Below are 576,716 nucleotides of genomic sequence, written 5' to 3'. Positions count from 1 at the left end.
ATATATTATTTAATAAATAAAGACATCCAAGAACATGACTAGATGCATTTGCAAGGATATTGCCCCGAGATCCTGCAATTATCACACAACTATGAAGGCAAATAATGTAGATAATTTAGAAGTAATTTATTTTTGTTTTAGTTGGGAGTTCTAGAAGATCTTTAAAGCCAAGTCTTTATGTCAATTCCATGAAGAATCATGAATCAGATGCAATAAGTTTGTTTCATTATTAATTCTTCATATGTGGATAAATTTTTATGGATTCATTAGAATTTAAAAAAAAAAAAACCATGCACACACGCACACACACAACAAACAAAAAGCAAAACAACTAAGAATATCAGTAGTACCTCTTGAAGTAAGGCCAGAATCTATGACTAACTTGGCACATGAAGTATTTAATATCCTGGAAGTGATATTAGATTTTACTGGGGTGTGAATCACTCATTTCGTTTTTCTAGAATGTCAGTTTCTGCTATTTTTCTGAAAACCATATGTCATTATGAAAAGAATCATACTTCAAGTTTAAGGTGCTTTCACTACTGAATATGATTCAGTATTGTTAACTTTTTGTGATTTAAAACCATAATATTCATCTCCATTACTTAAAAACATTTTGTTTGAGTATGAATAGAGATATTAAATGAGGCTCACCAAGATCCCATTTAATACTGGCAGAAATTTTCGCTGTGACATTTTGCAGATAAGAGCTTGTGATTCAAGAAACAAAAGGAATCTTTAGCTTTTTCACTTTAATTCTGGCTGGCATATTCTAACCCCTTTTATTTTCTAATGTCAGTTTTCTGAAATATATAAATGGATCCTCTATATATTGAAAATTATGCATTAGTTTTCATTGGTATAATTTCAGATTACATGTATGTTACTTCTATTATTTTATTTAAGTGTTCTTTCTTTTCTGTTGTTTTTGCCACAGTTTATGTTTTTCCCTTAGAGGTTTGGGTCACTGTTTTAAATATTTTTATTTTCAACAAAGATATCTTATGAATAAATTAATCAAGTGATTGATAACACCAACACCAATTGTTCCCACATACTAAAAATACTTCTAATAAAAATCATTTCAAAAATAAATATGAGTTACTTACAAAAAGAAAGAAATTTATTATGGAATCTAAAGATATTGAGTTTTTTTAAATGAAGAAAATTGGAAGTCCTAGCCAGAGCAATCAGGCCAGAGACAGAAATAAAAGGCATCCAAATAGGAAATGAAGTATCAAACTATCTCTCATCACTGATGATATGATTCTATACCTAGAAAAGCCTAAAGACTCCACCCAAAGGCTCCTAAAGCTGATAAATGACTTCAGTGAAGTTTCAGGATACAAAATCAGTGTACAAAAATCAATAGCATTTCTCTACACCAATGATGTTCAAGCCAAGAGCCAATTCAAGAATGCAATCTCATTCACAATAGCTGCACACGTGAAAATAAACCTAGGAATACAGCTAATCAAGGAAGTGAAAGACTTCTACAAGGAGAATTATGAAACACTCCTAAAAGAAATCAGAGACAACACAAATGAAAAAACATTCCATGCTTATGGACTAGAAGAATCACTGTTGTTAAAATGGCCTTACTGCCCAAAGTAATCTACAGATTCAATGCTATTCCTATCAAAGTACCAATAATATTTTTCACAGAATTAGAAAAAAAACATTCTAAAATTCATATAGAATGAAAAAAGAGCTCAAACAGCCAAAGGAGTCCTAAGCGAAAAGAGCAAAGCTGGAGGCATCACATTACCTGAATACAAACGACACCATAAGGCTACAGTAGCCAAAACGGTATGATACTGATACAAAAACAGACACATAGACCAATGGAGCAGAATAGAGAACCCAGAAATAAAGCTGCACCTCTACAGCCATCTAATCTTCAACAAAGTTGACAAAAATATGCAATGGAGAAAGGAATTTCTATTCAATAAAATGGTGCTGGGATAGCTGGTTAGCCATGTACAGAAAAATGAAACTGGACCCATACCCTTCACCATATAAAAAATTAATTCGAGGTGGAATAAATAATTAAATGTAAGATTTCAAACTATAAGAATCCTAGAAGAAAGCCTGGGAAACACCGTTTTGGATACCAACCTTGGGAAAGAACTTATGACTAAGTCCTCAAAAGCAATTGCAACAAAAACAAAAATTGACCAGTGAGACCTAATTAAACGAAAGCACTTCTGCACAGTGAAAGAAGCTGACAACAGAGTAAATGAACAACCTACAGATTTGGAGAAAATATTTGCAAAGCTATGCACCTAACAAAGGTCTAATATCTAGAATCTATAAAGAAATTAAACAATTGAACAACCAAAACACAAATAACCTCATTAAAAATGGGCAAAGGATATAAATAGATACTTCTCAAAAGAAGACATACATATGGCCAACAAATATATGAAGAAATGCTCAACATCACTAATCATCAGAGAAATTCATATTTAAAAAAATGAGATAGTATCTCACATCAATTACACCAATTAGAATGGCTATTATTAAAAAGCCAAAAAATAACAAATGTTAGTGAGGCTGTGGAGAAAAGGGAACACTTACATACTACTGGTGTGTATTTAAATTAGTTCAGCCAATTTGCCATTCTGTGTCTTTTAATTGCAGCATTTAGCCCATAACAGAACCAAAGACAAAAACCACATGATTATCTCAATAGATGCAGAAAAGGCCTTTGACAAAATTCAACAACCTTCATTCTAAAAACTCTCAATAAATTAGGTATTGATGGGACATATCTCAAAATAATAAGAGCTATTTGTGACAAACCCACAGCCAATATCATACTGAATGGGCAAAAACTGGAAGCATTCCCTTTGAAAACTGGCATAAGACAAGGATGCCTTCTCTCACCACTCCTATTCAACATAGTGCTGGAAGTTCTGGCCAGGGCAATCAGGCAGGAGAAAGAAATAAAGGATATTCAATTAGGAAAAGAGGAAGTCAAATTGTCCCTGTTTGCAGATGACATGATTGTATATTTAGAAAACCCCATTGTCTCAGCCCAAAATCTCCTTAAGCTGATAAGCAGCTTCAGCAAAGTCTCAGGGTACAAAATCAATGTGCAAAAATCACAAGCATTCATATACACCAATAACAGATAAACAGAGAGCCAAATCATGAGTGAACTTCCATTCACAATTGCTTCAAAGAGAATAAAATACCCAGGAATCCAAACTCACAAGGGATGCGAAGGACCTCTTCAAGGAGAACTACAAACCACTGCTGAATGAAATAAGAGAGGACACAAACAAATGGAAGAACATTCCATGCTCATGGATAGGAAGAATCAATCTCATGAAAATGGCCATACTGCCCAAGGTAATTTATAGATTCAATGCCATCCCCATCAAGCTACCAATGACTTTCTTCAACAGAATTGGAAAAAACTACTTTAAAGTTCATATGGAACCAAAAAAGAGCCTGCATTGCGGAGACAATTCTAAGCCAAAAGAACAAAGCTGGAGGTATCATGCTGCCTGACTTCAAACTATACTACAAGGCTACAGTAATCAAAACAGCACAGTGCTGGTACCAAAACAGAGATATAGATCAATGGAACAGAACAGAGCCGTCAGAAATAATACCACACATCTACAACTATCTGATCTTTGACAAGCCTGACAAAAACAAGAAATGGGGAAAGAATTCCCTCTTTAATAAATGGTGCTGGGAAAACTGGCTAGCCATATGTAGAAAGCTGAAACTGGATTCCTTCCTTACACCTTATACAAAAATTAATTCAAGATGGATTAAAGACTTACATGTTAGACCTAAAACCATAAAAACCCTAGAAGAAAACCTAGGCAATACCATTCAGGACATAGGTATGGGCAAGGACTTCATGTCTAAAACAGCAAAAACAATGGCAACAAAAGCCAAAATTGACAAATGGGATCTAATTAAACTAAAGAGCTTCTGCACAGCAAAAGAAACTACCATCATAGTGAACATGCAACCTACAGAATGGGAGAAAATTTTTGCAATCTACCCATCTGACTAAGGGCTGATATCCAGAATGTACAAAGAACTTAAACAAATTTACAAGAAAAAATCAAACAACTCCATCAAAAAGTGGGCAAAGGATATGAACAGACACTTCTCAAAAGAAGACATTTATGCAGCCAACAGATATATGAAAAAATGCTCATCATCACTGGCCATCAGAGAAATGCAAATCAAAACCACAATGAGATACCATCTCACACCATTTAGAATGGCCATCATTAAAAAGTCAGGAAACAACAGGTGCTGGAGAAATAGGAACACTTTTATACTGTTGGTGGGACTATAAACTAGTTCAACCATTGTGGAAGACAGTGTGGCGATTCCTCAAAGATCTATAACTAGAAATACCATTTGACCCAGCCATCCCATTACCGGGTATATACCCAAAGGATTATAAATCATGCTGCTATAAAGACACATGCACACGTATTGTTTATTGTGGCACTATTCACAATAGCAAAGACTTGGAACCAACCCAGATGTCCATCAATGATAGACTGGATTAAGAAAATGTGGCACATATACACCATGGAATACTATGCAGCCATAAAAAATGATGAGTTCATGTCCTTTGTAGGGACATGGATGAGGCTGGACACCATCATTCTGAGCAAACTATCGCAAGGACAGAAAACCAAACACCGCATGTTCTCACTCATAGGTGGGAATTGAACAATGAGAACACTTAGACATAGGAAGGGGAATATCACACACTGGGGTCTGTCCTGGGGTGGGGGGAGTAGGGAGGGATAGCATTAGGAGATATACCTAATGTAAATGAAGAGTTAATGGGTGCAGCACACAAACATGGCACATGTATACATATGTAACAAACCTGCACATTGTAAACATGTACCCTAGAAGTTAAAGTATAAAAATAAATAAATAAAATAAATTAGATCAGCCACTGTGGAAAGCAGTTTGGAGATTTCTCAAAGAAATTTAAACTACCATTCAACCTAGCAATGCCATTACTAGTATATATCTAAAAGAAAATAAATTGTTCTACCAAAAGACACATGCACACATATGTTCATTGCAATACTATTCAAAATAGTGTAGACATGGAATTAACCTAGGTTCCCATCAACAGTGGATTCAATAAATAAAATATGATACATAATACATCATGGGATACCATGCAGCCATAAAAGGGAATCAAATCATGCTCATTGCAGCAATATGGATGCAGCTGGATCCCATTATCCTAAGCAAATTAATGCAGGAACAGAAAACCAAATACCACATGTTCTCACTTATAAGTGGGAGCTAAACATTGGGTACTCATTACATAAAGATGGCAACAATAAACACTGGGAAGTACTAGAGGGGGTCAAGGATTGAAAAACTAACTATTGGATATTATGTTCACTACATGGGTGATGGGATCATTTGCATGTCAAACCTCAGTCCCATACAACATACCCATGTAACAAATCTGCACATGTACCTCCAAATCTAAAATGAAAATCAAATTGTAAAAAAACAAAGACAATTATTGTTTTGCTTTGAAGAGTTGAAAAATTATAAGTAATTTTTTTTTTTTTTTTTGATACGGAGTCTCGCTCTTTCATCCATGCCGGAGTACAGTAGCGCTGTCTCGGCTCACTGCAAGCTCCTCTTCCCGGGTTCACGCCCTTCTCCTGCCTCAGCCTCCCGAGTAGCTGGGATTACAGGCGCCCGCCACCATGCCTGGCTAATCTTTTATATTTTTAGTAGAGACAGGGTTTCAACATGTTAGCCAGGATGGTCTCGATCTCCTGACCTCGTGATCCACCCACCTAGGCCTCCTGAAGTGCTGGGATTACAGGCGTGAGCCACCATGCCTGGCCGATTTATAAGTAATTTTAAAATCAGAAAAAAGAAACAGCAGATAGAAAAGAGCAACATTATTTTAAGTTCAAGAAATTAAAAATGCAGAAGAGATAAAACAAAGCAGTATCTCATACCAAAAGTAAAGATTATATCATTGAAATGTAATAAGACCATGCCTTACAAGTATTTCAAGAGCAAGAAGAATCTGGGGTCCAGACTGTCTAGCTAGCAGCAGATGGGAGACTTACACCCACTTCAACCTGGGCATAACTTTTCTCTGCTGCGCATTTTGCAAAATATAAACCTTTATTTGCTACCTCAAAGGCTTTTTTCTTATAAGGCCTGGTATGCATTTCAGATTGTTTTTTTGCGGCGGGGGCAATATTAGGTGTGTTACTCAGGAGGATTTGCGGTGGTCAGTTTCCCAGAATGTCTGGTCCTAAATTTTAAAATGTGTAAAAAAAAAAAATCATTGTAACTCACAGCTAGGGAGAACAGATATCCCAAGTTTGCCAGTAAATTCTGGTTTATACCTTGTGTTCAAGCACAATTATTAATAACTGCTGCATTTCACTTTTAACTGTGTCCCAACTGAATGAAAATCCATGGTAACCCCATTTACAGATTACCAGTTGGGTTTTAATTAAGCCATTACCAACCAATCTGTAGCTCGGAGCTCCACTCCTCAAAGAGTAGTACTTGTACTAGTTTAACACCCTGCGCAATCCATGGTAGCTTGTTAGAATTGCAGGCCTCACTCCAAATTTACTGAGTCAGAATATGCATTTTAATAATATCCCCAGGTGATTCACACGTATAATAAAATTTAAGAAACACTAACCTATAAAAACAGATCAACTTGACATTTGTTTTAGGACAGTTCGTTCTTTGAAAAAGAGTATAAACACCTATACACAAAATATCAAGCAAAACAAAGAAAGTTGAATAAAGCAAAGGAAAAAAAAGTCAATCTTTTTTCCTATTCTCATTTGCAATTAGATTGCTTTGTTCATTTTCAATTAGATTGTTAATTAACATAGCATTTTAAGAACTTTTATCTTTACACATTTAGTTTTTAAAATGTTATGTTATTTAACATTGCATCTATCAAAAATGTAACCAAAACTTATGTATATAGTTTAAACAGACAACTATGAAGCTAATATCTATTTTTACCCTAGTCAAGGCTAGAAAGAGAATATGATTAGCATTTATGATGTACCCCAAGTTCCCTCCAAATATTTCTATCTTTAACGTAGCTGCTATCCAAAACTTGCAAAAATTATTTTCTCATTTTTCTTCATAATTTTAACAAATGTATATGGATTCCCAAATTATACAATTTAATTTGCCATTTTAAAATTTATATGAATGAGATAACACTGCTCGTATGTAGGATTTTATTATTTGTTTTTGTTTATTCAACGTTATGTTTGTGAGATTGACACAAGGTGCTATAGGTGATTATGATGTATTTTTTATTGCAATATAATTTTCTATTATATGAAAATGTAAAAGCTAATGCATTTATTCTATTATTTATAGATTTGTGGGTCATTTTTCTGTTTTCGTTTAGTGACTAAAAACAAATAAGCATTCTATATATGTATGAAGATGCAATATAGATCCGGGAATTAAATCGTTAGTTTATAGTATATGTGTGTCCTTAGCTTTATTAAGTAATGACAATCTATTCTTCAGAGTGTTTATAAAAATTTACACTCCCACCATTAGCATTCTTATGTTTATTTCCATGCTTGCCAATTTTGCTAATAATCGGACTTTTAAATTTTTATCAGCCTATCAGATGTGTTTTAAATTCTCATAACCATGAAAAATTAGGCATGTTGATGGTGTTTTCTGTGGAGGTTTGAGCGTCTGAATATTCTTTTGTAAGCCAAATAGTCATGTTAGTTTAGTTATCTTGTCTTTTCACTTTCTTCAGCGTATGTGTGATTATCATAAATCTCTCCTTTTGATGTAGTTGAATTTATTATTATTTTTCTTTTATATTAGCATTTATTCTATGTTGTTTAAGAAAACTTTCCCTATTTTGAAATCACAAATCTATTTTATTATATTTATTTTTTATAAATCTTTATAGTTTCGCCTTCTAGATTTCAGTCTTCAAGCCACAGGAATTATTTTTAATATAGAATCAGGTATGGATCTTCAATTTTCTTAACACTACTTATTTGGTGTATGTTGCTCAACTTTTCATATCAAATATCAAAATATGAATCAATATGTTTGGGTCTATTACATTTCATTAGATATTTGCCTGTATTGTTGGTAATGCTAAACTTTCTTTGTTACTATAAATATATAAAATAAACATTGTAATGATTTATGAACCAAACTGATTTGATGGAGTTGAAAAACTCACTGTAAGAATTTCATAATACAATCAGAAGTATCAATAGCAGAATAGACCAAGCTGAGGAAAGAATCTCAGAGCTCAAATACCAGTTCTTTGAATCAACTCAGTGAGACAAAAATAACGAAAAAAGAATTTTAAAAAGTGAACAAAACCTCTGAGAAATAGGGGATTATGTAGAGACCAAACATATGATACACTGATATCCCTGAAAGAGAAGGAGAGGGGGCAAGCAACTTAGAAAACATACTTTAGAATATTGTCCAGGAAAACTTCTCCAACCTCACTACACAGGTCAACATTCAAATTCAAGAAATTCAGAGAATCCCAGTGAGATAATACAAGATGACCATCCCCAAGATACATAATCATCACATTCTCCAAGGTCAATGCGAAAGAAAAAATATTAAAGAAAGACAGCTAGAAAGAAGGATGGGTCACCTATGTACAGAACCCCATCAGGCTAATAGGAAACCTTTCAGCAGAAACCCTACAATCCAGGAAGGAATTGGCAGGGGGGTGCTATATTCAGCATCCTAAAGAAAAGAAATTCTAATCAAGAAATTCATATCCAGCAACAATAAGCTTAATAAGTGAAGAAATAAGATCCTTTTAGACAAGCAAATGCTAAAGAAATTTACTGATACAAGACCTGCCTTAAAAGAGGACCTTAAAGGAGTGCTAACCATGGAAATGAAAGACCGTTACTGGCCACCATAAAAACACACTGAAATATATAGATTATCAACACTATAAAGCAAATGTACAACTAAATTTATGTAACAACCAGGTAACAACACTATGACAGAATAAAATCCACATATGTCAATATTATCCTTGAACATAATCAGGTTAAATGACCCATTTAAAAGGCACTGAATGGCAAGTTGGATTAAAAAAAGCAAGATCCAACTGTATGCTGTCTTCAAGAGACTTGTCTCACATGCAATGACATCTATAGGCTCAAAGTCAAGGGATGGAGAAAGATCTCCTAAGCAAATGAAACACAAAAAAAGCATGGGTTGCTCTTCTAATCTCAGAGAAAACAGATTTTAAACCAAAAATGATCAAAAAGGACAAAGAAAGGCACTACATAATCATAACAATTTCATTTTTATAAGAAGACTTAAGTCTCCTAAATATGTATGCACCTAACACTAGAGCACCTAAATTCATAAAAAAGCTCCTAGAGACCTACAAAGAGACTTAGTTAACCACAGATTAATAGTGAGAAATGTCAACATCCCGCTGAAAGTATTAGACAGATCATCAATGCAGAAAACTAACAAAAATATTCAGGACCTAAATATGATACTGATACTGGTATATATACAATCCTAAGCCACGGGCTTAGTCCATGGGCCCGTGTGTTAGGAACCAGGACATACAGCAGGAGGTGAGCAGTGGGCAAGCAAGTATTACTGCCCGAACCCTGCCTTCTGTCAGATCAGAGGCAGCATTAGATTCTCACAGGAGCATGAACCCTATTATGAACTGCGCATGCGAGGGATCTAGGTTACATGCTCCTTATGAGAACATAATACCTCTGAAACCATCTCCCCTACCACAAGTTTGTGCAAAAATTGTCTTCCATGAAACCAGTCCCTGTTGTACAAAAGGTTGGGAACCACTGATCTACAGAACATTTCACCCAACAACAACAGAATTTTTCTCATCTGCACATGGCACATACTCTAAAATCAACCATATGCTTGGCCATAAAACAATACCCAGCAAATAAAAAAAAATCATAACAACCACACTGTCAGACCACAGCACATTAAAAATAGATGTCAATACTAAAAAGATGTCACAAACCAATTACATGGAAATTAACTAATCTGCACCTGAATGACTTGAGTAAACAATGAAATTAAGGCAGAAATCAAGAAATTCACTGAAATTAATGAAAATAAAAATACAACATACTAGAATCTCTGTGGCTTTCCTCAACTGACTTTATTACGTTTGTTCTTTTCTGTAAATTAAGACAGTTTGAACGGTGGCCTTTGGTGTAAACAAGAAAAAATGGAATGACTCCAAGAAAATCCAGTCATTTCTTACACAGTATATCTTTCCATTCTGTCTCTATTTAGTCAAGTGTCAAGTTTAGGTCCCAAATATCTTTGTCTTTGTTAATATTCTGCCTCGATGATCTGTCTAATACTGTATAATACAGCTAAAGTAGTAGTGAGGAAAGTTTGTAGCACTTAATGCTCAATCAAAAAGTTTGAAAGATCACCAATTAATAACCTAACATCACACCTTGGTGAACTAGAAAAACAAGCACAAACCAACCCCAAAGTTAGCAGAAGAAGTGAAATAGCTAAACTGGATGAAGCTGAGATAGAAAACCATAAAAAAGATAAATAGAAACAGAATTTTGTACTTTGAAAGAGTAAATAAGATTAATGAACTGCTAGCTAGACTAATAAAAAAAGAACATCCTAATTAAAAAATCAGAAATAATAAAGGAGACATTACACTGACCCCACAGGAAAAAAAAAACCCTCAGAGAATATCACAAACACTTCTATGCACACATACTAGAAAACCTAGAAGAAATGGATACATTCCTGGAAATATACAACCTCCGAAGATTGAACCAAAAAGAAATTGAAACCCTGATCAGGCCAATAATGCACTCTGAAATTAAATCAGTAATAAAATGTTTTCTAACAATCAGAAAAATCCCTGGACCAGAAGGATTCACTGCCAAATTCTACCAAATATAAAAAGAAGAGCTGGTACCAATCCCACTGAAACCATTTCAAAAAATTGAGGAGGAGTGACTCTTCCCTTACTCATTATATGAGGCCAGAATCATTCTGATACCAAAACCTGACAGAAACAATAGAAAAGGAAAACTTCAGGCCAATATCCCTGATGAACATAGACACAAAAATCCTCAGCAAAATAACAGCAAGCTGAATCCAGCAGCATACGAAGAAGCAAATCCATCATGATGAAGTAGAGTTTATTCCTGGATAGGAAGTTTGATTCAATATACACAAATGAATAAATGTAATTTATCACATAAACAGAACTAAAAACAAAAACCATGTGATCATCCCAATCGATATAGAGAAGGTTATTGACAAAATTCAACATCCCATCATGTGAAAAACCCTCAACAAGCTAGGCATCAAAGGAATATACCCCAAAATAAGGAGTCACTTATGACAAACCCACAGCCATCATCATACTAAACAGGTAAAAGCTAGTACTTACCTTGAGAACTGAAACAAAACAAGGATGCCTACTATCACCACTCCTATTCAGCATAGTATGGGAAGTCTTACCCAGAACAATCAGGCAAGAGAAAGAAATAAAAGGCATTCATACAGAAAGACAAGAAGTCTAAATATCTCTGTTTGCAGATGATATGATTCTATACCTAGAAAACCCCATAGTATCTGCCCAAAGGCTCCTAGATCTGACAAACAACTTCAGCAAAGTTTCAGAATACAAAATCAATGTACAAAAATCAGTAGCATTTGTATATATCAATAATGTCCAAGCTGAGAGCCAAATCAAGAATGTAATCACATTGACAATAGCCACACAGAAAAATCCCTAGGAATACAGCTAACCAGGGAGATGAAAGACCTCTACAATGAGAATCAGAAAACGCTGCTCAAAAAAACCAGAGATAATACAAACAAATGGCAAAACATTCTATACTCATGATAGGAAGAATCAATACTGTTAAAATGGCCATACTGCACAAACCAATTTATATATTGTATTAGTCCGTTTTCACTCAGCTAATAAAAATATACTCAAGACTGGGTAATTAATTCAGGAAAGAAGTTTAATGGATTCACAGTTCCACATGGCTTGGGAGGCCTCACAATCATGGCGGAAGGCAAGGAGGAGCAAGTCATGTCTTATATGGATGGCAGCAGGCAAAGAGAGAGCTTGGGCAGGGAAACTCCCCCTTATAAAACCATCAGATCTCATGAGACTTACTATCATGAGAACAGCATGGGAAAGACCCACCCCCATGATTCAGTTACCTCCCACCAGGTCCTCCCACCACACATGGGAATTGTGGGAGCTACAATTCAAGATGAGATTTGGGTGGGGACACAGCCAAACCATAACACACATTCAATGCTTTTTTTTTTTTTTTTTTTTTTTTTTAATTGACAGCGTCTCACTCTGTTGCCCAGCAGGCTGGATGGAGTGCAGTGGCGATCTCAGCTCACTGCAAGCTCCACCTCCTGAGTTCAAGCCATTCTCCTGCCTCAGCCTCCCGAGTAGCTGGGACTACAGGCGCCCGCCACCATGCCCGACTAATTTTTTGTATTTTTAGTAGAGATGGGGTTTCACTGTGTTAACCAGGATGGTCTCGATCTCCTGACCTCGTGATCCACCCGCCTCGGCCTCCCAAAGTGCTGGGATTACAGGCTCAATGCTATTTTTATCAAACTACCAATGACATTTTTACCAATTTAGAGCACACTATTCTTAAATTTATATGAAATCAGAAAAGAGCCCTCACAGCCAAAAGAATCCTAAGTAAAAAGAACAAAACCAGAGGCATCACACTACCCGATTTCAAACAATACAACAAGGCTTCAGTAACCGAAACAGCATGATACTGGTCCAAAAACAGAAACATAGACCAATGGAACTGGTTAGAGAATCCAGAAATAATGTAGCATACCTGTAACCATCTGTTCTTTGACAAAGTTGACAAAACAAGCAATGAGGAAAGAGCTTCCTGTTCAATAAATGGTGCTGGAATAACTGGCTAGACCTATTCAGCGGATTGGAACTAGACCTCCTTTTTCACCACCTACAAAAATCAACTCAAAATAGATGAAAGCCTTAAATGTAAAACTGAAAAATATAAAAGCCCTAGATAAAAACCTAGAAAATACCATTCTGGACATAGGCCCTGGCAAAAATTTCATGACAAAGACTCCAAAAGCATTTGCAAAAACAAAACAAAACAAACAAACAAAAAAACCCAAAAAACAAAAAACAGTGATACCTACTTAAACTAAAGTGCTTCTGCGCACCAAAGGAAATGATCAACAAAGAAAACAGACAACCTACAGAATGGGAGAAAATATTTGCTAACCATGCATCTGACAAAGGTGTAATATTCCAGAATCTATAAAGAACTTAAACAAATTAAAATGCAGTACACAGACATGGACAGACAGTTTTCAAAAGAACACATATATGCAGCCCAACAGTATATGCTCAACATCACTAATCATTAGAGAAATGTAAATCAAAACCACAATGAGATACCATCTCACACTATTTAGAATAGCTATTATTAAAAAGTCAAAAAATAATAGATTCTGGTGAAGCTGTGGATAAAAGGGAATGCTCCTATGATGCAGGTAGGAATGTAAATTCTTTCAGCCACAGTGTAAAGCGGCGTGGAGATTTATCAAAGAACTTAAAACAGAGCTACTATTTGACCCAATGATCCTATTACTGAGTATATACCCAAAGAAATATTAATTGTTCTACCATAAAGACACATATATGCATATGTTCATTGCAGCACAATTCTCATAGGAAAGACATAAAATCAACCCAGATGTCCATTAATGGTGGACTGGATAATGAAAATGTGGTACATATACACAATAGAATACTACATAGCCATAGAAAAATATAAAATCACGTCCTTTGCAGCAACACTAATGGATCTGGAGGCCATTATCCTACGTGAATTAATGCAGAAACAGAAAACCAAATACCGCATGTTCTCACTTAGAAGTAGGAGCTAAAAACTGAGCACACATGGACACAAAGTAGAGAACAATAGATGCCAGAGCCTACTTGAGAGTGGAGTGTGGGAGGAGGGTGAGGATGGAAAAACTACTCATCAGGTCCTATGCTTATTACCTGGGTGAGGAAATAATCTGTACAGCAAACCCCCACAATACATAATTTACCCATGTGACAAGCCTGCACATGTACCTCCTGCACCTAAAATAGAAGTTGGGGGGAAAAAAAGAGGATATAAGGGTTTCCAAAAATAAATTGAAAACATTAATAGTTTTTCTAATCTTTGCATTTGTTTATGTTTGTATTTATTCTTCCAGCTGATTGTTGCGTGGAGATTTCTTTGTGGGCAGATCTTTGACTACTGCTTTAATTTCTTTTATGAATGTAGGATTATTTGAGTATTCCATTGCTTGAGTCATTTTTAGTAAGCTCTATTTTTTCTATGCATTTTCTAATATTTTTCTTAAAATATTTTGGAATATAAAATTATTATCTCATAATATTACTTGTATTTATGTGCTCCCTTGTTATTCCTGTTATAATTTGTTTGGCATTTTTTGCCCCCTCCTCATTAGTCAGTAAAAGATTTGTCAGCTTTATTAATCTTCTCAGATAACTAACTTTGAAGTTTTTCCTCCTCTTTTTTAGGTGGATACTTAGCTGCTTCTTTGTCAGCCTTTGTTATTTTATTTTCTGATATAGATTATATTAGTTTCTTAGAGCTCCACAACAAAGTACTACAAACTGGGTGGCTTAAAAAAAACAGCATACATGTATCCTCTCACAATTCTGGAGGCTGGAGTTGAATGCTGAGTTCAAGGTGTCAATAAGGTCATGCTCCCACTGTAGGTTTTTTGGAAGAATTCTCCCTTGTCTCTTACATGTTCTGGTGGGTGTAGGCAATATTGGCACTCTTTGGCTTAAAAATGTATCACTTCCATATCTTCCTGTATCTTCACAAAGCCTTTCCCCAACTGTCTGCGTCCGTATGTGTGTCCAAATTACCTATTCTTATAAGGACAGCAGTCATTGTATTAGGGCCCATCTCAATACAACATAATTTAACTACATCTGCAAGACCTAATTTCCCTCTTCCTAGAAGCAGAGTGTTTCTATATTACAAAACATTTTCTAATTAATAAAGAAAAACATTAATCTCCCATGTTAAATTAGTCATTGTTCAAATCTTGGGACAATTTCTTTTTGTATTTTCATTATATATTCACCTAATGTAATACATGTAGCATAGGTATATTTATAATATATATACATATTTTATCCCATTCTTCTTTTTGTAAATAATTCTTTCATTAACAATAGTAACAAGTTTTTTGTTTACAGATTTAAAACAAAACCACTATTCTATTTTTTAGAAATATCTAAAGCCTATGATGTGTATCAGAATAACTGTGTATCAAAAAATGTGTCTCTATTGTTATATAATTGACAGTATGTCAATAATTCTCAAAAAGTGATTAAAATCTTTATTTGTAAAAGTTACATCAAGTAAAAGATAAAACTTATTTAAAGATGAAAAAGCAATTAAATTGTCAAATAATTATATCTATAGGAAAATACTATCTTTCAACTAGTAGGAAATTCCAGAGACTCATAATGATCAATAAACCATTTATCCAGTCCTCCAATTATGGATTTAAAAAATGGTTTTTCACACCTATTACAAACTTCCAAGTCCATTAAATTCCTCCTCACATCTATTACAAACTTCCAAGTCCATTATATTCCTCCCAAGTACAATTTATTGGCTGTGTAACCTATGTAGTATGTTCACCAAAATGTTTGTAATTTGCTTCTGTATACACATTTAAATCATATATTTAGCCTGGCTGCAGTCAAGGGAAGTTATTTGACTAGTACTTTTTAATAGAATGTGTGTGTAATTATTGTATGTTACATGTACACTTATCCTCTAAAGACCCCTAAGTAACTTTTGGATGTAAAGGATTTCAGTATTTTCAGAACACATGATGATGGGATTCCAAATTCCTGTGTTATCAGTAGGATATCTGGCCTAAGGAACTGTTCAAACTGCTCCAATCTGAAATGTGAGTCATATATAAACCATTACTGAGATAAACTGCTGAAATTTCAATATTTTCGATATGTAATGGCTGCCATAGTATAGACTGTGCTATCATGATCTACGTGGTAATTGCTACCTTGACTTGTGACACTACTATAGGAAAATAAAAAGAGTGAAATGTGTAGCACTTGCTACAGATAATATATAGGATAAAATATATAGCTGAGTTACTCAGAGGCAGCAAACAAAGACATATAGCAGCAAAGATAGATGAATATCCAGGTTATATAGTGGCAAAACACTGAATATTGTTTTCATCTCCTCTATCTTGAAATGTAGATAATGTGCTTATTATATTTATAGCTCTAGGGGAATAATTTGGAAAATGGTACCATAATAGTGTGGATTGCTTACTGTTGGCTGTGTTTGGCAATGTATTGCAAGAAAGAGAAAATGGATTTGGTAAAGAATTGGCTGGTTGAAATAAGAAATGAAAGGGAATGAAGAGAGCCCAGAAACCCAGGGTTCTGCAGACTTTCAAAAATAGATTACGTTTATCTCAAAGAAGTAAAATATGGATTTTAAAATGGTCTTGAATGTCAAGGGGTAATAAAAATGCTTGGTTGAATAAAGTCACTCAGAACAAATATCAGATTAAAAGGGCAGCCCCTGTAGCTGTTGTTCCAGATCACCTTACAGTAGCCACTATTAAGTTTTAAGAGTGAGCTGTGTACTTAAGAGCTTAGAAATAAGATACACAAACTAGATTGATTATTTAATTGAATAATTGATGATCATCTTGCCTCATCCAGTAATAAATTCCCGCCTGTCAGCATATAGAACTGGTCTTACTCTCCAGTTTCTGGTTCTGACACCTACTGGTGTTAATTCATTACTTCAGCTGACATTTTACTGATTACAAAATTAGCTCATGACAGATCTTGGCAACTCTCAGGACCACAGGTGGGCTGTGATTGAGACAACAAACCCCAAAGGCCACATGTTGTAGGAGAAATCAAGTTTCACCTTGGTTCATATTTCAATGCTTTCTATCACCAACTGGAACAAATTTAGTGAACTGAGGAGTCTTTATTGACCAATCCGGCAGAGCCAAACTTTCCATGTCTCAGTCTGACACTTGCTCATGGCCCAGAGTCTACAGTGTTCCATCAGATCTGTGATCCTGTTCTTAGCCTTGCTGCCCATTTGTTGCTGTTGTTTTACATAATTCATTTCCATAATTATAATACAGCTGTCTGCATTCTTTTACTGGCTCTTGCTAATTGTTTTTCATTATCATGTATCCCATTCTATTTTATGAGCGCTTACTTTGTAACAGTCATCTCAGAAAAAGACAGTAGTTTTGTTTTTTGTTTTCGTAGAATTTGAAATAGATCGAGTCCTTGCTCTGGAGCATCAGGTACAATGGAGGATGAGAAGGAGTGGCAAAACTTAATGATGAAGAAGTACATGAGAGTGTCCTGGCTGAATGATGAGAGACTCCCCTTCACACCCACAATGCCCTCCCCAAATCACCTCTAGATATATGGCATACTATGAGAGGATTCTTCCCTAGATAGTGACCAAAGGAAGAGAATAATAGGTAAATACTGACAGAAGCCATACTTTTTCAGAGGCTCCTGGCTAATAATCCTGTGGTACAATCCACTAGGAACCCACAATTGTGCATGGTATTCTACACAGAATTTTTTTAGGTCTTATGCTTAAGTATAAATGGGTAGCCAAGAGATCAAAGATACATGAGGAAAGATTCCAGCATCAAAGATAAAGAACAAACAAATAACAACAAACAAAGAAGGAGGGCAAGGAAATAAAGCTAATGGAGGAAACAGAGGGAAAAATAAAGCTATAATTTATAAAAAATTTAAAAAGAGGCCAAGCCAAAGTGACAATAAGAAAGAAAGAGAGAAGAAGAAAAAGAAAGAAAGAAAGAAAGAAAGAAAGAAAAGAAAGAAAGAGGATAAGAAAAATGTGGTACATATACACCATGGAATACTATGCAGTCATAAAAAAGGAATGAGATCATGTCCTTTGCAGGGACATGGTTGGAGCTGGAAGCCATTGTCCTCAGCAAACTAATATAGGAACAGAAAACCAAACGCCACATGTTCTCACTTATAAGTGGGAACTGAACAATAAGCATACATGGACACAGGGAGGGAAACAACACACACTGGGGCCTGTTAGGGGAGGGAGAGCATCAGGATAAATAGCTAAAGTATATGGGGCTTAATATCTAGGTGATGGATTGATAGGTGCAACCAACCACCATGGCACAAGTTTACCTATGTAACAAACCTGCACACATTGCACATGTATCCCAGAACTTAATATAAAATAAAAGAAAAGAAAAAGAAAGAGTCCAAGTACAGTGGCTCATTCCTATAATCCCATTGTTTTGGAAGGCAAAGGCAGAAGAATTGCCTGAGGCCTGGAGTTTGAGACCAGCCTGGGCAATATAGCAAGACCCCCATCTTTATAAAGAAAAATTAAAAATTAGCCAGGCATGGTGGCAGGTGCTTGTAAGTCCTAACTAAATAGGAAGCTGAGTGGGGAGGATCACTTGAGTCCTGGAGTTCAGAGTTACAGTAAGCTATGGTCTCACCACTGCACATCAGCCTGGGTGACTTAACAAGCCCTGTCTCAAAAAAAAAAAAAAAGATTTACAAAACTTCATCTGAAATTCTGACGAAAACGAACAAGCAAAATGGACAAAAGGGTTAAATGGTAATGTTAAGCTAAGTCCTGGAAAGTAAATTCAAATGACAAAGAGATGAAAAGTAAGAGTTGTAAAAATCAAAGGTTCAATCTTAGATGTCCAACATCTGAAAAGAAAACAGCACTTATAGGCTAGAATAGGTGAAATATATGTGGTGACATCATTTTTAAAATCTTATGAATATTTTTCAAAAGGCAGAATACAGATTTCCAAGCACAAAAGCTTACACAGTTTCCAGCATAGCAAATTAAAAAAAAATCACCAAGCCATAAGTTATAAAATCTCAACATGTTCAAGATAAATGGCAAATCATATAAATTCCAGAAAGGTCAAAGGAATTACTCCTATATGCAGGTGTTTGAATGCCAGTGAACTTTTCAAGAACAGCATTGGACATTAGAAAACAGTAAAACTTTCAAGTTCTTGATGAAAGATGTAGAATTCTATATCCAGCCACGCTATGAGACTTGTAGTATAAAGTATTTTGGGATGCATGTCCTTAAAAATATGCCCTCCATGCTCTCTTTCTGCAGCAGCTTCTGTATGACATTCACCACAAAAAAATGAGTGAAAAAGGAGAAAAATACACTTGAAGAGACATATTTATAGAACACAAAATCCAACACAAGAGTAAATTCCTTGAAAACTGGTGAGGGACAAATGGTTCCAGGAAATCAGCTGTATAGGAGGCACTTAGAAATTTGCAAAGGTTAGCACAAGATGATAAAAGGCTGCAGGAGGGATATCTCAAAGAAAATGAAAAAGGATTTTGTAGATTACCTGATCTATGGAGATCTTAGGAGTATTTTACAATTTTGCACCGAATAGTTTTTATTATAAATGCAGAAAATCCAGGAAAAAAAATGGGGCAATTAGAAACAGCAAAAAATAATGAAACTTTTGTAAAGGAAGCATATGTGGACTATATGTTTAACTGTAAACTATGTACACTCAGCTCTTTGTATTTGCAGGTTCTCTATCTGCAAATTCAACCGACTATAGATCAAAAAGACTTGAATAAAGAATAACACACCAAAAAAAATAAAAATAAAAAATACGGTACAACTATTCACGTAGCATTTACATTGTGTTAGGTATTATGAATAATCTAGAGATGATCTAAAGTATACAGGAGGATATACATAGATTATATGCAAATACTATACCATTTTATATGAGTGACTTGAGCATCCACAGACTTAGGTATCCATTGGGGTTATAGAACAAATTCCCCATGGATACTAAGGGAAGATGGGAAGATACACACACACACACACACACACACACACACACACACACACACATATACATGTATATATGAACACATAGAATATCAAAATTGTGACATAATATTGGGAGAGAAGGAAGGGCTTTTTGTGGAGGAGACTGAGTAGTATAAAGTGGTAAATTTCACACTTGATCTTAAGCCATAAGGTCAAGAAGCAATAAAGTCCTAAATTTTTATTTCAATATTAGAACTAAGCAGATAATGTTTAAGATAGAAAATTGGGAAACAGGTTTATGAGCATATTATTTATAATTATGGAGGTAAATTCAGGGCAAAAAATGAAAACATAGAAAGACCTTTTTTTGGGGGGAATCTGGAGTGGAGTTTAGAATAGTTAATATTCATTATAATACATGTATGTTTGCTTTTTAACCAATATACATGATTAATTTGAAAACAAATAATGAGTAAATAAAATAAAGACAAAGTGAAAGAATTTTGCATTTTCCTGAGATTGCAAGAAGTTTCTGCTGAATAGATTCTGGTGGGTTAGTCAAGGTTATGTTGCAAGAGAAGTTGAAATATGAGTGGGAGCTTGAGTTTTGGCCTTGTCTTAAGGGGGATTTGAAGTTACTGAATAATATCAATGCAAACCATAATTAAATGTGCATTTTAAAAAGGTCTGTGTGTCATCCCATGGAAAATACTTTGTTTGCTTTTTCCATCTAAGGCTGTAAGGACCTTGTTTTGATAGCTATTTGGACTGTTTACCTTCTAGTCCAGCCCTATTTGCTTTTGCCTCATTCTGACGCAGTTACCTCCCTAGATACCCACCCAGTCACACTAGAGCTGAAGCCTTGCTAACTTGCACAAATGCCGGGGAACCTTCAGTCTGCCTAAATCCAGGGACTTGGCAAACTTATTCTGTGAAGGGCCGGACAGTAAACATCTTTGTCGTGTGTGTCCGTTTATGTATGTGTGTGTACAGTTGACTCTTTAACAATGTGGGGGTTAGGGGTACTGATCTCCCAGGCAGTAGAAAATTTGTGTATAACTTTTGATTCCCCACTTAACTACTAATAGCTTACTGTTTACCTGGAGGCTTACTGATAACATAAACATTCAATTAACATGTATTTTGTTTATTATATGTATATACCATATTCTTATAGTGAAGTAAGCTAGAGAAAATAAAATGTTATTAAAAATCATAAGGAAGAAAAATATTTACTTTTCATTAAGTGGAAGTGGATTATTCCAAAGGTCTTCATCTTGATGTCTTCGTGTTGAGCAGGCTGAAGAGGAGTAGGAAGAGGTGTTGGTTTCACTGTCTCAGGGGTGGCAGAGGCAGAAGAAAGTCCACATGTAAGTGGACCCATGCAGTTAAAACCAAGTTGTTCAAAGGTCAGTTGGTCAACTGAATGGATAGACAGATAGATAGATGGATAGATAGATAGATAGATAGATAGAGAGAGAGAGAGAGAGATAGATACACACACACGAGTACACACATATATAATTATTTTGGGTCCACAATCCTTTAAAAATCATTCTTAGTTCACTGGCCATACAGAAACAAGCAACATGAAAACAACATTCATTTAGCCCTTGGGTCATAGGTTGAAAATCCCTGATCTAACTCATGCTTTATCATAGACCTTTAAGGAAATTTAACATTGATTTCATTTGTGCTATTTATAAATACATCATATATTGTAGTGTTTTCACATCACATTGCCTTTTTGAAATTTTCAGTCTCCCTATTAATCATCTAGATAAAGCATAGACCCCTTATTGGTGGCATCAAAGCACTTTGTTAACCAGTTTCACTTTCCCCACTATTAATTTCTTAACTATGCCTTTTCCCAGACAATCAACAAAGCAGCTCAATATGCCATAAACCATCTACATGGAATCACTCAAAGTATGTGTCACAGTATAGATCCCTAGGCCCAGTTAAGCACATTAAAGAGAACTGTAGGCTCCATAAATGGTTATTTTTAAGAAGCTAAGTGATTCTAATATACTTTCTGTTCTGAAAGCACTGTATCCTATCAATGCGCTTACCTCACACAAGCTTCTGAAGGACAATAGCTTTCACTGCAGACTTCCCTATAAGAGTCCCAACTCCTGGAGCAGCTTCACTCTTGGTATTCGCCACAGGCCTCGCTAACATAATTTTGTCCCCATTAGCATGGAGCAAGTTACAAATATACAACGTTGCATCTCATCTCACCATCTGACTCTTTTGTATGTGTATGTTATTATGTTTTTTTATGTAAAGAGAGTTCCAGGCCCATGTGCGGAAATAAGCCTCGTTGCAAATTATTCCATAATTAGGGATGGCTTCTACCCAAATATAGAAGAAAACCTGCTTCGAAATAACAATATAAAAAGAAATCTGTCTAATTCTGGCAAAATGTTACACTAGGTTGGCCAGAATCCTTATCCATCCAAACAATAAAAGATTCTGGGAAAAAATAATTATATCATTTTCGATAATTGTCCAAGCTTGCAATAAAGAAAAGGAAACCTGTAGGGTCTAAAAATGAAGAGAAATATTGTGATTCACAGCAGTAGGAACAGGAGCTGATGATGGTCATGGCAGGCCTGGAGGATCATCAGGCCACCGTGAGAAGGGGAGCTGGAAGAGGAAATCATCACAAACCTGGAAATGCGAAGATTACAACCCCAGAGAGAGGAGACTAACAAATTCCACCTGTTTGTTCCATGACATAGCAATAAATTTGCCTCCTTCCAGTCCTAGCCAAGAATTATATTTTTCTGTGAAAAACATAACTTTTAATCTACAATCTAATTCTAAATTTAAGATCATAATTTACTCTACCATACAATATAGGAAAATCTAAACTGAGAAACACAACATATAAATCCCTGATTTGGTTTGGATCTGTGTCCCCACCCAAATCTCATGTTCAACTGTAGTCCTCAATATTGGGCTGTTGGGAGGAGATTGGATCATGGAAGTGGATCCTTCATGAATGGTTTAGCACCTTCCCTTTGGTGCTGTTCTCGTGATACATTTCTCACAAGATACAGTTGTTTAAACATGTGTGGCATCTACCCCCACTTCCTCCTGTTGCAGCCATGTGAGACATGCCTGCTTCCCTTTGCCTTCTGCCAAAATTGTAAGTTTCCTAAGGCCTCCCCAGCCATGCTTCTTGTATAACCTATGGAACCCTGAGGCAATTAAACCTCTTTTCTTTATAAATTATGCAGTATCAGGTAGTTCCTTATAGGAGTGCAAGAATGGACTAATACAATCCCCTAAATATATAACAAAGCAATGAAAAAAAAAAAAGATAAAAAGCACTCAAAAGTTACAGGATTTCTTTGGAGTAGTTGGATAACCTTCAGAAAATTACCCAAATTCCAACACAGAGAGATAAGGAGATGAGGGAAAACACAAATAATTAAAGGAAAATGTCCAACTTACCTATGAAAGAATTTTCAGACAAAAAAGAAAGAACCATAAATCTTAAAATTTAAAAGCATTCCATGTTTCATGTTTTGAGCAGATCAAAAAATGCCATAATTAATTATAATAAAACTGTAAAACACTAAAGACAAATGAAGTAACCCTGAAAACCCCCAGAAAGAAATAAGAGACTACGTACAAAACAACAGTAATTAGATTGATGAAAGTCTTCTTAATTGCAGCAGAAGAGGCAAGAAAAATATAAAGTAATATTTTCAGTGTTGTGGTAGAGAGTAACTAAACTATCATCGAATGGGAGTGAAATACAGAAAATTTTGATGAATGAATCAGAGATTGAAAAAGAAATCAAAGTATATGTTATTCTGTGAATGAGGTTTCAAGTATGTACTTCAGGAAGAAGAGAAGAAGAAAGTTGAACTCAGAGAACAGTAAGATACAAGAAAAAATACTATCTATGTTATATATATATACACACACATATATACACATACACACACATGCATATATAGAAAATAGTGTCTAAACAATAGTTTATATATATATATGAATACTATTGTTTATATATGTATGTGTACATATATATATATACACATATACACGCTAATTTGAGGAGCATTGAAAACTGGCCAGTATAAGAAAATAATAATTGATAGTAAGATAATTTTTAATCTTAAATACTGGTGTGATATTCATATTATTTAATAACTAGTTTGAAATCTTAAACTAATTTAAAGTTAAAATATAAATTGAAATTTAAAATATATATTACTTTCCATTCTGTAACTAATACATTACTCATATCTGCTTACCAAGTGATACAATTTATAATGCAAATTTTTTATTAATAATTCAAAAAATTTCCAAATCATTGGCTAAATTTTAGAAATTATTGCTATGACTTATTTGAAGAATATTTTGCTTGCCGAATATTGCTTCCATTTGCGTCATGATTTTTAAGTAACAATAGTGACCTCTTACTGACCTCCCACCAATTACATTGGTAGTTGTTACATAATAGTTTTTTTTTCCATTTATTTATTTATTTATTTATTATTATTATACTTTAGGTTTTAGGGTACATGTGCGCAATGTGCAGGTTAGTTACATATGCATACATGTGCCATGCTGGTGCGCTGCACCCACTAACTTGTCATCTAGCATTAGGTATATCTCCCAATGCTATCCCTCCCCCCTCCCCCCGCCCCACAACAGTCCCCAGAGTGTGATGTTCCCCTTCCTGTGTCCATGTGTTCTCATTGATCAAAAAATTATCTTAAAATCAATGACATTGTTGATGCTGTTTTCTCCTCTCTCTGCTTTTGGCAAACTACAAAGAAAAATAAAGTCCTAAACAAACTCAGAAAGGAACAAGACATTACTTATAAAACAATAATTCAACAGATGGAAGTCTTCATCAGTTTTATAACACTTATAATACTGTCTGAGAACTTTATATAATCATATCTCCATTTTTGGCCAAGTCATGAAAATCATGGGTTGGACTTCCATTTAGTTCTGCAGACCAGATGACACGTGGTGTAGGTGGATAATTAAGAAAATGGGCACACTGGGCTGCTAATTACACCTCTACCATGGAAATGTGAAATGACCCCGAACTGTTTCAGTTTCTTCACTTGAAAACGGAGATGATGATGAAAATTACATCATTCTAACAAGTTAGTATGCATTAACAATTATGCCTCACACAGTACAAATGTCATATAAACATTAGTTCTATTTGTAGTAATGGAAATGAGGTTAATATTCATGATGGATGAATATTTCAGGGTTTTTCATGAACCAGTGCAATTAAATGGAGGTAAAATATAACAGGAAGCTACATCTTTCCTGTTTGAGGCCCCAAACCACCGCAAATTGTCCTTTGGTTCCTGTGGTCTCCCACTTGTTGCTGGCATGCTCGCTATGGCAGTGGACACCATAGTGCCTGACCAGAGACAGCAATGGTTCTTTAATATCAGCCAAGGTCTTTCTTGGTCTCTCCCAGAGTCTCTCAGAACCAGACAAGTTGGGGAGCCAGATAGGCATTTGTTCCCCAGCAGTGCCAGCTCTGCTGCCCATGTGCTTGTCCTGTCCTGACTAGGCTCACTCTGACTATGTAGACTTATGAACATGGGAGGTACAGGATCACCGGTGAAGTGGCTGGTGCTGGGACATAACCCTGGCTTTTGGGGACCAGATGTGTCCCGTGCTTGGGGAATTAAAATGGTAATGTCTAGGAAGCAAGAATTTCAAGGTGCTGACTGCGAAGGCACTGAAATCAGAATGAATTGGCTTTGGAAGAAATAGATCGGAAAGCAGTGCAATGCTGAGCCAAAAGAAAAATTCTGGCTGCTACCTGCTCTTCTCAAACTATCCTCTATATTTTAAACTGAGTGGAAAAGAGCTAATAAACTAAAGCTCTATAATGAAAACAGATGACTATATATTATGCTTTGTGTTGCATAATCTGTTTTGTATGCCATTGTCCAACCTCATAAACTCACCTGACAGGTGATCAGTGAACTGAGAACTTTAGGTTGATTGGATATGACTGTTCCTGCTGCAGCGTCTTAAAACAAGCAAAGCAAAAGTAGACTTTTAATTCAATATTTTGTTATATTGTTGATAGGAATTATTTGCAGTCATCTTTTTCCTTCTAACTTCTACTTTAGGTTAAGGGAGTACATGTGTAGGTTTGTAACATAAGTAAATAACGTGTTGTGGAGATTTGATATACAGATTATTTCATCAGCCAGGTAATGAGCATAGTACCCAAGAGGCAGTTTCTCAGTCCTGACCCTTCTCCCATTCTTCACCCTCAATTAGGCCCTACTGTCTATTGCCCTGTTCTTTGTATACATAGGTACTCAGTGTTTGGCTCCCACTTGTAAGTGGGAACATGTGGTATTTGGTTTTCTGTTCCTGTGTTAATTTCCTTAGGATAATAGTCTCCAGCTGCATCCATGTTGTTGTAAAGAACATGATCTTGTTCTTCTTTATGGCAGTGTCGTATGCCAGGCTGTATATGTACTACTTTTTTTTTTTTTATTTTCTAGTCCAGCATGATGGGCATCTAGGTTGATTCTATGTATTTGGTATTGTGAATAGTGCTGCAGTGAACATACATGCTCATATGTCTTTATGGTAGAATGATTTATATTCCTTTATGTATATACCAAGTAATGGAACTGCTGGGTTGAATGGTAATTCTGTTTTAAGTTCTTTGAGAAATCCAAACCTTCCACAGTGGTTGAACTAATTTACATTCCCACTAACAGTGTATAAGCATTGCCTTTTCTCCACAATCTTGCCAGCATTTGCTATTTTTTTGCTTATGTTCATTCTGACAGTTGTGAGGTGGTATTTCATTGTGGTTTTGATTTGTATTTATATAATGATTAGTGATATTGAACTTTTTTCATACGTTTGTTGGTCGCTTTTATATCTGTCTTTTGAGAAGTGTCTGCTCATGTCCTTTATCCACTTTTTAACAAGGTTTTTTTTTTTTTTTTTGCTTGTAAATGTGTTTAAGTTTGTTATAGATTCTGGATATTAGACCTTTTTTAAATGCAAATATTTTCAATTCAAATACCTTGCAAATATTTTCTCCATTCTGTAGGTTTTCCGTTTACTCTGTTGATAGTTTCTTTTGCTGTGCAGAAGTGCTTTAGTTCAATTAGGTCTCACCTGTCAATTTTTGTTTTTGTTGCTTTGGAGTCTTTTTCATGAAATATTTGCCAGAGCCTATGTTCATAATAGTATTTCATAGGTTTTCTTGTAGAATGTTTATAGTTTTAGGTTTTACATTTAAGTCTTTAATCCATCTTGAGTTGATTTTTGTATATGGTGAAAGAAGGGGTCCACGTTCAGTCTTCTGCATATGTCTAGCCAGTTATTCCAGCACCATTTATTGAACAGGGAGTCCTTTCCCCATTGCTTGTTATTATCAACTTTGTTGAAGGTCAGATGGTTATAGTTGTGTGCCTTTATTTCTAAGTTCGCTAACCAGTTCCATTGGTCTACGTGTCTGTTTTTTTGTACCAGTACCATGCTGTTTTGATTACTAAAGCCTTATAGTATAGTTTGAAGTCAGGTAGTAATGTGGTTTAGATCTGTGTGCCTGCCAAAATCTCTTGCTGAATGTAGCCCCCAGTTCTGAAAGTGGGGCCTGGTGGGAGGTGATTGAATCATAGGGGTGTTTTTTGTTTGTGTTTTTTGTTTTCATGAATGGTTTAGCATCATCCTCTTGGTGTTGTTCTCATGACAGTGAGTAAGTTCTTGTGAGATCCGGTTGTTTAAAAGTGTGTAGCACCTCCTTCCTCACTCTCCCTCTCGCTCCTGCTCCAGCCATGTGATGTGTCTGCTCCCCCTTTGCCTTGTGCCTTGATTGTAAGTTTCCTGACACCACTTCAGAAGCTGAGCAAATGCCAGCATCACGTATCCTATTCAGCCAGTGGAACCATGAGCCAATTAAACCTCTTTTCTTTATAAATTACCCAGTCTCAGGTATTTCTTTATAGCAATGTGAGAATGGACTCTTACAAGTAGTGTCATACCTCTGGCTTTGTTCTTTTTACTTGGGAATTCTTTGGCTATGCAGGCTCATTTTTGGTTCCTCATGAATTTTAGAATAAAGTTTTCTAAATCTGTGAAAATATGATTGATAGTATGATAGAAATAGCATTGAATCTCTAAATCTCTTTGGGCAGTATGGCCACTTTAACAATATTGATTCTTGTAATCCATGAGCATGAAATGTTTTTCCATTTGTTTGTGATGTGTCTGATTTCTTTCAGTAGTGCTTTGTAATTCTTATTGTAGAGATCTTTCACCTCCCTAGTTACTTGTATTTCCAGGTATTTGATTCTTTTTTTGTGGCTATTGTCAATGAGACTCTGCACTTGATTTTTTTTTTCTCAGTTTGAGTGTTACTGGTTTATAGAATGTTACTGGTTTTAATACATGTATTTTGTGTTCTGAAACGTTGCTAAAGTTTTTTATTAGGTGGAGGAGCCTTTCAGCAGAGATTATGAGGTTCTCTAGGTATAGAATTATATCTTCTAAGAAGGCAGACAGTTGACTTCCTGTCTTCCTGTTTGGTTTCCTTGTATTTCTTCTCTTACCTGATTGCTCTGGCTAGGACTTCCAAAACGATGTTTAGCAGGAGTGGTGAGAATGGGCATTCTAGACTTATTCTGGTTCTCAAGGGGAATGTTTCCAGCTTTTGTCCATTCAGTATGAGGTTTGCTGTGAGTTTGCCATAAATGGCTCTTATTATTTTGAGATATGTTCCTCTAATATTTAGTTTGTTTGTTGAGGGTTTCTAACATGATGGGATATTGAATGTTATCAGAAGACTTTTCTGTCTATTGAGATAAGCATGTGGTTTTTTGTTTTAGTTCTGTTTATGTAATGAGTAACATTTATTGATTTGTGTATATAGAACCAACCTTTCCACGCAAGAATAAAGCCTACTTCATCATGGGAATAGCATTTTGATGTGCTGTCAGGTCCAGTTTGCTAATATTTTGTTGAGGATTTTTACATCTATGTTCTTCAGGGATATTGGCTAAATTTTTCTTCATTGTGTCTGTGCCAGGTTTTGGTATCACAGTGATGCTGACCTCATAGAATTAGTTAAAGAGGAGTCCTTCTTCCTCTATTTATGAGAGTAGTTTTAGTAGTATTGTTACCAGCTCTTCTTTATACATCTAGTGGAATTTAGCTGTAAAACCATCTGGTTCAGGGCTTTTTCTGGTTGACAGATTTTTTATTGCTGATTGAATTTTGGAAGTCATTATTGGTCTGTTTAGGGATTCAATTTCTTCCTGGTCCAATCTTTGGAAATTGTATGTTTCCAGGAATTCATTTATTGCTTCCAGGTTTTCTAGTTTGTGTGCATAGAGGTATTTGTAATAGTCTCTGGACTATTATCACCACTGGAGACAGTGGTGATGGCCACTTTATTATTTCTGATTGTGTTCATTTCAGTTTTCTCTCTTTTTTTCTTTATTAGTCTAGGTAGTTGTATATCAATCTTATTTATTCTTTTGAAGAACACACTTTTGGTTTTATTTATTTTTTGTATGTTTTTTCATGCCTCCATTTTGTTCAGTTCAGCTCTGAATTTGGTTATTTCTTTTCTTCTGCTACCTTAGTGGTTGGTTTGCTCTTGTTTTCTTAGTTCCCCTAGGTGTGATGTTAAGTTGTTAATTTGTGATCTTTCTAACTTTTTGATGTGAATGTTTAGTGCTATAAACTTTCCCCTTAACACTGCTTTAGCTATGCCCCAGAAATTCTGATATGTTGTATCTTTGTTTTCATTAGTTTTAAAGAATTTGTTGATTTCTGCCTTAACTTCATTGTTTACCCAAAAGCCATTCAGGAGCATATTGTTTAATTTCTATGTAATTGTATGGTTTTGAGAGCTCTTATTTGTATTGATTTCTGTTTTAATTACACTGTGATCTGAGAGTGTGGTTGGTATGATTTTGATTTTGTGAATTTGCTGAGAATTGCTTTATGGCCAAGCATGTAGTGAATTTTAGAGTATGTGGCATGTGCAGATGAGAATAATGGATATTCTGGTTTTGTTTAGTGAATTCTGTACATGTTTGTTTAATTATTTTGGTCAGATGTTGAGTTTAGATCCCAGATATCTTGGTTAGTTTTCTGCCTCATTGATCTATCTAACACTGTTAGTAGGGTATTTAAGTCTTCCACAATTATTGTGTGGTTATCTAAGTGTATTCATAGGTCTCTAGAAACTTGTTTTATGAATATGGGTGTTCCAGTGTTGGGTACATATACATTTAGAATAATTAAGTCTTCTTGTTAAATTTAGCCCTTTATTCAAAAAGAAAAGCATTGTTGATTTAAAGTCTGTTTTGTCTGAAATAAGGATAGCAACCCTGCTCTTTTTATAGCCTTTGCTTTGAGCCTATGAGTATCATTGCATGTGAGATGGGTATCTTGAAGATAGCATACCATTGGGTTTTGCTTCTTTATCCAATGTGTCAGTCTGTGTCTTTCAAATGGGCTGTTTATCTCATTTATGTTCAAGGTTTATACTGATGTGTGCAGATTTGACCTTGTCATTATGTTGTTAGCTGGTTGTTATGTAGACTTGTTTATGTGGTTGCTTCATAATGTCAATGGTCTATGTACTAAATTGAATTTTTGTCATGGCTGGCTACAGTCTCTTGTTTCCATGTTTACCATTCTCTTAAGGACATCTTCTAAAGCAGGTCTGGTGGTAACAAATTCTGTTAGCATTTGCTTCTCTGAAAACTATTTTATGAAGCTTATTTTGGCTGGATATGAAATTCTTGGTTGAAACTTATTTTCTTTCAGGATGCTGAACATAGGCACTCATTCTCTTCTGGCTTGTAGGCTGTCTGCTGAAAGGTCCACTGTTAACCTGATGGGGTTCCCTTTGAAGGTGACCTTTCCCCTTCTCTCTAGCTACCTTAAATATTTTTTCTTACTCACTGACCTTTAAGAATCTGATGACTATTTGTCTTGATCTCCCAGAGCTTTGCTGAATTTCTTGAATTTGAATGTTGACTTCTCTAGCGAGTTTGGGGAAATTTTCTTGGACAATATCCTCAAATATGTTTTCCAAGTTGCTTGCTCTCTCTCCTCTTTCAGGGATGCTACTGAGTTGTAGGTTTTGTTTCTTTACATAATCTCATATTTCTTGAAGGTTTTGTTAATTCTTTTTAAATTTTTTCTTTGTTTTGGTCTGACTGAGTTGATTCAAAGAACTGGTCTTTGAGTTCTGAGATTCTTTCCTCAGCTTGGTCTATTATGATTTTATACTTATGAGTATTATGAAATTCTTGTAGTGAGTTTTCAGCTCTATCAGATCACTTTAGGTTCTTTCTTAAAAATGGCTATTTTGTCTTTCAGCTCTTATATTGTTTTCCTTCCTTCCTTAGATTTCTTGGATTGGGTTTTAAGTTTCTCCTGAATCTTAATGATCTTCATTTCCACTCAGATTCTGAATGTTCTGTCTGTCATTTCAGTGTGGTAGAGAACTATTTCTGTGGAAGTAGCACAATCATTTGGAGGTAAGAAGACACTCTGGTTTCTTAAGTAGCCAGAGTTCTTGCACTGGTTCTTTCCCATTTGTGTGGGCTAATGATCCTGTAATCTTTCAAGTTGCTATACTTTGGATGGGGCTTATTGGTTTTATATTCTGTGATGTCCTTATGTATTTGATGTGGTATAAATTGGATTCAGTTGACTGGATTCATTTCTGGACAATTTCACAGGGGGCCAAGGCTCAGATCAGCACTCTTGGGCTGCATGCTCTAACCCTGGGGGACTGGGACCAGGCCCAGAGCTCTGTTCTTTGGCTCCTCAAGGATCCTGTTTCACTGGAGGGGCTGAGGTATTCCCAGTCCACTGGTAACAACCCTCTTAAGGGGGCATGCTGGCAAAAGTACTTCATTGGGGAAGTGGCAGTGAGGTTCACACTTTCAATCACCAATGAAGTGGTACAAGAAGGCTGTGAGCAAAAGCACACCGGGGAAGCAGTGTGGGGTGCTGTCAGCAGGTGCATGCTGGGAGTGACTCATCTGCAGAAGCTCTCTGATGATTTGGTGGTATCTGCCAGTGAAGATATTATGGCAATGGCCACTGGGAAATGCCACAGTTGGAGATCTCAGACTGCACTACTGGGAGAGGCCGGCAGACAGGGGGGTCTCAGATCAGACTGTCCCCATCCCGTGAGCAGACAGTCCTGTTCCACCCATGTCTAATAGTCAACAAAGGCCCAAGCCACCTAGAGGAGCATGGTGAACCTTGGGGTATGGATGTCCCCAGCCATGTGCCACTGCTGCCATTTCCATGCCAAACCCTGTAGGCTCTATACCACTTAGAGTCCTATCCCTGCCAACTCTCTAAGCAGCTCTCTCTGCCAACTCAAATGTCCACAGGGGTCATCAATTCCCCTTCAGCTAGGATTCCAGAGTTCTGTAGTGATATTTGGCCACTCATGCCTATTTGACTCATGCTTTCCCTAGGAGCTTCCCAGGGCTAGAAGCACATCCTGGCACTCAGCAATCTTGTGCAGAGTTCCCAGCCTCCTCCCCTTTCAGGGCAGGATCTGTGGCCTTCCTCTATTTATTTATTCCCAATGCCTTCCTTCTGAAAATCTGCTTGGAGTGTGCCAGTCTTCTTCATGGTCTGATCTCTCAATATGTTGGAGAAGCTATTCTTGGCAGCATGCAGTCAGCCATCTTGGCTCTTGTCCCAGTATTAATTTCTATTGTAAAAAATATTTCATTAAGTGTTTTTTTTTCTTTATCACTGATTTTGCTGGATTATGTGACATGTCTCACCTAAATCCTGGCTATGTCTGGAAGTCTGGATAGGTAGAAGTTCCAGGAAAGAGATCTGGATGGCTGGTGACTTACAGGATCACTGAAGGGTAGCAGCTTAGGATAGTGGCCTTTGATGTACGTGAATATAAATGTATATTTTGACAACTGCTATGACCTCATGTATGCACTAGCAAAATTATAAAAGTGTCCAATTCAAAAAATTAGAAAAAGCCTAGCAGATTAGGCCCTGAAGTATAAGAATGGTAATAATACACAAATGTAAACAAGTGACATAGGTACAATAAAGATTAAGAAAATCCACAATCAGTTCCTTAAGAACTCCTAAAATAGACATATCTAAGATTTAATTAACACAACTTCAAATTTCTTACATAAAATCCTAGTAAGTTGGCTTCAGTAAAAATGTGTGTATTTATATGTGATACATTCCGACATACAATTATCGCCCAAAATACAAAAATGTAAAGATGACTTGACTTTTTAAAATGTTTTGACATAATTTACTATAATGATGGAACAAAATGGAGTAATTCATCCTTTAGAGAATTGTCTTAAAAATATAATGAGATTTTTAATCTATCAGAATTAATAATAGAATCTAGCAATGCAAATTATAGTTAGAAATCATTACTATTACAAATACTAGTTTTATATTTTTAAATTACAAATACATATTACAGATTGTGAAAATATATGTTGCAAATATTTAAATATTGTATTCATTTTTAAAGCCCTTTCCCCTTGATATTTTGTTTATAACTATTATCGCTGTTTGTATTATTATATAGTTTATTAATTTACAAATATTTCTTCCTACAGTATTATATGCTCATTGAAACCAGGGAAAATGTAAAATTTATTATTATGTCTCCTGAGTCAGTTTTGTTTCCAATGCATTCTAAATGTTCAATCAATGTTTCCAAAATGGAAATAAAATAGGAAACATACAGCAGTTCTGGAGTAGATGAAATGTCCTTCAATAAAATAAATAAAATATTATTCCTAGATTTGACAACTTAGCTTGAATCTTGGCCGTTTATGGAGTGGACCCACAGAGGAAGCAGATGTAGAGTAATAGATTTTGATGGAGAAGAAGAGAGGGTGAAACGATGGTGTTGATTCTATTGGCTGCTAGAACAGGGAACTCTCCACTAAAAGAATGCAGAAATGGAATAGATAGTAGCCAAGAAAAATACCATTTGTATCACAGTTTAAACTACAATTTAGCCTGTTGGTTCTAGGACAAAGCTATTGAAGGATAACTGTTACTTTGCTTTTGCCTCCTTGGAGTTGATCTCAAAGGAAAAATGCTAATAAATGGGTGCCACTTTTAATATCAGTGAATCATTCAGTATTAATCATAGCCACAGAAAAATCGGTTATGTCTAAGGACACTGTCACATTAATTTGATAGCCAGCAATTGCCATTTATATAAGGTAACATTAAATATGAGAGGTGACATAAGTGAAATCAAAAGGAAATGAAGCAATTTTTGAACAAGACTATGACCTAATAGTGAACTAAAACTAATGGAGAGAAAGTAGAGGGTTTTTTTTTTCCAGAATAAATCTGATAAAATGAATATGCTGTGAATTTTTCCTATTTTCCCATTTTATAGTGAGGTTTAGCTTATGTGACACCAGCCCAGCACCAAATGTTCTCTGACACACTAAGGATTTTCTTGCCGCAACACTGGACTTTTCGAAGCCTAAGAACAATGAAGGCTTATCAATGACTTTGTCCCTACTCTTTACCACACAATAATATCCTTCCCTTCTTTTAAGATTTGTCGTCTCCAACCTCTTTATTTTATGAAGGTTTCCATATTGATTCCATAATCTCCCAGATTTTTCATCTTTATGACAAAACTTCTATCACTTTAGCACTAAATTATCTACTTGTATATATCTCAGTCACTTTGTACTTACATATAGGTTTCTTTTTCTGGCTTTCCCACTGTGTGATAGGGATTAAAACTTGTGTTTCCTTTAATAATGAGATACTAAGTTAGAAAAGAACAATAACTAACAGTACCCTAACAGCCTAAACAACTACTCTTACCATTTCTCTTATTCTGTGTTTCATCTATATGAACATCAGAGATACAGCTATCCACTGTCTTCTTCTCACTTAAGCACTTTGATCTGCTGTTAAATATGCTGAATTTGTAAAATGATATTTAACAGATGCATCAGTATATTTTGGATGTTTGTACCCTCCAAATCTCATATTGAAATCTAATCCCCAGTGTTGAAAGTGCAGCCTAGTGAGAGGTGATTGGATCATGGGGGCAATTCCTCATGAATGGCTTAGTGTTCTCTCAGTGGTAATAAGTTCATAGCAATGAGTGCACTGAAGATCTCTTTGTTAAAAAGAGTCTGGGACCTCTCACTCTCTCTTGCCGCCTCTCTCACCATATAATACAATGGCTCCTCTCCACCTTCCACCATGGGTAAAAGTTTCCTGAGGCCTCGCTGGAAGCAGAGCTGGCACCACGTTTCTTGTACAGCCCACAGAACTGTGAGCCAAATAAACCTCTTTTCTTTATAAATTACCCAGCCTCAGGTATTCTTTTATAGCAACACAAAATGGAAACAATGCAAATAACAAGTTTCTAGAATCTTCAAGTCAATATCCCAAAAGGCTAGAATCAGAGGAGAATTGATGGTAAAAAGAAGCAAAGGGTGTAAGGAATCAGCACTGAATATACATTTGATATGCCAGTTGCTGTTATAGGTGTTTTACAGATAGGATACTAGTTATATCATTGCAACAATCCCACTCAGTGAGCATTGTTGCTCACATTTTATACATGAAGCTGTGAGTACAAGTGGCCAAGTGTTTTGGACAGAGTCAGGCTGCTTGTAGCTGGCAGAGCCAGGAATTGCACCCACTATCATGTAGTTAGACCAAAAATGCTCATTTCCTTTCAAAACACTGTGTATCTCACAAAGAGAAATTTTTAATTTGTATTGTAACTGAGAGAATATAATTGAGACTTTTGGAAGAGAGAGAATTAAAAATTAAGCTTTGGGGTTTTGTTTGTAGTTATAAATACCACTTTCAGATTTTTTTCACTATATATTTCCTACTCAAAGATTTGTTAAAATATTTACTTTATCAAACACATACGCAATTCTTCCATTGGTAAGATTTTTATTTTTGTGTCATTCCTGGTTTACATTTTCATGAAAATATACTTCATTCAAAACAAATATTGCTGTTAACCTGCATCATAATTAACAACTAATTTTCTTTACAGACTGTCATAATTTTAGAATCTGGCTTGATTTTCACTTGTTTTGCTCTTCCTTTTGCAAATCACCAGAAAAAAAAACACAGAAAATCAAATTGAATCAACATTGCTTTTATGTCTGCCACGTTAACTACACTACAACTTTCTGAAGAGAACTCAGCAAAAAGATAACATGAAGATTAACACCAGAGTGTTACATACAGAACATAGATCTTACAGCCAACAGGCAACATTTGTTATTTCCATAAATACTTACATTTATCTAAATTCCAGAAAGAAAAAATGCAAATTAATGCAATAACTCTTGTCTCTTAGGAAGATATTTTCAAATGTGTTGTTACACTATCATTTATTCAGCGCCATAAATAAACTTCAGTGTTAACAAGCATAAATTAAATCAAGGTCTCTGACCCAGGATCTAGCTATCAAGTAAAACTGTAACAAATCATAAAATGTAATCACATCTAAACTCTTCATTGTTATAGGAGTGAATGAAGTGGAGTAAATTAACAACAATGTGGTTTATGTTTTCATTAAACAGAACACTGGGGCAATTTGAGACAGTACTTTAGATAACTTTTTAATAGATTGTTAAATTTCATGACTGAAAAGAAATTGGAGATTATCTAATCTAATATCCTTGTTTTTTTGTGACTGTTGTTTTTACAGATGGGGAAAATAATGCCTGGAGAAGTTTATTATTTGCCTGAAGTTACAAAGATTTTTCTGTTAGGGATGGTACTATAATAAAAATGAGACCTTTTTTCATTATATATATTTCCTTCATTAAATATATATAATATGCATTATGTAATGCATTACGTAATGCATATTAAGGAAAATAGAAGTATCTCTATAATTTTTAGTTATACTATGTTCTATCTTTTTTTTTGTTTTTAAATTATGAGTAAAAAATAGGATAAAATTAAGGTAAACATTACTCTGACCTTTGGTGCTGAGCCGTACCTCAATGAGGACATCACTGTAAGGCTGGAGTATAGATTAGGAATAAATGAGGCCAAATTTAACCAGAGGTTTCCTGGAATATTTTGCATATTTCTCAACCAAGGGAAAGGAGGACAATATCAAAATTAGGAAACCACATTGACAAGTCACTGGTGTTTGGACAAACTGGAGAGAGTTGACATAAATGTGACTGGAGAGTAGATTTGGCTCAAGTAGTAAGGCTGGTATGGTAGGAAACTAACATAGTTATCTGCCTTACCTCAAATGTGTCTCCCTCATTTATTAAGCAATAAGATTTAGAGCAAACCTAAATATTTGTCACTTTGGCAAATAGAGTGAAAGACTGTGATATGGTTTGGATATTTGTCCCCTCATGATCCCGTGTTGAAATGCAATCGCCAATGTTGGAAGTGGGGATGTGATTAGATTATGGGGATGGATCCCTCATGAATGTTTTAGCATCATTCCCGTGGTGATAACTGAGTTCTTGCTCAGTTAGTTCAGGCAAGATCTGGTTGTTTAAAAGTGCATGGCGTCTCCCTGCTCTCTCTCTTGCTCCAGCTTTTGCCACATGATATACTGGCTCCCTCTTTGCCTTCCACGATGATTGTAAGCTTCCTAAGGCCTCAGGAGAAGCAGACACCAAAAGCATGCTTCCTGTAGAGCCTGAAGAACCAATTAAACCTCTTTTCTTTTAAAATTATTCAGTCTCAAGTATTTTTTTAATAGCAACACAAAATCATCCTAGTGTAGGCTGAGACAGGAGTTTCCATCTTCCTCCAAAATATAAATAAAGACTACAGCAACTACTATTACAATTAATAGTATAGCAGTAATAATACAAGTAATATTAGATCAACATCAGGCTCTGAACTTGGAGCTTTCCTAAGGAGTTCTTATTTCCACAGTAGTGTTTCCAACATGTTTTTGACCATGGCTGCCTCTACCCATGTTTTCTAAGAACCAATGCATTAATTTCATTCCTCAAAAATTCTGTTTTTCTATTTTCCTATATTTATATTCTTTCTTTGTATTTTTTAATAGTATTTTATAAAAATTATCTTTATTTTTTAAAATAGACACATTTATGTGTCTGACATTGTTCTAGGCCCTTCATAAATGTTTAAACTATAATTTATGTAATAACACTATAAAATAGGTCCCTACTATTATTCTCATTTTGCAAGTGAGAAAAAAAAAAGCATCCTGGAGATATAAAGAAATTTTTTCATGGTCATCTGACTGGTGAGTGAGACCATTAAGATTTTAACCTTGGTTTAAAGTCATAGAAAACTCACCAAAAGCACAACTTACGAAACCAGACTGGTTTCCTATTCTATAACTGATATAACTATTCTATAACTGATACATCATTCCTATTCTATAACTGAGATCTTTCTATTCCATAACTATTCTATATTCTATAACTCTTTTATAACTGATATGTCTTTTCTATTCTTTAACTGATATATCTTTCCTAGTTTCTCATGAAAAAAATTAAAAAGCACAAGACTTATGAAAAAAATTAATATATATAATTTTAAGAGGGATCCTTTGAGGGTTAAAAGTGGAACTTGTCAATTGAGAAAAATGATGAGACAAGTCTTAATCATTTTAGGAGGTTTATTTGCCAAAGTTAAGGATGCACTCCCTCCAGACAGGTCTATGCCTTTCTCCGAAGATGATTTTGAGGGCTCCAAATTTAAAGGGGAAAGGGCAAGATATTGAGAAATACACAATTTTCATGTAAGAGGGGGGAAGAAAAAAATAGTCATTCATGCCTTTGTCTGGCTCAGTGAATCTGAATTTTTTTACATACAATGATGTATTAGGGTGCTCTAGAAGGACAGAACTAATATATAAAATACTACTTAATAAACTCCCATGTATATGGAGTTTAAGTTAAGTTTTATATATATATAGGAGTTTATTAAGTAATATTAACTCACATGATCACAAGGTCCCACAATAGGCCATCTGCAAGCTGAGGACCAAGGACGCCAGTCTGAGTCCCAAAGCTGAAGAACTTGGAGTCCAATATTTGAAAGCAGGAAGCATCCAGCACAAGAGAAAAGTGTAGGCTGGGAGGCTAAGACAGACTAGCCTTTTCACATTTTCCTGCCTGTTTTATATTCTGGCCACCCTGGCAGCTGATTAGATTGTGCCCACCCAGATTAAGGATGGGTCTGCCTTTCCCAGCCTGCTGACCGAAAGGTTAATCTCCTTTGGCAACACCCTCACAGACACACCTAGAATCAATATTTTGCATCCTTAAATCCAATTAAGTTGATACTCAGTATTAACTATCACAGATGACATAGACAAATGGGGCAGTAGAAAAACGTGGGGAATGTGTATTTTATATAAGACAACATAAGACAAAATGGGGCAGGGGAACAATTGGATATGCATTTGTGTCAGGTGGGCAGAGGGGTGACTGCACCTGTAAAGGTAAGCTATAAATTTACATGGCCATGGTGAAATTTTAACAGAATACCTTAGAGTAAAGATCTTGCAGCTCACTAAAAATTTGCTTGTGGGCAAAACATGGGGGAGGCATGGAGCTTTTCATCTTGTAGCCGTGTTATTTAGAAACAAAAAAGGAGGAGTTAGGTTTGTGTGACCCAGTTCCCAGCTTGACTTTTCCCTTTGGCTTAATGAATTTGGGGTGCTAAGATTTAATTTTCTTTCACAAACTCTAGATTATGTAATTAGTTCAGGAACACTGCATTTGATTGTTGCATGAGGATGCCAGAAGAGTAGATCATGCAGAAAATTGAATTTTACTATTTATTATGATAATTCTTTTCTAAAAAGGCTAAATAAATTTCTTGATCTATTAGAGGAACTTGATGGGATAGGTTCATTCTTCAAGTTTGGGAATAAGAGTAGAGGAGAGCTACACTGTTTTGCAAAATAGAGAGAAAAATGTGTAGTTTCATGGGATACGTAAGAGTGAAGGATGGAGTGAAGAGATGAGCCAGCAAGTTTGTTGGAGTCTAGTTCTGTTTGATGTAAAGACCAAAAGAGCCTGGGAGCAGTGGCTCATGCCTGTAAACCCCACACTTTGGGAGGCCTTGGCGGGCCAATCACTTGAGGTCAGGAGTTCGAGACCAGCTTGGCTGTCTACTAAAAATACAAAAATTAGCCCAGTGTGGTGGCACATGCCTGTAGTCCCAGCTACTCGGGAAGCTGAGGCAGAAGAATTGCTTGAACCCAGGAGGCGGAGGTTGCAGTGAGCTGATCACCACTGCACTTCAGCCTGGGTAACACAGGGAGACTCCACATAAAAAAAAAAAAAAAAAAAAGGCCCAAGTGTTAAGGTGTTAAGGTGGAATAGTAGCAATGTCAAATAGGTTATATTGGACTGAAGGTTCTTTTCCATTCAATGTGCTGTGTGACTTCCTCCAGGAAACCCCAGCTTTTGTATTAGTGAGTAGTCTTGCATGAGAGCTTCCTGTGTGCAGGTGGTTACCCTTGAAGGAGCTTTGTTGCACATCTGCATGCTTGGGGACAGAGAGAAACTACTCTCTACTGGAGTTCAGGGGTCTCAAGGACTGTGATAATGTGATTACGTGGAATCCTTTGCTGGCTTTTGGGCTTCCACAGGGAGTAGAATTGGAGTTTGTGCCATTCTGTTTCTATCTCGGGGGTGAAGCAGATTCTTAGGTTTTTTGTTCATAGTGTTCCTGATTCAGTTGAACTAAAAATCCACCTTCTAAAGGACAAAAATTACACAGTTTCCACAAGACTGTTTAAAATATTGTACTACATGGCTGTCACTCAGTCATTCATTGACCTATTAAGTCAGGGAATGTATGAGAACATTGACTATATGTAATAATCAGTAAATATGAATCCTGTTGCCGTGTTTGTTCTAGAGAAAAATTATGTATATTGTGTATAAAACTTTGTCTTGGTTAAAATTATCTGTAGCTATAGTTAAGTAAAAAAATGTACTCTTATTTCTGGGTTTCTGGATATATATTCTAATTAATCATATTTTATATTTCCCAGTATAATTTTTATGATCTGGCATAAAACATCACTCAAGTTTTCATATGAGTAAAGTGAATTTAGAAATTATGATAGTTTATTATGCATGCCGTCCAATTCCTGCTGTAAGCATTTGATAACAAATGGATTAATAATCTTTATCTAGATATCATTTATCTTCGTGTCAGATCATAACTTATTGTTGTATATTTTTATCTTAAATATTTTCTATTTGTCCTTTGCCAACAGGGTCCCATTTAAATTCCATCAATGTAAGTGATGAAAATTTTGAAAGGCAGACAAAGAGAACTTGTTATAGGCTATAGGCATGTACATGGGCTTTGGCAATGAAAGGATTTGCCAATAGCTTCTAGGCATTATTCTCTGAAGGGCCTGCGGTTGAGATGATCTGCATTTGTCTCCTACCATTTTCTTCTCTCCTGAATTTTGTATCATTCCTTTCAGTGGTAATGTAGGCCTCTATTTTCCTGCTTCTATTATCTAAGGCAGTTCCTTACCCTGACCAAACCCAAATTGATACAGTCTGCATTACCTTGGCCCTAACCATTCAATACTCACTCATTATTTCTCTATTTACATCATCAGTTAGATATAATTTTTCATATCCTCCATTTCTTAGCAAACAGCATAAGGAAATAATTATTTCTTTGGAGCAACTATTACAAGTTCTCTGTGGTTTGAATTACTCTTAATATATAAAATATAATTTTGTTTCTCTCCCCTTAAGACTTAATACTTGGATATTTTCTTCTCCCCACCCCCCAAATCCCCAATTATGCCAAAACATTTGTCACCATAAATGTGAACATCTTTTTTTATGATCAGATATCTCCTGCAAGATAACAAACTGTGTAGTAAACATATTTTTTACAAATATCTCATGATTTGAACATGTTAAATTATCAATGCTAAATCAATTTTCTTTCGGATTTAAATTTAAAATGACACTAGCATTTCTAATCATTTTAAAACATGTTCTGATGGCATTTGAATCAACCTTTTAAAAAACAAAGCAGGTTTTTAATAAAGCATAAAGCCATGGGGTTTTGCATTGCTTAATGAACTATAGCACTTTCTAATTAGATAATTACATGCTTATACAGAGGTCAGAATAAATAAGTTTATATATGTTTACCAAACTGTGACAGTATCAATCTGTAGCAGTAGTTGATTATACATATTCAAATAAATTTTAATAATAATTGAAAAAATATTACAGCCTTTTAGAGCAGAAAAAGATACAAAATATATGATCCAAATTCATTTTTTGACAAATACGTAATACATCATTTGGAAAAACTACATTATTACCACCAAATACTATTGGCCCTGTTTATAATTAAAAAATGATCTTTCCCTCAGAAAGTTTTGTTATCTTCTTCTGCTGCACTCTATATAATTAGTGCCTGAGCACAAAAAATATCCTGAAAATTCATACATATGCCAATGAAATAATAAAAGAAGACATATATATTAAATATATTAACTTTGATCTACTGTAGATTTTCCTTGGTAAATATTATTAAATCAAGTTTAGCTTAAAGCTATCTTCTTACATATTTTAAGTTCAGCCTAAAGATTTCTCTGTATATCATCAACTATAACCTAAACGGAGTTGTACACAAACTGTAGTCTACTCTTGTGCCAATTACCAAGTTTTGGCCAAAGGTGGCCGACTGTTCAAATCATGTTCAAATAAGGAAAATGCCAGGCTGTAACCAATTCGGCTGTTTCCTTACCTCACTACCATTGTCTGCATGTCTCTGTCCTTTTTCTGTCCATAAATCTTCTACCACATGGCCATGCTGGAGTCTCTGAACCTACTTTGGCTCGAGAGGCTGCCCAATTCATGAATTGTTCTTTGCTCAATTAAACTCTGTTATTAATTCAGCTAATGTTTTTATTTTAACAGATGGCATCAGAAGTGGGATCTAAAGTAAAGCTTCTAACAATCCCCATGAGCACTGAGTGACCAAGCAAGGTACCCGCCAGGCCTGTTCTGTCTGTTGCTCTCACAGAGCATGTGGGGATCGTGGTAAGTTTTCTTTTGGATTCTGAAGCTCCACAGATTTGTGTTTTGAGCTCTCTGAGTTTCCTTGAGGAAATGTATGATCCAAACTGGGTTTGGAAGTCATAAGAGAAATTGGACTGGGTCCAGAATTGAATTAGATCTGATAATTAACTGGCTTGAATCCAGTTAGAGATCTCTTATATCTGATTGGGTCAGAAAGAAACAGGTAGCAAATGCCAATGTTGCAGGGGGTGTAAAATTTGGCTTTTGTAAACTAACAGGGATTTTTGTGTTCTATGCCTTTGTTTCATTTTTCTGGCATGCTTAGGTGGAGAAAAAAATCATTAGCTAAATTGATCAAAAGAAACTGAGAGCCAAAGCCAATATTTGAGGTAGAAATAGGATCCTTAATTACTTAAGAACTAAGTTCCTTCTGGCTTATACATGCATAAATATTAGATCCTGGAAGCAGCAGTGTCTTACAGACATGGCAGAATCTTACTAAAGATAAGTTACAGTGGAATCTTCCAAATAAACAACACTACAGCGGAACTTCTAAAAAGATTTCAATGTTTTTATTTAAAGAATTTGTAAAAGGCAAATAAAAAGCTTAAGTGACTAATAGATAAGAAAAATTAAATCTGCTAACCCTTTGTCTTAGTTAGTAACCCATCTCAAAGGTGGAAAAAAAAGCTTTCCTAGATAAGTTGTTTATAAAAGGTAGACCCTAAGGTAAAATAGGCTTGCTTTGTTTTTCAGATCTACCCATGCTGAATCCAGGCATACAGAATGCTTTCTGGCCTTATTCCTTAATAGACTCCAACCTTAACTCAAGTAATTTTAGGTAAAAAAACAGTAGCTAAGTTAAAAAGAACACCCTATTAAACTAAAATATACCTTTCTGAAATTTAATTGGCTATCTTAAAACTCTTTTATAAATAAAATTTACATCTATGAAGGAAATCTCCAATTTAAGGATGTCTGCCTATGTGTGTTTGAAACTCTTACCATCTTTTAAATTTACATAATAAGTCATACCTTTGTTTAAGGTGCTTTTCTGGCCATCCTGTCTTAAGTGAACTTTTATTTGAACAGTTTTTTTTCCTTAGTTTGAGAAAATGATGATACAATATTTAGGCCTAAAATCTTAGCTCTGTGCTTATGAAATTTAAATTTTTCTGTTCCACCTAAGAGTTGTCCCTTTAGAAATTCAGATTTCTTGCCTAGTACACAATTGCTTAGGGTAATGAAACAGGTAATTGGATGATTGGAAGGCTCAATGGGGAAAAGAAAAGCTATTTAAAAGCCAGCACATGAAAATCCTTTATGAAAGCTATATGATCTGTTTCTGTGTGTTTGTATCTGTATATGTGTATGTGATATTTGGTAAATAAAGCTAGCTTTTAAACTGTTGGTAAAATATAGGTGGTTTCAAAATTATCAATTGAATATAATTAGATACATGCTTGATTTAACTGTGAGCTTATGTCTTTGATTTAGACTCTCTGGATCCATGGGTCTGGATAGGTGGCAATGATAAAGTCTGGAGAAATATTTTTAGTGCCTATATCAGGGGCTGCAAGCCAGAATCAAGCTCAATGTGGTCCCTTCTTCCTCTGTTTTCCCTCCTGGATATTTTGGGAAGGGTTGGTTTCTCCAGGTATGGTCTTAACAACTGTTTCCTCTCCTGATGGACTCAGACAAGCCTTGACCTTCGTAGTCCTTATGGATGTCACATGGCTACTTGACCTAGAATGACTGGGGGAAGTCATTGGGGAGGCTACCTGTGTCATAGTATCAAAGTTCTTTTCAGTAATTTAAAATCTTAGGATCATATTTTGTTAAATTCAGTAACAGATAATCATAAAATGTCTGAGTCATCTGTAAGCTAATATACTGAGATATTAATTAATAAATATACATTTAAGCCTCTATACCTTGACCTGTTATTTTTATATGGTATTGATATGGGAGTTAAGAAGGAATTACTTAGGCAGATAGCAAGGCCATGAGAGTTCTCAGTAGGACTTTTCTTTTTAATGAAAAGCAGCTTCAAATTATTTTCCTTTCTAATGAAGAGCAGCCTGTAAAATCAAGCTGCAGACATAGATGCCGGCAGTTGTGCCAATTATGTTAAAGATGGTGGCTCCATCTTCCCTTCTCTTTGTCAGCCATGTGTACAGTGAGAAGCAGACAAGATGGCTCTGATCAACTGGAAAGCCCATTTGTACCATTTGCATAATTAGATTATGGTTGGGCCACCAGTTTCCCCTCCTCCACCCTCTCCTCCATGCACTATGTAGATATCATACCTGATTGAACCAATCTGTGAGCCCTATGTAAATCAGACATCCAATTCTCCAGCCTGCCTATAATGTCTGCTGTGGTCTGCTGCCCCTCCTCTTTTCATATGTTTGTGTGTCTCTCTCTCTCCTTCTCTCTCTCTCCTCTGTCCTCTCTCCTGTCACTAGGAGCTGCTCTCCTCTCTCCTTTCTGCTGTCTATTAATCTTTCTACTCCTTAACCCACCCACATGTGTCCATGTCCTGAACTCTTTCTCAGCACATGGCAATGAACCCCAGGATATATACCCCAGACAACTGTAGCTGCTTCAGTATAGAAAAACTAAGTATGTTTAGACTGTTAATAAACAATAATTTGGATAACCATCTTTCTAAAAACTTATAAAGTATTTTTTTATCTACAAATAATGATATAAAACAGTTCAAAATTACTTTCCAGGGTTATCACTGGAAATTAGGGTTACTAAGAGTTAAAAACTACTAGATATGAGATAAACAATTCTTTTTTCAGAGTGTATAAGCAAAGCAAAATATGTGTTTGATGAGGAAAGTTATAAAGGCATAAAAATGTGTGTTAAAAATTTTGTTTGGTTTGAAGTTACTTAAAGATTTCAAATTGAAGAAATAAAAAACAGATAAAACAAGATGAATGTAGAAAGTTGGGGAAAAATGTAAAATAAAAGATTTACAGAAATGTGTGGTTAAAAAATGACAGATTTGATAAATGTATTTATGAGGTTTTGTTAAAATCAGTTTTCATATTGATAATACACTAATAGGTTTTCCCTTTTTAACAAGAATTTTGTGTAGTATTAACATGCCAGTATAATATGTTCATTAACTTTTTGAGTAAACTGAGGAAAAGAAAGAGTAAATAAGAACAGAGAGGTTCCGTCTCATGCTGTCTTGTCTTTTTTTTTTATTATTATACTTTTAAGTTTTAGGGTACATGTGTACAACGTGCAGGTTAGTTATGTATGTATACATGTGCCATGTTGGTGTGCTGTACCCATTAACTAGTCATTTAACATTAGGTATATCTCCTAATGCTATCCCTCCCCACTCCCCCCACCCAACAACAGACCCCAGTGTGTGATGTTCCCCTTCCTGTGTCCATGTGTTCTCATTGTTCAATTTCCACATATGAGTGAGAATGTGCAGTGTTTGTTTTTTTTGTCCTTGTGATAGTTTGCTGAGAATGATGGTTTCCAGCTTCATCCATGTCCCTACAAAGGACATGAACTCATCCTTTTTTATGGCTTCATAGTATTCCATGGTGTATATGTGCCACATTTTCTTAATCCAGTCTATCATTGTTGGACATTTGGGTTGGTTCCAAGTCTTTGCTATTGTGAATAGTGCTGCAATAAATATACGTGTGTATGTGTCTTCATAGCAGCATGAGAAAACTGAGTCCCCTTGATCAAACACAAACAGGTTTTGTTTTTAAAAATCTTTTAATTATTACTTTGGTAAATGAATCACTGTGGTCTTATGGTGACCTCTGATCCTATTTTGGTCAAGTGTTTCAAACCTTTGACATATTTTACAGGCTTCCCAGTATCAAATTTCAACTTCAAAATTATGTCTTTTTTTACCTCTCACTTTGGGGTGCTCCAGAGGCCACCTGAAGCATCCAAAAGAGAAGTAAATGGGATTATTTTCCATGTCATGTTACAAGGGAAGGATTGTCAAATAAGAAAGAATATTTAACCTTCTTCAGGTTATATTTTAATGAATGTTATTCATATATGTTCCAAAATTATATGGGTTTTCTAAAATTCTAATGTGTATAATATTTTGTTATTGTAGACCGCAGAAATAACCAAATTTCCTAGTCAATTGTGTCATTGACTATGACTATTCAAAGCCATTTTCACAGTTAATTGCTTCTGATGCAGTTTCTGAAAACTTCACAAGTATGTAAAATCCTAGAATATGTTGTCTTTCAGGAGGTTCATGACAGGATGAAAAGAAACCTGAGAAGTACCCTTGAATAGAGGTTTCTGAATAACTTTCGAATCATATCATTTGGACTGGGTAAGAAATCTCTGAAACTTTAATAAAAAGACTGACTGGTTTATGTAAATCAGCCAGTACTGAAGTTGCTTAGATATACAATTTGAATAAAATTCATTGTCAAGGTAAAATTACCCATGATAATCCATCATTTATCAGGGCTGTGCACTTAAATTGGAGAAACAACTGGTATTCAAGAGGACGTAATTCAAATAAGCATGAACTCCTGGAGAACTAGGGCAGCAGGCTTGTCCTTATTGAGTCCTTAAAGCTTTTGTTATTAAATGGTCTACATTCCATGACTCATCATGGAAAAGATAAAATGATCCAGATAAATGTATATGTGTGTATGTGTGTGTATATATATTATATATGTATATATTATATATTTATATATATATAAAATACATATAAATATATAATATATACATATGGACTTCTAAATTGCTAAAATAGTTTATGACCAAAATGTTTGGTTTGTCAAACTCACATTCCTGGGAAGACATTCAAAACTTCAGGTACATGTCACTACCTGATGGGCCATTTAAACATTTATAGAAGGATTTAATCACTTGTCATCTCAACGCATGTTTTCTAGTTGTATAAAAGTTTCTCATGTAAGGAGGCTGATGTTATAACAGTAGCTCATTATGCCACAGTGTATTTTCACAAGGTAAAGAAAGCTCTTCATGGTTCACTGACTGGGGACAATCAACCCCTTCACAATCTAGAACCCAAAGATTGGATCTTCTGAGAGCATCAGAGAAAAACTGCCCTTGCCATCCACATTGGAGCATAACTTCAGGACCTTGAAGTTATGTTCATAATCTCACAACTCAGAAGAGTCCCTCTATACTCTTGGAACTGTACACCCTTTCAAACCCTTAAAATAAAACTAGGCAGAGAAGTTTCTCCCCAGAAGAAGATGGCATCCTTGATGTGGACAGCTTTATCCCAACATCATGGATCAAGACTTTTCTACTATCATGAGACTCTTACATTTCAATTTTTTCCTATGCTTATGCCTCTTTGAACAATCGAAGTAAAAAGGGGGTCTGTTGTGTGGACTCACGGAATATACTTTGTGAAAAATTTTGCAGCCAGCCTTATGTATTGATAAGCCTATGCCTTGACAGATGGAAGATGAAGACCCAATGTAAGTTAGAAATTTTACTGGTAAATATGTTGCCTCATAATCAGTCAGAAACAGAACATTGGTCCACTCCTCTTAACCTACATCATAGGTTACAGAGAACATTGCCAGGAGGCCTCCACTCTTTTAGAAGGGTTGCATTTGTTAGGTCCTTTTTTCCACAATTTCTTTTTTGAGTGTTCTCAACAATGTATATTTTATAAATTTCCTGAATACATAAAAATATCTATGAATTATAATTTTGTTATCCAAGGTAAACATTTTAGAAAGTAAGATTGAAGAAAAAAATATATATATAATAAAATAGTTATTTTTCGGTGAAGAATTTAAAATTTCTTCTCAAACCCAGCAACTCATCAAAGTAATATTTTTTGTAATTGTCATTATTTTTACCTAATTTATCTTATCCACACACTAATTTTATAGTTAAAATGTCAAAACTGACAAAAATGTATGACAAAATTAATATTGGCCAAATTTACTCTGGAAAATAATTATGTTTCCCACTCTGTCTCTGCAAAATTTCTTCTGCATTTAATATGCTTTAAATGGATTCAGTTTGAATGCCTCCCCCATGAATAATTGCTATTCTCCTCTGCTAGAATTAATAATTTTTTTCCTGATATTTTTCCACCATAGATCATGGTTGACATCTTTAGGTCACCTCTATATTCTCTATTCCCCCTTTTTCAGTTTTTTAATTCTTTACCAGACTATAGAATGCTTTTGAGAAAAACAAAAAAAACTTATTTCTGGGCTCTCTACTCTGTTCCACTGGTCTATGTGTCTGTTTTTGTATCAGTACCATGCTGTTTTGCTTAATGTAGCCTTATAATATAGTTTTGTCACAGGATTCTTCAGGTGTCACTTCACTAGCTGGAAACCTCTGTGTCTGGTGGCTGCTGGCCCCTCTGCTTGAGTTTTGCTTGCACCTGCTCGTTCCACCCACTCAGCCTGACAGGCTGTGGTTGGTTTGCACTACCTACTGGCCTGGATTCCACACATGCTAAGGGCAAGATAGGCATGGAGCGGCAAGGGGTATATGAACAAGTGAGTACGGGGGCCAGTCGCTGTGCACAGCAAAGTATGCTGGCTGCTGTGGTGGGGTGGGCAGCTCCACGTACTGGCACAGGCACTGTGAGAGGCTGTAGCTTCATGCAAACCTTCGTTTGAGGCTGTGGCTGGACCAGATGTGACACAAGTGGCTTCCACTGCAGGCATCTAGTGTCTGCACAGGAAGACTGTGGTGGCACCCAAAAGCTTGAAGACACCAGGAACACAGAGCCCCAGAGAGGTTGTTGCAGCATGTCCCAGTCTTGGCTAAGGGAACCCTGAGGTCTGGGCTCCCAGAAGGGCCGCAGCTCTTTGCTCCTTGTTGCCAGCAGTGTGGCGAGCAAGGGAGCAAGTTTCAGAGTGGCATGTTTCAGCCCATTTGTGTTACACCTCTTCTAGTCCCACTGCCCTCTCTAGCCTGCAGTTTCTGGGTTGGCCTGGCCCTACCACTGCTTCCCATCACATGGGGCAGTCACCAAGTGCCAGCAGAAGGCAGGGGGGCTATACTGTTACAGTAGCTCTGGCTCAGGGAATCCTGAGGTCTGCGCCCCCAGAAGGGTCGCCACTCTTCACTCCCACAGTCCGGGAGTGTGTCACTGCCTGTGCCTCAGTGAGCTGGCCAGAAACATTTTACATCTCTTTTTGCTCCTGCTGTTCAGTGGGTCTGGAGTTCTTGTCCTGCATCCAGGAAGAATGAGGTTACACAGACAGCTGGAGGGTGAGCAAGGTGGAGAGGAGCTTCATTCAGTGACAAACCAGCTCACAGCAGAGAGGAGACCCAAAGTGGGTAACTCCTATCCACAGGCAGGTCATTCTGATGAGTGTAGAGAATACCCAAAATGGGTAGCTCGCATCTGCAGGCAGACAGTTCTGACAAGTTTCGGACTCTGACTGAGTTTGGGGATTTTATGGGCTCAGAATGGAGAAAGTGCATGCTGATTGGTCCATGGGTGGCCATGGGAAGACCTGGAAAAAGCACCATCCAATTGGATAAAAGGCACCAAGGAAGTTCTCAGTCCATGTTGCAGACTCCACCCAGAAATGGCAGCCAGCCCCCAGGCTTCAGGCCATTCCTGGGTTGAAAGTGGGGTTTCACCTGGGACCCACCCGCTTCACACCCAGGAGCCTCCTGCTGTCATCAACATGCTGTCCATGGCACCCAGGCTGTCTGCCATTAAGAGGTGCCTGCAGTCCCTTATTGAGCCACCCTCAGCCCCCTGGCCTCCTTCTCATGCTCATTAGCACCCAAAGTCCAGAGGGGCTGAGGCAGCAGGGGTCAAATGTGTCAGCACCTCCCCAAGTGCACACACACACACAGCCAGGTCGTGACAGTTCCCAGGCTTGGCCACAACTTTCCTCCATACCGGAGTGGGCTCTGGGAGTGGTGAGAGGCCAGGGAGCAAGAGCAGGCACTTCTGAGCCTTCAGGGGGAGGGGACTTTCTGGGCCCATGATAGCACAGGGATGCCTGGGTCTGGAGCCTTGGCTGGGCAGCTGCAATTGCACCCAGGAGCATGGGGCTCCCACCTGCCAACTTGGTAGGGCACAGGGATCCTGCTAGGATCATCTGTTCCTGGCTCTCACTGGCTCTGTGGAGCACACAGCCCCAGCTGTGCCTTCTATGCTGCAGCTGGTGTCTTCACAGTGGCCACTCAAGATGGGCCGCTGCCACCATCAGTTTGAAGTCAGGTAACTCGAAGCCTCCAGCTTTGTTCTTTTTGCTTAGGATTGCCTTGGCCGTTTGGGCTCTGATATGGTTTAGCTGTGTCCTCACCCAAATCTCATCTTGAATTCTCACATGTTGTGGGAGGGATCTGTGGGAGATAATTGAATCATGGGGGCAGGTCTTTCACATGCTGTACTCGTGATAGTGAATAAGTCTCAGAGATCTGATGGTTTTATAGGGGGAGTTCCCTGCACAAATTCTCTTCTCTGGTCTGGGGCCATGTGAGACATGTCTTCTACCTTCCGCCATGATTGTGAGGCCTCCCCAGCCACGTGGAACTTTCAAGTCCATTCAACCTCTTTCTTTTGTAAATTGCCCGGTCTCAGATATGTCTTTATCAGCAATATGAAAACTGACTAATACAGGCTTTTTTTTTTTTTTTTTGGTTCCATATTAACTTTGGTTTCATAGAATTTTCTGGTTCTGTGAAGAATGTCTTTGGTAGTTTATTAGTGAATAGCATTGAATCTGTACATTTCTTTGGGCAGTATGTCTTTTTTTTTTTTTTTTTTTGAGATGGAGTCTCACTCTGTCCCCCAGGCTGGAGTGCAGTGGCACTATCTCAGCTCACTGCAAACTCCACCTCCCGGGTTCACGCCATTCTCCTGCCTCAGCCTCCGGAGTAGCTGGGACTACAGCCACCTGCCACGACACCCGGCTAATTTTTTTGTATTTTTAGTAGAGACAGCGTTTCACTGTGTTAGGCAGGATGGCCTCGATCGATCTCCTGACCTCGTGATCCGCCCGCCTCGGCCTCCCGATTCTTCCTATCCATGACAATGGAATGTTTTTCCATTTGTTTGTGTCATCTCTGGTTCTTCTGAGCAGTATTTTGTAATTCTCATTAGAGAGCATTAATGATCTAATTTCTCTGCATCCTAACCAGAATTTTGTGTTGTCATTATTTTTATTACACATTTTGACTGGAGCATAGTAATATTTCATTGTGATTTTGATTCACATTTCCCTAGTGGCTAATAACATTAGCTATCTCAAATACCTTTTCATGTACTTATTACAATGTGCATTTTTTTGGTGAATTGTCTCTTCATGTTTCTTGCTCATTTTCTTATTGGACTATTCAAGTTGTAAGATTTTAAAAATATATTCTAGATACTAATCTTTTATGGGATATATGGTTTACAAATATTTTGTACTCCATATACCTCATATCTTCATCTCTTTAGCAGACTCTTTAGCAGACTCTTTAGCAGACTCTTTAGCAGACTCTTTCACAGAGCAAAGGTTTCTAATTTGAATTGAGTCTATTTAAAAAAACATGCTTTCAGTGTCACAGCTAAGAATTATTTGCCTAGCCCTAGAGCCCAACGAGTCTCTTGTACCTATTTTCTGAATTTTACAGTTTTACATTTTACATATAAGTTGGTGATCCGTTTTGTGTTAATTTTTATATGAGGTGTGATATTCTTTTTAAAATTTAATTACTGATATGCTACAGCTTTAGTCTACCACTTCAGTATTTTTTTTCTATTTGTTTTTCTTTCAATGTCTTCTTTTTTCCATATCCTTGTGGTTTACTTGTACATCTTTTTTTAACTCCAGTTTTACTTATTGATACTCTTTTTGAATGCATCTCTTTGTATAACTTGTATATAGGTCCCTCTCTATATATATTATATATATATTATTGTACACAGGTTGCGCTCTCTCTATGTATGTGTGTGTGTGTGTGTGTGTGTGTGTGTGTGTGTATGTATTTTACCAGTTTCAGTGAAGTGTAGAACACTTATCTCCCATTTTCCTTTACTATATCCCATTTAAAATACAATTATCTTAAATATTTCTTTTACACACATTTAGAACCTTTAAAGACAACATTATAATTTTTGCTTCAACAGTAATGTAATTGAGAAAACTCAAGAGGAGAGAAAAAGCTATTGTATTTGCCATATTTTTACTTACCACGTTTTTTCTTTCTTCCTGATATTCTGGGGTTTCATATTTTATCATTTTATTTCTATTTAGAGACATTTAGCTATTCTTTTAGGATAGACTTTTTGAAGGTAAATGTTACTACCTATCCTTTATAAAAGGATACTTTTACTTTTTTTTCCAAAAGGACATATTCACAGCATATAGGATTTTGAATTGGCAGGTCTTTTATTTCAGTACTTGAAAATACAATTTCACTTCTGTCTACAACAATTTGAGGCAAAATCCACTGTCACTTGATTTATTTTTCTCTGATAGCTAATGTGCATTTTTTGGCTACTTTCAAGTTTTTTTGTTGGTTTTATTTTCAGAAGTTTAATTATTATGTGTCTTAGTATGAATTTGGGAGGTTTATCCTCTTGGGATTTTGTTCAGTTTCTTGAAATTATAAATTTATTTATCTTAATTGAAAAATTTCTCTTCATTTTTTAAAGTACTTTTTCAGTCCCATCTTCTGTTTTGTCTCCATCTGTGACTCTGATGACATGAGTGTTATGTCTTTTATTATAGTCCCACAGATTACTGAGGCTCTGTTAATTTTTAAATTTTAGCCTGTTTTTGTTGTGATATCCAGACTATGTAATTTTTATTGTTTAATCATCTAGGTCACTGATTCTTTTTTTGTGTGTGTAGCCTCCATTCTGCTTTTGGGTTCATCTACTGAGTTTTTATTTCAATTATTATATTTTTCAGATCTACTATATTCATTTGGTCCTCCTTTATAACTTTCATTTTTTTCTTTAGTGTTTTCATTGCTGAGTATCTTTGTTGCAAGTGTGTTTATAATTGCTAATTGAAGCATTTATATAATCACTGCTGTAAAATTTTTGTTAGATAATTCTAATATTTCTGTTATCTCAGTGTTGATACCTATTGACTTTCATTCAATTTGAGATTTTTCTGTTCCTCTTTGGGGGAATGTATCCATTCCCCTAAGCATTTATTTTTTCAGTTACAAATAATCCAATTATACTCTTAAAGTTATTTTAAAATGTAGAATGAAGTCATTATTGACTATGGTCTCCCTGTTGTACTATCAATCATTGGGTCTTATTCATTCTTTTTAACTATTTTGTTTTGTACCCATTAACCATCCCCACCTTCCCACTAGGCCCCTACTATCTTTCCCAGCCTCTGATAACCGTCATTCAACTCTCTATGTTCATGAGTTTAGTTGTTTTGATTTTTAGATCCTACCAATAAGTGAGAACATGTGATAATATTCTTTCTGTGTCTGGCTTATTTTCCTTAATATAATAACCTCCAGTTCCATCAATGTTGCTGCAAATGATTGGATCTTATTCTTTTTTATGGCTATATAATACTCCATTGTGTATATGTACCACATTTTTTATCCCTTCATCTGATAATGAAAGCTTAGGTTGCTACCAAATATTAACTATTGTAAACCGTGCTGCAACAAACTGGAAAGCAGATATCTCTTTAATATACTGATTTCCTTTCTTTTGCATATATTCCCAGCAGAATGATTGCTAGATTGTATAGTAGCTCAATTTTTAGTTTTTTGAAAAACCTCCAAACTGTTTCCCACAGTGGTTGTACCAAGTTACATTCCAACAATATATGGTGGTTCCCTTTTTTCCACAACCTTTCCAGCATTTATTATTGCCCATCTTTTGGATATAAACCATTTTAACTGGGGTCAGATGGTATTTCATTGTAGTTTTTATTTGCATTTCTCTGATGATCAATGATGTTGAGCACCTTTTCATATGCCTGTTTGCCATTTGTAGATCTTTTTCTGAGAAATGTCTATTCAAACCTTTTCCCCAATTTTTTTTATCAGATTATTAGATTTTTTCCCATATAATTGTTCGATCCCCTTATATATGCTGGTTACTTTTCCTTTGTCAGATGGGCAGTTTGCAAATATTTTCCTCCATCCTGTGGGTTGTCTCTCCACTTTGTTGACTGTATCCTTGCTGTTCAAGGGCTTTTTAACTTGATGTGATCCCATTTGTTCATTTTTTGCTTTGGCTACCTGTGTTTGTAGGGTATTACTGAAAAAATGTTTTTGAAAAACATCCAAAAAGCATCCAGGTCAATGTCCTGGATATTTTCCCCCAATGTTTTCTTGTAGTAGTTTCAGTTTGAGGTCTTAGATTTAAGTTTTTATTCAATTTTGGTTTGATTTTTGTATATGTTTGGGTTTGATTTTTGTACATGTCTAGTTTTATTCTTCATATGGATGTCCAGTTTTTCCAGCACCATTTATTTAAGAGATTTAAGAAAGTCTTTTCTTGGGCATATGTTCTTGGCACCTTTGTCAAAAATGAGTTCACTATAGGTGTGTGGATTTGTTTCTGTGTTCTATATTCTGTTCCATTAGTCTGCTTTTATACCAGTACCATGCTGTTTTGGTTACAAAAGCTCTGTAGTATAATGTAAAGTCAGGGAATGTGACTCCTTCAGTTTTATTCTCTTTGTTTGAGATAGCCTTGGGTATTCTGGATTTGTGTAGCTAATGTAAATATAATTGCATTTTTGATTTTTTATATTAACTGTTGCCATATAGAAATGCTACTAATTTTTGTATGTTGATTTTGTGCCCTGCAACTTTATTAATTTTTTTATCAGTTCTACTAGTTTTTTATTGGATCATTAGGTTTTTCCAAATACATGATTATATCATCTGCAAACAAGAATAATTGGACATTTTTCTTTCAAATTTGGATGCTGTTTATATATTTCTCTTGTCTGATTGCTCATACTAGGGCTTCCAGTGCTATGTTGAATAACAGTGGTGACAACTGCAGATCTTAGAAGAAAGGCTTTTGAATTTTTCCCATTCAGTATGATATTATGTGGTTTTTATTATATTGAAGTATGTTTTTCTATCCCCATTTTTTAAGGGATTTTACCATGAAGGGGTGTTCGATTTTATTCATTGCTTTTTTAGCATCAATGAAATAATCATATGGTTTTTATTCTTCATTCTGTTGATATGATGTATCACATTGGTTGATTTCTATTTGTTGTACCATCCTTATATCACAGGGAGTAAATCTTACTTGGTCATAATGAATGACCTTTCTAATGTATTGTTGAATTCAGTTTGCTACTATTTGGTTGAGGATTTTTGCATTAAGATTTATCAAAACTATTGGCCTGTAGTTTCATTTTTTTTCTTTATTTTGGTTTTTATTTTAAGTTCTGGGGTATATGTGCAAGATGTACAGGTTTGTTACATAGGTAAACGTGTGCCATTACTGGTTTGCTGCACCTATCAACCCATCACCTAGGTATTAAGCCCATCATTCATTGGCTATTTTTCCTAATGCAATCCCTCCTCTCATCCCATCCCCCAACAGGCCCCAGTGTGTGTTGTTCCCCTCCCTGTGTCCATGTGTTCCCATTGTTCACCTCCCACTTATAAGTGAGAACATGCTGTGTTTGGTTTTCTATTCTTGTGTCAGTTTGCTGAAGTTTTCCTTTTCCTGATGTGTCTTTGTCTTGTTTTGGTATCAGGGTAACACAGGCCTCATAATGAGTTTGGAAGTATTCTCTCCTCCTCTATTTTCTGGAATACTTTGAGTAGCATTGGTATTAGTTCTTCTTCAAACGTTTGGTACAATTCAGTGGTGAAGCCATCTGGTCCCAGGCTTTCCTTTACTGGGAGATTTTTTTACTACAGCTGCGATCCCATTACTTGCTATTTGTTTATGTAGGTTTTAAATTTCTTCATGGTTCGATCTTAGTAGGTTGTATGTGTCCAGGAATTTGTCAATTTCTTCTAGATTTTCCAATATATTGGCATGTAGTTGCTCATACTAACCACTAATGATCTTTTGAATTTTTGTAGTATCAGTTGTAATGTCTCCTTTATCATTTTCAATTTTATTTATTTGGATCATCTCTCTTTTTCTTAGTCTGGCTAAGGGTTTGTCAATTTTGTTTAACTTTTCAAAAAAGCATTTTTTAAATTTTAATTTGATTTATTTCTGCTGTGATCTTTATTATTTCTTTTACTAATTTGGGGTTCGGTTTGCTCTTGCTTTTCTAATTCTTTAATATGAATCATTGGATTGTTCATTTGAAATTTTTCCTTATTTTTAATGTAGACACTAACAGTTACAAACTTCCCTGTTAGTGCTTCTTTTGTTGTATTCCACAGGTTATTAGATTGTGTTTCTATTATCATTTTCTTCATAATGTTTTTAAATTTTATTTTTAATTTCTTTATTGACCCACTGGTCACTCAGGAGCATGTTACTTAATTTCTATGTGTTTGTATAGTTTCCAAAATCCTTCTTGTTATTAATTTCTAGTTTTATTCGGTTGTGGTCAGAGATCTTTGATATTATTTCAATTTTTGTATGTTTTAAGCTTGTTTTGTGACCTAACAGGTAGTCTATCTGTTAGAATGATCCATGTGCTGAGGAAAAGCATGTTGAATGAAATGTTCTGTAAACATCTATTAGATCCATTTTGTCTACAGTGCAGATTAAGTCTGATGTTTCTTTGTTAATTTTCTATCTGGAAGATCTGTCCAATGCTGAAAGTGGGGTGTTGAAGTCTCCAGCTACTGTTGTTTTCAGTCCCATCTCTCTATTTAGCTCTAATACTATTTTCTTTATATATGTAGGTGCACCAGTGTTGGGTACATATATATTTAAAATTGTTATATCTTCTTACTAAGTTATCCCCTTTATCATTATATTGTGACCTTTTTTGTCTCTTACAGTTTTTATCTTGAAAATTATTTTGTCTGCTATTAAGTATAGTGACTTCTGCTCTTGTTCAGTTTCCATTGTCATGAAATCTTTTTTTTCATTTCTCTATTTTCAGTTTAGTTAGTGTGAAGTGTGTTTCTTGTAGGCAACAGATCAATAGGTCTTGTTTTTCATCTATTCAGCCAGTCTATGCCTTTGATTGGAGAGTTCAGTCCATTTACATTCAATATTATTATTGACAAGTAGAGACTTACTTCTGCCATTTTGTTACCTGTATTCTGGTTGTTTTATACGTTTTTTACTTTTTTCTTTCTTTCCTCTAGTGAACATAATTTTTCTCTGGGGATATAATTTAGTTTCTTGCTTTTTATTTTTTGTGTCTCTATTGTATGTTTTTTGGTTTGAGGATACTGTGAGGCTTGCAAATACTACCTTATAATCCATTTTGTTAACCGGATAACAACTTAGCACTATTTGCATAAAGAAACAAAGAAACAAGCCAAAAAAAAACCCTAATAAGAATTCTATACCTTAATTTCATCCCTTTGCTTTTTAACTGTTTGTTGTTTCTATTTACATTTTACTGTATTGACCATGTCTTGCAAATTTGTTACAATTATTATTTTCAATTGGTTCATCATTTAGTCTGTCTACTTAGGATAAGGATAAAACTACAGTTCCAATGTTATAATATTCTGTGTTTTCCTGTGTACTTGCTATTAACAGTAAATTTTGTACCTTCAGGTGATTACTTACTGCTCATTAATGTCTTTTTCTTTCTGATGGAAGTACTCCTTTTACCATTTCTTATTGAAAAGGTGTGGTGTTGATGAAAACTCCCAGCTTTTGTTTGTGTGGAAAAGTCTTTATTTCTCCTTCATGTTTGAGGGATATTTTTGCCAGATATACACTTCTAGGATAACAGTTTTTTCCTTCAGCACTTCAAGTATGTCATGCCACTGTCCCTTGGCGTGTAAGGTTTCCACTGAAAAGTTTGGTGCCAGACGTATGGGACTTCCATTGTATGTTATTTGTTACCTTCCTCCTGCTGCTTTTAGGATGCATTCTTTATCCTTGACTTTGGGTGTTTTATTATTAAATGCCTTGAGGTGGTCTTCATTGGGTTAAATATGCTGGTGTTCTATAACCTTCTTGTACTTGAATATTGGTATCTTTCTTTAGGTTTGGTACATCCTCTGTTATTATCCCTTTGAATAAACTTTCCATCCCTCTCTCTTTCTCCACCTCCTCTCTGAGGCCAATGACTCTTAGATTTGCCCTTTTGAGGCTATTTTCTAGATCCGATAGGTGTGCTTCATTGTTTTTTATTTTTTTCTTTTGTCTCCTATTGCTGTTCATATTCAAATAGTCTTTCTTGAAGTTCACTAATCCTTTCTTCTGCTCAATATCAATTCTGCTATTAAAAGACTGGAGCATTCTTCAGTATACCAATTACATTTTTCAGCTCCAGAATTTCTGATTGATTCTTTTTAATTATTTTGATTCTTAAATTTATCTGATAGAATTCTGAATTCCTTCTCTTTGTTATATTGAATTTCTTTGAGTTTCCTCAATACAGCTATTTTTAATTCTCTTTCAGAAAGGTGACATATCTCTGTTTCTCCAGGATTGGTCTCTGGTGCCTCCTTAAGTTCATTTGGTGAAGTTAGGTTTTTCTGGATGGTGTTGATGCTAGTACATGTTCTTTGATGTCTGGGCACTGAAGAGTCAGGTATTTATTGTAGTCATCACTGTCTGCACTTATTTGTAGCCATCCTTCATAGGAAGGCTTTCCAGATATTTGAAAGCACTTGGGTGTTGTAATCTAAGCTGTATTTGCTTCAGGGGCACCCAAGCCCAGTCATGCTGTGGCTTCTTCAGACTCATAGAAGTACTGCGTTGATAGTGTTGGACAAGATCTGGGAGAATTCTCTGGATTACCAGGCAGAGACTCTTATTCTCTTCCTTTACTTTCTCACAAACAAATAGAATCTCTCTCTCTCTCTGTTCTGAGCTACCTAATGCTGAGAGTAGAGTAACACAGCCCTCTGTGGTGAGGTTTGTGGTAACTCAAGTTCAGACCGCTGGGATAAGTGATTCCCCTGGCTAGGGCTGGTTTAAATACTCGCACCTTGGGTGGGCATCAGCTGAGATTGATCTGATTTTCCTTTCTTTCTAACAGGACAGCACTGAGTTCAATGCCTCACAACTGCTGTGTTCTCCCTCCCTCCTCAGTGTCCAGAGACACTCTTTGCACCATGCTGCTGCTACTGGGGGTGGGAGAGGGGTGGTGTCAGAGATTCAGGACTGTTTTCTCTATGTCTTCAGTGGCTCTTCTTGTGGTATAACTTTCTATGACACCATTCTTGCATATGAAGCTGGGGATGCCACCTTGTTACCACCAGCTAGAGGTAGAAATCCATCTTCCCCGCAGGCTGCTGCAATCACATGAAGGGGAGCGGGGTCTCCTGCTTACTGCTGGGTGGAGGTAGGAGTTCCTACTCACCATAAAGCCTGCACTAACAGTGTGGTTGGGGTGACCACTTTACTGTTAGTGGTGAAAATATTAACTCTCCACCTGGCCTGTGCTATCAGCACCCTTTCAGAAAGAGGTGAGAGATTCCCGTTGCTGCTGAGTGAAGGTAGAAGCTCATGTCAGTTGTGTCAACTAACACGGGGAATGGGGTTGCTGGCTCACTATTGGCCAGTAGCAGTGTACGTCCTGGCTTTCTACTTGGCTTTCTCTGAGAATCTTCTATTGGGGTTAGAGCACCTTGTCACAGCCTCTAAATTGTAGATGCGTAATCTCCCCACGCAACCTTTAGCAGTGTAGGTAGGGATGGGGTGGGCTCATGTTTTTTTTTTTTTTTTTCTGTGGCATCAGGCTGTAATAGTGAGGTTATTGACTAAAAGTTTGTGGCCTTGATAGCCTGCCCTTTCTCTAGAGAAAGCAGGGATTTTTGTCTTCTTGTCTTTGCCTGTTGTTGTTTCTGGGCTGCCAATTTTTTTGACTCCAAGTTTGGGATATATGAATCAAAAATAAATCCTAGAGAATTCACCAAGGTGTTGTGTCTTGGGCCTTGTGGTCCATAGCCAGTCTACCTTCTTCTGCTTACGTGCAGGAGTCTTCTAATGTTGGTTTTTTATATGATCAAAGGGGTTTTAGCTTTTCATAGCATTATCTCCAATATCTGTAGCCATACCCGGCACAAAACAACTACTAATCTTGTTATAGTTAGTTAAATATAGCTTTTTGTTAACTGAATGATATAATTGATTAATTATACAATTAAATAATTTGTTAGTTGACTAGTATTGTTATAATATTTATAAAGTATTAATTAGTCTTGAGGACAAAACACATTAGCTTCACTAAGTTATAAAGAAATCCCTACACTATACATCCTTACCTGGTGAATCATTGGTTTCCAAGAGGAAAATAAAGTAAACAAATAATGCATCAAATCCATCTGTAAGACTCCAGTGAAAGTTAAAAATGTAAACAATGTGTTGAAAATAGTTCTTGTACTTTGTGTCATTTTCTCTTTTTCCTTCTCAGGTTTTCTCTCTTTTTTTTTTTTTTTTTTTTGAATGGAGTCTGCAGGCTGGAGTGCAGTGGCATGATCTTGGCTCACTGCAACCTCCATCTCCCAGGGTCAAGTGATTCTCCTGCTTTAGCTGCCCAAGTAGCTGGGATTACAGGCACACGCCACCACACTCAGCTAATTTTTGTATTTTTGTTTTCAGTAGAGACAGGGTTTCACCATATTGGCCAGGCTGGTCTTGAACTCCTGAGCTCAAGTGATCTGCCTGCCTTGACCTCCCAAAATGCTGGGACTACAGGCGTGAGCCACTGCACCTGGCCTCCTCCTCAGTTTTACACACTGTGGTAGACACCTCTGTACATGCTGATGATGTCCCACATTCAGTGTATGCCAATGATTTTCTGCTTCACATTCTTTCCCAAGGTTTGGAAGTACACGTAAAATATGTAGTCCAAGAGCAAACCATAATGAAGAATGAGAAATGGTGAATGAATGAAACATCCACAAACTTTTCAAAGATACAACTCTAGAGTGCATATTCACTGTTCTGGAGGGTCCCGAGTGGATGAGTTTTCACAGAAATGGTCAACTTGATAACATACTTCCTTCCTTCCTTCATTCCATCCTTCCTTCCTTCTTTCCTTCCTGTCTTTTTTTTTTTTTTTTTTGGAGTTTTGCTCTTGTTGCCTAGGCTGGAGTGCAATGGCACGATCTTGGCTCACTGCAATCTCTGCCTCCTGGGTTCAAGTGATTCCCCTGCCTCATCCTCCCAAGTAGCTGGGACTACAGAAACACACCACCATGCCTGGCTAATTTTCTATTTTTAGTAGAGATGGGGTTTCTCCATGTTGGTCAGGCTGGTCTTGAACTCCCAACCTCGGGTGGTCCACCTGCCTCGGCCTCTCAAAGTGCTGGGATTACAGGCATAAGCCACCGTGCCCGGCCGATAACATATTCTTTAAATGCTTTAAGTGCTTTTGCTTCTTCTCTTTCTTCCTCTCTCTGCTCCCTTAATGTTACTTCTTAAAATTGCATCACAAATAAACCACCTGTAGTCAAATCTTTGTCTCAGACTTTGAGAAATCAAAATGTTTAGATACAATCATCTTATTTATATATTTCATTTCACATATGAAGTATTTGTAAATCAAAATATTTATGTTTATCTTCAGTGATAAAGTCATTCATACTAGGACAGCTTCAGGTGTAGTAGCTGTAGTTTGTATGAGAAATAATTATATGGCCAAATATCTTGAATATGTTTTCATAATGCATTTTGCTAAAGCAGAAAGAACATGAGTTCTAGGTAAATATTGTAGTGACAGTCTTTTCTGTACTTCCTTGCCATTTGAATTCCTGTCAATAAATGTGACAGCAAGGATAAAATTCACAAAAAAATTTAGCCACAGTTTCTGACGTGACAGAAGAAATGATGTGTAAGTTACCTTTATGTCCACAAAAACCAGCAAAGTGTCTGGCAGAAATATTGATGCTTAATAAGTGTCTGCTGTTGGATATTTTAAATCATGTTTACTAGGTGGCAGCATTAATAGAGATTTAAATCACATCCGAGTTAATCATTTCATCTGTCTGGCATGTTGTAGTTCATTAAGTGATTATAATACTCATTCTGCAGTTCTTATGTATCCTTTTTTTCTCTGAATTTAAAAGCATTTGTTTCCACTAATAATTATTAATATATTATGGGCAGCAAATACAGCAACCTTAATAGAACTGATAATCTTTATGACCTTTTTATGTCACCCATTCTCTACTCAACAATAGCCAGAATTTTAGTTTATCTAAAAGGTCTGACTTGTGAATTAACAATTCAGATTTTCTTCCCTGGATGATCCACATCCCTGGTTACCATGATTTTTGGGGGCAAAATTTCTCAATTTTCTATTTATACTTTTCAGTGGTCATGTAAGAAGCAAGATGCACCCCAATGAATACTTTGCATTCCAGAATACTCAGCCTTGTCCCATTATCGAACTGTAAACTTATGCCGTCATACTGAGTAAATTATTTATTCCAGTAAAATAACTCATTTATTTTCCTACCAGCCTATTAACATGGGAAGACCCAAATATAGCAACTGCAGCTTTATGTTTAGTGAAACATTATGTCATCTCGTGGTATTATCTCCCACCAGGAGCCAGAAACTCAAAGCCAGAAGGGCATTAAGTTGTGGAGACAAGAAGCATATATTAGCCACATATGTCAATGGAAATCTTTCTGAGAAGGGCAATTTCTTGGAATTCCAGCAACCAGGAACACAGCATTATATGATGTCTCTTGGTTCCAAGTATAGGTTACATTTTGCAGAATAATGGCTAAATACCAGAGTGTCATTTCCTAGCTCTTAAGCTGAGACTTCAAGGATCCATGTCCATAATCTATCAGGGGAATCTCACCCTTTAACTTAAGATGTGCAATCAATGCAAAGTATCATGTAATGAATAATATTTCCCGTCTGTAGCAAGGAGACATTTTAAATGTTAATTTTAAAGTGGCTATTGAATATGTTCAGGAACACCAAATTTCCAGTGCTAATGAATTGCCCGGTGCAGCAAACTGTGATAGAATGCCAAAATGTATCTCAATATTAATTGCACATAGTAAAAATATCAACATGATGCTACAGGGATAAAGAAAATTGCAGGAATATGTCCTAAGTATGAGATGTACAAGACTTCCATATTAATTTCTCATGCATACCTGTGAATATTAGGGATCTGTATATTTCTCTTAACTGAAAAACTGTGATACCATCAATTATTAATATAAATGGAACAAACTATTTCCGTTTATTAGGAGAAAATATATACTGTAAACTAAAAGCTGAAACAGGACTAGATAATATATCCTGAGAATAGGATCCAGAAGTTGCATTATTCACCTATCAGACGGCAAGAAGGATCCCAATGTTAGTCATAATCGTGGGTCCTAAGAACCCCTGAAAAGCTGGATTTACTAACATTTTCATATGTGGTAGATGGGAATGGGGTTATATGGATGACGACACCCTGGATTATGCAATTGGCAAGTATTTAAAGTGTATGGGAGAAATGGTAATAGACATATGTTTGACTTACGTACATGGAAAAAAATTAGATGACAATGCAGAACATTGCAAAGTGACTGTAGAGGTAGACAAAATTTCTCCAGCTACTGTTTTCTTGACACATTTTCCAAATATGAGAAAACAGCAAGTGGATGAACTTTTGTGTGAAGTACTCTGACAGAAGCCTGCTTCTAGAGGGCATAGACAATACCAGAGCTTTTGTTATTTTCACAGGAGTGGAGCCAGAGAAATTGGAGTCTCTAGAGGTTAGGATTCTAATGTGAAGAGATGTGTGGATAAATGACCTCAACACATGTATGAAAATGCAAGTTTTATTTATTTGCCCAGGTATGTTGAGACCAAAAGACCATATGGATTCTGGGTTAGTTTAGTTTGCCTATGAAAAGCATGTTTGCATGTGAGTTCTTTGTATCTTTGGGAATTGATAAATCTTGGGAGAAGCAGTCTGTCCAGGATCAGCAAGACCCTAATATGTGAAAACATTAAAAATACAAAAAATTTACAAAGCATAATTAGTATGACTCACAGTTGGTTTTCCCTTCTTTTTTTTGCCATTATTTGAAATATAAGATGGGATTCTAAGAATCTAAGTAGATAAACTTCTTAATTTCAATTAATAGTTGTTTTTAATAGAAGATTAAATGAAATAGAAGTGTTGACTAATTGATAAATAAACCGGAAGACAAGAAAGTCAAAAAAAATCCAGAATCCTTGTAGAGAAAAATTCCATAGATTGTTTAGAACAGAGCATAAGAGCTTATATAAGATATAATGAGAAAATTTAATATATGTTAATTAAGTTCTAAAATGAGAAAAGAGGAAAATAATATGACAGAAGAAATACGGAAACTCACCAAGAATTCTCCAAAGCGGGAGAAAGTTATTAAAGTACAGATTTGAGAACTTCAATAAACCTTAGTTGGAATATGCACAAAGTAAACCACACTAAGGCATATCAGGATAAACACAACCAACAACTTAAAGCAAAAGCAGCAGCCAGAAAAAAAATCATTTCCTTCAAAGCAACAATAATAATGACAAACTAATTTTTTTTTTTTTTTTTTGAGACAGAGTTTTGCTCTTGTTGCCCAGGTTGGCGTGCACTGATGTGATCTCAGCTTGCTGCAACCTCCACCTCCCAATTTCAAGCATTTCTTCTGCCTCAGCCTCCCAAGTAGCTGGGATTACAGGCACCCGCCACCACCCGGGCTAATTAGGTATTTTTAGTAGAGACGGGGTTTCACCATGTTGGTCATACTGATCTTGAACTCCTGACCTCAGGTGATCCACCTACTTCGGCCTCCCAAAGTACTGGGATTACAGGCTTGAGCCACCGCACCTGGCCACAACAAATAAATTTTTAATAGCAATAATGGAAGCTCAAAATTAATGGAACAAGATCTTTAAAGGGCTTGGAGAAAAAATTGACAACAAAAACAAAGAATTCATTGCTAATACACCAATACTAAAAGAAATACTAAAATGATTCTTTGGAAAAAAGAAAAAGTATTTTAGATAAACCCATCAAGTATCCAAAAGGTTAAATATGTGGATAAAATTAAGTAAATATCAATTCAAAAGAATAGTGATAATTATAATAAGATAATGAATGCCTTTGGCTTTAAATATTTACATATGATTAAAATGCAGAGTAATGACACAAGAGAAAGCATTAAGAATTCTAAGGTTATAGAAAAATCAAGAAGTTGTTGAAGTAAAGATTTCTATTAGGTTCTAATTATTCAGGAATATGTGAAGCAATATCTAGTTCAACTTCTGGACTATAAAAGGTGCAGGAACGTTTAATCAACATATTAATAGAGGAAGGAAATAAATATATTTGATTAAATCAAAAGAGGAAAAGAGACAAAATACATATATAGCAGATATATCAAATAGGAAACAAATAGAAAGATAAGAGATATAACCACAATATTGAACTCATTTCAAATGGAAATAGACAAAATACTTTAAAACAAATATTGCTAAACTGGTTAAATCTAACAACTATGCTCTAAAACATTAGACGTTAGGGATTTGACTGAATTAAACATTCAATAACAACCATTTGTGTTACAAAAAAAAAATGAAAATGAAACTATAAACAAACCAGGAATAGGCACTTCATTAATGTGAATAGGATTATGTACAAAAATTATTCAGAAATCATTATTCTTGATGAATTAGTAAGAGCACTTCCCTAAAGATAGGGAATGAGGAAAGGCTGTAATTGTCTTCATTTCACATTTCAATGGACAGCGTTGTCAGAACAATATGATGGTGAAAATGTTAAATTTATAATGACTAGAATGTAAGAAAATAAATTGGCATTATTCACAGAAGGTTGATGGTGTGTGTAGTAATCCAAAAAATTTTATGGATAAACTGTTAGAGATAATAAATTTTCATTATAGCATGATTAAAATTAGAAATGTAGTATATCTGAAAAAAAATTGAAAATTACAATTGGTATAACTTATGCTTGCACCAATAAGCATAAGCAGCTAGGAATAAATTTAATAAGTGATGAGTGAGACCTCTCTATTAAAAAAATGCAAAAGAAGTACTACCTAACAGAGGGCTACATCATGTTCATTGTTTGGAAGATTCAACTTCTTTTGAGAGATGGTCTTATTCTGTTGCCCAGGCTGAAGTGCAGAGGCATTGTCATGGCTCACTGCAGCCTCACCCTTCTGGGCTCAAGTTATCCTCCCACACTGACCTCCCAAGTAACTAGGACTATAGGTGTGTGCCACCATGCCCAGCTATTTTTTTTTTTTTTTTGGTAGAGACAGGATCTCACTATATTGCCCAGGCCAGTCTCAAATTCCTGGCCTCCCACCTTGGCCTCACAAAGTGCTGGGATTATAGGCATGAGCCACCAAGCCCAGCAGGATTCAACATTTTTAATGTGTTGCTGCTTCCAAAATCCTTCCATACATTTAATGCACTTAAAATTAGATTTATAGCATGTATTCTTTGGCTGGAAATGACAGATGGATATTAAAAATCATATGCAAATTTAAAGGCAAGAATAGTTACAACAATAATAAAGAATGAATCTGCAGGCATTACAATACGGATACAAGATTTTTAAAGCTATAGTTGTTAATATAATGTGGTAGTAACGCAAACTAGATATGCTACCAAATGGAACATAATAATATCTAGAAACAGACCCTTTAAATACAGTCAGTTTATGACAGAGGTGATACATAAGTACAAAGGAGATAGAATGATATTTTCAATTAATGATGCTGTGGAAATTTGATATTTAAATGGAAGTACAATGTAGTTTTTATATATGTATGTGTGTGTACGTAGATAAATGCCTCTTTTACAGTCACACCATACACAAAAATCAATTTAGGATGAACTATAGATCTAAATACAAAAGGTAAGTCTACCATTTCTTGAAGATAACATAGACCACACTTCATGCCATTGAGGGAGACAATAATTTCTTAAATACTGTAAAGAGTACTTATCTAAAAGTGAAAACATGATAAACTGGAAAATACTGAGTTTTTTTCCCTTAAAACAAACCATTACATGAGTGAATAAAAAGCTATTATGTGGGAGAAGATATTTTCAATGTATACACATGAAAAAAGACAGGTAATATAGGATAGATAGATATATAGACAGACAGCAAAATAGACAGATACATACTACCTAGGGAGACAGATTCCTATACATAAAAGATATTCCCTGGAGATAATTTTGTCCCTACTTTTTCACACAGTCTTTCCTGATGTGGTCTATGTGATTAATAACATATTCTTTTGTTTGATTTTTCCCATCTTTAAATGGCAGCACACTAAAAAAAAAATGTAGAGACAGACAAGCCGATAGAAACATGAACAAAAATGTAATCAGGCACTTCACAAAAGGAAATGCCTAACTGGCCAATAATAAATGAAGTTTCTTAACATTTTCAGTGGGGGAAATGAGAATATATATGTGCCTCTCCCCAAGAAAAATAAAACCAGTCAATAGGCAAAGTATATTAAAACTGTGAATTCATTTCTTTTTTTTTCTTTTTATTATTATTATTATTATTATTATTATTATTATACTTTAGGCTCTATGGTACATGTGCACAACGTGCAGGTAAGTTACATATGTATACATGTGCCATGCTGGTGCGCTGCACCCACCAACTCATCATCTAGCATTAGGTATATCTCCCAATGCTATCCCTCCCCACTCCCCCCACCCCACAACAGTCCCCGAAGTGTGATGTTCCCCTTCCTGTGTCCATGTGTTCTCATTGTTCAATTCCCACCTATGAGTGAGAATATGTGGTGTTTGGTTTTTTGTTCTTGCAATAGTTTACTGAGAATGATGATTTCCAATTTCATCCATGTCCCTACAAAGGACGTGAACTCATCATTTTTTATGGCTGATAGTATTCCATGGTGTATATGTGCCACATTTTCTTAATCCAGTCTATCATTGTTGGACATTTGGGTTGGTTCCAAGTCTTTGCTATTGTGAATAATGCCGCAATAAACATACGTGTGCATGTGTCTTTATAGCAGCATGATTTATAGTCCTTTGGGTATATACCCAGTAATGGGATGGCTGGGTCAAATGGAATTTCTAGTTCTAGATCCCTGAGGAATCGCCACACTGACTTCCACAAGGGTTGAACTAGTTTACAGTCCCACCAACAATGTAAAAGTGTTCCTATTTCTCCACATCCTCTCCAGCACCTGTTGTTTCCTGACTTTTTAATGATTGCCATTCTAACTGGTGTGAGATGGTATCTCATTGTGGTTTTGATTTGCATTTCTCTGATGGCCAGTGATGGTGAGCATTTTTTCATGTGTTTTTTGGCTGCATAAATGTCTTCTTTTGAGAAGTGTCTGTTCATGCCCTTCGCCCACTTTTTGATGGGGTTGTTTGTTTTTTTCTTGTAAATTTGTTGGAGTTCATTGTAGATTCTGGATATTAGCCCTTTGTCAGATGAGTAGGTTGCGAAAATTTTCTCCCATTTTGTAGGTTGCCTGTTCACTCTGATGGTGGTTTCTTTTGCTGTGCAGAAGCTCTTTAGTTTAATTAGATCCTATTTGTCAATTTTGGCTTTTGTTGCCATTGCTTTTGGTGTTTTAGACATGAAGTCCTTGCCCATGCCTATGTCCTGAATGGTATTGCCTAGGTTTTCTTCTAGGGATTTTACGGTTTTAGGTCTAACATTTAAGTCTTTAATCCATCTTGAATTGATTTTTGTATAAGGTGTAAGGAAGGGATCCAGTTTCAGCTTTCTACATATGGCTAGCCAGTTTTCCCAGCACCATTTATTAAATAGGGAATCATTTCCCCATTGCTTGTTTTTGTCAGGTTTGTCAAAGATCAGATAGTTGTAGATATGTGGCATTATTTCTGTCGGCTCTGTTCTGTTCCATTGATCTATATCTCTGTTTTGGTACCAGTACCATACTGTTTTGGTTACTGTAGCCTTGTAGTATAGTTTGAAGTCAGGTAGTGTGATGCCTCCAGCTTTGTTCTTTTGGCTTAGGATTGACTTGGCGATGCAGGCTCTTTTTTGGTTCCATATGAACTTTAAAGTAGTTTTTTCCAATTCTGTGAAGAAAGTCATTGGTAGCTTGATGGGGATGGCATTGAATCTGTAAATTACCTTGGGAAGGATGGCCATTTTCATGATATTGATTCTTCCTACCCATGAGCATGGAATGTTCTTCCATTTGTTTGTATCCTCTTTTATTTCCTTGAGCAGTGGTTTGTAGTTCTCCTTGAAGAGGTCCTTCACATCCCTTGTAAGTTGGATTCCTAGGTATTTTATTCTCTTTGAAGCAATTGTGAATGGGAGTTCACTCATGATTTGGCTCTCTGTTTGTCTGTTATTGATGTATAAGAATGCTTGTGATTTTTGTACACTGATTTTGTATCCTGAGACTTTGCTGAAGTTGCTTATCAGCTTAAGGAGATTTTGGGCTGAGACAATGGGGTTTTCTAGATATACAATCATGTCATCTGCAAACAGGGACAATTTGATTTCCTCTTTTCCTAATTGAATACCCTTGATTTCCTTCTCTTGCCTAATTGCCCTGGCCAGAACTTCCAACACTATGTTGAATAGAATGGTGAGAGAGGGCATCCCTGTCTTGTGCCAGTTTTCAAAGGGAATGCTTCCAGTTTTTGCCCATTCAGTATGATATTGGCTGTGGGTTTGTCATAAATAGCTCTTATTATTTTGAAATACGACCCATCAATACCTAATTTATTGAGAGTTTTTAGCATGAAGGGTTGTTGAATTTTGTCAAAGGCCTTTTCTGCATCTATTGAGATAATCATGTGGTTTTTGTCTTTGGTTCTGTTTATATGCTGGATTACATTTATTGACTTGCGTATATTGAACCAGCCTTGCATCCCAGGGATGAAGCCCACTTGATCATGGTGGATAAGCTTTTTGATGTCCTGCTGGCTTCTGTTTGCCAGTATTTTATTGAGGATTTTTGCATCAATGTTCATCAAGGATATTGGTCTAAAATTCTCTTTTTTTGTTGTGTCTCTGCCAGGCTTTGGTATCAGGATGATGCTGGCCTCATAAAATGAGTTAGGGAGGATTCCCTCTTTTTCTATTGATTGGAATAGTTTCAGAAGGAATGGTACCAGCTCCTCCTTGTACCTCTGGTAGAATTCGGCTGTGAACCCATCTGGTCCTGGACTTTTTTTGGTTGGTAAGCTATTGATTATTGCCACAATTTCAGCTCCTGTTATTGGTCTATTCAGAGATTTAACTTCTTCCTGGTTTAGTCTTGGGAGGGTGTATGTGTTGAGGAATTTATCCATTTCTTCTAGATTTTCTGGTTTATTTGCGTAGAGGTGTTTGTAATATTCTCTGATGGTAGTTTGTATTTCTGTGGGATCGGTGGTGATATCCCCTTTATCATTTTTTATTGCATCTATTTGATTCTTGTCTCTTTTTTTCTTTATTAATCTTGCTAGCGGTCTATCAATTTTGTTGACCCTTTCAAAAAACCAGCTCCTGGATTCATTGATTTTTTGAAGGGTTTTTTGTGTCTCTATTTCCTTCAGTTCTGCTCTGATTTTAGTTATTTCTTGCCTTCTGCTAGCTTTTGAATGTGTTTGCTCTTGCTTTTCTAGTTCTTTTAATTGTGATGTTAGGGTGTCAATTTTGGATCTTTCCTGCTTTCTCTTGTGGGCATTTAGTGCTATAAATTTCCCTCTACACACTGCTTTGAATGCATCCCAGAGATTCTGGTATGTTGTGTCTTGGTTCTCGTTGGTTTCAAAGAACATCTTTATTTCTGCCTTCATTTCGTTATGTACCCAGTAGTCATTCAGGAGCAGGTTGTTCAGTTTCCACATAGTTGAGCGGTTTTGAGTGAGATTCTTAATCCTGAGTTCTAGCTTGATTGCACTATGATCTGAGAGATAGTTTGTTATAATTTCTGTTCTTTTACATTTATTGAGGAGAGCTTTACTTCCAAGTATATGGTCAATTTTGGAATAGGTGTGGTGTGGTGCTGAAAAAAATGTATATTGTGAATTCATTTCTTAAGATCAGTGGAATCCTTTATCACAGAGCAATAAATTGCCCTTTGGCGAGTACTAAATGATAGTGGGTTTATGCAGAAGCTAAATTAGATAATTAATTCTACCACATAAGTGTTAGATACATACTTTTTTGGCACAGCAATAGACAAATACATATTAGTCTGTAAAATTTGTTTTATAATCCATCTTAATCAAGTTCTGTGTGCTACTATAAGATGCAATAGCATTAGAGCAGATTTAGGCATCTGAGAACCAATTGTTTATGTGATTAAACAACCTTAAAACTCCCAGAGCATTTTAATAATCAAGAATGTTCTTTAAAATATTAGCATAATAAAAATGATCTTAGTGAAAAATACTAATATGAGAATGTAATGGATGCAAGACACTGTTCTAAGAGCTTTACATGTATTAATTTATTTAATACAATCATACTATGAAGTTGGTCACATTACATTTTCTGTTTTACAGATAACAGTGTTGAGGCACAGAAGTTTCATAATCTGCCTAAGATCATTGCATTTACAAGTGACGAACCCACTGCACAAATTTTGGCAATATGTTTTACGTTAATTAGCATTTACTATCTGCATTTTAGAGTTAATTCTGTTTTATTGTTCTGTATTTTCTCATCTTATTTCATTTGCAATCTGTTCACTAATATACCATGAATTTTAAATATTAATAATTAAATTAACAATGACTGGTAGTTTAAATTTTGGCTCACTGAAAATGAAATTGAAAATGACTTCGTGTCACTTTTTGTATTTTTGAATATTTTATACCTTCACTAAAGTAATGCAAATTCCATAAGCAGTAGAATAACACCTCACAAATCTTTCTGCTACAGATACAACAAAGAGAGAATTTATTAAAGTATCTTACATTTTACCATTGCCAAATCAAAGCTGTTTTTAACAGGTTCACGTAGTCTCATTAATTTTTAGACTCCAGTGGGAATAAAATTTGCAGATCATTAAATTTTTACTTTTCTATGAAATATCTCTAAATTGTTGTTTCTGTCTGTAAAAAGTAATATTATTTTACATTTTCAAATAATATTTACAAAAATGCTACATTTTATAGCTATTCTCTCGATATGCCTGAATTTTATCCAAGAAAACAGTTTCTGAAGATTTCATTACCTCAAAAATATTTGACAGGCTTGCTCTTTATGATAAGTAGAATGACGAAGATGATGATAATTTTATTAACCAAAATTTTTTTTTTTTTTTTTTTTTTTTTTTTTTTTTTTTTTTTTTTGCAGATGACAGAAGCTTCGTCTGCATTGGCTTCGGCAAAGCAGAAATTTATTAGCTTACAAGGTAAATGGGGGAATTAAGTAACCAAATTTTGGGAAGAGTAAGGATGCAGCTAAGCCTTAGCATCAATGGGACAAGAATTTCAGACACCATAGGAGGTCTACCTCTATCATCTACCTATGTGTTTGATATTGTTTAGAAATCTCTAATTCTGGCATGTGTTTTCCACATGTTAAGGATCATATAACTAAGAACTCTCAGACCTCATGGCTCACAGCATTTGCTACTTTGGAAGCACTCCTATTTCAGTTTTAAAATACTCAGAAAATCTATATGATGTTCCTACCTGGGTTTGCTGCTCGGCTTTGGGCAATGAACTCATGTAATGGTGTCATGTGTTAAAATGGGACAGCCCATGAGAACCATAGGACTGGAATGATATAATAAGGAATGTCTAGGCTGGGCACAGCGCCTGTAATCCCAGCACTTTGGGAGGCCAAGGCGAGCAGATCACCTGAGGTCGGGAGTTTCAGACCACCCTGACCAACATGGTAAAACCCCGTCTCTACTAAAAATACAAAAAATTAGCCAGGCATGGTAGCTCATGCCTGTAATCCCAGCTACTTGGGAGGCTGAGGCAGGAGAATCTCTTGAACCCGGGAGGCAGAGGTTGCGGTGAGCCGAGATCGTGCCATTGCAACACGAGCGACAAGAAGTCTGGGCAACAAGAGCGAAACTCTGTCTCAATTAAAAAAAAATGTCTAAAGAGATGAGAGCTGCACTTCCCAATACAAGAATAGGGTCACTGGGCGGACAAAGCAATGATTTTCTATACTGAATTAACATTGATGACGGTAATGGTGGTAATAGAGCAACATTTACTTCATGTTATTATGATTGTTATTGAGAAAAATACCCTGGAAGAATTTTTTCCTAACTACCTCAAGGTAGTTAAAACCTAGTGAGAGGCAAAAATATATGAAAAGATTACATAAAGTCTCCATATTTTTTAGTGCAAGAATATTGATTTAAATACATGGAATAAAATAACCATGGAGACATTCCCAAATAAGGTTAAAATTCAAAGAAATTATATTAATTGAAAAAAGTTCAAGTTTTTAAAAATCCTATACCATGATTTTATTTTTATTAACTTTTGGTTAATACTTTGTGGATAAATATTGAGATATTATGCTAATATTCTCTTCTCTCTCATACATTCATAGAATCCACTAATCCACTGATGACTCCCATCTCTATTTACCGCCACTATGGTGATGGCCAAATAGTAATTATGTCATCCTTCCTACATTTTTTCCTACATTTGCTACTTTCTTTTTCACTAAGAAAAGTAGTATGTGTAAAATACATACACACATATATACACATATACACAAAAACACTTAGTCTAATGGATTTCTGTTTTATTCATTGGGTTCTAGTCTGACACTCTCATTGTTTATTTGATGTTAACATTGTTCTAAATTTAGCCAATAAGAGCCACGTCAAGCTGGCTCCTGTATTCTCTTCATGTTCCATTATTCTTTGAGCATTTCCTTATGCCTTATTTTTTGACTCAATACAATCTGCAAGCTTATCTTGTACTTTTCTTGTCCCCATTTTGAAATCAGCCATTTCTGCAAGGCTGCCTGCTCCTTTTAGTAGAGGATGGTATTTAGATATCAATACCCAGAAACTAGATATGCTCAGTGCTTCTATGCCCTCCCAGTAGACAGAACTGAGAAATATGTACAAATAGCTAGATATGCAGATATACAGTTTGATTCTTACTACTCTTGGGTGTTGTATTTGTGAATCCACTTCCTTGCTAAAATTTATTTGAAACCCCAAAATCAATACTCATGATGCTTTTGCTTTATTCATGGACATGCTCAAAGTGACAAAAAATTTGAGACATCCCATGGTGTTCCCAGTTGAGATCAACTAAGGCAATTTTCTCCCTTCTTGTTTCCATACTATAAACAAGTGTCCCCTTTGTGATCTGTTTAGTGCTACATTTTTCACATCTTGATTTTTTGGTGATTTTGCTATTTAAAATGGACCCCCAGGGTAGTGCTGAAGTGCTGTCTAATGTTCCTAAACACAAGAAGCCTGTGATATGACTTACAGAGAAAACGTGTTAGATAAACTCCATTCGGGTACAAGCTATAGTGCTGTTGTTGACTATGAATCAACAATATATATTCAATAAAGTGTCTTTAAGCAGAAAGACACCTAAAACAAAGTTATGTAATGATCAGTTGACAAAAATGTGACCAGAGCCTCACAGGAACCTAACTCTATGTTTTCCCTAAAAACAATGGTTTTAGTTTCTGCTAATTCCATATTCACAGCAATTTTTATAGAACATAATACTTCAAATAATTAAAGTCTATTATGTATAGACTTTTATACACATACATGTATAACCATTTCTATTTATCTGTGTGTATTCATGTCTGTGTATGTATACATAAAGCTCATTAGTTCATATCAATATTTATAATTTCAACGGAACACATTGGGGTTCTTTTCAACCGTCTTCCTTTGCCATAATTATGAATCTATTCTCAGACAACAATGATAAACCTGATTCCCACACCATCAATATACTTACAATAAGTACAAAGTACAGTAAGTATACATTGTGAATACTTATGTATACTCACAAATATTTTGGCATCTCTTTGGCCATATCCTTCACAGGCCCCATCTTGTCCATGCACCTGTTTGCTTCCTTGGCTTCAGGGCATTGCCTCCAAGTCCTCTACAGCACAACTTTCCCCTCAGCATCCAACCTTATGATGTACTGGGATATTGTGTTGCCCCTCTCCCCTCACTACCTGTGCTGGGCTTTGAGGCTGACACACCTATAAACCCTAGGAGTGCACGGAAGGTAAGAAGGAAAAGGGTGATGTTAAAAAAAATGATTGAAAAGGAGATAAGATGACAAGGACATGCAGTGAATATTTATGGCATGTTTACCTTCTAAGGGAACGTAATCTCACAAAGCTTCTGCTACAAACAACAAAAATATTTAATCTGTCAGTTATAAAGATACTAACATATATGAAAATTTGTACACAATGTCAAAAGGTAGAGTGTATATTGAAGGGTAAAAATATCATAGAATGCAGGCAATTGTACACATATGCCAGTTGAGCTCCCTATAAGTGCTATATATAGGATTGTAGTGACATATGAGGCAACGGCCAGACCTAAGACTTAGTTGCTTACTTCAGTGTATCATAATATGTTAATCAAATGTTGGTGATTTTTAGTAATTATTTGAAATTTGGATTAAAATATTTATCTGAGTAAAGTCTCCCAGATAGATGCTAAAGCCAATGAAAACACTACATAGAACATATATTGTGCATGTGAGAAAACTGCACATGTGAAATACATAAACCTGCCAAAAATGTGAATTAGGTAGCAGACTTTACAAAACTGCTACAAATTAGAGGTGGCTAATACTTTAACATATCTTTAATTACTTTATATTGTATTAATAAATAGTGAAAAAGAGAAATTTTAAAATAACCTATCTTGTTTCTTACATTATTTAAAACTATTATATTATTACAAATCAGGTAACATAAGTGCTGGAAGTCCAATTTATATGTGTGTTTCTAATTGTCTTCATTAATTAAATGTTTGAAGTCAAATGCATACATACAGCCAAATCTAGAGATTCTTAGAAAATTAAAAGCTTAGTGATCTAGTAATTTGGATGGATAAATCAATTGCATAGAAAGGAAAATGAAGCCTTAAGGCAATTCTTGAAAAAATGCAAGGCAAACAAGCAAATGAACGCCTTTTTATTCATACAGGTGTGTGTGTGTGTGTGTTTGGTTGATTTTACCTCCTTGATTTTTTTTCAAGGCCTTGGCTAAGTATGAACCAGCATATGTATACATGCCTTATTTTTTATAGTAGAAATACACCTACGTTTTCATGAATCATACAAAATGTTGAGACACAAGAAAAATTGTGAAAAAGAGTGATAATACAGTGGATTCATTAAATGAAATTCTGGGCATTTATCTCAAAATGGCATTGAGATCAAGTGCATATTCTGTCATAATTTGAATTTTTTTATTTTGCATGTCATAATTTTAAAAATAATGTGACATATTAGTATTCATATTTTCTCAGGATATATGAGCTATAGTGAAAAATTAAATGGACCTAAAAAATTATTTGGAAAAAATAAAGCACTTAGTGAAAGATTAATATTCATTCATACAAAACATCTAAAATCTCAACATATTTTCAAATAATTCTACTCTGCATAATGCTAGAAGAAAGTGACATCATTTTAAGGATATGGAAAAATCTTTACTTTTCTTAGAATACATTGAGTTTCTGTTCTTTGGAAAAACTTCTCATATTTAGCATATTGTTAGTACTAGTGTTAATATTAACAGAAATTATAAAAGTAACAGAAATTAATTTGCACTTACCGTGTTCTAAGCACTTTGCTAAGTACTTTATATTATTACCTCATTTGATCTTCATAATAACATTAAATGGATCTTATAACTGCTCCCATTTTACAGATGAGGCAATTGGAACAGCAGGGTTGAATTGACTTGTCCAACATGCTAGTATGTGGTGGAAGTCTGGTTTCAAACCCATTAAATAGGACTCAAGAGTCTGTGTAGGATGCCATTCTGCCATTCCTTCTCTTCATGTCATTGAAATGTATGATGAATTATAATCATTTAAAATAAACATGTAACCCACTTTATTTCATACATGTTTTCTTAAAATGTTAAATAGCTTAATTTTTTTCACAAACTGTATTACATTTTTGATACACTAGGAATGCAGGATAGCTAATGAAGCAATGATAAAGTCTCTCTGAAAAGGGTAGATTTTTCCTTTAGGAGTTATACTTTTTATTTTTGAGTTGATATCTAGGGGATCTGTTTAAAGCAAAACACGTCAAAGATCATGATAAAACTCACAAGATAGTCATATCAATATAGTAATAGCTACTGAGAGCCCTCACTGTTTAAAAGAAAAGAGTGATGCACTTAGCTCATGTTGGTGCTTTAGCTGGACTTGAAATGCATTAGAACAACAAAGCTTTATTACTAAAGTGAAAAGATTTGAGGCTATCTCAAAAAATCCTGGGAAATATTTAAAATGTCAAGATTTTGTGATCATAAAGACATTACTGTTGGCTTATAAAGTTGGGCAATCGTGTCCAAACTATTACCTACCCTCATCTCTGGTAGTTTCTACAGTCATTTGGTAGGAACCCCACAGCTTTTAACAGGCAAGACTTTCTTTGAGAAATATCAGTTTTACATTTTCTTCTTAGACAAATACTTAAAAAGTAAAAAGAAGGAAACCTACTGAAGGCTGGAAATTTTATATGTTTGTATATTTGGTTTTTATAAGACAAATTATTTGATAGGCTTAAAAAAGCCCTGAATCTCAGATAGATTACATAGCTTTGCCAATGTCATACACCTAAATAAGGAAGGAGATTCTAGCCTCAGAACCCAAGCTTCCTTCAATGAACTGCAAACTGCCAATAGACTAATGAAGGATCTCCGTAAGTAGATTTTCTCTTGCATTATATATTATATGTCTAATGGCTGATTGGTGGGTAGAACAGTGTAGGGGAGTTGCAAACATTCCACAGAAGGTTGTCAGACCATCAGTAGTTTTGAGGGGCAGAGTAAGGAAAACATAGGGCTTTGTAGGTATAAAAGCAGGATTTCCTAAGTATAGACATAACTGTAGGGAGTTGCTTCCACTGTCTACAGGATTCAGTTCAACTTTGAGCTGGCTGACTTATGTATATGAAAATATTTATTCACCAACATGAGCATGCTATGCCTTCTTTCCTCTGTGAGTTATCCTTTGTGTTTTTATTCTATAATTAGAAATTGATTTTTTTTTTCCTGGAAGAATCGTTTGAAAAAAGCTTTTCTTTATATATATTTACAAACTAACCTAGAGAGAGGTATTTCTAAAAATGCTTCAAAAATTAATAACACCTACTGCAAATCATATGTGTCAAGGGGTAGGCACAACTTCTTATGGATACGTAAAGAAATACATGGAATAGGCCCAATGCAGTGGCTCATGCCTGCAATCCCAACACTTTGGGAGGCCAAGGTGGGCGGATCATGAGTTCAGGAGATTGAGACGATCCTGGCTAACACAGTGAAATTCCATCTCTGCTAAAAATACAAAAAATTAGCCGGGCGTTGGGGCACGCACCTTTAGTCCTCACTACTTGGGAGGCTGAGGCAGGAGAATCGCTTGAACCCGGGAGGCAGGGGTTGCAGTGAGCAGAGATCGCATCACTGCACTCCAGCCTGGGTGACAGAGTGAGACTCCATCTCAAAAAAAAAAAAAAAAAAAAAAAAAACATGGAATAATCACACTGTTAAGTTTTCTAATTTGCAATGGATATAAAATACATGAGGATATAAAATGTACTCTTAAGTTCATTCTTAGGCATTAAAGAACATGCCAACTCCTTTATAAGAAACTACATATTTGTCATAATAAGTATTTTTATAATAGCTTTTAATAAAATATGTATCCAGTAACAATTATTATCATCATGATAATAGTAATAAGAAAAAAAGAACATTGATTGGGTGACTAGTATGGCTGGACTTATAACTTAATAGATTACTTCATTTAACAGTCATTCCAGATACCTGTGAATAATCAAAGGTACCTAATAAGACAATTCCAAGAAAATGTGATCCTACCAATAACCCACAACCCCCCTGACTTCCCACTCAATTGGCAGCCAGAGAAGACAATGGTGTTCTATGAGCACATCTTCCCACCTACCCACACTCAGGCCTTTGCTGGTTGGCTCAGTTGTGGATTTGTGACTCAATGACATTCAATCAAACACTAGCCAGTCACCAATGATGCTACATTTTGCTAAAATATAAGCTGGAATAGTCACATTTCTTTGTCTCGAAAATTGAACCATAAACTATTAAGAGAGAAAAAGAGTTCATACTGAGATCAGTAGCTCAACAGTCATGAGAAAAACTGGAAAACCTATGTTATATTGTATATAATCCAAAGCAAGGTAAAAGTTTAAACTAGCAGTGAATAAGAGTTATAGGATGGATAAAGAGTAAATGAGAAAAACAGTTGCAAATAGATGAAAAAAGAGAATATACCCAAAGAATAATCAAATCCCAAAAGTAAACATCTCACATAAGCCTAATAGTTCATGACTCAAAGTTGCCTTGGGTTAACAGTAAGCCTCTTGCTCATCCTGGCAACTGAAGATAACTGAAATTGCAATTTCCTTACAGGGATCTTGTGCTTTTATTGTCCCTTTACGATGAAATGATTATTTTAAAAGACAACTCCATCCCTACTCTGCTGTAAGGAATAGATAGTTTTACTTTACCAAAAAAAATAATAATTTAGAGTGTAAACAAAGTTTTCCAAGGTCATGTAGAGTGTCTATTGCCCTCCATAATTCTCCACACTAACCTACTACACGCTATTGTTTTCCTATTATCAACTTTTCTTACTCTTTTTTGAAACATTGATTTAGAAAGCTGAAAATGAATTATAGTTTTTCAACAAAATGTTACTTTAATTAATCAACCATTGCTTATAGACAAAAAGAAGTGTAAGTGCTTGTTGAGAGTAGGGCACACAATTTTAGCTGAATTATTATATTGTATTAATTTCACATACTATATTTAACAAGGATATCTAAATGACAACGCTGCTAAGCATAAGTAAAATGTATAGATATTTTTATACTTACAGGTGATAAAGCAGAACTAGTTAAATCCTAGTGTGAAGGGCTCATTTAGATATGTCTTTGTATTAAGAGAATGATGAACCTCTAAGATTAGAACTAATCCAAAGCAGCCTCTAAGAGTGGAACTAATCCACTGAAGCCTAGACCAGAAGGATTTCATAGTAAAACATGATATTGTTGTAATTATAGAGTTTCTCAACTTGGGCACTATTAATATTTTGGACCAGTAACACTTTGTTGAGGGAAGCTGTCCTGTGCATTGTAGAATCCTTAGCAGAATTCATGGCCGCTACACATTTGATTCCGGTAACAATATCCTAAGGGTAAAATTGCTCCTGGTTTAAAACCGCTCTATCTGATGTGTTTTTATACCAATATACCCTGTGCATTTGCAAGAGTCCTAGAAAGAAAAGAGTATGCAAGTTAAAACTAATAGCTCTGTTTTCATTTTTTGTTAAAGGGAGAGTGGATAGTCGTTGAGACATATGTTCTGCTTACATGGAGAGTAACTTGAGCAACGTTACCCACCTCTATGTGGAAACACAGGTTTATTTAGTACGTTGAAATTCCAGACATAACTATCTGTTCAGTAGCAGTGGTTCCTATAAGACAACAACTTCACTGTTCATTTTGTGCTAGTAGAATGGAACTTCATGGACCTTGGAGAAGCATACTCCAAACACTACAAATTACGGTTATACTTTGGTGAGATGCTAAGACAGCAGATGCTAAAATCCAGATATCTTTTGTGAATATGAGGCATTTTTACTGGGAACACATCACAATAATTTGTTGAGGTAAACATTGAAGATGGTGGCAATAAGCAGTTGGAGAAAAAGAAAAATATCAACATGCAAGGCACCATTGTTTTCTTGCTTCTTAATTGTAACTTTTTACTTTTTGTGTATATGGGTATCACAGAGATTTAAAAATTAATCATTGAAAATGATTAATAGAATCGACCTGTGAGCATCAACACAGAAATGGATAAAGAAAATGTGTTATATATACAATGGGATACCATTAAGCCTAAAAATGAAGGAAATCTTGTCATTCACAGCAACATGGGTGAGCCTGGCGGGGCATTATATTCAGTGAAATAAGTCAGGCACAGAAAGATAAATACCACCTGTTCTCACTTATATGTGAGAGCTAAAAGAAGCTCAGCTTATAAAAGTAGCGGGTAGAATTGTTTAGTATTAGAGGCTTGGAATGGTAGGGAGGAGAAGAAGATAGCTAGAAGCTGGTAAACTGACACAAAATTATCTAGATGGAGAGAAAGTTCCAGTGTGCCATAGCACTGTAGGGTGACTATAGTTAACCATAATCTACCATATTTTCCAATAGCAGGAAGAGAGAACTTTGAATGTTTGAAGTGCTGGACATTCTCACTACTCTGAGTTGATTATTACACATTGCACACATGCATCAAAACATCACTCTGTATCCTATAAATATGTACAATATTACATGGCAACTCAAAATAAGAAAAAATGAAGTCTTGATTTATTATTATCTAATTTCAGTATTTTACCACTTTCCCCCAAATGAAAAAGCAATTTAATACTATTTGTCAGCATCCCATTGTCTTGTATTTTAGTATACATTTTATAAATCCCATACTACATGTATTTTTTTCCCTAGCATTGATTTACATATACCTACACACATCTGTACTTTCACCTGGGATTCCTTTGTTTTAGTCCTTTAGCATTCATTTTAGAGAAGATCGGCAAGTTGTGAATTCTTTTAGCATATGATTGTTTCTATCATATGCTAAAAGAATATGATAGAATAAATAAAAGAATATGTTTTTTCATTTTGAAGGATATTTTCACAGAGTATAGATTTTGAGGGGTTTATGTTTACTTTTAATATTTTAAAGGTATCATTCTCTTATCTTCCAGCTTCCATCATTTTTGACAAAAACTTAAACATCAGTCATGATTTTACTTTGAAGAGCTTTAAAATGTTTCCCTTTGTCTTTGATATTCAGCAATTTGACTAGGACATATCTAGATGTGTTCATCTTTATATGCGTCCAAATGGCTTTCACTGCACTTTATAAACGTGAATTGATAATTTTTTCTGATTTGAAAAATTCTAGACAAATGCTTTATCAAATATTGTTCCTATTCCATGCTCTTCTTTCTGAGCAATAACTATAATTCAAACTATTTTATCATGTTCCAAATATCTCTTTCTTTTTGTTACTGTTTTCTCCCCTGCTTCAGTATGTAAAATTTTTATTGACCTATCTTTGGGGTCACTAATTCTTTATTCTGTTGTACCTAATTTTTAATATTATTAAAATTTTTAATTTTAATATTATTAAAATAATTAGTATTAAAATTTTAATATTTCAATGTTGTTTTTATTAATATCATTTAATATTATTTTAATGATATTTTTATTAAATGATATTTAATATTATTTTAATGTTATTTTTATTAAATAATATTTAATATTATTTTAATATTTTAAATTTTATTAATATATAAGCAGAGTTATTTTGAATACTTTTTATTTCAATTCCATTAACTAGATTATCTCTTGATCTCCTTTACTTTATAGTTTTTCTCTAAACTTTAGTTACCTACTTTCAGGATTATTTTAAACTTTTATTTTAGGTTCAAGGGTGCATGAACAGGTTTGTTATCTAGGTAAATAGCATGTCATGAAGGTTTGAGGTATAGATTATTTTGTCACCCAGGTAATAAGCATAGTACCCAATAGGCAGTTCTTCAATCCTCTCCCTCCTCACACTGTCCTCACTCAAGTAGGCCTTGGTGTCTAACATTCTCTTCTTTGTGTCCATGTGTTCTGAATGGTTAGCTTCCGCTTATAAATGAAAACGTGATATTTTGTTCTCTGTTCCTACATTAGTTTGCTTAGGATAATGGTCTCCTGCAGCATACATGTTTCTGAAAAGGACGTGATTTCATTCTTTTTTATAACTGCATACTATTCTATGGTGTATATTTATCACTTTTTCTTTATCCAGTGCACTATTAATGGTCATCTAGGTTGATTCCATGTCTTTGCTATTGTGATTAGTGCTGCAGTGAACATATGCATAAATGTGTCTTCATGGTGGATGATTTATATTCCTTTCAGTATATACCCAATAATGGAATGGTTGGATCAACTGATCATTCTGTGTTAAGTTCTTTGAGAGATCTCTGAACTGCTTTCTGCAATGGCTAAACTAATTTATGTTCCCAGCAGCAGTGTGTAAGTGCTCCCTTTTCTCCACAACCTTAGCTGCAACTGTTATTTTTTGACTTTTTAATAATAGTCCTTCTGACAGGGGTGAGATGGTATCTCGCTGTGGTTTTTATTTGCATTTCTGTAGTGATTAGTGACGTTAAGAATTTTTTATATGCTTGTTGGTCACACGTATGTCTTCTTTTGAATAGTGTCTTTGCCCACTCTTTAATGGGGTTGTTTTTTGCTTGTTAATTTGTTTAAGTTTATTATTGATTCTAGGTATTACACCTTTTTTGAATGCATAGTTTGCAATTTTTCACTATTCTGTAGGTTGTGTGTTTACTCTATGTATTTTTCTATCCTTGCATTGCTATAAAGAACTACCTGAGACTGAGTAATTTATAAAGAAAAGAGGTTTAATTGACTTATGGTTCTGCAGGCTGTACAGGAAACATGGCCGGGGAGGTCTCAGGAAACTTACAATCATGGTGGAAAGTGAAGAGGAAGAAGGCACATCTTACATGACAGAAGCAGGAAGAAGAGAGTGAAGGGGTAAGTGCCACACACTTTTAAACTACCAGATCTCATAAGAACTCACTGTCATGAGAACAGCAAGGGGGATGTTTGCCCCTATGATCCAATCACCTCCCACCAGGCACCTCCTCCAACACTGAGAAAACTATAATTTGACATGAAAATTGGGTGGGGACACAGAGTCAAACCATATCATTCTGTTGATAGTTTCTTTTGCCATGCTGAGACTCTTTAATTAGGTCTCATGTGTCCGTTTTTTGTTGTTGTTTTTACAATTGCTTTTTGTATCTTTGTCATGAAATCTTTGCTAGGGCCTATGCCCAGAATGGTATTTCCTAGATTATCTTCCAGCATTTTAATAGTCTTACGTTTTACATTTAAGTCTTCAATCCATCTTGAATTGATTTTTGTATATGGTGTAAGGAAGGGATCCAGTTTCAATCTTCTGCATGTGGCTAGTCAGTTATCCCACACCATTTATCGCATAGGGACTCCATTCCCCATTGCTTGTTTTTGTCAACTTTGTCAAAGGTAATCTAAATGGTTGTAGGCATGTGGCATTATTTCTGAGCTCTCTGTTCTGTTCCATTGATTTACATTTCTGTTTTTGTACCAAACTCATGCTGTTTGGTTACTGTAGCCTTGTAGTATAGTTTAAAGTTGGGTAACAGGATGCTTCCAGCATTTTTCTTTTTGCTTACTATTGCCTTTGCTATTTGGGATCTTTTTTGGTTCTACATGAATTTTAAAATAGTTTTTTTTCTAGTTCTGTGAAAAATGTCATTAGTAGTTTGATAGGAAAAGCATTGAGTCTGTAAATTGCTTTGGACATTATGGCCATTTTAACAATATTGATTCTTCTTATCCATAAGCATGGGATGATTTTCCATTTGCTTGCATAATCTCTGATTTATTTGAGCAGTGTTTTGTAATTCTCATTGTAAACACATTTCACCTCCCTGGTTAGCTATATTCCTGGGTATTTTATTCTTTTTATGGCCATTGTGAATGCGACTGTGGTCTTGATTTGGCTCTCAGCTTGGATATTGTTGCTATATAGGAATGCTACTTTTTGTACACTAATTTTGAATCCTGAAACTGCTGAAACTGTTTATCAAATCAAGGAGGTTTTGGGTAGGGACTATTTGGTTTTCTAGGTATAGAATCATATCGTCTGCAAAAGGGGATTATTTGACTTTCTATTATCCCATTTGGATGCCTTTTTTTCTTTTCTTTTGGCCAATTATTCTGCTTAGGACTTCCAGTGGTATGTTTAATAAAAATAATAAGAGAGGGCATTCTTGTCTTGTTTTAGTTTTCAAGGGGAATGCTTCCAGCTTTTGCCCATTCAGGATGATGTTGGCTGTGAATTTTCATAAATGGCTCTTATTATTTGAGTATGTGCCTTTGATGCTTACTTTGTTGAGAGTTTTTAACATGAAGGGATATTGAATTTTATCAAAAGGCCTTTCTGCATCTATTGAGATGATCATGTGATTTTTGTTTCTAGTTTTTTTATATAATGAATTACATTGATTGATTTGCCTATATTGAACCAACCTTGCCTCCCAAGAATAAAGCTTAAGAGATTGTGGTCATTTAGCTTTTCAATGTGCTGCTGGATTCAGTTTGCTAATATTTTGTTGAGGATTTTTACATCTTTGTTCATCAAGAATATTGGCTTGTAGTTTTCTTTATTTGTTGTTTGTCTGCCAAGTTTTGGTATCAGAAGGATGCTGGGCTCATAGAAGGAATTGGAGAGGAATTCTTCCTCCTCAATGTTTTGGAATATTCACAGTAGGGATTATACCAGGTCTTCTTAATATGGCTGGTAGAATTCAGCTGTGAATCCATCTGGTCCTGGGATTTTTCTGGTTGGTAGGCTTTTTATTACTGATTAAATTTCAGAACTCATTATTGGTCTGTTCAGGGTTTCAATTTCTTCTTGGTACAATCTTGGGAGGTTGTATGTTTTCAGGAATTTATCAGTTTCTTCTAGGTTTTCTATCTGGTGTGCATTTAGGTGTTCGTAGTAGTTTCTAGGGGCTTTTTGTATTTTTGTAGGGTTAGTGGTAGTGTTCCCTTTGTCATTTCTGATTTTGTTTATTTGGATCTTCCCCTTTTTTCTTTATTATTCTGACTAGGGGTCTATCTATCTAATCTATTCCTTCAAAGGATCAATTCTTATATTTGTTGAACTTTTTTACAGTTTTCTGTTTCTCAATATCCTTCCATTCAGCTCTGATTTTTGTTAATCCTTGTCTTCTACTAGCTGTGAGGTTGATTGCTCTTATTTCTCTAGTTCTTCTAAGTGTGCTGTGAGATTAATTGGAGGACTTTCTAACTTTTTGATGTGGCATTTATCAAGTATAAACACCCCTCTTAACACTGCTTTTACTGTGTCTCAGAGATTCTTGTATGTTGTATCTTTATTCTTCTTAATTTCAAAAAGTTTCTTGATTTCTGCTTTGACTTTATTGTTTATCCAAAGGTCATTCAAAAGCAGGGCTTTTAAAAATTTCCATGTAATTTTATGGTTTTGAGGGTTTTTTAAGTAATAATTTCTATTTTTATTGCGCTGTGGTTTGAAAGTGTGATTTGTATGATTTTTTGTTTGTTTGTTTGTTTTATTTCCTGAGGATTGTTTTATGGCTAATTGTGTTTTCTCTTTTGCAGTGTGTGCTCTGTGCAGATGAGTAGAATATATATTCTGGTGTTGTTTGGTGGAGAGTTCTACAGATGTGTATTGGGTCCATTTGGTCAATGTTGAGTTTGAATCCTGGATATTTTTGTGAGTTTTCTGCCTCAGTGATCTGTGTAATACTGTCATTGGGGTGTTGAAGTCAACCACTATTATTGTCCAGTTATCTTAAGTCTCTTCATAGGTCTCTAAGAACTTGCTTTATGAATCTGGATTCTCCTGTGTTGGATGCATATATATTTACAATAGTAACATCTTTTTGTTGTATTGAACCCTTTACTATTATGTAATGTCTTCCTTTGTCTTTCTTGATCATTGTTGGTTTAAAGCCTGTTTTGACTGAAATTAGACTGTCAACTCCTGCTATTTTCTGTTTTCCATTGGCTTGGTAGATTTTTCTTCATCCCTTTAAGCCTATGGATCCATGTGAGATATGTCTGTTGAAGACAGCATACAGTTGGATCATGCTTCTTTTTTTTTTTTTTTTTTTTTAGGCTGAAGGGCAGTGGCATGATCTCAGCTCACTGCAACCTCTGCCTCCTGGGTTCTTCAAGTGATCCTCCCACCTCAGCCTCCCTAGTACCTGGGACTATAGATGAGTACCACCATGTCCAGGGCTAATTTTTGTATTTTAATAGAGATGGGGTTTCACTATGTTGGCCAGACTGGTCTCGAATTCTTGATTCACCTGTGTCGGCTTCCCAAAGTGCTGAGATTACAGGCATGAGCCACCTGCCTGGCCAGGGTCTTGCTTTTTATCCAACTTGCCACTCTGTGACTTTTCACTGGGGCACTTAGCCCCTTCACTTTCAAGGTTAATATTGGTATTTGCTGATTTGATCCTGTCATTGTGCTGTTAGCTGGTTATTATGCAGTTTTATTTGTGTGGTTGCTTTACAGCGTCAATGGTCTACGTTTCTAGTGTGCCTTTGCAGTGGTCAGTAACAGTCTTTCTTTTCTATATTTGGCACTTGCTTCAGGATATCTTATAGAGCATGTCTGGTGGTAATGAATTCCCTTAGCATTTTCTTGTCTGAATAGGATCTTATTTCTCCTTTGCTAATGAAACTAAGTTTGTCTAGATACCAGATTCTTGGTTGAAATTTATTTTCCTTAAGAATGCTGAATACACACTCCTAATCTCTGGCTTGTAGGATTTCTGCTGAATGATCTGCTGTTAGCCTAATGAGGTTTCCTTTGTAGGTGATCTGCCTCTTCTCTGTAGCTTCCTTTAACATTTTTTCTTTTGTTTTGACCTTGAAGAATCTGATGACCATGTGGCTTGTGGATGGTCTTCTTACATAGAATCTCACAGGGATTTTCTGCATTTCCTGAATTTGAATGTTGTCCTCCGTAGCAATGTTGGGGAAGTCTTCATAGATGATATCCTGAAATATGTTTTCCAAGTTGCTTGCTTTCTCCTCCTCTCTTTCAAGGATGCCAATGAGTCATAGATTTGGTCTCTACATAATCCCATATTTCTCAGAGGTTTTGTTCATTCTTTTTTATTCTTATTTTTGTTTGACTGAGTTCAGAGATGTTGCCTTTGAGCTCTGAGATTCTTTCTTCAGCTTGGTCTATTCTGCTGTTAATACTTGTAATTATATTAAGGAATTCTTTAGTGTGTTTTTTAGCTCTATCAGATCAGTTTGGTTGTTTCTTATAATGGCCATTTTGTCTTTCAACTCCTGTATTGTTTTATTGTAATTGTTAGATTCCTTGGATTGGGTTTTGACTTTCTCCTGAATCTTGATGACCTTCATTCCTATCCATATTTTGAATTCTCTGTCATTTCCACCCTTTCAGCCTGGTTAAGAATCCTTCCTTGGGAACTAGTACAGTTATTTGGAGGAAAGAAAACACTGTAGTTTAGTTGTCAGAGTTCTTGCACCAGTTCTTTCTCATCTGTGTGGGCTGATGCTCCTTTAACTGTGGTGTAATTGAGTACAGACTCCTTTTCTGAATGTTTTTTGAGGGCCGAGGCTTTGTGCAGGGTCTTTGTTGTTGAAATCTTGTCCTTGTTTTCACAGAGGAGGGTATATTAGCAAGTATTTTTGGAGTTGGAGTTGGGCTATGATCCAGTAGATGGCACTGAAGTGTAGTGGCCAGTAGGTGGGCTCTTGCTCCACCACGTGGCTCCTCTATATTTCCTCATGATTGCAGCCATGCTCCCACTCAGTGCTCTGAAAGTGTGGGCTCCCTTTCCCACTCCAGTGCTGGCTAAAGGTCTGGCCTTGGCACTCCTGGGCTGCACACTGCTGCTAGGGGCGAGCTAAGGCTTTATTTTCCCTCCCGAGCTTGAAGGCAACAGGGGAAGGGACCTTGGCAGTTGCTGTGGCAGAGGGCCTTTCACTTGCCTCTTGGGGCTCCACCCTAGAGAAATGCAGAGCCATTACTAATTGGAGAGATGGGCTTGGGATTGGGGCAGCTGCATTGTGAACCCATGCCTGGAGGCCCCGCCTGGTGCTGAGCAAGGGTGGCAGGGGTCTCGCAGAGGAGACAGACTGGCCTCCTCTCCTTAGGGCAGCTACCACTTCCTGGACATGTGGGTTAAGCACTCAAGGTCTCTGCCCCTTCCCCAGTCCAAGGGCAGCAAGGCAGTACCGCTGCAGTGGCAGTGGGAGAGGTGCTTTCAGTTGTTCCTGGGAGCCCTACCTCAGAGAAACGCAAGCCATTGCTACTGAGAATGTTCAGCCAGTGGGTGGCGTGGCTACACTGCTAGCCCAAGATGGAGGCTTCACTTGGTGAAAAGTAGGAGGTCAAGGGCTCACCAGGAGGAACATCTGGGCTCCTCTCCATATTATGACTGTGTTGTGCTAGGAGTGTGAGTGAAGACCTCAGGCTGTTTGTTCTTTCCCCAGTCTGAGTGCAGTAAGGGCAGAACTGCTGCAATGACAGTGGCAGAGGGGATGTCAATTGCTTCTGGGAGCCCCACCTCAGGAAAATATAGAGCCAATAGCAGTGGGAATTCTCACCCGGGGGTAGGACAACTGCTCTGCCATCCCCAACTAGGGGCCTTGCCTGGTGAACAGTGGTGAGTGGGGGCTTACAGGGAAGAGAGACTGGGCTCTTCTCCATATGGTGGCGGTGGTGTGCTGGAAGGGCCAATGTAAGGACCAAGTCCTTTGTTCTTTCCCCCAGCCTGAAGGCAGTAAGGGCCATACTACTGCAGCTGCAATAGCAGAAGGCATATGGATTGTCTTTTGGATTTTTCTCCTCAGAGAAACACAGAGCTATCACTGACAAAGCGTTCATGTGGGGGCAGGGTGGTTGGGCTGGGGGCCAAGGTCAAGAGGTGCTGCCCAGTGAGGAGTAGCAGGGGTGAAGACCCATGTGGAAAACAGTCCGGCTGCTTTTCTGCAAGTCTGTACACTGTGCTGGGGGTCTGTGTTAGTCCCCAGTCACTGTGCTCACTCCCAAGCCTGAGGGCAACAAGAGCGAGGGCTGTGGAGCAGCAAAAATAGCAGCCTGCCCATCCCCTCCAGGAGTTCCATGCCAGGGAAGTAGAGCTGTTCCTCGAGAGCCCAGGTGGGGCTCTTGTGACCATGCTAGGATCCCAGGCCAGTCCGGCAATGAGCAGTGTAGAAGAGCCCCACAGTCCACCCACTGCTTAGCCCCATGGATTCTGTTCCTATTCTGAGGGCATGCAAGGGAGCCTGTCCTCACCCATTGCCACAGCTGCAGCCATTGGTACCAGGGTGCCTGGGGATCAAAAGCTCCGAGGATTTCATGTGTGCCTGAGCGGCAGCTCTGCCCACACTCCATGCAGCTGTCTGTGTCAGTCCAGAGGCCCCGGTGGGGCACGGGTGTCATGGGGGATCTTCTGGGCCCAGGGTTGCAAAGGTCTATGGCAGAAGTGTGGCTCCCTGGGGACTCTCACCTACTAACCATGGTAAGGGCCATCTCCCGGCTCTGTGCCACTTCTGGGTGAATGATTGTCCTGTCTCATTCTTCTGTTTTCTGTGTGTTGAGGTGTTTCCTTGATGAATCCCAATGTGTCCACCTGGATGGTCCACTCACCACTCTTTCTTCTCTTTGTGAGAGCAGCACACACCAGTTGCTCCTAGTCAGTCATCTTAGAAGGAGCTCATCTTTATTTATTTTTTTATATGCCTATGGTGGAAGATGTGGAAGATACATTAAAGATTATCTGAATTGCACTATATTCCCTCAAAGATTGTTAATTATTCTCTGGCAAGCAAGTCTTTGAATGCAGGCACATCTTTTATTTATTTATGTATTTATTTTTTTTAGATGAGGTCTTGTTCTGTCACCCAGGCTGGGGTGCAGTGGTGTGATCATGGCTCACTGCAGTCTTGACCTCCCAGGCTCAATGGTCCTTTTGCCTCTCAGCCTCCTGAGTAACTGGGGCTACAGGCTCACACACCACCTCGCTAAGTACTGTATTTTTTGCAGAGATGAGGTTTTGCCATGTTGCCCACCCTGGTCTCGAACTCCTAGACTGAAATGATCTGCCCACCTCAGCCTCCCAAAGTGCTGGGATTGCAGGCGTGAGTCATTGCATCCAGCCAGGTGCATCTTAATTTTTTCAAGGGTTAGTTTCAGGCTTTTTAAAGGTACATTATTTCAGCTTTCCCCTTACACCTAGAAGAGACAAGACCCTTACTCCTAGGAACTAGGTCTTACCCTTACAATGTGTTTCTACTGGAATCTCTAGCTAAATCTCACTATTCATCAAATTGTCTCCACTATAGCTGGAACCAGTGTCATCTTCTATCTATCTTCCTAATACTGTGCGGCCTCTGTGATTTCTTCTGTGATCTCCAGTTTCTAGCTGCTATTCTATGCTTGGCCTTCTAGAATCTCTTCTTATGTATACAAATCTCAGTAGTTGGTCAAAAACCCAAAAAAAATTTTGGGGACACTTTACGGCTCCTTCTTTGTGGAATCCTGCCTCTTGATTCAACCACGTCAACCCCGTTAAGCTCTAATCTCTGTCGTCTCCCATGCCTAGTGAAATTGACATTCATCTTGGGTTCTATGTAGCAGCTTAGTAATTGGTAAATGCTCTTGGGGGAAAGCTGGAATATGTGTGATCTTAACTTTCTATGTTTCCTTCTTTCAAAGATCATAATCCACATTGGTTGCCTTCCAATGCCTGCAGTCATTGTGTATATTTTAGCTGTTATACCATTAAGGAAAATCTTATATTCAAGCCATTTACTTTAACTGACACTATTTAAAATCTTATATGGTTTGAAAAAAATATGGTATTTGCATGTTCTCACTCATAAGTGGGAGTTGAACAATGAGAACACACGGACACAGGGAGGGGAACATCACACACCAGAACCTGTCGGGGGGTCAGGGACTAGGGGAGGGATAGCATTAGGAGAAATACCTAATGTAGATGACAGGTTGATGGGTGCAGCAAACCGTCATGGCATGTATATACATATGTAACAAACCTGCACGTTCTGCACATGTATCCCAGAACCTACTTAAAGTATATAATAATAAATATGTGTATATACATATATACATATATATATATTTTCCTAGAAAAAAATGGTGTTCAAGGGAAATGGATAAATACAAAAAATAAAAAAGCATACAATATATAATGCTAACAAAACATTCTTTGGCATATGACTTGGGCTTTTAATATATTCAATCCAATCTCCAGTTATTTTTATATCTTGAGAATTATATGAGAGATTAAAATTCAGAACTATGACTCTAAGGTCATATAAATCTTTAATAAAATTAAATAATATCTAGTAGATTATACTTATTAAACTATACATGCATCTCACTGATACTGTATTAGAGAAAGTCTTTCTTTAAAGTAAAATATATTTTTAAAAAGTAACCATCTTTGTATTAGGATACTGAGAACATGAATCACTGTCTTTTTCTCCTCTAAGGCATGCATCCATCAACCCAGAATTTTTACTCTTGTGACTCAGTACTATCAGACATTACCCTACAACACTCTGATGAAGAAATATAAAATGTTTCTATTTTGAAGTGAGAAAAGGAAACTCAAAGGAGCTACTTTGTTTGTGTATAATATCATATCTAGTTAGTAATGAATAAAATACTAAAACATATATGTTTTTAAATATTCATTATAACACTCTTTTTAATAGGCAAACTGCTTATATTTAACAGATGTTTTGTGTCTGTGTCTGTGTTTGTGGTGTGTGTGTGTGAAAGAGACATAGAGAGAGACAGAGACACACAAAACACACAGAGACATTAAGGTGGGGAATACAAGGCTTTATAATTAACCAGCTAACTTGAGAAAATTATCTAAGCAAAGATCCCCAAAGATTACTATTAAACTAGGTTTTATAGGAGATGTTCTTTTGAATCTCTGGCCCCCAGTCTAAGCAGGAGTTCCAGAATGCTGCTTCAGAAATCTTCCATAAGAAGAAGAAGAAGAAAGACTGCAGTTGTAAGGGACTGAGGCTTGTTTTTAATAAATGGAGTTAGTTATCTTCTCAATTATGAACTAGTTTTTTTTTCATTTTTTCTTTGCTGTATTGCAAACTTTGTATTTTATCCTAATGACAAGAATATCTTGAATAAGATATTTTTTGACCCATTTTTTTTTCTCCTGGAGGCATAAATGAGCTAGAAAATTATCTAAACTCAGGCTTCAGACCGATAATTCAAAACCTAAATTTCCTAACCCTTAATTTTAAATTGGGACTTTTCAGCATGTAGATTATTGGATATGAACTATATCAATGTGCTTAAGGTGGAGATAGTGATAGGGCAAATTTAAATTTGTCTAAAGCTTGATTTACAAACAAAAATATACTTTTGGGTTGAATTTAAAGATTCCTTTAAAATATTCATGTCTTCTCTCCCTTTTCCACCACCTGAAACTGTAGATTCTCTTTATAGCAGCAGAGTACATGAGGCAGTACAAAACATGTCAGTCTGTGTATGCATAATCACATGCACATTTATTTTTTCCATTCTATGTTGGTGAGTTGAAACAATCCTGCTGCTATATCTCCTGGAGAAGACTGCTGTATTTTTTGGTGGGGGCTTACAAAATGAAGAGATTTCAATGTTCAAAAATTGGCTCTGCAGCTGTGGCATGCCACCTTTTATAAACAAGGAAAAAAAGAGCCGCTTTTTATTTTTCTGGAAGGAAAATGCCACCTGTCATAGAGTTCTGCAGCCCCTGTTCATATTTTAACAAATAATTTTCATTTAGTTTTCCTTTTCCTAATGAAAGGTCTAAAGTTATTACAAATGTAAGTAGTGCAGTAGGAAATAAAAGGAAGGTTAATTGTAAGAAACTGAAAAAGGATATTTTAAGAAAAGTACAAAGCCTCCAAGAAATATGGGACTATGTGAAAAGACCAAATCTACGTCTGATTGGTGTACCTGAAAGTGACGGGGAGAATGGAACCAAGTTGGAAAACACTCTGCAGGATATTATCCAGGAGAACTTCCCCGATCTAGCAAGGCAGGCCAACATTCAAATTCAGGAAATACAGAGAATGCCACAAAGATACTCCTCGAGAAGAGCAACTCCAAGACACATGATTGTCAGATTCACCAAAGTTACAAATGAAGGAAAAAATGTTAAGGACAGCCAGAGAGAAAGGTCGGGTTACCCACAAAGGGAAGCCCATCAGACTAACAGCTGATCTCTCAGCAGAAACTCTACAAGCCAGAAGAGAGTGGGGGCCAATATTCAACATTCTTAAAGAAAAGAATTTCCAACCCAGAATTTCATATCCAGCCAAACTAAGCTTCATAAGTGAAGGAGAAATAAAATCCTTTACAGACAAGCAAATGCTGAGAGATTTTGTCACCACCAGGCCTGCCCTAAAAGAGCTCCTGAAGGAAGCACTAAACATGGCAAGGAACAACTGCTACCAGCCACTGCAAAAACATGCCAAACTGTAAAGACCGTCAAGGCTAGGAAGAAACTGCATCAACTAACGAGCAAAATAACCAGCTAACATCATAATGACAGGATCAAATTCACACATAACAATATTAACCTTAAATGTAAATGGGCTAAATGCTCCAATTAAAAGACACAGACTGACAAATTGGATAAAGAGTCAAGACCCATCAGTGTGCTGTATTCAGGAAACCCATCCCATGTGCAGAGACACACATAGGCTCAAAATAAAGGGATGGAGGAAGATCTACCAAGCAAATGGAAAACAAAAAAAGGCAGGGGTTGCCATCCTAGTCTCTGATAAAACAGACTTTAAACCAACAAAGATCAAAAGAGACAAAGAAGGCCATTACATAATGGTAAAGGGATCAATTCAACAAGAAGAGCTAACTATCCTAAATATATATGCACCCAATACAGAAGCAACCAGATTCATAAAGCAAGTCCTTAGAGACCTACAAAGAGACTCAGACTCCCACATAATAATAATGGGAGACTTTAACACCCCACTGTCAACACTAGACAGATCAACGAGACAGAAAGTTTAAAAGGATATACAGGAATTGAACTCAGCTCTGCACCAAGCAGACCTAATAGACATCTACAGAACTCTCCACCCCAAATCAACAGAATATACATTCTTTTCAGCACCACACCACACCTATTCCAAAATTGACCACATAGTTCGAAGTAAAGCACTCCTCAGCAAATGTAAAAGAACAGAAATTATGACAAACTGTCTCTCAGACCACAGTGCAATCAAACTAGAACTCAGGATTAAGAAACTCACTCAAAACTGCTCAACTACATGGAAACTGGACAACCTGCTCCTGAATGACTACTGGGTACATAACGAAATGAAGGCAGAAATAAAGATGTTCTTTGAAACCACTGACAGCAAAGTCACAACATACCAGAATCTCTGGGACACATTCAAAGCAGTGTGTAGAGGGAAATTTATAGCACTATATGCCCACAAGAGAAAGCAGGAAAGATCCAAAATTGACACCCTAACATCACAATTAAAAGAACTAGAAAAGCAAGAGCAAACACATTCAAAAGCTAGCAGAAGGCAAGAAATAACTAGATCAGAGCAGAACTGAAGGAATTAGAGACACAAAAAACCCTTCAAAAAATCAATGAATCCAGGAGCTGGTTTTTTGAAAAGATCAACAAAATTGATAGACTGCTAGCAAGACTAATAAAGAAGAAAAGAGAGAAGAATCAAATAGATGCAATAAAAAATGATAAAGGTGATATCACCACCGATCCCACAGAAATACAAACTACCACCAGAGAATACTATAAACATGTCTATGCAAATAAACTAGAAAATCTAGAAGAAATGGATAAATTCCTCAGCACATACACCCTCCCATGACTAAACCAGGAAGAAGTTGAATCTCTGAATAGACCAATAACAGGCTCTGAAATTGAGGCAATAATTAATAGCCTACCAACCAAAAAAAGTCCAGAACCAGATGGATTCACAGCTGAATTCTACCAGAGGTACAAGGAGGAGCTGGTACCATTCCTTCTGAAACTATTCCAATCAACAGAAAAAGAGGGAATCCTCCCTAACTCATTTTATGAGGCCAGCATCATCCTGATACCAAAGCCTGGCAGAGACACAACAAAAAAAGTGAATTTTAGACCAGTATCCCTGATGAACATTGATGCAAAAATCCTCAATAAAATACTGGCAAACTGAATCCAGCAGCACATCAAAAAGCTTATCCACCATGATCAAGTGGGCTTCATCCCTGGGATGCAAGGCTGGTTCAACATATGCAAATCAATAAACGTAATCCAGCATATAAACAGAACCAAAGAGAAAAACCACCTGATTTTCTCAATGGATGCAGAAAAGGCCTTTGACAAAATTCAACAATCCTTCATGCTAAAAACTCTCAATAAATTAGGAAGTGATGGGACGTATCTCAAAATAATAAGAGCTATCTATGACAAACCCACAGCCAATATCATACTGAATGGGCAAAAACTGGAAGCATTCCCTTTGAAAACTGGCACAAGACAGGGATGCCCTCTCTCACCACTCCTATTCAACATAGTGTTGGAAGTTCTGGCCAGGGCAATCAGGCAGGAGAAGGAAATAAAGGGTATTCAATTAGGAAAAGAGGAAGTCAAATTGTCCCTGTTTGCAGATGACATGATTGTATATCTAGAAAACCCCATTGTCTCAGCCCAAAATCTCCTTAAGCATATAGGCAACTTCAGCAAAGTCTCAGGATAAAAAATCAATGTGCAAAAATCACAAGCATTCTTATACACTAATAACAGACAAGCAGCCAAATCATGAGTGAACTCCCATTCACAATTGCTTCAAAGAGAATAAAATACCTAGGAATCCAACTTACAAGGGACGTGAAGGACCTCTTCAAGGAGAACTACAAACCACTGCTCAATGAAATAAAAGAGGATACAAACAAATGGAAGAACATTCCATGCTCATGGGTAGGAAGAATCAATATCATGAAAATGGCCATACTGCCCAAGGTAATCTATAGATTCAATGCCATCCCCATCAAGCTACCAATGACTTTCTTCACAGAATTGGAAAAAACTACTTTAAAGTTCATATGGAACCAAAATAGTCCACATTGCCAAGTCAATCCTAAGCCAAAAGAACAAAGCTGGAGGCATCATGCTACCTGACTTCAAACTATACTACAAGGCTACAGTAACCAAAACAGCATGGTACTGGTACCAAAACAGAGATATAGATCAATGGAACAGAACAGAGCCCTGAGAAATAATGCCGCATATCTACAACCATCTTATCTTTGACAAACCTGAGAAAAACAAGCAATGGGGAAATGATTCCCTATTTAATAAATGGTGCTGGGAAAACTGGCTAGCCATATGTAGAAAGCTGAAACTGGATCCCTTCCTTACACCTTATACAAAAATTAATTCCAGATAGATTAAAGGCTTACATGTTAGACCTAAAACCATAAAAACCCTAGAAAAAAACCTAGGCAATACCATTCAAGACATAGGCATGGGCAAGGACTTCATGTCTAAAACACCAAAAGCAATGGCAACAAAAGCCAAAATTGACAAATAGAATCTAATTAAACTAAAGAGCTTCTGCACAGCAAAAGAAACGACCATCAGAGTGAACAGGCAACCTACAAAATGGGAGAAAATTTTTGCAACCTACTCATCTGACAAAGGGCTAATATCCACAATCTACAATGAACTCCAACAAATTTACAAGAAAAAAACAAACAACCCCATCAACAAGTGGGCAAAGGATATGAACAGACACTTCTCAAAAGAAAACATTTATGCAGCCAACAGATATATGAAAAAATGCTCACCATCACTGGCCATGAGAGAAATGCAAATCAAAACCACAATGAGATACCATCTCACACCAGTTAGAATGGCGATCATTAAAAAGTTAGGAAATAACAGGTGCTGGAGAGGATGTGGAGAAACAGGAACACTTTTACAACGTTGGTGGGACTGTAAACTAGTTCAACCATTGTGGAAGTCGGTGTGGCAATTCCTCAGGGATCTAGAACTAGAAATACCATTTGACCCAGCCATCCCATTACTGGGTATATACCCAAAGGATTATAAATCATGCTGCTATAAAGACACATGCACACGTATGTTTATTGCGGCACTATTCACAATAGCAAAGACTTGGAACCAAGCCAAATGTCCAACAATGATAGACTGGATTAAGAAAATGTGGCATATATACACCATGGAATACTATGCAGCCATAAAAAATGATGAGTTCATGTCCTTTGTAGGGACATGGATGAAGCTGGAAACCATCATTCTCAGCAAACTGTCGCAAGGACAAAAAACCAAACACCGCATGTTCTCACTCATAGGTGGGAATTGAACGATGAGAACACATGGACACAGGAAGGGGAACATCACACACCGGGGCCTGTTGTGGGGTGGGGGGAGGGGAGAGGGATAGCATTAGGAGATATACCTAATGTTAAATGATGAGTTAATGAGTGCAGCACACCAACATGGCATATGTATACATATGTAACAAACCTGCACGTTGTGCACATGTACCCTAAAACTTAAAGTATAATAAAAAAAAAGAAAAGTATTTACATTGAATAATCAAAATTTTACAGGCAGGATGAATATTGAAATTTGTCTAATTTTCTCATTTTACACATAATGAAGCTGAGGTTTTTATCAGTTCAACATTACACAGCTAAGTAGTGATAAAAATCAAAGCTAAGACTCATTTCTACTAACCTAATTGACATTTTTCTTTACTTGAAATATCAAATCAGTATAAAAGGGTCATGTCCATCAATCCCTTTCATTTTAATAAATGAAATTACTTCCTCTTACCTATAAAATACCTTTGAACATTTTGCTATATTAATCAATTATATTGTGTTTTATTATGATAGATTTTAGTTACTTGTCTGTAATAAACTGAGCATTTCACAAATATATTTATACAAATATATTAGAAACTGTAAAAAGACAGAGTCATGTTTGCCTTTTATTTTAATCTATTATATAACCAATATGTGCCAAAGTAACCAGGACACAGAACATGCACATTAAATATATGTTAAATATAAATGTATTTAATAATTAAATATATCCTAAATTCTGGTGAAAACTTAACTAAAACATGCAAACTGACTTACAAGGGCTTATGCTTCATTGAGGGAGACAAAACAATTAAAAATTAATATCACACAAAATTTTATAAAACTCATTTATAAAGAGACCAATTTATGTGAAAGTTGCAATAATACTGAGTTGAAGAAGGAGATTTTCAGAATATCTACCTGTAAGCATCATTTTATGTTCTTATGAGTGAACTATTATTTAATAGTTCCAGTTACACTTGATTGCATAACACATTTTACATTTTTTTAGTTCTAAACTAATGTAAGTGTTATCTGAAGTTATGACTAATTGTTAAAAATGTTTCAAGGGAGTATATAAAGTTTTTGCAATATGGCATAGTTTTGATTCACATGAAATTGATGAATAATCGATGAATAAATACACATATCCAAGTGGCTTATGAGGACTGACACAGAGAAATTCTGTTAATATACTAAAGTTGATCATATGCGGTGGACAACTGGAAAGGAGGAGTTAGAGTGATTTCGGCTTAGATTCTGGCAACTGTAGATGTTAACATGCGGATCAGATTTGAATGAGGTATCTATGTTGGCTTCACATTAATTCTTAAATAATAGATCTATCACCAAAAGGATATGAAATGCCCATTATTTAAATCTGGTCATATGCCACATTCTCTATGATATATCACACTTCTTGAAGTGATCTTAGTAACCATCAAGTTTACTCTACTAATTGTCCATCTGCATAGACTGAAGGAGAGAGGTGAAGGAATTTGCCAAAGGTAAATATAAAGTCAATACAAATAGTGAGCAGCAAGGCCAGGATAGAAACACAAATCTACTCTATCTCAGATGAATATTGCTGTTTCTAAGTCATGTTGTCTAACTTCGAGATACTGGATTGACTCAGAAACATAATGATTCAAATTAAGTTGAATAGCCCTGATAGTGAAGATAAGTTCCTTGGATGATTGGTAGTACTACACGTGTGTGTGTGTGTGTGTGTGTGTATATATATATGTACATATATGTATACTACATATACTATTACTACTACATGTACTATATATTGGTAGTACTATATATGTGTGTGTGTGTAGTACTACCAATCATCCATGGAGCTTCATATATATATATATAAAGTTCTATGTGTGTGTGAACTATATATAGATACACACATACACATACATATATATAAAGTGTGTGTGTCTAATATATATATAAAGTTCTGTGTGTGTGTGAACTATATATATTACACACACACTTTATATATAAAGTATCTGTGTGTGTAATATATATATAGTATATATATACTATGTATAGTGTGTGTGTATATATATATATAAAGTATCTGTGTGTGTGTGTGTGTAATATATATGCACATACTTTTTCTTCCCCATCTCTGATTTGAGTGTGTGTGTATATTATTTGAGTATACATATAGTGTGAATATACACACACACAGTTTATTGAGATATAATCCACATACCATACAGTTCATATATTTAAATGGTACTATTCAGTAGTTTTTAATATCTATAACGTTTATTGTTTTATTTATTTACTTTTTTGAGATGGAGTCTCACTCTGTCACCCAGGCTGGAGTGCAGTGGCATGATCTTGGCTCACTGCAGCCTCTGCCTCCTGGGTTCAAGCAATTCTCCTGCCTCAACCTCTCAAGTAGCTGGGAATACAGGCATGTGCAGCCACACCTGGCTAATTTTTTTTTTTTTTTTTTTTTAAGTAGATACAGGGGTTTCACCATGTTGCCCAGGCTGGTCTTGAACTCCTGAGCTCAGGAGACCTGCACACCTTGGCCTCCCAAAGTGCTAGGATTGCAGGCGCAAGTATATTCTCAGAGGTGTACAAACAAAATCAAAATCAATTTTAGCACATTTCACCACCCGAAAAATAAACGTTCTACCCATTAGCAGTGACTCCCCATTTAACACTCAACCTCAGCCCCAGCCCTAGGCAAGAGCAAATCTACTTCCTATCTTACATTTTTGCTTTCTGGATATTTCATATGAGTAGAATCTTACAATATGTGCTCTTTTGTGACTGGCTTCTTTCACTTAGCATGTTTTCAAGCTTCATCTATCTTGTAACATGCATGAGTACTTAATTTCCTTTTATTGAATAATATTCCATTGTATGGATTGACCACATTTTTAATCAGTTGTTCAGTTGATAAATATCTGAATTGTTTCCACTTTTTGACTATTATAAGTAATGCTGTTATGAATATTTATACCAAGTTTTTGTGAGAACTTGTGTTTCTATTCATATTGAGAATAGATATTTAGAAGTGGAATGACTGATACATAAGGTAACTGTATTTTTAATTTTTGCAGAATTGCCAAACTTTTCCAAAGTGATTGAATCACTTTATATTCCCACCAGCAGTAGATGAGAGTTCCAATTTTGTACATCATCTCCAACACATTTATTAGTTGTCCTTTTGATTATAGCCTTTCTAGTATGTGCAAAGTGGTATCTCACTGTGGTTTTGATTTATGTTACTCTGATGACTACTATTGTGGAGCACTTTTTTATTTGCTTTCTGACTATTTGTATATCTCATTGAGGAAATATTTATTCAGATCTTTTGCCTATTTTAACATTTGATTATATATCTACTTTTTTATTGAGTTGTAAGTTGCTTATATATTCTAGATACAAATCCCTTATCGGATATAGGATTTGCAAATATTCTCTCACATTCTCCTGTGTTTTTCACTTTTGGGATGGTATCCTTTGGAGCACAAGATGACACCTACTTTTACAAGTTGCATTTTATACACGATCTGTGTATGAATATAAGATGCTAAGGGAGTGAAATAGACTGCATTTCTCCTGTAGAATTGAGAGGTGAGAACTAAGAATTTCATGGTATTCAGGTCAGAACACAAAAGTTAATAGTCGTTCATCACACAACATGGATGTAATAACCTCCAAAATTAATATAGTATAATCCATTATGGCTAAAGTGTGGAATGATATTTCAAACCTGAAAATGTATGTATATGTTTATGATTAATATATGATACAGTAAATATATGTGTATGTATATATGCATACATACATACACACACACAAACATATGAGTTGACCGTAGACCCACCTAGTATTAATTGAGAATTAGCTGACACAAAGAGACAAATGACTAAAAAGACACAGTAAGAAGCCTTATATGTCTCTGCTAGAGATACTCTCACTAGGTGTTTTTGTCGAGACCAACACAATTTTATGAAGTCAAGAAAGCTGTTTACTAAAAATTAAAGTGGATTTATTTGCTTGTTTTCTAGGTTTAAGTAACACCTTTTCTTTCCTAGCTCTGATTTATTTGAGTGCAAAGACTTCAGTATTCAAGTTGAAGGAGTGGAAATAAACCAGGAAAGAATAAGGAGCAAGAACGCCTTGATTTCTTATCCTTTTAAGGTGTCTTTATTCTCTTAGCTTTATTATTATTAGAGGCATGTGGATCTAAAATTACCTAACAATGTAGTTAGGTTCCAGCTAATTGTCAGATGGTACTACCTTGAATTAATTGCTTCTAATATTGATTGATATTCAGCTTAGAGAAAGAAATATGTAAAGAAGTATATGTTGTCCATTATTTTTCTCATATATTATAAAATATATAATTTGATTAACTCCTACTAACCAAGATCAGGTTATCCAGACTATAATTCATTGGCAGGCACATATTTTTTTAACTGAATTGTGTCTTTGAAGTGTCATGCCTACACTGAGGGTTACTATAAGACAGGCCTAATATATGTGTCTGTATGTGTTCCGGAAAGACCTTTAAGTAGGGATGTGCTGGTCAACATTTGACAACTAGCTTTCTAGGGGACAAAAATCCCTTGTATGTAGCATTTGCCAATCCCCATGGTGTAAATTCTTCCACACTGGCTGACTTCAAGATATCAATGTGACCTCGCTGGACTCAGAGTTGAGAAGACATGCCCACAAATGTATCACATTGTATGGTTTAAGCTAGAGCGAATCAGCTCCTGAATATCACTGCCTGCAGAAGTGAGCATACTTCTCTAGAATTATGGCTTCTTTTACCTTGCGGATAACAGCAACTTGCATCCTGGATCAAGTTTTATTTATCGTATTTGTGCTGCAAAGCTTAGAGCCAAACTGAAAGCTAATTTAAAGTAATATATGTATGTTTTCATGTTTTTGTTGCCTCATTTCTAGGTCTATTTGATCTTAACTCAATCCTTGTTTTATTTTTTTAGTTTTGTTTTGTTTTCAGAGACAGGGTCTCACTCTGTAGCCCAGGCTGGAGTACAGTGGCATGATCATGTCTCACTGCAGCTTCAAACTCCTGGGCTTGAGCAATCCTCCTCCCTCAGCCTCCCCAGTAGCTGGGAGTATAGTTGTGCCCCACCATGCCTGGCCTTGTTTTTATTTCTTTTATTCCTATTTTTAAAGTTCATTCCATCCTTTAAAATTTATAAGCTATATCAATTATTTTCTAGAATGAGTCATAATAGACTTAAAGAAATAAATGAATAATCCTTGGACAACTTCAGACACACAGTGGGAATTAAAAACGAAGTACTAAAATATCTCATGGCTGAAAGTGAAGGAAAAAGAGGTTGCATATTAACTCCACTTCCACCTGGGCAAGAGCAATTTGCTTCCCTCTCTGGCCCTCAGTATTCTTACCTATGTAATTAGGTATATTAGGAAAAGCTCTAATACTATTCAAATTATCCATAATTTTGTCACTTCAAAAGCCACTGGTTCATTGTAAAACTACATTGCATTGATATTTAACACAGTTTAAATAAACTATGTAGTTTCATGCTATGTTCAAGTGATTTTAATATACTCAATTTTAACTTTTGCAGACTGCTATTGGCTCATTGGTGTTGACAGGCAAACTTGTAGCTACATATTATTAGCTCTTTATAAAATGACATTTCATCTGTAGGCAGAGTAAAAAATTTTGAATTTTATGCATGAAAAGATTGATAGCTGGCACAATTATTAATTTCTGCAGGCTTCCTGTTGGTGGTATATGATTTGGAAAAGACATTTGCATTTACACTCTAATACAAAAATGATTCTATCCTGTCGGTTAATTTTGGAAAGCAAAATAATTTAAGCAACTCTACTTTAATAGCCCTAGTTCCCAGGGATATGTTAGCAATTCATATGAGCAGATGGCTGTGGCCTGGTAGAAAGTGTTCTGAGATTGTCAGAACTTGTACTTGAATTACAGCTATGCTTTGATAACCACTTGACCTTAGAGAAGGTATGAAATAATCTAAGCCTTAATTTTGTGTTGTAAAATGGGCAAATCCATTCAATTTTCAGGACTGATTTGGAGATCAAATGAATTAATAGACTTAATATTCTTAGCATAGTTCTAACTTGGGAAATGCAGATATTTGTGACAATCCCCTCCCTGGTCTTTTCATATGTTCTTTAGTGCAGAATTGCTCAGCCGTATTCAAGGGTTTATTTTAAATTAAATGGCAAGGAAATCAATTGTTTCTTCCCAAATTCCTTAGGGCATGACTTATCTCACTAGAACAAATTTAGGTAAAATATTCCAGTGATAGGTATCTCAATGAGGAAAAAACATCAAATAATTGTTATAACAGGCAAGGCCTACAAATATTCTAAATTAAAGAGGTTGCTTAGTTCTGTTTTTTTCTACTGCTTAACTACATGAAAATCACATTTTTAATAATCTCACTTCTGGGAAATATAGTGACGTACTTCAAAATTTGGAAATAATTACCTTACATTCTGATTCCATATTGTAAGAAGACATAAAATAGATGTTCTTAGAAGTTAGATACAAGGAAAAAGGAATGAAAGAAAATCCTTTATAAATTTTTGTGAATCATATGTTCAAAATAAATCTTACTGTGGAAGATATTTTCATCACCTTATTTTAAAAACGTGTTGAAAAAGGAAAGTGAACTTGTGATAATATCATTTAAATGCATTTATGGGGCATAAAATAAGCTTAATAAGAAACTAAAGTTACTGGATTTTTACTTTTAATTAGAAGCAGTTGAATTTAAATTCCAGGTAAAGAAAGCATAAACAGTGCAATGTTTGTCAGCTAAAAGACCATAATAAGTAAGTTTGAAATTGATTTCTCATCTGTCTGTTTCAAAACATACAACATAGAAATTACCATGAACTATATAGTGTATGTGTCGGGGGTGGAGGAGGGACTCTGGGAAAAGGGTGGACTGTGGAATAATATTAAAACATAATACGGCTGGGGGCAGTGGCTCACGCCTTTAATCCCAGCACTCTGGGAGGCCGAGGCGGGCGGATCACCTGGGGTAGGGAGTTTGAGATGAGCCTGACCAACATGGAGCCATCTCATCTCTACTAAAAATACAAAATTAGCCGGGTCTGGTGGCACATGCCTGTAATCCCAGCTACTCAGGGGGCTGAGGCAGGAGAATCGCTTGAACCTGGGAGGTGAAGGTTGCAGTGAGCCGAGATCGCGCCATTGCACTCCAGCCTGGGCAACAAGAGTGAAATTTCGTCTCAAAAACAAAACAAAACAAAAACCACAATAAAGTATCTTTTTATAAATATAAATAAAATCTAGGAATACAGAGGGCTAATTACCAGCTTTATCTTGCAGTATAATGTATGTTATCTTATAAGACAATATTTACATATGGACTTTACAGCTCGTAATTATTATTACTACATTTATAGTAACATCTATAAATTATTAATGCAAAATAGATTCTGTTTTAAAACTCTCAATAGCCATTATGTCTGTTTCCAAATACATATTCGTATATTTGATCTCTGATTTTCAACCTGAGTGTTTGAGTACCCTTCAATGTGTAGAGAAAGGAGTAAAATTGCTCCCATCTCTCCCATGTTCTTAAGTTTACTTGAGCCTCTGGCCAGATACCAGTCTACTGGTACTTTAGGTTATGGGGTGCCTGGGGTATTACCTGGTTTATTTCAACTAAGAACACATATCGTGCTGTATCTCTCACGTACGCAGGAATGCAGCTGGAAATGCTATGGGAATGCAGGGGAACTATATGTTCCCTTGTGGGTCTCTGCATCCTTCCCCTCTACCCTTTCAGAATTGTATCAACTGAGCAGCTTCACTCCTGGGACTACTAACTACTCTGACTGATATTTAATTTGTTGTTTTCTTCTGAGGTAATTACACCAGTACATAGTAGTTTCTGTCACCTAAATTTTTTTTTTAAAGACTGGAGAAGACAGCACCTTACTTTTCTTGTCTCTGTGACAATGTCTGTAAGATCCATTTGCAAGCTGTACAAAGACAAGAAGATACTATTAAATGTTTATACCATATAGCCCAACATTTGTATATAACTTTATGTACAAATGTGTTCATTATTTGATGAGCTTGTCTCAGTGCCAGCGGTCACTAAAAGAATGAGAAAAGAGGAAATAGTGGGTAGGATACAATTGAGGGCTTCACATTTAATGATTGTTCCCATCTGCTTTCAGAACAACTTTTCTCGAAGAGAATGTGGAGACTAGAAAATAACTGGCAAATTTATTCTTGTAAAATAATTTCTTTTTTTGTTTATTTTGTCTGTTTGATCACAAACAAGAGCATGGCATGTGAAATACTTTCTACCAGTGGTTACATAATTAAATAGTCAGCTATTGAAAAAAGTATGAAATATTGATTTGAAAGACACTTTTCACCAAGCACTGTTCTAGACATTAGAAAGATGGTAAAAAATAATGTAGAGACATGTTCTGCTTTCATGGAGTTAACATTCTAATGGGATATACAACTATGCAGCTGAACTTCAGCTTGAGATGAACCTTCTACAATATGCCCCGTGCTGAATTTAAGTACTTTTTACCTGACCAGTATGTTTGGTTAAAACTCTGTGACATGGTTTGGATTCATGTCTCCACTCAAATCTCATGTCGAATTGTAATCCTCAATGTTGGAGGAGGGGCCTGGTGGGAGGTGACTGGATCATGGGGGTGGATTTCCCCATTGCTGTCCTGTGATAGTGACTGAGTTCTCACGAGATCTGGTTGTTTAAAAGTGTGTCTCTCTCTTTCTTCTGCTACTGCCATATAAGACATGCCTCCTTCCTGTTCACTTTCCCCGTGATTGTAAGAACTAATGGCAATCCTACTCAAACTATTTGGAAAAATAGAGGAGGAAGGAATACCTCCAAATTCATTCTATAAGGCCAGTATTATCCTGATACCAAAAGTAGACAAACACGAAGAAGGAAAACTACAGGCAAATATATCTGATAAGTACTGATGCAAAAATCCTCAACAAAATACTAGCAAACTGAATTCATAAACATATTAGAAAGGTCTTTTATCATGACCAAGTGGGATTTATATCTATGATACAAGGATGGTTCAACATACATAAATCAATCAATGTGATACATCATATCACCAGAATGAAGGATAAAAAACATATGATTATTTCAATTGATGCTGAAATAACATTGGATAAAATTCAATATCCGTTCATGATAAAAAGCCTCCAAAAACTAGGTATAAAAGGAAAATATTTCAACGTAATAAAATCCACTTATGACAGACCCACAGCTGGCATCATACTGAATGGAGAAAAACTGAAAACCTTTCTTCTAAGATCTGGAACATGACAAAGATGCCCACTTTTAACTGTTATTCAACATAGTACTGGAATTTCTATCTAGAGGAATCAGACAAGAGAAAGAAATAAAGGACATCCAAATTGGAAAGGAAGAAGTCAAATTACCCTTGTTTGGAAATGATATGATCTTATATTTGGAAAAACCTAAAGACTTCATAAGAAACATATTGGAGTTGATAAACATATTCAGTAAATTTGCAGGATACAAAATCAACATATACAAATCAGTAGCATTTCTATATGCCAACAGTGATCAATCTGAAAAAGAAATAAAAAACATAATCCCATTTACAATAGCCACAATTAAAATTAAATACCTAGAAGTCATTTAAAATAAAGGGTGAAAGATCTCTGTAATGAAAACTATAAAACAGTGATGAAAGAAATTGAAGAGGACACCAAAAAATTAACAGAGATTCCATGTTCATGGATTAGAAGCATCAATATTGTTAAAATATCCATACTACCCAAAGCAGTCTAAAGATTTAATTCAATCCCTATCAAAATACCAATGGCGTTCTTCACAGAAATAGGAAAAAAAATCCTAAAATGTATATGGAATCCCAAATTCTCAGATGGCCAATGCTATCCTAAGCAAAAAGAACAAAACTGGAGGAGTCACATTACCTGATTTCAACTTATACTACAGAGCTATAGTAAACAAAACAGCATGGTATTGGCATAAAAACAGAAATATAGACCAGTGGAACAGATAGAGAACCCAGAAACAAATCCACACACCTACCATAAACTCATTTTTGACAGGAGTACCAAGAACATACACTGGGAAAAAGACAGTCTTTTCAATAAATGGTGCTGGGAAAACTTGATATCCATAAGACAAAGAATGACACTAGATCCCTATCCCTCACCATGTACAAAAATCAAATCAAAATGAATTAAAAACTTAAACCTAAGACCTCAAACTATGAAGCTACTACAAGAAAACATTGGGAGGGCCAGGCATGGTGGCTCCTGCCTATAGTTCCAGCACTTTGGGAGGCAGAGGCAGAATTCCTTGAACCTAGGAGTTCAAGATCAGCCTGGGCAATGTGGTGAGATTTGGTATCTACAAAAAATACAAAAATTAGTTGGGCATGATGGCATGTGACTGTAGTCCCAGCTACTCGGGAGGCTAAGGAGGGAGGGTTGCTTCAGCCTGGGAGGTCAATGCTGCAGTGAGCTATGATCCTGCCACTGCACTCCTGCCTGGGCAACAGAGCAAGACCTTCACAAGAAATATTTAAAAAAGAGAGAGAGAGAGAAAGGAAACATTGAGGAAAGTTTCCAGGACATTTGTCTGGGCGAACATTTCTTGAGCAATACCCCACAAGCACAGGGAACCAAAGGAAAAATAAACAAATGGGATCACATCAAGTTGAAAAGCTTCTGCCCAGCAAAGGATACAGTCAACAAAGTGAAGAAACAACCCACAGAATGGAAGAAAATATTCTCAAACTACCCATCTGACAAGGGATTAATAACCAGGGTATATAAAGAGCTCAAACAATGCTATAGGTAAACATCTAATAATTAGATTAAAAATGGGCAAAAGATTCAAATAGACATTTCTTAGAAGAACACATACAAATGACAAACAGGCATATGAAAAGGTTCTCAACCTCACCAATCATCAGAGAAATTCAATCAAAACTACAATGAGATATCTGACCCCAGTTAAAATGACTTATATCCAAAAGATGAGCCAAGACAAATGCTGGCAAGGATGGAGAGAAAAGGGAACCCCCATACACTGTTGGTGGGAATGTAAATTAAAACAACCACTATGGAGAACAGTTTGGAGGTTCCTCAAAAAACTAAATATAGAGCTGCCATATGATCCAGCAATCCCACTGCTGGGTATATACCCAAAAGAAAAATCAGTATATCACAGAGGTATCTGCACTCCCATGTTTGTTGTAGCACTGTTTACAATAGCTAAGATTTGAAAGCAACCTAAGTGTACATCAACAGATGAACATATAAAGAAAATGTGGTAAATATACACAATGGAGGACTAGTTTACCACAAAAAAGAATGAGATCCAGTCATTTGTAACAACATGAATATAACTAGATGTTAAATGAAATAAGCCAGGCACAGAAAGACAAACATCACATGTTCTCACTTATTTTGGGATGTAAAAATCAAAGCAACTGAACCCATGGACATAAAGAGTAGAAGGATAGTGTCCACAGGCTGAGAAGGATAGTAGGGGGTTTGGGAGGTGGTAGGGATGGTGATGGGTACAAAAAAAAATAGAAAGAATGAGTGAAACCTAAGATTTGATAGCAAAACAGGATGACTGTAGTCAATAATAAATTATATATTAAAAAATAACTAAAAGAGTTTAATTGGATTGTTTGTAATGCAAAGGATAAATGCTTGAAGGGATGGGTACTCATTTTCCATGATGTGATTATGACACATTGCATACCTGTATCAAAATGTCTCGTGTATCCCATAAATATATATGCTTACTATGGACACATAAAAATTAAAAATAAATCTTAAAGTGCATACAACAGTATCTGACACATATCAAACAAGTTGTAAATTCTAGCTATTGTTTTTGCTGTTATTTCTTTAAAGCATAATGATTATAGATTTCTATTTATTTTCTTCCGTTAATAGATAAATAAGGCATAGTTTATGGTAAGTAAGAGAGACATGGATTTATATATTTATATCATCTCATGCAATATGGCATTCTGAAAATGTGGTACTAAAATGTATAGGCAAATAATCTACCTGGGCCTCATATTTATTATTATTAGATAGATAATAGTATTCATTGAGCAAGAGAAAACAACCATGATGGAAAACAATTACAGATAATGAGATGATTAAGGACATATTTATTTTGCGCCACCTGAGGCATTGTAGAGAGTTTTAATGGTTAGATAGTGGGGCTTGAACTTAGGAGAAAAAGACTTAAGGTGTAAGAGTAGAAATACTAGCTCTACCCTTTGCCAATTGTTTGATCTAGAACATGGTTATTCATTTCTGAATCTCAGTTTTATACTCTTAAAAATAAATGGAAGAGATAACTAATGAGATACTATATGTGAAGTTGGCTAGCACTGCACCTGAGGTTTTAGTTATATCCTTTGTCTTTCTTTCCATTTCATTCCTCCTCTTCTCTTTCCCATACTGTATAGTGTAACCATCATTGGTGTTGGAGACAAAAATAATTTGTTTTAAATCCTGATTCCATCACTTATTAATAATGTGACCTTTACTTAAACTCCAGGAAATTTTGTTTTATCATCAACTATAAAGTAAGCATGTAACCATGTGTTGGTTTTGCCAGGATTAAGTAAAGATTTAATTATTGTTTAGTATTTATTACTATGATTTTAATAATATGCCAGGAAAATACAAGGTGATTGTACAATGGTAACTTTCATTTTTTTTCTTTTTATCATTTCTGTTTTCTATATGTATTTTTTCTTATTTTTAAATAAGAAATATTTAAAAATTTATTTTTAATTGTATATAAGAAATATTTTAAAATGTATTTTACTTTAAATATTTGAGAAAATGTAAAATATATACACTTCAGGATTCTACATAAGATCTTGATTTTAGTGTTTGTCTGTTATATACTTTTGTGTGGGCTTTCTATTATTGATGCTGGCAAAGCTTGTCCAAATGTGGCTTTCTACTAGTAAATGAAGGCAACATAAAGTGTTATGCCTGACTCACTTGGCTGACACATTTTCTTATTTCTTTGAATAAAAAGAAAAACCCTTCAGCGAGATTAAAATGTTGATTAGAGTGAAATCTAAGGATTTCTGAATTCCCAATTTATGTGATCCTTTCTTCTAATCCTTTCTTTAACTGCCTCCAAGCTTTGAACACCATAAAATGTACTTTAAAAAGCAATCAATACCAAATAATTTTATTTTAATATTGATGAATAACGATATTTCTAATATCATATAAATCAGAAAAATTAGTTTTTTTTAATTCAACAACTCATTCTGTTAAGCTTGCTATTTTTTTCTTCATCTATAAAGCATGAATAATATCCTCCCTTGGTTACCTCTTTGGATTAGTGGAATGATGAAATAATCCATATGTAATTTTAAAACCCATAAATTAGTAAGTTATTGCTATTAATACTCCAAGAAAATATGAAAATAGAAGCAATTAACACATTAAAAGTTAACAAATTATTCTGTTGTGTAGCTGACAAATATCTGCTGCTATTAAATAATGTATATGATCTAGCAGAGTTTTTAATGCTTTTTTTAACCCTAAAAGTAAATTTTCTAGAAAAACTACCAGCTATGTGAGTTTTAGAATATTAAAGATATTCTTGGAAGAGGAAATGTGAATGCTTGCTGAAAAATAAGATTTTTTGGCAGTTCGTTGTCAAAAAAACTTAAAATTCCAAAGTGTCTACCAGTTGTATAGTACTAAAATAAACCTATCCTTGTTTTTTTCAAAATTTTATCAATAACCATGCAGCTGGGAAGTGCACAGGCTAAATTAAATCAACATATTGGAAGAAAAGGAGTTGATGATGACAGTAATCACTGAGTATTTAAGTGATGTAAAGGCTGAGAAGCAAATAAAAGGGGGGGGGAGGGAGAGAAAAAATAAATCATAAACATCAGATAGTTTATAACTAGGGCAAGCCAGTAGCTTTAATGAACATTTTCCATAAAATAGCATGACAAGTGATGCTTAAAATATTGTGCATACAATTAATTATTGCTGCTTCTCTTTTTTACCCAGTGGATAACATACTGAATTTGTAATTTTATTATTTCAAACTAATAGGTTTTGTACATAATTATGACAAATTCCTTTAAGGTTTTCATGAGATGTCAGTACTAGTTATGATCAAGAGCTATAAAATGACTGCAATATAGGTTGGTTTCAAGTGTAATTTCTAAACTAGCCAGTGTTTTCGAGAATAATTTATTATTAAATTCTAAGGCAATTACTTATTAACCATTAAAAATAAAAATAAATTATATATTCAACTCAGGAAGCTAGAGAAAAGTCTTTTTCTTGTTTTTTTTTTTTTTTTTTTTTTTTTTTTTTTGAGACGAGTCTCATTCTGTCGCTCAAGCTGGAGTGCACTGGTACAATCTCAGCTCACTTTAATCTCCACCTCCCAGGTTCAAGAGATTCTTCTGCCTCAGCCTCTCGAGTAGCTGGGACTACAGATGTGTGCCACCACACCCAGCTAATTTTTGTGTTTGTAGTAGAGACAGGATTTTACTATGTTGGCCAGGCTGGTCTCAAACTCCTGACCTCAAGTGATCTGTCTGCCTCAGCCTCCCAAAGTGCTGGTATTACAGGCGTGAGCCACTGCGGCTGGTGGAGAAAATATTTTTTAATTAAGAAATTTAATATCAAAAGTAAACAATATATTTCTAAATAATATATAAGTGAAGCACAAGAGAAACTAGAAAATATTTTTAATTAAATAACATTAAAAATGTAGTCTCAAACTCTTTGTAATAAATATAGATTTAAACACTTTCAAATGCAAAGCAAACCCTAAATACATAGAAAAAATAAAATAAGAATAAAGAAAATTAAGAAATGTGGTTCCATGAAAGAACAATAAAATTGATAAACTTGTAGCTGGATAGATCACAAATTACCAGTTTTATTAATGAAAATAAGGAACGTTATAAAAAATAGCACAGACATTAAAATGATTATTAAAAAATTTGAAAACTGATTATTGGACAATGAATTTAACAACTTAGACGAAAAAAGTTCTTAAAAAACACAACATGCAAAACTGACACAATATTAGTGAGAAAATGAAAGTATCCCTATGTCTCTGAAGGAAATTGAATGTGTTATAAAAGTCCTTTCAATAAAGTAAACTTGAGAGGGGAGGCGCTTCAAGATGGCTGACTACAGACATCTGGTAGTAGCCTCCTCTACAAAGACAAACCAAATAATGAATAGATAATAACACTTTGAATACATCACCTAAAAAAAAAATGCTGTAATTCAACAAAGGAATGACAGGAAACACCTAAGGTGAAAAAGGAGAGGGAAATAAGCCAGGCTACTCTAGCTGTATTGGCTGGGAGACTGAAAAGACTCACCAGTGTGCAGAAAGGGTAAATGAGTGACTCCCACAGCAGTCTACATTCCCACCACAGACCCCTGCAATCCCAGCCATGGAAGAGCTCCTCAACTTATGATCCACATAGGTTTTGAAACTAAGATGGAGCACTGCCTGAAGACTGTGCAACAGCATTACTCCATAGAAGGAGCACACGTTCTTTTGAAATAACTGAATTAGACAAATATTAAGAGGAATAAAAAAGGAGGAACAGTGTCTATGTGACATAAGGAACAACAGAAGGTAACCAAATATTTAAATTTTCAGAGTCCCAGAAGGCAGAAAGGAAACAAACGTTGGAGAAAACATTAATTTTAACATTTCTGAAGTCTAACAAGAGATTTAGACATTCAGATACAGGAAGCTCAGAGATCCCCAAACTGATATAATATAAAAAGTTGTTCTTTACAGCACATTGTAGTCAAACTATTAAAAGTGAAAGACAAAGTGAGAATTCTTTTGTAAATTCTACAAGAAAAAGTATATAGTCACTTATAATGGAACCCCCCTCAGACTAAGTGAGTTTCTCAGTAGAAACTTTATAGACCAGGGGAGAATTAAATAATATATTCAAAGTTCTGAAAGAAGAAAACTGCCAGCAAGGGATACTAGACCCAGCAAAGCTACTTTTTATAAATGAAGGACAAATAAAGTTTTTCTCTGACAAGCAAAAGCTGAAGTAATTCATCACCACTAGACTGGACTCACAAGAAATGCTTGAGGGATCTGTACATGTGGAATTAAAAGGAGTATATCTGTATCACAAAAACACATAAAAGTATAAAACCCCACTGGTAGAAAAAAACACACAAATGAGGAAGAGAAAGTTCTCAAATGTTACCAGCACAGAAAAACACCACACCAAAAAAATAAACAATAAAAAAGAAAGGAACAGAAGGACAAACAACCAGGGGTGAAGAAAACAAACAGGTATCAATTAATGAAATGGTAAGGAAGGATAAGCCCTCACATATCAGTAAGAATCTTGAATGTAAATGGATTAAACTGCCCACTTCGAAGATATAGACTGGCTGAATTGATAAAAGAAAATAATATGACCCAACTATATGCTGCCTGTAAGACACTCATCATGGCTGCAAAGACACATGTAGAATAAAATTAAAGGAATGGAAAAAGATATTCCATGCTAAGAGAAACCAAAAGTGAGTAGGAGTAGCTACACTTATATCAGATAAAACAGACTTTAAGTCAAAAACAGTAAAAAGAGACAAAGAAGGTCATATATAATGTTAAAGACATCAGTTCAGCAAGAGGATACAATTCTAACCATACATGAACCCAACACTGGAGCACCCAGATATGTAAAGCAAATATTAGATCCAAAGGGAGCGATAGACTTGTACTATATGTATTTGGGGGCTTCACCACACAACTCTCAGCATTAGACAGATCATTTAGACAGAAAATTAACAAAGAAATATTGGATTTAAACTGCCCCAAAGGACCTAACAGGTACAGAGCACTTCATTTAACAGCTACATAATACATGTTATTCTCATCATCACATGGAACATTCTTCAGATATTTTATATTTTAGAAGACAAAACAAGTCTCAACAAATTTTTAAAAATCAAAATCACAAGTATCTTTTCAGACCGTAATATAATAAAACATCAATAATAAGAGGACATCAGTAACAAGACATCAGTAACAAGAGAAACTTTGGAAACTATACGAATATATGGAAATTAAACAACATCTTCCTATATGACCATTGGGTCAAGGAATAAATTAAGGAGAAAATTTTTAAAACATTTTTGAAAAAAATGAAAACCAAAATACAACATACCAAACCCAATGGGATACAGCAAAAAGCAGCATTCAGAGTAATGCTTATAGCAATAAATGCCTACATTGAAAAAACAGAAAGATTTTACATAATCTTACAGTTCTTCTCAAGAAATTACAAAACAAGAAAAAAACAAAGCCAAAGTTAAAAGAAGGAAAGAAATAGTAAAGACCAGAGCAGAACTAAATGCAATAGAGACTAAGAAACAACACAAATTATCAACAAATGAAAAGTTGGGGTTTTTAAAAAAATTACATAAAATCAATAAACTGCTAGCTACACTAACCAAAAATAAAGACTCAAACAATATCAGAAATGAAAAATGAGACATTATAACATGCCACAGAAATACAAAAGATTATCAGGGACTATTATGAACAACTACACACTAACAAACTGAAAAAACTACAGGAAATTGATAAATTCCTGGATATATACAACCTACCAAGATTAAAGCAAGAAGAAACAGAAAACCTGAACAGAATTATGAGTAATGATATTGAATCAGCTATAAAAGTGCCCCGACAAATAAAAGTCCAGGATCGAATGGCTGCCAAATTCTACCAGACTTTCAAAGAAAAACTAACACCAATTCTCCTCAAAGTATTTTTGAAAACATATAGAGGATGGAATTCTCCCTAACTTATTCTAAGAGGCCAGCATTACCCTGATACCAAAACCAGATAAAAATACAACAACAATTACAGGCTAATATTCCTGATCAATATAGACACGAAAATACTCAATAAAATATGAGAAAGCCAAATCCAGCAGCACATCAAAAAGACAGCACAATATGATCACATAGAATTTATCTCAGGGATACAAGGATGATTTGACATGCAAATCAATAAACATGATACATCATAATAACAGAATGAAGGACATAAATCATATGAACATATCAACATGCCCAGAGAAAGCATTTGACAAAATTCAACATCCTTTCACATTAAAAACTATCAAGAAACTAGAAGAAACATACTTCAACATAATTAAGGCTATATATGATAAATCCACTGCTAACATCATATTGAATGGGGAGAAGCTGAAAGTCTCTTTTTCTTTTTCTTTCTTTCTTTCTTTATTTTTTTGAGTTGGAGTCTCGCTCTGTCACCCAGGCTGGAGTGCAGTGGTGCGATCTCGGCTCATTGCAAACTCCGCCTCCCGGGTTCATGACATTCTCCTGCCTCAGCCTCCTGAGTAGCTGGGACTACAGGCGCTCACCACCATGCCTGGCTAATTTTTTGTATTTTGTAGTAGAGACGGTGTTTCACCGTGTTAGCCAGGATGGTCTTGATCTACTGACCTCGTGATCTGCCCTCCTGGGCCTCCCAAAGTGCTAGGATTACAGGCATGAGCCACCACACCCGGTCAGCTGAAAGTCTCTCATTTCAGAACTCAGACAAGATAAAGATGCCCATTTTCACCACTTCTACTCAACACAGCACTGAAAATCCTAGCTGGAGCAATCAGGCAAGAAAATAAAAGGCATCTGAATTGGAAAATGGGAAGTCAAATTGTCCCTCTTTGCAGGTGACAAAAATCTCATATCTAGAAAAGTCTAAAGACTCCACCAAAAAACTCCTAGATTTGATAAACAAATTTGGTAAGGTTTCATGATACAAAAATCAACATAGAAAACTCAGTACTGTTTCTCACAGAGGGGAGCAACACACACTGGGGCCTGTCAGAGGGTGAAGGGTGGGAGGAAGGAGAGGATCAGGAAAAATAACTAATGGATACTAGGCTTAATACCTGGATAATGAAATAATTTGTACAAAAATCTCCCATGACACAAGTTTACCTATGCAACAAACCTGCATATATACCCTTGAACTTAAAAGCTAAAAATAAAATAAAAGAAAAAAGAAGCTTAAAAAACAAAATTTAGTATTGTTTCTATATACCTTAATGAAATAGCTGAGAAAAAATATCAAGAAAGCAATTCCATTTACAATCGACACACATATACAAATACCTAGGAATAAATTTAACTAAAGAGGTGAAAGGTCTCTACAAGAAAAACTGCAAAAGTCTGAAAAATAAAAATAGCTGAAGAGGACACAAATGGAAAGACACCCTGTACTCATGGATCAGAGGAATTAACGTTATTAAAATGGCAATACTGACAATGAAAGCTACAGATTTCGTACACTCCCTATCAAAATACCAATGTCATTTTTCCCAGAAATAGAAAGAACTATCTTGAAATTTGTATGGAACCAAAAAAAGAGTCCAAATAGCCAAAGAAATCCTAACCAAAAAGAACAAAGCTGGAAGGATCTCATTGACTTCAAAATATATTACAGATCTATAGTAACCAAAAAAGCTTAGTGTTCACATAAAAACAGACACATAGACCAATGTAACAGAATAGAGAAACCAAAAATAAATTCACATATTTACAGTGAACTGATTTTTGACAAAGTTGCCAAAAAATACAGTGCAGAAAGGATACCCTCTTCAGTAAATGTGGGAAAATCAGATATCCACATGCAGAAGAAAGAAATTAGACCCATATATCTCACTACATACAAAAATCAACTCAAGATGGATTAAATACTTAAACATAAGGTCTGAATTATATAAAACCACTAGAGGAAATAAGAGAAAACACTTTATGACATTGGTCTAGGCAAAGATTCTATGGCCAAAACATCAAAAGCACAGGCGAAAATCCAAAATTATACAAACATACAGATTAAAGTAAAAAACTTCTACACAGTTAAGAAAACAACTGAATGGGAGAAATGGGAGAAATGTTGAATGGGAGAAAATATTTGCAAACTATTCATCCAACGAAGGACTAATCTTCAGAATATAAAAGGGACCCAACAACTCAACAGAAAAAAGAAGTTATCTCATCAGAAATGGGTAAAGGACGTGAACAGGCATTTCTTAAAAGAAGACATACAAATGGCCAACAGGTATGTAAAAAATGTTCAACATCAGTAATTATTAGGGAAATGCAAATCAAAACCACAATAAGATATTGTATTATCCCAGTTAGAATAGCTATTACTTAAAAGACAAAAATAATAGATGCCAGTGAGAATGTGCAGAAAAAGGAACTCTTATAAACTGTTGGTGGGAATGTAAATTAGTACATTCACTAAAGAAAGCAGTAGGCAGATTTCTCAAAAACTATTCATAGAACTTTCGTATAATCCAGCAATCCTGCTATTGGGTATTTATCCAAAAAAAAGTAATGAACATGTCAAAAAGATAACTCCATCCTCCTGTTTATTGCAGCACACTTCATAATAGCAAATATATAGATTCAACCTAAGTGTTGAAGAAAGTGTGGTATATATACAGTGTCCACAAAAAAGACTTAAATTATGTCATTTGCAGCAACATGAATGAAACTGGAAGTTGTTAAGTGAAATAAGCCAGGCATAGAAAAACAAATATCACATATTCTCACTCATATATAGGAGCTAGAAAAAGTTGATCTTATAAAGGTAGATAGTAAAATGATAGATACTAGAGGTTGACCAGGATGTGTGAGTTTGTGGAGTGGAGGTGAAGAGAGGTTGGTTAATGGGTACAAGCATACAGTTAGATAAAATATATTTTAATGTTCAATATCAGAGGAGGGGACTATAGTTAACAACTATGTATTGTATATTTTAAAATAGCTAAAGAGAAGACTTGAAATGTTCCCAACATGTGGAAATGATATTCGAGGTGATGAATACCCTAAGGACCCTGACTTGATCATTACACATTATTTATGCATGTAACAAAATATCACATGTACCTCATAAATCTGTGCAAATATTATGTATCAATGAAAAACTAAAACATATATATTTGAAAACATAAAATTAAAATAAAATTAAAACATAAAGATAAAATGTCATGTCCTTATGGCTTCAATGATATCTCTGCCAAACATTCAAGAAGAAAATACCAATATCACGTGAACTATTCCAAGAAACAGGAGAGGAAGGAGCCCTCCTAAAATCATTTTATGAAATCAGCATCACTCTAATAGAGGCTGAGTATCCTAATTTGAAAATCCAAACTCCAAAATTCTCCAAAATTTTAATCTTTTTAAGCACCAACATGATGCTCAAAGGAGCTGTTCACTGGAACATTTTGGATTTCAGATTTTTGGATTAAGGATGCTTAACCTAAGGATAATGCAAATATTCCAAAATCTGAAAAAATTTGAAAGTCAAAACACTTCTGGTTTCAAGCATTTCAGAGTAGGGATACTCAACCTGTACCAAAATATAACAAAGATGTAGTTTAAAATATACACCAATATCTCTAAATTAATATAGATACAAAATTATTGAGCAGATACCAGCCAACAAATACAGTAGTATTAAAAAGTTTAGTATACTGTGAACAATCAACATTAATCTGAGTAATTTGGGATTGGTTATACACTTGAAAATCAACCATTGCATTTTACCATAAAAAGAGAATAAAAGACAAAAACTGTTCTCATTTCAGTAGATGCTAAAAAATCATATAACAAAATTTAACAGATAAAAAACTCTCAGCAAACTAAAAAATATAAGGAGATTTCCTCAACCTAATATAAGGCAGCTACAAAAGGCCTACAGCTAAATAATAAATATTTGAATATTGAAAAAGGAAGTGATGTACATTTCTACCACTTCTATTCTGCACTGCACTGGAGCTCTTCTCCAATGAAATCAGGAAAGGAAAACAATAAAAACAGATAGATAGATTTAAAAACAATAAAGATATAAAAGGAAGAAGTAAACCATTTATATTTGCAAATGTCATGATTAGTTACATAGCAAATCCTGAGGAATCTACAACAAAACTATGGAACTAATATATTTATTTAATGAGGTTGCATGATACAAGGTTAATATATACCACCAGCAAACAAAATGAAGAAAAACAATGCCATTTAAAATACTGTCCTTACACATAAAATGTCTTTGAATAAATTTAATAGATATGCAAAACTTCTGCATGAAATCATACAAAACATTGCTGCACTAAATTAAAGACCATCTATGTAAATATCTAAAGAATGAATTTTACAACATTCATGGGTTGGAAAACTCAGTATTGGTAAAACATCAACTTTACACAAACTGATCCATATATTCAATACAAATTCAATGTAAATCCAAATGCTAGAAGAGTTTTTATAGAAATTGACAAGCTAAATCGATGCTTTATGTGGAAATGCAAGATGTAAAATAACCAAAGCTATCTTGAAAAATAAACCAAAGTTGGAAGATTACCTCATGACATCATGAGGTAATATAAAGCTACACTAATTAAGACAGTGCAGTAGTAGCATAAGTATTGGCACAAAAGTTTGATGTAACAAAATAGAAAGTTAAAACATACATACGCATTTATATACTGTCATACATAGATAAATATTTATATAGTATCATTTGACTTATGAACAGACAATCAAATTAACTAAAGGGAGAAAGAAAAGGTTTTTCTTTCAACACATTGTGCTATAGAAAAATGTATATTCATGGGGAAAAAAGAAAAAGAGAAGTTTGACTCTTACATTAAGCAAAACAATTATTTAGATATAGAATGTAGACTAAAAGATAAAAGCAATGAGTATAGGACTTTTAGAGAAAAGAAGAAGGAAGTATTTTTTATGACTTGGGAGACAGGCTTTTTCACCAATTCACAGAAAGCAATAACTTTTGAATAACATATATAATAATAAATCAGACTTTGTCAAAAAAAATGTACTCATTAAAAATATCAGAAAATCAATGTGTAAGTACTGGAGTGCAAAGAAAACAATCAGCAGAGTAAAAAGACAACCTACAGAATAGGAAAAATATTTACAAACATACATCTGATAAGGGATTAATATCCAAAATATATAAAGAACTCAACTGCATTGTAAGAATAAAAATAAGCCACTTAAAAAATAGGTGAAGGACCTGAACACATATTTCTCAAAAAAAGACATACAAATAGCCAAGAGATATATGAAAAAAGGTTCAACATCATTGGTCATCAGGGAAACACAAATTAAGACAACAATGAGATATTTCATACCTGTCGAAATGGCTTTGATCAAAAACAAAAGACAAGTGTTTTTGAGGATGTAGATAAAATAGAACACTTATGCCCTGTTGGTAGGAATGAAAATTAGTACAGGTATTAATAAAACTAGTATGGAAGTTCCTTGAAAAATTAAAAATAGAATTACCATATGATCCAGCAATCCCACTACTGGGTATATATACAAAGGAAATGAAATTACTATGTCAAAGGATATCTGCCCTCTGATGTTGATTTCAGCATTATTCACAACAGCTAAGATATGGAACCAACCTAAGTGTCCATCAACAGATGAATGAATAAATAAAATATATATTTACACAATGGAATACTATTCAGCCCCAAGAAAGAAGGAAATTCTGTCACTTGTAACATGGATAAGCCTGGAGAACATTATGTTAAGTGAAATAAGACAAACACAGGAAGATAAATACAGTATGGCATATTCTCACTTATGTATGAAATCTAAAAATGCTGAACTCATAGAAGCAGAGATTGGTGGTTACCAGGCACCGGAAGTGGGGTGGGAGTTAAGGAAGATTGGTCAAAGGATAAAATGTTTCAGTTAGACAGAAGGACTAAGTTCAAGAGATCTATTTTACAACATGATGACTGTAGTTAATAACAATGTATTGTATACTTGAAAACTGTTTAAGAGAATAGATTTTAAGTGTTCTCACCACACAAAAAAATAAGTATTCGAGGTGATGCATATATTAATTAGCTTGGTTTAGCCATTCCACAATGTATCCATATTTCAAAACATCATGTTGTACACAATAAATATATACAACTTTTATTTGTCAATTAAAAAATTAATATTTTAAAAAATTAGTCAGGTGTGCTGGTACATACCTGTAGTCCGAGCTACTGAGGAGACTGAGGCAGGGGAATCACTTGAGCCCAGGAAGTCAAGGCAGCAGTGAGCTGTGATCGCACCACTGCACTCCAACAGGGGTATGGAGCAAGACCTTGTCTCAAAGAAAGTATTAATTAATTAATTATGAAAGAAAACAAATGTGCAAGCCACAGCTGGACAAAACATTCACAAAGCAAGTATATGACCAAAATCTTGTCTCCAGAATTTATAAGGAGCTCTACAACTCAATAATAATACAAACCACTGAATTGAAAAAAAAAATAGTGGGCAAAAGATTTGATAGGCACTTAAAAAAAGAGCAAGAGTAGGAAAAAGAGACAGATATGAGTTCACATAAAACACAGGAAAAATAATATTATTTTATAAAGTAAAACTACAATGAGATACTACACAATGTATCTCATACCATATGTAAGAAATAATTCGAATAGACTTATCATAAGGGCCTAACTGTAAATCTTGTAGGAGAAAACATAGGAGAAAGTCTTATGACATTGGGTTTGGCAAAGAGAATTTAAACAGGACACAAAAAGAAAAACTTTAAAAGGAAGCATTTAGTAAATTGGATTTCATTAAAATGTGCACTTTTAGTCTTCCACAGTCACTATTATGAAATACAAACAGCAAGCCACACCAGGAGTAAATACTCCTAAAACCTATGCCTGACAATGGGGCTTGTATTTAGAACACAAAATGAGCTCTTACAATTCGGTAAAAAGAAGACAACCCATTAAAGAGAATATATGAATCATTTCCCCACTCAAAATCAAATATTATGTATTTAATACAAAATTGGCAGAGGTTAAGAAAATGAGTAAGCAATTCATAAAAATTAGAAAGCTTTTTTATTAGCTTTCTGTTGTTTGATGGATGCAACGATCATCACAGTTCTCTGTGGTTCCTAATTATTCTTGTATTTTCATCTCATCAATAAACTGCTTCTTTCAAAATAACATTCTTTTTGGTCATTTCTGCACATCTCTTTTATTCATCAGGTGTTTTTAAAAGATTGCTGGTACCTTTTTACTGTCGATACTCTCTGCATTACCTATCCCTCTGAGTTGACAGGTGTAGGTAAATGGTGGAGTATTCTCTGTAGTTTGAAAAGTTATTTTGCCAAGAAGCCTCTTCCCTGAATCACCTGACTGTGGGCTCAGTGCATGCTGGGCTGTGCGTGACCAGGCACGTGGGCAGCACAGAGTGACATGGGCAGACTCCCTGTAAGCAGACACTATGGTCAAAATACAAAGGACTGAAATTCAGACATGAACACTTTACGCATTTTGGACACAAATACACACTCTGCAAAAAGAGAAGGAATGTTTTATATTTCGAAAAGTCACAAAGAACAAAGTAATCCCTTTTTCTCTTTCAAATCAACAGTTTTTTCCAAGTAACATTTCCTCTGGGAAATAGTAGGGGGCCTTTTAATTCATAACTATTTTATTTCAAGTTCATTACTTATTTTTAAATTCATTTATAATTAATTATTTTTCTTTTATCTTTTATATTTTTTCCAAAATTCTCAATTTTTCTGTATTCACTCATATTGATTTTTTATACATTTTTAATTCTTATATTTGATTTCATTTTGCACAAGCATCAGCCCAAGGATCTTTATTTGAAGAAGTTTTCATCATATTTTCATCAGAAAATATTTAATCTTATCTCAATGTGTACCAAATAACATTTTAATTTAATTCTTACATATTTTAATTCTTAGATAATTTAATTCTTAGATAGAGGTCTTCTAACCTTGTGGATACTACAGATTAAAAACTCAAGTGATATAGACCTTCATTACAAAATCTTAGGAGAGACTATTTTAACCCACAATTGGAGCTAAAACATAGATACACAATTTTTATTTTGGGGTTTTCTGCTCATAGTTGCATTTTCATTCCTTTACAAGCAATCTTTCTTTGAGGAAACAATCCTTCATTATTTAATCTAATGAATTATTTGTAAGAGATTAAAGTTATTATTTTTTTTTTAAAAGGTGTTTTTTTGTGCTAACTGTATGTTGATTTTTAAATTTCTTTTGTTTCTTCGGTTTTTTTCTTGTGTTTAGCGAGACATTTAAAATGATATTTTTTATAATTTATCTAGAAACTAGATGTTTTCAAGCATAATATTCTGAAAGCAGAAGTCAGTTATGTCATATTGTCATTATTTGAGATTTTTGATAAGATACCACAATTTAGTTATAAATTTGAATTAATATTTGACATTGTTTTCTGTCCTGAAGATTTTTAAACAGAAGCAACTATTATTATAAGTGGTGCAGTCTTCCCTTTAAAACCAGTTTTTATATAAAACTGACATTATTCATCTAAGACTGAACCAAGTAAGACCGTCTTTCTATCCTGCAACCATCAAAAGGCACAGCACTGACATTTAATAGGAAACATTTAGTCATTTGTTTTACAGAAAGACATTGGGCTTCTCTATGATAGTGAAATGAATGTGAAAAGTACGGCAAAAGCATGCTTTAAGTAGGAAATTGAGAGATAAATTATTTTCTTTCAAATATTCCCACTAATTGGGGCTCAAATGAGGCTATGTGAGAGGCAAACATTTTCTAAAGTAGGGTAGAAAGAAGGAGAAATGAGAATTTTCATTTTATGTGTAACTAACTAAAAAATAGCTTAAAGATGGAGATTAGAAACTACAGCTGGGTAAAATAAAAAAAAATTTCGATATCTTCTAAAATATATTCAAATTTTAATTTGAGTAGAAATGTATTCAAGTTAAAGGAAAATAATCGACTACCATTTTAAGCATCTTCATTTTTTATTTTGTTCTGCTGACTTATAACTAAGAGCTGCCTTAGCAGATTGAAATTTGTGTTATGTCATTCATAAACAAACGCATTCTGAGTGTGCATCACACTTTTTACATTTGTTTAGTTTTGTTTTATTTTGAGACACAGTCTCACTCTGTCACCCAGGCTGGAGTGCAATGGCATGATCTCGGCACACTGCAACATCCGCCTCCTGGGTTCAAGTGATTCTTCTGCCTCAGCCTCCCAAGTAGCTGGGATAGCAGGAGCCCACCACTGTGCCCAGCTAATTTTTGTATTTTATTTTTTAGTAGAGACGGGGTTTCACCATGTTCACCAGGCTGGTCTCAAACACCTGACCTCAAGTGATTCAACCGCCTCTGCCTCCCAAAGTGCTGGGATTGCATCTGACATTCTCAAACAATCTCTCATTTCATTTTGTGGAACTCTATATTCCACAAATGTGGAACGCCAGGCCCACACTTTTAAAGTTTTAAATGTTACTTTCTCAATTCTTGTATCACCATTTTCTAAAAAAAACTACATTTTTTATATTATGTGTGATTTACAGATATTCTTCTCTGTCACAGTGAAAAACCTAAAAGACAATTTTCATTTTAATATTAACTTTCTAGTTTTTGTCTGAAATTGCTTTTGATGAGGAATCACTCTGAAGAGCTATTAAATAATGGATTAACATTTAATGCACTATCTGATTATTGAGAAAACACAGTTGAATTTCTTCATTTTATGCATGAAGTATTGACAACTACAGCCCATGCTAAGTGCAACCGATTTCAGTGGCAAAACCTCAACAAAAGATTGTACCCCAGCTATATTGCCTTCCAATAGTGATATGTTTCACAACCGTTTGTGCTGAGACTTGGTATTTTCTCATAGACATTTCCTACTGTCTTATCGTTTGCTCATTTTCAGCTATAAAACATTGATTATGTAATCAAAATACAGTTTTGATTATTTTCAGGGCTACTGACACACACCTTTAAGGAAGTTGGAGATATAGTGGTGAAATTGCTAGCAAAATCCCAGTGCCCATAAATGCAACTTATGTAGACTATGCCTAAGAATATGGGTTTCTAGCTTAGATTTTAAAGAAGCTTCATTATATGCTTGAATTTAAAAATCCCTGAAAACAATTGGGTAAGTGTATTTCGTTGTTTTAAAAGAAACAATTTCAAGGTTTTATTGTCTATTTTTTCTTTAAAAATTCACCTTTTCAGTGTCTAAGTAGATTTTAAAAGTCATTTGGATTCAGAAATTAAATCTAGTATTAATTCATATGATGTGGACATCCATGAAACTTCCTCAATATAATTGAACACAGATTTTTGAATATCATGGAGTGATATAAAATACCTGAGAATTATGTCAACTCATCCAAGTTTTCCATCTTTTGATTAACCCAGAATAATGTTGAAATATATACAGTTGAATAATTGTGTGTATGTGTGTGTGTGTGTGTGAACATAAGCAAATGCTTTATAAATATAATTGTGATCTTACACAGTTCTTACACACATACCGCTGTATTTATAAGGTATTTGCTTGCGTATGTTCGTGGTATATAGGTATGTAAATATGCACATACATGAAATATTGTTCATGAGGGAATCATAAGTAAAAATTACTGAGAGCAATTTAGTAGTAATAGAGAAGCTATTCTAAAATTTCAGAAAGAACATTTTAAAAAATTTACCAAGGTAAAACATAATTAATAATTAAATTTGAGTTCAGAACCAGCCATGGGCAGAGCTGATGAGCCCTCCAGGTTTCCAAACCGAGCTTATAGAAGATTATATCCTAGAAGCACAGGCAATACAAAGGCAGCTGGCACATTGCCAATATTGTATTGCAGAATGTAGAAAGCTCTGTTCCTTGTCATATTGAAGTCATCAGTCCTGCTCTATTTGTCTGAAAAAGTAAACATTCTCTAGAAGAAGAAGCCACCATCTGGAATCCCATATACAGTGCTCAGCTTTTAATCTTAAATTTTGAGCCATGCCAAGAAAAAAGCCCCTAAACCACTGATTAATAAGTAAACTTAGCAAAGTTGCTGAATACAAGGTCAGCATACAAAATTCAATTGTAATTCCACATGCTAGCAGAAAATAGAGAACACAAATTTTACAAGGGATTGGTGTTTGTTAGTATCAAAAGAACTTTGGTGCCTAGCAATAATTCTAAAAACAGTTGTACAAGAACTCTAAAATGAAAACTCCAAAACATTATTTAGGAAATCAAAAAGATTTCAGAGAATGGAAGGATAGATACTGTTAATAAATTCCAAGACTCAATAATTTAAAGACATACTTTTCCCAGATTAATCTATGTAATCGGTGCAAAACTCTTATCAAAATGTGAACAAATTTGTACTATTTGTGTGTGGGCGTGTGTGTATAAACTCACTGGCTGCTTAAAATTAATTTGGGAAAATTACAAAAGGCTAAATAGAATCAAGAAAATCTTAAGGAAGAGTAAAGCTAGGGTAATTTTACAGTAGATTTCTGGAAAAATAACCTACAGTAATTAAGACAATGCCATATGGACAAGTAAACTAATGGAATGAAGTCAAACGTGCAGTCCCACCCATACAGGGTAATTTGATTTGTGAGAAATGTCATACCACAATACTGTGAGGAAAGGGACAGTTTTACAAATAAATGTGCTGGGGCAACTAGATAGCCATATAGATACAATTTTATCTTGCCTTCAAGCACAGACCATTCACAAAAATCAATTCTAGATTGACTGCAGATCTTATTATAAAATGTAACTATATAAAACTGTGGGAAAAATAGGAAATATTTTATATTATTGAGGTAAGCAAAAATTTCTTAAATAGGACACTAAAATTGCTAACAGTGATGGTAAAATTCAATAAATTGATAAAACTATTAAAGTTAAGAACCTATGTTTATCAAACAAATATTGTAAAGACATTGAACAAACAAGAATGTGGGAAGCTGTCTGTCGAACATGTATCTAACAAAGTCCCATATCCAGAATATATAAATATCTACACATCATTCTTTTTACTTTTTAAATTTTTTCTTTAATTGTTTGAGACTGGGTCTCTCTCTGTCATTCAGGCTGGAGTGCAGTGGTATGATCATAGCTCACTGCAGCCTGGAACTCCTGGGGCTCAAGCAATCCTCCTGCCTGAGACTCCTAATATGTGGGGCTACAGGTTTGCACCACCACACCTGTCTAACATGTTTTATTTTTTTGTAGAGATGAGGTCTCACTATGTTGCCCAGGCTGGTCTCAAACTCCTGGGCTCAAGTTATTTCCCACCCCAGCCTCCCAAAATGCTGGGAGTATAAGCATGAGCCATTGCACCTGGCCAATATATACAAATCAATAACATAAAGATTAACAGAGTAATAGAAAAAAAATAGACAAAAGACATACACTGACATTTTACAATATCATCAGGGTAATAAACATATAAAATCTGTTTAAGGAATCTAGTTGCATGGGGAAATGCAAGCTAAAACCACAATTACTACTACCACACCAGAATGATAGTAGTAATTGTTTCTACTAATTAGTAATTCTAATTCTTTAGCTACCAGAATGGCTAAAATAAAAAAGATAATGCCAAGTGTTAGCAAGGATGTAGCACTCTCAGACACAAATAAGAGTGAATGGTAACCACTTTTCAAAATTTTTTACCAATATCTAACAGCCAAATTATGCATACTTAGTGTCTCAGCCACTCATCTCATATATATATATATATATATGATCATTAACAGACATGTACAAGGATGTTCATAGCAGTGTTAATAATAACAAATGTTTTGAAACACTAAGATAAAAATATCACTACCTACAAAAATGGATAACTCTCAAAATATAATTTCTAATGAAAATATTCAGGTATAAATGAGTATGTATAGTACATAATTCTATTAATAAAAATACCATTAAGAGGACAAATACATCTGTGGAGTAAGTCATCATAATAGTTATTACCTTTGTGAAGAAACAGTGACTGGGAAGTTGGCTTTTTGAATATTGGTAATGACCTATTTCTTATATCAGTGCTGATCACTCAATTTATTTCAATTTGTGAAAATAAAGTTGTATACTTTTGATTTGTGTACTTTGGGTCTATGTATTCTAGTTCAATAAAACATTTAAATGATAAGATTAAAAAATGGATTTAGACTATTATCACATATATCTGACCAAGAAAAAGTCATTTCTACCTCAAAAAGCAAATATATTAAGAATATTGTGCTACATCAAAAAGCTAGAGAGATCTCAAATGGACACCCTACCATCACAACTAAAAGAACTAGAGAACCAAAAGTATACAAATTCTACAATTAGCAGAAGAGAAGAAATAACCAAGAATAGAGTAGAACTGAAGGAAATGGAGACATGAAAAACCCCTCAAAAAAAATAAATGAATCCAGGAGCAGGTTTTTGAAAAATATAATAAAATAGGTAGACTACTAGCTAGACTAATACAGAAGAAAAAAAGAGAAGAATTAAATAGACACAATAAAAAATGATAAAGGGGATATCACCGCTGACCCCACAGAAATACAAACAAGCATCCGAGAGTACTATAAACACCGCTATGCAAATAAACTAGAAAATCTAGAAGAAATGGACAAATTCCTGGACCCATGTAGTCTCCCAAAACTGGACCAGGAAGAAGTCAAATCCCTGAATAGACCAATAACAAGTTCTGAAATTGAGGCACTAATTGTTGGTGGGAAAGTAAATTAGTTAACCATTGTGGAAGACAGTGTGGCGATTTCTCAAAGATGGTAGAATAAGAAATACCATTTGACCCAGCAATCCCATTTCTGGGTATAGAGCCAAAGAAATAGATATTGTTTTATTATAAACATACATGCCCATTCGTGTATGTTCATTGCAGCACTATTCATAATAGCAAAGATATGGAATCAACCCAAATGCCCATTAATGATAGACTGGATAAAGAAAATGTGGTCCATATACACCATGGAATACTTTGCAGCCATAAAATGGAATGAGATTATGTCCTTTGCAGGGACGTGGATGGAGCTGGAGGCCATTATACTTAGCAAACTAACGTATAGTTTTCTGGAACAGAAAAGCAAATACCGCATGTTCTCACTTATAAGTGGGAGCTGAATAATGAGAACACATGGACACAGCGAGGGGAATGATACACCCTGGGGCCTGTCGTGGGGGTTGGTGGGGAGAGAGAGTATCAGGATAAATGGCTATTGCAAATGGGGATTAATACCTAGGTTGGGTTGATAGGTGCCACAAACCACCATGACACACATTTACCTATGTAACAAATGTGCACGTCCTTCACATGTATCCCAGAACTTAAAATGAAATTAAATTTAATTTTTTAAAAGAATATTGTGCTAATAAATACAAGTGACTCATTTTTAGTAAAAAAAAAAAAAAACATTCAAACATGACATATATCTACAAAGTGTTATTATGTATGCACATTTCTAAAATTGGGCACAAACTTCATATTTGATAATGAGGTTTTTTTTTGTCCTAAATGTGTACATATAATGAATAATAACATCCTCATTTATTTCCCTATATGAGACAATGCTTTGCTCAATCGTCTTGTAAGAAGGCATGCATTTTTTTTTTTCTTTTTCCGGAGATGGAGTCTTGCTCTGTCGTCCAGGCTGGAGTGCAGTGGCGAGATCTCGGCTCACTGCAAGCTCCGCCTCCCGGGTTCATGCCATTCTCCTGCCTCAGCCTCCCGAGTAGCTGGGATTACAGGCGCCCCCCCACCACGCCCGGCTAATGTTGTGTATATATATATATATATATATTTTTTTTTTAGTAGAGACGGGGTTTCGCCGTGTTAGCCAGGATGGTCTTGATCTCCTGACCTCGTGATCCACCCGCCTCGGCCTCCCAAAGTGCTGGGATTACAGGCGTGAGCCACCGCGCCCGGCCAGAAGGCATGCATTTTTAAGTCTTTAGTGAAATGGTTGTAATTAGTAGTACCTTCAAATCTTCTTCTAGCGCAGAATGATGTACTTTCAAGTAAACTCACACAGGCTACTTGGCTTCTGTGGCGACTCACAAACGTAGGGACTATGAATAAACTTTATGATTTTAAATATTCATTTTAGTATAGGTGATATATTGTCCAATGCTTTCTATTATCCAGTTCTTAAAATAATTGTATGCACACTAACAGTACACATTCTTTGATTTATAAGAATATAAATAATGAATTATTTTAACAGCATAAAAATAAGAGCAAGACAATTACCTCAGATGCTCAATTCTCTAGTTTACATTTTTGGAGCACTCTCAACATTGTCATTCAGCAGAGAAATCATCTTCCTTTCAATCTCATTACCATGAGAATGAAATGTTAGGGCATTATTCATAAAATATGAAGTTGCATTTGAAGGTTTTAAACATAGGTAAATGACATGATTAGAGCTGGAGAAAACTAGCTTGGCATTAGATTGTAGGTTGGATTAAAGAAGAAAAGTGGAAGTTGGAAGGCCAGATAAGATATAATTAGTAAAGCCTAAGCAAGAAGTAAATATAACTTGGCGTAGGCTGTTGTCAGTAAAAATAGAAAGCAGAAGTAAAAATGAATAATGATACAATATAGTCAGCAAATATGAAAACTGATTGGATTTGAAAATTAGGCAGAAAGATACATATGAGATTTTGTGTGTTAGTGTCTTCAGTTTACTATCATATGCCATGTGTGGATTTGAAGTCTACTTAAATATTTCCATTCTTTTTTTATAAGCTCACACAATAAACCACTTCATCCCTGTAAATCATCTAATATTTGATTATATTTCCCAATACCTGAGGCACCTCTACACTGAGCCTAAATCAGGGTAGGAGAGAGGAAGGTGCCAGAAAGTTTTCTACTATAGCAATGTTGGAGAGAGAGAGGAGATAAGAAAAAGAGAGAGAGAAGTTTGAAGGTGGGAAAGTTCAGTCACATTGACAATTCATGGTCTCTCCACTCTTCATGCCTATACTTACAGTGTCTCAGGGTACAAAGTACCAGGGAAGCAGGAGCTGCCACCAATACTGGTCCTTGTGCTAAAGAAGAGACCGTTGACTATGTTGATCTACAGCCTTCTCCCAGCCCTCTGGGCACTTAGAGGCAATATACAGAGCACAGGAGGAATGCTTGCTGGAAGCTGTGTTGAATGCATAAGGAATTATCCCTGTCCTCAAAAATCCTCTTTCCCTCCTTTTGACAAATCAAGATTTTGAGCTCTAATAACATAATATAAATTATTTTTATATTGAATCTGACATTTGATGTTGAAAGGCACAAAAATGTATGATTCAGAGAACAGATCTTGTGAGATTCCAAATCAGAATGTGTGCCTGTGATAAGTAAAATGTTGACCCAGGTGCCAGCCTGAAATATATTGTTAATTGAGCACTTGAATAATTTTTTATGAATAAAAGCAAAGTTTATTTTTATAATGATATGATTTCAGTAAAATTGTGACAGTGGGGGAGTGAAGCCAGAGTTCAAGGGATTTGGGGGAAATTATACTCTGCACCAAAAGGTATTTTTAAGAACATGTAAAATTCATGGCAGTAGTTTCATCAATAAATATAATTTTTACATAAAATTTTGGACAAAGGCTATGCTCCAATAAGTCTGCAAAGAGGTGATTTGCTTAATACTCAAAGTGCAATACCCTGTGCAGCACCACACTTAAAGAACATAAATCAATCGCTTTGGATTATAAAATCGTTACAGTATAGGGAGTTCTCAATTGTCCCGAAGCCATTCAATGCAAAGCAAATATTCAGTGTTTGCATGATAGTTTCCTCATTTCCTTGTGTCAGGTTCCTGACAGGAAGATTTATACGCATGCACTGTTTGGCTTGTACATGTAAACGCAACAATTTCCTTATTTGCCTGTAGTTTGATTAGCCTTATGCCAGAAAAAAAAAATAAACAAAAGAAACCTTATGACCTGTTGGTACTAAGCTTGCTACTCATGGTCTAAATGTTGATAAAATTTGAACCTAATAAAAGTTTACAATCTTGTTTGTCAAAAAAATCATAAACTGGAAACTGGGAGAAAATATGAGTGTATATATGTGTATATCTATGTCCAATAAAATTTTAGCATGTAGAATATAAAGAGTTGCTAAAAATAGATAACACAATGTGAAGCAGTCCAGTGGAAAAGTAGGCCAAACACATGACAAAAGAAGGCAGAGGGGCAGATGAAGGAAAGGTGGTTAATGGGTTCAAAAACACATTTAAATAGCAGGAATACATTTTAGTATTTGACAGAACAATAGGGAAATTATAGTTAATAACAATTTATTGTATATTTCAAAATAACTAGAAGAGAATTGTAATATTCCCAACACAAAGAGAAGATATATATTTGAGGTGATGGTTATCCCATTTACCCAGATTTGAGCATTATACGTTGTATACATGTTTCAAAATATCACATGTATCCCCAAAATATGTACAACTATTATTTATCATTAAAAAATACAAAAAATATAATACAAACACATGACAAAAGAAGAGAAAGTAAGGTCAATTAGCATACGAAAAGCTGCCAAAAACCAGTGTTAATCTGAGAAATATAAATTAAAATAACCAGAAATAATTTTATACATTCTAAGTTTTCAAAATTAAGAAGTCAGATAATACAACCATGATCTTCTCTATATCTTGTGAGAATGTAAATTGATTGTAACCATTTTTGGAAACAATCTAGCACAATCTCATAAAGTTAAATATTTGTATACCCCTTTACTCAGTAATTTCAGTAAAATTGTGACATTCATAGACCTATATCCAAACTCTTGTCTATGTGCACCATGTAGAATAGCATATTTTCCTCAAAAAATTGTATTTACAAAACAAAACAATAAAGCAAAACTAAAAGCAATTCAAGTTCATAAAATGTGGTATATTGACACAATAAAACATCATTCAACAAGGAAATCAGTTGCACGGAGCAACATGCGTAGATTTTGAAAGCATAGCATCATTAATTAAGATTTGGAAGCATAAATTAAGTAAGCAGTCAGACCCACAAGACTATCTACAACATGTTATCTTTTATTCACTAATTTAACAAGAGAAATTGATGGGTTCATGTCCTTTGCAGGGACTTGGATGAAGCTAGAAACCATCATTCTCAGCAAACTAACACAGGAACAAAAAACCAAACACCACATGTTCTCAGTCATAAGTGAGAGTTGAACAAGGAGAACACATGGACACAGGGAGGGGAACATCACACACTGGGGCCTGCTGGGGGATGGGGGGCTAGGGGAGGGATAGCATTAGGAGAAATACCTAATGTAGACGATGGATTGATGGGTGCAGCAAACCACCATGGCACGTGTATACCTATGTGACAAACCTGCACGTTCTGCACATGTATCCCAGAACTTAGAGTATAATAATAAAAAAAAAAATTTGTATTTTAAAAAACATATATATGTATATAATGGGACTTCAAAATTTCATTAAAAATAGAATTAAAGGATAAGAATAAAAATATAAACTTATTTCTTAACACAAGCTCCATCAAGTTCAAGATACTTTTCTAAGAGATAATACCAGCCATTCAGTCCATCCCTAAAGAACTGAGGGTCCTGGGACTTTAACCAGAACAACAACTGATTTAACAACTTTCTTACATTATTATTTTTATATTATTAACTGAAGAAAAATGGGCGTGTCCTTTAAATACTTTTTTAAGATTAGAAAAAAAAAAGAAGTTTGAAGAAGCCAAATCAGGGCTGGAAAGGTGGATACCTAATAATTTGTTGAAACTCACAAAATTGCCCTAGTTTGATGACAGAAATATGCATGAAACTTGTCATGAGAGAGAAGGACTCTGTATTGCTCTTTCCTGGGTGTTTTTGCTAAAGCTTTGGCTAACTTTCTCAAAACATTATCATAATAAGCAGATGTTATTAGTCTTTGGCTCTCCAGGGAGTTAGCAAGCAAAATGCCTTAAGCATCCCAAAAAATCTGTTGCCATGACCTTTGCTCTTGACCAGTCTGCTTTTATTTTGACTGGACCACTTTCACCTCTTGGAAGCTATTGCTTTGATTGTTTCTTTGTCTTTAGGATCATGCTGGTGGAGCCACATTTTATCTCCTATTATAATTCTTTGAAGAAATGCTACAGGATCTTGATCCTGCTTGTTTAAACTTTTTATTGAAAGCTCTGATCTTGTCTGCAGCTGATCTGGGCACAACAGTTTTGGTACCTATCAAGTGGAAAATTTGCTCAGCTTTAATTTTTCATTAAGAGTTACGTAAGTTGAACCAATTGAGATGTCTATGGTGTGGGCCATTGTTTGTGCTGTTAATCATTGGTCCTCTTCAATTAGCACATGAACAAGATGAACAACAAATTGATGTGGATGGTCTGCTACTGCAAGCTTCATCTCCGACACTGTCTCATTGCTTCTTGAGTTATTCCTTTGTAAGATGCTGATGTTTGCGAGACATTCTCTCCATAAACTTTTCATAAAGCATCAATGAGTTCACCTTTCTTCCTCCCAGGCGTCACTATAAAATTAATCTTTGTTCTTGCTTCGGTTTTAACAGAATTCATGTTGCTCTGATAGGAGCTCTTTTCAAATTGATATGTTATTCTTAAGTACCTCAAACTAGATGATATTTAAGCATGTTACAACAAGTTAGTAGGAGTTTATTTTGATGCAAAAAATAAATTCATGCAAGTTTTTTTATAATATACATTTTCATAAACTTTTTGAAGAACACTCATAAATAATACAATATATAAAATACATAGGGACATAAGGAGAAAGACAGCAGCAATAGGTAATGTAAGTTATTGATTATATTTTAGTTCAGGGGCTGGAAAGTAGGTTCACGGTTGTTTATCATTACAGTTTGTCGGTCATATTAATATTACTTATATCTATTCGTATTTGTCCAACACATTAAAATTTGATAAAACAAAACTAGAGAAAAGTTTAAACAGCTATGTATAACAATTTTTTAAAAATAATGAGACAATATACATATGCTTAATCAGATAGTTTATTTTACGTGTTTGAGAAAGAAGATACTTCATATTATTTTTCAGCAGATATAGTTCACCTTTTCCTATGATTTTTTCTTAAGCAAATGGCAAACAAGAAGGCTTTTATTGTAGAGTTAAAGTTCAATACATATGACATAATAGTTTGTTGATAATATGATATTATTAATAGTGTTAATGTGTTATTAACACACTACTACTAGTAATTGTAAATAGCATATTAATAGTATGTCATTTGATAGTATGTTGAAAAATAAGCAGTTTAGTGTTTGTTGAGCAGAGTAAAATATAGTTGAATATTTTTCCTTGTATCTGACATAGAGTGTATGTGCGTGTGTATATTAGAGAAAAGTGAGGCACATTTTTGTGAGGGTAAAGCCTATGTGTACATGTAGATTTTTATAAATCCAGTGAATATAGTTTAAAATGTCAAAATTGAAAGTTATCTATAGTCATTTAGATTTTCAGATGGTTTTTAATCATCTCATAAGAGATTAATAAAAGTTCTATTTTGTAATCCCAGTGAGGCTTGAAAATGAATATTGTTTCTGTGACACTGTTGGTTTCTTCATCATGTTTCCATACCATTTGCAAATCAATTGCTTTTCTTGTGAAATTTTAGTTGTTACTTTTCTGTAGGAAATCTTCACTATTTCCAAAACAGCCAAGCTTTTTAAAGAGACGTGTATTAGATACACCATAACTTTAACTAATTAAAGACTATTACTTTGACAGTTTTAAATAAAGATTAACAATTCTGCTAGCAAGGATGTGAATCCTGAAAGAGCCAGTCCTTCAAGATGGATCCTGAGTGGCTAACTGGGCCTAAATTCAAAATAGAGCCAAGCACCCAGTTGCTGACTATAAGGGTCACACACATATTCTGCATTTCTGGAAAATCCAAACACTCCTATAATTTTTGGACTTTCATAACTGTCTGTAGCTGTTCAGGTTAAAACCCCATTTTGCTTCCTGGACCTAACCAATAGACTGTGAGCTGCATCAGTCAATAAGAATTAACAAGTTTGCATGCCTCATTTGCATAAGCAGACCAGAGTGGGAACCTGAATGGGGACTCTCTGTGAAAAAAGAGCAATCTCTGTTGTCTCCAACACACCTTTGCTTTGTAAGGAAGGCAGCATCTGCCCTGTTTGCAAACCACTCACTGGAATCGTCTCCTTTCTTTTTTTACAAAGAAAATTCTTTTCAGTGGATTTATTAACAAGTGGTTTAAAAGTTCTATCTGGCTAATGGAGCTAGTAACATGATTAAAAAAGAACAAGTTCAGCAGCGTATAAAAGCTTTTAAATGACCCATATTACAAAACAAGTATTAGAGTATTTTAGAGATGAAAGAGAGCTTAGAGGCAATCTCCAAGTAATCCATTCAAGTAAGAGATTCTGTATGCAATATCAGGCAAAGTTATCAATCTGCCAAACTAAATTAATGTCTTTTGTCCAGTTTACACACGTCTTTTTCTTAAATGTAATGTACGAACCAAGTAATTAAAATTAAATTTGTATTTACAATGTTCACATTAAATATGGCTCCAAATTTAATATTATTCACCATAAGACAAAATTCAAATATAGTAAAAGATGTACCTAAATTGCACTTACATCTTTGTTTGGAATCACTATGCTACAAGGCAAGTAGTTATTAGTTATAAATAATATATAGTTTTGTAACTCACCAGAATAAGCTTTGTTTCTATGCAGTCAACCAGATGTTAGCGATTTTCGTGTTGTTGTTTTCTTCATGTTTCTATGTTTTTTCATATGTTCATGGTACATTATCAGGGATAATAGGAAACATCTCCCTGGTTAGAAACAAAACGTGTCTTAGAAACAGCCAGAAGGTGGGCTCTGTACACTAATTAGACACACACACAAAAATGTAAATAGAATTGCCTGATAAAATTATATTGAAAATAAGACCAAAAGTTGAACATGACAGTCAATTAACTGATATTAATAATTCATATTTGATCCTACAACACAGTAAATCTTTAATAGTGCCTAGCACATACTAAAGCCAAAACTTATTAGATAACTAAATAACTAAATATCTATTCTTAATGTTATTTTTGCACTTTTGCTTTTGAAAGTTGAAGAAAGTTTGATTTAGAACTCTGAGGAAGAAAAAGAAGGTACCTTTAAATAAGAACATAATTAAAGAAGGATGCTCCTAAATCAAACTTAGCAAATTTGCATAGTGAGCCAAGTAAACCTGCAGATGGAGTATTTTAGGCATACCTTATGATGCGCAAAACTAGCAGTTCCAAATTCCAGAAGTCTATGCTATTGTCATAAATTATTTATAATCCATTATTACAATCTCAAAATCACTTTCTATGACAGATTCTCAAATCCTGTAATTCCCACTTCTTGGAATCACTCAAACAGAAAAAACAAAACACAAAAAGCAAGTGAGTGTGTGTGTGTGTGTGTGTGTGTGTGTATACAATTGAAGTAAACTAAGTAAAGTATCCATCAGAGGAGAAATTTTTCAGTAATTTCTGTTAAATTCATAGTAGAGTAAAACACATATATTAAAAATAGCTATGTAATGTAACACATATTACCTGACAAAATGTCTATGATGCATTCAGGGAAAACACAGTATTTCAATTAATCCAATAAAAATGATGGAATAAAAAGAATATGTCTGTATCTGTGTGTGTGCATATGTGAGTACACACATGCACATGTGTGTGACAGAGGAGACAAAGGAGAGAAAGTAAATATTATATTTGAAAAGCAATATAAAATATTAATGTCCCAATTTTTTATTGAAAAATCAGTCTTATTTTTTGGTTCCAAAATAGTCATATGTAGAATGTCCTATGATTTAATTTACAAGAAGAGTATTCAAAAGAGTATTTTGTAATATTTTTCCCTTTAAGTTCTAATTGTAAAGATGCTCTGCTAAGTATTCAGCAAAACAGGTTTAAACAACGTAATCTGTACTCCTCTAGTTGCACAGAATTTAAAATTCACAATGTTCCAGAGCTGATTAATTACATATAAATTGTGTTTTTCTTTGTGGCAACTCAATAGATAATTAGACTTAATTGTCTTGTGAATGAATAGGAGTTGTATGTCAGAGAATAGAAGTTGCTATTATATAAAATTAAGAGTTTAAAAAGGTTTCAAAAATAATTTTAAAACAATATTTGACTTATAAGGAGTCCTAATTTGCCAGAAAATTTTGTCCACATTTAATAATAATACACAGCTGCTCTTTAATTTGATTTCTTTTAAATGCTCTTATGCTGGAAAAACAGAGAAATCTACATAATGTAAATGCATTTACTTAACTTCTCTGTCTCACCCCTCTGCCCAGAAAAAACTTTGTGTATTGACTGTATATAATAAATTTTATCAATACTTTGTCTTTTAATGTTTTAGTTTACTAAAATTATCTATGTCCTTTAGGCTATCCATGCTTCTAATATCTTCTAATATTTTCTAGATCTACAGACAGGTTTTCTCCAGATGTTTTAAGATTTTGTGACCCTTTGCAGTCAATTTCAGATAAGTTGGGTCTCTTCCATTCATGCAATATTAAGGATTAGTTTTTCTGCTTCAGAGCAGTACTGTGAACTAACCGCTATTTATCCTTGAAGTGCTCACCTACAGCTCACCTTTGACTTTAGCTGCTAATTTGGTAGTGGGTGATGAGGGTGAAGTAGAAGGGAAAGTAATTATTTTCACCTGTAAAAAAAAAAATTGGTAAACACCTAATATATTTTGGACCTTGAATTAAACTGTTAAACCCGAATTAGAAAGAGGAAGCAACCTCATTATAGAATTAATATCGTCCCTCAAATTGCCAGTTATTATAGCAAATGCATCTTTCCCATTGAAGCTTTTCACATGCAAGGTTGAACAGGGTAATAACTATCCCATTATCCCATTGTCTTTGTAAAATATATGCAGCCTGCTACCTAGGAAACTTGAGTGTAGGAGGAGCTGTTCTGAGAGACTGCACATGGCTCCAGTTGCCAAGGAAACTCATGCCTTTTTTCCCTGTAAATGCACAGAGCAGCTTCCTTATTAGGATTGGGTTAACAATCTTCTTAAAGGAAAAGCTGAGTGGAGAAGGTAGTAAGTTCTTTTCATGCATACAATCTGAATTGTAAACTCTATATAAGCTGTGGTGAATTGTTTTTAGCAAGTAAGCTTCAGTGATAAAAGTAAAAACGTGTGGATTATCACATATTGTTTTATCTGACATAATTTAAAATATTAGAAAATGAAAATACTTGATATTAAATGAAAAATAGACCATTTGCTTATAAAGAAAAAAGAGATTTTCAGACTAATAAATGACATATACTGACAATGTATGGTATGTATCCAAATGTAAATGAGTTTTTAATTTGCACTTTTAGAATGACTCTACATAAAAAAAGTTTGCCTAAAATACTTTCATATCAAGCTATTCTAATTAATTATCTAAATTAATCCTCTTTCTTTATATCACTCTGTTATTATTGGGCTAAAAAGCACCTATTTCTCCTCACTCACCACCACCGCTCTGCAGAAATGCTTCAATAACTCACAGTCTTTCACTACATGAGTCCAGGGTACTGGCCCCTCATCTCACTTGGGCTTATGCTAAAGATGTAAAATTTGGTATAGATGCCCAGGTCTTAATGCTTCAAGGTGCAGACCTTTTAGCCGATGCTGTAGCCATCACAATGGGGTCAAAGGGAAGAGCAGTGATTATTGAACAGAGCTGTGGGAATCCCAAAGTAACAAAAGATGGTGTGACTGTTGAAAGATCTATTGACTTAAACGATAAATATAAAAATATTGGAGTTAAACTTGTTCAAGATGTTGCCAATAACACGAGTGAAGAGGCTGGGGATGACACTACCACTGTACTGTTCTGGCATGCTCTATTGCCAAGGATGGCTTCAAGATTAGTAAAGGTGCTAATCTATTGGAAATGGGGAGAGGTGTGATGCTAGCTGTTTATGCTGTAATTGCTGAACTTGAAACGCAGTCTAAACCTGTGACCACCCCTGAAGAAATTGCTTAGGTTGCTACAATTTCTACAAATGGAGACAGACCGTAGAAAGTTTGCCGTCACAGTAAAGGAAGGGAAAAACACTGAATGATGAATTAGACTTTATTGAAGGCATGAAGTTTGATTGAGGATATATTTTTCCATATTTTATTAATATACTAGAAGGCTAGAAATGTGAATTTCAGGATGCCCATGTTCTAATGAATGAATAGAAAATTTCTAGTGTCCAGTCCATTGTACCTGCTCTTGAAGTTGCCAATGCTCACCATAAAACTTTGGTCATAATTGTTTAAGATATTGATGGAGAAGCTCTAAGTACATTCATTTTGAATAGGCTAAAAGTTGGTCTTCACATTATAGCAGTCAAAGCTCCAGGATTTGATGAACAATTGAAAGAACCAGCTTAAAGAAATGGCTATTGCTACTGGTGGTGCAGTGTTTGGAGACGAGGGCTTGACTCTAAATCTTGAATATGTGCAGCCTCATGACTTAGGTAAAGTTGGAGAGGTCATTGTGACTTGTGACTAAGATTATGCTATGCTCTTAAAAGGAAAAAGTGACAAGTCTCAAATTGAAAAAAAAACATATTCAAGAAATCATGGAGCAGTTAGATGTCACAATTAGTGAATACGAAAAGGAAAAACTGATAGAATGGCTGGAAAACTTTTCAGATGGAGTAGCTGTGCTGAAGGTTGGTGGGACAAGTGATGTCAAAGTGAATGAAAAGAAAGAGTTACAAATCCCTTAATGCTACAATAGCTGCTGTTGAAGAAGGCATTGTTCTGGGAAGGGGCTATGCCCTGCTTCAATACATTCCAGCCTTGTACTCATTGACTTCATCTAGTGAAGATCAAAACATTGGTATAGAAATTAAAAGAATATTCAAAATTGCTAAAACGACAATTGCTAAAAATGCAGGTATTGAAAGATCTTTTATAGTCAAGAAAATTATGCAAAGTTCTATAGAAGCTGGTTATGATGCTATGGTCAGAGATTTTGTGAATATGGTGGGAAAAGGAATCACTGATCCAACGAAGTCTGTGAAAACTGTTTTATTGGATGCTTTTGGGTGGCCTCTCTGTTAACTACAGCAGAAATTTTAGTCACAAAATTCCTAAAGAAGAGAAGGACCCTGGAATGGGTGCAATATGTAGAATGAGAGGTGGTATGAGAGGTGGCATGTTCTAATTCCTAGAATACTGCTTTACCTATATTAATGAACTGTGACAGGAAGCTCAAGGCAGTGTTCCTCTCCAATAGCTTCAAAGAAGTCAGTTGGAGAAAATGACTGAAGAAAAGGCTGGCTGACATTTAAGAAACCACTATAACCATTACTGGCTTCAGTTGACAAAATACATAACGGCTTACTGCTGTCATTGTCCAGGCCTACAGATAATTTATTTTGTATTTTTTAATAAAAGACATTTGTACATTCCTAATATTGGGTGCAAAGCCATGTACCAATATATTGCTTTCAACTTAAATCCCTGAGGCATTTTTACTACTATTCTGTTAAAATTTTAGTGCTTGCCATCACCAGATGAGAATTTAAGCAGTCTTTCTGTGGAGATTGAGAATAATTGTGTACAAAGTAGAGAAATATCCAATTATGTGACAACTTTTGTATAATAAAAACTATTTTAAAGTTAAAAAAATCACCTATTTCATATTCGAACAGTCTATTTTTTGTGCTTCTGAAATTAAAATTCTCTAAAGTATAAAATCTCAAATTATATCTTCTAAATGTTTCCTCAGTATGATCTGTTACCACTTGTAGTTATTTATTAAGTCCATAATTTATCAACTATGTAAAACAACTTTAGGTAAAATCTAATAATTTTTTTCAAAAGATCCTTAAAAAATCATGTACTATAGAAAGAAAAAGGAAGTGAGAATATTTCCAGGCAAAAAGGCTATTTCTTAGAAATTTGAGCTGTATCTTCTATGTTAATAACAGTATTAAAATTCAAATGGAACAAAAAAGACTCCCAGTAGCCAAAACAATCTTGAGCAAAAAGAAAAAGCTAGAGGCATCACACTACCTGACTGCAAAGTATACTACAAAACTATAATAACTAAATCGGGCTGGCACTGCCATAAAAACAGACTCATAGACCAATTAAATAGAATAGAGCCCAGAAATAAATCCACATATTTACAGCCAACTGACCTTTTTAAATAAATGTGCCAAGAACACACATTGGGGAAAATACAGTCTCTTCAATAAACAGTGCTGTGAAACTGGATATCTATAGGCAGAAGAATGAAACCAGACCCTCATTGCTCACCTTATACAAAAATCAACTCAAAATGAATTAAAGACTTAAATATAAGAACCAAAGCTATAAAATTACTAGAAAAAGACACAGGGGAAATGCTTCATGACAATAATTTGGGTAAAAAGTTTTTGGATAAGACCTCAAAAGCATAGGCAACAAAAGCAAAAATAGACAAACGTGATTATATCAAACTAAAAAGCTTCTGCACAGAAAAAAAAAAATCCTAAGAGTGAAGAGACAACCTACCGAATGGGAGAAAATATTTGCAAATGATTCATCAAAATAGGAGTTAATATATACAATATATAAGGAACTGAAACAACTCAATACCAAAAAAATTAAAATAATTTTATTTAAATATGGGCAAAAGACTTGAATAGACATTTCTCCAAAAGGGGCATATAAATAGCTAGTGGGCATATGACAAAATGCTCAACATCACTAATCATTAGGGAGAGGTGAATCAAAACCACAATCAATATTACCTTACTTAAATTAGAATGGCTATTATCAAAAAGACAAAAAATAAAATGCTTATGAGGATATGGAGAAAAGAAGACTCATATATAATGTTTGTGGAAATGTAAATGTAGTAAAGCCATTATGGAAAAAAGCATAGAAGTTTCTCAAAAAAATAAAAATAGAACTGCCATATGATCCAGCAATTCCACTACTGAGCATATAGCCAAAGGAATGGAAATCAATATGTCAAAAAGATATCTGTACTCTTATGTTTATTGCAGCACTATTCCTAATAGACAAGAGATGGAATCAACCTAAGTGTCCATCAATGGATGAATGGATTAAAAAATATGGTATAAATACACAATGGAATACTATTCAGCTCTAAAAAAGACTTAAATTCTGTCTTTTGAAGCAACATGGGTAAACCTGGAGGGCATGATGTTCAGTGAAATAAGCCAGTCACAAAAAGACAAAACTACATATCACTTTTTGTAAGCTGATTTCATAGAAGTGCATAGTAGAATAGTGGTTACCAGAGGATGCAGAAGGGAGGAGAAAGTGAAAGACAGGGAGAGGTTGGTCAATGGCTACCAAGTTACAATTAGATAGGGAAAATAATTTCTGGTGTTCTATTACATAGTAGCATTATTGTGGCTAATAACCATGTATTGTATATTTCAAGATAGCTACAAAAGAGGTTTTTGAAAGTTATTATTACAAAAAAATGATAAAGGTTTGTGATGATGGACATACTAACTACTCTTATTTGACCGTTATCAATGTAAGCATGTGTTGAAACATTACACTATAACCCATAAACATGTACAACTATTATGTGTCAATTGTAAATAATTTTTAAGTTAGGTATCCAACTTAAATGCAGACAAACACACAAGTATTTTATTGCAAAATAAGTGGAAAAGTTTAAGTTGTTTCCTCTAGAGAAATAATTTATAAAGAGTTATAATTCTTTGTATAATCTATTGAATAGTGAAGGTGTGTGAAAGCAGGCATTCTCATGTATTATGGATAGAGTGTATACTGGCAATATAATTTTAAGGAAGTTTCTTTAAAAAAAACCCACCAACTATATTTACAAAGATAAGAATCACACTTTGCAAAAATATCTAAATTTTAAGACTTGATTGTCGATGAAGTCATGATAAGCATATGTGGAAAATAGAGTACTATGCTCATATACTGTCATTAAAACAAATCATAGTGAGAATATGTAATCACATAAAATATGTTCATTCTAGATTTTGAAGTGGAAAATGAAAAATCACACAAAAGGTATAAACAATTTAACATAATAATGGAAGTACATACATCTACGTGTTAAGAGTAGATGGTTGGTGTATTACTTTTTTCTTGCTCTTGTCCAATCCTGCCAAGTTGTTTGCATTGAGTATTTATTACATTTGTATTTAGAAAATGTTTTAAAGTTTTAGAAAGAATAAAGTTTAAATGACATAGGGGATACATATAATGCCAAAGGAAAGCAAGTTTGCACATAATATATAGATACAAATATCACAATGACAACAAAAATATGTACGTTTAGCTCATTTTTAGGAAGCTCAATATTTTAAAATAAATTTAAAGATTTTGTGCTGGTTAGTTTGAGGTGTCAACTTGACTCTATTAAGGAATATCTAGAAACTCTATAATACGTTACTTTTGGGGGTGTCTGTGAGGGTTTTTGCAGAGATTAGCATGTGAGTCTGAGTGGACTACGTGGGGAAAAGCAGCCCTCAAAGTAGATGGGCACCATCACAGAAACTGAGGAAAGGCAACTATGTTGAACTATCTGCTAGAGCTAGGATACACTCTTTCTTTCCTGTCCTTGAACAACAACTTGAAGTTTCCTGGCCTTCAGACTTCAGGGCTTACACACACCAGCTTATTCTCAGGCCTCTGGCCTCAAACTGAGGGTTAACCATCAGCTTTTCTGGTTCTGAGGCCTTCAGACTTGGACTGATCCACACTAATGGCATATCAGGGTATCCCTGCTTGCAGATGGCTTGCATGGGACATCTCAGCCTCCATAATCTCAAAAACTAATCAATAAGTACCCTCTTTATCTATCTATCTATCTATCTATCTATCCATCCATCCATGTATCTATGTATCTATCATCTAACTACCTAGCATCTGTGTGTGCTTGTGTGTGTGTGTGTGTGTGTGTGTGTGTGTGTGTGTATCTTAGTTCTTTCTCTCTGGAGAATCTTAATATAAATATTAATCTTGGCTGGGCATGGTGACACATGCCTGGAATTCCAGCACTTTGGGAGGCCGAGGCAGGCAGATTACCTGAGGTCAGGAGTTCGAGACCAGCCTGGCCAACATGGCAAAACCCTGTCTCTACTGACAATACAAAAATTAGCTGGGCATGGCAGCAGGTGACTGTGATCCCAGCTACTCAGGAGGCTGAGGCAGGAGAATCCCTTGAGCCTGGGAGGCGGAGATTGCAGTGAGCCCAGATCGTGCCATTGCACTCCAGCCTGGGTGACAGAATGAGACTCTGTCCCAAATAAAATAAAATAACCTTAGTAACTAATCAGTAAAATCCAAATTGCAACATGATAATTTTTATTTTTTGTCACATTAGCAATAGTTTAAAAATTGATCATTGTCAATGCTTATTGGGAAAATATACTCTCTACTATAAATGGGATTAAAATTGGTATAATTTATTTGAAATAAAATGATGGTATTTATTACAATTAAAAATGTGTGTATGCTTTGAGGAATTTACTTTAGACTTCTTGATATTTGAATGGGCTTCACTGTGAAGAACCCAGAGTCTCAACTCCTGCAAAGAAGTTTCAGTGAAGCAGTTGTCCCTTCTTAAAATTCAAGAACAGTGGCCAGGTGCAGTGGCTGACGCCTGTAATCCATCACTTTGGGAGGCTGAGGTGGGTGGATCACGAGGTCAGGAGATCAAGACCATCCTGGCTAACACAGTAAAACCCAATCTCTACTAAAAATACAAAAAAAATCAGCCGGGTGTGCAGGTGGGCGCTTGTAGTCCCAGCTACTCGTGAGGCTGAGGCAGGAGAATGGCGTGAACCCAGGAGGTGGAGATTGCAGTGAGCCGAGATTGTGCCACTGTACTCCAGCCTGGGTGACAGAGCGAGACTCCATCTCAAAAAAAAAAAAAAAAAAAAAAAAAACTCAAGAACAGTGTGATTGAGCCTTAGCCAGTCTGAAACTCCTACCCAGGAATCTGAACCCTGAGAAAACTGACACAACATGTAAGGATGGTGAGAGGTCATTTGTGGTGGCAGTAATGGGTTTAAAAGTCCAGTGCTTAGCCAAGATTGTTCACTGTCATTTAGCCCTAATGTTCATGACATTTTACGTTCAGCATGATAATGAAATGCATATCATTTAAGTCTCAAAAGATGCACACACCTGTGATGGGACATTAGCTATTCCTTGCCTTTTCTAATTTTCTGACTTTCTGTGCTTGGTTCTTTAAAATTCCTGATAATGCTCTGAACCACATAGTAGCCTTCTGATAAAGTATTTTTCTGGTGAAGTTAGCTAAATTGGTATCTGTTATTGGTAAAAAGATTTACGATTAGGGCAATGCATCTTCCTGTGGACCAGAAATCTTACATCTACTAATCTAGTACATCAAGATACTTCAGCAAATGTGCAAAAACCTAAGTACTAGGAAATTCAATGCTGTATTGCTTATAATCAAGATAATATGAGACAGCCTCCATAGGGTAACTGCAAGATATAATAGATGACAGCATCTTTATACAATGAAATGTTATACAAATATTAGAAATACATTCATTTATGTGTATATATATTATTTGTGATATTAAAAAGTTGCAAATTAGAGTGCATATGACCTAATTTTATTTTTAAAAGGCAGAAAAATATCTACAAATATGTTGACCTGTGTATGACTGTTTAGAAAAAAGTGATGTATATGGATATTTAAGAAAAAGGCATAGGAAGATATCAGTGATGTACTAATTTATTAAAAGTGACTATTTCCTTCACCTATATATGAAAAAATAGCAGTGCTTTTAAAAATGAGAAAGTGATTTTACTTTTAGGAAAAATAAGAATGGACAATCAATACTAGTGTTTTCTATTCTGCACTGATTAGGCCAATATGTTTCTGTTCTAAGTAAAATATTCTAAGGATGTAGCTAAATTAAAGCACAAGACAACTAGATATTGAAGCGTGTAGAACCATGCCATATAAAAAAGAGGCAACCTAATTATAACCATTTAACTGAAAATATGAAAGTATATAAAATTTTGTGGGTATTTTTCCTCCAAATATTTGAAACTGACATTATGTAGATGACATAATACACATTTGTTGTGCAACCACTTTGATGTACCACACAGACCATCCTTCAAGAATGAAAGATGTATTCCCCCAGCTGCTGAGATTGCTGCAGGCAAACAGTCTTTAGCTGTCAGCTCTTTGAAAATTGTCTCAATGGGAAAAACCACCTACCCCAAGATAAATTCCTTTCCCAAACAGCCCACATTTACTAACCAACGAATCATCACTGGCGCAGAGGTAAGCTCTGTCTATTTGATGTAGATTTTCCTAACAAGAATCTAGGACAATCATCATTCCACAATTTTCACTAGAATTGTTTATGATATACACCAGCAATCCTCAACCCTTTTGGCACCAGGGACCAGTTTCATGGAAGACAATTTCCCACGGACCCAGGGGATGGGGGAATGATTTTGGGATGATTCAAGCATATTACATTTGTTGGGCACTTTATTTCTATTATTATTATATTGTAATATATGAGATAATTGTACAATTCACAATAATGTTGAATCAATGGAAGCCCTGAGCTTGTTTTTCTGCAACTAGATGGTCCTATCTGGGGATGATGGGAGACAGTGACACATTGTCAGGTATTAGATTCTCATAAGAGGTGTGCAGCCTAAATCCCTCACATGCACAGTTCACAATAGCGTTCATGCTCCTCTGAGAATCTACCACCACCACATATCTGACAAGAGGCGGGGCTCAGGAAGTAATGTGAACAATGCGTAGCTGTCACATACAGATAGAGCTTTGCTTGCTCACTCACCTGCTGCTCATCTTCTGGTGTGCAGCCCAGTTTCTAACAGGCCATGGACCATGTATATTAGATAGTGAATATTGGGGACACCAGATACATACCAACTGCAACTATATTATTAGGAGTATCTTCATTTTAATTACTGAAACATGTGTCCTACTTGCTTTTATGCTGCTCGTACACCTAATTATCTAAACATAGATACTCCGAAAGTATTTATGGAATAGACTAAAAGAAACTAAGAAAAGTTTAGAAAAAAAAACAATTTTATAACAAAAAAAGAAACACAATTAGTATTGAAGAAAATTAGTTTTCTCCAGCTATAAATTTTCACAAAATCAAAAAGAATGGATTTACATGAGTAGTTGACATACAGGTGTTTATGTTGTTACTTGTAGCAAAATATTTTTTTCTAAAAGTCTGTGTCTACCCTTTGAGAGGTTAGTTTAAATTGTTGATAGTTTTTTTAAAGTTTCTTTTCATTTCTCATAGCTCATATACACAGATATCTTTTTTTTTTCACTTTACTGTTGTTAAACTTTCATTCACTTACTAAGAAGTATGGAATAGTAATTCTAATGAGCCCCCAAACTGAATTTCACAAGTAAGGAATGGAGGACACCTGGTTTAACAACCTAAACAACCCTTTTGTAAATTTGTAATAGTCTCCTACTCTGGGAGATACAATTCTCAAATGTACCATTTCGCACCCCACAAGATGCCCACTGCTTGACATGCATACACTGTGTAATCATCTCCCCTTGAATGTGAATGAGGCCTGTGTGTGTGATGAGACACCACTCCAGGGATTAACTTACTAATCATCTGACTTGGAGGTAGTCATAGTGGAGACCTAATCTTATCTAACTTAGATCTTCTGATACCCTTCAAGTTGTTGGCAGAATTTCCTTCCTGCTATTTATGGGATTAATATTCCCATTTTCTTGGTAACTGCCCATGATGGGTCTCTCTTAGCTTCTAGAGAGTGTCTGAAATTCTCTGTTACATAGCACTATCCACAACATGGCAGCTTTTGTTTTTTAAGACCAGAAGGAAAGCATTCTTCTGGTTTTTGTAAAGGGCGAATTTTTCTTTCCTTCCTTCCTTCCTTTCCTTCTTCCCTTCCTGCCTGCCTGCCTGCCTGCCTTCCTTCCTCCCTTCCTTCCTTCCTTCCATCCCACTCTGTCTCTTTTTTTCTGTTTCTTTTGGCTAAGCACATTTGGCACATTATACAGCATATGAGCTCATCAAATTTTCTTCAATTATATATGCTATATATTTCTAGGTAATTTATTTTAAACTTTTAAAAACTTTTTAAATTATTTTAGACTTGCACAAAGTTGCAAAAATAGTCCAGTGAGCCCCAATTTACCATTCATCCAGTTTCTTTCAATGACACATGGTCTCTTACATGCCAGATATTATCAATCAAGTAATTATTTAATTTTATGTTTATAAAGTTTATGATAGGTAAATAAATAGGTAGATAGATAGATATGAACATGACACAAAATGCTGCATAATTCTAAAGAAATTTTCAATGTTACCCCTTTATAGACATGACATTCTCCCCAACCTAAAGCCCTGACAACCTCTGGCCTATTCCCTATCACTGTGAATTGAACATTTTAGAATGCTATATAAATAGAATCTTACTGATATGGTTTGGCTCTGTGTACCAACCCAAATCTTATGTAGAATTATAATCCCCACGTGTTGAGGAAGGGACCTGATGGGAGATGATTGGATAATGGGGGCAGTTTCTAATGGTTTAGCACCATGCCCCCTAGTGTTGTCTCGTGATAGATTTCTTGTGAGATATGGTTGTTTAAAAGTGTGTAGCCCCTCCCCATTTGCTCTCAATCTCTCCCGAAGCCATGTGAAAAGGGTGCTTGCTTCCCCTTCACCTTCTGCCGTGACTGTAAGTTTCCTGAGGCTTCCCCAGACATGCAGAACTGTAAGTCAATTAACTCTCATTTCTTTATAAATTACGCAGTTTCAGGTAGTTCTTTATAGAAAATGAAAATTGACTAACACAGTATTTAAAAAAATTTTAGTCATTCTAATAACTGTGTAGTCTTATCCTATTGTGGCTTTAATTTGAATTTTCTTAATGGTGAAGAATGTCGAATATGTTTTTATGTAGTTATTGCCATCTGTATACCTTTTGTATACCTTCTTTAGTAAGGTGTTCTATTTTCTAGAAGATTATTTATTTTCTTACTTTTGAGTTCTACGACTTATATAATATTGATCAATTCCTCAAAATCCACAGACTAAACTCACCCAAGATGAAATAGACAATATAAACACAGCTACAACTATTGAATTCATGGTCAAATATAATTCATGACCAAAGAAATTGAGTTCCTGGTTTAGAACTTTCTGAAAAAACTGTCTTTAGATCTAGATGATTTCATGTGTGAATCCTGCCATGTATTTAAGTAAGAAATGACATTTATTCTACACGGTCTCTTCCAAAAAAAACAGAAGAGGAGAAAACACTTTCCAATTCATTTATGGGACCAGTTAACCTTGATATCAAAACCAAAGTCAGTACCAAAATAAGCACAAGACCCTCATGAAGATCTATGAGAAACAGGCCATCGATGAGAAACAGATACCACATCTATCTGTGCCTTGATCTTGGACTTCTCAGCTTCCAGAAATTTAAGAAATGCATTTGGGTTTTATATAAATTATCCAGTCTCCGTATTTTGTTATAGTAGCAGAAATGGAGTAAGACAATAATTACATTTTAAATTTGAAACACTTTCATGGTTTTTGTCATACTTTTTATCTTTTTATTCATTATCATCTAATTTAAATCTTAGAAAATATTAATAACAGCAGCTTTAGGAATTATATTTTTATTGTGCTAATTTCTAATACCTGAGTGATCCAAGGTTTGATTATAGTAGTCCTCCCTTATTAGCAGAGGTTAGGTTCCAAGACCTCCAGTGGATAACTGAAACCACGGATACTACCAAACCATATATACACTATGTTTTTTTTCTAAACATACATACCTATAACGAAGTTAATTTTATAAATTAGGAAACAGTAGGAAGTTAACAAAAATAACTAATAATAAAATAGAATTATAAACTTGTATTGTAATCAAAGTTACATGAATATGGTCCCTCTCTTTTCTCTAAAAATATCTTATTGTACTGTAACTGAAACTGCAGAAATCAAAACTGTGGATAAAGGAGGACTACTCTATTATGTGCTGCTATTTCTTTCAACCATGGATTACATGTTCAATTTTTTTTGCACATTTAATAATTGTATATTATAAGCTGAACATTGTGTGTGATAATTGTAGGAAGTGTAGTTAATGTAAAATTCCTTTAAAGAGTGTTAATTTTTCTTTTAACTAACAAATTGCTAATGGATTATTTAAGTGCAGTCAGACATTGCAGTGGTTTGAGCGTGTCCCTCAAAAGGTATGTGTTGGAAACTTAATTTGTAATGCAAAAATTTTGGGAGATGGATTCTAATGAAAGGTGATTCATCCATGAGGGCTCTGCCCTCAAGAATGGATTAATGCCATTACTGAGGCAGTGGGATTTTTATTAGGTTGGTGCAAAAGTAATTGTGGTTTTTTCCATTACTTTCAATTTGTCTCTCTCGCCCTCTCTTTTTCTTCCTGCCATATGATGACAGAGCAAGAAGGCCCTTGACAGATACCAGCTCCTTGATTTAGGACTTTCTGGCCTTAGCACCATAAGCCAATAGATTTCTGTTCATTATAAAATATCCGGTTTGTGGTATTCTATCATAGTAGCACAAAGCAGACTGGGACAGTTATGAATTTATTTGTTGTTAGGGCATATTTATTTTGCTTTTCAACTTAGTCCTATGGCTTGGCCCTTACTCTTGGATGTGGTTTTTACTAAAACATATAGTCTTTCTGGGGTCTCAATTGAAGTCCAATATGCTGAATAATTTCTTTTTACTCTGGATGAATTGTAATTCCAGTGTCCCTCACCCTGCTGGCCTTTCACTGTTCATCTCTCTGTCCCACAGCAACAAATCTCTGTCAGAAACCACAGAGCTTTGCTCTTTGCCTTTTCAAGCCTATCCATTGAAAAAGGACTGAGTAACTTTCATACAGACTTTTAGGCGGCCTTCCCCTCAACAGTTTCCCCTTCCCAGATACTTTGTCTTATAAATCCCTGCGGCCTCCATAGCCTGCAAATCTGGACTTTGTTGCCTCAGGTAAGTGAGACTTTTACTCAGGTTTGTTTCCATCTTGCTGCTCTACTCCCTGCAGTAAATCACCCTTAGGCAGAAAACTAGAGCAACTGTAGGGCAGTCTGGGAGCTCACCTTTTTGTTTTTCTTTTCCTCAAGGATAATGGTCCTAAACTGCCTCTTTTTCAGTGTCAAAATAATGACACAGTATTTCGTCAAATTTTATAGGTGTTTTTGTTGGGAGGCCAAGTCCTATACCAGTTATTCTTTCCAAGCAGAAATATATTTTTCCTGTTTTCAAGGTAAGAACATTTAAATCAGGAAAGGCTAAATTATTTGCTTATTGTGACAAAGTAAGTGATAAACAAAAATAAATTTTAACCTAGGTCTTCAGATTTGATAACTATGGTATTACTACTACATTAGAGTTGTTGCAAAAATAAATAGCACTAGAGAAATATTCATTGGTGTAGGTTTCCTAGCTCAAAGTTTTACAAACTTTTCATTTCATGGTAAATAAACTTGCAGATACTGTGTAGGAAATGACTTATGGGTAACAGCTGTTTATTTATTCCTAAATATTAAACACATAATATAACAACAATGATTACTACTAGCATTATTGTCCATAAAAGGCCATAAAATCACATAAATGGTATAAACAAACATACTATTTCATAACAAATAAAAATTCCATCAAATAAATTTTATTTTATAAAAGACTAATGTCAATTGTACTTTTTCTCCATTGGCCATAGTAGAGTCAACTTCAACGTGGACCGAAGCCTGTCTAAAGACAGATATTTGGAAATAATTGATACTATTTAAACAAACATTATTACAGCATTTTTTGTGTGTCTGGTACGATTCTCAGTGTCTACAGTTATTAATGAATTTAAACATTGTAACTACGTTAAGAATCAGGTCCTGTCATATTCCCCATTTACAGATTATCAATCTGATGCCAGAAAAAAATGAAATAACTTGCCCAAGGTCACACAACTAATAAGTGGCAGATTAAGGACTGACACCTAGAGAATCGGGATCTTAAACTTTGCTCCTTTTCTCTGATTATTCCTTTTGAAAATAGGAATCTGAGTTAAAAGTAGATATAGGCTATGAATAACGTTTCAGAAGTTATTTTTCTAATTTAATCTTTGAATGGATACGCATTTCCCACAATGTGTTATTGTGGTAAAAGAGAAATATTGTATTATAATTTTTCAATTATTGAAATTGTATCTCAGTTAAAATAAGAATGCACTATGTAGAATGGGAAAATGGCATTTTTTTCTAGTTCTGCATTTCTAGTCATAAATGAAGGTTAATATTTGCGAGCAGATGGGAGATTACATCATTAAAACAGATAATGTTCCCTGCAAATGAATAGAATTTAAAAGGTTAAATTTTCAGTTGAGTTTAGTCCTAAAAATGTAACCCTTTAAAAAAATTTAATCTGTATAAATTCTTGGTGCAAAGAAGTGTTTAAAATAGCTCCCTGAACGAAGTCATGCATCCAAAAGAATGATGATGTAGTGCTCAAATGCAAATAGAAAGTATTGATTTAGGGTAGCAGCTTCTGTTTAAGAAGGGAAGAAATAAATGTTATTCTTCCAATTTTTATTTCTTGAGAAAATTAAAATGCATTTTCTAATTAAAATGTATTCATTAATAAACATTCAATAATTTAGAGAACAGTGAGAGAATAATTAAGCATATGTTCCCCCTTTATCATTGAAAATTATGAGCATTAAAATTAGGAGAAAAGAATAATTTACAGAAAGATAAATCAGACTATCTAGGTTTTTACGCCTCATTAATATTTCTCATCTTTTAGGAAGAAGACATTTAGGTAATCTAAATGAACTTAAATGGACGGAAATGACTTATTTGCTCAGATGTTGGTGGAAAACTTTTATTTGCTTGAAATCTAAATCAGAAGGAACCAAAAACGATTAGATTTTGCTGTACATTATTTTTCGTAAAAAAACAAAACAAAAAGTTTGCATGATATCAGAATTTTTCTTTTTCTATGCTGACTATAGGAAAACTGGCAAAATAAAATCAGTAAACAAATGGCTATTCTCCAAACATATTTAATAGCAGAAAACTATCAGAATGGCTCTAATCCAAATTGCAAAGCAAGAAAATGCTATGGAATTTTTTTTTTTCTAAATAAAACCTGTATTAGAACTGCTCTGTGCAACTTCTTTGAGTTACTAATTTTCACCTTTTATATCTAGCCCTTCAGAACTCAGCCTACTATATTTTCTGGGTTCCTTGCTTTTTCAGATCAATTATTAAATATCACACCCTATATGTTTGTTTGTTTGTTTGTTTGGAGACGGGGTTTTGTTCTTGTCACCCAGGCTGGAATGCAATGGCATGAGCTCTGCTCACTGCAATCTCCATCTCCCAGATTCAAGCTATTCTCCTGCCTCAGCCTCCCAAGTAGCTGGGATTACAGGCATGTGCCATCACACCTGGCTCATTTATGTATTTTCAGTAGAGTCAAAGTTTCACCACGTTGGTCAGACTGGTCTCGAACTTCTGACCTCAAATGATCCACCTGCCTACACCTCCCAAAGTGCTGGGATGACAGGAATGAGCCACCGCACCTGGCCACATCCTATATCTTTGAACTGCAATGTTTAAAATTCGCATTCAACACAATTATTGATATGGTTCTACCTTTACTTCTTATGCTGTTATTTTTAAATCCTGTTCCTTTTCTGCATTCTTTTGCATTATTAAAACACCTTAGTATTCTATTTAAATTTATTAGCTTTTTGTCTCTTTCTTTTTGTATTATTTTTGATGGTTACTTCAGAGTTTATAATTTATATATATTTAATTTACTCCAATCTGTTTAGATCATATTTTCCCTATATGTAATATGTTACTTATGTGTTCTGGCTGCTATCAAGATATTAATGCTGATTATGATATATCTGGCCTTTGTTTTCTCTGAGTTTATCATATTTGGGGTTTGCTGAGCTTCTTGAATCTGAAAATTTGAGTATTAACTAACCTGGGAATATTTTGGTCATTATTTCCTTAAACATCTCTAAAAACTGTGAACAAAATACAAAATTCATAAAACAACTCCCTAAACACTCTGGAAAGTTTGTAATACCAGAGATATCATAGAAAAGCCAAAGACTGAAGAATGAAGAATATAGGAGTGAATGTCCTTTATTTCCTTCTACTTTTATCTCCTACCTTTGACCATAGGTGACCTCCATGTAGAAACGCTCAGGTCCTTTCCTTTTCCTTTTCCTTTCCCTTCCCTTTCCTTTCTTTTTTCCTTTCCTTTCTTCTTTCCTTTCCTTTCCTTTCTCCCTTCCTTTCCTTTTTCTCTCCTTTCTCCTTTCTTTCTTTTCTCCTTTCTCCTCTCCCTTTCCCTTTTCCTTTTCCCTTTCCTTTCCTTTTCCTCCTCTCCTCTTCTCTTCTTTTTCTAGAGACAGGGCCTTCCTGTGTTTCCCAGGCTGAAGTGCAGTGGCTATTTAGAGGCACAATCATAGCACACAGAAGCCTCAAACTCCTGGCCTCAAGCAATCCTCCTGCCTCAGCCTCCCAAGTAGCTGGGGCTACAGACACACACCATCATGCCTGATTGCTCTTCAATTTTTATTGTTTACTTGATTAATTCTTCCCGTTTCTATTTCTGTGTTGAAAAATTCTATATTTTCATGCATTGAAATAGAGTTTACTTTTATCTAACGACGTGAGGATATAATGGTTGCTTTAAAGTTTAAATAATTTTAAACCTTAATGATTATAGCACTTGGATAATTTTAGCTTTAGAAGCTCTTGAGTGTCTTTCGCCTTGGGAACCAGTCATATCTTCCTAGTTGTTTTTATATTAACTAATTTTGGATCATATCCTGGATATTTTGGACATTATATTGTAAGACTCTGCATCCCATTAATATACTTTGGAAGAGGTTGTGTTTGTTGCTATTGTTGTTCCAGTAGACAATCAATCCATTCATATTCAAAATACAAATTCTGTCTTGTCTTCTGTGGACAGTAGTTCTAATTTGAATTCAGTTTTCAAACTTTTGGTGTTACTTCGGTTCTGTTCCCACATGCACAGCACATGGGTCAGCTTGGGTCTTGTGTTAGTTCATACACAGAATTAGGAGATCCTCTTCTCCAGTTTTTCCCTTTACGAGAATTTCCCTACACTTTCTTTCTGGCTATGAAAAGGAATATCAGGGCCACCAGTGGAGAAACATGTCAAGAGAAATAGCAGAGTTAAAAAAATGATGATCATTCCCCCCCCTCTTTAGACCTCATGTCTTCTTTTCCTGATTCTTTAGGCCAAAAATATACTTTTTACTCTCTGGGTTTTGGCTTTTTTGCCACCACACCACTGCATGGAGAAAGTAAAAATAAATGCATATAATAAAATATAAACAAAGTTTTATTTCACACTCTTATATTCACAAGGCTGCATTTTCTTGGTCTTATGGCCAAAAAGACAGTATTTCTCTTGTAGGATTTATGTTCTGAACCTGATGAGCGTTTCTACATGGAGGTCACCTATGGTAAAAGATGGGAGATAAAAGTAGAAGTAAATAAAGGATATTCACTCCTATATTGTTCATTCTTCAGTCTTTGGCTTTTCTATGATATCCCTGCTATTATGAACTTTCCAGAGTGTTTAGGGAGTTGTTTTATGAATTTTGTGTTCTCTTCATGGTTTTTAGAGATGAGGAAATACGTTTTAGTGTACTGATTCCGTCTTCATTGTTACTATAAGTCCGTAGTTGGTTTTAAGCCTGTTCAACCACTCACTGAAGTGAAAATTTACTTTAATAAACATGTTTCTGAAAGTCAACCAGTCAGAGACAGCATCATATCTTTTAAATGAGCCAATAAGCCACCAACTAACTCTAGAAAACACTGCTTGATCAAACCATATTGGAATCTGAATAAAAAGAAAATATATATGCAGATGTATATTGTGTATATATACATTGTATATGGATACATATATACACATATGTTTTTATGTACATTTTTAAAGTACTTTTCCAAAATATTAAAATTTCAGGATTTTAGGTTTTATTTTAGGTTCAGAAGATACACATGCAGGTTTGCTATATGGGTAAATTGCATGTCGCTGAGGGTTGATGTACAAATGATCTCATTAACCAGGTAGACAGCAGGGTACCAGATAGGTAATTTGTCAAACTTTGACCCCCTCCCACCTTTCCCCCTCTGGTAGCCCCCAGTATATGTTGTTCCTATCTTTATGTCCTTGTATTCAATGTTTAGCTCCTAATTATAAGTGAGAACAAAATATGCAGAATTTTGTTATCTGTTCCTGCATTAAATTGCTTAGAATAATGGCCTCTAGCTTCATCTGTGTTGTTGCAAAGAGCATGATTTTGCTATGTTTCGTGAGTGTTTAGTATTCCATGATGTATATGTAGCACATTTTCTTTATCTGGTCCACTGTTGATGGGCATCTAGACCTTTGCTATCGTGAATAGTGCCATGATTAAACATAAGAGTACATGCATCTTTTTGGTAGAACAATTTATTTGCCTTTGGTTATATACACAGTAATGAGATTGCTGGGCTCTATAGTAATTCTGTTTTAAGTTCTTTGAGAAATCTCAAATGTTGTAATGCAGTGTATGACTACACTTTTTTTTGACAATTATTATAATCTAAGAATGTGTCCTCCATCCATATCATTATTCTGTATATTAAGTAATGTGTCTTCCAAATATTTTCTACTATATTTGTGTTGGAATTGCTATAATTTTGTTTTCAACTACATTTTTAAAAATTTTCTCTTTATAAAATAATATTCTTATTATTTTTCCATATGAGAAAAAACAAGCCCCAAACCTAGGAATGGAATATAGGTGAGTAACAGAATTCGACTTACTTGTAGGTTGTTGAAATTGTAATATAAATTTTATAGGAAAAAAAATAGACAATGCTGCTATATTTAGGGGAACTGAGAGAAAATGAGGAACCAGCTACTGTGGAATGTTAAGCAATTAGGGGGAGAAACTGAGGCCTATATGAGTACTCTCAGCAATGGCTTATGATATTTTTACAATGTCACCATTCAACTATTCCTCAGAATATTGCAATCACTTCCTTATTTCTTAAAGATGGTGAATGGTGAGGGTAATTACCAATAGGCAATTATCCTTAAGTGAACATTTCCAAGTGTGTAATTAGTTGAGAGGGCAATTTCCATTCCATTTGGGTTAATTTAGATAGTTGATTTTTACTGGAAGGAAAGATTTATTTTTTAAAAAGCAACTATTTAACAGCAGGCATGCCAGTCATTTTTTATAAATGTAGCTTACAATCCTAAATGCAAGCTCTAAAAGCTCTAAAAAGAAGTATTCTTACATGGACAGAAAGTTCACAGCAAGAAAATTCACATTAAAGGCAAGTAAACATTGTGAAGTACAATTTAGACATTTATTAAAGGTACATTCTGGAATTCTCAGAGAACACTTCCAATTTTCATAAAGGAATACACTGGTTTAATATAAGAAGCCATATCAAAATGTATATGCTTAGACTATAGGACATATCTTTCCTCATGAGAATTAAATGACTTATAAGTAAAATGTATACCCTCTTCCTTTTAAAAGTACATAGTGTAATGAGGAAGAGTGAAATAAATTGACTTATTCAACACAGTGTATTATACTGACGATGTCAGTAGTTAAGAAATGCATGAAGGTACTAGTAACAAAAATCAGAAATAATATTAAATTTTATTTTTCTCTCAATTAAATCCAAATGTTCAAAGGCAAATAGTCTAGGGCTGGTATGACCAAACTGGCTTTTTGTGGTTTTTGCTTCTTATCTTGAGAAAATGGCTTTAATTCTGAAGTCATCTTATAGTTCAAGATGGCATTTGAAACCCCAGCCATCTATTTTGGGAAGCAAGAGAATGAAGAGAGGGAAGGCAGAAAGAGAACTTTCTTTTAAAATGAATTTCTCCAGGAATCACATTCAACAATTTCTTCTTAACATCTCATTGACTAGATATATTCTTATAATCACACGTGTCTACGAAAAGGCTGGAAGTATAGGCTTTGAGCTGGAAATATTTCTTTCTAAATAAATTGGTGTTCCATTGCTTGAAAAAAATGAGTATGGATATTGAGTTAGCAAAATTATAATGACAATAACAACCAGCAGTCTCTGCCACAATAAGAATGAGGTGAGTGCGAAATCCTTCAATTATTCCTTCATTCATTAATCATTCCGTCTTTTCAAAAATACTTATTAACTGTCAATTACATACCAAGGACTATGCTAGAATGGAAACACAGACAAATACCATCAAAAAATGTATAATGTAGTTATCAGGATAAACGAACACATAGATAACTACAATAAAATGCAGAATCATGTCTGTGATATAGATTAGGACAGGTTGCTGCATTCATTTGTTCATTGATTTCATCATCTCAAAATATCTATGAATTGCTAGGAAGGTTAGGGCAATGTAACCATGTAACTATAAAACAATCAAAATTTGTGCTGAGAAATCTAAGGAGATTCTATTTAGTTTAGAGTAAACTCAAGGAATCTATTATTAGTTATAAGGCAGAGATATTGCTGTTCTCCTGATGCTCTTTCTCATAATTAAAATCCACTTATGTGACTCTAATAGCTTTTGTCAGGCCTCTGAGCTCAAGCTAAGCCATCATATCCCCTGTGACCTGCACATACACATCCAGATGGCCGGTTCCTGCCTTAACTGATGACATTCCACCACAAAAAAAGAAATGAAAATGGCCTGTTCCTGCCTTAACTGATGGCATTATCTTGTGAGTCATCTCACCAATTTCAAATCCGGTAAGCGGCCTATTTTTACTTTCATCTCCAACTTCCCTCACTATCCCTCAACCTCTTTCTCCTTTCAATCTTGGCGCCACACTTCAATCTCTCCCTTCTCTTAATTTCAATTCCTTTCATTTTCTGGTAGAGACAAAGGAGACACGTTTTATCCATGGACCCAAAACTCCGGCACTGGTCACAGATAGGGAAGGCAGCCTTCCCTTGGTGTTTAATCATTGCAGGGATGCCTCTCTGATTATTCACCCAGGTTTCAGAGGTGTCAGACCACACAGGGATGCCTGCCTTGGTCCTCACCTTAGTGGCAAGTCCCGCTTTTCTAGGGGAGGGGCAAGAACCCCAACCCCTTCTCTCCATGTGTCTACCCCTTCTGTGCTTTTCTGAGGGAGGGGCAAGAACCCCTCAACCCCTTCTCCTTCACCCTTAGCGGCAAGTCCCGCTTTTCAGGGAGGGGGCAAGAACCCCTCAACCCCTTCTCCTTCACCCTTAGTGGCAAGTCCCGCTTTTCTGGGGGAGGGGCAGGAACCCTGACCTCTTATCTCTGCACCCCGATCCCTTATTTCCGCACCCCGACCTCTTATCTCTGCGCCCGATCCCTTATTTCTGTGCCCCAACCTCTTATCTCTGTGCCCCAACCCCTTATTTCCATGCCCCGACCCCTTCTCTGCTTTTCTGGAGGGCAAGAACCCCCCACCCCTTCTCCATGTCTCTACTCTCTTTTCTCTGGGCTTGTCTCCTTCACTATGGGCAAGCTTCCACCTTCCATTCCTCCTCCTTCTCCCTTAGCCTGTGTTCTTAAGAACTTAAAACCTCTTCAACTCTCACCTGCCCTAAAATCTAAGCATCTTATTTTCTTCTGCAATGCCGCTTGACCCCAATACAAACTCGACAGTAGTTCCAAATAGCTGGAAAACAGCACTTTCAATTTTTCCATCCTATAAGACCTAAATAATTCTTGTCGTAAAATGGGCAAATGGTTGGAGGTGCCTGATGTCCAGGCATTCTTTTACACATCAGTCCCTCCTTAGTCTCTGTTCCCAATGCAACTCATCCCAAATCTTCCTTCTTTCCCTCCCGCCTGTCCCTTCAGTCCCAACCCCAAGTGTCGCTGAGTCTTTCTAATCTTCCTTTTCTACAGACCCATCTGACGTCTCCCCTCCTCGCCAGGCTGAGCTAGGTCCCAATTCTTCCTCAGCCTCTGCTCCTCCACCCTATAATCCTTTTATCACCTCCCCTCCTCACACCCGGTCCGGCTGACAGTTTCATTCCATGACTAGCCCTCCCCCACCTGCCCAGCAATTTACTCTTAAAAAGGTGGCTGGAGCTAAAGGCATAGTCAAGGTTAATGCTCCTTTTTCTTTATCCCAAATCAGATAGCGTTTAGGCTCTTTTTAATCAAATATAAAAATCCAGCCCAGTTCATGACTCATTTGGCAGCAACCCTGAGATGCTTTACAGCCCTAGACCCTAAAAGGTCAAAAGGCCATCTTACTCTCAATATACATTTTATTACCCTATCTGCTCCCGACATTAAATAGAACTCCAAAAATTAAATTCCGTCCCTCAAACCCCACAACAGGACTTAATTAACCTTGCCTTCAAGGTGTACAATAATAGAGTTGAGGCAGCCAAGTAGCAACATATTTCTGAGTTGCAATTCCTTGCCTCCACTGTGAGACAAACCCCAGCCACATCTCCAGCACACAAGAACTTCCAAATGCCTAAACTGCAGTGGCCAGGCATTCCTCCAGAACCGCCTCCCCCAGGAGCTTGCTACAAGTGCCAGAAATCTGGCCACCAGGCCAAGGAATGCCTGTAGCCTGGGATTCCTCCTAAGCCGTGTCCCATCTGTGCAGGACCCCACTGGAAATCAGACTGTTCAACTCACCTGGCAGACACTCCCAGAGCCCCTGGAACTCTGGCCAAGGCTCTCTGACTGACTCCTTCCCAGATCTTCTCGGCTTAGTGGCTGAAGACTGACGCTGCCTGATTGTCTTGGAAGCCCCGTAGACCATCACAGACGCCGAGCTTTAGGTAACTCTCACAGTGGAGGGTAAGTCTGTCCCCTTTTTAGTCAATACGGAGGCTACCCACTCCACATTACCTTCTTTTCAAGGGCCTGTTTCCCTTACCTCCATAACTGTTGTGGATATTGACAGCCAGGCTTCTAAACCTCTTAAAACTCCCCAGCTCTGGTGCCAACTTAGACAATACTCTTCTAAGCACTTCTTTTTAGTTATCCCCACCTGCCCACTTCCCTTATTAGGCCGAGACACTTTAAATTATCTGCTTCCCTGACTATTCTTGGACTACAGCTACATATCATTGCCACCCTTCTTCCCAATCCAAAGCCTCCTTTGCATCCTCCTCTTGTATCCCCCCACCTTAACCCACAAGTATAGGATATCTCTACTCCCTCCTTGGCAACCGATCATGCACCCCTTACCATCTCATTAAAACCTAATCACCCTTACCACACTCAATGCCAATATCCCATCCCGCAGCGCACTTTAAAAAGATTAAAGCCTGTTATCACTCACCTGCTACAGCATGGCCTTTTAAAGCCTATAAACTCTCCTTACAATTCCCCCATTTTACCTGTCCTAGAACCAGACAAGCCTTACAGGTTAATTCAGGATCTGAGCCTTATCAACCAAATTGTTTTGTCTATCCACCCCATGGTGCCAAACCCATATACTCTCCTATCCTCAATACCTCCCTCCACAACCCATTATTCTGTTCTGGATCTCAAACATGCTTTCTTTACTATCCCTTTGCACCCTTCATCCCAGCCTCTCTTCGCTTTCACTTAGACTGACCCTGACACCCAACAGGCTCAGCAAATTACCTAGGCTGTACTGCCACAAGGCTTCACAGATAGCCCCCATTACTTCAGTCAAGCCCAAATTTCATCCTCATCTGTTACCTATCTCGGCATAATTCTCATAAAAACACACATGCTTTCCCTGCTGATCGTGTCTGACTAATCTGCCAAACCTCAATCCCTTCTACAAAACAACTCCTTTCCTTCCTAGGCGTGGTTAGATACTTTCGACTTTAGATGTCTGGTTTTGCCATCCTAACAAAATCATTATATAAACTCACAAAAGGAAACCTAGCTGACCCCATAGATCCTAAATCCTTTCCCCACTACTTTTTCCGTTCATTGAAGACAACTTTAGAGACTACCCCCACCCTAGCTCTCCCTGATGCATCCCAACCCTTTTCATTACACACAGCCGAAGTGCAGGGCTGTGCAGTCGGAATTCTTACACAAGGATTGGGATCACATCCTGTAGCCTTTTCGTCCAAACAACTTGACCTTACTGTTTTAGGCTGGCCATCATGTCTCCGTGCAGTGGCTGCTGCTGCCCTAATACTTTTAGAGGCCCTTAAAATCACAAACTATGCTCAACTCACTCTGTACAGCTCTCATAATTTCCAAAATCTATTTTCTTCCTCACACCTGATGCATATCCTTTCTGCTCCCTGGCTCCTTCAGCTGTACTCACTCTTTGTTGAGTCTCCCACAATTACCATTGTTCCTGGCCTGGACTTCAGTCCAGCCTCCCACATTATTCCTGATACCACACCTGACCCTCATGACTGCATCTCTCTGATCCACCTGACGTTCACCCCATTTCCCCACATTTCCTTCTTCCCTGTTTCTCACTCTGATCACACTTGGTTTATTGATGGCAGTTCCACCAGGCCTAATCGCCACACACCAGCAAAGGCAGGCTATGCTATAGCACAAGCCACTAGCCCGCCTCTCAGAACCTCTCATTTCCTTTCCATCATGGAAATCTATCCTCAAGGAAATAACTTCTCAGTGTTCCATCTGCTATTCTACTACTCCTCAGGGATTATTCAGGCCCCCTCCCTTTCCTACACATCAAGCTCAGGGATTTGCCCCTGCCCAGGACTGGCAAATTAGCTTTACTCAACATGCCCCAAGTCAGGAAACTAAAATACCTCTTGGTCTAGGTAGACACTTTCACTGGATAGGTAGAGGCCTTTCCCACAGGGTCTAAGAAGGCCACCACGGTCATTTCTTCCCTTCTGTCAGACATAATTCCTCAGTTTGGCCTTCCCACCTCTATACAGTCCAATAGCAGATCGGCCTTTATTAGTCAAATCAGCCAAGCAGTTTTTCAGGCTCTTGGTATTCACTGAAACCTTTATATCCCTTACGGTCCTCTGTCTTCAAGAAAAGTAGAACGGACTAAAGGTCTTTTAAAAACACATCTCACCAAGCTCAGCCACCAACTTAAAAAGGACTGGACAATGCTTTTACCACTTTCGCTTCTCAGAATTCAGGCCTGTCCTCAGAATGCTACAAGGTACAGCCCATTTAAGTTCCTGTATGGATGCTCCTTTTTATTAAGCCCCAGTCTCATTCCAGACACCAGACCAACTTAGACTGTGCCCCAAAAAACTTGTCATCCTTGCTATCTTCTGTCTAGTCATACTCCTATTCACCATTCTCAACTACTCATACATGCCCTGCTCTTGTTTACACTGCCGGTTTACACTTTTTCTCCAAGCCATCACAGCTGGTATCTCCTGGTGCTATCCCCAAACTGCCACTGTTAACTCTTAAAGTAAATAAATAATCTTTGCTGGTAGGACTATGCTGAATCTCCTTAGGCACTCTCTAATTAAATGTCCTAGGTCCCCCCAATTCTTAGACCTTTAATACCTATTTTTCTCCTTCTATTATTCCATTTAGTTTTTCAATTCATACACAACTGTATCCAGGCCATCACCAATAATTCTAAATGACAAATGTTTCTTCTAACAGTCCCACAATATCACCCCTTACCACAAAATCTTCCTTCAGCTTAATCTCTCCCACTCTAGGTTCCCACGCCACCCCTAATCCTGCTCGAAGCAGCCCTGAGAAACATTGCCCATTATCTCTCCATATCATCCCCCAAAATTTTCGCTGTCCCAACACTTTAACACTATTTTGTTTTATTTTTCTTATTAGTATAAGAAGACAGGAATGTCAGGCCTCTGAGCCCAAGCTAAGCCATCATATCCCCTGTGACCTGCACGTACACATCCAGATGGCTGGTTCCTGCCTTAACTGATGACATTCCACCACGAAAGAAGTGAAAATGGCCTGTTCCTGCCTTAACTGATGACATTATCTTGTGAAATTCCTTCTCCTGGCTCATCCCGGCTCAAAAGCTCCCCCACTGAGCACCTTGTGACCCCTGCTCCTGCCCGCCAGAGAACAACCCCCCTTTTTCCTTTACCTACCCAAATCCTATAAAACGGCCCCACCCCTATCTCCCTTACCTGACTCTTTTCGGACTCAGCCCGCCTGCACCCAGGTGAAATAAACAGCTTTATTGCTCACACAAAGCCTGTTTGGTGGTCTCTTCACATGGACACGCATGAAAGCTTTCCATATTTGTGTTCCAAAGAATCACATTCAGAGACTCTCTTATTACCATAAGAAACAGATAAGCGTGTGTATTTTATTTTTTTCCCTAAACTCTGATATAGTCTTCTTTTCAGGCCAGTCATAAGTTTGCCTTCTTTAATGGACTCATTCAAATATAGTAGTTACATCTACTTAGTTTTACGCATTTTTGTATTTAAATATTTTTATATATGCTATCAATTTTCTTTAAATAAGTAATGCTTTCATTTAATTTGCTTACTAAGATTATTTTTTAACAAGATTAAATTAACAAAACACTTTTATCTTGTCAACATTTCTAACAAATTTCTTTATTTCACTTAAGTCAATTTTAACAATTCTAGGGTCTAATTTTATTTAAAATGATTATTTAACATGAGTGTTTAATTTCAGTGTTAAATCTACATGTAAAGTGTTGAATTCACAGGAAACAAAACATATTCCTTGGTGTCAAAGATCATATAATCTAGTATTTAAGGATTCAACTATTCAAATAGATAATTATTAAAAGTAAAAATTTATCGAAGCTTTGAATGTTGTGTTATGGAGCTAACTAATGGAAGGGTACCATCTGCTAAAAATGAATCGGCAAAACAAAATGTATATATATAAAAAAAGTAAAATCTGAGAAGGCTTCAGAATAGAGGTGAAGTTTAAGTTTTATCTATAAATACCATAATGGTGAACATGTAACACTAGACATTTGCCAAAACCTATAAAACTTAAAAGCATAAATAATGGATCTTAATATAAGTCAATTTAAAAAATCATTTGGGGGATCAAGGATGCCTAGGTGAAATCCAGAATGTGATGAAATAAACTAACTGTATTGCAAATATATGAATCCACCTCACTGGTCATAGGAGAAAAAGGTGCTGACTTAAGTCACTTTGGAAGTGAGTGAAGTCTAAGACTAAAGGCAAAAGAAATGGAATATAAGCACTGTACTCTAGTTGTTTCTCATAGAGATAAGTGTTAACTCTTCTGCAAATGCTGTTTATGTCTACAGGACTTTAAAAATTAAGTAAATGGCTGGTTAATGGTGGGAGGCAGGTTTCTCACTGTTGGAGTGAGAGGTTACAGATAAGCAAGGAAAGAAAGGAGGCTAGAATAATCCATCTCGTAATGGATTAGGGTTGGCTAATTCATTGAATATAGATACAGACATTACATATGGAAATATTAATAAATGTGTATATACTGAATTAATATATGTGATAAATAGAATAATGACCTCCCAAAGACATACAACTCCTAATCCTCAGAACCTGTGACTATGTTATATTACATAGTAAGGGGAGATTTAAGTTGTAGATGGAATTAAGATTGCTAATCAGTTAGCCAGAAAATAGGATTATTCAGGATTATCGGGGGGTGTAATCACAGGAGTCCTTTGAGTGAAAGGAAAGACAGGAGAGTCAGTGTCAGAATAATGTAATGTTAGAAAGACTGACCTGCCAGTGCTGGCTGTGAAGATGTAAGGGGGCCACAAGCCAAGGAATGAAGGCAGCCTCTAGAAACTAGAAAAGGCAAGGAAAAAAGAAAGGATAAAAGGAAGGAAGGAAGGAAGGAAGGAAAGAAAGAAAAAAAACAAAAAAAGAGCAAGAAAATGAATTACCCTGTAGAGACTCTAAAAAGGAATGCACCCCTGCTGACATCTTGATTTCAGCCCACTGAGGCTCATTTTGAACTTTTTTGACTTCTAAAACAATAAGTCTGTATTGTTTACAGCCACTAAGCTTATGGTAAATTGTTACAGCAGAAATAGAAGATTAATTCAGTATACATACATATTTTCTTGTTGTGATAGCCAAAATGGTCTGGAAGCAATCACAACCCACTAGCAATGAGCATATCTAGTGCCCATATTTGGTTTCTAATACTGTTCTCCCGTTAAAGGATACAGGGCTCTTTGAAGGAATGCCTGATTCTAGGACAGGTCAGAAAACATACAAAATGAGCACAAAGCATTTTAGAGGACCAGAAAATAAAGAAGTGTTCTAACAAAATAAAAAGACTCCACAATGATGGGGGTATGACAAAGAGACACAAGATCCAACTGAAAGAGTTTCCAGTGGTCAAGTGGAACAATATGAACAACAAAATCACAATAATCATGTATTGAATTATAATATAAAATATAAAATAAATATCTATAAGTTCATATTGATAAATAAATGATTGTATAAACATGTAAATGGGGGAAGGGAGACAAATATTCTGGGCATAGAATTCCAAATAATTCTTACATAGAAACTCCATCATCCAAGCAGTAGAGCATTCTCTTCACTCCTTAAGTGTGGAATGTATATAGTGACTTTCTGCCTAGTACAGTATGGAAGGGGTGTGTGTGTGTGCAGTAACTTTACAGTGAAGAAACACAACATCAGCCAGGTGATCAAGGTTTACATCATCATTGATAAGTCATTTTGATAGCATATACCTTGATATGATGCAATGGGAATGCATTTTACTTATGTGGTCATGCTCCACTTAACTCATAACCTCAGTCTAATCATGACAAAAATATTTGAAAAATCCCCACTGAGGGAGGTACTACAAAATACCTAATCAGTGTACTCCAAAATCATCAAGGTCATAAAAAAACAAGCAAACACTGCAGAGACAAAGAAGACATGATGACTTCATGTAATGTTGTGCCCTTGATGGGATCCTGGAACTAAAAACGACATTAGATAAAAACTGAAGAAATAGGAATACAGTATGAACTTTAATTGGTAATAATGTATCAAAATCAGTTCATTAATTATTACTAATGTACCATACTAATGTAATGTTTTAACAATATGGAAAACTGGATGTGGGGTATGTAGAAACATTGTATTATATTTGTATTTTTCTGTAATCTAAAATTATTCTAAAACAAGGATACCTAATGCGTGTGGGGCTTGAAACCTGGATGATGGGTTGATGGGTGCAGCAAACCATCATGGCTCATATATACCTATGTAACAAACCTGTAAGTTCTGCACATGTATCCCAGAACTTAAAGAAAAAAAAAGTGTAATTAGTAAACCTGGAAATAAAAGAGAAAACAAACATACATTTTAGGCAAAGGATACACTATTCACAATGTGGTAAGGACATGTATTTAGTTAACACAGAAAATGTTTGTATGAATACTGTATAGACTGCTTAAAGTTTTGTTTGAGTAGATAAGGCCAGAAAGAAATAGGTGTGGCTTGATTTTGAAAAGACTTAGATCAGCTTTAATTATAGAAAAGCAACTTGGGCTGTTAAAAAAGATGTCACATAATGAAACTTATACTTGAGAAAAAGGTATGCTTATGGTAATGTGAAGGATGAGCCTAAAAGAAAAAAATGGATAATGAGAGAAGGGAAACAGAACAACTGTTTATCAATGTCAGGGGACTATTTCCATTGCAGCCTGGGAAAGACACAGTGAGAGCCCAAGCCAATCAAGCAGTATAAGGTGAGAGACTGATAGGGACACAGGTACTGCAAATGTAAAAGATAGGCCTTTTAAATTCTCATCATTATGCAGCCAAATCCAGCTGTGTTTGAAAATATTAGAGCCGGGGTTCCCAGTTTGGGATGTGCATCAGGATCATCTGGCAAACTTGTTCACAGTTGAATTTCAGGTTCTATTCAAACAAAATAGTTTGTGGAATGATGGAGGTAGGGCAAAGGAAATATGAAGATTTTTTTAACATATGCTTTAGATAATTCAGAATTAAAAATTAAATATACAAATATTCCAGCTTGAGAACTATGTCATTATTTGTTTGCTTCTAACTCAAACAAAAAAAAAAAGGAAAAATATTGGGTAAAGGCATACAACCCGATTTAAACTCTTTTTTAGCATTTGTTCATTTTTTAAAAATTTCCTTTAAAATAGGAAATGTAATTTATGTAATTATTACTCTAATATTTCACTCTAGAAAAATTAGTCAAATTCTTCAACATATAAGTTATTTTGTGTCGGTTGTAGTAAAATGATAATATGCATAATGTGTGTTTTTATATACAGTATGTCATATTTGATAGCATGAAAATGGAATGAAGTGGATACATTCATATTGACTCATATAAGCCCCAAATCAAAAGATAATCTTTTGTTTAAAACAATGGATGTGTTTGCATTTTAAATGTACGTACACCTTAAGTGGTTTTTAAAAGCTAATGTTCTGAGATAGCTCATTTATACTTTGTTAATGTAAAACATTAATGACATCTGAAATTTTGAATGCATTAAAATGTGGTTGACTATTTCCCTATGCACATATTTCAGCTCCGAAATTTAATTGAAGCTCAATAATGTACGATATTTGTCTTTTTTCAATTATTCTATTATGCAGAACTAATGTGAAGACAGATCAAAGTTGTGTATTTGAACATGACTTCTTGTATTTGAAAGTAGAATTATATTGTGTTTATGATAGGAAAGGCTTTCTAAATTGAATAACATTTAGAAAAAAGCAAGATTTGTATTATTTAAAATTGAGCTCTGTGAAAATCTCATTCAAAAAGAAAAAAAAGCACTTTACATGTACTGTTAGAAGCAAAGAGCAAGATGGGAGCTTAGAAATCATCCATTCAACTCCTACATTTTTACAAATAAGGCTATTACATTGTAGATGAGTTGTGTATCTTTCTAAAAATACTGATCCTGTTAGTGATAGAATAAATGTGATCTAAATTCCTGTAAGATAGGCTAACAAAGCTTCTCCCAGGTTAGGAAGGAAGTAGATAAAGTAAAGAGAAAAAAAATTCAAATATTTACTTTTTTATTTTAAAAAAATCTGCTAGGCACATTCTCATCTATGAGAGTTGGGACACTGTCCGCTTGGCTAAGCTGAAACTTTATTTACTGTAATATACTTCCCTTTATAGTTCTGAATCAGAGTTGGCTAAAAGAGATGTATTGGGGATAAGTGAAGCAGGAGTCATTCTCTGAAGGTTGCAGAGACTAACAGATGCAGAGTTTTGGTGGCTTTCAGATTGCCTGTACTCTCCTCTGCTTCACATCCATCTATTTTTCCTAGCCACTGGTAATGATGACTAACCATAGCCCCAATATTTGCTTAATGGAGAAACACAGAAAAGAGAGCATTTGAGCACGAAATTTATATGGTGGGAGCTTTTGATAGGGCAAGTGTAACACTTGACTTATACATTTAGTTTTGGACTGTATAAGTTTGTTTTCTGTATTTCATATTACTATCTACTTTTGAACACTTTCTGAATGTTGGTTGTTTACTTGTTGCCAGAGGAGTAGAGTCACACTTCTGTTATGTTTCTCAGGTAGAACTATAGGCCACGAGCACACTTTATTTATTTTTCGTTGTCTTGGTATTATAAGACTTTACTTTCATCCAGGGCCAAGGCTAGTTTGATCCCTCTACTTAACCTTTGTATACTTTCTGGTTCTCTTCCCTACATCAGGTGTTACTCAGACCTGTCAGTCTTGGAGGTCTAGTTTCCAATTTTACCCTCTAAAAGTTCATAAACTTTATTAGCAAGAAAGAGAAATAGCGACTATCTCACCCAACATTGGAGATGCTATGGTCCACTGAAATCTATTATCTACTTTTTCATAGTAGTGAAATCATATAGCAGAGGATGTGGCTATACTACATCCTTCAGTATCTCCTGCAATTGATTTTGGTCATAGGACTAAGCCATTTCCAACTAAGCTATATTCCAATGTGAGTATAGGGATGTGTGCCATCTTTGGGGCAAGGTAAAAGCATGAGTGCACCTAGGCCAGACATCCCTCTGCCTTCTCTCCTGACTGACGTTATGACTACCACAGCATCTCTAGAAGCCATGCATAGGGGATAACAATTCCAGCAACACTTTGGATCCCTGAATTACTATATGGAATCCACCCTCCTCAAACACTCATCTCAGACTTTTAGGAGAAAGAATAATCAACTTCAATATTATTTGAGACACTTTTTTTGAGAACTCTGTTATACAAGCTTAGCATATCTTAACAAAATTAGGATATAAAGCCTCCATTTGGATATATGACAGCAGGAATACTAAAGGAAATTTATAATTATTCTGAAGGTCCAAAATATTATTAAAGAAATCTTATAGTAATGAAGCCCTAATTTAAGGAATTATGCTTGCATAGAAACAAAGTTTTTAAGAAATACAAATTTCAGAATGTTTTAGATTAGGAATCAACAAATTATATACAGTCTGCAGACCAATTCAGACCTGCTACATATTTTAGTAAATAAAATTTTATTGGAACACAGCTATATACATTCATTTACATATGATTTATGGTTACTTTCACACTGCAGTGTCAGAGATGAATAACTGCTACAGAAACTGGATGGTATACAAAGCCCAAAATTTGTACCATGTGGCTCTTTATGAAAATATTTGCTGCCTCCTGCCTTCAGTGAACAGAGAATTTAGCCCCAAACCAGTTTGTCTCTGAATAGAAGAGAATAAACAGTAGGAGTAAGAAGGGAATACTTAAAGGTGTTTTTTAATGAAGATTCAAGGTTTTAAAGGCCAAGCTAGAGCTGCATGAAAGGGCAAAAAGGGAAATATATACCATAATCTTATTAACTTAAACATGACACTAGTCTGGGTGACAATTCTTTGGATATGATCCCAAAGCACAGGCAACAAAACAAAAATAGACAAGTGGGATTGTATCAAACTAAAAAGCTTCTGCATAGCACAGGAAACAACCAAGTGAAGAGACAACTCTCAGAATGGAAGAAAATATTTGTAAATCATATGTCTGATGAGGGGTTAATATTTGAAATATATAAAGAAGTCAAACAAGTCAATAGCGAGAGAATAAATAACTTGATTTTAAAGTAGGCAAAGGATCTGGACAACAGATATTCCTCAAAAGAAGACATACAAATAGCCAACAAGTATGGAAAAAAATGCTCAGCATCACTAATCGTTAGAGAAATGCAAATTAAAATCACAATGCGATATCACCTCACACCTGTAAAAATATGAAAAAGAATAAGTGTTGGAGAGGACTTAGAGAAAATAAAACTCTTGTACATTATTGGTAGTAAAGTAAATTTGTACAGCAATTATGGAAAACAGTATGGAGGTTCCTCGAAAAACTAAAATCAGAAATATCATATAATCCAATAATCTCTCCTGGGTATATATCCAAAGGAATTAAAATCAATCTGTCAAAAGGATATCTGAACTCCCATGTTCATTGCAGCATTACTCATAATAGCCAAGATAGAGAAACAACCTAAATGTCCATTAATGGATGAATGAATAAATAAAATGTGGTATATATACACAGTGGAATACTATTCAGCCTTAAAAAGAAAAAGAACATTCCGTCATTTGGGACAATGTGGATGAATCTGGAGGACTTTATGCTAAGTAAAATAAGCCAGGTACAGAAACACAAATACGGCATGATCTCACTTACATGTGGAATCTAAAAGTGTTAAACTCTTTCTTTCTTTTTTTTTTTTTTTTTTTTTGTTTGAGACGGAGTCTCGCTGTCGCCCAGGCTGGAATGCAGTGGCACGATCTCAGCTCACTGCAGGCTCCGGCCCCCGGGGTTCACGCCATTCTCCTGCCTCAGCCTCCCCAGTAGCTGGGATTACAGGCGCCCGCCACCTCGCCTGGCTAATTTTTTGTATTTTTAGTAGAGACGGGGTTTCACTGTGTTAGCCAGGATGGTCTCGATCTCCTGACCTCGTGATCCGCTCGCCTCCGCCTCCTAAAGTGCTGGGATTACAGGCGTGAGCCACCGCGCCTGGCCTAAACTCTTAAAAGTAGAGAGTAAAATGGTGGTTACCAGAGGCTGGGGTAGGGGGTTACGGAGAGAAAGAGAAGGGGAGATTGGTTGGTTGAAGGGTGCAGTTTCAAATAGACAGAAGTAAGTTTTGAGATCTATTGCACAGCAGGGTAAAAAAGGAAAAGATAATAAAGATAGCACTAGACAATGATGAGGCCAATTTAGTGGTTTCCAGGATCGGGCAAGCTGTTGCAGCCCCCAAAAACCTAGAACAACACAGAAGATATTTTAAGAAGAATAAAATTACTTTCTTGGACAAAGGCAAAATCCATAAAACTTTTGAAAACCTCTGTAAAGATAAGAGGCTCCATAGTAAGATCAAATGGAAAAAACATAAATGACAATTGAATAGATACATAGAAATAGAAGATATGGATGTATGTGCATATATAATATGCATATCTATCTATCTCTACTCATCTATAATTTCTAAATGTACCCACTAAAAGGACCTAGTAGCAATGAAAACAGGTAGAACCAGATAATTTTTCCAACTGCTATTCTTTACTAAATGGAACCCGGGTTCCTTGGAGAAAATTCTGCCTCTAGTGTTAGAGCTGAGAAAATAAATGTAAAATAAACCTGAAAATCTCGCCATGCCAGAAAGTAAGCAAGTGATCTAAGAATACTGGAAACATGAAAAATGAATGGCAGTCAGCTTGAAGGGATTCCTAATCTCCAAACATGGAATTATTTGCATATTAAAATAAGTAATTATAATAACAAGTTATAACCAATTGTAAAGAATCCTTGAGCCAAATCTCACTTACATACATAGTCATAACTTTATTAATAAAAATTTATATAAAGAAAGAAATAAGGGAAACTTCTTTCTTATACTCACTTTCCAAGAAATAAATGAAGAAATCATAATGTTAAAAAGCAATAGTAATCACTGATTTAAGAAATAATCATCAATGAATGATAAATCTACTTGAAAATCTAATGAAAACCAGGATATTTCCATAGGCTTAATTTATATCCATGCAAAATATTTATTAATTACAAAGATAAAAATAGTAGCTATAACTTGTCAGCAACCATTGTACTAATTGTTCAGAGTTAACATTCCAAATAATAGAAGAAATCATTATCTGCATTCTAATATAATTCAGTGAGAAGGACATAGCATTACCATTGTGGTATCTTGATAAAATAATTTTTAAACTGAATCTAACCATGAGGAAATATCAGATGCGTTCAAATGAAAGGGCATGTTTCACAATAATTTGCCAATATATTAAAAACTCAAGTTATAAAAGACAAAAGAAGGTAGGAAACTATTTCCTATTAAAGGAGATTGACAAGGCATAACAACAAACTTTAAATCCCAGTATGTATAGAATAACAGGGACTAGATTTACTCTCCCACTTGAAACACCTAATGAGAGATAAAATTTAAGAAGTACTGGCACTCAAGATGTTGAATAAAGAAGGACATCGCTCCATTAGGGAAGAGAAACCAACAAGGAAAGGCTTTTAACCGACCGGTGTACTGTACAGAGAAAATTTCTGGGTTGCAGCACAGAGAGGGAGCTTCCTGGAAAAGTTCAGCAGTCATCCTAACCGAGAAGACAAAATGGGGTTCTGGTCAGGGCCAGGTAGTGAGTTTGCAGGGCAGATTACCAGAGAAGACACAGCTGCACATAAAGATAATTCCAGAGATCTTCATAAGGTTCCCCCGCCCCGCAAGTATTCAGTTCAGTACTGATCAGCACATGCTCACGAGGAAATTATCCAAGAATGAAGAAAGAACCACCTAAAAGGATTAGTAACCAAGATACCCACAAGATTGGAAATAATATCTGTTCCCAACAGCCAGAACTCAGTAGTCATTCGTTAGATTACTAAGGAGGGTCTTGCTTAGTAGTGAGAAAAATTTAAATCTAGACTAAATACAGCTCTATTCCTGCTAAAAAATAATAAAGAAACAAGACAAAACAAAACAACAAAAACGAAAACTATGCTGTTTCCAAGTAGCTTAAGTATGTCCCAAACAAAGATCAAGAAAATTTATAGTCATGCAAATCTGTTCAGCACACAGCAAGGTAAACATTTTTCAAATCTGCATCACATCAGAAATTAATAGGTCGTCAAATAAGCAGAGAAATGACAAAGCCCGTATTGAAGAGAAAATTCAGTCAATCAATAGTAATCAAAAAAGGATACACCTGAGAGAATTGGTAGGCAAAAGCATTAAGATAGATATTGTAAATATGTTCCATATGTTTAAGTAGCTAGAAAAAGATTGAACATGTTCAGTAGAGAAATGAAAAATATTTCAGAGATGTATATAGAACTTCTAGAAAGGAACACTACAATATTTGAGATTAAAAATTAGATTGGATTAGCTTAATGGCATTATTAGAGGTTACAGAATAAAATATTAGTGAGGGTGAATATACAGTAATAGAAACTAAACTGAGACCTCAACAAAAAAAGACTATCCAAATAATAAAGAAACAGGCCATCAATGAAAGACAGAGTAATTGCAAGTAGCTAAATATAGGTATATTTGGAGTCTTAGAAGATAAGTAGAAAAAAGGGGGCACTAGAAAGGTATTTTTATAATGGTGGAAAATGCTGTATTTGAAGAAAATAATAAACCCACAGCTCCAAAGAATCAGCAAACCTAAAAAATAAGAAATAGAAAGAAAAGTATACTAATGAACGTCATAATCATATCACTTAAAACCAGTAATAAAGTGAAGATACACCAGTATTTTAAGTGAAGGAACAAAGATAAAGATCATAGCAGATTTCTTATTGGAAACAATGGAAACTAGAATAAATGGAGTAACAACTGTAAGGTATTGAAAATATGTTTCAAAAATGAAGATGAAAATACCAACATTTTCAGCCATGCAGTTCATCAGCAGCATACTTACATTAGAGTAACTATTAAAAGGTTTCTTCAAACAACCTTTAAGAAACAGAACTTTTAAATACAAGCAAATTTTAAAACCTTGTTTTTTCTGAGTTGTGCTTTTTGTGTGTTGTTTAATAAGTTTTACGTGCTGTAAGTTTAAGAAGACTCGAACTGTATAGTTTTACCTTTAACATCTTTTCTTTAATTTACTTAAAATTCCTTCTGGTTATAATGTGAAATGGATTCAATTACATTTTTCCTAAAGGATAACAGGTTTTCCTAAAGATCAACAGCATTTGTTGAATAGCTCATCTGTTATCTAGTGATTTTCAATACCATCTCTGGTATAGATCAAATATCCATTTATGCATGGAATTGTCTCTTGCATTTTAATTTCCCTCACTTTTCTATATGTCGTTCTCCATACTTAACTGTCATAGCTTTATAACTTCTAATAACTAATGGGGTAAATGCCTTATTATTCTTATCTGACAGTGAATATATATTGATCCTTCTTACAAATCTGGAATCAACTCTATATGTACCATGAAAAAAAAATGTTGATATCTTGATTTGAATTTCAAAGCTTTTTAAAAGAAAAATAGAAAATAAATGCAATTTTTAGAAAAGTTTCTGATGGCAATATTTAAATATTAGAAACATCCTTTAGTAATATAAATCAAAAAAGGCAATAAAGTCATTCTTACTTACATATGCATTTAAAATAGCCTAATAGAATAACTAATAAATTATAATGGCTTTAAATAGCTCTGATTAATTTCTTTCATAATCATGAGCCCATTAACACAATAAAAAACAAAGTGGAAATACATTTTGTTATATGTGCCTAATACAAAACAGATAGCAGCAGCAGTTTATTCAATAAATTTGAAAGGTGTTTCTCTGATGTTGTGTTTTACTTGAACCACAGCGTACATATAGAAAAGTACATAAACAAAAACATACAGCTTAATGATTTAGCAAAAGCAAAATACTGTGTAATCACAAAACAGGTTAAAAAAATAGAATTTTATTAGAACCCCAAAAGTCCTCATTATGCATTCTCCCATCCAAAAATAGTCATTATCCTGACATTTATGGTAATTACTTTATTTGTATTTTTCCATTCATGCAAGAATTTATAAGTGCAATAGTTTAGTTCTGCCAGTTTGGGTAATTTTTATAACTGAAATCATATAGTATGCGTTGTTTTGTTTTTAGCTTCTTTTGCTCAACAATATGTGAGCTTTACAAATATGGTTGACTGCAACTGTAGCTAGTTCATTTTTACTGATGTGTAGGTTTTTATTTGTGAATATATCATAATTTATTTTCATCGTAATGTTAATGGACATTTGAATATTTTTCAGTTTGAGGCTACTACAAATAATGCTAAAATAAATATGTTTGAACAGTCCTCTTGATGATATTTGTGCTCATTGATAAATATGCACACCTTTGAGTGGAATTGCTGAGTAAACAGGTATGTATATCCAGATTTCTAAAATGGCATCCTTACGAGCAAAGTAGATGAGTACATTAAACTAAGATATAGCAGCATGGAAATAATTCTGTAGGAAAATGTACATGTTAGTTCCCTTGGATCTTACAAATATCATCTTTTTAGCATAATCAAACAATGTAATAAAATACAAATTTGAATTAAGTTAATCTTTTTATAGATTGATACATTTGGAATTTAAGGAAAGCTGGGTGAAACTACCATTACGGTTTGCAGAATAACTTATGTAGTATTCTAAAGCAGCTCCTCAGAAAGATGCCTCCCCACCACTCTTCTGTAGTTTTTACACAGCAACTTGCTTCATTGCTTTCATAAAGCATTCAGAGTGCTGTTTATAGAATTTTTCCAATTTATTTGGAAGAGTTTCCCATATATATGTCATATTATCCACTCTCCTGAACAGTCAGCATCTCCCGCTGCCCTCCTCCTCATCTTGCTCTAAAATCAAGTCAATATAATAACAGAAACAGCAGAAGAGAAATTGCAAACATTTTAAATGCAGATTACATATTAAGGTGAAATGTCTTATATAGGTTAAATTGTCTACTATTGTTTACTTGTGAAATAAAATCACTTAAGATAAAGTTCAGATGGAAAGAAGGTTCTATATCTTTCTTTTCTGATCCAATTATTGTTTCCTATAGTGGCAATTATCATTCATTGACTACTGTGCGCCAAATGTCACACTTAATGCTCTTTATAATTTAAACCTCACAATGTCCTTATGAGATTGCTATTGTTTTAATTACTCCTTTCCTAGATAAGGGAATAGGCTTACAAGGAGACTTGCCCAAATTGATGTAAAATTTGTGGTTTTAGCCAAAATATTGCCTCTCTAGTAAGTGTTTTCAGCATTCAATTTAGTAGCTGTCTCTCGGACTTGATGATTTGCAAAATGATCCCGAATAATGGCTTAGTGTTTGCTTATTTCACCTGACGAGTATTTCCACCAATAATATTTTTTGTTAAGTGACATAATTCTCTGCTAGGGAAAATACTCTGCCCAGGTTGGTAGTGGGGAGTCTTCATGATATGAGAATCTATGGATAGGGGGCAGAGTAGGAATTAGGTGAGAGGAATACAGGTATAATTTGATAAAAGAACCAAAGGATATATTCTGAAATATCCTACAATAAATATATTCTCCCTACTTTAATACCCATTCCCCCAGCAGATTAAAATCCTAGCCACACCAATAATTCATCTCCATGTATTTCTATTGTTACTTTCTCCTGTCACCATCTTACCTATCTCTATACTTTCTGACTCTCTTGCCTCCCAGAAGCAAAAAATACACCTATCTCTTTAGCAGAATCTATTCCAATTTTGACTTCTGCGAGCACAGTTCACAGGGACCCCAGCTAAAGTTCTGGGTAACAAGATGGATCAGCCTTGTGGGTGTCCTTCCATATAGATGCAACTCTGTTCTGATGGAGGGGTGCATAGTCTAGCAAAGTTTTGAAGCCCAAATATTGGTATCAGAAGAGCTGCAATAAATATTAGACCCAAAAGAAACGTAGAGTATGAGAACATAGAAGATACAATAAGAAATCTCAGAATACACAGAAGAGGCCAGAAATCACTACCTGTAAACACGCTACATACATTGGTAAATTAACTTCACAATTATGATAAAAATCTCATAAGACTCTATTCTATAGCATACTGTTAAATAATTCACTACAGGTGAAATTATGAAGAAAAGATCTACTGGACTTTCTTATCTTTTTTTTCTTTTCCTTTTTTTTTTGAGATGCAGTCTCGCTCTGTCACCCAGGCTGGAGTGCAATGGCGCAATCTCAGCTCACTGCAACCTCCGCCTCCTGAGTTAAAGTGATTCTCCTGCCTCAGCCTCCCGGGTAGCTGGGATTACAGGCACCTGCCATCATGCCCAGCTAATTTTTGTATTTTTGTAAAGATGGTTTTTCACAATGTTGGTCAGGATGGTCTTGAACTCCTAAACTCAGGTGATCCACCCACCTCAGCCTCCCAAAGACCTGGGATTACAGGCGTGAGCTACCGCACCCAGCCTCTATTTTTTTTTCTTTTCTGAGTAGGTGCTGTAGGAAGTTTATTGTCAGTAAAGGTTGGACCAGCCAAAAGAATAGCAAATTTAGAGTGGAATTAACTTCTTAAGGAGAATATACCTGGGTTCTTATATAACTAAGTAATTGTTGGTGTACGCAAGGCAGCATACCATAGAGGTTACAACACCTGCATTCAGACACACTTGGCTGAAATCCAGATCGTATCATTAATAGTCATAAGGCCTTGAATGAATTGCTTAACCATCGGGAGCCTCAGTTACCACACCTTTAAACTGGGTACTGTAAGAATACTGACCTTTGTGAGACTAGAAAGTAACATATGAAGGTGTTTAGCATAGCATCTGGCATATGATAAGAGCTCAATAAAATTGGAGCTATCATTTTAACTTAGGTAGTATATGTGACAAACAGCTGTGGCTTATTCTGTGTAATCATAGCAAAACACATGGGCCCACTTTTTTGCAATGTGAAAAGATTGGATAATAGATGTTAGAAAGCTTCAAGGTCAATAAGCCTTTAATAGCCACTCCATGCTACTGGTTCCTTTTATTAGAAATAAAATCACTTATGGATAGGAATTTAAAATGTATCAAATGGCCTGAAATCAGCAATGATTCAATTTTTTTTTAAGTAAGGCTGAGTAGTTTATAATTAGCAGTTACTAAGTTAACAACCCATTACATTCAAGGGCCTCAGGGGAAATTAACTATTTCAAACTGGGAAAGAGCCATAAACTCTTGGAGAGAGAGAAAAAATAAAATTAAAGATAAGCAATTACATAAAGAGTTTTTCATTTTCAATCTTATGTTTCTGGACTATGCAATCGGTTTGCATTATTGGATTTGCATTAATTAAATTCACAATTAAGTGACCCTGAGAAGCTCACTGAATTATTTTTACTGTAAAATGCATAGAAACCTTGAAGTCTTATTGCCAGGAAAAACCACCATTTTCTGTTAAATGTGACCTTAATAATTATTTTGATTCCCCCTTAAACACTAAACATTTAAACACTCGAATACTATAATTGAAAGTCCAGGAAAATAGATATATGGGATTTGAGTCTATCTTAAACTAATCCATAAACTGAGGGTAAACTGGACACCTCACAACATTTGATTTGATTAAAAACAATGAAGTGTGTTTGTATATTTGAGGTTTTTTTAAAATAAATGGATAAGTATATTATGAAAACATACTTTTAATTCCTACCCTATCTCTACTAATGATGGAGATCCCCATAAAGCCAAGTTCATGCTCTTTTTTTTAAGTGTTACAAAGTATCTTCTTTTTTATTTACTAATTTTCCATCTAAGTTCTACTATATCTGTTTTATTTTATTTTATTTTATTTTAAGGATACATATACAGGATGCGCAGGTTTGTTACTTAGGTAAATGTGTGCCATGGTGGTCTGCTGCACTTATCAACCCATCACCTAGGTATTAACCCCAGCATGCATCCCATCCCCTGCCCCACCCCTGACAGGCCCCAGCTATGTTGTTCCCCTCCCTGTGTTCATGTGTTCTCATTGTTCAGCTCCCACTTATAAGTGAAAACATGTGGTGTTTGGTTTTCTGTTCCTGTGTTTGCTGAGGTCAATGACATCCAGCTCCATCCATGTCCCTGCAAGGGACATGATCGCCACAATCAAGTCCCTTATACAATATGCAAATATGCAATATGCAAATCAAAAAACATAATGCATCACATAAACAAAACTAAAGACAAAAACCATGATTATCTCAATAAATGCGGAAAAGGCCTTTGATAAAATTCAACATACTTTCATGTTAAAAACTCAATAAACTAGGTATTGAAGGAACATATCTCAAAATAATTACAGCCATTTATGACAAACCCACAGCCAATATCATACTGAATGGGCAAAAGCTGGAAGCATTCCCCTTGAAAACCGGCACAAGACAAGGATGCCCTCTTTCATCACTCCTATTCAACATAGTATTGGAAGTTCTGGCTGGGGCAATCAGGCAAGAGAAGGAAATAAAACGTATTCAAATTATTCAAATAGGAAGAGAGGAACTCAAACTGTCTCTGTTTGCAGATGACATGATCCTATATCTAGAAAATCCCATAATCTCAGCCCAAAACCTTCTTAAGCTGATAAGTAACTTCAGCAAAGTCTCAGAATACAAAATCAATATGCAAAAAATCAAAAGCATTCCTATACACCAAAAATAAATAAGCAGAGAGCCAAACCATAAACGAACTCCTATCCACAATTGCTACAAGGAGAATAAAATACCTAGAAATACAGCTAACATAACAAGGGAAGTGAAGGACCTCTTCAAGCAGAACTACAAATCACTGCCTAAGGAAATCAGAGAGGACAAAAACAAATGGAAAAACATTCCATGCTCATGAATAGGAAGAATCAACATCATGAAAATGGCCAAATTGCCCAATGTAGTTTATAGATTCAATGCTATTCCCATTAAACTACCATTGACATTCTTCACAAAATAGAATAAAAATACTTAAAGTAGTAATTTTAAAAATTCATATGGAACCAAAAATGAGCTGACATAGCCAACACAATCCTAAGCAAAAAGAACAAAGCTGGAGGCATCATGCTACCTGACTTCAAACTACACTACATGGCTACAGTAACCAAAGCAGCATGGTACTAGTACAAAAACAGACACATCGACCAATAAAACAGAACAGAGAACCCAGAAATAAGACTGTACATCTCCCACCGTCTGATCTTTGACCAACCTGACTGAAACAAGCAATGGGGAAAGGATTTCCTATTTAATAAATGGTGCTGGGAGAACTGGCTTCCCACATGCAGAAAAGTGAAACTGGACCCCTTTGTTACTCCTTATACAAAAATTAACTCAAGATGGATTAAAGACTTAAATGTAAAACCCCAAACTATAAAAAACCTAGGAGAAAATCTAGGCAATACCATTCAGGACATAGGCATTGAAAATGATTTCATGACGAAAACATCAAAAGCAATAGCAACAAATGCAAAAAATTGACAAATGGCATCTAATTAAACTAGAGAGTTTCTGCACAGCAAAAGACAGTATGAACAGACAATCTACAAAATGGGAGAAAATTTTTGCCATCTATCCATCTGACAAAGGGCTAATTTCCAGAATCTACAAGGATCTTAAATTTACAAGAAAAAAACAACCTCGTTAAAAAGTGGGCAAAGGACACAAAGACACTTCTCAAAAGAAGATATACATGCAGCCAACAAACATGACAAAAGGCTCAACATCACTGATCACTAGAGAAATGCATATCAAAACCACAATGAGATACCATCTCATCCCAGTCAGAATCGCAATTATTAAAAAGTCAAGAAACAACAGACTCTGGTGAGGTTGTGGAGAAACAGGAATGCTTTTACACTGTTGGTGGGAGTGTAAATGAGTTCAACCATGGTGGAAGACAGTGTGGCGATTCCTCGAAGACCTAGAACCAGAAATATTACCATTTTACCCAGCAATCCCATTACTGGGTATATACTCAAAGGAATATAAATTATTCTGTTATAACAATATATGCATGTGTATGTTCATTGCAGCACTATTCACAATAGCAACGATACGGAATCAACCCAAATGCCCATCAAAGATAGACTGGATAAAGAAAATGTGGCACATGTACACCATGGAATGTCATGCTCTTTTAGTCAGAACTTAGAATGTTCTTCTGGCAATAAGGAGTTTCAGAATAGATTGAATAAAGTGACTTAAAGAATATAACAAGGCTAGAAAAGCACTTGACTTATATTGCAAATCTCAAAGTCAGAATTTTCTAGTTCATAATTAGATTAGATTTACACACTTCAACTGTAAAGCTCCCAAGCAGAATGGAGAAGCCTGCTGATCTTGAATGTCCACTCCATTGTGTAACTTTTATTTTATAAATACCTCATATTTTATGACATATGTACATAAACATTGATTTTTGCTTATCCCATCAATTTGAAGGCATTAATTTTAAGGCATCTCTTATCAAATTATCATTTAAAACTTTATAATTTAAAAACAATTATACTTTTCAGCAGTCTTTTAAATCTACATTGCTGTGAATATGACATTTATTCTGAGGGTCTTTGGAAATTTTGGGAAGGAGGCCTTTGCGATAAAGTTACGGTTTGAATGTTCTTTTTTTACAAGCTGTTATCTCTTAAGGCTACCATACTTTGAATGTCTCAATGTAGATTATAATCAAAAAGTGGGCAAAGGACATGAACAGACACTTCTCAAAAAAAGACATTTTTGCAGCCAAAAAACACATGAAAAAATGCTCACCATCACTGGCCATCAGAGAAATGGCAAATCAAAACCACAATGAGATACCATCTCACACCAGTTAGAATGGCAATCATTCAAAAGTCAGGAAACAACAGGTGCTGGAGAGGATGTGGAGAAATAGGAACACTTTTACACTGTTGGTGGGACTGTAAACTAGTTCAACCATTGTGGAAGTCAGTGTGGCGATTCCTCAGGGATCTAGACCTAGAAATACCATTTGACCCAGGCATCCCATTACTGGGTATATACCCAAAGGATTATAAATCATGCTGCTATAAAGACACATGCACACGTATGTTTATTGCGGCACTATTCACAATAGCAAAGACTTGGAACCAACCCAAATGTCCAACAATGATAGACTGGATTAAGAAAATGTGGCACATATACACCATGGAATACTATGCAGCCATAAAAAAGGATGAGTTCATGTCCTTTGTAGGGACATGGATGAAATTGGAAATCATCATTCTCAGTAAACTATTGCAAGAACAAAAAACCAAACACCGCATATTCTCACTCATAGGTGGGAATTGAACAATGAGAACACATGGACACAGGAAGGGGAACATCACACTCTGGGGACTGTTGTGGGGTGGGGGGAGGAGGGAGGGATAGCTTTAGGAGATATACCTATGCTAAATGATGCGTTAATGGGTGCAGCACACCAGCATGGCACATGTATACATATGTAACTAACCTGCACATTGTGCACATGTACCCTAAAACTTAAAGTATAATAACAATATAAAATAATTTCAGGACTAAAAAAATACCCATTAGATTATATAATTCCTAATTTATTTTCAAGGCTGAGTGGTTAACAACTAAATTTTATGAGGCCAAAGTTCTATTTGACTTGTTCCCTGGCGTATCCGCAGCCTTTGTCCAGAATGGTGTCTAACACAGAACAAAGTCTTCACTACATACCTGCTGAATGAAGAAATGGCATCTGCAAGCACAACTTAAAACACACTTGATCTGATTTATTTAGTGATGTGCATAAACACAAATGACAAACGAGTTTTAGTAAATTAGTATAATTAATATTTTATGAGTCTGTATCCATTTCTCTACATAGTCCTAGTTCTTAATACCTAAAAGTGGATTAAGTGAAAATGTCTACACCAAAACAATTCAAGCACATCAGTTCTAGGTTGCAAAGAATCCAGGGATACCTAAAGGAATCTCAGAACAGATTCTTGCACACCTTTGTCTGTGTGTCTTTTAACCTATTTCTCTTCCCAAGGCAAGATTATGGACAGAAAAGACTTTGGTTTACATAGAGTCTCACACATATTACATACTCCATCTATATATGATTGATTGATGGATGGATGGATGGATGGATGGATTGATTGATGGGATGGTTTCTTTGTCTATAAACTCCTTCTCCAGTTTTCTGGAATCTCAAAGAGTCACTTGACTTAAGAATATTAACTGGTCTTAGAGGTTATTTGAGGGAAAGAAGTGCCCTTCATAAAATCTCCAGGGATTCCAATTCACAAAAAGTATGGGAATAAAGAAAGAAGGAATAAAATCTTATGTAGTAAGATTTCATTGAAATTTCAACCACTTCTAATCAAAAGATGCATACATTTTTAAGCTCTTCTCTCTCCTGTCCTCTCCTGAACCAGGATGACGTGACTCCAGGATGTATTGGTTTATCTGTGCACTTTCAAAATATAATCGTTTACTTGAAACACGAGGGGCAAAGCAGAGGGCATATTTCTTGTAATGTAAGAATACTGTATGGTACAATAGAAAGTTCTGTCTGCATTTGGGTTGTGCAGGCAAATTGAGCTTTTGGGAAGAAGCCAAAATGCACTGCAGAACTGTTATATTTCTGAGAAAAAAAGAAAAGAATACCTATCTCCAGGAGGCTGATCCCAGGTCCACTAGGAGGCCAAGCTGACAGGTGAACCTCTGCAAAGTGTGACAGGAGCAGGCAAAGGCCCTGCAGGGGCTTTCCAACCTGCAGAAAGTGCAGAGAGCCAGAGATGTTGTGGAGATGTGGCAGCTAACTCAGCTGTATTTGCAATGCCCATTGAAAGGCATGATAAGACAACAATATAGAAAAATATCATAATGTACAGCACTACAATTAACTTTAGTAAATCATTGTACTTTGTCTAGAGAGACATACATCTAAAATGGTTACAAACAAATGAAAGCACCTAAGTTTACTTTTTCTAATCTCTGCATCAAAGTAACATAGATTGGGAGGAGATATGTTGAGAGTGTATTTTGAACTGCTTTATTCTGATATTTTGTTTCATTTTGTTTTGATTTGTTTTAATTTTGTTTCATTTTGTTTGTTTGTTCATTTTAATACTGAAAGGCTGTTAGAGGTGAGAAAAACTAGGAACTAATACTCAGAAAGAGCATCCATGAAAACTTTACAATTATACTAGATCAGCCAGGTGTGGTGTCTTACGCCTGTAGTCCCAGCACTTTGGGAGGCCAAGGTGAGTGGATCACCTGAGGTCAGGAGTTCAAGACCAGCTTGACCAATATGGTGAAACCCTGTCTCTACTAAAAATACAAAAGTCAGCCGGGCGTGGTGGTGTGTGCTCGGGAGGCTGAGACAGGAGAACTGCTTGAACCCGGGAGTCGGAGGTTGTAATGAGCCAAGATTGTGCCACTGCACTCCAGCCTGGGCGACAGAGTGAGACTCTGTCTAAAACAAAACAAAACAAAACAACAACAACAAACAATTTACTAGATCACTTCTACTCCCCATCCTCCTTTCCTGAGAGCCAGTTGGCATCTGAATTCCATGGGGCCTGACTTGTTCACTCCTTTTTGTTTAACTGCATGTTATCTTGGGGTTGTGGAAGGGAACTCTGAAATGAATTTTAGTGTACAGAATGTTTAATAATAAACATCCTTGGTATCAACACCTATGTAAGAAAAGGGAAGTGGGAAGGAAAGGGAAGTAAAGAACAATGGAAACACTTGGTAGAAACTGATTTATTTGTGAGAATTTGTAGGGCATTCCTGGGGTCCCCAGAAATTTCAAAGTGGAAGTACTTTGTGAACTGGCATAGATAAGAGCTGGGGATATTAGTATTATTGTTTAATTGTACTGGTGTATACCCAAATCCTGAAGAGAATGTGTGAAGAAAGATACAGTATTGGCCTCAGCTTCAAAATATACTTTGAATCTAACCAAGTCTTATCTTCACTGCTGTCATCCCATCTCAGACACCTATGGTCCAAACCCTAGAATATTACAATTAGCTTGTTAGCTTGTCGCTTTGTTTCCACTCCTGCTCCCATGGAGTCTATTGTCCAGGCAAAAGTAGAATGTGCCTTCTTCTTCCAATGGTTTCTCATCACACATAAAATGAATCTAAACTCTTAACTACCCGTTTATCTTTCTGACTTCATTTCCTACTGCCTCTCTCTATCACTGTGCTGCAGTTTTGTAAATCTCCCCACCATTTGTAACAGGCAGGATAGATTAGCACTCAGCACACACCCAGCTCTCCTTAACCATGACTTAGCATCAGCTTCATGACTGGCTGGAAGCAGTGGTTGTGGTGATGATCTCATCTCTGACTACCAGCAGGGTTTCACCTATGACTACTCTGTATCTCCCATTTATCAACGAGATTATTTGTTGACATCCTGTTGTTCCTCCAGCAGTGTGTAAGAGATATAATGCAGGTATATTAACTTGCCATTAAATCACTTATAGCAATATGATAAAAAAAATCCACCACACTATATGCATATTAACCAACACTCAATTTATATTGTTTTAATAAATATTGAAAGAAGGGCAAGGACACAAGACTTGACTCAGAAGCCTTGTAAATATAAGCTGATATCACCTCTATAAGAACCATGGAATACTATGCAGCCATAAAAAATGATGAGTTCATGTCCTTTGTAGGGACATGGATGAAGCTGGAAACCATCATTCTCAGCAAACTGTCACAAGGACAAAAAACCAAACACCACATGTTCTCACTCGTAGGTGGAAATTGAACAATGAGAACACATGGACACAGGAAGTGGAACATCACACACCAGGGCCTGTTGTGAGGTGGGGGGAGCAGGGAGGGATAGCATTTGGAGATATACCTAATATTAAATGACGAGTTATTGGGTAACAGCACACCAACACGGCACATGTATACATATGTAATATGTATACATATGTAACTAACCTGCACGTTGTGCACATGTACCCTAAAACTTAAAGTATAATAATAATAATAAAAAAAAGAACATTGAGGTAGACACCTTGAGATAAAAGGGGATGCCATGAAAAGAAAAAAACCTTATCCGAGACAAAACTATGCATATTTTATTTCAAATTAAGAATAATTAAAGGGAGCTTTATTGATAGACATTTGTTTTGTGGGCAAACACCAAACCTATTATAATAATGAGAAATTCATATATCTACTCACCTAACATTTTTATTCTGTCTTCTCTCATCATACAGTCCAGATGTCCCAAGAATAAAATTCTGAAAATTTAAGAGAAAATTCTGAAAATAACCCCAAAATTTGGTTTGCTTTGCTCCTCAAAGTTTTGCATGTTCAGTTTTATTATTAGGCTTCCAAATGTCTAATGATTTCTCTCTGACATAATAACACTTTTGTAATCAAATCCACCAGCATATTTCTCACTTTGTGCTGCCACTAAAAGCTGACAGTGAAGAAACCTTGGCATGAAGACTGCTGAGAAGAGCTTAATTTGAGGGGCCAGGTACTGGGAATGATGACCAGATGCCTTCACTGACATAATGACAATGCTCTCAACAAACAACATGGCCCTCCCCAGCCACACAAAAGCACAGAGGTAGATCCAGAGAACCAGAGAAAAGCAGGCTGTCCTTGGGGCCATTGCCTTGTATTTAATGATTTTAATGCATGGAAATTTAGATAGCAGAACTCTAAATGCTGACAGTAATGGCAAGGAAAGAAATCTACAAGGAGACACTGTTACTTTCAATATATAAGGCCTGCAGAGTTAGCCCTGGGTACTTTAAAAACGAATGTGGGCTCTTGAGGCACAACACACCTGCTGACTGAGCTCATTTATATTTGCTGTTTGACATATTTGAGCTATTTGACTCCAAAGCTCTATTTACATTTTCAAATGCCTGTGAACTGACAGGAGATGTTTTGGAAACACTTAAAATATTTTTAATCAATTTTCTGAAAAACTATTGTACATGAGCACATAAATCAAAAAGAAGAACTTGTTTCTCAAAGGGCAATGTCTATGAGACTTAGCATCTGACATATCCAAGGCTATTCATTTTAATATTTGAGGAAACTTGGCTGGATTCCTTCTTTCATACGACTGCCAGAATTTCTAGTCAATAAATAATCTAATAAGCTCAAGGACTAACAGGCAGAAAAAAGGGTTAAATGAAATATACCATTGGCAGAATAAACACATGGTGAGCAACTTGATTTTTTCCTAAACTGAAGAATATGACCACTGTTGAAGTTAGAAAGAGAAGTTGTGTGTATTTTACTTTTTAAATTATATGTCAAATATATAACTCTTGTACATGTGACAAAGTTCTATGCTTTCAAAGTCCCATGAAGACATTTTATTTGTATTTAGAATGAAATGACTAAGAAACAATCTATAATCATGTTTATTATTTTTTTTTAAAGTGTAAAGTCATAGAACTAGCTGGCATCAAATACTTACCAGGAAGCGGAAGTTCTCTCTACTTCCATGGACTAATCACGTGCAATTCTCCTTCATTTTCCCCATGATTAATAACACCCAAAATAAAGCAGGGCCACATTTAGCCAAGTCTCATTTGAGGTGATGCATTTTAAAGTAAACATCCATCTCATTTCAAAACTTTAAATAATAATTAGGGAGGATATTTCATGAACTGTCTTAAATAAGCAACAGAGGGGGCAAGTGTGGAGACAATTACATTCAACATTTAAACATCTAGAAAAACTCACTAAAAAAAATCCTCTAAGCAACCTTTTGTTTTGTTTTGTTTCGTAAGATACAGGGTCTCACTCTGTGGCCCAGGTTAAACTGCAATGGCGCAATCATGGCTCACTGCAGCCTCAACCTTCTGGGCTCAAGCAGTCCTTCCATCGTAGCCTCAGCTTCTCCATAGCTGGAACTACAGGCGCAAACCACCATACGCAGCCTCCAAGCAACTGTTTTTTTCACCAGAAAGCACTGGCCTTCCTCCAAATTCTTTCCCTGAATTTCCCTTTCCGTGAAACAACACCTGGACTCTGCCATCCCTCTTCCTGATTTCCAGGCCTGCGAATTTTTCTAGTAGTTACTTAGTGACCATTCTCATAATGAACACTTCAGCTTCTCCTTTTGACTTCTTAAACTCTGCACGTTGACCCATTCAGAAACCCGGAAAACTCAGTGGAACTAGGCAGGGGGAAGACCAAGTCGCCTTAGACCCCCATCCAGCTTCTACGGCACAGCTATGCTTTTTATCTCCTGGCCACAGAAACAAAGGCTTGGAAATTAGTCAGACAAGGGCTCTAATCTTCATTCTGCCGCAACTGCCTAACTTGTTCAATTTAGTCTTTTGGAGACTGTTTTAATCTGTAAAATAAATGGCAGCAAATATAACATTAAACACATCCCAGGTTATTTAAGTCCCTCAATATATGCTTTGTTTTCTTCAGAAACAAACATACTCTTCTTACCGATTTGCACTCAGCTATAAAAATTTTAGTTAAGGGAAATCTCGAGATAAACCATTTGTATGAATAACTGCTACTCTTGTAGTGATGTAAAGTCGGCTTGCATTAACCTTCAAAGCAGGCTTTGAAATGGACTACCTTTGGAAATACCATGGACTTTGTGATGTAGTACCTGGGACATTCCTTAAACCTCTATCATCTTTCACAGGCTATAAAAGGGGATGCTATTGGCTGGAGAAAGTAAAATTGCTTTCATAAAAAGTGGCGTGCCCTGAGGTAAAACAGTGGAGGGATTGGAAAAGCTAATAGTCTCTGAGGATTATTTTAAAACTTCCTCAACTAGAACTCAGCAAATGCTTACTACATAACAGTGTTGCCAACCGTGTGTTAGGAGATGATGCAAAGACTCTGTCTCAGCCTGTCATGTACTGGAGCCAATAGTTACATATTCAGAAATTATATTATTGATAAATCTTTGAAAACTTGAAATCAGCCAATGGCAGGAACTCTAACAGCAATAAAATGGGGAATGGCACAAATCAGAACTCCCACACTCCAGAGCTGGCTTATCAGTACACCACTGACTCAGCCCTCAAGAATCTTAGTCTTGTGGATGGCCCAATAGACTCAGTTAAACTCAGTATCATTTCAATTTCAATAGGACAAATACTAAGATAAAGAACCCACTAGGGGAGCATAAAGATGAGGTAAATTTAGGAGTTGCTTTACACTTTGATATCAATACCTATTTCTGACTCTTACGTTGACAATTTTTGAAAACCAAATGCTCTTGGAAATTTCTGTTATTCCACTTCGGTGTGTGGTAGGGAGATGTGACTTAAAGCTGTACAGCAACCCTTAGACAAAATAAGAGAGAACTCCCTTCTTTAATTGAATGCTTCTCCTTTAGTGTGACCTAAAAAACAGGTTTTCTTCCTATGTTTTACTTTTAATGGAAAATAAATGTATCATTCCCAATGCTACAATGAGGTGTTATAATGTGAAGCTGGCTGTTAGTATGTACACTTGAACTTACACATCCTGTTGAATTTTGTCCCACGAAATATGAGTAGCTCTTGAATCCTGTGTGTATTTACTCAAAATGGCAGATTCTACCTGCTGTCAGTGTGGATAACCTACCTTTTCTCCCATCACCATTTTATTCCCTTTTACCAGCACAGCACAGAGCAACTCCAGTCTTCACTCTAGCCCCCCTTGCCATCTTGATTTAGAATGGATTATCTTGGTGCAGAAGAGGGATGCCTTCAAAGAAAGAATAGTGGCAAAGGGAACAAAGGAAGGATCCCGTCCCTCTGCTGTGCCTTATTGTGTGTCAATCACTGCCTTGCTGTGAACCCTGCTTTGACTTACTAAGGTCGTGCTGAGACCTGTGATGAGAACTATTCAGCAAGGAAGATACAAAGAGAAGATAACTCTTCCCTGGGCCAGAGTTGTTAGGAAATGTATACTCAGGTTCCTGCCATCTTATTTATTTCTTGCATGTACTGTATTGGGAAATATTGTTAGACATAGTTGCTGAGTTCTGGAATCCTACCTATTTCAAGAAGTTAATAAATTAATTAGGTTTAGTTGGCCAAGGAACCAAACTACTGTATATGTTTCTGATGAATGCAGTTTGTTTGTACAGGGGATTGGTACTTAGATGGGAGACTGGCTCACAGCATTTGGGAATTTTTTTTTTTACATGTATTCCAAAAAATATATTATTTCTCATAACATGTTCCCCAATGTCTCCTTTGGAATGCCCCTGAATCTGTCTTAAACCTCATGAGAACATTAGCTTCATTGCTTCACTCACACTTCATTTTGTAAAACGCACACACGAACACATACACACATAAATACACACTGTATTAACCAGTTTCTTCATGTTATTTGTTCATCTTTAACTCTGCAAAAATCATATCTATTCTCAAACGGTGAAAATGTGCACTGCTTAACTGTATGCATTTTAAGGGCAGAGACAATTCATTATTTGGTTTTGGTATTCACGATGTTTAGTATTTAGCATTCTTAATAACGTGTAGGAGGAGGAAGGAAGGAAGGAAGGGAGGGAGGGAAGGAGGAAGGGAGGGAGGGAAGGAGGAAGGGAGGGAGGGAAGGAGGAATGGAGGGAGGGAGGAACGGAGGGAGGGAGGAACAGAGGGAAGGGCTATGCAATTCTTTATATCTAAAGGAATTAGATATGTCTTTATATCTAAAGGAATTAGATATTGCTTTGGTTGAACGCTTTCTCATTCTGACTGATCATGTCAAACACTTAGGAAATTTTTAAAATTTCTAAATTTCACTTCCAACCCACCAAAATAATCATAAGTATACATCATATATTCTATAAGAATTGTTTATTCTGCATGCAAGAACGTCTTTTCAGGTCCCAGGGATACTTTGGCAAAAAAGGCAAAACCCTAGCTGTCAAGGAGCTTACATTTTGTTGAGAGGCTATTTTTAATAGGATGGCCAGAGAAAGTCTTGTTGAGATGACTGTTAGGCAGATACTCGAATGAAATCAATAAAGCATCCCAGTCAATACATTCTAAAATGTCCTCCTAATTCTTGTAGGAAAAAAAATGGCTTCTGTGAAAGAATTTGATAAAATATTTTTTGTAGAATATGGTTTTGTTGTTAAGATATGTTTGTGAAAACTGTACGAACCATTTGAACAGAAGCAATTTGATTTATTGTAGATAAATGTATATTCCGTGACAAGGCCACTTTGAAAGCAAAGATTATCTTTAAAAACCCATTGAAAAAGAAATATACAAGTCCCTAGACTTTCAACCTAACTACTATTTCTGTGATTAAAATAACATAAAAATAGCTCAAGCTCTAAAATTATATTGTATAAAATTATGGATGCATAAGAATCAGTTTCCTCTGAGCTTTGATAATTACATTTTAAATAGAGTACTGACATGCTATAATTATAATATTAAAATACTAAGATAATCAAAAGCTCAAAGGGGTACTCTGGGCTTCTGAAAGATTTTGTAAATGTCATTAAAACTTTGACTTTATTTCCATCATATCATAGGAAGATTATTATTATTCATGTGTTTCTGTTCACATCTAACTGGAAATCTTTTTCACACAGAAAATTATTGCCATTGTATCTGTCTAATAGCATTGATTTAAAAATTGTAATTTCATACAAAGCCAATTTTTAATTCCAGCAGATTAAAAAGTCTCTTTACTTTGACTCTTTCTTCTTTCTTCTATTTCAGAGTTATTCTCTCTTTTCTAAATTCATTCAAATCTCTCTTTCCCCCTCCTTTTGTTCATATTCCTCCCCTCCCCTATATCCTTTGGGGTTTTGTTCCACTAAATGTGTCTTTCTCTTGAAGTTCTGATCTCTTTTTTTCACATTGGATTTCTTTCTTTTCTTTCTTTCTTTCTAGTGAAGGTTGGTGTATTGTATGTTAGAAAATCCAAAAGAGGTTGAAAGCAATTGAAGAGAGAACCGCAGTAGCTCCAGAGTCCTGGCAACCACGAGTGTTGAGACTTTTACTTACTTAGACCTCTGGTTTTCCCCATATGTGCACCAGATCCATTGGGCTGAGTTAATTATATTGACCCCTATGCATGATAAACTTGTATTACTGGCCCTTGTGGAGCCTCTGTCTTGTTTTTGTTTTATATTTTCTTTCATTAGTTTTTCTTTGCCTTGTCCTTACTTATTTTGGTTTTCCTTTCACCTCATGGATTCTTGCTCTAATGTGCTTGGAATAATCCTTATATATACATGAATTTTTAGAAATATGTAGTATTGTTTTAATTTCCATAATAATCATGCGTAACATTTTCATAACTTTTAAAATTGAATCATAATACTCCTACAGACTTATGGGGTATATAGTTATATTTTGATACATGCATACAATGTGTATTAATCAAATCAAGGTATTTTACATGACCTCAAACATTTATCATTTCTTTGTGTTGGGAACATTTCAAATGTTCTCTTCTGGCTATTTTGAAATAGATGTTAAATTCTTGTTAATTATAGTCACCCACCATGTTATTAAACACTAGAACTTATCCCTTCTATCTCATTGTGTTACACGTGCTTCTTTTAAAGCATGTGTCAATTATCTTAATATTGATTAATATTAGTTAATATTGAAAATAAAATAAAAGTATAACATTCCTAAGGAAACCACAGCTGGTTATATTATTATTACACCTCTTTTCATCATGCCATTAAACTTTTTGGAAGGACCAGGAGCATCTTATGGTTATTATTGCTTATTTCCCATTCTATCTTCGGTCTTCATTCTGTTTCCTATTTTGACCAAAAGGTCATCTAATAGGTTATCAGTGTCCTGAGTCACTAAGCACCTATGGGCCTTATCTCTGGCAATGTACTTCTTGAACTCTTTGCATGTTTTAACATTATAGGTACCTTGTTCTTGAATTTTCCTTCCATAATAAGTAGCAAGTAAATTTCTTGCTTCATTTCCTATCCCTCTTCTCCCTCAGTCTTCTTTATCATTCTCTTTTCATCAATCATAAGTTCCATTTCTTTACCCATTTTAATATGGTTTTCTCCTAGTTTTAATTCTTAGCCACTCTTCAACTGCTAGTACCTCAATTTCACTTAATACTTTCACTCATTCAGCTGTAAAAGTGTTCATTATTATTATTAAAGTGTTATTACTACTATTTGATAATAAATGTGTTTCTTACCCTCAGTTTTGGTTAAGTGTGTATGGAGATGAGGATTAGAGCAGATAGAAATATAATTTATTGTTTCTAATGCTGTGCCATCAGTTTAATACTGTGTTCAAGGAAAAATATGATGGTTGTATCAAGGAAAAATGATTAAATATCCTTCTGTCAATTGAACTGCCCAAATAAAAATACCATTAATCTGGACGGTGAAGAACAAATAGAACATTTCTCAAGGCATAGGAAGAAAGAAGAATCACTCTAGACAGAAGAAATAATCTATGTGAAATTTAAACAATGATCTTCAGGATAATAATGCTTCAATCTACTTTTATGATCCCGTTTCTCTCCTATACCTCAGCCTTGCCTTTCTACCTATCTAATAGACTTCTCCATGAGGACAGCCAGGCAGGCCCTCAAAATAAATACTTCATCTGCCGTTTCTCTCACCTGTACATATGCTTTTTACCTCAGTTAATGACCTCATTCTCCCAGCCATGTAATGATTTTTGGAAATAGCTTTAACTTCCTTTATCTCACTCACTCTATTCAGTAACTTACCCAGTATTATGAAATTTTTAGTCTTCATGTTTTTTGCATCCATTTTTTTCTTTCAGATTGTATCTATTAATTCATTTATTCATTAATTCATTAATCGCTTTCTGGGAGCCTTCTAGAATACTACCACTGTAGCTTCCCAAAACCACAGTGATGAACCAACCAAGCAAAATCCCTACTCACATGACTGTATGTTTCATAATAATAAAGTGAACAAATACAAATACTGTGTAATTTTTCTGTATATGTTATGTGCAGAAATACCACTTCTTCAGAGTGGCTTGCTTAGGAAGGTTGCCCAGAGAAAGCAGATGACAAAGAACAGAAAGAGAATCAGTTAAGAAACTGTGGCAGCTGATACATGGGCACACATCCTGGTAAAAATCTCTTAGTAGCTATATGTACGTAGCATTGTGCTAGCCCCTGGGCATGCCAGGATGTGCCATCACAAATCAATGGTAAATATGTCTCTTCTCCCCATTCTTCCTATTGTCCAGTTTTCCCTTACTATTGTCAACTCCACAAACTCTGAAGAAGGCTTGAAATTTATTTAGCAGATGCTGAGGAAGTAGATGACATTTTCACACTCTTAAAAAATTGTTAAATTTATGATTTCTTTGATAATATAAGGATAAAATGCAAGATGAAAATACTTCGTTATTTGATGGAAACATTACATATCATAGATGTTAAGATATTTTCAGCACAAGATTCAAAGTTCTGAAAGACCAGTCTGGCTTGCAAACACTGAGAAAAATTTTCATTAAAAGAATTCTGACAAGTGATCCCACAAAATTAGCAGTGACCCTAAACTTCACAAAATAGCTCTTTAGAACTTGCTACAAAGGAACACCCAGTTTTGGCAATGTAAATAAGCCGAGATACCTTAACCATGGGAAACTACCATTTTAAGATGAATTATAAATTAAGAGTTCAGCTTTCTTCCACATTATCCCTGAAGTACAAATCACGGAGGCACAGGAGAAGACAATTAACAGGTTTAATAGAGTAGGAATTTTGGTAATGAATGTTTTATTCAGAGGTAAACAAATCAATTTTAAATGTAAGAAAGGCTATTGCTTGTTTTTCATTTATTTGTTTGCCTCCTTAATTTTATGCTCAACCTCACCTGTGAAAGTTACCAAATTAATGTTTTTACCAATAGGACCTCATCAGTGTCATAAAGACATTGTACTGTATTTACTGTGATTATTTGGCTCTCATATAATTTACTCTGGTATAAATCACAAAATGCAGTCTCTTCAGAAGCAATCATTTGCCTAAATGGTACTATTTCTTTACAATATTTTTTATTTACAATAATCTTATTTAAATTTGATTTACTAGTTTTAGTAAAAGAAAAAAAGGAGAGGAGTAATATTGAGTTTCATTAACTTTCTTCTTTTCTTTTGAGACAGAGTCTCACTGTCGCCCAGGCTGGAATAAAGTGGTACGATCTCAGCTCACTGCAACCTCCACCTCCTGGGTTCAAGCGATTTCCCTGCCTCAGCCTCCTGAGTAGCTGGGACTACAGGCCTGCACCCCAAAGCCTGGCTAATTTTGGTATTTTTAGTAGAGACGGGGTTTTGCCATGTTGGTCAGGCTGGTCTCAAACCCCTGACTTGAGGTGATCTGCCTGCCTTTGCCTTTCAAAGTGTTGGCATTACAGGCATGAGCCACCACACCTGTTTCATTAACTCTAAAGTTAAGGGTTTCATTAACTCTAAAGAATAGAAGTGGTGTTTGTATAAGAAACACCAGGACTTAGGGATTTAAAAGTATGCTAGCTTCTATCTAGCCCCTCTCCATTTCTGTCCCTTCTTCACTGGGCACTGGCAATAGTATCTTCTCCACACAGCTTTATACCATAAGGTTAGAACATGGCTGTAGGCTGTGCTAGGTCTGCATCATCCTAGATAAACATCGATATACTTTCTATTCTCCCTACAGGGATCAGAGGGGTGGCTTATAGGATAGGTTCCATTACAGAGTTAGTATGGAAAATCTAGAGATGGATTCTGATTGGCCTGGATCCAATCATACTATACACTCTTGCATTGAGAGGAACAGGATATTCTTGAGTCCTAAGTTAGTGGTGGTGGTGAAATGCTGTAATTTGCATACAGAGCTACAAAGGAGTTTTGTAGGGATGGATAGGTGTGCTGGTGGAGCGGGCTGCAGGGAACAGAACAAATAACATATTGTCTGTAATGCAATTTGAAAATATTCGGGTATTTATGCTTTTAATTTTATTGAATAAATTCATATTATCATTATATCATGTAAATTCCTTGTTTTGAAATTTAAAATATTCTACACAAGTACAGAAGGGAGACCCTCTAATATTTGAAAATCCTACCCTCATTGCTATTGTTTTGATCTTGCCATTAAGTGCTACCACATGTGCAGGGCTCTTTTTTTCATCTCTTACCACGAGTATAAAGGTATTGTCCTTCACATAATTTAGAATATAAAAGAGAAAGAAAGAATTCACCTTTGACATATATGCCCCAATTTCTAGTCTTGTTATTTCTCAAATTTCATTGAAGTTGGGCCTCATCTTGACCATTGGTATTTCCTTTAATTATTATTTTCAGCTTTAGCTACTTTCCTGTACTCTATTTGTTATAAACATTGTTCTCTGACACCTATATAATTTTTACAGCCTTTTTGAGAGCCATTTTGTTCCACTTGGGATTTAAATTTATGCTTGGTAAGACTATGTTATCCATCAGATCATTCTGTGACTCAGACTCCCAAAACTGTTTTCTTCTCAGAAGAATTGTTCTGCTAGTGTCCAGTCCTCTCATCATATAAGATCTTGGCACATTATTGTAAACACCTCTCCTGACCTTTTAAATGGAGTCAGACAGCCAGAGAGAGCAAATGAATAAGCATTGGGAAAGAGCCTAAATCTAGAATTCAACTTTAGCATCCTTCTCCTTGCCCATTCCAACTATTGGGTCTGCTTTTCATGTGTCCGGTCTTTCATTTGTGGATTCATATTCCAGTTACTGATACCCATCTCAGATCCAGTTACTGATATCCATCTCAGATCCTCACCCTGGTGCTGGTAACCAATGATGCCATTTCTCTGTGTCCCTGATTTTTGTTGGTCTCGCTCCCTCCTCAGACCCCTCTTAAAGATTTATTTGTTCACTTTCTCTGTTTCACCTCAGCCCTACTTCCAGCTAGGAGACAGTGCTCACTCAAATTGAATCCAAACCAGCCAGAGCAGCCACAGTCTTTCTGTCACAGTCTTAAACAGAATCAATATGAATTTTTGCTGGTGTTAGCATTGTCACCTTAGGGGGTTATAATTTCCTAAGGCTTTCTGTGAGGACTAATCAGTATAGCTAGCAAAATCTTAGAAAACTACAGACCTCATGATGACTATCACTATCATGGAAATAGGAGTTATGATGTCCCAAGTCCATTTCGATGAGCATATTTTACAAAAATGTATATAGAGAAAATAAACCCCTTCTCCACATGTGTAATATTAAAAAATTCCTTCCCATTTCAGTTTCTTCCTCTCTCCATAACAACCTTTATATTCTATAATGTATTGTAGAATTTTTAATGGAAAAGATGAAGAGAGTATACTTGTATATCTGGCCTTTAGTTCCATTGTGGTGACGGACAAAGGAATTCTTGGCACCTTGACAGCTATATTATTTACATGTAAGAGAAATGTTGAACCTACATACCTTTAATGCAAAGACCGTGTTAAAGGATCTGAACTCTAATCATCAAAAGACACTCTAAAAGCATTCATAAGAAAATTCAAGTTATCTTTGGAAAATACTCTCAGTGGGTAAAATATATAAAATGTTAGAAAGCTTTAAGAGGATTTAAGAAGAAAAAGGTAAGAGGAGTTCAGATTCAGCTGAGTGTGGAATATCTCACAGCTTTAAAACTTTTGCCTTAAGCTCAGGACAAATACAACTCAGTCCAATTCCAAATGAGCATCCTCCGTTTAAGGTTTTCTCAGCATAATGCTGTATCTTCATCTGGCCAAGGGCCTTTCCAGAAGAACAAGTAGTGATAGGGACAGGAGGTAGATAAATTCTAGGCAGAAAAGGGCAGGTCCTTGGTGAAAACCCCACCCTCAAGCTGAAAAGCCTGAAACTGCAGACCAAAGTGAGAATTTGTATCCCTGTTTTCCCACTTCAGTGTTGCCTTTCCCTAAACCGCCCATGCCCGCCCCCCACCATCCCCCGCCTGCCCCCCAATCACCCCCACCGCCCCCACTCCCCAACCTGTGCCTATAAATACCTCATACTCAGTTGGAGAGGAGCAGAGACTACGGCTGGATGTCAGAGAGAAGTGGCTTGGCTTCAGAGGGACAGCTTGACAGTGTAACTTTGGAGAAGAATCCAGCTGCCGTAGATGGCCAGACTTCAGGTACCTACCCACCTCATCCGCTTTTCAGCTTTCCATCCCCTTTTCAGCTCCCAGTGAGAGCCGCTTTCATTGGCAATAAAATCCTCAACATTTACCATCCTTCAGTTTGTTGGTGCGACCTCGTTTTTCCTGTATGCCGAAAAGGAGCTAAGGAGCCACGAGCGCAGATACAAAAGGCTGTTACACTGGCCCTTTGCCCTTGCTGGCACAGGGCAGCCGACTCGTGAAAAGGCAAAGGGCCCACTGAGCTGTTAACACTTAAGCCATCCGCGGTCAGCAGAGCTAAAAGAGCACTGTAAAAAACGCCCTTTGGGGTTTTGGGGGTCGCAGTGCCGCGGAGCCTGCAGGGAGTTCGCTGGCTGGTTCCAGTGCTCCTGTACTCCAGTTCCCGTCTTGTTTGCTTGTGCGCTCCCTCCTGTGAGGAGTTGAGAGCAATGGGCTTGGTAAAGGAGGCACACCTGTCACGAATCCCGTGAATGAGTCAGAGAAACATCCTGCTTCAGTGTCAGGGCCGGAGTGTGGGCATCTCAGGACCTTCTCCATTCTCCTTGTGCTGCAAGCTGCTGCCTCCAGTGTCCTGGCCTCCAGAAGGAAGAATGCATGTGGCAATTCCTATAACTATTTCTGGCTGAAGAAAGACATCTATGAAGTCAGGAAGCTCAGCCTAAGTGTACTTCAAAACTGACCTTTCCTAGGGATTCCAGATCCCACATCTATCTTTTTGGAGCTGGGAATAAGTATTTTCACCTGGGCATCTGGGAGGGCAGATAGTGTACATGTGGCTGAATATACGACCACCCCTAAATTACTAATCCAGAAAAGATCATTAGAGATTACTTAGAGAAAGTCCTTATTTTACAGATGAAGCAATTGAAGCCAAAAGTAGTAAAATGATTTATTCTCAGCAATCTAGTAAGTTAGTCACATGATGGAACTCAACTCTTCAGAGCTTGTTCTACTGGATCACACTGCCTGCTCTATTTTTTCTTTTAAATGATCAGAGCAGATTTGTTTCTAAAATAAAACTCTTCCACTAGCTGACATTTTAAGAACATGAAAACATTTAAATAATAAAATATTACCAAAGCCCTCAGTAATGTGGCCTTATTTACACAAGAGCAATAGCCAGTGAAGGGTAATCATCTCCCACTGCACTATGTTCATAACTTTATTAGAGCATTTGTCATGCTCTATATAATAATCATTCTCCATGCCAGTTTTGCTACACGTTAATGTTAGTTTATCAGGGATGTGCCTTATTCATGCATAACTCAATAATGTCCAACAGAAAAACAGGTGCATGTGAGCAGTTCAATACATGTATGGCACATAAATGAATGAATGGATACCTATATGAATACATGGAAAATGTGAGGAAGAAAGTTGCATAAGGTGATGGAATCATGCTATAAGGAGCAGATATAACCAGGACTGGATTGACATGGGCTTGATATTTGAGTAAGGAATAGAATTGTGAGTTTATAATGGTCTTACATGACCATGCAAAATTGTATAACCTATGAATTCAATAATCTGTTCTCACAGCTTGATGTGCAGCCAATAAAGTTATCTGTACCATGAGTTCCTTTCCAATACTGTAGGAAAACACCAGTTTTTATTTTCCGTGTCTCCCCAATAATCATTCAAGTGTCAACTAAGTACAAGATTATGTGTTTTTATTTTTTAATGTGAATGGGCACAGAGGACATGAACAAACTAAAGATTGTGATAAATTTCAGGATGACAGAAGTCTACTGTGGTATGATTTATGGATTACTGTGGTGGAGAAAGTCACAAATATCACAAGAAGAGAGGTCTGGTGGGGAGGTTGGGGTCATTTTTCCCAGTCTTGTCCTTAGATTCAGAAGATTTATTTAAAGAGTGAGTTTTGGGAGTAAGGTAGTAATGGAAGTGATTGATTGAACTACTGTCTGTCACATCCTTCAAACCACTCCTCAAACCAACAAACACACGTTACATATATCGACTTTTGATTTCAGCCAAAAGTAGAGAAAATCTACAAAAACTCAGTGGTCTTTTGGAAGTGGATAAATCTTTCAGAGTGGGTTTTGGTGCCCTAGAATAGGGTCCTCCCCTGTGACACTAGTGGTGGTATGGGGTGTGACTGCTGGCTGTTATCCCCTACCCTCATGCTTAGAGCTTGGGGTATATATACCTTCTTCTTCATGCAGAGGCAAGGAAGAGCAGGAGAAAAAAGGCAAAACAAAACACAGCTATCCATGGGATTACCATTTTGATATTAACAAAGAGGTGGGAAAAATTCTCAGCATGAAAGCGTGTGACCAAGTTACTCAACCTATAGCAAACAATGATAATTTAGGGAAGAAAACAGAACTTAAATAAATCTTTATTAGTGTTCTATGACAGAGTCAAGATGCTCTTACACTAATACAAGAACAACTTACATTGAGAAAAGAGCAATGCAGGGACTTCAAGGTATTGAAATTAGTCAACATAATTAAAAATCAAGAGAAAGTAAGAAAAAAGATTAGAATTTTCTTAGAACATGGTTAAAAAAAGAGACATGAAAAATTTTGAGAAAAAAAAGCAAAGAGAATCAGTCCAAAGGACTAATATCTCTCTACTAGAAAGAGGACAAAAAATTATAGGGAGATTAATTGTAGAACACAAACAAAAATATGCTTTTTAAACTGAACAGAACCATTGAATACTGAGAATTTACTTAATGATTATAATGTACATTATTTGGTTGATGTTGACACTAAAAACCAAGACTTTACCACTACACAACATATGCATGTAACAAAATTGCCCTTGTACCCCTTACATTTATACAAATTTAAAAAAATGAAAAACAGCTGATACATGATGTTAAAATAAAATTTCAAAATACTATGTATGACATTGCCATTTACTTACCAAATCTGAAAACAGAACGAAGTAGACACTGTCATTTACTTATCTCTCCTTCTTACTGAGAAGAATCTGAATTTGTTCATATATCTAATGGGAAGCAATATCTTAAGACAAGTTCAGTGCCCTTTCAACCACAGGAGATAAGCCTTTTACTTGTTTAATGATGGAATGAAGATGTTTGTCCATTATGGCCAATTAAATGAAAAGGGAGAAGTTGGCTACAGGAGATTCTGTGTGAAATATTTTTTTTTTGTGACTAAGAGAAAGAGAAAGGGGAAGAAGAGGAGAAAGAGAAAGAGAATGAAGAGGGTGAAGAGTAAGAGGGAGGAGGAAGAGGAGAAGGAGGAAGAATATGGATATAGCCTAAAGGATCTCAGAAAAGCTAGCTCCAAACCCTCAAATCAACCCCAGAAGCATTATGTTTGTATTTTGTTTTATGTGAAACATATAAAGACCTTTTATGTTAATTAAATCTTGTATCCTTTAGTTGCATATAAAAAGAACCTAATTACTACAACCAAGGCCAAAGAGAAGCTCCAAAAGTTTTGAAGCTGGTGGGGGGATGACCCCAAAGAAATTAGAATGAGATGAACATGATACATTTTTCAGGATCACTGGGTACTTAATGACAAAGAAATACTATCTCAAAAGTTTTGTGATAAACAGTTTTGAAACTGGGATTCTATAACCTATTAAACGATCAAATATGAAGCTATGCAAAATTTTTCTCTCTTATACATTTTTCTTGAAGTAATTATACAATACTCTGTATCAGCAAAATGAAAAAGAAATCTAAGAAATGAAGATGACAAATCTAAGCAAATTGGAGAGAAGTAAGGAGAGGAAAAAAAAAGATCCCAAATGACAGCTGTGCAGCAGTCATAATAAGCAATCTGTACAAAACTGACCTTTTATCAAGAAGCTGCATAATCCTAGTGCTGTGATTTAAAAAGTATGCATTTCTTCCTTCAATGAGATAAAGATAAGCAATTAAAACTTCCAGAAATAGCAAAATGTATAAGAAAATATGGTCCAAATAGGAAGAACATGGCATGATTTTTATTCAATGATCAAGTTTAAGAAAAAGAATTTTATCGAATCTTGGTGATTTTAAGATCCTCCTTTGAACAGCATAGAACTTATTACCTGGTGTTGCTTAAAAAAGCTCCTGTTGGTTTTCAGTTTTCAGAAGAAATGGTTTCTCAAACTTAGCACTATCAGCATTCTTTGAAATGGGGGAATATCCAGTGTGATATTTGGCAGCATCCCTGGCCTCTAGCAGCTAGATGTTTTTAGCACTCTAGTTGCAACGATCTCAAATGTCTCCAGTCATAGCCAAATATCCCTTTGCAGTGGGGACTTGGGAGTCAGAATTGCTCCCAATGGAGAATGATTACTATAGGAAAAAAAGGACATCTTTTTTTAAATGTAAAAAGACAATATAAATGTTCTAAATTTTGAGTACATAAAAGTAGGGTCACAGATGAGAGAAGATGAGTGATGATGTGTGAGCAAAGAAGTAGATGGAAGTAAAAGATATATTGTTTCTTCTTATGTAGAAGGAAGATGAGGAACTGAAGTTCTTGAACTGATATAAATACCAAGGTAATTCTTAAATTTCTAGACAATCATCAACAGACTAAAAACAACTATGTAAAGTTTAAAAAGTCATTGGGGGAAGGAGGTATGATTGCAGGAGATGATGTGGGTAAAGTATTTTTCATAATAGATAATAACAAATATAGGTGAAGATTTTAAAATCAAGAAGTAACTGTTTATGCATATAATGTAATTTCTACCCAACACACTAAATGCAAAAAGTCAAGTAAGTTTTCTCTAAAGAAGAAAAGCTTTGACTTTCTGCTTTTTTGCTGTCTATATTTATGTATGTATTTATATATGCCATTATTATAATTTAAAATATCTTCTAAACAATATGTTTTATTTGCCTTTAAATATATCTCAGTATCCGTCTTACTCAAATGACCTCCGGGAATTAACTATTATAGTTTTCATGGTAAAGACAGTGTTAACAGCCATGAACCGTATACTTTTCAGATCAATTTCTGGTACTTTTCCTTTTCCAAATTACCTGGGCAACATTTTTCCAAAACTCTTATTGGACATTGTGATTTAATTTCTTGCCTGTTTGACCTGGCTAACATGTGAACCCTTTTTCTACCCATTTAGCCTGGCTTGACTTCCTATCAATCAATTTCCAGGTGTCCATGAGATAACCAAAGCTGGGGGCACTAAAGAACTCTTAGGGAACCCTGCATGTTCATTTGGCCCTCATATTAGGGGTCAGCAGTTCAGTTCAGAGTGAACAGGATCTGAGACCTCAAATGAATAGGATATAGCAATAGTCCTTAGGCGGTCATTCTCTAATCTTTGCTGGCAGAGGCTTTAAAGACTGCTAGGAGAGTTAATTATGCAAATTAAATTGGTTGAATCTATTTATAGCAAGGCAGAACTGGACAGAGCCCTGGGCATAAACATTTTCCTGGCGTCCCCTCCCATAAGCTACTTGACACCACTACAGACCCTCTGTGATCTGAATATGTTTGTCCTGTAATTAATGAAGGACAAGAAAGTTTATCTTGAATATGAATCACAGATAACTTAAAACACTAGACAGAATCAAAAAGCAGTGAACCTTCTGTGTAATATTTAATGTTTGGTGAGTGCCAGAAATGTTTCTGAAGCTCTGAAATACTTTCATAAAATATATATACACATAAATGCATGCGCAAACACAAAACAAACGCAAACTCACATCTGGGCTCAAATACAATTCAAAATCGATACACATATTTGTATATGTACATGAACTAACATGTATGCATATGTATATATGTTCTATAAGCATTTATGATATATGTGTATGTAGAGAAAGAGACAGACCACACATTGTTGGTGCTAGTATAAATTTTTCAGTTATAATGTCTCTAAATTCTTTTTTTGGTACATAATATTATATCTGTACATATTTTGACGTACATATGATAATTTAACACATTCATATAAATTTTAAAGATCAAATCAGTTTAACTGGGATGCTCATTACCTTAAATATTTGTCTTTTCTATATGCTAGAAACATTTGAATTGTTCTCTTCTAGCTATTTTAATATATACACTAGATTACTGCAAACTATAGTCACCCTACTGATCTATCAAACACAGGGTCTTATGTCTTCTATCTAACTGTATATTTATACCCATTTATCAAACTCTCTTCATCCCCCCTCCCAGTGCTAGCATAAATTGATCAACATATCTAGAAAGTGGCATGAAGTCATTCAGAGACTTTTAAATGTTTATTTATTTTGGTAGTGTGTTCACACTTCTAGAACTCTATCTTAGAGAAACAGATTATCTACAAGGTAGTTATGCATCAATATCCATCATAAGCCTATTTAAAAATTTCAATGTAAATGCCTATAATTGGAAAAAGGATAAAGAAGTCATAGTACATCCATAAACATAATAGAATGTAGGGTGTGTGTGTATGTGTGTGTGTGTGATCATGTGGGAATGTTTTATAGCATATATTAAATAAAAGATTATAAGAATATTAATTCTCATATACCCCCAGTACATACATCCACATGTACATACACACAACACATAAATAGGGGGAAAAGAATCTTCCTTAAATATTAGCAGTAGATTAATGGTTGCTTTTATTTTCCTACAATTACTTTTTTCTCAATTATTATACAATAAGCATATATCACTTGTGTAATCAGAAAAACAACCATTATTTATAAAATAAAACTAAAAACCTAGTATCTTTCTGAAGTATTTGGGGTTTTTTTGTTTGTTTGCTTGCTTGTTTCCAACATGAAATATCTTTTAAAGAAGGATAAAATGGGAAATGTTTCCTTTGAGCCAAGAATGCACATATTAAAGTAAATAAAAGCATGAAGTTTTGAATTGCTATTGGCATTATTTTAGCAATTTAATCATCTTATTTTTTTAGCCAATTATTTTTTCCTTTGAGATGGCTCAGAAATTAAATGACCTTTCTAACTAAACATACTCAGATATAATCACAGGTAATGATGATATTATGTAAGCTCAATATCTACAGTATACCTTAAAACGTGCATTCTCTCAACTAGCAATTTTCCCAATCAGCTTTTCATTTTACTGTGCCACAGTCCTTTAAAACCCCAATCCTGGAGGTGGCTCTGGAGGAAAAAACTGTTCTGTTTGAACTCAGTAAGTAATGAATGTTCAAGGACTGAATGTGCTTTTTGCTCTCAGGAGCTCAGTGTGCTTTCACTGTTTTGCAGTCATTTTCTTCAATTCGATGCAAATACTTGTAATTTCCCCCAGAAATAAATGCTATTAAATGCCCTATTTCTCTCTTGTATGTCAGAAATATTGTACCCCACAATAGGCTGTATTTTTGTCAAAATTAAACATCTACATTCTAAGTCACAGATAGACCCCAGATAACCAAATTTGTCAGCTAGGAATAAATAAAACTTCCAGCATGCTGCAGGTAAATTAGTAATGACAAGTAGACATTTTTGTATGACAGCTACCATCCCGTTTCATCTCCACTGCTGTACCTGGCTGTTTTAATTTTTTATGTAAATAAATAGCTTACCAGTTATCACCAGAAGGAATCTAATGAAAACAAGTAATATGATCACTTTCTAAATTTTAATCTTGTCTAATTTGTGACAGCTTGTTCTAACCACATATGTGAAGGCAGAATATACAGCTTCATCTGTAAAGGACTATTGCTTGGATTTCCTCTATTTCAGATTGAGTGAAAATTGCACAGTGATTACAGGAGGCCCTTGAAAATGCCTTGGGATTTTTTTAGAGAGTATGAATCTATATTAGTTTAGGTGTTAACTGAATTAATATGTAGAGAAAGTCAAGAAAAGAACAGATTGAGAAACTGGTCCTAAATTAGAAATAATTTCTTTTATAGTTATTTTAAAGTTCTTATTCATCTTCAGAAATGAATGTAGTGTGACATTCTGAGCTTAGGAAAGATCATACACATTTATACACATAACACATACAGGACTGGCAGCTCCAAGGTGAATGATCTTTCTAGGATCCCATCAACCAGTGCATAGTAGATTTAGGAATGGCCAACTAGTTAGGAAGTTCCGTATCCCAGATAATAAAACCACTATGTTGTTCATACTCCTCATTTCAAGAGACAATAAAATGAATGAATGAAGAAAGACTTTTTTTCTTAAATGTCTCTTTGATACAACAACTTTAAATGCTTTGCAAATGTTAACTCATTTAATTTTCATAACAACTTCCTATTAAAGAGGAGGAAACCAAGACATAAGGAGTTTAATAACTTAGGTGGTGTCACAATTAGAAAAGAGCAAAGCTGGAGTTCAAAACCAGGCAATCTAGGTCCACAGAATCTAGCCATTCTCCCCATCTCTGTACCATGCCATGTCCTTCACACTGCCTGATGGTTTTTACATAGTTTCAGGGAGCCCAGCAGATGCCATCTCTGATTCTGTCACGGAATATCGCTTTCATTTGCTTTATATAATGGCTTCATTATATAAAGCATGTACAATGATGTAAAACATTGAAAATCATTATTTTACAAAAATTATTTCTTTTTGAGAAACCCCAAACCCTACATTGCATGCATTAATTTGCACTCTAGCTAGCTATTTATAAGTACTACTAAATACAGGCTTTTGGCTGACTCTAGGAAAAGGGTAGGAGTGACAAATAGTGGAGGGATCCAAAATACCTTCTCATGATAGAATGCTCTTTTGTCCTTTAGATTGTTTTCGCAATTTTTTTATAGTGGTATGGTTGAGGTATTTAGGGTTAGGAGAACTAAGGGAAGTTGGAAGACATTTGTATTTACTGGCTCTGCAGCCAAATGTCAAGCACTAGGTGTTGAGTCTGTGCAATGTCTCCCAACTGACGCCGACATGAATTTCCATGAAGATAAAACAGGAAGGAGAGGCTGTGTACGCTCCATCCTTTTACGTCTGCTCTTGGATTTTCATTTTCACTACTTAATTTCTTTAGGTTTTTGTAGACTACCCATGTTTTACTTTTTGGCTGAATATAGAACTTTCTTAATCTATAGATTATGTGGATTCAAAGAAAATGTATCTAATATTTGTGATGTACACAGAAATATTTACATAAAATCTATCTCTAGACACTTGTGATGCTTCCCAGTAAGATTTTACCTTAATATATGACATTCTTCAACTAACAACCAGTCCTGAAAGTGGTTCATTTATATTATCATAGTATACGCTGTGTTGGGCATACTACAGAGTTGTCCAAATGGTTGTACAGAGAATGAGTGTTAATTTCGGTAAGAAAAAAAAAAAAGTTGATTCAAAATAGCCTGTTTTGTAATTGCATATAAACAGAACTGCAGACTCATTTTTAAGATGTAATACTTTTTTCCTGTCACCAGAATTTCTTAAATAAACCACTAATTTAATATGCAGTTCAAGTTCAAATTATTTATTTTATTGCTAGATAACATAATGTTTCTCTTACAGTGCCCAATTTACTTCTAAAGAATAGATTGCCAGCTAATTTTTATTCCCATCAGGTCTACAATTTACAAGGATGTTTCTAGTTTTGAATCAGTGCTATTCTGTCCAGGTTTGTATTTCTGGAAGGAGATCATTGCAAGTTCTTGAGACTATTCCACTATGCCAAATGTCAAAAACATATTGTTCTCTAATTACAGGTAATAACTATTTGCTAAGTAACAAACACATGAATAATCAAGTTAATGTGCAGTAAAAATATGATCCAGAAAAGAATAGAAGGTTATCACAGAAAAGTATGAATTCAATATTATATTCACAAAACTTAACAATAATCTAGTAAATAACATGTACAAAGATAATGCGTGCAGCTGCTTACAGAGATTGCTTATTAAATGTTGAAAATGAAAGTAAGAAATCTTATTTCACTTGAAGTACCAATATATCCATCAGGTACAGAAGGGAAGAATGCCATGAACCACTGCATAACTATATAAACTTAAACAAAACACAGCTATAGCAAAAGTTAAAGCCCAAGATAGGTAGCTCCTTCTTTCATAGTACTCACTGTCCTTCTGTGAATAGAATTTACCACTGGCAAAGGAAGAACATGCCAGCCACATGTTTCTTAAGCTGTGAAACAATTGAAAAGAATCTTAAAATACAGTGGTTACCATTGTCATCCAATGTGTACTTTTGTTGAAAATATTTTTAGCATACATAGCTTATTGTAGCAAGTGCTACAATTAGGATAGCATTAAAATAATAGCTATCTATTTGTGGGAATTGTGTAATGATGCTCAAACTACTAGAACATGATAACAGTCCTACTGGCTCTTGACCAAGATAGATCATAATATATACTGATAACTAAATACGACCATCTTGGTTTTCCCTGCATTGTGTATTTAAATGCTCAGAAAGAGCAAATAATCATCTCTCTGGCACCACTGGCTAATAAAGTCTTAAACTTAAGCAAGTTTCCCAGATAAGCCACGTATAATTCTTCAAGCCCTGATATTTGTCTGTTGAAAAATTACATTCACTTTTATTAAAATTTTCTCAGGTACATTTCATACTTTCATGAAGTTTTTATTATCATATTGTTTCACATTATAGTCACACGTTTGGAAACTACTTATTTGGGGTAAAATAAAAACATTTCAGCCAGATTCTAACGGCCTCAGTGTATCATAGTATTATAATTAAAATAGTTGGTAATATGATAACTTTGAATTATCAAGAAAATATTAAATTACAACATATGTGATCTTGTTAAGGAGCCATATAGTATGTAATTCATGTTAGAAAGGCAAATATGCTGTTAGTAGTCTTTCTGATTTTTTTCTTTTTGCTGGTGGGTATTCAGTCATCACTGCTCCCTGCTGACAGAGCCCCAATATCCAATAGGTCCTCCCATTGTTCTAATCTTCAACTTCAACTCTTCCATGGGTCTGATATAAGACAATTAAAGTTGTTCTAAAAATCTTTCCTATGGGGTAAGTTATACACACCAGAAAACACTAACTTTGCTTCCATTTTCAGTGGTCTTCTTGTTCCTTTTGGCATGTTGGGAATGGCTGGAAGGCCGAGGTGAGAGGAAGCCTGCACAATTAGGATCACAATTATGAATCCAGGTCATGGTAATGCTTCTGCTTCAGATACTAAGCTAGCTATATAATTAAAGAGGCACAGTACAAGGCAATGGGGATATATGCACAAGGATATATCTAAAAATGTTGATTCTGAGAAGTGTAAATTTGTAGATTGACATGATTGTAAGTAAGTTTAAGAGTCAGGATAAGAATTAAAACAGGATTAAAGGACTGTCTAAGTACTTGAATGGCCAGATCAACTGTTCCAGGTCCCTTATATAGCAGAGCCAAGAGTCGTTTTGAGAAATTAAATAGAAGCCCTAATTTGCAAAACAAACTATACTACAATTCTCAAAACTTACTATACCATAACATGCACAAAACCATAATACGCAACAAAATTAACTAAGCTCAGACAGTTTTAACCGCAGCTCACACTTTCAGATTCATGTTTTCCAAGATAAGACCAGAGGCAAACCCTGAATGATCTCATGTGCTCCAAAGTAAGACTACTGACTATTCCAACAGCTCATTGAGTTTACAAATTCTGACTTTCATGCCTAGACAGCACTTACTAGTTTCCATTCTGCAAAAGTTTCTGTAATTAATCCCAATTCCCAAACCTTAGGAAGGTCCTTTTCTTACTTCCTCTTTTGAGATATATTGACTTCATCAGGATGATGTTCTTCTTGCTTATACAGATTTACAGATTTCAGATTTGTGTGATCAGCAGGACCTTTGGTAGCCTCTAAGGTCTTCGACTCTTCATTCGTTTATTTCTTTATTTAACTCTGTTGTATGAGATAAAGACTGAAAACCACTGTTGGATATGGCCACATAGATCTGATAAAGAAACTTGACAAGCAGTTTCATTGACTAGTGGGGAAATAACCTCATTTTAACGGACTTAAGAGAGAACAAATAGTGAGAAATTGGAGAAATTGACCACAAATTATTTCAAAACTTTGCTACAAAATGAAGTAAAAAAAAAATAGAGAGAACTTGGTGGGAATGTAATTTAGCATGTTAGTGTTGTGACAGGAACAATTTAAAAAGAGAAAACAGTAATGCATGGGCGAAAGGGGAAAATCTGAGAAGCAAAGTACTTGAGGAGTTGAGAGAGAAAAAGGTCAAATTGAGGTGCTACCATTACAAAGGTGTATGAATTGTTCCCAGAATTTATGGTTGAGTATAGACAGGTTGGTTGCTTTGGTGCATTACCAAAGCAAGAAGTTTCTCTTCCAGAATTTTTTTCTGATTTGTAATATAAATAAAAATTTGTGAGTAAGAAATGGAGGAAAAATAACTAGAAACAGAAAGATGTAGTGGAAAGATTGGGGTTAGAAATTTAGGTTCAGAGCAGTATATCAAGGACATACCTGTACTTGTGCATGTTTATTGCAGCACTATTCACAATAGCAAAGATACAGAATCAACCTAAATGTCCATCAACAGACTAATGGATAAAGAAAATGTACTATATATACACAATGTAATATTATTCAGCCATAAAAAAAAATAAAATCCTTTCATTTGCAACAACACGGATGGGACCAGAGGTCATTATGTTAAGTGAAATAAGCCAAGCACAGAAAGACAAATATGACTTGTTTTCACTCATATGTGGGAGCTAAAAAAGTTGATGTTGTGGACATAGAGAGTAGAATAATAGATACTAGAGGCTGGGAAACAGGGGTGGGAAGGAGAATGAAGAGAAGTAAATACAAACACACACATAGATAAAAAGAATAAGTTCTAGTGTTCCACAGCAGAGTAGAATGACTATAGTTAACAATGTTGTATCGTATATTTCAAAGTAGCTGAAAGAAGGCTGGATGTGGTGGCTCACGCCTGTAATCCCAGCACTTTGGGAGGCCAAGGCGGGCAGATCACTTGAGGTCAGCAGTTTGAGACAGTCTGGCAAACATAGTGAAACCCATCTCTATTAAAAATACAAGAATTAGGTGGATGTGGTGGACACCTCCTGTAATCCCAGCTACTCAGGAGGCTAAGGCAGGAGAATCACTTGAACCCAGGAGGCAGAGGTTGCAGTGAGCCGAGATCTAGCCACCGCACTCCAGCCTGGGCAATAGAGTGGGACTCTGCCTCAAAGAAAAAAAAAAAGTAGCTAGAAGAGAGGACTAGAATTGTTCTCAACACATAGAAATCATAGATACTTAAAGTATCCATTGTTTTGAACAATACCCTGACTCAAATACCTTGACTTTATCATTGACTCAAATACCTTGACTTTATCATTATACAGTCTATGCATAGAACAAAATAGCACATGTACTCCAGAAATGTGTAAAATATTATGTCAATTTTAAAAACTTTAGGTTCAAGCATCTCCTTTAATACTCAGTAGCTTCAAAAATATATAATCTTTCTAAATTTTAATTTCTGTCTACATAAAATGGAAATAATATTAATATCCATCCTAACTATTCTATCACTATAGTGCGATACACTTCCTCTTTGCACATCATCTTCTATTTCACTTACCTCTTGGTTTTCTAATTTACTATTAATATATCTAACTCTCCACAATATACTCATTCTTGGAGAGTGATGTTATGCATGGATTATAACCATTTTCCTTTTAATTCTGAGCACTAACATATTAGCACATAGCTGATATCTAATAAATTTTAGTTGACTAATATTAGCAAAATGTATATAATATTTACCTTGTGCCAGGCACTGTTCAAAACATTTTATATATATATATATATGTGTGTGTGTGTGTGTGTGTGTGTGTATCACATGTACTCCATAAATGTGTAAAATATTATGTTAATTTAAAATATATATATATTATATATGTATGTATTCATGCCTCAAAACAAACCTATTGAGCAAGAACTATAAGCGTCTTCACTTTAGAAGGAAGAGAACTGGACGAGTGTGGTGGCTCACATCTGTAATCCCAGCACTTCGGGAGACCAAGACGGGCAGATCATTTGAGGTCAGGAGTTCAAAACCAGCCTGGCTGGTGAAACCCTGTCTCTACTAAAAATACAAAAGTTAGCCAGGCATGGTGACAGGTGCCTGTAATGCCAGCTACTGGGAAGGCTGAGGCAGGAGAATCGCTTGAGCCCGGGAGGCAGAGGTTGCAGTGAGCAGAGATTGCACATTGCCCTCCAGCATGGGCAATAGAGTGACTCCATCTCAAAAAAAAGTAAATAAATAAATAAAAGAACTGAGGCAAGAGAAAAGAGTAGTGTGAAAATGTGATATACGTATATATACAATGGAATACTACTCGGACATAAGAAGAATGAAATCATGTCTTTTGCAACAACATAGATGGAACTAGAGGACATTGTGTAAGTGAAATAACTTAGAAACAGAAAGTTGAATACCATATATTCTCACCTACAAGTGAGAGCTAAATAATGTGTACACATGGACATCGAGTGTGGAATAATAGACATTGGAGACTTGGAAGGGTGGGAGGGTGGAAGGGAGTAAGGGAGGAGAAATTACAATGTACATTATTCAGGTGATGGGTACACTAAAAGCCCTGACCTCATCACTATGCAATATATCCATGGGACAAAACTGCACTGACTTCCCGATTCACTTCTTATTTTGGAAAAAAAAAAAAAGTAGAGAAAATGATTGTTTTCAATCGTAGAACAGAAAGCAGGCAAAAACTTTAAAAAGTTTTAATTTTAGTGTACATGGGGTGGGACATTCTCCTCTTCCTAGTCACTCAGGGACCTAGGCAGATGGAGGATCCAACTTGAGCCAAGCTTCCAGGATGACCACGGCAGGAAATGTGAGTAATCATGCACAGTCTCTCAAACGTGAAACACGGCACCTCTGTTCACATTTCTTCAGCAAAATCAAATTATATTTTAAAAGGAAGTGAAAGAGCATACGTCTCCCATGTGCCAGGCTGGAGAAGCTGCAGAATATTCGCAAACAGCTGTAAGGACTACAACACCAGGACTATAACCTGGCTCCGAATCACACAGCTGGCACCCCCTGTCCCACTTGGACTCCAGCATATCTTTCCCTGATGCTCTGATTATACAAAACCGAGAGAGAGATGACAGCCTGTGGCTTTACCTTCCAAATATTATTTTCTTCATTGGAAAAATCTTAAAACATTTTTTGTTTATTTATTGTAGCTAATATATTTTAGCCCAATGTTTTTAAAACTGTGGATTCAGCAATAAATAAGATTGAATCCCTGCCTGGTGAGCTTGAAAGCTTAGAGGGAGAACACATATTTAACTAATAATTAGATTGAGGAGTCAAAATGTTATCATGGATGAGAGCCTGGCATGTTGGCTGTCACTGCTGCTCTCAGTATCTCTGCGCCAGTATCCCTCTAGCCTCCCTTGTGTAGTTTCTAATTACTCCTAAGCAACTATAAAATTGAACATCACGTTAAATTTTTATAATGAATCTATAGCTCATTCAGCTGTGAATGAAAACCTGAGGACCTCCTCGTGCATAAATTAAAACATTCCTTTTTTTTTTCTTACTTTCTACTTCTGGGTCAATTTTAGTAGGGCAATGCTACAGACAAGGGATCTCCCTCAAGAAAGAATTCAGGGCTAGTCCATAAAGCAAAGTGAAAGCAAGTTTATTAAGAAAGTAAAGGAATAAAAGAATGGCTACTCCATAGACAGAGCAGCCCCAAGGGCTGCTGGTTCCCCATTTTTATGGTCATTTCTTGATGATATGCTAAACAAAGATGGATCATATAGGGTAACTTTCTGATGTTGCCATGGCATTTGTAAACTGTCATGGCACTGGTGGGGAGTGTAGCAGTGAGGACAACCAGAGGTCACTTTCGTGGCTGTCTTGGCTTTGGTGGGTTTTAGCTGGCTTCTTTACTACAACCTGTTTTATCAGCAAGGTTTTTATGACTTGTATTTTGTGCCGACCTCCTATCTCATCCTGTGACTTAGAGTATCTTAACCACCTGGGAATGCAGCCCAGTAGGTTTCAGCCTGATTTTACCCAGCTCCTACTCAAGATGGAGTTGTTCTGGTTCACATGCCTCTGACAGCAATATCATTAATAAAAATTTCTCTGTATAGGAGAAGTATTCGTATTCTGTTTAAATTGTGTCTATTCACTTATGCTTTGTCTATGGAGAATAAAATGCAGACTTGAGGACAAATTAGTTGGTTTGATGTTCATAACTAATGGAGTTCATTTATGTCCTAGGACAAAAATGTTTTACTCACGTTTTCCACATTGATTTTCTCCACTGAACAGAGGAGATAACCAAGACATCTCTTTAATTGGTGACAGATGTCTATGCAGTCAGAAATTCATTTAATTCACCAGTTACTGCTGTCAAAGAATATATATCAAAAAAAGAGATAAAGCAAGCATTCTGAAGATATTTTTCAGTCATTGCCTGGGTGATTTTCCTTCTCAGCTAATGTGCTATTTATAGTGAGATGAAATTATTCAGTGTCGGTGGTCTGCATTTTCAAACCAGCACTGTTTCTTGCATTAGAAATGGATTGATCCCTTCTCATTGTTTGCTTTCTTCCCCCACCAACCACAGGTGGTATGGGGGGTAATGTTTTAATCCTGCTAATGTTCTCTTTCAAAAGCAAATTAGTCTCAGTTCAAAAGAAAAAAACATAAAAGTGAAAGGACTAGAGGCATGGCAGAGGCTTTTACATTTTGATTATACGACAGTTATCAAGTCCAAAATTCTCCTGTGCTTATCCTCACCAGGCTCCTCCTTGCTCCAGTGACCCCTGGGACTGCACTCAGGGTGCCTGAACTGTCTCTGCACTTTTTCTTACCTTCTTAGAACCCATTCTCTCAAACCAGACTTCGGGGGAAAGATAATGATATAAGAATTTCTGGAAAACAGATTGCCGCAGCATTGGATAAAAATTTACAAAATAGCACTCCTATTATTCCCTTTTTATATAGCAAGTTTATAAAACAAACCATGGCAACATTTTCAGTAGTGTCTCTGAATGACCATGACACATGACAAGCTCATGAACTCTCAAATGAGTCTTAAATGATGGTGGTGGTAAGGAATTTAGGAGGACTAGAATGATGGTAGTGAAGAGAAAGAGAGTGTAACACCATCAATACTGACCTGACTTATTCATTTATTTTGGTTGAACAGTCAATAATTCATTTAAAGAACAATTGATGAAGACATTAGATGCTGGGTGTTCAGTCTAGATTCCTTAACTTTCTCCTTTAACCTATCATCAATACACTTTATTATACAAACTCTATTCACATTATCAAAAGTGATTATTTGCTATGTGAAGTATATTAATGGATTACAGAAAGCGAAAAGAGATTTTCTCTCTGTTGAGATTCAAAAGAGAAAAATTAGCTTGCTAGTCTACTTGAAGCTATCCTGGAAATGAGAAATGGACTGAATAATAATTCTACATAACTCCTTGTGTTGTTATTCCATGATTTTAAAATAAACATTTTATTTTGTGATACTTGTAGATTCACACACAGTTGTAAAACATAATACATTGATAATCAGTTTACAGCATGACAGTGTGAGGAACTTCCCTGACCTGCTTCCCAGTGAAACTGGTGAAAATCAGTTGGAAAAACAACTGTTTTAAAGCTCTTGAAATGGACTCAAGGGCAAACTGCAAATCAAAAAAAAGAAAAGAAAGAAAGAAAGAAAAAGAAACTCCATTGGAGAAAACCTATGAAAAGTATTTCAAAAAGGCAAAAGTCTGTGGTATTTGAACAAAGACCACTCCTGCCCTTTCCTTTCCAGTTCAGTGTGACTGAAGCAACCAAGAACACAGGACTCACTAGCCCCTCCAGCTTTCAGTCCTGTGAAATATCTGCCTCTGGCTATCATCTCAAGAGGAATAGGACTTTCACATTTCTCATCCTGCCTTCAACTACTTGTTGCTCCAGCTAATGAAGTCAAAAGTTGAGGGCTCTCTTCTTCCATCCAGCTCCCGTTTGTGAAATGGAGGCTCTGTCTGGTGTCATACACCTTAAGAACACTGGGATCTGAATTAACATTGTCTCAGTTTGGCATGTGGAAGTTCAACACTAAAGGAGGCAACTCAGAGACCTCTGGGTGCTGCCTCTCTCAACATTGAGTGCTCAACCCTTTGAGTAGGGGTATCACTCAGATAAAAGCTTGCTGTTGTCTTCCCCACCAGCCCCAGAGCCAGCTCATAGATTTTTGCCTTGGGAAAGAAGAAGGTCCTAAAATGGATACCTCTGAATCTCTTCCCAAAGGAAATTACTATTTGCAGTAGAGCATGAAGTTTAAACTTAGGAACACACACATAAAAAAGAAACAGTGAAGGTTACAGTGAAAGACAAAAGGAAGGAGATTGGTGGATTTAAAGAAGATATATCTTAGACTATAAGTGGACTATTTGCAAAGGAGCCCTTCTGGGGTCACAACAAATATCAAACACTGACCTTAGAAACAATTCCTTCAAAGTAGCTACAATTTGGTAAGATTTGTTTGTAGAGCTACTCAGGCTTCATGGAACTGTTGAAAATAATACAGCAATCAGCAAGCAATTAGTGGAGTTAAAAAGCTGAATGTAGCTATGAAAAGAGAATAAGAGAGCCTTACCAATGCTATTGTCTTCCCATAGAAACTGTTGACTCACTAAGAACAGTGTCTACCTAAGCAACAACATCAGTGGCCAAACACTCTGTGTATGTTGAGCAGTGGTTGGGGAGGGGGTGGGAATAGACTACTAAAATGATCCAGCTGTCACTAAATAAATAAACAAGCAAATGACAGTAACAATTCCTGGAGAGAGGGAGAAATACCCATAGTTGCTACAAATATATTGTCTAAGAGGTCTTAGAAAATTATGAGGCATAAAGAGAAATGAAAATATAACCTGTATGCCAGAAGAAGAAAAAATATTAAAAATCAGGCAACAGAAATTGCCTGTGAACATGACCAGATATCAGATTTAACAGAAAAGGACATAAAAATTGCCGATATAAATATGTTTACAGACCTAAAGGAAAGCATAATTAAAGAATTAAAAGAAATGATGATGACAATACCACATCAAATAGAGAATATCAATAAAGGAATAAACATATCAAAAAGAACCAAATGAAAATTCTGAAGTTAAAAAATATAATAAATTACAAAATTACTACTAGAATGAGATCAACAGTAGATGTGAACTAATAGAGGAAAGAATTAACAACTTGAAGGTAGACACATAGAGATTTTGCAAGCTAAAGGACAGAGAGAAAAATGAATGATGAAAAAGGAGCACAGTCTCAGATAACTACGGAACACCCACATACACTTAAGAGAGAAAGAAGTAGAAAAAATATTTCAAGAAATAATGACTGAAACACTCCTGTATTTATAAAAAAAAAAAAGAGTAAGCATCCAGAACGCCATAAACTACAAGTATGATAAATGCAAGAGATCTACAATCAGAAAAATAATAGTCAAAATTTTGATTATCAAAGAAGAGAAATTCTTGAATGAAGCAAGAGAAAAATGACTCATACCTTACTGAGAGGGGAAAGGAAGAAATGAGTCAGGCAGGCAGTTAGGGTGGATCCTTGGTTGAATTCTTTCAAACCAAAGAAGAGCCAACAGGCACAGATAAGGTAACTTGCACAGGCGGGGTTTGCCTAGGATATTCCCACAGCCACACAGATAAAAAAGGCTACACAGGTGATTTGCCCAGACATGCCCACTATGGAAAATTCTGTCCCCTGACACATGCACATTAAGAGGAACAAGGCAACATGGAGTAGCTCAAGCTAAGGGCCCACATATTCATTAGGAAGATGGAGTGGAGCTATCAGAAATTTGCACCTTATGCAAATGAGATGCCCAGCCTTCATCCATTTCCTGTAAAAGCTTTGCATTCAACTGTAAAACAGCAACCCTCTTTCGAGCCCCCTCTTCACCACGAGGTGCTTTTTTCTTTCACTTATTAAATTTTTGCTCCAGCCTCACCCTTTGTGTTCATGCTCCTTAATTATCTTGGTTGTGAGACAAAGAACTCCTGGTGATACCACACAATAAAAGACTGCTACATTGTGGTGCATTGGCAAGTCTGTAACATTACAAGGGAATCTCAGTAAGATTAACATCTGGCTTCTCAGAAGAAACAATGAAGTCCAGAAGGCAGGAAGATAACATAATCAAAAATGCTCAAAGAAAGAAACTTTCCATTAAGAATCCTATATCCAGCAAAGCTTTCTTTTAAAAATGCAGACAGAAAAAAGACTTTTCCAAATAAACAAAAACTGAGAGAATTGGTTGCTAGAAGATCTACCTTATGAGAAATACTAAAGGAAATTCTATAGGCTGAAAGTATTTGGCCCTGGTCCCAGACGGTAATCTGAATTCCAGTGAAAAAATAAAGAATACTGGAAAAGGTAATTATGTAATCATAAAAGAGAGTAGAAAAGTACATTTTTCCTTTCTTCGTAACAGATTTTAAGAAGCAATTGTAGGCGAGGTGCAGTGGCTGACGCCTGTAATCCCAGCACCTTGGGAGGCCAAGGCAGGTGGATCACTAGAGGTCAAGAGTTTGAGACCAGTGTGACCAACATGGTGAAACACAGTCCCTACTAAAAATACAAAAGTTAGCCAGACGTTGTGGCACACACTTACTCAGGAGGCTAAGGTGGAAGAATCTGTTGAACCCAGAAGGTGAAGATTGCAACAAGCCAAAATCATGCCACTGCACTCAGCCTGGTTGATAGAGAAAGACTCCATCTCAAAAATAATATATGTATATGAGGTATTACTGAGTCCACAACATGTGAAAAGGTAACATATTCATAATATTTGTCCCGAACAGCACAGTAGATGTGAAAGGGTGTATTGGGCTAAGGAAATGACTGTAGGTGGTAAGTAATAATTATAATAATTTATTATTGGATTTATAACATTTATATATATAATATATATAGCATGCCACAAAAACTGTGGGGAGGGGAACAGAGCTATATAGGAGTAATGCTTCTATATATCATGGGATATAAGCTAATATAAGTCTGAAGCTAATTTTAATAAGCTAAAATGTATACATTTATAAATATACATGCATAAAATATAGAGTGACTGAAAATTTATAGTTAAAACATCATTACAAAATTAAAATGGTATATTAGGGAATATAAACTTAATGAATTAAAAAGAATAAGATGGATAACAGAGGAAGAAAGACATGAAAAATATAGGGAACAAAAAGGTAAAATGGCAGGTGTAAATCCAACTATATCAGTAATAACATTAAATGTGAAAAGGTTAACAGTCCCAGCCAAAAGGCAGAAACTTCCTAAGTGGTTTAGGAAAAAAAATAATCCAACGATATGCCTTTTACAGGGAACATACTTTAGATAGAAAAAATATAAATTGAATGAAAGTAAAAGTATGGAATAATAATACAATATGTAAAAAGCAACTACAAAAAATGGGAGTGTCTGTACTAATTTATACAAAATGGACTTTAAAACAAAAAATGTTACTAGAGATAATGAGGGATATTTTATGATTATGAAAGAGTCAATCTGTCAGAAAGATATAACAATTATACACACATATGTGCCTAAAAGCAAAGAGTATAATACATAAAAAAACTAATATGGGGAGAAATTGGCAATTCCACAATAGTAGTTGGGGACTTTAATGCTGCATTGTCAATAATAGAACAATAGAGAGAAGATCAACAAGAAAACAATTCTTGAGCAATGCTATAAAACACCAAATTATATAACTTAGATGAAATCGACAAAATCCTACAGGCACAAACTACTGACTACCTTAAAAAGAAATAAATACTCTGAATAGATCTGTAACAAGTGAAGAGATTAAAATAGTAATTTAAAAAACTCACTAAGAAAAGCCTAATTCAGAGATCTTCATGAATAAATTCTACCAAATATTTGAAATAATTAACACCAAGTTTTCTCACACTTTTCCTAAAAACAGAAGAGGAAAAAACACCTTAATTTATTTTATGAGATCAGTATTACTCTGTTACCAAAACCAGACAACACATCACAGTAAGAGAAAACTACAAACCAATATATCTTATGAATATGTACACAGAAATCCTCAACAAAATACTAGCAATCTAAATCCAGTGACATATAAAAATAATTGTACACCATGACTAGGCTATGAAGTCAAATTTATCTAATATCAATATTACCACTCCTGCTTGTTTTGACTAATGTTTGCATGATATATCTTTTTCCTTTTCAACATACCTTTATATTTGAGGTGAGTTTCTTGTAGACAACATAGAGTTTGGGGCTTTTTAAAATCCATTCTCCCAATCACTATATTTTAATGTATGTATAAACTATTTATATAATGTACTTATTGATATAGGGCTTAAGTCTTCCATTTTATTTTTTGTCTGTTTGTTTTCTTGTTTTGTTGTTGTTGTTGTCTCCCTGTTTTCCTATCTCTACTTTCCTATGTGTTTCTTGAAGATATTGTAGAATGCCATTTTGAGTTTTCTAAAGTGTTTTTGAGTGTATGTTTTTGTCTAGATTTTTTTTAGGGGGGGCATTTAGAACCAAGTCAGACTAGACTATATTTTTTGCTTCAAACATCAAAAGTTATTTAGAAAATTCAGGAAGAGAAAAATTATACTGTATTTACCCATATTTTTACTATTTCTGTTGTTCTTTCTTTCTGATGTTCAAAGAATCTTCATGGTGTCCTTTTTGTTTAGAGGAGTTCCATTAACTAATCTTTTACAATAGATCTGTTGGTGATAAATTTTCTTCATTTCTTTTCATCTGAGCATATCTTAATTTTTCCTTTATTCCTCAAAGATACAAGGGAAGGGGGAACAACCTTGGTAACTGCCTAGTAGTGATAGGGGTTCAGTTCCTCCACTCAGCCTCCCCTAGCACTCAAAGATGATCTTATTACTGGTTGGAGGTAAAGGTTTGGGGGAGTACCTTATTATCTCTTGGTGATGGTGAAAGCCTCATATTTCTGGCATCGCCACAGCCAAATGTGGAAGGTGGTACCTTTTACAGCAGAGTAAGAGAATGGAAGTCCCGGCTTCCCTCCATGTGGTATCAACTGACAAAAGGAGATCCTGGAAAGTTACTGCCATCCAGGGATGAAAGACATTTCCCTTGCTCAGCAACAGGTATACTAGGGTGCCTTGGTACAGCTTCACTATGCTAGGAATCTAAGCTCCCCACTCGGCCTTTGCTGGCAGTGTTGGTAGTAAGGCTAGTTTTTCCTAAGGTATTTGACTGAAGCAGAGTAGTTATCTTCTAAACGTTTTCTGTTTCGTTAGGCTACCCCTTTCCTGGTCCTTTTGCTAGAGGGAGCAGGCTTGTGTTAGGACTATTTTTGTCTGCACCTGTTGGCTTTTTCAGATTGCTGGCTTCTTCAGCTCCAAGTCTGGAATATATAAGGCAAGAGGTAAACCCAAAAAACTCACAGTCATTTTATTCCTTGAGTACTGAAGTCCCTAGCTGACCTACCGTATTCTTTCATCACCTTCTTACATTTATTTTTCTTAATGTCCAGTTTTTTTAGTTATGCTTAGCGGAAGCAGAAGTCTACTTTATACTTTGTAAAAAAAAAAATCACTTTACTACCTTGCTTAAATACCCTTAATGTCTTTACAGTTTTCTTAAAATAAAGTCCAATGAAGTTGAATGATTTCTAGATCTGGCCATTACTTAATTTTACAGTCACATTTCTTCACTGTACCCTTTTATATTCTATGCTCCAAGTAACACTGTGCTCTCTTTTTCCCTTAGGCTGGTGCCTCTCTCTGAAATGTTTCTCTCACCCCCTCTTAACCTGAAGATTATCTTTCTGGTTTCTGCTTAGTCACAGATCTTCCTTGACACATCACCCCAACCCCTCCAGCAAGCTTCCATAACGTCCTGTTCTACTTTTCTCAAAGGCCTTTGCACTTACCGTGCCCCCTGTTCAAAGTACTCTTTCCATGGCATTCTTGTTTGTGTCATTCAAGGATCAGCTAAAAAATAAGCTTTTAGTGAGCTCTTGTCTGAATTTTAAAACTAACACAGACACCCAAATAGCCAGTTGTTGGTACATCAAACCATTTTTTTAACCTCAGTTAAAAAATCTAAAATTTTTAGATTTTATTTTATTATTGAAGACTACCTGAGGCACTACTGACCTCAGTCTCTAGAATGTCAATTGCATGAGGAGAGAGTCCACTATGTTCATTTCTGTGTTTCTAGTGACTATAAAAATGCTTGGCTCTCAGTAGCAGACACATTTTTACTTATTAATGTCATATTAACTGAGTTTTCATTATATGATAGGTGCTTGGGATGTATCAGTTAACAAAAACAGACAAATCTACCTGCTAATGTTGAGTTTACAGTCTGATTTTATATTTGAAGATGTTATATTCATAACATTCTTACATTTTACTATGAGAAGTAAATTATATTGTATATTAAACGATGATAAATGCTTTGCAAAAAGTAGAGCAGATGACGTCAGGTGATATTAAAGATGGGGAATGTCTGTTTGTGCTGCTATAGCAAAATATCACAGACTTGGTAAATTATAAATAATACAGATTTATTTCTGACAGTTCTGGAGGCTGGAAGGTCCAAGATCAAGATGCCAGCAGGTTCAGTTGTCTGCTGAGCACTGGTCTTTGCTTGCATCCAAGATGGCACCTCATTTCTGCAGCCTTCAAGGAGACAAATGTTGTATCTTCACATGGCAGAAGGGACAGAAAGGAGCAACTTACTCCCTTATGCCCGTTATAAGGGCATTAATCCCATTCAAGAGGATTCCGCCCTCATGACTTATTCACCTCCTAAAGCCTCACCTCAATATTAACACACTGGCCATTAAGATTCAACAGATGAATTTTGGGGAACACATTCAGACTATAACGGAGAGCAATGTTTAATAAAAATATTTTCATTTAACTTTGTCACTTAAACTATTTCATTCCAACAGAATAATTTAACCATCCAGAGTTGAATAAAGGTAGACTAATTAATAATGTAAAACATCTTTTATTTGTATTTGATACAGATTTATTTTTCAACTTATTTAAATAAATTCTATTATAATTGTTTCTAAATTCCTTTTCCACTTATAAATAACTTCTCATATCGGCTCAAAATAAATCAATTTGATTTAATTGGCTATATAACACACTAAGACACTAACACTGAATCTTTGAACAATTATCATAATATCCAGAAAAACTATTTTCCAATATAATTTAAATACCTTATTATGTTCTATTAGATTATTTTTGTCTTCTGTTATTATTCAATTCTCATCTCAGTGAGAGAATCTGACAGCATAGGTCAGAAACAATTACTCAAGAAACCTGACTTCATTTTTTTTTAATTATGAAAGTGAAAAATAAAAACACAAAAGAAAAATTATCATTTGGGCACAGATGTCTCAGTCCTTTTTTTTTTATATGATTACAGAGGCAGAGAAAAAAACATACGACACAGGAATTTTTAAATAATTGCTATGTAGATTTTAAAAAGTGCTTCTGTGGAAATTGTCAGATTATTGATATTAAATTATAAAAATCAGTCGTAAAGTTCTTTAACAGAAGCTGAGAAGAAACCACTGAAGGAAATTCCAAAAGGAATAGTGTTGGCCCAGGGACATCTGGAAAAGCTCTTAAAGCAATAAATTTTTTCATAAGATATAGGACTATGTTAAAACTTATAGTAATGCAGTAATCTAAAAATGTGGATACAATTGAGGAGACTCTGGGAGTTATCATCAAGGCAGAATATAAAATTTAATCTAGAAACCTTAATAATGATAGGATCAAGAGCCACAAGAATCATGAACTGTTATGATAAGAGGTAATCTAGGAAAGATATTGTGAAACTTCAAAATTATGATTAGTGTAAGCAGCAAATCAGCAATTGACACCTTTCTTTAAAGCCATGTCCTTTAAAAAGGGACAATGAAGGGGGGATCTATTATTACAAAAAAAAATTGCATGAATTAACAGTAGCATTATATTTCAGTAAACACATAGCTGCTAAAATCATAAATATATAGGAGAAAATAAAAAAGCAATAAGTAAACAAATGCACCACAGAAGTAACATTTTTATCAATGGGAAACTAGAATGAAGAAAAGACCGACTTTGAGATTGACTTTGTTTCTAAACTTTACATACAAATATAAATAACTCACAAATTCAACCTACATATGCCCACTGGTTAATAAAACTTACTGAGTTTATTCTAATTCCTAAGGCAATACAAACTGATTGTAGAACTTTTGAAAAAATGTAAAATGGCATGAAAAAGTTATCCCATCAAGCAGAATTAACAGCTGTTCCTATTAAGATTGGATTATGTTAACTGTATTAGTTTCCTATTTCTACTATAAAAAGTTACCACAAGCTTAGTGACTTAAAACAACACAAATTTACTCCCTTATAGTTCTGGGGGTCAGAAGTCTGAAATCAGTTTCACTGGGCAAAAGTCAAGGTGTCAGTATGGCTGGGTCCTTCTAGAGGCCCTGAGGGGTGAATCCATTTACTGACTTTTTTCAGCTTCTCATGGATGCCGGTATTCCTAGCCTGTGACCCCCTTTTCACCTTCAAAGCATATCACCCCAATCTCCTCCACTTCTGCCAACACATCACCTTCTTCTCTGACTCTTACCCTTCATGAGTCCTTCTTATAAAGATCCTTATAATTATATTGAGCCCATCTGAATAATCCAGGATAATCTTTCTATCTCAAAATCCTTCATTTGATCACAGTTATAACATCCTTTTCACCATGTAAGGTAACCAGGGATTAGAACGTGGTCATATTTGAGGGCCATATCCAGCCTACCTCACTGACAATAATACTCCATAATATTTTACCTTGTAATGATATATCAGGAATGGTGAATTCTAGAAAATATTATCTGCCAACAAAATAACACTAAGAACCATTAATATCCCAGAAATGAATACATGCTTATATGTTTAGTATAGTACTTGCATTTCTGAAAGAAGTAGGTAGATAATAAGTAACAGCTAAGTGGCTTTGTAAAGGCTTCTCAACCTGGAAAGTTTGCACCATTTCTGTCATTTTTCAGTCTTGTACCTTTGTGTGTGTCTGTGTGTGTGTGTGTAAATTCTTTTAATATTCTTTTAATAAATTCAGTGTTACTGAATTTGTAGTGAGCACTTTGTTTTCTTAAGTATTTTAAAGAGTAAGTACGAATGTTTGCATCAGGGATCATTTGCTAAATGATAATTTACCCCGCATTTTTCAACTCCTAAATAATTGGGGTTGTTCTGACCTCTATAGTTAGAAAATTATTTCCTTTAAGGGCAATGTTGAAAAAAATGGTAGCTGTGCATTATCATCATCTTTCCTTGTTGTCATTAACTTATACTAGTTTGCTTAAGCAGTGGACATATCACAACCCAGTTTGTTTGTTTGTTTCTGTTTGTTTTGTTTTTCTCCAAATACAACTGAAGACACCTTTTATTGATTTTTACAAATCCTCAGAAGCCAAAATGCCAATGACTATACCTAAAAGGTCATAATCTATATCTACCTGTAAACAGGTCAGACAACTAAAGTGAATCTGTGGCTGTAGCCTTCTTCATAGTCCTTTGTTATATATTTTAATTTGCTATTACTTTTAATATAATTAATATTGACTACTTAGTAATTGCTTGGAGCATTGCCACGTTTTGTGGAGTCTATAAAATTAACTCTACTTCCCACAAATCCTTTTGAAACTCATGCTTATCAGAGCTCTCCTTTTGCTGACATAATGGATTTATGTGTGTACGTATTTATATTTATTTACTGAACACAATATACATCTTTTGAGCTTTATGACTGGGAATTCTTACATTTCTTTTTTCTTAAATTCTTGTTGGGTGATATTAGTTAGAGCCTGGCCATGAGCTTATTATATTTTCCAATAGCACATTTTTAAAGCCTTTTTTAATGAGGATTAGCCTCTATATCTAACATTGCTTTCTCTGTCTAACTCTACTAACAAGACGACACAGTCATTCCACTTGTTCATCATGAACCTAAAAAAATCCAAGCCTCTCTGTTTATTTATTTTTTCTGATTTGTGTAAGAAAAATTGCCAAGACAAGTTCACAATTAATCAAATGTTTTTTTTTTAGTGGAATGACCTTTCCAACCTATGTGCAAATTTTCGAAAGTCAAAACAAAGCCTCATATGCTCCTTAAGGAGGTCAATTATAGTCTAAACCAGGGTCCTTCCTTCAAAGTTTTCATTTGGGTCAACAGTCTGTAGAACACTTCCATTATAATATTGATACCAAATCCCTTCCCCCAACTAGTCCTTTCCTTTTGAGTTCTGACATTGAAATTGCAACCTGGAATCCCAGAGTCAATAAGTAGGTATGTTCTCCTTAAATACAGTATCTCTGGAAGCTCGGCGCTCATCTGCATCTTCCTTCTGCTTGTCATGAGTTATCTTGTTGCTCTACTGAATTGTTGAGACCTCTTCTTATTTGCAAAATTTAGACTCTTACTTGATTTTGGATGTATTCTAGTTTGCGATCATTCCTTGCTCCATTCCTGCCATTGCTTGATCCAGGTTTCAAAGAATAACAGAATATGAGAGTTAATTGGAACCAGGAATTATCGGATGCAACCGCAGTAGCCCATGCAAACTGTTTCCAATGTTTAGAAAAAGAAAATCTTATAACACAAACAATTTTAACATAGAGCTAAGATTCTAAATGCTTTCATAATCAGAAAAATTTCCCTGCCTCACAGCCCAAAGAAATAGTGTAGAAATGGCTTATAAAAAGATGAGGAGTGGGTGATTCCATTGAAACCTTCCTCTCTTGTTCGTCTTAACTGCTTGCTTCTGACACTTTCTTTTGATGCCAACCACTGCTGCAGAAGGCAACTGTCAACTCCAGAAATATCCTGTGGTCTGAAGTCCATCCAAAAGCAGACTTTGCCAGTTCCTTTTTTTATGTTTGTAGTGGGAAAAACTATTATTTCACATTTTTATGCTGAACTCCAAGCAATAAGAAATGACCAGCTAGAGTAGAATTGCTCCCTGCATATACGTCTTTGACTATCTCTTACTTCTTTTCTTTCTCATGCGTTGCACCCTAGACACATTGCCCTTCTTTTTTTCACTCAAATATTACGAATTTTTTTCCTGGCTTAGAGCATTTGTTCTAATTCTTCCTGTTTCTGGAGTGCAATGCCTATTTCATACTATTATACAGGTTCAAACTCACATCCTCAGACAGGCCTTCTCAGGTGTACCCTATCTAAAGTAGTCTTTCACCACCTCGGTGACCCCCAGTTTCAAGGCCCATTGTTAAAATAATTGTAAGCCTGTGTTTGCTTGCATATTCTGTCTATGGCTGTGAGCAAGTAAGTGCAATGAAGGCATGAATCTTATCTGGTTTGTCCAACATTTTGACTGTAGTGCTAGAATAGCACTTGGTACAAAGTTAGCTACTCAGTAAATGTAGAAGAAATTTATAGCCACCGGCCCATACAGGACCATGAATAGGTATGAGGGTCTTTCATATAAATTTTTAATGCCATTGGTTTTCTTTCTTGCTGGAGTATAAAGTGTAGGAATGTTTTTCATCATTTCTCCTTCAAAAACAAAAAGTATGAGATTTCTGTGGTGTGTTGCCTGTGTGTTTCTTTCATTTTGGTTTACTTATTACAGTTTCTTCTGAGAAAAGAGCAAATTTCTTTCTACCGTGCTGTCCATGTTTGATCTGACTCTATTATTTCAAGTCTTCACTGTTTAATATCTTTTTCCTAAGGCAACAGGCTATCTGCTGGATCCAGTAACAATAATATCAGCTGTGACTTGTTTTTGTTTAAGCACACTGAGTGCACACCAGGTTTATAGCACGAACTTAAAATGTTACAGCTGGAGCCCAAAATGTTGATTTAATTGAGTCTCAGTGCTATGTGCTGGGAAGCCACTGCCTGCAGATGTAACTGTTAGTGTCTGCTGCACCAAGAGGCAGGATACTACCCAAGGTCATGGAAAAGAGATGCCCTGCAATGAATTGCTAATTGATGGTTTGCGTTCAGCTACACTATTAATTTGTTCTTTAGGAGTCCAAGAAAGAGCAGAATGCAGACATTTGAAGATTTCCTAGGCTCAGCAACAAGGACCTCATCTTGTGGTTTGGAAGAAAATGGAATTGTTAAGAGAAAGGAAGCAAAGTCTTAGTTATTGCATTTTTTAAAAGCATTTTATTCTCAAGCCTTCATAATTAAAAATCAGTGCTAACACACTTATTTGTCTTACATAACCCACATTTGCCAATTTATTTATGTATTTATTTTTTCTGAGGCGGACTTTTCGCTCTTGTTGCCCAGGCTGGAGTGCAATGGTGCACTCTTGGCTCACGCAACTTCTGCCTCCAGGTTCAAGTGATTCTCCTGCCTCAGCCTCCCGAGTAGCTGGCATTACAGGCATGTGCCACCACGCCTGGCTAATTTTGTATTTTTAGTAGAGATGGGGTTTCTCCATGTTGGTCAGGCTGGTCTCGAACTCCCAACCTCTGGTGATCTGCCCACCTCAGCCTCCCAAAGTGCTGGGATTACAGGCGTGAGCCACCGCACTCAGCCCACATTTGCCTATTTAACCCACATTTAAACTAATCCAGGTAGGGTGTCATCTTCCCACAGAAATCCTTCTACATCAATGTTCATTTCTACTCAGATGCCCATATATTGCCCTAATACCTACTCTTTTCTACAGCAATGCTTGTTGGCATAATGCTCCCATAGGATGCTTATACATTACAGATAATACTCGAAAAGCTAAAAGTGGCACTCTTATATTAATGACAGATTATCATTAAATATGTTACAATTTCCATAAAGCTTAAGGGCATTTTGACAAGACATTTAATGTGTCTTAATTCAAAACCTTAATCACTGTGACCATATAAGTTTGGTTGGGAAGATGCTCTGGAGAAGAAAGACATTCCTCTCCTACTCCTCAAGTCACACAATGGCAGGATCATCAGCATTTTGCTAAATTTATTGAAGAGAACAGGGAACCCTATCATTACTTAATTTTAAATATTTCAAATATTGACATAATATCTAGCATACTCTCTCCCTACCTCCCACTATCCACTTTACAAGTAGCAGTTAAGTAATATTAAAAATATACTCACACCATATCAAATTTCCTAAAATCTTTCTTCATGACTTTCCTTCTGCCCATAAATCACTCTTATATACCCTTTCCAAGGCCCTTTCTTTTGGATCCACTCAGTTTAACAGCTGAGTCATCTCATCCAGGTCTTCTCCTTCAGGTGTCCTATGTCAAACTGCACAGATATTGACCATAACAGTTAGGTTGATTAAAATGATGCTTTTACACATCCATATACCTGACAAGACGGGAAGCAATTGCCATACGAGAGTATCCTTACTTTATTCATTGCTATAGCCTTTACAATTTGAAGAGCGTTGGGCAGATATAGTCTGTAGATATTTTTGAAACATCTCTGGGTTTATCCTGTTTGGGGTTTGCTCAGCTTCTTGAATCTGTAGGTTTTGGGGATCCCCCACCCTGCAAATTTGGTGATATTTTAGCTCTTATTTCTTCAAGTGAACTTGAAATCCCACCCTGTTGGTTTTCTCCTTCCAGGACTCTGATGACGTGTATGTTAGCCTGTAGGTGTAGTCTCACAGGTCCCCAAGATTTTCATTTCTGCTCTGTCTTTTCTCTGTTGCTCAAGTTGGGTAATTTCTATTTTTCTTTTTCTTTCTTTCTTTTTCTTTTTTTTTTCTGAGATGGAGTCCCACTCTTTCACCCAGGCTGGAGTGCAGTCGTGCCAGTCTTGGCCCACTGCAACCTCTGCTTCCCAGGTTCAAGCGATTCTTGTGCCTCAGCCTCCTGAGTAATTGAAATTACAGGCGTGTGCTGCCATGTCCAGCTAATTTTTGTATTGTAGTAGAGACGGTATTTCACCATGTTGGTCAGGCTGTTCTCAAACTCTTTACCTCAAGTGATCTGCCCATCTCAGCTTCCCAAATTGCCAGGATTACAGGTGTGAGCCACTGCGCCAGGCCAACTTCTATTTTTTTTTCTTTTGAAGTACAGTAAGTAGGATTTATTTCTTTTCTCTTTTTTTTTTGTATTTTTAAATTATACTTTAAGTTCTAGGCTACATGTGCAGAACGTGCAGGTTTCTTACGTAGGTATACATGTGACATGGTGGTTTGCTACACCCATCAAATTGTCATTTACATTAGGTATTTCTCCTAATGCTATCCCTTCCCCAGCCCCCGACCCCACAACAGGCCCCAGTGTGTTATATTCCCTGCCCTGTGTCCAAGTGTTCTCATTGTTCAAGTCTCACATATGAGTGAGAGCATGCACTGTTTGATTTTCTGTCTTTGCGATAGTTTGCTCAGAATGATAGTTTCCAGTTTCATCCATGTCCCTGCAAAGGACATGAACTCATCCTTTTTTATGGCTGCATAGTATTCAATGGTGTATATGTGCCATATTTTCTTAATCCAGTCTATCACTGATGAACATTTCGGTTGGTTCCAAGTCTTTGCAATCACAAATAGTGCCTCAATAAACATACATGTGCATGTGTCTTTAGAGTAGCATGATTTATAATCCTCTGGGTATATAGCCAGTAATGGAATCGCTGGGTCAAATAGTATTTCTAGTTCTAGATCCTTGAGGAATCGCCACACTGTCTTCCACAATGGTTGAACTAATTTACAATCCCACTAACAGTGTAAAAGCATTCCTATTTCTCCATATCCTCTCCAGCATCTGTTGTTTCCGGACTTTTTAATGATCTCTATTCTAACTGTTGTGACATGGTATCTCATTGTGGTTTTGATTTTCATTTCTCTGATGGCCAGTGATGATGAGCATTTTTTCATGTGTCTGTTGGCTGCAGAAATGTCTTCTTTTGAGAAATGTCTATTCACATACTTTGCCCACTTTTTGTTGGGTTTGTTTTTTTCTTGTAAATTTGTTTAAGTTCTTTGTAGATTCTAGATATTAAGCCTTTGTCAGATGGGTAGATTGTAAAAATTTTCTCCCATTCTGTAGGTTGCCTGTTCACTCTGGTGGTAGTTTCTTTCGCTATGCAGAAGCTCTTTAGTTTAATTAGATCCCATTTGTCTATTTTGGCTTTTGTTGCCATTGCTTTTGGTGTTTTAGACATGAAGTCCTTGCCCATGCCTATGTCCTGAATGGTATTGCCTTGGTTTTCTTCGAGGGTTGTTATGGTTTTAGGACTAACATTTAAGTCTTTAATCCATCTTGAATTAATTTTTGTATAAGGTGTAAGGAAGAGATCCAGTTTCAGCTTTCTACATATGGCTAGCCAGTTTTCCTACCACCATTTATTAAATAGGGAATCCTTTCCCCATTTCTTGTTTTTGTCAGGTTTGTCAAAGATCACATGGTTGTAGATGTGTGGTGTTATTTCTGAGATCTCTGTTCTGATCCATTGGTCTATATATCTATTTTGGTACCAGTACCATGCTGTTTTGGTTACTGTAGCCTCGTAGTATAGTTCAAAGCCAGGTAGCGTGACGCCTCCAGCTTTGTTCTTTTTGCTTAGGATTGCTTTGGCAATGTGAGCTCTTTTTTAGTTCCATATGAACTTTAGTTTTTTCCAATTCTGTGAAGAAAGTCATTGGTAGCTTGATGGGAATGGCATTGAATCTATAAATTACCTTGGGTAGTATGGCCATTTTCATGATATTGATTCTTCCTATCCATGAGCATGGAATGTTCTTCCATCTGTTTGTGTCCTCTTTTATTTCCTTGAGCAGTGGCTGTAGTTCTCCATGAAGAGGTCCTTCACATCCCTTCTAAATTGGATTCCTAGGTATTTTATTCTCTTTGTAGCAATAGTGAATGGGAGTTCACTCGTGATTTGGCTCTCTATTTGTCTATTATTGGTGTATAGGAATGCTTGTGATCTTTGCACATTGACTTTGTATCCTGAGACTTTGCTGAAGTTGCTTATCAGCTTAAGGAGATTTCGGGCTGAGACAATGGGGTTTTCTAAATATACAATCATGTCATCTGCAAACAGAGACAATTTGACATCCTCTTTTCAAAATTGAATACCCTTTATTTCTTTCTCTTGCCTGATTGCCCTGGCCAGAACTTCCAACACTATGTTGAATAGGAGTGGTGAGACATGATATATGTGTGCCAATGGTGACAATAACAGCCAGCTGTTTTCTAGATAGAAGTCCTTTTGGACATAGTTTTGTACTTGTGTGTAAAGTATAAATAAGTTATTATAAAGTAGTAAGCATTTATTACGGCTGTATTAATTACCAGTGTACAAAAAGTGCTGCAGAAATAGTCTAGATAACAATATGTTTCTTGGAGGGGGTTAAATGTTCCTTCAGCAAATGTGTTCACTTTCTAAATTGGTTAGTAAACTGTTTTATAGATACCAAGGTATACTTAATGCTGGTCATGGATTAGAGGGTCAAAATTGATAAGTTTGAAAAAGTAAAAGACAAAAACAAATAAGGAAATCATGACGTTTTATCGTGGTGATTGTTTCTGGACTAGGAGTGGTGAGAGAGGGCATCCCTGTCTTATGCCAGTTTTCAAAGGAAATGCTTCCAGTTTTTGCCCATCCAGTGATATTGGCTGTGGGTTTGTCATAAATAGCTCTTATTATTTTGAGATACGTTCCATCAATACCTAGTTTTTGACAGGTTTTAGCATGAAGGGCTGTTGAATTTTGTCAAAGGCCTTTTCTGCATCTATTGAGATCATCATGTGGTTTTTGTCTTTGGTTCTGTTTATGTGATGGATTACCCTGGTGGGAGGAGTCATCACCTTGATATACAGCCCCAAAGGGCAAAAGTCTAGGCTGTCTGCTCAGCCAGTGCTGACGTTGTGGAGGAAGAGCTGCAGGTTTTTTCAGTGGCAAATATTTGAAGTAGGAGGTTAATATCTAAAAGTTTTATGTGTTGCTAGGCTACTTTTTCCTGGTCCTTTATCTAGAGACAGCAGAATTTTATTGATTTTGTTGTTGTTTTTAGATCTGCATCCATTGGCCTTTTTGGGTTTCTGACTTCTTCTGCCCCAAGTGTGGGATACAAGAGGCAAAAATAAAACCCAAGGAAATGACCACCACGTTGTTTCACACAACCTGTAACCACGGACCACTCTAGCTTTTTCCATTTTCTTATGTTTGTTTAAATATAACATCCATGGATTTTAGTTGTTCTGAATGGGAAAAATAGAGAAAAGTATGTCTCCTTTATGTTCCCAGAAGCAGGCTTTCCTGGTTTTTACAAATAAATGAAACACTTTAATTCTCAATATTACTAAAGTTTTAGATTATAATTTATTAAAAAATAGCTTTTAATTTTTATTTCCCTCTGCATTTATAATGACAATAAAAAAGTTTTTAATGTACTGACAACAATTTTTAAAGGTCAGGGGACATTAATGATTATTAAGACTGCTTTGCAAGGTGTTAGCATACAAAGACATTTTTATGGTTCCACATAACATTGCAAAATGAGTACTGCCTGTGTATATTGCTGGAATAAAATTTGCCTGAAATCAATCAATCAAATTTTTTTAATTTATGTTACCTTCTTATACACTTCTCATTTACACAATAATAAAGAATTAAAATTATTTCAGGGAAAATTATTCACACTTGGATTAAGTAACTCAAAAGTCAAATTAAGTTGTCCTGACATGAGTTTTTGAATAATTCCTTGTGATGTTGAAATCTTATTCCTCAAGTTTTCTGCATTTTCTTGCAAATAGTTTTGCAAGAAACAATTGCTTAGATGACAAGAATTGCTGATTATTCGGTAGAAATCAATTTGCACTCCTTACATTTCATAAAGAGATGCTTCAGACAGCCAAAAATACTAAATATGAATTGTTAAAGCTATTCCTGAAGTTGACTATTTTCTGAAGAAAACATTTTTATCAGCATATAAACTAAAACATCAAATACAATAATTTTGAAGTCATAATTTCCCGATTTTCCTGTCTACATTTACAAATTAACTTTATTTTCAATTTTATTTTGCAGTCTCAGACTGAATGTCCTCATCATGGATGAATTTATAATTTTAATGAGTTTTTCCCGTAAATGCAAATTATAATGTTTTGTACTTTCTCTGGCTTGTAGTGAATAATTACTTTAGGAAAAGGAAAACAAAAAACAGGAAAGAAAACATGATTTAGAAGTTAATCAGATGGATGGCTCCAAAATGTTTTTATTTTGGGGCAGAGGTTATACAGTAACAAGATCCAGTGTGACATATTAATACTTTTCTAGGAGGTGGGTTGGAAGAACAGGCTTAGGTACAGAAGAGTGAATACCCCTATACTAGGGAGGAAATGGGTTTGCATGAGTGGAGTGAAAGTAAAAATGATGGAATGGAATTAGTAATAATTATTAATCCATTTAATTCTCTCAAGATCACATGAGGTAGGTACCACAGATGCTTTTGCAGTTGAGGAAACCTAGTCATGCAAAGGTTAAGCAAATTGCCAAAAAACATTCATTTAGTAAGGAGAGGAATCTAGATTTGAGCAGAAACATCTCAATTACAGTCCTTATGCTCAATTGCCTGATTTTCTGAGTTAAATTACATCTCTCTAACATCTTGCTGCAGGTTACACACCTAGTAGGTGACAGAGCACGGGTTTAAACCAAAGCTGTCTGACTGAAGCGTCCATGCTACCAACATTTACATTGTTTGCTGCTGAAGTAGATATTATTCTACAGTTTATTAGACATTATAGAATTTTCTAACAAATAAATATGAGGAATGATTTGAATATGGCAATTTTTTAGAAGTCTAACATTTTGGATTTTCAAAATTATGCACTATGTGTCTCTTAGAACATATATTTGGCTGGGTGTGGTGGCTCATACCTGTAATGCCAGTGCTTTGGGAGGCCGAGGTGGGCAGGAGAATCGCTTGAACTCGGGAGGCGGAGGTTGCAGTGAGCCGAGATCTTGCCATTGCACTCCAGCCTGGGTGACAGAGTGGGACTCTGTCTCAATAAATAAATAAATAAATACAAACACGTATGTTCCTCTAATTTGGTAGTCGCAATATACCTACATGTCATAGATTTAGTTTTAATTGTGTACAGAATTAAGCAGGGTCTTCAGTTAATTAGAGAAAAGAAGTGTAACAATCTCATTGTTATCTTAATCCTGGACTTTCATGAGTTTTTGCATATGATGCTAATTTCACCTAGAAGGTAGATTTTTAAAGGAATAAATGTGTTTCCTAGATCTAATAATGAACCAACCTCATTTTATGGCAGTCACTTAAGTTGATGAAAAGCTTATTCATGAGAAAGCAACACGGTCTGTTGCTTTAAAACTGATTGAGGAAAGATGGCTGTTTAGGCTTTAAGTGGCCTACAGCTCCTTCCTCGAGCATGCTACCACTCAAGCTCTTTAAACTTGTATAACCAGATTGTAACTCACATATCAAGCGCCCCTGAAGATCCCCTAATGCCTGCTTCCTTCCCTGGGTACCAGAAGAATTGAGGGAGTCCAATCTTCAGAACTTGGTCTTGCTTTGTTGTTCCCTAGTGGGAGTCATGTCATTATTTCTGTGCAAACTCTACTCAATAACAAAATGCTTCACATTTAGTGCATTTCCCTGATGTCTGATCATGAAATTTTCATTCCTAAAGAAATTAGAGTATCTTGTAACTTCTAACTTTTACTCAAGTATATCTTATAATCTATGACAGTGAAGATAGAGGCATGTCCACAGGTCCCTGCTGAACTCCCTCAAAAGCCTTCTTAAAAAATAATTTTTATAAAGCGGGGTTTTGAAAGTTAATCTTTTAAAGTCCTCATTTGTCTTTATCTCATGATGAGACGTGAATTTGCAGTTGCTTTGGGGCACTGAGATTTACTTACAAGCCTGCATGCCAGCAAAAGTTACTATGAATGATTTATCTATTATTTACTCATTACGAAATATGATTTACATCACCTAAAATATTTATTATATTATATGCATGTTAAAGAATTTAAGCGTGGCAATGCATTTGGGGAATTTGTTAAATAATATGTATTTTGAAAATTTTGTTCTATGAGATAAAATGATGCTCAGGATTTAGTTAAACATGAGGTCTGTTAGTCCATTTGGGCTGCTGTAACAGAACCATAGACTGGGTATCTTATAAACAACAGAAATTTATTTGTCACAGTTCCGGAGGCCGGAAAGTCCAAAAGCAAGGTGCTGCCAGATTTGGTGTCTAGTGAAGACCCAATTCCTAGCTCATAGACAGCTGTCTTCTTGCTATAACCTCACAAATCAGAAAAGAGGGAGGGAGTTCTCTAGGGTCTCTTTTTTAAGGGCACCAATCTCATCATGACTTAATCACCTCCCAAAAGTCCCCACCTCCTCATACCATCACATACAAGTTTTGGGGGCACATAAACATTCCATCTACAGCACTTATTTTGTAACTTAAGTTTAGAATAGGTAGTTCACTCAGGGATTCAAAGATCAAAAAGTACAAAAAGAGAAATTATGAAACACTTTCTCCCATCCTTGACCCCAAGGGTCCAGTCCTTACATTGCCCCCAACCCAAACACATGTAACAACTGCTCTTGGTCTTTCTGTGTTCTTGAAGTTTATCATGTAGTATTTCAGAGTTTCTCTACGCATATTCCCCCAAAAATGGTTACATAGCTTCTCATGTTTTCCTCTTTCATATCTAACAAGTTTCTTCCTATAGGTTTTGGTAATTTCTTTTCAGTTTATTCCTATTCTATCCTTTTCATTAAAGTTTAAAATGAGTTTCCTTTTCCGTCATATCTTCTACTCAGATGTTATTTTATACATGAATGCTGCTCATTTCTGTACATCAATTCCGTACCTTACTAATTCAATTCTGTTTTTTAAAATAGTTATTTTAAGTGATTTTCTTGACTGTTCCTTGTACAATGACCATATCCTATACAAATAACATTTTGCCTTTTTAAAATTCTCTATATCCTTAATTTTTTCTTCTGCCAAATAGCACTGTTGTCAATATCTATAAAACGTGAAATAGTGAGATTCTGATCTTGTTGCTTATTTAAGTGTAACTGCATCTAATGTTTCTCTTAAAAACATAATTCTAGATCTTGGGGTGACTCTGGTGTGTTTTTATCATGTTTAGTTGTTACATTTTTTGAAGTATGAGTATTGAGTTTTTTCAAATGTTTTTAAATTCATAGGTCTATTAATATAGTGAATTCGTTTATTATGTTTTCTAATATTAAATAATTCATACAATACTAGAATAAACCCTATTTTATAAGTTAAATTTTGTCCCTCCAAATTCCTATGTTGATGTCCTAACTTCCAGTACCTCTGTGACATAATTTGGAAATAAGGTCATTTCACTTATAATTAGTTAACATAAGGTCATACAGTAAGTAGGGTGAACCCGTAATCCAATGTGACTGGTGTCCTTATAAAAAGGGGAAATTTGAACGCAGATATTCCCAAAGAGAGAGCAGCATGTGAACGTGAAGTTAGAGATTGGAGTCGTGCATTGACAAACCAAAGGAGGCCACAGATTGTCAGCAACCCACCAGAAGCTAGGACAGAGGCATGCAGTAGATTCCCCATGAGAGCTTCAGTAGGAACCCACCTTTGTCACACCTTGATCTCAAACTTCTAACCTCTAAAGCTGTAAGACCATAAATTTCTGTTGATTAAGCCATTCAGTTTCTGATACTTTGTTATAGCAGTCCTAGGAAACTAACATTCAATAATTGATCATTGTATGATTAGTACGGTATTTGGATTATGTTGCCTGATATTTTATTTAGGAGTCTTCGTCAATATTCTTGCACACATTTAGTGTGCTATTTGCTTGATTTATTTTGCTGTTTTTCATTTCACAATCTCGTTATATCCTGGTGTATATGTGTCCTGTGGTACCTTTTCATTTCTGCCACCTCTGGGTCAACGCTGTGTCCATTCTCCCCAGAGCAGCTTCTGTGCTGGTCTTTGTCTGCCATGTTGGCCATCGTATGTCACAGAAGATATTTGTCTCCTAGATTTGCTGAATAGTGAGGTTTTTTAAATATTAATTTAAAAGAAATGCTACCTGAGAGAAAGAGGAAATTGCCGCCTTATATAGTCATTTTCATTCTGATAATACTGGCCCAAACTTTTAAGCTTTTAGAATAATTTTTTTCCTCATAGAAAAAAACTTCCTAATCTCCATATGTACCACATAATTATGTTAGTGGGCCATATAACATGATAGCCAACAGTGTAGGCCCTAATGTCAAATTGCCTTGATTCTATCGTTTATGTGTCTTGTGACTTTGAACAAGTTATTTAAGCTCTCTTAACAAATTTTCTCCTTCTAAGGAAAAAAAAAAATTTCCCCATCTGACAAATGGGCATGATCACCTACTCTCTTCGTCAGATAGTTGTGAAGAACAAAGTACATAAGGTGGGTGAGAAGTTTAGAATAGTGCCTGGCCCAAGGTGTGTGCTTCATGATTAATATTTGTCATTATCATCCTTTGTCTGTGTTACTGTGTTATGAGATGGGTTACTGCTGCTGGAGCTTACTATGCTCTCATGTCACAAGAGAAGACTGGGATCTGGTGTGCATGGGACCTGGGCATGTTTCTGAAATTTCTAAACCTTTTTCTTTACCTTTAAAGTAGTGTCAGATGACTGACGTGAGGGCTCAATTAAGAAACTGACTTGGGTACCTTGTATATAGGGGTGCTCCATTTACTTTCATTATTATGATAATTCATTATAATTTTTATGTTGATTACTCTGCATGGAATACTTATATAGCTGCAACATTTTTACTTTTCAAGATCCAACTCAAATAGCACCTTCTATATGAAACCCACTTTTATACAGAGTCACAATGTGCCACAATAGTGGTCTCTTGGTATTTCAGCTGCATCTCTGTTAATAGCATACTGAGTTGTCCATATGAATGCCCTTCCCACCAAAAAGTAATTTGCTTATGGGACAGAGCTAAGCTTACTGGATCAATTTCCATGATCAGTTTTGAACGAATGAAGCAGGGTGATAGCAACCTAGAGTTGCATTATATTCAATGTTGTTTGAAAGCTTGTTTTTTTAGCTTCAGTTTAAACAAATTTAAAAAGAAAACATGTTTGCTATCAAGTCCACAGAATCTGTTAGGGAGGGCCAGTGAGTGGAAGTTTGTAAACTAAACAAAAATTAAATAGTTGCTAAGATTTATGTTACATATTTTATGACCATGGCAAAACATTGCATAAAACATTGGGTGAGTCTATTTTCCTGAAAGTTGTACTCAAATAGTAAATGTAACAGATTAAGTATTCCTCATATAACACTTTTAGTGGTTCTTCAATGTAGATGGCAAGTTGATGGCCAAGTTTTCAAAACACAGTCTGGCCTAGTTATAATGTGTAAAACAGCCAAATAGGAAAAATAAAATCTCCAAGGCAGTTTTTCTCAGTTTGTTCTATGAAAAACCATGATCTTGTGATTTCTTCAGTAGAACAGGTGGTTTTTGGAGGTTAACAACACATATTCATGCGTTAATTATGGCGTGAAGCCCTGACATAATGCAACTGGTTTAATTTTGTTTAACTTAAAATTTTCCAGACTTGTTTAACTATGAAACTTATTTTCCTTGTGGCACCTCATATTGTCCCACAGAACTAGAATTTTAGGAAAATCACTCTGGGAAACATTCTACAATGGGGTTGATTACAGCATCTTGACACTAGGAGCACCACAGCTTGATGATGGTTGCAAGCAAGGTCTACCCAGTTCATTTATTTTTCTCTTATAAAGATAATATGAAGGATCAGTAGAGAACTCTTAAATCCACAATATGTAATAAACTACCCCAAACCAGTACATAAGTAGTGAACTGAAGCATTTATACACACACCTGCATATAAATGCTAAGTACATGAGAATGGGCAACATGGCGAAACAAAGAATACGAAACATTGGCCGGGCATGGTGGTATGCACCTGTGGTCCCAGCTACTCAGGAGGCTGAGGTGGAGGGATCGCTTGAGCCTAAGAGGTGAAGGTTGCAGTGAACCACGATCGTGCCACTGCAACTCCAGCCTGGGTAACAGAGCCAGAGCCTGTCTCAAAAATAAATAAATAAATAAACTATACCCATGCAACAAGTATATGCACATGTATATGCAAAGCTTCAAAAACTACACATAATTACTCTTACTTCTGATTTTTCAACACCACACAGATGGTTTTTCAACACCTCCCCCATTAGGAAAACAGACTGTTCTTATCCTTTTGAGATTATTCTTTTTGTAGACAGCAGTGTAGTGAAAACTTCCTGAAGCCAGACTTTCTGGATTAAAATTCCAGCTCTGACAATTGCATGTTGTATGACCTCAGACCAGTCACTGTGCCTGAAGTCTCTGATCTAATGTAATGGTGCTTATAGCAGAGACTTTTGACAGATTTGGACACATTTACATTTATAATTTCACATGGCACGTAGTAAGTGTTATAAGAGTTTGCTGTTATTATTTTCTTTCTCTGTAGTTGCTTCCATATTGTCTACTAGTCACCTTCAGTATCATCCATACCAGGATTTACTCTTCCTTCTTATCAGGATTTTTACTTTATTTGTAGAAAATTATCAGTATCTCCTTGGAATTGTTAATTTAATGCCTGCTACGTACCAGTCACTATGGTTAGTTCTTGGGATACACATTATGGTGAACAAAAATAACCTTCAAAGAATGTGCAGTCTGGCAAAGGATACAAACAAGCACACAGATAACTGTCTTATGAAAGTCTTCATCAACCATGTGTATAGCTCTGGCCATCCATGTTCTTCATTAAATACTGGACAAAGCAATGTATTTCTAAAAACACAGGAGTTTCACTCTCTTTCATCTGCAAATTCCTTGCTGCCACAGCCTATTACCTTGGGATGCCCTTGCTTTTTTTTTTTTTTTTTTGTGACAGTGGGGATGACGTATGTAAACTGACTTAGTTTTGGAGAAGAAGTACAGCTTCCAGGTTGTCATATCTGAAAAGCTCTTTCCACCTCTGAGGGAACTGTCACTTTGCTGGCTACTCCATGAAGTGTAGCAGAATGAGGTTTTATGATAAAAAGAGATTTTAACCATTTGATGCCTAGATGGTAATAGACATTACTGGCACATGGAGTATTCAGTAGTGCACCTTACATTTTGTCTTTATGGACTCCTTTCTGTGCCTCAATAACAGCACACCAGGTTATCTATTATACCTTGAAATTGGATAATCTTTAAAAACCTCTATTTTTTTCTTTTCCTAGTTGGTGACTGCATTATTCTGCTTTCCATTTTATGTTTTATCCCCACTAGGATATGGGTAAACCTAAATTTATTTCTTTTTACTAAATCACTCAGAATAAAAGTAAAACCTGGTTTAAAATGAGATCTACATCCACTGGAATAAGGTAGCCCGTATATATTTAAAGGGAAAAAAAAAACCTCATAGCCTTCCATATTAAATAGCATTAGGGCAAAGAAAAATAGGTTGATTATCATTTCCAAGATTCAAATGCAAATTTCCAAATGTAAACAATGTCTTGCTTCTTTTTTGGTGATTAGTGGGAAATTAAATCCTGAAACTGGGGCAGGGGAAGGCATGTTTTTATATTCATAGGAGACAGCAATTTTTCCAGCAGAGAAGCAGAAGACACAACTGCAATGAAGGTGCTGCTACCACAATCAGGTAATTCAAAGCTGCCATGACAGAGGAGCACTTAGAATGTTCCTGTGGTCCAAAGGCATGTTTTAGGGGTATATTTGTAGAAAATAAAACGTGACTCAGGGGCTAAAAATTGAGGCTGTGAGGTTGAGAAGTCTGTGCAAAATAATGAGGATGAAACAGATGCTGATTGACCAAGTTGTTAATTCTACAAAGGAAAATTGGACATCAAGTAAAATATTGACCAGGATCACCTACTTCCTTTGTATTTATCTTTACGTTTTGTGATGGATTCACTTGTAGGTTCATTGTTTGATGAGGGACAACTCAGTGAGAGTTTCATTTGGGAATATGAAATTATAGAACAAGGGAGAGACTGTGGCAGAAAGAGGAGTTGAAGCACAGATTTGGGAACCATATGCTTGTTGGTGATAGATGAAGCATGCTATTCTCCAGGGAGTGAAGACATTGAGGGCTAAACCTTCAGAAACTGATGATGATCAAGAAAAAGAAAAGATAAATAAAAGAAGAAATCAGCAGAAGACCAGATTTTTTTTATTAGTTCTGTTTCTGCTCTTAATTTAGGATGTACATGAAAATAAGTCTTTTTGGTTTGTCATATAATACTTCTCTAATATGTTTCTATTAGTTAGTGTCTTGAATAATCTAGCACAATAGAACTACGTAAAATAATTTCCTAATTATTTTACCGCTTAATAAACCTGGGTAGAAACTTGTGGAATGTGCTAAAAGACATACATCTTTCTTAGCATTACTTTGTATAGAATTATGTTTTCAATTGAGTTAATTAGCTTTTATGATTGGAAAGAGACTTGAATTAAATATGTCTTTAAACACTTTTTATAAAGCTATATTTTCAGGAAGTTCTTTATAATCTGTGGTATAAAAGAAAAGCTCATTTGCTTCTATGTTAATTTAGTGGTGTAAACTATAAGCTGGGAAATTTAAAAAGACTCAACTGAATGAATACCCCAGGGTTTCTTTTAAATGTGCATAAGTACACAATAAATCTTGGCCATCTAAATGTTCTGATGTTTTTATTCAAAATAGTTTGCTGTAAGTCTTACGTTATGAAGCTTACTTATAGTGAATTAATAATCTCAAGACAATTATACTGGTCCAATTGCCGCTGTGTGTGTTGCTTTTGAATTGTTATTTAGAGACTGGAGATCAGACAAGGACCATTGCTTTATATGACAAGAACTAAGCCATTATCCAATAAAAATTTATCTCCTGATTTCCTATTTACTTTGCCTAGAATTGTTATTTATATCAAACCACTCTTCTCTTTTTTGAGTGTAAATGTAATTAGGTGACTATTAAAATATGTAAAGAAGGGTTCATAGGTCTATTTAACTTAGCTGAAAATTCAGATCTATAAACTAGGAAGAAAGACAATTCGAAAATTCACAGAGTAAATGATTTATACTACTGGACAAAGCATAGTTAGGCTGGGCATGTGGCTATCACCAGCCCAGAAAGCTGTTTCACAATGAAAAGATTATTTAAGCTTTTGGTTTCTGTTTTTGAAAAATAACCACTTTTCTTTTATCCACCGTATAGAACTATAGCAATTATTTTAAGTGAAAAAGTGAGTGACAGTCTGCAAAACAGACAAGGAAAAACAACCTTGAGTGAATCCATCTTACAAATTCTTCATGTATCCTTTGCGCAACACTCCATAGGAGGCCCAGTGGAGATACAGAGTTAAATAAAGTAGTCCTTACTGTTAGACTTAAAAATCAAAACCAAAATTTAGTTTGAGTCACAGAGAGGGCGAAAACACTGACTCATTGGTCCAGGACAAACTTAGATTATGTTTGTTGTCCCTGTTTTGTTATTAGGACCACCCCCATTACACTCTCTCCTGTGTCCTGATTTGGCTGATTTGGCTGATAAATCAGGTGGCCACCCAAACACTTCTATGGCAATGGGGAATGGCTCTCAGGCCCCTTCCCTTTCCCCAGCAAATGCTTCTGCTGATTATCTTCTAGATTATCTTCTAGATAAGATTTGCAAACCTGGGTGCACACTGGCATCATCTACTGAAGTTTTGTGCTCAGACTCCAGCAACCAAGATTCCCATTGAATTGGTTGTAGGTGGGTACTTGTCAGAAGTGACTTTTTTCTTCTTCTTATGTTAAGCTCAGCAAGTGATTCAGATGTGCAGTCAGGACTGAGATCCACTCTTTGCGTGGAAGTAGCCCAGACAGATGGACAAGCAGAAGCTTCAGAATTAGAAAATCTGTACCAAGCACTAAGAGCTTCCACTGGGCTGCTCTGTGGCTTCAAGCTGATTCTGGAACTCTGAGCCTCAGTTGTCTGAACTGTCTGTAAAGTGAGAATGGGAGTATCCCTCCTCAGGACTATTCTTAGGTTTAAAGTAATGTGTGTATGATTGACAGAAAATAGGAAACATCAATAAATCCCAGAACCATCCCAGATGGGAGCCTGGCCCTCTACAGGAAAGGGGTAAATCTCCTGTGGTCAGAGAGTACTTCCAGAAGTGTGACTCCCATGTCCCTAATAGGCAAAAAAAAAAAGTCTTCTTTTTCCTGTATAATGACTTTTCTTGATATTCTTGACCTGCAAAGTGAGTTTGCATATATCTGACTACTTCAGTTATTCAGGACTTCAGAGGAAAGGGAGTGTATTAGTCTGTTCTCATGCTGCTAATACAGACATACCCAAGACTGGGTAATTTATAAAGGAAAGAATTCTAATGGACTCACAGTTCCACATGGCTTAGGAGGCCTCACAATCATGGCAGAAGATGAAGGAAGAACAAAGGGACGTCTTACATGGTGGCAGACATGAGAGAGCTTGAGTACGGGAACTCCCCTTTACAAAACCATCAGATCTTGTGAGACTCATTCACTATCACGAGAATGGCACAGGAAAGACCTGCCCCTGTGATTCAATTGCTCCCCACTGGGTCCCTCCTGCGACACATGGGAATTATGGGAGCTACAATTCAAGTTGAGATTTGGATGGGGACACAACCAAACCATATCAAGGAGATTTATTTAAATTTTCCAGATATAAAGACTAGTAGGATTAGCATCACTTATCAACAATTGCTGAGGATGAGTGCATGATTAGATGTTAAGAGAAATTTTATCACTAACTAGTGGTGTAACTTAGAGACATTAACTCTTCTCTGTCTGAGTTTCCTCATCAAACTTAGAGCTATATATTTTTTTCCTTCTGGGGCTATATTTTAAGTTTTTCTGTGTATTCATTGCTATGAACTAAGAAGAAAAATAGGACATAACACCCTCTGCAGACAAGAAATTTAAAACTAAAAAACCTTAAAGTAGTTATAGCAATAGGTAAAATAACAATAGTAGTAATAGAAATATACTCTAGAAGGATTAACAACATAGAATTGGTCTTTAGGGAAAATGACAAGTCCACGTTGGTTTGGATGGATTTCCAGTTTCAGCTACTGGATGAGCTACAGTCACTTATTTCGACAGTTATTGTGATTTTGGGGGTATACTTTGTTGCCTATGGCAATTTGCTTTAGTCTTTAGACTATTAAACCAGTAACTCGCTGCAGAGTATAGAAAATTCATTTGCTGTTACCGAGTGTAGACAATTTCTCATTCATCAAAATTCCACCTATCTTGTTTTTAAAAGTCTTCTGCTTTCTTGATTAACTTCTTATATAAGGGTTTCACAAACAAGCTGCATTTGAGAAAGTAATATGGTGAGAGATAATTCATCTAGAATGACTCGTTTTAGAAATGTAACCTTAGGATCATATTAGCATGCTTCCTCATTTAATCACATTTTGTCTTTTACCTGTTGACATTGTACTTCGGGACATATAGAGGGGGCTAGATGGGAGACTGAAAAGATGAAGAACATTAAATCCAGAATAGGGAATCTGATGAGGGGAATCCCTGTTAGAAATCTTGTCCCACACTTCCTCTGCCACTGTTCTGTGCTGTTTCCACACAATCAGATTGAAAAAGCAAAACGATCGCCTCTTCTCCAAAGTGTAGAGCACATAAACAGAAAGGAGAGCCAAGCTGACGCAAAGGCTGCTGTTTATTGCAGTTCTGTTTTATTGCAGTTATTAAACCATTAACAATTAGATAAATATTATAAGTGAAATGTCATTCCTAAGTGTCACAGCTATCATTTACTCTAGGTTCATAAAATAGACTAATATTTCATTTATTGCATACATCTAGAAACATACCACAAACAACTATCCATTTTATTCACTTTAGACAGTGAATCTAATAGAAACCATTAGTAACAGTAACAACAAAAATTCTTGTTGAAATAAATACAAGAATCCTTTTATAGTCTATAATAAATGTCACTAAATGGTGGGGATCAGACCACAAAAGGAAACGAATGAAAAAGCCAGGCTTTCTTAAGAGTCATAAAAGTGGGTCTCAAAGGCTCATTTTCTTAAAGGACATAAAGAGCTTCAAAACATCCAAAAAATAAAAATTATTGAGAAAAATATATTGTAGGCTTGTTGATTTTAAAAGATAGGCAGGATTATGAAAAGAAAAGAATGAAATTATTTGGGGGTAAACTGGGCTTCACTTCTGCAAAAGATAGAATAGATAGTTATTCTGTATGGGAGGGCTTTCTATTGCAAAGAATAACCGTTCTTCAAAAGCCTAACTATACCAAACCTTGAAGCATTCTCACCAAGGTGGACAGTAGCATCTTAGCAATCAATTCATTCTTTCTTCGTCCTCCACAGCTCCTCCATTTTGAGCTCAGTATCGTGTCATTATGGGCTGAGGTAGGCTTTACAGTTTAGTTCAGAACAACTAGATATTCCTTCCCTCCTGCAAATTATATTGATTTTCTCAGAAAATATATGAGAAAAAGTTTATTTCCATTTGGCTAATGAATGGACTGACATTGAGACAGAATAAATCACTCCTCCAATATCTCATGCCAAAATGTACTAGAAGTGACAGTAGAACTGATATACTAATGGGCTTTAGAGTCCTCATACGCCTTCTATCCCTTTTTTTGTTCCTTGGTTAATCAGCACCCTATTTCTTGCAAGTGGTGAGATCCAACTCACAGTTTAACGGAGTTTAACGGAGGACAAAACCGAAATAAATCAACCAACACAAGGGCAATGCATTGAATCACCATCCCCAGAGAAAGGGCAGATGTGGAGCGGCTCTCAGGCTCAGCTGGTTCCAGGAACTCAGTTCCTGTCTCCAGCTCTCTCTTACTCTTCATCTTGATCTCTATCATACGTCTCTACCTCTGTTCATCTCTCTCCATCTCTTCTTCTTTGTATGCTGTTCCCAGTCTCTTCACTGATTATGGAGACAATTTATTCTATTAAAGAGTCCATTGTTTTCTCTATAAAGTAGGAAATAGGGCTATCTGCAGCTTTAAGTGTAAATAATCTGAAACTGCAAGCTTCAAAGGACAGGGAGAAGGTCACTTTTGTGACCTATAAATCACAGAGAACAACTTTCCCAACTTGGGTCAGGGGTTACCTACTCTTCTCTGTGTTGATACTCGTGGGTTTGGGTGAGTTTCTAGAGCTTGAAATGGGGAAGGGTGGCTTTCTTTGTAAGAAAAAGATAAATTGAGAAGGTAAAAAAACAGTTGTTGACCTCAGCCCTTGATTTTCTTTTTAATTTAGTGATTTTAAATACTAAACCTAAAGACAGAATTTGTTTTTAAAAGTGACTATTAGATATACTTTCTAAGCCCAAGAACCATGTTCTTGTTTTTCACTGGCAAAATCAAATATATAGCAATAATCCAGAGAATACAGTAAAATAAATGTACCGAATGGCATCCCACTCTACGATAAAACTAGAGTTTTGCTGAAACTCTGCCAAGTAGGAATTCTTCTTTACCACTGTATAGCAATTTTATTTTCCAGACCTGTGTCCAGAATGCAAAAATTATTTACCAGAGGTTGAAATTCCTACTATAAAAAGAGAACATTTGGTTACTTGCAGTAAGTGCAAGAGTAGGAGTGAGTGGAGAATGATTTACCTACCGTTTCAGATAAAGAGGTTTGGTTAATGACGGTATTAACCACTTTTTTTGCTCATTATCCCATTTATTCATCATTCCCATTCCTCATTCCCATTGTACTCTCAGTCCGTTTCTATTTCCCTGGATATATTTTTTCTCCACTCACCAAATATTCTGTTCTTTTCTTTATCCTATGACATCTAAATTGCTTTACGCAGCTCATGTGCTTACCCTGGCTAAGTGACAATCAAGAAAGTCTATGCCACTATGGATGATGTCATAGACTTTCACTGGAATGGAAATCTAGATTTCAAAAGAAAGCTTTATAATTATCAGACTTATAAGAAGGAACAAAAGTGTATGTTGAAAAATGCATGTAGAAAAATGCTCATTTGTTGTATTTTTTTTGTTTGGATACTTTTCACGTTGAAAGGGGCTATTTAAAACAAGGAAAACAAGTAGTGAAATAATTTTGGAAAACAGTAAAAGTCTGGACACTGTAGAGAAGGATCAAGCCTAGTGTTTCTTAAAGGGAAAAGAACAGAAGTTAATAGACATGTCTCCTGCAGGAGAACCTCAACCTCATGTACTCATGAATCACCATGGTAGTTCAAAAATATGATAGATCATGTTTGTCATAAATGGAAAACAACAAAAGTAATAAGGAAAATGTAATTTTGTAAATATGCAAATTAGTATCACTGAATTGTTTGTTAGTCGCATGTATTATTCTATAAAGCTAATGTTTCTCTCTTAAAATATTTCTAAAAGCCATTTGTAGTGGTGGGGGAAGTAGGCAGGCAGGGAGCAACTTATAATTACCCCAGGGAGCATACTACATTCCTTTCATTTTTCTGGTTCTTATTCAAAATACACTCTTATTAAGGGGGTCATGATAATCCACACTGGCTGCAGAATGGTTCTCTGTATCTCAGCAGATATCCAACTTTCTCTTAATTGTATTTTTTGATCTAGTACTCCCCAACAATAACTCACCAACTTAGCCTACTTGTTGCTACTTTTGCTCACGTATGCCCTTCCATTCAACATTTGCTAGCTGCCTTTTTTTTTTTTTTTTCAGTTAGAGCAATGTCATCTGGGCCAATAAGTTTAATAATATAATCCTTAATGAGTGATTTCTTCTCAGTTTCTTCCCTGTAAAATCTAGAGATGAGGTTAATATTATAGAGCTGTTTCTAGCTGATAGATTATTCCAACTTAGTAATCTTAGTAATATCTATCACTTTATTTATGCCAGTATGGAAAAATGGTGTTGGGACATAAAGATGGAAATTCATGCCTTTTCTCCATAGCATCACATACGTCCATTGAGTCAATTATCATACTAGGCATTTCCACTACTTTCTTTCAGTGTTGGTTCACAATAAGGAACATTTTCTGTGGCCATTAATATTTTCTTATGTTTAACTCTGAAAATTAATAAGCAATTGACCTCAATAATAATGGCATGGATTGAACTTCTGAAATTAGAAAATTGTGACCTATTACTCAAGAACTTTCTTAAAAGAGAGCCAGGTATACAAAAATGTGGCTTTTTATAAACAATGCAAAATAGTATCCCCAAATACTGTCTCTTTATAAACAGTGCTAAAGATTTTAAAATAAAATTACTTAGTTATAAAATCAAAATAATGTTAGTTCTTAAAACTAAATTGATTTACTCTTGATCATTATCTTTTTTTCTGCCTTTTGGGGTTTAATTTTTGCTAAGTGATTAAATAGTAGTCTCTCTTTTCTTGATATCAATTATAATTTACAATTTTTTTTAACAGTTTCCACTTTCAAGAACATCTTAACATTTAGTGTAAAAATAAACAGATTTCTATATCTATATTTTGTAATCCGATTCAGTAACTTTCCATTAGAAATTACTTTGCTTGACTGATGTATATGTGTGTGTGTGTGCATTTCCAAATAACTCCTCAAATATTGCAATTTCAGTGAAGACAATTGAAAGCATTATATTTGACACTTCAGCAAATTCTCAATATTAAAAGCATTTTAATAGCATTAGTTTCCATATTCTCATGTTATCTATGAAAAGACAGCTCAGAGCTGAGAAAGAAAGAAGTTTTAGGTCACACTGGGAAGAGGCACTGAAAATTATAGAAACAGAAGAAAAGGGTTCTGGAATTTGGTACAGAGCGCAAGTTACGTGTCCCATGCGAAGTCATTAATAGCTGAGTGATTGCACCACACAGCTGGTATGCTAGATACTAATGCCACATTTACATGGATTGTTCTATTTGGAGCTGTTGAGGTTTGTTGCTTTTAGTCCTCAGGGCTAGCGATTTAGCCTAATCTTTTCTTACTTCAGTCTGTAACCTAATGAAGCACATATGCTTTCCACCTGAGAAATTGGAGGGCTCCATGAAGTAGGCACATATAACTTCCCTTCATTTCACAACCTTTATAGCCTTGATCTCTATATAAACCATTGCTAGGTTTAATCACCTACTCTCTTCCCTCATATAATTGATTTAAAAGATGTTTATAAATATTTGCCTACTGTAAATCCTTAAATATAAATCTTATGCTTCCTTTTCTTGTTGTCATAAATAAGAATTAAATAGTACTACCATAGTAGATATCTCATCTGAAAAAAACAAGCTTTTATCCACAAGTAGGGCTTTTAGTATAAAAGCCTTTTAAGTTAGTTTTACTACAAATAATTTGAAAACCTTGAAATAAAATTTGATACAGTAAAAAAAAGTGTTTAAATGTGATGTAAACATTTTAATGTAATATAGCTATGACATAATACATTAATATATATCTTATAAGAATGTTTCACTTAAATAATCAAAATTTTGTTAGATGCTATTACTCCCAAGTTGTAGATGAGAAACCCAAGGGGGAGTAAATTTAGCAAACAGAACACTACCATACAGGTTTACTATACATGCCGTAAACCAGACTTTGTCCATGCCAATTGACTTTATGGAAATAAACACTTGGTGTCTTGATGATTATATTTTTTTCGGTTATTTCACAGACATTGGCACCCTTTAGAAAATCAACTGTTTTCCTGAAAGTCAAAACATTTCATCACGTAAAGTAATCATAACATCCTTATGCATAATGACATTAAGTCCATCTCCAGAAAGATACAATTTCTCCTTTTGGAGGTCAAATCTTTTGGCTATTCAAACATGTACTCCACCTTCTTCCAAACAGAACCAGCAAATTCTGCCTTTTAATGTATATAAAAAATTTATATTTTCTCATAAAAGGAAAAGATGCTTCAAAAGAAACACATCCAAAAATATAACATTTTTCTTTCTAGAGAAGCTGAGGTGCTTTATTACATTGTGCTATGTCAAAAATTTACATCTTGGCAACAAGTACTTCCCTGATGGCACCAGGCTGTGACAAGACATGGCAGAGGTAATGTTTATTACAGCCAACTTGAACTTAACTCAAGGGACCTCTTGTTGAAAAGTGACACCACAGATCTGGAACCACTGTTACAGGGCCGAAGAAGAAAAAAAAATGCATTAATTCATTGAGAAATGAGAATATATTTTATCTGTTATATTCTTAAAGAGTTTCAGAGAGCTGGACTTACTAGGCAGGAGTAACTAATTCTAGGATACATACAGAGCAGGCATTTTCCTTCATCCTGTTCTCCCCGTCCTCTCTCTCGCTCTCCTTTTCTTTTTTTCATAAGAACCAGGACTATTTGTTGCTGTATTTTCTATATTTTCTCCAAAATGAATATGAAAACTGGTGCAATCAGAATAACTCAAACTACCACCAAAAAGCACAACCTTGGCATTTAACCACTTTCAGCACAACTACATACTCCATGTAACCCAACTAAATCTTTGTTTTGTTTCCATTAGTATCCCTAAATTACAACTCAGAAAAGATATAAATCTGTCAGTCAGAGTTCTTAAGTAGCTTTTTATATCATGCAATGGAGGTACTATGTTCTGAATATGTCCCCCAGAATTCACGTGTTGAAAATGTAATCCTCAATGCCACAGTGTTGGAAAGTGGGACCTCATGGGAGGTGTTTAGCTGATGAAAGCTGTGCCCTGAATGGATTAATGTTGCAGGGTTCAAGTCACCATCTTGGAAGCAGAAACTCTAGGTTGTAACCTTCTAGCATCTTAATCTTGGATTTTCCAGCCTCCAGAGCTGTGAGAAATAAATTTTTGTTATTTATATGTCACTCAGTATCAGGTATTCTGTTATGGCAGCACAAAACAAAGACGAGTGAGATTGGAGATTTTCTTAATAACCTCATTTTGATGAAAAATAGTGAAAAGTAACATCTAGCAGATGAAAATTCACCTTAAATAATTTCAATCAATGCAGCTCATGAATGCTGTAGAACTCACCAGGTTAAAGAGTCATCAGTGAGACCAGGCATGGTGGCTCATGCTTGCAATCCCAATACTTTGTAAGGCCAAGGTGGGAGGCTTGCTTAAGCCCAAGAGTTTGAGACAAGCCTGGGTGACAAAGTACACCCCATCTCTACAAAAATTTAAGAAAGAATTAGCCAGGTGTGGTGGTGTGTACCTGTGGTCCTAGCTACTTGGGAGACTGAGGCAGGAGGATCACTTGATTCTCGGAGTTTGAGGCTGCAGTGAGACATGATCATGCCCCTGCACTGAAGGTTGGGTGACAGAATAAGTCCCTGTCTCAAGAAACAAAGAAATAAACAAACAAATAGAAAACCAGAAGAAAAGGAGTTATCAGTGAAACAAAAAGACAAGAAATACAATACAGATGTGGTACTTATTTCTAGGAATATGGCTCATAATTTAAGTGCTCAATAACATTGTAAGTGTTAGCCTTGCATAATTAAAAAGCCTAATATATTTTTGTTTGTTTTGTGGAGATTAAGAGTGTGGGATAAAAAGAATAAAAGAAAAAATCTTCCAATGCTATGTGATGGATTCTTGAGGCGTAAGATAGACCTATTAATGATGGCATTATACATAGAATGCATCATGTGTTCAAAAATATATCTCCAAGAGTATGAATAAAAATAAAAATAAGGTTTTCTGTAAGCTATTTGATGATTCAAATAAAGGTTCCAATGACAACCAAGAAACTTATTTTGAAATTGCAAGTGAAGAGTTTGAAACAAGTTATTTCACAAAATATGAGACCAGAAGAAAGTGGCGTTTCTAAATGTTTTATATTATATGATTTGTAAATTTATTGACAGGTAAATTTATAAATTGAATATCATAAGTGAATACTTTTCAATTTTATCTATGTGTTTTATATTCTAGTTGACCAAAACAATTATTTTCTAACAGAAAAATAGAGTTTCAAATTGTATTTAAGATTGTGCACATGTACCCTAGAACTTGAAGTATAATAAAAAAAACATATATATAAAAAAATTGTAATGTATTTGGATCTCTATAATATTTTGGTCGTATGTTTTTGAATACCTTTTTTTGCTAAATTGAGTTGGTAGACCGAGAATAATATTTGCTATAGTAGATATTCTTTTATAAATGAAAGACTAAATTTAAAGAACAATTAATTAAAATTCTTAAGCTGATGTAATTAGCAAGATTTGAATTTAGCACTACTGGCTTTAGTGTTCATGTAAAATAATGAATACATATTTTCTGGACTTCTTGAAAAATTAACATCTATTGAGATGGTAAAACAATGACAAAATATGAACTCAGTAAATATCAAATGGATGGAAAAAGCTAAGCCTATTACATGGAAATTCAGAAGCAAAAGAAGCTATTTTAGTTTGGGGTCTGCTGACATGAACTAAATACATGGAGAGACAAATCTCCAAGCAAAGAGTTTATTTGGGAATAATATATAAAAATTGCAATTCGGGACATACACACACACAGACCAGAGTGGCTGTTGATGTGTCTGAAGAACAAAGGTAAATGCTGGCTTTTTATTGGGGAGGAGCGGACGGTTGTGTAAGCTAAGTTGTTTTGACAGAAAGTTTATTGGTGCCAGTAGTGTCTGGTAGGAGGTAGAGAGTTCTAATTAGTGAGTGGCAGCAGTTACTAGGTAAAACTTGCGCTCTGAAAGTCATAGCAGGCCATTGTGATTTCTGAATGGGCTTGCATGACAGTTCCTGGAGTAGGTATTTGTACTTCAGTGCTTTTCCCTATGCTCCCACAACTCTATTTAATTGACTAGGAGAAAAAAAAATGACTCCATTTTGTATAATCAATTTTCAAGGCTGTCAACAAAGATGTAAGAGGCCCAACTGTCCTGATTTACCCAGGACCCAGAAGTTTCCCCCATGCAGAAATTTCAGCCCTAAAACCAGGAATGTGTTGGGAAAACTGGGATGAGATGTTGACTCTACAAAGAGGTGGAATCCAGCAGGGTGATGATTAAGTCAACAAGAATTTGAACATCTTTTTAAGGGAAAGAGCAGAGAAGTCTGTGTCGTAATTGGGACACTAAGAAGAGGATTTCATTCTTTGATGGTGTGTGTAATTGTCAGGAGGAATTTCATTGCTTTTGGATCAGAAAGAATAAAACAATTGAGGACACTTAGATTTCACCATGGGAAGCATTGTTGATACACACACATAAATAACACACATTATCAGGCCAGATACCAGGGTTGGCTTTAATGACAAATATTTGATGATTGCTTTAGAAACACTGTGAGCAGTTAACGTCCATAGTTTTATCATATGTTATAGGGAAATATTTAAGTGTGCCTTTTATAAATGGAGCTTTTATTTTGCTTTGACTGGTTTTCTTTATTTTTTAAAAAAAATTTATGTTCATGTGAAAACTATACCAGTTGGGCTTATACATTGTGCTCTGGATATTGTCCTTTCAGAAGCTCTTAAAGCAAGTTTCCTGCACTGAGAAGAAGGAATAAAATTTATCTTTATTGAACTTTTATATTGTGTTTTATAAATACTACCAAATGCAATGCTCATAACAATGAAAGAAATAAAATACTATAAATATGTCAATTTGCTAAAGTAAGAATCTGAGTCACAGAACGGTTGAGTTACTCTTGCCTAAGGCCATTTTCATAGAAAGGGGTAAAGACAGGAAAGACAGGATTTGAACCCAGCTATTCCAATTATGGAGACCACGAATGTGGACACCATATAATGTCAAGTACCTGGGGAAAAAATGAATGAATTTAAAGCACTACATGAGAAATAACTAGTAAAAGATATGGAAGTGTGTTATTTCTGAGGACAAATGTGTATCTCTGTGTTAAAACCTCAAAATTATTTCTTGAATTAATTAAAAATTCAAAGCTCATTCTATGACATGATTTTCCCTGGTTGTGTGCTGCTGCCTACACAGTGGGAGAAGGCTTTTCCAGGATAGTTTGGAAGAACAGACAATCCAGACAATCCAGACCATCCAGGGCTGAATTGCTCTTGCAGCTCTGAGCTCCTTAAATTTGCTCTTTTCTCTGCTTAAATTCATGGATAAATTGCAAATCTCTATTCTACTTTGTTCTGCACTGATACATTGCAAGGATTCATCCAAAATAAGCTGTAACCTTGTTGAATAGACCACATTTTTATTAACATTTTGGGAAACATCCTTACCCTCTGTGAAAAATCAGAGTATGAACATATGTTGATGTAAAAGTAAAAATCAAAGCAACATATAGTCTTACATTTATTTACACAGATTTCTATACCAATCCTATGAAGAAGGTACTACTATTATATTTTCCATTTTAGAAATGAATAAATTGATATATAGAGATAAAGCGTTGTGGCCAAAACCATACACCCCCAATAAGTGGCAAAAGTTGAATTCAAACCTAGGAAGTCTGGCTGTAGAATTTTTGTCCTGATCACTCTACTGTAGTGCCCCATATCAGCTACTTTAAAAGTCATTTGATCAGTCAGATTTCATTTTATTTGATACTGTATGTAGATGAGAATCATTTCATTTAACATTTATTTATTTCCTTAGAAACTTATATAATCATTTTTTAAAAAATGCAGACCCAGATAAATCAAGACCTACAATTGGTAAGAAGAAGGACTTTCTCTAAATAATAACATTATGCTTTTTTCTTTTTCCAGAATGGCCTGATTTTAAAAATTAGGTAACATGTTCCAGCCTAAAATGGCATCTGACTAGCAGCAGTTTTTCAAGTGCTCTTAAATTTCCACAAAATTCATGTCAGAAAAAAAGATTTCATAAAAAATGTTGCTATTTTGTAGATGTAACTGTTGCTGTATCACCAGAATATAGAAGGATTTCCACTAAGTTCAAATATAATGCAACATGGATTGTAAAACAAAATTGATGTTACACTAGTGGATTGCTTTAGGAATCATGCAAACCTGTCCTCCAATAATCAATAGGAAGGTCTGGTGACCATCTTCATTATCTACTTCCTTTTCAAAATTAGTATGCATTATCTACATTAGTATATATTCAAATCCACTAGGAAAGTGGTCTTCTGCACATATACTAATTCTACCTTTTGAGGCAACTGAATATCTTTCTTTGGTCTTCTGATGGTAGTTACTTCCACTTCAGATCTAGGAAGATATCACAACTTGTGGAAGAGAGTAGTTAAAAGAACGTAAATTGTATGCTATGAAATGTCTCCAGGTTGGAATGGAGAAGAGATATGTTAAGATAAGTAGTCTGTATTTGGCATAGAAGTCTTCCCGTTGTACCTGAGCAAGTTAGAGAAAATGCCACACTTTGAGACGAATTAAGAGTCCGTTTATTTAGCCAGCGGCCAAGAGACGGCTAACGCTCAAAGTTCTCTCGGCCCCGAAGAAGGGGCTAGATTTTCTTTTATACTTTGGTTTCGAAAGGGTAGGGGGGTCTAGCTAAAACAATTTTACATAAGTAAAGCAGGCAAAAAAGTTAAAAGGATAAATGGTTACAGGAAAGTAAACAGTTCCAGGTGCAGGGGCTTTAAGACTATTACAAGGTGATAGACGCAGGGCTTTGGGCGTTATCAATCGGACGAATTCCTGGGAACTGCGGATATTGCTCACCACAGTATCTTATTAGTTAATTGCATTCTTGGATGTGCTGGGAGTCAGCTTGCATAAGTTAAGTCCTTGAAGAAGGGGCTGCCAGTGAAAGAGCCAAGATGGAGTCTGTCTGGCTCTCTTAGCGAAGGGAGAGTCAATTCAGGTGGAAACAAGGCTAGGTGATTAAAGGAAAGGGAGAGTCTAAGAACAGGGTTAGTAAAAACAAGGTTGGCCATTACATTCCTAGAGCGTGGATCACGAGAATGGGGTGAGTGGGTAAACAATTTTTCTATCCTGGGGCCAGCAGACCCTCATTCAATGGTAAGTACATATAATACTGACAGCAGGTAACATTTATTGAGCATAAATATGTGCTCATCCTTGTTGCAAGCACTTTACATGCATTAGCTCATTTCATCTTTGCAATAATGGCTCTCACTAGCTGTATCCAGTTAGACACTGGGAATTGACAAAGGTGCTGCCCAACCCCAGCCTTCCAGCTGTAATGATTAGTAACTGGCCAACACCTAAAAGGACAGAGAAGGAAACAAATGCAATTTGGGGCCAATTCATAAAAATAAAGGAAGGTACCAGAGGTAAAGAACAGATGGCTTGCAAAGAGGCATTGGCAGAAGAATGTGGTTTATAGTAAAGACATGATATCATCAATCAGTATGAAAATGAAGAATTAATTCATTATTTTCCAGTTGTAATAAACCGTGCTGGTTTCCTATTTTGTAAAAGAGAAAGAATTAGATCGTCACTAAATAATGCACGCTTAAATTAGTTCCAAATATGTTGGAATTATATCTAATAATAATAATGAGGCAAAACTTACACATTGCATATTTTGTTTTAATCACTTTTGTAAGTGCTTTACCTACAAAAATGCTTTGGTCCTCATAACAAGCCTGTGAGGTAGGAACAATTACTTCACTCTTTTACAGATGAGAAAACCAAGTTATGTGGAAGTTCAGTGACATTATCCAAGGTCACACAGCTTTTAAGTGTTCTTATAGCCATCTCAGACTTAACATGTCCACAAGTGAATTCCCAATCTTCTCCCTAAAAACAGTCCTAACTCCTATCTTCTCCATCTTATAATATCCTTTACTCAGAGTCATCTACGTGCTCAAGCCAAAAATCTCATAGCTATGCTTAACTCTTCTTAGATAGCCTGCATACAAACATTTTGGAAAATTCAGTTGAATCTATCTTCAGACTAGATCTTCAATCCACCTCTACTTTGTACAAATTGGTTAACACCGTATTTCCTGGTTTGTTTCAGTAGGTTCTTAACTGTTCTCCCTGCTTCCACCTTTGCTTCCCTCAGTCTATCCTCATTATAGCGGCAAGAAAAATACTTTACGACATAATCAGCTCACCCCACTCCTCAACCTGGAATCCCTACAGCCAATTCTCTAACCTCCAGATTGTTACTTAAATGTCTCCAGATTAAGGAAGACTCCCCTGTCAACTGGTTAAAATTACAACCCACCACCAATATCTGTCACCATCAGCATTTTTAGTCCCCATATCCTGTTCTTTTTTTTCTGGATGGAGTCTCGCTCTGTCGCCCAAGCTGGAGTACAGTGGCACGATCTCGGCTCACTGCAAGCTCCACCTCCCAGATTCATGCCATTCTCCTGCCTCAGCCTCCCAAGTAGCTGGGACTACAGGCGCCCGCCACCACGCCCGGCTAATTTTTTGTATTTTTAGTAGAGACGGGGTTTCACCATGATAGCCCAGATGTTGTCGATTCCTGACCTCCTTATCCACCCCACTAGGCCTCCCAAAATGCTGGATTACAGGCGTGAGCCACCGTGCCTGGCCCCCATACCCTGTTCTTTTAATTGCCTTCTACTATAGTATGTAATTAACTTATTTATTTATTATTTTCGTCTGTCCTCTTCAAAATATCAGTTCAGCAAGGGCAGTATCTTATCTGTTTTGCTCACAGATGTATGGGAAGCACCTAGTACAATGCTTTGCAGTCCATAAACTATTTAAACATAGACTCTGTAAGTATTCGTTGAATGAATGTTGAGACTGGGATTTTAAATTTAGATAACACGATTCCAGGGTCTATGAAGTTAATGACTAAGCAAATGCCTTAAACATAAAATCATTTTTTAAAAGCTTGAAAAAAATAAGTGAATATGAGAGGAAAAAGATATTAGGAGCATTAAAGTACTAAAATAAATTATCAGGGAAAATTTGATAGTTTAATGTTTGTAAGAATGAAACATCTCTAAAACAAATAACATTACCTCCAAATTTAACAAAGAATAAAAATTGAGAAATATCTTCCATAAATATAGGAATGTACTAATGTTCAAATATTAAGAGTTATTATAAACTGAATGGGGGAATAGCAACAAAACCCCATAAGTATTGAAAAAGTATGTAAACTCACAAAAAGAAACAAATAGCAAAGTATACAAAATATAAAAGTCACCATTTCTAGTAACACAACTCATTGAGATACCATTTTCTTTCAAGCAGGAAATCAGTCAAAATAAAAAAAGAAAAGAAGAAAAAGGACCTTAAGGATGCCCCATGTTGATGAGGGTTCAATGCAACAAGCTCCCTTATAACATACAGCATGTACTTTAAAATATTCCTGCATCATGACACATGGCTGTATTACTAGGAATCTATTCTGAGGACATAATCAGAGATACAGGCAAAAATGCTTGTGTAAAGGCTTTCAACAAAAGTATATCAGTAGGGAATAATAGTATAAAAACAATCACATTTTCAAGACCTGAAAAATAAGTATTTTATAGAAATAAGTAGTGATTCATTAAAATTAACATTTTGGAATAAAATTTTGATAACTTAGAAAATGTTAAATTTTTTTTAAAATAGGCAGGTAAAAGCTGTGTGTATAGCATGGCCATATAGGTTAGATTGAAGCCTCATTACATTGATGACAAAACAGAGGATTTTAAAACCTGGAGCAGGAGCCAAATCCAAAAGTTAAGCTGAGGTGGAGCCCCTTCAGTGAGTTTGGGTGAGCCCTTGTGCAGTAGGAGGTAAAGTCCTGGTCACAAAGGTGGAAGACCGGTTACATGGGCATCAAAGACAATGATAACCTATTTCTTAATTTATCTTAGCATCAGAAAGGCCATTATCGCATACTTCATGATGGCATCATACACAGATGCATTACTGGCACATAAAAATGCTGATGGTGACACATGTGCATGAATAAATTCTCCAAATACTTGTCTCTGTGACTTTGTCTCTATGTCTGAGGTAAAACAGCTTTGAAACAAAGTGTTTCATACATGTTACATGTCAGTTCCTAAACAGAACAATAACCTTTAGGAGTAAATTGAAAATTGTATTCCTAAAACAATTGTGATCCCCATTCTACAGTATACCTTAGCTATAAATAGACATTACAGAGAATTGTTTTACTGCTATCATTTCTTGGGTCACTTGTCTCTTGCTAATTTGGAAACATGAGCGCTTTCTTGTTTTGTTTAATAAGGTCCTAAAAATAAATTCTAGATAGCATATAACATTTTATTGTAAATTTCTTTGACTTCAATGAATTGCATTTTATGTGGAGTACAGGTTCGTAGAATGCTGCCAGACTCGTATGTTTAAATTGTTAAAAATAAACTCTTTGGATTGCTAATGACTGTAGTATATGCAATTCAGCAGATTGTTTAAACAGATTTCAAATAATTTTCCTGTAATTGCTAATTATTTTGTAGGAGACATGAGACCAGCAATCAATAATCACATGAAACTGTTGAAAAGGAGGCTCAGTGATCAATACAAATTTTTCTTTCCATGGGAATACAGCCTGCTCAGATGGCTGACATACATAGTGCTCTCCTTGGTGTTCTTTTCTGTTATGTATTTATTGAAGTTTCATAGGCACCTTTTTATGGAAACAAAATAACAAATTAGAAAAAATTGGTATAATATCTCTTCGCTGACATCATGACAGAGATAACATTTGCTGTAAAGAACAAATCCTTAGAGGGGCAGGAGCATTTAACTTGGTACAGATGCTAAGGTTGCAAAGTAAAGTTCATCACTTCTAAACAATGGACAAGTTTGTCACTGATCAGCTTTTCTCTTGCATGTATTTTAATATGCATTATAAAGACCTATACTCATTTCAGTATGTGGAATTCTATCTACCACGGGTTGATCTTAAAGATATAAACTCCAACACAATATGTAGAATTTTGTTTTTCAGGCTGAGAAGAAACATTGTCAATAAATGTCACAAAAATACTTATAATTCCATTAAATAAAATAGATTTCCATATATATGTTTACAGTCTCCCCCCCCCCCTTTGTTAGAAAGTGGACTTGAATTTATTATAAAGTTATTACCTTGTCTACTGATAGATACGTTTTGCATATTTTTAAAAGCCATCATTTAAGAAAAGTAAAGAACTGTTTAAACATGTCAATGTATTCTTCTTGCAGTAAAGAGTAAAAAGAGATTCAAGGAAGGAAAAAAGCATTTTGTCGTTCTCTCCTTTGTTTACTGCAGAAGCATTGTAGAAACCAGATTTATCTCAATGTATCTTAGTATTTTGGGAAGGACTAGAGGTAGTGCTTTCAGAAATTTAGAATAGGGGTCTAGCTGAGCTGGGAACAAACCCATAGAGGAGCAGTTAGGCAGAGAGAAAGATAAATTAACAAATAAGAAAAGTGACTTAAAAAAAAAAAAAGCAGCATGCACAGTTACCCCACTGTGATCTCTGGTAATAGCCTCTTTACTCATGTGAAAACTATTTACAAAAACCTCAACTCATGTGAACTCTGAAGTGGGTAGGGGAAGATAAAAAAGGAAATTCTTTAATTTTGTGCTTTAGAGTCTGAATATGGATGCCAGTTTGTCAGTTTATATTCCTTGGGAATATTCCATGGGAAGAAACTAGTCCTCCTTGCAGTCGGCACAGCACAGCTTCCCAGGTGTAACAACGTGGTTGGGACAGGAGAAAACGGTTGCCTCTAAGCTTTTGCGCAGACTGGAAGCTGAATCAGGCATCTGCTGGGATACAATCAGAGACCCGCAGCTAACCTCAGGGCTTTCAGAAAATAACGGCAATCAGGTAGAAACAGAGTCTCCAGGAGGGTAATTGCCAGCTAGGATTCCTCAAGGGCTCCACTCTCTATCTTACACGTGAACTCCATCTTTCTCTGGGTCATGGGGTCACAACCAATTAAGCCTTTCCGAGTGACAAGCTGGGAATCACCGTATTGCAGTTACAGCAAGTGTTATTGCCAACTTTGCCAATAGTGTGTATGTGTGGTTTGTGTGTGTGCGCATTCCTCTCTGTACTTTAATCTTATTTTCATATGTGAACACTAAAGAGATTGGACAAGAGATAACGTTTATCTTGAAATCTCACTCTCAGTAAGATGATACCAGTAACACACACACACACACTCGCACACACTCGCACACACGCACATCACCTGCGGCCGCAGAACCTTGCACCCTCAGGCTGGCTCGCGTCTTAGGGTTTTGGTATATTTGGTGGAAACTTGCTGATTTCCTATGCCTTTTGGAAAGACCAAACTGGGTGGGGGTGGTTGGAACGCTGTGGCTCATCATTTATTCATTGCGACTGTTTTGATTGTTGACACTAGTGGCAAGCCGCATCCTCCAGCTCTTGCAAGGGAAGTCTGACACCTTGAGGACAGGAGAGGGGGTGCCAGGCGCCCAGAGAAGCGGGAGTGGGAGAAGCTTTCAGAGTTGCAGGGGGCTACTTTTTCCAGTCGGGCGGCGGGCCTCATGGGTGCTTGTTTACCGGGCTGAGAGCAGGGCATTCAAAAGCTGGGTGTCGGAGCGCACTGAAGTCCAACACGCCTGCAGAGACCGCCCTAAGCCTGGAGGTGTGTCTGGCTTGCATCCAGGACCACAGGGTGGATTCTCGCCACCGACTTGGCTGGATGACGGCTGGCTGGCGGTGAGCTCCCCTGCTCACTGGCTGACCTCAAGCAGTTGGCCCCGGTAGGTGGAGGCTATTCGAGGGGGACGAGCTGGGGACGCAGCGTCAGCTCCTGCCAGCGCGCGGGTCTCCTCCACCTCCAAGCAGTGTGGTGCGTGGGACGCGCATCTTCCCGGACTATCCCTTTCCAGCGCGGTCTGTGCGGACCCCGAGCCCGGCAGCCGCCAGGGACGGAGGGCGGGGTGCCTTTCTCTGGGCTCATCCGCTGTCAGCCGTGGGAACTCTTAACTTTATCCACAGGGGTCGGTGCGGGCGGGGGTGGGAGAGGTTCTCCTCCCCTGGCGCTTACCTCCCCCTCCCGGGCCGCCCCTCCCCGGCTTCCTATGGCTTCGCTTTCAGAGCATCCTCACTCCGCCCAGTTCGGTGCCAGCTGCGTGGGCTCCAGCTTCGATCGTTTTCCTTGGAATGCTCCAAAACTCGGCAGCGACTAAGGGAATTCCATTGGAATTTGCCGGGCGTGCTCTCACCCCGCACGGCACCCGCGCCGTCCGTCCTCGGATCCCATCACTTCAGGCCGAAGATTGCAACTTTGCAGGTAAAGAGGATGTCGCCTCGGAGCTCCGTTCGACCGGAGCTACACCTCGCCTTCTTTCTGGGATCTCGGTTAAGTTTCCTAAGCTGCCTGGGAAGCCGGCTCTCTTCTGGGAGGCGGATATCCCTCGGGGGTTAGGAGTTCAAAAGGTTCTGGCTATGTGGTTTCTCTTCAAGGCTCAGGAAAAAAACCTGTGAAGCTTTCGGTGCTTGACTCGGGCTGAGCAGGAGTTTGGGGGTGCTCCTCAGTCTTCCACCGCACTTGGCTTTAAAGCAGGGGAGAGGGCGAGGAGTGAACCCCCTGTGTGACTTATATGGTAAACAAGGAGCTGCAGCCACGCCGTGGTGCTGGGGAATGTGGCCGTTTTTAGCCTTTTATGCATTTGGGGAAAATGGAGATCTCGGGGGCATCTGGGTGCATATAAGTGAGGCCTTAGCTCTCCGGCACTTAAAGTAGGGTCCGGAAGGAAGGAAAGTGATCAATATTCTACCGATCGATTACATTCTGCGTCGTTTTCATTCTCTGTCAAGAAACAGAAACACTTTTATCCGTGTTGCCCGACCCAGGCTAGTGATTCCTAGTTCTCCTGGCAACCGAGATTCCAATGAAGCCAATGAAGCCAATGACCCGGTTTGCTACTTGGTTAAATCACTGGGATTCACTGCACAACTTGTTCTTCCAGCTGTGAAGTCAGCTGTCTTTTGTGACTAGAGACAAGAGAATACTGGAAAGGCATCGAGGGTTTAGGAGAGCTGAGGAAAGGGATCTCTTATCTTGTCTGCCTGCATTCACTATGGTGCATCCACTATGGTGTATCGCTGTTCACATGGCTTCTTAGGGAGGCCCTTCCCAGTGAAATTCCATAGCTATAAAATGCAGTAAGTTGCTTAAGGAGTAAGCACCAAGCCAAAGGAGTAGGAGGAGACAGAAGGAAGCTTTAGTTGTTTTATTAAAAAAAAAAAAAAAAAAAAAGACAGACTTGTAAAACTTTTTCAGTTTTAATAAAACACCGCCTCTCAGAGCTCATATAATTTCTGCCTTTCCTTTCACAGTACATAATCACAGCGCAAAGAATATTACAAATTCTTTAAGCAAAAGGTTTACTGGAGGGTTTTTTGGTTTGGGGTGTTTTTTGGTAAAACTCTGAATTAGACATTGAGAGTAAGAGTGGGTGAGATGTTAAAATGTTGAAATCTTCATCATTGTGTTGGGTTTGCTATTTAAAGTTACATTTGTAGCACCTACTTTTATTCACCTGGACACTATTGTCCAGAAAACATCCTCCTTAAATGTTTAAGGGGGGAAAAAAAAGCAATAAGATCAATTTCAATTTACTTGCTTACTGGTCATTCTGAAAGATATATGAGTTGGAATAGATTTTCATTACTTATAACCTTTAAAATTTTGTAATGGTTATATTATTTATTTTTCTGTTGCACTTATTTCCAAAAGGTCAAGATAAAACTGCATTAAAAAGTCTATGACAGAGTTAAAGTTCCCTTTGAATTTTATAGCTATTTTAGTTATTAAACCAGTAAGAGACCAAATAAATTTTCATATAAAATAACCTTAATCAATTCATGCTCTTTATTAATAGGAAATAACAGAAGCAATCCTTATATTCTTTCTCATTAGAGGAAATTTTATTGTCTTATTCTATACACACATTTCAAACTAACTTTCTAACTTATGCTCCATGGAGAACTACAGCCATCTATAGGACTGAAAAGTTACCTGTTTCAACATCCTCATTTAGGAATCCAAAGCTAAATAAATATTAAAAAACAACAACTTATGTTTATAAACTATTACATCATTTTAATTGGTAAGGAATCTGGAAGTTAGATTGGCTATTTTTCAATATTTGGATGGCTGTGTCTATCAATATTTTTGTGAACTAGATATTGTTAAAAACTTCACTGTAATAACTAAGCTTAGAAAAATTGCTGTTTCTGAACTGTAGATGAAAGAAACAATGACAGTCATTATTTTTAATTTTTCTTCTATGATTTCAAAGTAATAAACATATCTGATCATCTAGTCAAATGCTATCAGCATACCCTGTGATAAACATAATTCCATTTGTACTGAAATATAATAACCCCCTTTAAGATGCACTGATTTTAACCCCACTGAATTAAAACTACTTTTAAATGTATATTTTTGGAAATAGTCTGTTATATTTTTATACCTGCATGTTTAATTGCCAGGATTATTTATGGCAATTCAGATGATCAGCAGCATTATATTTAGCAGCTGAAAACTGAAATAATTTCTCTTTTCTGATCGACGCATGTATTGGAACAAAAATAAAAATATGCACACACTTGTTCAATAGTAAGTATTGTAACTATCAGAGCTTAAAGTTAGTATAGATATATAAGTAAAGATAGATATATGAGAAATACTAAGCAGTAGCGAGAACTATCAAATTAGGGACTGAATATTTTATGAAAATATAATTGTTGTATTTTTGAAAATAATGTCAGGTAAAGGGAAAATACAATAAACTATTAAATTTTCCTTTTTCCAAAACCATCATTGCCATATAGCTTATGAAATCAAATTCTAATGTGCACTTTGACTTTAGAAATTGAATTGCCTGGACTCAATTGGAACCAGTGTTATTGACCTCTTTAATGCCTATGGAAACCCCACCATGATTATTTGGTTCTCATCAAAAATGAGGTTGAGGAGACAGCTCAAAATAGAAACTTTGCCTTTTCACCTAATTTATACCCTATACCCTATTCCCCCCCCAAAAATAAACATTAAAACTGGTTCGATTCAACCCAAATTTAATTGGGAATTTGTTTCTATCTAGTTATAATGAAGAGTTGATTTAGAACTATCTTACTCCTCATGTTTTCTATTTCTAACCCTTCCAGAGGCATTGACACAGCAATATTTTAAGAGATTTGAGAATATTTTGATCAGGGATATAATAACATGGCTGTGTCTTTTTAATCAGCACAAATATAGACCTAATTTTTGAGAACATTAGTATTACCAAAATAACTTTATGATGCAAAAAATACATTTAGGGAAAGACACCATTTATTTGGGAAACTGAAAATTAAAGGCATGCGCATTGAACATGTATTGATTCAAAACCATGTGGTTTCAGGAACTATTTAGCAGATTAAGTGATGCATTTAAATGTTTAAAAAATCTAAGCGACCCTCCTGAAAGTTGTTTAATTTTAATAGAATAAGAAAGAAATAGTTTCAGAACTTGATCTACTATTGTAACTAAACTGTATGTAATATCCTATTAATATTAGTGTATGTTTGATCTCTCTTTTTAAAGTATAGCAGTGTCACAGAATAATGACTTCTTGAGAGACACTAAGTGACACATGGACACAGTGTTACACATAAAATTAGAAATGTTAATTAAAACATTAATTTAAAAATATGCCTTGATAGCTTTATCTAGCACACTGCATTCTTTTTGAGAAATGATGGTGAAATTAAATGAATCAGATATTCATTAATTATATTCTGTCTGTGGTTTGCTGTTGGATTTTGGAATATGTTGAAAAATTACTTCAAGCAAATACTATCAAGAGTTGAAATTTACCTGAAACAGGACCTATTGTGAAAAAAGAAAAGAGGGAAAATGGGCCAATATTTATGAGAATTTAATGTACACTTGGCACTGTGCAAGAAACTTTGAAAAAGAAAGCTATTTTTCATTGCTAACATCTACCTTGAAACTGAAGTATTATTATCACATTTTAACAACCCGAAAAAGATGAAATTTATGAAAATCACAAAATTGCTTTGTGGGAAGGCAGGATCTGAAGTATGTCAAATTTTACTATCAGGTACTATGTCTACCTGACGGTAAAGACTACACTCTTTTTACTTCATTCCTGTGGTTTCTAAAATACAATCAATAATCTTTTAACAAGTTTCATAAATTCATTTTTTCAGCTATTTATTTCTTGAATTTTAAAAATATTGTAACATTGCAACATAAACAACTGTCCCCATCATGGGGATAGAATTTGAAACAATAGTCTGTTAAAATTCCATCAGTTTTGAAGCAAAGCAAGAGATAAGCTACTTATCTTGAGCAGGATGATCTCAAAATGACTTCCTCTCTTATTCTTAAATAAATGTATTCTTTATCTAATACATGTAAAAAGAAAAGTTTGTTTTTATGAACAAAGTTCAAGATTATAATTTTTTAGAAATACTCATGAGCTTATAATTTATAAATAAAAAGTTATCATTCTAACCTTTTGACCGTCTGTAAGCTGGTAATAAAATGTCTTTATTTAAAAAAAGGTCATGCTAGGACATGTTAGGTTTATACTACATCTTATCAATGTTATGTAAAATTTCTAGACAAGTGTATTTGTTTTAGTTTTACCTGAAATTTTAATTTTCTAATTATTTTAATGCCCCTTGGTATTTGAGAGGAGCTCTCATTCATGCATCCCAAAAGACATCGATTAGCTGAATTTCTCATGATATTTACTAAACATATATATGCATTTGCGCTGACAGGATTGTGTCCAAAACCTATCGACGTCGAGGTTGAAGGAATAATTTCTTTGAATATATGTAATACCATGACAAAAATTATCACTAAAATCTTATCCATTCAGTAGATATTTGTTGAATATTAGTAAATGAATAATTGAATCAATAGATGAATGGCACAGGCGTAAGCTTTTCATTTTTGTTGCATTTTCTGGCAAAGCTCCCTCTGTCTAGAATAACTTCCACCTTTCTGTTTCTGTAAAAATATTCTTCAGGCACTAAAGCCTAGTTAGTGCCTAGTTAGTGCGTAGTTAAATCCAATATGACCGTATCCCTGAAAGTTTCCTTCATTTCTCCAGATGTCCCAAGTATAAATACAAGCAAAGAGCTTGTTATATTCCGTCTTGCGGGTTGGCAAAGATCTGTCTCCAGATCTAGACAGTAAACTTTTTCAAGAAAACCGGAGGATTTTCAAAACTGTGTGAGTTTGTAACTGAATTAGAGTGCCATAAATACTATGCTTCATAATTGACATAATTAATGTATTTTTTACTTTCATAATATTGTACTTGGCTAAACTTTTAGCATATTTTTATATAATGATGCCAATTGTGATAATGTTGCACTTATACAATATATTGAGTACCATATTATTTCTTATGTTACAAAAATAATTTACCCACCATTATTCAATAAACTTAACTTTCAGTCAGCTACTTACTCTGTAATGCTCATTTTTATAGGATTTATATAACCAGTTATTAATGTGTTTCAGTTTAAGTGGTACTGTGCCAGAATTCTTAAAGGAGGGCTTTTGTTCCATTACACTATGAGAGGAGTAGTTAGAGTTGAAAGAGGACAGATACAAGTGTTTCTCAGGAATGCTTACTGAACTAAAGAAAGCCAGAGACTTCTTTGGAGTGATATTTGGAAAGTAAGTTGAGAGTGCATTTCAAAGACTTGACAATACATGATGTCCCATTGTGGGTGGCATGAGGGTTTTTTTTTAAATTCTTTTCATTCTACTTCATTGACAATAGAGTTTTTACAAATCAGATTATGAAAATTGTTCAGATACTCTGCTACGTTTTTAATGCATTTCATCTCTAAATGATAGTGGAGAAATAACACAATTTGCGTATCAGGATCATAGTTCATAACGCATTGTAATTTTTATTTTCACAGAATTAGCATAATAGTGCTGACTATGTGCTTTTTGAATAGATGAGTGAAATAAATGAATGCATAGATGATTGAATTGGTCTGTCGTCAGCTGCTATGCTCAACCTCTTTAATTTAATACACTGTTCATTCAAGTAGCTGATCATACACCAATATGAATCTCCAAAAATACAATGGAGGGATGAGGGGACAGGCATAGTGTACGTGGAGTGAAGAACAGAGAATCTATCATGATTTATGTACAATCATCTCCATCATTTATGACAGCATGAGTTTCTTTTTATGTAAAGATCCCTTTCATTCTAAGGTCAAGTGAAGCTGCATGCCCTGAATCACACTGAGGTCACACTTTAAATGAATGCTCTTTTGTGGTAGTTGCAGTTTGACAAGCAGGGTTGGGTCTTCTTTAATTTTATCTAGAGCCCAATATGTACAGGAATATAATACATATGTGTATACAACATACATATATGTATATATGTGTAAACACACAAACATATATGTAATAACAGTAAACAACAAGTAATAAAGAGTGGTAGACTGCTTCTGAGTGTGAGACACAAATTATTATCAAACAGTATAGAGTAACCCATAACGGACCACAGGATTTGTTTGTGAATATGTCAGTGTCCCTATAAAATGGTTAGATTTGCAATGAATGACTTGGAAGATCATCTTATTTAAAAGTATGTTTCTAAGTAGGCCCCCTAAATCTTTCTATATGATCATGCAGTCATACATTAAATACGTCCTGAGAAAGGCATCATTAGGCAATTTCATCATTGAACAAACATCACGGAGTGTACTTACACAAACCTAGATGGTGGAGCTTATTACATACCTAGGCTATATGGAATAGCCTATTGCTCCTAGGCTACAAAGCTGTGTAGCATGCTACTGTAGTGAATACTGTGGGCAGTTGTAAATATACAATGGTAGGTATTTGTGTATTTAAACATAGAAAAAGTACAGTAAAAATACAGTATTGTAATCTTATGGGCCCACCATCATGTATATAGTTCATTGTTGCCCAAAATGTTGTTATGTGATGCATGACTGTGTGTTTCTCTGTCTACACATATGCACACATACACACACACACAAGCACACACTTTACTGAGGCCTTAATACACAACAGTCACTTTGCTAGATTCTGAGGATACAGAGATGAATAAGACATCTTTTCCTTTTTCTTTAATATTTTAAGCAAAGTTTGTTTATAAGCTTCTTATCATACTCCAGTGTCCTGTATTATCTAAAACATATTTGGCAACCTTATTTTCTCCTGATCATTTCCCATGACAACTGTGAACTCATTAAATAAATAACATAAATTATATTACAATGAGTAGAGTCTATACTTGACATTTAAAAGACAAAACAAAACAAAACAAAAACTTTGGACCATAGTGGGATAAATCTAAATATATCCTTTTTGCCACTAATTACTGTTTTCCATAAGAGTAGGACTGAAGTTTGTTGACTATAAATCCGTGTTAAATTTAAATAGCATTATTGACACTATTAAAAACAGTGTTTTCCTTTTATACATAGATATTACCAAATTACCATTCACAGGCTATGTATTTTAAGAGGTAAGTTGTTTTCCAAAGTCTGGTTGGATTTTTGGTGTTAGTCACATGTTATACTACCCCACATGGAACCAATGAAGCAAACCTAAGAAGGCACTTTTATAGTTAGGGATATAATGACCTGGATTCTCACCACCCTACCCCTTTCTCTAGAGACAGTAGAGATTCTTAGAAGGTCAGATCAATTTTAGAGAAATCTAGGAGTACTCAGGGCCTACTGTTAGTGTTTTCTCGTTGGCTCCTCTGTCTACAGCTATGTCTATTGAAAACCCAGAAATAGACTACCTTTCTCATGGCCTTTAATCTTGAAAACGAAGAAGGGACTGGACTAGATACATTCATCTTTTTTAAAAAAAACATTATTGGAACCTGCATTCCTAGGACTACCAATGGTACCAGAATGTTTTGCTTTCTAAGGGTTATCATGCAAAATAATTAGAGTGCCTACCTCTAAGCATCTGAGAGCCTCTAAAATAAAGGACAAAGAACATTTAAAGATATGTCCCTCTGCATGTGCTGTATAAAAAGAGATATTGGCACTGGGGAAAGTTTTATTTGCTTATCTGGTTCATTTTAACCTCACAGCTTAACATTTTGATTTGTAATGTGCAAGCTACTTGGAGCTGAACTGCACATTTTCATTTAGCACTCCAGCGCGTTCCTGGAACAAAGTGAACCAGCAAATGATTTTGCCCTTTCATGAATAAAAGAAGCTTTAATAAATAACATTTCATTATAACAGTATTTATGATAAATATTTTTCCATCATATAAAAATGTCAACAATTTTAACCTGAAGAATAAGAACTGCTTTGCATTCTATTGTATTTAGCAATGAACCACTAAAACCAGAACTTAAAGCAGAACTTGCTGGTATACTTAAGTACTTTCTTACCAGTTACCACCTTGCTGTAATTGAAATATTGTATATAATTAAAAAGTGAAAATTGCCCATTTTTAGATTAATAGTTAATGGCAATAATTATTGGCAACATCAAATGCAGAAGATCTGTTTTTAAATTGTAACATTTTAGCCTCTGATTTTTTAAAAAATGTAAATATCTACAAAGTAATATACAACCCAATTGAGAAAAAGTAAACAAATCGAGCACTTGCAATGATCAATTTTTGAATAACTTAGTATATCTGAAGCATATAACCTTAATCATTTCAGTTTATCTAAATGAAGTTTTTTAAAAGGTAATCTACTTTCTTATAATGCTTCTGGTTTTGAGAGTCAAAACGAGATCTTTTCATCTTTGATATATAAAAGGATTATTGTCAAATATTTAATGTGATTAATGAGACTCTCTACTCATAAAATACACTGGAATTCAATTGATTTTAGAAGTGTTTCAGGTTCTGCCTGAAATTCATCTGGATTATTTTAAATATAATGAAATAGATACATAAGTAAACCGAAGACAGCGACTGCTCAAAGGGTTTCACATACCCTTTGTTTCTTCAATACTATATGCTGCTAGCACTCCATCAGTCCTACAAATGGGAATTTTCAATTGTCTAATTGGACCTGGGATTGGAGGCTTATGACAGAGGAGCTGCCGTATATGAATTCATATTCCCTGCTGCCTCAACCATAGTAGGGTACTTCCATATGTAGGTGGTGCATATGGTGAACATCCATATTTATGCACATTTATAAAATTGTGGTAAGATCGTGTTTTCATAGTGAGATGGAATTACAACCTTGATTGAATTATGCCTTCTGATGAAACCCAATTACTGATTTATTTGTTCTCCATAGGTTGGACATAGACATTTCTTCCTACTCTATTTAAGAAAATTTTATATGAAGAAAGGCTTAAAAAGATTTTAAGAAAGGAGATTTCAGGTTATTACATTGTTCCTTTGTGTACAGAAAAGGCACATTGAATGTAGTCTAGTGTGCTTCAGAAAAATGATCTATTGTTCTCTCTATGGCATTATGAAGATAATATCATTACATGGTTGGTGGTGGGGTTGAGTGTTTTACACTAAAATGAGTGCTCAATATAATCCTAAGGAAAAATATTAAAAATATTCACCATATGAATATTTTTAAATGTCCTGTCTAAAATAACAAAATACTTGATATATTACTGATGTTTTTAATCATTGTTAATAGTTTATTTTAAAAACAGTTTAACATTTTAATTTTAATTCATGCAATAAGTACTTTCAGTTCATTTTTCTAAACTCTTAGCAGTATGGTATTTTGAAAGTGTTTGCTAGTTGCCAGAAATATAAGTATAAGACAAAACAATGCAAAATATTTATCCGTATGTTTGATGAGCTATTTTTGTCTTTACTTCTTACCCTAAAGTAAGTTGAAATACATTGGAGGGTGGTATGTTTATCTTTTAAAATATATAACTTCTATGCACCAACACATGTGCATGGTGGTGGGAGTGGGGAGCCTGAGCTGGATAGATGATTTTTTATTTTTTCAGAAGTAATGATTAGTATGTTTTATTTTCTATTTTAGTTTTATTTTTAATTTTTATAATCACAGATATCACAGAAGTTTTTCTAGATGACATCTATTCCTTCTAGTACCAACATGTATCTTGACAGATTAAGAGTTCTCTTTAGTACACGTTTCATTGTATGTTGACAACGAATTTTTTATTTTTGTGTGATTGAAATGTTTTTGTTTTAACCTCACTTTTAAAGTTACTTTCATTAGCTAGAGTATTCTAGGTTGGAAATTCATTTCATTTCGGTACTTTCAAAATGCTGTTAAATTGACTTTCAACTTCCACCATTTCTGTTGAAAAGTCAACTGTGAGTCTGATGATGCTCTTTGAGGTTAATGTGTGTTTTCTTTTTGCTGTTTTTATGTTTTCTCTTACTCTTTTATTATCAGCAGTCATCCAATTATGTGTCTAGATGGTGTCCTTTTATTTCTACTGTTTGACATTTGGACCATTTTTAAAGCATGGCTTCCTGTCTTTCATTACTTTTAGAAAAATTTTGGTCACTATCTCTTCAGATACAGCTTTGACCTTCATTTTTTCCCTTCTTAAGGCCTCCAAATAAAGATGTATGTAGCTTTTCACACTATGTCATGTTCTAGTAAACTTTACTTTTTCTTTTAATGCTTTTTCCATTTATTTGTGTTCTCTGTGTTGTAATCTGTATATTTTATTTACAGCTCTCTCTTCCCATTTATGAATCCTCTTTTTTCACCATGTCCTATCTGTAAACTGATTTATTTATTCATTTTGTATATTTTTTATTTTTAATTTTTTGGGTACATAGTGGGTGTATGTATTTATGGGGTACATGAGATATTTTGATGCAGGCATGCAGTCAGTAATAATCACATCATGGAAAATGGGGTATCTGTTCATTGACCATTTATCTTTTATGTTATAAACCATCCATTTATGCCCTTTTAGTTATTTTTAAATGTAAAATTAAATTAGTTTGACTTGAGTCACCCTGTTGTGATATCAAATACTACATATTATTCATTCTTTCAAACTATTTTTTGTGCTCATTAACCGTCTCCACTCCCTCTCAACCCCCATTACCCATACCAGCCTCTGGTAATCATCCTACTCTTTATCTCCATGTGTTCAATTGTTTTGAGTTTTATATTCCACAAATAAGTAAGAACATATAATACTTGTCTTTCTGTGCTGTCTTTCTGTGCATTCACTTAACATAATACCTCCAGTTCCATCCATGTTGTTGTAAGTAACAGGATCTCATTCTTTTTTATAGCTGAAGAGTACTTCATTGTTTATATGTACCACATTTTCTTTATCCATTCATCTATTGACGGATACTTAGGTTGCTTACAAATTTTGACTATTGTGAAAAGTACTAAGACAAACATGGGAGTGTAGATATCCCTTCTGTATACTGATATGTTTTATTTTGGGTATGTACCCTTCAGTGGGATTGCTGGAATTGCTGGATCATACAGCAGCTCCATTTTTTGTTTTTTGAGGCATCTCCAAACTGTTTTTCATTGTGGTTGTATTAATGTACATTCCCACCCACAATGTATGAGGGTTCCCTTTTCTCCATATCTTCTCTAGCATTTGTTATTGTCTGCCTTTTGAATAGAAGCCGTTTTAACTGGGGTGAGGTGATATCTCATTGTAGTTTTGATTTGCATTTCTCTGATGGTCAATAATGTTGGGCACTTTTCGTATGCCTATTTTCCATTTGTATGTCTTCTTCTGAGAAATATCTATTCAAATCTTTTGCCTGTTTTTGATCAGATTATTAGATTTTTACCTATAGAGTTGTTTGAACTTCTTATATATCCTGATTATTGAACCCTTGTCAGATGGGTAGTTTGAAGATATTTTCTCCCATTCTGTGGGTTGCCTTTTTACTTTGTTGATTGTTTCTTTTGCTGTGCAGAAGCTTCATTGACCATTTATCTTTTGGTCATTTCTTTGGACCAAAGAAATGGTCCATTTGTCCATTTCTGCTTTGGTTGTCTGTGCTTGTGGGGTATTACTCAAAACTTTTTTTCCCAGACCAATGTTCTGAAGAGTTTCTCCAGTTTTCTTGCAGTGGTTTTATAGTTTGAGGTCTCAGATTTAAATTTTTAAGCCACTTTGATTTGATTTTTGTATATGATGAGATTTAAAGATCTAGTTTCATTATTCTGCATATGGATATCCAGTTTCCCAGTATCATTATTGAAAAGACTGTCCTTTCTCCAGTGTGTGCTTTTGGCATCTTTGTTAGAAATTAGTTCACTGTGGGTGTATAGATTTGTTACTGGGATCTCTATTCTATTCCACTTGTTTAAGTGTCTGTTTTTATGCCAATATCATGTTGTTTTGGTTACTATAGCATTATAGTATAATTCAAAGTCAGTGACGTGATTCCTCCAGTTCTGTTCTTTTTGCTTAAGATAGCTTTGGCAATTCTGGGTCTTTGTGTTTGTATATACATTTTAGAATATTTTTTCAGTTTCTGTGAAGAATGTCATTGGTATTTTGAAAGAGATTGCATTGAATTTGCAGATTTCTTTGGGTAGTATGAATATTTTATCAGTATTGATTCTTCCAATCCATGAAAATGAAATATCTGTCCATTTTTGGTGTCCTTTTTAATTTTTTTCATCAGTGTTTTATAGTCTAAATTGTAGAGATCTTTCATTTCCTTGGTTATTTCATAGGTATTTATTTTTATGTGTGGCTATTGTAAATGGGATTACTTTTTTATTTCTTTGTCAGATTGTTTACTGTTGGCATATAGAAATGCTACCAATTTTTGTACATTAATTTTGTATCTTGCAAGTTTATTGAATTTGTTTTTCAATTCTAATAGTTTTATGGTGGAATCTTTAGGTACTATGTTGAATAAGAGTTATGAAAGCGGGCATCCTTGTCATGTTCCAGATCTTAGTAGAAACACTTTCAATTCTTCCCCATTTCTATGATACTAGATGTGGGTTTGTCATATATTGCTTTTATTATGTGGAGGTATATTGTTTCTATATGCAGTTTTTTGAGAGTTTTTATCATGAAGGATGTTGAATTTTATCAAATACTTTTTTCAGAATCAATTGAAGTGATCATATGGTTTTTACCTTTTAGCAGGGTTTAACCCTTTAGTTGATATGATGTATCACATTGATTGATATGTGTGTGTTGAACCATCCTTGCATTGCAGGGATAAATCCAACATGGTCATGATGAATGACCTTTCTAATGTATCATTTAATTCAGTTTGCTCATATTTTGTTGGGGATTTTTGTCTCAATATTCATCAGAGATATTGGCCTGCAGTTTTCTTTTTTTTTAATGTGTCTTTTTCTGGTCTTGGTATCAGGGTAATACTAGCCTTGTAGAATGAGTTTGGAGTTATTCCCTCCTTCTCAGTTTTTTGGAATAGTCTGAGTACTATGGGTATCAGTTCTTCTTTAAATGTTTGGTAGAATTCAACAGCGAAGGCATCAGATCCTGGGCCTTTTTTTTTTTTTTTTTTAACTAGGAGACTTTATTATTACAGCTTTGATCTCATTACTTATTATTGGTGTAGTCAGGTTTTGGATTTGTTCGTGGTTCAATTTTGGTAGGTTTTATGTGTCCAGGAATTTGTCCATTTCTTCTAGATTTTAGAATTTATTGGCATGTAGTTGCTCATAACAGCCACTGATGGTCCTTGGGATTTCGGCAATATCAATTGTAATGTCTTCTTTTCCATTTCTAAATATATTTATTTGGATCTTCTCTCTTAGTCAGGCCAGAGGTTTGTCAGTTTTGTATATCTTTTCAAAAAACAAACTTTTTGTTTCATTGATCTTTTGTATTTTTTTCTTAATTTCAATTTCATTTATCTTCTCTGATCTTTATTATTTCTTTTTTTCTACTAATTTTGGGTTCAGCTTGCTATTGCTTTTCTAGTTCTGTAAGAAGCATCCTTAAATCATTTATTTGAAGTTTTTCCTCTTTCTGATGTAGGCACTTACAGCTATAAACTTTCCTCTTAGTACTGCTTTAGCTGTATCCCATATGTTTTGGTATATTGTGTTTCCATTGTAATTTGTCTCAAGATATCTTTCAATTTCCTTCTTAATTTCTTTATTGATGCACTGGTCATTCAGGAGCATATTATTTAATTTCCATGTGTTTGAATAGTTTCCAAAATTCCTCCTGTTATTGATTTGTAGTTTTATTCCATTATGATGAAAGAAGATGCTTGATATTACCTCAATTTTTTGAATGTTTTAAGACTTGTTTTGTGACTTAACTTATGGCCTCTTCCTGAGGATGATCCATGGGCTGAAGCAAGGAATGTGTATTCTGCAGATTTTGGATAAAATGTTCTATAAATATCTATTAAGCCTATTTGTCCTATAGCACAAGTTAAGTCTGATGTTTCTTTGTTGATATTCTGTCTGGGATGTCTGTCCAGTGCCAAAAGTGGGGTGTTGAAATCTCCAGCTGTGATTGTATTGAGGTCTATCTATCTCTTTAATAACATATGCTTTTTCTATCTGGGTGCTTTAGAATTAGGTGCATATATATATATATACACATATATATATGCATATATATATCTACATTGTATCTTGTTGCTGGATTGACTCCTTTAATATTGTATAATGACCTTCTTTATCTCTTCTTACAGTTTTTGTCTTGAAATCTATTTTGTTAGATATATGTATAGCTACTCCTGCTTGCTTTTTCAAAATTTCCATTGGCATGTAATATCTTTTTGCATCCCTTTATTTTCAGTCTATGTGTATCTTTATAGTAGTGTGTTTCTTGTAGGCAATAGATCATGGGGCTTTATTTTTTACCCATTCAGCCATACTGTGTCTTTTGATTGAAAAGCTTATTCCATTTACATTCAAGGTTGTTATTGATAAATAGAGACTTACTCTACAGCCATGTGACCCTGAATGCACCCAACCTCATCTGATCTTGGAAGCTAAACAGGGTCAGGCTTGGTTAATACTTGGATGGGAGACTTACTCCTACCATTTTATTATTTGTTTTCTGATTGTTTTGTGGCCTTCTCTTCCTTTTTTACTGTCTTCGTTCCATGAAGGTAGTTTTCTATGGTATTATGATTTAAGTTTTTGGTTTGTATTTTCAGGGTATCGGTTGTGTGATTTTCAATTCAAAGTTACCATGAGGCTTGCAAATATTATCTTATAATCTGGTATTTTAAATTGACAATACTTATTGCATAAACAAACACACAAAAGGAAAATTAATAAAAACTCTACACTTAGCTTTATTCCTCTGCTTTTTAACTTTCTGTTGTTTCCCTTTATGTCATATTATACTGTCTATATAACAATTGCAGTGTTATGGTATTCTGTGTTTTACTGTGTGCTCACTATTACCAGTGAGTTTTTATCTTTAGATGACTCTTTTCTTGCTCATCAACACCCTTTTCTTTCAGATTGAAGAACTTTCTTTAACATTTCTTGTAGGACAGGTCTGGTGTTGTTGAAATCCCTCAGCTTTTGTTTGTCTGGGAAAGTCTTTACTTATCCTTCATGTTTGAAGGATAGTTTTGCTGGATATACTATTCTAGGATAATTTTATTTTTCGTTCGGCACTGTAAATATGTCATGCCACTCTCTCAGCCTGTAAGGTTTTCACTGAAAAGTCTGCTGCCAGACATACTGGGACTCACATGTATGTTGTTTGTTTCTTTTCTCTTGCTGCTTTTAGGATAATTTCTTTATCCTTGACCTTTGGGAATTCAATATTAAATGTTTCGAGGTAGTTGTCTTTGGTTTAAATCTGCTGGGTGTTCTATAACCTTTTACTTGAATGTTGATATCTTTCTCTAGGATTGGGAAATTCTTGGATATTATCCCTTTGAATATACTTTCTATCCCTATCTCTTTCTCTGCCTCCTCTTTAAGGCCGATATCTATTAGATTTACCCTTTTGAGGCTATTTTTTACGTCTTATAAGCATACTTAATTTTTTTATTATTTTTTCTTTCATCTCCTCTGACTGTGTATTTTCAAATAGCCTGTCTTTAACCTCACCAATTCTTCTGCTTGATCAATTCTGCTATTAAGTTACTCTGATGCATTCTTCAACATGTAAATTCCATTTTTCAACTCTAGAATTTCTGCTTGATTCTTTTCAATTATTTTAATCTCTTTGTTAAATTTATATGATTGGATTCTGAATTCCTTCCCTGTGTTATCTGCAATTTCTTTGAGTTTCCTCAAAACAGCTATTTTGAGTTCTCTGCATGAAAGGTCACATGTCTCTGTTTCTCCAAGATTGGTCCCCAGTGACTTATATATTTCATTTGTTGAAGTCATATATTTTCCTGCATATTCTTGATGCTTATAGGTGTTCTTTGCTGTCTGACCATTGAACAGTTAGGTGTTTATTGTAGTCTTCACAGTCCAGACTTGTTTTTGCCTATCCTTCTTGAGAAGGCTTTCGAGCTATTCACAGGGACTTGGGCCGCAAGCCCAATATCACTGAAATTTTTGCAGACTTGTAGAGGTCCTGCCTTGGTGGTCTTTAATAAGATCCGGAATAATTCTCTGGATTACCAGGAAGAGACTGTTATTCTTTTCCCTCACTTTCAGCTAAACAAATACAGTCTCTCTCTGGGCTGACCCAGCTGGAATTGAGGGTATGGTTATGCAGGCACTTCTGTGGCCAGCAGCACTGGACTTTGTTGGGACTGACCTGAAGCCAGCACAGCATTGGGTCTTGCCCAATGCCTGCTGTAACTGCCACCTGGCTACCACCTATGTTCACTCAAAGCCCTAGGCCTCCGCAATCAGCAGGCCGGGTTTTTGTTCTTTTCCCCAGGGCAGTGAGATTCCCCAGGCTCTCAGTGACTCCAGAGATGGTTTCTGAAAGTCAGGGATTAGAGTCAAAAGTCTTAGGAATTTGCCTGATGTTCCATTCTACCACAGCTAAGGTGAGAGTCAGACCACAATAGAAAGTCCTTCCCACTCTTCCTTCTTTTCACAGGCAAAGGAGCTTCATCTGGTGGGCATCACCACCACTGGCCCATGGTGGAGTTCTGCCAGGCCACTGCTAGTGTTCACTTAATGCCCAAGAGCTCTTCAGACAGCTTGTGGTAAATGCTGCACAGCCTGGGACTCACCCTTCAAGGTAGCGGGCTCCCTTCTGGCCCAGGACAGGCCTAGAAATGCTAGGAGCCCAGGCCTGGACTCAGGGACCCCAAGTGCCTTCTTATTGCTCTGCCCCACTGTGTGCAAGCTGGTACCTAAGGTGCAAGAAAATTTCCCTCTGCTTTTCTCTCTTTCCCTTTACTTTTCCCTCTGCTTTTCTCAAATGGAAGTCTTTTATAATAGCCACCATTGCTGGGAATCTTCTGGGTCACATCTGAAGCCAGCATGTCTCAGGGCCCAAGGTCCATCGTGTACTCTCTGAGGATCATTGCAGGTTATTCAGTGCCCAAGAGCTCTTTAGACAGCAGGTGATGAATCTTGCCTGAACTGGATTGTTTCATAAAAGCAATGGATTTCCTTTTGGCCCAGAGTGTGTCTAGAAATGTTATCTGGAGCTAGTACCTTGAATGCCTCTGCCCCAGTACCCTCTCCTACTGTGGCTGAGTAGGCATCCACAATACAAGACAGAGTCGACTTTACTCTTTACTCTCCACCCCCTAAGCAGAAGGAAGGGGACACTTTTGTTCCTGTGAGTTGCACTGCCTTGTGTTGGGGGAGGATGGCATAAGCTCTTCTTTAGCTGCCCCAGCTGATGTCTCCCCAGGTCACATGTCACCTTAGTCCTCTGGTTCTGAGTCCAGCCTAGCACTAGGAATTGTAGTCCTTGCATTCTAGACTGCCTTTCACATTTACCTAGGACCCCAGAGTACTTTGGCCCATGATGGCAAGACTTGTCCAGAAACTTGAGTTCTGACCACTGGGATAGGCAATTCCCACCTGGCTAGGTCTAGTCCAAATGCTCCGTCTGTGCACAGGCACTGGCTGAGTCCAGCGAGGCTTATTCTCCACTATTGCAGGGCAGCACTGAGTTCAAAGTAATGTCCACCTGTCGCTGTGCTCTCCCTCCTCCAAGTGCACAGACTTTCCTCATGTTTAGCCACTGCCATAGGATAGGGGAGGGGTGGTATCAGCAATTAAGACTGTCTCTCAGACCCTCCTCAATGCCTCTTTCAATGATATAACATTAAAACCAGGTACTGTGATTGCTCACCTGAATTTGTGTCTTGTGATGGTACTTTTCTGTGTGCAGATAATTGTTATAATTTGGTGTTAGGAATATGAATGGTGTAGGCTTCTATTCCATCACCTTACTCCACCCTCTTAAACTAATTTATTGAATTAATAATTTCAGTTATTGAAATTTCCACTTCTAGTATTTCCATTTGATTTATTTTCTTATATTTTAGGTCTCATAAAAATTTTTGAATTTCTCATCTAATTTCTCAATATTCTTGAATATCACATTTAGTAGAAAGTCTGAGGCTGATAACTCCAATAACAGGGTTATGTGCTGGTCTGTTTGTTAAGAATTTTTAAATTAAAACGTCTCATACTTTTTTATTTACAAGTGAAAAATGTGTATCAAGAATTGTAGAAGTTTTGTTATCCTCCTTTAGAGAGGATACATCCTATCTACTGGAAAGCAAATAGTATAAATCATCTAATCCAGTCACAGGCTGGAATGACTGGAGACTAATTTTAAGATTTTACAAGACTCTATGTACTTCTTGTGTGACCCTGTTCCTATGTTGTAGAACCTGTGGGGCCTGTGGGCCTTGACTCTTTAATAAGGTCTTTTCTTCCTGCAGAGTCCAGAATAATAAATTTTATCTTCTCATTTGTGTGTGTGAGATTGCTGAATATTCTGCCCTAATTTTCAGCAGCTTTCTGATAAGCATTTTACTTCTCTCTCTGCAAACAATAAGATTTTAACAAATGCCTTGGTGTGGCACATAATTTTATCTGTATCCCTTTTCACCAGGACATGGGAATTACGTGTTCTGTTTGCCTTGACGAATGCCTTGAGAGCAAATATGGCTTGTGCAAGGTCAATTCATTTCTGTGTGGTTTCCCTCTATCTGGGATGTTGGCTCCACAAGTCCTAGCTAGCTCTGCAACTCTTCTTTAAGAAAAGTTAATTTATTTTCATATTTATTTATATTTACTCAGCTTGTCTAATTGTTTTCAGAAGGAGTGTTAATTCACTATATATAGTTTAATCATAGTCAAAAGCATAAGCTCTTCTTTTATATCTTAATTTTTATGTTGAAACATTTAGTCAAAATGTTTAAAAAATATATATATTCATATGGCACAGTAGAGATATATAATTGTACTCATAGAGAGATGAATATAGCAAAACAAAAATGTTTTAGAATCTTTAGCCAGTGATTTTTTATTGTCACAGAAGTAATATTATTCTTGCCAAATTACCATCTTTCACATCAGGAATTAAACAACCATTTAAAGCTATTTTGTATAAAATAACAAATTGTAGATAAAACTATTAATCTGGCACAAATTACTCGTAACTGAGTTCCAACTAAGAGCTCTTTCTTATTTAATAGCAAAAACATTATTAACTGAACAAGAAGTAGAGGCAGTAGCAATTTGACCTCTTCTTCATTGAGGTGACATTTTTCAGGCCTATGGTTTCCTGAGTAATCCCCGTTTCTATTATTTCATGTCCATTATAAAAGGATTGGAAGGTGTAACAGCTCACTACTGCATGTGTTACAGTTTTCACTGTTTTTGCTAAAATTGCCTATAAATCTTGATAGAATATATTTTATTAAAGATGCTCTGCAGATGTGGGAAACACTGTATTAGACCAGATCACATGATTTTAAGATATCATTCAAAACTGCCTGTGAGACATTGTTTCTGATTTAACCATCAGTATTGTTGCAGCTTATGGTTAATATATTGGGTACTTTTCATATAATCCAAATTAGACCCTATTTACTCTGTGAGATGTGTATTATTTGTCTTCTGTGTTGTTTCTAATATGCACTGTAATTTTAATCTATGCCAGAGGATGCAGGAGTGAATGAAAGAAATGCCATCTTCCCAACACAGATGACCATGATTGGCTCCCAGCACAGCATGGTCTCAGCTCCAGCCTGATCAAGTAAAAGTTAGGTTGTCAGTGCTGAACATTCTGAGGCTGGAGAATCCAAGTTTGTGTTTTTTGTTTTTGTTTTTGTTTTCCACAATCCCTTCCAGTTTAAGATCTGTTTTAGGCACAGTGAGACCCTGTTGGATGGTCTGAGTGAAAATTCATTTAGGTTTGTTCAGAAGTTAGTGTGGATTTAGATGAAATTCTAGACTCAGTGGCTGGTTGGTCATGACCAAGAAGGGAGGTTTCCATTTGTATTTTGGGCTGACATCCTTAATCTGTCCCTCAACCCAAAGTCTGATGACGTGGTTGTGACTTTGTTCCTCAACACTACATCTACCACTATGGGAAGGAGTTTATTGCATGGTCAAAAGCAAGCTTCAGGAGAATCCACCTCACAGCCAGACATCCTTTCCATTGGAATATCTTAGTCACAAGCACCCAGATTCATCCAAGTTGTTGTTTGTATCAATAACTTATTATTGTTTATTGCTCAGTAGTATTTCATGGTATAGATGAATCACAGTTTTCATGTCAGTTGGGACAATGACATGGATAAGCTAGATGGCATAGTAATCCAGAATCACATTTCACCTCTGAGCTACCTTTCTATGAAGGGCCTGAGCCTCCATGGATGCATACTCAACCTCCTTCCCAGGAAGCTCATAGATTTCATCTAACTGTGGGAATCTAGGTCCTGGCAATGGGCTGTAGTGGGACCTCATCAAGTCTCCTGTCACATCTGGAGAAAAAGATAATCAGGCCTGCTTAAGAGTTGTAGGGTACCATCTGCAGGACTTTAGGCATATTATCTATACCCAAGATAGTTTGGAAGAAAGAGCAGATGTTGAGAATCTCTTAAACTCAGCCCCAAAAGATCACCTTATTTCTACTCCATAGACCTATAAAAGCACATTAGTTCTTAATTAATACTTTCAAACTTCAGTGCTTTCTTTATTCCCCACATACCTTTTATATTTGACAGAAAGGCATTATGCCACTTTTCTTTCATGAGTACTGATGACCGAGACCACCTTCTCACCGATTTCCCTGGTCTGCTTGGAGTTGTTCTTGGATAACAATTTCAGTAACCTTTCGATCATCTCCTAACTAGGCTTGTCTTTCTCCAGATGATGGGATGAGGGTGTGTGTGTGTGTAATGTTGGAGAGACCTACTTTGCTCTGATTCTGGTCTTCTCAGTGGAAAGTTCAAGGCCTGCTCACTTCTGTCTGCATCTTGATTTGCCCTCTATCCATGTGCTCTTACAAGCATCAAGAATGATTATGAATGAAGAAATAAGTCAGGAATCTGAATTCCTTCCCCTCCAGTTTTCCTTCACTGCCTGCTATCTCTTTTTGTCATAATGTTCTATGGATGGTGCTGTGGTAGCAGTTTATACCCAGTGGTTTTTAAACTGAAGTTTTTTGATGGACAAAAAGATATACTGTACATTTTTACTATTAATAATATTATTTTTGATTGACAAATAATTTTATGCATTTAAGGTAATTAATGTGATGTCTTGATATATGTATACAATGTATAATGTCTATGTTAAGCTAATTAATATATTAATCAACTGATTTATCTATCTTCTTTATGGTGAAACATTTGAAATGTACTCCATTACAGATGCTCCTCAGCTTATGATGGGGTTATGTCCTGACAAACTCATCTAAGTTGAAAATATTATAAGTCTAAAAGGCAAACTCATGTTGAAAAATCATAACTTGAACCATTGTAAGTTGGAGACAATCTGCACTTTGAAATGTACCATGCATTGTTATTAAGTATAATCACTCTTACGTGCAATAGATCCCAAAACCTTACCTCCTATCTATCTGAAACTCTGTACTGTTTGGTCACCAGCTCCCCATTTCCTTCAGCTTCCCTGCTCATCCTCTGGTAACCACCATTCTACTCTATTTCTGTGAGTTCAACCTTATGAGTCCACTGTATATATTTGTGGACTTCATAAGGTCCACTTTATCCACCTATAAATGAGATCATACAGTATTTGTCTTTCTTTGCTTGGCTTATTTCATTTAGCATAATGTTCTCCATGTTATTGTAAATCTCCACTTCCCCTTTTTAAATATTTATTTTATTTTCATTAATTATTCAGACAGAATTGTACACATTCATGGGGTGCACTGTGATGTTTTGATACATCTATAAATTGTATATTGATCAAATTAGGGAAATTAGGATATTCATCAACTTAGGACTGCCTTTGCTCCATTCCATAGGTTTGGCATGTTGTGTTTCCATTTTAATTTGTCTCAAGGTATTTTTAAATTCCTTTTTGATTTACAGTATGACCTGTTGGTTATTTAGGAGCATGTTGTCCAATTTCCACATGCTTGTGTATTTTCCTAGATTTTTTCCTATTATTGATATCTAATTTTATATCATTGTGCTCTGAAAAACCGCTTGATATGATTTCAGTTCTCTTAAATTTGTTAAGATTTGTTTTGTGGCATAATATGTGATCTATCCTGGAGAATGTTCCATATACGCTTGAGAAGAATGTGGATCCTGTTGCTGTTGAGTAGAATATTCTAGATATTTCTGTCAGGTACATGTGATCTAAAGTATAATTCAAGTCCATGTTCCCTTATTGATTTTCTGCCTAGATGCTCTATTTTTAAAAGTGGAGTATTGAGGCCTCCTATTATTATAGTATTGTAGTCTACCTCTTTATTTAGATAATTTAATAATTGCTTTATGTATTTATGTTCTCAGATGTTGGGTGCATATATATTTACAATTGTTATCTCTTCTTGGTGAATTAATTCCTTTATTATTATGTAATAACCTTTTTGTCTTTTAAAAATAACGTTTGACTTAAAGTCTATTTTGTCTAAGTATAACTACTCTTATTCTCTTGGTTTCCATTTGTGTGAAATACTTTTTTCCAATCATTTCACTTTTAATCTATGTGCATCTATACTAGTAAAGTGAGTCTCTTATAAGAAAATATGGTTGGATTTTGTTTTTTAATCCATTCAGCCAACCTATGTCTTTTTATTGAAGAATTTAATCCATTTACACTTAAGGTAATTATTGGTACATAAGAACTTGTTGCTGGCATTTTTTAAATTTGTTTTTTGATCATTTTATCTGGTTTTTTTTTTTTCTTCCTCTCTTTCTGTCTTCATTTGTGGTTTGATGGTTTTCTGTGGTGGTATGCTTTGAACCCTTTCTTCGTATATTTTGTACAACTACTGTAGGTTTTTGCTAAGTGGTTACCAGAAAATATCCTGTAACAGACTACTTTAAGCTGGTAACAACTTGCTTTTATTCCATACAAAGACTCTACACTTTCACACCCCCACACTTACTTTTTATTAATTTAATGCCAACATTTACATTTATTTTTGTAACTTGTATTTCTTAGCAATTTATTGTTGCTGCAATTATTTTTAATAATTTTGTCTTTTAATTCTCCTAGTAGAGATAAAGTTGCTTTACACACCACCCTTACAATATTAGAGAATTCTGAGTACGACCACATATTACTTATACCATTGGGATTTATTTTTAATTTTAAAATGTTATTTTAATTATTCATTAGTAGTCTTTCATCTCACCTTAAAGAACTACTTTTAGCAATTCCTATAAAGCATGCCTAGTGGTGATGTATGCTCTTAGCTTTTGTTTGTCTGGGAAAGTTTTTATTTCTTTCTCATTTCTGAAACATAGTTTTATTTGGTAAAGTATTCTCGGTTGGCCATTTCTTTTTATTCCTTCAGCACTATTAATATATAATTCAACTCTCTTCTGGCCTGAAGGGTTTCTGCTGAGAAATCTGCTGAAAGCCATATTGTGCCTCCACTGAATGTGACGTTTCTTATCTTTTGCTGCTTTCAGTATTATTTCTTTGTATTTGATTTTTGGTAATTTGATTATGATGTATCTTGGTGATGTCCTCTATGGGTTGAATTTGATTGGCAACCTGTGACTGAGATGCCTGTACCTGGATGTTGTTGTCTTTCCCCAGATTTGGGATATTTTTAGCTATTATTTTCTTAAATATGCTTTTTAGGCCTTTTTCTCTTTCTTTTTCTTCATGAAATCCTACTATGCAAAAGTTAGTTTGCTTTATGGTGTTCCATAATTCCTATAAACCCTCTTCATTCTTTTTCATTCTTATTTATTTATTTATTTATTTATTTATTTATTTATTTATTTTTGCTCCTCTGATTGACTGTATAATTTCAAATGTCCTCTGAGCTCGCTGATCTACTTGATCAAGTCTGCTATTGAACCTTTCTATTTAATTTTTTAGTTCATATTTTGTATTCTTTAGCTCCAGAATTTCTGGCTTTATAATTTTTTATTATTTCTGTTTCTTTGCAAGCTTCTCATTTTTTTATAACTTTTTCCCAAATTTTATTTGATTTTCTATCTATATTTTCTTGGAATTTCCTGGACTTCTTTGAGTAGTGTTCTGAATTTTTTGTTAGTCATTTTATAGATCTCCATTTCCTCTGGGTCCATTAGTAGAGCTTTATTAACTTCTTTTGGTGGTGCCATGTTTCCCTAATTTTTCATCATCCTCATGTACTTACATTAATGCCTTCACATTTGAGGAGATGGCTACCTCTTTTAGCCTATCTAGCTTAAAAATCCTAGATGAGACAGCTTGTAGCCACCCCAAACAGACCTTAAGGTTGGGTTCTCTAATTAGACTGGGTGGATTCCGGTGCTCTGAATTTGAATGGTATTTCTAGCTGTTCTCCATGGTTCAGTGAGGCTACTATCTGGACTCTGCCATCAAGTACAGCTGCTGGCTGGGCTCTGCAGTCATCTCTGATAAGACAGGTTTGCAGGTTGTCTTCCATGGCTGGGTGGCACTGCTATTTGAAATCTGCAGTTGGGAAGGGCCATGTGCTGAGATCCAAGGCTGGTGAAGTACCTAGGATTGCTGCTTGGTCACAGAAGTAGGCAGGGCCAGAGGCTATGCTTTACAGATGTGCGTGGACTTAGACTTGCCTGCTGGCTTAATGTGAGCTGAAGAAGAGTATCATGGTTTTGTGGAGTTACCATGCAGTTGCTGGTTTTTGGCAGTACCAGATGATCTATTCACCGGTACTCACTGACCTGCATTTGCCTCTCACCTAGAAAAAGCTTAACGAGAGCATCTGGGCTGGGTGGAGAAGCTGGCTAGGGATTCAAGCCTGAAAGATCCATGAACTGGCTTGGCGCAGTGGCTCACACCTGTAATCCCAGCACTTTGGGAGGCTGAGACAGGTGAATCGCCTGAGGTCAGGAGTTCGAGACCAGCCTGACCAACATGGCAAAACCCCGTCTCTACTAAACATACAAAAATTAGCTGGGCATGGTGGTGCATGCCTGTAATCCCAGCTACTTGGGAGGCTGAGGAAGGATAATTGCTTGAACCTGGGAGACGGAGGGTGCAGTGAGCCGAGATTGCACCATTGCACTCCAGCCTGGGCAATAACAGTGAAACTGTGTCTCAAAAAAGAAAGAAAGAAAGAAAGAAAGAAAGAAAGAAAGAAAGAGAGAAAGAAAGAAAGAAAAGAAAGAAAGAAAGAGAGAAAGAAAGAAAGAAAGAAAGAAAGAGGAAAGACCCGTGAACCATGTTTCCTGTAGTGTGATGCTGTCAGCTAGTCTCTCTGGTTTGACACCATTATCAGCCCAAATATAGAGTAACTACCAAGGTCTGCAAGCTGGTCATTATCAGCTCTACCTCTGTTCTTTGTTTCTAACTAAACTCAGGTAATCTAGCCATGCTGGTATTTCCGTTGTTTCCCATGGGATGAGACAGCTATCAGTCTCCTGAAAGGTTTACAAAATTGTAGGGAAACTTAATGTTTGCTTCCAACTTATTTTTCCTACTGTAGAAACTGTGGGTTCAGGAAAAATCTTAGTGTGTGTTCCTGTGCCATCTTGGGAGAGGGGTAGCACAATCGAGGAGAATCATTCATCTTACCATTGGGATCAAAATTTTCTCAGTGCTTTGGTCCAAAGAAAGGAGTGTCTTTGACTCACTTCCAAGGTGTGGGATATTCAGAATTATCTTCTTGCCTGTGGATAGTTGCTGGTTAGATTTCTGTGGTAGGTAGGAGTGAAGCTGGAGAATTCCTATTCTGCTGTCTTGCTGACATACTACTCTGTGTGTGTGTGTATGTGTGCGTGTGTGTGTGTGTGTGTATATATATATATTTCACCAAACATCAATTGAAGACATAGTTCCTGGACACCCTCAGGACTAAAATCATTTTTGTGCCATTAAGTAGCTGATATGTTAATGCTACTGGGTCCAATTTTCTTGAGTATAAAGAGTCACATACCAAATGTAATATCTTTTCTGCAAACCTTCTTCTAGTCTCTAGTTTTGTGTTACTGCATTGAAACTTAAAGTCACATTACAATCCCCAAAATACACAATTGTCATGCTAAGTAGCTAACTGACTTAATGATTCTGTAATTTCAAACAGCTGAAAGCATGTGAAGTTTAAGGAGCTCCAATAGTGGCTATAACTAGGTTTTCCAACTTTCTTCTGAAAATGGTAGCAAAGTAACAAAGTTAACATTTGATGAGTGACTAGTCTGTGGTTGTCCCTATGCTGAATGATTTACTTGCATTATTTTATATTACCCTCATAAAACTTATTATCATTCCTATTATACAGATGATAAAACTAGTTCTAGAATGGTTAAATAACTTTCTAAGGTCACATAATTAGTATGTAGTACAACCATCAATTCAACCCAAACTTCACAAATTCCAAAGCCAAGTTTATTAACCATTGTGCTATAATGCAAGTTTGAAGTCTGGAACATCTTCATGTACTCATATTAATCACTGAGCAGCCTTTGTTTTTCTTATCAGTCTTAGAAGGTATGATATCTTGTTTCCAAGCTTTTAAAAGCTTTATAGCATTTGCTAAAGTGTTAATTTTTGAAGGACTAGATTTAATTACAGCTGTACACTGTCTAGGAAAATATAGCATCCTTACCCTTTTTATTCCATTTCTTATCCTTATTTATCAATGTCTAGTTTCAAAAAGCTCTATGACCTGAATATTTCCCTCTAAAAATTTATATGCTGAAATCTTAACCCTGAAAGTGATGGTATTAGGAGGTGAGGCCTTTGGGAAGTTATTGGGTCATGAGGGGTCTACCCTCATGTGATTAGTGCCATTACAAAAGTTCCCTAGAGAGCCACCTGCTCCTTTCACCTGTTCCTTTCTTGTGTGGGAACACAGCAAGAAGGTGCCATCTATGAACCAGAAAGTTGGCCCTTACCAGATTTGCCGCTACCTTAATCTTGAACTTCCCAGCTTTCATAACTATGAGATAAAAATTTTGTGGTTTATAAGCCACTCAGTCTATAGTACATATTTCAATACAAAAGCTATGGAAACAAAGATAGGAAGAATCACCAACTCTTTCTTTTTCTTTTTAAGAATATTTGAATCATGATTATTCTAAGATCTGCCCCTTGATTTATACTTTTCCTTTTCCTTTTTTTTTTGGCTACACGATATCATTAATTGCTAGAAACCACTAATGTCTTTTCCATCTGTATAAGGTTTTTTTTTTTTTTTTGAGATTGAGTCTTGCTCTGTTGCCTAGGCTGGAGTGCAGTGGCAAGATCTCCACTAACAGCAACCTCTGCCTCCTGGGTTCATGCATTTCTCCTGCATCAGCCTCCCGAGCATCTGGGATTACAGGTGTACACCACCACACCCAGATAATTTTTGTATTTTTAGTGGTGATGGGGTTTCACCGTGTTGGCCAGGCTGGTCTCAAACCCCTGACCTCAAGTGATCCACCCACCTTGGCCTCCCAAAGTACGGGGGTTACAGGCATGAGCCACTGTGCCTGGCCGTAAGTTTTCTTTTTCTTTTTGAGACTGTAATATAAATAAAATTTTATGATTTTTAAGATGTCTGTTTGAATGTAAGTCTTCATTTATCTGGGATACCTGTCCAGAGTATAATTTAATTGTTGAGTCATATGATAGTTGCATGCTTCATTTTTAAAGAAACTGTTTTTTAGAGCAGTTAGTTGTAACATTTTGCATAGCTGCTAACAATGCATGAATGATTTAGTCTGTTCACCTCCTCACCAGCATTTAGTGTCATTACTATATCTTATTTTAGTCATTAAGGCATTATTTTGTATTTCTACAATGGCTAATGATGTTAAACATCTTTTCATGTGCTTATTTGTCATCTATAGATCACCTTTCAGTAAAGCTTCTCTTTCTGTTTTTTGAATATTTTCTAATTGTTTTTATTTAGTGTTAAAGTCTTATATTTCACTATGCATCCTAGATATTAGCTATTTATTAGATATGGGATTTGTACATGTTTTCAAGTCTGTAGATTGTCATTTCATCTTCTTAACGAGAAATGTTTAAATTTTAATGAAATCTAACATTGATATTTGTTCTTTTACACCTTTATTTTTAAAAAGGAAAAGGTAAGGAACCGAGAAAACAAAGATTTACCCGAATTTTTGCAGGAAAGAAAATCAGGTTTTCGCCTTCATTAATTGCTTCTAGTGAAGTGTTCAATAGATGGGTATGCCAATCATCTTTTCCCTATTAGCTTATCCCTAGACTATTCTTATTTCTGTTGATATACAGATTTAGCATAAAATATTTTCTTGTGTAATCTTGATTAAATCCTTACTTGCTCATTGCAATCCTCTGTAAATCACCTGTTATTATTATAAACAAGCACAATTTCAACTACTTTAAAATTTTATTTTATATTATTACAAAAGTACTGAGAATGCATCAGTTTTAATCTATGATACAAAATTTTTGGCTTTGTGCTGATTAGAATTAAGTTGGTTTGTGTTGAATTCTAGATTCAAAGTGAATTAATTACTTGAATAGCAAAAATAATACCATTAGGAATGTCACTGAATTTGTAGAGAAGGAAATTGATTCCTAGACAAGAACTTGACTCTGCAATGAACAATATTAATATGGTTATTTTAGTGTAATAAAATTTATTGTTTTCCAACTATAGAATCAAATCAACAAAAGATGGAAGGCCAACTTTTGGTGGCTGAACATGCTGGGAATGTTATAAACTTGAAAATATAAAAATAAATTTATAGTTCACTAATATTAGAAAGTAGCCGTTAAAATGAGACTAGAACATTAAACAGGAATTTATTAATCTTTTTAAATAATAATATTATAACATATATAACAGTTTGGACCATATAAAACTGCCTATATTTGATAATTTTGCCTATAAAAATGTTGACTTCATATGATTCAAGTTAATACTAAAATAATTATCAACATTAGAGGGAGGAGATAGAGAATGATGAGAAGGCATGGTATAAGTGAATGAAGTCGTCATGATTCTGGCAGGACATTGATATAAAAGGGTCTAAGGAATCATATTAAAAGAGTTTTCCTACAAAGATTATCCTTTATAGTTATTACATTTATTATACCAATTAAATTCAGATTTGTAACTGTCTAAATACTTTTAAACAAACTCTTTCAAATACATCTTTGAATAATAATTGTACTAAAGATTTTTTATTTATTACCCTCCTCATTTGCAGCACTGCCTTTCTATAGCCCATTGGCTGAAAAACCTAGAAAGTTGTGCCAGATACCTAACAAGAGAAACACTAAAGAAGGAGAATTAAATAATTGATGTGATTTCTTCTGTAATCAACCTCTATTGTATTCAATTTGATATATCTTCCTGGAGTTTCCACTGACATACCAGTAAACAAATTTTCAGAGGAAGACACAAAAAACGCATATTATTTTCTGCTTGCAAAATTCTGTTTAGAGTAAAATTTGTGTCTGAAAATTAATTATTGATGATCCAATAAAAGAATCATGTTTCAGACCCAAATGTGATTGTTTTTACAGTAAATTATGGCAGGAGGATAGAATACTTGGTTGATGGAATATTAGGGTTAACAGCATTTGAGAAAAATAATAGCATGATAATTTTTCTGTCACAGACACTTTCACGATGTCTTTCATTTGACTTGTTTTAAGCCACCCCAATTTTTTGAGGGGAGTTGATTAAAAGCATCAGATTTGATGCTACATAGATTCCAGTTTGAATCTTGATCCTCATATTCACGAGCTGAGTAACCTACTATAAGTTACCTAATATCTCTAATCCCCAGGTTTCTCATCTATAAACTAAAACTAAGAATATCTATCTGACAGTGCAGTTGGTAAGATATAGAAAATAAATCACAATGCTTGTTACATAATGATCCCTCATTAAATGACAGGACAATAGCTAATGATTTATTATTGAAACTGAATTATTAAAATTGAGTTAAAGCTCTCAGGTGGTTTCCAAATTGATTGACTGTGACTTTTTCATTGATATCATGTTCTCTTTAATGACTAGAGACATAGATTAACCCTGGATGTGCCTGTATTATAAAACAAGTAATGTCCTTGACTCTAACCATAGTATCTAAGCTTTAAAGAAAGAGATGTAATTAGAGTACAAATTTGGAGGCCAGGAACTCATCACCTTTACTTTAGTCCTTACTACCTGGTTTTCGGTAGAGCAAGGACTTCACAAAGGGGGAGAACAGAGGAAAAGCGGCACATGATGGCTCTAGAGGGAATGCGAATAGCTACAAGGTATCAAGGCATCCTATTGGTGGAAATCCCTGGGAATTCCTCTTGGTACTGCCCTAGTAGTAATAAAATATCAATACTACTACTTGTCAATATTGATGGAGCATATGCTATGTAGTCACTACATTGAAATCTTTCTGCATATTATTTAATTCTCAAACTAACTTTATAAGATATATATAAGAGCATGATATCAGATGTACCAGAGTCCATCTCAGCTCTATCTCTTAGTAGCTGTGTCACCTTGGATAGATTACGTAACTCCTTGAGGACTCTGTTTCTTCTTCTGTAAATGGGGAAGTATTCTTGATAATTATAATCATGGACAGAGGTACTGAGGCTTAAGTAATACTCAAGACCTCCCAGCAAAGCAAGTATATGCAAATGTAGAATATGGTTTTAGGTGTATATATATTCTTAACTTTCCTTTAATGCTTCTCTCTATAGAAGAGTAAGAATATACCTAAAATATGGTACATAGAGAAGTGAATATTGTGTATATATTGATTTGAGTCAGGGCAAGTAAAAGGTAAATTTAGTACAATGGAATCATTTTGATACTTTCGCTTTCAAAATAGGTAAAAATTCTAAATTTTTACTTACAGAAAAAGAAAACATCTGAGTTATTTCATTCAAATGACATATTTTAGTAATTATTAAGTGCAAGACAGTATTTATATGGACTGTGTGAACAAGATCACTTAGGAAAAGAAAATATCCTATGGTCAACTTTAACTCTGCCTTTGTGACTTGTACTTCAGTGTGTCTGTTTTTATAAAAAGGTCTAGAATCAAAATCTGTGACTGTCAAACTAGAGTTCATCAGATTGCTAGGCTATGCCCCAAAGTGTTGGATTAGCGGATGAGAGGTAGAGCATGTGAATTTGCATTCCTAATAAGTTCCCAGGTGACACAGATACTGCTGATCTGGAGACCACACACTAAGAACAGCTGGCTCAGATCAATAGTTCTCTATTTTAATGTTGCAGTATTTCCATGTGGTTGGATAAGAAGTTTGGAACATGTGTTAGTCCATTTTCACACTGCTGATAAAGACATATCTGAGACTGGGCGATTTACAAATGAAGTAGGTTTAATGAACTTACAGTTCCATGTGGCTGGGGAAGCCTCACAATCATGGTGGAAGGCAAGGAGGAACAAGTCATGTCTTACGTGGATGGCAGCAGGCAAAGAGAGAGAATTCATTCAGGGAAATTCTTCTTTCTGAAACCATCAGCCCTCATGAGACTTATCCACTGTCACAAGAACAGCATGGGAAAAATTTGCCCCCATGATTCAATTATCTCCCACTGGGTCCCTCCCATAACATGTGGGAATTCAAGATGAGATTTGAGTGGGGACACAGCCAAACCATATCATGCCACCCCTGGCTCCTCCCACATCTTATGTCCTCACATTTCAAAACCGATCATGACTTCCCAACAGTCCCCCAAAATCTTAACTCATTTCAGCATTAACTGAAAAGTCCACAGTCCAAAGTCTCATCCAGGATAAGACAAGTCCCTTCCACCTATGAGCCTGTAAAATCAAAAGCAGTTTAGTTATTTCCTAAATACAATGGGAGTACAGACACTGGGTAAATACAGCCATTCCAAATGGGAGAAGTTGGCCAAAAGAAAGAGGCTATAGGCCCCATGCAAGTCTGAAATCCAGTGGAGCAGTCAAATCTTAAAGCTCCAAAATGATCTCCTTTGACTCCAAATCTCACATCCAGGTCATGCTGATGTAAGAGGTGGGTTCCCATGGTCTTGGGCAGCCAAGCCTTTTCAGGGCACAGCTTCCCTCCTGGCTGCTTTCATGGGCTGGCATTGAGTATCCACAGCTTTTCCCGGCACATGGTGCAAGCTGCTGGTGGATACACCATTCTAGGGTCTGGAGGAAGGTGGCCCTTTTCTCACAGCTCCACTAGGTGGTGCCCCAGTAGGGACTCTGTGTGGGGGATCTCGCCCTACATTTTCCTTCTGCACTGCCCTAGCAGAGGTTCTCTATGAGGGCCCTGCCTCTGTAACAAACTTCTGCCTGGGCATCTGGGTGTTTCTATACATCTTCTGAAATCTAGGTGGAGATTCCCAAACCCAAATTCTTGACTTCTGAGCACTGGAAGGCTCAACACCATGTGGAAGCTGCCAAGGCTTGAGGGTTGCACCCTCTGAAGCCATGGCCTGAGCTCTACATTGGCCCCTTTCAGTCATGGCTGGAGCGGCTGGAACTAAAGTCACCAAGTCCCTAGGCTGCACACAGCACAGCGACTCTGGGCCTGGCCCACTAAACCACTTTTTCCTCCTAGGTCCCTGGGCCTGTGATGGGAGGGGCTGCCATGAAGACCTCTCACATGTGCTGGAGACATTTTCCCCATTGTCTTGGGGATTAACATTTGGCTCCTTGTTACTTATGCAAATTTCTGTAGCCAGCTTGAATTCCTCCACAGACAATGGGATTTTCTTTTCTATCACATTGTCGGGCTACACATTTTCCAAACTTTTAGGCGCCATTTTCCTTTTAAAACTGAATGCCTTTAACAGCACCCCGTGCTTTGCTGCTTAGAAATTTCTTCCACCAGATACCCTAAATCATCTCTCTCAAGTTTAAAGTTCCATAAATCTCTAGGGCAGGGGCAAAATGCCACCAGTCTCTTTGCTAAAACATAACAATGGTCACCTTTACTCCAGTTCCCAAAAATTTTCTCATCTCCATCTGAAACCACCTCAACCTGGATGTCATTGTCCATATCACTATCAGCATTTTGGGCAAAGCCATTCAACGAGTCTCTAGGAAGTTCCAAACTTTCCCATATTTTCCTGTATTCTGAGCCCCCCAAACTGTCCCAGACTCTTCCTGTTACCCAGTTCCGAAGTTGCTTCCACAGTTTCAAGTACATTTTCAGCAGTGTCTCACTCTTAGTACCAACTTACTGTATTATTTTGTTTTCATGCTGCTGATAAAAATATACGCAAGACTGGGCAATTTACAAAAGAAAGATGTTTATTGGATGACAGTTCCACATGGCTGGGGAAGCCTCACAATCATGGCAGAAGGCAAGGAGGAGGAAGTCACATCTTACATGGATGGCAGCAGGCAAAGAGAGAGAACTTGTGCAGGATAACTCCTCTTTATGAAACCATCAGATCTCGTGAGATTTATTCACTATCATGAAAACAGCATGGGAAAGACTTGCCCCCATGATTCAGTTACCTCCCACTGGGTCCCTCCCACAACATGCAGGAATTTAAGATGAGATTTGGGTGGGGGCGGAGCCAAATGATTTCAGTACAAATAATTCATTATTAAATATAAACTAGAAATTTTGAGAAAAGATGTAATTAAAAGTTAGAGCATATTTGTATTTACCCTTATTATATTGTTCCTGATGTATTAACCAATATATTGGGAATTGTGCATAGGAATATGCTGGACATAGTAATGTCATGCACCTTATGTGTTGAATCTAAAAATAAGCTTGAGAGTAGCTAGGATACAAAACATTTGTTATCTTCCTCTTTTTTTGGCTACTCACTTATACCTTTTATCTTTCTTTGTCACTGTCATGTCAAAGTTTCCAGTGACTTCTGCTACAGTCACTGTCTGCACACGTCTTCCTTTCTCTGCTACTCCTGTCAGTAACTTGGGTGTTCTCAGTAGCTAGAAAGACAGGGAAGGAAGAAAGACATGTGACAGGATATGCAAGAATAAGAAAAAAACCCATGGTGTTCGTACAGCATCATAAAGATGCAAGAGCAAGAAAGATTCAAGTAACAAGATATTGGACAAGAGTGCAGGTAAAGCGTGTTGCCTTTAGCAGAAACAAACATACATGAACCATTAATACTAAAGAGAGAAATGGCTGTGAACGGAGGACACTGGACAGTCATAGGTCATATTTTACAATGAACGCCCTCGGAAGGAGGAAGTAGTAATTTTTTGAAGGTATGAAGTTAAAATTAAAAGTTATTAAGAACCACTGAAGAGAATGAAACAGTCAGCCGATTGAAGCAAGTAAAACTGACTACCAACTTTGAAAGGATAATTGTTGCTAGAAAACAGGTTTCATATTGGCAAACATTCCAATGTGTTTTTATTTTGTTTTGTTTTGTTTTTCTTTCATCAACAATATGCAGGATGTAAAACAAACAAACAAACAAAAAAACAGGCTGGGCCTGCTGGTGGTTCATGCCTGTAATCCCAGAACTTTGGGAGGCCAAGAAAGGCAGATCACTTGAGTCCAGGGGTTCGAGACCAGCCTGGCCAACTTGGTGAAAACCCATCTCTACTCAAAATACAAAAGTTCCCCAGGCATGGTGGCACATGCCTGTACTCTCAGCTACTTGGGAGGCTGAGGCAGCAGACTCAAGAATCACTTGATTAAAAGGCAGAGATTACAGTGAGCCGAGATTGTGCCACTGCACTCCAGCCTGGGGTGAGAGAGCGAGATCCTGTCTCAAAAAATGTAATAAATAAATAAATAAATGGAGAGTAAGATAAACTCAAGATTGATCCAAGTGTGTTGGAGAAACCAGAGTGCATCTCATTTACTGTACTCATTTGAAGGTTCTGTCATGGAAACTATGTCAATGAGAGGACTCAGAAAACTTAACACAGTAAGTATGACAAGAACATGTTCTTGCATGTCAGAATTTAGTTGGGAATTTATGAGTAAAGTAATCTTTTTCAATGTGACAAGTGTTTGTGGTCTAGAGTTCATAGAAAAGAATTTCTTTGAAATAGCTTGATCATTTTTGACCCACTTTCAGTAATATAATTCACACGTAAACAAAAACCCAGTGGGCAAAGTTTTGATTATTTAATGTATTAAGTAGGAACTTTCCTTAACTAAAAACATAATATAGTCAAAATCAATTGAAAGTACATCTGTCTTAAAGTATTCAAAAACAACACATAATTTAGGTTAGGAAACAAATAGAATTTGGAAGGATGCATAAGAGTGAAAAAATTAAATGTTTTGTCAATATTGTACTCAGAGTCTTGAATAGAAGGTAGCTATGTAGAACGTTTATAAACTGTGTTTATGTTTTAAGTGAAATATGTGCTGAAATTTATGTAATATCTGGGGCAGATAGACTATTGGCATGAACTCATATTGCAGTTTCTGAATATGCCACCTAAATGAACTAAATTTGTGTGAGAAGTGCAAATATAGCATGAAGATAAATAGTATTCCAATGAATAAAAAATATTAAGGTATCATGATTTATTAGCTCAGATATAGAAAATGTAAGTATAACCGCTACACTTGATAGCGGTTTCTTGTTTGAAGATAAAACTGTACGGTCAGACTACTCTTCTTAGCTAAAATACAAAGACAATAAAAAAATTTAAAAATTATATCCTCCATTTTTTTGTTAAAATTAGAAAACAGCTAAGATCCTGGAAGGCCAAATGGGTGGATGGTTTTGTGAAGGCTGAATGAAGACTGAGTAGGATGCATTGAGAAAAGGCCCCACAACCACAGATCTCATAAGAATACAGCTAAATTACTCTTCTGACAGTTGAGGCACAAAACCCTGAGATGCCAGAAATATCTTACTTCTTACCATAAAATTAGGTTTGCAGGTGCATCTGCAGGTGGCAGCTGATGTCCTAGACCCAAAGGCAAGGCTAAGTAAAGAACCACTCAGAGGAAGCACAGTCTGTCTCTTTGACATAGGAGGAGGAGAGTATCTTTTCATTTTTGAAATCGTCAGCTGCCCATCTTCACTAGTAGGAAAGACATTAACAGCTAAGTGAATTAATGGGCAAAACCCTGTATCATAAGAATATGCCCAGATGGTTGTGAAAGTCATTGTGATACTTTTCTGTCAGGTGAATGCCATATAAAATAGCTTGTCTAAGCAAAACTTCTTTTACATAAATTTTTTTTCTATAACTGAGCTCGTAAATCGTGAGTTCAATGATGAGTCAAGAAAGAACAAGTACAGAAGCTTTAGAAATATAATGCAGGAAAATAATCAGGAAAAACTGGCAGAAAATAAAATAGGAGATGAAGAATGCATGCCAGAAACATAGAATGAGAAGCAGAAGAAAATGGCATTTTACTATGAATTTTTAAAAATCTTTGTGAAGCAAAAGCACCAAATCAATAATGAAGGAGCTTAGGTAGAGATAAACAAGAAAAAAGAACTATGAACTGGCAGGGTGCAGCAAGGAAATGAAATAAATAAAATGAATCCAGGAAAAGAAAGAAATTGTAAGAAGCAGGAATAGATACTGCTGAAAACAAAGTAATAGACATAGTAGGATAAATAAAAACACATCTAACATGAAAATAGTTTAGCATAAAGTTTTTAAAGGGTTTAGATGCAAATCAATAGATACATACTCTAGTTTTCTATTGACTAGAGTTAACATGGTGTGCCCTTTTCACCTTTTTACTTTTAACTGTTATGTTTACATTTAAAGCATATATTTTTGGAAGCAGTATATAGTTTGATCTTATTTTTTACTCAATATAAACATCTCTATCTTTTCCTTGGGTGTTTATAATTTTAAATTTTTGTAATTATTGACTTTAATATGTCCTGTTCCTTAGATTTAATTCAATCATCTAACTATTTGATTCCTATTTGTTTCATGTGTTCTTTATTTAGTTGGTTTTTTTTTTTGTCTTCTTTCAGATAAATTGAGTTTTTGTTGTTGTTGTTTTTGATGGAGTCTTGCTCTGTCACCTAGGCTCGAGTGCAGTGGCATGATCTCGGCTCACTGCAACCTCTGCCTCCCAGGTTCAAGAGATTCTACTGCCTCAGCCTCCCGAGTAGCTGGGACTACAGGTGTGCCCCACCACGCCCAGCTAATTTTCTTTTGTATTTTCAGTAGAGTCAGGGTTTCACCATGTTGGTCAGGCTGGTCTTTAACTCCTGACCTCAAATGATCTGCCCGCCTCAGCCTCCCAAAGTGCTGGGATTACAGGCTACTGCACCCGGCCAAATTGAGTATTTTTTAGTGATCTAGTTTTCTCTCATTTGTTGGCTTAAAAACAACAATATCGTGTCATTTAAAAAATTATTTTACTGTAATTGACAAATAATGATTGCATATATTTGTGGGGTAGAATGTAATGTTGTGTTACAAATATACCTTGTGGAATGTTTGAGCAGGCTAATCAATATATTTATTACCTCACATACTTATCATTTATTTTTGGTAAGACCATTTAAAATATATTCTTTTATTGATTTTGAAATATACAATACTTTGTAAAATATAGTCACCATGCTATGCAATAGATCACTATAATCTATTCCTCCTGCCTTAACTGAAACTTTGAATCCTCTGGGTAACATCTCCCCTTTCCCCACTCCACCCTCCTGCCAGACTCTGGTAACCACCGTTCTACTCTCTACTTCTCTGAGTTTGACTTTTTCAGGTTCCAGCTATATGTCAGATCATGCAGGTATTTGTCTCTGTGCTCGGATTATTTCCCTTAGCATAATGTCCTTCATATACATCTATGTTGTCACAAATGACAGGATTTACTTTTTTATAAGGCTGAATGGTATTCTATCGTGTATGTATACCGCATTTTTTTTCTTTATCCATTCATCCATTTGTATACACTTAGGTTGATTCCATACCTTGACTATTATGAATAATTCTGTAATGAACATGGAAAGGCAGGTGTCTCCTTGATATACTGATTTCAGTTCCTTTGAGTGTATACCCAGGAGCAGTACTGCTGGATCTTATGGTGATTCCATTTTGTTTTTTGGAACCTCCATACTATATTCCAAAATGACTGTACTTATTTATATTCCCAACAACAGCGTATGAGGATTTCCTTTTCTCCACATCCTTGCCAAAACTAGTTATCTTTCATCATTTTGATAATCGATATTCTAACAGATGGGAGGTGATATCTCTTTGTAATTTTAATTTGCATTTCCCTGATATTAGTGATATTGAGCATTTTTCATATATCTACTGCTTGTTTGTATGTCTTCTTTTGAGAAATGTCTATTCAAGCCTTCTGCCCAATTTTTATTAGGGTTGTTTGTTTTCCTATTATTGAATGTCTGGGCAATGATTTCTTGAATATGACCCCAAAAGCACAGGCAACAAAAGCAAAAATAGATGCATTAAATGTGAAAAAAAAAAAAACCCTTCTGTACAGCAAAAGAAACAACTAACAGAGTGAAGAGACAAGGAAAAATTGGGAGAAAATATTTGCAAATCTTATATCTAGTAAGGGAAGAACATCCAAAATAGATAAGAAACTCAAACTATGATTTCATTTTTAAATTGTTACTTTAGTTTATAGTATATGTATTTAACTTTTCACAGTCTACCTTCATATGATACTACTTCCTATATAGTAAAAGAAAGTTAAAACATTACGCTTCCTTTTCCTTCCCTTCTACACTTTATGCCATTATATTATATATATATACACAAAAATATATACTATATATTATATAAATGTTATTTATACCACCATAGATTTTTAAAATTATTTTTGCTTAAGCAGACTTTTTTTTTTTTTTTTTGAAACAGAATTTTGCTCTTGTTGTCCTGGTTGGAAACAATGGCGCAATCTTGGCTCACTGCAACCTCCGCCTCCCAGGTTCAAGCGATTCTTGTGCCTCAGCCTCCTGAGTAGCTGGGATTACAGGCTTGCACCACACACCAGGCTAATTTTGTATTTTTAGTAGAGACAGGGTTTCACCATGTTGGTCAGGCTGGTCTTGAACTCCTGACCTTAGGTTATCTGCCCGCCTCAGCCTCCCAAAATACTGGGATTACAGGCATGAGCCATCGCGCCCAGCAAGCAATTGTCTTTAAAAAGAATTTAAATAATATTAAATAATAATAATAACATGTTTATATTCATTCATGTACTTAACCATTTTAATGTTTTATTTATTTCTTCCTATAGATACATATTTCTGTGTGTTGTCTTTTTTTCTGTGTTAAAGACTTCCTTTAATATTTTTAATGGTGCAGCCAGCTGGAGGGAAATTTTACCACATTTATGTTCTGAAGAATGTTTACCTCAACTTTTAAAAAAATTAACATATCATTTTTAAATGATCAAAATATAATTCACATACCATAAGACTCACCCTTTTAAAGTACACAATTTAGTAGTTTTTAATATAGTCATGATGTTGCACAGACCTTTAATTTCAGAGCGTTTTTATCACCACAAGAAGAAACCCCATAGTCATTAGCAGTCACTCCCAATTCTTCCCCTCTGCACTCAGCCCCACCCAAGCCCTGGCACTCACTGATCTACTTTCTTTTCCCATGGATTTACCTATTTTGTATATTTCATATAAATGGAATAACATAACGTGTAGTCTTTTGTGTCTGACTTCCCTAACTTAGAATAATGTCTTCAAGGTTCATCTGTGTTGTAGTACGAACTAGTGCTTCAATTTTTCATTGCTGAATCACAGTCTATTATATATATATATCTGATTTTACCATTCATCTGTTGATGGGCTTTAAGTTGGTTCCAACTTTTGGCTATTATGAACAATGCTACTATAAACATTCATGTACAAATTTCTGTGTGACATATATTTTCATTTAATTTGAGTGTATATCTAGAAGTAGAATTGATGGGTCATGTGGTAATTCTATGTTTAACTTTTTTGAGGAACCACTGAAGTGTTTCCCAAAGCGGCTGATCGAACTGGTTTTATTGGTTCCCAATCCAACCAGCAATGCACAAAGATTCCTATTTCGCCTCGTCCTTACCAACAGTTGCTATTTTCTGGGTTGTTTTCTTTTTGTTTTTGTTTTAATTGAAGCTATCCCAGTGGGTGGAAAGTGGTATCTCATTGTGGTTTTGATTTGTATTTCACTAATGACTTATGATATGGAGCATGTTTGCATGTGCTTAATAGCCATTTGTAATCTTTAGAGAAATGTCTGTCTATATTCTTTGCACATTTTTTTAAAAATCTGAATATTTGCCTTTTTATATTTGAGGCTTAGTTGTTCTTTTTATATTCTGGACACAAGACCTTTGTTAGGCATGATTTGCAAGTTATTTTTCATTCTGTGTGTTGTCTTTTACTTTCTTGATAGTGTCCTTTCAAGGAAAAGCATTTTAATTTTGATAACATCCAGCTTATCTATTTTTTCTTTGGTTGCTTGTCATTTATTGTCATATGTAAGAAATCATGGCAAAATCCAAGGTCTTCAGGATTTATTCCTATGTTTTCAATAAGAATTGTATAGTTTTTAGCTCTTTTTAAACTTTTTCTTAACTTTTATTTTAGTTTCAGGGGTACATGTGCAGATTGTTTATATAGGTAATTGTGTGTTGTGTGAGTCTGATGTACAGGTAATAAGCACAGCACCTGATAGGTAGTTTTTCAATCCTCACCCTAGTCCCACCAGACACCATCAAGTAGGCCCCACTGTCTGTTGTTCCTTTCTTTGTTTCTGTATGTACTCCATGCTTAGCTCTCACTTACAAGGGAGAAGATGTGGTATTTTCTTTTCTGTTTCTGTGTTAGTTTGCTTAGGATAATGGCCTCCAGGCCTATCCATGTTGCTGCAAAGAACATAATCTCATTCTTTTTCACAGCTATGTAGTATTCCATGGTGAATATGTACCACATTTTCTTTATCCAATCTATCATTATTGGGCATTTGTGTTGATTTCATGTCTTTGCTATTACGAATAGTGCTCTGATGAACATACACATGCATGTCTTTATGGTAGAATAATTTATATTCCTTTGGGTGCATGCCCAATAATGGAATGGGTGTGTTAAATGGTAGTTTGATTTTAAGTTCTTTGAAAAATCTCCAAACTGCTTTCCACAATGGTGGAACTAATTTTCATTCCAAACAACACTGTATAAGCATTCCCTTTTCTCCACAACCTCGCCAGCATCTGTTATTTTTTGGCTTTTTAAAAATAACCATTCTGATTAATTTGAGATGGTATCTCATTGTGGTTTTGATTTGCATTTCTCTAACAATCAGTGATGTTGAGGCTTCTTTCACACGCCTGTTGGCTTTGTGTATGTCTTCTTTGGAAAAGTATCCGTTCATGCTCACTTTTTAATGGGGTCGTTTGTTTATTTCTTGTAAATTTAAGTTACTTATATATTCTGGATATTAGACCTTTGTTAAATGCATTTTTTGCAAATATTTTCCCCATTCTGTAGGTTGTCTGTTTAATCTGTTAATAGTTTCTTTTCCTGTGTGAGGTTCTTTGGTTTAATTAGATTTCATTTGTCAATTTTGTTTTATTGTAATTGCTTTTGGCATCTTCGTCATGAAATCTTTGCCAGGGCCTGTGTCTGGAATGGTATTTCTTAGGTTATCTTCCAGGATTTTTACAGTTTTAGGTTTAACATTTAAGTCTTTAATCTATCTTGAGTTGATTTTTGTCTATTGTGTAAGGAAAGACCCAGTTTTAATCTTCTGCATATGACTAGCCAGTTATCCCAGCATCATTTATTGAATAGTGAGACCTTTCCCCATAGCTTGCTATTGTTAACTTAATCAAAGACCAGATGAACGTAGGCATGTGGCTTTATTTCTAGGCTCTCTATTCTGTTCCATTGCTCTATGTGTCTCTTTTTCTACCAGTTCAATGCTGTTTTAGTTACTGTAGCCTTATAGTATAGTTTGAAGTCAAGCAATGTGATGCCTTCAGTTTTGTTCTTTTTGCTTAGGATTTCCTTGGCTATTTGGACTCTTCTTTAGTTCTATATGAATAGTTTTTCTAATTCTTTGAAGAATGTCATTGGTAATTTGATAGGAATAGCATTGAATCTATAAATTGCTTTGGGCAGTACAGCTATTTTAACAATATTGATTATTCCTTTTCATGAACTTAGACTGTTTTTCCATTCATTTGTGTCATCTCTGATTTCTTTGAGCAGTGTTTTGTAATTCTTATTGTAGAGATCTTTCACCTCCCTGGTTAGCTGTATTCCTAGGTATTTGTGTGTGTTTGTGTGTGTGTGTGTGTGTGTGTGTGTGGCTATTGTGAATGTAATTTCATTCATGATTTGGCTTTCAGTTTGGATGTTGCTTGTGTATAGGAATGCTATTGATTTTTGTACATTAATTTTTTATCCCAAAACTTTGCTGAAGTTGTTTATCAGATCAAGGAGCTTTTGTGCAGAGACTATGGGGCTTTCTGCTTATAGAATCACATAATCTGTAAACAGAAATAGTTTGAATTTATCTTTTCCTATTTGGATTCATTTTATTTCTTTCTCTTGCCTGATTGCTTGGGCTAGGTCTTCCAGTACTATCTTCAATAGGAGTGGTGAGAGAGGGCATCCTCGTTTTGTTGCAGTTTTTAAGGGGAATGCTTCTAGCTTTTGCCCGTTCAGTATAATGTTTGCTGTGAATCTTTTTAGATGGCTGTTATTATTTTGAAGTATGTTCCTTCAATGCCTAGTTTGTTGAGGGTTCTGATCATGAAGGATGTTGAATTTCTTTGAAAGCCTTTTCTTCATCTATGGAGATAATTGTGTGATTTTTATTTTTAGTTCCATTTATGTGGTGAAACACGTTTGTTGATTTGAGCATGTTGAACCAATCTTGCATTGCAGGGATAAAGCCTACTTGATCATTTTGGATTTACTTTTTTATGTGCTGCTGGATTCAGTTGGCTAGTATTTGTTGACAATTTTTGCATCTATATTTGTCAAGGATATTGGCCTGAAGTTTTATTTTTTGGTTGTGTCTCTGTAAGGTTTGGGTATCAGGAGGATTCTGGCCTCATAGAATGAATAAGGGGGAGTCTCCTCTTCAATTATTGGGAATAGTTTTAGTAGGAATGGTACCATTTCTTTATATCTCTGGTAGAATTTCACTGTGAATTCATCATATCCTAGGCATGTTCTGGTTTGTAGGATTTTTATTTCTGATTCAATTCCCAAACTTGTTATTGGTCTGTTCAGGAACTCCATATCCTCCTGGTTCAATCTTGGGAGGTTGCATCTTTCTAGGAATGTATCCATTTCTTCTAGGTTTTCTAGTTTATATGCATAAAGGTTTTTAAAATAGACTCTAAGGAATTTTTTATATTTCTGTGAGGTTGGTGGTAATATATCCTTTGTCATTTCTGATTGAGTTTATTTGGATCTTCTCTCTTTTTATCTTTGTCTAGCTAGTAGTCTATCAATCTTATTTTTTTCTTTAAAAAAAAACTCCTGGATTTGTTGATCTTTTGTGTGGTTTTTTATATGTCAATTTCCTTTGGTTCATCTCTGATTTTGTTGTTTATTGCCTTCTACTAGATTTGGGGTTGGCTGGCTCTTGTTTTTTTTAGTTCCTCTAGGTGTGATGTTAGGTTGTTAATTTGACATCTTTTTTTTGTTGTTTTTTTAACTTTCATTTTAAGTTCAGAGGTACATGTGCAGGTTTACTATATAGGTAAATTTGTGTAATGAGGGTTCGTTGTACAGATTATTTTGTCACCCAAGTATTAAGCCTAGTACCCATTCATTGTTTTCCTGATCCCCTCCCTCTTCCCACCTTCCCCAATTTGATAGGTCTTAGTATGTGTTGTTCCCCTCTATGTGTCCATGTGTTCTTATCATTTAGCTCCCACTTATAAATGAGAACATGCAAAATTTGGTTTCCTGTTCCTGCGTTAGTTTGCTAAAGATAATGGCCTCCAGCCCCATCCATGTCCCTGCAAGGGACATGATCTTGTTCTTTTCATGGCTACATAGTATTCCATGGTGTATCACATTTTCTTTATTTGGTCTATCATTGATGGGCATTTATGTTGACACCATGTCTTTCCTACTATACATAGTGCTGCAATAAACATACATATTCATGTGTCTTTATATTAGAATGATACGTATTCCTTTGCGTATATATGCAGTAATGGGATTGCTGGGTCGAATGCTGTTTCTGTCTGTAGATCTTTGAGGAATAGCCACACTGCTTTCCACAATGGATGAACTTATTTGTACTCCAACCAACAGTATATAAGCATTTCTTTTTTTCTGCAACCTCACCAGCATCTGTAATTTTTCGATTTTTTAATAATAGCCATTCTGATGGTGTAAGATGGTATCTCATTGTAGTTTTGATTTGCATGTCTCTAATGATCAGCGATATTATTTCATATGCCTCCTGGCCACAATTATGTCTTTTTTGAAAAGTGTCTGTTCATATTATTTTCCTATTTTTAATGGGTTTTTTTTTTATTTTTTTCATATGCTTCTTGGCCACATGTATTTTTTTTTTAATTGTACTTTAAGTTTTGGGATATATGTGGAGAAAGTGCAGGTTTGTTACATAGGTATACACGTGCCATGGTGGTTTGCTGCACCCATCAACCCGTCATCTACATTAGGTATTTCTCCTAATGCTATTTCTTCCCTGGCCCCCAATCCCCTGACAGGCCCTGGTGTGTGATATTCCCCTCCCTGTGTCCATATGTTCTCATTGTTCAACTCCCACTTATGAGTGAGAACATACAGTATTTGGTTTTCTGTTCCTGTGTTAGTTTGCTGAGAATGATGGTTTCCAGCTTCATCCATGTCCCTACAAAGGAAATGAACTCATCATTTTTTATGGCTGCATAGTATTCCATGGTATATATGTGCCACATTTTCTTTACCCAGTCTATCATTGATGGGCATTTGGGTTGGTTCCAAGTCTTTGCTGTTGTGAATAGTGCTGCAATAAACATACATGTGCATGTATCTTTATAGTAGAATGATTTATAATCCTTTGGGTGTATACCCAGTAATGGGATTGCTGGGTCAAATGGTATTTCTGGTTCCAGATCTTTGAGGAATCACCACACTGTCTTCCACAATGGTTGAACTAATTTACACTCCCACCAACAGTATAAAAGCATTCCTACTTTTCCACATCCTCTCCAGCATCTGTTGTTTCCTGACTTTTTAATGATCGCCATTCTAACTGGTGTGAGATGGTATCTCATTGTGGTTTTGATTTGCATTTTTTTAAAGTGCCTGTTCACATCCTTTGTGCACTGTTTGGGGGGAGTTGTTGTTTTTCTTGAAATTTATTTAAGTTTCTTATAGATGCTGGATACTAGACAAAGTCTAGTATTCTCGCATTCTGTAGGTTGTCTGTTCACGCTATTAATCATTTTCTTTGCTATGCAAAAGCGCTTTAGTTTAATTAGGTCCCATTTGTCCATTTTTGCTGTTGTTGCAGTTGCTTTTGACATCTTCATCATAAAATCTTTATACATTCCTATGTCCTAAATAGTATTACCTAGATTGTCTTCCAGGGTTTTTACAGTTATGATTATTACATTTAAGCCTTTAATTCATTGTGAGTTGATTTTTCTATATGGTTTAAGGAAGGGGTCCAGTGTCAATCTTCTGCATATGGCTAGCCTATTATCCTAGAGCCATTTATCAAATAGGACATCCTTTCCCAACTGCATGTTTTTGTCTGATTTGTCAAAGATTGAATAGTTGTATGTGTGCAGCCTTATTTTTTGGTTCTTTATTCTGTTCCATTGTTCTATGTGTCTGCTTTTGTAGCAGTACTATGCTGCTTTGATTACTGTAACCATGTAGTATAGTTTGAAGTTAGGTAGCATGATGCCTCCTGCTTTGTTCCTTTGTTTGTTTGTTTGTTTGTTTTCCTTAGTATTGCCTTGGTTATTCATGCTCTTTTTTGGTCCCATGTGAATTTTAAAATACTTCTCTCTACTTCTCTGAAGAATCTCAATGGTAGTATAATAGGAATAGCATGGAATCTATAACTTGCTTTGGGCAATATCACCATTTTTATGATATTGATTCTTCCTATCCATGAACATGGAATGTTTTTCCATTTGTTTGTGTCATCTGTGATTCCTTTGAGCTTTGTGTTTTATAGCTCTCCTTGTAGAGATCTTTCACCTCCATGGTTAGCTATATTCCTAGGTATTTTATTCTTTTTGTGGCAATTGTGATTGGGTTACATTCCTGATTTTGCTCTCAGCTTGACTGTTGTTTTTTATAGGAATGTTAGCAAATTTTGCCCATTGATTTTGTATCCTGAGATTTTGCTGAAGTTGTATATCAGCTTAAGAAGCTTTTGTGCTGAGACCATGGAGTTTTCTAGTTAGAGGCTTATGTTGTCTGCAAACAGGGATAGTTTGACTTCCTCTCTTCCTATTTGGATGCCTTTTATTTCTTTCTCTTGCCTGATTGCTCTGTCCAGGACTTCCAATACTGTGTTGAATAAGAGTGGTGAGAAAAGGCATCCTTGTCTTGTGCTGGTTTTCAAAGGGAATGTTTCCAGCTTGTGCCATTTAGTATGATGTGGGCTATGGGTTTGTCAGAAATGCCTCTTTAATTTTGAGGTATTTTCCTTCAATATCTAGTTTATTGAGCATATTTAATATGAATGAGTATTTAACTGTATTGAAAGCCTTTTCTGTGTCTATTGAGATAATTATGTGGTTTTTGTCTTTAGTTCTGTTTATGTGATGGATCATATTTGTTGATTTGTATATGCTGAACAAATCTTGCATCCTAGGGATAAAGCCTACTTGATCATGGTGGATTAGCTTTTTTTAATGTGCTGCTTTATTCCGTTTGTGACTATTTTCTTGAGGATTTTTGCATCAATGTTCTTCAAGGATATTGGCCTGAAATTGTTGTCATTGTATTTCTGCCAGATTTTGGTATCAGGATGATGCTGGCCTCATTGAATGAGTTTAGGGAGGAGTTTTTCCTCCTCAAATGTTTGGAACAGTTTCAGCAGAAATGGCAGCATATGTGCCATGTCACAATGAGAAGAATGTATATCCTGTTGTTTTTGGCTGGAGAGTTCTGTAGCTATCTATCAGGTCCATTTGAATCAGTGCTGAGCTTGGGTCCTGAATATCTTTGTTAATTTTCTGCCTCAATGATCTGTCTAATATTGTCAGTGTGTGTATCTAAGTCTCTTTGAAGGTCTCCAAGAACTTGCTTTATGAGTTTGGGTGCTCCTGTATTGTGTGACTATATATTTAGGATAGTTAGCTCTTCTTGTTGACTTGAATCCTTTACTATTATATAATGCCCTTCCATGAATTTGACATATTTCTAACGTTTTGATGTGTGCCTTTAGTGCTGTAAATGTCTCTCTTGACAGTGTTTTATCTGTGTCCCAGAAATTCTGATATGTTGTATTTTGTTCTCATTAATTTCAAAGAATTTCTTGATTTCTGCCTTAATTTTATTGTTTATCCAAAAGCCGTTCTTGAGTAGGTTGTTTAACTTGTATGTAATTGTATGATTTTATTACTATTGTTTTATATTTTTATTGTGCTGTGTTCTCAGAGTGTGTTTGGTATGATTTGATTTTTTTTAATTTACTGAGATTGTTTCAGGTACAATTGGATTGTCAGTTTTAGAGTATGTATCACATGCATATGAGAAAAATGTATATTCTTTTGTTTTAGGGTAGAAAGTTCTGTAGATGTTTGTCAGGCCTGTTTGATCCACTGTCAAGTTCAGGTTCTGAATATCTTTGTTAGTTTTGTGCCTCAGTGATCTGTCTGATACTGTGAGTGGGGTCTTGAAGTCTTCCATTTTTATTGCATGGTTATCTAAGTCTCTTTGTAGGTCTCTAAGAACTTGTTTTATGAACCTGGGTGCCTCTTGTTAGGTGCATATATATTTAGAATAGTTAGGTCTTCTCGTTGAATACACCCTTTACTATCATGTAATGCCCTTCTTTGTCTTTTTTGATCACTGTTGTTTAAAGTCTGTTTTGTCTGAAATTGGACTATCAATCCTTGCTTTTTTCAGTTTTCCATTTGTTTGGTAGATTTTTCTCCATCTCTTTACTTGGAGCCTATGGGTGTCATTGCATGTGAGATGGGTATCTTGTAGACAGCCTACAGCTGGGTCTTGCTTCTTTATCTAACTTGCCCCTCTTTGCCTTTTGAGTGAGACATTTAGCCTATTTAGTTTCAAGGTTAATATTGATATGTGCAGGTTTGATTGTATCAGTGTGTCATTAGCTAGTTATTATGTATAGTTTGAGCTCTTAACATTTAGATCTTTGATCCTTTTTGAATTGAATTTTCCATATTGTATGAAGTTCGGGTCCAACTTCATTCTTTTTCATGTTGATATATAGTCATCTCAGCACTGTTTATTGAAAGGACTGATCTTTTTCCATTAAATTTTTCTTGACTCTCTCAAGGCAGTATTTGGGATTATTGTGTCTGTCTTTTTCCCTCTGTTGCTCAGGATCACTGTCCTGTGCTGATAATATCCAGTGACTTTAAATCTGTTGTTTCATTTATTTTCCTATTTGTTGTTGTTTTTGTTATTTTAAGTGGGAGTGTATTCTCTTGGCTGGAATCATAGTTCTTCTACAAACATTTATTGATTTGTATTTTGGCATATGTTGCCAATTTTGTTATTGAGATTTTTGTTGTTGTAAAATAGATTTTTGATTTTATTATTAGCTTCTAAGATATCTTATTAAACCAAATAGTTAAATATCTATTAATAATTCAGTTCAACTAAAAAACTTTGTCACAGTAATGTAAGTAGAGTAGATATAGGAATTTTAGATGACATTAACCATGTATTTGAAAGAGGATCTGGGAATATTAAATCTATTGTGCCTAAGAAAGCATGCAAATATAATAATGTGAAAAAAGAGGAATGAGATAATATGTAGAATATTTAAAATAGAACATGTGCTATAACTAAAATACATAGAGTACAAAAAATTTTGAGATCAGTTTGTTGGAGAGATAAACTAGAGTAATATGTTTATGCTTTTTATAAAAACAACAAAGGTATATATTCATAGGCGAGTAAGATGGGTATAAGAAATAGGAATTAATTAAATATGTATGAATGTAAAAAATTTGAAAAGATATGGAAATATTACCAAAGATCATCCCACAAATCAAAAGTATAAAGTTTAATTCATTTATATGAGGATTTTAATTTTCAGTTATTGTCACTTAATCTTTAAAATCATTTGTTAACTAACTTCACAGTTCAAGATTTATAGAAGAAAGTTGTCTTATGGAGCAATATATATATTTGTGTTTAACAAGAGTGAACCCTTTCGTCCTGCCACACATTAGAATTTTGATTAAACCTTTGAATGATGGGTGTCTATTTGTTTTGATCTATAGCTGTTATCAGTTTTTAAATAGGTTATAATATAATATTTAGTATAGTATCAAGACAGTGGGAGGGGAGATTTATCTTTTATGTCATAATGATATATGTGTATTAGCAATATGGAAAATCTACCAATTCTAAAATATCTTTAAAAACATTATAGAAAAGGATTATTAAAATACACAATTTCAATATAATTTTGGCTATGTAATGGGAATAATAATAATCAAATAACATTATATCTTAATTTAGGAAATGTTTTTAAAGCATTTGGTTTTATCAAAATAGACTCAGGTGTAATAATATGGAATTCTGAATTTTTAACTTATCAAAGCAGAAATACTTCCAGCATGATTTAAATTTTACAAACCATCATTGTAAAATCCAGAATGAACATACTATTAACCTCAAGTAATTAATTGGATTTGTTTCTATTGTGCCATGTTTCCTTTGCAAGTCATGTCAAGAGACTGATAAGAAAATTCTTGAATTCATATGAATTCCAAAAGTTGTTAATTAATGCCCAATCATAGTCATTTTTTAGTTGTAAATACAGAAGCCCTTGCTCAGAAATTGATATAGCCCTGAATATAAGGGCTGGAAGTTTTAGAACAAAAGGCCTGAATCTGATATACTAAGGTGAACTTTCAGAGTCTAACTTCATTCAGGCTATATAATAACATCAGTGCTCTAGGTTCTCATTTTCATTCCAGATTCATAGTGGACCCACAGTTCCGAATTTTTATTCATGAGTTTGGAGCCACAGGATCCTGCCTACATCTTTGTAATTGCTTTTATTTAGAGTTGTACTTACCTTTTGTTACCTTAATCTTTTGATGGGGTTCTGTTCAAATTATGAATTGGATCAGCATATAACCCCTGTCTTGAACATTCTGTGTCTACACTCTCTTAAGACATGTTATTTTTCCCGTGATCTTATGCCTGCAGTTTGAGATAGGTGGAATTACTGTGGTAGTATTTTTTTAATAGCTTATAAGTCAGTTATTTAAAAAAACACACACACACAAAACCCAGGGACTTTGTTATGAAGGAATCCTTTTGGTAATGATTTCCATCAAAATAAGATATCCAAAAAGGCATTGCAAAAAAGTAAAACAACAGCAACAACAATAACAACAAAAACTACTGGATAAGGATATAAAATTAGAAAAATAACAACTTAGGGAAAGAAAGTTTTCCATTTCTATTAGCTATGTTAAAGACTCTAAACTCTTTAATTTGCTTATTCTAATTTTGATATTTACTGAGGTCAGTAAGGATACACTCTCAACCTTCCAAGGATTGGAAGAGCATCCTACATTGACCTAATTTCCAACCCTACACACTGCTGGCATGATTCTGTCAGTTTACCACTTACAGTTTGTGGAAAGTTGGCATTAAACTATTAAAACTTTTGCCAAAGCTTCCCATTATATTTATTTAGTTGCATTTGGATAAACCTGTTTTCTGGTAACAGAAACAAATTGTATAAATTGTAAGACAGAAGTCAATCCCCTTTTGTAAGAAAAACTCTGAATGATATCGTCTTGTGAGTTTTACCACTATGATGTAGGAACTTCCTGCCACTTAGATGGCGGTTTCATGGGGGTTCTCTATTGTACATACTGTGAGATGGAAGTTAGCATGCTGGGTATTTATTAAGGAATTCCTCTGGAATCTACATCTGTGGAAGGGAGAGAAAGGTAACAGGTTCTGGTAAGAACAAGAGGTTGAATTCCTGGTGATCATGATCCCAGAATAGGGTAACCTTGGCTGATCTCATACCATGCTTAGGTGCTAGCAGAGCCCTTTGTATTCTCCTTATTTGGAGCACAATGACTGGACTTTATACTCCTGCATCAACTAGTCATTGGATGTGCCCCACCCCAACTGGTGTAGCTTTGGATGGAGTTCCTGTAGTTCTACAAGACAATACCTGAAGGACTGGCAACTGAAGAATGTCTCTTGTCTACACTCCTAATAGTTGAAGCAATCAAGTGTTTATGGAAGGGGAGCTGGGTGGTACGTCACAGTTCCATCAGAATGTATTTCCCAAACTTTTAGCTACAATTCTAAGGAGGTCTCCAGAATTACTTAATCATTAATGTGGGATACCCCTCTTTTTTCTACATTAGCCATTGCAGTAGGTACCACATCATCTACTCCCCCAAATTTAAAAATAAACATATACTAATGTACTTTTCTGAGACAGACCTGCCAAAACTATCATTTTCTTTTCAATTTCATTTCTTTTCAACTTCACTAAAGACCTTCTAAAGAACCATGGCCTTTTATTTGCTTCAGTGAACCATTTGAACACATCACAGAATAATAATTGGAAGCATACCTTTGAATGCACAGACCATTATTTCCTTCATAGTTATGTTCATTTCTTTCTTTAAATTCTGAAGAAAGAGAGCAGGATCTTAGAAAAGTTCTGCTAAATAAGATATAGGAAAACAAAGGAAATAAATGTGAGAGGAACAAGGCCTTTTAGCATCTGTCAGACTGAAAGAGGTCTATAACTAGGAATGTCTGACATTTCCTGTGACCACAAGGGTGTCAGAACCTGCTTTTGAAAATAAGTAAAATCACACTTAAAATTAACAATTTGCAAACCTAAATTTATATCTTTAATGAAAGATCTCAAAATATGACTACAGAGGATTTTCATTAATCACCTTTGGCTCGGTGCTTTTGTCTACTGTAAAACAATTTGTCATTTATTTCATCAGAATTGACACAAATTCTAGAAGGATGGAGAGATTTTTAAGTCTGTGTTAGTTTCTCTTTGGATATGTCAATGCAGTGGACTTCCATAGGTTAATTTATTCCCTTTATGCTTTAGAGTGGGTCCAGAGCACAGCCTTTTCTATAGTGAGGTGGAGGTGACAGAGGAACAGGAATTGCATGCCTTGCCCTCAATGAGTTTGTAATGTTTCATACTGCTGATTTATTTCTGTTAAAAAGATACTAAAATTCATGATTATGATTATGACCCAGATGTAATATGCTGGGGCTCTTGATTTTCAACTAAATTAAGCAACAATACTATTAATATCATTGTTTATTATTATTACTTTGCTGACAGGGACAGAGGCTAAAATTGAATTCTGACACTTGTAAATATCCATATTTTAGGATACTGTTTAATTATGATCTATTTCTAATCCAAATGCTCCAATGGAATATTTGAATAAGAATCAGCTGCTCTTTATGGATATAAAGATCTAGTTATGAGCATTGATTGCAAGCAAGAAGGGTTTTGAGGCCTGGGAAGAACTATTGTATCATATCATAAACATATATGAGAGAGAAGAGAGAGAAAAAGAAATGTTTGCATCTGGCTCAATTTGAAGTCCTTATCAAATATGGAGAGAGAGCAGGGAAAGAAGTTGGCCATATAGTAAGTTCAATTTTTTAAGATGCCCCAGAAATCATTTTTCTATGTATTGATTCAAGCAATTTTCTAAAGATTTCTTCATGGACATTATAATAGTTGGAGTTTTCATTAGACAGTTTTCTGGGAATAGAGATTAAAGTCCAGCCCTCTTGAAGAATAAAGTAGTAAATCTGAGTCGCAGGAGGCTAACAGTGCAATACAGAGGCCAGGGGCCAGCGCCCACTGTGGAGCAGTGTGTGAAGAGGAATTACAGCTTATGTTTGGACGTGACACTAGAAGAACGTGATGTTTCTTCCCCTTCTCCAATGATTCAGGTAAAACTGGAAGAGCAATAATTGTAATTATCCTGTTGACCTCTCAGTTTTGCTTCGAAGACTACTCAGCCTAACTTAATTATGTTTACTTCCAAGCACAAAATCTTTCATGCCCCAACTTGAGGTCTTAATAGGGACAAGAGGAATATTTTTTCAGGTACACTAATGTCACTGCAGTTGTCCATGGAGTTAGTGACTATTTGAGTTCTACATGCCCAGCATATATGGTTGCAACTGTATATCTGGGCTTCTATGGTATCGATAAGGGTTTGGTGAGATGCTAAAAGGTCCTTGGGAAATAGTAACATCAACAACAGCAAATATATTTTAGCTAAGTTTTTCTTTTGTCTTTACCTAGACTCAGTAATTACCTTGTTCTGTACAGTACTATCAAGAGGCTACCTTTTTATTTGTTCCAAAATAGATATTAACAGATGGAACTCACACTGTGTAAAATATTTCTATTGACAATAGTTCGATGTATCAAAGATGAAGGTGAAGAAAAAAAGTGCACTGATGAACTCTGAGAGGTGATATTCTTAATTGTTTGATATTCTTTTTTTTATTTTTATTTTTATTTTATTATTATTATTATTACTACTATACTTCAGGTTTTATGGTACATGTGCGCAATGTGCAGGTAAGTTACATATGTATACATGTGCCATGCTGGTGCGCTGCACCCACTAACTCATCATCTAGCATTAGGTATACCTCCCAATGCTATCCCTCCCGCCTCCCTCCACCCCACAACAGTCCCCGAAGTGTGATGTTCCCATTCCTGTGTCCATGTGTTCTCATTGTTCAATTCCCACCTATGAGTGAGAATATGCGGTGTTTGGTTTTTTGTTCTTGCGATAGTTTACTGAGAATGATGATTTCCAATTTCATCCATGTCCCTACAAAGGACATGAACTCATCCTTTTTTATGGCTGCATAGTATTCCATGGTGTATATGTGCCACATTTTCTTAATCCAGTCTATCATTGTTGGACATTTGGGTTGGTTCCAAGTCTTTGCTATTGTGAATAATGCCGCAATAAACATACGTGTGCATGTGTCTTTATAGCGGCATGATTTATAGTCCTTTGGGTATATACCCAGTAATGGGATGGCTGGGTCGAATGGAATTTCTAGTTCTAGATCCCTGAGGAATCGCCACACTGACTTCCACAATGGTTGAACTAGTTTACAGTCCCACCAACAGTGTAAAAGTGTTCCTATTTCTCCACATCCTCTCCAGCACCTGTTGTTTCCTGACTTTTGAATGATTGCCATTCTAACTGGTGTGAGATGGTATCTCATTGTGGTTTTGATTTGCATTTCTCTGATGGCCAGTGATGGTGAGCATTTTTTCATGTGTTTTTTGGCTGCATAAATGTCTTCTTTTGAGAAGTGTCTGTTCATGTCCTTCGCCCACTTTTTGATGGGGTTGTTTGTTTTTTTCTTGTAAATTTGTTGGAGTTCATTGTAGATTCTGGATATTAGTCCTTTGTCAGATGAGTAGGTTGCGAAAATTTTCTCCCATTTTGTAGGTTGCCTGTTCACTCTGATGGTAGTTTCCTTTGCTGTGCAGAAGCTCTTTAGTTTAATTAGATTCCATTTGTCAATTTTGGCTTTTGTTGCCATTGCTTTTGGTGTTTTAGACATGAAGTCCTTGCCCATGCCTATGTCCTGAATGGTAATGCCTAGGTTTTCTTCTAGGGTTTTTATGGTTTTAGGTCTAACATTTAAGTCTTTAATCCATCTTGAACTGATTTTTGTATAAGGTGTAAGGAAGGGATCCAGTTTCAGCTTTCTACATATGGCTAGCCAGTTTTCCCAGCACTATTTATTAAATAGGGAATCCTTTCCCCATTTCTTGTTTTTGTCAGGTTTGTCAAAGATCAGATAGTTGTAGATATGTGGCATTATTTCTGATGGCTCTGTTCTGTTCCATTGATCTATATCTTTGTTTTGGTACCAGTACCATGCTGTTTTGATTACTGTAGCCTTGTAGTATGGTTTGAAGTCAGGTAGTGTGATGCCTCCAGCTTTGTTCTTTTGGCTTAGGATTGACTTGGTGATGTGGGCTCTTTTTTGGTTCCATATGAACTTTAAAGTAGTTTTTTCCAATTCTGTGAAGAAAGTAATTGGTAGCTTGATGGGGATGGCATTGAATCTGTAAATTACCTTGGGAAGGATGGCCATTTTCACGATATTGATTCTTCCTACCCATGAGCATGGAATGTTCTTCCATTTGTTTGTATCCTCTTTTATTTCCTTGAGCAGTGGTTTGTAGTTCTCCTTGAAGAGGTCCTTCACATCCCTTGTAAGTTGGATTCCTAGGTATTTTATTCTCTTTGAAGCAATTGTGAATAGGAGTTCACTCATGATTTGGCTCTGTGTTTGTCTGTTATTGGTGTATAAGAATGCTTGTGATTTTTGTACATTGATTTTGTATCCTGAGACTTTGCTGAAGTTGCTTATCAGCTTAAGGAGATTTTGGGCTGAGACAATGGGGTTTTCTAGATATACAATCATGTCATCTGCAAACAGGGACAATTTGACTTCCTCTTTTCCTAATTGAATACCCTTGATTTCCTTCTCCTGCCTAATTGCCCTGGCCAGAACTTCCAACACTGTGTTGAATAGAAGTGGTGAGAGAGGGCATCCCTGTCTTGTGCCAGTTTTCAAAGGGAATGCTTCCAGTTTTTGCCCATTCAGTATGATATTGGCTGTGGGTTTGTCATAGATAGCTCTTATTATTTTGAGATACGTCCCATCAATACCTAATTTATTGAGAGTTTTTAGCATGAAGGGTTGTTGAATTTTGTCAAAGGCCTTTTCTGCATCTATTGAGATAATCATGTGGTTTTTGTCTTTGGTTCTGTTTATATGCTGGATTACATTTATTGATTTGCGTATATTGAACCAGCCTTGCATCCCAGGGATGAAGCCCACTTGATCATGGTGGATAAGCTTTTTGATGTGCTGCTGGATTCTGTTTGCCAGTATTTTATTGAGGATTTTTGCATCAACGTTCATCAAGGATATTGGTCTAAAATTCTCTTTTTTGGTTGTGTCTCTGCCAGGCTTTGGTATCAGGATGATGCTGGCCTCATAAAATGAGTTAGGGAGGATTCCCTCTTTTTCTATTGATTGGAATAGTTTTAGAATGAATGGTACCAGCTCCTCCTTGTACCTCTGGTAGAATTCGGCTGTGAACCCATCTGGTCCTGGACTTTTTTTGGTTGGTAAGCTATTGATTATTGCCACAATTTCAGCTCCTGTTATTGGCCTATTCAGAGATTCAACTTCTTCCTGGTTTAGTCATGGAGGGTGTATGTGTTGAGGAATTTATCCATTTCTTCTAGATTTTCTAGTTTATTTGCGTAGAGGTGTTTGTAATATTCTCTGATGGTAGTTTGTATTTCTGTGGGATCAGTGGTGATATCCCCTTTGTCATTTTTTATTGCATCTATTTGATTCTTCTCTCTTTTTTTCTTTATTAATCTTGCTAGCAGTCTATCAATTTTGTTGATCCTTTCAAAAAACCAGCTCCTGGATTCATTAATTTTTGAAGGGTTTTTTGTGTCTCTATTTCCTTCAGTTCTGCTCTGATTTTAGTTATTTCTTGCCTTCTGCTAGCTTTTGAATGTGTTTGCTCTTGCTTTTCTAGTTCTTTTAATTGTGATGTTAGGGTGTCAATTTTGGATCTTTCCTGCTTTCTCTTGTGGGCATTTAGTGCTATAAATTTCCCTCTACACACTGCTTTGAATGCATCCCAGAGATTCTGGTATATTGTGTCTTGGTTCTCGTTGGTTTCAAAGAACATCTTTATTTCTGCCTTCATTTCGTTATGTACCCAGTAGTCATTCAGGAGCAGGTTGTTCAGTTTCCACATAGTTGAGCAGTTTTGAGTGAGATTCTTAATCCTGAGTTCTAGCTTGATTGCACTGTGATCTGAGAGATAGTTTGTTATAATTTCTGTTCTTTTACATTTATTGAGGAGAGCTTTACTTCCAAGTATGTGGTCAATTTTGGAATAGGTGTGGTGTGGTGCTGAAAAAAATGTATATTCTGTTGATTTGGGGTGGAGAGTTCTGTAGATGTCTATTAGGTCCACTTGGTGCAAAGCTGAGTTCAATTCCTGGGTATCCTTGTTGACTTTCTGTCTCGTTGATCTGTCTAATGTTGACAGTGGGGTGTTAAAGTCTCCCATTATTAATGTGTGGGAGTCTAAGTCTCTTTGTAGGTCACTCAGGACTTGCTTTATGAATCTGGGTGCTCCTGTATTGGGTGCATATATATTTAGGATAGTTAGCTCTTCTTGTTGAATTAATCCCTTTACCATTATGTAATGGCCTTCTTTGTCTCTTTTGATCTTTGTTGGTTTAAAGTCTGTTTTATCAGAGACTAGGATTGCAACCCCTGCCTTTTTTTGTTTTCCATTTGCTTGGTAGATCTTCCTCCATCCTTTTATTTTGAGCCTATGTGTGTCTCTGCACATGAGATGGGTTTCCTGAATACAGCACACTTATTGGTCTTGAGTCTTTATCCAATTTGCCAGTCTGTGTCTTTTAATTGGAGCATTTAGTCCATTTACATTTAAAGTTAATATTGTTATGTGTGAATTTGATCCTGTCATTATGATGTTAGCTGGTTATTTTGCTCGTTAGTTGATGCAGTCTCTTCCTAGTCTCGATGGTCTTTACATTTTGGCATGATTTTGCAGTGGCTGGTACCGGTTGTGCCTTTCCATGTTTAGCGCTTCCTTCAGGAGCTCTTTTAGGGCAGGCCTGGTGGTGACAAAATCTCTCAGCATTTGCTTGTCTGTAAAGGATTTTATTTCTCCTTCACTTATGAAGCTTAGTTTGGCTGGATATGAAATTCTGGGTTGAAAATTCTTTTCTTTAAGAATGTTGAATATTGGCCCCCACTCTCTTCTGGCTTGTAGGGTTTCTGCCGAGAGAGCCGCTGTTAGTCTGATGGGCTTCCCTTTGTGGGTAACCCGACCTTTCTCTCTGGCTGCCCTTAACATTTTTTCCTTCATTTCAACTTTGGTGAATCTGACAATTATGTGTCTTGGAGTTGCTCTTCTCGAGGAGTATCTTTGTGGCGTTCTCTGTATTTCCTGAATCTGAATGTTGGCCTGCCTTGCTAGATTGGGGAAGTTCTCCTGGACAATATCCTGCAGAGTGTTTTCCAACTTGTTTCCATTCTCCCCATCACTTTCAGGTACACCAATCAGACGTAGATTTGGTGTTTTCACATAGTCCCACATTTCTTGGAGGCTTTGCTCGTTTATTTTTATTCTTTTTTCTCTAAACTTCCCTTCTCGCTTCATTTCATTCATTTCATCTTCCAGGGCTGATACTCTTTCTTCCATTTGATCGCATCGGCTCCTGAGGCTTCTGCATTCTTCATGTAGTTCTTGAGCCTTGGTTTTCAGCTCCATCAGCTCCTTTAAGCACTTCTCTGTATTGGTTATTCTAGTTATACATTCTTCTAAATTTTTTTCAAAGTTTTCAACTTCTTTGCCTTTGGTTTGAATATCCTCCCGTAGCTCGGAGTAATTTGATCATCTGAAGCCTTCTTCTCTCAGCTCGTCAAAGTCATTCTCTGTCCAGCTTTGTTCCGTTGCTGGTGAGGAACTGTGTTGCTTTGGAGGAGGAGAGGTACTCTGCTTTTTAGAGTTTCCAGTTTTTCTGCTCTGTTTTTTCCCCATCTTTGTGGTTTTATCTACTTTTGGTCTTTGATGATGGTGATGTACAGATGGGTTTTTGGTGTGGATGTCCTTTCTGTTAGTTTTCCTTCTAACAGACAGGACCCTCAGCTGCAAGTCTGTTGGAGTACCTGGCCGGTCGTGTGAGGTGTCAGTCTGCCCCTGCTGGGGGGTGCCTCCCAGTTAGGCTGCTCGGGGGTCAGGGGTCAGGGACCCACTTGATGAGGCAGTCTGCCCGTTCTCAGATCTCCAGCTGCGTGCTGGGAGAACCACTGCTCTCCTCACAGCTGTCAGACAGGGACATTTAAGTCTGCAGAGGTTACTGCTGTCTTTTTGTTTGTCTGTGCCCTGCCCCCAGAGGTGGAGCCTACAGAGGAAGGCAGGCCTCCTTGAGCTGTGGTGGGCTCCACCCAGTTCAAGCTTCCAGGCTGCTTTGTTTACCTAAGCGAGCCTGGGCAATGGCGGGCGCCCCTCCCCCAGCCTGGCTGCCGACTTGCTGTTTGATCTCAGACTGCTGTGCTAGCAAACAGCGAGACTCCGTGGGCATAGGACCCTCTGAGCCAGGTGCGGGCTATACTCTCCTGGGGCACTGTTTCCTAAACCCGTCGGAAAAGCACAGTATTCGTGTGGGAGTGGCCCGATTTTCCAGGTGCCGTCTGTCACCCCTGGAAGGGGAACTCCCTGACCCCTTGCGCTTCCCGAGTGAGGCAATGCCTCGCCCCTGCTTCGGCTGGCGCACGGTGCACTCACCCACTGACCTGCTCCCACTGTCTGGCACTCCCTAGTGAGATGAACACGGTACCTCAGATGGAAATGCAGAAATCACCCGTCTTCTGCGTTGCTCATGCTGGGAGCTGTAGACCGGAGCTGTTCCTACTCGGCCATCTTGGCTCCTCCTTGATATTCTTATATACTAGCAACTTTGTATGACTGACTCCTCTGGTACTTTCTCCAGAATATTTCTGTATTTTGTTTTGAGAAGATCTTTTGTCCAGAAAACATGTCCCTTAGGTTTGTAGCTGAACTCATCAAACTCAATAAAGGCATGCTTCTTTCTATCAAAATTCCTTTTTCCCAATGTTATACTATGAACTTACTCCTCTTTCTCTGGGTTTATTTTGTTCTTACTTTATCCTGATTTTAATGACATCTCTGATTCTTCCCAATTCTATTTAGAAACACATTACCTTAACCTCAAGAAAAATGTGTTTCTTTTTTTTCTCAATAAGACATTGTATAAACAGTGGAATTTTTCACAAGTAAAGACATCAAGAAAAACTCTTTATATAGGAACTAATTGAAATATTTTATTCTAAGGGAATTTTAGTTGACATTAGGTCAGTTAACATTACTGACTTGCTATCATGATGTTCATTGTAAAATCTAAAGTGCAAGGCCCTTGACAATAAATTTTAAGTCATGGGTTTTATAATTATGGATGTATTTAGTAATGTCCAGAGTAGTTTACCTCCAAGACAAAAAAGCATATTCTTCCGAATAGTGTGAAACATACCCTACAAAAGAAGAAAACCTCAGAGTCAGATAACATCAAGAGAAAAGTCCCTGACCAATCAGGCACTAAGACATTGGGCCTTCTGAAGTCATTCTATATGTTAGCATTCTTACTGTAAATGGAAAAGAAAACATGGACTTATATCATGGAAAAGAAAATTATGAACTTACATTTAAAAGAGTAGGTTACTAATTCAAGACTTCCCCAGTGAAGGCGCCACAGAAAGGAGACAGGGTATATATATGATGTGGAAACAGCAGTAAAGATATACTTTCTTTACTGTATAAGCAGTCATGTAATTTGTCATTGATAGAAATAAGTTGTCTGTGGCATATCTGCATTGCAAAAATTCATATCATTAAATTATACACCATCCCAAAATAATAGATACTGCCTGTAAAACAGAAAGTATTCCTCTGTAATATTCATTACCTTATATAAAAAAATAGTATAAAACATTTTCAGCAGGAGATATGTTGGGAATCTGAGTTCTTTCACACAAAGAGAATTCTGAGGAGGTTAAGGAAAAAGGTCAGCGTGTTACCTTCCACATCTGAAATTTTATCACTGATTTATGACATATTTATAATAATCTATGCCATATAAAAATAAAATAGCAACCATTTGAGAATATCATGGCAATTTTGTTAATTAAGGATTAGATATAATTAACTTCTCATTCACAGTTTGTGAATACAACTATTAGTTGTTAAGACACATCCTTATGGAAATGTTTTAATTATCTTTTATGTGTCTTTAAGTGTGAGATTACTTAGACATATTACTCCCCAATCTTTCCTCATGTCCAAAATGGATATCCTATACTTCCTCCTGGTGTTATAAGAAACAGTCACACATTTGAAAACACTTTAAAACAGTAACGCATTATGTACATGTTAGAATCATGTATGTATTTGTTATTGACCTTGTCTGTAATTAGCTTCTTAAAATTACCAAACATAATCTTATTTACTTCTAAGTACTTAAAGCGCTTTGTTGTTATTATAGATTCACAGAGTGAGATATGAAAATAACACTTTCCAACCTATAAAATACAATAAAAACCTTTGTAGTTAAAACTATTTCTCTATAAAAGTAACACCTCTTTATAAATCAGTTATAATTTCTGTTTTTCTCTCTTTTTATAAGAGCTGATATCCTCTTTCCATAGTTCTTCTCATTTCAGGTTAAAAATCAAAACAGGGCAGGAAGGAAGCATGTGGAGTCTGGCGCCAGATTGCCTTGGTTCATATCACTTACTAGTTGTCTGACTTCAGGAAAATATCTTACTCTGTCAGTGCTTCAGTTTCCTCATCTATAAAGTACTTACAATAATGTTATGTCCTCCTGGAGTTGTGAGAATAAAATGAGATAACATAGACAAAGAACGTGGCAGCGTGTCTAGGACATACCACCTACCCAGGGAATGTCAGCTTTCATTACTCTGACCCTTCTCTGGAAGTTTTGAACCAATTCCCATCTCCAATATTGTGCCTATTGTCTAACATATAAAGTGTTACTTAAAGATCCAGACCATCAAAAGACTTATTATCTGTATTTAACCTTCCAGACAGTTTTGATTTTGTGGCTCCTAGGCTATCGTCCTCCAGAGCCACGATTCAATTAGGTAGAAAATCTTAAATCTAACTTTAACAGGGTGTGTATATTGAGGGACTTTTTAATGCCTCACAATATACATACTCAGCTATTTCTCCCAGTGTTCCAGCAACACTGATCTTTATTCTGAACCTAGAATGGATCAAGCCAATTTCCTTCCAGCCTTGGAACCTTGGCTCTACCTCTTTCCTTTGCCTGCATTGCCGTTCCTTCACATCTTTTCATAGCTCACTCGTTTCAGCATTCAGATCCCTGTTAACCAGCCCCCTACCTCCAACACATTAACGGATCTTCATAGTTATCTATTTGAATTTCTTCTGTTTCTATGTCCCATCATGAGCTATTAATATAAGTTTAATAAAAGCAGTGGCCATATCTGACTTAGTCCCTAACTACAGCATTCTCAGTATACTACAGTGTCTGATATCTACTAACTATTCAATACATATTTATTGAATGGAGAAATGAAAACATGAATTGTTTACATGTTTACTCTTCGCCCTGTAGTGATAGATTGGAGTTTTAAATATCAGAGTGATTTTGTGTGTGTAAGGATGTGTGTGTGCACAAATAGATGGGAAAAAAAATTATGTGTCTCTATATGTGGGTGAGTTTACATGTACGTTTTCCTTAGCTCAGCCACTGTCTGCCTAGTCAGTGACATTCCAGTAGTAGGAGGCACACTTAGTATCCAGATATTGATTCCTAAACACCATGCTTCATTAAAAGGAAATTGGGCTCCCTTGAAAAAAGGTTGCTTCCAGGACTGGAGCAGGGAAAATGCAAGATGAGCCTAGAGCCTCTTGTAGTGACAGAAAGTGAATAAGTTCTCAATAAAATAAAAAATAAAAAGGATGAAAGCATGTCAAAAGAACACTTGTGCCAACCTGAAAAAGTTCCCAGTGGACAAAGATGAGACAGTTTGGACATCAAAAAAACAATAATAGTATCAGGTTATAACTCAAAAATAAAATAAATATATATAAGTCCATAATGACATAAATAAATGATATGGATAAATAAATAAATGGACATAGAAGAGGACAATTTTTCCTTAAGAAATCAAAGCAATAATTGTAGAAGGAATGAGGGAAATAGAAAATCACCCTTAGAATACAACAGTAAGAAATGCTGCAGGCAAGATCCCCTGATGTATACCGAAATCAGTGGGCAAAAGTGTAAGGAGAAAAAGGACTATTTATATCTTCCCAAAACATTTATTAATTATTTTGGTGGTTCTGACATATGTCTAAAAACTTTTTAATAAATTTCTCACTAGTAAGTTAAAGTTAATTCCTCTCATCTTGAGTATGAACTGGACTTATTGACTTGCTTCTATTAGATAGAAGACCATGAACAAAGCTGGCAGACATGACCTTAACCAAGTGATCGAGGTTAATATCACCAGTATTAAGTCATGTTGGTATCATGCAGCAATACACTGAAATGGCCACATGACTTCTGTGGGACTGTCTCCAAATCCATAACCTCAGTTTAATCATGAGAAAAGTCAGGCAGACCTAAGTTGAGGGACATTCTATAGAATATCTGACCAGTAATCCTCAAAAGTACCAAGGTCATGGAAGACGAGGAACAACTCCGACATTGTCAGTTGGAGAATATTAAGGAGACATGATGACTAAATGCAATGTAGTATCCTGAGATGGATCCTGAAAGAGAATAAAAATATTACACAAAAATAAAGTGAAATCCTAATCAAGTCTGTAGTTCAGTTAGCAGTATTTACCAAAACTAATTTCCTAATTTTTTTTAAAGAAACATGTTTATGTAAGATGCTAGCATTAGCAGAAGCTAAAAGGCATAAGGAAACTCTCTGTATGGTTTTTGCAACAGTTCTGTAAGTTTGAAATCATTTTAAAATAAAAAGTTAAAGAAAACAGTGAAAGTATTTTAAACCCAGTTTCCAGTACAGATTAAGCATTCAACAAAGCTTTTTAAAATTAATTAGTGTGTTTGATAGTATTTTTTTACATAGCTATAGAATTATCTTCATTGATTCATATGTAAGTCTAGAACTTCCCTCTAGTCAAACCATCTCCATTAAGAATGCATGCAGTTTTCAAGGTTCTATTCTTTTGTTGATTCTCTCTTCCAAAAATGACCTTCTGTTTTTGTTTCCTAGCTACATATTTTTCACCCTTCAAAATCCAGCTCAAATGTTACCTATCTGTGAGCCTTTTTGGGTGTCTACAAATCTTTCTAAATATCCTTACTTTAGTATTGATGATATTATGCTCGATGTCTTGTATGCCTTCCTTGCAACCTGAAAATAGGAACATTTTAAAAGGAAAAACAGTATCTCTACGATTTGTAGTACCCACTTTGTGCCCAAAGACAGTAGATGTACAATAAAGTGTTCATAGATTGATAAATGACAGAATGAATTACTAATTATTCTGTTTTAAGTATTTGGCTTGGTCTTCATATTCAGTTATGTGATATTAGAATAAAAGATTTATTACCTTTTTTTTATTTATTAACTCTCCCAAACCCATAACAAAGGTTTATTTCATATATGCAAACGACTGCCCTCACACCCAATTTAAACAGATCGTTTAATGCTGCACAGTTATGATTCCCAGCTGTACCTAGGGTAGAGTGAAGAAGTGGAGTGAAGGATGATGCAGGAGAACATTGTTTATTTCATGCATTCTGGCTGTTTTGTGAGTAATGTTACACTGTCTTTCAAGATCACTTACATAGATTCTCTGCCAGAGGAGAGGGATGCTGACTTTTAAAAATATTTGCCATAATGAAATTATCTTCCTTATTTAGGAAAAGCAATTTTAGAAAATTTTTATGTTACATTCCACAGTAACAATAAAATATGTTCACATTTTGGACATACATTTTTATTTATGGCAAAAATAAGATGTAGACTGACATCATGCTTTGATAAATATTTGTTCAAATATTTCCTGTCAAAAGAAGCACAACAAAATGCTTGATTATTTGAAACATTTTAAAATTAATGCCTTACAATTGTCTAGGTGATTTGTTAGTATTTATTACTCTTCATAAATTTGAAATATCGAAAATGTTTATTTTCTTTAAAATATTTTACTGATTTTCAGCTTAAAAACCCAAACCATTAAATATAAGGGAAATACTCTTGTGGGACTTTTTACTTGAAATATTTACTGTAATAAAATTCATATTAATTTGTATCATAAAGTCTATAGCATCAATATTGTATCATAATTTTATGGTTTATATCAGTTTATATTTTAGCTATTATTTTTATTTAGTGTCCTGTTAGTCCTATTCTATTCATATGATTGGTGATTGGTAAAAATGCATTTCTATACACATGTATATATTTTATCTTTAGTAGCTCATACAGCTATCTACATATACCTATATATTACATTTGGAGAATATTTCTAGTATCAGTAATACATTCATATTTTCATTAATCTTATAAAAATCATACTTTTTCAATTTTATAAAACTAAAGCTGAAACAACTAAATACTAAATGCATACTATGGGAGTAGATTATTAGAAATTAGTCCTCTTGTAAACTATGAACCTAGCTGATCAATACCTCTCCAATAGTTTGGAAACTAATTTTTAAAAATAAATGTAGATATTTCTTGCATTAACAATAAAACTGTCAGTCAGGTGCAGTGGCGTGCACCTTTATTTCTAGCTACTCAGGAGGCTGAGGCAGGAGGATCACTTGAGCCCAGGAGTTCAAGACTGTGGAGGACCATGATTAATCATGTGAATAGCCACTGCACTCTAGCCTGGACAACATAGCAAGACCTATCTCTATATAAATAAATAATACTGTCAATAATCATTACATTTTAATTATATCTGCCACAGAATATGTGCCAGTTTACATTTGTCTAAATCACTTGACTTAAACAACATTTTAACAAATTATTCATATGCGCTTACATCTGGAAATGCAGTGAGATGTAATCAAAGTATCACCATTGATTGAATACCTACATATTAGCCACTTTGTAGATATTATATCGCATTTGCACTGCAACAACCCTGCCTGTGGACATAATTATCTACTTTGACACACAGAGAGAGACTTAGAGGAAATGACTAGCCTAGGCTAAGTAGCAGAAGATTTCAAAAACACAATAATTTTGGCTCCAAAACCAACACATTTTTTCATTGTCAGTTTTGATGCTAGGAATGGTAAACATTTAGTATTGTATTCTTACGTAGTATAAAATCACCTGAAGTCTTCAGATCGAACCTTCTTGGGTTGTGCATTTAGTTTTTGGATTACAATGTGATTGCAGTAAACAGGGTTAATTCAACCCCTGAACTTCCAAAATTACAGGAGTCAAAAGGTCAGGGCTTTTAAAATAAAATAGTATTTGCTTTATGTCTTCTGGGACACAAGCACCACGGTCCATTTAACAAATTGCATCTTAATTCTTTCACACAAGATTCTGAGATAGTCAGTATTATCCCTTTTTCACATATGAGAAATCAACTCTGAGTTAAGTAATTCTGCCCAAACCACAAAGGTATCAAAGTTGGGGTTCAAATAAGTTTTTGCTGACTACAAGTCTTGTGTTCCTTAAAAATAAAAAATGTAGACAGTCAAGAGGCTTTCTAGAATTTGACAAAAGAAGAGGCAGTAGAAGGAACAGGAAACAAAAAAGAATTATCTACCAGAAAAATCAGATCATTCTTGAGGAAATTAGTAACGGGCAAGTTGGGCTTTACATGCATTGCTAGAGGCCAAGGGCACAGCATTGACCAGATGTTGATGTTAAAGATTACCTCCCTTTAGGCCGGGCGCGGTGGCTCACGCCTGTAATCCCAGCACTTTGGGAGGCCGAGGCAGGCGGATCATGAGGTCAGGAGATCGAGACCAACCTGGCTAACACGGTGAAACCCTGTCTCTACTAAAAATACAAAAAAAAAAAATTAGCTGGGTGTGGTGGTGGGCACCTGTAGTCCCAGCTACTTGGGAGGCTGAGGCAGGAGAACGGCATGAACCCAGGAGGCGGAGGTTGCAGTGAGCGGAGATCATGCCACTGTATTCCAGCCTGGGCAACAGAGCGAGATGCCGTCTCAAAAAAAAAAAAGAAAAAACATTACCTCCCTTTATTGAGGTGGTCTCTCACTATAATCACTCATTACAAAATACTAAAGAAGACAGCATTAAAAATAATGTTTCACTAAAATATATTTCTAGTATAATATTTCTTACCTTCAGGACATAGAAAATAGATATAGAAAATGTGGAATCTGCATAACGATGATTTTACTTCCGAACACTTATATAGTTGGTTTCAGCAGGTTGTAATGAGAATATGCCAAGGATCTGGTTTAAAGCAAGAAAATAAAATATTTATAGAGATCTCAGTGTCTGATACTCTATAGACAAAATATTTGATTGATATTTGGAAGTATTTTTTTCACTTTTCATCTAAATATTCCATCATTGCATACCATGAGCATATGAGGTTTTTAGTATCATGACACTTTGAGATTCTAATTTTGAATGGAAACTGGAAAACTCACACGTAAAATATCAACCGTCAGCTTCCCCTGAGGAATAAATAATTTTATCATAATTTTAATGAAGCAGTAATTGTTTATGAAGTTAATAAACCATTTTTTTCTGAGGTGGTGTAGGATAATAATTGTTAGAGTAGATTTGGGTAATTTAATTCCTCAATTTTTCTGAAGGCAGCTGGATCCTCAAGAAGCAGAGAAATAGCCGAGCTCTAGGAGCCAGAGTGAGAAAGGATGATTCTACTATGTAGTTCATAGCTGTTTCTTATATCTTAAATCAATACTTTAAATTACTTTATGCCACCTCCTAGAATAAGAGGAAACTTGAATTAAAGAACACTACTTTCATTTAGTTAAAGCTTAAATGAAGATTTGATGGAAAATACGCTATGCTATTTATGTGAATAATCTTATCATATCTGCTAAACACCCCAAGGCATAGAGGTAATTGAATTTTAGAAAAATGCTAACATGTCTGCTGATAAAAACTGCTTTAAGTGTAGTCTTAACTATCTAAGTGCCAATATGCTAAAGAAATAAACCTCTGGGATGAGTATTTAAAAGTCATAATACAGCTTTATGTCATTAAAAATGATCACAATGTCATAGGGTTGATGACTGAGCAGAATAACAAAATTCTCTGGACAGCAATCCATCATAAACTTGGAAAACAACCGAGTAACTTGTCAAAATTCCTTTGCCCGAAAAGTCTAGTCTTTTAAGTTGCTATGGTAATTACTACATTTGTTGGAGGTATTTAGGAGATGACAAATTCCTTGTGCATAATGAACCTTTATAAAGAGTTTTCTAAGCATTCTAATTTTTTTAAGTTGCCTTGATTTGCATAATTGATGTTTGAGTTCAGTGTAGAAATAAACTTGACTGGTAAATTCAAAGGACATGAGAAGATTGAGGAAAAAATTAAAAGTTCAAGACAAAAGGAAAGAATTGCCTTTTATAATATTTATATCATCTACTTTTTTGCTACTGTTTTCGGGGTGTTAAACACTTAGTCTGAACTGCTATTCAGAGAACAGCAAAGGGAGTGAGAATTGTCATGCAGAACAATCCCACTGAGTTTAAACCTCCTGGTTTTAATTTATCATTGGGAATGAAACCACATTTAATTATTTATCATTGAGACACGTCATATGAGCAGAGGAATAAATTATGCTACCATTTCTTAGTTGCATCCATAGTCAGTTGAACTAGATTCATTCACTGTCTGTAACTGGGGAGTTGGGGTGAGAACAGATTAGATACCTCTAACATGCCATGAGTCTATTTTATTTTATTTTTATTTTTAATTAATTTATTTTTTAACACAGGGCTTGCTGTGTCACCCAGGCTGGAGTACAGTGGTACGATCACAGCTTACTGTAGTCTGGACCTCCTCGGCTAAAGTGATCCTCCTGTGTCAGTCTCTCGAAGTGCTGGGATTACAAGCATGAGCCACCATGCCCAGCTAATTCTTAATTATTTTTTATTTTATTTTATTTTATTTTATTTTTGTAGAGAGGAGTTTTGCTATGTTGTCCAGACTGGTCTGGAACTCCTGGGCTCAAGGAATCCTATTGCCTTGGCCTCTCAAAGTACTGGGATTACAGGCATGAGCCACTGACCCAGCCCTTAAGTCTTTTTTAGACACAAGTGAGCAGACAATTATGAACCTGGAAATATTCCTTAATGAGGAGGAGAGCCAATGGGACAGTGACAAATAGGGCTAACTCCATTACCTTGAGTATTACAGATCAACACTGCAGCCAGGATTCAATTTTCAAACAAGCTTCAGATCTGAGGTAGTAATATTTAGGGGAGCTCCAGGAGTATTGGTGAGGACTCAAAAGAACTCCCTGAGAGCTGGTGATGAGAAAACAGGTTCAGAATCAGAAGACCCACTGCATGGGTAATCCCATCACTAGAGAATTGCAGAACGTGATAAAAACCTAGCCACCGGGAAACTGAATGGCCATTCAGTAACACAATAAAAGTCTAAACGTGTAATACAGGGTAACAAGGAAAACTGAGCATCAGGTAGGGAACATATTTACAAAGCCTACATGACCTTAGTCAAATAAATTAACCTCTGTATTTGTTGCATGGGACACTAATAATAGTACTTACCCAAGAAGGTTTTCTTGAAGATTCATTCAGTTCATACAGGTAAAACTTAGAACAGTGCTTGTAAGTTTTCCGGAATTTTTGTTGTTGTTGTTGCTATTGTTATTTTGTTGTTCTTGTTACAGATGTCTGAAGTTAAAGTTGAGTCTTAAACTCTGGTTATTTAAGCAATAAAGGCATGAACAAAATTCTGAGACCAGCCTCACTCAGGAGCATCTCTGCTAGAACTCCTGCTCCTGCCTGCCATGACCAAAAATCGTCAGGAAATGTAGGGTCGAATTTAGCCTGAAGGTTTTTACCACATCTGACTCTGATTTCTCACTGAAACCATCAGCATTTTCATTGCTAATATTTTGCTGCATCTTCTGGATGCAACATTTAGTAACTGTATGACCTTGAGGGAGTTATTAAACTTATCTGAGCCACAGAAATGTATTACCTTCTCCTGTGACTTTGAATAGTGCTTTCATATTCCCAAATGTTTATAATCAGTAGAAAGTTCACCATTTGGTAGAAAACAATAAGAGTCACTAAGTAAATTAGAAGAGGATTAGATGAGGTAACAAAAATTTTGAAAAGATACAGCAGCAAAGTTGTGTAATGGTAGGACTGGTTATGAAAAACAAAGGCAGTTATTTTAGAAGCAGAAACTAGCATAAAATGGGAATCTCTTTTGCATCTCCATTACTTTAAGAATACTGCTTCCTCCTCCTAGAATTCCTTGCTTCCGTATAGTCATTGGGAAAATATCTGCTTATAGTTAAATACTTAGGTGAAGCTCCACCTCCTCCAGCAAGCATTTCTTACCCCGCAGATAGAGCTTGCTGCTTTCTCCTCTGAGTCCTCCAAAAACATTGCTCATGTCTAAACTGAAGACCTTGCCACAAGATGTCTGCCATTGACTGTCAACAAGGCTCCTCCTCCACCTCATAATGTCCTCTCTTTGGTCAGGGTTTGGTGGTGGTGGTTGTCTTAACAGCTTTATTTGAGGTATAATTTACATATACAACAAAATTTTACCTGTTGGGATTGTATTTTATATGACTTTATATCCTCAGCCTGCAAAATCATCCTGATCCAACACAGAATATGCCAGAACAAACCATTTTTGATGAATTTATTTTATAACAAAGAAAAATACATGTGTGAATTTGTAAAACGGTATTCCTAATAAGAAATTCTAAATCCAGCTTAATCGAACATATATGTTTAATTATTTAAAAATATATATATTATCTAAAGAAAGATTATATTTTATATAACGGTAGTTATTTTTAGAAGTAAAAAATAGCTAAATTAATTGCATCGTATAAAACATGTTTAGACTGAAGGCTACCTTAGAAATTTCTAACTGTGTGATGTTCAAAAACTTCTTTTTTTAGTTATCATAAAACAAATACATTTGAAACTATGTCTCTTAATTGTGTTTATCTGAACAGTTACAGAATTCTGGAAATAGTTTCTTTGGAAACCTCATGGTATGTACTGATAGGACACCCAGTCTATGAGGAAGAGCAGAAAAATCATGTATCAAAGCAGAACAATAGTATTTTTTTAATTAAGTAAAAAGTTATAGCTTGATTGAAGCATGGAGATTATTTAATGTAACTAATGGAAAAGTAAAAGAGTGACAAAGTTAGTAATGTGTTCAAGGTCACATGGTTTGTTGGCAGAGACAATGTCAAAAGCAGAGATGAATAGAATCACAGTGTTAATATTCACTGAAGATTATCCAGTTTAGCTACCCATCTGGTTATCGAATCCTCTCTCCCACATTCCTTTCAAGTTGTCATTTCTATGTTTGAATACTGCCGGCAACAGGGAGTCGTCTAGCCTCTGAGATAAAGTATTTAATCTTTGGACAGGTATTATACTATTAAAAGTTCACCTTTTGTTGAGAAGCAAGCTTTTCTTTGTAATTTCTACCGACTAGTCTTGGTGTTAGCTTTCGAAGTCATCAAAAACAAGTCAAATATCTTTTAAATCGGAGAGACTTGCTAGTTATTAAGGACAGATGATTGTTCCTTTTAACAAAATAAACTTTTATTTTGTGATGAATGTTTATTTTTTATCCAGATGTAGTATGTTCTCATTATTAAACAACAAAAAAATCACCAATTACCTATATGTAACCTTTCTTAATTATAACTGTCGTTACCTCCTTTTTAGCGTAAGTTTTTTCATTGTTACAGATGCATTCTTACATTTAAAATTTTAACCTTGACTACCACTTATCATAGTATGATTATTTTCCTGTGACAGTAAAATGCAATATGCATTATTTTAATACCTGAACATTTTTGTTAAATAAATATTCAGAACTTCATTGAATTACTTGACCATTATTAGCTTTTGAGTCTCTCTATTTTTTCCCAACAATTAATAGCAAAATTGTGTTTACTTTTATGCATATATTACCTGCCTTTTACCACACAACTCTAGAGTAAGTTCCTGGAAGGAGGTATTTCTAGGGTAAACAACTTGAACCTTTCAAAAGAGTGATACACATATTTCTAATTTCCCTTCAGTTTAAACTACCACCAGCAATTTATGAAGAAATTCCTTAACTGCATCATTTCTAGTATTGGGTTTTCTTTTGTCTATAATCTGATCACATGGCACACAATAACTTTTATCTTATTGGTAGATTTCTAAGCTTTTAGAGGTCAGCAAAGTTGAATGCTTCGTCAAACATTTTCTACTTATATTTCCTTTTCTCCGAAGGGACTATTCATTATACTCTTTGAATCTTAGTGGTTTTTCTTTTCTACTTAATAAACTTTTCTTTGTCATATGTATTTTGAATAATTTCCCTATTTTGGGTTTTAATTTTGTGTGTTAGGTTGTAGTACTAAGCCCTGCTGTGGGGTGGGGGGAGGGGAGAGGGATAGCATTAGGAGATATACCTAATATTAAACGACGAGTTAATGGGTGCAGCACACCAACATGGCACATGTATACATATGTAACAAACCTGCACGTTGTGCACATGTACCCTAAAACTTAAAGTATAATAAAAAAAAAGAATTTTTAAATGCTATGTATGCATATGGTGTCTTCCACAAAGTCATTTCTCCAGTTTTTACTCTTCTCCATCAAAAGGATAGACTAATATTTATTTACATTTTCCTATCATTTTACGTGCTTTAATATTTAACTTTAAAATCTATTTAGAAAACATTCTCATAGTGCTACAAAATATTATTTTCAAAACTTCTAACCAGATGTCTCAACGTCATTTATTATTTTTCCATTCCTGACTCTAATTTGTCACGCTTCCCTGTTAATACACTACTCTGAAGTTTGTGTCTAATTACTTCTCTCTGTCTCTGGCTTTTTCCTTCACACAGACACACAACACTACCGCCACCACTGCAACAACAGCAAAAACAACAGCAATGCCTAAGCCACATCGTTTCTTTTCTTACATTTGCAATAATCTCCTAATTGGTATCAGTGATTTTTTTAAAATAGAAGGATCATATATTTATCAAAAATTCTATATATGCATCCAAATTTAAGCATTTTATCTTTTTTTTTGTTTGCACATCCACGTACACACACACACACACACATACAAATTTAGAAACCAGAGGTCTGTTACGGGCCACAGGATCTGATTGTGGTGGGAAACACTGAACATATTTTGCTGTTAAATAAGTCATTTGTGAAACAGGTGATTTTTCTTTCTTTGTCTAATCTTGTTAATGCTTATTTGTAAAATGTATTGCCACCCTCACCCACATTTCTTCTTAATATTGTTTTTCTTATGACAAGTTATGCTTTCATTGTAAACAAGACAAGTAGTGAGTCTTTAACACAGTGAAAGATGTACAAGTGCTTCTGATGTAGTAATAACATTTATGCACGTGTTCTTGTTTTTACATTTTATATGCATCTAAATATATTCCTAAAAAACTTCAAATTCTACAAATTATGCCAAATAATAGGGGCTAGGGGAAATAAGGATTAGAGCAAGATTACTCAAAATATGTTAAATCAGAGCACTAGTAAAAACATTAATAAACTAAAAAATGTGACATGTAAATTCCCATGAATATTGTGCTAGCATCAGAGTCTGTCATTACGGCATCTTAATCTTAGGGGTTAATATGTTAATGTGTCCACTTTCCTTGTAAACCCTTGATGAAACTCACTGGGTTATTGGCAGATGGTCTCTTAGTTTCCATGCTTGTATAATTGCTAATCAATGAGCAGTGAGAGTGATCTTTAAAATCAGAGATCAGATTATGCTATTATCTCACACAAAGCCCTTCCGTAACTTCCTATTATGCCTAGAATGAATTTCAAAGTCCTAGTCCTGAATCCATTGGCTACAGTCTAGTTCTGCAGACTCATCTCTTCCGCCTTTTCCCTTAGTCATCGCACTCCTGCCAACTGGCCCTCTGTCATTCCCTAGAATGCATCCTGTTCCTCCTGCCTCAAAGTTTTTCTGGTTCCTTTAACATCATGATTTTTTCTGCACCTTTTCACATAGCAAGCATTTTATCACTTCTCATGTTTCAGGGAGACTATCCCTGTTCATCTGACCTCATGCAGGTCTTCATTTCTTCTCCTCCGGCAGATTTCTCCGTCTCATCTTAAAACTTGTTTCCCTCATAGGATTTACAGAAATTTATAATTATTATGTTTGCTAATTTTCGTGGGTTCCTTCCACTGTATCATAAACTCTATGAGTGCAGGACATTGGTACTCATTCATCATGGTATTGCCAATGTTTGAAACACAAATCTTGACATACAGATATGTTCATTAAACATTTTACTCTATTACCCTTTCCTGAGTACCATGTATATTTCAGTGAGGAAAACAGATTAAAAAATCTCTTGACTATTTAAATAAGAGAAAACTTTTTGTTTTATCCTTTTTTTTCATTGAGACAGAGTCTTGCTGTGTTGCCCAGGCTGGAGTGTAGTGGCACGATATCAGCTCACTGTAACCTCCACCTCCCGGGTTCAAGCGATTCTCCTGCCTCAGCCTCCCAAGTAGCTGGGACTACAGGTGCACACCACTATGCCCGGCTAATTTTTTTTCATATTTTTAGTGGAGACAGGGTTTCACTATGTTGGCCAGGCTGGTCTTGAGCTCCTGACCTCCTGATCTGCCCGCCTAGGCTTCCCAAAGTGCTGGGATTACAGGTGTGAGCCACCGTGACAGGGCTGTTTCATCTTTATACTTTCCTTATAGTGTACTTCTATGTCCAAACATGGTCCACAAGTAAAAAACTGAGGTCATGTGCGCTAGACTAATGTTATTCCTTCCTGCATTTAAATAATTTTAATAAGATATAAAATTACGGCTTCTGTTTTTTCTTCCCTATTTTAAAGCAATACCTCTTTATATTATTGCCTCCAAATTTACTGTTATGAGGTATGATGTTAACCTGATTCTTTATATATTGAACTCCCCAAATATGTCACCATACAGACTTCTACTAAAGCTCAGTTCAATAGAACTTGCAACAGTAAAGAAGAGTGTCACCTGGACTGAATTTTACCATGTCACCAAAGGGGGCAGGATAATATACAGAGTTTTCTGGCCTGCGCTCAGTTGATTTCAGGTCGATCTTTCAAGGTGGGAAAATTGTTAGGATGAGGCAATTTTTGTGACCTAATAGTTTATGATTGGTGGATTTAGCAAAAAGAGACTTCTGAGGAGAGTCTTGATAAGTAACCTTATTTAATAAGGGAGCTGCTTGCCCAGGTAGGCAAAATATTATCTCAGCTAAACAGACATGGAGAAATTTATTGATGCAAATAGTGATTATTTATATGTAAGTAGTGGTTATTGGTTTACAATCTTATCTTTTCTGAGCAAAATTTTTAGGGAATAAACAACTAATTAATGTTGACATAGCTATTAATAAGTTGTGAGGTTGCAGTCTCATGGGGTATGTGCTATTTTCCCTCCTCGTTTAGAATATTTTCTGTCCCTAAGGGAGTTGTTCTTACATGTCCAGTGTGACACTGTGAATTCTTTCTGATGTTTTATGCATCTTTTTATAACTATTAAAGTTGTTGGTCATTACTAATAAAAATAGTCCTTATACTCTATTATTTCATTTTTACTTTCTGCAACTACTATTTTATAGATATTGGCCCTTGTGTTTCTATTCTCTATTTCTATTAACTTTTGTATTTTACAAACAGAGAGTTTCGTGACCAGTTCACTGGTTAATTCTAGTGTTGTTCTACCAGCATCTGTGATTATTCCTTCTTAATGTTTTCTTATTCCTAAGTTTTTCTCCTATCCCTTTTTATAATTTTGTAGAGATTAATATGCATGTTTTATTCTCCTGTTATCTGGTACACTAATTCTACTTCTTCTATTATAAGATACTCAAATTGCTTTCTAAGATGTCTTAATTTTTTCCCTCTGTGCTTATATTCCCCTATAAACGTCAGCAAACTACTAAAGTCTTGTGCCTTTCTGAAGATTTTAGGCCGTAAAGGTGAGAAACATGTTTCTGAGCCATGAGCTAGCCATGTGTTGATTTATACATTACAGTTATATTTCCTCATACAGCTGCCAAAACCTTAGTAGTAAAGATGTGCAGAAAAGAAAAACAGGCAAAAAAAAAAAAAAAAAAAGAAAGTATTTTGCACAGGTGATTTGATAGCTTAACAGCTATTGACAAGAATTGCTAAAACAATTTTAGGCAAGTGGTTAAGACAATTTGACCCTATTTATTTAATCTAAAATGGCAGAGTAATAACTCTAAGAGTATAATCATTAATTCCTTGATTCACCTACAAATTTTGAATGCTGATGCAGAACTGTTTACTTCACAATCTCTTATATACACACCAGTAAGAAATGTTCTAAATCTAAGAGATCCACAGGGTTTATAAAGGTGCATAAAAAGGCTATATAACTGTACCTTGAGAGTAAGAAAAGAAACATCATCAGAGGCTATGATGCTTCAGAAAGGTTTTAAAACCCGGCAGGAGTTGCTAAGTGCCCAAGGGAAGGAAACGCATTCAGACTGTAAAGAGCAGTATAAGAGGCTTAGAGTTACAGTAGCCAAGTAGTTTGGTATTTTGCGCAGTGTAAAATAAGCTTGCCTGGGACAGTCTTGGAAGCCAGATCATGGAGCAATCAGTATTCCATAATAAGTTTGTGTTTTACCTGTGAATGGTTATCAGCCTTTTAGAGACTATCAGCAAGAAAGTGATTTGAGATTTGCATCTTAGAAAGATTAGGTATGTGGCATTGGGGAGGATAAACAGGAAGTATGCACGACTAAAATCAGTGAGATCATTTGGAAAGATATTGCTGTAGCTCATGTAAAAGATGATGAACAACATTGTAGTGAGGGAATGCTACTGAGCAGTTGGAATCTGCCCAATAAGACATAGAAATGATTGTTAATGTTATTTAACTATAGTTAATTTACGTTTAAATAGGCACATGTGACTAATGGCTACCATCTTGGATAGCAGAAGTCCAGATCTTAAGAGAGACGTGTGGTGTGGCAACGTAGATTTTATAGGATATTTTAAAACATACGTATGTTTTTCAGGGAACATTTTAAACAGCAAGTGATGATAAGAATAGGGAGAGTGATAGATAAAGGAAAGAGCCACAAGCAGGATCCTGGTCATATCAATATTTCAGCTTTAGGCAGAAGAAGAGGAGTCTATGGAAACCACTGAGAGAAGGGTCATGTTGAGGTAGGAGGTGGAGCATTAGGGAAGAGTGGCAGGGAGCCCAAGGCAGGACCAGTTTCATTTCAGCAGGCTTGTCACCAGAACCTACTGAAAACTCGTAAGGCTTGAAAAGAGCCAAATGTATTTGGCAACTGGGAGGACATGATTAAGAAAAATAAAATTTATCCATGATGAGGATAAACACCATGTTAGAGAGAATAAATGAGTAAATGGAAGATGAGCTTAAAGTTTATAAAATACAGAAAACCTGAGCTAGGACAGAGAGAATTACCAAAGATAATTACAATTTAAAAATAACTTAATGAGAACTAAGTAGATTTGTGACATGAAGGGAAGAAGGTTTGCAGAAAGAGGCTTCAGGTAAGAAAGAGAGTGAAGGTTGGTGTGAAATATTAGAGAAATGGGAATGGATGAAAGCTCAGACAGCAAGATTAGCAGCTGGAATGAGGAAAGAACATCTTTTCCTTTGATATCAGAGGGAAAGAGTAATAGATTGATGCATATTTTCTAACTCTCAGGGTGGAGTTTCAAACTTTGACTATTACACATTATTTTCTAAAAGATATGTTTTCTCAATCCCATGAGGTAAAAATCCAGCGCAATAACATTGTTTGCCCTGCCTATACCATTCTCCTGGATATGTGTGTTTTAAAAATGGGAATATACCATTGCAAAGAAGATAAGAAAATAAAATTAAAAGGAAATTAAAATGGAGATAGCGTTTAGTTTTTTGTGTGGTACTTGTTCAATCTAAGGGACTTGAATTTTGAAAATAAGTATAATCTTGATTTTCATCTTTAAAATCCTAGGATAAAATGTCACAATATTTTAGTAAAGTAGTTTTTGTTGTTGTTGTTGAGTAACGTAATCTTATCTTCATGGTTTACAGAAATGTCCCTACAACTTTTCAAAGAAATTTAGAAGTTCATTGCACTTTGACATCATGAAAACAAGAGAAAATTCGTGTTAATTTTTGACTGGACTAAGTCACAAAACAGTTCAGTCATATGCAATACTTTTTATGTAACACTTGCAGCTACTGAAACGTATGTATTGTTTCTTGCCTAAGGAAATTAGAAAAGGATCTGGAATTCAGAGTGATAGCAAAAATCAGACCATTATGCTTTTATGTGGAGTATATGTTATGTGAAAGATTATTGAGATAATATGTTAGAACAATCTCAAGAAAAAATTCTAATTGGATTGTGTGTGAATGCACTATTTGGGGAAAAGTTATTTCATATTAGATTCCAGACAAAGTAGAAATGCAACTTACATATGTGTGATAGTATCTTAATAACAAATAGAAGTTGTTTCTTACTGTGTCATGAGATCACACCTGTAAACATGTATCTTTTCACAATCAACTAAGGAAGAAAATAAAATGTTGTTCAGGGAAATTCATTTCCTCTTTAGTAATACATACTAAAGAATGGAGATCTCTCTATATTAAATATTCCTTTCCTTTGTGTTCCTTGGAACTCAAATTCACTGTTCTTTCCACTATATAACTAAACTTATCCTTTAGGCAATATGCCTTCAGATACATATAAATATCTAAAATTTTTGGTTGTATATCTTTATGTTGCTTAGAAAACCGTAGTTTTCATATTTAGTGACAATTTTAATTTCTCTTTGGATCAATGTCAAGTTGTAGCTCTCTCTACATTCTTGTTTCTTTTTAATCCTCAACACATTTAGGGGAAATAATTTTTAGTTTATGTAGAAAATCACATCTCAGAAGTTGAGTTATTTCCCCATCACTCCTCATCTCTTCCAAATCTTCTAAATATAATTTGACCAATCAGTCATTCCACTTCTGGTGTTATATAGGAGCATTGAAGTGAAAGCATTCTTAAAATTCTGCAGTCTCATGGGGGGGAGAAATCATTTCCCCTCCAAAGTTCATTCTAAAAGTGGAGGACCAGGAACAATGTTTTATTTTGACATTATAGGTCAACATATTTGCAATACTGGGTCTCCTGTTCTTTAACAGCCTCTCTATCCAGTAGCAATTCCATAGCTGATAAGTGTGTCAGCTCAGAGATTTCATCAGCCTTATCAGTACCTGCTACTTGCTATTGCATTTATGCAGCACAGTTTTAAAATGTTAAACTTGATTGTTTTTGTCCTCCAGTTAGTATCCCTGCATCTCAAGCAACCAAGGACAAGCCTATGTGCTGAAAAATTGTCTGATCTTCCTTACTCCCTTATGTTAAGGTTTTAGTCATCAGAGTTGTTCTCTCTCTTTCTTCTCTACGTGTGTGTGTGTGTGTGTGTGTGTGTGTCTTTCTCCCTGTGAGTGTTTTAAGATTCATTTGTAAATATTTAAATTCTATTTATTAAATCTATTTACATTTTAAATGTATTTAAAATCTGTCTAGACTTCCTAATGTAAATTCCTATATACTTATCTCAAATCCAAGAGATTGAAAGAGGTCATAAAAGTTAATAAAAAGTCTTTCTCAGCACTGATGCTTTCATTCTTAACTTCTCACCCATTCCTTGGTAAGTGTTGATTTCATCACTTTGTGGATAGAGAAATAGATTACCTAATGCAAATATCCCTTACCTCCTCCATCTCTTAGTTACAGTGCTGACTAAAATATGTCTCTTTTTCTGTGTAGTGTAACTCTTTTTAAAATGAACTTCTGTGGTTTACATTTGTGGAAGTTATCTGGATTAAATGAAATAGATATTAATAAGCTTAATTTATTTTTATCTTCCCTCTTCCTCAAGGTTCTCCAGTAGCTTCTGTTTTGCCCACTAGTCCCTATTGTCACTGACATTCTGTACTTTGACAATGAGAAATAAAATGCTGTTCTCTACCTAATTCTTTATTTGATAGTATTATTAATAAAATTAACTAAATGAAAAAATAAAATAACTTAGTTTTTTCATTCTCTATCATGATTCTTAATCTTGATTGAGTCATAATTCACCTGCAGAACTGATGTGTGCATGCATGTGTGTAAGTGCGTGTGTATTTTCATTTTAGCCTGTATTTTGGGTAAGCTACATTCAAACACCGGTCTCAAGCTAAAAATACTGTTGGTAGGAAAACTTAAATTCAACTGTAAAATAAAAATTCATATATTTTTCCAAGAATCATGGATAAGAAAGAACTGAGATAATAAAGAGCATGCATAATGCTGAAATTGAACATAAATACCAGTCATTATTATTATGAAACATTTGGATGTTAGTCCTGATAAAATTACGATGTGAAGGTCATGGCATTGATCCCACACACTGTTACAGACTCTGACCTGGGACTGAGAAAAAAGGTGCCAAGGAAGGGAGTGTCAACCACCTTTCCAAGGCCAACATTGAATTGGCATCACTGATGCAAAAAATGGGGGCAATCAGGATCAGATAATTACAATGACATAGGTAGAATCATAATCATCTTGATTTAACTCAAGTTTTAGTAATATTGGGGGAATATTAAATTCTCCTTAATATTCTATAATTTAAATGCTATTCCTGTTATTCTAGAGTGAGTTAAAGCATCCCCACAATGCTAAAGTTATAATCAGCCTTCAAGCAAGTAATTTGCACATCTAAAATTAATACATATTGAACACTCACTTTTTGCTTAGTCTGTGAAGGTAGCTTTACAAAATACTATGTTTAATATGCCAGAGAGATACCAATTGTGAAATAATAGTTTTTCATATTAGCTCTTATACCTAGATACTTTAGAAATCATGATGAATTATCTGGATGTCAAAGGGTAAAAATTAATTCCTTGATAATTAAAATAATAAATTGAGGTAATATGCAAACAATGTAAAATTTCCCAAAATAAAAATATTATTAAATATAATCATATTTGTTAATGTAATTCATGTTTAATCTATGGTTAAAACATTATACAAATCAAGTTAATTTACTCATAAAATGATTAGGGTTAAAAAGACCATTTAAAAAGAATATGCATGTTTAAGTTCTTAGAACACCCTATTCATTTTAATTTCGCAGAGCAAACATATCCAAATAAATATGTGAGTTCAATTTCAATAACATAGAAGAATAAAATAGGTTAGATAATAAGTATGCAAGAGGAACTAACAGCAACAAAGAAATCATACTCAAGATGTAATAATTTTTTCTATGAATCTCTATCACTAGGACAATACCAGATCAATATAGCTTCCAGTACCTTTGTTAATTTATTGTAAGATGAGCTTTCATTTATTTGAATTAATTTTCTCATATTCAACTATATCCTTACTTTAACTTCTAAATAAAAAAATTATAATGAATACATTCCTGCCTTGTGGTTTATTGTTATTTTTTAAAGGCAGTAGAATGAAGAAAACAACATTTTTAAAATAAATTCTCTCTCCATTTAATCCTTTCCAAATTTTTTTTGGAAATTGAATTGCTTAGACTCATCTTGATGATTAATATTCTCAGTACACATCTTTCCCCCTCAACGAACTCACAGAGAGAAAAAAATATAATTAGGTTCATTGGGCTCAGTATATTTTATTGACATTAATGTTGTTAATTTACATTAACTTTGATGTCACTACTTACTAGCATTAAGTATAGAGGGCAGGGCACAGTGGCTCATGCCTGTAATTCAGGCACTTTGGGAGGCCAAGGCAGGTGGATCTCTTGAGCCCAGGAGTTCGAGACCAGCCTGGGCAACATGGCAAAACCCTGTCTCTACCAAAAACAAACAAACAAACAAACAAATATATGACAAATTAACAATATTTTGCAAACATAATCGTATTACATAATCTCAATAGCGTTTCCACAATTAGAAAAATTGACAATGAATTATATATTTGAATATCCTTGTTCTAGTTTTGAGATCTCAAAAATATGGCCTCTGATATTCAGAGCGATTGTCTGAAAACTATATATAATTATGATACACTTTGTAAATAATTTCCAAAACTCTAAATGCATTCTCTGATAAAATTCACTTTCAGAGTAACTTTTTAAATAGTTTTCCAAATGTTAATCTCTTTTTATTTATTTTAGAAGAAAATTTTGTTTCCACATAATTGAACAACTATTTAGTATTTATATTGTTTAAGAAAAAACAACCTTAACTCTTAATAGTTATTAATAGTGGTGTTGTTGTTATTGATATCACTGTGAGTTGGAGAAGAAGTATGATGCTTAACAATTTTAAAAGCATATTAACACTAATCTTTGTGTTTTTTGTTTCTACTTTCAGAGACAAAGAAATAGCATGGCATGAAACATGGCTCAGTTCTATTACAAAAGAAATGTTAATGCTCCCTATAGAGACCGCATCCCTCTAAGGATAGTAAGAGCAGAATCAGAACTCTCGCCATCAGAAAAAGCCTACTTGAATGCTGTGGAAAAGGGAGATTATGCCAGTGTCAAGAAATCCCTAGAGGAAGCTGAAATTTATTTTAAAATCAATATTAATTGCATTGATCCTCTCGGAAGAACTGCTCTCCTCATTGCAATTGAAAATGAGAACTTGGAGCTCATCGAACTACTCTTAAGCTTTAATGTCTATGTTGGAGATGCTCTATTACATGCTATCAGAAAAGAAGTCGTCGGAGCTGTTGAGCTGTTATTGAACCACAAAAAACCTAGTGGAGAAAAACAGGTACTTGCAAAAATACAGTTTTTAATTTATTTTACCTGCAGAAGGTTTTTTGTTTTTTCTTTTCTTTTTTTTTTTTTTTTAGATTTTCAAATGCCCTGAAAATTTAAGAAATATAAGCTTCAAAATCTGAACTATATTATAACGGAAAACTACTATTACGTACACCCTTCATGTCTTATGATAGTTACATCCACTTGCATTTCCTGCCCTGGAAAATCATAAGTAATTGTGAGAGCTAAAGCAAAATAAAGTAATCTAAGTAGACTGCTCATAAATTGGAAACATTTCTATGTAATGCTCAACATACGTTGCTCGTAACTTTATGTGTATGTGTGGGTGTTTTTCCTCTTGCCTTTCATTTTCCTACATTCTACCCTATCAGAGGGTGAATTGTTTTGTTATTTTCCTATTTAACCTGCTTGCCTGTTCTGGGCTTCTGCAGCTTACTGCAAAAGTGAGTTGCACCATCTAATTTTGATATTATCCTTTAACAAACTCTAGTAGATTCTTTTAAATTGAGACTTAAAGAAACAAAAAGGGTTACTATGAGATAGCTGAACTCCGACTGTGAGCTTAAATACATCAGATTTACTGATGTTGCAAATGTAGCTATACCTTATAGTTATCAACTGAAAATAAACTAAAATGGCACACAATTATAAATACAATGTGTGTTTTTTTCTTTCTATCTCTCTTTTTCCACTAAGGAAGTGGAGACATCATAGACAGGAATGAATAAGGAGTCTGTTTTTGTCTGTCTGGACTCTTCCCTTTGTAACTGCCTTGTGTCTGAATTATCTATTTGATCCTTTTTCCTTTCACACAAACTCGTCACTTCCTTGCATCAAGGCTAATTGACTAATTGCAAAGACACTGCAGATTCTGCAGTGGTTCAAAAATCCGTCTTTTAAAGTAAAATCTTATAAAATGGATGCTATTTCAGCTCTAGCAAATTCTAGCCTATTTGATAATATACACATCTCGGTCTCTGCAAACGCTAGACTGTCAGGAGGTGTGACATTTTTTTTTACAAGCAAGCTCTCCTTGCTTTCCTGGAAGACTTTTTTCAGAATCTTTGCCATTATTAAGAAAAGAACTTTATAGCTGAGTGTCCCTGTGTGCTGGGAAAAGCCTGTGGTTTTATGGTCCCTTTTTTATGTTTCATCCCTATTCAACCCCTCCCCTTACTTGAACTAAGACTTTGATAAAACACCACTCCACAGCAACAATACTTTTCTGCTTGTTGCTTTGCTGGCATTTTGTTGTTTCTTTCATAAACAGTTGTTTGTGGATTACTCTCATTATATTGGTAAAATTTTACTGCTACGAAAATTTGCTTGTTTCTTGTATCCTTTCAAATGTGAACAAGCTTTGATTGGGGTAGACAGGTAATAGTAATATCCAAAGACACATTTTATTTTATATACCAGTCTTTCACCACTAAGGAGGTACAGAACACAGACAGGAATGAGTAAGAGTCTGTTTTTAATCTGTGTAAGTTTAGGTACTACTACTTAAGTCTCCTTGTGGTACTGAAATTCTTTCCACAGCTCCACCTCTCAAGTATTTGCATTTTCTAATAGCAATGATATTATATTGTACACTCTCTTATTTTATGTCTATATAGGCAACCATAAGACAGATGTTTTGGCTGTGATGTAAATCATTTTAGATTGCAGCAAGTCTATAGAATAAAACTGCCATTGAACATGTTTTTGATGTTTATTACTAAAGAACCTTCTTAGTTCTATTTTCTAGAGAACACTGGCCATAAATTTCAGTGTCTCTTTGGTCAATGACATTTGTACTGACCAGAATAATTTTGTGTCTGGAGAAGATGTCTGCTATTATGAGAGTGTTTGTTGGAAGATATTCAACTTCTGAACTAAACTCTAGCCTCACAAGTAGGTCCTGGCTCCTTAGAGGCATTTGATCTGGATCCTGATTATTAATAAAAGGCAGTCAAGGTTTGCGATCTGCCAGGAGTCTGAAATTTCCCAGGCCATGTGTTTCTGGAAGATTTCTCTTATATCAGTCTGCTGGCCAAGAATTCCTTTTCTATTTGTACATTCTAGAATTCCTCTTCAGCGAAGGCACTGAGAATAAACAAAAATTGTATTATTTTGTTTGAACTTTATAATTTTGAAAGAGTAATTTCAATCTCCCTCAGAATTCTTGGTATCTTGCACAATGAAAACTGAAGTTTTAGCAATATGAAATGTGCATAGCACACAAAGATGGCCTCAGTGCTTGGGCCGTATCAAATCCCATTAGAGCCTGGCTGTTTATTTGTGATTTTCTTCGGTAATTCATTTCCTAAGGAAGGTCAACATCTTTTGGAATGACAGTTTTCATAAATCACTGTGTTGTAAGTAGCAAATATGTCCTTGATAGGACTTTTTTCTCTCATAAGGTGTAATTCCTTATTCTTGTGATCATTGAAAGCCATTTGTGTTTTATTTTCATTCACCTAATTTTCATACTCATGGTATTCCCAAAGATTCTGGGACACGTTGTCATTCATTTTGCTGATGTCATTGAGGCCGAATGATAAAATCTGAAAACAGTAATATCCAACTGAACAAAATAAATGTAACATCCTAAAATGAGTAAAGAAAAAGGTTCTAATAAAAAGAAAAAAAATCCGAATCTGATGTTTAGAACACTTAGTAGTTTTTAAATGTGAGAAATGTATGTTCAAAATATACTCTTTTAGAAATTTGTCACATATTAACTTATTTCTCTGGAAAAAGAAAGATTTCATAGGCATCCTCAGGTCATGGGAGCTGTGACAGTTCAGATGAATTTCTCTACACTGAAAGGCTTTCACTGGGCAGCAATTTCCAGATGCCTGCTCTGCCAGGCCTCGTCCTGAGCCCTGAGGAGGAGACACTGTTCCTTTTCTCGAGAGTCCTAAGGTCCAATTGTGAATACAGAAAAGAAAAGTATCATGGGAATATGAATAAAGGCTGTCAGAACTGAAGAGATGAAAATGAATCCTCAGAAAATTATGAAGTTAAATCAGCTGGATTTGGCAAATACAAAATGTTAGCGGGTAGAGGGCTGGAGAAGGGCTTGAAGGAAAAAGGGGAAGAATGTTGATGGGTTTATACCTGAAAAAATTAACCCCATTAACCGAGATAAAGCCTATAAGAAAAGACTTATGGGACCAAATTGGACATGCGTAGTTTTTTGATTTGTTAGTATTAATACCTAGGAGTTAATTAGAAATGTTGGATTTAAGAATGGGGTCTGGGATTGTTAGGTAGATGATAAGGAGGACATTGAAGCAAATAAAATCACCTTATCTTCCTGCAGTTCTGACATTGATTTTTTTCTTTTTGACCTTATAAATGTTTTAAAGATTTGTGATTTTTAGTATATTAAATGATTTTCTCAATGCATCATGTAATGAAAAGATCCAGGTCTTTCCAGAAAAACAGATGGGCATAGATCATTGAATATTTTCTTTCATATTTAAGGTAGTCCTTCGTAAATCAGGGTATTGAATTTAGTTGGGTTTTTTTTTAATGAGAAGAGTAATAGCTTATTTCTTTCCCATAGGAGACAGCACAGAGAGCCTCTGATTCTTTACACTAAGCAGGAATCATTGCACTGATAGTCTCTGATGACTTTACTGAACTTGGCTTTAACCTTCTTAATACCTTATTTCTCTAGAGGGAATAACTGAGAATGACTTCTTAACCCTTGTTTCAGTCCATTGATTGGTAACTTGACTTTTCATTATTTTTAGCAGACCTTAGATGTCTTCTAAGTCCAGATTTAATTTCAGTTTCAGCTGCTTCAGTAAATGTTTATCAGAAGCAGACCTTGCTTTTCAATTTTTTTGTTAGATCGGTGGCTGTCAGTCTTTAGCATCATCACTGGAAAGGCTTGTTACAACACAGACTACTAGGACCTACCTGCAGAGGTTCTGACACAGCAGGTCTGAAGTGAGGCCTTGGGATTTGTATTTCTAGTGAGTATCCCAGGTAATGCTAATGCTGCCAGTCTAGCAACAGGGCTTTGAGAACCACTGATTCAGAGGATGTTGCAGGTTGTAGAAAACCTACAGCTGTATATTTTATGTTAGATGTCTTATACTATGCTATGCTAACCTGGTTTTCAGGAAATTTCAACTCATTCCCTTAAGTACTAGCTATTAAGTGGTATTTAATATATGAGAATTTCCCAATTTCAGTAACATCCTTATTATGTATTCCCACTTTGGAAAAAAAGACTTTGCGATACATTATAAACAGTTAAGATTCCAGATTGATTAGCTGAAAAAATTTTGGTTTTAAAGTTCTACTAAAAATAATGCAGGGTATTTTATAATTGGGAGGATTCTTGGAGATCAACCTAATCAATCACCTCATTTTACAAAGAAGGGACAAGAAAGGGGACTCAATGGTGCAGTGGGTTGGCCAGACTGAAAGGACCTATAAATTAATAGCTAGCAACCAACCTTGATATAGTCTGGATAATAATAAAAATTGTATGACAAAAAATGACAACAACAGTATTAATACTAAATGATATTCACTGAGTTTGTCACCATGCCAGTAACTGTGATTAGAATTTTACTTGCTTTATCTCACTTAATCTTTATATTATCCTATGAAAATAGGTGCTATTGCTATCTCCACTTACAAATGGGGAAATGAAAGTATTAAAAGGCTTAAGTGACATAATTAAGTCCCAAATCACAAAGCAAGGAAATACCAGTGCTGGAACTCAAGAGTCTCTGAAGACAGCCGCTATGCTGGTCTGGCTTTAGCCACTGCATCGATTTGAATGGGTGTCATTTAAATCATAAATTACTTATTTGAATTCAGGATATGAATTAGACAAATTTTAAGAAGTCTCTGGATGTACACATTCAGACTGTCTCTATCCTGAATATTATAATGCCATTTATAGTTTTGTTGCCCAATAAATATTAATTGTGACCCCAGACACTCCTTACCATGGTGTTGCACTAAGAAATAACAAAGTCATTAGAAGCTGTGAAGTGCTGGGAAAGAGCGCAGAGTGAAGTGAAGTGATAGGAATGCTGGCTTCCAGTCCAGTTCACCACTTAGTAATTGGACAAGTGTCTGAATCTCTCTGAGCCTTGGTTTTTTCTTGGCTGTTAATCAGGCCTGTGGTCTGAATCTTACCTATTTCTCAAAGTCTAGTGATGTTCAAATTCTGTAAAAGTGTTTTTATAAGGTAACATGTAATAATAGTGTTGGCATTATTACTGTGTTATGCCGTTATCTCTGTCTTCCTATTGACAAACAAATGTACAAATAACACAAATATGTGAAAAGATTAAGCATCAGCAATTTACCCTCTAGAGTTCAAGACCTCTTTTTTCATTTGAAAAATGCCACCATTGTTGATATGGTGTGGCTCTGTGTCCCCACCCAAATCTCATGTTGAATTTAATCCCCAATATTAGAGGTGGGAGCTGGTGAAAGGTGATTGAATCATGGGGTGATTTCTAATGGTTTAGTACCGTCTCCCTAGTGCTGTCCTGTGATAGACTTCTCACAAGATCTGGTTGTTTGAAAGTGTGTAGTACCTCCCCCTTCACTCTCTTTCTCTCTCCTGCTGCCATGTGAAGACATGCTTGCTTCCCCTTCACTCTTCCACCATGATTGTAAGTTTCCTGAGGCCTCCCAGCCATGCCTTCTGTATAGCCTGTGGAACTGTGAGTCAATTAAACCTCTCTTCCTTATAAATTACCCAGTCTCAGGTAGTTCTTTATATCAATGTGAGAATGGACTAATACAATTGGAAACAGAAACCCAATTCAGGGAGAGCAAAAGAAAATATATCTCAGTTTACTTATTTTCTTTCCACCTCAGTGCATATAGGAGATTTTTTTTTGACATATGTAGTTTCAGTAGATTTGTTAATACAATTGTGTCTTTAGAAACATTGCCTGTTATGTGATCAGAAAATCAAACAGTCTGAAGTAAGATATTGGTACTAGCATGTTAATGCAAATATATAACCCAAAATATACACTGCTGAATAAAAATATAGAAGATTCTTAGTCAATATGGATTCCAATAAACATATTCCTGTCTACTGGACATAGAAATATGTTCTTTAGACAAATCTAAATTTTTTGGAATGAATCCACTTACTGGCTGCTTCAAGATTCAGTTACCCTGAAAAACTTCACTTTTAACTCTTGTATTCGTTGGGTTTTCCACATTGGGCTTTGGAACAAGTCTGCAATCGCATGAAATTTATATGGTAATTATTAAATGACATTGTATACCAAGACAGTGTATAAACTAACTCATAGAGCCACCTTCTAAAGAATGAAAACATTTTAACTTCTTTGTGGTTAACCCAATTGAAATTACTCCTTTCTATTTGTTTTTATTATACCCTGTTTGAGGTCAAATCCTGGATATTGACAGTAAGTGAGCCTCAATGTATGTGTAACCATAACTTAGGTAACATCAAAATTCAGAGACAGAGAGAGCTAAAGAGAGCAAAAGAATAAGAGTTATAGTATAGTATTAAAGACGCTAATTTCTCCCCATAAAATACTTATCCCATATTGAGACATAGCTAGATGAGGTATCAATTATGTTTCTTTATATATTGATTTAAGTTATCAATAGGAAAGTTTCTTAGAATATTTTCTTATTCTGCCATTAAGATTAAAAAGCTGGAAATGATCCCCAAATTTGATATTTTCAATGTAGTCAATATAAACAAATACTTTGAATATCTAAAAAATAAATTGAATCTTATTATTCCACAGCAGGGAGTTTAAAGGCTGTTACAGAATAGAGCATAGATTGTGTTTAGTCAGCTGGCAAATGGCAGTCATAAGAGACCTGAAAAATTCTCTCCTGAAAGAAAGAATTCTTAAAAGATGGATCATGTTGCACTATTAGTATGATAAAGTGGTTTAAGCTACTTGGCTATTCTGACTCATATATTAATACATCATTTAACCTCCTTAGTCTCATTGACATGGTTTTTGTCTTGAAGACCAGCAAATTATAGATAAATAATCCCTTTGAAACATGTTATGTTGCTTTTTCCTCTCAGCACAACATACTATAAAAGCAAAAATATTAGATATATTTGGAACACACAGGAGTGAAAGGCATTTACCACTCTCAAAAAAAAAAAAAATCAGATAACACAAAACAAAAAACCCACATGTAATAAAACAAACCTCTAAGTGTTTAGGGATTTTTATTCCACAATACGAAAATACAGGATGGGGTTCTTCTTCTCTGTGTTTAGGTAGAGAAACGGAGTCATGTGGGCTCTTTAGGTTGGCAGGAGTGAGAGAGAGAGAAAATGTTTAGAGAGAGAGTTTAGAGAGAGAAATGTTTAGATATTAATCTTGTCTTATAATCTCAGAAAAATTATTTAGTCCTTTGAGCCTTGACTTTATCATCATGGATGCTGGGCTAATACCTAGGTGATGGGATGATCTGTGTAGCAAACCACCGTGTCGCACGTTTACCTGTGTAACAAACCTGCACATGTACCCTTTAACTTAAAAGTTGGAAATAAAAACAAACAAATAAATAAAATAAATAACAAAAAAAATCTAAGCAAAAGAAAAAGAAGGGGATTACAGCTGCCAGTCACCAGGTTCTATGCCTAGTGTTGAAAAGCATGGTAAATAGAAAACTCTGATACCATTTGAAAGTGATTATATTCTTACCCTAAAGCACTTTATATTATTATATTTGATTAAATTAATAATGCATGTGTGCATTGAAGAGGCTAAATATTCCTCAAAGCAAATACCCTGTGAAATTTTAGTGCTAGTATAAAGAATGAGTTTACATTAAAATAAGAAAGAGACAAATGAATCTTTCATATGTGAGTTTTGTGGAAAAGCTTTTGTGGGGTCATTTTATTAGAGCCCTCTAATCCATTATTAACATGATTAAATCTAAAGTTAATAGCATTATGTTTCAGTAAGCAATATATTAATTGAATTTCTTCATTAACCATAATACTGAAATATTAATCATTTGGGAATAATAGTAAGTCATATAAACACTGTAATTTCTTCAATACATAAGGTGTTAATATAATTGGGAATTATGAAAATACATGTTATGATTAGAAGGCTCAGTAACTGTTTTCAACATACCCTTTCTTTCTGCCTGCTATATTCACTTATTCTCTGATGAGTATCATTTTCGTATCAAAACACAAGCAAACAAGGATACAGGTAATGCAGAATTTTAAATGTTCTTTTTCTCATAGAGTAGAACGACACCCACTGGGACCTATCGGAAAGTGGAGGGTGAGAGGAGGGACAGGATCAGGGAAAATGACCAATAGGTACTTGGCTTAATACATGGGTAATAAAATAATCTGCACAATAAACTCCTATGACACAAGTTTGCCTATGTAATTATCTCCACTAGTACCCCAGAATGTAAAAGTTTAAAAAAAAATAAATAAATGTTCTTTTCAAGAATGAGTTCTTCAGGCACCTAAAAAGAGTGTTCTTATTTTCATTATCACAATTTATGTTTTATACACTCGTTTTTTAATCAATTTCCAAATATGTCAATGTTCCAAGTCTCCATTGTTTGAGTCATTTATTAGAAACATTTGACAATAATTTTGTATTGTAAGCTTTGAGTATGTGAGAACTGACTTATAGAATACAGTTTTCTGAAGGAATGCTAAAACCCACCCATAAGGAGTGGGTAAGAGAAATTTATAGTTGTAAATTTATCAACTGGATGTATAATCTCTCTTCCCTTAAAAAAGGTGATAATACATAAGTGGAGTGGGCTTAACTTTGCCTATTACTCATCTCCTTAATTGCAACATCCCTTTTTGATTTCTGGAGTCCCTGAGGGAAAGTATATACATTCCTTTGACTTGGAGATATAAGTTTAATCACTAAGCAACACTAGTACCATTATATATAAATGTGGATTTTTGACACATTAATATTTGGGTGAGTAAAGTAAAAATTAGAAATAATTACACATTTATTTGGACTTTATATGTTGTGTATTTCCCACTCTCCAAAATATCAGAGAATTCTCAATTAGCAATATATTGAATAATTTTCTTCAAAACATAGTACATAATTTCAAAAAGCAAACAGGCTGAAGTGAATTGTAAATATATTTCAATATTTTACCCTAGTCATCTTAGGTCACAATAATAAAAATTGCTAACAAAAAATTCAGTATTACAATTTATCAAGCATTCTCTTAAGATCATTCTAGATTGTTATCTTATTTAAACCTCATAACAACCCTTGTGATAAGTTCTTTCATTATTGTCATTTTAAAAAGAGAGGTGGACTTCCCCAATGCCACTATAAGTAACTAAGTACTTCAACTGTCATTTTTCTCCCTCCAGCACCATGTGGGTACTGCTAAGGAGTTGCAGAGTTCATTCTTGTTGACCCTAGTAGCAGCCTTCGAATCTTTGTTGAACCCTTGCTTAAGCAGTCACTACTAAATAACAGGGGTTCAATAAGTGAGGAATAAATGCATGTGCATGAGTGGGGAATACAGAAAATGTTTCCTTTGACTGATTGGTATGTATTTTCACATTTATTTGGTAGATTCCTTCCACATGTATTGAACTGTTATGGATAAAGAAATTGTGGCTCAGAGAGATTAACTTGCTCAAGTGAGATTTGAGTGTAGGTTTCTCTGTTTTCCTCGCCTTTATTCTTATTTTGCCAAATTGCCTGGATATTTTGACCCTGACATGTCTAGAAACCTAAGCTCTTTTGAACAGGTCTAGAAATAAAACTTGGCCACCAAGCAGCATAGAAAGTTCTTCCCATGCTTTTGATGGAGCAAGTGTCCTGAAATTCCTTCAGCCAGAGGCCCCTGACTGAATCTTGGCCCCTGACTGAAGCTTGAGTGCATTAAGTTACTGATTTAACAAAACTGGTTATCTGATTTTCTCAATTCCTCTTAGATTGTTGTAGGAAGAGACTGGCAGTAATAAGGGAGACACTGCTGGCACATTGAGAAATTTCTGGGAAGGGGGAAGCGAGAACAGCACATTCACAAGAGTGTAGGAGATTTAATGTCAAGCAATGCACATTTCAATATTACCCTGTTGGGCAGCCTGATGCAGCAAGTTGACAGACTCTGGGAGGGGCCCATTTCTAAACTGAAACCTGACAGCTGAGACTCTGCAGAAATAGATCCCGCCATCCATGCTGGAGGCAGTTATTTGGCAGATAACGTGAACCCTTTTTTGATATAAATTATAAAATACGATGTGATATGATATAAATGATGAAGTTAAACGTCCCTCTTCTTTACTACCATTATAATCATATCCTATATGCCTCCTCATACTCTTAGAATATTATGTTGAAAATATGTTTTACTTTCCTCCACTTTGTGAGCTTCACAATACCAGAGGGTATGTGTATATATGCATATACATACACAAATATATTAATATATATATATACACATGCAGACACACATGGATATGTATGTATCTTCCTGATTTATCCATCTGCAATGACATAGCCTTGATTTATAGTAAAATTGCAATCCTGCGTTTCCCCTCCCTCTTCTCTCTTTAACATTTGTTCATTGGGGTAGTCCTCTTAGGCTTTGCTTGGACATGCTTTCCCCCAGCTCTTTTTGACATTTGTTTATTGGGGTGGTCCTCTTAGGCTTTGTTTGGACATATTTTCCCTCCCACTCTTCGGTAATAGATGTAGTAGCCCCAATTCAAAGTTTTATCTTTTCCTTTCCATACACTAACTGTGTGTGTGAGAAAGAAAGATTTGGGAAGTGAAGAGAATCCAGTGTGAAGATTAGGGGAAAAGAGAATCCATCAAGCATGGAGTTTCCAGTTGCTGTTGTAGCTTTCAGGAAGTCCATGGTCCTGGTAAACCTCCCAGGCTTGATTTGAGGTGCCTGGGCAGACAGTAATTTCTCTCTCCTCCTTGGGAACACAGGTGCCCCCTAGTCCAACTTCAGTTGTCTACAAAGAAATCCTCCTCACAAATCCACCCTTATCTCTATTGTTTCCATGCTATATACTCTTGAAGCATTGTGAACTCTGGAATCTGTCATCAATTGTATCTAGTACCTGTAAAAATTTCAACTTTCATACTCTATTATCTATATAAGGAGCTCTCACCTCTTTAACAAATGTTGGATTCCTTTTTTTCTTCTACATATACCCAGCAGATTTCCTAATACATGGTATGTGCTCAATAAATGTTGGCTAAATTTAATAACAAGGACTCAAGACTCCACAAAGACTTGCTGATGGTCTATTATTAATTTTTCTATTTCTTAGGTTATAAAGTGAATCTTACCAATCAAAACTTGTTCTTTATATCTGCTTTCTTTCTGTATTACACACACACACACACACACACACACACACTCATGCACGCTATACCTTCATGAAAATAATGAAAAAATAAACTGCTTTTCTTAAAATCATAGATAGTTTCTTAGGTTTGGAGGAGATTCTAAAGGTTATCTGGAACAATCACACATACAGTGTCTATTATTCATGCTCAGCATTCTTGATATATTAATAGAATCACTCTCTTCTGCTCCCTCTTCAATTTCGCTACAGCAGAGCAGCAAGGGAACAACCTAAGATGAGGAGAGAAGTAGGAAAGTGAGGACAAGGGTTTTGGTTAGCAAAGTTTCAATAAAGGATCATATATTTTCTCATTTCTTCTTATAACTTTAAAATTTCCTTGGTTGCCTACTGTGATCAAAATCTTGTTAAAACATACTTACAAATGAGCTCCTGACTTCAAGGAATCTAATTAGCAATCAACTGCAGTTTTAGGGTAAATATAAGTAATTATACTTAACATGCATCCTCACTTTTTTCTGTTTTCTATACAATATTGGTTTCCCAATTGTATTCACATCTATTTTTTGTGAGAGTAGGCTAATAGCACCTAATATCTAATAAATAGCCATATCAAATTTTGTAAGACACAGAAATTGAAGTAATTCAACATCGATAAAAGAAGATATAGACAAGTACCATTGTGTTTCTGTGAAAATGGTAAAACTGTATTAAAAATAAACTATTTTGTGGTTTGGGGAAAAGTGTAGTAGATTGTCATATTAGGCAGATAGTCCATTGCAGAATACAATACACTCTTCACCCTGAATGGAATCAATAGGAAATATTTTATTATGCACATATATAACTATTAATTCTATCAATAAAATACTTAAACTTAAAAAACGTGTATTCAATAAATTAATGTTAAATGTTGCTAATTCATATTTCTCTTGCATACTTTATCCTAGAACATCTGAACTCATTAATCCTTTATCACCTGAAGAGCTTTTGGTTCTTCTGACCTCACCTTAAATTACCAGCCTTAAGAAAGTATAGATCTAGCTTATTCCATTTGGTGCTTTTATGCTAAATTTAATGCTTGGCTTGGTGGTAATATGCATTAAATCAAGGGTTTCAGAAGCACCTGTTTTGGATGAATTTTCTTTTTACTGTATCATGTTCTATTTAATCCCAACTTAGTATGCCTGATTCTCTCAATCAAAAAGCAGAATCAATGTCTAACCTTAAAATCAGAGATAATTAAAGTGCATTTTGACATCACCTTTAATGTGATGTCACCCCATTCTCCCAATACAAAGTAACTCCTGGAGTCATCAACTTTTACAGATATGTAGAAAGTGAAGCTTAGAGAAGTTGAGGAAATTTACCAAGGACTACTGAGATTATTAGTCCTTGAGTCAGGCCTGAAATTCAGTCATATTTATCATATAAATTTTCAGTCATATTTGTCATATTTATCACTTTAGCCCCAATCATAAAGACTTTATGAAACAGGAAAAAATAGAAATGAAACTAAATATTTTGAGGTTTGTTTTATATAAAAGGAAATATTTCAGGCTTGAAAAGGATCAGGTTTGGAATCTAGAAAAATAGGGGTTCAAATCCTAGCTCCACGACTTACTATTTGTGTAACCTATTTAACCTGAAACAGAAAATGGCTATATTCCACAATTATTGTGAGTATCAGAAATTAGAAAAAATTCATGTCAAATGCCTAGTATATTTAGATCTGGTTTAATGTTATTGTCGTCATGATTATTAATTTCAGAACGAAGTACACCAGTTTGATCTATGTCTAAAGATTCACATTTGTGCCATGCTTTCAGGTTGTTAGGATCAGACTTCAAATACGCTGATGCAGAATATAAGAGACAAACCTGTTGCATTCTGGTGATAAAATCTCTGAGGATAGGCTTCTGCATAGTGGTTAGGAGGTAGTAAATCTGTGAAAGGTTCCCTGGAGCCAGGAAGCATGACCCTGAGCTAAAAGTTGTCTAAAAGTCAGGAAAAAGGAAATGCACCAGGATTATAAGACAGAAAAGTTTGAATAAACATAATCTAAACATATTATAAATCACCAAACAAAATGTAGCCTTTCTCTGAATAGAGAAAGAGAAGGAAAAAATCATGGTAAAGGGAAATAATCAGAGTTAATCCCATAGAATAATATACAGGTTCCCTTAGGGATATTGTAGGAAGGATGTTTTCACAAAAGACAGAGCATTGAAATTCAGTATTGTCAATGTAAGTGTGGGATCGATGTTCACCTGTTGTCCTATCTTTTTTTTAATAAATGAGGTAAAGCAGATAGTTTCCTTTGACCACAGTTAAGGAAAAGACTGCCACCTGGTGAATATTTGAGGCTTTCAAAAATACGTGTATTAGTTTCAAACATCTGGCTGGCAAAAACTTAAAAGTAATAAAAAATATTTTAAATTATTTTTCTTTACTTTTCAGTGGATTATAGTTTTTTCACTATGCAACACTAGCAGAGGTTTTGTTAAAATGCTATCAATAAAATTACAAGTTTCCATGAATTTTTGCACCATTTTATTAACTGCATCTTTTATAGGTCACTTAATTCATATTAAAAGTTACCCAAAAAATATGAACCACCATGATGTATATTTCTTTGGGTTTCTTTTTGCTTAATTGTCTAGCAAAATGAATTTTAAATGACATTGTAGGGTGAAAATAATACTAATCAATTCCACTCATTGTATACCTGATCCAAAAAGCAGAAAGTAGGCAAAGGTTGTTTTTCAATGTACTGGCACTCTACTGGGAGTCTTTGCTTCTTCCTAGGATTTAGCTCCTTTAGTATATTTTCTGTGGGGCATGAGAGGTGAGAAATCAGTCCTTAATTTTTTTCTTCTAGTAAAATGTTGCCCCTGACCACCTATCCCGATGTGCGTGTGTGTGTGTGTGTGTGCGTGTGTTGTTATGTGTGTATTTGCACATTAAAATAGAAGTTAAGAAGTCTCTTAATGTCTTAGCTGGTTGCTACAGAACTCGTAAATTGCTAAAATATTTCATTCTTGACTCTAAACATTTGAGTTCAATAGAGGAAAAAGTCCTCTTCTTTCTCCTCCCATGAATTTGTCAACATCAATTCAAAAATCTGTATGATATTTTCTTTAGTTGTGAAAAAGGAAAGCCATCATTCCAACAGGAAGAGTAAGAATGTCCCTCCAACAGTTTTCTTTTGCCTGGAAAGCCCTGCTACATGGTAACATGGCTCTCCGCATGTCTTTTTTAATTTGCTTCACACTGTCAATTCCTAGAATTTTTCCAAGTGTTATTTCACTTATTTTTGTGCAGTCTCAGAAGAGAACTTTTTAAAAGACAATTTATTTTGATAGCACTCCTTAGTTTTATAGCCACATTTTTAAACCTGAAAACGAAGTTTTTGTGGTTGCACCTTCCCTGAGATGCTTACCAATCAATACATCGTGTGATATTGGTAGTTCACATTATTATCCTCATTTACCTTAATGTGTTAATTCTTCTTTATGGAGTTTTTCTCACTTTAATTTGTTCCCTCCTATGATTACTTATATCTAAAATAATGAAACTCTTATTAGCTCTTGATGTTGCATTTGGGTCTTTTAAAATAAAACTATTTTTCAGTCCGTTGAACTGTGATGGTCTTTTTAGATACTATTTCTTTGCAAACTTATGAATATCAATCTATTCATTAGGCTTAAATTACACTGTAAAACAAATCTCAGTCTTTTCTGTTTTCTTCCACTAGCTACATAATTCTATGTACATCCTAGGTACTAAGTAATAGTTTTAGGAATGGAAGGGTAGATGGATGAATATGGTAGATTTAAAAAACCTTATAATTATTCACGAAAGTAAAATCTGGCAAAGTACAATCTGGCAAGATTAAGTCAAACATCAAAGGTCTTACAGGCTTTAGTTAAGGTAACAATTCTGATTTGGATCACTTCCAGAATGAAACCAAGATTATTAATACCTTTGTTAAGAAATTATGTGGGAATATATATTCTTTTCTTCAATTTGGCCTCTACTACAAGACAATGCTGCCTAATATTTTAAGTGGAGTACGGGGTTCTGAGGAGCCTTCCACACCTTGAAAAGTTAGTCCCATGTATAGTATGCAGTCTTCTTTGCAGAGATTGCAATATTCTATACAAGTCTGTATTTGCTAAAAATATATGTATATAAAGACTTGCTCCCAATTTTCTCTACAAAATACAGATATCTGTATATATATAGATACATATATATACGCTGAATGTATATCTCTGGGGAGTGTGTTTTAGAGTGAATTTTATTTTCTCCTTTTTTCTTTTGACATTTTAAAAATCTTTAAGCAATAGAATATATGGCTTTTTTAGCAGGATAAAGTCAATGCTGTCTCAAGGACTATACTGCTTGGACATACCACAAAAACAAAAGGCAGTGAATGAGAAGGAAATTATTAAATATACTGGCAGGTTAAACATAAATATAGATTTGTTTCTTGGAAAATCATTAATTATACAGTATTCAACTAAAGAGACATAAAATGTAGAAATCTTACACCCACTCAACAGACTAGTTCTTTCAGTATTCATAATCTAAAATTTTATTTAATATTCTGAAATTTACTTTCTCATTAATAGAAAAATAAAAACAATCACAATCATTTTCTGTATCTTTATTTTTAATATCATTAGAGTAAAACTTACTTTCTCCTCCTTACATTTATAAATCACTCTGCCACTGCCTAAGCACTTTCATCATATTAGGGTCACTTAATCCTGTGAGTAGACGGTCAGTGATGTTTTCTCTAAAAGTGAAGCTAGCGAATGATGTGGTCAAGGCCATGTGGCTAGTTCGTGGATGAACCAAGATCATCTAATTCCTCAGTTTTATCTCAATTCCTTTTGAAATAACTGACCCAGCCACATGTCTACTGTTAGCCAATCATAACAGCCAGGCATTCAGACTTCCTACCCTACACATGTATCTCTGACTTTGCTGTTCCTCATTCATGAATCATTCTAGTTCCCATCCTAGCATTTTGGAACAGCACATTTTTTCACCAGGATATATTATCCATGTATTTCCTCTGCATTTCTCACTCCCAAAAAGGATCCACAGGAAGTTTTTGATTATTTTCTAAAATAATCAAATTTGGAAACATCCCTGAGAGCCAATTTTCCCGGTTTAGCATAGATTTGTTTTTAAAAGTTTGCATTAATTTCGTTGCAACAGTATATTACCATAAAGAATTGCTGAGGCCTCATTCTCTATACATCCACATGCTCCATATTCTGACTGTTCTACATTCAAAGTGGGTTAAGATGTGAGGATCCATGTAAATCTTTCCTACTTTCCTGCTCCATCCAATTTAGAGAATTCTCTTGTAATATATTGTCCACAATTCTAGGAGTCTCAGACCATTTGAAAATTACAGGCAAGCTTGATAGTATTTGTTTAAAATTAACATATACTAAGATAGATTTCACTGCATGTAGGCTTCATTAGTACCTTAAATCATAGGACTTAACATAATTATATCAACTTTCATTCATTAATGTAAATCTACATTAATTCATGTGCTGCATGCTTTAAACAAACCTAATGAAGAAAAATGGAAAATGGAAAAAAAATGATTCATCTTGGTGTGGTTTTAATCTCTAAAGGACTTGTTTTTATTTCAAAGTAAACTATGGAATTATTTGAGTACATGTTCGTTTGTGCATTTAAAAAAAAAATCAAATATATATAGAAAAGAGAAATTTACAAAGCATATGATAAAATTAATCAAAATAATTCTATTTAACACTGAATAATAAATCAGCAAAAGACAATAAGGCACTTATGCAATCTTCTATATTTAATACAGATCAATAAACACCCTTCATTTATATTAGAACCGAATCCTTTTGGAAAGCAATTTAGCAATGTTTAGTGAAAGCAAAACCAAAGAAAAAATTTACTCATATTCATATACTCATTCTTTCATGCGGTCAAAATACAGGAGATGTTAATATACACTCTAAAATTCTAGGTGGTAATTCACTAAATTACTGTGTATTTTAATTAAAATATTGTGTAACTATTATAATGATGTTCAAAAGACTTCTAAATCTATCAGGGGAGAAATACATGTCAAATAACAGCTGAATTCCACATGGATTAAAAGAGATCACACTGTAATCAATTTAACATATTGGTGAATATTAAATCTTTTGCCAGTGTTACTGGTTTGGTTGCACATGAACAAGACTATAAAGCTTAAAGTAAGCAGATATTTAGCCTATTAAAAAATCCTGTGGACATGCTTTTAAGCATAGTGTTCATTCTCGTAGGTTGGTGCCCTATTTTAATGAATTAATACCTGGTCTGCACTGAACAATATTGGGGGAAAAGACACTGATAGATTTGATAATCAAGATGAAAGTAATATTAACAATCTTTATAGTAAACCTCCACACAGCAATTAGAACCTGGCTAAAATATTTGAAATGAATATCATAGATCAAAAAGATTAATATATTTAAGACATATTAAAAAATAGATAAGCCCTACCATTCAAGGAACATACTATTTCAATCTTTCACAAATATCTATAATATTATAAGTATACCTTACCATCAAAGCCTGAAGAGGACAACATGAGAAAGAAAAAAAATATGCTCGTCTCACTAAAAAATATGTGTAAAAATCTTAAGCAAAAATTAGAAAAACATAGTAATTTATTTCACTGACTTAACAGATAAAGGTGAAGGAAACACATGACTCTCACTAGATGCCAAAAAAAAAAAAAAAAAAAAAAGCATTTGATACAATTTATATCTATCAATGACAGGGGAAAACAAAACAAGACAAAAAAAACTTTAGCAAACCAAGAATGGAATAGACAAAAGATATTCCTTAACTTGATTAAAAGAATCTAACAAAAAATCTACAGTTTCTATCATTCTGAAAAGTGAAATATTACAAACACTCATGTTAATATCAGTAAAATGAGCTTTCTCATTATTACTTTTTATGCAACTCTACTGGAGGCCCTGGTTTGAACAAAAACAAACAAACAAAAAAGATATGAAGACTGAAAAAGCTTAAAAGTATGTTCAGATAATTTGTCTACATAAAAACAAAACATCAGCTACAGATAAATTATTGTAACCAATATGAAAGTTTATGAGTCACAGCATAAAATATTAATATATAAAATTCAAATGAATTTTAGACGCTAATCAAAGTTGGTCTATACATTATAAACACTAGCATCAGGAAATTATAATTTAAAATTATATAGGAATATATAATTATAGAAAAATGTATATAATATATACTTATATACTTACAAAAAGAGAGTATTTCAACAGTAACAAACTTTTGAGTTGTCTAACCGAACATTGTGTGGGAGTTTCAAGAGGAAAAATAGAAAACTTTATTGAAAGCCCCTGCATTTCTAGCTGAAATCTGAGTCTCCCTTGCAGGCATCCGTCACATCACTGGGCCTTGTTCGTACTCAGTTGTTGCTTCTTTTTAATGTCTCCACCCCTGTAGTAATATTCTATGGAATCTCATTGCTTGAGGATTTTAGAGTCAGATTTACTGTCATGCTCCTCAACAATGGTGTTATCCAGATTCTCTGGCTGTACACCTGGACAATGCTAGAATTACACTGGCCTTCTTAACCTACTTTCCTTCTTCCCAGACATTTATCTTTAACTTCATCATGCGTTAGTCACCTCCTACTGTGGCCACACTTGGATTCGGTGTTGTCATTAACTGTTCTACCTCCGACGTCAAAATTTCTTCCCTGCTCACTCTATCTAGCACCCACGCATACTCCAATATGTTCTGACCCTCATCCTTTGTGATGTTACTTCCCTGATTTAAAATTCAATGGTTCATCCTTGTGGTTTCCCACCTGAAGACAAGTTTGCCTCACTCATTTTGTAATATTATCTGGTAAAATTACATTTTTGGTTTAGTCCAATCTCTGCTTGTACTCAGGTGGCCAGAGAGGGCTGAGGAAAGCATATAACCATTTCAGCTAGTTTTACTCTAAAGGCATGACCACTAATTTCAAGTGGGTGCTCAGTGGTGCCCAGCAATCTTACTAAATTTCCTGGGTACCCTCCCACTTGCCTAGGGGAGTCATTCATTTATTTTCTCTCTCTCTTTTCTTCAACAAGCTCCCCAATTCTTTTCTCCTCTTCCTCAGGTGATGCCTTGTTTTCTATTTTACTAAGAAAATAGAATCAATTATGGGAATACTTCCATATGCTTCCACCGCCATAGCTACCAACCTGCCTCAATATATGCCTTAGTACTTCGGGATTTCACACTCTCTCTCTTTCTTTTTTGCCTACTTCACCATCTATTTTCTCAACATCTTTTACTGGTCCTTCCTCATCTTCTCCATCTCTAAATTTCGAAATGTCAAACAGTTCAAATTTTCAACAAACTTAACATTTTATTTAAATGTCATTTAGTAGATTCCTCTTCAGTGTAATATATATATGTATATATTATATAGTTTTTAAAAAGAAAAGTGAAGTCTGTGAACTAAACAATCTAAGAGTTAGTGATAATAACCCTCAAGTTCCTTTAGTGATTCATCCTAGTCCAACCCGCTGGTGATTTAAAGTTGCTATTTGTTTGATGTCTCCTTAAAGTTGTAATATATTTCTCCAGTATTTACCTAAAATACAAATAATATTTAATTGTTATTCCTGATGTATATATAGCAGTACACAATAAAGAAGCAGATGCCATTTCAGGAGATACACAGCTTAAATTTTCAGCAACAGAAAGCATGCATTCTAAACCTTGACATCTACACTTACAAAATCGGCCCGCCAGGAAATTATTGTTCTACCTTTCAGATGAATCAAGCACTATAATTGGGACTGTGTTTATGTGAGGAGAAACAAATGAATCTGGTCAAAATGAACAAGACAGTTTTCTGCTCTTGCTCGTAACAATCCTAGGACTGTCACATAACACTAGTACCTCCATGTTATTTAGTGATTTATAGATTACAACATGGTTTCACATTTAATCTTCACCACAGCCCTATGGGAATTAACTTTGAGAAGGCTTTGATATATGTTTCTTCAGTTCTTGTTCCTTAATGAGAAATATCTTGAATAAATGCCTACATTTGGAAATGAGAAAACAGAAAAGTGGGGAAGTTAACTGGCTTTGTCACAGCTAGAAATGGTTGAGGCAGGATTTAACGGACATTTTCCTACTCTTGTTACCTGAGCTGTTCCCACGATGTCGCAACTGCCTTACCTAGAAGACATAACATCTATTGATGAAGAATTTAGACTCTGGAGTCAGGCTGCATGGATTTCTGTATGACCATGAGGAAGTTACTGAACTTCTCTGAGGCCTGTCATTCTCTTTTGTATAAAGAGGATAATAATAATAGTACATGTAAACATTATTTTGAGGATTGACTGAGATGAGGTATAACAAGCTCCCCACACAGGGCATGGCACATGGCAAGTGTTTCATACAGGTTAGCTATCGCTTATATTATCATTATTAGACTCCAAGTTTATCTGCACTTACAACATCAATTAATTGAAGTAGTTTTAGCCAGATCCTTGTTCATTTGTATCAACACGTATCCTGTTTCTAAGATAAATCTGTCATTCAATCATAGGATTGTATTTACTATGTGCCCTATATACCTTTACAAGTCAACACTATAAGTCCTTGCTGGTATTTTTAATTCAAAGTAGACAGAAAATAGACTTCCAATAAAGCATAGTCTGTGCAATTTCAAATGAGTATTTGCTTTACAAAAAGTAAAAGTAGTTATTGATATTAAGCTATCCTTATTTATACTAGATGCATCACTAACTAAAGCAGGGTGTCTAATTTTTTGGCTACCTTGGGCCACATTGGAAGAAGAATGTCTTGGGCCACTTATAAAATACACTAACACTCACAATAGCTGATGAAATTATTTTTAATTGCAAAAAAGTTCTCATAATATTTTAGGAAAGTTTGCGAATTTGTGTTGGGCTGCATTCAAAGCTGTCCTGGGCCACATACAGCCTGTGGGCCGTGGACTTGTAATAAAGCTTGGGTAAAGTTAGATTATCTCGTAATAAGAGCCTTCGATGGAAATAAAGGAATCTGCAATTGTGGAGTGTGCACTCATCCTCCTTACTATTCTTAGAAACTCCTTTTCTGAAAATAGGTTCCTCTTGACTTGTAGGAAAGTTATAATACCTTCCTTTCTCGCTTCTTCCGTTAAAGGCAAAAAAGCAGACCATTGGCAGTTCAATTTTACAAAAGGGCATCATAAAAATTATACTACTTAAGATGGGTTCTGAGTGGCAGAATTGGGTAAGTGAGAGGGAAAAGCGGACACTAATTTAAAAAGCTGTATGGAAAGTTTAATGGTGAAATGCTCAGACCATGGGAAGCATACTGAAGTGTAGTGCACAGTATATTTTAATATAGAGATTGACCTAATTATAGAGGATTTTGCACATCAAATAAAGTAGCTCAGATAGAGATAATTCTAAGGACAATGTCTGATAGAAAGTAGAATCTCAACTAATATTTAAAGAGCCTAAAATAAGGAACCTTTATATAAATAATTATTCTACAATTCTCCAGCATGACAAAATGAAACTTCAGGAGCATCTCTGTGGAATGATACATAGAACATTCCTGCTAATTCAAATATTCAATGGCATCATAATATTTCATACAAGAATATGTTTGTACAATTTGTTCAAACTTTTCTTTTTTGAAAAACATTGAGGTGATGTCCAAATTTCTATCAGGACACAAAGTGATGAAATAAATATAAAGAAATATTTTCATTGTCCCTGCTTTTCTGTAGGAAGCATTTCCTGAGGTAAGACTTCTCAAGATTTGTATAAATGCCGCATACTCTCCCATAAAGCTGTAAAATTTTATCCCTCTAGCTTTCAATGAATGGGGGAGCCTGTCTCCATAGCTCTTCAAACTTGACCATATGATGGACAAATATTTGTATTTAATTATTGTTTTTATTTGTTTTTCCTTGACTATTGAGAAAAATCATCATTTCTTCTATTTCTGGCCCTTTGATTTTCTTCTGTAAAATATCTGCTTATAATTGTTTATTTATCCATTGGATTGCTTATAAGATTTTTTTTGATTTACATTTTTTTCTGTGTGTGATGTTAAGTATGTTTCATATGTTGCAAATGCATTTTATTGTAGTTTATTAGCTTATTTTTTACTTTATGTATGTATGGTATCTTTGGCCATTCCACTCAATAATTGTATAACAAAATATGTGGTTTTTCATTCTGTGTTTACAATCTTACTTTAAGAGCTCTCAATCTCAGGGCAGACAATCATTCTTCCTTTCTAAAATTTTGTTGCTTTTGGTTTTTTACATTTAAATATTTACCCCATTTCAAATTTGTTGTTATGACGGGCGATGAATAGCCTAACTTTACTTGGGTAGAAGATTGCTTTAGTGCCAGTTAGTAAATGAACTGCATTTCCAAATAAATAAAAATTTCACTTTTCACATATAAACTTTAAATATATAAACAAAAGTAATTCTAGTCAAAATTCTGTCCAAGTGATTCATATCTCTCCCTATATTCTTGAATTATAGTCTCAATTTTATAATTTTTTAGCCATTCTTGGATATTTATTCCTTCATATCAATTAATATAACAATTGTATTAAGTTGTAAATAAAACAATATAAACAAAAATATTCTAATGAAATGGTACTAAATGCATACATTTATTGTAAGAAAAATCAACGTAATTCTGATATGAAGTCTTCTTTTCCACTAATGGAATAATTTTTCTATATTTCTGATTTTATTTTATGCCCTATAAGGTTTTATTTTTTCTATAATCTATTCACACTTATTATATCCATTGTCACTTAATAATGTCCAACTTTTTTCTTTCTGTATGTAACCAGTTCTGTTAATAACTTGTATTACTAATGTTAAGAAAAGTATAGATTTTTGTACTACATACACATGTCAAATTAAGCTTTATTAATACTTCTAAACTTGAAGTCTCTTAGTTTTTCAAAATATAGGACCATGTAATTTGCCAAACAGGAACAGGTTGTCTTGTTTCTTAATATTTTATTTTCTAATCTTATTGCATTATATAGAAACTCCAAAATAATGATGAGTAAGATGATAAGAATAAACATTTCCATCTTATTTCTAATTTTAATGAAAAAAGTTTTCACTCTTTATTATGAGTTTTGCTACTGGTTTTGGTAAATAATCCTTATCATTTCTAGGAATAGTGATGAAATTCTTCAAACTCTGTTTCACATACAATATCATCACATTGAAAAATATTATTTACCATAATGAATGATAGCTAAAAATATCATAATTCCTTTGATACACTGTTGGATTCAACATACTAGCAATTATTTTAGTGGTGTCCTTACCAGAAAATTTTACATTTTATTTTCTTTTTTGTTTGATCTTTGTTTACGTAGAATAGGATTTCTTACTTTGTTAGCAAACAAGACTTTTGTTTATTGCTCATTTAAAATACAAAACTAAAGCAGAGAACTGCAACAAATAAAAGTTGTTATATATACAACGATTTTAAAATAATATGGAAGCCAAAAGTCAGTAACTTACGTGAATAGGCCAATTACCGCTAACTGAAATATACAGGCCCACATGTCAAGTAAATTAAGGAAGATCTATGTTGCACCTAAGAGACTCAGTAAAGTGCTATTTTTTAGAAAATTTCCAACCTTGAACCCCACCCACCAATTTGGGATTTCCCCAGAATATATTTAATCATACATAATTGTTTTCATTACTTTAACCAAATACCTGGTGAATACTATCAGTGCACAGACTCATCATTTGCTTAGAATAAGAAATTTCTCTGGTTGTTTATGCCTCACTTTTGACTTTTCTCCAGGTATTCTTTATCTTTCAGTAACTTTTATTTACATTTTAGATCTTCTGGTTCTTTCCCCAAATCTCCAGAATTTTTCTGCATGAAGTAAATATTTGTGCATGTGTGTGTGTGTGTGTTGTGATTTATTTCTTCAGCTTGATACTCTAGGACATCTATGATAATAGAACATTCTGTTTTTTTAATAAATATAAATGTAATTTTTAAAACATTTAAAATATCATACATTCCTTTCCAGAAAGTCCTCCGAATTTTCCAATTACTTCTCCTAAAAAACAACTATCTGCTTGGTGCTTTCCAGTTAAAAATTGTATTTGTCTTCCAAGTCTAATTTACTTAGACTTAAGAGCTTCTTAATTTAGGGATGTGCTAGATAGAATTCAAAGATATCTGTGAACTAAGATGGGAAAAATTATATCTTTAGTTTTATTAACTTCTAAATGGAACATGTAATTTCCTTCAATTATGAATGTAGGCCAAAAGTCAGTTTCGCTAGCAGTGCCTGTGTCTTTGTCAACAGTAGAAATCATAGATATTTTCCTATCATATCACTATTACACTATATATCTGATATACTTATATGTTTATTATTTCAAAAGTAGTCTAATTATCTTCCAGTGTACCTTTTTACTTAATGTACTAATAGGCAAACATGTCACCACATTGCATATTTGTTTTTTAATGTATTTTAAATATATTTAAATATATTTTTATGTATAATACTATGGATTTTGTTTAGAAATAGTATTCTTTCTGAATTAGGGTCCACAGGCTGCTTCAGATCTCCAAAGAAATCCATGGCACACAAAAATTTAAAAACTCCTGATTTAGAGCCATATGTATGTAATTGTGCCGAATTTCTTTTAAGCTGTATATTATAATTATTTTCTGGATCAATGTTTCATCAGACATCAAATCAAACTATTAGTGTATTTAGGCCAGTCACGGTGGCTCACGCCTGTAATCCCAGCACTTTGGGAGGCCGAGGCGGGTGGGTCACCTGAGTTCAGGAGTTCAAGACCAGCCTGGCCAACATGGTGAAACCCCGTCTCTGCTAAGAATCCAAAAAATTAAGCCAGGTGTGGTGGTGCATGCCTGTAATCCCAGCTACTCGGGAGGCTGAGGCAGGAGAATCGATTGAACCTGGGAGGCGGAGATTGCAGTGAGCCAAGATCATGCCATTACACTCCAACCTGGGTGACAGGGCAAGACTCTACCTCAGAAAAAAAAAAAACAAAACAAAACTATTAGTGTATTTAAAGTTGCAACCACTCTGAAGAAGTAAAAAGCACAACAGTCTTTTCTCTTATCCACCAGTCTTCATGAACATTCCGGTAAATTATTAGCCCTCGGCTTAGACTAACAAAGAATTTTTTGTCTGCATAAGTGCAAATTTGAATTCTGTTTAGTCTTTTAAAGCAGAAGTTTGAGCCTAAAATAATAGTTTCGAGTTTGTTTAGATAAGATTGTAACCTAACTTATTCATCCATCTGTCCATCCATCCATTCATCTATAGATTTCTTCATTCATATGACAACCACTTGCTTTTGTATAAGTAGTTTGTGTTCATGTGTGTGTATGTATGTGTGTGTGCACACGTACATACATATACACGCATATGTATATAAATTTAGGTTCTAAATTACTGTTGTCAAATAAATTTTTAAATATAACTCTATATAAAATTTTAAACATAACTTTAAGTTGAAATTTCGTGTGTTGATTTGAATTAGAAATCAAACAGTCTCTGTGTATGACAGAGATAAATTTTATACTTATAATCCGGAGGGTTTTTTTTAAGTGTTGCTTTTGACTATGTTAGAGTAAAACAATGATGCTAAACACAAGGGGAAGCTAAAGAACTTAGCACATTTTTATTGAAATGTTTCTTTATGAAAAAAGAAATACCTTTTTCATAAAGTTTCTATTGTTTTACTATCAACCAGAACTTTAAAAAGGCATTTGAGTCACAGAAGTTTCGTGTTACAAAGGATATTCCTTTGCATATAACAAATGCCCCTTAATATCTTTAAGAGACTTTCACAAGATTATATAGCTAATTAAAAATAGAGCCAGGTGGGTGCGGTGGCTCACGTCTGTAATCCCAGCACATTGGGAGGCTGAGGTAGGAGGATCATTTGGGCCTAGGAGTTTAAGACCAGCCTGGCCAATATAGTGAGATGCTGTCCCTACCAAAATATGATCCAGGCATGGTGATGCTATGCTTGTAGTCCAGCTACTTGGGAGGCGGGATCACTTGAGCCTAGGAGTTTGAGATCAGCCTGGGCAATATAGTGAGACCCTGTCTCTACAAAAACTAAAAAAATAAAAAAATTATCCAGGTATGGTGGTGCTATGCCTGTAGTCCCAATTATTTGGGAGGCTGAGGGAGAGGATTGTTTGAGCCCAGGAAGGAGGTGATTGGTGTTCATGCCACTGCACTTCAGCCTGGGCCACAGAGTGAGACCTTATTTCTTTTTTTTTTTTTTAAAGAGCCAGGTTAGGACATGTATCCATTTATTCTTAAAATCTAGTGTATGCCAAACAGTATTATGTCAGTAAATTGTTTTTACTCAATATAACTATTTTATAAAAACTGAATTTAATAGAATGAATACCCTTAAATTGTATGAATATCACTTCAGAATGAATTTCTCTCCAAAAAATTTGACTTCAGTATTAATAATGGTTCAAACATGTATATTTTAGTGACAGAGATAAATTTCTATGAGGTTTTTGCCGTTACTTTTAATGGCAAAAAACGCAATTACTTTTGCACTAACTTAATACATTTGGGTAAAACATCAGGCTCTGGATTTTAAAATAGGTGCTTCAGGTTGGTGCTGAGTCACTTCAAGGTGAAATACGTATATACATTTTAAGAATAGCAATCAGTTATAAGTTAATGGTTGCTTGTATATGTCAATAACATTTAATGCTGTATGTTATCAAGATAATTCAGTTATTAATGTAACTAATCTTGCAGTAAAATTGAGAAAAAATATTGAACAGATACATTTATAAAGTTTGGACAGAATAAAAGCCAAAGCAACCTTATGGTTAGTTACACGATATAAAAAACAGGGGGATTTATCTGGTTTAATTTCAGGGTCCTATTTTAATTGCCTGTTCTACTTTTGTTATAGATTGCTGAGTGAAAGTTGTGATTCAATAACTTGGAATTTATTTTTAAAAAGTAGTTTGTTTGGAGTATGTGGTTTGCTTCTTAGCAATGTGAGTATGTAATTGAATGCAAATATGTTTTCCTGGGTGTAATGCCTTTATGTCTATAGATTTTACTTGAGCAAAATAAATAAAACAGTGTGATTTTCATCTGCAGGGTTATGTCTTAAATATCCTAGTTGGAAAACTTTATAAATTTGAGAAGAAAAGTTAATGGAAAAGTAATAGTTATTGAGTGCCTCCAATGACCTATTTATTTTATGTGTTAGAAAAATGTGCTCTTCACTTGTAACAATGGAAGCACAAAAGGAAGGAGGAAGAGTTGCATATGGGAGACATTGAATAAACCAAAGGAGAGGGATTGAGATAGAAAATAGACTGTGTTGAGAACAAAGCGTGAAAAGGGGGCAGCAAGCCCATTTTCTGGGTTTTCTAAATGTTTCTGAGGTCAAATGACTTATATTTTAGACTTCCTTAAAGTATTGAAATAGGTAGTAAAGTTGATAATTAACTGATAATTGCCTCAGCTGCAGTCAACCAGAGTCCCTGAGTCATAGCTTTTTGCTGCCCTCTCCATAGCTTCAGTATCGCCCATTCTCCATAGCAGGGGGTGCTTTGAGGTGGCAGTCTCGGCTTCCCTGGGAAACCAGTAAGAAGAGCCTCTTTATCAACACTTACTCATAGCCAGCTGAAAGACAGAAGAGAGAGGGAAAGGCCATTGGCCCTAATTGGATGCAAGGGTTCTCTGAAAGTGCCTTTCCAGTGCTAGAACGTGCAAATTTGCATTAGCAGCTTCTGCAATGCACTTGTTTTCACCTTTCCATACCAGACAAGTGAACATTAGGGAAACAGAAATCTGAACTCAGAGGACTCTCAGGGCATCATCTGGATGAGACCTCTTTTTCTCTGACATGTTTGGTTTAAATTAATTCTACCTCATGTTTCTGTGTTCTCTCTCTCTCTCTCTCTTTCTTTCTTTCTCTGTCTCTCATCTTTCCTGTCTGGCAGGGTGCAATCATATCCTTTCCTTTTCCATGGCTACAAGTCTAATTCAAAATGTAATATCTATCAGCCTTCTTTACCTGCCTCCAACCATTACAATTTTAATGTATTCTTCAAAATATACTAGAATAATGTTACTACTTAGAAATTATTCCATTATTCTCCTGGCTACATTCTTCTATAATGTCGCCAATATTTATAAAATAATGCTATTCAAAAGCATCTCTAATCTTGCCCCAATCTACATTGAAGCATTTTAAAATTATTTAGCTTTCTTGACTTATACTATACTCTAAAGAAAGTATTTTTATAAATGTATCTCTCATGTCTTCTCCTTGATGCTGTCATTTTCTTATAACTATTTTACATAGCTAGTTCCAACCAGTGTAAATATAAACACCTCCTCAAATCCTTTTCTGATTAAAAAAATCTCTAAATTAATTTCCCCCTTGTTTTATTCATACTCTTCTTAGAGCATTTACTGAGTTCTTACATTAAAATTATTTCTATAGTATTATACTGTTTGTGTGTGTGTATGTGTGTGTGTGTGGAGGAAGAAAGGAATTTTCTGTTATGCTTCTAGAGAACAAAACACCTTTTTACCACCCAGCACATTGTCTTGCACATTGCTCATGTATAGCAATTATTTGCTGATTAAATGAAAGCGATTAAAGTGACTTGATTTATTGTTATAAGATTTAGTGAAGTTATTTTCTTTCTTTATTTATTTTTTGTTTGAGCACCTGCAAATCTGTAATCCTGGGACATAACATCTGAAATAAGCTAAATGTACCAGCCATCTAGGAAAAAGGACTGGGGAATTTAAGTCTTTGTATACCCCAAAGACCATTTGTGTACAAATGAAAGGTTGTAACAAATGAAAGGTTGTGTACAAATGAAAGGTGTGGGAGGGGGAGGGGGCAGAAGTGGTATTTTGGTCTTTCTGGAGAGAGATTAGTTCCTGAGAGCAAAATCTTGAGGGGGTCACTTTAGCTTGCATTGTTTCGCTATCTGTGACCAGCTCTTCCTTGTCATCTGAGATTGACTCAGTTTCTAGTTGGAAGGCTTGGAAGTCTGATTTAATGGCTTCGCCCTACAGAAATGGCAGTCACCTGTGTGCAGAATAAATCGATATGTCATGTGTGGAACACCAACTATCTGCTAGGCACTTTGCCAAGTAGAAAAAGAATGGCAGCCGAATGTTCTAACGCTTCCAAAAGAACAGTTTGCATCTGCAGTTTTCTGCTCCAAGTATGTCAATTATTCGCTTCTTGCTAAGGAAAGTAAAATGTTGCACAGTACCGTATTCTTGTTAATACTGAACAAAAAAACTATAGTTAGCAAATAATTTTTATGTTCTAGGGCTCATAGCAGATTTTACAGTTATTATTGTATTCTAACTCTACCAGTTCTATATATATACATATATATGTATATACGTATATATGTATATACGTATATACGTATATATGTATACATATACATATACATACGTATGCATATACATATGTATACATATACATACGTATGCATATACATATGTATACATATACATACGTATGCATATACATATACATATGTACATATATGTATATATGTGTATATATATACGTATATATGTATATACGTATATATATGTAGTTTTCTGCTTTATCAGGTTTTGGTGTCCATGTGAAGCTTTCTGCTATATGTAGCAGAAAAACTACACTGAGATTTTGGAAAGTACTTGGCAAATTTTTAGAACTGAAAGTTTCAGATTAAAATTTGGTTATCATCTGATGTGACACTGCAAATACTCATTTCTTATTTTTCTGTGTATTTCTCGTGATACCTACCATGATGTTGGATTTGAAGTAAATAAACATTTGATTCACTTTGCTTGCGAGATACAGGAAATCTGTGTTCCAGTTTTCTGTCAAATACACACTCATCTCTGTGAGGATATGAATTGCTTTATCTTCATTTTTCTTAATTCTCTACATCTAATGCAGTGCCAGACAATAGACTCAGTAAATATTTGTTGATTCAATATATGAATAAATTATTGAACCAATCAAAGTAATTATAAGCCATTTTAAGAAAGGGAATTGCCTGAAGAGGTTGCTATATTAGAAAAATCACATTTGCAGTAGTGGAGGGAAAGAACTGAAGATCCCGAAGACCCGTGCTTTTCTTTAGAATGGCTTACATTTTATATTAATAATTTTATAGTAACCATAGGGCCCCTTTTCCTTTATTAAAGCTTCTATTCTATTAGCTGGTTAACCATAAAGTCTTTTGTCAGACCCTTCTATCTCTTTCTTTCTCTGTCTCTCTCATTCTTTTCTCATTTTCAAAACAAAAATAAAATGTACATTTTCCTACATTTGTGTATATTTTGAATGGCATCTTCGAAAGTAAAAGCAAAGGAAGCAGGATTGGGAAGCAGAAGCCGTTAGACCCTGATGCAGAGCTGACAAATGTTACTGCCACTGTAAACAGGAGCTCCGGAGGATACGGCTGCCTAGCAAGCCATGTCCTATGCTGAGTGGAAGTAGCTGGGCCCTGTCCATCCTCTCTGCTTGCTCTTCCATTGTCCTGCATTTTAAAACTGAGGAAGAACCTGAACCAGTTAGCAGGTGGAGGCTGCTAGTAGACTACACTCTTGGTAGCCGGACAGCAAGTCCATTCTTGAAGGGGTAATGAATGACACATCTCCATTTTCTACAGGAAGAAAGCATTCTTATTCTTTTAACAAAGAAAACTTCACATTGATACCAGAACCTGAAAAAGACAGCACAGTGAAGATTAGAAATCCATCTCCCTTAGGAAAATCGATTCCAAAATATTTCTCATAAGTGGGAGTTGAACAATGAGAACACGTGGATACAGGGAGGGGTACATCACACACCGGGGCCTGTCGGAGGGTTGGGGGCTAGGGGAGGGATAGCATTAGGAAAAATACCTAATGTAGATGACGGGTTGATGGGTGCAGCAAACCACCATGGCACGTGTATACCTATGTAACAAACCTGCACATTCTGCACATGTACTCCAGAACTTAAAATACAATAATAATAAAAAAAAAATTGCCAATGTAAAAACATTATGCATTTGACCACGTGGAATTAATTTCAGGAAAGTCAGAATGTTTCAATATTCAGAAATCCATTAATATAGTTTGCCATACTTTTAGGACTAAGGAAGATAATTATATGATTATATCCATTGAAACAGAAAAGGCATTAGACAAAATTCAACACTCATTTTTGATAATAAATAAAAAAATTCTTTGCAAATGGCATAAATATAATAAATAAAACCAACATAATTACAGTGGGCAGACAAGTTGGTATCAGTGCTTAAGAAAACTGTGTGACACAAAAACTCCGTACCTAGAAACAAGATCAACATACATGTACGTTATTCCTTCGTGTTCAAAACAGAAATAAAATCTTCATAAGAGCAATATTCTTAATGGCCCCAGACTGGAAACCATAAAAATGTCATCAACAATGAAATGAAATAAAATAGAAATTGAAATATTCCACAGAATTGAAGAAACAGTTTTTGCTACTAATAAGAGGAATATATTTCAAAGAGCTAAAGTTGAACAAAGAAAGCTAGACATAAAGAGTACATATTTTGTGATTCTATTTATATAAAATTTAAAAAGTGTGTGAAAGTAACATACTGATAACCATTAAATCTGTGAGTATATCTGAGAAAAGTAATAACTGAGAAGAGTAACAAGTGGGAGGCTGGTGAGGTGCAGGCACTCTCCTAGGTTTTAATCTGGGTTGTGTTACCTAAGCATGTTCAGATTTTTAAAAGTCATCAAGCTGTATATTAATATTTATGCATTTTACTATATGTACATTATACTTTAATAACAAGTATAAAATGAATAGTGATAACAATGAATCACAATATATTAAATAAAAGAAAGAATTCATCGGGTCATAGCAATCTCCAACAACAAAAAGGAGAAGAGGGAGAACTTTCATACACAGAAGAATGCAATATAATAAATGTAGAAGTGATGAGAGAATAAGAAAATCTTAGAGTTTCAAAAACCAGGTAATAATAGATGTAGGCATATAGTTAGTACTCCATAACAGGCAATTATTTTCTTAAAACACTTTTGTTCTGTTTTTATTGTCTTCATGCAATTGGAGAGGACCCAAATCTGTCTCCTGAGACCTAGATAAACACTAATATTTTGCCTGCCTGGCTGAGTCAGGGTCCCAGCAGAGTCCCCCATGGAGTCCAGCTAAGACAATCAGTTCCTGATGTCTGACAATCTATGACCAGCTGGGTTCCAGGCAATTAATGGTAAAGACAACATATAATGTTAAATTTAGAATACATTTTAGAGTAAGAGTAAGCTCTAAAATAATTATGATTACGTAATTTAAAAATAGTTATTTACTGTATTAGTCCGTTTTCACTGTTCTATAAAGACACTACCTGAGACTGGGTAATTTATAAAGGAAAGAGGCTTAATTAACTCACAGTTCCATATGGCTGGGGAGCCCTCAAGAAACTTATAATCGTGGCAGAAGGCAAAAGGGAAGCCAGACACATCTTACACGGCAGCAGGAGAGAGAGAGAGCAAGAAGGCAGATGTGCCAGACACTTATCAAACAGCCAAATCTTGTGAGAACTCTCTATTACAAGAACAGCATGGGACAAACAGTCCCCATGATCCAATCACTGCTCACCAACTATATCCCTGTATACATAAGGAGTACGATTCAAGATGAGATTTGAGTGGGGACACAAAGCCAAACCATATCATTACTGACCAACCAATTGACCATTCAACAAAACAGTGCAATGGTTTATTGAGTATTAAAACTCAAACAGCATATTTATTCTTGGCATATTCTCACATATTTTAATAAACTTACCATATCTCTCTTTAATACTTTTACACTGTTATTTTTTGAAAAAAAAATGTATGTGATTCTGTATGGATATATTACGCTTATTTTTAAAATAAAATTTTCTGCAATATTCTACAAAGATATATTTTATGGTTAATAAATTTGAAATTCTTGACAGCTTAAAAAGCATAGAAATCCAAGATGAAGTTGTACTGAATCCAGAAATTGCCTTCAAATTACATCTGTCACTTAAACATACATCTAATATAGGAAATTATTTCATTACATTGTTTTGTCTTCCCTCATTGTCTACCACAGAAAACACTAAAAGTACAGTAGTCCCCTCATATCCAAGGTTTCACTTTCATCAGTTTCAGTTACCAACGCTCAACTGTGGTCCAAAAATATTAAATTGAAAATTCCAGAAATAATACATAAGTTGTAAATTTTGCACCATTCTGAACAGCACGATGAAATCTCGAGTTGTCCCACTCCATCTCACCTGGGACGTGCATTGTCACTTTGTCAGGCAGATGCACACTGCAACCACTTCCCAAACCTTAATCACTTAGGAGCCATCTTGGTTATCAGATTTACTGACACGAGATTGCAGTGCTTTGACCAAGGAATCTTTATTTACTGTCATAGCGGCCTCAAAGTGCACAAATGTAAAACACTATCTTAACAGGCAGCATGGTCACCCTAGTACTCATAAGCACATTTCAAAAAGTGTTTATTACCATCTTCACTATTAAATAATTGCATACCTCTGTAAAGGATCTTTTAAATAGATAATTTCATTCCTATTATCTTTAGTGTTTCTCATGAAACCAATGGATATCCTATATGGCCAGATGACTTTAAAATGTGTGTAATTGTCCACATATAAAAATGTACCTATATCTAAAAGTAGCATTAATGAAGTGTCATCATGAGTGTCGCTTTTCTCCACATGGTTTTCCTCTGATCGTTTTGTGGTTTCCTTCATTTTTCCAGCAGCATATTTCAATGTGACGTGAGTCATCATTTTTTTCTGCCATGCCTGTTTAACTGCCCTTATGTAGCATTTACTTTTCATAAATGCCTCTATGGCTTTGTGCCAGCAAAAATAAATATTAAACTAAAAGTGCTAAAGCAACATAGTGCAGTGCAATTCACTCAGGGTTGGGTGTCAGACAGGTGAACCTGTGTTTATTATATAAGGTCTTTAAAGTATGTGGAAATTGCAGGTCAAATTGTAGGCCTTCCACTTACTCACTGAGGAACTACATCCATAAAATGTGAATAATAAAGGGTGAGGGTTAATGTACCTAGCAGATGCTTACTAAATAGCGGCCATTATTATTTTCATCATTACCATCCCTAGAGTATAACCCAAAGGAAATCTTGCATAAACACATTGGTGACCTGATTCAGTGGAATTCACCCTGCTGACTTGACTCAATGCTTGCTTATTTCTAATAAAACAGTAATGCTAGCTATGGAGCACCTCTTGTCATCTGTAAAATATATCAGAAAAGCACAGATGAAAAGAGGAAGCATGAGGCCAGTCCACTTATTTTTGCTGCCACGTTTAGTCACTAGGTTGAATGATAGGAAAGCAGAAGCTAAAACACAGTAAAAACAAACAAAAGACAAAACCTAATTGAGGAATTAAAGGACTTCTACTGCAGAGAAAGAGCTTGGGTTTAAAACAAATCATTAGCTGTTTTTGAGTGTATTTCTTGATTATTTTGGACGTCAACATCTCTGAGAAAGCAAAGAAAAGAGTGTCAGCTGGAAAATAAGTTGGGCTTATTTAAAAAAAATAAAGACATTAAGTAAAGAGTTTCCATAACCACCTATTTTCAGATGCTGTAAAATGTCATAATTCAGATTTAAAAAGGAATAATGCATCATATTGGAAAGTTTTTTTTTCCAATTTTGTCTGGTCTTTTGTAGGGGAAAAGGCCATATCTCTCCTACAAAAAAAAAACACTGGCCAAGGACATATGAACCCTGCTCCATATTGCTATAGATGGTGTATGAAATTCACAGGCTTGAATGAAAGAATAAATATTCATCACCTCTGCCTTTTTTTTTTTTAGGTGCCTCCTATACTCCTTGATAAGCAGTTCTCTGAATTCACTCCAGACATTACACCAATCATTTTGGCAGCCCATACAAACAATTATGAGATAATAAAACTCTTGGTTCAGAAAGGGGTCTCAGTGCCTCGACCCCACGAGGTCCGCTGTAACTGTGTGGAATGCGTGTCCAGTTCGGATGTGGACAGCCTCCGTCACTCACGCTCCAGACTCAACATCTACAAGGCCTTGGCCAGTCCCTCTCTCATTGCACTGTCAAGCGAAGATCCTTTTCTCACAGCCTTTCAGTTAAGTTGGGAACTTCAGGAACTGAGCAAGGTGGAAAATGAATTCAAGTCGGAGTATGAAGAGCTGTCACGGCAGTGCAAACAATTTGCTAAGGACCTACTGGATCAGACGAGAAGTTCCAGAGAACTGGAAATCATTCTTAATTACCGAGATGACAATAGTCTCATAGAAGAACAAAGTGGAAATGATCTTGCAAGACTAAAATTGGCCATTAAGTACCGTCAAAAAGAGGTGAGTGTTGCCAGACTTGATCCATCAAAATGCCATAGAATTTAATCACAGTGAAGCAAACTGCTATTCACAAAATTAGTTTTGGGTTTTAGAGCATTTTCTATTCAGCTGTAAGTGGATGACATTTATGGTCTGCCAGATTAATAATTATGAATCACATTGAAGAGTGGTAATAAATGGTTTAATAATTGATGTTTTTGGCCTCTGTGTTAAAATGTACACATTGACTGTGGTATAATGGAAAAACTAATGAATTTTAGTTGTCCAGACTGAGATTTCTGGCTCTGCTATTTATAAGTCTTGTAACTTTAGGGGGCCGCAGATAGATTTCCTTAAGCTTCAGTATTCTCACCTGCTGAATGAATTTAATATTTGAAATTATATATATATATAATTTGAAATTATATATATATATATAATTATAATATATATATATAATCAGCCCTTTGTATCTGCATGTTCCGCATCCTTGGATTCAACCAAATGTTGATGGAAAATGCAGCATTCATAGGATGTGGAACATTCAGATATGGAAGGCTGATTTTTTCCTATCCATGGGTCCTGTAGGGCCAACTGCTGCAGGGCTAGAGCAGCCATGGATTTTGGTATCCACATGAGGTCCTGGAACCAATCCCCCACAGATGCTTGGGGACAACTGTATATATAGACAACATTTTCCTCATAGGTTTTTAGGAAGCATAAAATATGTGGATGTGTGAAGACTCTTAGTAAATTATATGGTATTGTTTTATTTATATCAATAAATACTTATTATAAAGTATTAATAAAATAAAAGACTTTAGTACAACAGCAGATGTAAGTACTAAAACTTTTCTCATGTCTTGCTCATTTTTTTGATTTGTCAGGAATAAGAAACCAAATAAGTTCATCGTAAGGGAGTAATACATTTCTTGTAAAATTTCCATATATTAAAAATGCTGTATTAAATAACAGAATCTCATACCTCTTACCCTTAATCGCCCAGAATAATTGCTTTGTGTTTGAGTGAGTTCTCAAAAGACTGTTTACATCTATCTGAAGAAAATACTGGTTCTCTGTTCACTCTTAAATGATAGTAATTATCTATTCCAGAACAATACTTGGAAATGCTATGTAAGATGAAAAGAGAAAGAGAAAAAGTGAAAGACTTCTGAATTGTAAAATGTACTCAGTTTCTTTTGAATTTGGCCTTGATGATCCCATATAAGCCCTAGCTACTTTGTCTGTTGCTACTCACTAAATACTCAAGGTTCAAGATACCTGAACTTGTTTTCTCAATTTTTTCCTCTAGTTACGTGATTAGTTAAGCTAATCTGGTTGTCATGGAAGCCTGAAACAAGGTGAAATGAACCTTTCCCTTAAAACTGAAGTGAACAGCTTCTTTTGTGTCCATTTCCTCTAACTCTAAAATCCAATTTGCTATTTTGAGTCCTTGTCAGCAGTATTAACTCATTTTCTTAGGTTTTTATGTTTTGGACTCAGAGATCTAATATTTTAAAGAAACTAGAGTAATTTTACTACACAATGATAAGATACATTGATGAAAGATGTTCAAAGTGGTAAATGGGAAGATAAGAAGTCATTGCGGGCTTCAGACTTGAAAAATATTGAAATATTGATATGGCCTAAATCTTCTTAAAGATCCATATTAGCACAGTAGTATGCTTTGCTTTCTTTAGGTTTTCTTTGGAGAAGGGGGTTTAAAGAATCGACAAGACGATTGCAAAGATTTTCTCTTATGCCGTAGCTGTTCAGTGTTAATATTATCCTACAAATGTTTAATGGAATAAAGTTCCCAAGATGCACAATTCATGAAATGAAACGGAGAACACAGAAGCAGCCTGCTCTGCTCACCTGTTGCTCTTTAGGTCTCCCTGCAGCCAGTGAATGAACTCAGATTTATTTTTTGCCTGCACTCATTTTGGTCATGGCATCGAAGCCGATTTAACGTCGTCTTTGGCCACAATAACTTTTGTGAAAGCTTGGGAACAAAATACTCATAAACTCCTTTACCATATCCTCATAACAGAATGCTGTCAATGATATTGCATTAACTGAAGCTGCCAAATTCCTGTCAAAGAGTAGTTCGAGATAGAAATTGTAATTTGAATTTCTTGCATATTTATTTTTATATTTTTACCTACAAAGCAATTAATACACTTTGGTCATGCATTAATTTCCTTAATAACTCTTTCAACATATATTTCACGGAACACATTCCAGGCAATGCACAGGGCACTTGGGATTCCCAGGTGTCAGGTCTCTGCTCTCATAGAGCTTATAGCCTATTAGGAGAGACAATAAAATATTGAATATATGTTCTCCATTTTGTTCCTGAACCACTAAAAATGTTCTTCCTTACTGAACATGTTTTCTTTGCTTATGTTCTTCTGTATATGTTATAAATATAAAAAGTGGGTTCAATGTCAAAACCTATGAAAAAGCCATAACTATAATCCCATCTTCAGTATGTAAGAAGCAAAGCAATGGAAGGCATATGATGATTTCTAACACTTCTCTCGAGATGTTTGTATTCTTGCTAATATGAAGTTATGGAAGGGTGAAAAAGCCTAATAATACAAGATAAAAGATAGCAAAAAACATATAGCATGTAACAAAAAAATAAGAATTAGTGCTATTTTTTAAAAGATACTTTTCTTGTAGATATGGGGTCTTGCTATGTTGCCCAGGCTGATCTCGAACTCCTGGGTTCAAGCAATCCTCCCCAAAAGATACAATTTTAAAAGACATTGTATTGGAATTTTTTTCCTTTCAAAATGTTTTGAGATTTCAATGGAGAAAAAAATGAAAACGAAATTCTTATACAGTTGTTCTGGAGTAGCTTGCATTTACTATCAAAGAGCATATTTTTCTCAGATTGAAGATTTTCCCAAAGCAAAATAACATTGGATAACTGATAGCATTATTTAAAAAATTCAGGAATAACATTTTACTTTCATATATACCTTTTAAAATCATAAGTTGTGTTTTACAGCATGTATTCTTAGGTTATTCAGAAATTATTAAATTCAAATATTAAAGGTTTTCTAGTAAGATCATGTGCCTTAAAGAAAATTCTGCTTTAGCATGTCTTGCTTCATATCTTTCTTACCAACAGTTTTCCTTGGTTTGGTCTAAACAAGTCTGAGGTTTATCTTTAGTCCATCTCTCAGGATTTGGAATGCTTTCTCATTAACCTTCATTCACATAGCTAAGTTCTGCACACTCTTTAAAGGTCATCTCACGTCTTGTCTCACGGCAAGAGCATTCTATGAAGCAAACCCCTCCATAGACTCTCTTGGATAAATGTCCTCATTATACACACCCTATATTGCATTGTGTTATTACTTTTCCATCTTCTCCTCTAGGCAGTGTCAGGAACACATCCATCTTACTCACCAGTCATACTGTAGCCCCTGACATACAGAAGGTGCTCGGTAATGAATGCACCTGAATGAAGTCACAGATGCTCCTAGATCTGGATTGTTCCCTGCATGTTTCTTTGCCTGAATAACTTGCACTATTTGGGTTAATCTCCTAATAACAGCTTCCTTATGAATCAACATATTAAAACAATTAATGTTGGCAGGATTTGATTGCAGACTCGTTCTGGTACTTCTCTAATCTCATCCAAAGAGAAAGCTCTGTGTTAATTTCATGCCATAGATATTTTTACATTTTCATTTTATATATTCTTTCTAAGCAGCAGCATCATAGAAAGAAGAATTTTATTATTTCTATTAATTCTAGGCTAATGATGCTGTAATGGTATTGATCATATATTAGCAGAACAAACATCTTGTATCAATTCAAATGAATGTATTTTAGCAACTGGGTTAAGTTGTTTACATGGTTTATTATATTAAACCTCCAAATACACTTGTGAAGTATGAACTATTTGTTGTTGTTTTTTTTTTCATGAAAAAATCGGAGTCACAGAGGGTTATATAATGTGCAGTGTTACTCTGTTAAATATTGGGGCCAGATTGCAAATCCAGATCTTAACTACAAAATCTTGTCTCTAACTATCACACCACATTGCCTCCACCCGGCCATCATCCTGAACATTGGATAAACCTGAGAAAACTGATGCTACTAGCCTAGCTTTGTTGAGCACATGAATTTATTTTATGACTCAGCTCGCTTGTAATGAAAGCCTTGCATTTCAACATGAAGTTTTCTTTGCTTTCACGTTGTGATGAAGCACTTGATTTCTCCAAAGAGTGTGAAAACACTTTTCTTTTCTTTCTTACTCCACTTTTATGTTTCTGTGTCAAACAATAATCTTTCAAGTACCATTCTGCAATGGGACAGATTTAAGGTTTAAGGTTGCTCCCTTGACCAAGCACTTCCATCCCAATGCCAATCATTTAATGAATAATAACAAAGGAAACTCGAAACAAAAAGCATGTAGTCATACCCTTAAAACTGATTATTGCCCTGTATGTAACATAAAGGCAAGGTATGACTGAGGACATGTCTTAGACAAAAAACTTGTCCCTTGGTTTCTGGCATGATTTTTGCAGGTGCAGAGTCTGTGGCAGTTAAAATTACTTCCGTGTAGTCATTCCTCTTGCCTAATATTTGTAAGATTACTAAATGTGAATGGGAAGCTTAACACATTTCTTAACTATTTTTTACAGCAAAGACCTTCCCTAGTTTTTGTTACAAGATTGACAATATTGTGAAGTAACTAATTAAAAGGCAGAGTAGCCTAGATGTCGAATAAAAATAAAAAGCAAGGAAATAGATTTTTCTGTCTAAAAACATTACAATTCAAACTCTCTATAGCTTTTCAAACTAAAGTGAAAAGTAATCTCTACATAGTAAATAGCATAAGAATACATACACACACACACACACACACACACACACACACACCATACATATATATATATTTAATTTGCCTTTCCCTTTCATGAAGGTATTTCAGCAGCTTTGCAACATTAGCTTAAATTTTGGAACTAATTTGGGTTTTGTCCTATACATTAATGGGATTGTTAAAGAAGGAGAAAAATCAACATTTGAACAGCCCTCTGCTCATGACCTCCTAACCTTCTGTTTATCCAGTCTTGGGGGAATGGAGAAAATGTGAAGAGATTCATGTCAATCAGACACCATCCATGGCATAGTAAACTAAATTGATTTGAAATGTTCCACAATTATAGCTCTTTAAAGCTCTCTTAATCTCAAGATTGTTGGCTCTGTTTCTTGATTTATTTCAAACCCCTTGATATGGAAGCAAGAAACAAGACTGCTGTGAGAAAGGAGACAGAGGAGGTGGGGGAGAATGTAGGGACAGAGGAAACACATAGGGTGTAGCCAGCCTCAGTACAACCAAGGGACACCTTGGGTGAGAGTTGGGGTGCATCACAAGAGTACTAAAGCAGTTAAATAACAAATAGAGCAGACACTGTGGTTTGTGTTTTCTTAAAACTGCCTAGAACCATACTTGTCTGTATATCATGACCTTTAATTTATAAACTCTTTTTTGATGAGTTTATCACGCCAACAGGTTTTTAATTCAAATTTTATTTGAAAAAGGCAAAAAAGTAATCATTTAAATCCAATCTTACTACAATATGAACTTCATATTAAAAATCAATCAACAAACAAATTAAAAACACCACTCGTGTTCTTTATTTACCTGATATCTACATACCTGAGATCTATAGCAAGATGCCATTTTGTGCTTCTGTTAGTAGTTGAAGGACAATAACATCTCTCTCTACCTATTTTTTATTTTGAAATTACTAACCCTCGAGGTTGTACCCTACCCTTCTTTAAAAAAAATCACACAGGTAAGTTAATGATAATGTTGCATCCTTGCTGTCTCATAAGGGCCTTGGGTTGGTGTTGGGAAACAATGACTTTCTCCTCTTAGATTCAGTGGATTTTGGTGTCTGGTCAGCAGCCATGCTAGACCTTTGTACTTGCTACAAATTTGACAGCATAGCTGACCATTGTTAACCACTGACTGTCTTAGAATCTTTTGTTTTTCTCCATGTTTACTATTGTTTAATCTGGGATGTCTAAAATATACATTTCGTATTTTATTATGCCTATAAATGACATACTGGAGTATATATAATTTGGGGAAAATATCTCATGCTATGAAAATTTTTTAAAAATAAGTTTGAAAATCTCATGCTGGCCAGGTGCAGTGGCTCACACCTGTAATCCCAGCACTTTGGGAGGCCGAGGCAGGCAGATCACGAGGTCAGGAGTTTGAGAGCAGCCTGGCCAACAAAGTGAAACCCCGTCTCTACTAAAAATACAAAAATTAGCTGGGCGTGGTGGTGAGTGCCTGTAATCCCAGTTACTCAGGAGGCTGAGGCAAGAGAATTGCTTGAACCCAGGAGGCAGATGTTGCAGTGAGCCGAGATCATACCACTGTACTCCAGCCTGGGCGACAGAGCGAGACTCCATCTCAAAAAAAAAAAAAAAAATCTCATGCTGTGGAGACTTTTTCTCATGGACATCAAATAACTCTTAGAGAAGGAGAGCAAAGAGATTACTGGGAGAAACATGAGAGAAAACACCATAGTCCTTATGGTGTTCCTCGTCATAGCTGAGTCATTTATGTAAGTAAAGTTGGTAACGCCTTTTCCTTAGTTTGGTTTTCTTATTTAACACACTGGGTTATCTGAATGAGATTCAATTACCATGTCCTTTTCCCTTATGCTTCTTCTATGTTTAAACTGCTTTGAAAAGATTCATGTCCTCCAATGTCCCCTCAAATACCACTTTCTCTGAAAAACCTTCCCTTAAATTATACCCAGGTTAAAATTAGTTATCGTTTTCCCTTTTGTATGGTAGAAACATTCCTTTATTGCAAATGTTGGTTTTTCTTTTCATTATTTGTTTTCACATTTTGCTTCTCCAGTTGAACACCTTGCCTCTACTATCAACCTCCTCCAAAACATTACTCACAACACTACTAAAGGTTTTTTGTTTTGTTTTATTTTTTGGAAAGGCAGATCTAGGAAAAACTTTCCCAGTTATACAATTGAAAATCCCAAGCCCAGGGAAACCCTCAGTTTGGGTCATCATAAATCTGAGCACAAGAGCTCTGTGTTAAGCCTTGTAATGTCTATCACGTAAAGTCCAACTGCCACAACAGTCTTATGTGGATTCTGCCTAAATTTTCAGTTTAACCTTTCTTAATGCACACCGTCACTGCTTAGAGTCTGTATTTCAGCCAGGTGGGAACATTCATAACATTGTTGCAATATTTCCCCTTCTAGGCCTTTATATCAGGCATCTCTTGGCGTCAGCCCTATTCCTTTGTTCATCTATTGCAATGGGTTTTATCTGGATCATATTAGAATCACTTGGGAAGTTTGTAAACACTACATTGCTGCATATATCCCACTTTAAAACTAGTTAAATCAGAACATCTGGGATGTTCACCACATCTTTGAAACTTTCTAAGCTTCAAACTCTCCAGATAATTCTAATGTGCCATCAAGGTTGAGCATTACTTAAAATTATCGCTTGAGGTTTCGCCTGTGACTTCAAGCTTCTGTAGATTTTCTTGACTCTCTCAGGTAGAGAAGACAATGGCTCCCAAATGTGTCTGAGTATCAAACTCACCCGGACAGCTTTTAAACATAGCACTTTGCATGAAGAAATTTGGCTTCAATAAGTCCTTGCATTCATGACATCCCATGAAACTTATTTCAAATTTTTCCCATCTTTCTCTCGCCTCACTATCCACCCTGCCATTTCCTTATTCTATTATGGCTTCCCAGAACCAGAAGCCATCCTCTCTACCTACTGTACATCCTGCTAATTTCTCAGGACTCTCAGAGCCTTCATTTCTTTATTTCCCCTATCTTCAAAACAAAAGAGTCTGGTAGGAAATCAATATCCTATTTAAAATGGAGGAGTAGACCTGGGGAATGGAAAGACAACCAGGCAAGGAATTATTGATGGCTGTTGATCAGCACGTAGAAAGAAAGGGATCATACATTAACATTTTCCCTGCCCTGGAATAAGTAGCTTAGGGCGTAGAGAAAGAAAACCTTTCCATTCCTAATACATATACCATAGACATATCTTCTTCCATGTAAATTTCTGATCATCTAAGGGCATAAGAACTGTGGGGAAAATGTTTTATTGGTATCAAGTAACTCATCTCTCTGCAGTTGAAATAAAATATTATATTAAAAGTAAAAGAACAGGTTGGTTGTTGTGGCTCATTCTTGAAATCACAACACTTTGGGAGGCCGAGGCAAGGCAGATCACTTCAGCCTTGGAGTTGGAGACCAGCTTGGGTGACATAGCAAAATTCTGTCTCTACAAAGAAAAAAAAAATTCAGCTGGGCATGGTGGCATGTGCCTGTAGTCCCAGCTACTTGTGAGGCTGAGGTGGGAGGATCACCTGAAGCGAGGCAGGTTGAGGCTGCAGTGAGCCAAGATTGTACCAGTGCACTCCAGCCTGGGTAACAGAATGAGACCCTGTCAAATTAATAAAATAAAATGGAATAAATAAATAAGTAAATAAGGTCTATGAATTGGATATAGTGCTCTTTTCTGCTCCTAACCAAGGATGTAGTGTTGGACAACTTATCCTTTGCATTTCTATTTTCTCTTCTCCAAAATAGGTTGCCTTGTGAAGATGAAATGTAATAATGCAAGTACAGAGCTTAGCATATTTCCTGGCATATTTCCTCATGAAAGAGTGGCTATCTATTATTATCAGCTATTATTATTATTATTATTGTTACTATTTTTTGTCTGTTCTTGGGCCCCCAATATAAAAGGCTAAGCATATGCAGAAAAATACATGATTCCACTATATACTATGCAGCAGAAAGTGTAGGAAGTGTTAGCTTCATCATTTAACATTTTAATACTTGTTATAAACACTCATCTGCTTCTTGTTGGTTACGTTACTATTTTGAATATCAAAAAGAAGTTGGCTGGGCGTGCTGGCTTACATCTGTAATCCCAGCACTTTGGGAGGCCAAGGCAGGCAGATCACTTGAATTCAGGAGTTTGAGACCAGCCTGGGCAACACGGTGCAACCTTGTCTCTACAAAAAAAAAAAAAAAAAATTAGCCAGGCATAGTGGTGTGTGTCTGTACTCCCAGCTACTTGGGAGCCTTAGATGGGAGGATCAATTAAGCCCAGGAGGTTGAGGCTGCAGTGAGCCATGATTGCGCCACCACACTTCAGCCTGGGTGACAGAGTGAGACCCTGTCTCAAAAATAAAAAGAAAAAAGTTTGTTTTTCTTAAGTCTATTGATATAATCAGTACTCCAAACTATTTATGTTAAGATATATATTGTCACCAAAAAAGTATAATATATAAATTCATTCCAGCCCCTAATAACTCTTCCCATTACAGGCTTTCAAAACAACTTACATTGTGTAGTACATACTTGATATTAACTTGCCCATCTGAATTGCATTTTAAAATATATTTTAGGCATTGGTTATGTATGCCCTTTGAACCTGACTGCTATACCTCAGAATCTTAGCTATACTCTTAGAAAGGATTTTCATACATGAGACTACACTGAGCCATGTGAATTGTGAAATCTGTAGAAAAAAGATATAAAGCAGAATTCCTGTAGCTTAGTTTTCTCTCCTGCTGTTCTGTAGAACATGCTCAATGACCGATTTCTGAGCCTCTGCCTTTCTTTTCTCCATGGTTGTGCACACACCTGCTGTTGCTAGGCAGAGGCAACATGGATCACAGAATCCCTAATGCTTTACCCCAGCCCCCTCCTAGGGACCAAACCTTTCAGTGCCTGCCACTCTGTAATGGCAGAAGCAAATGCCTATTCGGTACTTTTCAGACTGGCTCAGGAACCTATGACAAGTCATTAGGCATTTAATTTCACACTAGGCTTTTAGACCTTAGAATTCAATCCCCATGAGTTTCTTTACAGCTAATTAAGTTACATGTAACCACTGTCTTCTAATTCCTATCTGAAAGTGTTTTTTTCCCACAGTTAAATTTGAAATTGTGTGTGTCCAAAACATCGTATAAATTTGTCCTTTTAAACAGCACTGTTTAAGAAGTGACAAGTGTGTCTTATAAAACATAAAACAGCAAATTTTGGTTTTAAATTAGACATAAAAACTTTTATTTGATACTGCTTTAAATAAATATTTTAAAATTTATTTTCAAGGAAGTGTACTCTTCTATTCACCTGAGAAAATGTACATAAGCAGCTCTTTATGATGCAGCTTTCATTTGGCCAAAACAAGAATCAAAAACATTAGGCTAATGATAATATATTTGATAAACTACATTGTGTATTGGATACCTTCCCTTGGCCCTCAAACGAATTGCTTTTCAGCATAAAACAGGTACTTCTGACTATGATGATTGACAAGAAAGTGCTAGCAATAAGATCATCAGGTTTCCATTATTCAGATACAATCATGTAGTTTGTCAATGATGGAAAAGGCTTTCTCTTGTTTCTGTTATACAAATGTTCACATTTATACTTCAAGGTTATTTTCTCTTAGGCCATTATTTAGTGACCCATATTTTCTCTGTCATTCATCACAAAACACAAGAATTGCCAGCTTTTAGAGTTACAGCCTTAACAGCTTATTCCATTCAACATATTTCCTGGAAAAATACAGAAAGCCAATAGATTGTCTTTTGGAAGTTTATGAAACTGAAACGTTATAGTTCTTAAGAAACTTTTGTTGATTTTGAGATATAAACTCCTGCTTGAGTTCTCATAAATTATGCATATGAGAGGGAACACTTTTACTTATTCCTCACCTTCATTAATCTTTGACCCTGTTAGGCATAGTCATAATTTTTCTAAATAGAGGTTAATTATTTTATGTTTGAATTTTTAGAAACAAAGACATACAGTAAAACTCTCTAGGATTGATAATGCCTGTGCTATAATTTGGCGGTTCGTGATTCTGAAGCTGAATTCTGAAGCTATGTGTTTACAAATGGCTTCTAGGTGGTATAGAGCAGGGAAAGCAATCACATGGCTCTATGGTTTTTGTTTCACGCCCTATTCCCTTTCTCCTTCGGAGTGTTAGGGAACATGGAGTGGTATGCCCTCTGCATGCACAGAAGGAGCAAACTAAGCCCATCCTCCATGGTTCCTTGCTAGCTCCCTTCTTGTTTGTAAATGCTTGCTGGAAAAAAAAAAATTCTTCACAACACTGATACAGTGTTAAATGATGGACGTTGTTGTTATTTTTCTCCATGCGCTTATCTATGAACAGTGATTTTCCCAGGCAGCTCCGGGACATGTAGCCCTGAAACCTCTTTTTACCCTTTTCTTGATTCTCCTCTTTTTATCTTATTAATTGCAAATTAATAATTGTACTTATTCCTGGGGTACACAGTGATGTTTTGATACATAGAATGTATAGTGATCAGCTCAGGCTAATTAGCATATCCATCATCTCAAACATGTGGTCCTTCTCTTTGACCACTGGGGTGAAGCTGGAAATCTTGCTGGCAGCTAAGACAGAGAGCACGTGAGGAGGCTAGCAGAGGGGATTGGAGCTCCCACCGCAGAGATCTCTCTGTCTCTAAATTCAATTCCACAAAAGGTGTATTTTTGGTGCCAAAGACTAAGTATGGCAAAATGAGAACACAGCAAGCCCTAGGCCAAGTTCAAATTTCTTTCAGAAGTTTCCTAAAACCTGGAATTTTGCTCTTGCTTAGATAATAAAATGAGATTTCCAAGAGCCACCTTATTGAAGCCCAGGAAAATATTTCTAAATTTGAGATTTTATGGGAGACTTTCCTAAAAATAAAACACCTTAATTGAGTTTCAGTGGAAAAATAGGATTTATTCAGACAAACAAGTTACAAAAAGGCATATGGGGAAGAAATACTCTGTGCAGATTCATGGAGGCAAAGAAGAGCATGGAACACGGGGGCACATTCAGTGACCTTTCTGTCCTCATTCCAAACCCATAGCCTCTACCCTCATTTTATCTCTGCTGGGCAAGTGTGAATGGCTCCTCTGTTAGGTCTCAGCTCATATTATCATCTTCTCAGTGAAGACTTCCAGAACACTTGATCTCATTGGTATCCTTTTCTCCCACCCATTATTCCCTTTTATATCACAATTTTATTATCTTTGCAACCTTTATAAAAATCCAAAATAATTTTATTTGTGTGTTTATTTATTGTCTATCCTCCTCCACCTGTATCTGTGTCACCTTATCTGATTTGATTACTAGTGCAGTTTCAATCCCTGAAACAGTACTTAGAATATAGTAAGTGCAAAATAAATGATCATAAATCCAGGTGGGCAGAAGCTGAAATTAGGAAAAAACACAAAGACTAGGTCATAAAGACCTAGGATCGTCAATACCAAGGAACCTGGTTGTTATAAAATGCTGTGATATTTAATCATGATTAAATATGTAGATCAATATTATCTTTATTATTTTTTGAAACTCCTATTCTTCAAAGAAGAACTCATTGTCTTTCTCTTTAAGTCTAGTCCTTCTATCATCTCTGTTAAAGTAGGAGGCACTCCCGGTTTTTCATGTTAGAAATCTGAGTCATCCTTGATTATTTTATATCCATCATCTCCAAAAGCTTGATGGGATAGATTAGAGATAAATGCAAATTTAGAGGTGCTGGCTAATTTCCCTTCTCTTGAATCAGAGCCTGCCTTGGCTACCTGCATGACCCATTGAATGCAACAGAAGTGACTTTATTCTTAGGCTCGCTGTTTTTTGGGACTGGGTCTCACTCTGTCATGCAAGCTGGAGTGTATTGGCGCAGTCTTAGTTCATTACAACCTCTGTCTCCTGGGCTCAAGTGATCTTCCCATCTCAGCCTCCCAAGTAGCTGGAACCACAGGTACCTGCAACCACACGGGGCTAATTTTTGTATCTTTTGTAAAGACAAGGTTTTGCCATGTTGCGCAGGCTGGCCTGAAACTCCTGAGCTCAAGCAATCCACCCATCTTGGCATCCCAAAATGTTGGGATTACAGGATTGCTTTGACTGTTTGGGCATTTTGTTTTGTTTTGGTTTTGATTTCCTATGAATTTTACAATTGCTTTTTCTAATTTTGTGAAAAATGACATTGGTAGTTGAATCTGTAGTTGCTTCAGGCAGTAAGATCATTTTTAATTATATTGATTTTGATCTGTGAGTATGGCACGTTTTTCCATTTGTGTATGTCATCTACTATTTCTTTCATCAGTGCTTGGTAGTTTTCGTTGTAAAGATCTTTCACCTCCATGGCTAAATATATTCTTAGGTATTTTTTCTTTGTACCTTTTGTAAATCAAATTGCCTTCTGGATTTTGTTCTCAGCTAGATTGTTATCGGCATACAGAAGCGCTACTGATTTTTGTACATTGGCTTTGTATATACTGAAACTTTGTTGAATTCATTTATTCAAATCTAAGAGTTTTTTTGTGAAGCCTTTACGGTTTTCTAGCTGTAAGACATGTCATCGTTGAACAGGATTAATTTTACTTCTTCTTTTCCAACTTGGATGCTTTTTATTTTTTTCTCTTGCCTAATTGCTCTTGCTAGTACTTCCAGTACTGTGTTGAATAGGAGGGGTAAAAGTGGCACCCTTGTCTTGTTTTAGTTCTTAACAGGAATGCTGTCAATTTTTCCCCACTCATTATCTCATTGTTTCATTGGTTTGAAATAAAACAATTACCTCTGGCTAGATCCTACTCTTTCTTCATGATGTTAAAACTGGGTCTTAATAAATTTCCCCTCATTTCTCAGGTTAGACTGGTTCTCCCTCTTCTATATATACAGCATATACATTTACCACATTATGTTATTATTAATTGTTTTAGGTCTCTCCCCTTCATGAGACTCTGAGCTCCTTGAATCCAAGAACTGAAATCTTTATTTATTTTGCTATCTTCAGCAACTACAATGGCACTGGTACATTAGGTATGAGCTCAATACATGTTTGTGGAATTAATGCTACATTGTTTTTTCTTCAAGTCAAACAACCCATTTGTATAATACCTTGATGGCAGTTCTTCTAAGAGATTTTATGTTGAGGAATAACTTGACCATTGGTGAGGAAAAAATAACAAACCTTTGCATATAACTTTTGTTGACGGCCTTCTATGCATACAACGAAGATAAATGCTATATGGGGAAAGAAAAAAGAAATAGTAGCTAGCTCCTATGGAGGTGGGGAAAGGGACGTACTACTTAGATAATATTTAGGCAAACATATACAAAATATAATCATTTTGTTTGCTTTTAACTATTTTAATGAAAGGAATATTTGATGTAAAACTTGATAAAACAATTTAAATAATATTGATTGATTGCATTTCATTTTTATCTCTTATACAGTTTGACATTCATCTGGTCCAACAAATATTGCCAAAAATATTATTCACATAGCATTGATTGTGTGATTAAAGTTCAAATCCCTAGGAAGCTGTAATAACTATTAAAATATAACAGATATTGTTGTATTGAAGAATTTTAATTTTTTAATGTATTTTCTCATCTTTTATCATTTTGGTTTTACTTATGTTTTATCATTTCTTCATTGACTATTGCCAATATGTCTCCGTCTAGCACTTTAAACTCTAGAGGAAGAGTTTTAATTTTCACAGCTTCTTGTGTTAAGAAAAAATTATTAATATCTCAGGAAATATAAGCAGCATCAGTCTTTGATGCTTCTGTGTGCTGACTGTGTGAATTGAGTTTTTTAGAATCTTGGCCATCCATTTTCAGAAAAGACAATGAGTGAATATGTAAGAAAGTCTGTTATCCAAAGAGATTGGGGATAAAATTAGTGCTAATAATAGATTATTTCGAATAGCTAAATTGTAAGTGCCAACATTTTCTTGCTTATAATGTAACAAATTCTGATGAAAATCATTTGGCTAAAAATCTAACATGTTGTGTATTATCTCATTTTTACACAAAATATAATATATAGAATTTTTTTTCTTAATAACTCAGAGCTTCAGAATAGACCCCAGTTATTATACTTTGACATCTGGTTGTAAGTTTAGGATTTTTAAACACGCATATTAATAGCTTTTTTGGCCTGTGTGAAAATTATGGCAGAAATCTATCTTTTTATAGTTTTGAAGTCTTGTCCCTCACTATTTGGCTTTACTTGCTAATGTCAAAGAAGCTGCCATTTTATAGGTACTTATTCTGATCAATTTTGGACTGGGCAACCTGAAAACTACTCCAGGCTGAAGTGTGGGAAAATCAAAGTAAAAATTCTCTAAGTAAGAATATGGGAATTCATTTAGAAATACAATGCATATTTAATGCCTGAATACTGTGGCATTTATTTTAATATCTTGGAGACCTTGTTTTACTTTCTTAAGCTTCAGAGAGATCAAGGTTGCCTACCAACTTATTTGTGAGTATTTAAAATGAATCTGTGTGTGTGTGTTTGTGTGTGTGTGTGTACAAAGAGCTTTGATAATATAAAATGGAAATGTTTAGACTCTTGAAAATTAGAGTATAATTAATATAAACAATGAAGAACTACTTCTCTCGAGTTTATAGGAAATTTACAGAAAAGACAGTTAATTTAACCCAACATTTAATTTTTTTGGAAATTATCAACATAGGAATTCATGAGGGAAGTGCTGCTAACATTTACTGAATAATTTAATTATAAACAAAACATAACAGCAGGCTTTTTCAAGCTCTTGAAAAAGTATTATTATGTGATACTTATCATATATAAAACAAAATATGTGATATATATATAAGTAATAAAGCATAATAATAAAAAACCTCCCCGTCCCTGAGCCTACCTCCTGAGGTAAAAATATACTAATGTGCTTTAAAAATAGGCCTAATCTGTTACATTTTTAGAGATCCATTGCATTTTCAAAATACAAGAACTTTCTCACTTTAATGTTTTCACTGGAAACCTGAATAGTCACAGAGGGTTAGCCACCTGTCTTTCTCTGTCGTAGTCTTTCTGAGTGGCCAGCCTCTGATTACTGTGCTCTGTTTTGTTCTGTTTTTAATTTTTCTATTCTCGTGAAATATACAAATATAAAATTTACTATCTTAACCATTTTGTGTGTGTAGTTGAGTGGCATTCATTGCATTCATACTGTGCAACCATTACTACGATCCACTCTAGAACTGTTTTCATCTTGCAAAACTGGAGGGAAGGGGAAATGAGGAGTTAGTGTTTAATGAATATAGATATTCAGTCTCTGGCATCCACCATTCTAGTTTCTGCCTTTATAATTTTGACTAATTACCTCATAAAAATAGAATTATATATTTGCCTTTGTCTGTTTGGCTTATTTCACTTAGCCTAATGTCCTCAAAGTTCATCTGTGTTGTAACAAATGCCAGATTTTTCCTTCCTTTTTAAGGCTAAACAATATTCCATTGTATGTATTTATCACATTTGCCTATCCAATCATCCACTGAAGGACACTTGGGTTGGTTACTTCCATATTTCAGCTATGGTGATAATACTGCTGTAGAAATGGGAATACAAATATTCTTCAACACCCTACTTTCAATTCTTCTGGGCATACCCCCAGAAGTGGAACTTCTGAATCATATAGTAATTGTATTTTTTTAATTTTTGAGACACCTCCACAAGTGTTTTTCACAGTGGCTTTACCATTTTACATTCCCACCAACACTGCGTGAGGGTTCCCATTTCTCCACATCCTCACCTACAATTATTATCATCTGCTTTTGTAAATAGTGGCCATCCTAACGAGTGTGAGGGTGCATCTCATTGTAGTTTTGATATGCATTTCCCTCATGAGCAATGATGTCGAGCCTCTTTGCAAGTGCTTATTGGCTGTTGGTGTATCTTCTTTGGAAAAATGTCTACACAGGTTCTTTGCCTATTTTCTTTTTTCACCTGTGCCTTTGGTGTTATATCTAAAAATTATTGCCAAGTCCAATGTCATGAAGTTTTTGTTCTACTATTTTTCTAAGAGTTGGAGAGTTTTAGGTCTATGTTTCGGCCTTTGATTCATTTTGAGTTAATTTTTGGTATGGCAAGGGTCCAACTTCATTCTTATTTATGTGTATATTCAGTTTTCCCAGCATCATTTATTGAAAAAAACTTTCTTTTCCCCTATCGAATGGTCTTGGCACCATTATCAGAAACAATTTGATCATATATGTGAGGGCTCATTTCTAGGCTCTCGACTATTTCACTGGTGATTATGTCTGGTTTTTTTTTGCCAGTGCTAATGTTTTCATTACAGTAACTTAAAAATAAGTTTTGAAATCAGGAAGTATGAGACCTCAAGCTTTGTTCTTCTTTATCAAGTTTATCTTGGCTCTCAGGGTCCCTTGAGATTCCATATGGATTTTAGGATAGATTTTCTATTTCTACAAAAAATATCACTGGGCTTTGTATAGGGATTGTGTTGAGTCTATAAATTGCTTAGGGTAGTATTGACCTCTTAATACTATTAAGTCTTCCAATCCATGAATGTGGGACATCTTTGAATTTATGCATGTCTTCTTTAATTTCCTCCACCAATGTTTCATAGTTTTCATTGTATAGGTTTTTACATCCATGGTTAAGGTAATTCCTATGTATTTTATACTTTTTGATTTTTTTTATAAATTGAATTTTCTTAATTTCCTTTAAAAATTACTCTTTGATTATGTATAGAAATGTAACTTATTTTTGTGAGTTGACTTTGTACTCTGCTACCTTGCTGATTTTGTTTATTAATTCTAACTATTCTTTTGTGGAATCTTTAGGGTTTTCTGCATATAAAATTACAACATATGTAAACAGATAATTTTACTTTTTTATTCCTGGTGTTGGCGGTTTTTTTTTTTTTTTTCACGTAATTGCTCTCTCTAGAACTTCCAGTACTATGTTGAATAGAAGCAGTGACAGCAGGCACCTCGCTTTGTTCCTGATCTTAGAGAAAAAGCTTTTAGTCTTTCACCATTGAGTATGATGTCCATTGTTGATTTTTCATATGTGGATTTATGGTGTTGCAATAATTTCCTTCCATGCCTAATTTGTTGAGTGTTTTTATCATGAAAGGGTATTGAATTTTGTCAAATAATTTTCCTGAATCAATTGAGAAAATAATATGATTTTTTAAATTCATTCAGTTAATATAGTATATTACATTGATTGATTTTATATGTTAAAAAATCAGCACATTCCAAAAATAAATCCTATTTGATAATGATAGTCTTGGTAGGTTTTGTGTTTCCAAAAATTTGCTCATTTTATTTGTTATTCAATCTGTTGGCATGTGACTGTTCATATTCGTCTCCTATAATCCTTTTTCTTTCTTTAGAATTAGTAGTAGTGTTTTCATTTCTGATTTTAGTAAATTGAGTCTTCTCTATTTATTTTAGTCAGTCTCACTGAAGGTTTGTCAATTTTATTGATCATTTTGAAGAACCAGCTTTTTGGTCTCATTGATTGTCTCTGTTTTCTATTCTCTATTTTGTTTATCTCTGCTTTCATCTTTATTATTTCCTTTCTTCTGTTAGCTTTGTGCTTGTCTTTTCCAATTTATTAAGTTGTAAAAATAAACTTTCAACTTGAGATCTTTCTGTTCTTTAATGTAAGTATTTATAGCCATAAATTTCCCCCTTAGCTCTACTATCCCTGTGTCTCATAAATTTTGGTATGTTGTATTTTTATTTTCATTAATATTTATTTTCTAATTTTTCTCATCTTTCTTCTTTGATCCATTGGTTAAAAGTATCTTGTTTAATTTTCACAAATTTGTGATTCTTCCATTTTGCTTTTCATATTGACTTCCAACTTCATCCTCTTGTGTTCAGAAAAGATACTTTGTATGATATCGATATTTTTAAATTTATTAAGAATTAATTTGTGACCTAACACGTGGTCTACCCTGAAAATGTCCCATGTGCACTTGAGAAAAATGTGTACTATGTTATTGTTGGATAGAGCGCTCTGTATATGTCTGTTAGATCTAATTGGCTTATTGTGTTGCCCAGGTCCTCTATTTCATTACTTAAAGGAAGATTATTCTGTCTGCTCTTGAGAGTGGGTATTGAAGTCTCTAACTATTATTGTAGAATTTTTTACTTCTACCTGGAATTCTGTCAAAATTGATATATTTTCATGAACTATCATCAGGTGTGTCAATGTTTATAATAATTATATCTTCTTGTAATAAACCTTTTATTAATATATAATGTTCTTTTTGTCACCTTTTTTATTTAAAATCTATTTTGTCTGATATTAGTATCGCCACTCTTTCTCCCTTTTGTTACTATTTTCATGTAATTGCCTTTTTTATTCTTTCACTTTCAAACTATTTACGTGTTTGAATTTAAGGTGAGTCCCTTGTAGAAAGCATATAGTTGAGTCATGTCTTACTCATTCTGTCAATTCCTGTCTTTTGAGTTGGAGAGTTTAATTCATTTACATTTAAAGTTATTGCTGATAAAGGATACTTGCTTCTGTCATTTTGCCATTTGTTTTTGTTTATTTCCTGCATTACCGTCTTCTTTCACATATAGCTGTTTTTTGTAATTACCTTCTTATTTTCTTTTGTGTATATTCCATAGCTATTTTCTTTGTGGTTACCATGGGGATTACATTTAATGTTCTAATGTTGTAACTTTCTAATTTAAATTCATACCATCTTAACTTCAATAACACACAAAAATACAGTTTCTTTTTAGCTCCATCTCCTTGCTTTTCAGTGGTTGATATCACAAAATTATATTTTTATACATTATATATGAAATATAATCTAATGATTTTTAAAATGCATTTGTCTCTTAAATTATGTAGAAAAAAATGTGGAATTATAAAACAAAGTAATAATAATACTAACTTTTTTTTTTGGGTGGAGGACGGAGTCTCACTCTGTCGCCCAGGCTGGAGTGCAGTGGTACGATCTCGGCTCACTGCAAACTCCGCCTCCTGGGTTCAAGTGATTCTCCTACTTCAGCCTCCCGAGTGGCTGGGACTACAGGTGCCCACCACCATGCCTGGCAAATTTTTATATTTTTAGTAGAGAAGGGGTTTCACCATATTGGCCAGGCTGGTCTCGAACTCCTGACCTTGTGATCCACCTGCCTCAGCCTCCCAAAGTGCTGGGATTACAGGCATGAGCTGCCAATACTAACTTTTTAGTTATCTACATATTCACTTTTACTGTGATCTTAATTTCTCATACAGCTTTGTGCTACTGTCTAATGTCCTTTCATTTCAAACTGCAGAACTCAATTTAGCATTTCTTGCAGAGCTGGTCTAGAATGTATTTCTCCCTCACTTTGGAAGTACAGTTTTGCCAGATATAGGAATCTTTTTTATCCAAACTGCTTTCTTGAGGTATGATTGACATGGACAAAGCTATATATACTTAATGTATATAACTCAATGATTGTTGGTTGAGTTTTTTATTTCAGCTCCAGAATTTCTTTTTTGTTTCTTTTTTAATTTTGTAGTACATTAACTATATCAGCTTACTGCCTTCTGGTATCTAAAGTTTCTGATAAGAAATCTGTTGATAATCTTATTCAGGATTCCTTGTATGTAATGAGTCTCTTCCTTCATACTGCTTTCAAGATTCTCTCTTTGTTTTTGTCTTTTGATAATTGTATTATAATGTGTCTTGGTGTAGATCTCTTTGAGATTATAATACTTGGAGCTCATTGAACTTCTTAGATGTTTATAGTCATGCTTTTCATCAAATTTGGGGAAATGTTGGCCATTATTTCCTCAAATATTCTCTCTGCCTCTTTCTCTCTTCTTCTGAACCTCCACAATGTATATATTGGTCCAGTTGATGGTGTCTCCCAGGTTCTTTAGACTCTGTTCATCTTCTTTCATTTTTTTTCTCTGTTCCTCAAACTAGACAGTTTCACTTGTCTTATCTTCAAGTTCACTAATTTTTTCTTCTGTCTGCCCAAATCTGCTTTCGAATCTACTGAGTGTTTTTTTACTTCAGCTCTAGAATTTCTTTTCTGTTTCTGTTTCTTAAAAATTCTTTATTGATACTTCCTTTCTGTTCATACATAGTTTTTGTGATTTCTCCTTTAGTTCTTTAAGCACTTTCAAGACAGATGTTTTAAAGCCTTTGTTATCTCTGCCATCAAGTATTTCTCAGAAACAACTTCTATTGGTTTACAGTTAACGTTTTCTCCATCTATAATTCATTCATTCAGGCATTCACCAATTCAGCCTTTCAAGTACGCATTAAATAACAAATTATTTAACAAGAAATTATTGAATGCTTCCTATATTCTAGAGATTCTCAAATTAACTTGTTTGAAAAAGTGAAGCCACAGTTGGAATTTTGGGCCTTGCCAGAAAGGTGTGAAAGGACCTCTTGGAACAAATAGACCAACACTTTTTACTCACAATAATGTTACCAACTACTTAGATTGTTTTGCCTAATATCCTCATTATGGATGTGGAAGATTAAAGCAAACAAAAAAACCACTTATATAGTGTCTTTCTGATTTCAGGAAATATTTGCTAATCCTTCTTCCCTAGAACTTCATAATTATAATAAAAATTCATCATAATATGATAGTGTAAATAATTTAGAATTGCAGAATACCTAACTACGAGCTCAATATACACAATTAAAATGATTTAAAGGCATGAAATAATAAAAGTTATAGACCCTTTTTACCATTTCTAATTCATTCCTCAAAGTTGGGAATTATTGTTGAATGTATTAGGGGAAATAGTCCCAGATGTTTGCCTGTGTACATCTCCAAAACTCGATATCTGCATCCACATGCACACAAAACACACCTACACACTTATGGGGCCTACACATTCACTGACACACTCACAGTTTTAAATTGTATATATAAATGGGATTATGTTATGTGTATGGCTGTGTTATTTATTTTTTCCTTCGAAAAATATGCCTTAGAGATTTTTAAAATATCAATAATTACATATTTACTTTATTATTTTGAAGTGATATATGGAATTCACAAATAATGAATGAATCATTATTTATAAAATTAATCCCTAATTTGTGGACATGTAAGTTTTCCCAATTTTTCCTATCATAAATGAGGCTTCAGTTAACTTTCTTGTAAAAGAATCTTTGCATTTATAAGCCAGTTTGTCTGCAGGATAGATTTTTAGAAAGGAATAGTTCCATCAATATAGGTATGTTTTATAAAATTTTATAGTTTTAATTTTTTCCGTATTAAAAAGATAACAGCCAGGCGTGGTGGCTCACACCTGTAATCCCAGTGCTTTGGGAGCCGGAGACAGGAGGATCACTTGAGTTTAGGAGTTCAAGACCAGCCTGGGCAACACAGCAAGACCTCATCTTTTCTACAAAGGAATTTTTAAAAATTAGCTGGGCATCGTAGTATGTGCCTGTAGTTCCAGCTACTCAGAAGGCTGAGGCAGAGGATTGCTTAAGCTCAAGGAGTCAAAGCTGCAGTGAGCTGTGATAGCACCACTGTACTCCACCTGGGCAACAGAGTGACTCTGTCAAAAAAGCAAAAAAAACCAAAAAAAAACAATAATTTGCGTCTCCACCAACAGTGGGGGTATCAATAGTATCAATTTTTCTTCACATCTGTCAGCATGGTACTATTCTTTTTAAATTTTACCAATCTAATAAGGGGAACAAAATATTAGCTTAATGAGTAACATATATATATTTTTTTCATTAGCCATTTGGAGTTTTGAGTTTTTTGTATGATTATATCTTGTCTATTTTTCTATTGGATTAGGTGTTTATTCTCATTGTTTTGTAGACAACCCTTATAGAGTATGAATATCAATGCTTTGTTTACATATTGTTGATTTTTTGTATGTTTTTTGTCTGGGCGTACAACATTTTACACTTTTCTGTGTTCAAATCTCTTAATCATATGCTTTTGTTATTTTTAAATGTCTCTCTTTTTTATAAAGGGCCTCCCTAAGGACAAGATTATAAAGATATTCTATTATATTTCTCTGTGTGTGTGCATGTGTGCATTTGTGTGTTTATATGTTTGAAGAGAGAGAGAGAGAATCTTGCCACTGTGTATTTTTATGGGACTCATTTGGTACTAACTCAGTGTCATAGCTCCCATTAAGTACTAGTCAACACTTCCTCCCTATCCCCTGTACGAGCTATCCCTTCTGTGTACACCTATATTGCCCTGTGCTTATCCTTGTGATTCCCCATCCAAATATTTCACATATACTGATTTGGATTTTTACTCCCTCAGTGTGAGATTCTTAAGTATAGGGATTCTATCTTAGTCATGTTCATCTTCTTTTTCATGCAATAATTGCAATAAGAGTTAGTGTTTATTTACTAATTAACATTAGAACTAATAAAAATAAAATTGAAAAAATAGTTGTTACTTGATCTTAATTAATGTATTTATCGCTTATATGTAGAAATAAACTAAATATTTTGAAACCTAAATGCTACTTCCGTATTTCCTTGGTTACTTTCTGAAACAAATAGAAACATCTTGTGTATGAAAACATTATAGGAAACAAGGTGTTTGATGGCCCTGAGAGTTAAAACTTAAAAATAATCCAAGTGTTTGTTCTTCTAGTGTGATGTTTAAAAGACTGACCATTCAACAACCGTTTGGATTAAGAGGACCTTTCAAATACCTCGTAAGGGATGTTTACCAGTATGGAGTCAGTGAGCACAACAAATTTGAATGCTCTGATTCCATCCAATTTAACCTAATCAAGCCTTTTTTGCCCTGCCAAATGATATAACTAATCGAGCCAGTGGTGGAGGAAGGTTATTTTAAAAACTTTTCATATGTGATTGATTTGACTCCAGTGTGTCAAAGCATTGAACACCCAGGCTGATTGGGCTGATGTGGCTAGATAGTCAGGGAAGAGTAAAATATAATAGAGAGAATCCCAACAGCAAAACTCACCTGGGTCTAAATCACTTATCTGAGAGTTGCTGCTGTGTAACTTTAAACAAAATATTTAACCTTCCTCAGTCTCTAGTTCCTTACCTGTGAAATAGACATTTTATTCTTACCTTGTACATATCTCCACATACTCCTTCTGAAATTGTTACATCAAAGAAGTTAATCCACAATCTTCTACAATATCTGAATAAATGCTAATATAATAATGATAATTCTTGAATAAGATTTTTTCTGCCTGAAGAGGGATGAATTAAAATAGGCCACAGGTGTGGTGGCTCACACCTGTCATCTCAGCATTTTGGGAGGCCAAGGTGGGAGGATCACATGAGCCCAGGAGTTCAAGACCAGCCTGGGTAGCATAGCGAAACTCCATGTGTATACCCATAAAAATATTTTTAAAGTAAAAAAAAAATAAATAAAATCACCTATAAATCACCTTACTCTTACAGTAGAAGATTGAAGTATAAAATGAGAAAATACAATTTGTTTAAATAAAATTCACTGGAAAAGTCTGTATTCTAAGTTATTTATAAATGAATCAGTTTAAAGATAAAGTGAAACAATCTTCGAACATTTAGTTTCATTTTTCAAAGGCAAAATTACAAGGTTTGCAATATTCAGCCAAATCTACCGATCTGATTGACTCCTCATTCTAAACTGCTTTATAATGTTCATGGATACATAGTAGGGCCAAGAGCAACGGGCAGAAACTCCTTTGCAATATTCTACTAAGAATGGCATAGTATAAACCCTAAGATAGCCTCTTTGAAAGCCCTAAATTTTAACATTAATGCTGAAATATATTTTGAATGCCACTTCACAACACCCCTTAGGAATAATTTTATTAACAATCTTTTGCATTTCAATAAATGACTTACTGGACAAGTGTTTTGAAATTAAAAATATAATAAATAATAAATTGAGCTTACTACTATATTTGCTAACTTTTTCAAGACATTATTGAAGGAAATAAAGAAACTAGAGGGTTTCTTTTTTCCATGTTCTTTAGCAGTGCACAACTATTTTCTAAATAAGCACTTATGAAAAATGGAAAGATGCAGGCTGTAAATGAACAAGGTCCTTCTCCTTTCTTTTCTAACTATTCATAGGCTGACTCTTGGGAAGCTTTGTGTATAGTCTGTGAGGTTGGAAGAAGAAGCTATTTGTTTGGAATGTGTCTCCTAATAGTTCTTTTCTTCAAATTCTTCCAAGTACTCATAATAAATATTTTGCCAGGCAGTGGCAAACATTTTTACACCAGCCTATGAGTCTGTTGTATAAATCACTGACACACCATGTGTTTAAAGATTAGACTGCACCAATTGTTGAGTTGCATAAATATCCTGAGCTGTGTCTCTGTATATTATTAAATATGTATCCCTAAAGAATTGAAAATGAAGTATATTCAGAATGTACCCAAGTGAAACTCCTGTTAACAAAATAGGAAATATGTGTTCAAATGAAAAAAGAAAAATAAATATACTCCTGAGTAAAACTTGTATAACAGTACAAGTGCAAAAGATTAGTTTTGCCGATATTTAGGTGTATCTGTCATTATCTGAGGTATTGAGAAATAAATATTTATTTGTAAAATGCTTAAATACTGATTATTTTAGTACAAAATAAAATAAAATGACTATTTAAATCTGTTCTCATTAGATAATTCAGAACACCAGAAACACAGAAAAATTCAGAACACAGAAAAAATAATTCCAGGAAAAAGCAAAATAATAATAATAATACTAATAATAACCTCATTGCTCAGTTTCTCATGTCCAAAACAAATGACAGACTTAGGCTTCCCATTACTAGGAATGGCAAGTATCTGGCATTCTCTTTCGTTCTAGGATCTGCACTAGATAGCTATACCTTTTCGCCTTATATTTTAGTGGTTGCTTTCAGAATTTCAATGTATACATCAATTAGTTTTCTCTTGCTGCTGTAACGGATTTTTGCTTAGTGGCTCAAAGCAACACAACTTTATTATTTTATAGAGCAGTATGTCAAAAATATGATGCAAGTCTCACAGAGCTAAAACTGAGATCTTGGCATGGTTGCATTCCTTCTGGAAGCTCAGAGGAGAATCATTTTCCTTGACCTTCCCATCTTCTCCTCTTCCTCCATCTTTAAAGCCAGCAATAGTAGCAGGTTGAGTCCTTCTCAGCAGCATCACCTTAGCCTCCTCCTGCCTCCTTCTTCCATCTTTTAAGAACACTTCTGACTACACTGAGCCCACTTAGATAATCCAGAATAATTTTTCTATTTTAATGTTAGCTGATTAGCAACCTTAATTCCATCTGCAAACTTCATTCCTGCTTGCCATGTAACATAACATATCCACATGGACATCTTTGGGGGGAGGGCATTATTCTGTCTGCCACAATACCCTCAATTTTTCACAATCTACTTGGAGTTTATATTCTATACCTCATGCAATATGTAGAAGCTTTGCCACAGAAAAGGCCCATTTACCCCACATTGCTGTTCTTTATGCTGTAGTTGACATATACATTCCATACCTTATAAACATCACAAGATAGTGTCTTAATTTTTGCTTTACACATTGGTATGCTTATTTTTCAGATAATAGAAAAAATGATCTTTTATATACCTATGTATTTGCCTTTTCTAATGTTCTTCATTCCTTCCTGATCTGAGTTTTTTTTCCAGTATCATTTCCTTTAAACCAGAAGAATCCTCTTTAGCATGTCTTGTAGTACATGTCTGTTGGCAACAAATATTTTTAGTGTTCTTTTATCTCATAATGTCTTTGTTTTACCTTCATTTTTTTTTTTCTTTTTATAAGACATGGTCTCACTCTGTCACCCAGGCTGGAGTGCAGTGGCATGATCCCAGCTCACTGCAGCCTCAACCTCCCAGACTCAGGTGATTCTCCCACCTCAGCCTCCAACGTAGCTGAGACTATAGGCATATACCACTCATCTCCATTCTTGAAGAATGTTTTCATTCAGTATAAAATTCTGGACTGACAGTTTTTTGTCTTTCATAGTCAGCATTTTAAAGATATTGCCCCATTCCCTTCTAGGCTCTATAATTTCTGATGAAATGTCAGCAATAATTTTAATTTGTGTTCTCCTGCATGTAATATGCCATTTTCTCAGACTGCTTTTAAGATTTTTTTCTTTTTTGTTGTTTTAGAAGTTTGACTGTAATGTGTTCTGGCATAGTTTTCTTTGTTGTTATTCTGTTTGATGTTTTCCTGAGCTTCTTAATTCTGTAAATTTATGTATTTCAACAATTTGGAGGAAATTTTATGCTATTATCTCCTCAAATATTCTTTTCCTGACTCATTCTCTTTCTGTTATTCTTCTGAGACTTCAAATACACCTTTTGATATTATCTCACGGATACTTAAGGTTCTATTAGCTTATTTTAATATTTCCTTCTCTTTTTTCCTTAGATTGGATAATTTCTCTTGATCTGTGTTTGGCTTGTCTTACTCTTTCCTCTGTTATATCCATTCTGCTGTTAAGCTCATTCAGTAATATTTTTATATTTTAGGTATTTTATTTTCAGTTCTGAACTTTCCACTTTGCTCTTTTATAATTTCTATTTCTCTGCTGAGATTTCTTATGTTTTCATTTATTATTACCATATTTTTTTATTTGCCATCTTGAGCTTAATTATAATAACTAAAGTCTATGTCTGCTAAATCCATTATCTAGGTCATCTCAGGGTCAGTCTTCATTGATTGTCTTTTCTCTCGAGAATGGATCACATTTTCCTGCTTCTTTCTAGAAGGATAAATTTTGCGTTGTATCTTGGATGTTGTAAGTTGTTGTGGAGACTCTAGATTCTGTTATAATCATTCCAAGTTTTGTCTGTTTGTGTGTATGTGTGTGCGTGTGTGTGTTTTGTAGTTTAAAGTCAGAATACTTAAAATCTCAGTTCAGTACTTCCCTAAATCCCCTTTAGCTAGACTGTCTGTGGTCTGCCCTACGTATGCATGGCTCAGGATTCTGCAGAGAATTTGGGAATCTTTTTTCTGACTCCCTCTTTTATGGCATTCTCTCTTCATTTTCCAGCAGCTGTGGTTGCCCTGAATACTGTCATATATTTTTGTAGGCCATTATTATTCATATTTTCAGAGTTCTTGACACTCCACAATGTACCACAGTGGTAGCCTGCCCTCAGGCTAATAGCTATATACAAGCAAACAAATAAGTAAATAAGAAACTCATTGGCCTGGTCCTTTCTTCCAAGTTTTTACTCCTTTCCAGAATCTGCCTGTTTTTATTCATTTTTATAATTAAAGGGTAGTTTTTCATTGTGTTTTCTTCAAAGTTATAGCTGTTCTTTTCAGGGGGGTTGGTCTATATTTTAGTTCCCTAGAGCTTCCATAAGAGCGTACCCCTTACTGGGTAGCTTAAGCAACAGAAATTTATTTTCTCACAACTCTAGAGGCTAGAAGACTGAAAGCAACACATAGAGAGGGTTGGATTTTTCTGAGACCTCTCTCCTTGGCTTGAATATAACTCTCTTCTTTCTGCGTTTACACCTGGTCTTCCCTCTATATTTCATTTTAACTTAATTACCTCTTTAAAGATTTTATCTCTAAATACTGTCACACTCTAAGGTTCTGGGGTTAGGACTTCAACATACTAATCTTGGGTAGAGGACACAATTGAGACCGTAACAGTTCATAAAGAAATGTTTCAGCCACACCACAGCTGACAGAGATTCAGACAGGCTACTCCCTTTCAATACACATTCTAGACCCACGTTGCTAATAAACTCATATTGGTGTGTAAAATACAACCTATGTCCATTCCACTTCCTACTATTAAGTATCCAATAGCATTTAAAATGTAGACTTAAAATCTATATATTTCTAATGTAGAAATAGTCCTCTATTCTAAAACTATTTTCTGATATCGTCATCTATTAGCTGTTCACTCTGTGAAAAACTTCAGTATAAATCTCTAAATCAATATACTTCACTGAGAATTACATAATTAATTTTTGAAAATTGTTCTTGAAACTGATTTTCTCCCTTATAACTCCCCGTAAAATGTTGTGAATATGAAGTATTGTCATGGAAATAAGTTACTATCTTCTGGGCAGCCTCACTTCTAATGTTTTTGTTTTCCACCTACTTGTGTTATTACACTCTTACTGTAGGTCTCCAGATCAAAGAGTGTGCGTTTGGTTATATAAACATGTATTCAGTCTATGATATTTTATCACCATCCCCACCAGACTTCTCTCTTAGTCTCCTATATTAAACATGATAAAAAACACTTTAAGAACTCAGATGTGCCCAAGAGAAGCAGCTATGAGGAAAATAAACTCACAAAGGACAATTTAAAAATAAAAATGTTTTTTTCCAGCTTCCTAGTTTAAAAATACCATGCTCGTTGAGACTTGTAACGATTAAAAATAGCCCTTGAGTAGAGAGAGTGCGTGGTTTTTTTTAAGATCTGTTTATCTGAAATTTTATGTTAAAAATATTTAAGAATCAACATTCATATTTCAGCAGTAATGTCTTTCAGGTCCTCTGAATGACCTCCCCTCCCACCACATACACAAAGTACTAACCACTTCCTCAAGATACTATGTAGGTTCAGAGTTCAACTTTATTTTGAAAAAGAATAACTCAGCCTAGAAGTTTTCTTATACAAAACTTGACTAGAAACTCAAAGCCAGTGCTCTCTTCATGAGCTATCCCATATTGGCAAATGTATGGTAAAGAAACCTTTGCTAATGAACAGTTGGTATGAAATAGAAGTGCAAATTCAAGTGAGTAGCTTTAAAATTAAAGTACTTATAATTTTAGGATTCAAAATTCTCCTCTAACAGAAGGTACCTCATCTTTAATGAATTTGTTCGTCTCCTTACTTGTAATTCCCACATATTTTAGTACTCAGAATCTTTTTGTACCTTGAAGGGTAAGGTGATTGCCAAAGCATTATTCCATCTAAGAAACTATGCAGGAAGTCACACCAACAACATCTAACAAATTAAGGTATGTTTTAAACAATATTTTCTCTCTGCTTTTGATTTGCAGCTAGGAGAAAAAAAGTTTTCATGTTTCTCTTAGTCTGTAAAAATACAAACACTCAAAAACAACATATTACATTCTAACAAAGTTTTATCGGGTCTTGAGGCTCTTAAAAAGGACATGCAAAATGCCTATGTGTACGCCTTGGCTCCTAAAATGGAGTGGGGCACTGAGGCACATTCCCACGGTTCCTCTGAGTCACTTTGCTGTATCTGTCATAGGTTGGCAGGGATAATTCCTAGCAAGCAGTTCAAACCTCCATATACAGTTACAAGAGGAAAGAGATAGACGGTTTTTAATATATGCCAATTCTGGATAATGACCAAGATCACATTTCAACTGGTAGATTTCCCAAGTGTCTTATCTGACAAAACAGCCTATGATGTTATGATCTAGTGAATAATAATTCCTTATGAGGTCGGATGTGGTGTCCAGTAAAAGCAACATATGATTAAACTTTGTGAACCCACTTATCTCACTGTAGTTGCAAGTAGATACAGCAATATTTCAAATTGTTTTAAGCTGTATAATGTCCTCAATGCAAATATGTGCATTGGGATGGGAGGGCAGGAAGAAGGAAAGAACTAATAATATTTTTGCACCTGGTACTGTGATAAGCTCTTCACATACTTTATCTCATTTTATTCTTCCCCAAAAGGCAACTATTTTTATAATCTGCATTTTAAAGACAGATCTTTCTGGCTCTGGAGTCTGGACACTTCATATAATACATGCTTTTTCTGTAAAACAGAAAATTCCCTTATTCGTTTACTACCATTCAACCTATGCAAAGATGCATTACTTTGTTGATTTCCTTGATTTCCTACAGGTCTATATGTTGACACAGAGATATTCATGTCTGGCCTGCAAATGGCATTGTGCTCTTGGCTTTGGCAACATCAGGTGGCTCATACTATACCTTCCAGCCATATCCAGCCTAAGATACAAGGAATAAGAAAGGTGGACAAGTCTGGAAGGTGGTCCTAGACAAGTGCTTTCAGCTCTCTTTAGACCATGAAACTCCTGCAAATTCTTGGGATCACTCTGAACTATTCTAGGAGAGGTGCAATAAGTATCTCATTGCTTTCATCAATTTATTTGTGCACACACATATGCATACATGCCTTTATTTATTCTTCATTAAACAAATATTGTTTGTGTACCTATACATATTAGGAATTGTTAGGCTTTGGTAATGCTGAGGTGAATAAGTAGAGTTCTTGCCCTTGTGTAACTAGCAGTCTAGTGGGAGAGATTATAAAAAATAATGGCTCAAATTAAAGTACTAATGCAGTCTTTGAAAAGCATTATGAAGAAGAATATATGGAGCAATGTAACAATGCCAGAGGGAATCTGAACTAGGAAGACTGACTGAATAGGAGGAAAAAAGAAGTAAAGGAGTGGTGAGGGATTACAAATAGTATTATAGACAAAGGGAGCATCATGTGGGGTGATACTTTGATGGCAGAAATCAGTGTGGCTGGAGCACAGAGAGCAAGGCTAGTGGGTGAACTAACCCTAAAGAGTAGTAGGCAGAGGTGAGATTGGGCATGTCCTCTTTAAGAATTTTAGTTTTTATCCTAAATGCTAAAAGCAGCTTTTAAAAGATTTTATGCAGCTATGTGTCATGATTAAATGTGTGATTTTGAAAAGATCAGTTTAGGTGTTGTGTTTAGAATAGAGTGGGGCAAGTAACTGAAATGTGTCAGATAAGAAATGTGTCAGATAGGCCCAGCACAGTAGCTCACGCCCATAATCCCAGCGCTTTGGGAGGCCGAGGTGGATGGATCACCTGAGGTCAGGAGTTCGAGAACAGTCTGGCCAACATGGTGAAACCCTGTCTCTACTGAAAATACAAAAATTAGCCGGGTATGGTGGCATGTGCTTGTAGTCCCAGCCACTCAGGAGGCTGAGGCAGGAGAATCACTTGAACCCAGGAGACAGAGGTTGCAGTGAGCCAAGATCACACCACTGCACTCCAGCCTGGGCAACAGAGTAAGACAAAAAAAGAAAGAGAGAAAAGAAAGGAAAGAGAGAGAGAGAGAAAGAAAGAAAAAAAAAGAAAAGAAAGGGAGAAAGGGAGGGAGGGAAGGAAGGAAGGAAGGAAGGAAGCAAGCTTGGGTGCAGTAATAAAAGCAGAGAGAGAAATGGAGGATTCAGGAAAAGTCATGGAGTAAAGGAAGGGAACACGTAAGGATAAACCTAGGCAATTCCTATATAAAAGTTGAAATAGAAGCAAAGAATGCACAGATTCCTCCTAAAAATATAGCCACTTCTTGGTCACTATGTGTATGACCTTATCTTCCTGGACTCACCTCTCTTATAGCAGAGAACATTGATTTATTAATCCTTAGGATCAGTAAGGGATTCCTCTACTTGACCCTCTAGAATAAAAACTAAACTGCAAAACAAAACATCCATGGGTTTTTTGAGGGAGGTGGGAGTCCACCTTCTCCTTTTCTTTTCCATTATGTATGTTCAATCACTATACCTGATCCTATGTAAAATTACTCTTCTTCCTCAGTTTTTTAAGACTGAGACATTCTTTTAATCCGTTTATAAAACACCAAGTAAGACATGGAAGACAGACAGTGGAAACAGCTATCTTTCTTTGAAGGGACTATGTTGGTTATTCAGATAATGAGAAACTGTCTACAACAATCCCAGGGACTCCATAAGATTAAAAGAAAGAAAAGAAAAGTTGTTAAATAAAGAGCCAGTACTTTATAACTGAAAGTTTAGCTTTTATTTCAGGCAATCTTTAGAGGTTGATTAAACCAGGATTACTCATTTCATGCCTTTTATTATCTACATAAAAGAATGTAAAATGGTACGTGGTCATGTAAGTAATACAGTTCATTTGCAAATTCTGTAACTGCTGACTTGGAATTGTAGTTATATAATCTTTAAATCATTTTGGGGTTGACTTAATCCCAAAACTCTTCTCCCTCACCCAGGAAGGCCCAATCAATACCACATCTACAAGGAGCTAACTCTGCTTCTGCTGCTAGTTTTGTGTCCCTGGAAATTCACCTGGCTTCCATGGTCCTCAAATTCCTGCTTGAAAAAACAAAAGGTTGAAAAATGAAATGCTTGATGATTTTTGAAGTGCCTTATACCTCTAACTTTCTAAGAACAACAAATCTTGGTTAGCCTGACATAGAGGGTTCTTGTGTGAGCATGCATATGTTTTGTCTATTCAACTTTTTTCAGTCATATGCATCTTCAATGTTGGAAGTAAACTTCGTGCATTTCTTTCTCTTTTGAGGAACAAATACAAATGCACAATAAGCAACTCATTTGCAGTGTTAAGATCTCAGGCACATGAGATATTTGCTAATATGCAGGCTGTATCTTTGGCCCCCTTGCCATCTATTTCAGCCTCTCACCCTTCTGTAGACATGCTTTTTCCAGGTCATTAAGTTTTACAAATCTCTTCTGGCAGAACCTCTCTCAAGCCAATCCATTAGTGAAACGCTCCCACATAAAAACTGACCAATTCTCCCATGCTCTTAAGGATAGTATTAGCAAGGGGCAAAGTAATCTGATTTCCTATTCAAAAATATGCCATACAGAAATGTTACTGACTGATAAGCTGAACTACTTCAGTCCTATCTACTTTTCAAGACAGGAACTATTAACACCAGTGATCGCTCACTGATAGTGTGACAATGAAAAAATGCATGGGACTAGGTATCATTGCCTAGGCAGGGCTGTCTGCTTCCAAAGTCCATCCTAGGAACAGAAATCGGTGACTGGACAACCCGTTTCTAAAGTCTTAGAGATCCCCGTTATTGAATCTTCTTTTAGCACTATAAAAGGGGCTCTATAAGTGGGAGAGAGGAATGCAAATCCCCTGTACTATGTAACATTGGGTAGTAGTGAAAAGCAGTGTGGGGATCATCAGCTGACTGCCTACTTGTCAATCTTTGGAGAGAAAGGCAGTCAAGGACATAACCACAATCCCTATCTTCTGAAATAGACCTGTTGAGAGTTCTTTTGAAATTTCTAAAGATATCCATCATCTATGACTTTAACAACACTTGGACTGCCTTTTCCAATATCGTAGCCACTAGCTACATGAGGCAGTTAAACACTCAAAATATACTTTGTCGAAATGGAAATATGCTGAAAGCGTAAAATACACACGAGATTTCAAAGCCTTGGTACAAAAAAGAAAGGAAAAGAATGCAAAATATCTCATTAATAAATGTTTATATTGCTTATATCCTACTATGAAATAATTTTAGATATGTTAAAGTCCATTATTAAAATTAATTATTAAAATTAATTTTACCCATTTCTATTTCCTTTTCTGAAATGTGTCTATTAGAACATTTAAAACTGCAAATATGGCTCACGTTTTATTTTGGGGGACAGCACTGTACTAGACTTATACATTAAATGTCTATCGTTTACTGGTCAAGGCAAACAAGCCAAGTATTAAAATAAAAAATTATGTAAAGAAATATAGAAAGATATTCACTTCAAATCTCTTTACAGATTACCGTATTTTTTTCTTAGATATCTTTGCTACATCTTACAGAGACTTATATCTTGAATGGTAGTGAAAATAATTAAAGTGAACTTCAAATTTATTCACATTTTGGTGATTCATTTATTCTGGGGACATAGGGAATAAAACTTTAAATGTAACAGAATTCAGGAATCTTTAAACTGGAATCATGAATTTGTTTATTCCATAATTAATTAATAAATTACTTCACATTGAATACAGTTAAGATCTAATTGTCACAATATTTGTATCATACTTAACAATTTTCAAAGTACTATCATTGCTTACACCATAAACCCTTAGAAAATGTTGCAGAGAAGTTCTGTTTGAAATAACCATTTCTATGATCATCTATTTAATATGATGTTAAAATAATTTATGGAATATATTATCTTTATACTCTGTTCCAGACAGTTATTTGTGAATTTGTACAATGCAAACAAAAGGAAGCTTCAAAATGGGCAGCAATAATAGACCTCTAGTATAAAAACACAAATATTTTAAGCAAAAGATATGTAGTATTATTTTACCTAAACACATTCTGCATGACCTTTTAGATCATTGACTTAAGAATTAATATATTCACAACAGTAGACTTTGTTTTGTGGTTACTTTGTGAAGAAGATTTTTTAATGAAGTTTCATTTTAAAGTACAAAATCAGCCTTTTCCTGGTATAAGAGAGAATAACTAATTACAAATTATACAGCATCATATAGGCCCCAGAAGCTTATTTCTCAGTTACCTTGATATAAAAGCAATAGTCTATCTTTCCATTCAAAAAATATTTGCTTTCATTCACTTTTTTCCCTTTCCTAATTGAAAATCTATAACTGATAAAATCCATGGCCAGATATCTCTAGTCATACAGATTTTATACCTTAGAGACAAGACAGATTCAAGACCCATAAAGAAGATCATCAGCTAACATTTTTTTGAACAGAATAAGGGACAAATAATGTGTTTGGAAGTAGAAAGTATGTATTTAGTAATGTATTTTGCTAGGAAACAGTCATGTGTTAGTTTATATTAATATTCCTAAGCTGTGTCTTTCTCTTTGATGTGAAAACCAATAATTTCCATACCAAACTTACAAAATGCATTCAACCATAGCTGAAAAATAGGAATGAGATAATCTCATGAAGTACTTTTTCTGTGTGGTGTAGGTAATAACACCCTCTTAAAATGTGAAAAATTTAAATAAACAACTCTTTTTAAAAGGAAGGAGTAGCAACCAAAAATAAATAAATAAAGTTTTGTGCATTTCTCGATTTACTTTATCCTTCAAACTCTGCGTGTTAAAACAGAGCCACAGCCAACATTTATTTTGTTTATACTTCAAGTCTTATGCTTAAGCCGGGGATCATTGATTAATCTCTTGATATTTACCTAAACCAAGAGAGCAGAAGTCTGACAATCTATTAAGGGTTAGAAATTAGTAATTAATTTGCAACAGAATTAAAGCAAACAGTTCTTTTTCTATATTTCATGATCATGTGTATTTGCTGAGAAAATAATATTCTTCCTAATGCTTCAGATAGACTATTTAAGCCAGTACTATAATGTGCTGTATATCTTTGACTTCTTTGACAAAGAATATCTTATTGCCTATGTGTTTTTCTTTTGTCGTCTGTCCTATGTATAAGCACAGCCTCTCCTTCCATGATATGTAGCAGTCTTAAAGCCATAAAATAACACAGGCACAATTTTGATAACAGTAGGTAAAATTTGTTTCTCTGATGTTACTATTCATATGTTTATTCATTTATTCTAAAAAAATTCTCAAAATATTCCTTGTACCAGAAATTCTGAATGGAATTTTAGATGCAGAGATAAATAATATCAAATTGGTATGCGAGCTTGCAGAGATAAATATGTAAATAGCTATAATGTTTTATATTATAGTTGATCCCATGATACATGCACATATAAAGAAAACCCATCACTGTGAAGGGTGTTTCAGGAAGGCTTTTTCAGAATGAGAGCCACTGGACAGAGAAGAAAGTAGAGTGGTGATTGGACTGGTTAAATAAGGAAGAGAAAGTGTTGGGGACAAGGGACTACTGGAGTTTTGAATGTGTGCATGAAGGAGGAAAGGTGAGTAGTGAAAGAGGATGTGATTTATCATTCCCTATTTGTTTCCAATACAAAATTGTGCCCTTTCCCTTAAATTAGTCGTTCTACAATTATTGTTGATTATAAGTACTGTTATTGTTAAATATTAATTCTGTACTCTTCACTGTTACAGCAAAATATTTTATGCTTGGTTAATGTCCTTCCAATGTGAATTACACTTCCTCATGATGTTTTGGATTTTCTTAAAATCCGGGTATTGAACAGAAATCTGAATGCTGACGACATTTAGTACCAGAAGTTATCATTACCTCTTAGATAATGAGCTCCCATTCCTCAACTCAAAACATATTCTCAATCTAAATACTGGACTATTTTTAAGGCTAATACTGCAGTGATATAGTGAAGAACTGCCTTAAATGTGACTCCTCAAGTTCATCCCCAGTGTTTTTCTGCCTCCACACTCTCCTAGGGTGGAAAACTTTGTCTTCTACTTAGCTTCAGTTAGAGGTGGATATTTCCTTCTCTGGGAAGACCTATAAATTGTACAGATATGACAGAAGATTATTGTGGTAAAAATAAAATAAAGAGAGTATGTAGATCTCAGGCAAGTATGTCATAAATGATCCTCTAGTCTTTTCTAAATGAGAAACCCTTCTTCAACCTGCTGAGAAGGTAGAGATTAGTTAGATGTTATTGATGTATACGGAGAAAGAAAAAGGAAGTATCTGACACTTTCTGGAACTTTTACTTTTTACTTTCAACTAGTGGAATACACGATTTACTGGAAATTAAGATTTTTAACTTAAATTATATATATACATACATAGTTATATATGTATATATAAACTATATATATATAATTTAAGAATATGTGTGTGTATGTGTGTGTGTGTGTATATATTTTTATATATATATATACACACAATTTTAGACCATTGCCCACTGTTCTTAAATTCTAAGAGTAGATATGAAAACATTCCCTATTGTGACTTTTGAATTCCTTTGAGATCAGGGAAATAGGTGCCTACAGAAATGTCCAGAATATATATCATTTTCTTCCTGAAATTAGGGAAGGAGAAAATGTTCACATTGTCTTCAACTTTCAACAATGTTTTGGGTAAAGTAAATTTATCCTGACAGAAATATAAGTAAATATTTTGACTACATTTAGCATATGTATGATGCACCAAAAATTGCATTGTAAAGTTTGGAGGTGGTTAAATAGTTACTCACATTTGGCAATAATATGTCTAGATGAAATGAAGCAGATAGGTTCTGCTTGCTATCAGATGGACTTTCCAGCACTAGAGAAGAACTTAGCAAGAAATTCTTGAGCATTTTAAAATCTCCTTATAGCTTTTACCTATTTCCACAGAAAATCTAGCTACAAAAAGAAAAGAGGAATTTTGTTTAATTGGGATTATGTTTATTATTGCTAAGATTTTAATTCTATTTACTATCAAGTATGGAGGCCTCTTTTCTGTTTGAACCAAGAAATACAATCTCTATTTTAGGAGAGAAAGAGTGCTGGTGTTGAAGCTGGAAGACATGAGGACTGTTAACTTTTCCTCCTCCCCCAGTCAGTAAAGGTCAGGAGACTCAGATCAAAGAGATCCAAGAAGATGTCCAAAGTGAAAAGGCACAGTTCCTTCAGTTTTGGGACCTACATCTCTGGCTTTCACTGTCTTTTATCATTTCTTAAGTGAAAATGAAAGAGTAAGATGAATCAGTTAGCTGTAATTTTATACGAATTCTTTCATCTCCTAATCACACCATTCCTAGCTAATATAAGGAGTTCTAGAAGCATAGTCTTGGTTCCACTGCAAGGAAAGTAGATATGAAATTTTGGGTATCCGAGAATAGTAAGAGGATTAAGAGTCACTGGATTACTGTCTATAGGACTGCCTGAATCATATTGCGGTAGTTATGGTGGTGGTAGGAAGGAGTTGGAATGGATATTAGTACTGACATAGGAAACTGTAAAACTGAACTTTTTCTATATAAGAGGCTTATTTTTAGAATTTGCCTTGGACTTTGTAATCAGATTGTATATACGTAACTAACTACTAAACACTCTGCTCATGTCTTGTGACTGTGATATTTAAAGATAATTATTGAAAGCCTTTTAGAACAGTCCCTAAATTACAAACAGTTTGTATTACAGAAGCTTATAACTTAGTGAAATGGAGTTTGAGGGTATATTTACATCTTGGAACAGAGTGATACTGAGTATTGAAATTTCCTACTCAAAACATACAAATTGCTTTAGTCTATTCATATATGTTCTATGGTATATGTTCATGACAGCATAAGAGAATAAAACTTTCAATCTACTTTTGAAATGTTTCAAATTTTATATGAGTAGTGAATAATACTCGATAGAGACTAAGGGTTATAAAAATAATAGTTCTTATATGTGTATTTTTAAGATCAATATTTTCCTGCACAAGTCGAATGTTGATATTTCTTCCCAATGTTTAGACATCATTAATAGAATTATACAAGGACACGGATTCTTTAATATTGGCTTGTCCTTTTTTTAGAAACTTCATTTTTTCATTAGACATGCATATGTCTGTTTACACAAGAAAAGCATGGTAAGGAAAAATATCATTATTATATTTTAAATAGTATCAAGAGAATTGAAGAATATTGAATACCAGATTTGCCACTTCTGGGTCTAGCCCTTCTTTCATCAGTTCCTGTAGAATAAAAACACATTACTCTGAAATGTATTTCCTTGAAGACTATTTAAAATACTCTGACTTTCTGCTCCTTGTAAAGATGTACTTTCCAAGAAAAACTTGATCTCAGCAAACTATCACAAGGACAAAAAACCAAACACCGCATGTTCTCACTCATAGGTGGGAATTGAACAATGAGAACACGTGGACACAGGAAGGGGAACATCACACACCAGGGCCTGTTGTGGGGTGGGGGGAGGGAGGAGGGATAGCATTAGGAGATATACCTAATGCTAAATGATGAGTTAATGGGTGCAGCACACCAACATGGCACCTGTATACATATGTAACAAACCTGCACATTGTGCACATGTACCCTAAAACTTAAAGTATAAAAAAAAAATAAATAGCTTCTAGGCACTGACTTCTAACCTGGACTGAGGCAGCCTTCTTACCCTACCCTCAAGCAACACAGTGGATCTCCTGGGAAGCTGCCTGGACTATTTCGCATTATGTTAAGAAGAGGGAGAAGAAGCTAATTATATGTGTAACTTCTAGAAATAGGCACAAGAATATAAAGCGTCCTTGTTGTTGAGGTTACTGACTTCAACCAGGGTTTTCTGTGGAACTTACATGAGCAATTAATGCCTGACTAAATAGACCCATAAGCCTTTTGCTATGTTCAGCAGTTAATCCAATTGAGTAAATAGTCATTGACATCTCAGTGCCAGGCACCAGTGCTAGGGATTAAGTGATGAAAAGTGACAGACCTTCTTCAAATATCTCATTATAATTCCTAATTATAATGCTGGAGATATAGAGGATAGGTGCAATTGTAAATGTATGTTTAAGGTACAAAAACAATACTTAGAACAATTCACTCTGGAAGTAATGAGGGGAATCTGAAGTGGAGTTGAAAGACCAATAGGAACTCATCATGAAAAATCAGGAGATTGTTAATTCCAGGCAAATGTATCAGTATACTATACACAAACCTGTAACGGTGAGGAAGGCCCAGGCATGGTTAAAGCACTTTGAGTGGTTTGTATGCCTGAAGTGTAACCGTGCAGGGCTAAGGGAAGGCAGAGAAAGTGTGGTACAGGAGCTATCTGGGGCTCTTTCCTGGTGACTATGAAATAGTTCAGAGTTTTAAATGAGAAAGATGCAGGTAAATATGCATGCTGGAAGGCCTACCATCTCAGCAGAATGGTCCATGAGTTAGAAGGAGAGGAACTCAAAGACTGATTTGAGTTAGGCCTAGAGTCGTGCATACGATTTTCCTTTTGTAAGAGAGGTTCATTTCCTTTTTTAATTAAATAAAAACTGCATATATTTATTGATTACAACATAATATTTTGAAATGTGCATACATTATGGAATGGCTAAATTGAGCTAACTAACATATGCATTACCTCATTTCCTTATCTTTTTTTGTGGTGATAACACTTAAAATATACTCTCAATGATCTTCAAGAATATAATACATTGTTATTAACTATAGTCACCACATTATACAAAAAAAGTCTTAAACTTATTCTTATCTAACTGAAATGTTGCACCCTTTGACCAACATCTTCCTCAACTCCACCCCCACCATCCAGCCCCTGGTAATTATCATTCTACTCTCTGCATCTGTGAATTCAAACTTTTAAGATTCCATATATCAGTGAGATCATGCTGTAATTGTATTGCTATGTCTGGCTTTTTTCACTTAACATAATGTCCTTCAGTTTCATCCATGTTGTCTCCAATGACAGAAATTCCATCTTTTCATAAGGCTTAATAATATTCTAGTGTATATCTATACCACAGCTTCTTTATGCTTTGATACATGGATAGACACTTAGGTTGATTCCATATGTTGATTATTGTGAATACTGCTGCAAAAAACACAGAAGTGCAGATATCTCTTGGACATAATGATTTCATTTCTTATAGATATATGCCCAGTAGTGGGATTGCTGGACCATATAGTAGTTCTATTTTTACTTTTCTAGGACCCTTCATACTATTTTCCATAATGACTGTACTCATTTAAATTCCCATGCATCTGATGTTTTATTATGATGTTATTCCATGATAACTAAGGGGGAATATTGAGACAAAATAAGGAGATGAATACACGAGAAAGTAAAGAGGCTGACTTGATAATATTGGCAACAAATTGGAGGTTGATAATCCTCAATGTGCTTGTCATACCAGCAAAACAGGAACAGACTTGTTTTATTTATTTATTTTTTATTTATTTATTTATTTATTTAGAGACAGAGTCTTGCTCTGTTGCCCAGGCTGGAGTGCAGTGGCACGATCTCACCTCACTGCAACCTCTGCCTCCCAGGTTCAAGCAATTTCTGGCTAGTTTTTGTATTTTTAGTAGAGATGGGGTCTCACCATGTTGGCCAGGCTGTTCTCACACTCCAGACCTCAAGTGACCTGCCTGCCTTGGCTTCCCAAAGCGCTGGGATTACAGGCATGAGCCGCCAAGCTCAGCCAGACTTATTTTATAGCAACTTTATTGAAGGAAAATTGACATACAATTAACTGCACATATTTAAAGTGAGTACTTTGGTAAGTTTTTGTAAAATGTATTCACCTGTGAAAACAACCAAATTAAGATAGAGAACACATCCATCACCATCACAGGTTACCTTCTGCTCTTTTATAATTCTTCCCTGCACCCTCCCCATTCCCCCGTAGGCAACTGTTGATCTGCTGCCTGTCACTAGATTAGTTTTCATTTTCTAGAATTTATATAAATGGGAATATACAGTATGTGTTCTTTTTTTCCTTTGGCTTCTTTCATTCTGCATAATTTAAAAAATATTCAACCATGTGTGTATATCAATACAACAGTTCATTCCTTTTCATTGCTGACTAATCTTCCATTATATGAATATACCATATTTTGCTTATCCATTCCTGGGTTGGTGGACATATGGCTTGTTCCAGTTTGAGGCTATTACAAAAAAGCTACTATGATATTTGTAGTCAAGTGTTTTTATGTACATAAATTTTTATTTTCTATTTTCTTTTTTATTTTCTATTTTCTTTTGGATAAATGCCTAGAGTAAGAAAGGATGTATCATTGGTAGATGTATATTTAATTTAAAAACAAACCAAACCAAACTGCAAACTCTTTTTAAAAAGCTATTTATATTTTGTTGTTCAATGTATGAAAGTTTAAGTGTCTGCAAACATGTATCAACATATGTTTTAATTAGATTTTTTTTTAAATTTTAGTCATTCTAATAGGTATGCAGTGATACTTCATTGTGACTTTGATTTGCATTTCCCTAATGTGCAACAGATGTTGAGCATCTTTTCATGTGTTTATTTGCCATCTATGTATCTTTTGATGCTGTCTCTTCAAATTTTTGTCCCCATTTTTATTTGAGTTTTTTGTTTCCTTATTGTTATATTTGGTTAATTATACTTGGTCAGGGAGAAGGTGAGTTATGAAACACTGTTTTTTTTTTTTTTTTGGGTGGTAGGAACTCTCTAAATCTTAAATTATGCTATGAGTGGATGGAGAAGAGTTCATGTTTCATCCAGGTAGATGTTGTACCACTTATCAACACAATGAACATAGATGGGTAAACAGTGTTATGGTCCAAAATGTTAATTAAATTGTAAACTTATTGAACTGTATGTATCTGTGTGGCTTTCAAGTGGCAATTTTCCAAAAGAAGAGCTATGCGAATAATTCAACCTTAGGAACATGATGAAACTAAGCGCAACTATACTAGTCAAACTTTTTCTTATATTGGAGAGTCCTAGCACATACAACTACCACCTTTCAGATGCTTTCTCTCAGATAATCCTTATACATATATTTTCTCCTGCATCCCTGGAATTCTTTACTAAGGGTACAGTGCTGGACTACATTAAAGCTTTTAGGACCCTTCTTTTTTCCAACCTTCAATTTTTTTCATCCCATTGCATAAAAGCCCTATCTTCACTAGATGACAATTATGTACTGGTTGCTTAATTTCTCTTTTGTCTAAGCAATGTAATGTTTTATTCCAGCTAAAATATGCAAGTCTTCAGAAAGCTCTTAGGAAGATTTAATTGTAACAGAAGACTGATATGGGAGATGGTTTTAGATATATGACCTTTTTCAGACCTTTGAAAATCTCATTATGTGTATAGCTGACTGCCTATGTGTAGGGTCCCCTCATTTCATAACGTTATTGATATTTTTCTCTTCCTTGTTTTTTTATTTATTGCCATTTATTATCAATCCTTGTGACAAAATAAGAAAATTTTAAAATATGATATAAGAGGTAGAGGAAAACTGTATAGTTGGAAGACAGGGATCTAATGCCACAATTCACCACTGTGATATTTCTTCAATTTTTCCAGAACATTAATTTGGGCTAACAATCATATTTAATAAAACACTGTTATAAACAAAGTTATCTAGGTTTTAAAATTATTTATGATCTTAAAATATATTTGGAACATTTGAAATATCAATTTTTATGTAAACTATAGAGTCAAAAACTATATACTAGACAACTACTAGAAAATGAGTAACTATGGATGTTATGGTTTAAATTGTATCTGGCAAAAAGATATGCTAATGTCCAAACCCCAAGTGCCTGCCTCAGAACGTGACTTTATTTGGAAATAGATCATTGCACAAGAAGTTACTGAAGATGAGGTCATTCTGGAGTGGGACAGACTCTTACTCCAATATGACTGGTTATCTTATAAAAAGAGAGAAGATTATGTGAAATGAGGCATACAGGGAGAATGCCATGTGATGGCAGAGGCAGAGATTGGAATGACACAGCCGTCAGGCCAAGGAATGCCTTGAATTCACAGTCGCTTACCAGAAGGTTGCTAAAGTCAAAGAAAGATTCTACCCAGAGTCTCAGAGAAAGCATGGCACTGCCAACACTCTGGTTTTAGAATTCACATTTTCAGAACTGTGAGAAAAAAAAAATATGTTGTTTTAAGCCACCTAATTTATGGTACTTTGTTATGGCAGCCCTTAGGAACTAACACAGTGAGCAAATAAATTTTAACAAAATCTCAATATCATATGGAGATATAGTTTATGTATAAAACATTTCAATATCCACAATAATAGCAGTACCTTGGGTCAGAAAATAATCAGTGAAGTCCTTATTCATATGCAGATTCTTTGGGTTGCAGGTTGAGTTTCTTTGAACTATTGACGGTTATAGGTCTAAGTTTTCAGTGACTAATATGTTCATGTACAGTAGTTGGTTCCTTATTTTCAGGTCATCCTTCATCCTGCCTCATGATTTGTCCTTACTTATTGGGATGTGCATTTTCTCAGGAAGCTAGCGTGAAGGGCCACAGAGACCAGGATGGGAACAAGCAACACTTGCACGTGTGGCAAGTGGAAATGCTGGAAATGACAATGATGACGGAGAGGAAATGATACATGCCTCATTTTTAGGAACATAACTTCGGCTGTTTAAAAAAAGAATGAGAGAGGGAAGCTCATTATTCAATAATCCTTGTAAGAAATAAAAGACCTAGATGAGAGAGATGGCAGAGGAGCTGGAGAGATGGTGCAGCCGGGGAGGAACATCCCAGATGTTTGAACAGCAGGAATCATTGACAATTAGATGAGCCAATAAAGAATAAAAAATAATATGATGCCAAAGAATAATTTCCATTCAACAGATACTTTATTCTTTATTCCTGTCTGCTTTGTGAAAATGATATCAAAGACTGACAGAATTATAGGGAACTGTAACTCTTTTTGGCCCTTTTTCTCTTTTTTGGCTCTTTTATGTGTTGTTTTTGTGCAGTTGCCCGCTCTGTTGCCATACAAGTTGGAGCAAACAGCACAACCTGAGAGGTCGGTGACTGTGTAGCCTCTGCCGTTTCCAAAACACATAACTTTTACTCTGTATATTATAGACTAATTTAATTCCAACCTTAATTAACAGATCATTAAAAAACAGAGTATTATTATTATGATCTTTTTTAAGCCCAGAAAATTTGTCAGCCAAGATAGTCTGCAGAGCTTTTGTCAGGGAGACAGAAAAGAGATTAGAGAGCATAAAAGGAAGTGATCTTATTCTCGACCCTAAGGCTACGGTTTAAAAATTCTGCTTATAGGACCTAACACATTTGAAACAAATATAACCCTTCACATATATTATTTATATGTATAAATTAGATGGGTAGAGAAACAACTCCATTCTTTGATGTCAACTTTTGATTCTGGAAAGAAGGTATGCCATGAGTTTCCTATTTTCTAAGGTCTTGAAGAATTTAATTTTTTCTAAAACAATAGGCCTTGATACTATATTAAAAGGAATAGAGAAGGGAGAAGGGAAAAGCAAAGTGCTTATATCATTTTATTTCATAAGAACAACTAATATTCATTCCCATTCTGTCTCTTTTTTCCTTTCTGAATTCTTGCCCTACTGGAAGATTGTAGAGCAGTGTTCATTCTTCAGTAGGAGTCTCTCCAGGAGACTTTGATTAAAAGTGAAACACCCATTCTGAACATGCCACTCCTCTGTGTGGAAAATGTCAGTGGCTCATTAGAGACTGGAGAACCAGCCCATTCATGGAAGGCCAGGATCTGAGCCTTCCTCACTGCTTTCCATCCAACATTTTCATATATTACTCACCTACATGATTCAAAAGTCAAATGGTGGTTTCTTCGATACTGTATAATTTTCTGCCTCCACACCTCTATTCAAGTTTTAAGAAAGCATCTAGGTAGCTACCTAGAAATAACTAGCATTTTTTCATCTATTTTCCATACTAGTTTGGAACAATGTATATGTGCTCAGAGAAGGGTATTGGTGAATAGAGGTAGACTTTGTACCAACTGCTACCCTTTGTGATTTTCAAAGAACAAACATTATTTATTGACTCGACCTTCCTACCACCTAAATTGGGTTTTGTTTGCTTGCTGTTTTGTTTGCTAAGTTCAATGTTGGGTTCATTACCCACACACACATGCTTTATTTCCTTTGCCTTTTTCATTTTCAGCTTTCCATTACTGCTCACTCATTGTCTCAGATCAGTTGCCAAACCAATTTTGAATGTAGACTCAGGAGTGGTTTCAGAAGTTTAATCAGCCTCTTCCTCACCAACACTATCATCATATGAAATTTAGTTATTGTCTTCCCTTCTGGTTGTGTGACATCAAATGTGGTGCCCCTGTAATATGCATTTAGCTCTTCCTTGAATCCTGATCTGCAGATCTGAATTTAACATGTATATTTAAGAAAACACTTAGGTGATTTTATGACTGAGTAGGAAATTTTTGAACTTGATAGAGCCAGGACACTTGTTGGGCAAGAGAGTCTGCAGAGAATAGAATCTGTAGTTTATCAATTAGTCTTCTTCATTATTCTCAAGCATATTAGCCAATGTTTCTCAGATTTCATTAAATCTTTATTGATTTTTTGCCTTTTAACAAGGCTCAAAAAACTTAATTGGGCAACTAGTTATCTTATTGGTATTCCCTTATGCTTCAGTTATTATCTTCTGAATGTAATTTCTTTGCATAAATCTTTTAATTATTATTATTATGCTGAAAGTGAACACATATTACATACTTGTGTATATATGTCTATAAGTGATTGTATATATATATGCACGTATGTGTATATACATATATCCTTGTGTGTGTAAACATGTGTTTATATGCAATAATGGTGATACCTAATATTTATTGAACATATACTATGACCTAGGAACTCATACTTTTCATATATTAATTCATTTAATTTTTCAATAACCCTATGAGATAAGTATTTCTACTATCCCCATTTTACAAATTGGGAAAAAGACACAATAAGAATTTAATAATTTATTAATACTCATACAATCAGGAAGCAGCAGATCCAAGATTCAAATCCCAATGGGATTTCTCTAAGGCTTATGTGCTCTTAATCCCTACAATATCCAAATATATAATACAAAGTACAGTAGATTTGCCATTATCACTTTGGAGTCATGATGAAGGCATATGGTGGTGCATGGGGTAAATATCTGTGAGAAACTAGGTATAGGTATTTTCTTCCTTTTTTATCCAGGATCTTTATCACCTACTCATGTTTCTCATGCCCACTGAATCCCAGTCTGTTTAACACTGGTTTAAGTCCCCTATTGGCTTGTGCTTAATGGTGAATTAATCAGCTATCATCCTTTGCCTGCGATTACACTGTGTTCGGCTTTTCCACCTGCACAAGAGTTCAGTGATTTGGTGGAGATTACTGTTGAGATTTTTGTGTTTATTCCTGTAATTAGATATTATACTAAAACTACACCATAGAATATCTGCTTGATGTGTGACTTCTATGCAATTCCTTTTAAAGGAATCTTTACTGAGCTAAATTTGCTTGTTGATAACCTTAATAAGAAGGTTGACTTTAAATGAGGAAAGCAAAAAATAGGAAAATAGAAAACATTAGAAAAACTAGAAGACTGTCCCACATTATTCAAAGGTATTTCTGTAAGTGAGTGGATATTAAAAGTTAGTCCTCCCAGCACTTTGGGAGGCTGAGGCAGGCGGATCACGAGGTCAGGAGATCAAGACCATCCTGGCTCACACAGTGAAACCCTGTCTCTACTAAAAATACAAAAAATTAGCTGGGTGTGGTGGCGGGCATCTGTAGTCCCAGCTACCTCGGGAGGCTGAGACAGGATAATGGCGTGAACCTGGGAGGCAGAGCTCGCAATGAGCTGAGATTGCACTGCTGCACTCCAGCCTGGGCGACAGAGCGAGACTCCCACTCAAAAAAAAAAAAAAAAAAAAAAAAAAAAAAAAGGTTAGTCCTTGGAGTAACCTTGAGAACTGGGCAAAAATGCAGAGTTTAGGGCCTCACCTTGTACCTACTGAATCAGACACTGGGGTGGGGCTCATGTGTTTTAACAGCCTCCAGGTGATCCTGCTGCTTGCTCAATTTTGAGAACCACCACTGTATGGCTTGTCCCTACCACTCAAGAACTCATGCACGCTCACACACATACACATATACCCACACAGACATTCCCAGAGTTTCAAGGTCAGCTGTATATTTCTTACTTTATAGACACTGGAATATATATTTACACTGAATTAAAACTGCTCTTTGAATATTTATCAGATACAATGGAGCTATAGGTAATTTCATTAGATATCAAATCCTTTAAACCAGTGTTTATCAAGTTTTAACATTCATAGGAATCATGCTATGCAGATTTTTATTCAGCAGATTTGAAGTGGGGCCTGATATTCTCCATCTCTAACAGCCTTCCTGTTGATTTCAATGTTACTGGACTCAGCCCACAATTTGAGTTGCAACAATTTAGACTCAAGCGTGTCCTCAACAAACATTTTCATACATATCCCAAAATATGGCCACAGTTTTCCTTCACATTTCATCTCTTAGTATAACTACAATTGGTTACAACCTTCTAGCACAAGAGATTTCTCATCTGAGCACACTTATCTCTATCCCTGTGTTTTTAACCTGAAATTCTTTTAATCTAACATAAAACATATTCACTTACGAAGCTGTCACTGTCAAAATCTATCTGTTATTTCAGGCTTAACTAACAAATTCCACTTCCTTTCTTAAATTTTCAGTTTATTTCATGTCGGACATACTCTTATATACCCTATACCTCTTTTTAACAAGTTATATAATGCTCTGTATGAAGTTATCCAGTTACATAATTAGTCCCAATGTATTTTGAGTTCCCAGAAGACAGATTTATGTGGTTCTTACAGATCATGGCACTCCCCTCACTTATCTAGCCACTGTCTGACTCACATATGATGCTGAATGCTATTGGCTTAATTAGTGTTTCGCCTGCCCTGGAAAGGCAGGTGAAAATAATGTTTTGATTAATGAAGTAGGTGGGTCTAATTAATCATGTGGTATGACTATGCTCAGAGGGGCCAGAAGAATTGTTTAATGAAGAGCACGACCAGAGGTATCACCAGGAAGCAGAGAGAGACAGAGACATTTAAAAGCCATTAGTGGCCATGAGGGATGTAGGAGATGAAGTAAAAGATTTAAAAAAAAAAAAAAAAAAAAAGATTTTTCAGCTATGGAAAAAATTAATTCCCTGAAGTTCTTCTGCCTGTAAATAATCCTTAGACCCTGCTATCAACATTATAAAATGAGTTTTTGAAAAGCATTCTGGACAGAGGAAATAACTCCTCCCCCATACAGATTATTTTTGAATTGCTGAAGAATACACAGTAATACCCAGAGCACACTGGTATATATATGAATTTGTGGTCCTTTTAGAGCAAAGGAATCAGATTGCCCTTATGTAAATCACTATGATACAGCCAATCCAAAGTTTCAACTCTCTTTATAATCACCCGGCAGTCAGTTGAGACTTCCTTGTGACTCTCTGACGCAGTCAAGATAGATAAAGTAGCCAGGACGGTTGTTCCTAGAATTTGGATTTTCTTCCTATAGAGAATGACTACAGTCTGAACTTTGGGTACAATTTCTCAAACTAGAAAAATATGTTGAAAAACTGAAAAGATGAAGACAGTAAATCTGATTCATAGTTATTTTTATTTGATTTATTTGTTTTACATATTTTAAATTATTTTCTGCTTACTTTGTCCATGTACAGTTAATGTTTTAGTTCACTTTTCTAGATAGTTGATATGGTTTGGCTGTGTCCCCACCCAAATCTCATCTTGAATTGTAGCTCCCATAATTCCCACATGTTGTGGGAGAGACCTGGTGGGAGATAATTGAATCATGGGGGCAGGTCTTTCCCGTGCTGTTCTCATGATGGTGAATAAGTCTCATGAGATCTGATGGTTTTAAAAAGGGGAGTTTCCCTGCACAAGCTCTCTTCTTTTGTCTGCCATCATGTGAGATGCGCCTCTTACCTACCACCACAATTGTGAGACTTCCCCAGCCACATGGGACTGTGAGTCCATTAAACCTCTTCTGTAAATTGCCCAGTTTCGGGTATGTCTTTATCAGCGGTATAAAAACTGACTAATACAATGTAGTGAAGTTTCTTGTTTATTTGGTTTTGTTTTGATTTTATATACTTTCCAGATTTAGCCTCCTTTTTGTAATCCTTTTCTTTGTTGCCATTATGGCTTGGAGTTTTCATGTTTCGAGTAGCTAATTTTAAATCATTGATACTGGATCTCTCTTATTCTATTTGTAAAAATGAGATTAGATTCAATAGTTTTCATAGTGTCTTCAATATCTGGAATCCCATGACTCAGTGATTCTATAAATAATAATGAGATCAGACTTTTCAAACTTTTTAAAGGTTATTGAAAGAGATGGGAAGTCTTTAAAATTGTTTTCACAGCGTCTTTTATAAGTGCACAGCACAAATGTGAATTTGAAAGTTTTAGTGTTTTAATACGAATTTTAATGGGATGGCAGGAGTTGTGCTAGAATTGGCCAACAACTCTAGAGAAAGAACGGCTGTAATGAATTGTGTCTAAAAACAAACCTCGCTTCTCCCAGTCCTGGAATGGTGCGGAAGATGGTAGTTCCTCCTATGACTCATGGTGCAGTAGAAAGATGGAGTAGGAGGCGGGGGCTGTAGGCTCCCAGCACACTGCAGGCAGTGTGATGGTCCACCTGGAGAGGGCATTGCTGGAATGGACTGGTGGCTACTATCAAAGAATCAGGTGGCCCCTCACTGAGGGTGTCCTTCAGAGGGAGTTGGAGTAAAGCTGAGCATTACTCCAAGTAATCTAGGTAAACAGTGAGGGAGGCAGACAGAGAGAAAAAGACACAGGGAGAGGAAGGGAGGGAGGGTGGGAGGAAGGAAGGAAAGAAGGGAAGAAGGAAGAGAGGGAGGGAGTCAGGGAGGGAGGGAAAGAGAGGCAAGGGATAATTGAAGTGATTCAATCTATGTTACCAATTAAAGACTGAAAAATCCTGTAATATAAAATTTTAATTATTTCAATCCTTAATTTGATAACTGATTTAACCACCAAACCCATTTTCGCATGGAAAATCTATTAATTACTGGGATACAATTTAGCGAATGCTGGTGTAGACAAGTAAAGAGCATGTTTGGTCAAAAGGAGACATGAAATTACCAGGAGAATATGTGGATTTACAATGATTCTCAGAACACTTTTTGGGTTATTTCAATCCTACGATTGGATCAAATACGTAGCCAAATAACATCCACATTTGAGGAACTTCGTGTATTACACACACTCACTCCTGCTCTTCTTAGTCCTCTCCATAGTTTTTACTTCTGCAAAAACCTCTCTGTGTCCGTGTTTAACGTAAAATTACATATACTGTTCATTTACTAAGCACAGGTATATACTTTCAATAACTAAAGAAAGAAAAGGTACTTTAAAAATAAATAAATAAAAAATCATGGCTAACCTAGCACTTTGTAATGGCAGGTGTTCTATGAGGATTAAACTCCTTGCTTTTTTAAGGTAATTTTACAGAGTATATATGTGTGTATTCGGCAGCAGAAATATTAATTCAAACAAACCTTAAATTCTCCTAAGAAAGTTCTTTGTTTGATTGTCCTCAGGTGCCCCATGCTGTAGTGAGATTTTGACCAGAAAGGACAGAGTTTGAATCCAAGACCTCACTTGGACTGTAGTGAACAAAGTACATAACTTTCTTTTACTTGTTCTGCATGCACAGAATGAGTTACTTAGTACTTAGTCCCTTATAGTGTTTTGTCAGTGTGTGACTACTGATACGATGATGGCAACTGCTTGTTATATCTTGCATTTCCCATAGGTTTTCTTAACTCTCTTTTATCAAGACTTTTCAGCTGTCCTAAAGTTTAATACTATTAAAAATATTTTATTCCATGGTGAATAAAAAAAAGAAGATAGTAGACTATGATTTCTTTATCAAATGTTGATGGGAAGGATTATACAGGGAAAAAATAAAACTCTTAAAGAGAACAGTGCTTGTTAATGATCTAAACCACTGTTTATCAATACTCTACAGTTATATAAGCAAAAACTCTATTTTGACTTTCAAATAGCTGGCTTTGTCTGGAGTAAAATTTAGCTTGACTGTTCATGGAGCTTGAAATTTCCTTAAGTAAGTGCCATACAAGATAACGAGGATAGTCCTGCCTACCCCAGCCTTAAAACCATACTATTTTATCTGTATTTACTGAACCCATTGTTATAAATTTAATTCAATTGATTGCATATTTATTTGCCCGCTATATACATTGATGAGTAGATATGCAAGACAAGATGAAGAGAAACAGTTGCATGAAAAACCATTGTTCATCTAATCCAAATGGCTGAACACCTCAACTATTGGATTACTCTTTGAATTTCACCTCATCTCTTTCCTCATCCCCAAACAAAGCATCCTTTCTGCATATCCAGAGACTGCTTGCTTGCTTACCATCAGAAAAAAGAAAGGAAAAAGTCTTGCTTCAAGGACAGCCATATGGCTTAGAACTAAAGAAGAAAGATGGGAAATGTGGAGTTGGGTGGAAAGTCCTGTAAAAGGAAAAAGCACTAAGTTTGCTTATAGAGTAAGCCTATTTTATGATGCCAACAGAACTTTTCCAAGTCTCTTACAAGGAACTTACACTTCTCCTTCAATCAGAACTGTCCATAGGGCATCGTTTAATCCCACTGTACACTTTCTCACCAGGTTATGCTCTTGTTCTCCTGTGGTATCTTGCCGTGGATTACCTTCATCTTCTTTTTCTACTTATACAAATATGTCCAGGTGGAAGCATTCTTGAACTGTTCCATCTGAAAGATACAATTTTCTCTAAATTCATATATTGCTTAACTGACAATCCCAATGAGAAAGGTTGAGAAAAAAAAATCTGAGAAATACTGAGAAAAAAAGAAATATTGAGAAAAAAAATCTGAGAAATACTGAGAAAAAAAGAAATATTGAGAAAAAAAAATCCTGGACCAGATATTCAAATATCTCATAATTTGATAGATATGTAACCTCCTTAATATACAGTAAGTAGTGTCCATGCTACATCCCAAAAATGTTGTCAGGATAGAATGATGCCATGTCTGTGAAATGTTTTGTATAAGGCAATTAGGTATACTTAGTTAAGGTGTTTGCATTGTTTATACCAAATTAAGCTATGATGATTAACATTCTGGTGAATACTATCTTCTTTCATCTGTTTTTCATATTTCCTCAACCCAGTTAAAAGTATATTTAGCTTGTACCTCATAAAGAAAAGTTTGTTTGCTTTTCCTGATGATGAAAGTAATAAATATCTATTATAGAAAATTGTTAAAAGTACACACAAATATAAAAAGAAAAATTAAGTGTAATGTTGTAACCAAGAGATAACAACTATATCAAAAAAGAGCCACACTTACATATTCTTATATATGTGTATATAGGTGTGTATCTTTGTAAACTGCTTTTTCACTTATCAGCATATCTTTTGCATATTCGTATTCCCCAGTTCTATTTTTGCTTCCTCAAGTGCAGCCATAGTATTTTGACTTCAGTTGTGTCTCACTAAACATGTCATACTGTGCCTTGGGTAGAATAAATATTCAATACATTGGCTTTATTCACAGAATGACTTAAAGCCTTTTGATTGTTTAAATGTAAAATTATGTGAAACAGAATTTCTGTCTTTAAAGATCACAGTTGTGTTCTTATTGATGAATTGAGGCCACTCCATGTAACTGTGACTTATTTTTCCTTTTCCTTTCCCTTCTGTTTAGTTTGTTGCCCAGCCCAATTGTCAACAGCTGCTGGCATCTCGCTGGTACGATGAGTTTCCAGGCTGGAGGAGAAGACACTGGGCAGTGAAGATGGTGACATGTTTCATAATAGGACTTCTTTTTCCTGTCTTCTCTGTGTGCTACCTGATAGCTCCCAAAAGCCCACTTGGACTGTTCATCAGGAAGCCATTTATCAAGTTTATCTGCCACACAGCCTCCTATTTGACTTTTTTGTTCCTGCTGCTGCTTGCCTCTCAGCACATCGACAGGTCAGACTTGAACAGGCAAGGTCCACCACCAACCATCGTCGAGTGGATGATATTACCGTGGGTCCTGGGTAAATGTGTTACTATAGAAAATATAATAATACATGTTACTGCCACGGAATTTTGTTGCTTAGAAAATATTCATTAATGTTTGGGACCTAGGAATGTTTAGAATAGGTTCTGACTATTGTAGCTCCAAGAACCTAACCCCCAAAGCCAAACAACTATTTTACAAGCTGTGGTGGACCCGCTTACAAAATCAGATTAAGAAATGCAACCTTAAGTTTTAGAATTACAGATTTTAATGAATTCATATTCCATGACTGACCCTCTGAGTTTTTTGTTTGTTTATTAAAACTTTTCAACATATCTCATTGACTATATGTAAATAATCATTCTAATATTCCTAATAGATAAGTCTTCTAAAAGCACATGCAGATTACTCTGAAGAATTAGTGATTCTATACATAAAGTAACTGAAACCTTTTGAAAAAATCAATCCATTCAAATTTATCTTTGAAATCTATATTAATTTAAAATAACAGGAAATTAAACAACAGGATATCCGCCACTCTCTTTTTGTTCTTGTCATAGAAAGTTGTATTGGGTCTGAAGCAAATCACTGTAAAGTAGAAAACCTTAAAGAAGATAGTGAAAATCTTGTTTTCCCACCAGGCGCGGTGGCTCATGCCTGTAATCCCAGCACTTTGGGAGGCCGAGGCGGGCGGATCACGAGGTCAGGAGATCGTAGCCATCCTAGCTAACACGGTGAAACCACGTCTCTACTAAAAATACAAAAAGAAATTAGCCGGGGGTGCTGGCGGGCACCTGTAGTCCCAGCTACTCGGGAGGCTGAGGCAGGAGAATGGCGTGAACCCGGGAGGCGGAGCTTGCAGTGATCCCAGATCGCGCCACTGCAGTCCAGCCTGGGCGACAGAGCGAGACTCCATCTCAAAAAAAAAAAAGAAAGAAAAAAAAGTAGCTAGTGAAAACCTTGTTTTCCTTTCTCATTGTTATTATAGCCATGGTTAAAATTTGCATTTTAATTATCCTTTTCTCTATCATACTATGGTTTGCTGAGAAATCACATTTTCTCAATTTAGCTCATCATTTTAAACCTCTCTGCTATCATATCCATCTCATCATTTGGCTATTAGAAAATATGTGACAAATTTCGTGATTCAAAATCTCAGAATATCAGTTTGGGTTAACTCTCAAAACTGCTGAAGAGACTAAAATGATATCAAGGCAGAAAAAAAAAAAGACAGCCTATTTGAGATAGACATGTTTTTCAGTTTTAAAAATTATAAAAACCATACTTTAAGTATTGCCAATAAGAAACGTTAATAGGGACAAGATTTGATGTTTTACATATATAACTAAACAAAATCCTCAGGTGAACTTTAAAATAGAGTAAGTTCTCATTAATCTAAAGTGCATAAAATGTGATCTTGTTTAAATTAGAAAAAAGGGTCAGGCCGGGCAGGAGACAGTGGCTCATGCCTGTAATCCCAACACTTTAGGAAGCCAAAGCCGGCGGATCGCTTGAGATCAGGAGTTCGAGTATCACCCGTCTCTACTAAAAATGTGAAAATTAGCTGGGCATGGTGGCCACAGCCTGTAATCCCAGCTACCTGGGATGCTGAGGCAGGAGAATAGTTTGAGCCTGGGAGGCAGAGGTTGCGGTGAACCGAGATTGCACCACTGCACTCCAGCCTGGGTGACAAAGTGAGACTCTGTCTCAAAAAGTGAAAGAAAAGAAGAAAAATTTTAAAGGCTCACATAATCTATAAGTGTCCGAAGTGTCCTTTGGAATAAAATAATTTTCACATTGCAGTTGGTATTAAAGACAAAATAACCCTGCCTGTTTCATTTAAATTAAATATATCTCATTAAGAATGGTTTTAAAGAAATTTTCTTCTTAGAAAATGTCTTTGGAACAATTCTTACAGAAGAGTTTAGGATGTTACATTTTCCATAATGGCTAACTTATATTGAATGTCTAAAAATTCTAGTTTCCCGAATAAAATGTAGAACATTTCATTTTGAAAAATAGTATAGATACAATAAAATGTAAGCAGATAGAGTAGTCCTAATCTTTCCTTGATACCATCAATGAAAATGTGTCAAATACTTTCCAGGCAGAATGCACAGTGCAGGATGATAGTGATACAAAAGTAAGGCAACAAAGAGCACTTCTGCTAATGAAGCTTAAATTTTACTGGGATAAATGGGTAATAAACAAATAGATTTGTGATATAATGTCATAAAATGGTAAATAATATTTAAAAAATAGGAGGTCCAAACTTCTAATTACTTGTCCAATGAAAAGAGTCATTGGCTGCCTGCTACACACCAAGCTTCTACCAGAATATTTCATGGAAGTTGGCTGGAAGAAACTAGACCCAACCATAGCTAAATGATTACATGAGGTATAGATTTATTTGTGAGTATTATAATTCCAGCTTAGAAAAGTATCTGCTATAGGCAACATTGTCTCAAGATTTCCTGAATGTAGGGAGTTAATATTTCTGAGAATTTTAGGATGAAAAGAGATTTCCTAGAATTAAAAAATGCATGAAAATGACCATCTTGCTTAAATAATGGGGCATGAGGAAAAATGTTTATGTATCAAAGAGATCTGTCAAACCGTTATATTGTTCTCCAAGTCTGGTGAATTGTGATGCCTCATATCCAAGACTGAGTTCTCAGTGCCTTGCTAGATCCATGATTATAAGGGGTGTGTGCTATATTGTTGGGCTGTTCTGCAAAAGGCACTGGACTTAAATCCATGCCCAGGTTCTACCACTAGGAGACTATTAAATTATGGGTGGTCACAAGCTCTCAGGATTTTCAGTGTCTTCATCTACAAAATGAAAGATTTAGAATGAATGACATCTAAAGTCCCCGTGAATCCTATCATCCTGTCTGCTAAGCTACCATTATTAAGGCAGAGAAAATTGATCCTTTCAGAGGAGGTATAGTGTTGAGGGGGAGAGCCAGGCTAAAGACATCAGAGTAGGAATGCTTTAATCTTTAACCAGAAGTGTGACATATATAAAAAAGCACAGTCTGATTTGATGACTATATTAATGAATCCTCTATTCTCTTGTCCTGTCCTGCTGTCTGATAAAGTAAGTGGCCATGAGTCCCTTAGCAGAACATTTTATAGTTCATTGTTTGCAAGGTTCTAGATTTATAACATCAAGATTGAATGACTTACAGAAATGATGTGGCTTATAAGTGTGTCCCCTCATCATGTTAATTGTCTCAGTGGTAGATTGGAACTCTGTTTATGGTTTTTTCTCAAGTCTTCTTGAACTGACTTAGATTTTCAAACCATGTCACCTCTGTGAGCTACTTGTTGTATAAAGTAATACTTTTTTATTTGTACTAAATTCACTTTTCTTCCATTTTCAAAAGATCTTCCTCACATTCATAATATGTTGATGTATGAGAAATGATCACTTTATACCTCTCATTTGTTTATCCTAACAAAACACTTTTGACTTATTTGTTTTATATATTTATATCATAAATGTCCATGTTTATCTAGGTAGGAAAGTTCTCTAACTTTAAAGCCTAACCTTTCAAACCAATTTCTTTTTCTTCTTAAGAAGTATGGTTTTGCTTGGGAATTTCCGTTATTTTATATATCTTGCAGTGTTTCAGCAATAAGAACTGTATTCAGCCTCATAGAACCAGTTATCTTGTGTTTCAGTACAATGGCAGAATAAGGTTTCTGTTATTTCAGTATCTTTCTTGTTGAAGTTCAACATTGTTGACTATTTAAATCTATTGTGTTTTATATCTTTAGAAAGCAGTTCATAATGGCTCTTCTATCCCTCTGCCATGGTGTCAGCGATAAGTTGGAACTCACCGCCCAACAAAGCTTTTAGAATTATTTTTACTTCAGACTTGCTTGTATTTGAAGGTTATCGACCTTTCCTTTCTGCCGTCAAACAGCCTCAGGAGATCTTCTTGCACATATTTGCTGTCAGGATGAACTTTATTATATAAGAAAGAAAGCCAAAAAGCTTTACAGGGACCAAACTTATGATGCTGGTCATTGTGATACAGTTCTAACTAATGGAGAAAACTAATCATGGATAATTCTGTTAGAACTCTCAATAGATGAGTAAATTCCAGACAGATGGACACCAATATCCTTCTCAGGTTGTCAAATTACCCACTTAAACTAGAGTAAAAAGTAAAACAGTTGTTTGATCAAGCATTCCTATGGGCCTGATAACAGAGCTATACTTTTCGGGTGTCTGGAGAAAAAGTTTCACTGGAAAGACTGAATAATGGATTAGAAAGAGCTCAAGGCTAGAAGATCAGAGACTTGGGTACTTCTACGTTCTCCATGACTCTGAGGCTCTTAACTTATTCAGGGTTTGATTTTTATTATTTTATACTGGGAATATGCGATGAATAGAATATGATAAATTTATTTTTATTAAAAAATTACATGAAAACTAGAGCATGTTATATGTGTAATGTGCATTATGAGAATTCATCAAAATTATGGCAAGAGTTTTATCTCAAAGATAGGTCATTTGTTTCTGAAGATAATATGTAGTAAGATATGGGAAAAACAAACTTTTGAATGCTAGTTGTCAGGCCTTCCTGAAACCCAGTTTGAATTTTCCCTCAGAATTCATTCTAACTCTGATTGTAACACACAAATTTTGTTATAACTTATCCCTTTGCATAAAAAAGTATGGATATGTGTAAAATTTTCAGATGTAGACTTATGTAATTAGCTTAGTAAAATAAATTATAAAATGGATAACACTTTTCATGAAAGAAGTAGAACTTTGGGCAGGGTGTGGTGGCTCACACCTGTAATCCCAGCACTTTGGGAGGCCGAGGCAGGTGGATCACGAGGTCAGGGGTTCGAGACCAGACTGGCCAACATACTGAAACCCTGTCTCTACTAAAAATACAAAAATCAGCCAGGCATGGTGGCAGGCACATGTAGTCCCAGCTACTAGGGAGGCTGAGACAGGAGAATTGCTTGAACCCAGGAGGCGGAGATTGCAGTGAGCAGAGATTGTGCCACTGCACTCCAGCCTAGGCGACAGAGCAAGACTCCATCTCAAAGAAAAAAAGAAAAGAAAGAGAACTTTAATGAAGGCTATCATGTGAATACAGCAGGAAATATTTTGTTCCTATGAGAAAACAAAATGGCTGCTGAAGTGACATGACATTGTGAGCACGCCCGGGATTATGCCACAATTAAACAGTATGCAAATCTATGCATGACTGAGCATGATGAGAAAGGTGAACTGAGGAAAAGATGTAACATAGGAGGAGGTCTAAGCTCTGTTAAAAATAGCTTCTATTGAATTCCTAGGCATAAAGTAAGAATTGCTCATAATAGCCAGATTATACAACTTGCCTATAACACTTTATTTAGCAAATTTTTAAACAAGATTGGTTTCTCATTTCCATAATTTATCTTACATTTTTATGTTTTAAAAGGTTGATATTAACAAGTCTGAACATTTCAACAAGGCCTACCAAGTGGAAGATGTAGAATGAAAAGTTGATCACATTTTCATCTAGATAAATATTCAGAGTCAAATAATACTATATGTGTGTGTATATATATGTGTGTGTGTATATATACACACACACGTATATGTATAACCAGTTATGGTTTTTACACGTATATGTTTAATCAGTTATGTGTATATAGGTACATATAGACATATATATACACAAACATATATATGTATGTATACATATATACACATATACACATACACATATGTGTGTATATATACTTGTGTGTGTATATATATATAATTCTTCCTCTCTTGTGACCATTTCTTCATCTTTTGTCTAAAGTCATTAAGATCATATGGCTTCATATTTTCAGCCTCACCGCTGAATTTCCCATTCCCCCAAGCAGCTCCAAACGATATTCCCACAATTATAAGAAATATTCCTATTACTTTCCCCAGTTCCTCCCTTGGCGTGGTGCTCAAATAATCTTAGCAAACTAGCTTCAGACACACACAGACCCTCAAACACAAGCTGCAGACTACCCATTTATTAATTTAAAATGGATATTTTAATTTTTGAGGAAATCATGATAGTCAGTACAGTGTGACATATGACCCTCATTTTACTATTTATCTGTGGGAAAAAAATATTTTAACATCATCTTCATGGAATTACAAAGACTAATGCAGTAATATCTCAAACAATGAGATATTAATGAAGATTTCAGTTATTGTGTGTGCTCCTATTAATGCTGAACACATGATTTCTTTATTGGAGAGAAATGAACTATTTTTAGGCCATGGCAGTGCAATATAAATTTGATACACAAAAATTGAAATTTACAGGCCTTCAGAGAATGTTTGAAAACATAGTTTAGATGGTTCAAGGGAAGAGGGGAAAAGATGGGAAAAGAGGAGTAGATACCAAAAAAGAAAGAGTCAAAGTTTAAAAAAAAAAAAATGGGATTCTTGAATTAGTCTTCATTAGCACAGAGTAACAATAGTAGTACTAGTAGTAACGGTAGTAATAATAGTAGAAACTGAAAAAATTAGGCACTGTGCTGAGTAATTTCAATGCATTCTTTTGTTCGAACTTCACAGTAACTCTGTTCCATTTAATCATAATAAATGATGTTAATGTCTCATTTCACAGAAAGGAAACAGGCTTAGAGAATTTAGATTCCTTGCAGGGATCAAGGGATCAAGGAGCTAGCAAGTGATACTAGATTCAAATTCCAGTCAATGTAAGTCTAGATCTAGATTCTTTATCCTTTCTGAGACACTCACCCAAAAGTGTGAGAGGTAGAATTTGAAAAGGCAAAAACAGCTCAGAACATGTGTCCATACTTAAGACTTCTTCGCTTCTATTGGCCGGCTTAGATTTTTACACAGGTGAAATTTTAATGGACCACGTTTCTGCTTCATTAAAGGTGCAATGCTCTTTAAGATGCACATTTGATATGATTTACTATTGAATATTATGTTTACCTACACATCAAACTTATTACTACCACCACCCTCACATTACCACCAGTATTATCACTGCCTTGTTTCTAATCTAAAACATATTACGTGTGACTTTCTAGCACTAAAAGAAGCAATCCACTCCAAGAAAGAAAGAATAAGTCCTTTGATATGACCTAGAGATGTTTCCTTTTTTGCTTTCCATGTATTAGTTGCTATGTTCTAAAGTTAAATTTATTTTCTTCAAGGACATTATTATTTTTTAAATTTCTCTGTGTGTGTGTGTGTGTGTGTGTGTGTGTGTGTGTAAGGGGTACTCAGGAAAATTGAAAGAAATAAATGTATTTCTTTGTGCATATTTATTTTTAAAATATTCAGAAGTTTGTATTAAGTGGAAGGTGGTAATTTTCATAGTGAAAATATTAATATTCACTTATTCGAAACTATATATTAGGCAACTTCTGCTGCTTATTGAAAAGGTGATGAACAAGGAATTGGAGAAATATTTATTCCTTGTCTTCCTATCTACATAAGCATTCTACTTCTTAGTTTTCATGGAAAATTTTAAATTAAATTAGAATCCTATAAAAAGAATGCTCCTACACTGATAAAATGTCTCACTTGATTTTTAAGTAACTATTTTTAGGTGATAAGCTATCAGATGATCTGGAATTCTAAAGTTCTACACTTCACTCTTACTCTGAAACTAACATGGCATCCTTTCTTGGTAAACTTAAAAATGTGTACTTCCTTAATTATATATTCCTAGTTTTTTTTCTCAAAATGTTAAAATAATGGTGTCAAAACCCATAGTGGTTTAAGCATTTTTAGATGTCTTCCAACTAAGAATATTTAACATTCACTGTCTCTTTATGTCAGTGTTTTTTGAAGTATAGTCTGCTGACTAAAATTATAATTACTGTAGATTCTTATGACAAATTCAGATTATGGTTGGCTGATTTAGAAATTCCAAAAGTATTTTAAACATTAAAGACTGAGAATTCTGGAAGTCAAATTTCATAATCATATAATGGTTTTATTAAGGATCTTCAACATATTTGAATCTAGACATGAAATGGTTTTACTTCTTTCTATCACTCTCCTTGGCCACCTTATATCAAATATCCTTTCCTTGTTCCCGAATGATATCACTATCAGTTATCATAAATTTTCTGAAATTTCAAGTTATTTAAAAGTAGGCTATGTTCAGTTTAAAACTCAAATTTTATAAGCTTAAAGATCTTCTCTTCCCAATAAAGGCCTGACCCATGGCTTGAAGGATCTGGAATTGTCCATCCTTACACATCCTTTAACTCCAACACTGGAATTCAAGGTGGAACATAGGCTCTTCATGCTTCCTCACTCCTGTTGCTTTAGGGAAGATGGGGGGATGGGAGAAGCTAAATGTCCTGACTTATCTGGCACCCTGGTCAGAGCTCTTTCTTGGTTGGTTGTCCTGCCTCTCTGGCTATTACTGAGCCACCTGTGTGATGCTGACTCTCCTGAGGGGTACACGGCTGCTCTTTGAGAGCCCTGTTGTGCCTCCACACTGCATAGTTCTCTGAGTCAGAGATTCAACTCTGCCAGGGGTCTTCCAGTCCCTCCACTCCTGTAACCAGCAGTCAATCCCTAATGGGGTCCTGGAACCCTAACAAATCCCTCTTGAGTCCTGGCAAGAAGGCTCAAACCCAGCCTTTTCTTCTAATATGCACTTACCTCACAACAGCATCACAGAACCTTACCACCTTAAAAGACAGAAGGCCAGACTGCCATGGGCTACCCTATTGCCAGACCTCACTGTTTTCCATTTTCTGTGGTGAGCTGAACCCAGGGGGAGATGAGCAAGCCAACTGCCCAAACAGATGCCCCAGCAGGGGTGAGTTAGTAACTCTTCCTTGTAGAAACTCCCAGAATTTATGAGGGATTTTCTTGGAGTCTCCCTTAGACTTGACTTAGGGAGGCAGTAGTATTGGTGAGGAAACACCCTTACCTCTCCTTCTGGTATTCCCTTTTATCACAAAAACTGCACTGTCCTGGCTGGGCTGCTGACGCCTGTAATCCAAGCTCCCTCCTTGGAAGGCCAAGGTGGGGAGATTGCTTGATGCCGGGAGTTCAAAACCATCCTGGCCAACATAGTGAGATTTCTTTTCTACCAAAAAAAAGAGAGAGAGAGAGAGAGCTGGGCATGGTAACATTTTCCTCTAGTCCTTGCTCCCCTACCCAGGAGGCTGAGGTGGGAGCATTGCGTGAGCTCAGGAGTTTGAGGATGCAGTGAGATATAATGCACCACTACACTGCAGCCTGGGAAACAGGGTGAGACTCTGTCTCTAAAAAATAACAACAATGACAAAAACAAAACAGAAACCTTGCACTCCCTGACCTCATGGCTCTCTCACCATCTGTCTTCCCAGGTCTACCTCTGTTATAGATTATGGAAGTAGAGGGCTAGGTGGTTGGGAACAGATAGGGTCCTGATGCCTCCTAGTAGGCCCTGGAAGGAAAAGTTTGGCTACAATTTTACAATTTTCTGTAAACTCTTTTCAGAACATGGATACTTTGGGTCCTTGTCCTCATCTTTGTTTGAGTTTTAAGTATACTGTTGAGAACAGGAGCTGCCCCTTAACTGAGTGCCTCTTAGAGGTCCAGAACAAGTGGGTTTCTACTGAATAAAAGACTTCCTTTAAATTTATCTTTGAACGGAAGCAGATTTTTGATGAGAGACTACTTTTATATTCCCTGATTTGAAAATCAAAAAACAAAACAATACAAAACTCCAGCAGGGAGGAATTTTTTGTGTTCCTTTATCTTCATTGACTTGATACCACAACATAAAGCTCAGTGTTCTGTGAAGAGACTTCCAAGGTCAGGTCCCCGACAGCTTTGGGGCTTAAATAATAGACCTCTGGAGGTTGCCATAGGTGAAAAGATGACTTGCTTTTTGTTTGGGGTTGTTTACTATTGGTAGTACTGACAGTAAGAAAGGGAATGACAGGAGATCTGTTTGCGGAGTTACACATTTGTCACATGTAATTGGTGCTGTTAAATGTGGCATCTGAGCATTGCCTACCCCATCACATTCTCACAGCCAGCTTCACAGGACATAATAGAACATTCAAATAGCCCTGAGTGAAAACTGTTATGGGAAAGGTAGAAAAAAAATAGTAAAATCTTCCAGGCATCTACAAATATTTTTAAAAGGAAGTTCTCTGACTCATTTGCACTGTGATCTTTCCTTTGTTGGTCCCCACAGTCTTGACATCAATGCCTGTAATTAGGCCTCCATCACGACTCTGAGAAATCATGTCCTCTGTTTATAAACAGCAAAGAGCAATTTTGAAATGTTCCCATTGTAGGAACAGGATAAACATTTTGTGACAGAAGCTCTCTTAATCTTTGTTCTCTTCAGGCTTTTTAGTTACCATGGATAATTTACTAGCTGAATTCATTTTTTATTTAGTTAATAGCACCCTCTGGTTTTTCTAAAGGCTTGTTTCTTCAAAAATTCAGTAAATGTTGCCAGAATAAATGAAACTGGCCATTTCAGTACCATGCTTATAACAAACATAAATCCACAGCCATCTGACAGGTATGTGGTGACTAGAACTATAAAAAGTGACATTCAGTCTGGAACTTAAAAAAAAAAAAAAGATACCAACACATTACCACATTACCCAACAGACATTGATTGGCAATCTTATCTATAGCTCAAGTTTAAACAAAATGATGGCATGAGTTTCCAGTTTTATCAGGATCTCTGTGTTTCCCACACAATTGTGCCTTTCAAAGGTCAGAAGTGAAGTAAGATTTTGGGTGGTCAAGAAAATCAGATTTAATGTTTCCTCCTTGATCTCCAAAGGAATTGTAATATATCAGCATTGTGAGTTTTGCTTAGAGGTCATCTAGTCTAAACTTACAGTTGAAGTTTCATCTCCTTTAACCCATCAGATGAGAACAGAGTCTGCTCAGCTATGAAGGAAGTCGAAATAAAATGTTGACTTGTACTGAGCTCATAACTTCTTCTTTATACCTCCTTCCCAAAGCCTTTCTTCCTCTATGTAAATACTCACAGAATATTTGAATTTCGCTATTTCGATGACTGTTAATAATCACATTTGACTTTCCAGTTTAGTAGAAACAGGTATAAAGATAATGAAGTTTATCTGTCAGACATAATGAAATATAAATGCTCTGGTTAGCAAATACTTTAAAATATATTTTATTTCATGATACATACAAATCTGAAAGCAACCGAATTACAAATTCATTAAGTTGGAATGAACTTTAGTGATTACGTAGATCAGTCTCCACTCACTGCTAGAATTTCTCTGGCTTAAAGACAGCCTCTGGATTGGAATCTCTATGTCACAGGGTAATCCATTCCAGTTTTAGGGCAACTCTAATTGCCAGAATATTCTTCCTTACATTTGGCAAGAAGCTGTCTTTCGGTTTTAGGGTACATGTGCGCAATGTGCAGGTTAGTTACATATGTATACATGTGCCATGCTGGTGCACTGCACCCACTAACTCGTCGTCTAGCATTAGGTATATCTCCCAATGCCATCCCTCCCCCCTCCCCCCACCCCACAACAGTCCCCAGAGTGTGATGATCCCCTTCCTGTGTCCATGTGTTCTCGTTGTTCAATTCCCACCTATGAGTGAGAATATGCGGTGTTTGGTTTTTTGTTCTTGCGATAGTTTACTGAGAATGATGATTTCCAATTTCATCCATGTCCCTACAAAGGACATGAACTCATCATTTTTTATGGCTGCATAGTATTCCATGGTGTATATGTGCCACATTTTCTTAATCCAGTCTATCATTGTTGGACATTTGGGTTGGTTCCAAGTCCTTGCTATTGTGAATAGTGCCGCAATAAACATACGTGTGCATGTGTCTTTATAGCAGCATGATTTATAGTCCTTTGGGTATATACCCAGTAATGGGATGGCTGGGTCAAATGGAATTTCTAGTTCAAGATCCCTGAGGAATCGCCACACTGACTTCCACAAGGGTTGAACTAGTTTACAGTCCCACCAACAGTGTAAAAGTGTTCCTGTTTCTCCACATCCTCTCCAGCACCTGTTGTTTCCTGACTTTTTAATGATTGCCATTCTAACTGGTGTGAGACGGTATCTCATTGTGGTTTTGATTTGCATTTCTCTGATGGCCAGTGATGGTGAGCATTTTTTCATGTGGTTTTTGGCTGCATAATAATAATAAATTAAAAAAAAAAAAGAAAAGAAAAGAGGAGCCAAATGTTAGTCACCAAGACAATGGGGAAAATGTCTCTGGGGCATGTCAGAGACATTTGTGGCAGCCCAACCCATCACAGACCCAGAGATCTAGGAGGAAAAAGTGGTTTTGTGGGCTGGACCCAGGGTGCCCATGCTGTGTGCAGCCTAGGGACTTGGTGCCTTGCATCCCAGCTGCTCCAGCTATGGCCCCAAGCCTTGGCAGCCTCCATGTGGTGTTGAGCCTGTGAGTGCACAGACGTCAAGAATTGAGGTTTGGGAACCTCTGCCTAGATTTCCGATGACGTATGAAAACGTCTAGATACCCAGGCAGAAGTTTGCTATAGGGATGGTGTCCTCATGGAGAAACTTTGCTAGGGCAGTGCAGAAGGAAAAAGTGGGGTGGGAGCCTCCACATAGAGTCCCTACTGGGGCACCACCTAGTAGAGCTGTGAGAAGAGGGCTACCATCCTCCAGACCCCAAAATGGTAGATCCACTGACAGCTTGCACCAGGCACCTGGAAAAGCCACAGAAACTCAACACCAGCTCGTGAAAGCAGCTGGGAAGGAGGCTGTAACCCTGCAAAGCCACAGGGGTGGAGCTGCTCAAGCCCATGGGAGCCCACCTCTTGCATTCAGCATGAACTGGATGTGAGACATGGAGTCAAGGAGATCATTTTGGAGGTTTAACATTTGACTGCCCCACTGGATTCTGGACTTGCATGGGGCCTGCAGCCCCTTTGTTCTGGCTAATTTCTCCCATTTAGAATGCTGTATTTATCCAATGCCTGTACCCCATTGTATCTAGGAAGTAACTAACTTGCTTTTGATTTTACAAGCTCATAACTTGCTTTTGATTTTACAAGTAACTAACTTGCTTTTGATTTACAAGCTAATTTCTCCCATTTAGAATGCTGTATTTATCCAATGCCTGTACCCCATTGTATCTAGGAAGTAACTAACTTGCTTTTGATTTTACAAGCTCATAGGCAGAAGGGACTCTCCTTGTCTGGATGAGACTTTGGACTGTGGACTTTTGAGTTAATGTTGAAATGAGTTAAGACTTTGGGGAACTGTTGGGAAGGCATGATTGGTTTTGAAATGTGAGGACATGAGATTTGGGAGGGGCCAGGGCGGAATGATATGGTTTGGCTGTGTTCCCACCCTAATCTCATCTTGAATTGTAACTTCCACAATTCCCATATTTCATGGGAGGAACCTGGTTGGAGGTACTTGCCAAATAAATTGCCAAATAATCTTAAAAAAAAAAAAAAAAAAAAAAGAAGCTGTCTTTCTATACTTTTCTTATCAAAGATCCAATTTCTGCTTTGTGGGGCAGACCAGAGCAAGTCTGTGCCGTCTTGTACAGGACAGTTTTTCATCTCTCATGGCAGCGATTGTGATGACTACTTTTAGTAAAATTGTCACAATCCTAATAGGAAGAAGCAATCATTGACAATTTATGCAGTTAGGATAAAATCATACTTTGTAAAAGCCATGTAATCCAAACCTCTGTTTTTTGAAGTGAACGGAAACCTAGAGAGGCTAAGCTAAGATTCTAAAGCTGATTGCTGGTTGAGTTGAGCCTGGCCGCTTGATTACCTAATGTAGACTAGCTCTTATCACTATGCCTTCTGGTGAAAAATTAACTTGAAATGCGTTTGTTAAATCAATGATTGCATGCACATATCTAATATCTGGGAATTGGCAGTGTCAAGCAAGACAAAACAAATAAGCAACATTGTACTGAGCTCATAGCTTCTTCTTTATACCTCCTTCCCAAAGTCCTCATTCTGTCCTCTGAAGCACATACCTCTGTGCCTTGTAAACTCTCAAGAATAAGAAAATGTTGTACAAGTGCACTACATTCAGGAGATTCTGATCCAGTCGTGCTTTCTTCATTAACTGGTGGCATCGCATTATTGTTTACACTGCCTCTTTGGGCCTTAGTTTTCTCATGCAGGCTGTGGCTGTCTATTGAATTCTGAGTCTGTGGCCAGGTTAGTAGGAGAAAGCACTATAGGTGTGGAAAAAAATGTGTGCCAAGCATTTTTTCGCACTGGATATTTTAAATCCTAAGTTTCCCACCAGCTCTAAAATGCAGTGCAGGCATCATATCTTACTCAGTTCTGATATACTCCTTTCTCCAATACAGAGGCAGTAAATATCATTTTCCCAATTATGTCCCAATTCTATCTGACCTCTGATGAGAGATTTATTTATGAAAGATGACTAAAAGGGGAAACTAGGATATAAATGCCAAATTTAGAATAAAGCAATTGTCTACAGCCAACTTTAAAAATACACTATAATTAATTTATCTGAAATCAGCTCTCACATGAGTTATAAATTTGAATATAACAAAATATAAAAACAAAACTTTATCGATAATTTTAGTCATTGTTTATTTTCACTAATTAATGATAGAACATCATGTCTACTATGCTTTTATTTCGTTCAACATTTTATTATGAAAAATTTCAAACATACAGAAAATGTAAAAGAAATATATAGTTACTCATATATTGCCTGTAATCAATGTATTACAATAATATTTTTAATTATTTTTTCTATCGCTGTATTCATTCCTCGATATCAATTTTGTAATTTTGGCTACATTCAAATTAAGTTATAACACTAACTTTTTGGAGCTGAGTGCAGAGATAATAAAATGTTAAAACGCATACACTCATGTACTAACCACCACAGGAGGCAGCAAACTACGGCCCTGATATCAGATTGTTTGCCAGTTTTTTTAATAGTTTCATTGGAACACATTCATGCCCATTTATTGCAAAGCCTAAATTATTTGTTCTCTCGCCCTTTACAGAAAAGTAGTTACAAATTTTTATAAATGCCCTTTATCAAATTAATAAATTTCCCTTTTATTCATACTTAACTGAAAGTTTTCATCACGAATGCATGTTAAATTTTGTCAAATGCTTATACTGCATCTATTGAAATGATCAAATTTTTTCAAAAATCTGTTGATGGGATAAATTATGCTGATTGATTTTTAAATATTGAAACAACCTTTCATTACCTGGAAAAACATTACTTAGTCATGATTTATTATTATTTATATATATTGCTAACTTTTATTCACTACTATTTATTGAGGATTTTTGTGCATATTTATAAGGGCTATTGTGTAGTTTTAAAGAGTTTTGTCTGATTGTTTATCAGTGTAATACTTGCCTCTTAAATGTTTCTTACTGTTGTACCTTTGTAAGAGTTTGATTAGCACTGGTATTATTTTTTCTTGAAATGTTTGGCTGAATGCACCATGAAATCATCTGGACCTGAATTTTTTTGTTGTTGGAAGGATATTAACTACAAGTTCATATCCTTTAATAAGTAGAGGACTATTCAGATTGCTTTATGTCCTCTTGAGTGAGTTTTGAAGTTTATGTCTCAGGGAAAAAAGCTCATTTAAGTTGTGAAATGTATGAGCATCCAGTTATTCATTCTAGTTGCTTATTATTCTTATAATATCTATAAGATCTATATTGATGTTCCTTCTTTAATTTCTGATATTGATTATTTATATCATCTTTTTTTGTCAATCATTCTGACTAGTGTTTTATCAGTTTTATTGACCACAAGAAAACTAGATTTTGTTTTCATTGATTTATCTTTCATTTTATGTTTCAGATTTTATTGATTTTTATTACCTTTGTTAGTTTCTTCTTTCTGCATGCTTTGGTTTAAACTTGCTCTTCTTTTTATAGTGTCTTAATTGAAGGTGAAATCACTGAGTTGAACACCTCATTCTTCTTTGATAAAGCATTCAGAACTATATATTTCCTCTAAGCACTGCTCTAGATGCCTCACAAAGAGTTTTTGGTTGTATCTTCATTTTCAATCATTTCAAAATATTTTTAACTCTTATCATGTATTCCTATTTGAGCCAAAAGATAATAGAATTGTGTTGTTTAGTTGAAAAATATTTGGGGATTTTCTAGGTACATTTAATTATTGATTGGTTGTTTATTTGTGTTGTAGTCATAGAACTTACTTAATATGATTTCAACATATATAAATGTGCTGAGGTTTGTTTTATGGTCCACAGTACGGTCTATCTTGGTGAATGTTCCATGTGCACAAGAAAGAAATGTGTATTCTGCTGTTCTCACGTTGTTGATAGTGTTGTTCAGGTCTTCTATATCATTACTAAATTTCTGTCTACTGGTTCTGTTCGTTACAGAGAGAGGAATGCTGAAACCTCCAATTATAATTCTACTTTTCTTCGTATCTTATTTCAGTTTTAATAGTTATGGCATCTTGTATTATAGGGTTCTTTTGTTAACTGCAAGCACACATAGAATTTTTATATCTTCTCAGCAAATTCACCTTTTTATCTTTATGTTATATCCCTCTATATACCTAGTAATGTTGCCTCTTCTGAACTACGTCTACTTTTATATTAATGTAGCCACGGGAGCTTTCTTTTAATTATTGTCTTATGTTATATCTTTATTTTTCCTTTACTTCTATGGATGAATTGCAATAGAGTTGTGCCTGTACTTTTTTCGTATATGATCATCTCTGTATTTTCATTAGTGTGTTTAGATCAGACATTTCATTGAGTATAATTATGATATGGGTAAACTGGAAATCTACTCCCATTGCTATCTGTTCTTCGTTGCGTTTTTCCTTTTATGCCTGTTATTGGATTAAATATTTGTATAACACTAATTATTTACATGTATTGCTCTCTACTCATGTATTTTAAAATATTTAAAAGGATGCCATAGTATTTACAATATAAAATATTAATTTATTACATTCTAACTTCAAAAATATTATTCTGCTTTATGTGTAGTATAAGAACCTTATGGGAAAAATTATTTGCGCCAAGATGGCCGAATAGGAACAGCTCCGGTCTACAGCTCCCACCGCGAGCGACGCAGAAGACGGGTGATTTCTGCATTTCCATCTGAGGTACCGTGTTCATCTCACTAGGGAGTGCCAGACAGTGGGCGCAGGTCAGTGGGTGAGCGCACCGTGCGCCAGCCGAAGCAGGGGCGAGGCATTGCCTCACTCGGGAAGCGCAAGGGGTCAGGGAGTTCCCTTTCCAGGGGTGACAGACGGCACCTGGAAAATCGGGCCACTCCCACCCGAATACTGTGCTTTTCCGACGGGCTTAAGAAACGGTGCCCCAGGAGAGTATAGCCCGCACCTGGCTCAGAGGGTCCTACGCCCACGGAGTCTCGCTGATTGCTAGCACAGCAGTCAGAGACCAAACAGCAAGTCGGCAGCGAGGCTGGGGGAGGGGCGCCCGCCATTGCCCAGGCTCGCTTAGGTAAACAAAGCAGCCTGGAAGCTTGAACTGGGTGGAGCCCACCACAGCTCAAGGAGGCCTGCCTGCCTCTGTAGGCTCCACCTCTGGGGGCAGGGCACAGACAAACAAAAAGACAGCAGTAACCTCTGCAGACTTAAATGTCCCTGTCTGACAGCTTTGAGGAGAGCAGTGGTTCTCCCAGCACGCAGCTGGAGATCTGAGAACGGGCTGACTGCCTCCTCAAGTGGGTCCCTGACCCCTGACCCCCGAGCAGCCTAACTGGGAGGCACCCCCCAGCAGGGGCAGACTGACACCTCACACGGCCGGCCAGGTACTCCAACAGACCTGCAGCTGAGGGTCCTGTCTGTTAGAAGGAAAACTAGCAGAAAGGACATCCACACCAAAAACCCATCTGTACATCACCATCATCAAAGACCAAAAGTAGATAAAACCACAAAGATGGGGAAAAAACAGAGCAGAAAAACTGGAAACTCTAAAATGCAGAGCACCTCTCCTCCTCCAAAGGAACGCAGTTCCTCACCAGCAACGGAACAAAGCTGGACGGAGAATGACTTTGACGAGCTGAGAGAAGAAGGCTTCAGACGATCAAATTACTCCGAGCTACGGGAGGATATTCAAACCAAAGGCAAAGAAGTTGAAAACTTTGAAAAAAATTTAGAAGAATGTATAACTAGAATAACCAATACAGAGAAGTGCTTAAAGGAGCTGATGGAGCTGAAAACCAAGGCTCGAGAACTACGTGAAGAATGCAGAAGCCTCAGGAGCCGATGCGATCAAATGGAAGAAAGGGTATCAGCCCTGGAAGATGAAATGAATGAAATGAAGCGAGAAGGGAAGTTTAAAGAAAAAAGAATAAAAAGAAATGAGCAAAGCCTCCAAGAAATGTGGGACTATGTGAAAAGACCAAATCTACGTCTGATTGGTGTACCTGAAAGTGACGGGGAGAATGGAAACAAGTTGGAAAACATTCTGCAGGATATTATCCAGGAGAACTTCCCCAATCTAGCAAGGCAGGCCAACATTCAGATTCAGGAAATACAGAGAACGCCACAGAGATACTCCTCGAGAAGAGCAACTCCAAGACACATAATTGTCAGATTCACCAAAGTTGAAATGAAGGAAAAAATGTTAAGGGCAGCCAGAGAGAAAGGTCGGGTTACCATCAAAGGGAAGCCCATCAGACTAACAGCGGATCTCTCGGCAGAAACCCTACAAGCCAGAAGAGAGTGGGGGCCAATATTCAACATTCTTAAAGAAAAGAATTTTCAACCCAGAATTTCATATCCTGCCAAACTAAGCTTCATAAGTGAAGGAGAAATAAAATACTTTACAGACAAGCAAATGCTAAGAGATTTTGTCACCACCAGGCCTGCCCTAAAAGAGCTCCTGAAGGAAGCGCTAAACATGGAAAGGCACAACCGGTACCAGCCACTGCAAAATCATACCGAATTGTAAAGACCATCGAGACTAGGAAGGGACTGCATCAACTAACGAGCAAAATAACCAGCTAACGTCATAATGACAGGATCAGATTCACACATAACAATATTAACTTTAAATGTAAATGGACTAAATGCTCCAATTAAAAGACACAGACTGGCAAATTGGATAAAGACTCAAGACCCATCAGTGTGCTGTATTCAGGAAACCCATCTCACGTGCAGAGACACACATAGGCTCAAAATAAAAGGATGGAGGAAGATCTACCAAGCAAATGGAAAACAAAAAAAGGCAGGGGTGGCAATCCTCGTCTCTGATAAAACAGACTTTAAACCAACAAAGATCAAAAGAGACAAAGAAGGCCATTACATAATGGTAAAGGGATTAATTCAACAAGAAGAGCTAACTATCCTAAATATATATGCACCCAATACAGGAGCACCCAGATTCATAAAGCAAGTCCTGAGTGACCTACAAAGAGACTTAGACTCCCAAACATTAATAATGGGAGACTTTAACACCCCACTGTCAACATTAGACAGATCAACGAGACAGAAAATCAACAAGGATACCCAGGAATTGAACTCAGCTCTGCACCAAGCAGACCTAATAGACATCTACAGAACTCTCCACCCCAAATCAACAGAATATACATTTTTTTCAGCACCACACCACACCTATTCCAAAATTGACCATATACTTGGAAGTAAAGCTCTCCTCAATAAATGTAAAAGAACAGAAATTATAACAAACTATCTCTCAGATCACAGTGCAATCAAGCTAGAACTCAGGATTAAGAATCTCACTCAAAACCGCTCAACTACATGGAAACTGAACAACCTGCTCCTGAATGACTACTGGGTACATAACGAAATGAAGGCAGAAATAAAGATGTTCTTTGAAACCAACGAGAACCAAGACACAACATACCAGAATCTCTGGGATGCATTCAAAGCAGTGTGTAGAGGGAAATTTATAGCACTAAATGCCCACAAGAGAAAGCAGGAAAGATCCAAAATTGACACCCTAACATCACAATTAAAAGAACTAGAAAAGCAAGAGCAAACACATTCAAAAGCTAGCAGAAGGCAAGAAATAACTAAAATCAGAGCAGAACTGAAGGAAATAGAGACACAAAAAACCCTTCAAAAAATAAATGAATCCAGGAGCTGGTTTTTTGAGAGGATCAACAAAATTGATAGACCACTAGCAAGATTAATAAAGAAAAAAAGAGAGAAGAATCAAATAGATGCAATAAAAAATGATAAAGGGGATATCACCACTGATCCCACAGAAATACAAACTACCATCAGAGAATATTACAAACACCTCTACGCAAATAAACTAGAAAATCTAGAAGAAATGGATAAATTCCTCAACACATACACCCTCCCAAGACTAAACCAGGAAGAAGTTGAATCTCTGAATAGACCAATAACAGGATCTGAAATTGTGGCAATAATCAATAGCTTACCAACCAAAAAAAGTCCAGGACCAGATGGGTTCACAGCCGAATTCTACCAGAGGTACAAGGAGGAGCTGGTACCATTCCTTCTGAAACTATTCCAATCAATAGAAAAAGAGGGAATCCTCCCTAACTCATTTTATGAGGCCAGCATCATCCTGATACCAAAGCCTGGCAGAGACACAACAAAAAAAGAGAATTTTAGACCAATATCCTTGATGAACATTGATGCAAAAATCCTCAATAAAATACTGGCAAACAGAATCCAGCAGCACATCAAAAAGCTTATCCACCATGATCAAGTGGGCTTCATCCCTGGGATGCAAGGCTGGTTCAATATACGCAAATCAATAAATGTAATCCAGCATATAAACAGAACCAAAGTCAAAAACCACATGATTATCTCAATAGATGCAGAAAAGGCCTTTGACAAAATTCAACAACCCTTCATGCTAAAAACTCTCAATAAATTAGGTATTGATGGGACGTATCTCAAAATAATAAGAGCTATTTATGACAAACCCACAGCCAATATCATACTGAATGGGCAAAAACTGGAAGCATTCCCTTTGAAAAGTGGCACAAGACAGGGATGCCCTCTCTCACCACTTCTATTCAACATAGTGTTGGAAGTTCTGGCCAGGGCAATTAGGCAAGAGAAGGAAATCAAGGGTATTCAATTAGCAAAAGAGGAAGTCAAATTGTCCCTGTTTGCAGATGACATGATAGTATATCTAGAAAACCCCATTGTCTCAGCCCAAAATCTCCTTAAGCTGATAAGCAACTTCAGCAAAGTCTCAGGATACAAAATCAATGTACAAAAATCACAAGCATTCTTATACATCAATAACAGACAAACAGAGAGCCAAATCATGAGTGAACTCCCATTCACAATTGCTTCAAAGAGAATAAAATACCTAGGAATCCAACTTACAAGGGATGTGAAGGACCTCTTCAAGGAGAACTACAAACCACTGCTCAAGGAAATAAAAGAGGATACAAACAAATGGAAGAACATTCCATGCTCATGGGTAGGAAGAATCAATATCATGAAAATGGCCATCCTTCCCAAGGTAATTTACAGATTCAATGCCATCCCCATCAAGTTACCAATGACTTTCTTCACAGAATTGGAAAAAACTACTTTAAAGTTCATATGGAACCAAAAAAGAGCCCGCATCGCCAAGTCAATCCTAAGCCAAAAGAACAAAGCTGGAGGCATCACGCTACCTGACTTCAAACTATACTACAAGGCTACAGTAACCAAAACAGCATGGTACTGGTACCAAAACAGAGATATAGATCAATGGAACAGAACAGAGCCCTCAGAAATAACGCCACATATCTACAACTATCTGATCTTTGACAAACCTGAGAAAAACAAGCAATGGGGAAAGGATTCCCTATTTAATAAATGGTGCTGGGAAAACTGGCTAGCCATATGTAGAAAGCTGAAACTGGATCCCTTCCTTACACCTTATACAAAAATTAATTCAAGATGGATTAAAGACTTAAATGTTAGACCTAAAACCATAAAAACCCTAGAAGAAAACCTAGGCAATACCATTCAGGACATAGGCATGGGCAAGGACTTCATGTCTAAAACTCCAAAAGCAATGGCAACAAAAGCCAAAATTGACAAATGGGATCTAATTAAACTAAAGAGCTTCTGCACAGCAAAGGAAACTACCATCAGAGTGAACAGGCAACCTACAAAATGGGAGAAAATTTTCGCAACCTACTCATCTGACAAAGGGCTAGTATCCAGAATCTACAATGAACTCCAACAAATTTACAAGAAAAAAACAAACAACCCCATCAAAAAGTGGGCAAAGGACATGAACAGACACTTCTCAAAAGAAGACATTTATGCAGCCAAAAAACACATGAAAAAATGCTCACCATCACTGGCCATCAGAGAAATGCAAATCAAAACCACAATGAGATACCATCTCACACCAGTTAGAATGGCAATCATTAAAAAGTCAGGAAACAACAGGTGCTGGAGAGGATGTGGAGAAATAGGAACACTTTTACACTGTTGGTGGGACTGTAAACTAGTTCAACCCTTGTGGAAGTCAGTGTGGCGATTCCTCAGGGATCTAGAACTAGAAATACCATTTGACCCAGCCATCCCATTACTGGGTATATACCCAAAGGACTATAAATCATGCTGCTATAAAGACACATGCACACGTATGTTTATTGCCGCATTATTCACAATAGCAAAGACTTGGAAGCAACCCAAATGTCCAACAATGATAGACTGGATTAAGAAAATGTGGCACATATACACCATGGAATACTATGCAGCCATAAAAAATGATGAGTTCACGTCCTTTGTAGGGACATGGATGAAATTGGAAATCATCATTCTCAGTAAACTATCGCAAGAACAAAAAACCAAACACCGCATATTCTCACTCATAGGTGGGAATTGAACAATGAGAACACATGGACACAGGAAGGGGAACATCACACTTCGGGGACTGTTGTGGGGTGGGGGGAGGGGGGAGGGATAGCATTGGGAGATATACCTAATGCTAGATGACGAGTTGGTGGGTGCAGCGCACCAGCATGGCACATGTATACATATGTAACTTACCTGCACGATGTGCACATGTACCATAGAGCCTAAAGTATAATAATAATAATAATAAAAAAAAATAATAAAAAAAAAAAAAAAAAAAAAAAAAAAAAAGAACCTTATGACGGGAGGCTTGTAATTCCCCTCTCTCATCTTCTGTGCTAATGTCATTACACCTTTTACTTTTACCTATGTTGAAAATTACAATATATTGCTACAGTTTTTACTTAGGCAGTCAATTATATGTTAGAAAACTTTTAAATAAAAATAAATATATATATTTTTTATTTTATATGTATAACATATATATATACACACACATTTCTGGACATAAATCTTCATTTTTAAAAATAAATCTAACTTTCTGTCCAATATTATAAACCTTCTGCCTTAAAAATATCCTTTTAGTATGTCTTTTAGTGTAGATCTGACAGAAATAAATTGTCTCAGATTTTGATTGTTTGAAGAAAAAGTCTTTAGTAAGTATTTCTTAGAGCTATTTGTGTTGCATATAGAATCCTGGGTTAACTTTTATTCTTTTTCTTTCAGCACTTTAAAGATGTTACTTCAGGCTGGGCACGGTGGCTCCTGCCTGTAATCCCAGCACTTTGGGAGCCTGAGGCGGGCGGATCACGAGGTCAGGAGATCGAGACCATCCTGGCCAATATGATGACACCCCGTCTCTACTAAAATACAAAAAATTAGCCAGATGGGGTGGTGCAGGCCCGTAGTCCCAGCTACTAGGGAGGCTGAGGCAGGGAAATCATTTTAACCCAGGAGGCGGAGATTGCAGTGGGCCGAGATCACGCTACTGCACTCCAGCCTGGCAACAAAGCGAGACTCCATCTAAAAAAAAAAAAAAAAAAAAGATGTTACTACTCCATTGCCTTGTATACATTTTTACACCCGGAAGGTTGCTGTCAGTCTTACTTTTCTTCCTTTGTAAGCAAAATGTCTCTCTTTTTTCCTTTTTTTTTTTCTTGGCTGCTTTAGGTATTTTTTTCTTTATCTTTTGTTTTTGACAGTTTGAATATGATGCATCATGGTTTGGTGTGTGTGGGTACGTATGTGTACGTGTGCATTGGAAAGTTATTCATTCCACCTATGCAGAAGACTAGCTACAGACGTACACAGCCTTTATGCCTGAAAATGTACATGCCTTTTCTCTTCTGTGTTAGTGTAGAGGTTTGAAGCAATAAGTCAGGAGTTGAGTTGGGCTTGGGTTTTGTTGTTGCTACCGTTAGTTTCAGTGCATCATATGCCACAGCTTAGGGTGGAAAAGATTATTCTCAGTGTTCCTTCTCCACCTACAGCTTTTGACCTTCCCTGTGCATCTATGCCTCAGAGGCCCTTCCTCCAGTGATTTTCAGTTGCTGATTGTTCCCTGGTGTTTGTTGGCCTCGTGATAGAGGGCAGGAAAACTCTCTGATGTCCTCATCCAAGGTCAGACTTAGGCAGGCCTATATCTGAGTGCTAGGGATGGAACTTTCTCCATGATCGATGCCCTCCTTTTCATGGCAAACATGGCAGCTTATGTACAGGAAAGTTTTTCCTGCCCCTGCTCTAATGCTATTGCTGTAAACCTGAGGCCCAGGAGTGCTTTCTGTCTCTTCCACAAGGCTAAAGTGTTTTGCTCCTTAGGACTCTGTGCCTCTCCCACAGAAGCAGCCTCTTTTCTCCCCAGGCTTGCACTATAATATTTCTCTTGAGTTGTGGATAGGGCCCATGAAGAAGAGCATACAAGAGGGTAGAAATTTTCCTTGTGACTGTGGCTCCCAGGGATTCTAGTCTCTCCTGCTACCTCACAGTCAGGTCTCTTGGATGGTGCCAGTGTCTCTTCCTTGCATACTCTGCCGCAGGTGAGCTAAGTCTCACAACATGGTTGCTTTAGAGGAACGTGCTTATATTTTAAAGTTTAGATTCCTTGATCTCTCATCTCTCTGATGCATGCTTGGAAAATTATGATTTTTATAGCTAATTTCACTTTTTCTTGAGTCACTGTAGGGATAATACTTTTCCAACTTTCTACATCCTAGGAAGATCTTCAACTCTAAATTTCATGTTTCAGAATATTATCCTAAAGAATTCTCACTGTTTGTGTTAATGTAGTTATGACATCATATTTACCCTTTTAATATTTACTGAATCTAGATATTTTGATATCTCTCTTTCTCATCATTAGGCTCTAAATACAGAATTATAAAATTTTAATAAGATAATGGAAATAAAATAATAACCTACACTAATATTTTGTAAGTACTTCATAGAACTTGAAAATAAAGCATTTCCTATTAAAAATTAAAAATACATTTTTTCTGGATATAGCTTTAAAGCTATTGCTACATATAAAGTATTTTAATGAATTATCATGAATGCTATAACCATCATTTCTCAAGATTAAAGTCTGGTCTCTGAAGGCACTAACTGCTTAAAGAAATACAACAAGATACTCCACTAATTGTCTGAAACCAGTTATGATTGCTAGATACACTGAGTTTCATGATCTTTGAGTCATTTTGACTCGGGAGAAAGATATATGTCAAGACATTTGCTTTTAAGAAAATGTTATTTTCCAAGGGAAATAAATAGTTATAAAGGAGCTACAATATAATTCAAAAACTACTTATCCTCATGAATTTATCAAATGGATAAAACAAAGTGAGGCTGTCCTAACAACATCTTCTAGAATTAGCTTAGTATCTGAAAGCCTTAAAATATGGCTGGGACTCAGTGTTATTACCTATAAAAAATAGATGTTGCATCTAGTGTAACAATGTGGTCTCTTGCAGCTTTGAGATCTATAATTGTTAAATTGTATATTGCTTTTTTAGTGATTCTATTGAAATCATACTTATAATGAATCTTTCTATAATTGCAGGCTTCATATGGGGAGAAATTAAACAGATGTGGGATGGCGGACTTCAGGACTACATCCATGATTGGTGGAATCTAATGGACTTTGTAATGAACTCCTTATATTTAGCAACAATCTCCTTGAAAATTGTTGCATTTGTAAAGGTAACTACTATTTATGTTGTTGGTAAAGCATATGTTCTGATTATTAATGATATACTTTCAATTGATATTAATTTTATTAATAAAGTTACCTAGAGCTTTTTCCAGATGTCTTATTCATCAGCTCATGGTTTTATTGATAGATATATAGGGATAAAAATGCATAAATAAATGCATAAGCTTTAATCACAAAACAAGTTTTTATAAGTAGAAGTTATCACCCAATTCCCTTGCATCTACTAAGTAGAATGATGTCTCAAAATTATTCACAGTAACTGCTCTAGTTTGTAATCTTTTCTATTTCTAAAGAAATTCTACTTCAAACACTGTTTAAATTTTGGCAACCCAAATCTATTTTCTTCAGTTATAACTAATAGATAAAATTTCATAGACAGATCAAAATATTACTCTTTCAAAGCATTGAAATTATTATTTCAGTATAAACTAATACAATTTGATATAATTAGAGCAGAATATAATTTCTTTCTCCTCATCCCATTCAACATGACAGTGCCTGAAATCTCACACACTCATTACTCCCCCAGATTTTGTACACCATCAATCTTATCCCAACCTCATAATTTGCATAAAACATTTTTGTTCTGTCATGACAATTGGGATTATTTTGTACTTTGTTGGGTTTCTTTCAACCCAGAGGATTATATTCTCTCTTTCACTGATTTTCCTTTTCCCCCTTTCCTTTTCTCTTTAAAAAAAAAAAGTTTCAAAATGACTAGTTATTTGATAAAAAAAAAAATACAGAATATCTAATTGGGTGTGACATAAATAATGCATTCAATTTAATAATCTGAACTAGAAAATTCTAACATGTAGATAAACTTTTGTTCATTTAGCCTAGTTCTTAAAATAATGCCTTATGCTTCTGCGGGAAACCTTCAGGTATGACAGAATCAAAACTGTCTGAAGTTGGATGCAGCCATAAAAAAAGATGAGTTCATGTCCTTTGTAGGGACATGGATGAAGCTGGAAACCATCATTCTGAGCAAACTATCGCAAGGACAGAAAACCAAACACCACGTGTTCTCACTCATAGGTGGGAATTGAACAATGAGAACACGTGGACACAGGGTGGGGAACATCACACGCCGGGGCCTATCATGGGGTTGGGAGAGGGAGGAAGGATAGCATTAGGAGATATACCTAATGTAAATGACAAGTTAACAGGTGCAGCACACCAACATGGCACATGTATATCTATGTAACAAACCTGCACATTGTGCACATGTACCCTAGAACTTAAAGTAAAATAATAAAAAAAAATTGTCTGAAGTTGGAAAGGCCACAGTTTTCCATTAACATGCTACCAGTGCTCACCGAAATACTATGGGAAAGCAATTTCTATCAATTTTATGGAAAGCAAGTATATTTTAAAATGAAAACATAATTTGGTAATTTTATTAATGCATTGAGGTTAATGACCTTGAAAAGTTTAAGACAGCAGAAGGTACTCTTTTAACCAAAGGAGATTATGCATCTCTGTAAGAGGCAGGCAGTCTGTGATTAAGCGCCTAACTCTCCAGTCCCCTTCTTCTGTCATGATCCTTGGATGTATACATAAGATTGTTTAGACCTACTTCTAAAAGTAACATATGTAGTTTTTTGTGGTTTTGTGCTGTCATGAAATTCTGGGATTATATCACAATAGCAGTTCTTGTCAAATTTCTAGGTGGATAAGAATCATAAGGAGGGCTTGCTAAAACTCAGGTTCATTTTCTTCGTCATCAGATTTAAGTTACATGTACTACGACAAAGTCCAAATTTGCATTTCTAACAAACTCCCAGTTGATACTGATACAGTTGATCTAAGGAAGACACTGTGAAGAACATTGCATTGTATAGACCTGTTCTACAGCTCAGAGAAGTGTGAGATTGAGTCCAAAAGAAACTGCTGTTATACATTTATTTAGACAATATTTAAACTAAGCTATATCATGTTTGTATTTATTACATTTGTGTGATGTTTATGTATAGTACATGTATTTTTTCATATATAAGAACTCTGGTATGTAGTGAGTATGCTTACATAGATTAATGGATATTTGTAGATGTTTTGCCTCAAGACTTTTAGATGTGGGATTTTAATTTAGTTAAAAAGTTGTAAATTCTACACTGGCAAAATCTATTTTACCATTAAAATCTAAACATTGTTCTTTATGTTTAGAATTAAACTCACTCACCCCCAGTGATGAAAAGGAGGGGGCAGAGGGAGAAACGGGATGTGGAGCAGTGCACAGTAATTACTGCAGATGAAGACGACCTAAGGAATGTTAAGTCTTCAAAAAATACATAGTTTGTTAATATATGGTCATAGGAGTTCAGCTATAATTGGAAATATAAATTACGACATGTCCTTTCTGAAGGATTTGCATTTAGCACAATGCATGTTTTTGATTTGGGTTCATGTATTCATTGGCATGCACTGTGGAGTCACAGTTTTTGTGCTCCTTTCCTCCATCACTTACTAGGTGGGTGACCTTGAGCCTGTTTCTTCACCTCTATTTGTCTCATCCATAAAATAAGAAAAATAATAATTTCTACCTTATGCTGTTGGCATGAGAAGTAAATGAGTCGATGTGTTTAAAGTGCCTATTACAGAATAAGCACGCTAAATTAGTTTTTTCTTTTTTTTTTTTTTTTTACTTTTGTCTTTGCTTTCTTCCTCATATACTATGAGTCCACTAGACTTTCCTTTTGTAAGATCCTTAATGTGTCTCCTCATTTGCTTTATTTTAGTTTAAAAAGAGTTTGAGCTCTAGGTCCACACTTGCCTTCACCATGTTCAATCTGTATGGTATGGGGCAAGTTATTGAATGTAGGTCTCAATTTTATTACCTGTAAGATGATGATAATAATCAAAAGAGTACTTACTGTGGGAGCCTGTGATGTCACTCTGACTTTCTGATTTGTCCTTCCTTACCTTACATTTTTTCTATCATTCAATTTTTTTCAGGCTAATTTGTAATAACTTATAAATTATTATTTTAAGAACAGGTAGGTTATTTGCATGAAAAATAGAGTCTGTTGTAGATAAAGCAAACAGCTATTATGTGAATCAAGAAGCTAATTAAATCAATAAGCATTTATTGGAGCACACTAAGAAACAGCTTTTGATCTGGTTGCTGAAAATGCGAATCTGCCCAAGAGGTAGCTCTTGCCTTCAAGTGGATCACAGTCAGGTAGATGAAAGACAAATGCATGTAAACAAGGATCTTACAATGCAGTAAGGTCTATAAGAGGGGCTACTGTAACATGACAGAAGGAACTGAACTTTTCTGTAATGACCTGGAATTATACAGAGGACAGTACAAGTGGATATCTATCATGATCATGAACATGCATGAGCATTCAAGACAGAAAAGGCACAATATGCAAAAATCAGAGTGTTTAACAAGCAGAGTTCAATATCTATTTTGGATGATCCTAAAAACGTGGGCAGGGAGACGGTGAGAAGGACTTTCCACATCTTGCTATCGGGCTTGAATTTTACCCTATAAATTATAAGGATCCATTTAGGACATTTATGTGGGGAATGGTTCAAATGATGATGATTGCCTGAAATAGAGCAGTGAACACAGGAGAAGATGATAGAAGATTGGACTTGAACAAATTTAGGTAGTAAGATCTGGAAGATATGTGATTTAGTAATTATGAAATATGAGGTAGATTAAATCATACTAATAATTCTCCTTAGTAAATAATAGATTCACCTCTTTTGCTTCAGACGGGATTACCAGTGTTATGACTAGGACCTCTGCTGGGATTGTATAGGTTCTACCTCCTATCTGAGGATTCCTGAACAGGAACAAAGTCCATTCATAGGTCCTTTTGGTTAAGTCATGGAACTGGACCAAAAAAAACTGTATCATCCTACAAAAAAAGAAAATCTTGTTATAATTGTTCTTTTCAGAAAGAGAACCTTTTAGAAACATCTGTCTTAGGGGCCAGCCTTGTTTAATTTCTCCATTGTATTAGTCACCTCGGCTTGTCACAATAGAATACCATAGATTGGGTGGCTTAAACAACAGAAATTTATTTCTTGCAATTACAGAGACTGGAAGCCTGAGATCAAGGTTCCAGCGTGGTTGGTTTCTGGTGAGGTCTCTCTCACTGACTTATAGAAGGTTGGTCACATTCACCTGGTGGAGGTGGGGCGTAAGAGGTTGGGAGACAATGCAAACTTTGGTGTGTCTCCTTATAAGGACACTAATCTCATCATGAAAGCCCACCCTCATGACCTCATCTAAACCTAATTACCTCCCAAAAATACCATCTCCAAATACCACCACACTGGGGGGCTCAATCTGGGGAGATGCAATTCAGTTCATGACATTCACACTTTTGCAATCCATCTACTTGCAAGAAAGATCTTTCTTTAAAATGCACACAAAACAGCCCTTCTAACCAAGGCCGTGGAATTGCCGTGACTACCACTTACATCACTTCCTACCTATGTGATTTGGAGCAAGTTACTGAATCTGTGCCTCAAATTTCTCTGCTGTAAAACAATAATAACAATCAAACATAATAGAATGTTTCTGAAGACTAAATCAATAAACATTTAATGCCATAGAATAGAACCTAATATAAAAACGCAGTATTTGCTCTCAATTTTTATATACAATGCAACAGTATTATAACGTGCAAAGACAGAGCATAAAAATATGTATGACTTCAATATTATCCATTTTACATGCAAAGTTTTGTGGTGTTTTCTTGAATATCTTGATTTATTAGCATTTAAACCTCATGGGTTATAAATTTTTTAAAAATTGCTCCTAATCCTCTGGAGGAAAGTATGTCAATCATTTTCTCTTTTCACTGTGTATGAAGTATTAGTTAATTTGGAGCTTGTTGATGCCTGGGGACCACAATTATAAAATGTTACTTCAGTTTCATTAGGGCTGGTTTATTTCTAGATATTATCCAGCCCCTTTTCTGTATGTAACGCTTCTCATATTTATCTTCAAGTTTGGCAGAAATGATTCGATTTTAATACCTTTATCACTGTGTAATTTAAATAATATTTTCAAAAATCAAAATTTTTATTAATAAGAAGATTTGTTTTAACCATCACTGTGGCTTTTCTTTATAGCACCATTCTTCTAAATAGTTCTAACTGCATGTCTCATAGATCCCATCTCTTATTAACTAGAAAAGGGGCAAGTGTTTTTTCTATTTTATAAATGATGTAACTTTAGTCTACTCCCCAAAGTGTGGGATTGTCTAAGATATTCTTTAGTTTTATGGAAGAAAGCTATAAAGATTTGAATCTTAGTTGTTTAATCAGAATTATGTACTTGAAGAGAAAATAATATGCCAGTATAAACACTGGTCTTTTTGGTCTTTCACTACTTAATTATCTGATAAATTTCTAGAAAGGGAAAAGACTTCACCATGTAAAGCACACATTAAAACCAATATATGTTTCTTATTTAATCTCCCTGACCAATATTTTTATTTCATATTAATTTAATTTTTACTCATTTCTATTTATTACTTGACATTCACAAGCATGCATCAGAGACTATAGAAGATATCAAGATAACCTAACATATTTTCCTACATTCAATAAACTTCTGATCCAATATTATGATTCAGTTCATCTTTCTCTCTTAACACTCGTGCTAAACTCTTCATGACTTGGCTCCAACTCATCTCATCCTTTCATACTCGTCTCACTGTTCCCAAATCCTCTGTGTTACATCTGTGTCAAGATACATTTATAAAAATGATCCATACTCTCTAACCACTTTGTTTTTGAATATGTCTGTAATTCTTCTCCCCAGAGTGCTTTTTGAGTTCCTATCATATATAAAGCACTCTACTAGATGTTCAGCACCTAAAAATGCCTTAGACAAAGCTCCCTGCATAAGAATCTGACAAGTAATCCAAAAGTACCTCTCTATTATATAGGTCTGAGAAGTAAGCAATTCTCTTTCAAAGGAATCTGAATAGAAATAAAGGCTTGGGGCAAAACCGAACTAGGGTACATACAGACTGAAAACAAATAATTGAGAGAAGGAGGAATACAGGAATTAATGATCCTAGAAAACCTATGTGTGTTTAAAATAGTTCTTGATTTCTTTCTAAAGGATTACTTTACAACACGGAGCTGTCAGCTCTGATCAGCAGGATCCTAGTGTCCATGCATCTGCAGTCGGAGTAAAGGATTAGCATGGATTGATTAATGTATGACTTCACCATGTTGTAAACCCGTATGGCATCTTCCTTGATCACTACCATGAACCCCGAAGATAGTGCCTGACACAGAGCAGGCACACTCATGTATACTTGATGAATGAATAACAAAATAATTGGAATTTAAATTCATCCTAGAAAAATGGTACAATGTTCATGGAAAAGCATTTTGGTAAGAATGTGTGACTAATTTGAGGAATTACCAGTAGTGAAAGTTTGAGCCAAAACATTAGGTGTCTAATTAGGACCAAATGGCAGTTAAATCTTTAAAAGAAGTCAGAACACAGAGGCTTTATGTAGCATGTTGAAAAATCAGAAGCTCATCTCAAGGACAATGTTGTGATTGAAGAACATTAAATAATATGTGACATGGGCTGGTTGGGTTATTTAAAAGATTCTGGAGGAGGGCTGGGTGCCATGGCTAATGCCTGAATCCCAGCACTTTGTGAGGCCCAGGCGGGCAGATCACCTGAGGTCAGGAGTTCAAGACCAGCCTGGCCAATTGTGGTGAAACCCCGTCTCTACTAAAAATGTAAAAATTAGCTGGGCATGGTGGTGGGCGCCTGTAATCCCAGCTACTCAGGAGGCTGAGGTAGGAGAAGTGCTTGAACCCAAGAGACGGAGGTTGCAGTGAGCCGAGATTGTGGCACTGCACTCCAGCCTGGGCGACAGAGCAAGACTACGTCTCAAAAAACAAGATCCTTGAGGAGATACATAGATGATAGAGGACATAAGACTTAAGGCAGGGAGAGCAGTGAGGAAGGTGCTGCAGTTATGTCTGAGAAATAAGAAGTACTATTTTAAAACTGTGAGGGTACTGATGAAGAGAAGGAAGCAACCTACATAAGATTCGGGTTTAGATGCTGGGATTTTAGACAAAAAGATTCTAGGAGGAACCTCAAATTCTGACTTGGTGACCTGTTGTCATTCATAAGATCAGAAGGGGTAAATGGAGAAAGAGTTTGAGGATGCAAAGGTGGTGAGTTACACTTTCGATCTGTGAGTTTGAGATGCCTGTGAGATATCCAAGTGGAAAAGTCAACCAGACAGTACAATGCAGAATAGGGCTGTTAGGTGAGAAGTCTCAGCTGGAGATGTATACTTGAGAATAATCATTGAGAGTTAAAATCCTGAAAAACATCCAGGGAGAATGGGTAGAATGAGAAGAGAGGAGGCTTGAAAAGTGAACTCAACTTTTAAGGGGCAGGTGAGATTGAGGACCTTCCCAAGGAGACTGAGAAGAGGCCACTCAAAGACAAATACGCAAAGATGAAAAGTGAAGGTAGATTTTATAAATTGCTCTTAAATAGCAGAGCCAAAGAAATTTTTTAAAATTCAAATTAATATTTTAATTCCTAAGAATAGGTGTGGAAAATCTATTGACTGATTGAAGAATTACAATTATTCGCTACAAATTCAAAGAATATTACAATTTGTAATTATAAAAATCACTTTGTTAAATGATGACTATAGTTAAAAACTTAAGAAAATGTCTATGTGAAGGATGGGATAAAAATTTCAAAAAGCAGAATTTAAGAAGAATAAAATCAAGAGATAATTACTTCATATTTATGTCTCTTAATCAGTGACAGGAAATGAGGTTTTTTGGATCAGAGAACAGATAAATTATTTACTTACATAGCAAACTTAGCACTGGTTCCCCACACCCCAGTCCCCAGTCGGGGACCTAATAGCCAGATGTACCCTGTGTATACAAGGGTTTGTATCACAGGAGAGGAGCTTGGAAAATATGTGTCTCAGAACTCATACCGTGCAGCTGAGCCAGCTGCCAGTCTTTCCCCTGGAGAAGAAAAGAGAAAGACTTCAACTTTCTAAAGCAAATAAATTGTCTCTGGGGAGGCAAAGGTCCCTAGGTTTATTATTCTGAGAGTGTAAGCACATAGCTTCTGGGAAGATGATCCTAAGTTTCTCAGGAGGTCTCCATCTTTAACTTCCAGTGGTTATTTGCCATTCAAACATCCTTTAACCCAGATGCCAGCAATGTTTTGCCTAAAGCCTTGACCTTGCATAAAGTGAATATATTCATGCAGCATTTTTTCCTGGCCATGACTAGAAGTGCTAGACTCTGAAATCAACTTAAATAATCACACTGGGGCAGAATCTGTAAAAATGGAAAACCTTCCTCTTAACGATTTTTTTTTTTTTTTTTTTTAGTCTCAGCTGAGATAATTTACCAAGAAGGGCTCTTTTCAGAGTAGGTCCATAATAGAGCTTGACCCAGTCATAATGTGATGATGGATCCACATCCAGCTGACCTGGATGTTAAACCTAAAGCAATGCATAGCATCTTTCCTAGATTTGAAGGACTTTTAAAGCTTTGACAACACATCATCTCTAACCATTCCTAGCCTCAAAAGCCCCAGACAGAATTAATCACTTCCTCTTCCCTATTCCCACCGCACTTTGTGTTAATCTCTTAGAGCGTTTTTATTATAATTAGTTGTGCCTGTCTGCCTCACTGGACTATGAATACTTGACAGGAGAGAATATTTCTCGAGCACCCACGATATTCAGGGCATTGTGTTAAATGCTCTAAGAAGTTCAAGAAAATGATTGCATTATTAAGAATACTTCTTGTTTCATTTTTGTATATTTTAAAATATAGTCCTGAGCTATATTAGGTTAAATGAAGAGAAATTTAATTAGCTATCAACATAGGAGGATATTTCTCAACTATAAATATTTATGAGCTAATTGTATAGCTGATAGAATTAGCTATCAATTATAGGGGGACAGCTATCAATATTTACGGACTTAAATATGTGTGTCTTTTAAGAGAGAAGTGAGGAAAGAAAGGACAATGTGATCTTGGTCTTTGAAGGAAAAGGTGGCATCATACATAGCGAGACTAAGAGCAGAGAATTAGGTAATGTTTAGTATCCAAGTTTCACTCTGACACTTGTCATGATGAAAGGGAAAAACATCTTAACTTTTTTTTTACGTCTTCAGTAATTAGCTATTTTATGCAGAAGCTATGTGTGGGAATGTTCAAGAACATTTATCAAGATTTGAAAATAGAAAATAATTTTCTTCTAGTTCAAACTTGATTGTTTTACACTGCCAGTCAAGCAAGAGTCTGAGTGTTGAATAAGATCAGGAGCCTATAATACATTTTCTCCCCAGAGAGATTAAAAAATACTATCTATTAGTTTCAAGAATTAATTGATTCACATTTGTAAAGGTCTTTGATGTAAAATGTGCTATACAAAGAATAAAAAACATTCTATGGGACTCTGACAGAGTAGCACTAACTTTCTTTTCATTGGAAAAAAATCTTGGTTGTCCAGATATATTTTTCAGTGATGTGTATGAACCAAATAATTCAATTTATTGTTCAGTTCTAATAGAGATTTAATTACAGATTTTCATACTGCAATATTTCAAAGAGCATATTTGACCCTTTTTTTTTCTTTTTTTTTTTTTTGAGACGGAGTTTCACTCTTATTGCCCAGGATGGAGTGCAATGGCGTGATCTCAGCTCACCACAACCTCAGTCTCCCGAGTTCAAGCGATTCTCCTGCCTCAGCCTCCCTAATAGCTGGGATTACAGGTGCCCGCCACCCCACCTGGCTATTTTTTGTATTTTTAGTAGAGATGGGGTTTCTCCATATTGGTCAGGCTGGTCGCAAACTCCTGACCTCAGGTAATTCTCCCGCTTCGGCCTCCCAAAGTGCTGGGATTACAGGCATGAGCCACCGCGCCAGGCCTTGACCCTTTTTTAAAAGGGATACAAATTTACCTAGATAGTACACAGTTAAATTTTATTTTGCTTTTTATATGTTTTAATAGCAGGATAATTCAAATCTGACATTTTAATTAACCTGCTTACTTTTTAAATAATTGCTGGTCAAAGTTTACAGTAGCAATTTTTTTCTCAAATCACATATTTTACCTACTTAAGGAACATTCAGATAAATGTTATATTTCCTACATATTAAATGTAAAAAATTAGCAATTCAGCGACTGCCGGGACGATTTGTAAGTTAGGTTGTATTTACATTTAGGACATAGCAGAGAGGAAGCACTGATGGTCTTTGCCCATATTGGTCACTTCTGTTTCCATAGCAACAGACCACTACTTCTACTCATTTATATGTAATTTGTATCCTACATGTGTTCCTCTAGAATTGGCAAGTGTGTTCAAAAATCAAAAACAAAGTCATCAATTATTTTGTTCAAAATTTAATCGTTTCCTTCTGGTCTGATCTTGATCTATTTATATGCGTGTGTTTGTTTTACTTTCCCTTTGTTTCTCTGTTTTCTCCAGTACAGTGCCCTTAATCCACGAGAATCATGGGACATGTGGCATCCCACTCTGGTGGCAGAGGCTTTATTTGCTATTGCAAACATCTTCAGTTCTCTGCGTCTGATCTCATTGTTTACTGCAAATTCTCACCTGGGACCTCTGCAAATATCTCTGGGAAGAATGCTCCTGGACATTTTGAAGTTTCTATTCATATACTGCCTTGTGTTGCTAGCATTTGCAAATGGCCTAAATCAATTGTACTTCTATTATGAAGAAACGAAAGGGTTAACCTGCAAAGGCATAAGATGTGAAAAGCAGAATAATGCATTTTCAACGTAAGTCTAATAGACATTTCTACTGGTAATATTGTACAGCATTTAGAGTGCACCGCATCGCAAACTTGAAAAACCTATAACAAATGGTTGTAAAGAAAATGGGGAATTAAAATTATGCTTAATGCAGAAAACAGAATTAACAGGGCTTTGAATAGAAATGAAAACTTCTGACGGGAAAAAGAATACCGGGCACATTTATTTCAAATTTCAGTAAAATAATCTTTTCTTCTAAATGACTTCATGCGAAAGAAAGCAATAGATACTATTTTTTTAGATGTAGAATTTAAAAAGGTAACCTATATACTATGAAAGCTTACAAGTATATTAAAAGATAGAACATGTGTAAAACCACTCATATTGGAAAATTCAAGTAGGTTTCAATATTTCCTCATGTGTTTTCCAGGTACTAAAGTCCATTTATGTATCTCTTTCATTCTCTAGTTTCCTACACAAAAACTTAAGCATCTAAAAATAGTGCAAATGGAAATCTAAGACTAATCTAGCCATTACTGCCATGCACACAAAACTCTCTGTGCCCTTATGGCTGGATGAGCAATAGACAGTGTCTATTGTCAAGTCTCTCAGTTATTCTCATAACGGGCTTTGCTAACAGCACACAGCTTCATGGGCACTGTGTTTGATGGTCACACAGCTCTCATAGGTTATTCCTCTATATATCTGTCCCATTTCCTTCCCACTGTGACAAACAGACGGTTAACTAGTAGGTGAATTAATAAGTGAAGTGATTTTCCTGCATACAGTAACCACGTTTGAATACACAGTCATTTTGTAGGTGACTTTAAAAGTCATACCTTATTCATGAGCCGTCATAGAATCGTGTATACTATAAGAGAGGATAGTAATTTCTCAAGTACCAAAAATTCAATAATATCACTTGAACAAAATCACTTACAGCTAAAATGCTCCTGTTGGTTTAATTCTACATCTGTTTTATCTTAGCCCCAATATTTAAAACTTCATTTTAATTATTCATCATCTTTTTATTTGCACATAATTTTTAAATGTCAGCCATTGATACCTCATTTTTTTCAGAAATAGATTTGATACAACCATGGATCTTAAAGAAAACACAATTTTTTTTTTAAGGCAGAGTTTTGCTCAGTTGCCCAGGCTGGAGTACAGTGGTGTGATCTCGGCTCACTGCAATCTCTGCCTCCAGGGTTCAAGTGATCCTCCTGCTTCAGCCCCCCGAGTAGCTGGGGCATACAGGCACCCACCACCACGCCCAGCTAATTTTTGTATTTTTAGTAGAGATAGGGTTTCACCATGTTAGCCAGGCTGAGTCTTGAACTCCTAACCTCAAGGGATCTACCCACCACGGCCTCCCAAAGTGTGGGGATTACAGGCATGAGCCACTTCGCCAGCCTTCCAGCTCCTTCTTGATCCTGTATTCCTAAGCAGCAGTTTCTTGGCCTGACTGGTTCACTCAGTCTTGACATCTTCCTACTGCTCTCTTCTGACCCTGGGCAGGAGGAATTCAATGAAATCCCCTGCAAAAACATCCTCATAACTAGCATGGCCTAGGATGGCATCTCAATTTTGATATCTGAACTTCTCTTCCTCCCCCGACCACGCCCTATCCTCCGGCTCCCATCTTATTTGTGGTTCTTGACTTGCAACGTGGCCGGGGAAACTTGGATTAGAGATTTACAATGGTCAGATCCCACCAACCTCTTCCTTCATAAATGAGAGTTCTGCTCTAACAATCTTTGTCTGTCTGCCGGCTGGTCTCCTGGATTTCTCATGGAGAACCCTTGTGAATGCTCTTTCACAACTTTCTTCTTACTTTATGCTGCATAACCTGGTGCAAACTGCTTGCCAAGACCACCCCATCTGTTCCTGTTGTCATATCCTTCTGACTTCCTCCTTTGCCTTCCAGAAAGAACTTCCACATAGCATTTAAAACTGTGTTAACTCCCAGGTCCTCTTTATTTCAGGGAAAAGCTCTGGTTCCCAGACCCAACCCTTCTCACCTATCTGATTCCTCCACAATCAATAGGTTATACCTAACACTGTCATGATTTATGATCCCCTAAAATTCCTAGGAATTTCTTTGTCCCTGTATTGGTTTCTTTGTAAGTAATAACATGTTACAAACTAATTATAACATAAATCAAAGGAGATTATGGCCAGACAAGCGTGATGTAAGATGCTTAATATAAATTTTATTCCAAAATCAAATATACTGGATTATTGGGATTATGTATTACTTTCGTTTGTCTCTACCAATGATTTCCTCTATTGTCATGAAAAGCAACATATAATTACATATCTTAAATACTATAGGTCTATATCATTCAACCCAAATAAATCAGTTATTGCACTTGAATTATTTTTTCTAAATAATATAATATAAATCTGCAAGCCACAAATTATTTTTTGCTTCAAGATATTGAAAAACTAAAGTATATATCAATAGCCCTTAGCATTAGGAAGCAGGAGGTCCCAGGCATAAGTCACCTGTCCCTTGATGACTCTGTTTAAGCAAAACAGACATCAGTCGTTGTCACAGGGTATATAGTGATACCCTTGGGGCCCCTGCTCTACATCTTACTTCTGTGCTTTCTTTGGTCTTTAATTTTCTTTTTGTAATTCTGTACGTTTCATAAATTCAGGCTCTTTTTTACTACCCACTATTTCTGAGACCTTATTCTATGTGAGGGTTAAAAATATACTAATTCATATAAAGTACCTAACACAATGCATGTCATAGAATGTCATCAAAAATGGTAGCTACTCTCATTATCATCATGATTGGCAACAGTAGAGGATTATCTCTCACATATCTCTCATAAGGTTTCGTCTCTATTATTCCTTCCACTCAGGTTCAAACTTTGTCGAAATTTTGAACCCAATATTTCCCATTAGCTACCACTCCTGTTTCATTGCTTTCATCCAAGTAACCCTAAAAGAAGCCTATACAAGATATCTTATTTTCTCACCTCTCACTCAGACTTCATCCAGTTATAATTTGGCTTCTGCTTCCATCATTCCACTAAAACTGCTCTAAAAATTATCATCTAGAGCCTTCTTATCACCATTAACTATGGACATTTATCTGCTCACGTTTTACTTAATGTGTCTGCTTCATTTGACCCTGTTTAACACTTCCATTTTTGGAAATCTTGCCCCTTTTAACTTCTATATTATTACCTTTTTCACTTCAAATCTTACTTCTCTAGCCTTTCTCACCTTACTGTAATCCTAACCTTAACTTCACTCTGATAATTTTTTATTTTCATTACTGCTTTTAAATAGTGGTATGTCTTAGCATGCTAACCTGAGACCCTTTTAACAGTACCCCTATGAAAACTCATCTACACTTTTGGAATTGGCTCTATATGTCTAAGACATGACTTCCATATTTATATTACTAGCACCAATTTCTATCCTCTGGTTGCACAATATATTCAGCTGTCTAGTGGACACCTCGCTCTACATGCCTCCTGAAGACTTAAATTCAATCAAAGAGAATTTATCAGAGTCTCTCTAAAACATATTCTTCCTCCTGCTTAATTCCTTTTCTTAGTCAACATCACCACAATCCACCCAGAAACTTACATCAAAAACATTTATCTTATTCTAGATCCTACCTTCTTCTCATCCCTTCCACGTGTAGTCGGTCAATAAATGTCTGTTCCTGCTCTTATTATCTTGGCACTGTCTTCCCCTTGCTCTCCACTGATGCCCAAATCTAAGTACCCCTGCCCCTGGTCTCTGCCTTGTTTCATATGTCTTCCATCTTGCTTCCTGAATTGTATTTCTAAACTAATATCTGAGGCTACCCTGTTTAAAGTGCCAAAATGGTTTCCCATTTCTTACAGGATACTGCCACATTCTTTAGCTTGACATTTTAGATCATTCATTGATCTGCCTGTCCCCTGCCTCCTGTCTTAGTCCATTTTTGTTGCAATGAAGAAATATCTGAGACTAGGTAATTTATAAAGAAAAGAGGTTTATCTGGTTCATGGTTCTGCACACTCTATAAGAAGCACAGCATCAACATCTGCTTCTGGTGAGAGCCTCAGGAAGCTTCCATTCATGGCAAAAGGGTGAAGGGAAGCAGGCATCACAGGGGGAAAGAGGAAGGAAGCGAGGGAGGGAGGTGCAGGGGTCTTTTCAACAATCAGCTCTTGTGAGAACTGATAGTGTGAGAACTCACTAATTGCTCCTAGGATGACACTAAGCCTTTTGTGAGCAACCCACAATCCACCCTCATCACTCAAACACATCCCTCTAAGCCCCACTTTCAACATCAGGGATTACATTTCAACATGCTATTTGAAAGAGATGAACGTCCTCTGTATCACTTCCTTTTCTTGTCTCATCTTTCAATCCCCCAGTAACACTTTACTCTTCAATATTTCCTGATGGATTATAAATATAAATCCCCAAATATGTTATTTTCTTCTCTTATTCGAGAATGGCCTTATTCTGCCTTTCCATGTGGCAATTTTTTTTCCAAATCTTACCTCAGATATACCTTTTCCAGGAGGCCTTTTCTGGTCTTCTCCCTGACTGAATGCCCAGTGTCAGGCTGTGATCCGTGTCTTCTATGCATCTTCATGCAGTTTCCCACCAGTGAATAGATACTTCCTCCTGCTCCTTTCCAGGTTATTTTCTCATTACCCTGAGAAGAACTACGTGTTACCAAAAGATACAGAATATTTAGTAGTTGAAACTATTCCATGTGCAATTTTAAGCTATTAGCCCCCGGTAAGGTACTTTCTTATGAAGAGAGGGGCACAGGCTTTGTGACAGGTATTGTCTCATTAAGCAAAGCCCTTTTATATTTGTTGGAGCTGTATTCCTAATGGTTGTAACTGGCCAGTTGGAGTCATATATTATTTTAATATTACATTTTTGCTTATAAACTAAAGATAAAATATTCAGATGAATTTTTTATTAATTTATGTTTGCTCATTGTTTTAGTCCCATGGGATAGAGGAAAACTTCAACAGTGGAATACATTACTTTTTTACACGTTCAATTTTTCTGGCTGTAAATATATAATCAGGGAAACAAGCTAATTGTATAAAGCATATTTTGAGCAATATATTCAAAGCAAGAGATAAAATGCTATCATTAGGAAGGCAGGACCTAAGTCCACCCATACAGACTGTTAGGATTTAGTCTTCAACCCAAGTTTTGTACTAAATGTCACTTAATTCAATTGTAGCGTTATCTTGGAGAGTTTTCAGTTCATATCTTACCACAGAACAAGAAAAATATTAGTCACATAAAGGCATTCTGAGATGTGATGCTTTAAGTAATGATCCTTCAATGTATGGGCAATGTTGGTCTCAATAGATTTGGGAATTACTAATGACAAAAACATTTCTGAAAGCAATGGCTTTGAAATGTTACCTTAGACTGATTTTTTAAAAATCCACCTATTATCTGAACAATTCATTGAGAAACACTTTAAGGCAAGGGTCTTAATTCCTCTGAGAAATAAATATATTTTAGTTAAGTGGAACTAGTCTTTAAATCTCACCACTGACTTATTCCACTGAAAAAAGGAAAATAAAAGAAAGAAATAATCTATAAGTAATCATGAAATGTCACTTTATTTAGAATTTCCCCTTTAAATTTTTTTAAGCATCAATAAATATTTTGTGAAAGTGTTTATTAATGTTTCCTAAAATTGGTAGTTACTATTTAGACAGGAGCAAATGTGTACTATTCAAAATAATAAGCTGTTTATTCTGCATCATTGTTTTTATTTGAAAAAGAACCTGTAATGGGGTTTATGGGGTAACATTTTACACTATATATTGTATAACTTATAATATTTAACTTACAACTTTCCTTAAATTGCTATTCATGTCAGGAAAACCATCTGATTTTTATGTGTATACTCACAGTGAGAACATAAACTATTTGGAAAGAAAGAATACAATTCTTTCACATTAAATCCAAAGGACACTATGATTAATTTTAGAAGTTGTCTTTAAAGTTACTAAAAATAAAGAATTCATGGCCATGGGCCAAATTTACTTTTTCCTGAGAAATTTTCAAAGAGTAGCTTTAGTGGCCTTTGTCTAGGGCCAATGAGTCAGATTGAATTCTCTCCAGTATTGTTGGAATCTGGCATCTGGGTTTTCCTCTAAGAATATGTGATCACCTCCTCGTAGAATGCACAGCATTCCATTTAAGAATCACCATCTGGCTAAAGTAGATCAGATCAGTGCCCTTTCTGCTTCGCAATAATCCGTTGTTCCATCATTTTACAGCTCTAGAAAATAAAGTTAAATTTTATATCTTAAAATTAGTTGCTCAATTAAAAATATGAAATTTTTTACCTTTTTAAAAAAGCAATTTCTATCCTGAATGCCAATTAGGCATATTTAGTTAGAATCTCCTGGTTATATGCACCAGAATTCATGGCTTATTTCAAGTAACAGGCATTTTGTTATAAAAAAAATCATGCAAAGAATTATAGCCCTTCAGTCTTCTGAGTAAGGGTTTATCTTTGCAAGGGCAGAACCTAGAGCAAGCCCCAGCTTTGGGAAGAGCTGGCGTTGACATAGTGCTGGGCCATGGGATTGTTACTCTGTGTGTCAGCATTAAAATGAGTCAGCTACTTCATCCTTATTCTGAGTTTACTTATTGCCTGGCTTATTCATCCTCAATTCTCTGCTTCTTAGTTTCTGCTGTCTCAAACCTTTGGCATCCCGTCATTCCAGTGACTCTGACTCCACATCATAACCCCTGTCATCTCAACCACTTTGGGCAATTATCTTGATATTTTTAAGGCAAACTTCTCTAGAGGGGGAATTCTGATCATTTTTGCCTTAGTGCATGCCACAGGCCACTGGCCTTATATGAATTTTCTCTCCTTGGGTCACTTGACCATGATTGACTTAATCCATGGAGGCACTGGGTGAGAAGCTCCAAAGTCTTACGCAAGGACTACCTTTCCATAAAAGGGCATACAGGAGACAATGCCACTGGGGCTGGGAGTTGCCAGAAGCCATTATTGACTTGGTTCTGCAACACCATTCCAATCCAATGCTAATCTCCTGACAGACAGAAATCCTACCTCCTTAGTCATCATGCCTGGTACAAGAAGGTTTTTGTTTTATTTTTGTAATTTAAATATAGTCTCATTTTAACAATTTACCAAGAAGTATGAAAGCTCTATCATCGTTTTACTACACTATATTAATGTATTATTATGGTCCCTTTGAAACAAACAATTCTCCATTTGAGTTCAGATACTCCTCAGCTTATTTCATTTTTTGGAGTAAGTTAAAGGGACATTATTTTCAATAAAATAGACAGAGTTCATTCATTGGCTAGAATAAATAAAATGTTCCTTGAAATACCAAAAAAACAAAAACCCATCAAACTTTACCATCTTACAAGATGCGTTATGTCCAATTTCAGTTGTAAACATAGAAATCTGTAATAATTTGTTCTCAATTCTCCTACAACCAAAGCAAAATCAGTAAAAGAGCAGACTTTTTAAAGCTTAAAATTTGGGATCTATCATTTATTAGTGATGACTTAGTGCCCTAGGACAGAGATTGACAAATGTTCTATGAAAAGGAGGAGATAGTAAATATTTTAGGTTTTCTGAGCCATATGTTCTCTGCTATAACTACTTTCTTCTGCCATTGTAGCACAAAAGAAGCTATAGAAAATGCATAAATGAATGAGAATGGATATGCTTCAATAAAATTTTATTTATGGATATAGAGATGTGAATTTTACATAATTTTCATGTCACAAAATATCACTCTTTTGATTTTTTTTCCCAACCATTTTAGAAAGTGAAAACCATTCTTAACTCAGTACCCATGCCACATTTGCCTCTCTCTGCCCTAGGAAACTAAATTTAGCTTTCAAACTCTTGGGAAATTTAAGTACACCATTTCTACTAGCTTGAGGAAAACAGTTTTATTTCACTCTTTTTATCGTTTAATTTTATAATTGTCCTAAAAGGTTATTTTACTGTTGATATTAATGTTTAAGTTAATTATATATATATATAAAATATATATATAATCGTGCCAAGCTTTATTGTTATATCCTATGTATAATGATTCCATTAATACAGCTATTAGTATCATTTTATCTTTATTACAGGTTATTTGAGACACTGCAGTCCCTGTTTTGGTCAATATTTGGGCTCATCAATTTATACGTGACCAATGTCAAAGCACAGCATGAATTTACTGAGTTTGTTGGTGCCACCATGTTTGGGACATACAATGTCATCTCTCTGGTTGTTCTACTCAACATGTTAATAGCTATGATGAATAATTCTTACCAACTGATTGCTGTAAGTTGACCAGCTTTATTTTAATTCAATGTTTCCTTTAGAATGTGTTGTTCTTAGCTATACTCCATCTTCTTATCATCGTAAATAAAATCTATAATTAGCTATTGATGAGACAGATAAGAATTATAAATGGTTAATGAAATTTCTGAGCAGTAGCACACTATATGTACCTATAAATTAATCTGATTTTGTCATGTTCCACATGATTACAAAGATAAACCAAATCCATTTTGCCAGGCAGCCATTGGCTATAGGAAGTAGTAGCTGAGGTCTGACTGATAAATAAGCAGCTCATCTCTGTGCCGTGTACAATAGGTTTTGCCTCCTGTCGGTCCATTTAACCTACCACCCTCATATAAGCGAAGTCATCTCTATAGGGGAAGATACAAAAGATTACCCAGAGAGGAGTCTGGGAAGGGGAGAAGCCACGGGATTTTCAATTTCTTAAAGCTCAGGGAAAGCAATGTATTAAGAGAAGTAATATTAAATTCTATAGGATAATGCACAATACAATACATGTTTTTTTGAAACTCCGGAATCTAAACAACTTAGCATAAGTTATTTATTTATTCATTCAATACATAATTACTGGGTACATACTGTGTTGCCCAGTGCTGTTCTGGGCACCAGAAATACAGCAATGCACAAGAAAGACAAAGTTGAACTTATCTGCTTGAACTTATATACTAGTGATATACATCTATGACCACTAGCAATAGCAGCAAAACAGAACTCTTAGTGGAATGAAATATAGTTAAGTCTTTCATATTTATACCTTAGACAAGTAGCATTTTATAAGCATAATTATAGTTTTCGCATTTTCTTCATAAATAACTACATTCCATTATACCTTTGAATCTATGGTTAAATCTCTGAAGTGTTATTACTGTTTTTTTGTCAAGCAAAACTCTGAAGTTTACTTCAGCCATCTTTAGGGAGGCAAATTTTTCTCATAAGACACTCATCACTGATGAAAAACTGAATAGAACATGAGAATAGATGGTTTTTATTTATCGATTCACAGACTAAAGTATTCTAAATGCATAAATAATTCCTCTGGAAATAGGTAGGTCCTAGGATTTGGAGGTTAATACCCAAATTTCTGGATACTCTGAATTTCATTTAAGCATCTTATGATCTGAAATTTTTATAATAGACTCTAAATTTTTGTGTCAGAAGTTCTATATTCTCCTAATCAACATATTTCCAAAATGTGGGTTCTGTTTTCCAGAACGTCAGCAACAACAACAAATTAGAAGGCTTTTAATTATCAAGCTAGATACAAGGAAGCTGCCAGCAATTTGGATCTTTTAAAACATTAAAGGTCCCAATTTCATCAAGGAGAAAACACTATTTAAGAATATTATGACATTTTCTTATTGCTTCTTTGTGAGGTGTGCTTTTCTAGGTAACTTCATTACAGAGATAAGAATCATCTTCAACTCTCTGTTTCGATTTAGCCCAAACCTTAAGACTATGGAGAACCAAAGAGGCACTGAGAACCTGAGACAGGTGTGATTCCCAGGACTCCATGCATAAAGCCTCCTTGGGGGCACGAACATGCCAAGCCTTTGCTTACACCTGTCCCAGAATAGCAGAATTTTCTCTTTTTCTTTCTTTCTTTCTTTCTTCCTTTCTTCCTTCCTTCCTTCTTCCCTTCCTTCCTTCCTCTTTCTTTCTTTCTTTCTTTTTCTTGTTAACTGTAACTCAGAGCCATCAGTAAACCATGAAAAAGGAGGAAAATTTAACTGTTGAAAGGCAGAAGCACTTATGTAGGCCCCAACTAAAGCCTGCTTTCCATTCACTCATTTGTTAATTGATTAAATATTTATTGTGCACCAACTATATGCCATAAATATGCTTAATTTTAGGGATACAAAGAATTAAAAAGTCCCTGTTTTCAACAAAAAATGATATAGTAGACATAAAAAAGCAATAAATAATTTCAATATTGAGAAAAGAAATTTGAGGATGTCATGAAAGTATGGAAGAGGGGACCTTGACCAGGGTTGGAGATAGGAGGCAGCCCAGGACTGATGGGAGGCAGAACAGGCTTCTAAGGAGAGAGGATTCTTAAGCCAAGTTTCAAATGTTGACTAGGAGTTAGAAGGTGAGTAGTGGAAGGTGGATCTAGTCATCACCAGCTTAGAACTTTTTATCTCCAGATTTTCTAAGCACCATAGACTATGTTATAGACCCTGTTAAAATCCTAAATCATGAACAAAGAAAGTACTTGCTTAGTGATTGCAATAAGATAACATAATTTCTGACTCCCTGAGAATCAGAGAATCAGAAGGAGCTATTCACAAGCCAATGCTTTATCTAAGTGATTGCCTTTTTATTTCCTTGAGCCAAATCTACTGAGTCCCATTCTCCATGCCTGCAGGAAACAATACATACAATTTTCTTCACCAATGCAGCATAATCAGCCAGAACCTATAAACTTGTCTAGAAAGAAAGAGAAAGGAAAGGAGGGAGAAATAAGAAAGGAAAGGAAGAGGAGGGAAAAAGGGAGGGAAACTGCAGCTTCTGTGTTCCCATTTATGTGGATCAATCCGTATTACCAAACATTTGCTTAGCAGCAATAAGGCCATGCATTTTCTAGGTATGGCGATTCTTGTTCAAAGCACAGTCTGTCCAGTATCTGGATTAAACCCATGTCGCACAGAATAAAAAAGTATGTATAACTTATTCATCAGCACAGCAATTTAGGAATATCAAAATGAAGCATAGTTGAAGATTATTCTCCTATTCTAAAATATGAGTTCATGTTTATGATATTAACTGGTTACAATGAAATATTCTGAATTCTTAAAATGAATGTGTGCCCAGTCTCTACCACCTCCTACTTCTCAGATTTTCTGCTTAAATCAGATTTATGGCTAAATTAAGAAGAGACTGGCTGCCCCAAATCTAATTGCCACAAATGTACCAAAGTTTCCTCAGGAGGTTAATAAAGTGGAGTGAGTAATACATGATGAAAGGGATAGCCTCAGGATTGTGGACAACCACTGGCCATACTCCTCTTTGGTGAAATCTGTACAAAGTTAGGTCAAGATTCAATGGTGTGTCAGAGAGGCCCAATTCTACATTTGTTAAAGGAACTTCTTTCTGAGTTTGTCTCTATTGGCCGAAGGTGGGCAATAATATTCACATGAAAACATATCCAATACGACTTTTCCTGGCAACACTGAAGGCTAAGCCATGAGCATCTGTGGAGGTAGCATTAATCTAAGCAGGAGTACAAGGCTTTGCTTAAGACAGAAAGTCTGTTTCTGGCCTGAATCAAATGAAACTGCACTAACGTGAGCCTACAGTGCAGAAGATGCGGGCTAATCTTCAAGTCACAACTAATTACTGCAGTCTTTTTAACATGGAATTATTTTAGATGTCTGTTTCACTGAAGAAGGAAGGATGAGAAGTGACACGAGAGCTGTGACTACCCCAGGTTAAGTCACCCTCTGAAATGTTTAGATGACTATCTCTGGGAGTCAGTGGTGGTTTTAGAAGCAATTTAATTAATTTTCCAAGAGCCGCTTGAAGTCAGGTTACAGGATCTCTGTGAGATTTATGGTACCTTGTTAATTAAGGAACCTATCATCAGTTGTCATGTTCTCCTGTTCAGGACCATGCAGATATAGAATGGAAATTTGCACGAACAAAACTTTGGATGAGTTATTTTGAAGAAGGAGGTACTCTGCCTACTCCCTTCAATGTCATCCCGAGCCCCAAGTCTCTCTGGTACCTGATCAAATGGATCTGGACACACTTGTGCAAGAAAAAGATGAGAAGAAAGCCAGAAAGTTTTGGAACAATAGGGGTAAGAACACAGCATGTTAGTATTACTCTTTTTTTAAATTGTGTATTTGAATATATTTGTATTCTTTATTGTACATGTTCAGGTCTTTAGCCTTTTTGTTCTTACCGATTGCATGTCATGAACATTTATAGCACATCTCCCATGACTAAGGCAGTGTCTGATTAACTAAGATTTCTTCACAAGGGAATTTCCTGCATCGAGGGCAGTCACTACTATTTTAATAGAAGCCCCGCTCTTCACGCAGCCCTTCTTGAGTTCTGCTAGTCAAGATTGGGGAACTAGCATACTCTGTCTTAGTACCTTGACTTCTAGGTCTTTTCAGAATGTGACAGCAGGTTATTTGTGGCATTTCTTCCTCATTGTCTGTTTCCCCCTCTGGATCGTATGCTCCATGAGGGCAGGGCATGTGTTTTGGTGACCTCAAATTCCTCATGCCTAACATAGGTTCCTGTACAAAGCATTTTATGCTTGATAAGAATTCTCAATTAAATGATTGACTGAATATTATAACTTAAATATGCTGTGCCAACTGTCAACTGTGATTCCAGAATATGTGTAATTACTCAACATGTTGCATCTACTCCCTATCATATTAGATGCCAAGAATTTAGGCATCTAAATATATATATATGTGTGTGTGTGTGTGTGTGTGTGTGTGTGTGTATATAGAGAGAGAGAGAGAGAGACAGAGACAGAAGACAGAGAGAGAAAGGTGGGGGGGGGGACTGCTCAGAGCCATGCTCCTGGTGAACTGGAAGATGGTATTTCCCTTTCATCATTTTGGAAATCAAGGTTTCAAGCAATTCCAGCAGAAGATACATCACGTGAAGCTTTTGGTCCAGCCATACCATTGACATAAGACAAATCATTCTTCACGCCTTCCTCACTTCGTGTTCTAATTTTGAGAGTTCTCATAGTAATGTTTTGGGAATTAACACTGATATTCATTAGTCACATGGATCTTCTCAGTAAAATTGCTTTGGAAGTATTTTTAAATGTTGTTACATTAGGATTACCAAGTAATATTAGAGATTAATTAAAAATAAAAAAATTAATTTGTTTTCAATTTTATTTTACATGGTTTGTGACTGCTATGCCCTAAGAGATCCTTCCCACTCTTTAACTTCATTGCCCACCAGGCATTGTCATCAGCACCAAATGGAGCTTTCTCCTACTGACAGTGGCATTGATTTTCCTCTCATCTCAGTAACAACTCTAATTCCAAAGAGAAATTGACTGGCAAGTGAATGTTACAAAGAGGTGATTAGGAGATGCAGTTATATTCTTTCCCATAAACTATTACCCATAGATTTGGGGGACTACAGTTTGGGAACATATCTGATCTTAGAAATCAAAGTCAGATTATGACAAAGCCTTATCCTGCCATCCTCATACTAATTTATTAACTTTATCACTGACCTTAGAAGGGAGTGAAATTATTTTACTCCAGATATTTGACTTTTGTGTTAAAAGTTTTAGAATAAATGTAATAGCTTAGTTTTTTGGGGTTTTTTTTGAGACGGCGTCTCACTCAGTTGCCCAGGCTGGAGTGCAGTGGCATGATCTCGACTCTGCAAGCTCCGCCTTCCACGTTCACACCATTTTCCTGCCTCAGCCTCCCAAGTAGCTGGGACTACAGGCGCCCGCCACCACACCCGGCTAATTTTTTGTATTTTTAGTAGAGACGGGGTTTCACCATGTTAGCCAGGATGGTCTCGATCTCCTGACCTCGTAATCCACCCGCCTCAGCCTCCCAAAGTGCTGGGATTACAGGTGTGAGCCACCGCGCCCAGCCAATAGCTTAGATTTAATAAGCAATTACTGCATGTGTCCCCCTTGCCATAACTGAACTAGAATTTGAGGAGTGGGAAGAGGTACGAAGGCATGGGTTCCATCTTTGAGGGCACCAATTTTAATGAGAGAAATACAGAAATAAAAATAGATATGTTATGTAGTATATTTAACATTATAATACAGTCACATGCAAGAGGTTATGGGAAAAATGCAAGAAATAATTAATGCTTCCCTTGAGGTAAACAGGACAAGATTTCGAGGAAGCCAGACTTCAGCTTACTCCTTTCCAGATCAAATATACTTATCCTATATACCATCTCATTCTTAAATTTATAAGCATTTTTTAATTGATCTCTGATAAGATAGTGATGATTAATGCTGTCATAATATACTACCTTTCATAAGAGTATTTTGATTTAAAAAGAGCTTCTGGGCCAAAAAAAAATACCTACTCACCAAAAAAAATATGTATTTCTTATTTTAATTTTAGGCAATGGCAGAGAGAATCTTGGTTTTTAAGATAACAGGAAACTTGTAACAAAACACAGGGTCCTGCTCTGATGTTTTAAGAGATCCATCTGTACTGCCAACAAAAAGAATGGAGAACCAGACCAAAAACTTGACTTCCAACCCTCCCTCCTATCCTCTCACTGTTGACTCATGGGTAGGATTGTGTTGCCATCATTTTTTAGAAGCAAAGAGGAGCTCTCAGTCAATTGGCTTTTCTATTAAAGTAGTGATTCATTCTCAGAGTTAAACAGTTTTATTTGCTATATATTACTGGTCTCAAAAGGAATCCACACATTTCTTTCCTGTGTCTATCTCTATGTTTGAATTTTTTGCTCCAAGCTGATGCACAGCAAGATAATTTGAAACTAATCAGAATCTCAAACCATTCCTTTTTTTTTTAACCATTAATATTTTACTAACATTCAACAATGGCTATTTGGATGCTTTGGGAATTTATGCCAAACTAAAAAATATTCTGAGTTATGTTTCTCTTTTCCACCAATCTAGAGCCTTGGGCAAGCACCAGCCCAATCAACATCGATGCTGTCTAAATTTACTTTTTCTCCATACTGTGTTTCCAAAATGAAAAGGACATATTGTTTTCAGATGCCTACTCTTAGTTGAGCTTTATACATTTTTTGTTTATATGAAAATAAATGATAGGTATAATTTGTAAAGAAGTTATTACTTATAAAAGTATAAGAAAGGCTGTGTGCAGCGGCTCACACCTGTAATCCCAGCACTTTGGGAGGCCTAGGTGGGTGGATCACAGGGTCAAGAGATAGAGACCATCCTGGCCAACATGGTGAAACCCCGTCTCCACAAAAAATACAAAAATTAGCTAGGCGTGGTAGCGCGTGTCTGTAGTCCCAGCTACTCAGGAGGCTGAGGAAGAAGAATCGCTTGAACCCGGAAGGCAGAGGTTGCAGTGAGCCGAGATCGCACCACTGAACTCCAGCCTGGTGACAGAGCGAGACTCTGTCTCAATAAATAAATAAATAAATAAATAAATAAATAAATGTATAAGATAAAAGAGATATGAATTAAGATGGTCATATTATTAAAAGAGGGGTTAACTGAGAAGTAATATCAAAAGTAATTAATTTTTCTGTGAATTTATTTCAACTTGGTTAATCTTCCTGATAGTTTATTTATGTGGACATACAAAGACAATGAGATACACAAACAACTATTAATTAAAAGGTGACATTTAAGGAACAGTGACAGTCACTTTGTGAAACTAGCACATGGCTTAGAATATACCATTATACCCCAAAGGGATCTTAGATATCATTTAGCTCAACCATTTCTTTTAAAAGAGAACCTGTTTACTTTGCCCATTGTCTCATGCTCTCTTAGAGACAGAGCAGGGGAAAAATGCTGTGTCTTCCATTGTTTCCCAGTTCAAATTGCTTTCCATCACCCTCTCTTATTTCCCTGAGAAGTCTGGTGAACATGCAGCAATACCTTCTCTGTTGTGTCTTTTGATTGTTCTCAGCAGCCTTTGCAGATCCTATCATTGTTTTCAGCTGCCTCTTAGACTCCTGTGTCCCAAATCCCTTGTTTACCAGGCTGGTTTACCTTCTGCCCTTATCCTCAACTTGCTTATCTTTATGCTGCATTTTTGAAGTAGAAAATTAAAGCTACACTGGAAGTGACTTCATTCTTTGAAGTATTTTTCTGTAACCTTCCCATTTGTAGTTCACTTACTGACACTCGTCACCCAGCCTTTGCGTAAACGTCACCCTGGTGCTCATTCCATTCACATTCCCAGGAAATGCCTGGGAAACCAGTACTCTTCAGGGTTGCTACATTGGCCACTCTCTAGAAGCCCATTATTGATGATCTTATCGTGCTATTTATGGCTTCCCAGTAATACTGATACAACTAGCTCTGAAAACTCATTAACTCGTATTTCTTTGTAACTCTGGACTTCATTTAATGGGTGATTGGGAGTTCCAGCTAAATTAATCTTTCACTTGCTTGCTTTATGGGTGAAAGCAGAAATGAAGCAGAAATGCTGTATTATTGAGCACAACATTTGTGATAGAAAGCAAACCCATTATTGAGAGATGCTTCCTCTCTGGGCTATTATAAAAATCCCACGAAAAAGGCAGCCTACCCAAATAAGAAACACACTCTTAACTTGTGTTTTTGACATTGCTTCCTGTCAAATGTTTTGTTTAACCTCATTTTATCAGCAAATACCCTTCTTATCATTAAAGCATTTGTTCTCAAATATTTTAGCGTACAAGAATTGTCAGGAGTCTCCATTTTAACAAGCATTTCCAGTTTACAACTTTAACTAGACATTTCTATTCAAGACAGCATTGGTATCTACCACAATTTTTTTTGAAGTTTTTTAATCTTTAATTCGTGTGAGTACATAGTAGATCTGAGCTTTTTAAGCTAAAACAAAGCCAGGCTTCATGCTGTTGCTCAAAAAGTCCTGATCCATTTAATTCAAGTACGAAGATGCTATTATAATACAATACTTCCCCAAAGCATTTAATTAATGTGAAACATATTTAATGCCACAGACTAGGTTTCTAAACGAAATGTTTACATTTATGTGTTAGTATACCGAGCCAAAAAACAATACTAGTTCTTTTGATAAAATCACAAAAAATGTTTTTAAACTTCCTAAGTTTTATGTTTTCCACTTTTTGGTTTTCTCTCAAGCACATGGTGAGAACAGGAGGCAGGATGGTCTCTGGAAGATCACTCTGAGCATCACTCAGCCCTGAGATACAGGTGGAATATTCGAGCCTGACTAGCTGCCCCAGAAATACACCCAGTTAAGTCACTGCAAATGAATTAGAAACTGTGAATAGATTAGCAACAGCTATCATCACTAAAGAAAAAATGCTCATAGTACATGCCTCTCAAACTTCATTTATAGTGGCAATTTGTCAAAATGTGTTGCTCCCTAATCTTTAGGACACTTAGTAGGCCTAATGACAAATCTTACAGATATGACACTTTTCATCCTTGAGTGTCTCCAGATTCCTAAATTACTGCTGCAAGATTTGTTGGCAGGGCCTTTTGATGAAACTTTATTTCCCCAGTGGGGATATACAGAAATTAATTGCTTGATATTCTTCGTATTTCAAGAGTGAGTTCCTGAATATTTGGTTTGATGATACAACATTCAGGCATTTCACGTGAATTATTTTGATATGCTTAGAAAATATGTTCATGAAAAACAGTAAGCAGATGTATGCTATAAGGGTGCAGAAAGACTGTTTATAGAGAACAATATGTAGATCCATCTGCAAAGAAGCCAAACTGCAATTTTTTGTAAAGGGATCACATCCCGGAATGCCCCCTTGCCTTTTTAGTTTTCGTGAAAGGAGAAGAACACAGCAAGCTGCATGGCTTAAGGAATTCAAGGAGCAAAGCAAAGACTAAAAGGCATAATTCACGAGCTTAAAATTCACTGCTAGACCAAAACCAGAGTGGAAATGAGAGAAAACGGCACTGAAAATTGACAGCAGGGACTAGCTACATGAAGTGAGCGTGACATTCCACATAGTGGACCTGGAGAGAACCGGAGATAAGAGTGAGAAAATGTCACAGCTCACTCTCCAGAGACCTCTCTTTTCTAGCTGCAAAATCTTCCCTGCTCTAAAGGAACCTGACACTTCTGTTGAAATTCCGGAGTTTCCTTGCAGCAGCAGAAGTTTCTCACTATATGGTCTTTCTTTTTAACATGAGTTCTCTGATCCAAACACTGCCATTGTCTTGCCCTAACAAATCAGGAGGAACCTGCAAACTGTGAATTATGCTAATGTGGCAACAGGTATGCCCTCATCTTCTCCTTGAAAGCTACCTTGCCAAGGAATATTCCACATACAGTCTAGTGACTTCTGATGTAGTTTGCGAAGAAAAGTGCCAACTTAAGGAGCACTTCTTCCAAAATATTTTTCCTAGACACTCCGTTAAGGAAGAAAAGTCCTTGATTTGTCATAAAATCCATTTTTTTCTGTCTTAAACACAACTCACAACCAATCTAGTTTTAAAAAAAAAAAAGCTGCAAAATGCAAGTTGCAAGTTCCAGAAATTTCTTTCTTTTTTTTTCTTTTTTTTTTTTTTTTTTGAGATGGAATCTCCCTCTGTTGCCCAGGCTGGAATGCGGTGGCGCGATCTCCACTCACTGCAGGCTCCACCTCCCGGGTTCATGCCATTCTCCCACCTCAGCCTCCTGAGTAGCTGGGACCACAGGCGCCCGCCACTACACCTGGCTATTTTTTTTGTGTATTTTTAGTAGAGACGGGGTTTCACTGTGTTAGCCAGGATGGTCTTGAGCTCCTGACCTCGTGGTCCACCCTCCTCAGCCTCCCAAAGTGCTCAAATTACAGGCATGAACCACCGCGCCCGGCCACAAGTTCCAGAAATTTCTATGTGATATTGTACACTTGAGCTCATTGACTGAGAAATCCTTTATTCCTAACACAGGTCTACCATGCTATAATTCTACCTAAGTTATTATTTTTAGTAAAATTAGAGAACACAGTTAATGCAGATTACTCTGTCAAAGTTTAACATGCAAATGGCTTGAAAGAAAATTAAATACCCATTTTCTTAGGTATTAAAGCTAAATACCCACTTAGGTATTTTTAAATGAAATGGCTTTCATTATATTACTTTAATCACAAATTGTTCATTTCTCCTGTTCTCAGTCATTTCCAGTGATAATTATAAGAAAAAAATATCTTCTCTTAAGGTAACAAATCCCTTTGAAGTTCAGCTGATCTTTACCCAACAAAAAAAGGATATGAATGTCCTAAATATAATTGATGGTAGCTCTATTGTATAATATTCAATGGTGTCACTAATTGCCAAAAATTATTGTGATGTTTATTGCAAAGAGTACATATATTATGAGTTGAATTGTGTGCCCCTTCAAAAGAGATAGGTTGAAGTCCTAATCCCCTATACATAGATTGTGACCTTATTTGGAAATAGGATCATTGCAGACATACTTAGTTAAGGCGAGATTATACTAGAATAGGGTCCTTGTAAGAACATGGCCATGTGAAGACTGAGACCCAAGAAAAACACCATGTGAGATTGCAGATAGGCACCTGCGAGCCAAAGAACTCCAAGGATTAACAGCCACCACCAGAAGCTAGGAAGTCTCATTCCCACTTGGTGCTGCTGCTAGATGACTATCAATGAAATCACACTTTCATCACATGTCACTCCACTAGTCAAAATCCCCAGGTGCCTAGTAACCACTGGATTCATGTGCTATCTGAAATTCTACATTAAGAGTCCATGCTAACTTCCCACTACAATCTAATCTGTACATTCCCAGTAGCAAAGACTTTGCAACTATCCTGCCAGAAGTCTCCATAATGTGCCTCTCAGTTTCTAACCCTAGCATATTTGCTCATCCTATTCCAATAGTCTAGAACACCTGTGCACATCCCCTTGTCCAAATCCTATGATTCCTTCATGTCCCATCTAATACCCCATTCTCTATAAGAGGGCTGTTACGGCTTCTTTCCTTCGCACAGTATTACCTCCTTCTCCCTTGTACTCAAATAACACACTTACAGCACTTCCCGTGTTTTCTTTTGTATTTGCCTTCGTGTGTAGTCTTTCATGATCTTAGCAATCCACCTTTTGGACTATAAGCCATTTAAGGGCAAAAGTGTGCTTTATTCATCTCTGGTTTCTTGCACTCCACTGCCATACACATGTAGTCATTTAATAAATGTACCTTAAATTAGCCCTACAAGATAAGAGAGTTCTAATTCCAAAATGGAGCCTTGAGACAAGCTGGCTTTACTCCCCACCATGGAAAACCAAACCCAAATATACAGTGCCAGGATTATCACCAGAAATATCCCAGGACTCAGATAGGAGGCAAAGCCTATTCTAGGGGTCACAGAGAAATGAAAAACTCCTAGAACATGATAAAAGAATCGTATTTCTGGCCAGTCACTGTGGCTCACACCTGTAATCTCAGCGCTTTGGGAGATTGAGGCAGGCAAGTCACAAGGTCAGGAGTTCCAGACCAGCCTGACCTACATGGTGAAACCCCCATCTCTATTAAAAATACAAAAGTTAGCCAGGCGTGGTGCCATGCACCTGTAATCCTAGCTACTCAGGAGGCTGAGACAAGGGAATGGCTTGAACCTGGGAGACGGAGGTTACAGTGTGCCGAGATCATTGCACTCCAGACTGGTGACAGAGCGAGACTCCATCTCAAAAAAAAAAAAAAGAATCGTATTTCCATATCCAGGATGCCCTTCTCTTCAATCTGCCTGGCACCAAGAGTGTAAACAATTTCTCCCAACTCACGGTTCCTACACTGAAAAAACTGAGATCTGAGGTAGACAACCAGCTTCCCCAATATCTTGCATTCCCTAGAAGTAGGCTTCTCCTTGCCTCAACCCATGAAAATCATCCTGAGTCCCTGAAGAGAAATATCCCTGAGCTCAGCCAGAGACAAAGGCAAAGGTGGAACTCCCGTCCCCAGGCCTGGAGACTCTGCTCTGTAACTCGACCAAATGAGATGCCACATCAGAGTGGCTCTTCAGTAGCAACATGTTGTAGGAGGTAAATTCCACAGGTCCGCTGGGCAGGAACCCCTAGCCCGCCTTCCCTTTTGCTATGACCTCTGAATTTTCCTCGGAGTTTCTGTATCAATGCTCACATATGGCTGTCTCATTAGGGTCATAGCAAAAATTCAATGTCATGCCGAAAAGTTCATAAAACTTTTGGGCTTCTCCAAAGATGACTGCCTGCAGAGTCTGGGTCACATCTATCCAAATTTACCAGAACTATTCTCTTACTCTATCACTTACATGCAAGTTTCCTACCTCTAAACCTCTCTACTGCCAAAGCTGAAGGCATCTAACGATTTAGCTGAAGGAAATGCTCCACAAGCATGAATTGCCATCAAAATCATGCAAAGGGACACAGTTAAATCTAAGTATATTATTTTACTTTCTCAGAGGTAATCATAGTATGTGTCCTACTATGCACAAGCTTTGAGAATCAGATTTTTAAAAGGCTATTAAATCACATTATTAATCAAAAAGGAAAAAAATGCAAAGAGGACAAGAACTAACATTAGTTAGCAACAGATGCCATAAATCTCTTAGCTCATTTAATCTTCAAAATTACCCATGGAGTTTATCTTCACCCTGCAAAATAAAAAATCAGGGAAGAGGGAGGGTGTCAGAGTTAAACTCCCTGACTAGGCACAGTCAGCTTCAAACCCAGGTGCAACCCCTGGGACCATGTTCTTAATATCACACCACACTTTCTCCCAGAAAGTAGGAACTGGAAGGGCATAATGGTAATGATCACTAAACAGCCTATTCTGTCATGCTAATCAGGGAAACAGAGATTAAACAGATGAGAGTTCTATCAGCTGCATAATTTAGCATTAATTATTTGGTGAGTGCACTGCATTCATTTTGAATTTTAGGTTCAGAAGACAGTTAACTTCATCCATCCCTATTTTTCTAGCCAGGATGTTGAAGTTCATTGCCTGATAAAATTTCATGAAACTACAAAATAATTTTGTGGTATTACCACGTAATTGTGGAAAATAATTGGTTGGCAAAAACAATGAATTGCATTAACTTAGTCTTAAACCTGGACTGCAGAAACTGAATAACACCTGAAAGGTACCATAGTGAACATTTTTAGTGTTCCTCTCTCTTTTTGACAAGCTATTTTGATTTTTTAAATTTTTTCCCAAGAAAATTAACCTAGAATTATCGTTTATAATGTAGTCTTTGACCTTTTTATATTTGTATTAAAAATTTTTGACTTTGGATGAGTAAGATTCTACTGAAGGAAAGACAGTTTGTACTCATTTTAATACTAAAATGTATCATGATAATTTTCACTTATTACTCATAATTTTCTGATTCTGTCATCCTCAATTGTAGTTTGATGTTAAAGAAATTTAAAGTTAAATCCTGACTTCTAACTGCTCTCTGCTGAAAATTTCCTTATTGGATTTTAGAAGGATAGGATTCTAAAACACAGTAGTGAAATGTTATAGAACCCCAAAACAATAAAACTTAAGTAGAATAAATTTTTTCTATATTAAATTAAGACTTTCTAGCTACTTAAATAATGAAAATCAGATCTCTGTTATAATATTTATGGTGAGAATGTTAAAGAAATTGATGCACAACTCACTTTAGTATTTTAGTTTACTTTAAGTAAATTTAAGGAGATCTAGGAGACTGTGTGTTTCCTTTTAGAAGTGCTGTTTGTCTTAGGTTTCAGCTGAGCTATGTCTCAATATGAGTCAGACACCTCCATCTGGTGGCCCAGCCATAAAATTCCCATGGCATATTTTTCAAGCTGCTCTGTACATTTGTGTTGTTTCAAATTTCTGAGTTTTTAAATTAATAGCTTAATCCTATTTTAAATGTTTTTCTCAAAATGTATTTCTCATGCAAAAGTGAATGATAGTCAAAATAATTAGTGACCTTTAGGAACCTAAGCATTGTCTCATCTGTTCCTACAAGTCACTACTAATCATGAAAGACAGATGCATCCTTATGGCCAGTGAAAATAGCATTTTCTTCTATTTCTCTGAAGAGAAGAAAAGAGTTTCTTTTAAATTGTTTAATATTTAAATTATCATTTCACAGTGATGCAGGCACAGCTCCTTTCAATATTATATTTTATCAGCCTATGATTATTTATTAAGGAACAAGATCAAAAGCCTCATTTTAAAACCAAGATATATTATCCCTTTTGCTTTCTCACAATTTACCAAATTAATTCTTTTATTATAGAGATATTTTTATTTTATATTATTTTGGCCAGTTTTCTTCCTGAAGAATCAATGCTGATGTTTATTCAACATACATACAATTGGGATTATGTAGGGTTTTTTTCTAATATCTTTAGAATACTTGAGAATCTGCAAATATATAACTTTAATGTCATTTATTATTTCACTCAACTCGTAATGGGCTTTTTTTCAATCATTAAACACTCATCTCTCTATTCTACAATCCCAAATTACTGCCCTGTGCTTACCCCACCTCTGCTCTCAAACCATTCTGATGCCTTCAAAATATGAGCTGGGACTCACCATTTAATTTTTTAAATGAGTTAATAAATGCTGTGTTTCAACAGAATCCTTTATTTATTTATTCTGTTAAATCCAGCCATCTATTTAAACAGGAATCTCCTCTTACTGTATATATGATTGAAATTAATATTGGAGAGTTCAGTGACTAACGAGGTTTCTGATTACCTGGTACACAACCTAACTAACTTCTTAATCTTGCTATGTTAATATTTATGAAGACTTTTAAATTTTTATTTGATATGTCCTATCTCTTTCTCTTAGCATCATTCCATTGATTTTGAGTGTATATTAACTCTAATTAACTAATTTTCCATCATCCTGTGTCCTGTATGAGAACAACAGTTCTGTCATTGTTAACTTATTCTGTGTTTCAAATGTCATATAGATTACACACTCTTGTTCACTCATTCTTTTGATTCACGTGCAGCACTCTTTAGCCATTGTCCATTGACTAGTAAAACTCCCACTTTGAAGAAATGAGAATAAAAACATTATTGATTAAAAAAATAAATTATTTTTTAGAATAGTAATATAAGAGTATAACCAGAAAGGAATGTCCTTTTCCTTTTCAGAGGCGAGCTGCTGATAACTTGAGAAGACATCACCAATACCAAGTAAGTTGTCCTTGTACTATGTCTTGACATTTTCATTAAAATAAAATGCAGTCCCCCCTTCAGAACTGACTCAGGAGGAAATTTATTTACTCATTGAGTATCAATACTCTTGTTCTAAAATGCCTCAGGAAGTTATGAGGAACCTGGTGAAGCGATACGTTGCTGCAATGATTAGAGATGCTAAAACTGAAGAAGGCCTGACCGAAGAGAACTTTAAGGTAATGATTTTCATCTTCATCACAAGAGGCAGATTGTGCAGAATATGGATCCAGATAGAGCACATTTAAAATCAGAGCTGAAAATGCAGCTGTGTGTTCCAGCAAACCTGTGTGCCTTCTGATTTTTCAACTGAAACCCTACAGAGCTGTAAAAATAAAAGAAAAGCAAGTGGTGAAATTTCTTCTCAAAATAAATTGTTTTCAAACATACAGAGAAAAGCCTAGTGCTTAATGGCATTCTGACTTACCTGATCCCAGAGTGAGCTTCTGTTTCTGAAATTTCAGCCTGATTTTTAAATCCGAAACATTTACTAACACACTAACAACAACAAAAACTTTGTGTGTTCTGAAAAACTTTGATAGCAGTGAATTTAAGGTTTGAGTTTAGTTGTAACTAATACACTTATAAACTTTCTCCTTGATAGTTTTTAAATTGTGTAAGAGGAAATAAGTAAAATGTGTGAAATATTATATGCTTGAATCACATGTTTAAAATAATTTAGTTTAAAATTATTGAGTGAGTGTTTACAGATTTTGGAAGAATGATTAAGATCAAAAAGATCTTATAGGCCAAAACAAACAAACAAATTTAAAAAAATCTAAAGGAGATATTTAACATAGAAAATAGCAGGCTTGAATGTGAGAATGAAGTAGTGAATTAGGTAAGAAGACAGAGAAATTACAAAACTTAAAGTGCAGGTTGAAAACTAGCTAGAAGCCCAGATTTTCTTTACAGCCATAAAGTTCAAATTATAATATTAAATGATTCATGTTGCTTTAGGAGATAGGTTGGGGCAGGAAGCCACCAAGAAGGCTGCCATCAGGGTAAGACTGAGAATTCAGTTGTCCCAAAAGACAAGGGAAAAGGATGAGTCTAAGAAATGTTGTTAGATCCAAAGAAATTCCTAGGATGTAGAGGCTGACCCAGATGTAGGGGGAAGGTCCTCTTTAAGACAGTAGACAACTGCAAGTAACTACCAACTCTTAAATTAGGCTCCACTTAATTTTCAGATATCCCTTTGGACAGAAAAATGTGCCAATATTAAAAATCTCATAAAATACACCCCAGAGACAGTGAGGTAACTTGGCAGCAGATGAATAATTTGGAGAGGAAGTCTTCGAAACTGTAGTCCCCGGGAAACCCAATATACTCAGCTGCACGCTGGTGGCAAAGATAACTCATGTTTCCTTTTGCATCAGCCTTAGGAAGTGTCCTTCCCAATTCCAATAAGGAAATTCGTCGACATCAAAATGACATCAAGCATCCGTGAGAGAACTGGGAATTCTAAATAGAACCACAGTAGAGTAGAATCCTTGTTTTTAAAAGGGAGTGAAAACATTTCTGACCCATATATGAGACGAGAAAATTATGTTTCCAAATGTTTAAGTCATAACCGAATTTTTCATTTTAAATTCTACGTAGGAACTAAAGCAAGACATTTCTAGTTTCCGCTTTGAAGTCCTGGGATTACTAAGAGGAAGCAAACTTTCCACAATACAATCTGCAAATGCCTCGAAGGAGTCTTCAAATTCGGCAGACTCAGATGAAAAGAGTGATAACGAAGGTAATAGCAAGGACAAGAAAAAGAATTTCAGCCTTTTTGATTTAACCACCCTGATTCATCCGAGATCAGCAGCAATTGCCTCTGAAAGACATAACATAAGCAATGGCTCTGCCCTGGTGGTGCAAGAGCCACCCCGGGAGAAGCAGAGAAAAGTGAATTTTGTGACCGATATCAAAAACTTTGGGTTGTTTCATAGACGATCAAAACAAAACGCTGCTGAGCAAAATGCAAACCAAATCTTCTCTGTTTCAGAAGAAGTTGCTCGTCAACAGGCTGCAGGACCACTTGAGAGAAATATTCAACTGGAATCTCGAGGATTAGCTTCACGGGGTGACCTGAGCATTCCCGGTCTCAGTGAACAATGTGTGTTAGTAGATCATAGAGAAAGGAATACGGACACACTGGGGTTACAGGTAGGAAAGAGAGTGTGTCCATTCAAGTCAGAGAAGGTGGTGGTGGAGGACACGGTTCCTATAATACCAAAGGAGAAACATGCAAAAGAAGAGGACTCTAGTATAGACTATGATCTAAACCTCCCAGACACAGTCACCCACGAAGATTATGTGACCACAAGATTGTGATACTTGAAGGAGGAAGCGTTTACCATACACATACGTATTTTCCGTAGTGCTCTGGGTGGGGGAAAATGTTTAAATTGTATTAGCAAATGCTAACTTACACTTTATAGCGTTTATCATCTGTGGCATATTAACCTGTAACATGTTTAAATAAGGCAAAGGCAATCAAAAACCTTTTTGTTTTGTAGCCTGCTTTTGCTTTCACAATTTGTCTTACAATTGTTTTTGTTAATAAATAAATGCACCTTGTATTCTTGTACTGTTGCAATAACCCACAGAAACATTTTAGCTATCTTTTTCAATTAAAACAAATGCAATTTATTTCATGTGGTAGTTGACTCCTAAAATAGATATTTTTATATGCAAAAACCAATGTGGCTGAAATATTATAGCTTTTCATAATTTTTTAGGGTCTCTAGAGAGGGTTACTCACCAAGGACTGTTCACCTAGTCCTACAGTTTGGCTTTAAAACACAAATATTACCAAATTATTTCTTAATGACATGTAAATAATTATTGTATGCAATTAAAGCAAACAAGTCTTCTTCTCATGGAGTCATGTCTAAACTCCCTCAAATTCAGAAAAACTTTGTAGTGTTTTAGGTTGTTCCAGGGTTTCCTTTCAGTAAGTAAAAGAAGTGTTTGTCTTAATACATTTTGATGACTGATGATTTTTAATGACATTTTGTCAGAAAAAAAACTCGCCCCTCCGGTTTTTTTTAATTACCCAGTTCAGATTCAACTGCTTATCAGTGTAAATATGAGTCTTTATGAATAACTGAATTTCAAAAATATGGCAAGATTTCTCAGCTATAGAAAAAAATAATAAACCATAATATTGTAAGCATCTTAAACAAGCAAGATGATTACATACTAATAATATCCAAATGAAAATGAACTTATTCTAACAATCTAAACCTAAGTAAAGTTGAATTCCAGTATTTTCAATCAATGCAATATTGTAATCAATTCAAAAGAAATACAAAAAAAACTAGCAGTCTCCTCTTTTCACCAGTAATTTTTATATATTTCTTTAAAATTAAAATCACTCAAAAATCATTATTAATTTTATCAGCAAATATAGATATACAGTTTTACCTATAGGAAAAACATTCTTATGTCTTGTTTTTCTTTCTATTGTTTGCAAGGTAATTTAGCTTATAATAATTCACTGAACTATTACAAGGAAAGTGTTCGCAATTTACATAAAATTGGTACTAGAAACTTAAAGCTTAAATTTTACATTGCTTGTGCCTATTTAAGCCACTATGGGAAGTTTCTTCACCACATAAAATTAGCACTTATTTCAAATAAATAGAAAAATGCTAAGTTCATTTTATTTCAAAAATTACTCTGTGAACCTCAGAAATTGCATATGATTTCTCACTGGCCCCAAACTGCATAATGTTATGGCACTCAGTTTCTCGTTACCAAACATCAAAAATAAGGAATAACAGCAATAACAATGCCAGCCTCTGTTCTATTCCTATACACCTATTAACATATATGTACTGCTCTTAACAGCCCTCTGAAGTAGCTCCTGTTTTTATCCCCCTTTTACAGATGATGAAACTGAGACCAGCACTAACTGGCTAAGGTAATACAGCTCGTGGTGGAGCTGTGATGTGTCCATCAGAGCCATTCCCTTCACCACTGCATTGCACTGCCTTTCAGAACATAAAAAGAGCAAGTTATAAAACATGCATATACAGGGGTTACCATTGCCACTTCTGAAGTCCTATACCTTGAGAGAGAATGAGTTTGGTATGCTTCATAAGAGTCCCTTCTTCTAAAGCAAGAGAAATGTGCAAATTATAAAATGTGCTGTATTTGATTCTTTAGACTAAATTACATTAAGGTTAGTAGATTTTAAAAACATATTTAGTATGTGATCTCAGAAATCAATTTGAAATATTAGATTTTAATTTTCAGAAAAGCCAGGAGCACTAAGCCCCTATTCACTCCTAAATCTGGTTTTTGGGGATTTAGGAATGGGCCAGAAAGATTTAGAGAAACACAAGCCTAAATGAATGTATTTATTGTTTCAAGAACACCTTTATTTCAAGTATATTAGGACTCAGAGCAAATCCTGGGGCTACTGAAATACTCATTTTTTTCTAAATCATCCCTATAGTAGTAGAGAAATTGTAGGCCTATTGTTAATATTTGGGATATTTTCTATTAATTTCTTTTTGCCTCTCCTGTGCATTGTTGTTTTGTTTTGTTTTTTCCCAAAGTAAGGACACTATATATCACCATTTTACATACTTCACCAGAATTTAATTTCAAATTCTCTCTGTTCCGTCAATTAACACCAACAACAGTACAAGCAACAAAACCTTTTTTCCCCCAGTAGCTTATTTACATCAGGGGTTAAGGTGCTGACATTTTATAGGGGAACATGATGGTAATAGAGGAATGTATTTGGAGCAAGTAAGACCCTCCTTTTCAGTGTCCTAGAAAGGATGATTCTAACAACCCCCAGATGTTGCTGACAGATGTGTTTATGAGTATGAACAAAGTGCTGGATATTATTAGTACCCGACATTACTAATATCACTAGAATTGAATGCTATTCTAAATACGTAGTGATATTATGTAGCATTAATGAAGATAAGGAGTAGGGATAAAATAAGAAAAGTCAAACAACAGCAGGATAGCAAGCAAAGAAATATTGTTTCTTTGAGGTTTGTAAGTGAGTACTTCAGGGTGTTCATTTCTATTCATATTCCTATCCACAGAAATTTCTAAATGCTACAGAGAAGTTTGAAATCACCTTCATTTACATAAATAATGTTTCTCATTTTTCATACTCTCTTAATCTTAAAAAAATCTATTTTTCTTAAATTTTGTGTCTGAGTTGGGTGAAGGAGTGTGTTGAAAATTCAGTTTAATAGACTAGCAGGTAAGTTTAAAACACTTTGTTTATCACAATTATATTTTGGAAGTCCCATTTATAAGAAAGTATGCTATAAAGATGTACCTCATTATTTGTAATAAAGGTTTTCCTTAAAATTTCTGTGCAAATAAATCTATATTAACTTCAGTAAGGAAATTGGCTATATTTTTTAAAATGGTGGTGAATTATTTTCTAAAATCATGAGTAATTTTTCAAAGTGCTAAACATCCTCAAAATGTATCAGTTTCATGAGTTGAATATTTGTATATCAAATTTTCTTAAATTAGTTACTCTATTTACTGGATGGCAATTAAACTAATGCAAAAACATACTCACTTTCTTGCCTTGACGTAGACAGCAACTTGAAATACTTTAGTGATCAAACAAATTGATGAAAAGTCAAGGATAGTAGACTCACCATGCTATTCTCAAAGAAGCAAAGGCAATTTTCTAGCAAAGGTGGAGGAAACATAAGTAACAATGGCATAAGAATATAGTCTTCTAACATTCAATAATCCTTAATAACTCTGGGATTTAGCTGAGTAAATGACTATCCAGTCTCACGGCTGTTTATTGAAGAGAGTCCACCAAGTTTTGAAATCTGTCCATTCTTAGTCCTTGTGCATTGTATTTTTAGCTGTCTTCTACGGTGTATACAGCTGCCTTCCATGCTCAGTGTCCTTAAAACTCAACCTAGTAAGAACCATCCATTGTGGCCCTGTAAATATGCTTACAATATATTTTTCTTTCTTTGTATTATCCGAAATTCTGACTTAAAACTAACCATAGAATTTAGAAATTTAATATTACTGGCATTCCTCCTAACTTCAAAACCATTATTCTGATTTTACAATGTCTGAAAATCCATTTTATTTATACAGTGTTATCACATGCCTTTTTTAATTTAAATTTTAGAATCATGTTAAATAAGTTCACTGTAGATAACTGGGGAAAGTAAAGCCCAGGGAATTTATGGAAATTATCTAAATTTACCCAGGTGTTTGGTGGTCAAGTTGGGGCTTAAACAAAAACCTCCTCATCTAGACATTTGGATGAGGCATCACATTATAAATGCCTTGACCACTGACTTTTTATTTGGGGAACATTTTGTCTTCTTTGCCCTTGTAGAAGATATAGTTGTCCAAACATTCAAGTTAAAATTCAGAATTAATACCATATTATCTTTTGTTTCTCTACAAAGTTGTGTTAAGAGAATTTTTAAAAAGCTGGTTTCTTACTGTTTTCAGAAAATACACTGTTCGTTTTCACTGAAAGTGTAGATTTTATGATAACCAGTATGCATACTGGTAATAATAAAATGTATTAAATAATATCCAAGCTTCTCAACTGAAAAACAATAGAGATGGACAATCTACAGTTGAACTAAGATTGGGACAATGGGACCAAGCCTGGATACAGTCACACTGTTACTAGGCTGACAGTGAAGACGTCTCTGCAAGTCAAATTCACCAGTAGCAAAACCATTAATTTCCTCTAGAGCTGCACTGTTCAATAAGGTAGCTCCTATCCTCATATGGCTATTAATCACTTGTAAGTGTGATAAGTCTGAATTAAGATGTGCTGTAAGTGTGAAACACACACCAGATTTCTAGGACAGTATGAAAATAATGTAAACTAGCTGATAAATATTTTATGTTGGGTACGTATTGAACTGATAGTATTTATGAAGTATTGATTTGAAATATACTAAGTAAATGAGTCTGATGTTTCTTTTTCCTTTTACAAAGTGGCTACTAGAAAATTGAAAAATACGTATGTGGCTTGCATTTGTGCCTTGCAATACATTTCTATTAGACAGTGCTGCTCAGGAACATTTGTATTTGTTTCAGTCAGCTCATGTATCTCCATCATCTGAATTACAAAGGTAGAAAATTCTATCTTCAATTACTCAAAAAAATTTTATGTAGCTCTATTAAAGTTTGCAGTCTCTCCTTGATTCCTAATCTCCTAATGGACTCACTGGTAATAATTTGCTGTTTTTCCGTGTTTGTCCTTTGCCTTTACAAATGTATTAATATATAAATATACATGCAGCTATATAGGTTATGGTTTTGTTATCATTTTTATCAAGAATTTCATCACACTATACATACAACTTAGCAAATGTTTTCATCTAACAGTGTATCACGGAAACCTTTTCTAAAATAATTAAATATAGTGGAGCCATTTGAATCTATTTAAATAAATTCCTCGACTAGTTATTTTACCTAGTGAAATATTATCGCATGCTATTTTTAAAACCATGAGAGAAGAGCTACTTATTGGGGAAAACACAAGGTTTTGTTTGTTTCTTTGTTTGTCTTTTGAGACAGAGTCTCTCTCTGTTGCCCAGGCTGGAGTCTAGTGGCACAATCTCAGCTCACTGCAACCTCCATCTCCTGGGTTCAAGCAATTCTCCTGCCTTAGCCTCCTGAGTAGCTGGGATTGCAGGAGCTTGCCACACATTTGGCTAATTTTTGTATTTTTAGTAGAGAGGGGATTTCACCATATTAGCCAGGCTGGTCTTGAACTCCCGACCTCGTGATCTGCCCGCCTCAGCCTCTCAAAGTGCTGGGATTACAGGTGTGAGCCACCGCACCCAGCCCACAAAGTTTTTAAGTGATGAGAAATGCCTGATAGACAACAAGGTGTGTCTGAAAGGCAAATAAGCTCATTTCTCTCTTTCGTTTACAATTTTGCAGGGCTCGGTTTCTGGTACCAGCATCGCTTCTCAGCATCATGCTCTCACACACTATACTTTAGCCATTCTAAACTTATTTTAGCTCCTTACGAGTTAGTATTGTTCTTTTCTCTAACATTTGCAAACATTGTTTTTCCATGCTTGAATAAGAATTGTACCAAAATTTTATTACTTTAAATAATTTTAATACAGGATTTTAATTAATTCTAATCGACTTATTGTATGATTTCCTTTAGCTCTAATCAAATTGTTTTACCAAATTTCTTTTTTTTTTAAAGAAAATCTTTTCCTGAGGCTGCACGTAAACAGCCAGGTTACCCCTCTGGAAATGAAGTGTGATCCACACTGACATGCTTTCAGGGCACCAGTGTACTTTAAAAGGTTTAATTACACCCAGCAGACAACTCACTGTGCTGTTTCAGCATTCAGAATGCAAAATGCCCTGTACTTTGGGGGAAGGAAGGAAACTGATATTTTTTCATAGCTGCTGTGGAGTGACTGCAGGTCAGGCCCTTCATTTCTTTAGACCTCAGTTGCTGATATTTGAAATTTCTGGATGAAAATGTCATATCTATCTCAAAAATATGAAACTATACTAAGTCATCTTTCTAAAGTTAGAAGTACTAAATATGAAATTAGAAAAAAAGGTTTTTTAGATTATCATAGATTCATATTCAATTGTAAGAAATAACGCAAGCATATGTCATGTACCATCTATCCATTTTCCCCCAGTGGAAACATCTTTCAAACTGCAATGCAAATATCACAGGATTTTGACATGTGTTTCATTATCCACTGATCTTACACTGATTTCCAAAGATTTACATGTACTTACTTGTGTGTGTGTGTGTGTGTGTGTGTATTTGTGTGTTTATTTAGTTCTATACAGTTTTACCACACATACAGGTTTGTGTATCCACAATCATAGACAAAATACAGAAAATTTCCATCGCCACAAGAATCCTGGAATTGTCCTTTTACAGGAATACCTCAGAAATATTGTAGATTCAGTCCCAGACTACCGCAATAAAGCAAATATCACAATAAAGCAAGTTACACAAACTTTTTCATGTCCCAGTGCATATAAAAGTTACATTCATACTATACTGTAGTCCATTAAGTATGTGATAGCACTGTTTCTAAAAAGCAATGTACATATCAAAAGCAATGTACATATCTTAACTAAAAAGGGTTTGTTGCTAAAACTTGCAAACAATAACCTGAACCTTCAGTGAGCTGTGATCGTTTTGCTGGTGAAAGGCCTTGTCTCTATGTTGATGGCTGCTGATTTATCAGAGTGGTTGTGGCCGACTTTTGGGGTCGCTGTGGCAATTTTTTCACATAATACAACATTGAAGTTCGGTGCATTGGACTCTTCCTTTCACAAAAAAATTTTCTTTGTAGCATCTGATGCTGTTTGATAGCATTTTACTCACAGAACTTCTTTCACAATTAGAGTCAGTCATTTCAAATCCTACTGCTGCTTTAGCAACTAAGTTTAAGTAATCATCTAAATCCTTTGTAGCCATTTTAACAATCTTCACAGCATCTTCACCAGGAGTAGATTCTGTCTAAAAAAAAAAAAAAAAAAAAAGCCACTATCTTTGCTCATCCATAAGAAGCAATTCCTCATCTGTATTAGTTTTATCATGAGATTGCAGCAATTCAGTTATATCTTCAGGCTCCACTTCCAATTCTAATTCTTTTGCTATTTCTACCACATCTGCAGTGACTTCCTCCACTAAAATATTGAAACCTTCAAAGTCATCCGTGAGGGCTGGAATCAGCTCCATCCAAAAACTGGTTCATGTTGATACTTTCAACTCTCCTCATGAATCACAAATGTTATTAATGATATCCACAATGGTAAATTCTTTCCAGAAAGTTTTCAACATACTTTGCCCAGATCCATCAGAGGAATCACTATCTATGGCAGCTACAGCCTAACAAAATGTATGCTTTAAATAATATGACTTGAAAGTCAAAAATTGTCCTTGATCCATGGGCCGTAGAATGGATGTAGTGTTAACCCACATGGAAACATCTCTTCGTATCTCTCCATCAGAGTTCTTAGATGACCAGGCCCACTGTAAAGGAACAGTAGTATTTTAAAAAACGAAAGAAAACTCTTGTTCTGAGCAGCAGTTCTCAACAGTGGGCTTAAAATATTCAGTAAACCATGCAGTAAAGAGATGTGCTGTCATCTAAGCTTTGTTGTACCATCGATAGAGCATAGGCAGAGTAGATTTAGCATAGTTCTTAAGGGCCCTAGGATTTTCGGAATGGTAAATGAGCACTGGCTTCAGTCAACAGCTGCATTATACCTTAACAAGAGAATCAGCCTATTCTTTGACGCTTTGAAGCCAACCATTGACTTCTCCACTCTAGCTAGAAAGTCCTAGGCAGTATCTTTTTCCAGTAGAAGGCTGTTTTGTCTTCTGGACACTTCACTGCAGCTTCTACATTAGCACTTGCTGCTTTACCGTCCCACTTTTATGTTATGAAGATTGCTTCTTTTCTTAAACCTTGTGAAACAATCTCTGCCAGCTCCAAACTTTTATTTTCCAGCTTCCTCAGCTATCTCAGTCATCATAGAATTGAAGAGAATTAGGGTTTTGCTCTGGATTAGACTTTGGCTTAAGGGAATACTGTGGCTGGTTTGATCTTCTATCCAGACCACTCAAACTTTCTTCATATTAGCAATAAGTCTGTTCTGCTTTAACATTTGTGTGTTCACTGGAGTCAAACTTTTAATTTCCTTCAAGAACTTTGTCTTTACATTCACAATTTGGCTGTTTGGCGTGAGAGGCCTAGCTTTCACCCTCTCTTGACTTTTAACAAGTTTTCCTCACTAAACTTCATTATGTCTATAGCTTTTGATTTCAAGTGAGAGATACGCAGCTCCTTCTTTCACTTGCACACTTAGAAGACTTCGCAAGTTTAATTGGCCTATTTTCAACATAGTTGTGTCCAGGGCATAGGGAGGCCAAAGGAAGGGAAGAGAGATGGGTAATATTCAGTCAGTGGAACTGTCAGAACAGAAAACATTTATGGATTCAGTTCACCATCTTACATGGGCACAATTTGTGTTGCCCTCAAACAATGACAATAGTAATGTCAAGGATCACAGGTCACTATAACAGATATAATAATAATGAAAAAGTTTACAATATTGTGGAATTACCAAAGTGTGACACAAAGGCACAAGGTGAACACATACTGTTAAAAAGATGGCATCCATAGACTCGCAGGTTCCATTTGTAAAACAATGCAATATCTGTGAAGCACAATGGAGAAAAGTGCAGTAAAACAAGGTATACCTGTATAGTACTTCCATTTCCTCTCCTCCACCCCTGCACCCATCCCTAACCCCTGACAACCACTAATTTGTTATCCATTTTTTATCATTTTGTCATTTCAAGTCAAAACATTACCAGTGTTATATAAATGGAATTATATAGCATGTAACCTTTGAAGGTTAGTGCTTTTCACTCAGCATAATTCTCTGAAAATTTATTCAAGTTGTTTGTTTATGTCTATCAAAAGTTTGATTCTTTTTTGTTGCTCAGTTAAATTCCCTGGTGTGGATATAACAACGCTTGTTTAGCACTTCACCCATGGAAGGATAGCTAGGCTGTTCCCAGTGTTTGGCTAATACAAATAAAACTGCTATGAACATTTATGTACAGGTTCTGGTGTGAACATAATTTTTATTTGTCTGGGATAGACACCCGGAACTACAATTGCTAGGTAGTAGGCAGTTGCATACTTAGTTTTATAAAAGACATATCAGTGTACTGTAACTTTTACACACTCGCCAACAACATATGAGTGATTCTGTTTCTTTTTTTGCTAGCATTTTATGTGGGTACCAATTTGTATTTTACTCGTTCTGATTTCTATGTAACAATATCTCATTGTGATATTAATTTGGATTTTCCTGATGGATAATGATTTTAAACACCATTTATTGTGTTTACTCCCCATCTGTATGCCATCATGGTGACATGTCTGCTTATGTCATTTGTACATTTTCTAATTGGACTGTTTGTATGTTTGTTTTTATTGTTGACTTTTTGAGTGTCCTTTTCATATTCGAGATACCAGTCATCTGTCGGATGTGTTTTGCAAATATTTTCTCCCAGTCTGTAACTTGTCTTTTCATCTTCTTGACAGAGTTTTCAACAAAGCACAATTTTAAGATTTTAAGTCCAATTTTTCCATCTTACTTTGTATGAAAATTCGAAGAGCACTTTGCCTAGATCATGAGGATTTCATTCTATGTGTTTTTTTTCTAAAGGTTGTATTCTTTTGTGTTTTATATATAATCATACTGTCTTTCCCTTTTTTTTCAAGTACATTAAGTAGCATACTGTATTAGTTCATTTTGCATTGCTATAAAGGAATACCTTAGGCTGGGTAATTTATAAAGAAAAGAGGTTTGGCTCAGGGTTCTGCAGGCTGCGCAAGCATGGTGCTGGCATCTGACCAGCTTCTGTTGAACAAGAAGCTTTTATTCTTGGCAGAAGGCAAAGAGGTATCAGGTGTGTCCCATAGTGAGAGAGAGCACAAGAGAGAGTTGCTATACTCTTTTAAACAACCAACTCTCACGTGAACTCATTACAACGAGAAGGGCACCAAGTCACTCATGAGGGATCTGTCCCAATGACCCAAACACCTCTCACTAAGCCCCAGCTCCATCATTGGGATCACAATTAAACATAAGATTTGGAGGAGACAAATAAATAAACCATATCACATACATACAGATTTAGAGAAGAAAAGTAAACTTCAGGAATAGAATCATACATGTAACATAGAGGAAATGATGAGGAGAATGCTGACCGGCAAACATGCAGTTTTTAATAGCAGTGAAATGGGGAGACAACACGAAAGAAAAATTATTTTTATGAGATAAAAACTAACCCAGTTACCCTGAAATTGTAGCCAGACTTTTCTGAAGTTTGAAAAAAAATAAAACTCAAGTAATTTTTCAATTCTATTACATTTCTCGCAACTTCTTGAACCAGATGGAGAAGCAATAAAGATGAGAAAAATTGCTCTGCTGAGACTGGAAGCCAGAAATAAATAAATAAAAAAAGTTCAAATTCAAGCCACTTCATGAAATTCAATGGCTGTTTGAAAAAGCATGAGATAGCAGAAATATGGCATGACACCATATGTTCTAAAGAATATTCACTAAATTTGAAGCTTGTTAGTAGCTACCATTGAAACCACCAATCATGTGTTTCTCTTTAGCTTTGACAGTGAATAATGACAACAAAAGAAAATAACCTGGGTAAAAAAAAATTAATGTAATTCATTAGTATAAACTAAATCAAATTAGAATAATGAAATTATAATTTTATGAGACTGTGTATAAAACATTAAACATTACAATTTAGTGTCCAGCAAAAATATAGTCATTTAATGATAAAGAGTGTGGCATGAAATTCCTATGTTAATTAAAATCATCTGTGAGGCTTGCATTAGAAGGATAATTATTTTTAATAAATAACCATAAAAATATAGACTAGAGTTTTGGCTAAGTCATTATGATATATAATACCATAATATTTTTATTCTCTGATGAAAATACAGCAATCAATTAAATTGTTTAATCAATGGATACAATTGGAATTCTTCTCCTATAAAATTTGAAGTTGCCACTTTTTACAAAACTCAAAGTTGGAAATTGTAATTTAATGTATAAGATAACCTGGATCTCTAATTTGGCTTTCACTTTCTATTATTTTCCATTTTTCACCCAAATCAGAGTTTTGACTCTGTGTCAAAAAACGGAAGTAAAAAGATGAAGAATGCTTTCTATAAGAACTCACAATGTCAAGTCAGGAAAAATCTCACTTATGTTTTGCATTGTAAGATCAGAAACATAGTGTTAGTCTCTGTATAGATGGTGCTTAACAGTCAGGGTTTGCAGACCACTTTTTTTTTTTCCTCCATCATTCATTAATGTGAAAAGAGATTACTTTTTTAAATTAGGTATGTATTTTCATTTTCTTTCAGACAGAAATACAATAAGAAATACAGAAAATGCACCATTTTTCATCTGACATATAGAATAAATTTGTTAAATTGATGATATATTGATTATTTAGCGCCTTCATATTTTTACTCACCCACGTGGTAAATTGCCGTTTGAAACAATTATTACCTCCTTTATTAACATTGATTAAGCATACACTTTGTGACACACATTGTAACACTTGCTGAGGATAAAATAATAAAACAAAAAGTTATTGAACTAAAAGAAGGTCAACCCTATGGAAATAACAATTAAGTGTGATAATTATGGTGTCCCTGGGGAGAATCTAGGAGGGGAATCTAACCCAGCATTAGGAACAGAGAATAAGGGATGTCTGTGTTATTTCCTAAAGATGAGTTAATAGTCATTCGGTAGTTGATCTTTATCCTGGGAATAATTGGGTGTCATTAAATAATTTATTACAGGAGTTTGTCATGACAAAATTCTATTTAACTACAGACAGAATGAAATGAGGAAATAATCCTCATATTTGCATGTCAAAATGAAAGAGAAGTGAGTTATTTTAATTCCAAAAAGGAGCTTTTTGGGGATTTCACTCAATGGTGCGGAATAACCTGATTTCCAATCTGCAGACGATAAATGGGGAATAAATTTTTCTAAAGCAAAACAAGGGACTACAATTCTAACAAGTTTTATATGTTATGTTTAAAAACTAAGTATGTTTTATATTCAATTGTAATGAATTTTCTGGCCATTCTTAAGCATCTAAAGATTAAACATCTTTTTAAATAGCTTCATTGAGATATAATCCACATACTATACAATTTCGCTACTTAAAGTGTATATAATTCAATGGTTTTAGTATATTCATAGATATATGTAATCATCACCACAGTCCATTACATTTTCATTGCCTCAAAAAGAAACCCTGTACTCTTCATCTGTCACCACCCTGTGCTCCCACTCCCACCCACCTCCATCCGCAACCAAACACTAACTTTTCTGTCTCTATAGATTTCCTGTTCTGAATTTTTATATGAATAGAATTATATATGTGGTATTTTGTGACTGGCTTCTTTCAGAACATAATGTTTTCAAGTTTCATTCATGTAATAACCTGTATTAGTATTTCCTTTCTTTTTATGTCCAAGTAATATTCCATTTATGGATTTATTACCCATTTCAGCACAGCATAACGTATACACAAACTTCCCAGGGGTTCTTTTTATTTCTTTTTTTTTTTTTTTTTTTGGTGAGACAGAGTCTCGCTGTTTCGTCCAGGCAGGAGTGAAGTGGTGCAATCTCAACTCACTGCAAACTCTGCCCCTGGGTTCAAACGATTCTCCTGCCTCAGCCTCCTGAGTAGCTGGGATTACAGGCGCCCACCACCATGCCTGGATAATTTTTGTATTTTTAGTAGAGATGTGGTTTCGCCATGTTGGCCAGGCTGGTCTCGAACTCCTGACCTCAGGTGAGAAGAAACTTTTAAACTGTTTTGGATTTTCTGTATATATATATGCTCTAGGTTGTTATACATTAAGTAACCAATATAAGATAACTCACTTATAAATATCTACTTATAATTTCACTGATTAATGAGCAATGAAGCATAGGAAGTAGATTTAAATACGTGTTGCTATTTTTCTTATTCATAATTTTAATCTACTTAGTCATGGATTTTTTTTTTTACTGACATGGCAACTATGCCCCCAAATTTCACCAGCTTTTAATATCAATGTATTTCATCACTCTTATATATGACAGTAGAAAGAATAAATGCAGCCACTTTGGAGGATTCCTGTTCAAATTACTTCCTTAAACTAGACCATAGCCAGACTAATTGGTTACATTAGTTGAAAGCGTGAGAGAAAAAGGCAAAGATGGGCTGGCCTGTGTGGAAAAACTAGGTTCATGATATTTGAAGATTAAGATTTCACTATGGATGAGAAAAAAAAATTGGGTAGGAAGATGGTAATGAGCACAACTCTACATCCACAACCATTAGGGAAAAAAGGATAAGAACTGAGCTCCTGACAAGGCCTTACTCATTTTTTTTTTTCTTTTTTGAGATGGAGTCTCCCTCTGTCACCAGGCTGAAGTACAGTGGTGTGATCTCGGCTCACTGTAAACTCTGCCTCCTGGGTTCAAGCAATTCTCCCGCCTCAGCCTCCCAAGTAGCTGGGACTACAGGCACGCACCACCATGCCCTGCTAATTTTTGTATTTTTAGTACAGAGGAGATTTCACTATGTTGACCAGGATGGTCTCAATCTCCTGACCTTGTGATCCACCTGCCTCGGCCTCCCAAAGTGCTGGGGCCACAGGCGTGACCCACTGCACCCGGCCTTATTTGCTGTTTCTTGTCCCTATCAACAGCAATTTAAAGATAAATAAATGTTTTTGAAGAAGTCAGGCTAATCATGGATACAAATATTCCAAATACGTATAATCTCACTAAATTGGGAAGAAACTTGGCTGTAATCATGTTTAATGAGTGAAACTAGCCAAAGGCATCCCCAAGCCCAAATATTTTGGCCAGAATTTTCTGCTTTGACTATTGGACTTGGAAGCAAAAACTTCAATTTCTACCTTTATCCTAATGTCTCTATTGGCTCATTTATATAATGGGAAAATAGCTACTTACTATTCTGGACCAAGGAGCTCAGTTATCGTTATGATTTAAAACATGAAGAAATAAAATTATTGTGTTAAGTATAAAGAATTATGTGTGCATGATTTTTTTTTAATTATATTAGGATAACAGTAAGGAATCTCAAAGATTTTAGGATTAAATCATCTATGAGTTTCTTCTCATACAACTGGGATCACATAAAATGTCAAGTCACCTTAAGGAAGCTGGATGAGCCACAGGCTCAATCTGGCCTAATGTATCAATGTAGCTAAACAATTAAAGTCTGTCACAATGGAGGGATAACCACAATTGGTAAAAATGTCATTAGAAAAAGGGAAAGGAGTGTTAGAGAAGCCGATGGCATTGTCCACTCAAATACTTCCTTGGAAGCATTCTTAGCCAATAGACTTAGACCATTCAGGTCCCATGGGTGTAGCTGACCCAGTTGTGGAAATAAATTAAGATATATTAGCTGAATGCCGCTGATACCATGACTAAAAACTAGTTTTCTGATTCTAACTAAGTCCCGATTATAGCTTTACTCATGGAACAAATGCGCTAGTGATGTTGAACATGTAGTCTGGTTTGTGTGCTAGCAATAATTAGAGAAATAAGAAGAGGTCTTCCTGACTGTAGAAAACAGCCTCCTGCATTTAACGAACTTGAGTCTGTAAGAGATGAGGCCATACTACAGATGCTGACAAAGTTAGATTTCAGAGCCTGCAGGCAAAGAGCCAGACCCTGAATTAAGGGTCATTCATCAAGGGAGGCCAGCTTGTGAGACCTCCTGGCATGCAACCAGCTGGTATTTCTCAACCGGTACACATGTGTGCATCCCTAGGCAAGTTTGCTAGTCTAGGAGCCACAGATATTAGTATTATTGACAAATCTCATTGTACACGTTATATTGCAGACCTACCAAAGTTTATTATCTCAGTCCATTTTATGTTACTTATAGTAGAATACCTGAAACTGTGTAATTTATAAGTAAAATGAATTTATTTCTTACAATTATGGAAGCTGAGAAGTCCAAGGTCAAGGGGTTGCATCTGGTGAGAGCCTTTTTGCTGGTGGGAACTCTGAGACAGTGCAAGGTATCGCATGGTGAGAGGGCTGTGTGTGCTAGCTCAGGTTGCTCTTCCCCTTCTTATGAAGCCACCAGTTTCATTCCCATGATAACCCATTAACCTATTGATTCATAAATGGATTAATCCGTTCATAAGGGCAAAGTCCTCATGATCCAATCACCTCTTAAAGGCCCCATCCCTCAATACTGTCACACTGGGGATTCAGTTTCAACATGAGTCTTTGGAGAGGACTGTCAGTTCACAGTAGTTACTAAACACACACAAAATTAAGAGGGTCACAAATACTATCAAGTAAGCTTATATACAATTCCGAAGTTTACACGTGCCAATTAAACTTGTGTATATCCTAGTGCTTAATTTCAAAGACCAACTCAAGCTGATATAGTTAAGAAAAATGGAGAAGTCAAGTAGGATACTCCGGTCTGTAGCCTGGGTGGATATGTAGTTCAAGGAATAAACAATGTGAAAGGAAATAACCAAACAATCTAGGTAACTAGCCAGTGAGATAGTAGAAAATATTGAAATGTGAGAAAGAATGTCTTTCAAGAGAAAGTAGCTTACATTGACAGAGCTTCAAGAGCTCAAATAACATAAAGATAGAATTTCTTGGGGAAGAGCAGAAATAAAGAAGAACAACATAGATTAGAGTAAGTTAACATGAGATTCACAGGGTGGAAGAGCAATACGCTGAAAGGCATATTGAAAATACAAAAAGATTCAGCTTCCACCTTCCTGCTCTCCAGATACATGGAATCTGGACAATAAACCACAACCACAAGTCAGGGCCACATGGAGAGGTGTTTTTCGCAGGAGAGAACCAAGGTTTCAGGTATGGAAAGCTGTTCAAAATTATTTTCAAAGTAGAGGATGATTATTTAAAACTAATAGTTTTTACCATTAAATAAGTAAATAAATAGTTGTTCCAGAATTTAAAATGGAAAGATTTTGAAAAGAAATCATAGGAGAGGGCCGGCACGGTGACTCATGCCTATAATCCCAGCACTTTGGGAGATGGAGGCAGGCAGATCACGAGGTCAAGAGTTCAGGACCAGCCTGGCTAACCATGGTAAAACCCTGTCTCTACTAAAAATATAAAAATTAGCCAGGCATGGTGGTGGGTGCCTGTAATCCCAGCTATTTGGGAGGCTAAGACATGAGAATAGCTTGAACTCGGGAAGCGGAGGTTGAAGTGAGCCAAGATCATGCAATTGCACTCTAGCCTGGGACAGAGTGAGATTCCGTCTCAGAAAAAAAAAAAAAAAAGAAAGAAAGAAAGAAATCACAGGAGAAAATAGATGACTGGAAAAATAACATTAAGGGTAATTAACTGTATAACAAAGATATAAAACCAAGTAGTCTGGTGTGTCTCAAGGTTTACCAAAATACTTGGTTTCCCACGTTCTTGGTGCACTTGGGGAGAAATTGGAAACATTATTTTTATTACTTTTGTGTCTGGGAAAAATCAATCTCAATTTTTATTGTGTTTCTGAGGGAATCTTAACCCAGATGAGATGGAATGTGATGGGTTTTTAATTAGAGATTACAATTCTAACCAGGAGTCTTAAGTAGCTATAGATTTATTCATTTGTTGAATAAAAGCAGTAACTGAAATCAGCAGCAGTTTGAGAATTGTTGCTTAAAACAAAGAAAGAAAAAATTGAGATTTGTCAAAATATGACAAAAGTTTATTCAGGAGAAAATAAGGAGTCCACTGTAATTTTTATACAAGGTTGGTAAACTTAATTTGCAGCTCTCATTTTTTATGACAGTATTTAAAACTCATCAGACTAACCTTTTTCTTAACCAGAAACTTATGTGTTGCTTCTCTATGTATTTTCTGCCTCTTTCTCTCTGAAATACTTCTCTAGAAGGGCAGGAGACTTACCCATCTTGTTTATGATTATATTTCCAATGTCTATAAAAGTCCTGGGGTTTTAGTGTATACCTAACAAATATTTTTGAATAAAGTTTTTGAAATTTTTCTCACACTACCATTTCACCTGCCATCCTGATTTCCTCTATCAAGTCAAAGAAGTAGGAATAGTAAAATGTCTATAAACTCAATGGTTACCTAAAATTATAAATTTTATAGAAAATTTAACAAAGAAATACATTTTTGAACATTTAATTTGAGAGATTTTCAGACATATTGTATTTAATGTAACTCATAAAGGTTATTAGCAGTTTACAGTTTCACAGTTTTCTCAGTGAAGAAAAAAGATTGAGAAAAGTTAGTATTATACCCAAAGTCAAACGACATGTTTGTGGAATGTGATAGATTTTAACATAAGTATCTCACTTCAAAAGGAAGGAAGAAAAGAAGATAAAAGGCAAAAGGTAATGGAGGGTAGGAGGAAGAAGACAGAAGAAAAATTAACTCCTTTTAGAATAAACACTTTACCTCAGCATAATTTTCATAAGAATTCAATCTGATAAACTTCATTCCCATTTCACTTAAAAGAGAGTTTGCGTAATTTCTGCAAGTGACTCACAGCTAAAAGCTAGTGGAGCTGGCATTTGAACTTGGATATTTTAAATTCTGAAGCTCATGTTGTTTTGGTTATATCATAGTCTTTGACAGTAAGAGAGAAAAGAAAGGCAGAATACATGGAGCTTCATTTATAACCCAAGCTGACTTTCTGAACAATCTATTTGGGCTGGTTCTTTCAGTCATGGTAAATTGAGAGATACGGTGTTCTTTCTTTTTCACAGATCCTCATGTTTCAGCTAGCTGGAGTTACATTGTTTGCACTTAACTATTATATTATACTAAAAATAAAATTACGAGGAAATTAGAAATACTAAGCTATTGTCTCTTAAACATACAATTACTATCATAATTAATTGTTTCCTCTCACATTTGAGAATCTGTCGGAGAACCATTGTTTGTTTATAAAAACAAACAAAAAAGAAGATTTTTTTCTTTTATTGCTTTCTGCCTTTACAGAGCATCTACATGTACAGACACCATAAAAGTCTAAAGACATCCACCCTGAAATTAGCTTAGGTCATTATCTATGAGATACAACTGGAATATGATGTGACAGTATGTGCATTTTTTATTAAAGATGTTTTTGAATCTTGTGTTTTCAGCTGATAAAGGCAGAACAGTCTTAACAAGTTGTGCCTACTCTAATTTTTCACATCTGTCTGTCTGTCTTTCTTATCTGTGCTGTATTCCATTGATTCATGTCCCCACCAACAATAATCATTGTAGGCTCTGATAAAGGTTTCTATCATTTGATTATTCGGTCAGTGATGTATATAATTGCATCAAGTAAAAAGTCAAAAGCTATAGAAGCCAAAGTTAGCTTTGCGTGCAGGGAAAAGAAGAAGCAATTGCAGCAATATAGAGTCAAAGCAGATTCTATTGTCATGATGTGATGTTTTACAAAGGTTAATTGCATACAGTTTAACTGAGAACAAACATAAATGTTGTTTTTCCAAGTACCACATTTTTAAGATTTGCTATGAAATTTTTGATACACAGTCCTTTGCCTGCCTCTAAAATAAGATGAATATTATATCTTGCAACATCCTGGGATGGGTGATTTTAGCTGTTGAACAGAATTGGCTATTGGCCGGTAAAAAGAGAACAAATAAGGACACTACTCTCTGCTATTATCCTCTCACCCACGTGGGTCACTAGTTCTCAGGAGCAATGCTGGCTTTTTCCTCGTATCAGAATGCTCTTTTGACTTGACTCAAGTAGAAAAATAATGGCAATTGACACAGTTTTAACTCTTTTAGCATAAGCCATTGCAACAGCAATCTATTTATTTCCAACCTCTCTCCCTCTGTTAAGAAGCAGATGACATCTGTGAAGAAATTGCTCTACAGAAGAGACCAGGAGACTTGAAAAAATGTGAGGAATGCGAGTCCCGAGCCCTTTACTCATGAATATAGGAGGAAGAATTATGAGTTTCAATCAGGAACAGAGTGGCAGAAGGGTAACTTCAAACTGATTTTGACCTTTGAAAGCATAGCTATGTGTGAGTTTGTGCACTGGTGCGTATGAGACTATGTCGCAGGCAGGAAGTAACCACAGCCTGGTTCCAAATCCAGAGGCAACTATCTAAGGTATTTTTTCCCAGTGGGGGAAATTTCCGCATTGGCAACTGTATTAGTCAATTTTCACACTACTGTAAAGAACTGCCCGAGACTAAGATATTTACAAAGGGAAGAGGTTTAATTGATTCACAGTTCAGCACGGCTGGGAGACCTCAGGAAACTTACAATCATGGCAGAAGACAAAGGGGAACGAAGGCATCTTCTTCACAAGGTGGCAGGTAGGAGAAGTGATGAGCAAAGGGGGAACAGCACTTTATAAAACCATCAGATCTCCTGAGAAGTCAGTCACTATCAGGAGAACAGCATGGCGGAAAATGCCCCCAATGGTCCAATTACCTCCACCTGGTCTCTCCTTTGACATGTGGGGATGATAAGGAATACGAGGATTATAATTTATGATGAGATTTGAGTGGGGATACAAAGCCTGACCACATCAACAACAAACTCAGCTGATGATATAAACATACTGTAATGCACTTAAGAGTTTCCACTCTCCCTGTTTATTAATTCCCTATAGGAGATATTAACACTAAATATAAGAAAAGCTACAAAATATTATTCAGATACTATAGATTCTTTACAAATACTGACTCTAATACTTTCTAAATAATATGTTTTTATTCCCATCATAAAGATGATGAAACTGATTTTCACAATGGTTAAAAAGTTGCCAACATCACAGAGCCAGTAAAACTGTGCTGAGACACAAATTCTTTGTTTCAATAACAGATGCTTGAATGTTATAGAAGAGGATCACATACTGTGTGCTATTAAAAACAAACTCTCTGCCATTTTTCTTTTACATATTTCATTCTTTGAGTTGAAAAACTCAGTTCTGCCCTCTTCTGTCCATGATTGTTCATGAGAACCCAGGGTTTACATTTGAGAATGCCCCTATTGAAAGGAATCTCAGAAATGTATAAATGATTAGATGATTCTTCTTCCACTGCAGCTTCAGTGGGGACAGGCCACTTGCACTCTTACAACTAGTTCAATGAATCTCACCTAATAGACGCTAAGTCAATATCAATCTTGTTTGTTCCTCCTGTACGGAGACTTCTGTGAAACTGCTTAGCTAGTAACTTTCTGTTTGTTTTCTGTTATAATAAAACTTGTTCCCTGCAACAGAAATTGTTTCTTTAACCCAGAGAGAAGTAATAGTGGTGATAAATTTTAGAATTTATCATCTCTAAAAATGCTGTCATCATAATTGATTATCTTACTTAATATATTATTATGCAGTAATACTATTTTCATTGGTATACATCTAAAAGGCAAATCATTTATAAAAATATTTGTCAAAAAATAATCATTGGCACTTTCATCTTGTACCAACATGAATGAAGATATAAACAATATTTTAAATTCCTTATTCAGAGGAATATTTGAGAGTTGTTATTTTATTTAAATTAACAGTATATTATAAATATAGAATTTCAAGTTGGAGGGAATCTTTAAAATAATCTATTCTAGCAGTCTAATTTCAAATGAGGTTCAGTGAAGTAAAACTATATTTAAAAGGTTGCATCGCAAGTTAGAGATAAAAGCAACACAGGAATCTAAACTTATGGATTCCTAAGCCAGCATCACAAGTTATATCACAGCACCAGCCTTGAGGAATTGTCATACTGAATGGCATCTACTACTGATTAAATGCTGTATTTTAGAGAATCCTCTATAGGCATATCATACTACATGAGATTTAATTGGGATTCTTCAGAACATGATGTCATCCTGCGGCAGGGCAACATCTTTTAGCTGTATTTAAACCATGTGTAGAGACTATGTAGTAGTATAATAGGCACGGCATTCATGCCAAGTCAAGTTCAGAGAGTTTGAAAGTGAATTTGTAATAATAATTTATAGTGTTCAGTCTCTTTGTAGAACTTCTTCTGGGTGCTACTAAGCACTAGTGACTGTAATAAAAATATGAGCTGAATTTGTCACAATTCAGTTGTCAAAGACTTATTTTGACTAAGCTAATGCACTGTAAGAGGTCCTAAGAGTTTAGTTTTACTTCACAATTCATCACATAGGATTTGCTGTAACTTACTCTCACCAAGAGTTTAGTTGCCTTATCAAGAAAATGTAGTTAATCACAGTACATGACTTAATGAATTATGAGAATGAAATGAAATTAAGTGTTTCACAGTGCATTGAGATACAAAAAACTATAATAAACAAACCTGGGCTAGTGGCTCTCTTACCTAAACTCAACTTACAGATGCCACATAAGCAAGAGAGAGGTTGAAGGATGCTAGAATGTAGTGCATGCACACACACACACACACACACACACACACGATCCTTGGAGAAAAAAATGTGTTTACTTTTAAGTGGAAGGATTGGGGGCATAATGATAGTTCAGGACATTATAGAAAGAGCACAGGCTACAGAAGAGATTTCTAGCCATCTATCACTAAGGGATCAGATATCTACAATGTTCCAAAAGCATACATTTGGATGTTATGCAGCAGTCTGACATATTAAACAATCTGCATATAGCTACATGGATAAATTTTAATGTGTAATATTGAGTAAAATATGCATTATCTATAGCAAAATATTATTTGTGTAAACTCATAATATGCACACACAAAAAAATACATTTTTTTCTAACACACACATGTATTTACAATCAACTGAGTTTCTATAGGAAGAAGAGAAATGCCTTGTGCAGTGAGATTTATAGAAAAAAGAAAATAATAATGAAATAGAACAAGGGAGGAGGCTTAACTTTTCTATACTGATAATGTTCCATGAACTAAGGAATATCATTACCTCCCATCCACAAATTCCACTAAGAAAAAGGAAGGAGGGGCAGGAAAAAGAGTAGGAAAGGAGGACGTGCTGCTCAAAATTAGGTTATTCCTCACCTGTCTTCACTATTGCTATAGAAGAGTATCCCAGCACAGCTCCATAGTAACCATTCCAATGAGGCATGGGACCTCTAGCGAGTGAAAATTGTTATTTTATTTTATTGATATCTGAATTCACATGTACACATATACACACCTATACATATTTGTATGTATATTTGTATACAAAAATTTCACTCATGTATTTACAATCTGCTTTGATAATAAAGGTGTTATTAAAAAATTGTGAGTGGTCTATTTTCGATATCTGACCTCTAACAGCTTTCAAGCCCCACTCCTTTTCCTCTCTCACCTCACATCTAGACAAGCCATTAGGAACGCCCACACACACTCCCTTTTTCAGCACTGGTGGGAAGCTCAAACCAAGCAAACCCACACTCTTGTGCAAGACCCCTCACCTAGACCAAGGACTCTAACTCCTGTAAAAGCCTAAGTCAGTACCCCTCCTCCTGATCTGTCAAGCTACATTTGAACCTTCCTGGGAGCCCTTCCTGCTCTCTAGAGAAGGCGTTATTAAGAGAGTAGTAAATCTCTAGACTTTCTTTACATATGCTTGGCATCATCAGTCTTGAAATTCATTCCAAATTTTGAGGAGTGGAGTTGATTCTCCTCCTTTGCAGAAAAACCACAAATCAAAAGGGAAAATAAAATAATCACAGAAACGAATTTCCATTCTCCTCATCATTCACATCATAATGCTGGCCTGAGAAGCCGGCACATAGTAAAAGAAAGTTGCTAAACAGATATGCATTGATTACCTTTTATCCTTCTGCTTGAAATCGGCATTAAATCTAAGGGAAACAGAAAAACCTTTTTATGATTTTATCTCTACTTCATTTTGAATAAAATAAAAATAGCACTTAAGCAAAATAAGTCTTTTCTAAGCCTCAGGGAATATATTACTATGGTAACATGATCCCCAACAGAAATAGCAACACTGATCTTGACGTAGTCATAGGATTACTTTTCTCTCTATAAGCCCCAGTAGCATATAGATAAGATGTGCAAAGACTTTAAGCAGAAATCCTAAGCTATAATTTCATGCAACCTCATAATGAAGTTATGTAAAGGTTTACCCTTGAAGTCACTATGCAAAAGAATCCAAAACTCCTTTTTGGACAGTGCATTTTTACATGGTAATAAGGGTACAAAGCCTAGTTGCTTTTTCAATGCACATCAGCAGAATTGAAACTCTGTAAGATACTCTTTACTTTTGTTGGTAGCAACTCTCTGTGTCTTCTGGAAGCCAAAAATAAACAATCAAAAAACGAAAGCAACAACAAAATATCTTGCACCTTTCTAGAGAAAATAATAAAAAGGGATTTTGAAAGTTCAATTTAAGGCCAGGTATAGTGGCTCACACCTGTAATCCCAGCACTATGGGAGGCCAAGGCAGATGGATCGCTTGAGGCCAAGAGTTTGAGATATGGAAAGTTATTGTATATCATCCTTATACATTTGAATAATATTTTAGATATGTCCTTTTTTCATTTTAATTTAGAGAAGTTCCATTATCTCCCCAGAGTTCATTTTCTGAATAGTTTGAGCAGGCACCTCTACATGGTTTTCTCCCCACAGAGGTGTCTTAATCCTATAACTTTATATTTTCCTTCCTCTCTCCGCTTTGTAGTTTAAAACACAGTTTTGCACACAGCCCACTCCATCTTCAACAAAAAATAACTGTGGGTGTTGTCACGGTTATTTTTGGTGTTATCGTACAACAGTTTCTTGAGGTCAATCATTATTCCTATAAAGACTGAAAAGAGGGTATTGCTTAGTGACTTTTAAAGGCCTAACTTGACATAAATCAATACAAATTTTGTAATTTCTATAGTGATACTCACTTCTGTCAACTTTGACAAGATATGAGATTTATTCCATTTGGACATTTACTTAAAACCTCTCTCCTCCTTCATAAATAAGTCTTAAAACACGTCCGAGGAATTGAAACGACAGATATTGTTAGCTGATTATTCAGCTAAGGAAATTGAGGCACGGGGAAGTCAAGCTATTTCCCAATGATCTCACAGCTGATGACTGGAAAGTTCAGGGTTCAGCCCAAGCCATCTGATTGCCAAAGTAGCAGCCTCTTTAAAATATACAGGACCGTCTCTCTCTTGGCGTCATGTCTTTAATTGTTAATTTTTTTAAGTCTTTTTACTTTTGCTAAGATCCAAACTTCCCTTTAAACGTTAACGGGAATGTATAAGTATCTGTGAAAGAATGATCAGATAGAAAGATTATAGAGAAAAATGAAAGAAGAGAATTAAGGATAAAATAATCTTTGCTAAGGGAAAGGCCCCATGGTACAAGCTTTAAAACAAGTTTGCTCAGGGTTTTCCGTAGCTTTTTCTAGCAGAATCTGATCTCAGACAGGAAGACCATAAACTCATTTTAACCTTAAGAAATAAACAACTGATGACAGATTAAAGTGTTACTACTGCTTCTCAGGGAAGGTGTACCTTAACAGATGAAATTCTTTAAATAATGTCTTCCATAGAGTGGAATTTCAGCCATCATCGAGTAGTTGGAAGATGTTAGAAGGATGAAGAAGAGTGTCTCTACTGGTCTCTGAGAATCTACTCAGTAGGAATTTTTCAACTCAGGCTTTTACGCTTTCTATGCTGTAGATTTGATGGCTTGGAGGAACACCATTCTACAGGCTAACTCCAAACATTGTCCATCTCATTTTCATACGTTTCGGTTGTGTGAAGTTAGAAAACACTACTTGAATTGAAAAAAAAATCCTAAGAATAATCTAATCTAATTGCTACATTTTGAATTAACCTTTAAAAACACAGTCTTTATCTTGAGTTCTAAATATTTTATTTCCTCTGGAGATTTTTACGTGCTAAAAAAAACAGTGGCTGAAAGCATTTGTTTGGAGAAGTGAATAGAAATAAGTGAAAAGAAACAACAAACTCCAACCGATACACTTTTTGTCACGATTACCTAAACCAATGGTTCCAAATCCTGTCTGGTTGTTGTTCCCTGGGGAAGTACTGATTTATTTTTTTCTTGGTTGATGGCCTTGCATGGCTGTCTGTATTTTTAACAGCTCTTTCAGACCATCCTATTGTGCAGTTAGATTTGACAACCAGTGATGTAGACAATTCCTATAACAATATATTAGAGTCCAAATTAGCTGGATGATGGTAAAAAACATTTTCTTCCCTATGTAAGTATAAAGTCCCTACAATTATTAAGTTTAAACAATAGTAAACATCCATTAATCCTACATCATTTGTGATGTCTGTAATTTTACTTTTTACATATATCATCAATTCTAAATATTGTGATTAACAGTGGTTTAATTGTCTTTTAAACTGTTTAAGAAAAGGAATAAACAGTATTTTATAAACACCTACTATTAGCTGGGCATGGTGGCTCTCACCTGTAATCCCAGCACTTTGGGAAAGGCATACTGAAAGTATAAAAAGATTCAGCTTCCACCTTCCTGCTCTCCAGATACATGGAATCTGGACAATAAACCACAACCACAAGTCAGGGCTACATGGAGAGGTGGTTTTCTCAGGAGAGAACCAAGGTTTCAGGTATGGAAAACTGTTCATAATTATTTTCAAAGTAGAAGGTGATTATTTAAAACTAATAGTTTTTACCATGAAATAAGCAAATAAATAGTTGTTCCAGAATTTAAAATGGAAGGATTTTGAAAATAAATCACAGGAGAGGCCGGGCACGGTGCCTCATGCCTATAATCCCAGCACTTTGGGAGGCCGAGGCAGGCAGATCACGAGGTCAGGAGATCAAGACCATCCTGGCCAACATGGTGAAACCCCATCTCTACTAAAATACAAAAAAATTAGCCAGGTGTGGTGATGCGCGCCTATAGTCCCAGATACTCAGGAGGCTGAGGCAGAGGAATCGCTTGAACATAGGAGGCAGAGGTTGCAGTGAGCCAAGATTGCACAACTGCACTCCAGCCTGGGCGATAGAGCAAGACTCTATCTCAAAAAACAAAAAACAAACAAAATAAAAAACAAAAAAAACCTACTATTTACCATTTCTGTGCTTTCCACTCTTACTAGTAAGTCCAGATTTCCTATTGTCATTTTGCTGAGTCCGAAGAATTTCCTTTAGTCGCTAATGATGCATTCTCTCAGTTTTTGTTTATTTTTGCTTCATCTAATTTTTAGAAGAATCTTTTCTATTCATGAAAAATTCTAGGTTGACTTTTACTTATCACTACTTATTGTAGATATTAGAAGAGCCACTGACATGTACATAATGGAATTTATTAGTGATAATTCCTATGTAATTAATTATTTACTCCATTTTTTCATATCAAATTTTCTCTAGTTTAGGCTGTTTGATTTTTCCGATTTTCAATGGCCTTTTTGAGTTCCACATCAGGGCATGGACATGGACAAATTAAATTAGTATACTTCGTGTCATGGTTAATTTTCCCAGCACTCAGACTTAAAGTGAATGCTCTAGTTTTGGTTTTTGTAAGACCAGGGAATGAAGTTCCTTTCCTTTTTTTTTTCCCCATGGTGATTTAGATCAAAACAAAGTAAACTGGGTCCCTATATCTTTTTGAGTGTGGTTGATATTCAAATTGAAAGTCTACTCTTAGTTTAGTTCCTCAAATTGCTTTCACAACTGGCTCTGCTTTTGAATCACCTGAAACTTAAAAAACAACCTCCAGCCACTTTTACATGAATACCCATTTCACAAGAAAAAGTCACATCTCTAAATTCCTTGACCGGTACACACCCTGTCAGGGCCTTGAAAAGCTTGTAAATGCCATTGTAGTATCACTATTATTTTTCTCTGAGAAATTACAGAGTACAAAAGCCCCAAGGGTTGAAGCCAGGGAAATATATTTGTAATTTTCATGACATCAGTTTATATAATAGTTCCAAGAATCTCCACAAGTCCCAATCAAGATAACTATGAAGAGATCCATATCTCAGCACACCATAGACAAACTGCCCAAACCAGAGATAAAAAAAAAAATCCATAGGAATAAAGATACATTGCATTCAGAGGAAAATGATAAGAGAGTCAACTTTTATCAGAAACTTTGCAAGCCAGAAAATAAAAGGAAAAAACTTATAATAACTGCCGACAAGAAAAAGTCAACCTAGAATTTTCTGTGAATAGAAAATATTCTTCTAAAAATTAGACGAAACAAAAATAAGTAAAAGCTGAGAAAATGTGTCATTAGAAACTCTCTTTATAAGAAATGCAAAAGGAAATTCGTCAAGCTGAGCAAAATGATACCAAGAAATCTGGATCTACTAGAAGGAATGGAAAGCACACAAATGGTAAGCGGTGTTTATAAATATTACTTATCCCTTTTCTTAAATAGTTTAAATGACAACTAACGTAAACACTATCAATCACAATATTTTGAGTTCACAGTTGCAGAAAGAAGTTGCAACCACTAAAGGTCAGACATTTAAATCTGCAATATGATACTTCATACTACTAAATGCTAAAATCATCCAGTTTTTCTAAATTATTTTCTAAAGTATTTTCTAAATTTTCTTTATTACTAAAGGTCCTTTCTTCTCTAAGAGCTCAAAGAATTTCCTGCCTTGGTAGATAGATATTTTACCCTGTATTTAATTGAACACAAAATCCCAAACGGAAATGTAATCCAGGAATACAGAAAGATGGAACACCATTAGCAGGGTGATTTTCTGACGATTTTCTAAAAATAAAATATAAATAAGGTAACTATTTGATGTATAGAAGTTGGCATATTTCAAAGTACTTTCACATACATGATCTAGTTTAACCACAGGTTAGAGGACTCTGTAAGCATTTCTAGGTCTACCAGGAGTCTTGGGGTTTGAACACCATTTCCCAATGGACACAATTTTTTTTCTTTTTCTTATTACACTTTAAATTCTGGGATACACGCGCAGAACGTGCAGGTTTGTTACATAGGTATACATGTGCTGTGGTGGTTTGCTGCACCCATCAACCCATCATCTACATTAGGTATTTCTCCTAATATTATCCCTCCCCTTGCCTCTCAACCCCCGACAGGCCCCGGTGTGTGATGTCACCCTCCCTGTGCCCATATGTTCTTATTGTTCAACTTATGAATGAGAACATGCGGTGTTTGGTTTTCTGCTCCTGTGTAAGTTTGCTGAGAATGATGGAGTCCAGCTTCATCCATGTCCCTGCAAAAGACACGAACTCTTTCTTTTTATGGCTGGATAGTATTCCATGGTGCATATGTGCCACATTTCCTTTATTCAGTCTAACATTGATGGGCATTCGGGTTGGTTCCAAGTCTTTGCTGTTGTGAATAGTGCTGCAATAAACATACGTGTGCATGTGTCTTTATAGTAGAATGATGTATAATCCCTTGAGTATATACCCAGTAATGGGATGGCTGGGTCAAATGCTATTTCTAGTTCTAGATCTTTGAGGAATTGCCACACTGTCTTACACAATGGTGGAACTAATTTACACTCCCACCAACAGTGTAAAAGCGTTCCTATGTCTCCAAATCCTCTCTAGCACCTGTTGTTTCCTGACATTTTAACGATCGCCATTCTAACTGGCCTGAGATGGTATCTCATTGTGGTTTTGATTTGCGTTTCTCTAATGACCAGTGATGATGAACTTTTTTTCATATGTTTGTTGGCCGCATAAATGTCTTCTTTTGAAAAGTGTCTGTTCATATCCTTCACCCACTTTTTGATGGGGTTGTTTGTCTTTTTCTTGTTAATTTGTTTAAGTTCCTTGTAGGTTCTAGATATTAGCCCTTTGTCAGATGGATAGATGGCAAAAATTTTTTCCCATTCTGTAGGTTGCCTGTTCACTCTGATGATAGTTTCTTTGCTGTGCAGAAGCTCTTTAGTTTAATTAGATCCCATTTGTCAATTTTGGCTTTTGTTGCCATTGCTTTTGGTGTTTTAGTCATGAAGCTTTTGCTCATATCTATGTCCTGAATGGTATTGCCTAGGTTTTCTTCTATGGTTTTTAATGACTTTAGGACTTTTATTTAAGTCTTTAATCCATCTTGAATTAATTTTTGTATAAGGTGTAAGAAAAGGTCCAGTTTCTGTTTTCTGCATATGGCTAGCCAGTTTTTGCCAACACCATTTATTACATACGGAATCCTTTCCCCATTGCTTGTTTTTGTCAGGTTTTTCAAAGATCAGGTGGATGTAAATGTGTGCTGTTATTTCTGAGGCCTCTGTTCTGTTCCATTAGTCTATATGTCTGTTTTGGTACAAGTACCATGCTGTTTTGGTTACTGTAGCCTTGTAGTATAGTTTGAAGTCAGGTAGCGTGATGCTTCCAGATTTGTTCTTTTTTGCTTAGGATTGTCTTGGCTATACAGGCTCTTTTTTGGTTCCATATGAAATTTAAGGTAGTTTCTTTCTAATTCTGTGAAGAAAGTCAATGGTAGCTTGATGGAGATAGCATTGAATCTAGAAATTACTTTGGGCAGTATGGCCATATTCACAATATTGATTCTTGGCAGTGGATCTTGCGCTCCGAGGGGTCCTAATTGACCACTGGCAGTTATTGAAATCACCCCAGCTATTCCAGTCTTCCCAGCTTAAGTCACAGACATCGTGGAATGGTATGGCTAGCTTATAAGTTACTCCCATTCTGCACTATCTGAATCTTTGATCAACTGATACTGTAAGTGTATCAAGTTGGTTGCTACTTTATGGCACTAAGTTTGGAGTGATGTGTCAGGTAGCAATAGATAACTGGAACATCCAGGGAAATTAACTGAGTTTCCTTACCTTCCTTTCTGCTTTGTCAAAGCTGAAATGTGTAAAATGTGGGTCAACTTGGGCAAATGATTTATTCATCTCAATTACCCCCTGTGTAATAATCTTGTAAGGGTAGAGAAAAAAAAACTATAAAAAATTATCTGCCGCATGGTAAAAACACATCTTGATAGATGTTTAAATGCAACTGAAAAATTGACAAATCTGTTTCTAAATTGAGGTTCCCCAAATAACCTCTCTTGCTGAAGAATTATTAATTCACCACCTCTATGGGTTTATACTGTTTGGATATAAAGTCAGTTTCTCATTTTAGCAGAACTATCAACTCACATCCAAGCAAATGATTTCCTTAGCACACTGTACTTTGTATATGAATTTCAAACAGTGTTAGTATGCATTTAAGCCATCATAATGAATATGCTGCTTTTGTTTTTATTCAACTAATGTCTGCATACTTGTGTTTGTTTTACTTAAAGTGAAAATAATTTGCTAAAGGTAAAAAATGCACTTCTGGGTTCATGTGTTCCTATGAAACTTAAAAGCAGACTAGAAAAATCAAAGATTCTTTTTCCATTTAAAGTCCAAAGCTACAGACCTTTTTTTCTGAAAAAGAACCAACGAATTAGTTTCTGTGTCCACTGAAATAGTTTCTTTTCCACCTGCCACCCCAACCTCTACCCTTTAACTTTCTCTAATGATATCACTCTTTTTGTTGTTCATTATGTACTGAGAAGCTATGACATCCAAGCCCCTGTTCAGGTCCTACATGGCTTGAAATCCTGTAACTCATATAATTCCACATTAACTTATCTAATTCCACTTTCTCTACAAGTATGTGTCCTTGGGAACAATAATAAAGATATAAAGAGTGTTGCACATTTGTTAGCATAAAAAGAAGAGCAGGTCTTTTCCATTTTTCCCCACAGCACTAACAGAGTTTCCCAAGATTGTTTTGCATATAGGACAATAGAAGTGAATAAAAACCTTCATCAGAGGCATGCCTCTTAGAGAAGAAAGCAGAAACCCTCATGATATATGGAGAGAACAAGAAGAAGAAATATGGGGATAACAAGAAGAAGAAAATTTGTAACAATATTCGATTTCTGCAATTGGAAATTCATCACATAATATCATTATCTGGTGAAGTGGAGCAACAAAAGTTATTTTACATCAAAATATATTCGACGTATCTGAGAATAGCTGGAAGATTATGATTGAAAAATGAGGAATAACTCAACTTTGGTTGGCACTTTTCCTAGGAAGAAATCTGAAAAGCTTTTCAGATGTAGAGAGGAAGCATATATAGACTGTGTACTACAAACACTGGAAATAGACAAAGGGATTTTGAGGACAGTGTTGGACACAGACAAATCAGCAGAGAGGATATATCAGTGGAGAAACGCAGGTCTAAGCATGGGACCTGAGCGTATTTCTATTTCAGAGGGAAAGGATCCAAGGAGAGTGATAAATTGTTGATTACAAATTATGGAGTTACCACAATTTAGACCATTCTTTCAGCAGACCAAATGCTCCAGATGGGATGTTGAAATTTTAGCACTATGAAAGATAGATGGCTACAGAGTTCTTTTAATTGCAGCAATTATCCATCCTTTCATCTTACAGTCTAATCTGGAAGAATATTAAAAGTTATTTGTGGGCAGGAGACAGATGATGAGTAGGGTCTTAATTACGTCTCAAAATCATCCAGAACCAAATGAGAGAGAAGATGCAAGGCATAATGTCAACAGTATCAGGGGGTCAGAAGTAAGGGATGTATAAATGTGAGAGGGAACCAAAGAATGAAATCAGACTGCAGAAGTGATTATTTCCAATCATTTGTTTGAAGTAGAAAAATTCAGTCATAATTTCTAACCACAGGTCACTCTTTTATGTCAGTGTAGAATAAAACCTCAGAAACCCAGGTTTTAAAAAATGAAGCTATTCATGTCTCGGCCACATACATGAAAAAACGGGACTAGATTTTTCAACTTTTATCCAGATTTGGCATCGCTTATTGTGGCCAATATGTATCAGCTGTAGAATATTTTATGTAAGTGTGCATCATTAATCTTCAGTTGATTGGCATTTTGAAACACAGGTAAAATGCCTAAGACTTTTATATAAGTTTTATATTGATTATTAATTTAATCAAAATATAATAGATGGTATCTGTGCTTCTAGAAACATTGTATACTATACTTTCTCCACTAGATGTCTCCAGAGAAATACAAGTAAATACTGCTAATAAAGATACTGTTAATAAGCACCCAGTTTTAAAATTGCAGAAGTACCCAGTTCAATTAAGATCAAATCGTTACAAGGATTGACTATTTAATATGAGAGTGGACCTGACACTTGATAGGCTTTTAAATGATGTGAGAGCTTAAAGTTATACAGGGAAGATGGCATACGACGCTCATTTATTTCAGAAAGCCTTTTGTCTTGCTGCTAAATGAGTTAACATTAAAGAAACATCACCTCATGTCTACTTTGCACTGCAGTTAATCATCTCTTTCTCTGAATATGATTTCATTATTTTAGAAATGTTGGCCAGAACATGAAGATTTATGGAATATACAGAGGAAATCCATTGAAGTACTATGTCAAAAGGATGGCGTGAGAGTGCCTACAGTTCTTGTAGACTATACATTGTGTCCAGCCACAAATATCTGAGCCTATATATTTCTTCTTTGGCCTCTTCAAGTTGTTCATTGATGTTCAATTTTATTTGGGCTGTATGCATATTTTAAAAAGGGAAAAAAATCATGAAATCTAACTTTTGTTTAATTTAAATTCCTGCTACTGTAGGCTTAGTTCAGCCTAACCTAGTCATTTTAAGAAAATATTTTTGCTAGCTCAAAAGAAACAAAGATCACTGGGTCTTTGCCAGAACTTCAATTTATAGGGCTGTTAACCTAGCTGTCCAGGAAGCCTGGGAACCTCACTAGACAAGATAGTTGGACACGGAAGTGCTACCCCCAGGAAAGTGGGGCACTAACTTCAAGACCTATTATGTTTTACAAGTAAGTTGCAAACTACATGTAGTTTGCAAATAGGCCAGAAAGAAAGCAAAGTGATGCTCAAGAAATTTTTTCACAATCCTGTAACCTATACGTTAAAAAGCAGGGGCTTAGAAATAATTTGGCACAGATAGCTACTCTGGATCATGCAAAACCAAGGAAATTTTTGCTTTTAAAAAATCTGCACTTGGCTTGAGTATCCAAGTTTGTTGAATCCATAGTCTATGTCCAATCTTGGACAGTATAGGGCAAGTTTAAGGTTAGTTACATGCTGGCGGCAGTAAGCATGATATTACAATGACTTCATAGTTTCCAGAGGCTACAAGTCTTGTTACAAAGATCCACCAGATAATTTGCAAACTGACAATCAATTAGCATCCCAACAATAAATTAGCTAGAAACAAATGATTCTGCCTTTCAGTCACATTATTTTTCTTCAGTTACATAGTCAACCATTTAGTTTTCATGAATGACTTATATTTCTGGGTCAAATTTTGCAACCCTGAAAGTCAGACTTAATTATCATCATTTCAATTTTCCTCCCATCTCCTAGGAAAATTACATGGACAACCCCAGGGTCAGTGTCCTTTTCTGATGCAGAAGAATAAGGGTCCTGTGTGAAGAGAGACGGTGAGGGGCAGGGAAGAGAGAGAGAAAATTTGACCCTTGATAAGTGCTCGGAAAGGGAAGAATTATGTTCCTTGCAAGATTCTCAATATCTTCTCTAAAACTTGGACTACTCTTTCTTCCATTATCTTTCTTACAACTGTTTCCTTCCCTCATCCTACTGAAAACTTGCTGAGACTTCCTCCCACTGTTAGGCATATAATATCACACTTCTGGCCTGGCCTTAGCTTTTTAAGTTCCAGTGCTATAATCTTTTTATGTTTACCCTAATTTTTTCCTTCTCTTGGGATATTCCCCAACCTCTAAGTTTGCAGGTAGTTTGTATGCACACCTGGCTCGCATTTTCAAGATCTTTCATGATGTCATTACTAATCCTAACTTTAAATACTGAGAGCTGCTATTTGTTGATTTTCATGGGACTTACACAAGTTCCAGAAATGATGCTCAGGATGGAGAGACTTATGGTCTCTATTATTTGAAGTGTGAAAAGAAAGATTTAAGGTCTCTCTTTTAATTGTATGAGCATATATCATGCTTTCCACAAAAAAAAAATTAATTAATCTCACTTGTCAGAAGGGAGAAGTAATCTTTTGAAATATGACTGCATTTCCATCTTCACTACTCATTTCATGTAATTATTTATCAATTTAGACAACTGCAAGAGCCATGATGAATGGAAGCCATTAATACTAGTGCATAAAACTGGTTTCAAGGAACGACTAAGTTAAAATTGTTCTTGAAAATAATCAATAAATTTTTAATTCGTTCCAGGCAATGTTAAGAAAGCAGGCAACATGGCAGGAAATTTTGATTCTTCCTTCGCTCCTTGTATTCACAATCAGGTCTATCAGTTATCATTCTGGACTGTATTTAAAAATATATATTTTTTTACCCTTGATACTTATTACACAAGTCTATATCTCTTTCTCTGAGTACCTCATCCTTCACCTCCAGTAAAACCCTACTGGATTTGAGCAGATATCAGCTTCATTACAGAAAGGTCTGTAAGTAGTTACATCAGTCTAAAGATGAAAAGTGTGGCATTAGTAGCAGTGTAATCTATATTATAATGTCTAACTGGTCTAGAGTTGAAGACTTTTATATATCCATTTAACCAGGAATGTCCTAAGAGCTAATTTAATAATATTAATAGTTTATCCATCCTAATCAATAAGCAGTTACTGACCACCTGCCATTTGCACAACATAAGAGTAATAGAAAGCTATAATATAAAGCAAAAGATGACTTCATAAAGATAAAGTCAGAATGATTCCATTCAGAGAAATGTAAATGATAGACTAATACTCTTCTTTCCACAAAGGACCAGGGTCAGGATATAATTTAACTTTTATGCTATCTCCTCTCCAGCTCTTTTTTTGAATTGCCCCTTCATTTTCTATACCTTAATCCCAAGATTTTCATATTGAAATGGCCTCTCAATCATATTTCAGCATTTGTTGTTTCACTGTGTGCTTTCTTAACAAACTAAGCAGCAAGTTGTAGAATATTTTAATACCCCATAGCGAGTTTAAGCATAACCCAGGATACTCAGAATCCTCTCTGGTTCAATCCAGTTCCCCTAAAGGCCCTTCCAATAGAACAACAAGGAGAATTCCGACAAAATTTCTCTATCTCACCAGTGGGACAAGAACATGGATATGACATTACAGAGGGAGAACCTTGTAGCATAATGGATTGGAATTACACTTTAGGATGGTGTGCAGCTTGTTTATTCAAGGAAGCTGATTGTGGTTACCATTTCAGCTCATTGTTTCCCTCTGACATTCAGATTTCCTTTATCCAAAGTTTTCTGAACATTTGACATATGCGTGGAGTAGTAAGAATGCACATTCCTTTGGCTAGGGATTGCACAGTGTAACATTGAAAGGCTTTAGTTACTCTTGATAAAATCAGAAGAATCATTTTGGCAATGTCCCTGTTTCCTAATATGTATTTAATTATTCTAGTTATCTTTAGATTCATAACACGTGTTTCCAATATTGGCTCTTTTCACCAGTGGTTATCAGTAGATGTGCTGCATAGATGTGTTCAACATCACCTAAAGTGTGTCATGAAAAACAATAAAGCACAAATGTTTTTCCTTTCTGCTTCATTTCAAACCTTAGAGAAATTTGTCAGAGTAGATTTATGTTAACTCTATATGTTCCTTGATATTTGAAAAAGAAAGGAAATGAGAGGTAGCTCTCCTCTTTGTATGATAGCAAGGAAAATGTGGACTCTCCTACATGATTCTTCAGCAAGTTAGAATTCTTATTTCATATCTTACACAAGTTTTAAATCTATCCAGAGTTTGTTTTTAATCAACAGCCTTTACCCCCTTGTGACTGTCAGACTTGCATCTACCTTTGTTTTCTGGTAAAAACAATAATAATAATAATCTTTCAGTTCTGATGTGAACTGCAATAAGATCTAACAATAATCTTGAGCACACAGACATTATACATTCTACTCTGAAAAGGATTGCAGAACATCTCTTAAAACTCAACAAAAGAATTTTTCTTAAAAACCCTCTAAGATACAAAGGAATAAAACTGAGACATAAACATGCAGTGAGTCAATTGTTCATATGATTAAAAATAAGTACCTTCTTTATAATGAAAAGGAAAAGTAGTTCAATGTGTTCCTGAAATATAACTAACCAAAACAAATCTTAGCTGGCAATTTGAAGTTGCTGATGTTTCTTGGAAAGAGTTCAGATTCTCAGGTTGATGCAGTGTTCCCTCCCACAACTCTGACATGTATATAAATTCTGAGCTCTGCAAAGCCCACTGCCAGTTCTCTTCGGGGACTAACTGCAACGGAGAGACTCAAGATGATTCCCTTCTTACCCATGTTGTCTCTACTATTGCTGCTTGTTGTTAACCCTGTAAATGCCAACAATCATTATGACAAGATCTTGGCTCATAGTCGTATCAGGGGTCGGGAACAAGGGTAAGTGAGTGGTTTGGTTTTATAAACCATCTTTCTTTTTCCTCAGCTTGTTAGATGTTCAAGTATGCATAAAGTTTCTCATATATGCCTCAGGGTTTTTTTTCCTAATTATTATAAAGTAATAGGAAAAAAAAGGAAAATGTGAGTATTCTGTGATTTATCTATGCACTTTTAAGCTTTAGGACTTAATTACTCTCTAAATAACTTGAATATAATTGGTTTTTTATGAAATGTTATGTAATTCTAATCTAATTAACACAGTTTAGCTGGGCATTCTTTTATAATTCCTTTCTTTATGTTTTTATTTTCTTCCAAAAATCTGAAATTGAGTTTTCAAAATTAAAAAAATCTATTGTTAGGAACTATCATACATATGTAAACAGCATTGAAATATCTCACATGATGTTAGAGAAAATTTTATTTAAATTACATATGAAGGTTAAATACTGGGTAATCTAACTAGTTCTCTGAATTCTTTGAAGTGTTTAAGTTACTTTTAAACTCTGAATTCTGTAAAATTTGCAAGGTAATTTATATTTTATAGAACTAATGCAACTACAACTAAGAATTTTTACAATTACACATAATTTTGTAACTTATCCAACCATTTATAATTTTTTAAGCGGATCTTGGCACTTCTTCCTATGCCTCACAGGGATTTTCATAATGTTCACAAGCTTCTTCGACTTAACAGTGAAATAAGACCTCTGTCCCTTTAAGAGGGAAAGGGGAACCTTAAAATTGTGACAGAGGATGTTCTAATCTGTTACTTCCATTCAAAAAGATAAATTCTCCTTTGTGCAAACATATTGTTTCAAAGTTAATTTTAGCACTCATTTACTTACCTAGAAAATTACTTACCTAGAAAATTACAGAGTATAGTGTCTGTGTACATAATAAATCTTGTCTCTTTTGCTCTCTGACCTCTCATTGTTCCAGAGAGCCCTGAAGTTATGGCCATCCTCCAAATGAGCACATGCTTGGTTTAAAAAGGGTCAGTAGATTATCTACTATTAAAAGTAATAAGGCACATAGAAATAAAATTACATTCATACTGTTTGAATAATCCTATTTGGTTAACTTTTTGAAAAGCTTGTATTTTACTCTCAGAAATGTATAATTTTTCTCTCTCTCCCCCCGACTTCCTGTAGACTTTCCGTTTTTCAACAATTCAGTAGGATTGTGCCAATAATTAGATTTGTGCAAGGCTAGAATCATGTCTTTGAATATCAAATCCACATCTCAACATTTTCTTCTATCATCCGCTCTTTAGATATGAAAAACTAGTCATTATTAGGACATTAACTTTTTTCCTTTCCCTCTATCTTCCAGCCCAAATGTCTGTGCCCTTCAACAGATTTTGGGCACCAAAAAGAAATACTTCAGCACTTGTAAGAACTGGTATAAAAAGTCCATCTGTGGACAGAAAACGTAAGTCTCTTTTTTTTTTCATAATATGTCAGTTCCAAAAACAACATCATGATGTATATGCCTTCCCCTGGGTGTACACACCATTCTTCTTGAAAATACTGACCAAAACTGTGGGAGTTATTTAAAGAAAAGAAAGGAATACATACGTGAATAAAGAAGTTCTCCCTCCATCTCCAATATTACTATTAGAACTCAGATTTCTTCCTGAATCCATGTGATGTGGAGGCCAGAAGGAAGCAGATCACGTGGCTCAGGATTGGATATAGAATCCGTGTGAGTAAATGATGTTGTTTCTACTCCTGGTTTGGCCCTCTTTTATCTTAGGCAAGTCACTTAACCTCTGTGACTTAGTTTCCTCATTTTATAAAAAAGTGGGCCAGAAGAACAAACTGATTTAAAATATCAGAGTTTCTGAGGCAAAAAGTTAATGTTTGCCTCTAGTCATTTGGAAATTGTCTAAAGTATTCCAGTTTACCTGAGAGTTTTCATCAAAGTTTAAAGTTAAAAAATACTTGAGTTTTATCTCTTTATTTAATCCAGTGATTCTCTGTTCAAGATGCTCCATCCCCAGAGGTCCACAAGGTGATAATGGAAGCTCATCATTATAGTTAATATCTCAATAGCCCAAAGGATGATTATGTTTTAACATGTTTCACTGATTAGCTTAAAATTTGAAAGCATTATTTATTATTTAATAGACATGCCTTCTGGTTTATTTTACCAATAAATATTGGTGGAAAAAAGTGATAAACACTCTGGACTTATTAAGGTCAAGAACCACTCCTGTGATCCAAAATCTTTATTTTACAATGAGGGAGACCAGTCATAAATAGGGCACGTAATGCAATCACAAAGGTTTAGGTGTCATCCCCAGTCAAGAAAACAGTGCCAGTGGCTCCTTCCTGCTTCCTATTAATTTGAAGTCCACCCTCAGTGAAGGATCCCTTAAGAATCAAAAGACCCCAGGAAGAACCTGCTTAATACATCAGCATTAAAATTCAGTTACCCTAAGTTCAGGTGGAAGAATTGATTAGAAACTTATTTCTAGGTTAATAATATTGGTATAAATACTAAACATGGGCCAGGAGTGGTGGCTCACACCTGTAATCCCAGCACTTTGGGGGGGCCGAGGCAGGTGGATCACTTGAGGCCAGGAGTTCGAGACCAGCCTGGCCAACATGGTGAACCCCATCTCTAGTAAAAAAAAAATACAAAAATTAGCCGGATGTGGTGGCAGGCACCTATTTGGGAGGCTGAGGCAGGAGAATCACTTGAACCTAGGTGGTGGAGGTTGCAGTGAGCCGAGATGGCACCACTGCACTCCTGAGTGGGCAACAGAGTGAGACTGTGTCTCAAAAAAAAAAAAAAAAAATACTAAACATGGAATCACTTAACCTCTTGTAGACTTACCTGTAAAACATGGATTTAATAGGTATATTATAGAGTTTCTGAGAAGATAAAATGAATTGATAAATGTGAAATTACTAAGTAAATATAATGCATAATATCAATTGTTCTTAAAATTAAACTCTTTTAAACAAATGCATAGTTGTAGACAGGAAAGGAAGTTGTGACCAGACGCCTATTTGAAATGCACAAGATTGTCTTTATTTCTAAGTAAGAACCATGTATACAAGCCATTTAAGCTTAGCTGGGTTGCATCTCCACATGGTAACCAAGTCTAGGGCACCAGAGGACTTTGTTGACCATCCCCTGCTCATTGGCTTAATAGAGTTTCAACTTGATATCTTTTGACCTGAACATTATTCCTATTATTGTGCAGACTTCTGCTAGACTTGTGAGTCATTCACACAATTATAATGTAATCAGTTGTTACAATGATCTCTGCCATGCTGCAAGCTAGGCCCCAGTAGGGACTCTAAGGCTCTGAGTTTTCCTCTTTGTTATTTATATTCTCGGATACCATGAAGCATATTTGAAATGCACACTAACTAGATAAGAAAGGACCTTCACCCTGAAATGTTAGGGAGAATGCTTATTACATCCTTCCTAGAAGATAGAGAAGAATGCCATCAATTTACTTTAACCATCTAAATATATGAGAGATGTCAAGGCTTGTACAGAGGCTATGCCAAAATTCTTTCTTGCTTTCCATTAAAAAAAAAAAATCACTACTTTGAAGCCTGGCTTTTTTTTGTTTTTTAACCAGAAATGTAACAGTGTCTCCTTTGTTCAATTGTATTAGCTTATTTTTCTAAAGTGGCTTCATTTTCAAAAATAGTTACATCTGGGCACTGAAATAAATGTAAATGCTAATTTCAAATAACCAAAGAAATCAATACTATTGACAGGAAGACTGACTGGTCTGCCATCTGCTTGCTTCTGCTGAAATTTCCAGAGATATCTTCAGGTCTTTATCATCAGATGACAGAACTGTTTGCCTTTCAGCTGAACAGTTGCTCTGGGGATTTCAGAAAAGTAAACTGAGCAGGCCTAATGAAAAATGTGAAGCTTCCTAGGGTCAAGATATTGTCCAAAATATATATTGGTCTAGTAATATAGTATTCTGGAAACTTCCCTAGAGAATATCCGTGATATTTTTAGCTGGCATCTCATGAAATGTTAGATACTATTCTGAAAACAAAAATAAATTTCTCATGTTTAGAACTATGTGTAGCAATGATATTTTTTTACTCTTGTATTGCCCTACTGACCATATGGGAACATTGAGTTTTGGGTAGCATAAATGTTCTTCTGAAAAAAACTGTTTTTTTTTTTCTTTTCAAAATACCTGCTCAGAGAAAACCACATTGCTCAATTATCCACTGATATTACAATGAACTGTTGGAATTTTATCTCATCTACTGCATTAATTCTCTACATTACGACTGACCCTTGTTATATTAGCATTAGCTAATAATAATTTTTTGTGAAATTTCCTTTTCTATTCACTGTTTTACTTCAAGTAAGTATTATCAATCTATGGACTAATCACATTTGTATCTCATTTTTTAAATTGTTTACAACATATGCTAAAGCTAATATATAAGCAATTCTTAATCAATCTTTTGACATCCAATAATTAGATTTATTCACAAGAGCTCATGTAAATAAAATTATTTGGAGGCTCTATTATGATTTGCATAAGACTCCTATATACCTTGTATATGTTTCCAATACCAACTATTCTTCAAACTATATTAAAATTAGAGAATAACTTGAAGTGTGTATTTCCCATTTAATTTTGTCTGTATTTTTAGCTATCTATTATTCTTAAGCCAATATTTCATGCCAGGAATTTTTTATTAACAAATAGAGAATGAGGATCCAAGGTTATAAACAGGACTACAAATCCTAGATAATTACTTAGTGTAGCAGGGTTCAATTTGAAAACATTTATTTACTTTTATTCGACTCTATAAAATCATCTCTTACATCATTAAAATTTTTGCTTCTTGATAGTTTGCTTTTATCATTTTTATCATACTAAAAAAAGATTTTATTCTTATACTTGGCAATCTCTTTCATGTTTAAATTATTTTATTTACTCATACTTCTTGAATACAATTATGACTAGATAAAAAGCAGAAAAGAAATAGCATCTGAATTAGCTGATTCATCTTTAATTAGTGAATTACCAAATAATTAATCTATAATTGTCATAATCTGTTTGACATGATATGTATCAATTAAAAATTACAAAACGATGTGCATTTATGTTTTACTTGTAATAATCCCCCTGTTTCTAATTGTTTGTTTGATACATGTACCTTTATATTTCTATTGAAAGGAAACATAAGTAACTATGTAAAATTTGAGTTAAAATAGCCTATCTAGGTTAGATGATGAAGTCCAGAAAATATTCTATGAAATGTGAAAAAATAAAAATTAAGATTATATTATAATATTAATAATATAATTATATATTAATATAATCAGTTTTTATTTTGTAAGCAATTATATATATAATTTTAAATTACTATTTTCCCTCAAAATATAGTAAATTAGATAAACTTATTTTTTGTATATCATGATATCTTGAATTTTCTGGTCTGTTACCTTAATTATTGCCTATAGAACTTAACACATTTTGTTAACTTTAAACAGGATGCCATTTTCTTGAATACTAAACTCTAATATTAAAATAAACTTACTTGGATTATTTTTATCAAATTTTACAAAAATAAAAAGATTTTAAAGTTTATATATAATATAATACAATTAATAATTCTACCAACAATTCAAACCAAATACAGCATTATTTATCTAGCAATGAGATAGCATGTTATGGACTCCTATGGGTCAATGTATTTTCTTATGTTTCCAATTATATTAAAGCACATTTCTAGACATTTTTAGTTTATAAAATGATTTCAAAAGCATTATTTCATTTGAGATTCACAATTACTCTGTGAGTAGATATTATAGCTACTATATTCATGTTAAATACTTGGGGAAACAGGGACTCCTGTTGATTAGACTTGCTCAATGTTCACATGTCAACCAAGTAGTAGAACTGGGACCCAAATTTCATTCTTCTGGATCAACATTATGGAACTTTTCTATAGTAACGTGAGACTGTAGTGAGAAATCAAACTCATGTAAATATAGAAAAAATTGGCCTGGCACAGTGGCTCACGCCTGTAATCCCAACACTTTGGGAGGCCCAGGCAGGCGGATCACGAGGTTGGGAAATTGAGACCATCCTGGCTAGCATGGTGAAACCCTATCTCTACTAAAAATACAAAAAATTAGCCGGGCGTGGTGGTGGGCGCCTGTAGTCCCAGCTACTCGGGAGGCTGAGGCAGGAGAATGGCGTGAACCAGGGAGGCGGAGCTTGCAGTGAACCCAGATAGCGCCACTGCACTCCAGCCTGGGTGACAGAGCAAGACTCTGTCTCAAAAGAAAAAAGAAAAAATCAGGGGGAAAAAAAACCCTGATTTTTAGAATCTCAACAAATCAAGTCAATAAGTGAAATATTTTGTCAAATTTATGTCAAAATGTATCCTATTTAGTTTCTCATTTTAATATTAATTTTCTTCCTATGTACAGGACTGTGTTATATGAATGTTGCCCTGGTTATATGAGAATGGAAGGAATGAAAGGCTGCCCAGCAGGTAAAATCTCAATTTCTTGAATTAAATAAGGAATTACATGCAAAGAAAGAGTTGAGGTGGCTTATGGAGAAGCCAATTGTGTATGTGTGTATTCAGCACCATCCTAAATCCAAGATATATCCCTCCTATTTTTGTGTTAATCATGAATTTATCAATGATAAAATATAAGAGCACGTTTCTCATGCACTGGATGCTGGACAATACAACAGAAACTTAGTCATAAATTTAAATTAGTTCAGCTTCCCTTCAGGAACAAAACTCTTTACAAAATCCTGTTCTTTGAACTTGTCTAGGAACATGGAACTTAACTACTTGGCAAAACTTCATCTTCTCTAGTTGAACAGCTCTGATTTTATAATATTCTTTATATTGAGATTTGGTTTCCTCTACCTCTGCCAACTAGAAAAAAAAAAAATAGCTCATCTATTTCCTCTTTGAAATGGTAGCCATTCAGATATTTCATGCCAATCACCACGCCTTTCCTCCAGCTACCTTCTCTTCTTGAATAAAGTCTTCTGTTCTCTGGCTAACCATCCCCAATTCTTTTAATATGTCATAGACTTTGAAGCCCTCCCCATTATAACACCAACCCACAGAAAGTCTCTAGTCCAGTAATCTTTTTTCTGAATATAAACCTAGACTGATATTTAAAGTCCATCCATGTGGGTCTGAGCATTTAAGACAATACCAAGATAAGTACCTGATTTGGGGACACCTTGCACTTTGGATAATGTCATTGGTAACCATGTTACATCATTAGCTTATATTGAATTTGGAATCAATTAAAATTGATTACAGTTTTTTTTACATACACTATTAAGTCAGGTCTCTAGGATTTGTTTTTCTCAATTCAGGCATAGGAATTACATGGAAACTTGTTAAATTTAACCTTGTTCATTTTGACTCAATTTCTCCATCTTTTTAGGGTCTTTTAAAATCCTGGTTTTATACCTAATAGTTGTGTCACCAAATCTAAGGATATTCACAAATTTAATAACCATCAATTCTATGCTATTAATCAAATTATACTAATTTTCAAATAAATAGGGTCAGAAAAAATAAGTTGACTGCACATTACTAGATAAATCCCTTCAGGCTGACATTCACGCATGAATCTTTCTTCTGACGTTTGGGAGAAATAATCTGGAAGGATTAAATATTTTAAATTATTTGCTCCCAGAAATTATAATGAAAACAAGCAGGCCTACGTATTTTCAGGGACCCAAATCTATAAAAATGATATATTTAAATAACAGATAATATTGAATTATAATTGAATTATTATTGACATAGCAGGATTGAGATCTAAATAGGTTAAATGTTAAACCAGGATGAGAGTTTAAATTTTTTTTCCTCAACACAAAGGATATGTAAAATAATGTTTTTCAGTAGCATTTTATTATTTAGCACTCAAAAGATAACTTTTATATAAAAATGATTATTCATATAATTGTATTGCTAAAATTATTAGCTAAATGTTTTGGGAAACATAGCATAAAGTTTAAATGATTATGAATAATATCCTGAGAATATTATCCCCAGTACTGATTCATTTCTTGATTATTTCAGTTTTGCCCATTGACCATGTTTATGGCACCCTGGGCATCGTGGGAGCCACCACAACGCAGCGCTATTCTGACGCCTCAAAACTGAGGGAGGAGATCGAGGGAAAGGGATCCTTCACTTACTTTGCACCGAGTAATGAGGCTTGGGACAACTTGGATTCTGTAATTCATTATTTTTATCAATACATTTATTTTTTGCTGTTATTGTTATTTCATTTTAACTGATTTATTAACTTGGATATTAGTAGAAATTTTATATCTTTCTATTGTACATATACGAGAATACCTAAAGGGATGAGTTATTGAGGGAATTAAAATATCTTAATACGTCCACAAATAGAATAAATCTCCAGGAGACTTACACGTTAATTTTTTTAAGAAGGGGAATCAAGAATCAGCTAAAAGGGCACTTACTATTCTATTTTACTCCTTTCCTCTTTCCTGTTTGTTTGTGAGGATATGTATGTAGTTTCAGATAACATGTCTAACAGAAAGGTAAGTTAAGAAGCCTACTGAAATTTAAAATTATCATTATACAGCAATATTTTATTACGTATGTTTAATTATATGTATATATATGGATGTTCAGGTTGTCAAATTTGTATACATGTGTGTGGATAGTTAAATGAAATGTGAAAATACATTTGATTTTCAGACGTTTTTGCACAGTCTAATTTACAATGCCTTAAATTATTACTCAATTTCCAAATCTATAAAACTGATATAAAAATACATTCCTACTTTCTACTAGATATGGAGATGAATTGATAATTATTACTAGAGTCAAATATACATAATAAAATGTAGTTATATATCTGTAGGCATTATCTTGCTACATTAGCTCTGTGGTTAATTGCTTGTTTGTAGAACTCGCTCTTCTGGTTGTCTTTCACCGCATCTTAACCACCTCTCCAGTTCCTTTTGCTGACTCCTCTTCTTCCTTGCCTTGAAGAATGGAACTTATAAGAATTTCTTCCAGCAACTTGACTCTGCTCTTTAAATGCACTTATCATGGTTTCAACTATCTCTTTAGTGCATACAAATATTAAACCTACGCTTGTTGTTTGAACTTGTTTCTTCTTGAAACCTCAGTAGAATATTCCTATTGTTTATCTTAGTATTTATCCTTGGATATACCATCTGCATCTTTAAACAAAAGTTATCTAAAACATATGCAATTTTCTTTCCCCCCATAAATAATTGTTTTTTGTGTTCTTTTCCCCACAATTGGCAGTACCAGTCTCAATGTTCAGACTTGAAATTTGTAAGCCATCTTTACCTCCCGTTTCTCCAATTCTTAAAAACTGCTGTTAGCCTTATCTCATGTTTCATCTAAAGTGATCCCCCTAATACTCTAATTTCTGCTGTACATTAGCACTCAACCTTCCTGAAGCCTGGTTCTAATCATTAAATTCCAATGCCACAAAATCTTCAGTGGTTCCTCATTGCCAGTCTATTTCACTCCTTCTTAGGGCATTAAAGTCATCCACGTTATTGTCCCACATACCCTTCTAAATTTCTTAGTATTATCTGAGAAACATAAAAGTATGTATTAACCAAACTGGACAACTTTTGCTCTCTTGGCATTCACCCTTTGTCAGCACTGGGTTTAAAAGACCACCACACCATTCCTATTCATTTAAATCTCATGGTCTATCTCCAAACTACTTCTGAATAGCTGTTCTTTCTTATCGGAGCCCTGAAAGCATTTTTCCCCTCTGTCCTATATCTTATTCTGTCTACTTTTACCTGCTGCTATATGATAAACGGTTGTGACTTTTTGCTTTACTTATCATTTTATTTCCCATAGCATTGAGTAAAGCATAATATAATACATAGTGTTGGATAGATAAAAAGGTACAAGACGGTTGAATTCTTGAATTTGTTATGGAATAAACGTGAAACCCTTGTTAAAACTTAAGTGTTGCATACAAATATAATGTCATTTTTGTTTTGTTTTGTTTTCCATTTAAAATATTTTAAATATGTGATAATTTCATATCTCCCTTATCATTTTATTATTTATATCAAGATTGTCTCTTCATCAACATATTCACTTTAAAAATTGTGTTCTAAGTACTGTATCACATTCAGGATCCTTAACTAAGTATCTGAACTTACAAAATTCCTTAACCAATTAGAATAATATAATTTTAAGGTATTTATGTCAATTTTGTATGACGATCTGATAATGCAATGAGAAAATAGCAAGAGAGTAGAAATAGGGTGATCGTAAGACTTTTACTAATGTTCCGCAATAAATTGAATTTCTATCATTGCAATTTTTCCTAGGATATCCGTAGAGGTTTGGAGAGCAACGTGAATGTTGAATTACTGAATGCTTTACATAGTCACATGATTAACAAGAGAATGTTGACCAAGGACTTAAAAAATGGCATGATTATTCCTTCAATGTATAACAATTTGGGGCTTTTCATTAACCATTATCCTAATGGGGTAAGTTTTATCAGTAAAAAGTACACTTACGAAAATTACCTTCTTTAATTTTGTCTATACTTTTTATATAATGCTCACAAAAATAATAAAACGTTAGTGAGAATAAGGTAAGTGCTATATTATGACTTTACCCCCAAATCTAGGGCATGTAAATTTCCAATCTGGTTACTAATTTCTACTAAAGAGTGATTGTAAAGTACAAATTACATGAACAGTTCATTGACAGTAGACAGGTATTCTAAAAAAGGAAATTTTAGTAGTTGATGTGTTTGAAATAATTTATCGTAGTAGCAAAAAGAATAATCAAAGAATGAGTGTTCTTTTACTCCCTCTCTAGCTACTGTACTAACTGAAGTACTTGTGTGTTTGGATCAGATTTTGTGGGAAACTGCCAACAGGGTCATAGGACTTTTTCCACAGCCAGCCAAATTCTCAGGGACAAAAGAGGTCAATGATGAAACAATATTTGGGAAGTTCTTGTAATATAACTAATTATATCTATACAATAATTATTTGTTTCTCCCTCTCAAAACTTAGATTTTAGGACTGATTAGACTTCTTTACATAATTCATTGACCCACATTAAAAAGTTTATGACTATTTGCATACAAGAGAGGGAGAAAAGCAATAATTTAAATGAAAAAAACACCTTCGCCTTAGGTTGCTAGATATGTTAAGTATGACTAGACTTGGATTCTCAACTGGTTCCCTTTTCTCTTACAGTTTCTTTTTTAGGTATAACAACATGTAAATCTTCATCCACAGCGTTTACATTTAGAATGCAGTTTCCTGTATGTTACATTTACTAGTATAAATGAAAAACTGGGAATGGGCTTGCAGTCTCAGTGGTCAGTGGGTATCTCTGGTTTCAGCACTTTGATTTTTCCAAATAATTATAGGTTGTCACTGTTAATTGTGCTCGAATCATCCATGGGAACCAGATCGCAACAAATGGTGTTGTCCATGTCATTGACCGTGTGCTTACACAAATTGGTACCTCAATTCAAGACTTCATTGAAGCAGAAGATGACCTTTCATCTTTTAGAGTAAGTCCAAGAGCAGATTGTCTTGAGTCATTGAAATCCCTCCTCTTCTGTCAAAATCTAAAAACAATAAAAATGCTATTAAATCTGGCAAAAATGTAACAAACATTTTTTGAAAGGACTACTGTTTTCATTTTACACAGGAGAAACTGTCTCATATGAAATAATAATATTTCTGTGGACATGATAGAGTAAGAATGGTTAGTCATGTGACTGGCGTGTATTTAGCGCATTTAGAACGTGTTCATCTGTTATTATATATACTGCTGGATATTGCTACAGTCCCACAAACATGGGCAGAATTCCCATTCTTGCAAACACAATTTGAAGAAAGTTGGAAAAGACATGGTTGTGTCAAAAAGTAATATTTTCAAGATCTAACAACAACAAACCTCTATAGTGTGGGAATCAGCTCCTTCATGTCACCCTAGGCTAAGTGTGTTGTAATCTTCTTTTAGATTTACAATGTGAAAGTCTCTGAAAAGCACATTTGTGTTTCAGGCAGCTGCCATCACATCAGACATATTGGAGGCCCTTGGAAGAGACGGTCACTTCACACTCTTTGCTCCCACCAATGAGGCGTTTGAGAAACTCCCACGAGGTGTCCTAGAAAGGATCATGGGAGACAAAGTGGCTTCCGAAGGTAATTTAAGGTTTTCCTCTCTAAGGAGTCTCCCAGCATTCTGAGAAGGGAATAAAAAAGAGGCTAGTCCTTACCAATAATATTAGTTTTAATAAGCAAAGGCAAGGAAAAATTTCTATTCTGAGATGTACTATAAGTCTTCCAAAAGTCCTTAAAAGAGTAGGCAGAGTATAATTCTTAAATAATAAGAATACTCTTAAGATCACATTCTTTCATACTGCTTTCAAGTAAATAAGTAGTAGATATTCAGAAGGATTAGCAGGTTTTGGAAAGAAATATTAGATCATCAAATTTTAATATCGTAGGCATGTTATGCAATGCCTTTAATTCTGTATTTATGCCAAAAGATGTTGAGTTGTGAGAACCGTATGGTTCTCTTGGGCCTCTAATTACTGATACACAGAAGAATTTGGTGGCTTTCCAAGCTTCCTTTCTGTTGTTAGATAGGTTTTACATTGTGCTTGCATACTTCACTTACTCAGCCTATCCCAAAATACATTTAACCAATTTAAGATGAGAAAATTTTAGGATGCAGGATAGATGTAATGTAGTTGAGGCATAGATCCCTCCAGAGGTCCTTCAATAAATCATCTTTATTTGGTTACTTTCTAGAAGTTGCCTTCCAGAAATAATTTGTCTTATCCTCAGCCTCTATTGACCTCATTACACGTTATGTACAAATATTCTGCTATGAGCAGCTATTACAAGATACTGCTCTTGGGTATTTTGGAATTTAACAGGCCTTCCCTTTTTTTCTCTTTTGGAGAGAGGGATCTTGCTGTGTTTCCCATCATGGTCTTGAACTCCTGGCCTCAAACAATCCTCTCACCTAGGCCTCCCAAAGTGTTGGGATTACAGGTGTGAGCCCTTATGCTAGTCAAAGGTCTTCTGAAAGGAACAATTCTTGCTTTCAGATCAGGAGTTACTTTTTTATGATAGCTGGAACTTAACCTACCACGTTTTCTAATACTGCACCAATCATTTCCTGAAGCTGATCTCCTCTTATTATTCCTATGAAGCTGAGCTGTTTCTATTTTATAGTTGATAGGAAAAAACCTCTAGAACATAAACAGGATTTTAAAGCTGTTAGTGAATCCTTTGGTCCTACTACATTTTAAGGAATACTTAGTTCCACAATGAAACACATCTTTTCAGGGTAAAATGTTATTTCCCTTAATCTGAAAGCTAGCTGTTTTTATTGTGTTCTCCAGCTCTTATGAAGTACCACATCTTAAATACTCTCCAGTGTTCTGAGTCTATTATGGGAGGAGCAGTCTTTGAGACGCTGGAAGGAAATACAATTGAGATAGGATGTGACGGTGACAGTATAACAGTAAACGGAATCAAAATGGTGAACAAAAAGGATATTGTGACAAATAATGGTGTGATCCATTTGATTGATCAGGTCCTAATTCCTGATTCTGGTAAGCAACGTTTTTTTGTTTTTGTTTTTGTTTTTTTACTTACTATAATTTACTAATTATGCTGTCTCAAAGAGTAAGTCCATGAAAAATGAATGTGCAGTATAAAGAATGGCATGTAAAGCACTAACACAATAAATAGTGAGCTACTTGAGCACTCCATAGATAGGCAGTGTAGTGATGGGCACTCCATGCATGAATCTTTGGCTTTCTAGGATTTCTGACATCTAATATTTATAAACGTTTTCACAGTGCCAGAGTTTTTCTTGGAAAGAGAAGGAAAGATCTAACCAAATGGTCAGCTTTGGATAAATGAAAAAGCTATGGAACTCGCAGCGTAGAGAGAGAGATGAGAGATGAACAATAGAGAATTAAAGAAACATGTAGTAGGAAGACAGAAAAATATTTTCCTTCTGAAATTCATTGTGATTATCAACTCCCACCAAAAAATGGAAGTGGAACTCTCTTATTAAGGAGGAGGAGGATGTCCTATCACACTGACATTGCAGTAAATAGCTTACAATATTAGAAAAGAGTCAGGAATTGATTTACTAGTTTCATGATGGAGATAATAGCAACGATGACATTGTTGGGATGGTGATGGTTTATTTTTCAGCCAAACAAGTTATTGAGCTGGCTGGAAAACAGCAAACCACTTTCACGGATCTTGTGGCCCAATTAGGCTTGGCATCTGCTCTGAGGCCAGATGGAGAATACACTTTGCTGGCACCTGTGAATAATGCATTTTCTGGTATGTGCTGGACACTTGTTCCTGCTCTCTGCCTACACACCTTTTTTTCTTTATGATGATTGTTTGCAATAAGAAATAATAAATGTTTTAGGAGGTGTTGATTAGTTTCTGCATTGGCTACACATACAATGTGTTAACACTACATGGTCTCTACTAAAACGTTCTTCATTTCAAAACATTTCATTATAATGGATAATAGCCTACAGTGAGTGAAAGTTTGTAATTAAGACTATTCAGGCCAGGCGTGGTGGCTCACACCTGTAATCCCAGCACTTTGGGAGGCCAAGACAGGCAGATCACTTGAGATCAGGAGTTTGAGACCAGCCTGGCCAGCATGGTGAGAACCCATCTCTACTAAAAATACAAAAATTAGCCAGGTGTGGTGGTGCACTCCTGTAATCCCAGCTACTTGGGAGGCTGAGGCAGGAGAATTGCTTGAACCTAGGAAGCAGATGGCAGCACTGCACTCCAGCCTGGGCGACAGAGTGAGACTCCGTCTCAAAAAAAAAAAAAAACCAAAACTTAAAAAAAAGCATATTTAGTTTCTCTGTGAATCTAATATTTCCAGCACAATAAGGATGCACTGATAGATCTTTAAAAAAAATAAAACTGATTTCTTTATTTGATACCAACATAATAATATTTAGAAATAAATAGGTGTATTTTGCATCTCAAAATTTGGACAGTAAGGGTGTCAAATTATAAATAAATAAAATGAAGAGACTTATACACTTCCATATCATGATGTAAAATAGTATATATAAATATTTCACCTAGTAGTTGCTATTCACAGACCATGTTCACATTCATACAGCATTCGACCTTTCTCAGGAAAATGATTTCACAGACATATTTAAATTGTTAGGCAACATTTATTAATTAAAAATAGGTAACACAATTTTTTGTTTTTCCAAATGCTAAATTGTGATATAAAAACTATTAATCAAAAAAATTGAATTCCTAGATATCGTGACTTTCTTCTTTGTAATAATCCTGCCCATGTGTTTTGACAATAACCCATATTTAAGAGGCTGTTTGCTTTGATTCTCTTTCCAGTAATCAAGATTAATTTACAAAGGATTCATCAATAGTTCTTTCATGTGACTAATGGATATCTAATTATCAGACAAAGCCTTGGCCACCATTAAGGTTTAGCATTTGCCAGTGACCACTACAAAACTACGTAGCCCTTACAGAGGTGAAACTCATTGATTGAACTGGTTGGAACTGTATTATTGTCATTTAATACAATAGGTCACAGAGTTTCTACTTGGTGAATTGAATTGTTAGTTTCTAGCATTTGGTTGACTCATGTATTGTATGAGTGCAAAATCCATGATATTAATAATGTCAGGGATTATCTGTTTATATGATTCTCTCTTACCAGGAGAAACTTGAATGTTTTCTAAATAAAATAATGCTCTTTCTTAATGAATTTATTTACAGATGATACTCTCAGCATGGATCAGCGCCTCCTTAAATTAATTCTGCAGAATCACATATTGAAAGTAAAAGTTGGCCTTAATGAGCTTTACAATGGGCAAATACTGGAAACCATTGGAGGCAAACAGCTCAGAGTCTTCGTATATCGTACAGTAAGTGAATCACAACAAAATAAAAAGTCTGTCAAATGACATGTCAAATAATGCTGTTTCAATGAATATTTCACAGAATTTTATGAGTGTGGTTCTAATAGTAAATATTCATAGAAGCATCAGGGAACTGGGTAGCTTGGGTGAAAAGACTGTGAGCAAAGTCCACAACAAGTGCTATGTATTCAAAACTCAGATAGTTTGCATGTGTTTCATTATGAATAACTTTCTATTCTAGAGCGTCAATTATTTTAAATTCCAGAAAGTAGTAAATTTTTTAAAATAAACTTTTCCTTTGCAGAGTACTTTACAATTTACAAGGTAATTCTGTTCTCTGCTTACACACCATTTTTCTTTATGATGATTGTTTGCAATAAGAAATAATAAATGTTTTACAAGGTGTTGATTAGTTTCTGCATTGACTACACATACAATGTGTTAGCACTATGTTGTCTCTACTAAAATGTTTTTCATTTCAAAACATTTCATTATAATGAATTAAATATGCAAGGTGATCTTATACTGTAAAATAACCAGTCAGCATCTGAATATCTTTTGAATGGCTTTCAAGATAAACCTTTATTGGCACATAGAGATTTCTGGACTCTAAAAAAGGGTCTTCATGTACTTTTTTTTTTTTTTTGAGAAACAGAATTTCACTGTCACCCAGGCTGGAGTGCAGTGGCACAATCATACTCACTGTAACCTTAAACTCCTTGGCTCCAGGGGACCCTCTCACCTCAGTCTTCTGAGTAGCTAGGACTATAGGTGCAAAACATCACCCTGGTTAATTTTTTAATTTAATTTTTCTTGAGACGGGGTCTCGCTACATTTCCCAGGCTGGTCTCAAACTTTCAGCCTCCAGTGAACCTCCTACTTTGGCCTCCCAAAGTGCTGGGATGATAGGCATGAGCCACTGCACCCAGCCCTAACATACATTTTGCTGCAGGAAAATTTATAGAAATATTGCTTATCAAAATTACAGTGCAACTAATGACACGTTCCGTATTTGTCCAGATAACACGTACAGCTACAGCTAAAAGACTTCACAGGAAGTCAGGCATTACCTAGAACTGAATCTGGCACATGTCAACAGCTCCCTGCAGCCACAAAATTCCAAACATTTTTAAGTATGCATTAAATGTGCTGCACTTTAAATTTTGTATATACAAATATATGTGTGTATATATCATATTTGTTCAAAAAGCTATAAATATGTCAATGATTTGACTTACAGTGATGTATAGGGTCTTACAGTCAAGAAAAAAAAGTAAATATTTGTGAAGATCACTAAAAGTGCTAAAGTGAGGAAACCTTACAGATAGTGTTGACCAAAAGAGGGTCTAGAGAAATAGTTCAAATCTGAATAGAAATTATAAAAAATGTAGAAGTGGGATTCCATGGAACTTCTGTAATTTATTGACAAAATTACCTGCCTGATCCATAGGTTAGCTTGACTATTAATAAAAAACCTGGCTAGATAAGAAGTGTCTTGTGAGTTTGTGTGAGTCATTGAAAACAGAGGAAAGAAGCTGTTCCTGTGGCCTCAGACACCAGGCAACCTCTCAGGAGGGCCGATCCGGAAACTTAATTATATAGTTACATCTATATGGGAAATTTCAAGCAAGGAAAATGACACCCCATCCCTTTCTTTCCTTTCCTAGGCTGTCTGCATTGAAAATTCATGCATGGAGAAAGGGAGTAAGCAAGGGAGAAACGGTGCTATTCACATATTCCGTGAGATCATCAAGCCAGCAGAGAAATCCCTCCATGAAAAGTTAAAACAAGATAAGCGCTTTAGGTAAGCCTATTAGTGGCACCTCCACAAAGAATGAGAGCTATTGGTATATTTTTGTTTCATAGGCAGTATCCCAAAAGGCATTCAGTCTTCTATGTGGTTGAAAATGGAATTTAGAATAAAATGTTCATACAAGTGTTTTCAAAATTGATGTATGTTTTCACTGCTACTTTCTGGTACACCATTGTAAGATTTCATGTGTGAAAACAAATCTAACAGACTAAACTACTTCTTGACATTTTTCTTATAATTAATTTTTAGAAATTTATGGTATATATAGCAAAGACGGTCTTGTAGAGTATTACACGATAAAAATGCTTCTTTTTTGTTATGTGTGACCTTGTCAAGTTTTATAGGATGAAATCAGATGAAAAAAATTAAAAATTATATTGTATATTTCAATCATTTTTCATGATAAAACTTTTAACAGGTATTGTATTTGAAACATATGAAAATGTATGAGCAGTTCTCTCATGCTTTCCACAATACATGGATTCTATTCTATTACATGCACTGTAGGTGAACATACCTAAATCTAAATCTGACAAAATACATATACATTCTTCCCACTTAGCACCTTCCTCAGCCTACTCGAAGCTGCAGACTTGAAAGAGCTCCTGACACAACCTGGAGACTGGACGTTATTTGTGCCAACCAATGATGCTTTTAAGGGAATGACTAGTGAAGAAAAAGAAATTCTGATACGTAAGTAGAAGTGAATTCCAGATATTTTCCCTTTCATTTAAGGATCTCACTTCTTTCTCAAGCTTTCCTGTCCAGATGTCTGCCTTAAAAATGCCCCCTCTCTGGTATTCATGGCTAGCTTTAGTTTCCTTTTATTTCGTCCACTTGGGATGTGTGGAGGGTCACTCAGTAATGTTCTTAAACTGCTTACTGTCATGTTGTTGGGCTAGATGTTCACTTACGTGGTTTCTATTAAAGACCATGTAATTAGGGGACAAAGAAGAAAACAGTTATAATTTAGAAAATAAATAGGTTTTTTTCTCCCAGTAAGTTGAGTTCTATTTTGATTAGGCTAATTGAAATAACTGTATGTTTTGACATAGCATTGATATCTACTTGAGAGAATAATGACATTAGGAGAAAGTACAATATGGAAAAAGATAAAGACTAATAAGTGTTTTGTTTCTTAGTCCTTGTCTATCAAAAAGTCATATTTTCAATAAAAATAAACATATATATTCCCCTAGGGGACAAAAATGCTCTTCAAAACATCATTCTTTATCACCTGACACCAGGAGTTTTCATTGGAAAAGGATTTGAACCTGGTGTTACTAACATTTTAAAGACCACACAAGGAAGCAAAATCTTTCTGAAAGAAGTAAGTTGTCTAGAATGAATTTATGATAGTGTTCATCCACCATTAAGTTATCTAAATATTCATCCTTAATGAAATTTCCTCATTGAAACTGCCTCCTATTTTGATAGGTAAATGATACACTTCTGGTGAATGAATTGAAATCAAAAGAATCTGACATCATGACAACAAATGGTGTAATTCATGTTGTAGATAAACTCCTCTATCCAGCAGGTTTGTAATTATGGAACTCATTGATGGGCTAAGTCTTTTTTTAATATGAACCTCGATTTTTATTTTATGCTTTCTTACCAATATTCATTTAATATTTCTCTTCATAGACACACCTGTTGGAAATGATCAACTGCTGGAAATACTTAATAAATTAATCAAATACATCCAAATTAAGGTACTAAAAGTTGCTTGATTTATTTCTTTTTTTTTTTTTTTTTTTTTGAGATGGAGTCTCGCTTTGTCGCCCAGGGTGGAGTGCAGTGGCACGATCTCAGCTCACTGCAAGCTCCGCCTCCCGTGTTCACTCCATTCTCCTGCCTCAGCCTTCCGAGTAGCTGGGACTACAGGCGCCCACCACCATGCCCGGCTAATTTTTTTTGTATTTTTAGGAGAGATGGGGTTTCACTGTGTTCGCCAGGATGGTCTCGATTTCCTGACCTCGTGATCCACCCGCCTCGGCCTCCTAAAGTGCCGGGATTACAGGCGTGAGCCACCGCGCCCGGCCTAAAAGTTACTTGATTTGTTTCTAATATGTAGAACACATATGCAGGTTTAACATAACAGGCTAGAAATGTACGCATTAATAAGTAAATATGTACTGGGCTTGGATTACTCTTTGTTGTTTATGTACCACTGGCCCACCTGTAAAGAAATGACATCATTTCCTCATAGTTTTGTTCAACAAATATCTATTAAAAGCTACTCAGGACCAAGTATTGTATAAAATGTTATGAAAAATATGTATTTAAATTGGACATGTCTTTATTCAAAAAGTTTACAGTCCAATTTAGAAAAATAAAATGGTACATAAATGACTAAAATCTTTGTATCATTCAATACTTTCACTGCAGAATATAAAGGAAAGAACATTCACTTATAAAAAATTGTCACTCATCACAGATTAAAGGGAACGGAATATTTTTCTTTTTTTCAATGTAGGGTAAAAGCAGGAAACATAAAATTGTGTTTAATAAATATAGTTAACTTTGGATTAATTATTATATAATTTTTAAATCTCTGAGTAATGAATCCAATGATTTTTATGCCCTCTGACCTGATCACATTGAATTGGAAGATGATTTATATGAGGACTTCAATTCTATTAAGTGTAATAATAGCTTCACTATTTTTACTTTAATAAGAATTAAAGTGGTGCCATGGTTTTGTTAACACAACTATCACATTTCATGTTACTAAATATAAACATTTATTTTCAGTTTGTTCGTGGTAGCACCTTCAAAGAAATCCCCGTGACTGTCTATAGTAAGTATATAATAAATATTGGCCACATGGGTGGCAAGGTATGAAAAAAGAAAACAATACATTTCTTTGTATTTACAGAGATTATTGATAATCTGGTACTTAGAATTCCAAACTATGGCCAATCTCATTTCACTTGAAAAAAGGCTTGAGGTCTCAGATAACCTTCAACTCCAATGAACTTCTTCCCCACTCATTGGAAAAACAGAAATGATATGACATGAGAAAGACAGCAAAATATAATATTAGCGTGGCAAAGAGCCAGGAAAAAAAAAGACATATAAAGGGAAGAGATGGCAAAAAGACCCTCTAGAAATATCTAAAAATTCAGATGTGTGGACACAGACTTGTTGTTCACGCCACCCTCAAGCCCCGAGCTATCTAAGGGAAGGCTGAGAAGCACGTGTTGAAGAATACCAATGTTTATAAGGTGGCAGTTCAAAAACTCTCCCATCCTAAATTGGACAAAGGAACAAAAAATCTGCCACGTGACAAATTTAAAGTTTCCAAATTCCAGGGTTCTTTGATCTCTGACACTACCAGATTATCAAAATTAAACCTCTACTACTTAAGAATGATAAAGGGTACTTCATTCTCATAAGTGTAGCTCGTAGTATATCTTTTCCATCATGGCTTTTTCTTTGTTTATCTTTTCTCTCTTTCTTTATTTCACTGTAGCTTTCAAGCAGAAATTCTTTTCATTTTGTTTTGGCTCTGTAATTAAACACTCAACATGTATCAGTAGCTAAAACATTACTTCAATACCCACATTTATTCTGGCTAGAAAATCATTCCATTTTATACCATGAGCATCCAGTTATTTAATTAGGAAAATTTCCCTTAAGATTTATACTATATATGGAAAAGGAGTAAAGCCAATGTAAGGAGCAAAACAAAATGTCTGCTGCTCTTGTTGATTTCAATTATGTAATAATAACATGCAATTCCAGGATCAGGCCAGCTCAGCACTGTATTAAAGATTTAATTGGAATAGATATGATTTATCATGGGAATACAATCTTGTAAAAAATATGTTTTCTGAAAATTAAGCAATCCTTATGTGCTCTATTCATCAGACATGTTATGTCATCTTTCATCAAAGGTATAAATATATACATATGCATATATATACACATTTCCACTACATTTCTTTAGCTTTCCTTCTTTATCCATGTTAGTTTCACTACTTTCTATATATGTGAATGCAATATCTTAATTACAATGAGCAAAAATATAAATATTTTCTCCTACTAAATTGCATCCTAACTCACAGAGCATAAGCTACATTTTATTAAGACACACAAGTTCAATGGTCCTTCCCTACCTACCCAGAGGCCTTGAAACAACTCTAACATTTACATTCCAGTGTAAGATGTTTCTTTTACTCCTCCTTAGACGGTATGCTGTTATTAAGAAGTATTTTGAAATAGAAGTAAAGATAAATTAAACCAAATTTTCTATTTTTATATTTCGTTGTTGACTTGTTTCTAAAATTCCTTTAATTTTTTGTTGCATATTATCCTCATCCCCAAAATAACATCCATTTTAAAGTGTATAGTTGAGGGGAAGGATGCTGTTTTTGGTATAAGTTGTCAAATATGGAACATTTGACTTGGAGAGGGCTAAAATCAATATTTAATCTTCAGAGTTTCACCTGTCAAAACTATTTAAGTCTGCAGAAAATCAAGATTGAAATGAAAACTACCAACAAACTGAACATCCAAAACATCAAATTCCTTAACATGATGTAAAAAATGTAAGCTAAAAGGAATTAGTCCATTTTGATAGTAGCAATAGAGAGCCCTGTGTATTCGTATTCGACCTTCATGGAAAGGTTCTTCTGTGGCAAGACCACCTGTGGAACCAATACCTGAACACACAGATTTGTTTTATTTTAGAGCTTCACAATTTGAGATCTCAAAATACAAAACCTAATAAAGCTGAAACACAGGGTCTATGAAGGCTAAGAACCCACATTAATTCAAAAAGTTGACACAGCTAAACATCTTACAAGCATGAGGTGAGAACTGCAGAAACCGAAGCTGTGCTAACATCTCACCTCTGCTGTTTTGATGTGATCTGGATGCACAGTTAGCTTCAGTGTGGCCCTTTATCTAATAGAACCATCTTTCAAGGCTTTTCATTAGAAATGACAAAAAGCCAGTTGCTCTGGCTGTGTGGCTTCAGAGGCACATTTCCAGTTAATCAGTACAACCAAAGTCAACCAAATAGTTGACTGGTATTTAATTTATTTTAATTTACTTTTATTATAGATCCAGGGGGGTACACACATAGGTTTCATAGATGGATATATTGAGTAATGCTGGGGTTTGGGCTTTTAGTGAACCTATACCCAAACAGCAAACATAGTACCTAGTTCAAAGACTATTATCTTACTTAGGTAGACGACACACGTTTAAAATATATACCTTTAAATTAAAAAAAAAAAAAAAAAGGATAGTGATAACAAAGCTGAAAATTAAAGACATTTTAGCCTATAACTTAAATACTGATCATATCATGTTTGTTGAATAGAGCCCATGTCTGGCTGGCTGAAATTTATTCTTACTTTTAAGTATTCTGAACTATGTTTCATTTTTTCCTTTCTATGTCACCGTTATCAGATGCATGAAAAACATTTTAAAAGCCTTTTTCTTTCATTTTTTCTTTTAACTGAGAAAGAATCCAGCAATGCAGTTTAAGATATTATGAATTGCATGACATTAATCATATTTGTCTTCTGTTGCAATGCAGCCAGTATTTTCAAGAAGTACAAAAGAAGGTAAAGCGCTTTAGTGGTACAATTAAAAATTACAGATTTCTAGATATAATTCTTCACTTTGTGAGTATATATTTCACTAGATCAAATTCAAGTCACTAGACTTCAGAGTTCAACACCTGGACATCAGAAGATATTACATTACGTACCATAAATATTTCCTGTAGCTGACTGCCTGAACATATTACCACGTCCTGTACCTTAGTATCCTACAGAGACAAAAAAGAAAAGGAAAAAAAAAAAAAAAGAATCTTTGTTCAGGTTTTTATGTAAATATCTTTCATGTTCCACTTTCTATACTTTCAGCAACTAAAATTATAACCAAAGTTGTGGAACCAAAAATTAAAGTGATTGAAGGCAGTCTTCAGCCTATTATCAAAACTGAAGGTAAAAGTCAATGTTATACATGGTTCCTTTTATTGTAAAAACATCTGTAAAAATACTGATTTCTATGAATGTATCTACATTCTTTTAAAAACTAACATGTTAAATGTTGTATAACCAATATTATACCAATGGCATGCTCATGTAATTGCAGAATGCGGAGTGCAAATTATTTAGCAAAGTAGATGATGCATTCCTAATACTTTCAGTACATTTGCTTGTACTTGATTTAATTTGAATCTAATTGGCATTGCATTAACTTAGTACACAGATACTCACTAAACAAATACATCATGAGTTTTTTTTACTTTAGTCAGACTCCTACAGGCTGTATACTCTTTATGTTGCTTTGTTTCCAATCTCCCACATGTTCTTTTTTATAACAATACAAGAAGCTCTTCCAAAAAAAAAGTATAGGCATTTTTCATTGTGTAACATAAGATAGCATATAAGCTATGTTTACTGAAAGCTTTTAAAATTACAACCACACATGAGATATTTTTTAATTAGACCATCAGAATTATAAAACAAAGTGAATAGTTTATGCAGTGAATTGATTTTTAAAATACTTAATTCCAGTCCTGAACATATTCTTACATACAGACGTATATATTATATATGAGAGATATATAATACACACACACACACACACACATTCTCTCCTGATGTTTCAGACTAGAACATTAAATAAGAACTTACTTTTCTCTCTACTCCTACTACGTGTGTTAGCCAACTTCAACATCTTTGACGTTACTTTCATTTCATGTATTTTAATTATGTCCAAGGATCACAATTTAATTTTTTTTAAATTTCCATGTATAAGCATCTTAATGTAGCACCTTACCCAGAGAAAAGAACTAGTTATCTTCTTTGTGCTATAAGAAAGCTAGAAACAGTCTTCCAAAAAGAGAACAGATTATATCTTTGATGGAATCTTTGGGAAACTCTAATTGTAATTATGTTTGGTTTTGCTGTTTCTTTTGATGGTTTGAGAAGGTAACTTCTTGAATACTTTTATCTATATTTTTTAAAGTAAGCCGTTAATTTAAATTTATACATTGAAAATACATAGGTAAAAACTTATTTCCTAGCTAATTAGTTATCTATATTAGTATTTATTCTTGAGACTTAAAATTGAGTTATTCTTTGAAATCTATCCTTGTTTTTTTCTTGAAAAAAATACTATAATTATAATTATTTAATTGACTTTCTATAGTGATGAAGAGAATTCGGTATTTTAAGAAGAAATTAAATCAGAAATTTTTGTTGAAAAAATGTTCCTTGATCATTGTAATAAAACATGACACAATGATCTTTGATAATACAATTGATTTTAAAATCAAATCTTGTCCTGTTTTTAAAAATCAGATTCCCTAAAATTTTGCACTATAATTGTGCACAGCTTCTTTACCTGAAATTATTTACATGTGCCAATGTTCTTATTTTCAAAGATTCTTCTCCTTTGAAGCTTCTTTATTCAACTTATTTATCTCCTCAATCTTTGTCAGTAGGATTCTATCCTACTAATCTTTATTCAGTTAAGCTCATACTGGAGTGTCATCTCTACATGGCTTCTTCTTATAAAGGGAACATGGATGAAAAATGGAGTTGTGTCACCTATTCATTAATAACTTGAGTTCAGAAATTACACTCCTGTGTAGCATAATGAAGGAAATAAATATTTATCTTAGTAGTAATTTACAATGGTCCAGCTTCCAAGATCGCTACTGGCATTTCCTTCTTACTGTTTGAACAATTACAGATTTATTGATGACTTTTAAATTCTTACTAAATAAATTAAACTCCAGGACACAATTTTAAGGTGTCTCTTATAAAAGATACATAACAGCATTTTGGAATTAAGAATAAATCAGCTAAAATTCAATTCAACAAATAGTTATTGAGCAGCTATTGTGCTGGGTACTTTCTGAGGTGTTGGGAGTAAATAGGAAAACAATTTTGAGAAAATCTCTTCTTTCATAGAGCTTAACTATAAACGATGTTTCCAAAATTTCAGTTTGGCTTTTCTAAAGAAATATTGATTTAGATATTTTATTAACGCATTGTTGGTTCTTAAATTCCTTAGGCATCCTTTCTTTTGAAGTTACCGCACCTTAAAAACCTGGCTTTATGTTTTGTGCTCAATATCCCTTGGCCTTATATATCAAATGTTATGGCATGAAATACTTATGGTTTCAAAAAACTTTACTTTTATTTTCATTATTTTGGATTGTTCTAGGCTGGTTTAGTTTTGGTAATCATGTACATTGACAATTTCTGAACAAGCAAAAAAAATGCTTTCAAAGATAAGCAAGCAACAGTTGCATTCCACTATTGAAAGCTATTACAGTATGAGTTAAATGTACTGAACTTATTTTTCTTACTCCTCTGTGAAACAGTCTTAATTAACTAATGTAGTAAGCAGCTTTCTAACCTTCAAAATGATTTTCTGTGGTAGCAAAATCATTTTGCAAGTCAAATGCAACACTAGTTTAACTTTTGCATTTGAAGGACTGTTTATCTATTAATTGGTTAATTTTGTATCATTCCCATACAGAAGGTAAGTGCTCAAATTCTTTTCCTCATAAAACCTGACATTCAGCATCTTAAAGGTAGGTATACATTTGGTACTTTCTTATGTTCACTCCTATACCCACTAGATCAAAAATATAAGGTACTGAGTGATTTTAAAACTTAAATGAAAAATTTTAATAAGGAAAAAGTAATAGACAATATCAGTATGATAAAGTGGGATCTACACCAGTTATCAGAGAAACACAAATGTGTACATACTGCGTGATCTGCAAAGTGTAGCCACATATAATATTTTGCGTAATCATACTTTATAACTACGAATAAACAGATGGATTTATCCATCTGTTTAAAAGCTAAAGGAGATGAAAGTAATTTTAGTAGTACAAAAACAGACTAAATCATTTGTTCTCATAACTCTTGTCTAATTTGAAGACAATGGGAAATATTTAAAAGTGACTTCATAGAGCCTGAAACCACTTTGACATTTGAGTTGAGTAACACTAAATGTTGAAATAAATGTCCTATTCCGGTAAATTTAAAGGACTGTTTTAACATGATAATTTGTCTCCTAAAATAATGTCCCAGGACCCACACTAACAAAAGTCGAAATTGAAGGTGAACCTGAATTTAGACTGATTAAAGAAGGTGAAACAATAACTGAAGTGATCCATGGAGGTGCGTTCTGTATATTACCTGGGGCCGACTACCTTCGCTGTGATTATTTTGAAATAGTGTTGGTTTAGAAATATTGAACATCCGATATTTTCTCTTTGTTCTTATTTTATAAAAATTGTGGGAATTATTTTCTCAGCTATGAGTTCTATTAGCTGGTCAGAAATAAAACATAGTTAGCTTTTAATGGATCTAGTTGAAATTAATTTATCTATTAAGTCACCAGGCCCAACAAAATGTCATGATTTTTGCATATACAAGTGAGGATTGTGGAATAAAATTGTAACACTAATGTCAGTATAAAAGGAAATATTAGAAACAGTAGGAAAAAATGACTATTGTATAAGTGTCTGTCTAATAAGCCACTCCACTACTAGGATTTATGATAGGGCTCCCATTCCAATGATATAGAACTCCCTCATTCTCACTAAGTATTTATTCCACATCCAGAAAACAAGTATGACATGGAGAGTTAGCATGTCAAATGGCCCTCTCTCTCAACCAAGATTCAGGACATATCTATTACCTTTTAGATCCCTATTGATATGATTTTTTGGGATATGTTCTAAAAATGTTTATGATTGAATCTTAAATGGTAATATTTGTAGAAATATAGTTAATCATTACAATGTCTAGCTTATGGATGTATAGTCAAAATATAAGAGTAAATCAAATGCATTTGTATTCCCCTGCTTTTAGAGCCAATTATTAAAAAATACACCAAAATCATTGATGGAGTGCCTGTGGAAATAACTGAAAAAGAGACACGAGAAGAACGAATCATTACAGGTAGCCATTAATTCCATACATGGATCTATGCCTAGATTATAAAAATCAAATTATAGTTAATCCCCAAATATAAGAATCATTAAAGAAACAAGTCATTTTCATAGTGATTACTAAAGTTACTTCATATTTTGGCAGATATAATATTATTCTAAATATGTAATCTATGTTTTACTCTGAATTGAAAATTTGTAGACAAATCTAAAAGCATTTGTTTTTATTACATGTACGCATACATACGTGTAATATGATATACCATTGATATGATATACCATTTTCACTTTACTGTGTGTTAATGAGTTCGAGGACCCTAGAAGAAAAGCCATTTCCTCATTTGAGTTTCCATTAATCTTAAGGTCTATACATCTACATGCCAAAATAGAAGCAAGTTAATACAAAGCAATTGATCAATAATTTTAGTAAACCTCATATCAGACTTCCAAACTAGCGTCCAGTTGGCCTAAAATTAGCCTAAAATTCTTAATCCAGCTATTCTTTAAGTATTTGTTTAAACAATTAGTGAGCAAGTATGGCTTGTGCCACCTATTTATGGAAATAAAGTTTTATTGGAACACAGTCTTTCCCATCCATTTATATAATACCTAAGGCTGCTTTCACACTGAAGTATCAGAGTTGAACAGTTGCAACACAGACTACATGGCCCACAAGTGTAAAATACTTACTCTCTGTCACTTCACAGAAGTTTGCCTACTTCTGTTTTAGACCTATTTCATTGTCCTTCTCACAGGTCCTGAAATAAAATACACTAGGATTTCTACTGGAGGCGGAGAAACAGAAGAAACTCTGAAGAAATTGTTCCAAGAAGGTCAGCACTTCTAGGAAAATAAGAATGTGACTTTACCTAAGCTATCCGTATACAAGTCTAAAATAATCTGTGAGGCATTCTACATGTTTTATACTCTATCTCATTCTATTGTTCATTTCCATACCAGCAAGAAAAAAGCACAAGAATAAGGAATTAAGCATAAATGGCAGTCATATTTGTTTTTTAATACAGTATTTTGTTCAACAACTTTATAAGAATATTAGTATGTCAGATAACAGCACTAAAAGTTGTGAAAGAATCGAGTGTTGGACTGGAATTCATTATTGGGCAGATGCCATTATTTATGACATTAAGTCTGCTGTCTTTATTTTGTTATATAAACCAATTTCTGCTATAAACATGTATCCTCTCAGAGGTCACCAAGGTCACCAAATTCATTGAAGGTGGTGATGGTCATTTATTTGAAGATGAAGAAATTAAAAGACTGCTTCAGGGAGGTTAGTAAAAGGACAACAACTAACCCCCTTAACAGGTTCTAGTGACTGAGTTCAACTTTTTAAAGACTGAGCAAGCAGATTTTTTTCTTTTAATTAGGTTAAAAAAAAAAAGACAACATCCACTGTTGTCTTAATAGATGGATTGGTTCAATGGTAGTTAATAGTTATGAAGAAATGATTACTAGTTTAAACAGTCTTTAAAAAGTTCTATGGTATAAAGTTTGGGGAGCAATGAATATTTTTTTTGCTTTGATTCAGATAATTTTAAGGACCTTTTAAGTATGTGAAAGGGAAATAATTGTTAAATTGCTAGTTGTTAAGCAAGTCCAAATTTGATATACTTTTTATATTTAAAAAATTATATTCACTGCCCCCATAAGAGCAATCAAGGCATGTCTTTAAATTCTATGCGTACATATAGCCAAAAATAGTGCATTTAGTAACATTCTTTTCCAAAACTATATTCTTGGGAATGAATATCTGTTTCTTCTAACAGTTTGAGTGATAATCTATACCTGCAGATATAAGTTATTTTGCATATAAAATTAATCTTAATCTTTTATGGAATGTTCTCTGTCTGTGGCATTAAATGAACCTTAAGAACAAAAAAAAAAAGAATTCAAAATCTTACACGAAACCTACATAGTAATTATTCAAAGATGTTGTGTTTATATAGATACATAATTTGTATCATTGACATTTGAATAAATAAATTTCTACTTCATTTTTTAACAAGGAAAGTATTAAGCTGAAAAATTATTTTTGTGAAACATGTATTTAAATTCTTTAGAAATACCAAATAGGCACTTTGAAATATACTACTAATTGAGAAACATAACTGAAGTTTGATGTTTATCCAAAACACAGTCCAGATGGCTTTTCAGCTTATACTTTTAAAAATTGTATCACTATGTCCAAGAAAATGTAAATTATCTTGGGACTTTCTATATTTTTAGCAATTATTATTTCTATATTCTGTAGTTTAATAAACGTAAAATCTCTTAAATAGTATTTAGAAACTTGTCAGTGATAGTTTAAAAATTTTTAATTCAACCAATGATTGAATTTTCCCTCAATAGAAATACATATGTCTGAAAAATACAAGTTTCCTCCCAGAATTCTAAGAATACATAGCACAACAGAGCCATAACGGAACCAAAGATTCCTGTAGGATCTAACAAAGAATTTCCTATCTACCCCTAAATGCTCAACTGTCTGCTAGGAAAAAAAATCTAAGGATTTGAGGGAAGAGACAAACACATTATGAAGATCAAATTGAATTCTTTTTTTTTCTTTTAGTCCTTGCCATAGTAAGCAGCTTTGTAGAATGGTAATGCTTTTTAGGGAATCAATAAATTAGTAGCTGCATCCGTTTATATTGCTTTAATTCATTTAGGCTTAAATTTCAGGTAAGTATATTTTCTTCCCCTTTGATAAGCCCCTGTTATTGAGGCCACTATGAAAAATCCAGTTAAATATTAAAGAATTGCTTCAGCCAAGAAAATATATAACTGCTACAAGTTAAGTATATGACATTCAATTTTTAGTTAATGAACTCCTTTCTTAGCTCTTGTCTCTGATCATCCCAGAAGTTTATTCCTTTAGTTCCCAGTGTGTGATCTCCTCTACATATCTGTAAGGCATCAGTTTTCACAATGCCATGTCAACTATTGTAGCATTGTGAAAAAACAAAAAAAAAAAGTTTTTATCAAATCATTTCTCCAAGGTTTTGCTTTTTGTAGGAAAGACACTATATGCGGTAGAATTACTAGTACCAGCATTAATTGGACCTGCTTGTTCTCTTTTTTCCAGCTATCTAAAACCATCAGGTCATTACTGAGTCACAAGTATCCCCTTGTCTAGATCCTAAAAGGCATTGATAAAAGAAGCTAGTAAAGATTACACTATGTAAGACTTTTTTTTCCCAAGGTCTGGCCAATTAATACATATCTGAACCACGCTCTTCAACTCAATAAGTTCTACCTAAAACTGAATTTTCTATCTAAACAGTTCATATTGTATACATTGTGGTACATGTAGTACATTTTTGTACTTTTGATAATTTGAGTATATTTCTCAATCATTTAAGTCATGACTATTAACATGGCTAACTGGTACTTTGAGTACTGATGTTGTGATTTGTCACGGATATACTTCCGAGACCTTAACTGAAAAAATTTCTTATTAAATGCATAAAATTTTTGTGCTTACCTTAGAACTATGCATTCTGAAACGACTCAAGCAATTAAAGGAGGATAACAGACTATGTCGAAAGGAATAACAACAAAGTCATTTTTGAAGGTTTTCGCAAATCTGCCAATATAAGAGGTTAAGATTTGCAACCTCTATAGAGAATAGTAGATTGAGTTGTAGGTCTGCATTCAATCTGAGCCCCAACTCAATCCCAAATTAGTTGACCCTTTTCTTGCTTGTTTCCTTCAACTGAAAGTGAGGATAGTAATGATACCTACAGTCTAAACGAGTTAACATATGACAAGCTCTTAGAACAATGTTCAGCACAAAGTAAGCTGTCATCAAATGTTACTGTCAATCATCAATTGACATTAACATGGTCAATTAAGTAATGTTTCACACACAACTTTAAATTTCCATAGTCATAGCCATGGAAACATACAAAAGGCAAACATGTAAATGAAATGTCAAAATAATTGAACTGAGTACATTGCATGCTTTAGGAAATAAGATGTAGGGTGGTTCCTTGTGCCAACATATTCAAGTAATTGGCTTATCTTCCCATGTTTTGCTGCTCTAAATGTGATCTAATATAACTCTCATTCATGTTGACATAGCAGAGAGCTGCTAGGAGTAAACCTGTTTTCTACACATTAATCAAGCGTTCTTTCAAAGTATTTGTTTGACACATTGAACGTTTTTTATTCTGGAATATTATCATAGCAAAACCTCATTAATTGGATGCTATCAAAATTATGAAAGGAAATCTGAGTGAGCACATTTGTTTTGAAAAGAAATTGGTAAATACTTCTATGATGCAGTTTTAAGTTATACAATTAACTGCTATTTGGAATTTAATAAGTTCACTATAAGCAATGTGCCTGCGCACCAATTAAAGGTTGGATCTGTCTCTTCTTGACAATTTTTTAGAAGCCATTATTTTGTTACCAAATAAACCTGAAGTTAAGAAATATTTATACTTACATGTATTTATATCTAATGGAGAATATTTCATAATTCAGACTTCGCTGTTTTACACAGACTTCTCCCCATTATCCAACATAGTGAGAGTTTTCTATAGTTCTATATTTTACTCTAGTATTAATGTGGTTTTATAAATGATTATATGCCTTATATTCTGGGGGGAAAGACATGTGAAAATGTGCTAAGTAGACAGAAACAGAATATATAAGTTTTTTTGAATGTTATTTCTCTTTTAAAAAATTTGCTTGGTGTCATATAGCCAAAACCATTCACAGTGACAGTTTCATTGCTTACTTTTTATATGATTTCAGTGAATTAAAAACATGTATATGATAGAAAAAATTGGACTTCATGCTGAGTATAGATGATACATATAAAAGAAGTCAAAATTTGGAGAAAAAATTTAAAAAGATAAGTAGAAAAATGAAGTAACTGTAGAAACCATATTTACTCTTTGATCTCAAATGCCCAAAAACTGAGTGAAAATGTGAATTTAGGCCTACCAGGTAGTCTTGTCAATAAACTAAAAGAAAAACAGGAGAATTGAGAAATATGTTACAACTATAACAACACAAAACAGCAGTTTTGAAACACTTGCAGTTCTTAAATATGAAAGCTTTTATTAGTTAATTTTTTAAAAGGATCTCATAGGATTGACACTGAATCAGGTTGGGGGGTGGAATAAGGGTGATGGCATATTCCTCCTGAATTACTTATTATAACATTTCTAGAATCATTAGGTCAATGCTACTTTGTTGTCCTCATGTACAATAAAGGAATCACAAATTGATCTTAGTGGTAATTTTACGGAGGCATACATTGCACATAGGTATGACTGCAAAAATGGGTGCCTAACTCTGGGAAGATACTTGTGTTAAACTTTATATGACATTTAATAACTCTTCATCATAAGGCAATGTTTTTTACAAAAAGTTGAAAAAATCATGTAAGTCATTTACTCTGCAAAAATGGCACATTATGTGGGGCTCCAAAATCCATAATGAAACGATGTGTTTTGCAACTAAGAAACATTCATTATGATATATGGAAAACACTGTCTACTTGTCCTTTGTCAAAAAATGTGAAACTCTGAGGATCATAAAATTTACTACTAAAAATAATCTTCATGTCTAAGTGATACTTATTTAAGACTTTACACTGTTCTGCTTAACCATAGTCTCCTGTCTGATTTTAGCGATAATTGCAAAGTATTTCTAACTACAACAATTTAATTTTAGACACACCTGTGAGGAAGTTGCAAGCCAACAAAAGAGTTCAAGGTAAGTGTATTGGCTATAGTAATGTATGTATATGGCTTCTTTTGTTATATGAAGAGAAATCAAACAATAGGAAAGTATTTTAAAGTATTTTATTGAAACTTGTTATCGATCAGAGAGAAAAGCTAGCCAGTTTCGATGAAAAGCATTTTGATAACAATCAGAAAATAAATTTCTCATGTTCTATACTATCAGAATCTAATAACAAATATCAAGGGAAAGGTCAACATACTCATGTAAACTCGTAGGCATATTGAACCCTTGAGATAGACTCAAGTGTATATTCTCCATACATATATATATATGTAATGTTTTGTACATACAAGTTAAGTATACATATAATTTTGTGTATATAAGAGTTAAGTCCAAAAGAAATTGTTGAATATCTGAGATAAACAAATGTAGATTGCAGGTGGACCTGAATTCTTAAAAATGGTATTATGTGAGACAATGCTACAGTTTGAGACATAAGTAAATAAGAAATGTATATATGCAAAAAACATTAATATAGCTATTTACAAAATGTTCATTTAAATGTGTAAATTATATATATATATCACATGTGCATTACAATTTATTTCATAATTACACTATGTGGATTTGCTAATTCCTCCACTTAAGTTATCTTACATTCCGATACACTGAGAGAGCAAGAATTTCCCTTGTGGAACCTAGACTAAATTGCAAGCTTGGAATTGCAAGTTTGGAATTTCTGGGTTAATTACATACTAGTAGTCAAAAGAAGATGCAAGGCTTATCAATGCACTATAAGAACATCTTACTTTAAACCAATCCAATATACAGATCTTTGAAAGTAAAAGATCAACTGAATTGATTTTTTTAACTAAAGAATGTGTCAGTAAATCTATGTAAATATCCAAATTCACACAAATTTTCTAAAGAGTTAAAATTTTTAAATTTCAAATTATTGTTTTTATATACTTTTGATCAAAACATAATATTTGCTTCACCATAAGTTGAGGATATTAAGAAAACATAATCTAAGGTTTATTACAAAAAATAATGGCCTCTGATAGATATACAGAGAATAATATATTCTTAAATTTTAAAATTTCCTAACATTTACAGTCTATACATTCTCTTTTCTTTCTGATTAGGATCTAGAAGACGATTAAGGGAAGGTCGTTCTCAGTGAAAATCCAAAAACCAGACAAAAATGTTTATACAACCTAAGTCAATAACCTGACCTTAGAAAATTGTGAGAGCCAAGCTGACTTCAGGAACTGAAACATCAGCACAAAGAGCAATCATCAAATAATTCTGAACACAAATTTAATATTTTTTTTTCTGAATGAAAAACATGAGGGAAATTGTGGAGTTAGCCTCCTGTGGTAAAGGAATTGAAGAAAATATAACACCTTACACGCTTTTTCATCCTGACATTAAAAGTTCTGGCTAACTTTGGAATCCATTAGAGAAAAATCCTTGTCACCAGATTCATTACAATTCAAATTGAAGAGTTGTGAACTGTTATCCCACTGAAAAGACCGAGACTTGTATGTATGTTATGAATACATAAAATGCATGCAAGCCATTATCTCTCCATGGGAAGCTAAGTTATAAAAATAGGTGCTTGGTGTACAAAACTTTTTACATCAAAAGGCTTTGCACATTTCTATATGAGTGGGTTTACTGGTAAATTATGTTATTTTTTACAACTAATTTTGTACTCTCAGAATGTTTGTTATATGCTTCTTGCAATGCATATTTTTTAATCCAAACATTTCAATAAAACCATTTTTCAGGTATAAAGAGAATTACTTCAAATTGAGTAATTCAGAAAAACTCAAGATTTAAGTTAAAAAGTGGTTTGGACTTGGGAACAGGACTTTATACCTCTTTTACTGTAACAAGTACTCATTAAAGGAAATTGAATGAAATTAGTGTTTCTTGAGTTTTTCTCTTTTTAACTTTTAAGCTCAGGGGTGTGCAGGCATGTGCAGGACATGCAGGTTTGTTATATAGGTGAATATGTGTCATGGGGGTTTTTGTACAGATTAAGTTATATAAAGAATCATTAGACAGCCGGGTGCAGTGGCTCACGCCTGTAATCCCAGCACTTTGGGAGGCTGAGGCGGGTGGATCATGAGGTCAGGAGATCAAGACCATCCTGGCTAATATGGTGAAACCCTGTCTCTACTAAAAATACAAAAAATTAGCTGGGCGTGGTAGCGGTCACCTGTAGTCCCAGCTACGCAGGAGGCTGAGGCAGGAGAATGGTGTGAACCTGGGAGGCGGAGCTTGCAGTGAGCCAAGATCGCACCACTGCACTCCAGCCTGGGCAACAGAGCCAGACACTGTCTCAAAAAAAAAAAAAAAAAAAAAAAGAATCATTAGATAATGAAGCAATCATTAAACATCAGCTGAATACTTAATA

General features: G+C 35.4%; 2 protein-coding genes, 1 long non-coding RNA gene and 1 pseudogene across 17 annotated transcripts; 3 read left to right on the top strand and 1 right to left on the bottom strand.

The window, feature by feature from the left end:
- Positions 1-106,558: 106,558 nt before the first annotated feature.
- On the bottom strand, positions 106,559-141,348 carry LOC129049496 (uncharacterized). Its single transcript, XR_010136748.1, has 3 exons — positions 141,138-141,348; positions 139,185-139,310; positions 106,559-106,660 (listed from the first exon to the last, which is right to left on the bottom strand). It is a non-coding gene; the product is annotated as an uncharacterized LOC129049496 (long non-coding RNA).
- A 489-nt stretch (positions 141,349-141,837) lies between these two features.
- Positions 141,838-143,716, top strand: LOC100454968 (60 kDa heat shock protein, mitochondrial-like; annotated as a pseudogene).
- Positions 143,717-264,913: 121,197 nt separating this feature from the next.
- TRPC4 (transient receptor potential cation channel subfamily C member 4) lies at positions 264,914-504,474 on the top strand. 6 transcript variants are annotated; one of them, XM_054528932.2, is made up of 12 exons: positions 267,007-267,385; positions 267,723-267,918; positions 350,548-350,952; positions 386,350-386,868; positions 440,626-440,962; positions 466,776-466,915; positions 477,420-477,733; positions 485,849-486,044; positions 489,670-489,879; positions 501,823-501,864; positions 501,993-502,082; positions 503,506-504,474. In XM_054528932.2, exons 3-12 carry the CDS (start codon positions 350,575-350,577, stop codon positions 504,226-504,228), a joined length of 2,949 nt encoding a protein of 982 aa, XP_054384907.1. In that variant the 5' UTR covers positions 267,007-267,385; positions 267,723-267,918; positions 350,548-350,574; the 3' UTR covers positions 504,229-504,474. The 6 variants fall into 6 exon arrangements, with proteins under 6 accessions (XP_009246858.1, XP_009246859.1, XP_054384907.1 ...); XM_063714891.1 differs by having other exon boundaries at positions 267,010-267,385; positions 489,670-489,864; XM_009248583.4 differs by having other exon boundaries at positions 264,914-267,918.
- A 36,024-nt stretch (positions 504,475-540,498) lies between these two features.
- Positions 540,499-576,219, top strand: POSTN (periostin). 10 transcript variants are annotated; one of them, XM_002824179.5, is made up of 23 exons: positions 540,499-540,833; positions 542,166-542,264; positions 547,278-547,342; positions 548,912-549,069; positions 551,200-551,364; positions 552,264-552,410; positions 552,909-553,050; positions 554,262-554,474; positions 555,088-555,222; positions 556,669-556,817; positions 558,479-558,615; positions 559,187-559,317; positions 559,824-559,954; positions 560,062-560,164; positions 560,272-560,339; positions 561,382-561,427; positions 564,510-564,590; positions 567,708-567,797; positions 568,494-568,583; positions 569,329-569,406; positions 569,781-569,864; positions 574,280-574,321; positions 575,437-576,219. In XM_002824179.5, exons 1-23 carry the CDS (start codon positions 540,715-540,717, stop codon positions 575,472-575,474), a joined length of 2,511 nt encoding a protein of 836 aa, XP_002824225.1. In that variant the 5' UTR covers positions 540,499-540,714; the 3' UTR covers positions 575,475-576,219. The 10 variants fall into 10 exon arrangements, with proteins under 10 accessions (XP_002824225.1, XP_002824229.2, XP_009246857.1 ...); XM_009248582.4 differs by lacking the exon at positions 569,781-569,864 and having other exon boundaries at positions 540,525-540,833; XM_002824180.5 differs by lacking the exon at positions 564,510-564,590 and having other exon boundaries at positions 540,538-540,833.
- The last annotated feature ends 497 nt before the right edge of the window (positions 576,220-576,716 follow it).

Source organism: Pongo abelii, chromosome 14 (genome assembly GCF_028885655.2).
Source record: "Pongo abelii isolate AG06213 chromosome 14, NHGRI_mPonAbe1-v2.0_pri, whole genome shotgun sequence".
Lineage (NCBI taxonomy): Eukaryota > Metazoa > Chordata > Mammalia > Primates > Hominidae > Pongo > Pongo abelii.
The sequence above is the reverse complement of the archived record's forward strand: the minus strand, read 5'-3'. Positions and strand labels throughout refer to the sequence as shown.

Coding starts and splice junctions, on each gene's coding strand:
- TRPC4 (XM_009248583.4), top strand. CDS start 350,575: ATGGCTCAGTTCTATTACAAAAGAAATGTTAATGCTCCCTATAGAGAC. Junction 486,045..489,669: donor ATTCTTACCAACTGATTGCT/GTAAGTTGACCA, acceptor TCTCCTGTTCAG/GACCATGCAGATATAGAATG. Junction 501,865..501,992: donor GAAGACATCACCAATACCAA/GTAAGTTGTCCT, acceptor AAAATGCCTCAG/GAAGTTATGAGGAACCTGGT.
- POSTN (XM_002824179.5), top strand. CDS start 540,715: ATGATTCCCTTCTTACCCATGTTGTCTCTACTATTGCTGCTTGTTGTT. Junction 555,223..556,668: donor TGTGAATAATGCATTTTCTG/GTATGTGCTGGA, acceptor ATTTATTTACAG/ATGATACTCTCAGCATGGAT. Junction 559,318..559,823: donor AGAAAAAGAAATTCTGATAC/GTAAGTAGAAGT, acceptor ATATTCCCCTAG/GGGACAAAAATGCTCTTCAA.